At 55.9% G+C, this 529,715-nt stretch overlaps 58 protein-coding genes and 6 long non-coding RNA genes across 104 annotated transcripts in view; 32 read left to right on the top strand and 32 right to left on the bottom strand.

The window, feature by feature from the left end:
* Nucleotides 1–638: 638 nt before the first annotated feature.
* Nucleotides 639–938, top strand: LOC129197756 (putative small proline-rich protein 5). Its single transcript, XM_054806462.1, has one exon. It carries the CDS (start codon nucleotides 639–641, stop codon nucleotides 936–938), a length of 300 nt encoding a protein of 99 aa, XP_054662437.1.
* Nucleotides 939–3,832: 2,894 nt separating this feature from the next.
* On the top strand, nucleotides 3,833–4,111 carry LOC129197760 (putative small proline-rich protein 5). Its single transcript, XM_054806468.1, has one exon. The coding sequence runs from the start codon at nucleotides 3,833–3,835 to the stop codon at nucleotides 4,109–4,111; it is 279 nt and encodes a 92-aa protein (XP_054662443.1).
* Nucleotides 4,112–6,017: 1,906 nt separating this feature from the next.
* LOC129197501 (putative small proline-rich protein 5) lies at nucleotides 6,018–7,315 on the top strand. Its single transcript, XM_054805990.1, has 2 exons — nucleotides 6,018–6,055; nucleotides 7,051–7,315. The coding sequence occupies exons 1-2, from the start codon at nucleotides 6,018–6,020 to the stop codon at nucleotides 7,313–7,315; spliced, it is 303 nt and encodes a 100-aa protein (XP_054661965.1).
* Nucleotides 7,316–11,550: 4,235 nt separating this feature from the next.
* Nucleotides 11,551–13,232, top strand: LOC129197721 (keratin-associated protein 5-1-like). Its single transcript, XM_054806416.1, has 2 exons — nucleotides 11,551–11,634; nucleotides 12,174–13,232. Exon 2 carries the CDS (start codon nucleotides 12,213–12,215, stop codon nucleotides 13,230–13,232), a length of 1,020 nt encoding a protein of 339 aa, XP_054662391.1. The 5' UTR covers nucleotides 11,551–11,634; nucleotides 12,174–12,212.
* An 11,622-nt stretch (nucleotides 13,233–24,854) lies between these two features.
* Nucleotides 24,855–25,457, top strand: LOC129197502 (keratin-associated protein 16-1-like). Its single transcript, XM_054805991.1, has one exon. The coding sequence runs from the start codon at nucleotides 24,855–24,857 to the stop codon at nucleotides 25,455–25,457; it is 603 nt and encodes a 200-aa protein (XP_054661966.1).
* A 2,741-nt stretch (nucleotides 25,458–28,198) lies between these two features.
* LOC129197719 (keratin-associated protein 5-1-like) lies at nucleotides 28,199–28,840 on the top strand. Its single transcript, XM_054806413.1, has one exon. It carries the CDS (start codon nucleotides 28,199–28,201, stop codon nucleotides 28,838–28,840), a length of 642 nt encoding a protein of 213 aa, XP_054662388.1.
* A 3,752-nt stretch (nucleotides 28,841–32,592) lies between these two features.
* LOC129197758 (keratin-associated protein 5-10-like) lies at nucleotides 32,593–32,877 on the top strand. Its single transcript, XM_054806466.1, has one exon. It carries the CDS (start codon nucleotides 32,593–32,595, stop codon nucleotides 32,875–32,877), a length of 285 nt encoding a protein of 94 aa, XP_054662441.1.
* A 3,519-nt stretch (nucleotides 32,878–36,396) lies between these two features.
* Nucleotides 36,397–36,738, top strand: LOC129197750 (loricrin-like). The gene has a single exon (XM_054806452.1). It carries the CDS (start codon nucleotides 36,397–36,399, stop codon nucleotides 36,736–36,738), a length of 342 nt encoding a protein of 113 aa, XP_054662427.1.
* Nucleotides 36,739–40,138: 3,400 nt separating this feature from the next.
* LOC129197753 (loricrin-like) lies at nucleotides 40,139–40,453 on the top strand. The gene has a single exon (XM_054806458.1). The coding sequence runs from the start codon at nucleotides 40,139–40,141 to the stop codon at nucleotides 40,451–40,453; it is 315 nt and encodes a 104-aa protein (XP_054662433.1).
* Nucleotides 40,454–49,366: 8,913 nt separating this feature from the next.
* LOC129197748 (protein MRP-126-like) lies at nucleotides 49,367–51,239 on the bottom strand. Its single transcript, XM_054806450.1, has 3 exons — nucleotides 51,116–51,239; nucleotides 50,334–50,492; nucleotides 49,367–49,715 (listed from the first exon to the last, which is right to left on the bottom strand). The coding sequence occupies exons 1-3, from the start codon at nucleotides 51,122–51,124 to the stop codon at nucleotides 49,524–49,526; spliced, it is 360 nt and encodes a 119-aa protein (XP_054662425.1). The 5' UTR covers nucleotides 51,125–51,239; the 3' UTR covers nucleotides 49,367–49,523.
* Nucleotides 51,240–54,642: 3,403 nt separating this feature from the next.
* LOC129197746 (protein S100-A8-like) lies at nucleotides 54,643–56,459 on the bottom strand. Its single transcript, XM_054806447.1, has 3 exons — nucleotides 56,441–56,459; nucleotides 55,243–55,471; nucleotides 54,643–54,807 (listed from the first exon to the last, which is right to left on the bottom strand). The coding sequence occupies exons 2-3, from the start codon at nucleotides 55,441–55,443 to the stop codon at nucleotides 54,643–54,645; spliced, it is 366 nt and encodes a 121-aa protein (XP_054662422.1). The 5' UTR covers nucleotides 55,444–55,471; nucleotides 56,441–56,459.
* Nucleotides 56,460–58,806: 2,347 nt separating this feature from the next.
* On the bottom strand, nucleotides 58,807–59,750 carry LOC129197749 (protein S100-A7-like). The gene is made up of 3 exons (XM_054806451.1): nucleotides 59,680–59,750; nucleotides 59,363–59,519; nucleotides 58,807–59,145 (listed from the first exon to the last, which is right to left on the bottom strand). The coding sequence occupies exons 2-3, from the start codon at nucleotides 59,513–59,515 to the stop codon at nucleotides 58,942–58,944; spliced, it is 357 nt and encodes a 118-aa protein (XP_054662426.1). The 5' UTR covers nucleotides 59,516–59,519; nucleotides 59,680–59,750; the 3' UTR covers nucleotides 58,807–58,941.
* Nucleotides 59,751–63,112: 3,362 nt separating this feature from the next.
* On the bottom strand, nucleotides 63,113–64,273 carry LOC129197754 (protein S100-A4-like). Its single transcript, XM_054806459.1, has 3 exons — nucleotides 64,119–64,273; nucleotides 63,452–63,605; nucleotides 63,113–63,345 (listed from the first exon to the last, which is right to left on the bottom strand). Exons 2-3 carry the CDS (start codon nucleotides 63,587–63,589, stop codon nucleotides 63,181–63,183), a joined length of 303 nt encoding a protein of 100 aa, XP_054662434.1. The 5' UTR covers nucleotides 63,590–63,605; nucleotides 64,119–64,273; the 3' UTR covers nucleotides 63,113–63,180.
* A 1,769-nt stretch (nucleotides 64,274–66,042) lies between these two features.
* On the bottom strand, nucleotides 66,043–69,006 carry LOC129197724 (protein S100-A4-like). 3 transcript variants are annotated; one of them, XM_054806420.1, is made up of 4 exons: nucleotides 68,951–68,983; nucleotides 68,516–68,711; nucleotides 66,983–67,141; nucleotides 66,043–66,225 (listed from the first exon to the last, which is right to left on the bottom strand). In XM_054806420.1, the coding sequence occupies exons 2-4, from the start codon at nucleotides 68,588–68,590 to the stop codon at nucleotides 66,061–66,063; spliced, it is 399 nt and encodes a 132-aa protein (XP_054662395.1). In that variant the 5' UTR covers nucleotides 68,591–68,711; nucleotides 68,951–68,983; the 3' UTR covers nucleotides 66,043–66,060. The 3 variants fall into 3 exon arrangements, with proteins under 3 accessions (XP_054662395.1, XP_054662398.1, XP_054662396.1); XM_054806423.1 differs by lacking the exon at nucleotides 68,516–68,711 and having other exon boundaries at nucleotides 68,951–69,006; XM_054806421.1 differs by lacking the exons at nucleotides 68,516–68,711; nucleotides 68,951–68,983 and adding an exon at nucleotides 67,360–67,427.
* Nucleotides 69,007–70,322: 1,316 nt separating this feature from the next.
* On the bottom strand, nucleotides 70,323–74,291 carry S100A16 (S100 calcium binding protein A16). 3 transcript variants are annotated; one of them, XM_054806457.1, is made up of 3 exons: nucleotides 73,720–74,291; nucleotides 71,240–71,411; nucleotides 70,323–71,119 (listed from the first exon to the last, which is right to left on the bottom strand). In XM_054806457.1, the coding sequence occupies exons 2-3, from the start codon at nucleotides 71,393–71,395 to the stop codon at nucleotides 70,955–70,957; spliced, it is 321 nt and encodes a 106-aa protein (XP_054662432.1). In that variant the 5' UTR covers nucleotides 71,396–71,411; nucleotides 73,720–74,291; the 3' UTR covers nucleotides 70,323–70,954. The 3 variants fall into 3 exon arrangements, with proteins under 3 accessions (XP_054662432.1, XP_054662431.1, XP_054662430.1); XM_054806456.1 differs by lacking the exon at nucleotides 73,720–74,291 and adding an exon at nucleotides 72,038–72,160; XM_054806455.1 differs by lacking the exon at nucleotides 73,720–74,291 and adding an exon at nucleotides 72,020–72,135.
* Nucleotides 74,292–77,013: 2,722 nt separating this feature from the next.
* On the bottom strand, nucleotides 77,014–79,241 carry S100A14 (S100 calcium binding protein A14). The gene is made up of 3 exons (XM_054806460.1): nucleotides 79,136–79,241; nucleotides 77,601–77,747; nucleotides 77,014–77,494 (listed from the first exon to the last, which is right to left on the bottom strand). Exons 1-3 carry the CDS (start codon nucleotides 79,166–79,168, stop codon nucleotides 77,375–77,377), a joined length of 300 nt encoding a protein of 99 aa, XP_054662435.1. The 5' UTR covers nucleotides 79,169–79,241; the 3' UTR covers nucleotides 77,014–77,374.
* A 1,045-nt stretch (nucleotides 79,242–80,286) lies between these two features.
* S100A13 (S100 calcium binding protein A13) lies at nucleotides 80,287–81,715 on the bottom strand. Of its 3 annotated transcripts, none has more exons than XM_054806464.1 (3): nucleotides 81,233–81,715; nucleotides 80,689–80,947; nucleotides 80,287–80,480 (listed from the first exon to the last, which is right to left on the bottom strand). In XM_054806464.1, exons 2-3 carry the CDS (start codon nucleotides 80,839–80,841, stop codon nucleotides 80,343–80,345), a joined length of 291 nt encoding a protein of 96 aa, XP_054662439.1. In that variant the 5' UTR covers nucleotides 80,842–80,947; nucleotides 81,233–81,715; the 3' UTR covers nucleotides 80,287–80,342. The 3 variants fall into 3 exon arrangements, with proteins under 3 accessions (XP_054662439.1, XP_054662440.1, XP_054662438.1); XM_054806465.1 differs by having other exon boundaries at nucleotides 80,689–80,963; XM_054806463.1 differs by having other exon boundaries at nucleotides 80,689–80,870; nucleotides 81,233–81,530.
* Nucleotides 81,716–83,781: 2,066 nt separating this feature from the next.
* S100A1 (S100 calcium binding protein A1) lies at nucleotides 83,782–86,394 on the top strand. 2 transcript variants are annotated; one of them, XM_054806418.1, is made up of 4 exons: nucleotides 83,795–83,941; nucleotides 85,490–85,541; nucleotides 85,806–85,954; nucleotides 86,085–86,394. In XM_054806418.1, the coding sequence occupies exons 3-4, from the start codon at nucleotides 85,814–85,816 to the stop codon at nucleotides 86,226–86,228; spliced, it is 285 nt and encodes a 94-aa protein (XP_054662393.1). In that variant the 5' UTR covers nucleotides 83,795–83,941; nucleotides 85,490–85,541; nucleotides 85,806–85,813; the 3' UTR covers nucleotides 86,229–86,394. The 2 variants fall into 2 exon arrangements, with proteins under 2 accessions (XP_054662392.1, XP_054662393.1); XM_054806417.1 differs by lacking the exon at nucleotides 85,490–85,541 and having other exon boundaries at nucleotides 83,782–83,941; nucleotides 86,085–86,393.
* A 965-nt stretch (nucleotides 86,395–87,359) lies between these two features.
* On the top strand, nucleotides 87,360–96,429 carry CHTOP (chromatin target of PRMT1). 3 transcript variants are annotated; one of them, XM_054806409.1, is made up of 6 exons: nucleotides 87,369–87,547; nucleotides 88,827–88,908; nucleotides 90,401–90,554; nucleotides 93,704–93,887; nucleotides 94,004–94,141; nucleotides 95,218–96,429. In XM_054806409.1, exons 2-6 carry the CDS (start codon nucleotides 88,844–88,846, stop codon nucleotides 95,418–95,420), a joined length of 744 nt encoding a protein of 247 aa, XP_054662384.1. In that variant the 5' UTR covers nucleotides 87,369–87,547; nucleotides 88,827–88,843; the 3' UTR covers nucleotides 95,421–96,429. The 3 variants fall into 3 exon arrangements, 2 of the variants coding, with proteins under 2 accessions (XP_054662384.1, XP_054662383.1); XM_054806408.1 differs by having other exon boundaries at nucleotides 87,370–87,547; nucleotides 93,701–93,887; XR_008574371.1 differs by lacking the exons at nucleotides 94,004–94,141; nucleotides 95,218–96,429 and adding an exon at nucleotides 90,800–91,112 and having other exon boundaries at nucleotides 87,360–87,547; nucleotides 93,701–93,835.
* A 430-nt stretch (nucleotides 96,430–96,859) lies between these two features.
* LOC129197683 (mothers against decapentaplegic homolog 4-like) lies at nucleotides 96,860–104,568 on the top strand. Of its 5 annotated transcripts, none has more exons than XM_054806350.1 (12): nucleotides 96,860–97,122; nucleotides 99,632–99,880; nucleotides 101,051–101,225; nucleotides 101,343–101,363; nucleotides 101,478–101,681; nucleotides 101,792–101,923; nucleotides 102,003–102,131; nucleotides 102,226–102,279; nucleotides 102,370–102,553; nucleotides 103,696–103,864; nucleotides 103,993–104,131; nucleotides 104,240–104,567. In XM_054806350.1, exons 1-12 carry the CDS (start codon nucleotides 96,868–96,870, stop codon nucleotides 104,449–104,451), a joined length of 1,923 nt encoding a protein of 640 aa, XP_054662325.1. In that variant the 5' UTR covers nucleotides 96,860–96,867; the 3' UTR covers nucleotides 104,452–104,567. The 5 variants fall into 5 exon arrangements, with proteins under 5 accessions (XP_054662325.1, XP_054662326.1, XP_054662328.1 ...); XM_054806351.1 differs by having other exon boundaries at nucleotides 99,716–99,880; XM_054806353.1 differs by lacking the exon at nucleotides 96,860–97,122 and adding an exon at nucleotides 97,813–99,411 and having other exon boundaries at nucleotides 104,240–104,566.
* Nucleotides 104,569–104,622: 54 nt separating this feature from the next.
* SNAPIN (SNAP associated protein) lies at nucleotides 104,623–106,178 on the top strand. The gene is made up of 4 exons (XM_054806444.1): nucleotides 104,623–104,940; nucleotides 105,278–105,324; nucleotides 105,438–105,556; nucleotides 105,657–106,178. Exons 1-4 carry the CDS (start codon nucleotides 104,831–104,833, stop codon nucleotides 105,759–105,761), a joined length of 381 nt encoding a protein of 126 aa, XP_054662419.1. The 5' UTR covers nucleotides 104,623–104,830; the 3' UTR covers nucleotides 105,762–106,178.
* Nucleotides 106,179–106,279: 101 nt separating this feature from the next.
* On the bottom strand, nucleotides 106,280–111,074 carry ILF2 (interleukin enhancer binding factor 2). 5 transcript variants are annotated; one of them, XM_054806375.1, is made up of 15 exons: nucleotides 111,000–111,046; nucleotides 110,722–110,781; nucleotides 110,224–110,266; nucleotides 109,197–109,301; nucleotides 108,803–108,880; nucleotides 108,510–108,612; nucleotides 108,363–108,428; nucleotides 108,065–108,181; nucleotides 107,895–107,973; nucleotides 107,678–107,765; nucleotides 107,436–107,497; nucleotides 107,130–107,244; nucleotides 106,966–107,056; nucleotides 106,561–106,730; nucleotides 106,280–106,432 (listed from the first exon to the last, which is right to left on the bottom strand). In XM_054806375.1, exons 1-14 carry the CDS (start codon nucleotides 111,002–111,004, stop codon nucleotides 106,570–106,572), a joined length of 1,173 nt encoding a protein of 390 aa, XP_054662350.1. In that variant the 5' UTR covers nucleotides 111,005–111,046; the 3' UTR covers nucleotides 106,280–106,432; nucleotides 106,561–106,569. The 5 variants fall into 5 exon arrangements, with proteins under 5 accessions (XP_054662350.1, XP_054662351.1, XP_054662353.1 ...); XM_054806376.1 differs by having other exon boundaries at nucleotides 106,294–106,429; XM_054806378.1 differs by lacking the exon at nucleotides 106,280–106,432 and having other exon boundaries at nucleotides 106,439–106,730; nucleotides 110,224–110,265; nucleotides 110,739–110,781; nucleotides 111,000–111,074.
* Nucleotides 111,075–112,381: 1,307 nt separating this feature from the next.
* NPR1 (natriuretic peptide receptor 1) lies at nucleotides 112,382–123,162 on the top strand. The gene is made up of 21 exons (XM_054806318.1): nucleotides 112,382–113,094; nucleotides 114,378–114,577; nucleotides 114,892–115,005; nucleotides 115,426–115,561; nucleotides 115,673–115,764; nucleotides 115,851–115,986; nucleotides 116,078–116,162; nucleotides 116,281–116,401; nucleotides 116,495–116,569; nucleotides 117,012–117,089; nucleotides 117,204–117,308; nucleotides 117,498–117,569; nucleotides 117,672–117,831; nucleotides 117,931–118,086; nucleotides 118,553–118,721; nucleotides 118,804–118,950; nucleotides 119,433–119,625; nucleotides 119,715–119,889; nucleotides 121,331–121,429; nucleotides 122,107–122,198; nucleotides 122,785–123,162. Exons 1-21 carry the CDS (start codon nucleotides 112,407–112,409, stop codon nucleotides 122,845–122,847), a joined length of 3,156 nt encoding a protein of 1,051 aa, XP_054662293.1. The 5' UTR covers nucleotides 112,382–112,406; the 3' UTR covers nucleotides 122,848–123,162.
* Nucleotides 123,163–124,300: 1,138 nt separating this feature from the next.
* Nucleotides 124,301–165,772, top strand: INTS3 (integrator complex subunit 3). 2 transcript variants are annotated; one of them, XM_054806320.1, is made up of 30 exons: nucleotides 124,301–124,931; nucleotides 128,209–128,292; nucleotides 129,445–129,528; nucleotides 134,454–134,567; nucleotides 134,799–134,883; nucleotides 136,430–136,496; nucleotides 139,992–140,136; nucleotides 141,072–141,201; nucleotides 144,302–144,399; nucleotides 145,108–145,299; nucleotides 145,795–145,882; nucleotides 146,420–146,499; nucleotides 148,393–148,484; nucleotides 149,069–149,175; nucleotides 150,005–150,124; nucleotides 151,562–151,691; nucleotides 152,574–152,628; nucleotides 153,569–153,672; nucleotides 154,214–154,258; nucleotides 154,691–154,810; nucleotides 154,896–155,049; nucleotides 156,895–156,963; nucleotides 158,955–159,030; nucleotides 160,681–160,794; nucleotides 160,881–160,929; nucleotides 161,932–162,099; nucleotides 164,050–164,150; nucleotides 164,355–164,427; nucleotides 164,549–164,705; nucleotides 164,846–165,772. In XM_054806320.1, exons 1-30 carry the CDS (start codon nucleotides 124,839–124,841, stop codon nucleotides 164,921–164,923), a joined length of 3,072 nt encoding a protein of 1,023 aa, XP_054662295.1. In that variant the 5' UTR covers nucleotides 124,301–124,838; the 3' UTR covers nucleotides 164,924–165,772. The 2 variants fall into 2 exon arrangements, with proteins under 2 accessions (XP_054662295.1, XP_054662296.1); XM_054806321.1 differs by lacking the exon at nucleotides 124,301–124,931 and adding an exon at nucleotides 125,569–128,042.
* Nucleotides 165,773–166,514: 742 nt separating this feature from the next.
* SLC27A3 (solute carrier family 27 member 3) lies at nucleotides 166,515–170,134 on the top strand. Its single transcript, XM_054806355.1, has 10 exons — nucleotides 166,515–167,001; nucleotides 167,691–167,900; nucleotides 167,984–168,142; nucleotides 168,234–168,358; nucleotides 168,436–168,630; nucleotides 168,719–168,809; nucleotides 168,892–169,090; nucleotides 169,234–169,331; nucleotides 169,436–169,566; nucleotides 169,663–170,134. Exons 1-10 carry the CDS (start codon nucleotides 166,521–166,523, stop codon nucleotides 169,837–169,839), a joined length of 1,866 nt encoding a protein of 621 aa, XP_054662330.1. The 5' UTR covers nucleotides 166,515–166,520; the 3' UTR covers nucleotides 169,840–170,134.
* Nucleotides 170,135–174,268: 4,134 nt separating this feature from the next.
* On the bottom strand, nucleotides 174,269–214,352 carry GATAD2B (GATA zinc finger domain containing 2B). Of its 4 annotated transcripts, none has more exons than XM_054806358.1 (11): nucleotides 214,223–214,352; nucleotides 189,097–189,426; nucleotides 183,965–184,094; nucleotides 183,620–183,751; nucleotides 183,182–183,313; nucleotides 180,797–180,967; nucleotides 178,589–178,904; nucleotides 177,715–177,917; nucleotides 176,609–176,719; nucleotides 176,033–176,150; nucleotides 174,269–175,851 (listed from the first exon to the last, which is right to left on the bottom strand). In XM_054806358.1, the coding sequence occupies exons 2-11, from the start codon at nucleotides 189,423–189,425 to the stop codon at nucleotides 175,718–175,720; spliced, it is 1,776 nt and encodes a 591-aa protein (XP_054662333.1). In that variant the 5' UTR covers nucleotide 189,426; nucleotides 214,223–214,352; the 3' UTR covers nucleotides 174,269–175,717. The 4 variants fall into 4 exon arrangements, with proteins under 4 accessions (XP_054662333.1, XP_054662335.1, XP_054662332.1 ...); XM_054806360.1 differs by lacking the exon at nucleotides 214,223–214,352 and adding an exon at nucleotides 199,934–200,233; XM_054806357.1 differs by lacking the exon at nucleotides 214,223–214,352 and adding an exon at nucleotides 197,557–197,909.
* An 829-nt stretch (nucleotides 214,353–215,181) lies between these two features.
* On the bottom strand, nucleotides 215,182–223,985 carry DENND4B (DENN domain containing 4B). 4 transcript variants are annotated; one of them, XM_054806306.1, is made up of 27 exons: nucleotides 223,916–223,985; nucleotides 222,173–222,483; nucleotides 221,835–222,087; nucleotides 221,661–221,730; nucleotides 221,415–221,584; nucleotides 221,065–221,306; nucleotides 220,895–220,961; nucleotides 220,740–220,798; nucleotides 220,501–220,645; nucleotides 220,190–220,365; nucleotides 219,936–220,036; nucleotides 219,622–219,837; nucleotides 219,380–219,525; nucleotides 219,134–219,273; nucleotides 218,926–219,049; nucleotides 218,601–218,807; nucleotides 218,352–218,480; nucleotides 218,104–218,248; nucleotides 217,478–218,019; nucleotides 217,266–217,388; nucleotides 216,998–217,173; nucleotides 216,674–216,797; nucleotides 216,329–216,562; nucleotides 216,125–216,230; nucleotides 215,850–216,018; nucleotides 215,706–215,770; nucleotides 215,182–215,571 (listed from the first exon to the last, which is right to left on the bottom strand). In XM_054806306.1, the coding sequence occupies exons 2-27, from the start codon at nucleotides 222,469–222,471 to the stop codon at nucleotides 215,426–215,428; spliced, it is 4,374 nt and encodes a 1,457-aa protein (XP_054662281.1). In that variant the 5' UTR covers nucleotides 222,472–222,483; nucleotides 223,916–223,985; the 3' UTR covers nucleotides 215,182–215,425. The 4 variants fall into 4 exon arrangements, with proteins under 4 accessions (XP_054662281.1, XP_054662282.1, XP_054662283.1 ...); XM_054806307.1 differs by lacking the exon at nucleotides 223,916–223,985 and adding an exon at nucleotides 222,917–223,464; XM_054806308.1 differs by lacking the exon at nucleotides 223,916–223,985 and having other exon boundaries at nucleotides 217,478–217,821; nucleotides 222,173–222,794.
* A 673-nt stretch (nucleotides 223,986–224,658) lies between these two features.
* CRTC2 (CREB regulated transcription coactivator 2) lies at nucleotides 224,659–236,606 on the bottom strand. Of its 4 annotated transcripts, none has more exons than XM_054806334.1 (14): nucleotides 236,415–236,606; nucleotides 232,496–232,591; nucleotides 232,068–232,186; nucleotides 231,779–231,838; nucleotides 230,139–230,207; nucleotides 228,712–228,815; nucleotides 228,503–228,532; nucleotides 228,256–228,335; nucleotides 227,996–228,045; nucleotides 227,611–227,855; nucleotides 226,603–227,051; nucleotides 225,859–226,146; nucleotides 225,587–225,761; nucleotides 224,659–225,484 (listed from the first exon to the last, which is right to left on the bottom strand). In XM_054806334.1, the coding sequence occupies exons 1-14, from the start codon at nucleotides 236,556–236,558 to the stop codon at nucleotides 225,276–225,278; spliced, it is 2,118 nt and encodes a 705-aa protein (XP_054662309.1). In that variant the 5' UTR covers nucleotides 236,559–236,606; the 3' UTR covers nucleotides 224,659–225,275. The 4 variants fall into 4 exon arrangements, with proteins under 4 accessions (XP_054662309.1, XP_054662308.1, XP_054662307.1 ...); XM_054806333.1 differs by having other exon boundaries at nucleotides 232,496–232,597; XM_054806332.1 differs by having other exon boundaries at nucleotides 236,388–236,606.
* A 1,015-nt stretch (nucleotides 236,607–237,621) lies between these two features.
* On the bottom strand, nucleotides 237,622–240,737 carry SLC39A1 (solute carrier family 39 member 1). Its single transcript, XM_054806392.1, has 4 exons — nucleotides 240,603–240,737; nucleotides 239,965–240,237; nucleotides 239,241–239,371; nucleotides 237,622–238,587 (listed from the first exon to the last, which is right to left on the bottom strand). Exons 2-4 carry the CDS (start codon nucleotides 240,137–240,139, stop codon nucleotides 237,961–237,963), a joined length of 933 nt encoding a protein of 310 aa, XP_054662367.1. The 5' UTR covers nucleotides 240,140–240,237; nucleotides 240,603–240,737; the 3' UTR covers nucleotides 237,622–237,960.
* Nucleotides 240,738–241,050: 313 nt separating this feature from the next.
* CREB3L4 (cAMP responsive element binding protein 3 like 4) lies at nucleotides 241,051–243,509 on the top strand. The gene is made up of 9 exons (XM_054806380.1): nucleotides 241,051–241,541; nucleotides 241,667–241,877; nucleotides 242,028–242,140; nucleotides 242,231–242,308; nucleotides 242,402–242,508; nucleotides 242,598–242,666; nucleotides 242,743–242,818; nucleotides 242,906–243,002; nucleotides 243,089–243,509. Exons 1-9 carry the CDS (start codon nucleotides 241,383–241,385, stop codon nucleotides 243,334–243,336), a joined length of 1,158 nt encoding a protein of 385 aa, XP_054662355.1. The 5' UTR covers nucleotides 241,051–241,382; the 3' UTR covers nucleotides 243,337–243,509.
* A 132-nt stretch (nucleotides 243,510–243,641) lies between these two features.
* JTB (jumping translocation breakpoint) lies at nucleotides 243,642–244,919 on the bottom strand. The gene is made up of 5 exons (XM_054806419.1): nucleotides 244,758–244,919; nucleotides 244,621–244,661; nucleotides 244,388–244,473; nucleotides 244,165–244,244; nucleotides 243,642–244,032 (listed from the first exon to the last, which is right to left on the bottom strand). Exons 1-5 carry the CDS (start codon nucleotides 244,832–244,834, stop codon nucleotides 243,876–243,878), a joined length of 441 nt encoding a protein of 146 aa, XP_054662394.1. The 5' UTR covers nucleotides 244,835–244,919; the 3' UTR covers nucleotides 243,642–243,875.
* Nucleotides 244,920–245,362: 443 nt separating this feature from the next.
* Nucleotides 245,363–247,881, bottom strand: RAB13 (RAB13, member RAS oncogene family). The gene is made up of 8 exons (XM_054806411.1): nucleotides 247,634–247,881; nucleotides 246,568–246,628; nucleotides 246,413–246,473; nucleotides 246,176–246,253; nucleotides 246,003–246,092; nucleotides 245,843–245,908; nucleotides 245,656–245,706; nucleotides 245,363–245,563 (listed from the first exon to the last, which is right to left on the bottom strand). Exons 1-8 carry the CDS (start codon nucleotides 247,866–247,868, stop codon nucleotides 245,486–245,488), a joined length of 720 nt encoding a protein of 239 aa, XP_054662386.1. The 5' UTR covers nucleotides 247,869–247,881; the 3' UTR covers nucleotides 245,363–245,485.
* Nucleotides 247,882–248,013: 132 nt separating this feature from the next.
* RPS27 (ribosomal protein S27) lies at nucleotides 248,014–249,146 on the top strand. Its single transcript, XM_054806473.1, has 4 exons — nucleotides 248,014–248,136; nucleotides 248,373–248,481; nucleotides 248,571–248,681; nucleotides 248,937–249,146. Exons 1-4 carry the CDS (start codon nucleotides 248,131–248,133, stop codon nucleotides 248,963–248,965), a joined length of 255 nt encoding a protein of 84 aa, XP_054662448.1. The 5' UTR covers nucleotides 248,014–248,130; the 3' UTR covers nucleotides 248,966–249,146.
* A 1,186-nt stretch (nucleotides 249,147–250,332) lies between these two features.
* On the bottom strand, nucleotides 250,333–254,388 carry ECM1 (extracellular matrix protein 1). Its single transcript, XM_054806367.1, has 7 exons — nucleotides 254,235–254,388; nucleotides 253,181–253,252; nucleotides 252,475–252,779; nucleotides 251,999–252,370; nucleotides 251,020–251,240; nucleotides 250,684–250,771; nucleotides 250,333–250,571 (listed from the first exon to the last, which is right to left on the bottom strand). The coding sequence occupies exons 1-7, from the start codon at nucleotides 254,281–254,283 to the stop codon at nucleotides 250,395–250,397; spliced, it is 1,284 nt and encodes a 427-aa protein (XP_054662342.1). The 5' UTR covers nucleotides 254,284–254,388; the 3' UTR covers nucleotides 250,333–250,394.
* An 834-nt stretch (nucleotides 254,389–255,222) lies between these two features.
* On the bottom strand, nucleotides 255,223–261,736 carry TARS2 (threonyl-tRNA synthetase 2, mitochondrial). The gene is made up of 18 exons (XM_054806339.1): nucleotides 261,651–261,736; nucleotides 261,304–261,503; nucleotides 259,984–260,107; nucleotides 259,760–259,881; nucleotides 259,530–259,647; nucleotides 259,286–259,350; nucleotides 259,123–259,201; nucleotides 258,889–259,035; nucleotides 258,691–258,789; nucleotides 258,333–258,499; nucleotides 258,079–258,241; nucleotides 257,838–257,975; nucleotides 257,664–257,741; nucleotides 257,457–257,557; nucleotides 257,252–257,353; nucleotides 256,763–256,835; nucleotides 256,076–256,190; nucleotides 255,223–255,453 (listed from the first exon to the last, which is right to left on the bottom strand). The coding sequence occupies exons 1-18, from the start codon at nucleotides 261,708–261,710 to the stop codon at nucleotides 255,305–255,307; spliced, it is 2,100 nt and encodes a 699-aa protein (XP_054662314.1). The 5' UTR covers nucleotides 261,711–261,736; the 3' UTR covers nucleotides 255,223–255,304.
* A 665-nt stretch (nucleotides 261,737–262,401) lies between these two features.
* RPRD2 (regulation of nuclear pre-mRNA domain containing 2) lies at nucleotides 262,402–282,358 on the bottom strand. The gene is made up of 11 exons (XM_054806303.1): nucleotides 281,769–282,358; nucleotides 274,861–274,990; nucleotides 273,162–273,262; nucleotides 271,892–271,969; nucleotides 270,524–270,576; nucleotides 269,812–269,938; nucleotides 268,875–269,050; nucleotides 267,910–268,195; nucleotides 267,191–267,466; nucleotides 266,687–266,890; nucleotides 262,402–266,004 (listed from the first exon to the last, which is right to left on the bottom strand). Exons 1-11 carry the CDS (start codon nucleotides 281,986–281,988, stop codon nucleotides 263,267–263,269), a joined length of 4,389 nt encoding a protein of 1,462 aa, XP_054662278.1. The 5' UTR covers nucleotides 281,989–282,358; the 3' UTR covers nucleotides 262,402–263,266.
* Nucleotides 282,359–282,803: 445 nt separating this feature from the next.
* PRPF3 (pre-mRNA processing factor 3) lies at nucleotides 282,804–295,616 on the bottom strand. 2 transcript variants are annotated; one of them, XM_054806340.1, is made up of 17 exons: nucleotides 295,483–295,616; nucleotides 294,805–294,886; nucleotides 293,256–293,437; nucleotides 292,384–292,514; nucleotides 289,122–289,268; nucleotides 288,608–288,691; nucleotides 288,276–288,496; nucleotides 287,625–287,931; nucleotides 286,818–286,984; nucleotides 286,332–286,414; nucleotides 285,614–285,757; nucleotides 285,272–285,371; nucleotides 284,700–284,813; nucleotides 284,170–284,288; nucleotides 283,506–283,589; nucleotides 283,355–283,416; nucleotides 282,804–283,076 (listed from the first exon to the last, which is right to left on the bottom strand). In XM_054806340.1, the coding sequence occupies exons 3-17, from the start codon at nucleotides 293,398–293,400 to the stop codon at nucleotides 282,930–282,932; spliced, it is 2,055 nt and encodes a 684-aa protein (XP_054662315.1). In that variant the 5' UTR covers nucleotides 293,401–293,437; nucleotides 294,805–294,886; nucleotides 295,483–295,616; the 3' UTR covers nucleotides 282,804–282,929. The 2 variants fall into 2 exon arrangements, with proteins under 2 accessions (XP_054662315.1, XP_054662316.1); XM_054806341.1 differs by lacking the exons at nucleotides 293,256–293,437; nucleotides 294,805–294,886; nucleotides 295,483–295,616 and adding an exon at nucleotides 290,108–290,203 and having other exon boundaries at nucleotides 292,384–292,515.
* A 200-nt stretch (nucleotides 295,617–295,816) lies between these two features.
* On the bottom strand, nucleotides 295,817–297,049 carry MRPS21 (mitochondrial ribosomal protein S21). Of its 3 annotated transcripts, none has more exons than XM_054806472.1 (3): nucleotides 297,012–297,049; nucleotides 296,535–296,630; nucleotides 295,817–296,057 (listed from the first exon to the last, which is right to left on the bottom strand). In XM_054806472.1, exons 2-3 carry the CDS (start codon nucleotides 296,615–296,617, stop codon nucleotides 295,877–295,879), a joined length of 264 nt encoding a protein of 87 aa, XP_054662447.1. In that variant the 5' UTR covers nucleotides 296,618–296,630; nucleotides 297,012–297,049; the 3' UTR covers nucleotides 295,817–295,876. The 3 variants fall into 3 exon arrangements, with proteins under 3 accessions (XP_054662447.1, XP_054662445.1, XP_054662446.1); XM_054806470.1 differs by having other exon boundaries at nucleotides 296,964–297,022; XM_054806471.1 differs by having other exon boundaries at nucleotides 296,943–297,022.
* Nucleotides 297,050–297,384: 335 nt separating this feature from the next.
* CIART (circadian associated repressor of transcription) lies at nucleotides 297,385–299,648 on the bottom strand. Its single transcript, XM_054805992.1, has 5 exons — nucleotides 299,234–299,648; nucleotides 298,571–298,893; nucleotides 298,292–298,367; nucleotides 298,131–298,209; nucleotides 297,385–298,022 (listed from the first exon to the last, which is right to left on the bottom strand). Exons 1-5 carry the CDS (start codon nucleotides 299,646–299,648, stop codon nucleotides 297,737–297,739), a joined length of 1,179 nt encoding a protein of 392 aa, XP_054661967.1. The 3' UTR covers nucleotides 297,385–297,736.
* Nucleotides 299,649–300,472: 824 nt separating this feature from the next.
* On the top strand, nucleotides 300,473–303,812 carry CA14 (carbonic anhydrase 14). The gene is made up of 11 exons (XM_054806385.1): nucleotides 300,473–300,527; nucleotides 300,686–300,706; nucleotides 301,388–301,567; nucleotides 301,643–301,785; nucleotides 302,485–302,628; nucleotides 302,702–302,768; nucleotides 302,892–303,049; nucleotides 303,133–303,259; nucleotides 303,368–303,388; nucleotides 303,478–303,562; nucleotides 303,696–303,812. Exons 1-11 carry the CDS (start codon nucleotides 300,473–300,475, stop codon nucleotides 303,775–303,777), a joined length of 1,083 nt encoding a protein of 360 aa, XP_054662360.1. The 3' UTR covers nucleotides 303,778–303,812.
* Nucleotides 303,813–304,106: 294 nt separating this feature from the next.
* On the bottom strand, nucleotides 304,107–307,675 carry APH1A (aph-1 homolog A, gamma-secretase subunit). Its single transcript, XM_054806399.1, has 7 exons — nucleotides 307,548–307,675; nucleotides 306,377–306,547; nucleotides 306,086–306,159; nucleotides 305,712–305,834; nucleotides 305,442–305,569; nucleotides 304,928–305,051; nucleotides 304,107–304,770 (listed from the first exon to the last, which is right to left on the bottom strand). Exons 1-7 carry the CDS (start codon nucleotides 307,658–307,660, stop codon nucleotides 304,706–304,708), a joined length of 798 nt encoding a protein of 265 aa, XP_054662374.1. The 5' UTR covers nucleotides 307,661–307,675; the 3' UTR covers nucleotides 304,107–304,705.
* Nucleotides 307,676–307,951: 276 nt separating this feature from the next.
* LOC129197708 (uncharacterized) lies at nucleotides 307,952–309,859 on the bottom strand. Its single transcript, XM_054806396.1, has 6 exons — nucleotides 309,774–309,859; nucleotides 309,306–309,632; nucleotides 308,823–309,095; nucleotides 308,595–308,708; nucleotides 308,323–308,369; nucleotides 307,952–308,178 (listed from the first exon to the last, which is right to left on the bottom strand). The coding sequence occupies exons 1-6, from the start codon at nucleotides 309,823–309,825 to the stop codon at nucleotides 308,122–308,124; spliced, it is 870 nt and encodes a 289-aa protein (XP_054662371.1). The 5' UTR covers nucleotides 309,826–309,859; the 3' UTR covers nucleotides 307,952–308,121.
* Nucleotides 309,860–313,790: 3,931 nt separating this feature from the next.
* Nucleotides 313,791–315,646, top strand: LOC129197504 (uncharacterized). The gene is made up of 6 exons (XM_054805993.1): nucleotides 313,791–313,842; nucleotides 313,987–314,319; nucleotides 314,573–314,845; nucleotides 314,963–315,085; nucleotides 315,246–315,294; nucleotides 315,439–315,646. The coding sequence occupies exons 1-6, from the start codon at nucleotides 313,791–313,793 to the stop codon at nucleotides 315,461–315,463; spliced, it is 855 nt and encodes a 284-aa protein (XP_054661968.1). The 3' UTR covers nucleotides 315,464–315,646.
* Nucleotides 315,647–319,027: 3,381 nt separating this feature from the next.
* On the bottom strand, nucleotides 319,028–320,005 carry LOC129197767 (uncharacterized). Its single transcript, XR_008574379.1, has 3 exons — nucleotides 319,972–320,005; nucleotides 319,700–319,746; nucleotides 319,028–319,555 (listed from the first exon to the last, which is right to left on the bottom strand). It is a non-coding gene; the product is annotated as an uncharacterized LOC129197767 (long non-coding RNA).
* A 1,429-nt stretch (nucleotides 320,006–321,434) lies between these two features.
* Nucleotides 321,435–322,901, top strand: LOC129197505 (M1-specific T cell receptor beta chain-like). Its single transcript, XM_054805994.1, has 4 exons — nucleotides 321,435–321,787; nucleotides 321,923–322,252; nucleotides 322,329–322,637; nucleotides 322,885–322,901. Exons 1-4 carry the CDS (start codon nucleotides 321,676–321,678, stop codon nucleotides 322,899–322,901), a joined length of 768 nt encoding a protein of 255 aa, XP_054661969.1. The 5' UTR covers nucleotides 321,435–321,675.
* A 9,962-nt stretch (nucleotides 322,902–332,863) lies between these two features.
* LOC129197702 (uncharacterized) lies at nucleotides 332,864–334,992 on the top strand. The gene is made up of 5 exons (XM_054806389.1): nucleotides 332,864–333,182; nucleotides 333,318–333,647; nucleotides 333,724–334,032; nucleotides 334,609–334,810; nucleotides 334,986–334,992. Exons 1-5 carry the CDS (start codon nucleotides 333,071–333,073, stop codon nucleotides 334,990–334,992), a joined length of 960 nt encoding a protein of 319 aa, XP_054662364.1. The 5' UTR covers nucleotides 332,864–333,070.
* Nucleotides 334,993–337,640: 2,648 nt separating this feature from the next.
* Nucleotides 337,641–339,507, bottom strand: LOC129197506 (uncharacterized). The gene is made up of 5 exons (XM_054805995.1): nucleotides 339,424–339,507; nucleotides 338,866–339,279; nucleotides 338,404–338,676; nucleotides 337,842–337,888; nucleotides 337,641–337,697 (listed from the first exon to the last, which is right to left on the bottom strand). Exons 1-5 carry the CDS (start codon nucleotides 339,473–339,475, stop codon nucleotides 337,641–337,643), a joined length of 843 nt encoding a protein of 280 aa, XP_054661970.1. The 5' UTR covers nucleotides 339,476–339,507.
* A 2,316-nt stretch (nucleotides 339,508–341,823) lies between these two features.
* Nucleotides 341,824–343,288, bottom strand: LOC129197507 (M1-specific T cell receptor beta chain-like). Its single transcript, XM_054805997.1, has 4 exons — nucleotides 342,936–343,288; nucleotides 342,471–342,800; nucleotides 342,104–342,394; nucleotides 341,824–341,840 (listed from the first exon to the last, which is right to left on the bottom strand). Exons 1-4 carry the CDS (start codon nucleotides 343,045–343,047, stop codon nucleotides 341,824–341,826), a joined length of 750 nt encoding a protein of 249 aa, XP_054661972.1. The 5' UTR covers nucleotides 343,048–343,288.
* Nucleotides 343,289–344,688: 1,400 nt separating this feature from the next.
* LOC129197765 (uncharacterized) lies at nucleotides 344,689–345,472 on the top strand. The gene is made up of 3 exons (XR_008574377.1): nucleotides 344,689–344,765; nucleotides 344,974–345,020; nucleotides 345,165–345,472. It is a non-coding gene; the product is annotated as an uncharacterized LOC129197765 (long non-coding RNA).
* Nucleotides 345,473–351,165: 5,693 nt separating this feature from the next.
* LOC129197703 (uncharacterized) lies at nucleotides 351,166–353,152 on the top strand. The gene is made up of 4 exons (XM_054806390.1): nucleotides 351,166–351,484; nucleotides 351,620–351,949; nucleotides 352,026–352,334; nucleotides 352,911–353,152. The coding sequence occupies exons 1-4, from the start codon at nucleotides 351,373–351,375 to the stop codon at nucleotides 353,114–353,116; spliced, it is 957 nt and encodes a 318-aa protein (XP_054662365.1). The 5' UTR covers nucleotides 351,166–351,372; the 3' UTR covers nucleotides 353,117–353,152.
* A 1,757-nt stretch (nucleotides 353,153–354,909) lies between these two features.
* Nucleotides 354,910–356,811, top strand: LOC129197709 (uncharacterized). Its single transcript, XM_054806397.1, has 6 exons — nucleotides 354,910–354,993; nucleotides 355,138–355,470; nucleotides 355,741–356,013; nucleotides 356,128–356,250; nucleotides 356,411–356,459; nucleotides 356,604–356,811. The coding sequence occupies exons 1-6, from the start codon at nucleotides 354,942–354,944 to the stop codon at nucleotides 356,626–356,628; spliced, it is 855 nt and encodes a 284-aa protein (XP_054662372.1). The 5' UTR covers nucleotides 354,910–354,941; the 3' UTR covers nucleotides 356,629–356,811.
* A 3,798-nt stretch (nucleotides 356,812–360,609) lies between these two features.
* On the bottom strand, nucleotides 360,610–362,374 carry LOC129197508 (uncharacterized). The gene is made up of 7 exons (XM_054805998.1): nucleotides 362,316–362,374; nucleotides 361,832–362,164; nucleotides 361,306–361,578; nucleotides 361,109–361,190; nucleotides 360,946–361,046; nucleotides 360,811–360,857; nucleotides 360,610–360,666 (listed from the first exon to the last, which is right to left on the bottom strand). Exons 1-7 carry the CDS (start codon nucleotides 362,365–362,367, stop codon nucleotides 360,610–360,612), a joined length of 945 nt encoding a protein of 314 aa, XP_054661973.1. The 5' UTR covers nucleotides 362,368–362,374.
* A 1,804-nt stretch (nucleotides 362,375–364,178) lies between these two features.
* Nucleotides 364,179–366,173, bottom strand: LOC129197701 (uncharacterized). The gene is made up of 4 exons (XM_054806388.1): nucleotides 365,840–366,173; nucleotides 365,375–365,704; nucleotides 364,990–365,298; nucleotides 364,179–364,414 (listed from the first exon to the last, which is right to left on the bottom strand). Exons 1-4 carry the CDS (start codon nucleotides 365,949–365,951, stop codon nucleotides 364,209–364,211), a joined length of 957 nt encoding a protein of 318 aa, XP_054662363.1. The 5' UTR covers nucleotides 365,952–366,173; the 3' UTR covers nucleotides 364,179–364,208.
* A 1,283-nt stretch (nucleotides 366,174–367,456) lies between these two features.
* Nucleotides 367,457–368,323, top strand: LOC129197768 (uncharacterized). The gene is made up of 3 exons (XR_008574380.1): nucleotides 367,457–367,662; nucleotides 367,905–367,951; nucleotides 368,096–368,323. It is a non-coding gene; the product is annotated as an uncharacterized LOC129197768 (long non-coding RNA).
* Nucleotides 368,324–370,136: 1,813 nt separating this feature from the next.
* Nucleotides 370,137–385,138, bottom strand: LOC129197704 (uncharacterized). The gene is made up of 5 exons (XM_054806391.1): nucleotides 383,350–385,138; nucleotides 372,358–373,153; nucleotides 371,893–372,222; nucleotides 371,508–371,816; nucleotides 370,137–370,995 (listed from the first exon to the last, which is right to left on the bottom strand). The coding sequence occupies exons 2-5, from the start codon at nucleotides 372,467–372,469 to the stop codon at nucleotides 370,790–370,792; spliced, it is 957 nt and encodes a 318-aa protein (XP_054662366.1). The 5' UTR covers nucleotides 372,470–373,153; nucleotides 383,350–385,138; the 3' UTR covers nucleotides 370,137–370,789.
* LOC129197714 (uncharacterized) lies at nucleotides 373,180–374,816 on the top strand. 2 transcript variants are annotated; one of them, XM_054806404.1, is made up of 5 exons: nucleotides 373,180–373,435; nucleotides 373,688–373,960; nucleotides 374,076–374,189; nucleotides 374,368–374,444; nucleotides 374,589–374,816. In XM_054806404.1, exons 1-5 carry the CDS (start codon nucleotides 373,204–373,206, stop codon nucleotides 374,643–374,645), a joined length of 753 nt encoding a protein of 250 aa, XP_054662379.1. In that variant the 5' UTR covers nucleotides 373,180–373,203; the 3' UTR covers nucleotides 374,646–374,816. The 2 variants fall into 2 exon arrangements, with proteins under 2 accessions (XP_054662379.1, XP_054662380.1); XM_054806405.1 differs by having other exon boundaries at nucleotides 374,398–374,444.
* Nucleotides 378,444–380,285, bottom strand: LOC129197509 (uncharacterized). The gene is made up of 6 exons (XM_054805999.1): nucleotides 380,234–380,285; nucleotides 379,766–380,092; nucleotides 379,280–379,552; nucleotides 379,051–379,164; nucleotides 378,796–378,872; nucleotides 378,444–378,651 (listed from the first exon to the last, which is right to left on the bottom strand). The coding sequence occupies exons 1-6, from the start codon at nucleotides 380,283–380,285 to the stop codon at nucleotides 378,595–378,597; spliced, it is 900 nt and encodes a 299-aa protein (XP_054661974.1). The 3' UTR covers nucleotides 378,444–378,594.
* Nucleotides 385,139–396,394: 11,256 nt separating the features above from the next.
* ANP32E (acidic nuclear phosphoprotein 32 family member E) lies at nucleotides 396,395–409,246 on the top strand. Of its 4 annotated transcripts, none has more exons than XM_054806400.1 (7): nucleotides 396,395–396,712; nucleotides 398,613–398,762; nucleotides 399,206–399,328; nucleotides 400,488–400,653; nucleotides 402,186–402,343; nucleotides 404,326–404,380; nucleotides 406,357–409,246. In XM_054806400.1, exons 1-7 carry the CDS (start codon nucleotides 396,659–396,661, stop codon nucleotides 406,422–406,424), a joined length of 774 nt encoding a protein of 257 aa, XP_054662375.1. In that variant the 5' UTR covers nucleotides 396,395–396,658; the 3' UTR covers nucleotides 406,425–409,246. The 4 variants fall into 4 exon arrangements, with proteins under 4 accessions (XP_054662375.1, XP_054662377.1, XP_054662376.1 ...); XM_054806402.1 differs by having other exon boundaries at nucleotides 402,189–402,343; XM_054806401.1 differs by having other exon boundaries at nucleotides 396,408–396,712; nucleotides 406,360–409,246.
* A 1,158-nt stretch (nucleotides 409,247–410,404) lies between these two features.
* On the top strand, nucleotides 410,405–416,482 carry LOC129197766 (uncharacterized). Its single transcript, XR_008574378.1, has 3 exons — nucleotides 410,405–411,696; nucleotides 413,773–413,886; nucleotides 414,545–416,482. It is a non-coding gene; the product is annotated as an uncharacterized LOC129197766 (long non-coding RNA).
* A 516-nt stretch (nucleotides 416,483–416,998) lies between these two features.
* LOC129197769 (uncharacterized) lies at nucleotides 416,999–467,878 on the top strand. The gene is made up of 3 exons (XR_008574381.1): nucleotides 416,999–417,077; nucleotides 452,933–452,993; nucleotides 467,748–467,878. It is a non-coding gene; the product is annotated as an uncharacterized LOC129197769 (long non-coding RNA).
* PLEKHO1 (pleckstrin homology domain containing O1) lies at nucleotides 441,878–467,873 on the bottom strand. Of its 4 annotated transcripts, none has more exons than XR_008574369.1 (7): nucleotides 467,569–467,873; nucleotides 466,571–466,717; nucleotides 455,755–455,895; nucleotides 454,257–454,361; nucleotides 451,983–452,084; nucleotides 450,125–451,597; nucleotides 441,878–445,227 (listed from the first exon to the last, which is right to left on the bottom strand). XR_008574369.1 is itself a non-coding variant. In XM_054806366.1 (7 exons), exons 1-6 carry the CDS (start codon nucleotides 467,596–467,598, stop codon nucleotides 450,833–450,835), a joined length of 1,290 nt encoding a protein of 429 aa, XP_054662341.1. In that variant the 5' UTR covers nucleotides 467,599–467,873; the 3' UTR covers nucleotides 446,929–450,588; nucleotides 450,831–450,832. The 4 variants fall into 4 exon arrangements, 2 of the variants coding, with proteins under 2 accessions (XP_054662341.1, XP_054662339.1); XR_008574368.1 differs by lacking the exon at nucleotides 441,878–445,227 and adding an exon at nucleotides 446,929–448,415; XM_054806366.1 differs by lacking the exon at nucleotides 441,878–445,227 and having other exon boundaries at nucleotides 446,929–450,588; nucleotides 450,831–451,597.
* Nucleotides 467,879–471,346: 3,468 nt separating the features above from the next.
* VPS45 (vacuolar protein sorting 45 homolog) lies at nucleotides 471,347–503,990 on the bottom strand. 3 transcript variants are annotated; one of them, XM_054806336.1, is made up of 15 exons: nucleotides 503,784–503,990; nucleotides 503,537–503,671; nucleotides 503,364–503,424; nucleotides 502,256–502,335; nucleotides 501,715–501,783; nucleotides 501,281–501,418; nucleotides 500,757–500,867; nucleotides 499,750–499,884; nucleotides 499,297–499,410; nucleotides 498,439–498,606; nucleotides 494,774–494,932; nucleotides 493,908–494,015; nucleotides 493,470–493,591; nucleotides 486,315–486,446; nucleotides 471,347–472,000 (listed from the first exon to the last, which is right to left on the bottom strand). In XM_054806336.1, the coding sequence occupies exons 1-15, from the start codon at nucleotides 503,874–503,876 to the stop codon at nucleotides 471,982–471,984; spliced, it is 1,644 nt and encodes a 547-aa protein (XP_054662311.1). In that variant the 5' UTR covers nucleotides 503,877–503,990; the 3' UTR covers nucleotides 471,347–471,981. The 3 variants fall into 3 exon arrangements, with proteins under 3 accessions (XP_054662311.1, XP_054662310.1, XP_054662312.1); XM_054806335.1 differs by lacking the exon at nucleotides 471,347–472,000 and adding an exon at nucleotides 477,310–477,903; XM_054806337.1 differs by lacking the exon at nucleotides 471,347–472,000 and adding an exon at nucleotides 477,310–477,903 and having other exon boundaries at nucleotides 503,537–503,585; nucleotides 503,784–503,927.
* LOC129197764 (uncharacterized) lies at nucleotides 503,957–511,149 on the top strand. Of its 2 annotated transcripts, XR_008574376.1 has the most exons (5): nucleotides 504,066–504,205; nucleotides 504,811–504,859; nucleotides 505,738–505,782; nucleotides 506,419–506,470; nucleotides 510,022–511,149. It is a non-coding gene; the product is annotated as an uncharacterized LOC129197764 (long non-coding RNA). The 2 variants fall into 2 exon arrangements; XR_008574375.1 differs by lacking the exon at nucleotides 510,022–511,149 and having other exon boundaries at nucleotides 503,957–504,205; nucleotides 506,419–509,034.
* A 3,647-nt stretch (nucleotides 511,150–514,796) lies between these two features.
* OTUD7B (OTU deubiquitinase 7B) overlaps nucleotides 514,797–529,715 on the top strand; it is a 30,371-nt gene continuing 15,452 nt past the window's right edge. The window contains exons 1-2 of the mRNA XM_054806322.1: nucleotides 514,797–514,938; nucleotides 528,025–528,173. Of these exons, the coding sequence (XP_054662297.1) occupies nucleotides 528,101–528,173 (73 nt within the window). The 5' untranslated portion in view covers nucleotides 514,797–514,938; nucleotides 528,025–528,100. The remainder of the gene's footprint in view (nucleotides 514,939–528,024; nucleotides 528,174–529,715) is intronic.

The following is a 529,715-nucleotide window of genomic DNA, read 5'->3' on the forward strand; positions in this document are numbered from 1 at the left end:
TCCTTCATTCGCTTCTCTGCTCCTATACACCTTCACTCCTGTTGCTGAAGGGGTAAGTCCAATTTTTCTATTTCTCTTGAGTTTCTTTATGAAACCAGCTGTTTTCATACAAGCTTTGGTAGAGCTGGAGTATGATACTCACTCCTCACCTCTGGGCCTTGGTCATGGCAGAGACCAAGTTCATGTTACCCACAAGAGCAGTTTTATTAACGCAAACGACAAGTGGGATATAGGCTTAGCAGGCAGAGGCTCAAGCCGAACCAAAATAACAGGAAGACTGGAAAATACAGAGAGAGGACAGTCAGAGGACTTTATGGAAAAGAGGCTTTGAAGTTTTTGAGTAGAAGGCACTGGAGGGTCTGGGGCTGCATATGGGCAAAGCATCTTTTGAGTAATTTTCCTCGGAAAAGCAAACTGCATCTGTAAAAGGTGATGTTTTTACTGGGGGATATAAATCATCTCCCAGTACATAATTAGCATTGAAATAATTTTCTTATACCTGAAGAACTAGAAATTAGGAAGAAAATGGGGAACTCCAGAGCGAATTAGAGAATGCAGGTATGCTCATGTACACTGGGGCTGCCGTACCACCATGACCGTTTCTCTCTTCCTGACAGCTCTGCCGATACTCCGGAAAGATGTGCTCCCGCAGGTCCTGCCACAGCCATGAGACCTCCTGCCACGAATCCCACCCCTCCTGCCACGACTCAGGACCCTCCTGCCATTACACCATCCAGAGGCAGCCTGTGCAGAAGTACACCTACGTGACGCCCTGCTGCCCCCCCGTGCAGCCTTATTGCCCCCCTGTGCAACGCTATTGCCCCCCTGTGCAGCCCTATTGCCCCCCTGTGCAGCGCTATTGCCCCCCTGTGCCCCCCTGCTGCCCCCAGTACACCAAGAACATCTGCAAGCTGCCGCCGACGTGCCCCAAGTACTAGCAGCAGGATCTGACCTCGGCACCAGGACCCACCGGCTCACTCCTCCCTTGGATGCTCTCAATGCCTAAAGTTTAAATTGCTACTTCTCTTTTCCCATATTCGATTTGCGTGAATCCTCGAATACCTTATCTGCAATTAGAATTTTCTTCAATATATAACTCAGATTTGTTTTAATTTAGCATAAAGACCTGGCTTATGTTCTTTTCCAAAAGACTGGAAATGATTTCTGCTGGCAATGGCTTATACATGATGTATTAACCTCCAAAACATGCAGATGAGACAATAAAATTTCATTTCCAAAACTAGAAAATGTTCATGATTTCTTTATTCTTTGACCTCTTTACTTGAGAATTATCTTTACCTCTGATTTCTTAGTCACTGCTTCTCATTTTTTTTCTTCTCAAACATATCACAAAATGCTCACATCCTAAAGTTTCGAAATGAATGAAAGCCAGTCATCCCAGACGCATTTCTGCGGCAGACGAATGCATGTATGGACAGCGTATAGGGAGCTCATCTGTACCCTATTTAGCCTAGGACTGTCTCAGTTCCCTACTTCAGCAGCACCTCGCACCTCATTTGTCACTCTGACTCCGAACTACAAACATTTTGACGTGTCTAATAAATGCAAATAGGCGCCTAGATATCTTCTCTAACCCTCCTTCTTTCACTGAGCTCCAAATTACAGTTTCCAATCAAAATTGCACACACTTATAAAAATAAGTGCTAAATCTCTCTCTATTTCTTACAACCTAAGACTATCCTTATCTCCCCAGTCGCCACCCGTCTAGCTGAGACATCTATTCTGGAACAGGATCGCTCGCTTCCTTCTGCCAGTTTCTCTGCATCAGTTTCACAAGGAGCTCGACAACTAGCTTCAGCTTAAATTATTAACTTTGAGTATCTCGAAAAGGGCGAGATGAGTGCACCTTGCACGACGAAGAATTGACACAAGGGCCTTTCCCCAAAAATGCCACTTTATCAACCTAGATGAACCATTTCTACATTACTTGTAACTCACAGCGCTTTTCGGAAGACTGCAGGTGAGATGTTCCTAAACAAGGGCTAGCTCTAAAAGACATTTTTTAAAACTTTTTTTTTTTACTGAATCATGGCCTTGAAAAATAAATAAAAAGATCTCTAACCAGAACACAAACCCATGTTTTCCCAGGGTGTATTTTCAAATTCAGAATTAATTAACATCTCACAAAACTGTCGACAGAGAAGCAATTTTTTTTTCCCAAAAATTTGACATGAAAATAAACCTTGAAAGATATGAAGACCATCTCAGTAGGGATAGGTGTTCCCTTCTGAACTCAGTAAGCAACTTTTAGGACCCCCTTGTTCTAGTTGAGACTGATCTATGGGATGTTCCCGAGGAGTTCCTCCAGCGCTCGCCTGGATAAAAGTCACAGGAAAGGAACAATTACCCATTTCATTGTCCTAAAGTAAAGTCTTGGGCTGCTGTGAGAGAACCTGGGTAATAAATAGCGAAACACTGTAATGAGTAAAAATTAAAAAACTGCTTAAGTAAGACTGGAGCCCAAAGCAATTCGGGATCTGAAAACAGGATGCCAATAGGTGATAGCTTCTCAGCACAAATCCTTCCTGCTTAGGATGTGAAATCCCCTTCTTCTAGGAGGAATGTAAACAGGATAATATCATGACACAAGGGAAAAACAGCTGACGGCTGGTGGACTCACAAATGGAATGAAAAAGTTGGAATTGGATACGTCCTTCTAGCGTCATCTCCGGTGTTGAGGTGTTAGGTGCGTTTGAGCTAGTCAACAGGACTTCCCTCTAAGTAGAGTCCATGTGAGTTGTGGCTGTTAATTACAATCCCTTGTGTCATGAAAAAAACATATCAATCAAAATATGAGTGTGCCATGCAGACCAAGGGGCAGCATGCAGGGTAGGAGTCAACACTTTTGAATTGTACGTTGATGCAACACTGGTTGCCCAACGACAAATCGCTTAATAACTCTAGGGTTAGGTTCGGTTTTAATATGTAAATGTGCAACTGCCTTCGAAATTCCCTTATAAAGCAGATTAGGAAATTCATTGCCTATTAACATGCTAAGGAAAAAATCATAATTGTTTTTCCTGACTGTGTCAAATCGGAAATGCTAAAAACTAGACACAGAAGATAAATATGAATATGACTACTTAATTGTCAGCATTGTCAAGAGATGCATAATGTCTTGGACAGTCCTTTGGAAGATATAAAAGTTTGCCATCCCCTGTTCCTCCTTCATTCAGCATCAGCTCTCAGTGCTATTCTTCTTGCTTGCTCCAACAAAGGGTAAGTTGGATTATATTGATTTATCTTCTATTGAGCAGCGGGAGCTCACATAGGAATTCTAGCAGACTAGTGCTGTGTTTAGACCTTGCCTTTGTCTTAGAAATTTCTTATTTTTGGTGACTGGGTGCCTGAACATGTAAGCTACGCAAAGGGTTCTCGTGGTTTGCTCTCAGCAGATGGGATGAGAGAAAAATAAGAGTAATTGAAGGACCAGATCTGCAAAGACACAGACTTTGGGATCCAGCAAGGAATTAATTCCCAAAATAGCTGGTGATGGAGGGAGAGATATCTCAGACAAGTCAGCAGTTTTAGACATAAATTCTACCTTAAAAAGCCAACAGTAGCATCTTGGTAGGGAAATTCCCATCAGAGATGGACCATCGTTGAGTATCCCCCAAAAGAGAAGGCAGTATCACTTTCAGGGTCAAGTTATCCCACGTATTACAAAACAGAGGAAAACAAAATTTCCCAGACCACTACAGAAAAAGAGCCAAGGAAAATTCAGAAGGTTAACGTGGGGCAGCCGTGTCAGCTTGATGATCATTCTCTCTTCCCTCTCTTCTATGTACAGCTCTGCCGATACTCCGGAAAGATGTGCTCCCGCAGGTCCTGCCACAGCCATGAGACCTCCTGCCACGAATCCCGCTCCTCCTGCCACGACTCAGGACCCTCCTGCCATTACACCATCCAGAGGCAGCCTGTGCAGAAGTACACCTACGTGACGCCCTGCTGCCCCCCCGTGCAGCCTTATTGCCCCCCTGTGCAGTGTTATTGCCCCCCTGTGCAGCGTTATTGCCCCCCTGTGCCCCCCTGCTGCCCCCAGTACACCAAGAACATCTGCAAGCTGCCGCCAACGTGCCCCAAGTACTAGCAGCAGGATCCGACCTCGGCACCAGGACCCACCGGCTCGCTTCTCTTTGGATGCCATCGCCACGGGTTGTCTCATCCTCACTGAAATCCCTGGGTCTCTGTCATGTGCCTCACTGCTGGTCTGGATGAAATGTTCCCCTAATTATCATTTAACGTGTCATTCTTTCTAATTATTCAGGAAATGTCCTTTCTAATTATTCAGTGCATAATTACTGTTGGGAATCTTTCTATGCCATGCACTTCTGTTTCAGACTCATTCGGGTGTGGGAAACAATAAATCTTACAATTCATGAGACCTGCATTGTCTTTCAATTTCTTTATTCACTTTTTTCCTTTAGACTTTTTTTTTCCCCCTGTATTTTTCAGTCAAATTTCCTCATATTCTCAAAATGCCCCAATAGTTGGTGGCCAATAACAAGAATTCCCACATTCATTTAGGAAGAAAACAGACACATTAGTAGAGGAAAAAGTTCTCAACTACCAAAAATCTACATGGACCTAAAGGGCTGAGCAGAACAAAGCTTCCCCTGTTTACACCAGACCATGAGCTGGTCTACATAGATTCTTGTCCCATCATTTTGAAAACAATGAGATCAAAGACAATTGAATGCAAATGCTTTTGTTTTGGAGACGAGCATGGCTCATTAAATGAAAGAGGGAAAAGTAGTTCACAGTTCTTACTCAATACGTGCTACAATTTGCTCCAAGCTCAACTTCAGAACTTGATCATATAAAGATTTTCAAATATCTTAATACCTCTGAGTTTCTGAAAACAGAAGTCACAAACTTCTTTTTTCATATTCCAGTGTTGCTTTTCACTAGCATATACTTTGGAGCAGAGAAATGAGTTAACCAAGAGAAGGTCCAGCTCATGTAAGACTCTTGTGCAGTCGCACAACACGAATCCGAACACCACAATGTGTTATTATGGAGAACTCATAAACCAAAGACAGCTGAATGTAACTGAGCAAGTACCAACTCCCACATTGCTCTAAAAATGACATTTCATCACTGTAGGTTGGGCTTCCCTTACATACTCCCCTGAAAGAATTGAAAGCACTGGATGATAACTCTTTAGAGATGATGTTTTCCATAGCAGGATAAGAATTTGAAAGATTCAGAAACATTTTTTGAGTGGGTGTAACCTGAAGACACCCCTCTTTCGAAAGGCCGTTGAGGTGGAGGAAAGATTTTGGAGGAACATTGGTATGATGCTCCAGGTCAAAGCATGGAGGAAAGGAGAACTGTCACACAAGCACCGGCTTCACCAATGGGGCAGCTGCAGCCTCCCTTGGTTTTGGACCCACAGCTGAGTCACAAAACATCCCTGAGGAACTCGTGCAATCCTCCCTTGCTACACAAAACTCACCACAAGCAATTATATTGCCTCTAGCCTGAAGAAAAGCTGTGGGACACCCGTACTTTAGAGAGAGCTTCTCGTTAGCAGTTAGTGAATTACTCTAATGGGTAACATTTTCCAAAGTCGATGAGTTACGGACTTCATTTTCACATGCTTCAAAGACCGAGTCAAACAGGGTTATAAATCCAGCTTTAGTGCCCATAATTTCACCACTATTGAAAGAACCCAATGTTCACTCAAATTTCAGCTCAAATGCTCCCTTTCTCCGATTCCTTTGCTTTCCTTACACCTCTGCAGGTGAGGTCAGGTGAAAAAAGTGTAAGAAATCAGTGAAGGGAAAGAGAAACCAAGGAACAGGAAAACTTAATATACTCATACCTTGTACAGACCTCATCGCCAGACATTTTTCTCTGATCTTAAGTACGAAATAACCTTTGATACATGTGGAAAAATCTGATGGAGTAGGTCAAATCATCTGGCAAGTCAAGGAACATCTGAAGAGTCAGAAATATTTTATATTTTGCTGTGCCAGGGAACAAAAGACATCATGCCAGGCTTCCCAGCTTCGTGCCATACCCATGAGTTGCAACTGGTAATCCCATTTCCTCTTGGCGTTCAACAACACGTAAATTAAAATCCTGAGCTGTCACCTGCACAAAACGGTAGGCCTACCCCAGGAGTCAGCATTTCTGAGACTTAAAGACCTTTCTGTCACTGATGCAATCCAATTTCCCATTGGCAAGCTAATTAACACCTATGAGATTAGTGTCAGTCTCCAGGAAATGGGAGAGAAATGCCTTCCAAAATCCTTACGGGAAAAGCATTAGGAGTTACATACAGGACAAAATGTGTTGTGTCAAAGAGGAAACACCAAAAATAGGGTAGTGCAAACATCTGCGGGATTGAGTGCGGAAATAATTAAATTGTCATTGCAAAGAGGTGTCTCATATCCCAGATAACCTTTTGGAGCCATATAAAAGATTGCTCAGCCCAGTCCTCCTCAGTCGCTCGCCTTCGCTTCCAGACACTTCTCCCAGTAGCTGAAGAAGGTAAGACCAATTTTACTATTTCTGCTCATTCTGAGAGAGAAGAAGCCTCCACGAGAGGTTTTTATGGACCTCCTGGGAGCTGGGACTTAGCTAAATGCCTTCTACTTGCACCCCTGAGGTGCTCTGAGGCAGGCACGGTGGATGGCGGACAGAGAGACGGGGATCACCGGGGAAGGTGCCGCAAAGGCACATGAAGGGATCCTTGGGCGACACGAGCTCCGTGCTGTTTCACAAGGGAGATGGGGCTTAAGAGGGGCTCATGGGGCTTGTTGCGTCAGCTTGCAGGGACCTAGCTTCAGACAGCAATTGCCAGAGCAAGCCCTGCAGATTAGGCAGGATCGAGGGTGCATTAGGTCTGGATTAGGCAGGCAAAAAGAGAGAAACGGTTTGTTGGGAAACTCAAGAAAAATATTATTTAAAAAAAAAAAAAAAAAGAGGAAGGAATATAAGTGAATCTGGGGCTCGTCTCACCATGTTGATCTCTTGCTCCTGACAGCTCTGCCAATACTCCGGAAAGATGTGCTCCCGCAGGTCCTGCCACGAATCCCGCTCCTCCTGCCACGACTCAGGACCCTCCTGCCATTACACCATCCAGAGGCAGCCTGTGCAGAAGTACACCTATGTGACGCCCTGCTGCCCCCCTGTGCAAACTTATTGCCCCCCTGTGCAGCGCTATTGCCCCCCTGTGCCCCCCTGCTGCCCCCCTGTGCAGCGTTATTGCCCCCCTGTGCCCCCCTGCTGCCCCCAGTACACCAAGAACATCTGCAAGCTGCCGCCGACGTGCCCCAAGTACTAGCAGCAGGATCCGACCTCGGCACCAGGACCCACCGGCTCGCTCCTCGCCCAAAGCCTCGAGCTCGTCTCCTTGCTCATCGCTTGCCAGCCATGCCGCTTCTCTGCAAGCAAACGCTGTTAAAAAGGTCGGAGGGTAGCATGGTATTAGGATGAAGTCTCTCCATTTAATGAGCTTTGAGCTGTTTATCTTCTCTCTGCCAATGCAAAGCACGCTGTCGGCTGGGAATAGTTTCTTTCTTGCTTTGTTGCTTCATTCTCCAGCAAGACAATAAAAATTCTATTTTAAGCCTAACAGTTCTGGATGTTTTTAGTCACCGGTCCATCGTATCTGCTTGTCTGGCAGCATCTGTTTTTTTTCTCATGGTTTTAGAGTCATGGTGAAAATAGCTAAATTAGGAGGAACGCCAAGGAAACATGAAAGTCAAAGAAAATGCCCGCGGCATCCACCAGCCATGCCAGGAGCGCTGCACCGCACGCAGAGGGCTAGGAGAAACATGTCGGGTTAATTCCTGGTGAAACCAAATATTTGCACTGAGCTCAGCAGATGCAATGGGGGTTTCAAAGTTACAGCCGGGGGCCTGGCCTGCACGTTCATGTTTTTACTCCACACGCGATCTTTAAAAGCCGCTGCTATATTTGGAAACAAAACAAAGCAAATCCTGCTGGGTTTGGAACCTACCTTGGAACACCCTCAATTAAATGATTTCTACGGTGTAAAATGAGAGAAGGTTTCCCCAGCGTGATTCATCCATCCCAGGGCAGGGATGGGAAACGGGCTGCATGAGCTGGGCACTGCAAGGACCTAGTAAATGACCGGTTGGTATATAAGTAATTGGAATTAGTTATTTATGGGTTACAGAGAAAATTGTCATTATAGAGGAACAGCCTGCTAAAAGGAAAAGTTGCAAATGGGATGCAGAGGGCAATTAATTACTCACCTACATTCGAGTTGTTGCCATTGCTAAGAGCTGGCTCATTTTCCCGCGACCCTTGGCAGCTACATTAAAAACTCTTTTTCTTCACCTCTCTGCAGCTGGGTATTGAGTCAGTATGCACTCCTTCCTGTCCATAGGACTGGTTTTGTCTTCAAGTATGTATATTCACTTTACCTTGCTGCCCCAGGCCTCCAACTTTCTATTCTGTGACTAATCACAGCACGTTTTATTTCCTCTGCCTTTTCCAAGTCCCACAAAATGCACAAAGCCTGGTTATGCTTTCTGCTGTGCTCAGGCTTGAAGTTCCAATTAACTTGAGGATGAGAAATGGCAGCAATAATGGGGAAACAAGAACAAAACTTGATTCCATTCTATTCTATTCTATTCTATTCTATTCTATTCTATTCTATTCCATTCCATTCCATTCCATTCCATTCCATTCCATTCCATTTCATCCCGTCCCATCCCATCCCATCCCATCCCATTCTATTCTATTCTATTCTATTCTATTCTATTCTATTCTATTCCATTCCATTCCATTCCATTCCATCCCATCCCATCCCATTCTATTCTGTTCTATTCCATTCCATTCCATTCCATTCCATCCCATCCCATCCCTTCCTCTTCCATGCCATGCCATGCCATCCCATCCCATCCTATTCTATTCCATCCCATCCCATCCCATTCTATTCTATTCTATTCCATTCCATTCCATTCCATTGTATTCTATTCCATCCCATCCCATCCCATCCCATCCCATCCTATTCCATTCCATCCCATCTTATTCTATTCTATTCTATTCTATTCTATTCTATTCTATTCTATTCTATTCCTATTCTATTCCATTCCATCCCATCCCATCCCATCCCATTCTATTCTGTTCTGTTCTGTTCTATTCTATTCTATTCTTTTCCATTCCATTCCATTCCATTCCATTCCATTCCATTCCATGCTTTTGTCAGCCCTGGAGAGGTTTGATACCTGGAATTTTTTAATTTTTTTTTTTTAATCAGAGACCGTAGACATTTGGCAAGAGAAGTCCTCTATACCTAACAGTCTATATAGCTTACAGGAACATTTCTGCTCTGCTGAGTGTGTGTTAAATAACATAACAGCAGATTTCCACAACCAGGATAAACCGTGAGCAAACCCCTAAGGATTAATGAGGAGGAATTTGCCTTAGCTGTTTCACAGCGAGGATTGCTTCACTGCATCCGTAATTCTCAAATCCAAACAAACAGAGTGGTGCTCCTCTGGGCATCTTACAGAGCCTGCAAAGTTAATTCACTCAATGCAAAATTTGATTGGGATCTTTTTTTTTTTTGATCTAATTTGAATCTTTTCTTTTGTAAAATTCCTCTTGTAAAATCGATTATGGGTTTCCAGCTGCCTATGGACCTGTCTCACATGGCTTCAGACACCTCTGATGTTCACATCCAGCTCTAACAGCAGCAGTGGGTTTTTGACTCGGAGGGACACTGGATGGAGTAATGCACCAGATCCATACAAAGTCACGCAGAAAACTGCCTCATCTTGGCCAACATCTCTTACCTTACCTCACTGCTCAGGATCTGCCACGTTTCTAATGTCAGAGTCTCCTGTCATTTCCCTGCAGGCTCAGAAATCCCTCCTGGCCATCTCCCAGCTTACCATGAGCCTCCTTTATTGTTAGCTGAGTTGCAGGTACTGAGCTGGTGTAAATCTCCATCACTAATTAGATTATAATGTGTGGCAGTGACCTATTCTAACCCGGCCATTAGCATGAAGCCAAACTCAATAGGAAATGAAGCCTGTGTTTTAGGGGACAGGAACATTGACCTTGGAAAGAGTTTGCCTGGAGAAGCAGTGACTTCATGGTCCTTTGAATTATTTGAAGCAAGGCTGGGTAGCTTTCTAAAAGCTGGGGTGTAGCCAAATAAAAACAGTAGTTATCCAACAGAAACTGAGTGGAGATGGGTGCTTTATGTCACCAGAAGTCAAAAGGAAGGTTCATGATGACCTATCCTGTCCTCAGCATCTGTGATCTGGATCGCACCGTGTTTCTGTATGAACAGAAACAGCCTGAATCTTCTCTCCTTCACCTCAGCAGAAATCAGGGTATCTCCAGTGAAGCTCTACTCTGTAGGGGAGGGTGGTCAAGGGTCCTTCGGTGCTCTGCTCCCAGAGATGCACAGCCCTGCAGCAGCAGGAGCAGCCCTCCTCCCTGGGGTGACCTCAGAAATTAAATATTTAATCACGTCAGTCACAGACCCAGGTCCCGTGAATTCCCTCTGACCGGAGAGATAATTTTTTTAAAAAGACGTAGTTTAATTTGAAATCCTAAAGATGCTCAGGGCATCATGTGAGGCCTTCAGGCTTTCATGCAAAATAAATATTAACATCATTAATGAATAATTGCAACATGATCATTAACATCAACACTCATGACTGCCAATGGGTGACTGAGAACTGAGCATAGAGTTATTCCAAAAATAACATCCGTAGGTGGATCTTTCATTACTCAAGGTCATACTAGAACTTAAAAAAACGGAATAGGAATTTTGCAGATCAAGTTATGCTAAGCAGAAAGAGGATGTAAAACTTCCAGAAAAGTTTGGCATTTTGCTTTTATTTAAAAATGTCAAAAAGGAATTGGAAAAATATGGACTTCAATTTGACCCAAACTCTATTCCAAATTTCCATCGTGAATTTGCACAGTCCTTTGCACCTAAAATTTCTGATATTGGCAAGGCCAAGGGCATGTATTTTCCCATGCATGGATGGGATAAGGCAGCAAGGGATGAGATGTCAAGAACTTTCTGTTATATATTTGCCCTTTGCATGACCAGAGATTCCAAAGAAAGACATTGGACTTCACCATTTCTGCATTCAAAAACAAAACACAGGGCCATGGAATTACACTTGCTGGAATTTAATTTAAAAAAATCATATCCAGAAGTGACTGACGTCCAGAAGGCCTTTGCATGACTCTGGAATCCACTGCTCCTCAGTCTTAATTATGATTTTTATGTTAATTAAGCACTCGCTAGCTCTGAACAAGCCACCTAGCATCCCAATGTAACAGCGTTACCATATGCAAAATGAGCAGAAACATACCTTTTAAGCAGTTCACAAGCATCACACAAGAATTAACTTGACATTAAAAAATTGTAAAAAATTTACAGAACAAATTGATAATAACACAAAATTGAGGGGTTGGTCAAAACCAATGAGGCAAAGACTAAATAGATGAAGGCACATTCAACAAATAAGTATAGGCTTAGTACGTAAATCACGAATTACTGTGGGGTACCTCATTTCCGGCAGGACAATTTCGAGCTAAATAAAAGGTCTCCCCGTCCCTTTGCTCCTCACTCAACTGCACCGCTCAGTTAACACGGTAAGTGTTACCTATTAGCAGTGTGCCTTGACAGCAATGGTTCTCATTTGGTTTTGGTCAAGCGATGAATTGAAATATGTCTTTGTATCTGGTCTTTGTAGGGTGTTGGGCTGGATAACCTTTAAAGGTTTCTTCCAACCCAAACTATTCTACGTTTCTATGATTCCGTAATCTACAGCGCGCTCTGAAATCCAGATTTTCCTAGCCTGTTGGTCTATTGCTTATTGCAAAAAAGACAGTTGGTAGAGAGAGCACAGTGGAAAATAAGCTTCTTGGGATGGAAGTTCAGGGAGTGACCTTCATGGATGAGCACAGGAAAGTTAGTTTTCAGGATAGTTCAAAAAAGGCACAAATATTGCTGGGATAGTAACAGGTGGCTCAATTTCTGTAAGGATCTTTTTTCACAACTCAAGGCAAATAAATAGGAAGCGGTGTGTGATATGGCTATCACCCATGGGCCTAGACAGCAGCATTTGTAAGTCAAAATAGATGACATCTGTATGTTTGGAAAGATGGGTTGTATCTGAAAGTACGCTGTGTTTCAGGTCCTCGCTCCTTCGAGCTTTGACTACCCTACGAACAGCATGTGCTCTAGTGGATGTTGCTCTACCGGATGCTGCTCCGTCGTGAAGAGCAAAACAGTGTGCTGCAGCCAGCCGTGCCAGAAGACCGTCTGCTGCAGCCCATGCCAGCGGTCCTGCTGCTGCGACCCGTGCCAGAAGCCCTGCTGTGACCCGTGCCAGCAGTCCTGCTGCTGTGACCCGTGCCAGAAGCCCTGCTGTGACCCGTGCCAGCAGTCCTGCTGCGACCCGTGCCAGAAGCCCTGCTGTGACCCATGCCAACAGTCCGTCTGCTGTGACCCATGCCAGCAGTCCTGCTGCGACCCGTGCCAGAAGCCCTGCTGTGACCCATGCCAGCAGTCCTGCTGTGACCCATGCCAGAAGCCCTGCTGCGATCCATGCCAGCAGTCCTGCTGTGACCCATGCCAGAAGCCCTGCTGTGACCCATGCCAGAAGCCCTGCTGCGATCCATGCCAGCAGTCCTGCTGCGACCCGTGCCAGAAGCCCTGCTGCGATCCATGCCAGCAGTCCTGCTGTGACCCATGCCAGAAGCCCTGCTGCGATCCATGCCAGCAGTCCTGCTGTGACCCATGCCAGAAGCCCTGCTGTGATCCATGCCAGCAGTCCTGCTGTGACCCATGCCAGAAGCCCTGCTGCGACCCATGCCAGCAGTCCTGCTGCGATCCGTGCCAGAAGCCCTGCTGTGACCCGTGCCAGCAGTCCTGCTGCGACCCGTGCCAGAAGCCCTGCTGTGACCCATGCCAGCAGTCCTGCTGCGACCCATGCCAGAAGCCCTGCTGTGACCCATGCCAGCAGTCCTGCTGTACCAAGGTGTGCCAGAAGTCCTGCTGCTGCTGTGGCCAGCGCCCCTGCTGCTGCTGTGGCTGCCGTCCCTGCTGCTGCTCTGGATGTCTGTCTTGCTCCTATGTGGTGAAGAAGAAGCCCGTTCTGGTGTGTTGCAGCCCCATGCAATACTGCTCTCCCATGAGGAAGTATTGCATACCCATCCAGCAGTGCTGCACCTCAATCAAGAAGTGTTGCTGAGCTAACTCTGGGTAGCAAAAGCAGCTCTGCTGGCTCCCATCTCTGGCGTGCAACAAGAACAAGCACAAGGAGATGAAAACCTGCTCATTTGCTTCAGGTTCATATGATGATGGAGTAGACGCCTAGCGATTTTCTTCTTGTTTTCAAACTTAAACTGTCTTCTTCTTTCTGTCCTATAATCATTGAACATCTCCAATGCACTTGACTATATCACCCATTGTACAAGGCAAAGAGCTATTAGGTACTAGTGGAGCTGTTAATTCTCTTCTTGGTGTATGGGACTTGGGATACCTTTGCTGTTAATGTCATCATTCTTCATTTTCTCTCTTGACTCATAGACAATAAAACTTAGCATTCAGCAAAATGCAAAATTTTGTCTTTTGGTTGTTCTTACATCACTTTCCCCAGAATGTGTCCTCATTCTGGTGCTGTTTTCTATGCCTTCAGCCAGGCTCTTGCTGGCTACAGACGTGCTCCTGTGGCACAGCAGAACAAGAAAGCTGGAGAGGGACTTTTTACAAGGGCATGTGGTGGCAGGACAAGGGGGAGTGGGTTTCAGCTGAAGGAGGGTCGATTTAGATTAGATGTTAGAAAGAAATTCTTCCCTGTGAGGGTGCTGAGGCCCTGGCACAGGTTGCCCAGAGAGGTTGTGGAGGCCCCTGGCTCCCTGGCAGTGTTCAAGGCCAGGTTGGATGGGGCTTTGGGCAAGCTGGGCTAGTGGAGGGTGTCCCTGCCCATGGAACTGGATGATCTTTGAGGTCTCTTCCAACCCAAACCATTCTATGGTTCTATGACTCTATGATTTAGGAATTAGAGAGCTGCCGAGCCATGCTTCCCATTGGCATAAATTGGGTCATGTCTAAAGACAGAAAGCAGAGCAGGATCATCCCTTGTTGCACCTACTGATCATGTGTCTCAGTTAGCTCAATTTTTACTATAAAACTAAATGGCTAAGGTAAATAAAACTCAAAGGACACAGAGTGAATGAAGCATGCATAATTCCACCACCTGAGAACACACCACTCCATAAAATGTATTCATCCCTGATACTGGAACAGGTATTTAAATAGGTACTGAGAGGAATTCACTACTCACTGAATAGCAGGCACCATCTTCTTCCACCACCATCTTAAAAAATAAAATTTCAGAAAACACATTAAATCAGCAAATTATTTTTATGTGAGCAGAGATTTTCATATGCGACGTTCCTGGATTACAAGCAGTGGAATAAAATCCAGGTGTTGGCATACAACTTAAAAGGTCCATTCCTAAAATAGTACACACATGAGTCAACAACGCCTTTTCTACCTGGCTGGGACTTCCTTTACTATTAAAATTCAGGACTCAGCTCTGAATTGCACGTCTCACGAAAATGCCTTGAGCGTTGTCTTGATTGTTTCCCTCAACCAAATCTTCAGAGCATGCAAAAGTCTGCATTAGAATAATCTTCTCTACCATGTTAGACTCCTCTGAAAACATTACTCAGGTCTTTAGGAGTTTTTTATTAACAGATAAAGCAGGTATAATACTCTGGCAGAAGGATATCCTACACCATACCATAACATACTGTATCAGAAGTGCATTCTGATAAGGAAATCTTGTGAATATTATTTTCATCATATGCTGGAAAACCTGCCGTGACAGATTCCTCCCCGTTCACAAAGGTACTGCAGCTCTCAAATTCATGTAACCACCATGGAAGTTTACAAAGACATCATGGCACGATATGGCACAGCAAATAAAAGGGATATAGTGTAGAAGATGTTATTTCTGACTCAACTATACATTAAATGCCAGTATCTCCTCAATATCTGTATGAGACTCTGATTAGCAACAGCCTTGCAGAGTTCACATCCATTTCTAAGAAAGACATGGACCTGTCGGAGCAGGTTCAGAGGCTGCCACAAAAAAAATCAGAGGGCTGGAGCACCTCTCCTATGAATACAGGCTGAGAGAGTTGGGGTTGTTCAGCCTGGAGAATACTCCAGGGAGACCTTATTGCAGCCTTTCAATACTTAAAGGAGGCTTAGAAGAAAGATGGGGACAGACTTTAATAGGGCCTGTAGCAATAGGACAAGGGGGAATGGTTTTAAACTAAAAGAGGGAAGATTCAGGCTAGATAGAAGGAAGAAATTTTTGACGTTGAGGGTGGTGAGACACTGGCACAGGGTGACCAGAGAGGTTGTAGATGCTCCATCCCTTGAAACGTTCAAGGTCAGGATGGGGCTCTGAGCAACTTGGTCTAGTTGAAGATGTCCCTACTCACGGCAGCACCGTTGGACTAGATGGTCGCTGAAGGTCCCTTCAAAACCAAACACTTCTATGAATTTATGATTCTAACACAGGGATCATCTTGGCCAATATGGTGACAATAAAGCCTGATAAAAAGGTGATGAATGACTTATTCAGTGGACAACATGTTTGAGGGTTTACACAAAGAGGGCATTACTTCCTGTAGGCAAGTATCTGGCTATTTTCACGTGACCAAAACAATGCTCCCCTAGGGACAATTCCAGAAGAGACACCCAATGTCATAGGAGATCATGTTCGCATCTTGGGAAGAAACTACGTGTCCCAGTCACCAGGGATCACCTGCCACCACCCCAGCCTCACATTCAGAGTCTGATGAACATGAGGGCAACCTTTATTTGCCACTAATAGATACTGCCTCAGCATCTTGGGACTCTCATTTAATATTGGTGTCCCCTCTCATCAGATGAAAACTCCATCAACACCTTGTTCTTCTCACGTGGAGCTGTCCTGGCTCTGCACGTGGCCCCATCCCCAAACCAGTTTCATAATATCTGCCTTGACTCCATCTTATCCTTTCCCTCCTGACTGTTCAGTCAAGCTTTGCATGCACGGCAGCCTTGGCCTTAGCACTCTGCAGCCAAAACAACTATAAGCAATTGCTGGAAAAGTTCCTCTCGGGTGCCTGAACTCAGAGCACCTGTGAGATATTAGCTGGGCTCCCAAGGTACAGAGGAAAGGCATGGAGAAGTGCACTCAGGATTGGATTTTCAGTCTCGAATTTCATGCTTGCCTACAGTGACACCGAATCAAATTGTTAGTGTGAAGCACTCAAATGTGATCATCACAAATACCATTAAATACAAGCTGTCTCAGTCTCAAAGACCTTAGAAACCATCTCAGAAAATGGAGTGTACGGCAACAACACAGAAAAAAGCTAACATGTGTGCACTACTGCTTAATTTAGACTTAATCCTTCCCTTCCATGGATGAAAATGAAAAAAATTCTTAGTAGCTTAGCCTAAATAAAAGGCAGGGGGGGTGAGGGCCAAGCACCATGGCGGGAGACCCAAGAACAAGACTGAGAAAGGAGAAACTCTTCAGTCTAACTTTGACCTGAGAGGCAGGAAAAAAAAGGATTCATATTGACCAATACTTTCCACTGGTCCCCCAAAATCCCATCCAAGTGCAGAGAGGACACACGAGCGGTGACATTTTCAAGTTCCAGGTATGGTTCTCCCAATGCTTCAACACCCGCCTCCCCCCCGGGCACATTGTTACGTGTCTCTGTGTCTCAAGGTCATTCCTTGGGAAGTGGATAGGAATACCTTACAGCTACCTCCTTTCCCATTAATGCAAATTCATTAGAAAATTCGCACCTGTTGTTTATATGTACAACTAATTACGGTGCAGAATTGAGGTGGTGAGCAAACAGAAAAGAGGTAAAGATTAAATACCGGAAGACACGTCAGAGGCATACACAGTGAAGTCAGAATTGCCAAAGAGTGCCTCATTTCCAGGGGGATGGCTTTGAAGCGTATAAAAGGCTCCCCATCACAGTGGTCTTCATTCGCTCATCTTGACTTCTCCTCTCTTGTCCTCACTGGTCAACAGGGTAAGTCAGAGCTTACTACTTGCCTTTAGGTTTGCACTCCACCGTGTGCTTTTGCAGGAAGCCATCCAGGATTTCCTGTACTGTCTAGTTTGGGACCAATTTTGAGAGATTGGATTTGAGATCCACCTGGGTGGCTTCCTTCTAATGGAACCGGTGCTGGACAATATGCCAAATGCACCGGTGTGCTATGCAAAAATGTGGAGATTTTAGGGACAGGCTGATATGGGATTATGGACAGTAGGGACTTCCCCAGCCAGTTTGGGGTGGACTTTGGGATAAGCATGATTTAGGCTGCCTAAGCAACTGGGAGATTCAGGCAGAGAATAAGAGACTGTCTCTGTTCCTTCCAGCTTTGCCTACACTACTACCAACAACATGCCCAACGGAGGTTGCGGATGCTGCGGTGGAAATAACTACTCCGTGTGCTGCTACAGCACCAGGAAGTCCTGCTGCAAGACGCCGATGTGCTGCTCGCCCATGCAGTGCTGCTGCCCCACCACCTGCTGCATGCCCATGCAGACCTGCTGCTACTCCATGAACAACAACAGAGGCTGCTGCGGCGGTAGCAGCGGCTGCTGCGGCAACTAAAGCCTCCCAGCAAAGGGCAGGCAGGGCTGCGCTGCCTGCGGCTTCCCTCCTGGCTCATTCGGTGTTGAATACGGATATGGATATGGCCCTGAACGCTCTTCCTCCTTTGCTTAGAGACTGTAGCTCTTCTCTTCTTTGTCTGCCTTTCATCAACAAATGCTTGTAATGTGCTTTGAAGTTGCTACCCACTGATCAGTGTGATTTTCCCTTGTAAGCACTAGTGCCTGCTGTTAATTTTCCTCTTGGTATGTGAGATGTTTAATTCTTTTCTCCACTGTTTTTCTTCAATCTGTCTGAAAAACAATAAAATCTGTAGTTCATGACCCTGCAAAACTCCTGGTGGTTATCTGTTTCCTAGCTGGTGAATCCAGAGTGCATCACTGCACCTATCACCTTTTCTTTGTATTTTTTTCATGTTGGGATGCTCCTGTCTAAAAGGTGCGAGCTAGGAGGGGTTGCCTACACAAAGAAAATCAATGCATCCCTGATGCAGTTCTGAGCTTCTGCCTGGGTCTATTCAAACACAGACTGAGAGTCTGGCTTCTCTGTGAGCAATATTTCTCCTATCACTGTAAAACTACGAAGAAATAGAAAGAAAATAATACATGATCTTGTAAAGGATGTGAATTTCTTCTGAAACAATTTGACACAGGCACATACCGACTAGGAAAACTCCATGTATTTCAACCAGCTAGAGGTCTACTTCAAAGCCTACAGACAGTCCCTATAAATAGTTTAACATTTATGAGATGGAAGTCTTGCCTCTGCTAAAATGTCAGGGTTGAAGTGTTAGAACAAATGACGAGAAACCTCCACCGTCTTCAAGGAGTGACCCGGTCGGTAAGAGTTGTAACAAAACATAACAGGCAAGATCTGCACCGCAGTCCTCATTCTGTGTCTAATGCCCTTTTCCGACGCTGTTTCCACACCACTTCAGTCCCTTCTTTGCATTGAGATCCATAGCCCGCTCACCAAAGACCATTCGAGTACCTAGGTGACATGAATGGCTGGACATGACTATCATGGGTGGGAGATGCCCACCCAGATCATCACTTCTTCTTGCAGTTGCAAGATTTGCCAATGAGAACTTTCCCTCTGGAGACACAAGTGAAGTGTGCCCCTTTGCTTCTTCCCCATTAATTCCTTGTAAATTAATCAGTTCTCATGGGCAGGCAAGTGTATGCCTCCTCAGAGGGCAAAGGAAATGCCATGCATGTTCTTCTGCCCTGTCTGGAGAAATTGCAATCACATGCGTTGCTTCTCCAGCATTTCGCTCAAGGAATTGCTGTCCTTCCAGGAAAGCCTGGAAAGGAGTTGACTATATTTACTGCAGGGGCGAAGCTGCATTAAAATCACATTCTGCTCCCCCTTGCACCGTGCAGAAAGCAAACCAAGGCCCCTGCTAGCATCCTCAGGGCTGGTAGCAGCTCATCTAGGAGGTTCCCTCTTTGGAGCACCCCAGGGATCCCAGAGGATGTCAGGCAGCAGGCAGGGAACTCGCCAGGCAGGCTCCACCATCCTCTCATTAGGCAGCACTCTTCTCAGGATAATGTGGAGAGGTCTTCAAGAGCTGCAATTTTAGACCGTGGAAAAAATTCCTCCCAAATACCCTGTGTTCCTGCCAACATTCAGCCCCACAGCAAAGTGCACTGCAGGCAGTGGCTGCCATTAAACAAGCAATCATCCACCCTGGCTCAGTTGCCCAAGGCTCTGCCTTGCCTTGACCTTCCTCCCTTCCTCTCTCCCTCCCAGAAAATGGTTCCACCTCAGCAGCGTCTCTTCCTGCATCGCTTCTGAGTCCCTGCCTCCCATTTATCTCCATGACCCCAGTTAGGACTAGTTTTCTGTGCTTGTCATTTCTCTTCCACCTTCATCTTCCTCTCACCCTCTCAATCCATGCTGGGCTCCTTCATTCACCACTTCCAACACCCACAAAGAGTCCTGCACAACCTCCAACTCTCAACCCCAATCCCTCCTGCTGATGAGCTGGGCAGGGGTGGTCCTGCTCAGCGCCAGGGCTCCAGCACACAAGAAGATTTCAGCTGAAAGCAAGGGGAGGTTGCAGAAGGGACATGTTGACTTGAAATGCATCGTGCCCAGTCCCAGAGCCGTGGCTCCTTGCGCTGCTGCTTGCGCAGGCAGTGCTGCCCCTTCGCTCTTTAATTAAAATGCAAAATATCCTGAAGTGAATATTCAATTCAGAGTTTTTGAAAATGTTTCTAGGAAAGCAGTCCCAGCAAAGAGAGCAAGAACTGAAATGCTCTTGTGCTAGCGATGCCCGCATGCAAACCTAAAACCCTCAGGTTGGAGGATTTGCAAAAGTTTAGGCAAAGATAGCTTTGGCATCGCAAAGATGCTCTTAGCATGCATGAGGGCAAGATGATCTTGCATGGAGTCACGTGCAGGTGACTGAGACCCAGGAGCCAGGATGACTCCCAACACATCCCAAACGCATGGTCTTCTTGCTCCCTCCTCACGTGCATGTCCTGTGACCAGGAAAAAAAATACCTATTTTCACGAAATTTTCCAAATACTTGTTTCAAACACCAGTGCGATGAAACAGTCCATCACGTGCCCGAAAGACACAACCCAGGGGTTCAGTTTCGGCTCTTACACTGATTCAGCACCAGCCGCTGCTGAGTAAGTCCATTAGCATCTTTGGCCATCACTGTCTGCATTTGACAAATGGATACGAGGACGCATTTTTTGGCTCCCTCGTAAGGTGGCAGAGAGGAAAAATTCATTAGTATTCATAGAAGCCCTTTGATTATCTGCAGGCTAAACAATTATGAGGCAAAACAAAGGTAGTGATCACAAATAATAAGGCAAAGAGTAAATACCAGAAGACACGTAGAGCTAAAAAGTATGGGTTTGGGTTAGTAAACAGGGAAGTTCGAATGGTCAATGGCTGTCTCACTTCCAGGAGGAAGGTGTCTAGGACTATAAAAGGTCTCCTGGCCCAGCTCACTTCATTCGCTCATCTTCTCTTCCCTTCACATCTCCTCACTCTTCAACAGGGTAAGTGAGAACATCTAAATCTTCCTTCCTTCTCACAAAAGAAAAATTCTGTGGATATCTTATAACAGTATCCAAATATAACCGGGTATCTAGACTGGGACTTTGGCTGAAGTTGGGCTGTTATGAACCGTGTACTAGGAATTACGGGGACGAACTAGCAGGATGGAGAGGCTACAGGAGTATCAGCAGGGCTGTGCAGAGCAAGGGGACGAGAACATTTCAGGAGCGCACAGACCAAGGACTACATGCGCTGTGATTCTTGCTAAGACATTGGGATGCCCTGGTACGAGCAGGCGGGCATCTACATTGCAGGAAAAAGACAAAGAGAAGAGTTACAAGATTTGCTACAAACAAGACAGTACTCAATTTCACCCCCTTGAACCTCCAAATTTAGCATAAACATAGCTTTGAATTAATTCTGTATTTCCAAATATCCTTCTCCCAGTCACAGACAGACTCTTTCTCTGTTCCTTCCAGCTTTGCCTACACTACTACCAACACCATGCCCAACGGAGGTTGCGGATGCTGCGGTGGAAATAACTACTCCGTGTGCTGCTACAGCAGCCCGAAGTGCTGCAAGACGCCGATGTGCTGCTCGCCCATGCAGTGCTGCTGCCCCACCAGCTGCTGCATGCCCATGCAGACCTGCTGCTACACCATAAGCAACAACAGAGGCTGCTGCGGCGGTAGCAGCGGCTGCTGCGGCAACTAAAGCCTCCCCAGCAAAGGGCAGGCAGGGCTGCGCTGCCTGCGGCTTCCCTCCTGGCTCATTCGGTGTTGGATGCATATGGATATGGACATGGACGTGGATTCGGATACGGCCCTGAACACTCTTCCTCCTTTGCTTAGAGACTGTAGCTCTTCTCTTCTTTGTCTGCCTTTCATCAACAAATGCTTGTAATGTGCTTTGAAGTTGCTACCCACTGATCAGTGTGATTTTCCCTTGTAAGCACTAGTGCCTGCTGTTAATTTTCCTCTTGGTGTGTGGGATGTTTAATGCTGTTGATGTATCATACTCCCTTTTCTTGCTTTAATATCCAATTAGTCATGAAAGACAATAAAAGTTATAAGTTATGACACTGCAAACTTATGGTATACGTTTATTCCTTTATCTTTGTCTTTTAAACCATAGCTCTGGTCTGGGATGTTTTTTATCAATTGCTTAGTTTCTGAATATAATGAATTTTTTTCAACTATTTGTCATGCTGCTGATGACAGCACCCAGCAAGTGTGATAAACGTCTTGGGTCAGTCTTTCATCCGGGGAAAAATAGTGCTTGCTAGTGTCAGCATGTTATCCAGCTACAGGAGTATCCTCCTGGCCATGCAGTTTCGTGCTCTCTTTCCCCTGCTTCTGACATCGAAGACACACAGCCTGCAGTCGAAGCATCTGTATGGTCCTAAAGCCGGAGATAAAGGTCTTTTTTGTTAATGGAAATCTTTCCAGTGGATTTGTTGAACTTTGAAGCAGGCTTCTTAAAAGGCTTGGTATCTTGTCAATAAGATGACGTAGATCAGCAAGCATTGTCTGCATGGAGGGAAAGCATCATTGAAAGATGTAGAGATATAATTCTAGCCTGGAGGATTCAGAAATGCTATCTAACTTCATCTGGAATTCTATTAAAATGTGGCAAATTTTGAGATGAGATTCAGAAATTAAATATTTGCCCTTCGTGTTTTGTAAAATCCTCGGGAAGTGACTCCAGAACATCTCTTCTAACATGAAAAAATCAAAAAAAAAAGCATAATCTTGGGACTGCACTTATAAATCTAAAATTCTTGTTGGACCTTAACATATACCAAGGCCTTTTCCATCCTTACATGCAAGTCCCGTGGCTTCCTGCAAGGCAATTACATTTTTCCTGCAGTTAAAGAATAAATTATCTCAGCGGCAGCAAATTCGTCAGGTCCAAGCACGCGCCCTGGAGTCACACCCCTGAATTCTGCACATGCTTTTCCCAGTGATTCAAACCCAAATGCTGCCAGACAAACCTCTGAGCATCTCTTACAGAGGCTCTACCGTGGAGTGAGCGCGTGGAAATACCTTTTGCACTAACAGCCCCGGGGCTGCTGTCAGAGATACTTTGCTGGTACTTAAAAAAATGCCTTGGCCATCCACAGAAATGCAAAGTGGAGCAGCTACGTGGAAAATGAGTCAAAGCAGAAGTGTCGGAAAGGTGGATAGGGTGCTTGACAAAGCCTGAAATTGTTAGTTCATGAGGTCAGCACTCCTTTGTGGCTTCCACGTTCCAGACTTGCAGCACATAAAAGGGCGTTTGGTGTTGTACCCGAGGCGCTCCTCACTTGGAAGGGAAATAATTCATTTAAATAGGGGAATGTACATCCCCTCCACAGCCTGATGGAGTCCACCCCTGCGCCCTGGCATGCCGGTGTCCATAGGGATCCTGTATTCAGAGCTCGCGTCTTCCAGTCATCCGTACTACACACAGGGCAACAGCATCTGCTCTTCACCATGGTCCTGATGTCACCCTTGATTCCCTCACCATCTCTCCAACTGCCAGGGTTCCCTATGCTCTGGAAGGTGATGAGCATCATGTCCAGACATCACAGACCTTCTCTGACAAGCAAGGTCCAACCTGCAGCCCCATCCAAAAAGCCAGCTGGAAAACCTCTTGTGTTTTCTCACAGGAAATTTCAACTTTCTACTAACAGATCAAAACCCAAAGATTTTTCGGATGGAAGTTTACGAAAGAAAGAAAAAATCCCTATTGACTGATAACATTCTCAGTGTCAGAAGATGGGTTGGTTTGGCAGAAATCGCAGTTTTTAAAGAACTAACTGTACTCTCCACACGTTTTTAGATGTCTTCTGCAACTTCAGTGCTAGGGTAGTCCATGAAGAAAGGTCATCGTATCAGGAAAAAGTTAATTAAAACCTGATGTCTGTTTTTAATGAACAGAAGCATTAAAATATAAGTTTCAAATTATGTTCTTTCTGAATCTTGCTAATCCAGAATTCAGAATTTTTTATAAACAAAAGCCCACTTGGAGTCCGGCTTTACAAAATAAAATGACAGTTTCACAAAGTTAGCATAATAAAAAGAGGTTTTCCCATTTCTAATTAGATTCAAGTAGAAATGATAACTGAGTGTGGCCCCTGTTCCATCACAGGGCACTTCCAGCTGCAGACCACAGTACCGTGGCACAAAACGTGTGGAGCGGGGCATGGAAAACCAATAAAATCATTTAATCTCTGCTGAGCATCAGGCTGGATTTCCAGCTGTGGGCAAAACACCCAGAGAGCAGTTTGGGGGAAAAACCCAGCTCCTTGAAGCACACCACGATCACCACAATTCCTGGTTTAGGGTTGGTCGGGATGATGTTAAGGTGAAATAGAGTTGAAAAATCCATCAGTTCTTACTGAAAACAGAATTTCACCTGTTTTCCAATTTTTTATTTTTTTAAAAAATTGCTCTTTATTTTGGCAGGAAGCTTGCTCGTTTTCAGTGATAGATTTTTCTCTGTTTTCTTCAGCCCTGTGGAAAAAAAAAAAAAAAACCTTTGCCATTTGCATACCTCTACTCCAACACCCTGTTTCAAGGCACGAGCCGTTGGGTGCCTGGACATGGGACTGGACACCAAGACTCCCAGTCCTTTTTGTGGTTTTTCCCACTGCCACGAGAGACTCCTTTCGGGCACATCACTCAGCATCACGGCATTCCAGGTATCCTTATCCCAGGATCCCATCTGACTAACATTAGGTAACAGCGTATTTGAACACAACCAATGGGAGAACTAATTAGATAATGGCCACTGCATATGCAAAGAGCTAAGCTGACATTACATCAAGGGAGATGCTAATTGCAGCTGATTAATCCTATAGCAAGTGCCAGAAAAAATATACGTACAGAAGTGACACTCACTCCTCAGCTATTAATTCCCATGGCATGCCTCATGTCCAAGAGAGCTTGGCTGCATATAAAAGCTTTTAGCCCCAGCGCTGTCCTCAGAACTTGGACTCTCTGCTCAGTCTGTCCATCACCGGGTTGCAGGGTGAGTTGGATTCTCTCAGCTGTCTCGGATTCCTCATTTTTCTTCCATAGAAACAGCAAAAAAAAAAAAGAAGTCGGTGGGGTTTTTTTCTTTTTCCCAGACTGTCCATCCCCAAGCGCTTGGCCATCTCTGCCACAGGATGCACTTCTGTAAAGGCAACAGCGACCAGGACTTGTGCCACGATGGCTCGGTCTGTGGCGAGAAGGGCTGGACGTGGCACGGTTCCACGGGGTGCTGCCACGAAAGCCCCGTGGGTGCCATGGACCTACCACCTTGCCACGACCCCGGCAGCATCAGCCGCGACATTGAGGGGTCCTGCCAGAGCGAGCCGCAAGGCTGCCAGCCCTTGGAGCCGTGCCCACCCCTGAGCTGCTGCCCGCCACAGCAAAGCTGCAATTTCGGCAAGCCCCGGCGGCGGGTGGAGGTGAGCCATGTGCAGCCCGTCTGCCCCCCACGCGTGAAAATCCATCGCCGGCCGCTGCAGCAGTACCGCCCACCCCTTCACTGCGAGGAGCCAGATTGCTGCAAGCCCCGGAGGCGAGTGGAGCAGTGTCCCGTGGAGGATGCCTGTCCCCCCGTGATACTGCATCCCCGGCCACCGCAGCATCGCTGCCCCTGCATCCCGTGCTGCCGCCCACCCGTCCAGCACTGCTGCCCGGTCGCTGTGCCCCTGCCGTTGCATCCCAGCCAGCACCAGCAAAAGCAGGTCCTTGTCTTGCCACCCTGCCTGCAGAAGAAATGAGCACGGGGCCAGCGAGGCACTGAGACCCCTCCCCGACACGTGCCCACACTCTGCTCAGCATGGGGGATGCTTCGCTCCTTACCCAAACCACCGATGCTCCCACCGATGCCCCCACCTCTGCTTTCAGCGCGATGCAATGCCGCCGTGGCTGATGGCTCGTTGCTGCTCTTTGCACACTGGATTCAGGGTCTGCAGTCCCCTGCCTGACCCCAGCACTGACACTTTAAATTCCCAGGGTCCTCCCCTGCCGGGGAATAGGCTTTAACCATCCAAACCCCACTTTGCTCTTCCTCAAGGTAGAGCAGCCATTTCTCCCCTCTTCTGAGAAGTTCAGCAGCCTGGGGATGGAGAAACCAGGTGGAAAGAGCCTGAGCATGGACAGGGAAACTGTCTGCCTTGGATTCAGCTTCTCCCATGGGACCGTGATTTCAAGGTTGTTTGAAAACAGAGACAGGACTGTACTGGAAAAAAGTACACACTGTGACTGCAGGATCATCAAGGACTCCTGCAATTTTATTTTCTCCCTGTGTATTCACGAATAAAGTTGAAAAAAATTAGTTGACACTTGGTTCCTTCTTTTTTACCCCCAAAAATATCACTAACATTACAATGAGATGTTAAAAGTCATTAAAATCCTCACGAGCAAACTTCCAAACTTAAAAACAAAATTAGAGTTCACACATGAGGATTTCAGCTCTGGCTGCAGCGGTTTCACCAGACTGATCCCATCTGCCTGCTGTAAAACCCTCTCCACTGTGGTTACCCACCGATGGATGGACTTCAACACCGTCCATCAACAAGTGATCTAGGTACAGTTTGCTCTATAATGCTTGCCATCACCTTCGTTAGCTAGATAGTAACACTGCACCAGGAGGCCATCCATCATATCAATGTTAATCACGATAATAAGCGCGTGCCCCGGCACGTGAGGTGCGTCTGTGCATGCCGCGAATGCCTTTTCACTCGGTGCAGGCCAGGCTCTCACCCCGCAGCTCCCCACCGCCTGGTTCTTGCAGGCACACTGGTAACGTGCCGTTTCTCTCTCGCTTTGCCAGAAAAGCCTTTCACTAGGTGCATTAAAACATATATTGTTATTTCTTTGCCTAAGCATAGCCCCAGTGTGTCCTCACAGCTGCTAGCAATCACCAAGGCAAACCAGAAAGAAAAAAGAAATTCATTCTTGTTTGCTTAATGCAAAAAAAACCCACAACAATTTGGTTTTCTCACATCTAATTTTAACAAAACTAAAAATCACTTACATATGAATTTTAACTTCAGAAATCCCTGTTTTCTTCCCAGACTCTTCCCACTGAAGAAAGTTCCCAGGCACCGTCCCAGCGCGGTGCCCGAAGGTCTGACTCAAAGCCCACAGACCAAGGGCCAGCTTAGCCCTCACGCTGGCACTTCCAGGTCAGCTTTGGTCCATCTTTTCTTCTGAGCTGCTGTTCACCAGCCACCCCGGCCCTCCCATCCCAGTTAGTCCATCCCAGCCACAGGACCATCTCTCCAGCCTGCCCATGTCCCATCCTGCAGCAATTTCAGCTGCTCACTCCAATTTGGTGCCCCCTGTAGATGTCACCCCCATTATCCAGGGCATTAATGAAGATGTTAAACAGCACCAACACCCATATCAGCCAGTTTTTCACCCACCATGTAGTTTACCCATCCAGTTCATACCCCCCACCAATTTAACTACAAGGCTGCCGTAGGATACTGTGCCAAAAGCCTTGCAAAAGTTGAGGTAGCACCATCCATCGCACTCCATCATCCACAGAGCCATCACCGAAACCCATCAGCATGATCTGCTTTTGGTGACTCTGAGCTGGCTCTTCCCGATCACCTGTTTGTCCTTCAGGCACCTGGAAATGATCCTCACGGGTAGCAGAAGGGGAAGGCCAGGACATCAGCACTGTGCCCATCACGGCTCCTGACTCATAGGTCACCCGTCAGCCTCCACTCAGTGTCTCGGTCCTCTGGAGATGGTGAATAAGTACGTTATTACCCACCTCACATAGCCGATGTGTGGCTTAAACGATGTGAGTCCTTTATGTGCTCCACTTGGTAAGTACATTATAATTAAGAGATGCTTATCAGGAATCATGAGTCAAGCAGAACATGTCAAGCGCTGGGAACAGCATCCAAATGGAGGAGGTGTTTTGTCAATAAATAATTTAGTCCTCGTTCCTGCAGCGTGTTTCATTTACGAGGGGAAGACTTGGAAGCATATAAAAGGCTTCTGTCCCTTTGCCTCTCACAATCTGCTCCCCTGGTCAGCGTCTGCCTTCCCTTGTGAATTGGGTAAGACACATCCCGGAGCAGCGGGGTTCATTTCTAGATGGGTTTCTGGAGGTCACAGACCTGGCACGCTTGCACTGTCCTTCAGACCATGCTCTACACGCAAGGGCTAGAGGACGATGGGCTAAGCCAAGAAAGAAGCTATTGGGGAACTTGGGTATGGGATTTCCAGCAATGCCACTATATGCTGCAGTGCCTTGTGGTTGTTTCTGTTCTCGGAGGGGAAAAAACTCAAAGGTAAGGCCAGAAGGAGGTTTTGGATGTAATCTGGTCAGTATTGGGCAACTGCAAGAATTTTCTTTAGATCCATGCTTTCAGGATAAGCAAGGTTGACCTGTGCGTGTCTCGCTAAAGCAGCTTTGTGGGAAATTAAATGAAAACAGAGGAGATGGAAATGCAAGCCTATCCAACTGTGTGTTTTTCAGGTTTTTCCCTACAACTCAAACATGATATACTCTTCTGGAAGAGAATCATACTTCAACATGAACTCAACCTGGTATGATCCCTCGGGGTCCTGGCTGGACACCCGGCGCACGCCCTTCCGCTACGGCTACAACACCTGCTCCTCGGGGTGCGACGGCGAAGGCGTTGAAGGCATGAGAGGTCACAACTACCGTCATTACGGCTATCGGCAACCAGTCTGCTCTGAGAGATGCCACGGCTATGCTACTGCTGATTCGTGCCACAGAGGCGGGGGATCGAGCTGTGTCAGGAGACCCACATACAGCTACGGGTCATCGGGGGGATGCCACAGCTACGGGAGGTCGGTCTGCTCCGAGAGATGCCAAGGGTCCTCAGGTTCATGCCACGGAGGTGGTTCGAGCTGTGTCAGGAGACCCACGTACAGCTATGGGTCATCGGGGGGATGCCACAGCTACGGGAGGTCGGTCTGCTCCGAGACGTGCCACGGATCAGGGTACCAAGGAGGGAAGCCGTGCTACAGCAAACCAGCGCAGCGCGTCCCACAGTGCTGCCCGGTGCAGACCTGTCCCCCTCCGGTGCAGCAAGGTTGCGTGCCCGTGGCAAAGTGCATCCCAAGCCAGCAGCAAAAGCAGGTCTGCAAAGTGCCAGCCCAGAAGATAAAGTAGAGGACACAAGGAGTGGGGATGAATGGGGGAAACTTCTCACTCTTGCAGTATTGCCCTGATGGTCGGCATGCCCTGTGTTGCTCATGGATCTCCACTCTTCCTGTTATTTTGCTTGTAACGTGTTTTGAAGGCGTAACCCACTGTCTCTGGGAAATATTAAGTGCTATTCACCTCCTTATTTCACAGCAGACGTGGAGGCAATAAATAATTATGGTTCAGAACCCACTTGCATCAGTGTTTTCCACTTCATCCCTTTGAATTGCTTCTGTCCCTTCTTCTGGCCAAATCTGGGGGTTGCAGCATCCCCATTCACCCTCACATCAAGGTTCCTGGTTGATTCAACCTGGTGTCTCTTTATTTGTACTCTAGACAACTTCTTTGTTGAGAAGGAACTAACAGTTTTCATCACGGACTCTTCATGCAACCCAGCAATTAATACTAATATACTAATGTAAAAAAAAAAAACCCACACATTTCATCTGAGAGGTAAAAATGAGAGGCTCTGCTTGGCACATCATTTCATTCACTGACAAGGCAATGGGTACAGTTTGATTTGCATCAGAAGCCTCCAAAAAAAAAGCCCTGGGAAAAAATAGTCAGGAAGAGGATTCAAGAACGGGATTGGCACGGCTAGTGCAGAACAAGAGGAGATGCCAAAGCTGGCGGAAGAAAAATGCTCTGGACATTGGTCCATTAGACCTTCAGAGATCCCAAGGATGACAGATCTTGTCTCACCCCAAAGGAGGTGAGGCGAGACCCACGTGTCTTCAGCAGCTGGTGCTCAGTGATGCTCAGTGCTGCTCTGATGGCTGAGAGATGTTGGGAAAAACCAGGGAGGGGTGAGACTTCTCAGAGCTGAAGACTTTGACCCAAGGAGAAATGGGGATCATCTGGCCAGGAATACATGTCAAACAGAAAGCAGAAACAGGTTTGTAGACTTCAGGGGGGCACCTGGCTGGACCTGCTCTCTCTAAAGGAGAAAAAGGCCCCAAACTCCTTGTGAGATATGGCCTGGTAGGGTTAGAAGGGGAATCACCTGGGAGGATTGTTGCAACGAAGCATGGATCTGGAGTCAGTGACTCACTGCATCATGTCCCCAGTGGCTCCTCGCACCTCACCCAGCCCAGGCAAGAGCCTCCATCATCTCCATCTCCCGGTGTCCTGCCTGGCCCAGCCTGCAGGATGTGACACATCGCAGAATCAGCCACTTTGCAACATTAATGGCGGAGATTTCTCCTGCAGCACGATCTGGATAAGGGAAAGAAATAAAAACAGGCACAAGGTGCCCCTTCCTGGGACAGAACTTTTATAGGTGGAGGCACAGGGGCTGCCGACATGCTCTGCCCTGACACTGCAGCAAGCCTTCCTCGCCAACCTCTTCCTTGACCATGTGCAGAGGCTGATGCCAACGTGCATTGCAGAGGACACAGTCCCCGCCCCAAGCACAGCTCGGTGGTCTGGCCCAGCCCTGGGGCAGCCCAAATTCCCACCCCACGGGCTGTGCTGTTCTGTCCCGAACACAGGTCGAGGTCCCTGGTGCTCATGAGCATGCCATGCTCTCGTGGATGTCTCTATCGCCCGGAGAAATGATAAACATGTTTGTCACCATCCACGTGACATGGGGTGTAATTAGTGAATCGTGAATAATAGTTTCACAAGAATTTTTGTTCTTCTGACGTTTGTGAAATATCCCCGGACACGTTCTGGTTTCCTCATCTATCAATTCGTTCAAGTGATTCAGCTCCATTGGTTAGCAATGAATCTCCTTGACTCTGTATTTTATTTTAATTTGATCTGTGCTGTTATTAATATTACAGTGGCCTCTAGAGTCCTGGGTGAGATCAAGCCTGGTGTGCTCTGTAGGCAGAAAGACACTTTTCTGCCCAAAGCAGAGCGTTAAATCAACAGAGACGCAGATCCTGATGGCGTCCCCAAAGTACATACGAGGACCGAGGCATAGAGGGAGGAAGGAGCTCAAAAAGTCACAACACTTCCCCCCCTACTTTTTTCTCCAATTAAAGTGTAATAAAGGTAACCAATAGTAGATATTTGGAACAAGTATCACAGGGATGGGACATTGTTGGAGACCTTTTGTCCTTCCCAGCCTTCTGCTTGGATGCTCTCTGTCTCCTACAAGGCTTTAAATTCCTTCTGTTTGGGTTAAAAGTCTCTCTTTAAGCAAAGAAAGGACTGACTTGATATATTGCAACACTCCTTTTAGTGCTTCTTTGCTGTTTTACTCAGAAATAGGTTTCTTTTTGATGATACTCCCAGCCACATCCCACCTGCGTTTGCCCACTCCCGTCATTCCAACTGGACACATCCAGCAGGCATTTGCTTCAAAGTCTTTCATCGCCATCTCCCACCTCTAAACCCCAAACCCAAACCTCGGTCACAGCTTTAGACCCCAAAGGCAACTAAACTCCTTTTGTATCCCACCAGGGCCGAGCCCCATCGCCCCGGCGGAGGCGGACGGCCAACGCTGGCCCCCAGGGCTCAGTGGAGGATGTTCACACTCCTTGTTTTCAGGGCACCCCCCACATAGACCAGCCCCAGGCTCTGTGCTCACCTTCTGCCACCCCATCATGTGCTCATACCTGCATCCTTAATTCCCTTTGTTTCCTTCGCCCACTCACAACCTAGATTTTTTTTCCCAAGCTGCCCAAACGCACTCATTTTTCCTACACGCCATCATGGCCTTATTTGTTCTCTTTCAAGCCCCTTTTATTTTCTGGATCCCTTTGCAACCCAGTCCACCAGCCCACCCCAGCATCCCATCTTTCCATCCATTAACACTCTTACGTTGCAAACTTGGGCTCATGGCTGCTTTGCATTAGGCACAAGAAGCAGGTAAATGCTTCAAGCAAAGGCAGCAAGACCCTCCAGAAACCTCCCCATCCCTGCGCATGAACCACACCAGGCGCGGTGGGCAATTAACTTTTTTATGAAGTAACGAGAGGAATGGAAATCTCAAAGGCGGGATATTGATCTGCTCATAATACCATGAGTCAAAACAGCAGTGTAAAAACTCTCTAATTAGGAAAGCGCTCGGGGTGGTGAACAATCAAGTCCCTCCAGTGGGAGCTCACCTTGTTTCTGGAGGAAAAACACTGGGTGCCCTATAAAAGATCTCACACCCCATTTCTCCTCATTGTCTCGGCTTCACGTCTCCTCTCGAAATCCTGCTGAACGGGGTAAGTCTAGCTCAATCAAACTTCTGTACTTCTAATGATCGCCAGCTTTGTCCTGATCCTGAGGTCTAGACCACTTTTTCTTACACATCTCGTCTCCGTGACTGTGTCTGGTCACAGTTGCTCAGTCCTTCTGCCTAGGTTGTCTTCTCCTTCCATGCCTGTACATAAACAACAGAAAGCAACTAGGAAAATTTAAAACTTACTCGTTCAGATGGCTGAGGACAGGAATCTTCAGGTCTAGCTCTGGACTCTGGTCACTTCCTCTCACTAATCGCTAAGTGCTTTAACTTCTATCTTATGTATTTGCTCAACATAGAAGAGGAAGGAAAGACTTGCTCAAAGGAAGATAGCACAGAGTCCTCTGTAGACATCAGGGACCACTACAGGCAGATGTGAATTGCTAATTTTTCTCTCCAAGAACCTGGCTTATAACAAGAATTTATTCTTTATATATCATCCCATGTAACTAGACATCTATTCCTGCTAGCTGACAGACATCAATGTCTCTTGCATTTGCACCGGCTCTAAGATGACAGTCTTTCCAGCAGGTCTGCAAAGATGTGCTCCTGCCAGGACAAAGACCAGTGCCACCGGCAAGAACGATCCTCATGCCATAGCAGTGAAGGGTGCCACGGGAGCAGTGGTGGATCTGGATGCCATGGGAGCAGAGGATCTGGGTGCCACGGGAGCAGCGGTGGATCTGGATGCCATGGGAGCAGAGGATCTGGATGCCACGGGAGCAGCGGTGGATCTGGATGCCACGGGAGCAGTGGGGGATCCTGCCATGGAAAGCCACAGGATTGCCAGCAGCAAATTTATCAAGTATCTTCAAAGATGAAGTGATCGGGACATTATCTGCATGTTATACAATACACATCCATGTCCTTGATCTTGTGCTTTGCATGTCTTCTAGCAATCTTCCAAGAAAACCTCTCCTCTCTCTCCCCTGGCAAGTCCTGTACCTCTGATGAGCTTATCTGTGGGTGCTAAAATAAACTGTGTACGTTCACATTGGCGCGGTTTTCTCTGCATCAGTCTGTAACTATACCTGAGCCATTACAATTCGGAGTTCATGAGAGTTTTGTGTTCATGATTTTTCTTTCACCTGGTATTTCATATCACGATACAAGACACCTTGTGCTTGTTTAATGGCCCTGAAGTTGCCTTGCCCAGACACAAGCAATAGGAGCGGGCATTGACACACTCTCCCTTACGGACTCCAAAGGAAAAGAGAGACAATAAAGTTTTTTCAATGATGACATTTTAGGAGGCCATCTCAGGCCTCTGCAGTGCAGGCAGCTCTGCTCCATGCCACCCTCCCACAAAGCTGGAGACCCAAAACCCCCACCAAGACCCCGCAGGCTGCATTGCACAAGCCCTTGGGGCCAGCTCTGGGCACAACCGTGGGGCAGAAAAAGTCCTATAGGCAAAGACACCCGTGATGGGGCAGAAACCCCTTTTTTTTTGCCATCTGGCCTCAAGGTGACATCCTTGGGGCAGGTATCTCCACGTGTTTGCATCAATCCCCCCCCAGCAAGCCTTTCTAGAAACCCTCTGCCCAGCACTTCCAAGAGCCCTGGGTCGAGCCGGGGGCGTTGCAAGGTGCTAGCATTACACAATGAACTGACAAATTTCTTCTCAGCTTGTAATTAAAACGAATTGTGTAATTTATTGGTTTGGTATTGCCATTCATGAAATGGATCTTGCCCTGATAAGATTATTCTCGAGTGTGTCACGATGATCAGAAATATCTGGCATCGCTGAAAAGGGTGCAGACAGCAGCCCTGAGCCCTGCTTTCATTGTAGGAATCATTTGAAAAGGTTGGTGGTTGTGCGAGTCTGGCATTTCCCTTGAGCCCCCATTGCAAATCCTATTTTCAAGACACGTTAAGGTGGACATCCACAAAATCTGGAGGTGCCCAGGATTGCTGGCTGGGTGCTGCTGGTCTTTAACCAACTCAAGAAACTCAGAACGATTAAAACATGAGGAACTGAATACAGTGCAGTATTGAAAGCCAAAAATTATCTTGAGACTTTTTTGACGGAAAGTATTTACCGTATTTCTTCTGATGCCAGAACAAAACATAACTAAACAGAAGTGACCAAACCTGGGTACAGCTTGCCCTGACACTGTTCTAGTTCACAGTAGCAATTAAGCAATACAAAAGAAGCATTTAGGTTGCGTACCTGATTCATTAACCCTGCCCTGTCCGCTCGCCTTTCCAAAAATCCTCCAGTCACAGCAAATGGCGTGAGATGTTTTTTGGGTTATGGGAGCTGCTCGGGACTTGTGTTCAAAGCAGGAGCTCACAAGAGGCTGGAGAGGCACCTCGGTGCCTGGCACCTTGTTTAGTTTTCCAGCTGCTTACGAAGGATGCAGGGTGTCTCAAAAAGCATTTGCAAAGGTGGGATGGGGCTAAGCCTCCACCTCACTGCGGTCAGCATCTGGGAATGGGATAAAAACTTCATGAGCATGGAGAAAGAAGAATAAAAGGCAGGAGGGGTGGATCAAAAATACCAAATGCTCGAGCATCTCTGTGGGCAAGTGAAATATTTTTCAGCCAGTGTTTTCCAAGCACCGACAAAATCATAGCAGTTCCCTATTTCAGCTACCAATACTGATTTTAGTCTTTTATTTGCTGCCTGTTTAAATTACTGAAATGTTTTCTACAAGTAGCGTCAGAAAAGGACAAAACAAGATCTGCACTTCCTAGCCCATGCAGCAGAGCTACAGGAATGGTACAGGGAGTATCTCAAATTATTGCTTGCAATTAGCTCTCGCTGCAAACATGGTACCTGGCCTGGCCTGAAGGCTTGTGCAGGTCTGTGCATCCGTCCAAATAACACTCAATTACAAGCTAATTGGGGAGCAGGGAAAAGTGCTCCAAAAACAATGTTCCTACAAGTTTGGAGAAAGTCCCCGGGGTCTGCCATCTCCCCGCAAACGCAGCAGCCACCCCAGCTCACCGTGCGTCACCGAAGGCTGCACCCATGGGAGCCCTTCTCCTCCGCGTGGCAGCGCGGAAGATACTCACAACCTAGGAAAAAAACCACCGGTGCTGCCGCTCTGGCATTACTCACGGGCTGAAAGTTAACCGCATAATTATGTTCCTTGCTAATCCTGGATCACTACCTAGGCCAGGTCTTCCCCCTTCCAAAAATAAGAATCCCAACTGCTTTTGGTCCTTCTCGCAACAGCAGGAAACTTTTGACGGACAAAAAAGAGTTTTATAGGGGCTGTCTTTTCTCTCTCTTCACCACTCCACCGTATTTCAGCTGGGTTTAAGAGAAACGAACCAGTAGTGGTACGAGTCCAGTTGCTGCTAAGGAAGAGTCATCTACCATGCCAAAGGCATCATTGGTACTTATAGGCACATCTCTGGGTTTATGGGCATTTGCAGGACTAGAGCACCTCAAGACATTTTAAAAGGATGGTGTGGTGTAGGTATATGACATAATTCCCCCCACTAAACGCAAAGCGCTCCCCAGCTGTCATCAACACCAAAAACAAACTGGTGAAGCTGTGGAAACCGGGGCCACCCACACTACTCCCCCATTGGAGCTAAGCACAGGTAGAGCTGGCAATTAAATATTTCTGCGGCACAGGAAAGACGACCGATAACAAGAGGTGATACCTGGTGTGGATGAGGTGAGTCATGCAAGCAACCTGAAGAGTGGGGAGGCAAAAAAAAAAAAAAAAAAAAAAAAACACCAAACCAAACCATCAATGAATTAAATGAGCAGTCAGAACTCTGCAACAGGGAGGTGCTTGGTTACCACATGGGTGTGCAGAGAGGGTATAAAAGCTCTCCTGTCCCAGAAAGCCTCATTCCTTCCTTACCCCTTCGCTGCACGAGCATCTCAGGTAAGAGCGGTGATGCTGCAGGGCTTTGGGGCTCGGCACAGCACTCAAAAGTCTCTGGGAGGCGGGTGGGTTTGGAGCAGGCTGAGCCCCGCGCCTTGCACTGGGTTGGGGCTTGCTGTGCGGGTGCTTGTGAGCAGGGACGTGGGGTGAGGAGGGAACGCAGGGGATGGCAAAAGAGAGCAGAGAGATTTGGACTTGGAGGGAGGCTGGGGGTGTTGGTCTGCTCCCTCCGGGAGTGAGATGGCTCCGCTTGGGAAAGCCAGCCGTGCTCAGCCCGCCCGCCTCCTCTGGATGCTCCCAGCGTCTTTGGCTATGGCTTTGGTGGGACATTCCCTCGGGTGGTGTAAGAAGCTGGTGCAAGGTTTAAAGATGTTTGTGGGATCTGGCTAAGATCGGATGAATGTACATCCAGATTTCTCTTCCGTGGAAGAGCAGAAGCAGGAAAGGAAAGCCCCTGACAACTCCCCTCTCCCCACAGGTCACCCCGAAACACCACGATGTGCTCCCGCCAGGACAAGGACCAGTGCCACAGGCAGGAGCGCTACACCGGCCAGAGCAGCGGTGGCTGCCACAGCAGCGGTGGTGGTGGCTGTCACAGCTCCGGCGGCGGTGGCGGCTGTCACAGCTCCGGCGGCGGTGGTGGCTGTCACAGCTCCGGTGGTGGCGGTGGGGGCTGTCACAGCTCTGGTGGCAGCGGTGGTGGCTGTCACAGCTCCGGTGGTGGCGGCTGCCACAGCTCCGGCGGTGGTGGCTGCCATGGGAAGCCACAGGTCCAGTGCCAGCAGCAGCAGCAGCAGCAGCAGCAGGTCTACCAGCTGCCCTCGCAGAAGCAGAAGTGATGGGCTGTCCCGCACGCCCTGGCTCCAGCAGCAAAGGCCACGCATGGACCACCTCCCTCCAGCCTCCCCAAAGCTCTGCAAGCCCCGGGGCTGCCCGGCTGCAAACCCTCTCCTCTGCCCTCCAGGACCATCGCTGCCTGGGGAAGGGACATCACTTGTGGTTCCCTGCTGCCTCCGCCTGACGCACCAGGCTGGGCTTTGGCCCCATGAGGTGCCCATGAGACAATAAAGCATTAAGTTCCCAAGACCTCTCTTGTGTTGGCGTTTCCTTAAACTCCTTGTCTTTATTCTCCATGCACGCTATAGGGGTGCAGCTGGGTGTAGAGGAATATAGGGTCTATAGAGTTACCAGCAGGTCATATGTCTTAACCAGGGGAAGTCATCCCTGAGGAAGCACCCAGCCCTTCAGCGCATGTGCACAAGGAGACTATTTAGCATTGTATTTTAGGGAGAATGATATTGCTGCATAAAAAAGTGCAACTTGATTCAGCAAAGTCTTTACTTCTTGTGTTTTCTGACGCTTGTGCCCATGCCGATGGCAGATGAACTCAGTAGATATCTGCCTCCATGAGCTGGACTAAGGGATGCAAGGAGTCAAAGGAAGAGCTGGCAGAGAGATAAGCCAAATCCATCACCCTGCACAACCAGGACCTGGCAGAGGTGCTGCTGGAAAAGCAGGGAGGCAACCAGGGAAGGGGGTTTGCAGCTGGGAGCAGCCTGACCCAGATGTGTTCCAACCCCGCGCAAAGGCTGAGTGAGGGGAGCCAGGGAGTGCAGCCATGCCCTGCTGCCAACCCCACTCATCCCAAGAAAACCCTAGAAGTGATTACTAGTCACATGTTTTGAGGTTCTTTTCCTTTGCCTCTTAGGTTTTTGACTGTTTAAGGATTTTTTTCTTTCCTGTAACCACAATAAAAAAGGACAGAGGCTTCTCTGTTTCCGTTTTGATGTGGTTTCTGCTTTTAACTGAAAGCTGGACTAACACGTCTGAGACGCTGGGGACTGCAAGAAAAACATCAGTTATGAAACTTGGTACACGTTTGGTTACACTTGTGTGTCCTTTCTCATTGAATGAATGAGATCATCACCTGAAAAGCAAATTAGCATTAAACTTTCCTGTGCAGAACATCACCCCTGAACCCGGGCAAGACATGACTGCTACTAATATCCTCCAGAAAAGACAAAAACATGCTGCACAAGACTCACGTGCAGAAATTCATTTGTCCTTGGGACTTTAGTCACTGGTTATTTTGGGTGGTAGGAGGGATGCACATAGCACTAGCAAGAAGCCCCGTCGACATGGCGCTCAGCCCGCGCAGGAACCAGCCCCTTCAGTGCATGCACACGCTTGTTCTAACAGCCACACGGATTTTGCCTGCAGCACACGCGGCTCTAAATGGGTGTCTGCCCAGTTCCTCCGCTAATTACAATTGCAGCCACCGGTTTCTATACGAAATTTTATGACATCAGCGTCAGTCAGCACGGTACATGCCGACTGCATTTCATGCCGGATGAGCCACGGGTCTGCGAGGTCGGAGGAGAGCTTTGCAGTCCTCCCCATCGCTGACCCCTCGGGAAAGACAGACAGCCGTTGCCACCAGGTGGGACGCTCGTGATGGGCAGTTCAAGCACCCAAAATTTCGGATGTGAGCAGCGTGAGCCGTTCATGCCCTGGGGACACCTGTAGCCCCGTGAAAGGTTTCATCCCAATGTCACCACGTCCCCCTCTGCTCAAGCTGGGCCATGTGCAGGACACAGGGATCCCAGGGGCCAGCTCAACCCCCTACCAATGGGTGTTTGTCTAAAGCCAGGCAGGAGCCATCCAACAGCTTCCAGGAAAAGCAGGAAGGAGCTAATTTTCAGTGCCGCCAGCGGTGCTGAGCGTAAGGAAATAGCACTAGTTGACATGTGTCTTGGGAAAGACATTGGCCTTCAGCTCAAGCAGTCCAAGCCCCAGTGCTATCCCCTCCTCCCATGGAGAGCTGCCAAAGCATTTCCCTTTGGCAACGAGGTGGATCTCCATGTCTGTCTGCATGGCTCCCAACGTTATCTTCTACGTCTCCGATGTTTTCTTGCCTTTATCCCGTAAAGGAGCTGCGGCCTTTAGAGGTCAATGTACTTTGTAGGGTTGATGAAGCGCTGGGCAGCTTTTCAACCAGGACAGGGCTGTGCAGAAGGGCCATCTCCAGAGCTCCGACTTTGCTCCAGAAGACAGACCAATGAGGCAGGCAGCACCAGATGGGTCTTTTAATTCCTCAGTCTTCATTTGTCATTAAGAGGATGGAATTAGTTAGTCTTTGTCAATGAAGTGCTCAGGGACCTTGCTTAGATGGATGTGAACATAGCAGGGCTTGCAAGGCTTTCAGCGGTCCCCAAGACCATCTCCTGCCTGCTCAGGTGCCTTTTGGGGGGAATTCACACCCTTTAGGTCAAGAAGGGGAGCTAGAAAACCCCTTCTGAAGACCTGCGGCCCTTCTCTAGAGCAAGCCCAGGAGGACTTTGTCCTCTCCCCGCTGGCTGTCCCCATGGCCATGGCCGCTCTTTCGGACCAAGCATCTAAGGGAGAAGAAAAAGCAACTTTCCACTACTTTTTACCTAGATTATTTCTGGCCTTATCTGGTGCCGGGTCAATACCAGGGATTAGACTCTGAGAGCAGAGCCTAATGGGATGGGGCTATAATTATGCCTGGATGTAATTTAACAAAACAAACCCCAAACAGACGAGCCTTTGGAAACCCAGGCACCCACGAGTTTTCCTATTGAGGGCAGGTGAGGCTGACAATTAGATACTTATGTGGCACAGGAAACAGATAAAAAAGGAATGATAGCCATCACAAATGAGTCAGGCAAGCGATGTAAACAAAGGGCGGTTTGATGGGGATTGGGTATTAAATTAATAGATCGCCATGACAGAGAGCTGTCTCATTTCCGGGGAAAGGGATCTGAGATCTCTATAAAACTGCTTCTGTCCCGAGGAACTTCATTCCCTCCTCTTGCTTTCCACTCAAGCTCAGGTAAGTCTGGCAGCACGGATGGATTCTCCTTCTTTGGGGACACCTTTCCCGGCAAGGGACGTGGAACACGGGTTTAATGTGAACCGCGCTGCTGGAGTGCAGGGATGCTCACAGGGCGGTGGGATGCATGGAGGGGGGCAAGGACCGGTCTCAGGGCTGGGCCAGGGCCATGTTACTACACCCAGCTGATGAAATCCTCCATCGGTGGATGCTCCAGACCTGGGGGGGCGTCTCCTGGGATCTTGCACAGGAGTGCTGGGGGTGGGATTGCAAAGGGGCCAGGCACAATGGCCCCAGGATGGAGGTGCAGGGGCAATCAGGGTGGTGGGACATGCAGCAGCCCCTGACAGCTCCCCTCTCCCCACAGGTCACCCCGAAACACCACGATGTGCTCCCGCCAGGACAAGGACCAGTGCCACAGGCAGGAGCGCTACACCCGCCAGAGCAGCGGTGGCTGCCACAGCAGCAGTGGTGGCGGCTGTCACAGCTCCGGCGGCGGTGGCGGCTGTCACAGCTCTGGTGGTGGCGGTGGGGGCTGTCACAGCTCTGGTGGCAGCGGTGGTGGCTGTCACAGCTCCGGTGGTGGTGGCTGCCACAGCTCCGGCGGTGGCGGCTGCCATGGGAAGCCACAGGTCCAGTGCCAGCAGCAGCAGCAGCAGCAGCAGCAGGTCTACCAGCTGCCCTCGCAGAAGCAGAAGTGATGGGCTGTCCCGCACGCCCTGGCTCCAGCAGCAAAGGCCACGCATGGACCACCTCCCTCCAGCCTCCCCAAAGCTCTGCAAGCCCCGGGGCTGCCCGGCTGCAAACCCTCTCCTCTGCCCTCCAGGACCATCGCTGCCTGGGGAAGGGACATCACTTGTGGTTCCCTGCTGCCTCCGCCTGACGCACCAGGCTGGGCTTTGGCCCCATGAGGTGCCCATGAGACAATAAAGCATTAAGTTCCCAAGACCTCTCTTGTGTTGGCGTTTCCTTAAACTCCTTGTCTTTATTCTCCATGCACGCTATAGGGGTGCAGCTGGATTAATAAACATGCTCATGCCAGTTGTGCATAGTTGGTTTCTTTCTGAACCCTCGTGGTGCTCCAGTCAGTGTGGATCATCCTTGGGTGCTCACCAGCTCCCCTCTCCTCCATCAGCCGGGACCGACAGGTCCCAGGTGATGTGGAAAGCACAAAAACATCTCCCCATCCCACAGCGTGTCCTACCTGGGCCCTACACCCCAGGTGTGATGCCGGGTGTGGGTATCCCTGGTGCCCCAAGACTCCCAGGGCTTTGCATTCCTGCCCCATCCCCTTGGAGCTTCCCCATCACGACAGTTTTTACTACACAGCTTTGAGCAACCTCCTACGGAAGGAGGCTACCAGCGATCACCAGGTGACTCACAAAAATCAGGCAGGCATCATGTTGTACAGTATTTATTGCTTCTTTTATGGTATGACAACCATTTATGTAAAATGGAGAAAAATAAGCCCCCCCCAAAAAAAAAATCCTTTTGGATATTTACAATGGAGAAACATCACAGTTAAGACGGCTGATGTATTAACCCATTCAGACAGGTAACAGCTGAAGGACCAGATCCCGCACTCATTAGCTTGAGAGCAATAAACTACCGCAGAAAACATCCATCCATGTAGTAAAGTGATCATAAAGCGAATCCTTGTCAGAAATGACATGTCTTCCCCTGACTTTCCAAAAACTTGCAGATGGGGATATAAATATTACAGACCTGATAACTGTCTGCAACATTTTTTTCCAGTGAAACTCAGGGTTTCTACCATCCCCTCCTTGCTATTAAACCAGCCTTGTATCGGTTTATATATCGGGAGCAATGTTTTAACCAAGCAGGGCTGAGGAAAGCAGTCCTGTTTCCTCATCCTCTGGCCACTCACCGTTGGTAGTGTTTCTTTGTGCAGCTTTGTGCAGGTTAATTACGCAAATATATAGATAGAAGTTTTCCATAAAATTTAAAAAAAAAAAAATTAGGATTGGGCTTCCCTTTTTTTAATGGAAAAGAAAGCCAGCATGCTGTCCCAGCTGCATTTATTAGACTGAAACATCCTTGTAAGAGTTGAGGTGCAATTTTTGTCGTGTCCCCCCCCCAAACCCGTGGGAGTTTTGCTGTTGACTTCAAATGAGCTGGAGATGAACTCCCAACCACAGACCTTTAATTTTCTCCAAAGAATTGCCACTCTTTATTCATTATTACTGTACAGCCTGAGTCAACTAATTGCATGGCTCATTCCAGCCCTATTGACTAGTGATTTTTCACTTTCTACCCATTAAAAACAAAAGGAGCTCATGGAGGAAGGGGTTGATATGTCAGCCGTCGCTATGCCGTTGTGTTTATGAGAAGAAAACAGCAAGTCTGCACCCACCCACCCACCCACAGCCTTCAAGCTGCATTTGCAAAGCACCCCAAAGAGTCAACCATGGATCATCGAGACAAAACGAGAGACCCGGGGTTATTTTCCTCATGGAGGTAATACGTGGACTAGGGCACGGTCTTCACATCTCCTCTGCCACTGGTGCAAGGGCAGCCGTTGCCTGCACTGGAGGAGCAGAGAGAGCCCGAAAGGTGATCGTACCATGCCCACATGTTTCTGGCGCCTCTGTCCTTCGCCCACGGGGCAATTCAGGGATCCTACAGGAGACGGAAGAAAACCCATGGGGGAGTTTGCCTACAACCACCTCAAAGCCCTGCTGAGGCTGGCATCCCTCCCCGCCAGCCCCCGTTTCCCCACCGCCCAACCCTGCAATACCTCTGCTTTGCACTAAGCTTGCGCCCGATAAGCTTGTGCAATTTTATTGGAGTTATTAGCACTGATTAAATACTCTCTGGGTCCCCATGGAGCTGGAGCTCAGCTCCTGGCTCCATCCCATCCTCCCCGATGGGTAAAGCAGACCCAGGGAGCCATGCACCACCTCGGGGTGACACCGGTCCCAAGGAAGCATCTGTCCCCGCCTAATGAGGCAAGTCAAATGCTATCTGGGAGGTTCTCCTGCTCGCTGGTCTCCCTGAGTTCTTCCTCACCTCCTCATCTCTGTGCCCCAGGAGCAGCGGCAGCCGCCCTTCAGTAGACACAGTGTTTGGCAGAGCCCCTCTCCTTCTTGTTCATGGGCTCGGTGTCCGAATCCGGCAGGCTGGTGATGTATCGGTACTTGCTGGTGGGTGACCTCTGAGAGGACAAGAGTCCATCAGACCTTCCCAAAGGGACAATGTGGTGAAGAGAAGGCTGGGTCCCCTTATTGCAAGGGCAATGCAACGGGAAAGATAGTCGCAGCAGGCAGCAGAGGCTGCACAGAGTCCAACACTAAGGTTTCATAGCGTGGTATTATGCCTGGATTTGCTCAGGGGGGAAATGGAGGCACAGGGGGACCAGGCACCCCTTCCTCACCCTTGATCTCCCCATCCCTGGAGGAAAATGGGGACAGCAGGACTGGGAGGGGTGCACAGGAGCTTTGCTGCCTTGCAATACAAACCCAAGGAAATTGCCCATGATGCTCAGCCCCAGAAAAATCAAAGATTGGAGACATCCAATTCCAACCCTGAATGTGGAGTGGGTGTTGCAGGACCCCTCATCACCCCTGACCACCCCTAAATATCACCCTGGCACCTTTCCCATCCATCTTTGCACCCTCGATCCTGTACAGTTACCTTGACAGGAGCAAACTCCTGCTGGATCAGCTTCTTGAACTCACTTCTACTGAACGGCTCAGATTTCTTCCCCTTCCTGGCATTGCCCTGGTAACTGTCCATCATATCAGTGATGGCTTTAATGAGCTTCGACATGTCTGCAGTCCTGGAGAAGAGCAAATCTTGAGGACACAGTAAGGTGGCAGGGGCAGCTCTGCCCGCAGGATAACCACCCATATTCCCTTCCAATAACTCAAAACATTCAGTTCAGTTTCAGCCTTTCTAAATTTCTTTGCCAGAGGTAAAAAGAAACCTCCCTTTGCTGGATGCTAAAGGTGGGCTGCCCACCACCCCGGCTGCTCTCAGGACTTTCACCTTAATTCACTTCTTTTCTCCACTTTCCCACTCCCTGCTCAAATTAAAAGGACGAAGCTCCCTGTAGCTATCTCAGGCACTTGTCAGGTTGAATGAATCAGCTCTTACAGCTAAGAAGGAAAGTGCCGTGTCTACACACCCGCCACGCTCGGGGCTGGGAGGAGGGAGTCCGGGCAGCTAATTCTGTGCTTGTGTCTTTAGTCCCTGCTGCCCCGAGCCCTGCTGGGATGGACCTGTTGATAAAAATGACCCTGAAAACATAAAAGCTCATTTCAAGTACAAAAAGAAAAAGCGGAGACTCACCCTGCTCACCTGCATCAACCAGCCGACGGGCGCAGATCGGACTGGTGGGAGCAGCTCTGTGCAAGCTCCTTGCAGGCTGCTGGGGAGTGGGTGGAGGGTGAGGATTTCTTCTGGTCAGTCCTGTTCTCTGGCTGCCTCTCCGCATTGCTGCACTTCCCAGGGAGCCTCCCTCATTATCCTTCTCCGGGGAGGATGTTTACCAGCACACCTGGGAAAGATGTATGTAGGTCAGCGTGCAGCTCTGCTCTCCACGGGTGTTGCTCAGGGACCCGAGCGGGGAGCACGTGGTGTTGCACTGGAGACATCTCCTTGGATCAGAAAAAGCAGCTAACCAAAAGTTCTCTTCATAAATGAAAGTTTGCATTTAGCTCCCCCCAAAAGGTTGTTTTGTTTTGGTTTTTTTTCCTTTGCAAACAAGGTGATTTCTGAGCTCGTGGGGCTTAGAAAATGTGATAGACCAAAAAAAAAAAAAAACCTTCCTGCAGAAAAGGTGGGTTTAATCTTATTTTTGAGGCTGTCGCACATGTCTCAGGTGGGCTGCCACCGGGCCCAGGCTGCATTCACATTTGCCCAGCTTGGATAATGTCAGCAGAGCTGTGGTTTCTTCTGCGAGAAAAGAGAAAGAGCACCGAGCTGCTTTTCAAACAAGGCAGCCTGCTCCCAAGAGTGACGCCAGTGTGGGGACACCCAGCGACGCCAGTCCCAGGTGGCCGTGGCCAACGGGGTTATGAGCTCCCTCCAGTGGGAAAGTCACCTACCACACATCTTGATGGGACGGGGACAGCCACCACCCATCCCAGCAGCACGGCCTCGATGCATTTCAGCCTGGATGGAGCAAAACGAGCCATGCACGGAGCCAGGCTGCATTTCAACCCCAATGGAGCAAAACGAGCCGTGCACAGGGCCAGGCTCCATTTCAACCCCAATGGAGCACATCAAGCTGTGCACAGGGCCAGGCTCCATTTCAGCCCTGATGGAGCACATCAAGCTGTGCATGGGGCCAGGCTGCCCCTGGGCTCCTGGGGAAAGAACAAGGCACAGGGGCTGCGGGGATGCTGCAGCAAGGCAGCCAGGGCAGGACGCCTGGCTCTCGGCCGATTCTCTGTGTGGTCCCAGAGAAGTCAATGACCCCAGGTTTGCTCACCTGGAAAGGGGGTGTAACAAACCCTCCCTGCTATGAAGGGTGTGCCAGCTTTCATTAAGGGCTCAGGCATCATCCCAAGATTGCCAGATACGGTACGAAGCCAGATGAGATCATGCTCTGCATCAATCTTCCCAGGCGGCATTTGCAGGGCCGGGTTCGTAGCAGCGTGTTTGGGAGAGGAGGGGTTGCTGGAGCCAACCTGTGCCGCCCACGTACCGCTGCTGACACCGCCAGCGCGGCACAAGACATCTCTGCAATTAAGTGGGTTGTAAATGAGATGCAGACCGTGGTCTAGTGCTAAATTTTACCCTGGCACAGTGAGGTGAGAGGCAGCAAGTCACTGCAGGCCCTCTGCAGCAAGGGTTTCCCGGCACACGGATGCTTTCGGTGGAAGCCGGACTAGCCCAGGGGCTGCTCTGGCAGATTATGGTCCACTGGAGCTTTTGGCAGAGCCTGAGCCCTGCGGGGAATCACTTCAGGGCTATATCTGGGATGGCCAGGCAACTGAGCACAGACAGCAGCACAATTTACCCCGCAACCTTTTGGGGTACAGCCTTGCCAGGTTGCTTAGCGCAAACCCCACAGAGAGACCAACATCCCCACAATGTCTCTCCATGAGCTGGAGCACCTGCTGATCCCAGCCGTGCCTTTGATGGAGACACAGGCAAGGGAGTGTTTTCTCATGGGCTGGAGTCATGCCGATGGCCAAGTGCTCAGGGTTTATGGTTTATGTTGGCGGGTCCCTATCCCTGTATGAACGATCTTGGAAGAGCATCACTCTGCCATAGGCACAGTGCATGCCCAGGCGTGGGAAGGACCCCAGGACCGGGGATGCTGGGGGGTGGCCAGGCACGGCAGTGCAGGTGCCATCACACTGGGCAGGAAGGGCTAGCGGAGGAAGATGGGAGGGCAACGCATGGCAATGGCACCTACAACCGCCGTACTCCTCCCTCCACTGCTGCCACCCCGATTAGCACACGTCCGCCCAGGGAATGAAGGGAATTAGGAGCAAAATTGCTCTGAATCACTCTGAGCCAGTTCCTTCCGCTGGCTACTCCCTCCGAGCCCGCTGCCACCACGGTGCCATCCTGCGGCAGCACGTCCCCATCCACAGCCGCGTCAGGCTGGCTTCGCTGGGCTCTGGGCGCAGGTTGGTCCACAGCGGCAGGTCGTCTCCTGGCCACGGCGTGCCAGGACCGACCAGTTTTACCCCGCTGTGGCTCATCCCTATCAGCGTGTCTAGACTGATAACAAATGCGACGCGCGTGGTGCATCAAAGTCCCCGGTTGCCGCAGCGCTGGGCATTGCACAACCCTTCCTGTGTCAGCCACCAAGCTGCTGACCCCACGTGGAGGGGTCTGTGGGGGGTCAAGGGGGTCTGCAGCAGGTGGAGGAGGCCGACCATGGGTGGAGGGGGTGCGTGGTGGCCAGGGGGACCAGGCAGGATGGGGATGCTGGGTTGGGTCCCAGCTGGGAGGCACAGCTCAGCCCCAGCTGGATCATATCCCCTTGTTGCAGGTCGTTCATAAAACCCAGCCCTGGAGGCTTCAGCCCCTTTTCTCCAGCTTGGGAGCTTTGGGAGAGGGTCAGCAGTGTGAGGAGCTGGCAGGACCACCCCAAGGCTGTTTTGATGGGACAGTTAGGGGAGACAAAGTCCTTTGGCAGGGCCTAGGCTGGGACCCTTGGGAGGGTGTGAATGCGAGCTGATGGCATTGCACCTCACCAGGGCAAAGCTCAGGGAGAGGAATGTGGGGTACAACCCACAGGGAAAGGAGGAGGATTTAGCATTTATCTGCATGCACCATTTACCTGCTGCCTTGAGCTGTACCCTGGAGGATCCTGCTCCCCGTAGGACACAGGTAAGAAGAGCTGATGTGGTAGTGTTGGGAAAGAAAGGAGCTTTTACCAGCAGAACCGTGTGGTGGCTTGAGCAGGGGGAGCTATGAGAGAGGAGTTTGGGGTGTTTAAAAATCGGTGTGTGCCCTGATGCTGCCAGCTTAGCCCAAAAATTAAGCTTTTTTTTTTTTTTTTTCTGGCACACAAATGAAAATAATCCTATTTATTGCAAACAGCACTGGTGGTGTAGAAATAGGGGATGTGATGGGTAGGGGGTCACAGGGCTCTGGCTGTGATCGATGGGCCAGGGTGCAACCCTGGGGAGCAGGGCAGGACTGTGGGGTTCCCCGGGCTCCTCGGGGGCCAGTGGCCACCCCAGTAGCCTCGGTGGCACGTGCCACCAGGTGGCAGCAGGAGCCTGGTCCTCAGCTTGCAAAGGTCGAATCCTGCCTTATAACCTGGGGCTGAAGGCAGGTGGGGCTGGAGGCTGCGCACCGCCTGCTTCGGGCTGCTGGAGATCTGCTCCTGGGGCAGCAAGGCTGGAGGAACCCGGGTGCCAATCCCCATCCCCAAGCAGGCAGCAGAGCACCTTGCCCATCAGCCTGACCGAGCACCCCTCTGCAGCACGGGATACAGCACGGTTGGGGTGTATCCAACACCTCCTTCCTTGCATTGCTTTGGGGTGCCCTCTGTTTGGGACCTGCGAGCTCAGTTAGGGTGAAAGGTTGCGAATGGATTTGGGGATTGCTCTGCCATTAAGGGAGGACCCGGCGATCACCTCTGCTTGCTCATAGCCCTGCGACGGTGTCCTGGTCCTGTTATGGTCAGGGTATGCGGTGGCTCGTTCTTTGCCACCTCTGGTGCGATGGTCCAACAGCCCCAGCTGGTGACACAACAGGAGTCCCGCACCCCGGGTTTCAGGCGAGTGTGAAGTCCCGCTGTGTTGGCAAATATCCTGTTGCATCAGCACCACGAGCTTCGAGGCTGGTTCCCGTCAGGATCCTGGGGGAGGTTCCCAGGGAGGTTTGTGGGTGCCCCCAGCACCCAGATTTGTGTGCTTGGCCCCTGCATAGGGAGACCCCTCTGCTGCAGAGAGGAGAAGGGCTGACCACCCAAAGGCAAGGCGCTGAGCTCCTGAAAACCTGATCTGCTGCACATGGGACCCGAACCACCCTTATCCCAAAAGCTGGGCATCCCCTTATGGGCCAGCTCTGGGGACAGCTTGGTTCTTGAGGGTGATCCGCTGCCCTGGCAGAGTGGTGGCAATGAACCAGCTCCACTCTCACCCTGGTTGAGGAGCTCTTACCCACTCCAGAGACCCCAAAGTGCTGCAGGATTGGGTGCATGACCCGTGTTGGGTGCAGGATCTGGCTCCAGAAGGGACCTGCCACCCTGTGCAGACTCAGGCAGAGCTGAGTGGACTCCAGTCCCTGCGGCAGATTTTTACCTTGTAAGAAGGTGTTTGACACTTCAGATGTCAAAACGGACTCCAAAGGAAGCTGAAGCAACCTGGCCAGCAGTGGTGAAGCAAACTTGCGGTGGTCTTGTGTTAACCAGGAGGCTTGCTTCAGTGCTGCTGGTTTGGGGAAGCTCATGGCAGGTTCCTTCACAGAGCAGGGCGATTTCAGGGCTTTGACTCACCCTTAGGAAATCACAACTGTTCCCCCACCCACACACACACACACACACCCCCAAAAAAAAGAGATTTGCAAATCAGTAGCCAGGCTCTAAGCACGCACAGCGGGAGGCTGCTCAGCAGCATCTTAGGCTCACGCGCTCTGGGAAGCTGCTGTTAATAACAGGCACCTCCTCGGTGCAAACTCAGGATGCTCTGAGTGAGGAGTTGGGGTTCTCAGCTCTTGTCCACATGAAACCCAGCCGTCAGACCTCGCCGCTGGCTGTAGCACTAAAACTAAACGCAACACACCTCGCAGCTCCCTTCCAGCCCCATGCCAGGGCTCTGCAGTGCCCTGAAAAGGGTGCTCATCCATCCCCATCCTTCCTTCCAGCTCTTGCGTACCACCACAGCTCAGTCCTAGGAGACATGTAAAGTGTTTTCAGGCCAAAACAGGCTTTTTTTTCCTAGCTGGAAATGCAAAGACCTGTCAAATTATACTGCCTTCCCTGACCTATGGAGCACATCTTAATGTAATGAGTATGGGGAGCACCCGCTGCAATGAACCCTGCTCTCCCCACGCATCCACCTCGCCCCTGAGAACCTGCAGCCTGTCTCCAAGGTGGATTTGCCTGGTTTAAAGCCATGCTGGGAAAGGGCGAGGTGCAGGATCGTTGCCTTGAGGAAAACGCACGCAGACACACAGAAGAGCTTGGACAGCCTCAGGGCAAAACTTTATTTGGCAGCAAAACTATCAAACTCGAAGGAAGGAAAAGGAGGGAGGTGGGCAGAGAGGGGTGGAGGGGAGAAAGCCAAGGGCTGCAAAAACCGCGTGGGTGGCTTCGGATGGGGACCACAGCCCGCCTCAGTGATGGTGCTGATGTTTGTGCTGTTGCTGCTGCTGCTGTTGCTGGTCCTCGACGTCGTGGAGGTGCTCGTGGGTGGCAATGGTCACACGGGTGATCAGCAACATCACCTCGCAGAAGCTGATCTGCGCATCCTTGTTGATATCGAGGTCCTTCATGATTTCATCAATGGTGAGCTTGTTTTTCACGTGCTGCAAAGGAAGGGACAGGGTGAGAGCAAAGTCCCATTATTCACAGCTCAAGCTTCTCGCTGGGACCCTCACAGGTCCCCAGTAGCCTGGTGCTATGAGTGGTTCCATCCTTACGCCATCATCACCCGCTGCTTTGGGTACAGCAATGATTCACCCATGGCAGTAAAGCAATCGGAGAGCAGCAGGCTAGCATCACTGCCAGGGCACCACGCAATGAGGAGATGATGAAGGCAGCAGTGTTATTTCAGCCACAAACCTCTCCTTTAGCATGTTGTATTATAAACACTTTACCTTCTGCTTTACCAAAGTGAGTTACAAAAAAAAAAAAAGGGAATTTTGGCAGATATTTCTGAACTCCCAGGCAATATGATCCTGATTGTTGCAGATAAGGTGATGAGGGTAGATATCTGGCCGCAGGTTCACCCAGACCTGTGTGGGTTTCCTTCCTCTGTCTTTATGGAGCATGTTTGGAAAGTGGCAATCGGACAGGGACAGTCCGGGCAGGAGAGCAGAGCGTGAAGGGAATGAATCCAGATCCTGGAGGTGTTCAGGTGATGGGGTCCAGCCCTGCTCCCTCCCCATGAGTGCCACAAGAAACCCTGCTTTGACTCCACTCACCCTCAGGTAGTTCACAAGCTGCTTCTCAATCAGGAGCTTCAGCTCCCTCTTGGTCAGGGTGTCTCTGTCCCCCTCCCGTCTCGAGTACTGGTGGAAGACGTCAATGATGACATCCATGGCCTTCTCCAGCTCGGAGAGCGGTTCCTGGACCTGGGAGGTCTGGAAGAGAAACAATTACCCTGAATAATGTCAGGAGCCACAATAGATGGGGAAGTCTGATGTAAACCAGCGAGGCTCCGGTACAGCCACCTGCTTCACACCAGAGAAGGACGCAGCCTGGTTTTGTTCAGGCATTCTTTTTCTGGGCTAAAATTTCAGCTGTTTGTTTAGAGTTTTCTCTTATCTACAAGCCAAAGGAGACTGAAGGGGGTTGCAGCCTTTGCCTGCTTCTGCTCCTGGATGTGCAACTACAGAAAATAGCTGAGAGCTCGTTTCTCCCCCAAAATGTGCCTTCTGTAAGTCACGCACTGTTAGAGCAAAGCTCCCGAAATAGCTGGTGGCTGCAAAAACCTCTGCAGAGGTACAGGGTACGAGAACTGGTGTCCAGGAGCCCTTTTAGCGGTCAGGCTGTGCTGTGGGGAACCTCTTCCAGGAGGAGACATCTCTCCTTATAGGTTGTGCTCGGATGAGCCTGAGTGGAGATGGTTGTCCTCCACCAGCAACCGATGGCAGCTCACACGACGAGGAGAGGTTCTCCGAGGGTCCTGGCACCTCCGATGGCCTGACCAGCACCTGGAAAAGAACACGGAGACCTTAAATGCCCGTATCACCATTGGACTTGCCTTGCTCATCTTGACAAAGTAGAGAGATCCACCGGGGCTGAAGCGGGATTGCTCTCAAGAGCAGCATCTCTTATAGCCTGGCCATCCGCCTGCGCCACTCCACCGGTTGTGAAATGCCTGTTTCATCCAATTCCAGTCCATCTTCATGACACACTTGTGCATTGCTTAAGGCTCCTGGGTAGTTCCTTAAAAGGGGTCTCTGCGGCTTTTCCCGCAAGGTCGGTGTCACGTACTGTGGCTGGGTGGCAGGGAGGTGGCCAGGGCTTGGCCATGTCCCTGCAGCTGGGTCCTCTTCAACCCCCTTCACCTGGCTATTGGGACTGCAATTCACCATCAACCCTCAACAGAAGTCCATTCCCCTTGGCTTCTTCAATTTCACCAGGTTTACTCTGCTCTACAGGGATGTCTTTTCATGCCACGAGGCAAAGGGGACCCACAGCATCATGCCCGTACTTCTCCAATCAACCTGCACTGCCCGGCCCTGTAGCATCCCCATCCTTGCAGACCCGATGCCCGCAAGCACCACATGGTCCTGTGCACCCCAAAAGCATCCCGCTGTCCCACTGTTCTGCACAGCCCAGTACTGACAGCACGGTCAGGGTCACTTGTGTGACACAGGGATAGGGACAGAGCTGGTGCTGAGGGCAGTGCTCCAGCGTTGGGGGACCATCCCCTGCCTGCAGCAAGCAGCTCTTTATGAAAAACAAATAATATGAGGCGGGTTCCCAACCTGCCAGGGCTCCAGGAACTTCATTTCACCTCCTCAGGTCAGCCACAGCCTCTGCCAAGGGTGGTTTTTTCCCCGCCCAAGGTAAGCTCCGAGGACCAGGTGTGGCTGAAAGGTGTATTTTTACTGCTTAGGACTGTGTCTTCACTTTCTGGCTTTTTTTTTTTTTTTTTTTTTTGCTATTTCAGTGTTGCAGAGACCCAGCGTGGGCACTTTGGCTCAGAACGGCTAAGATCAGGAGTAAAACAAGATTTTCCAGTGCTGCTTCATTAAAATGCTCTGCCTGCTGATTCAGCTGACTTGTTCGGGGGTTTGTTTAACCTGCTAAACGTGATGCTAATCTCAGACAGAAAGCAGAGGCCAAAATGGGGCCATGGACAGGCTTGGGGGTGAGCTCCAGGAGCTCCGGATGAGCTGACACAGGGCAGCACGGTGCAGGGAGCTGTTCAGGGATGCAGCCCCGGTCGATATGCAGTGGTCACCCAGACCCCAGCCCTCACCGGTGAGGGTGCGCTGCATTTCACAACAGGAGTGCTTCGATGCATGAAACAGTTGGAGAAGGGCCGGGGCATTTCACAACAGGGTGTCAGGGACCCATCTGCTCAGTTGCAGAATTTTGTAGCAATTTCAGGAAACCATACTTTTGGTCATTTTATCAGCTGGAGGTGGAGAAGTGCAAGGATGGGTTATAGGGTGTGGAACGGGCCAGGGATTTCCAAAGAGGGATGGTGGCTAGACTCTTGGATGTGCCCACCAGGCAGCAGGGATGAGACCCCAGGTATTTCATTTTTAAATGCCAGCGCAGTCATTAAGGTGACCGGGGAGCCTGGGTATTGCTTAGGGTCCCAGGAACATGTTCTAGCACAACTTTTTGCCTGGCTCTGCAGGTGTCCTTGCAGAGGAATCCTCCCTGTCCAGCCATGCCCGTAAGCCATGCTGAAGTGGCTGCAGCAAGCTGCAATCCTGGCCCCAAGGCCACCAGGATTGAGCAAGCATCCACTTGCTGGAGCTGCAGAGGGGAAGGAGTAGGAAGCAGGCGTCAGGCGGTGCGCAAGCAGCCCAATAGCCGTGGCAAGCGAAAGATCTAGTTTGAGGTGACTCAGGTTGATTGTGTCCTGAGGATCCGAGCCCTGACAAGGGCACCCCATGCTTGACGAGGGTTGCAAAACTCTTTACGGGCCAGCAGCTGGCTGATGCGGGAAGAGGGCATGGCGGGGTTTGTTACTATGTGGTTTGACATGTTTCACAGCAGGTTTTAGCCCAGGATCAGGCTAGAACATATTTTCTGGTTGCTTGACATGGTTTTAACTTGGGGTGCTGGGGGATGCACTGAGCACCTTTGAGCACCATCAGACCAGTGATGCTCCAGCTGCATCCTGGGATGAGCAGCCACCATGGGAGCTGGGGCAGCCCAGAGGTTTTCCCATCCTGGAGCTGCAGGGGAAAGAATTTCCCAGTCCTTTAGCTCAAGCCAAAAAGCATTCACGTATGTCTCAGCCATATCAAACAGCTACAAACTCAGCCGCTTGGCACACACCACCTTGGTCCAGCCCAAAGGGATCTGAGAGCCAGTTCTGCTGCCCGCACAGGCACAGCACAACTGCTGCAGGGTGCTGGACCCCCTCCAAGCCCTCCTGGAGCTCTGGCAGGTTGCAGGGCTGGATCGGGCCATTGCACTTGTCCTTCCTGCGCTGCGACATGCAAAGTGTTGCTCTCGCTCGTGCTGGGGCAGCTGCCTGCTCAGTCCCATGGGATGGTGGTACCTGAGCGTTCGGTGAGGAAAAGAGCTGGATTACAGTGTATTCAGTACCTAGAAATGGGGTTTTTTGGTGCTGCAAGACATCTCCCAGCTGGCTCAGTCAGGGGCAGGATCCTTGTGCCCTGCTGGAGTCTGTCAAGGTTTCGATGAGAATATTTTACTGGTGGAAAAATCTGAGATGGAAACCTCCGGGCGCTTCATCTTGGCTGGGTAGCAAGTGATTCAGCAGGCGTTGGGAGGGAGCACTTCAGATGACTTGTCCATGTGGGAGAACTCTGAAATTTCAGTTTTCATTGGGATTTTTATGGAAAAAAAATTTAAATCTCAGAATTTCCCATGGACTAGAAGCTATATATATACAGATAGTAACTTCCATGTGTTTTTTTTTCTTTTTCCTAAGAGGACCCTGGCTTGTTCTTGTGGTAAAGGCTATGTTCTGTTGTGAACTGCTGTTGTCATGGGTATTAATGCATTTTTCCTGCTCACGGGTGATTCCACATCCAGAGGACGCACTTGGCATGACCGAGGAGGAAAAAGCTAGATGAGGATGGGCAAAAGAGGAGGTGCTTCCCCAAGTTAGGCTGGCTCTGCTCTTCCCATTCTATGCAGAAAACCTCCTCTGCCAGGAGAAAAACCTCTGATATGACTGCTATATTTTGCAGCTGATGGTTAAAGCCCTTGCAGAGCTCAGGCAGTGTCTTGCACTGGTTTTCTGGCCATTAACACCCTCCTAGCCCATCAGTTCTCCTCTCTTGACTTGGACCGGACACCAAGCAATAACAGCTCTTGTCCACCCATCACATCTTGATTCATAAGCCTCTTCCCTCATGGGTTTTTGGGGTGCCTCATTGAGGCAAGCCTTTATCCCATGGCTGCAGCTGGTGCCCACCCTCCCCATCCATGAGATAGGAAGGACTCGGTGAACTTCAAGTGATGCTTTATTGTTTCACAGGCATGAGTGATCAAGCAGACAGAAAGCAGCTAGAACCCAATTCCTATAAGCAACCCCCTCTGAGTTCTTCATGGGTTGTGCGTTGAGACTCAATCCTTGTCTGGTGTACAGCGGTCATCCCCGTGGCTGATGCGATGGGCATCATCAGTCAGCTTGGCCAAGACGATGGTGAACTCCTCAAAAGTCAACTCTCTGTCCTTGTTTATGTCTGTCTCTTTGAAGAGCTTCCTCAGGTAGTCATGCTGGTTCCTGTCCTGAAATTGAGGGACAGGACATGTGTTAGCATGCCCCCTCCCTGGGCTGCACACCCAGGCTGAGTGAAAACTGAGCCAGCTTTATTCTTGGATGCCCTGGAAAGTGTTTGGAAGCTGCAGGATCACTGTGACCCTCTCCAGCCTTGCCGTTAGCCCCCAGTTAATACCCCAGATGGACAAGCTCTTGTCCCAAGCCCCTTTGGCTGCTCCAGACCCCTGCAGTGGCAGGAGGGATGAGTGTGGATGGTCCCACAGCACATGGACAAGCTGGGTCTGATCACAGAAAACCACTCTGTGGACCACAGCCCTTGGTGGCGACTGCACCCCATTCCCCCAGGAGCATCTCTGGAAGCAACCACAGCCTCATTCCCCCTCCTACAACCCCCAAGGAGAGCATCCCTCCAGGGAGCGCAGCACAGCTCCTGTGGCACTCACGCAAGCTTGCAGGAAGGTCGGTGCCTGCTCAGTCAGCAGTGTCTTGAAGTCATTGAAGTTGAGGAGGTCGAGCTTTCCCTCCCGGATGCTGTAACGGTGGTAGACATCCACAATGGTTTTCAGGGCAATCTCCAGCGTGCAGTTTCCAGGCAACTGCGGAGTATTGGGAAGGGCGGTTGGGGTGTGGGTGGTTGCAGACATGGTTGAGTTCTTGAGGCACCTGCAGAAACTGCGTGGAGAAATCTCAAAGTCATGAGGTGCATCAAAAATCAGGCACCCCACGCCGTGCTCTTGGCCCCCACCCCAGGCACCCCAAGGAGGGTTGCGCTGCACCTCCCCAGCGTAGCAGCAGATCTGCACCAGGAGCCTTGTCTCGCCGGAGCTGAGCAAGCCAGCGGTGCCCAGCGTCCCCCGGGGGCAGCCAGCGGCTCCTCAGAGCTGAGTGGGCAATAAGTGGGTTTAGAAATGAGTGACCTGGGGGCATTTGTCAGGCAAGTTAGACAAACCCATCAGGACTAGTCCCATATCTGCACCGTGTCACTTGCAGCAAGGATGATTTTAAGGAAGGGACGACAGTTCAGCTATGGGCTCTGTTGCAGCCTCTGCCTGAACCTCCCCCTCGTCTTTGGGCTGCAAACCCTGTTCACTGCGTGCACTGAGCACAGAGACCCTGCTCTCCAACGGGTGCCACCGTGCAGAGATCTCCTTGTCAGCAGAAACAATTACACCTTCACTAAAGATGGTATGGAAATGCCATTAATTTATACTTCATAAAATCCTAGAATGGTTTGGGTTGGAAGGGGCCTCAAAGATCATCCAGTTCCATGGGCAGGGACACCCTCCACTTGCCCAGGTTGCCCAAAGCCCCATCCAACCTGGCCTTGAACACTGCCAGGGAGCCAGGGGCAGCCACAGCTTCTCTGGGCAACCTGTGCCAGGGCCTCAGCACCCTCACAGGGAAGGATTTCTGCCTCACATCCCATCTCCATCTCCCCTCCAGCTTAACGCCATTCCCCCTTGTCCTGTCGCTATATGCCCTTGTAAAAAAGCCTTGTCATCTCATAGTCAGAACCAGCCTCCTACCCTGGCCCAAGTAGAAAGCATCACCCTGGAATAAAACAGGCATGGCATGAAGCGATATTCAAAATCGCTTCTCCCTCGCCTTATTTCCCGCAAGACCCATTGCGGTGTTACTTACCCCTGTCTCCAAGGAGAGTTTGCAGAGAATGGGTCTGTTGCAGTGATCCAAAAACCTGGACAGCCCTTTTATAGATGTCTGAGGTCTTCTTTCATCAGAGATGGTGACACACCTGCTGCAAGCAACAGCTTGAATTAGCATTTCCCGTACCTGGAAATTGCAAGGTGGGAACTTCTGAACCCCTCCCCATCTCATACCTTTGCGCATAGTTCCTGGTTGCACCCACCGGGCTTTGGAAATGTTGTCCCTCCACCCCACCGTCGCCTCTGACAGGGCTGAGCTGTTCGTGTGTTGGACAAAAAAAAAAAAATGGCAAAAACACTGGATGTACCGCCACACCTCAACATGAGCGTAAAGGTCAAGTCCGTCTTGGCGGAACTTGCCAAAATTTTGCAAGCTTTGCAACGTGCTGAAAATTTTGTGCGCTTTCACACTGGTATAGAAGAAAGATGGGCTGTTTCAGAGAAACGTGGGTAACTTGGTCCCTTGGTTGTTTTTCATGTGATCTCTCTGTTTTCTACAATGCTAACTGGTTGAACGCTAGCAAAGATGAAGGCAGCATCCGCCTTTTAATAAATTGCTTTCCAGAGTATTTTCCATTACTCTCTATTTTCGCATCACTTGTACCAGACCTTTCTTCTTGCTCCAAGAACTTTGTAAAGGCAGCTGGGCATAAAACAAGAAGAAAATCCGAGGTCAGGGTCTTTGACCGAAGCATTAGCTAGCAAGTGTTTTGCAACAGTCACCTCCGTGTCACCCATCTTGCGTTAGCAGAACAGGTACTAGAAGAATGGGGAGACTATGAAAAGATTTAAAAATAAGACAATAGATTCCAGGAAGAGGGTAGGAACAGAAAAACAAAAGGGTAACCATTCCTGTTTGAGGATGCTTCTTGCGTGTCCCCAGGGTTATTATCAAGAACTGTTGCATGAGTTTTATTCTGGTATCCCTGACTCATTTTCTTGCTTTTTTTTTTGTCCCTCTACTCATTAGGGACTGTCGACAGTCTGAAATTGCATCCTCATTCCCCAGCTGGCCTTGCAAAGCATTGGCCGAGGCCGGGTTTTGCCCTGTGCATTTGCATAGTCCCCAAGCAGACAGACCTGTGGGTTCTGAATTCCCGTCTTTCCCAGCCGCGTTTCCCAAAACCTGCATGGGAGGCAGCTCAGGATGCCCGTTCCTGTAAGGGGAGCGATGTCCGAATGAGACCCAGGTACCCTGGCACGGAATAACGTCTGCCTTTGGGTGACAAGGGCTACTCCTCAGTGGCAAAATTGCAGAGCCGGAGAGTGATCACCTGTGTCATTGAGTGCAAATAACCACACAATGGCCCCATGCTTCCTTTCGCAGCTCGGTTTCACATGGGACAGGCGTCTGGTGTCAGCCGATGTCGGAGCCTCCTGAGTCTGAGGGTTTCCCACTCGGTGCACAGTCACCCACTCTTTTCCACTCTTTTCCACTCTTTTCCACTCTTTTCCACTCTTTTCCACTCTTTTCCACTCTTTTCCACTCTTTTCCACTCTTTTCCACTCTTTTCCACTCTTTTCCACTCTTTTCCACCCTTTTCCACCCTTTTCCACCCTTTTCCACCCTTTTCCACCCTTTTCCACCCTTTTCCACCCTTTTCCACCCTTTTCCACTCATGTATCTGCTCCCCAGGAGACCACGGTGGCTTGTAAATGTGGTGTGACCTGGTGGGCTGTTGCCCCACGCTAGCAAGAGCGTCCAACTTTATTGTGCAGAGTTAACACCAGCTCTCTGGAGACCCTCAGCTTTGCTCTTCACAACGTTGGAGCTTGCAAGATAAGCACCAGTTGCTTTGTAGGTTGCAAAGCGTTGTGTGCACCCCCAGAATGCTGCACCCCCAAGATGCTGCACCCCTAGCACCAAAGTTTGGTCTTGGCAGCCAACTAGGGAAGCAGCCTCCAGCTGTGCTTCACCCCTGGCATGTCCTCGAGCTGGTGCGAAGTGGGGCTGGGAGCACCAGTGCTGAGGACACTCTCGTGCAGCCACCGGCTGCTCCTACCCAAGAGCCTCCCCGGTGGGATGGGGTGCCACGCACCCCACCGTCTGCTGAAGCGAAGGGTGCTGGGAACCCGCTGAGCCTCGGGAAGGCAGCGGGGAGCGTGTCGGGGTCTGGCGTGCTACAGGATGGGGCAGCCCACACATCCTGTGCTGTTCAGCTGGGACCCAGCAGCACACCTGTCCCGGACCCCAGCTATGCCGCCCTCCCTTCTCCATTGCTTCTCCAGTTCAATCTGCATTTAACCCCCAACAGCCACAGGCTGCGTGCATATCGCTATTGCATCCTCCCTGGAGATAGCAGGACACATAATACAGATGCATTTGGTGCTTGAAGAAAGAAATTTTATTTCAGTGCCATAGGCAGAAGCAGATGACAAAGATTTGGTTACAGGTTTGTCTGTGCTTGCAGGCAAATGGAAGGGATGATGATGCTGGAAGAGCACAGTCCCATGGGCACAGTCACCCTGGGAACCATTTCACTTGGAAGGACCATGGTCATGGCCATGACCAGCATCTACGTGGTGGTCATGGGTCCTGTGACCCTGGTGGGACCTATTGTGGGCATCAATGGCTACGAGGTTCAGCGTGGTCAGGAACTCGGTGAACTTCAGGCGACCGTCATGGTTTCTGTCTGCTCTGGCAAAGAGCTTGCTGATGTAGTCATCGATGGACGTGTTAGGCTGCAGCAGGACAAACATGAAAAAGTCAGCCTGAAGCACAGCGGGGTTCAGGGTCAGCCCACAGCTACAGCGTGAGGCTTGCACGGTTTCAGGAAAACCCTAGAAAAACCCTCCCTCCCTTTTGGGAGGCTCTCGGCCACCCCCGTGCCCCAAAGAGGTCACCACTCCTGTGAGCTCTCGCCAGCGTTAGGAGAGCTGGGTCACGCTCGGCTCTTACCGGCACGGTGTTGTAGAGGAAGGGCTGGGCAGTTTCCTTCAGCAGCTTTGAGAACTCAGTCTTGCTCAGGTAGTCATCTATGGGGCGCTTCATGGCGTACTGGTGGTAGACGTTGACAGCGCACTCCAAGGCGAGCTCCAGGTTGGTTTTCATCTTGCTAGGAAGGAACAGACAGCAAAACATTAAACCCCATCGGAGGAGGAGGACTGCCCTCTCCTCCAGGAGCCCCAGCCAGGTCTGGCTGCCCAGCGTGGTCCGGCTCATCCAGGTGTCACTTCCAGCAGCACGAAGCCACCGTTTGTCAAGGACCTACTTACCTGTGAGCAGTGCTGGGTCGGACTTCTGCAGACGGTGGTGCACGGGAGGAGAGGAGCAGGCAGGAGCAGTGACTGCGGGGTGGAGGCAATGTCTCTTTTATATTCTCCCTGAGCTACGATTTGTGACACCCTCAAATTTCCTTGGGGGCGATAACCTGGGGAATTGTGCAAGGCTACACGCAGCACGCCCAGGAGGTGATTTCTGGTCTGGCTCCAAGAACTGGCTGCTCCCAGTGTTAATGAGGGAGGGGACGCACCAAACTAGTTAGGGCAAAACAAGGAAACACCAAAAGAGACATTTGCAAGGAGCCAGCATCGCGGGTCGGTGACGGTGCAGGGGCTTTCCCAGGAGCCAGAACATTTCTGCAGAGTTCGGGAGTCTTCACGGAGATGATGGAAGAGGAATTTTTCTGGATCGCATGAAAGGTGCTGGGTGAGGGTCTCCAGTGGGATGCTGCTGGTTTTTTCCAGTGAGGGATGTGGTTCATCGCTCCTGTATCTGCCCCGATGCTGTTGAATTTGGTTGGAGGTGTGATGTCTGCCCGCAGCACGATACTGCACAGGTGCTGGGGGATGGCCAATGCATCCCACCCCCCCAGTCACCTCTCCAAAATCATGAGCAGCATTCCTCCTGAATCATTTCTTTTAGCATCTAGCCAGGAAGCCAAGAAAGGCATTACAAATCCAGGCACGCCAGCATGCCAGGAACCTGCCAGCCAGTTGTAGGAGGCAGCGTTTCCCAGAAGCTGGAACTGCTGCCTGATGATAAGCGAGGGTATTGGCAATCACTGCCTCTTCCCGGTGTTGGGGGGATGCTGCCGCTTGCGGGAGACCCCATGGTGTTCCCAGTGCCTGGCACGGGCTGCTAAACCCTACGTGTCCTGGGGGAAAGACAGTCTCGGGGGGCTGGTGAGGAGCCTGTGCCTGAGGGTGCCCAAGCCCTTCACCCCAAGTCTGTGCTTGGTGGGACCGGCACAGCAAAATGCTTCTAGGAGACGGGAAGGACAGCAGTGGTGAAACATCTCCCCGTCAGCCTCCTAATCCAGGAACATGAGGAACTGGTGCCAGAAAAAGCCTAAATTGCAAAAGAGCGAAACAAAGGGACAGGTTGTATGATGGAGGGAGACGGGCGCGTCCTCCCCGGGAAGGGGACCGACGCAGGACATGGGTGCACCGTCAACGAGACATGATGGGACACGCATGGGGAGGTGTGAAGGGTTGTGCCTGTGCCACGTGGGGACGTGGGAGGAGACACACACGCACCGTGGTTCCTCATGCTGCCATTCGCTGCCCAACCAGCCACGTGCCGGCACATCGGGAGCTCCCGGCACATGGCCTCACCTTGGGGCCCGCTTGCCATGCCATGGCAGCCCACGCTCCGGTGCGAGAACCGCCGTGGGGTGTTGGTATCTGCTGCGTGGCCAAGTGCAGCCGTGGGGCTGGGAATGTTGGTGCCGCAGGAACGGAGCCAGTACGGCCCCGAGGGCATGGCGCAGGGCAGGGACCGGGATGTGGATGGATGCAGGCAGGCTGGGATGTCTGTGAACAGCATCGTACCAGCTTCAAATATTCACAGATCAGGCATAAAAAGGGCCAAGGGCTTGTAGGGGGGTCCCTTTCACCTGCCTCTGGGGTGCAAGTGCGGTGTAGTTGTGCTCGTGGGTGTTTCACTGAGCCTGGAGGGATGGATATATTTTTTTTATTATTTTTTTTCCTAATATTGATGCTCAGGTGAACACTGGCTCTCAGAAGCTGGGGTTCATGGAACAACTTCTACGTCCTCCATTTGGGAGAGCAAGGGGATAAGCTTCAACCCCAGCCTCGTGGCAAACCAGCTCCTGCAAATCCGAGGGTGCAGTGCCTGGGTGGGAGCCCCGGGCAGGATGGGCAGAGCATCACCAGCACCCATCAGGATCCATCTGCGGGGACATGCAGCCCCTCGCTGAGTCGCTCCCACTCCCCCTCAGCAAGAGAAAAAAAACAGTGCCGTCCATGAGGTTTTAATTTATTTAAGGTTCAAAAACGACCAGAAACACAACAACAAAACTTTACAATAGGAAATTACAAAAAAAACTTTACAAAAAGACCCCAAAATGCCCCCGGGGCCTCTCTCCCCATATCACAGCCAGGGAAAATCACTTTCTCGTCTTTGCTACGGTCCGGGTCTAAACCACACCATAGATCGGCTTCTTGGCTGCGCTGAGCTCCCCTCCATCCCCGTGCTGCCCCATGGGGATGGAGGGGAGCTCAGCGCAGCCAAGAAGCCGGTCCAGCCTTGGGATGGGGAGCACCCAGGGCATCCCTCCCTCTCCTACCCAGGGGATGCTCTGCAGCTTGCCCTGGTGCCAGCAGGGCAGAAGGGAGCAACGTCCCTCTAGACCCAGCTCAATTTAGCCCCCAGGATCCAGCCCTGAGCAGGCAGGGGGCTGCCCCACATCCCTGCCATCACGCTGCCCCGGGGGTGTTGGATCAGCTGTGGTCTGGTGGCCGCAGGGTGATTCATGGGGTGCAGCCCAAATGTGGGTACCAGTTGCCTCTGTACGCAGCCCGGGGGCATCCTGGGGGGAGGCAAAGCTGGGGCTGGATGAAGAGAATCCTTCGTGGCATCTCTGCTCGCCGGCGCCTCTGGGAATAGCCCTGAGCTGACTGATGAAGGGACATCCACATCTGGAAGGGGCATGCTGCACATCTGGAGCCCGGCACGCAAGCCTAGGTTGACCACAGCTGTTCAGCGGGGGGGGGGGAAAGGGGGGATCAGGCGGAGGAAATGGAGACTTACAGACGTGAGCAGGACAGGGTCCGGTGCAGGGAAGGGAAGGCTGTGGCTGCACGGCTTCTCACATTTATAACCATGGGCTGAGTGGCTCCGGGGGGGGGGGGTAGGGGGGGGAAGCCACTCCTCTGCACGCCATAACCCCACCCCGAGCAGGAATGCCACTGAAAGCGCGAGGGTTTGCTCGCAGTGGGGATGACGAGGGTCCCGGGTGACTTCCCAAGGCGGCAGGTCCTGCCCTGTAGAGCAGCAGATGCAAGGACAGATGCTGACCCTGTGTGAGCTTAGTAATTATAGCTAAAAAAAAAAAAAAAAAAAATTGTTCAACCATCGCTGTTATCACAGCGCCGGTTGGAGACATTAATCCCTGCAAAATCGCCTGCCTTGCCTTGCACGGCTGCGGAGAAGTTACCGGGGCTGCAGGGCAGGGTGCCGCCGGCCAGAGCCCGTCGCTGAGGGCAGAGCCCGTCGCTGACTCACGCTAACGTGGCCGGCGGGGATCAGTTCTGTGGGTGGTTTACGAGGGCTCACAGGAACACGGTGCCCATGCTGCAGCAGAGCAAACTCCAGCTCGGAAGCGCCCTTGCTCTTGCTCATTATCTGGTACCGGAAACGGGGTCCCTTGGGCAAAAAACCCCCATTGCAAAGCACACAGAGGACTTTATTTAAAACAACCTTTATTGAAAGAGCATCAGGAAGACAGTGGGAGGGTCACGGGGACCCCGTGCTCACTTCTTGTGCGGCATCTTGTCAGGGCAGTCCTGGAAGAAGTCGTTGCACATCATGGCCATGCAGGCCAGGAAGGTCACGTACTCTTGGAAATCCACCTCGCTGTCACTGTTGCTGTCCAGGTGGCACATGAGCTGCTGTATGCTGGCCTCGCTGGTTTGTCTCTGCACCGGGGCAAAAGGGGAGTTAAAATGAGGGTTTGCATCAAGGGCCACGTCCCTGCATCCCAGCATCGCCCATGGGATGTGGCACCCCCTGCCCCACACTTACACTGAAGCTGGGCAGCTCCTTCATGAGCATCTCCTTGAGCTCCTGCTTGCTGAGCTTGTACTTGTCCCCCTCCTTCCCTGAGTACTTGTGGAAGGTGGACACTATCACCGCCAGCGCCTGCTCCAGGGGACACGCCATGGGGATGTCAGTGAGCCTGGAGGCACCAACAGCACAACCGGGTGAGAGCAGAGTCCCCAGACAACCCCATGCCAGGGGGGTCGACGGTCTCCCCCAGCCCCCCCCAGACCGCACAGGCTGCTCCAGTGCCCCGCTCCTGGGCATGCACTGGGATGCATCACCGTTTCCTCCCTAATTTCACCCTCCTGCTAGCAGCTAGGCTGGGCGTTGCCGTCTGGGACCGGTGCTGAGCAACCTCCAAAAAAGTCAAAAAAGGGGACAATGGGGGTGGGGGGGGAGGCAGTAACCCCTCCTGCCCAAGCCAGGCACATGAGTTTTTCCAGCCATCAGAAGCAAAATGATCTCTGATCTCTGATCTCAGCTCGCTGCAGCAGCAGCGTCACACTCAGCCCCAGGGAAAAAAACCTGTGCAGGGGGGATCCCGCTGCGGGATGGGGCTGCGGCACCATCGGCAACATCTGGAGGGCATCTGGAAGGCCAGCGGGGTGAGAGGGAACCGGAGCATCGTAGGAAACAAAAAACAACTCACCGACAGCTCAAACGAAACAGCCAAGGACGGGACGGGTAGGGAGGGAGGCGAGCCGGCGTCAGGCCACGGCATTTATAGCCCCGCCTGGGACACCTCCCTCGCTACCCGGATGGGAAGGCACCAATGCTGCTCCAGCGCCTGCCTGGACATTGGCTGGCAAAGGAAGAGAGGAAACCCTGGGAACAGCCCTGACCCCCCCCAAACCATCCTGCTCCTGCACTGCCAAGGGGTCTGGTTCGGGTTAGAAAGAGCAAAATGTGCCCCCTGGGGCTGGACGGGGACCACCTGGTCGAGGAGCATCCCTGGGGACAAGGGATGGAGCCAGGGCAGCGGCGGGGACCTCATCCCACCGCAGGGATGAGATGTCAGGCACGATGGTTTTTGGCAGCATCCCCAGGGATGTCTGGAGCCGCACAAACCCGAGCAGGGTTTGTCCACGGCTTTGTTGTTGTGCTGAAGTTTTGGGTAAGGTTTTGTTTTGGGTTGGTTTTTGGGGGTTTTTTTTTTTCTGTTTTTAACTCGACTGCGAGAGATTTCTGTTTCCTAACTGCGAGGGCAGTGCGTCACAACGCCCCGTTGTGTAACGGAGCTCTATTTTAGTGGCTGCGTGTCCCGGGCACGTGTCCAGGACCTGTGCGGGAAAGCCAGGAGCCGGCAGTTTGCAACCCCCTGCCATGGGGTGAACCGACTGTTCGTTGTGGTGCAAGGGCTGACAAATACCCCGACCATCCCCAAGCCTGGCTGAGCCCCCCCCGGGACAAACCCACCCGGGTGCTGCGGGGACCAAAGTGAGAAAAACGGGGTATGAAGCCCCGCTGCCAGCTCCAGGTTGCTCCGATTCCCAGGAGGGATGTGAAACCTCACCAAACACCGCGCAGCATCTCCCCAGGTCGGGGGTTTCTTTCGAAGGATCATTTCGGCAAAAGAAACCCCCCAAGCCTGAACCTCATCACCCTGTTACCAAGTGCAAACTGGTGTAAATTACTGGGAGGGGGCAGAAGCTCCCAGAAGCTCTTTATAAAGATCCTGGGAAGGGGCAGGGGAAAGTCTGGAGCTGCTGGGGAGATGCTGGAAGGATTTGGGGGCTCAGGGGGGACTTGGGGGCTCAGAGATGGGGTCTGCTCTGCCATGCAATGGTGCAGAGGCTTTGCAAGGACTTTTTTTGAATCTGGGGTGGTTTATCCGGGTTTTTGAGGCTGCTGGGGAAGGCTGGAGAGCAGCTGCAGCACCTTCTGCAAACCAGCCCAGACCTGTCAGGAGTGGCTGAGTCTACGGGAGGGTGGAGGTGTGGGGGGGGTGAGCTCCGTGGGTCCCAGCCGGTATCGCAGGCTGATGTGCTCGGGAAGCTGCTGCTTGTCTGCAGCTCCGTGGTAAATCTGGGAGCGGGGGGGGGGGGCTCAGGTTGACCTTCTCCAATGCAGTCCCTCAGCGTGGGCTCGTCCACATCCCCGGGGGGCTAAGGGTGTCCCCCAGCTGCTCAGAAAGAGCTCTTTTCTGCAGGAACTGGGGACACGCTCTGGCTTTTGTGCTTTACACGGACCTTGCGTCTTGCTGTTCGGTTCCTCCAGACCAGCTCTCCCTCCCCAAACCCGATGCATTGCCCAGGGCAGCTTGTGCCAACCCACGAGCCGAGCTCAGGGAAGCTCGTTTTGAGCTAAACATGCACTAAACCTCTTCCCCGAGCCAGCAAGGACAGTTCGAGGGGAAAGTCCGAGTTGCTCAGAGGCGGCGCTGAGCTGTTTTGCTCAGACTTTTCCAAAAAAAAAAAAATATGCCTCTCAGGGCTGAGTCGTACCGTGGAAAATCCCACGGAGCTGGGGGAAGACGTGAGTCACCCAGCTGCCCACTAACCCTCGGCACACAGAACCCTGCTGATGCACGCCACGGCTTTGGAAAAGTTTTTATTGAAAGCCCTGCTGCGATGCTGGGAGGTGGGGGGGGATCACTTCTTGCGGGGCTGCTTGGTGGGACCATCCTTGAAGAACTCGTTGAAGCCCATGGTGATGCAGGCCAGGAAGCAGACGTACTCCTTAAAGTCCACCTCGCTGTCCTTGTCGTGGTCCAGGTCGTTCATGAGCCTCCTGAACTCTGCTTCATCCATTTGTTTCTGCAAGGCAGGGGTGGGGGGACAATGCGGTGGGGGTAAGTGGTTTTGGGGGCTCACGGATGAGCGAAATGTTTCCCCGTCCAACCCTGTTGCTTGCAAAGAAGGAAGTAAAAAGCCTGGGCTTCCCTCCCCCTGCCTCGAAGGAGGGTTTTCTCTTTGCTTTTGGAAGGAGGTGGCCTTTAGAAACACACCTGGCTTACCTGTGATCTGGGGCGTGCTGGCACGGCTACAGCAGCTGTGCCTCTCAGCCATGAAAAAGTTTGGTTTAAAAAAAAAAAAAAATTTCTTCTCCCTCCTCCCAATCTTAAACCACAAACCAGAAGGGGAAGTGGGAGTTAAAAAAGGATTAAAAAAAAAAAAAAAATGAAATCGGAGCACGATTTTCTTTGCCAATCAAAATATTTCTGTGGGTATAAGAAAGCCAAGTTTCCTTTCGGTCTGAGCATGCTCCAGCTCAGGTCCCCCTGCCCTTGTCCCTCCTTCTCCCCGGGTCTTGCCCTAAAGCACGAGGTCTCAGCGTCTCGCACGTGGGCTGCATCCACGGTGCGTGCTTTGGGGAAATTCAGAGACCTCCTCAGCTCACCATTGTTTGCACCACGCTTGACAGTTGGACTCGATGATCTTAGAGGTCTTTTCCAACCTTAAAGATTCTATGATTCTTCGTGGAAAGACCCGAGGATGGGGTCTTGCTCCCACCCCTACGACACCTCCCTCCAAGGATGCAAAGGGATGTGGCCCCCCCCCCATGGCCACTTACGCTCCCAAAGACGGGTAGCTCCTTGTTCAGCAGCTCCTTGAGCTCCTGCTTGCTGAGTTTGTACTTGTCCCCTTCCTTCCCCGAGTACTTGTGGAAGGTGGTGACCATCACAGCCAGCGCCTGCTCCAGGGGACACGTCATCGCCAACCTCCTGCGTGCCTGGAGGGCAGAGCACCGGGGATGGGGTCAGGGTGACGACGGGGGTCTGTCCTCCCCACCCTTCCCAAATCGGTCCGTGATGCTGCAGAGGGGCGGCTACGACCCCGGCACCTCTCAGGGAGATGTTTTGGGGTGCAGCGGCTGCCGGATGAATTGCAGCTGGAGAGCAAAGCTGCACAACGGGCAATGCACGAGGTGGGGGGGGAGCAGAGACTCACCGGGGTCGTCAAAGATCAGGTAGCAGCGAGGAACCGGGGTGCTGCAGCCCGAGTGCGATGGGCATTTATAGCTTGGCCGGGGTGGCACTGCCCAGCGCGCCCCACGCAGCCCCCTCGCCTCCAGGCTTTCCCAGCAGCTCCACGCAGGCGGTTTCGCCCACGCCTCATTTTTGCTTAACGAGCTGTGTGATCCCATTAGTGGGAGATGAGTGGGTTTGGGTGCTGCTGGGACGAGCTGCCAGCCGTACTGGGGAGTCTGGGGTCTGAGGTACAAGTCAAGGGATGGGCGCAGGGACTGGGAAAGGCTGGGGCATCCCTTGGGGGTCACCAGTGCACATCCCCCCTAAACCATCGCTGCAGTGTCCCCCACACCGCCAGCTTTCTGGGTGGCCCCGGTCTCCCCAAGACAGACAATCCCAAGCATTCCCATCCCCGTGACCCCAGTGCAAACGAGCAGGCTCCGCAGCGGGGCTGGGGAGGTGACAGCAGTTTTATTCGAGCCAAGGGCTGCGGCTCAATGCCGGCTGGTGGGGCCACAAGCCTTAGTGCAGAAGTCATTGCGGAGCACACCGAGGCAGCCCAGGAGGACCACGTACTCCTTGAAGTCCATCGTGTTGCCCTTGTCCTCCAGGTCCTTCAGCAGCACCCAGAAGCTGCATTCACCCAGTTGTTCCTGGCACAGAGCATCAGCAGGGTCAAGGACGGCGCTCGCCGGCCATGGCATAGGTAGGTAGGAACCACAATGGGTGGTTTTGGCAGATGGGGGAACCTCGTTCAGGGAGGAGTGAGCCCTTCCCTGACCCCCACATCTTCCCCAGTCGTGGGGGTGGTTGTGGGGCTCGGTCCCAGGTGTCCCCACGCTCACCCCCATGGAGCTGGGCAGCTCCTTGAGCTCGCCCTTGCTCAGCTGGTACTTGTCACCCTCCTTCCCAAGCGCCCGTGGAAGGTGGCAATGCTGGAGGCCAGTGCTTGTTCCAGGGTGGTGGCCATCCTGGCAGGAGGCTGCTCCCGAGGGAGCATCAGCATCGGGGAGGGCGCCTGGCTTTTCCCTGCAAACCCCCAGTTACGTTTGCATTGCCACCCATCCGCAAGCACCCATTTGGTTTGGAGGGAGCCAGGGTAAATCCTCGTCTGGCGAAACCCAAGGTGGCCTGACCTCGAGCATCTCGAGGTGATTGCAGAAGAAATGTGTCTTCCCTCTCCCAGAGATCTGGCAGCTGGAGAGCACCATGGGGGAACACGTATTCCAGGCATTTTCTGAAATCTTGCAAATCTTGGAGCATGTGGGAGCTCGAGGCTGGTGCACAGCCGGGGCTGGGTTAGCAGTGGGCACAAAGTGCCTGGAGCTGATCCTGCTGGGGACACGAGGACAGGAGCGTGGGTTTGAGCTTCCTAAATTGGAGCCAGCTGCAGAGCCCGGCAGCCCCAGCCCTGTCCCGCAGCCCCACGCCGTCCCTCTCCCCGCCTGCCATACGGTGCTGTGCAAACTGCCCCAGGGTTTTCCAGGAGGAGCACCCAGGGGTGCAGCTGCCAAGCGCACGGGCGCACAACCCACCCCCTGCCCACGCAGATGCCCGTGCAACGCTCTCACCGACACACCGGTCCCCTGCACGCTGCAGCAACCTCTTCCATGCCCCCCCCCCTCCGTGTTCCCCATACACCCGTGTTTGCTCCAAGCAGCTCCGGGGTGGGAAATAACGTGACCAGTGCGGTCACAGGGGCTGCAGCTGCTCAGAGCCCCAACCCGGATGCCCGGGTCCTGCGGGGAAGCATGCACAAGGCAGGGAACATCCTGAATTGTTTCCGTGCGCTGCAGCCGATCTGCATCTAGAAATGGGGGGGCTGGTTGCCCCTCACCCCAAGGGTCCCTTCTGATCCTGAGAGTCTACCCCAGATCCCACCGGATCGCTGGGATCCCACGTGAGCAGCCAGGCACAGCGCCCAGCCGAGCCCAACTCACCCCATAAACAGCGGCGTGAGTCACGAGCCCTGCCCTCGCCGGAGGGATTCCTCCTCCATGACTCAGCCGTAGCCCTGCCCGGCTGCGCCATCTCCCACGGGGGCACCCCCAGTTCGCCCGTGAACCCCGGTGCTGCAGGGCAGGGGAAGGTGGGCTGCATGGGCAGGGGGACAGGCAGGAGCCAGCGATGCTCCTGCATCGGGGAGGGGGACAGCAGGGTCAGCAAGGGGGGGGCTGGCCGGAAGGGGATGGGGGGATCCCGTCTCCAAGATGCTGACATCCCCCCTCGTCGTGGGAGTGGGGGTCGCGGGGGGCCACCGCCATGCTGTCAGGCCCAGGGCCAGGTCCCCTCCCAGTGGAAAATCCCCAGCAGGCGCCATGGCTGCCGGCTCGGGCTGTTGGCCAGCACCGTGGGCGTCACAGGGCGCCACGAGCCCGGCTGCAGCACGCTCCCCGCCAAACACTGCGGGCCCTGGGGTGTTCCGGCACACACACAGGGCCACGGAGCTTTTCCCCTTCCCCATCCCGGGTGGGGAGCGTGCAATGCACCGAGATGCAGCACGGGAATCGGGGTGTCCCCCCCCCGAGATGCCCCAGGGTTAGGGTGGCCATGCCCTTGTGATGCACAAATCGGGAGGGGGGGGGGGCTGCAGTCCCAGGCTGTTGGAGACCCCGCGTGGGGATGTAGAGGGGGTCCCGCCAGGACGTGTGGCAGCAGCATCCGCACCCGGTGCCCCAGGCAGCGGTGTGGGGTGCTGCGGGGCCGGTTGGGGTGCTGGGAGGCCACGGTGTCTGCTGACACCTCGTGGTGGTTCCATCAGCCCCAGGGAGCCCATCCCTGCGAGGCCGGAGGGCTGGGACGGGCGTTATCATCAGCCCAGGGCACGCCGTGACTGCGTGGGTGATGAGGGACCGGGCAGACACCCCCCATCCCGCAGCCCCCCTCGGTGCGTACGTGCTGCAGGGCAGCCTCCGGGAAGGCAGAGCCTCAGCGTCACCCGCTGCTCCTCCAAAATTTATTGCTGCAATAAATAACCACGGCGGTGTTGCCCGGACAGGACCGTGCCACTTCCCGAGCCTGAAGGACCGGAGCACCAGGCAGCGCAGGCAGGGCAGGACCCTTCACCAGCTTGGGCAGGGGGAAAGGCACCCTTTTCCCAAAAAGACACCACCCCCCCCCCCGATTTTGAGGGAGAGCTCCAAGGGGAGAGGGGGTCCTGATCGTGATAGGGTTTCTGCCAGCGGGGCCGTGCCCCAGAGGTCTGAGAACAGACAGAATTCATGTCCTAGATAAGGGGAAGCCTCCCCCTTTGCTTCTTGCCCAGCAGCCCAGCAAGGACAGGGCTCGCGGAAGAGGATGAGGGCAGGGATGGCATAGTGTGGGGCAATGAGGAGCTCCCCAAGGCTGCGATGGCCTCTCACCCCCCCCAGCTCCCACCCGCAGGGTCTTCCCGCCCCGATTGCACCCTGGCATGGCTCGATCGGCAAAGCCGTGGGAGACCGGGGTGCCCCGGGGCAAGCTGGGGCTCGGGGCAGGGCTCGGCAGCGGGAGAGGTGAGAAGCGGGGAGCCGCGGAGAAGCAGGGGCTTGAGCTCGGGGAGGTGCTGAGCCCCGGGAGGGTCCGGATGCAGCCGGCTACTTGGTGTGCTTGACGCTCTGCTCCTGCTGACGGATGATTTGGGCAATGGGGCTGGCGATGCCGCCTATCAAGGTCCAGTACTCCTCGAAGCTGATGCGGCCGTCTTTGTTCTCATCCAGGTCGCAGATGAGCTTGTCGGCCGCTCGCCGGTTCCCGGTGTCCTGGGGGAGAAAGCAGAGCCGCTCAGACCGGGGCAGCCGAGAAAAGCGGGGTGCAGGGTGAAGGGGACCCCACGCAAACGTAAGGAGTCGGTCCCCCGGCCCCACGCACCCCGGCCTCACCGTCAGCATGTGGTTGAGCTCACAGCTCAGCATCTTGCGGAAATCCTTCTTGCTGATGCGCCGCGGCTTCTTGCAGCAGCAGCAGCGGCTCGAGTACTTGTCAAAGTTGTTCACCAGCACCTGCACAGCCCATTCCAGCTCCGTGCATTCTGCCATCGCTGCCTGCGGTCACCTGTGGAGACGGAGGGGGGGGGGTCAAGGATGGGGACCCTCCATGTGCCCATGCTGGAGGATGGGGAGGGGGGTGAAAGGGCAGGTGCCATCACTCGGAGCACGCACAGGGGGGGTCTCCGCTGCCGCCGGCCCTGGGACCACCGCCAGACCCCGGGCAGGCCAAGAGCAGCCTCCGTGGAAAGGCAAAAACAACCCGGCACTGCCAATGTGCAGGGTGCTCATCTTCCCACATCGCTGTTCGCATAGAATCGCCCCAAAAATCCGCCATGCCACCTGCCCTGGCTCCGCCAGAGCACCCGCCCCACGCCAGCCGCCCCACCTGCCCCCCCCCCCCGGGGCGGCCACCCCCGCGCGTGGGACGGGATGGCAATTATGGCGCTGGGGCCGCGGGGCTCCTCAGCACCAGGGCCACGGCCGCCAGTTCCCAGGGCTCATTAGGGAGGAATGGGGCTGGGAGCCGTGCGGCGGTGGCGGCGGGACGAGGGCAGGAATTACCAGCCAGCCCTCCTCTTGCTTCATGGCTCTGGGAACACCCCGGCGGGGCAGGTTCGGACCTGCCCAAGCCCCCCCACGAGACCAGCCAAGGGCATCCCCCCCCCGCAGTACCCCGGCGTCCGATCCTGCCTGCTCGCTTGATATCTGGGGGTCCCCCTCCTCCGTCCGCGGTCCTGAGGCTGCCCCAAGCCAGGAAGCTCCTTCCTATGGATGGACCCAACAGGATGGTCCCTGTCACGGGGTCCGACATCCGCATCCCGGGCAGGATGCAGGCAGGCAGGGAGGGAAACTGCGTCACCTTGTCCAGCCTTGGCTCTTTCCTGCCCCGTCAGTGGCAGGGAGCAGGACGAGCTGGAGCGTGTTGCTCCCTCTCATTTCTCTGGAGCCATGCTGATTTACACCAGCCCGGGGTGCAACGCCAAGCGTCACAGCAGCGGTGGCCACACGGATCTTGGAGGAAGCCGACGGGATGGCACGCGTGGAGCCCAGAGGGGTGTCCCAGCACTGTCCCCCAGCGTGGGGGCATCATCCAGGAGGGTGTCTGCAGTCTGGCTGCTCCCCGGGAGCCCGCGGGACCTGCCCGCTGCCCCGGACTTGGCTCCCATCCCCTCTCTCTTTTTGCACTGATCGTCCCCAATCCAGCACCAGGCCAAGCACATCGGCACATCGGGGTGGTGACGAGAGACACGAGGCTCAGCCCCGGGCTCCCCGCGCTCTCCCGCCCGTCCCTGCGTGCCTCGGCGAGGCTGGGTGCCCTCCTGAGCAACCCTCGTCCCCGCGGGAGCCTTCGCTGTGTCACGGTGTCGCGGCCCAGGGCCACCCCGTGCCAGGACCAGCGACCGTCCCCGGCTTGCAGGGCGCTGGGCACCAGGGTGGCTTTCGAACAGTCCCAGCGCTGGCCAGGGGTCCCGCTGTGAGCTGTGGCGAGAGCCGCTCACCAGAGACCTCCGGCACCGGCTGTTCCTCATCCCGGGCCATTAATTGCCAGCAAAAGGTAATCAGCATCAACTGGACAAATGTACCCTCCACACACCCACCCTCTGCACCCGCTGGGGTCCCCACATGCAGACCCCACGCCGGTGTCGCCAGTCCCCCACCATCAGCACCCAGCCCATCCTCGGGGCATCATGGTTGCTGCTTCGCCGCTGACTCACGGCGCCAGCCCATCCACCACAGCGCAGCCTTTATGGCCCTGCCGTCACCCGCGCCGCGGCACACCACGTGTCCCCGGGGCCGGCCTGGGGCATGGGGATGTTGTCACCGCGGTGGGACGCGGGGATGCTGGCACGGCTGCGGCAGGGCTGGGCGCCGGGTAGGCGGGATGGGCAGGATGGGGCTCGCTGGCTGCTCCGCTCCTGCCGCCGTGGTCCCCCCTCTTCTTTCACCTCTCCTTCTCCTTCCTCGCGCACTCACCAGCACCGGTGCCCAGAGCCAGGACCCGCAGCCGGGCACAGCCCCGGCGCTCCCTGCCCACAGCCCTGGCATCGCTGCGGGCAAAGCCCCCTTTTCCAGGGGCTGGACCCCACTGGCAACCCCATGTGCCGGGCTCTCCGTAGGCAGCAGAGGTCAATGGGTGCTGCTGAGCCCCATGCCAGACCACCCACCCCCCAGCCCAGCACCCCCCCGCCCCGGTGCTCCCCCGGCATCTGGCGGGTCCCCTCCTCTGCAGCCCCACGCGCGCGGTGCTGCCGAAGGGCTCGGGGGATTTCCACCACCCAACCTGCAGTGGCACGTCCCAGGGCAGCTCCCGGAGGAACGTTCACCCCAAGGGTCCCGATACCGGCTTTCCTGTCCCCAGCTCGGAGCCTCACCTGGCTCCGTCCGCGGGTCCCGCTGTGTCCGTCTGTCGCCGATTTGGCAGCACGGGCAGTGGGAGCCGATGACGCCCGCTTTCCTCTCACCTTGCACCCATCCCGCCGGGCCCAGACGGGCTTTTAAAGAGGCTCCCGCCCCTCCCTGACGTTCCCAGGGCGTTCCAGGGCTGGGGCTTACCTGGGAAATGGCTCTCCTGCGATTGCAACATCTGGACGGGTCGGTGCGAGTGGGGACCCACGGCGGGGGCCGCTCTGCACATGGCCGTGGCCATGGGGTGATAGCAGGCAGGGATTTAGGGACCACCTCAAAAGACCCCACCATCTGGAAGGGGTGGTGGGCTCCCGGCAGCGGTGATTTACCGGGCACAGTGCAACTCCAGCCTGATCGCAGGATTTGCAAACCTGCCACCGTCCAGCCATGCACCGGCTAAAAACCCGGCTCCTCCATCCCGCGGCACATCCCCGCTGCCCACCCTGCTCCAAACCATCCCACCAGCAAGGCCGGCCAATCGGATCCGGCGTGGCACAGGACCTGCCCGGCAAGGTGGGGGGGGCACTGTTTATTTGAACCAAAACCACTCGTTCTCAAGGGCGAAAGGGTCTCTGGGACCCTGGAAGCACAAGCACCAGCTCCGAGCAGGGCCGTATCCAGCTCTCAGCCATCTCTAGATGCACCAGGACAGATAAGGCTCCTCTCAGCTGGTAGCTGTGCTTGTAAAGTCACATCCGTAATTAATTGTCCCAACAAATTGTACCCCTGCGTGTCTACCAGAGCAATGGCACGGCGATTTGATGCCAAGATTAGATACGGGCGTTATTGGGAGCTGCGTACGCGAAGTAGGAGGTGATGTGTTACAGGCAGCAGCCAGAGGATCTTTGGGAGTCCCGTCCCGGAAAAAAAACCGACATGTGTCATCCCAGCTCTCCACTGGTTTCTTCCTAATCTCGGTTGAGAGGAAGCAAACCCATTCTCGGCCGAGATGCTCCGGTGTCGTTGATGCAACATCCCAGGAGGGTGGGAATCCCTCCCGGACCCTGCAGGCAAACAGCTCACCTCTGAATCATGGGCTTTCATTATTCTCCTGTGCCTGGCAGATGTCACAACCACATCCAGGCCCTTATTTTTACAAGGCATCCAGGGCGTGTGCGTGCGCTCGGAGCAGCCACGTACCATCCGAACCCATCGCAAGATAGTTCCCAGCCATTCTGGTCGCCCCGATGATTTTGGTCTCTCCCCTGGTCCCCACCAGCTCCAGGTCTGGAGGGTCGGGAGCAGTTTGGCTTCTCATGGACAAGCTCTGCCCCATGGGACCCTTTGCAGAGGGCAGGGGGACGCTGAGCCCCAGCTTTGGGGGTCTTTGGTGACCGCCACGATGGGTACCCTGGAGCCACCGCTCCGCACGCCCCGGCACGGACAAATGCATTTCTCGGCATTTCCACCAGCGCGGTGCCATACCCTCACGGTCGGCGTTGACTCACGAAGGGTCTGAGCTGTTCCTACCACCTCCGAGGACTTTCCAGATACAACAGATACTTATCAAGGATGGCTCACGCCGCAGGAATCGCTGTCCTCCCGACAGCGCACCGTCATGCCGAGGGGACAGTCACCAAACCAGAAACAGGACCCAGGAGTTCCCCACTCCCACGGCACGTTCCCAGCCTGGTGTCGGGGAGAAGATCCCCTTTCCCGCCCCCCCCCTTCCATCACCCCAACCATTTGACACATTTCCTGTCTCTAATTAAACGCACACCACACCTTTCTGCTTAATTTCCATGTATTTATTTCCAAGGCAGGAACAATAAATAGTCATTCTCGTTGTGAAATCCACCCCAAGGTGAGAGGAGACAGAGGGTGGCCTGTGGCCGAGCCACGGTGTCGGTGCTGCCGCGCCGGCCCGGGAGGACCTGCCACCCCAGCCCAGCCTTGGGTTTCATCACATTTCTCTGGGGTTTGGTTTGGTTCATCTTTTCTTTTTTTTTTTTCTTCCTCCACAGCACAGAGCCTTGCAAGGTGACGCAGGAGCTGCCAAGGTGCCTGCACCCTCTCCATTTTTGGGGTCCCCATCGTGGTTCTGGGGCTGCCCATGGGCTCCTCCGGGACACGGAGCTCAGCAGGAATGGAAAGTTGGGATAACCCAGCTCAGCAGGTGCCCAGCACCCTCTCAAGTCCATTTCTTCACCTTCCGTGCGCTCGGTGCCTGAGCTAATTGCTCCGTCCCAGCACGCCACCGCTTTGTGGCATTTACTGTTTTCTAATTTGCTGTAATTACGCAGAAATCCCACAGTCTCCCCGCACGGGTGGGATCTTGCCGCTGGCATCGCAGCTCCCGGGTCTTTCCGAGCGCAGGATTTCGGGGTGTTCTCTGAGCTCCCTCCAGCCCAGTGTGCAGCCACGTGCCCAAAGCCCACGGAGCGCCCGGTTGTGGGGTCAGCTTGTGGGGTCCCTGCAACGGGGACCACTGGGCACGAGCCACCCCAGGAATTGGGCACGTGTATGACCCCTTGCACACCCTCGGCACCATGCACACCCCGAGCACTGCGCACACCCGCAATGCCCACGCACGCCCACAGCACCATGGCCATCGCACCCACCCACAGCACTCTGCAGCGTCCCGTGCATATGTGCAGCCCCGTGCACACCCACAGCACCATGCACACTTGCAGCATCCCGTGCACACCCGCAGCATCCCTTGCACCCTCACACCTTGCACTGGGACCAGTGGGACTGCGCAACCCAGCAGCAAGTGACGCTCAGAGCCACGATCGCTGCAGCCCCATCCCTCCCTGCTCCCCACTTTCCCTCTCCCACGAAGGACAAATGAGGTCACCCCATCCTGGCTGGGTTTGTGGGGTTTTTTTCCAGTATTTTCCTTTATTAATTTATACAAAAATGGTTGCAAGTGACGCAAGCCGATAACAACCCGCCACCGTCCCAGCCCCGAGCCCAACCGCCAGCCAGGGGCCAGCATCCCTGGAGAGGGGCAGGTGGGGGAGCCCTGGCATAGCACCCCAAAACCTGGGCAGGCACAGGGCACCCGCGGTCCCTGCGCCAGGGGAAGAGCAAAGAATACACCCAGGCCACGAACGGCAACGTCGGGGCTGGCCCGGAGCCCGGGATACCCCCGAAGGTGCTCGAAGCACGAGGCAGAGCGGTGGCAAAGGGGGTCCCATGGGGTGGCGGGGTGTGGGGCCGGGGGGGGGGACGAGCCCGCACATCCAAGGGCTTTTGGGGGAAAGGAGCCGAGTCTCTCTCGCTGCAATGCTCCGGGGCTGGGGGATCTGCAACCGGAGAGTTTTCGGGGCCGGAGGCGGGACAACCCTGGGGGTAAAGGCTCTGGAGCAAAGGACGGAGAAAGACGGCTCCGGAGCTGGGGCCAGGAACCCCCTTGCCACCTCCCTCCCACCGCGGCACGGGCCGGAGCTGGGGATGGGAAGGGAGGTTTCCTGACAGGAAGGAGAGACGAGAGAGGGCAGGGATGGAGCCGGGGAGGGGGATCCCTCCGCCCCGGCTGGGGACGTGGGGAGGAGAGACGAGCCCCGGCAGGAGCGATGCTGCATTTTCCCAGGCGCATCCCACCGGGACCAGCAGCCTCTCGTGCTTCTCGGTGCAGAGCCTGAGGCCTCGGGCGCCTTCCCGTTCCCCCACCACCCTCTACTTCCTCCGGCAGCCCTTGGCCGCGTCCCCCATCATGTCCCAGTACTCTCCGAACTCCAGCTTGGCCTCGTCAGGGTCTCCCATACATTCGATCTTCTCCTCCAGCGGTCCAACGCACTGCAGCGGGGGCAGAAAAAGCATCGGGGTGATGGGGCTGCGGGGTCCCGCAGGCAGCCCGTGCCCACCCCAGCTCCCCCTGCCCACCCCTGGGCTCTGCCCTCACCTTCCCCAGGTGGGGCAGCTTCTGCACCACCAGCTCCTGCATCTCGTTGGGCGTCAGGTACTCCTTCTGTCCCTTCACCGCGTAGCAGTGGAACTGGTTGATGACGGTCTCGATGGCCCGCTCCACGTCAGTGAGCTCCTGGCAGTCCTGCGCGGGGGGACAGAGGGGTGAGCACCAGTGGGACACATGCCTGGGTGGACGGGACATCCCCCGGACAGACAGGACAAGCCCCCAAGTAGATGGGACACCCCCCTGAGCAGATGTGCCAGTGCCCTCTGCAGATGTTCAACCCCTCTGCAATGATGCCATCAACCTCCTTATCAACATGCTACCCCTCCATACAGATGTGAGACCCCCTCTACAGATGTGAGACCTCACTGTACAGACATGAGACCCCCCGTACAGATGCAAGACCACTCCATACAGATGAGACCACTCCATACGGACGTGAAACCACTCCATACAGACGTGAGAACCCACCATACAGATGGGAGAACCCACCGTACAGATGTGAGAACCTGCCATACAGATGTTGCATCCCTCCATACAGACTCTGCCCGGCTGCAATACCCCCCTACAGCTGCCATACCCCTCCACTTCGATGTGACACCCCTCCCCACAGGCATGTCACCCCCTGTCTCTGCTTGCCCGGACTTCTCCCTGCCCGGGGCCAGCGAGGCTCAGCCACCCCGGCGTCTCTGGGTGCTACACCCACGGCGCACAGGGGCCGCCGCGGCCGTCCGGACTGGTTCTTCCTCTCCTTTGCACAAGCGGCGGATGGCGGCATGAGTCAGTGCCCGGGACGACTCGGGCGCCTGCCGGGATGGGGCTCGGTGACGGCGGGAGCCCCTCTCCCTCCCCATCGGGGCTGCGGACCCCTTCTCCAGCAAGGTGGGGGGCAGAGCCCAGCCCTACCCATGCGCCCAGCTCTCCAGCCACTCGTGCTAATTAGCCAAAGCTGCGTTTGACGGGAAACGATGGTGATTCACTTGGCATCTGCGGTTTCCCCTTGAAACACTATTAAACCACATCAGGCGATGCCCATTAGGAAGAACCCAACAATCTTCAGAACCTCAGCCTGGCACCCCGGCTCAGCCAGCCAGGGCCGAATCCTCCGCAGGTGCAAAGCGGGCGCGGGGTGGGCACCTCCCGTTTGAAAGCTGAGGAAAACAGGAGACTTTCTGCCGTTGGGCTTCCTTGGAGAGGTTGCAAGTAGCAAGCACAGCTCCCGAAGATGAGTCCACAGGAGCTGGAGAAAGCTGCCTGGTTCCCCGAGCTTTCAAGCGGCTCCAAGTCTGCAGCACCAACCAGGTCCCCGCGCCCAGCGCCGGAGCAGTGTCGCTGAACCCCAAATCAGCCTCCTGGCTCCTCCGCTGGAGCTTGGCTCCAGGATGGGGCTGGTCCAGCCGCGCTGCTTTGAGTCACCCCATGCCCAGGGCTGTGCTCCAAGGGATGGGGCCGTGCGGGGTCACCCCTGCACCCCGCACCCCACCGGGGGTCCCGGCCCTCCCGGTGCCGCAGCGTCGCTCATGGACCTTGCGCTTCTTGCGGCAGTTGCACTGGCCCATGCTGGTTCTCGCGGGGTCTGTCAGTCCTCGGTGGCAGCAGCGGTGGGTCTGTCCTCTCCGGTGGGGTCTTGGGGAGCTGGCGGGGGGAAGAAAGCCAGGCTCAGCTCTCAGCTTGGGGGTAGTTCCCCCTCCTTCGGTGCCGGGACTGAGAGCAGGGCGAGGAAGGAGCGCTGGGATGCGGTGAGCTGCCGGGACACGTCCCGGCGGCAGGAGCATCCCTGCCCCGGCGGCAAGTTGTGGCAGAGCCAAGCGTGGGAGTGGGGAGGGGTGCAGAGAGGTGGCGGGACCCCTGGGTGCGGACCCCCATCCCGCAGTGGCAGATGGGCCACTTACCTGCTCCACGGGCTCTCCTGGGTCTGCGCGGGCTGCGGCGCGACGGGGTTTTATACCGCGGGGAGGTGTGAGTGGGAGCTCCCTGCGCGCCGCCAGCTGCGGTGTGGTGCAAGGCGTCTCATTTCGGAGCCTGGCCCGGGGCCAGCGTGGGGCCGGGAAACGCCTCTTTCCTGGCCACACCGACAGCTCCCCATCCAACCCGGCACGGCACAACCGCGCGGCACCGCGTGGGAACAGCTGCCCAAGCACCGGGCCCTGGCCGGCTCCAGGAACGGGTCATCCCATGGCAGGGATTTCACCATTTCCCAGCAGCGACGGGATCTGGGAGCTGAATGCCGGAGATGGGAGCTCGGTTGAGGGTTCTGAGCCGGGGATGACATGCTGTGCCAGCGGATACGTCCCCCATCCTGTGCCACCCAGGACCCCAGAGAGGATGGGTGTCGATGCCCTGGAGGTGGCGGCTACCACGGCGTCGTTGCCGGAGATGCTCCCGAGCCCCACCCTGGTCCCGGCCACATCTCCGCCACCCATTGGGGTTGCGCTAAGCACCCCCACAGCCCTGGCAGGAAGGCATTTGTGGGGTGCAGGGTGGCACCTCGCAAGCCAGACCAGCGCCAGGGCAATTTGGGAACGGCCCCCATCCATCACAGGTTCCCTGCAGCAGCCACCCCGGGGCAGAGTGAGCCCCGACCCACCTGGGCTGGTCCCCGGGCAGATGCAGGCAGGGGAGGAGATGGGCTGCCCAAATCGGGAGCCCCCCACTAAGAACAGCAGCGATGCTTGGGCTCAGGAAAACCTTTTTTATTAGCTCCACATCAGCCGGGTTTCCCCACCAGCCCCGTCACTTCTTCTTCCCCGCTTTCTCCCTCCGCATGGCCTTCGCCAGCTCCCCGATCAGCCGCCAGTACTCGCCAAATTTCAGTTCCTCGTCGTTGTTCACATCCAGCTCGCTCATCTTCTCCTCCAGAGAGGGGACGTCCTGTGTGGGGCAGGGGGGGGACAGGGGAGGTTCGGCCGCATCCTGGTCCCCGGTGAGCAGGACGGGGATGCGGAGGAGCAGGGGCTGCCGCTCGCTCTTACTCACAAATCCCAGGGTACCGGGAGCAGCCCCCCCAGCTTGGAGTGGGGGGGGACAACCCATGGGGGTCCAGCTGCCCCCTCCCCACGCATGCTGCCCCTCACCTCACCTTCATCAGGTTGGGCAGCTGGAGCTGGACCAGCTCCTTGAACTCGCCAGCCGTCAGCGTGCCCTTCTTGCCCTCCTTCCCGGCGTAGGTGAAGAAGACGGTGACGATCTTCTCGATGGCCGTCTCCAGCTCGGTCAGCTCGCCCGTGGCCATGGCGTCGGGACACAGCAGCAGCCCCGGGGCTGCAGGGAGAGGAGCCGAGGGGGGGGTCGGAGGCGGAGGCGATGCCTGGGGTGCGTCGGGAGAAGGGGACCCTGACCTAGGGTGCAGCGAGTCTGCAAGGTCTCAGCTCAGCTCTGGGTGTTGCCCCTCTGCTCCCCAGGGACCGAGCGCTTCAGCCAGGCGCGGGGAGGGGAGCAGAGCGGTTTGGTGACACCGCTGCCATTCGGCACGGCGTGGCACAAACACCGTGCACGCAGCCGGGACGGTGGCGACATCAGGAAAGGGACGGGGGGGACGGCGGGGGTCCCCAGCGCCGCTCTTGTCCTGCGAGACGCGGTGGCCGGGATGGGGCCGATGCTGCGGGCAGCGATTCCTTACTTACCCCCCTCACCCGCAGGCAGAGAGCTGCAGGCAGGTCTCGACCCTCTGGGAGGTTTTATACCCCGCACCGCAGGAGGGGAGAGCGCAGCACTTTGTCCCCGCCGCCACGGTGTTGGGTTTCCTGTTGCAGCCGGACGGACGTACAGACAACCCCCGGGAGCAGAGACGTCCTCCTCTCCTCCCTCCCCGTGCGGGCAGCGCACCAAATTCAGCGTTCGGCCATGCTGGTGCGAACCTGCCCTGGTTTCAGCGGCACGGCACGGGCTCTGCCGCCGCGGGGATGCTCCGGTGGGGAGCAGGATGGGACCACGGGGCAGAGGGGAGGGATGCAGGAGGATGGAGCACGTTTGCTCCGGTACTCGCTGGGCTGGAGCATCACCCGGACCTTTTCAGGGGCGCGGGGCAGGTCTCGCCCCCAAACGCATCCCCGCAGGGACGGGGTCGCGCTGGGGATGGGGACATGGCCCCCAGCGCCCCGCTCACGTCCCGCCATGCCCCGACGCGGTGGCTCGTCCCAACGGCGTTGCGGATCCGGGGCCGGGCTCGACCCGCACCGAGTGAGAGTTGTGACTCAGCCACCTGCTGACATCATCCCTATTAATAGTGGGCTTTGTAAAAATTAATTAATCCAAATTAATTAGGGGGTTGGAACTGCCCGAGCGTTCCCCTTTAATCATCGTGTATTTATAACATGGCAGCCCTGGCAGGTTTCCACCCGGGAGACGGAGCAGCTCTGCGCCGCGGCACCACCGTTCCCACAGGGCCCCCGGAGCCGTGTCCCGCACCCCGGCCCCAAAAAACCCCGCGTGGTGCCAACGGCACAGGCCCAGGGAGAGGCGGTGGGGACACCGGAGGCGGTGGCGCGGGACGGGGCGGGGGGGTGATTTTGGGGACTGTCTCTGCCCGGAGCGCGGCAGGGCCGTCCCTGATGGCCAGCCACGCCATCCCTGCGCTGTGTCCCGGTGTCCCCACGGCAGCGTGACACCGAGCGCAACGGGGAGCGAGGCCGGGGTGAGAAGTCCCCCCCACCGGGACAGCACATGGGAGTGGGGTCCCAGCCTGGGGACCCCCCACCAGCAGTGTTTTGGGGACCCAGAGCAGGGAGGTCCCCGGCACAGTGCTACCGTCACCAGCCCTGCAGTTTCTGCTGAGCCCTGACGCACTCACTCCACCTCTCCACAAGGATGGGGTGGCTCCGGCCGGCACCGGGCACCTCGGTCCCCACCCCACACCCGTCACACCAGCTCACGGGGGAGGAATTGGCTTCCTGCAGCCCCATCCGGCCCGGCCCCCTCCCCGGGGTGACGGGGGGGACGGGGACGGGACTTCCGCCGAGCCCCACGTCAGGGGACCGAGATGGTCTCTTGGGAAACCGCCGGGATGAGTCAGGCTCGGCAGGGACGGGGACAGGTTTGGGGTGAATCACCGGCCCCGAGAGCCAGGCGGGCCCGTGACTCGCCGCCCGTGGAATTCGGGGTGCCGGGATGGGACAAGGAGGCAACAGGCGCTGCAGCGGCCCCACGACAGGATGCGGCCAAATCACTGGTGGCAGGAGAAACGGCACCTCCCGGCCGAGCCCGGGGTCCCCGCTCGGGGCCGTCCCCACAGGCAGGGAGCGGTGATCCGGCCTCGGGGACCCCGGCGCTACCGGGAGGTAGCAGAGCATCACTGGACCCTGTGTGCCGGGGTGAGAGCTCGTGGTTGGGGTGTGGGTGCACCCCAGGGGGGGGGTTGTGTCCTGGTGTCGTCCCCGACCTGTCTTGGCTCTACCAGGGACGGTCACTGCGGCCACCGCAAGTGCCAGCCCGGCAGCGGTCCTCGCCAGCCCACCGCACGTATCGGGGCCGGTTGGAGGGGAGCGCGGTTATCTGAGGATGCAGAACCGGGTGCCCGGTGCCACGGCGATGCCCCCAGCACGGCGGGTGCCCGGCAGCTTCCCCCCCCCCCTCCAAACCCCAGGGATGGAAAAGCCTCTTCCACGCTCCAGCAATGGGACAGAGAGACAAGATCGGCCCAGCCCCGGCACCAGCAACTGGAGCAACTGGTTTAGCTGGGTCAAAGTGGAGCACTGGGAGTCGCAGCGGCTGAAACCTGTTCCAAGATGTGTGTAAACCTCCTGGCATGTCCCTCGCTGCTCCCAGTTTGGTAAGAGCTCGTCCTGGGAATCTGCCAGCGCGGACACGCCGGGCGTGCTCTCCCAACGGCCGGCACCGCAGCGGCAGGGAGCGGGGCCACGGTACCCGGGGCCGACCCCTCCGGCACCCACGCCATGTCCCCACGGCATCGGGGTTCACCCTTGGGTACCCGGCTCCAGCCAGTCCCACCGCTCAGGAAACGCCTGGCCGAATCCTGCTCTCCGGGGAGGTTTGGGGTTTAATAAGAACGGGGCAGAGCCCCTCCGAGCGCAGCCGGAGCCTTTGGGGAGCTCAGCAGAGCCGGGCGGTTGGACGCACCGGCCGTGCCGGTAGCCAGGGCCGCCTGGCTCTGTGCCCACCGCGGGAACCGGGGTCGGGTTATTTTTAAGCTCAGGATCAGGCAGCGATGCCCGTTGCCATCACAGGCAGCTGCTGCCCGACTGGGCAGGCGACACGGCCCCGGGGGGCCAGGCGTCCCCGGAAGGGGCGGCCAGATCCTGCCCGCTGCCGAACCGCACCGGGGACAGCGGCACAGGGGCTCCGCTGTCGCCAGCCCCCCGCGCGGACACCGCCGAGTGAGTGCCACCGGGGTCCTCTCCCATCTCCCCCCGTCCCCGGGCTCCCCTCTCCGGGAGCTCACCAGCCCTGGGCCCCCCTCCCTGCCCCACACCAAAAATGGGAGCTGTGTCCTGCTGGGAAGCAGCTCAGTTCGGGACCCCCACTTCCATCTGGGACCCCCACCTCCAGCCAGGGACCCCCACTTCCACTCAGGATCCCCTTTGCAGCCACCTCAGCTGCCCCCAGTACAGGACAAGGGCTGGACCCCCCCAAGACCCTGCACGTCACCCCAAACCCTCCAGCCCCCCCCACCCACAATGCAGGGTGGTGGGGCGGGTGGCCGGGTGGCAGGGTGGGTTTTGGGGTCCCCAGTTTGGGGGGGGGGGGGGGTGCCACACGGCCGCGGCGCTTCCCAACCACGGGGACAGGAAGTGCAGGAGATGGAAACGGAGGGAGCAGGATATAATTAGCCCCAAATTAGGACTGGAATCCAGGATAAAGAGCCCGGCACCACCCGGCTCTTGCGAAAAGCCACCACGCCGTGCCGGCAGCTCCCGCCAGCCCCCCTGCGGGTGGGGGGGGCCCAAAAAGATGGGATGATCGCACCCACCTAAGTTTGGGGGCTCAGCACCGCTGCTGTTCCCCCAGGGATACCGGTGCCGGGGAGGCCGTGGCGGGTTCGGCTGTGCGGATGCGGGGCCGTAACGAGAGCCGCGGCGGGGCCGGGATTATCGGCATGGGCAATGCCAGCTCGGGAATCTGGTTTCTTGGCCGAGCCGTTGCTGGAGCAACCTCCGAGCTGGGATTGTGGGGCTTTTTTAATTTGACAAGAGGCCTTTCTTGTGTGCGAGGAGCGGGCGGCCCGGGCTGAGTCACCCGATAGCCCCCACCGGCTCCCCCCCGGCCCCGGCTGGCTCCCGTTGCGAGGCCGAGGACACCGGATACCCACGCCTTATCACCCTGAGGGAGGAGGGCCGGGGACAGATCCGGCACGGCACCGTGGCGCTGACAGATGGGGGATGCCGGCGGACGCCGAGCGGGTGACACCGTGGGGTCAGACCCCGGGTGCTGCGGTGCCACGGGGGCCACGGCTGCGAGCGGAGCCAGGGCCTGGCGCAGGATCTGACCCGGAGCCAGCCGGGGGGGGGTGGCCGCAGCGAGGGACCTCACAGCCCACCCCACACGTCCCCATGCCCCCTGGCATCCCAGCTGCCCCACGGGGCCATGGCAGGGCCAGCGTCACCCATGACGGTGACAAGGGACACCCAAGGTTTAACACAGGGGGGACACAAAGCCCCCCCAGAGTGACTCCCGGCACCGCTGCCCACCCCTCCCCTGCCCACCGCCACCCCATAAGCACCCGTGGGGCTGGAAACGCTCCTCTGCATCACCCCGGGGCCGGCATGGGGTGAGCGGGGCCGTGGGGCGCCACAGGTTTGGGCTCCCCTCGTCCCGGCCCCAACAAAGGCAGCGTGGCGTGGCCCGGCGGTGCCAGCCCGGCTGTCCAGCCCCGTTATCGGATCCTCCCGGAGGGGGCTTGGAGCTTATTTAACGTCTCCGGCCAGCCCAGCCCGGCACACTCGGAGCAGCAGGCGGGCGGCACGGCGGGGAGCTCAGGTGAGCGCAGGTCTCAGCGGGGACACGGGTGCCCTGCCAGGGGGCAGGCGGCCGGGACCCCCTCCCAGAGGAGCACCCATCCAACCCTGGGGAGCAGCGGGGTGACCCCCAGACGCCCCCCCGCTGCCAGGTCTCTGCCCAGCGCCAAGCGTTCGGGGTGGAGGCCACGACAAGCGACGCTCCCCAGTGGGAGGGAGTGGGGGGGGGGGAGGCTGCAATTTGGGGGGTTGCCCCTCCGTAACGCGGCGGGTGCCCCCCCCATAGCCGGAGCCATGGCATCGCAGCTGGAAGGGGCCATGGAGACGCTCATCAACGTCTTCCACCATTACTCGGGCAAAGAGGGGGACAAGTACAAGCTGAGCAAGAAGGAGCTGAAGGAGCTGCTGCAGAGCGAGCTGGGCTGCTTCCTGGAGGTAGGGACCAGCCATGTTGGGGTGCGGGGGCCGGGGGGGTGTCCCCCTTTCCCTCCTGTGCCCTGGGGCAGCAGCATCCCAGCAGGCTGCTGAGCCCCGGGGTCACCCTGTCACCCCCCGACACACGCAGACCCAGAAGGACACGGGTGCCGTGGAGAAGATCATGCAGGACCTGGATGAGAACGGCGACGGGGAGGTGGACTTCCAGGAATACGTGGTCCTGGTGGCCGCCCTCACCGTGGCCTGCAACACCTTCTTCTGGGAGAACGCCTGACCCAGGCCGGTCCCCACCCCGCAGCAGCTAGCCGTGGTGTCCCCAAAACGCAGAGCCCCCCGCCATCCCCCCCAGCTCACCCTCTGCTCCCCAGCACATCCAGGGAATCCCACTGGGATCCAGCTGCACAATAAAGGCACCGACCCAGCCAGAAGCGTATTGTCAGCTCCTTCATTTCCAGGGTCGGGAGTTCTGCCCTGTCCCCCCCTACCAGTGCTCCCGGGGATCCCAGGGAGCTTTCCCTCTCCTGAGCCACGGGGTCATGGGGAAAAGCCACCCTGGGTCACCCCAATTGCCTGGAGACATCCCCATCTCCACCCTGCTCTGGTTCTTCCATCGCACCCCGTGCCCCACCTTGCCCCGGAGCCCGACATCACCCCGGGGGACAGCACGGCTGGGACGGGTGACCCCGGCCCTGCACTGGGGGGGGGCTGGAGTGCAGGATACAGGGGCGCAAGGTGGGGGCACGAGGGGCCAGGGGGGTCGGCCGCAGGCCGGGACTCGTCGCTCGTCCCACCAAAGGCTCGGGCACCGCGCCCCGCGGGGCTGGAGGAACCGGTTCTTATCTCCTCGCCCAGAACCCCCAACGCTGAGGCCCGGCCCGGCGTAGGGCCGCCAGCGCCATCATCTGCCAAGGCTGGGGCCGGCCCCGGTTCTTCCCAACCAGCCCGCATGGCTCGGGGCCCTCGCTCCCCCGGTCGGACCCCACACGGGGGGCAGAAAGCGGGGATACACCGGGGACAGCCCAGGCCACAGGCCCAGCCAGGCCGCGGGGGGACCGGAAGCGCCGTGAGGCCTCCTAAGGTCTTTGACGCCTCCGCCAAAGCCAGGACCTGCTGGGCGGCTCCTGCGGGATCGACCCCCGCCGCTGGGCTCAGGCGCCCGCTCGCTCCGGATCGCGATCGCGGGGGGAACCGGGGACCGGCCCCGCTGGAACCCGGCCAGGCCTCAGCGGAGCCGCCGCCGACGCCGCCGACGCCTGCCTGAGGGAGCTCCACCGCCCACGGTCCGGCCCCGCCCACCTCGCCCCGGCGAACCAATGGCCGGCAGGAATGCTCCCTGCGTCAGGACTGCCCCGCCCAATAGCAGGGGAGGTGATGACTGACATGACTCTGCGCCTGCGCCGTATGTGTTGCTGCCGCCATTTTGGCCGGCTCGACGCGGGCGGTGGGAGGAGGGAGGTTGTCTGTGGTGGCTGCCGCCATTTTGTCGCGGGTGCTCGAGTGCGGCGGGAGCGGGCGGAGGGTGCCGGAGTCAGCCCCACACCCCGCGCTACCCGCCAGCCAGCCCCACCGGAGACCTGGCGACCGTCTGCTTCGGTAAGAGCGGTTGGCCCTGGCCGTAGGGCTGCGAGGGGGGCGCTGAGGAAGGAAGGGAGGGAGGATCCGTAAGGAGAGGCCGCGGGGTCCCCTCAGGCGGCGGGAGTCTGCCCGTTGCCGTTTGCGGGGGGGGGGGGGGGGTCGGGCTGTGGTGTTTGCCCCTGCCCAGGCTTTGTGCCCTCAGGGCTGGGCTTTGTCCCACCGTCTCGTAGGGCGGCTGTCGGACGAGGCTGGATGGACAGCCCAGACGAGGCCTCGCCTTCCTCCCTGTCCTCGGCTGGCGGTGCCGGGGCAGCCCCCGCGCTCTGTGGTGGGCTTGTGGGAGCGGGGCTTCCTCTGCGAACTGCGCTGCGGTTGTTGTTCAGGAAAAATGCTTCTTAAAAACCTTTTTAACTAAAAAAAAAAAAAAAAGATGCGGCTGCCTGTTGGCTTAATTTCTAGCTGCTGAACTGTAAAACACTGTAAAGAAAGCGTTTTGTTCAAGGTATTTTGAGGGTGGGTGCTTTTTGGTGGTCGTCTAAGCATTACATTTGATACTGATTATATATAAAAAAATAGAAATTGATTTGCATAGTTAGTGGGTTTGAGCTTAGCGTATTTCAGTAGTATTTATCACCGTCGAAGCACTCGGGCTTGAGCTGTGCCCTAAAGATGAGTAACAGCTGAGATTAAATCCCTTTGGTGCTTTTGTGAGGCGTGTGGCAGTTCTCATGTATTAGATATTAAAAAACCGAAGTGACTGTTCACTTACGCTTTATCTCTGTCTAGGCAGTTGCAATCAGAATGTACTATAGGAGGATGGAACTTTAATATTTTTACAGTATACGAGACTTTTGTAGAGTAATTTTGGAATTCTGTTGCCAAGTATATGGTATGCGTCTGTTTAAAACAAATTGGGGTTTCCATCTTGCTGATACTAAAAGCTTAGGAGCGGTGGCGGTGTCACTAGGTGCTGTACTAGACGAGACGTTTGGGTGCCATCTTGACTGCTGATGGACTGTATTTTTGCAGTATTATTCCTGCCAATGGTAAAATTCTCACTTCCTGAAAAGATGACTTCTCATTAAGGATGAGTTAGCATAACTTGCTGATTTATTAAACCTGCTACATCATGGCAGTGACCCAGAAAACTTATTAAAAATGCATTGAATACTCCATTATCTACCCTGTTCTTGATTCTTTCCACCAAAGGAGCCAGAATGCAGGTTTTTTGAATGTTTAGCCAAGTAAGCACAAGATCTCTGTGCTTTTTGTTAAACCTGGTTCTCGTGTTTTGCAGATTCTCTCGATCTGAAGATGGCTGCACAGTCAGCACCGAAGGTTGTGCTAAAGAGCACCACCAAGATGTCTCTGAACGAGCGGTGAGGAAGCCAACAGCAGCTTCAGCTCATAAGAAATTTTTTTACTTAATTATCACTGTCCGGTGTCCAAAAACCAACGTGGTTTCTGCCCTCTTTTAACCTGACTAAAACAAGCAGATGGCTATGCACCTCTGTCTTAAACTGCAACAAATGTGGTACGCAAGGTTAAAAGGGCAAGTGTTTTGGAGAAATTTATCCGTAGCAGTTAATATTAAACTATTCGACACATAAATATGGTGGGATGTGTTATAACAAAAGAGAGAAACCTCACACCCTCCCTTTTTCTTCCACATGTTTTTACATTTATATAGTTGATGCTGCAGCACGGTAGCATGTTACCTAAGCTGCAGCGGGCTTGCTGCTTTGTCCGAGGCAGACACACGTGCATGTGGTCTGGCCTGTAAGAGGCATGCAGCAGGCCATGAAACAAGCCCGAAGGCCCTTTAACAACGTTTTGGGCCTTGTAAGAGGCAAATGCTTTGCTTCATCTCCATCTCTCTCTCTTCTTGAGTTCTTTATTTCTTCTGTTGAGTATTATTCTGTTTTTTTTTTCCCCATGCTTTTTGCGGTTCTACGGTGACAACTAACAGCGATGCTGCAGTTACGTTTCACTTTCTTACTAATTGCTCTTGGCTTAATGAGGTTAGTAACATCGAACCAGGGAGAAAGGGAGTTGTTTGCACGCAGTTCCTGCTCTAGCAAGTTCTGCAGTGAGGTGTAGCCTGAACCGGTGCTCGGAGCTTACCCCAGGAAAGATGAGTGCCGAGGTGAGGGAAGGCTTGCTGCTGGCCTGTTTTGTTTTGATTGGTCCATATTCCTCGTCTGTGTTTTCTTTTGCAGTCTTGTGTGGTTCCCAGGACACAGTAGAAAGCTGATGGGTTGCCCCTAAGGAGGCTTACCATCTTGCTGTATGTTCTGCTCCTATGTAGTTCTTAGAGACAGAAGATTCTTTGTGTACCAAAGAAATTGCCAAGTGAACTGTTCTAATAAGTGAGCACATTTGGGTGGTGGCATTTCTTACGGCAGTGGTTCTGTGGTGCGCCAGAGGCACACCGGCCTTGTTCTCAGGGGGATGTCTTCTGTAAAGCTGCCTTCCGGCATTAAGTTTTTAAACAGTTTTGTCAGAGCTTTGAGGGTTAATTTGGCTTTTGCAGTCAGATTTCAGTTTGCTTTTCTGTTTCTGTGATGTCCTCCTCTCCCATCTGTCATGATCATCTCTGCTTATTGCTTGTTTTCATTCCTTCTGCCATTTCTAAAATCAGTAACCTAAAGCTTTATCACTTCTGAATTAATATACAACATCATTTCTGAGTTTCCAGTTCTTGCACACTTGTGGAAAACAAGGAATACGTAATCACATATGACGTGACCTAAGTACCACTCTTTACGTAAGGTTCATGGGATCTGGAGATCCAATCTTGAGAACCATGAAATGCCAATAAATGTATGTAATAAAGCTTTATTTAAACACCCATTTTATTCGACCTTGAAGCTTTACTAACATGCTGAAGAACAAACAGCCGATGCCAGTGAATATTCGGGCTACCATGCAGCAGCAGCAGCAGCTAGCCAGTGCCAGAAACAGAAGACTGGCCCAGCAGATGGAGAACAGACCTTCTGTCCAGGCTGCTTTGAAGCTCAAACAGGTGAGAGACAGCGGCGTGTTTTGGGGCAGCCCGTTGATGTCTGTCACCAGCAGATGGCTTTTCAGGATGTGGTGGATTTTGAAAAACGCTCCTGAAAGTTTAAAAACGAGAGACCTAGAAAGGACTTGCAGAAAATCTCACTTTTTACTTCAGATAAGTAATGCTTTGTAACTTACTGGTTAATGTTATTGAGTTGGGGTTTTTTTTTTGTGCTGGTTGTTCATATCTCCTCTCTATTTTTTCAGAGAAATGTTCTCATTCTGGGTTTCTGGATCTGCCGAGTGCTTCATCTCGCAATCTAGCTGCAGTTACAATTGCTGCAGGTTGTTTCCAGTACTTGCTATCCAGTTGAGGCTGGTTGCTCCCATCCCCAAGTCCACCCTCTCTTGGTGCACTCCCTCGATAGCAGCTGGCTGCGAGGAACAGATGAACAAACTGATTTTTTGATCGCTTGCGAATGCTAGAATGCAGGCCTGGATTCAAGGCATATTGTTGCGTTCTCCTTACCTAAAGAGTCTTTATCATTCCACATTTCAGTGAGGAGTGCTACAGATTACGGTGTGTTCCTCAAATTGCCTTTGGTAGAGCAAACGTGTTAGATTTTGCTTTCTCTGCTACAGTTGATGTGCTTCTCTGTAGCTCTGGACTTAGGGAAGGGGCTGGGGGCAAAATCTCACTACAACAGAAACCTCAATAACATATGGAAGAGCGCTGTTTGTCTAGGGTCCGCTCGCTGTCAGGCTGCAGGAGGTTTTGCAAGTTTTAAAGCTTATATTTAAATGGGAAGGCTGGTAAGATTAACTTGAAATGCATGTGTAGGGCACAAATTGAAACCTGTGGGGTAGCACTGCGCAGCTGTGTGGTGAGTTCAAATAGCGGCACTGCATGACTTTGACTTTAGAAGTAGTTAAATATAATTCTCTACATTATTTCGCACAAGAGAAGAAAGCCCTGGAAATTTCTTAGCTGAGCTGCTTCACCAAATAGCTGGAATAGTTAAACCTGCCCCACATGCTCACATTGAGGGCTCATTCTCTGATAAAAAGGAATGCAGCTGCTTTTTAAGATCTCTTGAGACTTCTGTTGTAAAAACAGACTGTGGTGCCAGTTAGCCTTGCAGAGCTTGTAAACAAAAGCTCTGGAAATGGTAGTCTAAATTATTTTCTGCTGAAAAAAGAAAGAGAAGTTTGAAAAGTTAAGAATTTCACAAGTGGTAAGTGAAACCAAATTGAAAGCATGAAGTTTCTGCGTGCTGAATTGAGGTGGTGCAGAGGAGCAGGGAAGAATTGGTCCTTAGCTCTTAAACCCCTTTGGTTTTTTGGGTTTTTTTGTTTTTTTACGTTGGGCATAGGTGTTCTTTCATGGTCTTCTGGAGTTAAATGCTGCAAGGGAGGGCCACAGTAAGGCGTAGGGAAATGTGGAAACATGGTTTATGCTGGTTGTTCTTTGAAGATTGCAGGTTGCTCTGGAAGTTGATGTGATGATTGGATTTTTACAAGTGCTATACTTGGTGTCACTGGGAGCTTTTCTGATCCTTCTGGATGGGCTCTGTCTGGAAGCACTGGGGAGCATTGATCCCAGTGATGGGTCACCTGTGCTTCAGAAAGGACTTCTCTAAACTCTTGCGGAGCACTGCTTGTGCACGTAAACTGCTGGGTTTTTTAATGTAAAAACATTTATACTGACTGTGGTTCTAGACATGCGTTTACTTAGTAGCTGGAGCAGACCAAGGTGCTGCTGCTCTGAGGTAGAGCAGAAGGGCGAGCACCCTTAGGCTGTGTCAGTGCAAAGTCCAGCAGCTTATCTTAAACTCTCATGGTAAGTGACATAAATGAATAATTGGATGTGGAACATACATGTGCTTTTTCATTCCTTTCTGCCAGGGAGGCAGGGCAAAAGAGAGAGGCTGACGTTTTCAGACTGCTGCAGCTGTTGGAAAAATGAATGACTATCTAAACTCTGAGGCAATAAAACTTAAAATCTTAGTACCGCTACAGAAGAGACTGATTTTAGATGAACCAATTCAGCTGTCCATGGGCTTGGGTCAGGCAGACCTGTAAAGCTGACAAGCAATAAATTTAAGCAACTCTTGGAACCTGTAGTAAAATACAGCCTTTATGGCTGCTTCCATCACCTTACCTTTTTAGGGTCGAGAGCTCTTGTTCTTGAGACAAGCGTGAGGGTTCCCTCTTGCTTCTTGCCGCCTTGTAGGACTCAGTGGTGCCTGCAGAAGCCACAGCCTCCTCTGTGGAGCCCAAACTGGTACCGGTGTGTATTAATGATACTGGGATGTAAATTGGCAGTTCAGCTGCTGCTTCACAAGCAGTTGAGCCGTTTCTGCAGCGGTTCTGGTACAGGGATTTGAGGGCAGGAGCTGTTAGAGCTGTCCCAAGGGATGCCAGCTCTGTCTGTAAAATAGAGTCTGGTAGCTGGACGTACACAACACGCAAAAAAACCCACCAAAAAACCCAACCAAACCACTTCAGAAGCCAGATACACAAATATCAGTATTTTGCTGTTCTAGTGAGGGTAGATTTCTTCAGTCTAGTTTCCTGTTAGGAATATAGATGGAAAAGTTGATGCTTTTCCTAGCTGTGGCCGTAGTCTGTGTGGAAGCTTAGCCGGGATGGGGCAGTGGGCCACTGGGGATGATATTTGTGGCACGTGGCTGCACTGATGTCCCCTGCCCTGCAGAGGTAGGTTAGCCTGTGCCACAGCAGGGGTAGTTGCTTTCCATCTCAGGGGCTTGCTTGGACCATCACCTTCCAGCGGAAAGGATTAGCGGGCTGCCTTGCAGATTAAGTGTCTGCTTTGATTTGGACAGAGCAGCACTGCTAAAAGTGGAGAGAAATATTTCCTTCCAAATCTGCAAACTTTCTTGTCTCTGTACAAACACTTGCTTCCAGGAAAGGTCTTTGTTCTCTGTTTGGCCTTCACAAATTATCCCTCCCAGAGCAGATTTGATTGTCTTCCTTTGAAGCTTGATTACATATTGCAGAGAGCTGGTGACCCTCTATTTTATTTAAAAAAACAAAAACAACCAAAACACACCACTTTTATTGATAGGCGATTGCTGTGCCGTTTGTGTTGCAAATCTGAGATTGCTGCATGACTTTTTTTTGTTTCTTAACAATCTTTTATTCCAGAAGAGCTTAAAACAACGCCTCGGTAAAAGTAACATTCAGGCACGATTAGGCCGGCCGGCGGGACCCCTTGCTCGCGGAGCCATGGGAGGAAGAGGACTGTCCATGGGGCAGAGAGGCTTGCCGCGAGGAGCCATGCGTGGTGGCCGGGGAGCAAGAGCTCTTCTGAGAGGAGGAGTCCCACTCAGAGGTCAGTACCCTGGCTGGATATTAGTAACCCCGTCTTCTTGACAGCATGACTCTGATTCTGTTGCTCAGTCTGAAAATGAAGTTTTTTCTGATTTGAATTCCTGTTCTGTGTTGAAGGTCAGAGCCTGCTTCGTGGAGGACGAGGTATATCCCCCAGGATGGGCCTGAGAAGAGGTGGCATTAGAGGTCGCGGTGGCCCCGGAAGAGGTGGTCTAGGCAGAGGTGCCATGGGCCGCGGAGGGCTTGGTGGCAGAGGTTAGTGTGCGCAGACTTGAGGAGCTTCAGGAGGTCCTTGACGCTGTCGGCATTGCTAGAGGGGTTCTGGGGACCGTCAGCGGACTTGTTGGCGGGTTATCACTTGGTTCTGTGACGCTTGGAACAGCAGTCGAGGCAGTTGAGGGATCTCCAGCGTACTGAGGAAGACTCCGCTGTCTCCTCACACTTAAGAAGGAAATGATAGCCTGTGTAAACCAAGACTCTCAAAAATAATTAGTGAAGGGGGTGTGTTGGGTTTGCAGGACAAGGTTTTGGTAGCTGCCCCTGTAGCCCCCACACACACACACTGCCAAAACCTTGCCGTGCAAACCCAACACAGGGAAAATTTAACAGTGTAGAAAGCCTAAACCCCCTGCAAAATAAATTTAAATTTAGAGCTTGAAACTGCACCAAGTCTTGGGTAAATGAACTCTTTTCAACAACAAAGCAGAGAAGCAGTAAAGCAGGAGTGCAAGAGGAAATACAGGAGACAGCTGTTGATGGTTGGGTGGTTAATATTTCAGACAGATGTTTGGTTAGAACATGGGCCAAATGCTCTCTCTTGTTACTTTGGGACTGGCCCCACGTTTGTAGGAGCTAGAGCTGACAGTTGTCGGGAAGCTGCCTATCTTTTGACAGCTTTGGCTCGTAGCTTTAGCTCCATTCCTTAGCCTGACAAACACACGCTGATCGATGGGGGCTCTTGGGGATCCTACTTCTGAAGGAGTCTGAAAACCTCTGAAGTACGTGTCTGTAGGAAAAATTTGCTCATGATGGTTCACGGCATTGCCGTTTTGCCAAAAGCTCCGGCCCGTCCCAGAGATGTGCAGGATTTTGGGGTATGCTCCATGGGAGAGAAGCAGCACGCAGCGCGTAGGTGGGGGTCGGAGTCTGAGCTAAGAGCGTAGCTCTTAGGCGTGGATCAAATGTCTGTCTGGGCTGAAACGGGAGCCTGGGGAGATAATCCGGAGCAGCTCTGCCCAGCACGCTGCGTCGTCCAGGCTCTGCCAGAGGAGCGGCAACCGCCGAGGCTCGGTCTGGTGGAGTGTGTAACCGTCATCTTGTCTCTCTGTAAGGTCGTGGCATGGCGGGCCGGGGACGAGGGGGCTTCGGAGGTCGTGGCAGAGGACGAGGAAGAGGAAGAGGATCGGCACGTCCTGCGTTGACCAAGGAGCAGCTGGACAACCAGTTGGATGCTTACATGTCTAAAACGAAAGGACACCTCGATGCCGAGCTGGATGCTTACATGGCTCAGACAGACCCGGAAACAAACGACTGAAGGTCGTTCCGAGAGACTGTCGCTGAAGTTAGTGTGTTATGTCGATGCCCATAAGCTAAAAACGGAAACCCTGATTCACGCTGGAAGGACCCGCAGGAATAGGGAGCGGCCCTGTTCTACCGAAAACCAGACTTTAGTGTGTTCCTTTAACATTTTGATACTATCTGTTGTATGAAACCTTTTTTTTTTTTGGATTGTTTTTTTTATATCTCTCTTTCTTCCCCCGAGTACTCCAAACATGAATGTGACAGATCTGCTGCAGTTAATCGGCTGACATCAGCACTGGTGCCTCACCGTGTGGCGCGTTAGATGAAGCTCTCATCGGTGCTGGGATCCCGCAGTTACGTGTCTCAAGCTCCACGGTTGTGTCTTGGGGTCGGCCTTGTCCCCAAGCGTGACCCAAGGGCCAAGTTTGCACCCGCAGTTCAATTTAACCCATCCGAAGCAAAAAAAAAAAAAAATACCCAAAAAAACCCCCATAAACCACAACTCCCAGCAGGGCAAACAGGCTATTTTTCTTGTTTCGCACCAAAACTTTCCTCTTCCGTCGGTAGCCAGTGTTCTGTTAATGCCTAGTGCAGAGCCCTTCCCAGGTTGAGAACTTCCTTGGTTTGTTGGTTTTGTTGTTTTTTAGATAACTTTGAATTTCTTTTTGCATTGTGTTTGAACAGATGGCACCAGTGGTATCTGTATCTGCGAGAAAACGAGTGTTTATTTAAAGGAGTTGGAAGCAGGAACATAAAATTTACAGCTGTGACAGCAAAGCGTGGTAGAACTGTCTCTTTTAACACACCAAAATTCCTGTTACCTTTCGGTGTAACCAAAACCGCCTCCTCAGGTCAGACCGACTGCCTGCACTTACCCCAAGGGTTTGGGAAGGGGTCTCTTCCTCCCCCTCCTCAAGTTTTAAGTTCAACCATTCTGTGACCCGTTCCAGTTTCAATGGAATCTTGTATTTCTGGTTTGTTGTAACAAAGGAGAAATAATTATAAAAACGATGTGGACTCTGGGTGGATTTTTTTTTTTTTTAAATTTTCCCTGGAAATGGGGTTTGTTTGGGTTGGGGTGGTTTGTTTTGGTTTGGGTTTTTTAATTTTTTTTTTTTTTGCTCTGGGATAATTTGACCTTGCAGGGGGGGGAGAAGGGAGTGGAGGGATGTCTGTGTCCACCCTTCCCGAGTGGGAGCAGCCTGTCTCCTGCCTGTGCGCAGTACAAAGGCCGGGGGCTGAGGCTGCAGAGCCTGCATCCCCCATTCCCGCAGCAGGAAGCCGCCGGCTCCTTTCTCCTTCCCAGGGCTGCCCCGCCGCGGGGTGCTGGGGGGGGGAACCGGGGACCCTCGGGGCGATCCGGGAACCCCCGGGCGGGAACCGGCGCCGGGCAGGGCGGGGGGGGGGGGGGGGCGGGCGGCGATGGATCCGTCTGGCCGCAGACAGCCGCCCCGCCCGCCATGGTAGCTGTGCCGCTATTGGTTGGTGACGCGACGACCGCTTGTCACGACGCCTGCTATTGGCTGCGACGCTCCAGCGCCTCACGCGTTCCGGCTTCTCCTTTTGTTTTTGTAGCAAACAAGTTGCAAAGCGGCGGCAGGGACGGGCAGGGCAGCGGGCAGCGAGCTGCGGGCAGGGCTGCGGGCAGGGCTGCGGGCAGGCGGAGGCGATGCAGCAGGAGCCGGGCCCCGAGTGAGGAGAGCCGGGCGGTGGAGGTGAGTAGCCAGCCCGGTCCCGGTGCATGTTCCCCGCCCCACACACACACTCCGTATCGACCCACGGGCGTCCCCACTCGTGTCCCCTCGTCGAAGCCCAGCGCCCAGCCCGTCGCCCCTCTCTGCCGACCCCACCTGCCTGCTGCAGCATCCTCCCGGGCCTTCGCTGTCAGCGCGGCCGCCCCCGTTAAACCGCAGGGGCCCCCCACCCGCTCAGGCAGCCCCCCTGCGCCTCTCCCCGCTTTCCTCCCACCAGTAGCTCCAAAGCTGCACCAAAACCAGGGAAACACCCGTTTTCAGCCCACGGGTGACCTCGGGACGGAGGTGGGCCGCTGCCCCGCAAAGTCCTGGGAGTTGTTGGGATGTGGCGGCGATGGCTCCTTGGCACTCGCTTTTCCAGGGCATCCTCCCCGCTTCCCTCCCTGTGCTCCTCGGCCTCCCTCCATCAGCCCAGCCTTCAAGCCCGGGGAGCTGGAACTGGGGGCAGAAGCCGTGTTGGCAGCGGGGAGGTGCGGGCAGGAATGACATCCCCACCCGGACACCAGTGGGTCCCTTTGTCCCTGCCCTTGGGATTATCTGGGAGCAAAGTTGGTGGCCACGGAGCCCGGGAGGTTAGGCCAGAGCCTGTGTCCGTGCGAGGGACCGGGGCTGGCTGCGGGGCTCGGGCTCAGCGAGGTGTTTGTATGGCAGGAGCGATGCGGGGTGGGGAGGAGGGGACACCTCGATCCCAGCCCCGCAGGAGAAGCCCTGACAGGTTTGTGAAAAGGCCCCGGCCGCGTCCCCTCGGCTCGGACAAAAGACTTGCACCGAAATGTCACTTCCCATCTGGAGCGAGGCGATGAGGCGCCTCGTTATTCCTCTGGTTCGCACCGATGCCGGGGCGGGGGGACCTTTCAGGTTCCACGCTGCCTGCGGTGCCGACAGGGACAGCCATCCACTCCGAGAGCCGGTGAGCTCTCCTGGCTGTCGCGTCGCCGTGGGGGGAGCTGGAGCCGGGGAGAAGCCGTCTCTGGCCCCAGCTCACCCCAGTTTCCCCCAAATCAGACGGGGCTGAGTTTCGGATGGGGCTGGAGACGGCCCTGGAGCAGCCAGCATTGGCCTTGGGGTCCAGCCACCGGAGCCGGGGGGAACCAGGACCAACACCAGGGCCCCTGGACGCCCCGTCCAGCACGATCCTGGACAGCCTTTGCTCTCAGAGAGTCCCCGCCGCCCTCTTTCACCTCCTTTGGCCTCAAAATTGAGCCCTGAGGCAGAGCACGCCAGGCAGGCAGTGCCCCTGGAGACGAGCGGGCTGGCAGGGAGCAGGCAGGAGTGCCGGCATCGGGGCAGCACCCGGCATCCCCGGGACGGATGCCCGAGGCTGCGTTAGCACCCATGGGGTGACCCCGTAGCCTGGCAGGGTGCTCAGGGTTGTGCCCCAGCCACGGGGGGTCCGCAGGGCTCCCCCCCCCCCCCCCCCACCAGCGTCCCCAGAAGTGTCCCCATGGCTGATGGCATCTGGCTGGTCTCAAGCTGCAGGAGCCCGGCCAGCGGCATCGCTCTGGCAAGACGGGGGCCGTGGCTCTGCGCCCGCACGGGAGGCGGTGGCGGCGGGGGGGGAAACGAGCAGGCAGGGCGCCGGCAGGACAGCCTGCCTCCCGTCCCGCGGATAAGCGGAGCAGGGGCTGACGGTTTGTTGTGTCTGCCGCCGGCCCAAGGTTTTTCTCAGGCCCTGGAGCGTCGCACCCGCCGTGATACAGAACCAGGACCCAACTGCAGCGGCACCGCAGCAGGCGCGGAGCCCCGGCACAGCCGCCGCCGGGGTGGGGATGCTCGCGGGGCCCCGGCACGCGTGCGTGTGTATGCGGCTCTTGGCGTCTACGCGGTCTGGCAGGGGAGACAGGAAAGGGAGAAGCGCGGCAGCGAGCGAGGGGTTAAGGAGCGGCGCCAAGCTGGGGCTCTGTTTAGTCTGGCCCCCGCGTCAGCGATGGGACGGGCGGCACGGAGCACGTGTCCATCACCCCGGCCCAGAGCAAGCACTTGAACGCTTACACGCACGCAGGCACCCTTGCACGCCGCACGCACGCGGGCGTGCTCCCTGACGGGTCGCTGGTGTGACACGGACGGTGTCCCCACAACCCGTGCACGCTGTCGAGCGTGACACCGTGGCCCAGCTCTGGCTGGAGCCAGGGACCGCGGGGAGCTGGGGACGCGCCGAGTGTCCCGGCATCGCCGTCACCCCTGCGCCTCTTCCCACGCTGGACAGGGACCATGGAACCCAGGCGTCCGGGCCGGCCCCCCCGGTTCAAGGTGACATACGGCTTTGTCCCACGTCCTCCTCGCCTGCCACGTGCTGTTTCGGGAGGCTGCCGCGTCCCTCTTGCCGGCACCAACAGCACCCCGTACGGTGCTGAACTCCCAGCTCGGCGGCCCCGTGCCACGGCAGCCGTGCAGGCGGCGAGGGCAGGGGGGACGGCAGGTCCCCTGCCGCGGGGTGACAGGCAGGGCCGTGCCGTGCCGTGCCTTGCAGGGGAGCAGCGCCATGTCCCTCGGCGCGCCCACGAGCAGCGACGCCTGCCTGAGCATCGTGCACAGCCTGATGTGCCACCGGCAGGGCGGGGAGAACGAGACCTTCGCCAAGCGAGCCATCGAGAGCCTCGTCAAGAAGCTCAAGGAGAAGAAGGACGAGCTCGACTCGCTCATCGCCGCCATCACCACCAACGGCGCCCACCCCAGCAAGTGCGTCACCATCCAGCGCACCTTGGACGGGCGGCTCCAGGTAACCCTGCCACGCCGGGACCTGGGGGTCTGGGTGCCTCGCGACAGCCTGACAGCCCCCCCGTGCACCCCATGGACCTCCCCGAGCTGGGGGGACCTGGGTGTTGGGGTGTCCCAAAACCCCTGACGCCCCACAGCCCTCCCTGAGCTGGGGGGGGGGGGGTGGCAAGTTTTGTGGTGCCCCATGACCCCTGAGACCCCACAGCCCTCGCAAGCTGGGGGGGGGCAAGTTTTGGGGTGTCCCAAGACCCCACAGCCCTCCCTGAGTTGGGGGGGGGGCAAGTTTTGGGGTGCCTCACGACCCCTGAGATGCCACAGCCCTCCCTGAGTTGGGGGGGGGCAAGTTTTGGGGTGCCTCACAACCCCTGAGACGCCACAGCCCTCCCTGAGTTGGGGGGGGCAAGTTTTGGGGTGCCCCATGACCCCTGGGACCCCACAGCCCTCACCAAGCTGGCGGGGGGGGACCCAGGCACCCCATGGCCCCCCATACAAGCCTTCCCCAAGCTTGGGGGACCTGGATGTTGGGATGCCCCAAGACCCCCCCAGCCCTCCCCAAACTGGGGGAACCCAAACATCCTGGTGCCCCAGAACCCCCCCAGCCCTCCCCAAGCTGGGGGGGTCCCAGGAGGACAGCAGGGAGACCCCCGCCACGTCAAGCCTGCGGCTCCGGGCTGGGAGCCACGCTGACTTCAGCGTCTGAGCTTGCACCCCCCCACCCCCCCCCAACAGCCACCCCAGAGATGGGGGGGACAGGGACAGGCAGAGGTGTGTCCCCCCCGGGCTGGGCAGATGCATCCAGGCAGCGTTGCCCCCTGCCCACAGTGTGTGTGTGTCCGTCCCCCCCCCTCGTCTCCTGCACTCGCATCCCGCGGCGACTCTGCCCCCCCTTCCCGGGATGAGTCACTGTCTGGCAGCCTGCGAGCCGGGGGGGGGGGAGCGGGGGGGGGTTGTTATGTCTGGAGCCGGGGAGGCTCAGGGGGACCCCCCCGTCTGCCGTGGGGTCCCGGCCTGGCGCCAGCCCCTGCACCCGGGGGTGGGAGGGGGGGGGGATGCGGGGAGGGGGGGGTCCGGCATCCCGGCTGGATGCAGTCAGCCCTGGGGGGGACACACACACACCCCATCCCTGCCTCCGGTGTCCCCCGTCCTGTGTGTGTGTCCCCCCCCCACGCAGGTGGCCGGCAGGAAGGGGTTCCCCCACGTCATCTACGCCCGGCTCTGGCGCTGGCCCGACCTGCACAAAAACGAGCTGAAACACGTCAAATTCTGCCAATTCGCCTTCGACCTCAAATACGACAGCGTCTGCGTCAACCCCTACCACTACGAGCGCGTGGTGGCCCCTGCCATCGGTGAGCCGGCCCCACCGGGACCCCCGGCACCCCTGGGGAGGGGGGGGGGGGCCACCCCGTTCCCGCCACCAGCACCCATAACCACACACCCCCCCACCCCAAATCTCTTCCCGGCAGGTCTGAGCATCCAGAGCACAGGTGAGACCCCGACACGGGGCCGGCGGGGAGCACCCCCAGAGCCAGCGTCCCCCCCACACGGCGGGTCCCCGTACCCCCCATGGTCTCCGGTGTGTGTCCCCCCCCCCTCCCCAGTGCCCCCCACGCGCCTGGTGAAGGAGGAGTTTGTCCATGACTGTGTGCAGATGGAGGTGCCGCCCGAGCGGGAGCAGGGGGTCAAGCGGGCGCCGCGTCTGCCCCCCGCCGAACCCTACCGCCAGCCGCTGCCCCCCCTGCAGCTCCCCGAGTCCCCCCGCATCCCCAGGAGCCTCTACCCCGCGCTGCCCATGTCCCCCCCAGGTAAGACCCCGTAACCCCCAGCCCCTGGGAAGGGTTTGGGGGGGTGTCAGCCTGAACCCACCCCCCCACATACCCCCTCCCCACACTGTGTGTGTCGTCCCCCCCCCCAGTGGCTCCAGGAGGGTCCCTGCTCTCGCTGCCCCACGGCGAGGGGCTGCTGCAGATCGCCTGCCCCACACCACCCCCGGCCGCCCCGGCGCAGCCCACCCCGCAGAACGGCTACCCCAAGCCGCCCTACCACAGTGAGTACCGGGGACACCCCCCGTCCTCGTCCCCCCGCCCGCGGGGACACCCCTGCACCCACCCTCTCTCCTGCACCAGGTTCACCGGCGAGCTGGACCGGTGCAGCCGTCTACGCACCGAGCCTGGGGGGGCCGCAGCCCACCCCCCCACCGCAGCCCGGCAGCCGGAGCCACCCGCAGCCCCCGCTCCACCACCCCAACCACTACTGTAAGTTCAGGGGGGGACCTGGGGGGCAGGGAGGGGTCGTCTGCAGGGTCCCAGTCCCTTCACAGCGCTGACCCCATCTCTGCCCCCTCCCCAGGGCCCCCACACCCCAGCTCCGGGCCGTACCAGCACCCGGTGTCCACCCACCCCGGTAAGTGCCCCCCACCCTGATTAGCACCCAGTAACAGTCGTGGGTGCCCTGACACCCCCCCCCCAAATCCACATGTCCCCCCCCACCCAGGGCCGGAGTTTTGGTGCTCCATCGCCTACTTTGAGATGGACGTGCAGGTGGGGGAGATCTTCAAGGTGCCGTCCAGCTGCCCCGTGGTCGTCGTGGACGGTTACGTGGACCCCTCGGGGGGGGACCGCTTCTGCCTGGGGCAGCTCTCCAACGTACACCGCACCGACGCCAGCGAACGGGCCCGGTGGGGCAGGGGGCGAGGGGGGGGCGGGGGGGGGGGGACGGGACGCGGGGTAATGGCGAGGCTGGGTGGGGGGGTGTGGGGCAGGATGGGGAAAAGGAGGGGGGGGAGTTGGGGGGTGCAGGCGTGAAGGAAGGATGAAGGGATGGAGGGGGTAAGTGGGGGGGAGAGGGGGGCAAAAGGGTGTAGGGGTGATGTATGGGGTGGGGGGGATATAGGGGGCAGCTGGGGGATGATGGGGCAGAAGGAGGATATGGGGGGAATGGGCAATGTATGGGGGATATAGGGGGGAAATGGGCAATGTATGGGGGGATAGGGCAATGTATGGGGGATATAGGGGGGAATGGGCAATGTATGGGGGGATAGGGCAATGTATGGGGGATATAGGGGGGAATGGGCAATGTATGGGGGGATAGGGCAATGTATGGGGGATATAGGGGGGAAATGGGCAATGTATGGGGGGATAGGGCAATGTATGGGGGATATAGGGGGGAATGGGCAATGTATGGGGGGGATATGGGGGGAACAGGCAATGTATGGGGGGATATAGGGGGGAAATGGGCAATGTATGGGGGATATAGGGGGAAATGGGCAATGTATGGGGGATATAGGGGGGAAATGGGCAATGTATGGGGGATATAGGGGGGAATGGGCAATGTATGGGGGGATATAGGGGGGAAATGGGCAATGTATGGGGGATATAGGGGGAAATGGGCAATGTATGGGGGATATAGGGGGGAAATGGGCAATGTATGGGGGGATATAGGGGGGAAATGGGCAATGTATGGGGGATATAGGGGGGAAAGGGCAATGTATGGGGGGATATAGGGGGGAATGGGCAATGTATGGGGGGATATAGGGGGGAAATGGAAAATGTATGGGGGATATAGGGGGGAAAGGGCAATGTATGGGGGGATATGGGGGGAACAGGCAACGTATGGGGGGATATAGGGGGGAATGGGCAATGTATGGGGGGATATAGGGGGGAATGGGCAATGTACGGGTGGGATTATGGGGGGGAAAATGAGCAATGTGCAGGGCGGGGGGGTATAGAGGGGGAAATGAGGGATGTACAGGGTGGGGGGGATATAGGGGGGTTTCGGGGGCAGCCGGGGGTGCCGGTGCTGAGGGTCTCTGCGGGACAGGCTGCATATCGGGAAGGGCGTGCAGCTGGAGTGCCGGGGCGAGGGCGACGTGTGGATGCGGTGCCTGAGCGACCACGCCGTCTTCGTGCAGAGCTACTACCTCGACCGGGAGGCGGGGAGAGCCCCCGGCGACGCCGTGCACAAGATCTACCCCGGCGCCTACATCAAGGTGGGGCATCCCCAGGGATAACGGGGGGACCCCACGTCCCAGGAGGGGATCCCCCCCACCCCATCATCCCCCCCACCCCCACCCCAGTGCTGCCCTGCTCAGGGGTCCCCCTACATTGTGCCCCCCAGGTATTTGACCTGCGCCAGTGCCACCGCCAGATGCAGCAGCAAGCGGCCACGGCCCAGGCTGCAGCCGCAGCTCAGGCTGCCGCCGTGGCCGGCAACATCCCGGGTCCCGGTTCGGTGGGAGGCATCGCGCCCGCTGTGGGTGAGTGGGCTGGGACAGCGTTGGGGGCGGAGGGGGGTGGGCACACATACACCAGGACCCCCGTGGCCATGGGGATCCCCCACCTACGGCCGCGTCCCTCCCGGACAGGGCTTTCGGCAGCGGCGGGGATCGGCGTGGACGACCTGCGGCGGTTGTGCATCCTGCGGCTGAGCTTCGTCAAGGGCTGGGGGCCCGACTACCCCCGGCAGAGCATCAAGCACACGCCGTGCTGGATCGAGGTGCACCTCCATCGCGCCCTGCAGCTGCTGGATGAGGTCCTGCACACCATGCCCGCTACCGAGCCGGGCCCCCTGCGCTAACGCCCGCCCCTCTTAATTTAATTTTTGTAAGAAAAAGCCAAAAAAAAAAAAACAAAACAAAAAAAAAAAAAATAGAAGGAAAAGTACCGAAAACATGTGGCAGGGGGGTTTAACCGTTATTTAATGACGAGTTTGGGGTTTGCTGCTTGGCTCTGCGCCTTCCGCGGATGCTGGGCGCTGTGGAGAGCGAGGGTTGTGCGTCCAGCTGTGCATCCAGCTGTGGGGGGGGGGGGTCCCCCCGGACTACATTTCCCAGCGACCCCCGCGGCGCGGGCCGGAAGTTACTTTTTCCCGCCCCCCCGCGGACTCCATTTCCCATCAGCTCCCCGCGCCGCTGCCGCCATTTCCCGGCGGCCCCCGCGGTGTTGGCGGCGCCAAGATGGCGGCGGGGAGCGGCGGCTCGACGGCGCGGGAGCTGTTCGCTGAGGGGTTGCTGCAGTTCCTGCGACCGGCGGTGCGGCAGCTCGATGGACACGTCCACGCCGTCAGGTCCGGGAACCGGGAGCGGGATCCGGGAGGAAGGAAGGAAGGAGGAGGGGAGGCCGGGGCGTCTGAGGGGAGCGGGGCTGAGGAGCAGGCACGGCGGCGGGAGCGGGGCTGAGGGGAAAGTAGCTGGGTTGGGGAGAGTTAGGGCTGCTGAGGGGGGGTGCGGGTAACCAGGGGTGTGGGGTGAGCGTTTGGACTGGGAGGGAGTGGAGGGGGGGGCAGCTGGGGCCGCCGTTCCTTGTGGAAGAGGAATAGGAGCGGGTTGGGGGCTGGGGGGGGGGAGGCTGTGGGGTCGGGGTCGAGGGTTTGTGTCCTGGTCACTGAGCCGTCCCCTCCGCAGGGAGAGCCAGGTGGAACTGCGGGAGCACATCGACAGCCTGGCCACAGGTGAGACACGGCAGGGGCACCTCCGCAGCGGGGTTTGCCCCACGTTCCCCGGGGTTCCATGGTGCCCCCTGGGCCCGCTCTCACCCCACCCCACCCCCCCGCTTTCTCCCCAGAGCTGTGCCGCATCAACGAGGACCAGAAAGTAGCGCTGGATCTCGATCCCTACGTGAAGAAGCTGCTGAACGCGCGACGCAGGGTGGTGCTGGTCAACAACATCCTGCAGAACGCCCAGGTCAGCGTGGGAACCCCAGGGGGTTGGGGACTGTAGTGTTTTGGGGGAATCCCACCCCCCTACACACACCCCTCCTGATGGCTGCCGCTCCCCTGCACAGGAACGGCTGCGAAGGCTGAACCACAGCGTGGCCAAGGAGACGGTGCGGAGGAAGGCCATGCTGGAGGCGGCCGGCAGCTACCCGCAGGGCTTGCCCGGCAAGTGAGGCCCCCGTGGCAGCACCGGGCCGGATCCCCGTCGCACCACAGCTGCGCCAACAGCCCTGTGAGCTGAGCAGGAGCAGCCCTGGATGGTGACGGGTGTGATCCCACGAGGACAGAGCGAGCCGCTGGCAAAGGGAGCAGGTATCCCTGTTTGTAGCAGCGCTCTCCTGAGCGTCCGCAGCACGGGAGGGGGCGAGAAGTCCTGCGTAGTGAGGCCGCAGCTCTTCGGCTGCAGCTGAAGGAACTGGGAGGACTCTGAATTGTATTTCTAGGTTTGTAGGTGCCGTAATAAAAGCAACCATGTGTTGTTCATGGGCTGGTGAGGCAGCAACATTGAGTCTGTAACATTGCCCTGTGTTGACGTGCCCTGGGGAAGGCAGCACCAGGCAGACGCTGCCAGCCGAGAGATGTTGGGATTCAGCATCCCCAGGTGGGTTCCTTCAAATTCTGGCCCCCTCTCCCCTTGTTAAACCTTTTTCTGGCCCCCTTCTATAACGTGCGTCTTCTACCTAAACAAAGGGGACACACTCAAAAAGGGGGGGAAAACGCTTTAATGTGCGACTTATAAAAACGACATACAAGGGAGAGGTCTCGCGCTCACCGAGGACGGGCTCAGTCCTCGGCTCGCTTCTTTGCGTCCTTCAGCCAGCAGCACCCGGTGGGGGGGTTCCTGCTGCAGGGGGAGGGACAGGCTGCCGCGGGGGGAGCGCTGCCCCAGGGCGCAGGCAGCCCGGTTCCCCCCCTCCCCGCTGCTGCCCAGAGCTGCCTCCCCCCCCAGGCAGCAGTACTGAGAGGCTTTACGTGGGCGACTCATTCCTGCGTCTCCATGCTTTCCTCTTCCTCGCCTGTAGCGGGTTCTTCCTGATTCTCTTCTTCCTCTTCTCCTTCTTTCTTCTCTGGAGGCTTCTCATAAGCTTTCTCAGAAGGTGTCACTATCACTCCATCCCACGTGGACATTTCAGAAGCCAGGTCTGCAAAAACAGGGGTTTGGGGTGACCCAGAGCAGCGGGGACAACCCCCGTCCCCAGGATGTGCAGGGGGAAGCACACCACCACCACCCTGGGGTTTGAATCGCTTCTCCTCAGAGCCCTTAGCTTTCTCCAGCAACACGGAAAACCAGCCCTGTTACCCCCAGAGACGTTGACAGCTCGTGTGGATGAAGACCCAGGCAGAGGAAGCCCCACGCCTCACACCAGCCCCACTTACAGCTGGCGTCGCCCTCTTGGCCGAGGATTTTCCTGTAGCCTCCGTGAGAGAGGATCCGGACGAGCGTCTGCGCGGTGTAGCACACCATGTCCTGCGGGGACGGGGAAGAGTCAGAGCCTGGGCAGGATCTGGTCCCCTCTCCCGCAGCAGATGAAGCAACTGACCTGCTGTTCAAGGGTCATAACCGTGTGGACTCTGAAGTTTCCGCTCTCGCAGGGATCGGTGATACCCACAGATCCAGGGAGGAAGAGCCCCGCGGCCAGAATCTGAAGGCAGCGCCTGCGGGATGAGACATTTTGGGTTAGAAAATAGACTGTTCCAGCCAGAAAGTCTGCGATTAGCACATCTACGTGAGGAGCCTGCTTCGTCTCCGGGTCCCTTCAAGGCTGAGATGCCACCGCTTTGATTTGGAACGTTCGAAACTGAGACGGTAACAGGAATTTATATGAGCGAAGCGAAAGGCAACAGACCTGTAGGCGATGTTGAGAGCCAGGGGCTGCCTGGTGGGGTTGTTCATCACGGCGTAGTGCCCCTGAAGAGGTGAAACAAAGAAAGGAGGAGTTAGGACGAGAGCAGCTTCCCACAAGAATCTTGATCCTGCTGCAGGAGCTACGAGGAGCCGCTTTATGCCAGAACCCAGGGACGTGCAAGCAGCTAGGAGTCAGCTATGGCACGCCCGGCACGCCGTCGGCGTTCCCCCTCCTGCACTCACCAGCAGGTCCAGAATCCAGGGTGTGAGGGGCTCGAAGCCAGGGAACCGAATCCTCAGGTCTTTCAGCAGCCGGATTAAAACCTTCACCCTGGAGAAGATGGCAGGAGGGTTCGTAACATGTCTGGCACCTTCCTGCCGCAGGAACGGCTCTCCTCCCTCTGCCCCCTGAGATTATTTTGATCTCAGCGCTGCGGTTCCTGTTTAAAGCCAAACTCACGTGGACTGCGAAGCATTCTCCTCGAACCAGCGAGCGTGTCTGATGGCAGCCAGGGCGCTTTGCAGCACTTTGATGTCCACTGAAAGAAGCGGCAGAAACGCCCGGTTTTTTTCAACCGAAAAAACACCCCCCAAGGTTCACGCGCGGGGCAGAGCAAGCCAAGCTCTTACAGTGTAGTTCAGGGTCCAGCTTCCGGAGATTGGGTGGCACCGTGGTGATAAGGATCTTCACCGTCGCATCGGCCGAGCTGATCTCAAAGCCGGTTTCGTTGGTCAGCATGGTCAGGACTGGGGAGGAAGAAGAAGAATTCCTCGCGGAGGAGCCGGAAGATCTTACCGGCACCCGGGAAAGACCACGGATCTCAGCAGCGGTGCCCTTCCCCTTCGGACAAACCCCAAAGCTCAAGGGGAAACTCTCGCATCAGCCTACATCCTCCTCAAGCCCGTACGACAGAGGAGAGCGTCCCACCTTCGCTGGGGTCCTGCGCCCTCAGGCTTTCCACGACTTTGTTTCCCAAGGCCGCCACAGCTTCCACTAGGGAGGAGAAGCGGAAGAGGCAGTCAGAGCGGAGCTGAGCGCTGCGGTTCGGTCAGCGCCCGCGCAGCCGATACTCACGGGTGGGTAAGATTTTCAGAATCACAACCAGATCGGCCACGTTGTGCCCTGTCGTCATGGTGCCCTTCTTGTAGGAACCCACCTGACGAACCTCCTCGATTTGCTGTTTGAAAGAGCAAAGCAAAAAACAAAAAAAATTAGTGAATTTAATGCACATGCGACGTTTCTGGGAGTCACCGTGAATCTTTAATCCACTTTGCCCAGGTTTTGTAGCAAGAACACCAGCATCCCTCATGCCGAATCATCTCCCCACATAGCTTTTTCTTCCCCAAGCTCATCACTTTTGGACTCACCACTTCGAACGTTCCCGGTGCTACAATTAAATTGTCGATCACGTTGTTTATTTTGGTCACCAGAGAAAGAATGGAAGCCTGAAAATTAATTGGAGAGAGGTGGCGTTACCAGTTATCCGGTATCCAGAAATAATCTCATCTTTCACAGCACAACGCAGACAGCCCTGATGCGAGATATATAATAAACAGATAAAAGAAACATATTTAAAAATCACTGTCCAAGAAACTCCACCTGTATTTCTACCACAGTGCTTATTTCAGGGAGAAGTAATCACTTTTTAGGCTAGTAATAATTACTCCTGGCTGTGCTCTCTGAAGGCTAGTCTGTTTTTGCGTTCTCTAACGCTGCGGTAACATCCAGCCAAAGAATTTAAGGCAATTTTCTGCACAAAACCTGTTCAGCAGCGGTCGGAGCAAGATCCTGGTTTCTCTTCAGCAAGGCTTCACTGAAGGCAGTCTCATCGGCAGCGGGTTTTACGCGGGGAAAAGCCATTTCGCACTGAAACGGGATCAGATATCAGACTGCAATGCCCAGAAAAAAAAACCAGACTTTGTTTCAACCCACTCATCAGCAAAATTTACTCCATTTTTTTATTCTCCAGCGCTCATTTCCTTTGTGATTCCCCATCGTGCTTTTTGACTTCTTGCTTTTATAATTTCACGTTATTCTAAGGGAGGGAGAGCAGCTGCCTGTCCTGCCCGTGCTCCGACAGGAACGGCAAGTCTTCCAAAACGGCAATTGCAACTACAGGGTGCGGGACAGGGCAGATCTAATTAAGAATGGGTCTGTCGAGAGGGTTTTTATTAATTATATCACAGTCCCTTAAGAATAACAGCCTTTGTCTGCAGGTAGCCGGAACCTTCCGGTTGCTATGAGGGGATTTATAGCCACAGGGCCTGGAAGGCAAAAGTAAGTGAACTTGTCACGTGTCAGTAAAAGGCAGATGCTCGGCAGGAGGAGGAAATTATTTCCTCCTATAAAAAGGTGCTGCTGTTGGTCCTTGCGAGGACCAACACGGGAAAAGAGCCCGGAGAACATCTGACAGCTATCGGAGTAACCCACGAGGTTTGCGTTACGGAGAGCTGACAGCAGGGAGGGTCTGGGTGCGTGAGGTGCCTTGAAAAGCAGAAAACCCCTCAATCTAGGCATTTATTTTGTTGTGATTATTACTCAACTGCATCCTAGTCATCCCGTCTGACACAAGTACTCCGAACAGAGACAGTAAGAAGATCTATTTCGGGTTAGTTACTGAACCAACAGCGTTTTCTGTGAGCTCCTTTACTCTGGCTACGCTAAACAAAGTCAAACCATCAAAGTCAGCACATGAGGGTTTTGTTTTTTTTTTTAAGATGCATCTTTAAACAAGGAAAAGTCCCGCAGCTGTTGCCTGCAAACAGCTCCGTAGGAGAGGGTTACTCACGACATAGAAATCAAAGGGGATGTGCGGCACAAAGGGCCGGAACCTAAAGGGGGAAAGAAAAAAAAAAAAAAAAACTTTATTCTCTGTAGGGATGTCTACCCGCTCGCCACCGTGTTCGTCGTCACCGAACGCCCCCTCCCCGTCACCGTTTCGTGGAGGATTGTTCCCGAGACGTGAGAAAGACCCTACAGAAACAGGAAAGGTTCTTCATAACCCCCCTCACGATAACTAACCCCCCCCCAGCCCCGGTGCGATCGGGCAGTGGCCGTTCACCGGGGGGCTTCCCCGCGCCCCCAGCGCTCCGAACCCGGCCCGCAGAGGCCGGCACCCCCCCGACCCCCTCCCCAGCTCTACGCCTCGCCGTTATCCTACGCTACACTGCCAGCTAAAGCCCCGGTGTCTGCGCCCCGGCAGCTCGCCCCCACGGGCGGCCGCAGCCCACCCCCTAGGCCTGGCACGCTAGAGAGCCACCCTCGCTAAAGCAGAAGCCAGACTCGCCCACTGCCAGGGCCTCCCCTGGAACCAAAGCGTCCGCCACGGCCTCTGCCTCGATCGCCCCTGCGGAAGAGAGAAGGGGAACGGCGTTAGCGGAGCGGGGCGGGCGGGGGGGGGTCCCCTCATCCCACCGCGGGCAGCCCGCGCAAGGCCCGGGCCCTGCCTGAGGGACCCCAGCACCTCCCCACGGGCTCCAGCCTCGCCCCGGAGATGCCCGGGCGTCCCGTCCCGCCCGCTGCCCACTCCGCGGGGCAGAGACCCCCGGCCCGGTCCCCGCGTACCTCATGGCTCCGCCGCTCCGAACAATGAACGCCGCTGTGGAGACCCCGCCGGGCTGCGCTACCGGAACTCGTAACAACCCGCTCGCCTATTGGTTCCCGCCCGCCGCGAGTCCGCCCACTGGCGGCACTTCTCCGCGAATCATTGGCTCAGTCAACCATCAATCCAAGGCGGAGGTGGGAGGGGTGACAGCGACCGGTCATGGCGCTGGCGACACGCGCGCGCGGCGGGCGGCCGCTGGAGGGGGCGCGACGTTCATGAATGGAGCGGCTGGGGAGCTCAGCGCGCATGCGTACACGCGGAATACGTACCTATAGCTCGGATAGGAGATCGCCTACCAGGCAGCAGAGTGGCGCAGCGGAAGCGTGCTGGGCCCATAACCCAGAGGTCGATGGATCGAAACCATCCTCTGCTAGCAACAATTTTTTAACCCACTCCCCCGCGTGTCCTCTCCTCATTAACACCTTAATTAATTACTTTAATTTTTGCCGCCGCTTCTGGCCTTCCATAATACTCCTTCCCGGCGAGACTGACCTGGTGCAGCCTTGTCCGGCACGGCGGGGTACGGTACGTTGGAAGCGTCCCCGGACGGCCGGTTTCACGCGTGTCCCTGCAACGCTGTGCGTGACCCGGGGCGGGAGCGCCACGCGTGTTCTCGAGGGCTGTGCACGTCCCCGGGAGCCAAGCGTGTCCCCAAAAGGCTGCGCATGTCCCGGGGCGGGAGCGCCGTGCGTGTCCCCAGATCCGCGCGTGTCTCTGGAACCACGCGTGTCACCCGGAGCCACGCGTGTCCTCCAGCGCTGTGCGTGTCCCCCGGAGCCGGGCAGCTCCCGGAGCGGCATCCGCCCAGGGTAACCTCCCCCTTCCCCCGGGGCTGCCGTGACCGGGACACGGGGCAGGGGCTCCCACGATGGCACGGAGAGGTACCCGAGCCCCCACGGAGCCCACCCGGGGCCGCCCGAAGCCCGGCAAGGCGGGGGGGGGGTGTTCCGTGGGGACGGGATGGGGTCCGGGGCAGCGGGGTGTTCCCTTCCCCGTGATGAGTTTGTCAGGTCTCAGCCCCCCACGGGCGACCGTGTCATGGGAAGCGGGGGGGGGGGGGGGGGGTGTTGTCGCAGCACCCGGGTGTCAGCGGTGTCGCGGAATGTCGGGGGTACCGCTGCCACCCACCACCGGCGCCATCCCACCGCCCCCGTTTCCCACGGGTGGGGATATCCACACCCACCACCGGGCGGCCCCATCCTCCATCCCGGTCCTCGGTGGATGCCGTGGGGGCGGGAGGGAAGGAGTTAAGTTCGGTGTGGATGATAACGGCCCTTTGTGTCACCGGGGGGGGGGGGGGGGGGGGGGGGAGGAAGGGCTCAGCCCCGCCGCGGGGGGGGGGGGGGAAAAGCCACTCTCCGTGGGCGATGCTGGCGGTGCTGGCCGTGCTCTGCGGCGCGGTGACGGTGGCGGCGGCGGTGACACCGGGGACGACCGCGCTGACTCTAGCGGTGGTGTTACCAGAACGCAACCTCACCTACCCGTGGGCTTGGCCACGAGTGGGACCGGCGGTTCGTTTAGCCGCCGCCGCCGTTAACGCCCGTCCCGATTTATTACCCGGGTTTACCCTACGATGGGTTTTCGGTAGCAGCGAGGATCGACACGGGGTTTGCTCCGAAATGGCCGCGCCGTTGGCCGCCGTCGACCTACGGCTCGCTCATCACCCCGCCGCGTTTTTGGGACCCGGTTGCGTCTATACGGCGGCGCCGGTTGCCCGCTTTACCAGCCACTGGCGGCTTCCACTAGTGACGGCGGGCGCCGAAGCCCACGGCTTCGATGATAAACGGGAGCAATTCGGTTTGACCACCCGCGCCGGTCCCAGTCACCGTAAACTGGGTGAACTGGGCGTGCAGCTCCATCGTCGTTTCAACTGGACCCGTCGGGCTTTACTGGTTTACTGGGACGAGAAGGTGGACGACCGGCCGTACTTCTTTGCCGCCGAGGGGCTGTACGTCCAGCTGCCCACCCTGCGCAACCTCACCGTCCTGGACGTCGTCTTCCGCGACGGCGGCAACTTCTCCTTCATCATCCAGGAGATCAAGCAGAAGGGACGCAGTGAGTGGCGGGGACACGCTCACGCGCGCACGCACGCCGGTGGCGGGGGGGGTTGAGCGTGCCGTGCACCGGCGTGGGGAGGGGGGCGCGGGGCTGCGGGGCGGGCTGGCGGGGGGGGGGGGGATGCCGGTGCGGTGCACGGGTGGGCGCGGGTGTGCGTGGCTCTACACAGCTCTGCACGGGTGGGCACGGGTGTGCGCAGCTCTACACGAGCGTACATGGGTGTGCACGGCTCCACGCGGGTGTGCCCGGCTGTGCACGGCTCTACACGGCTGTGCAAGGGTGCTCACGGCCGTACACGGGTGTGCACGGCTGTGCCCGGGCGAGCACGGGGGTGTGCGGTTCTACATGAGTGTGCAGGGCTGTGCGTGGCTCTACACGGCTGAGCATGGGTGTGCCTGGGTGTGCACGGCTCTGCCTGGGTGTGCACAGCTCTGTCCGGGTGTGCACAGCTCTGCCTGGGTGTGCGCGGGTGTTTACAGCTCTACTCAGCCGTGCCCGGGCGTGCACAGCTCTGCCTGGGTGTGCACGGCTCCGGGTGCGCACGGCTTTGCACGGCTGTACACGAGCACGCTGCATGACCGTACACGCGTGTGCCGCCCCGGCCCCACACCCTGACCTCCCCCCCACCCACCCCGGACCCCCACCCTGCGCCATGCCCCACCGGGAGCTTCCCCACCCATCCCGGTGGCCTGGGCTGGCTCCGTCCCCGTCCCCGTCCCAGTCCCCGCCAGTCGGAGCCGTCCTGGGTGGCACCAAGGGAGCGGGTGCTGGCACCGGGTGGGTGGCGTCCGGCCGTCCCCAGCCTCGCCATCTTGCTGCTTCGCCTCGACGGGTGCTGTTTTGGGGTCCCACGGTCCTGGTGGGTGGCACATTCCGGGCAGCACCCCGTGCCCAAGGGGACCGTGGCGGTGGGGTAGACGGCACCCACCGGGGTCACCACGCCGCTGGGAATCAATCTCTGCCGGCGATCTGGGCCGCAGGGAGGAGGAAACGGAGTTGGGAAAACAGGAAACCTCGGCCTGGCGCCCACGACGGAGGGCAGAGGCGGGCAGGGCACCGGGGGGGGGGCAGGCAGCGGGGTTCAGGACCCCCAGCTCCCCAGCATCCCGCTCGGCGGCACGACCCACCGCACGTCCCCTCCCGCGTTAACCGGTGACACCCCCCCACCCCGGGATGCTGGGCTGGGGGGGTCTCGGGGTCCCCCTGGGGATGCAGCGGAGGGGGGGGGGGTTGAGGGGGGAGAGGACTCGGGGTGCCATGAGCCGTCTCACCCCGCGCAGTCATCTACGTGTGCTGCGCCCCGGAGACGCTGCGGGAGCTGATGCTGCAGGCGGGACGCGAGGGGCTGACCCGCGGCGACTACGCCTTCTTCTACATCGACATCTTCGGGGCCAGCCTGCAGGGCACCCGCTTCCCCGAGCCCCAGCGGCCCTGGAAACGGGGCGACCGCCACGACGCCAGCGCCCGGCAAGCCTTCGAGGTGAGCCCCCGGCGCTCTGCACGGGCACCCGCGCGCACACGCGTGTGCGCGTGTGCACGGGCACCCACCCGCGCGTGCACACCCCGGCGCGGGGAGCGGGACCGCGGTGGGTGCCGGAGGTGGCGGAGCAGCCCCCCGTCTCCCTCCTCTGCTGGCAGCCACCGAAGAGGAAGGAAACGAGATTAATGGCTCCGGGTCCCGGCTCCGGCGTTGCCTGGAGCAGAGACTATTAATAGACGTGGCAGAGGGGGACCCCCCATCCCTGGGGGGGTTCGGCTGGCCCTGCTGCCAGCCCCTCTCCCCCCCCATCCCAGGCCGTCACCATCATCACCTACAAGGAGCCCGAGAACCCCGAGTACCGGCCCTTCCTGGCGCGGCTGAAGGAGGAGGCGCTCGCCCACTTCAACTTCTCCATGAAGGACGGCTTGGTGGGACACGGCGGGATGGAGCTGGGAAAGCTGGGGGGGACACGGGGCTAAGGGGGCATGGGGGGACCTGGGGACAAGGGGACATGAGATGGAGCTGAGGACATGGGGACATGGGGTGGAGCTGGGGACAAAAGGACAAGGGGGCATGGGACGGAGCTGGGGACATGGGATGGAGCTGGGGACAAGGGGATGTGGGATGGAGCTGGATCTGCTGGGGGACACGGGATGGAGCTGGATCTGCTGGGGGACATACGGTGGAGCTGGGGACAAAGGGACAAGGGACACGGGATGGAGCCGGGGACACAGGATGGAGCCAAGGCTGCTGGGGACAAGGAGCTGCGGGATGACCTGTGGCTGCTGGAACGAGGGGACAGGGACCCCCGGCTGCACCCCATCCCTGAGCCACCTCGGTGCCTCCAGATGAACTTCATCGCCGCCGCCTTCCACGACGGGGTGCTGCTCTACGCCCAGGCCGTCAATGAGACGCTGGAGCGGGGCGGCTCCATCACCAACGCCTCCGCCATCACCCGCCAGATGTGGAACCGCACCTTCTACGGTGAGCCCCGTCCCCGTCCCGGCTGGGTGCTGCCTGCCAGGCACCCACCTGCCCCACTCCCAGGGTGATATTTTGGGGTGTCCCCCCCATCCCCTCACCCTCCATCCCCAGGCGTCACCGGCTTCCTGAAGATCGACGAGAACGGGGACCGGGAGAGCGACTACTCCCTGTGGGACATGGACCCCGTGCGGGGGGACTTCCAGGTGAGCCCCGGCGCGGGGGCAGCCGGTCCCGTGGGGCGGTCGGGGGCCTCCTCCCACCCATTTCTTGCCCCCCCCCTCCCCCCAAGATCGTGGCCAACTACAACGGCACCACCAAGAAGATCCAGATGGTGCCGGGACGCGAGATCCAGTGGCCGGGGAACACGGTCCCCTCCGATGTCCCCCCCTGCGGCTTCGATAACAGCGACCCGCTGTGCCGCAAAGGTGAGCGGTGTCGGCAGGGTGGGGGGGACACACGTGAGACCCCCACCCCTGGCACCCGCCAGCCCCTCACCGTCATCCTCTCGCTCTGCAGCCAACCTGTCCACCCTGGAGGTCCTGTCCCTCGTGGTCAGCCTGATCCTCCTGGCCATCACCATCACCTCCTTCTTCATCTACAGGTGGGGGTGCCGGGGTAGGGGAGGGTCACCCCGAGATTGTGCTGCCATCCCCGGAGGTGGTGGGGCCGGGGGGGGACACACAGACATGCGGGGGTCTCATCCTGCCCTCCCGGCTCAGGAAGCTGCAGCTGGAGAAGGAGCTGGCGGCCCAGCTGTGGCGTATCCGGTGGGAGGACGTGCAGATGAGCAGCTTGGAGAAACACCTCCGGAGCGCCGGCAGCAAGCTCACCCTCTCCCTGGTGAGCACCCAGCCTGTCCCCAGCCCTGCCACGGGGACGGGGACCGGGGACCGGGGACCGGGGACCGGGCTCACTCCATGTCCCTTTCCCCAGAGGGGCTCCAACTACGGCTCGCTGATGACCGCGGAGGGGCAGTTCCAGGTCTATGCCAAGACGGCGTATTACAAGGTGTGGTATACCCACCACCCGATGGGCACCCACCACCCAATGGGCACCCACCACCCCGACGGGCACCCACCACCCCGATGGGCACCCACCACCCCAACGGGCACCCACCGCCTGATGGGCATCCATCACCCCGACGGGCACCCACCACCCCAATGGGCACCCACCACCCCAACGGGCACCCACCACCCGATGGGTATCCATCACCCCAACGGGCACCCACCACCCCAATGGGCACCCACCACCCCGATGGGCACCCACCGCCTGATGGGCACCCACCACCCCAATGGCACCCACCACCCAATGGGCATCCATCACCCCGATGGGCACCCACCACCCCAATGGGCACCCACCACCCCGATGGGCACCCACCACCTAATGGGCACCCACCACCCTGATGGTGACCCATCCCCTGATGGGCACCCACCACCCTGTGTCTCCCCAGGGTAACCTCGTGGCCGTGAAGCACCTCAACCGCAAGCGCATCGAGCTGACGCGCAAGGTCTTATTCGAGCTGAAGCACGTAGGTGGACCCCGGCTCGGCGCCACGCGGTGGGATGGGGGTGCCCTGCCCGCTGTCCCTTGGGTGGGGTGGGAAGTGCCGTGATCCTGGTCCCACACCTTGCTCCCCCCTTAGATGCGGGATGTCCAAAACGAGCATCTGACCCGCTTCATCGGCGCCTGCACCGACCCCCCAAACATCTGCATCCTGACCGAGTACTGCCCGCGCGGGAGCCTCCAGGTACCGCAGGGTCCCAGCTCCTCGTCCTGGTGGGACCCTCTCCCTCCAGCGCCCATCACCCAGCGTCAGGGCTGCCCAGAGCTGCTCTGCTGGTGCCCGGGGTGGGAGGGAGCTGACCGCAGTGATACCGTCCCCCATCCCGGGACCGTCCATGGTGGGAGGACAGCAATGTGACCCTCATGTCCCCAGGACATCTTGGAGAACGAGAGCATCACGCTGGACTGGATGTTCCGCTATTCCCTCACCCATGACATCGTCAAGGTAATGAGGTGGTTCCCACAGGGCACCCGGTTCCCATGGGGGGGGTCCCCCAATTCCCATGGCTGGGGGACATCCAGGTCCGACCGCTCTTCGCCCTGCCAGGGGATGCAGTTCCTGCACAACGGGGTGATCGTCTCCCATGGGAACCTCAAGTCCTCCAACTGCGTGGTGGACAGTCGCTTCGTGCTGAAGATCACCGACTACGGGCTGGAGAGCTTCCGCGTGGCCCCCGACAGCGAGGACTCCCACGCGCTCTTCGCCAGTGAGCACCCTGCTCGTCCTCCCCCACGCACCTCCCTCCCCAGAGCAACCCCTGCCCGGGGTCCCCGCCCAGCCTGAACCCCCTCCCTGGTGCCACCAGAGAAGCTGTGGACGGCACCCGAGCTGCTGCGGATGGAGTCGCCGCCGGCCCGCGGCACGCAGAAGGGCGACGTTTACAGCTTCGGCATCATCCTGCAAGAGATCGCCCTGCGCAACGGCGTCTTCTACGTGGAGGGGCTGGATCTGAGCCCTAAAGGTGAGGGGGGGAGCTGGGGTGATGGTGCCAGACATCTGTTGATGGGTGGTTGGACCAGCTGATGGGTGCTTGGCTCTGCTGATGGGTGCTTGGCTCTGCTGTGATGGGTTCTTGGACCTGCTGATGGGTGTTTGGCCCCACTGTTGGGTGGTTGGACCAGCTGATGGGTGCTTGGACCTGCTCTGATGGGTTCTTGGACCAGCTAATGGGTGGCTGGCCTCGCTAACGGGTGGTTGGACCAGCTGATGGGTGCTTGGACCTGCTCTGATGGGTTCTTGGACCAGCTAATGGGTGGCTGGCCTCGCTAACGGGTGGTTGGACCAGCTGATGGGTGCTTGGACCTGCTGATGAGTGCTTGGACCAGACGATGGGTTGTTGGCCTCACTGATGGGTGCTTGGACCTGCTGTGATGGGTGCTTGGAACTGATGGATGGTTGGACCAGCTGTTGGGTGCTTGGCCCCACAGAGATCATCGAGCGGGTGAAGAGTGGGGAGCGCCCCATCTTCCGCCCCTCAGCCAACGTGGGGTGCCACATGGAGGAGCTGGGCCAGCTGATGCAGCACTGCTGGGCCGAGGACGTCCTGGAGCGCCCCGACTTCAACCAGATCAAGATCCAACTCCGCAAGTTCAACAGGTACCTCCGCCTCCCCCAGCCCCGCAGGCGATGGGTGACCCCAAAAAGGGTCCCAGGGTGGGTGCTCACCCCCTGCCCGCAGGGAGAGCAGCAGCAACATCCTGGACAACCTGCTGTCGCGCATGGAGCAGTACGCCAACAACCTGGAGGAGCTGGTGGAGGAGCGAACCCAAGCCTACCTGGAGGAGAAGCGCAAGGCTGAGGCTCTCCTCTACCAGATCCTGCCCCAGTGAGCACCGGGGGGGGCCCCGGCCCTCTGTGCAGCCCCCCACTGCTGAGCACCCTTTGGGGCTGGGGGTGTTTGGAGGGACCCCAAGGACCCCCATGTTGCTTGGGGCTGGGGATGCTTGGAGGAACTGGGGACCCCCCCCCACCCCAGATTGCTGCATGGCTCAGGGACCCCAAGGAGCCCCCAACGTGGTTCAGGTCTGGGGGTGCTCGGAGGGCTGGAGACCCCAAAGACCCCCTGCCATGGTACCTCAAGGGGCCAGGGATGACCCCAGACCCCCAGCACGACTTGGGGGTGGGGGTCCCCAAAGGTACCAAGGACAACCCCGGTCCCCCAGCATGGCTCAGGGCTGGGGGGGGTCCTCAGAGGGCTGGACACCCCAAGGACACCCCCCCCCCCCCCAGCACAGCTGGAGGCTGGGGAGGAGTTTGGGGGCTGCGTGTACCCCTCCCTGATCCCCCCCCCCCTCCCCGCACCCCCAGCTCGGTGGCGGAGCAGCTGAAGCGGGGGGAGACGGTGCAGGCAGAAGCCTTCGACAGCGTCACCATCTACTTCAGCGACATCGTGGGCTTCACGGCGCTGTCGGCCGAGAGCACCCCCATGCAGGTGGTGACGCTGCTCAACGACCTCTACACCTGCTTCGACGCCATCATCGACAACTTCGACGTCTACAAGGTGAGGACGCGCGCGCGAACGCGTGACGCCGGACACCCGCGGCGTGTCCTCGGTTGGCGCGTGTGTGCGTGTGCGTGTGTCCCACCCAGGTGGAGACGATCGGGGACGCCTACATGGTGGTGTCGGGGCTGCCGGTGCGCAACGGGAAGCTGCACGCCCGGGAGGTCGCCCGCATGGCGCTGGCGCTGCTGGACGCCGTCCGCTCCTTCCGCATCCGCCACCGGCCGCAGCAGCAGCTCAAACTGCGCATCGGCATCCACACGGGTCAGTGGGGACGGGGACACGGCACCCACGGGGGTCAGTGGGGATGGGGACGGGGACACGGCACCCACACGGGTCAGTGGGGATGGGGATGGGGACACGGCACCCACGGGGGTCAGTGGGGATGGGGACACGGCATCCACACGGGTCAGTGGGGATGGGGATATGGCACCCACGGGGGTCAGTGGGGATGGGGATGGGGACATGGCACCCACACGGGTCAGTGGGGATGGGGATGGGGACACGGCACCCACGGGGGTCAGTGGGGATGGGGACACGGCATCCACACGGGTCAGTGGGGACGGGGACACGGCACCCACGGGGGTCAGTGGGGATGGGGATGGGGACACGGCATCCACACGGGTCAGTGGGGATGGGGACATGGCACCCACGGGGGTCAGTGGGGATGGGGATACAGCACCCACAGGGGTCAGTGGGGATGGGGACGTGGCACCCACGGGGGTCAGTGGGGATGGGGACAGGGACACGGCACCCACACGGGTCAGTGGGGATGGGGACGTGGCACCCATGGGGGTCAGTGGGGACAGGGATGGGGACGTGGCACCCACAGGGGTCAGTGGGGATGGGGACAGGGACACGGCACCCACACGGGTCAGTGGGGATGGGGACGTGGCACCCATGGGGGTCAGTGGGGACAGGGATGGGGACGGGGCACCCACAGGGGTCAGTGGGGATGGGGACAGGGACACGGCACCCACACGGGTCAGTGGGGATGGGGACGTGGCACCCATGGGGGTCAGTGGGGACAGGGACGGGGACACGGCATCCACACGGGTCAGTGGGGATGGGGACGTGGCACCCACGGGGGTCAGTGGGGATGGGGACGGGGACACGGCATCCACACGGGTCAGTGGGGATGGGGACGTGGCACCCACGGGGGTCAGTGGGGATGGGGACGGGGACACGGCATCCACACGGGTCAGTGGGGATGGGGACGTGGCACCCACGGGGGTCAGTGGGGATGGGGACGGGGACACGGCACCCACGGGGGTCAGTGGGGACGGGGATGTGGCACCCACACAAGTCAGTGGGGACGGGGATGGGGACATGGAACCCACATGGGTCAGTGGGGTGTGGGGACGTGGCACCCACGGGGGTCAGTGGGGACAGAGACACAGACACAGCACCCATGAGGGTCAGTGGGGTGTGGGGACGTGGCACCCACGGGGGTCAGTGGGGACAGAGACACAGACACAGCACCCATGAGGGTCAGTGGGGTGTGGGGACGTGGCACCCACACACACCGGCAGGGATGGGGGGCACAGGGCACCCGATGGGGTGGGGGGACACCCAGCCCTTCCACGGACCCCAGGGACAGGGCAGGGGCCAGCAGCACCCAGGGCCCAGCGGGGGTGGGAGCCCCAGCGAGGGGGGGCAGGCTGGGACTCGGGGGGGGCTGGGGGGGCTCACTGGGTGTCCCCAGGACCCGTCTGCGCCGGCGTCGTGGGGCTCAAAATGCCCCGGTACTGCCTCTTCGGGGACACGGTGAACACGGCCTCGCGCATGGAGTCCAACGGGGAAGGTGAGGGGCTGGGCACCCATGGGTGCTGACGGGGCTGTGTCTGGCCGGGCACCCATGGGTGCTGATGGGGCCGTGTCTAGGCCGGGCACCCATGGGTGCTGACTGGGCCGGGCACCCATGGGTGCTGAGGGGGCCATATCTGGGCTGGGCACCCATGGGTGCTGACGGGGCTGTGTCTGGCCGGGCACCCATGGGTGCTGATGGGGCCATGTCTAGGCCGGGCACCCATGGGTGCTGACTGGGCCGGGCACCCATGGGTGCTGAGGGGGCCATATCTGGGCCGGGCACCCATGGGTGCTGAGGGGGCCATATCTGGGCTGGGCACCCATGGGTGCTGACGGGGCTGTGTCTGGCCGGGCACCCATGGGTGCTGATGGGGCCGTGTCTAGGCCGGGCACCCATGGGTGCTGACGGGGCCATATCTGGGCTGGGCACCCATGGGTGCTGACGGGGCTGTGTCTGGCCGGGTACCCATGGGTGCTGACGGGGCTGTGTCTAGGCCGGGCACCCATGGGTGCTGATGGGGCCATATCTGGGCCAGGCACCCATGGGTGCTGATGGGGCCATATCTGGGCTGGGCACCCATGGGTGCTGACGGGGCTGTGTCTGGGCCAGGCACCCATGGGTGCTGACTGGGGCGAGCACCCATGGGTGCTGACGGGGCTGCCTCCCGCCAGCCCTGAAGATCCACATCTCGGCGGTGACCAAGGCCGTGCTGGAGGAGTTCGGCTGCTTCGAGCTGGAGCTGCGGGGGGACGTGGAGATGAAGGTGAACCCCGATGCCCCCACAGCCCCTGCCCCCCCGATGGCTGCCACAGTGGGGTCCCCCCAGCTGGGTCCCCCCTCTGCATCCTCATCCCACAGCCCCGCTGGGGCAATGGGCCCCCCCTGCACCCCAACCCCTGGGGCAATGGTCACCCCTGCACCCCAACTCATAGGGCAATGGGCCCCCCCTGCACCCCAACCCCTGGGGCACTGGGACCCCCCTGCACCCCAACTCCTAGGGCAATGGGCCCCCCCTGCACCCCAACCCCTGGGGCACTGGGACCCCCCTGCACCCCAACTCCTAGGGCAATGGGCCCCCCCTGCACCCCAACCCCTGGGGCACTGGGACCCCCCTGCACCCCAACTCATAGGGCAATGGGCCCCCCCTGCACCCCAACCCTTGAGTCAATGCACCCCCCCCGCACCCTGACCCCCAGGGCAATGAGCACCCCCCTGCACCCCAACTCCCAGGGCAATGGGCCCCCCCCTGCACCCCAACCCTTGAGGCAATGCTCCCCCCCCACACCCCAACCCCCAGGGCACTGGGGACCCCCCTGCACCCCTTGACCCCAGCCCCCCCTCTCTCGCAGGGCAAGGGGAAGGTGAGGACGTACTGGCTGCTGGGGGAACGGGGGGGCAGCACCCGGGGCTGACCCCCCCCCCCCGACCCCCCCACCCAACGACACCCGGGCCCCCGGGGCTGTTCCGGCACCGCCGCCAAGGCACCCCCAGACCGGGGACCTGCGGGGGGACCCCACCAGCGGCCGGGGGCTGCCTGTACCCCCCAACTGCACCACGCTCCCCACGATGGACCCCGACTGCTCTGGGGGAATGGGGGGGGACACACAGACACCCCCACACCCCCACACCCCCCCCCATCCAGTGGCCTCATCCTGCCGGGGGCACCGGCGGCGAAGCGGTGGGGGGGCCGGGGTGGGGGGACACGGGGGGGCCGGGGACACCCCCGGAGCCCAGGCGGGGGTGACGAGAGCTCGGAGTTTTGTAATAAAGCTGGTGTGTACGCACTCGCCGTGGGGGTCAGTGGGGTCCCCCTGCGCCCCCCCCCACCCCACTGCACCCCACATTGGGTGTCCGGTCCCACTGCGGCACTGGGTGGCCCCGGGGGTCCCACAGCGGCCCAGGCTCCCTGCGGGGGGGGGGGGCCGGGGGGGCTTTGCAAAAAAGGGGGGGGGGGGTGTCTTTTCGGGGGGGCTGCGAGGCCAGAGGAGCCGGGATGGGGTGGCTGTGCAGGGGGGGCTGGGGGGGCCCCGAGGTTCGCGGGTGGGGGCCGAGAGATCCCCGGGTGCGTGACCGTGCACATCCTGGGGGGGTCCTGGGGGGGGTCCCGGCCGTGCGCGCCCCAGGGGTTCCCGGGGGGGTCCCAGGGGGTCCGGGTGTTCTCAGGGGGGTCCCAGGGGGTCCTGGGGGTCCTGGCCGTGGGGTCCCACGGGTGTCCGGGGGTTCCCAGGGGGTCCTGGGGGTCCCGGCCGTGCCCGTCCCGGGGGGTTCCCAGGGGGTCCCGGGGGTCCCAGGGTTCCCAGGGGTCCCGGGGGGTTCCGGGGGTCCCGGCCGTGCCCGTCCCGGGGGGTTCCCAGGGGGTCCCAGGGAGGTCCCAGGGGGTCCCGGGGGTCCCAGGGTTCCGGGGGTCCCGGCCGTGCCGCCCCGGGGGGGCCCCGCGGTTCCCGGAATGCTCCGAGGGTCCAGACCCCGCCCCCGCCCCCTCATTGGCCGAGCAGCCCTCCGCGACCCCGCCTCCTCCAGGCCGGCTGCCCGCGCTGTCACTCCGAGCCGTGTCCCTATTGTCATTGGTCAGAAGACGGGAGGGGGCGGGCGCTTCCGGCCACCGGGCGCTTCCTCTTCCCGCCGGGCCCTGCCGTCCCTCTCCCAGTGACTTCCGGTCGGTGGCGCTGGGCGGGGGGTGCGGAGCCGCCGCTCCCCTCCCCCCGGCACCGAGACCCCCCCCCCGCCGCCCGGCGGAGCCCCCCCCGCCCCCCACCCACCCCCCCCGGCGGCAGCCGCAGCGCCCGCCCTGCCCTGCCTTGCCCCGCACCGCACCGGGGGACCTGTCACCCCTCCGGTCACCCCCCCGCGGCGGGGCCCCCCCGGGACCCCACCCGGGGGCCTCCACCCCTCCCCCCCCCCGGGCCTCCTCTGGCACGGCCGACGGGGACCCCCCCCCCCCTTCTCCGCCCCGGGACCCCCCGTCCCCACACCCCCCCCCCCCCCCCGGGATCCCTCTGCAGCCCCCCCTCGCCTCCCGTAGGGCCCCCCCGTAGCACGGGCCCCCGGCACGGGTCCAGGCCGCAGGCCCCAGGCCTGCCCTAGTCAAAGAGCAGCCCCTCCACCCCTGCTAAGGGGAGGCAGCACCCCGTATCCCACCCCCCCCCCCCCCCCCGGTCCGGGGTGAAACCCCTGAGGAGCAGACAGGGGGGACCCTGTGTCCCCACCCCCCCCCCCCCTACTGCTTCCCAGTGCGGGAGCGGGGGGTGCTCCGGAGGGGGGGTATTTCCCACCACCACCCCCCTCCTCACCCTCCCACGAGGAAGAGCTGGGTGGGGGGGGATTGCCAAGCAAAAAGGGGGGGCTCTTCTGAGGCCAAGCCCCGTGGATAGGGGCTGCCCTCCCCCCCCCCCCCGCCCCAGCCATGGAGATGCAGAAGGGGAAGGGGGGAACAGCAGGAGGAGGAGGGAAGTTGCTGGTCTCCACTCTTCTGGATGCCAAGGATGAGTTGGAGGAGGTAGGTGCCTGGGGCTCGGGGCAGGGGGGGGCTCTGGGGGGGGGGTGCAGTGTACAAAGCTTGCCTCACGCCTTGAGCCCTGCCAGGACTCATCTCTCCAGTGCCTGGCAAACTTTCTGACCCGTATTCGCCAGGCCCCGAATGACACAGCTCTGTCCTGCTTCCCGTTGAGCTTTTCTTCCCGCACCGGGAAAAAGAGAGTGGTTCTTTTACAGGTGGGGAAGGTTTGGGATCTCCGTGGGATAAGTGGGATCTGGTCCTGGTGTGGAGAAGAGCCGGTAACGCGGGGACCCGGGCGAGGCGGACGCATCGCTCAGGTCCTCTGTAACGCTGATTTACACCCGGCTCGCAGGGTGAAGTCGGCGAGCGGTCAGGGATCTTCCTAAAGCTGGTGTAGGGCCGGCTTCCCTGGTGCCACGGGGGCGGCGATGCTCTCGTGAACTGCTAGACTTGTGGGAGAGACCGGTTATTTATCGTGTGATGGAAACGAATGTATTTGGGGCTCGTGGAATGGTGCAGAGAGGGGAAAAACAAAATAAAAAAATCATACTGGCTTTCAGTTGCAGGAGAAAAACAGGGTGGTAACTGGAGTAACTAGGTCTCAAGGTCTGGAAACTGTCCTTTGCTATTTGGAGCGTATTTATGTTCCTTCAAAGCACTCGTCGGTTGCCGTGTGTGTTTTGGGTCCTGTCCAGGTCTGGACAGAACGTTCCCAGCTTCGGACCCGTGCAACTCTGCAAGCCCGGCATGGCCAGGAGCTTCGGTTGGGCTGGAAAATCGGCTCTAGGCTACCGAAGCACATCTTCTGGGGTCCGGGTCGCTCTCACCCGGATCTTTCCCTGACAGCATCGGGTCTGGGAAGGAGCCACCGCAAGTCGGCGAGTGCGGTGGAGCGCAGGTTTGGTGATGGTGATGTATCCGGGCAAACGCAGGTACCAGAAGATGACTTTCCAGAGACGAGCCTTGCTTAACCGGCAAGCCTTCCTCCCGTGCCTCTCTTAAACCACCGGAAAGCAGCACTTTTGACTAAAAGCCCAGTTAGTTGGGAGAAACTGGTTCGGGTATTAATTATACTCCTGAGCGCCGATGGATTTACTGTCACAAGTTTTGTGTTTCTTGCGTTACGGACTCCAACAAACAGGAAACGGAGCGTACGCAGGAAAAACCGTGCGTGATCATTGCGCGTCAAGTTTTCGCGGTAAACAGGCTGCCGTGTTTTGGGGGGGGGGAACCTCCTCCGGTCTTTCTCTCTAGCAGTGGTCAGAGCTGCTGGTAGCAGTAAGTTGAACACATCTGTTTTGGGGAGAAAGAGGCGATCGGAAGGACTGAAGTGCGTAAAAATATATCTCGTACCTGGCGTTAGCACGAAGAAATCGTCATCTCAATCCGTTGTGTGTTTTGGTAGAGGCGGCAGAGCGTTTTATGGGAACGTGAACCATTAAACTTGCTCAAACGTAGAAATATTGTTTTCAAATAACCTGCAGACCTGGCAGCAGCGAGTTGGTGCGTCTCCCGTTTATCCCAAGAAGGGAATTACCGGAGCCCGATCCTGCGAGTCCGTCAGCAGGTCTCAGATCAAAGACATTATGTGACGCTGAACTTCCTTGCAAAGCTCTTCTGGTGGTTCATTGGCTGCATTATCTGCCAACAAGTTGTCTTATTTCTCACTGGGATTTTTCTAACTCTGTTTTTCAGCCGCTGGATCTTGTCCTCCCTTTCAAATAATTCATCTGCTTTAGATTTGAGATTTTCATGGGTTTTGCCCCATTGCTCTTTCATAATGCCATCGCTCGGCCTGGAACAAAGCCGGTTTCACAAAGGCATTATCTCTGCATTACTGACCAGTACATCTTCTTTCATATTGCCTTGGAGTGGAGAACTGTTGACCCCTTTCTCAATAGCTTCTTCGCTGGGGCCCCTTTGATATGCAAAGGAGTTGCTAATCAGTTCTGTAATCGGTGTGATGTGTTTGCATTTTAATCAAGAAGTGACTGTGTAGAAATAACCTTCTTGTAACCTGCTTATTGCCCGTCTTAGACTGCGTTCGCTGCTTTTCCCTGCTGCAAACAGGTCACCGCTCCATTAACTGCGGGCTCTGAAGAAACTCCAGGAAAGCGAGATCTCATTTTGCCAGCTGCCGGTGACCATCGAGTCGCTGCCGTGGCCGGAACGATCCCGGCCGGCTCCGCACAGCTCTGGCGTGGAAGCGGTGGCACCGGCAAAGGCAGCAGAGCGCATCTCCCTCGAGCCGTTTATGGAGGAGTTTAATTTAGAACAGCGTCTCGCCGCGCAAGTCGTAGCGTGAGAGCGAGACCCCGGCGCTAGAGGAGCCCTGCGGTCGAGCCGCTGTTGTGCCGGCAGCCGGGAACTCTGCTCTCCGCCTGTTTGCGGGCTCTCGGTTCTCATCGCTGCCGCGAGAGCACGCGGCGAGCCCGTGGGTCCGTGTGGCCCTTCTGTCGCCGTCCCTGAGGTGGCACCACAAGGTGGGGAGAAGATGTGGCGTGTCTGGAGTCACACCGCTCTGCTCATGCCCTACGTGAAGAGAGCACAACTCTCTGATTTCTCTCGAGCTGAGTGGAAGCCTTTGCCATTCGCTTCTCCGGTATTTTTGTGCCCCGCGCTGTTGTAACTTGTCAGTCCTGACTTTGTGGCTCTTCCCGTCACTTCATCTCTCGGGGTGCTTGCGTGCAAACATCTGCTCCTGCTGTTTATTCTCAACCAGAAGTTGCTCAGATGTTAAGGGACAAGAACAGAAGGTTTTCCAGGCCGCTGCCCCGCGGCCCAGGGTTCCCTCACGGACGGGACCGACGGGTCTTGCATTGCGGAGCTGCTGGACAACAGGCTCCAGCTTTTCTGCGCCAGGATCTGGGCACAGCTCATCGTTTTGGGGTGCAGCTCCGCTCTCAGAGCAAGGATTGACAACCCTGCCTCAAATTCAGCCTTTGCACGGCTGCGTCTTGGCCTCGTATCAACGTGACATCGGTATTAGTATCGCTGAATAGTCACACATTTACTTTTTGGCTCTTTGAGCGGTGTCAGAAGAGCATTTAAAACCCCAGCCTGTGAATAAATGAACGTTGATCAAGCGATAGCTTCTCCAGCTGGCAGGAGGTTCGAAGCCTTGACGTGAGCCAAGAACGGCTGTTGCGTCGCTGGCTGTTTTTCTGTCCCTCCAGGTGTTTGGGTGGGGGTTAAAGCAGCCTCTGCTGTATCTTGTCTTGTGCTCGAGTGTACGTGTTCTTCCAAATTTGTGATGTTTGGCTTTTCTCTGTTTCAGAGACTAGAAAGATGCGTGGGCATCGTGACTTCGCTAACCAACGGGCTGTCAGAGAGGGAAGCTAACGATGCCCTCAACGCTCACGTAAGTGTCATCTCCTTCAGGGATGAGAAATCCTGCCCGGATGAAATAATTTGTGGTGTATTCTACCTGTGCAGATCTCTGAGAGAACGGGCGCACAAGTTATTAGCAAGACACAAAGAACAGGCAGATACGAAGAGGCTGGGGAACGGAGCCTGCTGTGCTCTCGCGGCTCTCAGACTGTCAAGGATTCCCAGAGCTGTTCTGATTAAAAGACAAAACGACATCGCGGCTTTAATCCCTGTCTAGTCACCTTTTTGGAAGCCGACCTGCAGTGCAATTTCTTGCTGAACTTTGGCTCTGAGTGCGTCTCTCTCCCAGCGTACGGGTGTTTCCGTGTGCGTGCACGCACGCAGGAGTCCGTCACCACGCGCGTGCTGCTGGCGTTTGCGTTTCTCGTGTATTTTTGTGCTCCTGCGCTGTTCCGATCAGCTTTTTCCTGGCTTCCGAACAGCCAGACTCCAGACCACTGAAAAGGGCAGGTTCAGCCTTTCTATTGAGGGACGGAGCATTTATTTCTAACTCTGCATAGCCTTAAAATACTTGCCAGCAAGCTGCAGATGTTACCGTATAAGGAAAACCGTCGCGTGACGTTAATGGGCTCTCAGACGTGTTGGTTGCATTTTTTTCCTCCCCAGAACACCTTGGGCTGTTAAGAGTCAGCGGTACAAAGTTGTCTTCCCTTAATGGGAAAAGGTCGGCGACCCAGGCTGGATGTCAGGGCTCTGAAGCTCATGAAATGCTTTCCCGCTTGGATGAACAGGTTGTAGGAAAGGCTGTAAGAGCAGCCTGGGCAGGTCCCCGGCCGTGGGACAGGGCTTGGGGATCTGCTGCTCTTTTTCTCTGGGGGTTTGTTGCCCCTCAGTAATGAGATATCCTGAAGTGCTGCAACTAAAATCACCTGAAAGCTCTCAGGACCCAAGAGATTTGCACCAGCATTAACGTGGCAACGGGATAAAAATGTTAGGGAGAGCCTGTATGTTTTCTGTGTTCCCTTGTCATCGCGTTTTGAATTCCGTGCGGGCTGCTGGGTGCTCCGTTGACCGCCCATTTGGTGGGCTCGTGAGGGTTTTCCTCCTCCTGTTGCTTTACTGACCTTCCTCTAACGTCCCGTCTCACCCGCTCACCGATGGCACTTGTGTTTTTCTCTCTCAGATATGTAAAGGAACCCCCCAGCATGAGGAAATCTGCCTGGGTCTTTTCACTCTGGTCTTAACCGAACCCACTCAAGCACAGAAGGTAAGGCAACGCCTGCGCCCGTCGTAGGTGCGAAAACTTTGTCCACGAGAGATTTTTTTGCTTTCCAGGCAGCCGGGGATTCGGAGCTGTGGAAGTTTTGGTTCTCGCGCAGGCGTCGGAAGGCGCCTGGCCGGAACGCTCGGCGCTGAGCAGTGTTTATTGTAGCAGGGCAATGACTTTGCTTGGACCGTTCCTGGTTTTGTTGTGTCCACGTGGCACAAGGGGCCACAGCAGCTGCTGCTCAGCGGAATGCAGATACTGCGACTGGGGAAGGGAGCTCGGCTGGGCTCTTTCACAGCCCTAGAATTAATTGTTTTTCACTGTGGGAGGCAAATACTGATTCTTCAAGAAACTGTAAGGCCCGTCCCTGTTTCTGCCTTGTTTTTGGAGGCCCAGAACGGATTTGCGTGCTGGAAGTCAGATGTAGATGTCTACAGAAATAATCACCTAGACTATAGAGGAGGAACATGTTCAATTCCTAGAGAAAATTGCTTTTTAGCAGTGCACCTCTATTAATTTCACAGCCCGGATTTAATTTTTAAGTAACTCTCTTTAACGATGCTGTAAACTGTGATTTTTTTTTTTTTATTTTGATTTTTTTTTTTAAATTGTAGTTACTCACCTACAGGAAGATGAATGTTTTGTATTCTAAAGACCTTGGATGTGGATTTGGCGCTGTTGCTACAAACTGGGGCGCTCGGGCAGGGAGTTGAAAATGATATTTTGTTATAGAAACCAGACCTGTTTGTAGCAGCTACAAGGAAAAAACAAAAGCACTGTTGGAAGGGCCGCGCGTGGCGAGCGATACCTGGGGGGGGGTCCGTGTTTGGATGCGTTTTGGTTAATAGGTGTTGAACAGAATTTGAAGTGGACTCTCGAAGTCGGCAGGGTCTGGCGCGAGCACGTCCGAGTGGCGTGCCGTTAGGGATGCTCTGTAAATCCCGGCGCTGTGCTGGACCGAAGGTGACTCATGCAATATTCTCTCTTGATTTAATCACTGCTGCGAGGGCAGAGCTTTCTCCACCAAAGCAATAGATCTGCATTAGCTCCCAGAACTCATAGCTGCTTTGGCATTGCTAGAGGAGACGGTCCTTGTCAAGGAAGGTACGGCTCCATTCCCCAGAAATCACCTCTTGAAAGCAAAGCACGCTTCTCCTGGGACTGCTTACGGTGCTGGCACGAGTCGCGTTTTGGTTAGGTGGTTGCGTTTTGCTCTGTCTCCTTGTTGACTTTCCCCAAAGCCTGACCGCGGAGTCCCCAGCCCTGCTGTCCTTAGGCTCTGGCCTGATTCTGCCTCGTGCGCTGAGCATGGGACTTGTAAACCTGGAGAAGCCGAATCCAGCTGAGGCTCGGAGCACACATCCTTGCAAGGGGCCGGGATAAACCTGCCCGGCACCTTTCCTCCGGGAAAAGGGAGCGACGGGGAGGGAGCGATCTGGCTCCCTTGTGACCGAGCTGCTGGCAGGCACCGACGCCGTCTCCGAGATGGCAGACTGGGGGTATGATTTGCTGCTCATGGCCACGTTAATTAGAGGTGGCTGGTCCTCCTGCTCTTGTCGGATCTGCTCTTTGGAGCAACGTTACTTTTCTTAGGGAGTAATTGGATCTGCTGGGCCCTGATGTCATCTGTTGCTGCCACCTGCCCTGCATCCAGACAGCAAGGACAGGAAGCCAGTCAGTGATTTTTCTACCAGGCTTTGGGGGGAAATTACTCCTTGCCTTTGCTCCCTGCCTACGAAGAGGGGTTAATGTTTGCCTGACATCACGCTAAGGCGTCTTGCGAGACTCTTGAGAGAGCTCTGAGATCGTCACGCAGAGGGCAGAGCTCTGCTCGTCCTCCAGCGAGAAGCTCGCAGCTCCAGGACGCCCAGCCCAGCCAGCCCCCATCGTCTGCCGTCGCCGTTCCCGCCTCTGGTCACAGGTGAGGATTCGCAACCTCAAGTGTCAGCATGGGAACATCGAGCCCAGCGAGGTTGGTGTGGAAGCGGTACAGCTCTGAGTCACGCATACCCCACGAGGCTTCACCGTCCTCCTGGGACCTGTTGTTTTGCCAAAAAGAAAAAGAAAAAAGGGATATCGTAGCTGGCCGTGTTTGCATTCATCTTGTATTTCTTCAGCGGATCCGGCTCGTCTCACACGGTGGCCTCGCTGTCCCCCAGCGAGGCGCGTGGAGAGGTGGAGGTATCAACCCTTCCTGGAGAAGCTGTTTAAAACACATCTCCCTTCTTGGGAGGGGGCTTGAGCTGCCCCGTGCGCTCGCTGATGGATTAAAGAAATGGTGGCACAGCCCTCCCCTCGCTCAGCGGAGGATCGGCTGAAGCACGCAGGTCTCCTTCTCCCCCTTTGCTGTCATGACACTCCAGCCAGGAGAGATTAGCTGTGCTAAACTTGTCCGGCTGTGAGGAGGGACGCTTGACCGCCTTCAAATATCAAAGTGACAGCAACTGATCCCTCAGATTTCCCTCCTCCGCCTGGCACCTCTCACTTTAATTAACGCTCTGCTCCGGGATCAGAGTGCACGGAGCCCTCCCCACGGATGAGCACGGCGCTTCCCTGACATCTCCTCCGGCGTCTGTCCGCCCTGTGCCTCTTCTGCCCTGGTGCCGAGCGGGGTGCTCCTCCACTCGACGGCTGTTTTATTTTTCTTCTCCCTTCATTTAAAGCGAACATTTATCATTTGTTCCTTCCTGTTAATTAAACGGCCTGTGCGAGTGGCGGCTCCAAGCTGCCAAGAGCGGAGAGGAGAAGATGGATTGTTCGCAGCCTTGGCAATAATCAAGAAATTCAGGTTTTTTCCCCACCCCCTCTAGCTGTTGGAACCCTAAAATTTTTCTCCAAGCGCCTTCCTTTGGATTATTGCTTCCATCCTTGTGCCGGAGGCTGTTAGTCCAGTCTGACCCGTCTAAGCAACTGGTCGGTGACACGCCGTACTGCTGTGACCCTGATAAAATGGGACTGGTTCTCCTCTGGCCGCTTGTACTTTGGGCCAAGGATCAGCGACATCGTAGGTGCGGTTGAAGTTCAGGTTTTCTGCGGTGTTTGCTTGTGGGATTTGAGGAAATATGTGGTGAGCAACGTGAAGAGCTGCCAAACTTCCCTAGGTGATAGGATTATGGTGTCCTTCCTACTGCGACTTAAATACTCAACCAGAAGTAAACCCCTTGGAGTGGCTCTTCTAGCTGTTTGTTCCAGCGCTTCTCCTGAGGGTGCTGCCAGAATCAGCCCAGCCCGTCAGGAAATAATCCACGCCGTCAGGGCCGTATCACAGGACCTCTCGGTGGCTTTAAATGCAGATGTGGACACCGCACCTCGCACACGTACGACAGAAAACCAAAACTTAGATGTTTCACCCAAAAAAAGCGTGAATTCTTTGAACGCAGAAGCTACAGAGCACCAAGTAACGCTTCGAAGATGAAAAATGTTCATCTCGCTGCCGCTCCTAAGGGTGCGGAAATGCACCTGCCTGTGAGAGGGAAGTGCCAGGGGCGATGGGGGGGTCGTAATCCTGTTGTCGAGGCAGGATCCAGGCAGGATTGGGACCTGACAACGCCAGCATTTGCCAAAACGAAGTAAAAAAACTTTGAGTCTGGGCAAATCACGGGGGAACTGGCGTCCTGTGTGCTCCCGGGCCGGCTGTGTCCGGAACCGGCTCTGTCCCCTGTGTTTTCCCATCGGGGTGATGGATGCCTTTCTTTTTTTTCGAAGCTGATGCAGCCAGGGGAGATGATGTGCGTTCCTGGCCAGGTAGTCGGCTGTGTGGAGACTTTGAGTCTGGCTCTGCTTTGTGGGTATTCATTTAGCGTTTCAAAAGCAATTAAAGGCCCCAAAGAGTCTACACCTCTTGGATTCTGGGGTTTTTTGGTTTGTTTGGGATTATTTATTTATTTATTTATTTAATTTTATACGGTGCTATGTGAAAAAGAGAGGGAGAAAGCCTGAGCACAGGGAGCCTAATCAAAGAGATCTTTTGAGGCCTCATTAACTCTCAAAAGGAGGATGCAGAGACCAGACCCCTGCTCTCTGGAATATCATGACATTTACTGGCACAAATTAACATTCATGCAGAACCACTTAGCAAATTACTTCCTAATCGCCCTCCACCCCCTGCTGTCCTGACCGTAGGGGAAGGGAGAGCCAGCACCTTTGCTCTCTGGCCAACATTTTGTCTGGCTGCTGATGGCAGATGGGAGCGGAGAAAGTCCTTCCTTTCCCTCCGATGGTTCCCTCGTCCCATAGCACAGCCCCACCAAATCCGCTGGTTTGGACCTCGGGTAGGTTGTCAGGATTTCTAACCCCAAACAAGCCAATGTGGTAGCGTGGTTTTGAGCCGGACGGTCTCCGAACTGAGTTCTGCCTGACCTTGGAAGTCTTGTGTGAGCAGGAGCGGGTGGCATGGGGATGATCCGCCTCCGTTCCTGCATCTCCGTGGAGCTCCGTGTTGAACCAGCATCCATCGTAGTGACCTCGAGTCCTGCAGACATCTTCAGTGCGGTTCCGGTTGTCGCTGGTGCCGGGCAGATTGGAGCAGCGGGTCCCTTAAGTGATCTGGTTGTGACTGTTTGTCAACCGATGCTTCCTGAAGGACCGTTGTCTGTTTTGTCTCTCTGGAGCTGCGGCACGGTGCGGGGAAGGCTGGGGTGCGGGGACAGGGACACCCGACAGTGACCGTTCTGGAGTGAGGCGCCTTTGGCTCCTGGGGCTAAATCCAGTGAATCCAATGTCGATTTATAACGTCCCAGAGGATTAATGGCTCTCCCTGCCTGGCCCTGGGATACTGCCACCCCATGGGAGTCTGCCTGCCATGATGTTCTTTCCCTGGGACTCATTTATTTGCTGTTATCCGGTCAGGTTTGATAAAACCATTGTATGTTTTCTGTTATGATCCTTCATCCGTAATCGTCTCCCGCTCTCCTCCTCTGCTGCAGTGCTACCGGGACTTGGCACTGGTGAGTCGAGATGGCATGAACATCGTTCTCAACAAGATCAACCATATTCTCATGGAGAAGTACTTGAAGCTGCAGGACACCTGTCGGACCCAGGTGAGGAGAAGGTTTTTCTCCCCAAAATCGCTCCTTTCACACCAACCAGGCAGAGGATGAGCAGAGGGTGTTTGAGTGTGGAGATCTTGGGGGGCAGTTGGCACCGGCGGAGCTCCTTTGCTCCGTGTTAAGGACTCGTTAAGGAAGGGAAACGAGGCAGCCGCGGTGTTGGGAAGAGGTGTCGTGGGGGAGGCTGTGGCAAAAGCTGCGCTGATCTCTCCCTCTGCCCAGCTGGTGTGGTTGCTGCGGGAGCTGGTGAAGAGCGGGGTGCTCGGCGCGGATGGCGTCTGCATGACCTTCATGAAGCAGATTGCAGGTGAGTCGTGCCGCGGGAGCAAGGTGTCCGCTACCTGCGTCTCCCCCCTGCTCGTGTCAGCAGGCCGGGCGCTGTCAGCGACGTACCGGGGTTGATTCGTGCCGTCAGAGCCTGTGCTGCCACGCAGCCAGGTCCGGACAGGCTTCCTGAGTGTCTCTGTACCCAGCACCAAGCCTGCCCCAACCCGTCTGGTGAGGAAATCTCTCCAGGGAGGATGGAGCAGAGGATAAACCTTCAGGAGTCTGTTGCTCCCAACAGCCTCTACGCAAGGGTGAATCACGGAGAGAGCCAAGAGGCTTCTGGCAAGTGCTGGAACAGCCAGGAAGTGTATTGGTTCCTGTTGCTGCCAGCTTTCACCCCGTAGCGCTGTGCAAGAGCACCAGGATCGTCCTTAGTCCTTGCTCTGACCTCCAGGACGGCAAGAGCCGTGCGTGTGGCTCCTCTGTAACTCATCAGGGATGCAGGAGGCTGTTTCACCCCATGTAAAGTCAGTGGCTCGTCCAGGGAGGTGGCACTGGCCGTACGGTAGTGTGTTCCCCCCCCAGCCCTCGGTGTAAGCGCCCCACGGCCATGCACGCGTACACACGCCTTTCCGGATTCACAGGAACGGTGCCTCTTCCGTGTTCTCTACTCGGCACTGGCCGCTGACGTCCACAAAGGAGGAATTAATGTCCCACCGTAAAACCTGACATTGTGGTTTTATTGTATGCGCCTGTGACACGGGGCTGGGCAGCCTGGGTTGGAAATTGCCGTGTCTGCCCTTCAGGGGAGGAAGAATGGAGAGGGAGGGGATGGAGTCCTGAGCGTGAGCCAAGCTGCCCTGGCCCTGTTGTCACAGTGTAAACACAGAACGTTTAAAAAATCACTGGTGAAGGCATCCCTTGTTTCCCCTCGGTTGCACCTCCCCGTTCAGGGCCCCTTCTGTTCTGGAAGGATGCCGCTGTCTCACTTCTCACCGCTTTTTACGATGTTTTAATTGTTATGATTCCATTGTTTTGGCTTGCCTGCTTTAGGCGTTTTCTGTGCCCCTGCGAGCAGGAGTCCCGCTCCGCTCCCAGCGATGTCAGCCGAAGGCTCCAGCTTCGTGCCGAAGGCCCGCGCCGAGGGCGTGAGACACCGCTTTGACACCTGGCCTTTATCGGAGGCTTTGGGCATTCTTTGCAGACGCCGTTTCCCCTTTGTAGGCTCAGCAGCTGCAAATGTTTTCTCTTTGCCAGCTACCGAATCTCATCCCTTTCTGGCTTCTCCTTTGCTTTCCAGAAGGATATGTTATCACAGTCGTCTTGCAGGAAAACCGTTGCAGCAAAGACCCCTTTGATCCCCTAACAGAAATGTGCTGTATCTAGGAACAGCCAAGCACGTGTGGCAGGCAGAGCGGGATCAGGCAGGAGCATGTGCTCCAGACAGGGAACAAACTCCTTAATGAGCTTTGTCTTACTGGGAATGCTGGGATTGAAGCGATCGGTGGTTCAACTGAGTCTGGCAACGGAACCGTTCCCGTTCATCCGACTGGCTTTTCTCTTCCCTCTTGCTCTTTCGTTTTCAGGTGGGGACGTGACGGCGAAGAATATCTGGCTGGCCGAGAACGTCCTGGAGATACTGACCGAGCAAAGGTACGAGCATTCGGGAGGCGCTGGCGAAGGCTGGCTCAGTCTGAAGAGAGCAGCGGCCGGGCACGAAGCGAGGGAGAGCGTTCCTCGCCTGCCTGCTAAGAGGGTGGTTGTCCCGCTCACCGCAAGAGAGGCAGATTTCGGGCCGGTGGTTTTTTGCGGTGACAGCCTGCGTGGGAGCGTGTTGATGGGGTTTCCTGTGCAGAAGACCTCTGCGTTCCCTTACTGTGTTACCAAGCATATTTTCAAGCCGTGGCATGAATTTTGAGCTCTCGGAGCCCTCTTGCTGCAGGTTGTGTGTGGGAGGGTGTCCTGAAATCCCTCCGTTAGCAAACCTCGGTTTGAAGAGGGGCTGCGCGTCACATCAAATAAGACATTCTGCCCGGGCTGATAACCTCTCCCGTGCGAGGACACGGCTCTTCCCGAATGTACGGCACCCATAGGCGATCAGCCCACCCTCTGGGCAGTGGGGTGACATCGCCACGCGTTGCTCCGGAGCAGCATCCCAGGAATATTTTCTTCCTGAGTTTCCCATGCTGTGGGGGAGGTGTTCCTTTTGAAGGAGTAGGACAGAGTTAATTGCCCAAAAAACTTCCTGTGTTTAAACAGCTCCTGCTTCATCAGGGCTGCAACTTTAATTTGTTGTGGACAGGCTATCTGGGAAGTATTGTCCTATGGGCTCAGCATTGTCCTTTGTTGGCACAGCAGCCGCTAATTGATGATAAGCAGAATTCCAAACTGCAGCCGTTGGCTGGGCAGAGTCATTATTTTTAAATAGCCTATAGCTTTTCACCGAGCGCTGTCTATAATAGCAGCGATTCTCCTAAAATCGCTTATTACAGCGGTGAACAATCAAGTTGTTAAAGCATTTATTTGGCCGCGGCTAACAGCCCTAGTGATTTTTATTCCGGGAATAGCTGTGCGAGTGTGCGCTGCTGCGAGTGCCATCTAGTGCCCCCACCATGCACGGGAAGGAGAGACCCTCTGAGATCTCCTGGGCTTGGCTGACCTTCCGTTCTTCGCAGTATTGCCTCGCCTGCCTTTGTGCTAAGCTCAACTTTTCTATTTTCAACCCTATTTAAGCCCCTACCAGCTCTTGATGGGGGGGTCTTCCCGTGTGCTGGTACTACTCGCCACCTTGGAGCATCTCGGAAGCGCTCCTCGTCTCGCCAGAGCACGTTGCAGCTCTTGTCTCGCAAACACATAACTGCGAACAGTTGGACTGTGGGAGAAGTAGCAGCTTCTCGGTGGTGATCCAGAGCCACGTCTGGCCGCGGATCTGCAGGAGAAAGCTCCGTGCTTTGAATAACAGCTGAGCTTTGTCGCTTGCGGAGTTTCAGAGGAGGAGATGTGAGAGGAAAAGGCTCGGCCCCTGTTGAAGGTATTGCTGGGGTGTCGGTGCTACGTACTGTAGCAGCACAGGAACTGTCTGAGCAGGAAGAGAGCTGAGGATTGGAAGCGAGCCCAAGGGAGAACCTGCAGCTCTTTGCTGGGATTTATGTGCTTTGATTAAGGGGAAAGGCAGAACTTTAATTAAAGCCACGCGTGTGAAGATCTGATGCCACATTCGGAGTGTTGAGTGCTTGGTTTAATTAAAAACAGTTACAGCAAAGCTGCTTCTCAAGCACTGCCCGCCTCGGAGAGGAGGCAGGTCTGCTACCTCTCAAAAGCCAGGTGTTAATTTAGCTTCTTGCTGCTAATGGCAGCACAAGTGCGATGCTTCCTCCGAGTGTTTTCATTTCCGCTGCCTGTCGGATCGATGAATCCTGCGGCTGGGGGTGGCTTTTTGCCCCCTCCCTTTGACAGCGTTTTTATTTTCTGCGCAGCCCTCAGTGGGAAAAGGGGGAGATGCTGACCTGCCAGCCCCCCGGGATCCCGGCCTTAATTACTCCCACATCCTCCCTAACGTAACCTCCGCTCAGCACCGTGTGCTGCCTGGCCAGCTCACCCAGCCGACTAATTAACCTGCTCTTAGCATCCAGCTAGATGTAGGGAGAAGAGCCTGGGAAAGCAAGCGCTTGTCACGTCTTCCCAGGCTCCCCTCCACGATGATTTAGGGCTGCCGACTCATTTGCCGCTGGGCTGGTGTCTCTTCGGGTGGCCGTGGCGTTACGGCCGCTGCACGCAGCGGTGGCACTTCCACGGGGCTTCTGATTTACAGCTCGCTGAGCCAGGGGATGCCGTGGGTGATCAATCACCGAGCTGCCCTGGCCCGTTCTTGGCATCCATTGCAAATAACCAAGCCGGTGAGATCCTTTTTATGGATCGAGAATATTTATTGTTGAGCTTAGATAAGGGAGGTTGAGAACGCGGCACACCCAGCAGACCGGGCGCTGCTGTACGGGCAGCACAGGCAGGAGACGGCGGCGGAGCAGCCGATGGAAACGCTTTGCTGGTGGGCTCAGCCTCTCCGAGGCAGCGGGGCTGAAGCGCCTGCCTTCATAAATAAGTGTCTGCCTTAATGAATCTGCTTCCAGAAGGCTGGTCCTGGGTATAAAGCACCGCTTGCCCCTGTCCTTCCCCGAGGTAGGACAGATTCCTGCCGTACCCACGACGGGGCTGCGATGTCTCTCCCACCGCAGACCCTCTCTACGCAGCTAGATCTACCCTCTCGCAAATCTTCCTAATATTTGAGCTTAAGCGCATCTGGTTTTCCCCAGATCTTGCCGTTTGGTGCTTCCAGCTCCCCTGCTCTTTTCCTTCTGCCCCACACATCGTTGCCCGGTCAAGCCAGGGCAGGGGCAGCTCTTCCTCCGCCCCAGTGCTGCGGGAGCTGCTTCCCAGCCCAGCGCGGGGCTCGAGAGCTGCCGTATCTCGTTAACAGCTGCCCCGTGTGACCCGCTGCTCAGAACGCCACCGATTTTGCTGGATTAATCCACTTGGCGCTGGCAGACTGGCGGCAGGGGAGCACGAAAACACCTCTCGCACGGGTGCGCGTGAGAACGTTCGGAGCCTGATCCTATAGGAAGGTCCCTCGTAGCTTGCCCTGGTGTGTTGTCTCTTCCTCGGTGCTGTTCTGGCTATGGAGATCATTAAAGAGGCTCCTGTGGCCGACGGTGCTGGCATCAAGGTCAAGTCTATTCGTGGGGCAGCTGCTCCCTCTGCTTGCTCCGGAGCGCTTTATTGCTTGCGGTTGCAAATACCTTAGATTGTTGTGGAGGTGAACATCTCTGTGGCCTTGGAAATCCAGCCAGCGCTTTGCATGAGCACGTCTCCCGCCCTGCCCGAGAGCTCAGGGTGCGAGCACCCAGAGAGGGGACTGCGATGGGGCTGTCCTGGGGGAGGAAGAGTTGGACCAAAGCGTAGCAAACACCCGGTACGGAGCAGGGTATGGTCCGTGAAGGAACGTTCTCCGGGCTGGCACAACAGGCTGGGGTCCCTGCTCTTGCCTTTTCCTTTGCGCTTCATTTTCCTCCGTCCTGAGCCTCCACGTTTGTATCGCTTCTGGCTGCGGTTCCCTCGCGGAGGTGACTGAAGGTGTTTCTTCTCTCTTTGCAGAGAGTGGGTACTGAAAAGCAGCCTCTTGATAGCCATGGCGGTGTACACCTACCTACGGCTCATCGTGGACCATCACGGCACGTCTCAGCTCCAGGCCCTTCGTCAAAAGGAGGTGGATTTCTGCATCTCCCTCCTCCGTGAACGGGTGAGCAGATCTGGGGACGCAGGGGATGGTTGGGAAAGGAGTCCTGCCTCTCTGGGGAGTCTGGCTCTACGTGCGGTGGTGTTGCCCGTGTTCCTCGCGCAGCTGGAAGCGTGAGACTTCTCAGAGTCTCCCCGCAGCTTGCGCTGCGCAGACGGTGGTGTGTGGTTCATTCTCGGCGCAGCCGCGAACGGCTTTTGAACCCGTTTACACCATCTATCCCACCAGACTCCAGGCTGCAGAAGGGGAGAGCAGCTGTTTTGATGGAGCTGCCTCATTTCTTTCTCTCTTATTCAGTCCACAAGGGTTGAAACTGTTCTCTTCCTGCTGCTCGTGGCTTACCATACCTGCAAGAACATCGGTTTCTCCCTTGGGGAGGCAGCCGGCGTCTTTGCAGGCTTACAGAGAACGCGACAGCCCGCTCCAGGCCACTCTTTGGTCCCTTTGGTGCAGGAGAAGCCACCAAAGCTAGGTGTAGGCAGAAATCCTTCGTTTGGCATCCCAGCCCCACGGGATGCGATGGCTCTGCGCTCCCTGCCCGCTGGTCTGAGTGCTGCCCACTCTCCCCTTCCTCCTTGCTGGGCGGGAAGGACCAAGTGTCAAGTCCTAACTTCAGAGACTGGCTGCAGTCCTGGAGAGAAAATGTCAGATTTATGGGCCGATTGTTTGCTTTACAAGAGAGAGAACATTTTAAAATAGCCGTTGACCTTCCCACCTGTCACCCTGCCTCTCAGAACCTGCTAGCTTCAAAAGAGGGGCAGGCTGCCAGGGGCAGGAGCGTAGATATTGTGCAAAGAGTGAATCATCTGGAGCCAGCGTAAGGTTGAAGGACTGACTGTTCCTCCCTTTCCCTCCTGCTTTCTCTCTTCCTCCTGCTCAGGAGCAGGTAAACAGTAAATGAGACTTTTTCGGGTTTTTTTTCCTTCTCCTTTCCCCAGTTCATGGACTGCTTCATGATCGGCCGGGACCTTGTGAGGCTGCTGCAAAACGTTGCGAGGATACCCGAGTTCGAGCAGCTCTGGAGGGACATCATCCACAACCCGCAGGTCCTCAGCGCGCAGTTCACAGGTAGGCAGGGCCAAAGGGGCGGCCAGCTCCATCCTGCCCTGCCCGCGCTCAGGGGATGGGCCTCTGCCGGGACCCCGCTAGCCACAGGCAACCTCCTCCTGCCTTCTCGCTCCCTTGCGGCAAGGCTGCCAGGGCTGTCGGCCCACTCCAGGGAGGATTGGAGCAAAAATCCTGCGCAGCAGCCGGTTTTTTCACTCTGCGCACCCCGTCTAGCTCAGGTCTCAGGACCGTGTTAGAGCCGAGAGGCTCTGTTACAGCCCTAAAGCAAACCACGCTGGGTGTGTGGGCTCCTTCCAGATGCTCTCTTAGAGGAGAGCATGCAGAGAGCTATAATTACGCCCTGTGATCCCACCTCCATCAGCGCCAAGGCCCACGTGGCTGATTCCAAGCCCCTCTCGTCACTAACTAGAAGAAGATGCCTCCAAAAGCAGCTTCCTGCTGGCTGCACGGAGCTTAGGAACAGGAGCAGGGCCTGGACCAGTCTCCGGTGCTCAGCTCCGGCGCTTTGCAGCTTTTGCCATTTTGTTTTTAAATGCTACAGAAGTTTTGTAGCTTTTCTGGGCTTTAAACCATCCTAAAAAACAGATGCTTCAGGCAGCTGTAATGACAGGTCGTGAGAATGTGGCTGTGCCGCGACAAGGGTCATTAATTGCGTTGCTTGTTCTGGACTTAACGCTTCCATAATTGTAGTTGCTTTTTTTTAATTAAGCTGAGATGAAGTTGGAGCCCAAAGATAGAAAGTGTCCGAGTCCTTCAGACTCTCCAGGAAAGAACCTGATGAAGCTCCATAGCTCTAAAGCGAGAAATCCAGAAGATGCAGCAACTGACGCTTTCTAAACGGGATTTTATTTCTCCTTGCACGCTTGGTGTGCCGAACACTCAGCTCTCTGCACAGTCTGGGTCAAAATAGACATGATGAAGAGAGCGTTATATTTATAATTTTTATTGGTATAAATTATTCACTTCTCTAGGGGCTGCCACATCATTATCTGTCTGCAGCAATTCTAGTGAGTCTTTGGAAATGGGGCTTTAAAGCGTTCTACCCGCCACCCCCAGTGCCTGCTCTGCTCTCAGGGGTCGCGTTAACGTCACTTTAAAGAGCTCAGATTATGCTCAGGGAAACTCGCGGCACATCATTTGATTAAATGCTCCTTAAGCCCTGTGATCTCTGGCTTCTCCTCCATCTCCAGAACCTGTCTCCCATCGTTGCTGCTCGCTGTTGAGATTTGCCAGCCGAAGGGCTGCAGGGACCGAGTTCCCCTCGCTGGGTTATCCGAATGAGCCTGCTGGGCTTGCGGAGGCCGAGGAATCTTAGCCCGACGCCTAAGGAAGGCTCACGTTTCACGTTTCCAGGGCTCAGCCCTGCCTCTTCCTGCAGCTGTACCTTCACTAGAAGCGTTTCTTAGCTCTGGCTGGATCTTCCCAGCTGAGCGCTGAGCTTTCACGTCCACGCTTGGAGCGTCCTGGGGCACCTAACAAACACCCCTCTAGCTTCACTTGCTTCCCACGCCCGTAGGGGCGGCTGGTCAGGGTTATTTCCTGATTTGCTGCCAGTCTTAGCCAAATAACCCATCAAAACGATACCTAAATTGGGGCTGGCATCAGTGCTCCGGACTCATTCTCTTCTGACAGCTAGCAAACTCCCTGTGGTGTTTGCCCTTTCTCCTTTCGTTCCCTTTTCCTTCTCTTTAAAACCACAACCAGTGGCCCCGTGGCGTTGCCCGACGGTTCGCAGAGGTGAGACGACACCTGGGTAAGCGCACGCACACGCGAGCGTGTTTCTCCTTGCCGCAAAGCGCTGGTGCGGGCAGAGTTCACGCGCGGCCCCAGGGGTTTGTCCTCCTCCCTGTCCCGCGGAAGACCCCGCAGTTGGCTCTGGGGGCCGGATGGGAGGACTCTGAGCAGAAGCTGATCTGTCCAGGAGTGTCCTTGTTTGTACTTGCTCCTGTGGAGCCTGGAAGGTCCCCTTCCCCAAAATAATTTCCCCCACAGGTGGTCATAAGACTATTTCTTTGCCTTCTTGCCTGCTGAGAGCCTGCAATAATTGCTCTGCAAGGTGGCTATTATCTCTAGCAGCTGCCAGTCCATGTGCTCTTGGGTTTGTATCGCTCTGTAACCTCCGATCCCAGGCAATCTTGCTGAGCTCCTCGCTCCCGCGACCAGAGCCAGAGCTCGGCCGCACCCGAGCGCAAGGGAAAACCGCAGCGGAGGGTGGCTCCGGGCACAGGACCCGTCCCTCCCTCCGAGCAGCTGGGAGCTTTTAACAAGCAAGGTGCTTTCATGGCTCTCTTCCCCCCCCCCGATGCGCAGCTCGCTCCACCCTTTCTCTGAGCTCCGCGGGAGCTGGCATCTGTTCTTTCTGCTTTGAAGCTTCCCTCCTCCAGCCGTCCCCCAGGTGTGACCATCCGGCCGCACGGCAGAAGGATGACTTCCAAACGGCAAGAGAGCGAAGCGCACCTTGTGCGTGCAACGTCCCTGGCGCCTGCCTGTCTGCGTCAGAGCTGGCTGCGCTGTAAATCCTTCAGGTCTCGTCAAGTAGCAGCGAAGCCTCTGCGCTCAGGTCATAAATTCCTCCTCTTCGCGGCTGTCTGGGAACGAGAACGGCTTTTGCAACCTCCCCTTCTCCTTCCCATCATCCGTTTTCTGTTACGTCTGATCTTTGTTGGTACATCTGGGTAATTCCAGGGGAGGAATTGGCCTTGGGCGCTGGCACAGCGCAGGACGGGTGCTCTCTATGCTGACCCTGCTTTTCTGGTGCCCTGGCCGAGTGGCTCCGTTGGTTACGGCTTGGGACTTAGCGTCTGGACTTTCTCATTTCTCCTCCAGATCTTATCCCTGCGCTGCTGTGCATCCTCTCTCCCTTTTTTTCAGGCTCTCCTCCCTGGCGTCCTCATTAGTGATCTCTGACAAATGCTTGCTCCAGACAGGAGATGTTTTAGGAGATCTTTTCCAGCCAAAATCTTGATCCCTTTCCGCTGCCCGTAGCCTTGGGGAAAGGGAGCTTAATGCTCCGAACTCAGCTCGCCTGCCTGGATCCCCTTCACACCGTGCCGTCCGTGGGACCGTGCGAGCGCAGACCGACCTCTCTGTCTCTCCCCAGGTGTCCTGCAGCTCCTCCAGTCGAGGACTTCTCGCAAATTCCTGGCGTGTCGCCTCACTCCCGACATGGAAACCAAGCTGCTCTTCATGACCTCGCGGGTAATTCCCTCGTGCTCATCCTGGGGGGGTCCTGTGCCCGCACGGGGGGAGGAGGACGCGCGTCCCTGCCTGGTCGGCGGTGCACCGGTCCTGTTCCCACGCTGTCACTGGGCACAGGGAGGGAGGGCAGAGCTTTACTGGTGCGAGTATTTCTCGCTTCTGGCATCTAACGGCAGGAGGAGGAGGAAAGGCTGATGTAGATGGGTCTGAGACATCGCTGGTATTCATTAAAAGGCACAAAACAGCTTTGCAGGGGAACATTGCTCCTGGCTGGCCGCTTTCCAAGGCGAGCGCTTTCTCTGAATGGCTGCGATGCGGTGGGTTATCGGAGCTCTGACAACAGCAGCACCGTATCCAAGAGAGGCCGGGAGCTGCGCAGCGACAGCACCGGGGTTAGCTGTTATCTGTGCTCGCGCACCAGGCAGAGCTCGCTTCCCCCCCTCGCTCTGCCTCCGAGGCCGCTCGCGGGGGCTGCGCCGCGCCACACGCGCGGGGCGTGTGATCCCATTCGCTCGGCTGGAGACGGGCCCTGCGTGAGAACGCTGCACAATGGCCTTTTTGCTTCCTCGGTCTCTCTGAAGACGCTGCCAGCATGGGGCTGGTGGGGGGGAGCAGGGCGTGAAGCAGAGTTTGCCAAAAGAGGCAGCTTAAAGAACAGCAGACCGTGGTTCTAGCAGCCTTTCCCAAAACCTGCATCTCTCCGTTCAGGTCCGGTTCGGTCAGCAGAAGCGGTACCAGGACTGGTTTCAGCGACAGTACCTGTCCACCCCCGACAGCCAGTCCCTGCGCTGCGACCTCATACGTTACATCTGTGGCGTGGTCCACCCCTCCAACGAGGTGCTCAGCTCCGACATCCTCCCGCGCTGGGCCATCATCGGGTGGCTGCTCACCACCTGCACGGTGAGTTGCGAGGGCCAGAGCCGAAAGCGAGTCACGTAATATCCTGGGATCCCTTGCCTTGCAGGGAAAGGGGTAACCTGCTGATGCTGATGTTTTGCTGCCGAGGAAACGGCTGTTGCTTTGCCCGTGAACGCGTAGCAGATAACGCCAAGGGTTGTGCGGGGCCCAGTCGTGTACGATTCAGGGTTGTAGTCAGGCTGCGCTTTGCAGAGCACGTGGTTTGTGTCTCCCAGGCTTTGGGGCTGCTCTGGCTGGAGCTGCTCTCAAAGCAAGCAGATTTGCTCAAGAATTTCCCACCTTCTCTGAAAACACAGCAGCAGCGGGTACCTGGCGAGGGGTTTCGCCAGCTCTGCCCTATCCTGTTCGTGGGAAGAACATCACCAACCCTCACCTCGCAGCAGCAGGGCCCGGCACGTCGGGCGTGCAGAGGGTACGAGGGCTCAGCGCTGTATTCATCAGACAATTTGTATTATTTCTTTTTTTTTTTTTCTCCAGTCCAACGTTGCTGCTTCAAATGCCAAACTGGCCCTATTCTATGACTGGCTCTTCTTCAACCCCGAGAAGGACAGCATCATGAATATCGGTACTCCACGGGGCGTCTTTCTTTGAATGGGCAGGGGGTGAAGAAGGGGTTAATGGCTTCCAGAGCTGGTAGAGTTAGGGGGATCGCGTGAGGAAAGCCCAAAAAATTATCTCCAAAGGGCATCAGTTCCCTCCCCTGCCCTGAACTCCTGAGATTTGCTGGCTTGCAGGAGAGCTGCTTTGATAGAGCCACTTTTAATTGCGATTTTTGTATCCGTGGTAGGGGCAAGCGTCGTCTTTGAGGTCGGGGGCTGACCCCAGAGCGTCCCTCCCCATGCAGGGCTGTCCCAGGGCTCAGGGCACCTGAGCAAGGACTGATACAGCCGGGAGCATCACCGGGTGCTCCTGCCTGCAGAGAAGTTGGTTCTGGCCATTGTTTGAAGCCTGAGCGTTATTTAGGAGCTGGATGAGGGCAAGGGCATGTACGAGCCAAAAGGAGGGGGTTCCCTCTGCGCTGGGTCTGAAGGAATTGGGGGGCAGAGGGGGTATGGGCATCTCTGGGGCTCTCAGCACAGGGCTCCCTGCTCTCTCCTTCCAGAGCCTGCCATTCTGGTGATGCATCACTCCATGAAGCCTCACCCTGCCATCACCGCCACGCTGCTGGATTTCATGTGCCGGGTGAGCCGCCCCTCGCTCTCCGGGGAATTTACGTGGCTTGCCAAACGAGTTGCGTGACGGGGGTTGAGCGATGAGGGATGTGAAAGCAACCGTTGGGGTCTGCGCAGTCCCTCTGCCACCAGTGGGACAGGACAGTGTACAGCGAAACGGCCGCGCTCTCCTCTGCTTACGCCAGCCCGCTATGCAGAAGTCACTCTCCAAAAAAAGCCGGTCACTGTGTCACCCTCGGGGGCTTGTTTTAGCCTCGGGGGCTTGTTTTAGCCTCGTACGCTTCTCCGTGGTGTGGAGGAGTGGTAGTGCATTGGACTGGAGTCCCTCCCTTAGGGATTGCAGCCGGGCCCTTCAGCCGTGCTCTCCTCTGAGCGCTCTCCGTCGCTGGTGCAGCGGCACGTTTGGTGTAGGTCAGTGCTTTTCCTCCTCCGCCAAGACAGAAGCCGGGAGCAGTCAAGTGGTGAGCTGCACAGCTCGCGGGATGCCCCTTGCTCTGTGCTGACCGGTCAGGAAGGGCAGGAACGGTCACGCAGGCTCAGGCAAGACAGAGATCTTTGCTCCCCAGAGAGTTTCAGGGCAAAGACCTGTTGCCTCACCATCCCACGGGAAGGGAATTTCATTAATCCCTAAAGCTGGTGATACTGGAGCAGCAAAATAGTGCCATCTCACTGCCCCAAAACAAACTAAAACTAACCAAACCAAAAAAGCCGTTCCCCCTTTTTTTTTTTTTTCCGCATTCCTCAGTGCATCATCTGGTCTGTTCTGCCCTGAGCCTCTTGATTGCGAAATAGCCTGCAGAGTAGCTCAGTATCCGCTGGCAGCTCTTTTAACCTCCCCTTACCTATTTGAAATTAAGGAGGGATTTTCCCCTTGCTGATCTGCCGAGAGCACAGTCAGGCACGCTGCTGCGGATGCTCGGCCAAATTATTCGTCTCTTAAAACCAGCCACCAGAGGCTTTGGTGAGTCCTCGAGGTGTCTTGATAAATCCAGTGCCGTTCTTGGAGGTCGGAGCGTTGGGCCCATGTGTCATTCATTAATGGGAATGCCACTGTGGGAACACACATAAGATTTCCCAACTCTGCAAATAAATCCTTCCAAAATTGGCTTCTGAATTGTTCCCTTTAGTATCTAATGAAACGTTTGGCCCAGTGTCATCTCCCGAGGGCAAACAGAATCTCACTGCAACGAGGGACAAGTGAGACCCATCATCTCCCTTTCAAAGGACAGCCGGGGAGCAGAGCTGGTTCTGGGGAAAACAGTGCCGAGGGTGGCCGGTTCCAGTAATTCGGTCCCAGGGAGGGCTGATGGTGTTTCTTGGAAGCGAGGTCTTTCCATGGCAGGAGCGCTGGGAGGGTTACGAATTGCATCGCTTTCCTTCCTCACGCCCAGCGTGCTCTGTGTGCTCCCGTCCCTGCGCTGCCCGAATCCCAGAGCAGCTGCTGGTTTCTGGCAGAGGAACTAGGTAGAAGGTTCCTGGGATGACCCAGATTTCAGGGAGGAGTCCTCTTACTCCTTCCAGAAGCAAAGGACTGTGTGTGTGGACAGAGCTGAATGTTGTTTAGGTTGCCCTTCTCATATTCCCCCCCTCCTGCTCCTGCAGCGGCCGCTGCTGCTTGGACTGTGGCCCTGGCGAGCCGCAGGGCTTCTCAGAGCTGGCGAGGCAGTGTCTGTGTGGTTTTTCTCATCCCTGGGAGATGCACCAGCTGGCGCTCTGGGGTAGAAAAGCCAAAGGCATGGGCTGATCCCCACCTTTCTATCCCCCGTCCCTGAGATGCTGCACTTGCAGAGCTCTCCTGCTGCCCTTCTCGGTCAAGGGCAGCTGGGATGTGGTGCTTGAATCGAGGGTGACCCAAGAAGCAGAAGGTTTCGTGGCACTAACGTGGTCGTTCTCCTGTTTTCAGATCATTCCCAACTTCTACCCTCCGCTGGAGGCTCACGTTCGGCAAGGCGTGTTCAACTCTCTCACCCACATTGTGGAGAAGCGAGTCCTTGCGTAAGGCAGCCCTGAATTTTACTACGTTTATACAACTGCTGTGCACCAGTTTTCCTGGGTCTCACCAGCCTAGTCAAAACGACTTCCAGGCTCTGTAGGAGCTGCGGGGGACATTTGTATTGTGTATGAACCATGGAAGAAGCCATAGTTGGGTCTTTATGGTGCTGAGGCTTGTCCTGAGAGCTGTTCCTTTGAAGCAAGGGAATGGGTGGGTTAAAAAAAGCTGTAGCCACTCCGCTTCGGGTGAATAGAAATGTCCCCAGCCCTTTCTGGTCCCCGAGCTGAACGGAGCAGCCTTGTTCATGGTGCTCCAGCCTGCAGAAAGCTCCTGCATCAGCCAAGTTCCCCTCCCAGGAGGGAAGACCTCTTCTCCCCCTTCCCACCTGCCTTCTGGTGACCCAGGTCCAAGTGAGGGAACCCCGGCTGAGCTGCAGGAAGGAAGGTGGGACCTCGTAGCTTGTGGTTCGTAATGCAAACCAAAGCCCTGGCGTAAGGGAGGAGATCCCCCTGCACGTCCACCGAGGTGAAGCCACGCAGCAGGGCACCGCATCCCGGCTCTTTCTCACCCCTTTCCCTTCCTACAGACATCTGGCCCCTCTCTTCGACAACCCCAAGCTGGACAAAGAGCTCCGTGCCATGTTGAGGGAGAAATTCCCGGAGTTCTGCAGTTCGCCCTCACCCCCCATCGAAGGTAGGGAGCTGGGGGAGGGTGGCGGAGGGCGGCTGCGGCAAGTGCTGCCTTCCCAGAGACGGGGCTTTTCCCCGCTCTCCTGCAGCAAGAGCAGCCGTCCGGAGGGTCGGACCGGGACGCCGGGGAGAGGAGGGCTCCGGGTGCTGGTATTTGTGGATGGTTGTGGTCTCCCTTCGCCTCAGCCCTGCAGTACGCTGAAGATGCACGCTTAATTGTTTCTCTCTCTGCTCCATAGGGGCTACTTAACCTTTCTTTTCTGTAGGCTAATTGATTAACTTAATTAGGTTAAACAAAGAGCAAGCATTTCTAACCTGTATTTAGCAGGAGAGTGCTGCTGCTTTGCCAGATCTGCTGTGTCTGTGAGCCTGTCTGGTTTTTTCTTCCTGCTGCTCCGGCTGCAGGGACCCACCTAACCACAAACCCTGCTGCCCCGAGCTCCTCGGTCTCGTGGAGCTGGCAAAGCTGTCGCTCTGCTCAGGGACTCGGGCTCTGCTGTTGGCCTGGGTGAGGGATGAAGCACGAAGGATGCTGGGCAGCTTGGGTGGAAAATACCCCGGTCCTGCCACACTTGGCACTGAGCGGGGACGATTAAATGGGGTCGCTGGGAGTGCCCTTCCCCAGCTTGAGTATTTCAGGGTCTGTCACTTGCCCGGACACTCTTTTTTTTTCTTTTTTTTTTTTCTTTTTTTCAAAGCACTTTTATCTCTTTGCCAGAGCCTTTTTATCGGTAGAGGTGACTCGTAGGCAGAGCCTGCCCTGCCCCTCGGCTGCACGAGGAGCCGCCGTAACTTCACTTTCTGCTCTGACCCCTTTGCATACATTCTTGCAGTCAAAATTGAGGAACCCGTTTCCATGGAGATGGACAATCATATGTCAGAAAAGGATGACAGTTGCTATGACAACGCCGAGGCCGCATTCAGTGATGACGAAGAAGACTTGAACAGCAAAGGTGAGGAGTGCACTCAGCCGAGTGCCAATGTTCTCACGTACTTCTGCGTCGCCGCAGCATGAATCGCTGCCGTTTGCCTCTGCGCCGCACGGTGTTTCCCCGCTGTTTTGCGGGCACCTTCCCTTCGTGATGGAGGATCCCGAGACAGCCATCTGTAAGCATAGTTCCCACCAAACCCCTTTCCCACGAGCAGCAGGAATTGCTGCGCTCGAGGCAGACCCCCTTCTTGAGATCCAGGTTTCCTTCTGCAAGGGAAGGATGTCGAGGCCGATGCTCTGCTGCTTCCCAGTCCCCGGCAGCCAGACTCAGTAGATGGGAAACAGATCTGTGCTCAAAGGGAGAGGCTGTTGGGCTTCCCCTCCTTGCCTGGTAATTCCCTAGAGCTTAAACCCTTTGAACGTAGCGTTTTCTCCACCCGTGTGTCCTCTCTAGATGTCTTGACTAGCCTCGAGCCCCGCCGCGTGGTTGGGAATCCCTGTGGCAGATGCTGTGCCCGGACGGTTTGTTTGGGAACAGGGTGTCTCTGTTCTCAGGCAGCTGCTAATGAGGCTCAGGCCTTTAATTGCTCAGCCACAAGGTTTTCATTACACTTGCTCCCTCTCAAAAGCTCTCGAAGCCGTGGGGCTGACAAGCCTGCACGAGGCCAGAATCCCCTCTGCTCGCTCTCTGGAGCTAGAGGCATCTCAAGCTGTTCCTGGCTTTGGTGGTAGGACTCTTGTGGGCTTCCTGCCGTGCCAGAGGGTTACCCCTGCCGTGAGGAGGGGCCGCAGGCCCCGGGATGGGGGAGAGGATGGGACTTTGTGCTGCAGTACTGGCTTCAGTAGTCCCGTTGGTGCCCTGGCAGCTGCTTGGGGCTCCTGAGAGGGGGACACGCTCAAAAACCACGTGCAGAGAGGATTTTTGCAAAGGGGATCAGCCACCTTGTCCCATCCCTTCGCGGCAGCTTCTTTGCGAGCGGTTCTGCTTTGGCCCTGGCGCTTCGGGAGTCTGCTGCAGTTCATTTTTGTGGCCTGGAATGAGCCTGGAGGATGAGGGTGTGGAAAAGCAGTTGGGCTATCTCAGTCCCAGAGTCCTGAGCACAAGCATTTGTGCCTTGGGTGGAGAGAGACTCGCGAGCTGGCTACGTTGGTTGAGTATGTTGAAGGACAGGCAAAGCGTCAGGTTTAGAAACCGGACTGAACAGGAACCACAATTCTGGACACCCCCTGCGTTTCGATCCCATCCCAGCTTCCTGTGACCTGGACACGTCTTTAAAGGGTGAAAGGAAGATCTGAGGCTGGACCGCATGCTGGGGACACGCTGCGTGTCCTAGAGGGGTGACCGGCCCCGCTCCAGCCCCACACAAATCCTGCTGTTAGGACAGAGATTGCCTCCGGTACTACTTAGACGTAGCTGCTTGGGAAAATAGACTTTTCCACTTTGCTTTCTTTGTTGCAGGGAAGAAGAGGGAGTTCAGGTTTCATCCGATCAAAGAAACCATTGTGGAGGAGCCTGTTGATATCACGCCATTCCTGGACCAGCTGGATGAGTCACTGAAGGATAAAGTCCTGCAGCTGCAGAAAGGAAGGTTGGTATCATTTGATCACGTTAACGTTTCGTCTTGATCTCTTCAGGGCAACGACACACGAGACCTTTTAGTCCCGTTGTGCGGTGCTGCTTGCTCCGGAGCCTTTCTCTCAGAGTTAACGTAATCTGGTGGCTTGTCTCCCTTTGACACGGGGAGGGTCCTCCTGCACAATTCCCGCAGGAAATGTCCAGGTGGTTTCGAAAAGTGCTGGGTTAAGAGCCTGGTAATTTGTCCTTGGGACCGGCTGAGACCAGGCCACAACGGCGATTTGCTGGGGGCTGCAGCATTTCTCTGAATCGGTGACAGGAAGGCAAAAGGCCCTGAGTTTCATCCTTCTCCGCTGTTGGATTTGACGAGAGGAGGCCGCCTAGGCCCTTGGGGCTGTTGCTGCCTGGGAGTTTCAGTACATCTCTGCATGGGACGCGTTCCCTGCCGACAGAGGCGTACCTACATTTGCCTGTTCTCTGGACTTCCCCACCTCCACTCTTGATTTTCAGTGACCTTGGAATTAATTCCATCTAAGGAAGGTTAAAAAAAGCTCTTGCTTTGCAGGCCTTGGCATAGTAGACTGATTTAAGGTAATTTATGGCTTTAAGTGCATTTAATCTTATGCTTTTAGTCATTTAATTTGTTTGTTTTGCTGCAGACAACCTCGAGCACTTTTTATAAGTAGGTGCTGCAGCAGTGCAGCGTGTTCTTCCAGGGCTGGATCTCTGCGTGCCTTCCTCTAAGCCTGGCACCAACACAAAAGCAGAGCCTCCCCCCCACTCTCAGGTCCTGGGGGGGCTCCCGAGCAGAGCCAGCTCAGCACAAAGTCCCCTTGTCCCTGCTTTTCGGTATCTTCCTATGTAACTTGGATTTCCTCTTGTTTTTGTGCTCCAGCGATACGGAAGCTCAGTGTGAGGTCATGCAGGAAATCGTGGATCAAGTCCTGGAGGTAACTGCGCAGACCCGGAGCAACGCTGCTGCCTAACTGTAAAACCAGAGCGGCCGGAGCGGCGTGGGCTGGGCAGCTCCCGGTCTGCACGGCTCTGCCCCGAGAGCTGCGTCTGAAGGAGGGACGCAGAAGCCTGAGGACGCTCGAATCCTAAATGGGTTCGAAATGGCGCTAGGCAGCTCTATCCGTGGTTGTTAAACGCAGCCCTGAGCTGCTGCTTGCTGGAAGGGTCTAGCAGGGGAAGATCGCTCCGTCCATGCTCTGTTTCCTTATATCCCATCCTAAATGTCCCAGTAGTTGCTCTCGGACGGGACGCTGGGTGAGGCACGCTCGCGTTTTCACACCGCGCGGCTGCCGTAGCGTCTTGCGGAGCTTCTGGGGGCTTCTGCACGTGCCGCGGGATGCTCCCTTGCTTTTGGCGCTGGGCTTTGTAGCTCAGGAGAGGCTGCAACAAACCCTGCCCAGCAGAAGAGCTGCGGATGTTTTCCAGGAGCTGAGCGTTCGTGGGAGGTTGCATCCCCTGCCTCTAATCGGCTCCCTTTAGAGTCAAGTGGCCTTTTAGCACACGAGAGCTGTTTCTCCGCTCTGTTGGAACACAGGAAAAGGGCTTGCCAGAGTGTAAATCCTCGTTGCCAAGAGCCTTCGGTCCCTGTTAGCCCTTTGCAGAGGGAGAGCCGAGCTCAGTGAATTACTAACCATTAGAGGATAAGTGGACCACAGTGATTGTGAAGTGCCTCAGAGCTGGATGTCAATTAAGGGCTCGTCTTGCTGATGAGCAGCTCCTGGTGCTGCAATACAGCGGCAAAATGGCTCCTGAGCAGCTTGGGGTCCGTTCCCCGCGGCAGCGACTCTGCTGTGTCCCTTCCAGCTGTACCTGTGCTGGGCAGGCAGGGTTTGAGCTTGTGCTTTCTCCTCTCATTCCTTCCTTTCTCTTTACTAGGAGGACTTTGACTCGGAGCAGTTATCAGTGCTCGCATCCTGCCTCCAGGAGCTATTTAAGGCTCATTTCCGTGGTGAGGTTTTGCCAGAAGAAATCACGGAGGAGTAAGGATCTATATTTTTTTTTTTTTTTTTTTTTTTGTGTCTCATCCTTTCACACTGGGACTTGGGCTTTTCCCAGTAAAACATTCACCATTTTCGGAAGGCTGTGCCGAAGCCAGCAGCTTCCCCTATGAAGCAATCCAGAGTTCACAAGCGGTCAGCATGGAGCTGGTCAACAGTTGTCATATCCAGGGCTCGAAAGAGACCATTTTCCTTGGTCCTGCCACAGGTCCTTGTGTCAGAGCTCAGTTTAGGTGATGCTCTGGTGGCTTCTGACAGTCTGACCCGGGCACGTAGAGTCCTAAATACTCCATCCATCCCGTCTGTACTTGCACAAACCAGCACCGCGCGCTCTTCCTCCGGGATTTTGTTGGAACAGGGCTCGGAGTCCAAGCTGCTGGATTCTGTTAGCAGGACCGTTCCCGTCTCCTCGTTAGCTAGGGCTAATCCTTGATGGTCCTGGGGCAAGGTCCGGGGCTGTTTCCCTGCCATTGCGCGGAGGGAGGGGGCACGTAGAGCTCTGACTGTTGCCTTTGTCCCACAGGTCTCTGGAGGAGTCGGTGGGGAAGCCTCTCTACCTAATATTTAGGTATGTTTATTCTGAAATGTTTGAATAATCTAGTTAGGGCTTGCTTGTTTACTTCCCGACCACCACCTGTGGGTCTAATTCTGCCGTGCCCCTGTTTGCCCCAGGGCCGATCCCAGAATCAGAAGAGTTTATTGCTTCATTCTGCCCACGTTGTGTTTTGTTTAGTAGAAAGACTTAAAATACAGGAAAGTCACAGCTCGTTTGGTCATTTGTGGAAGCCTGGCATCACTGAGTAACTGAATTTTGCTGGGTCCTCTGCAGCAGGGGTGGGAGAGGTGGTCCCCGCGTCCAGCGCCGAGAGCGGGCGGCCAGGACCGTCTGGTACTGGGAGCTGGGTTTCCCTGCGAGCTGCCAGTCCTCGTCCTTAGCGGAGAAGCTCGTGCGTTGGTGTCCCGCGTAACGTGCCTGTCTCCCTGTCCTGTGCTCCCCAAGGAACCTCTGCCAGATGCAGGAGGATAATAGCGGTTTCTCACTGCTGCTGGATCTCCTGTCAGAGCTCTATCAGAAGCAACCCAAGATCGGCTACCACCTCCTGTACTATTTAAAAGCCAGGTAGGCCAGTGGGGATTGAGGGGAAGCGGCCAAGTTTCGCCACGGGGACGACGGGCTCCTCTCACCCGGGCGCGTCTCCTTCTAGCAAAGCTGCGGCAGGGAAGATGAACCTGTACGAGTCCTTCGCCCAGGCCACGCAGCTGGGGGACCTGCACACGTGCCTGATGATGGATATGAAGGCCTGCCAGGAAGACGACGTACGGCTGCTCTGCTACCTCACCCCCTCCATTTACACGGAGGTAAGGCGTACCCCCGTTCGGATGTACGGGGCATCCCCTCGCCTTCCTGCCGGCAGGTTTGCTTCTGAGCTTCAGGCTCGTTACACAGCAGCAGAAAAGCCATAAAACCTAGAAAAAATTTTGTCAGGCTGAGCACAAACGGCCTCCATCCACCCCCCAGGCCAGCTTAAATGGCGGGGGGGGGGGGTCAGCGTGCTGCCATCGAGATCGATGTTCGGCTGTCATCCTCCCTGCGTACAGCCCCGTTAAAACCTGACGTGGGTTGCGAGCTACTAACCTTGCTGTCCCGGCTTCGTTTCATGCACATGCTTGGCTCCCAGCACAGCGTTGTCTGCGCTCCCTGGTTAAAGAGGTTTTGCACTCTGCTGCTTTTCTTCTGGTGAAGGCTCCAAGCAGACGTGTCAAAGTCGGGGGAAGCAGCGCTCGGAACGAGTTTTGCTGCCTGCCCCGAACCCTTGGGTTTAATGAAAGGTTTTATTGCTTTCAGCACTCGGTGCTGAGGTGGAGCCAGCTGGACTTAGCAGAGAGCACGTTTGGAACGAGGAGCCAGGCATCTGCACCAGATAGGTCACAGCTCGGTCCCAATTCGCGCAGCCTTGCCTGGGTCTTGGACAGAGCTGCTGTTGCTTTCCTGCTGCCGGGATGCTGTCGAGCTCTCTCACAGCCCTGCGCGGGCTTCAGTCTTTCATCTGAAATGGTTGCAGGGTGGAGGCTGCTTCCAACAAGCATCCAGCGATCGCTCAGCTTCAGGGAGCGGTGCTGGGGGTTGGAGAAGAGGGGAGGGGGTCACGGTTCTGCGTGTACTTTCTCATTCCCTGGGAGGAATGAGCTGCCTTCCCCCCCCCTCCTCCTCCTCCCTTCTTTCTGGCTGGTTCAGCAGGAACATCTGCCGGGCGTTGAGGTCGTCCAGCCCCATTCCTCAGGAGCTTCTGGGGGGAAAGGGGCACAGCAACAGCCTGGGGAGGGGAGAAAAACCTGCACGAGAGTAGGCACCGTGCCACGCAGCAGCACGGCGCGTGCTCCGGGGGCAAATCCTGGCGTAAAGCAGCAGCTGGATCGCCTCCCTGGTCCTTTGGGTTTAACAGCCTCCCTCCCCAAAGGGGGGGTCAGGCCGTTCCTGCCCCCGTGGGCGTAGTGACCAGCTCGAGTCAGGCAGAATGTCCCGAGAGCAGCCTGTCTGGACAGCCAGATCCAAGCGGTGCAGCCATAGCTTGCTGCCGCCAATTTTCCTGGCCTTTTGCCCCATGTGTTGATTTTTTTTTTTTTTTTTTTATATTTCCTTGCAGCGCTGCGTAACGCACGAGGCCCTGGAACGGCGAGCAAAGCCTAGCGAGGATAGGGGAAAAATGGGGAGTTTTAACCGCTCTGGTCTGGCTGACTTCTGCCACCCGCAGTCGAAGCAGCCTGACTCCTCGCGCAGCTTCGCTCGGTCCAGATGGTTGGTGTCGGCTGCACCTCACAGATGTGCTGGGCACTGGCTCGCAGCAGCCTGCCGGCGCGCTGCCTCGCAGCCCTTGGCCCTCTCGAGCAGCGAATGAACCTGCCTGCTCCGGGCTGTGCGCAGAAAACAGCCTGTCAGCCCTCCTGCGCTTTTTTGGCTCCTTTTCGCCGCTCAGCCGCTTTCCCCCCGTTGTGTTTAGGAAGTGGTGCTGGTTCTGGTCCAGCCCTCGGCGAGCCGTCGGGTCAGGCAGGGCGATGCTGCCCCTTGCAAGGAGAAACGTGTGCGTGTGTCCGAGCCTGAACCGAGGAGGAGTTTTGCCTCAGCTGTGTAGGGACAGGAGCTTTTCGCTGGCCTCTCCCTCGTGTCCTTTCCTGAGCCCTGCCTTGCTTTTTGTACTCTTCCAGTTCCCAGACGAGACCCTACGAAGCGGCGAGCTGCTGAACATGATTGTAGCCGTCATAGACTCATTCCAGGTAAGGAGGGGACCGCTGTCTGGGGTGGGAGGCAGCACGTTCCCGAAGCAGCAGCACTTTCCTCCGCTCCCAGGATGTGTTTAAACCTGAAATAGCCCATCCGCGGGGGATGCAGGGCAGCGCTCTGCTTGTTTAGTCCTTCTTTCCCCCCCCCCTTCTTGAATTGAGGCATTTGGCTTTGCAAAGAGGAGCCCCAAAACCTCCAGGTATCTCTTTCCCTTGAGGAACTGCGGTATCGGGAGGCTGTGAATCCAAGCTGCTGCTTTCAAGGGATCTCCCTGGCCCCGAGCTGCAGCCGGCATGCCGAGAAATTCGCCTGGGTTTGCTCCGATCCCTCCTGAGTTGCAGGCATCGGCAAAAAGCACCGCCGCGGCCAGTGCTGCTGCGGGCGATCGATGATGATAATGATTAATAAACCCCTTGGCGGGGAGGTGCTTGGTGCTGCTGGGAAGATGCAAAGCTCTAGGCAGTATCACAGCGGGCACGCGTGCAGGAAAGGTGCAGGCAGCACGTCCCCTGCTGCCCGCCGGCCGGCAAGGCTGAAATCGCGCCCGGCTCTTCCCGTCCTGGTGGGAGATCCGCTGCAGGCTAACGAGCGGAAGGCCAAGCCCTCGTTAGACCCTCCTGGAAGGAACCTTTCCCCATGGTCACGCTGAGTTGCCATGAGCAACCCAAAAATAGTCGCGGCAAAAGCTGGGGGCGGGGAGGTGGGCACCGGCAAGAATGCTGTACTGCGTGTTTCTGCTGTCTAGGCTCGTCTGGAGCGTGATCTGCTGATAACCCTTTAACTCGCCCTATTTATACACCATTCCTGGCCAGTCGTGCTTTTCCCAGCTGCTCAGGGGCCAGAACGCCTCGCCAGCAAGTTTTGTTTGGCAGGCTGGAGCCGAAGCTGGGTACAGGAAAGGTTTGAGTCATGATGCCCTGACCGCCCCCCCCCCCAAGCTCAGCCCTGCTCTTACTCCTCTGCTCCTGGGCTCTGCCCCACGCTGAAACGCAAAGGTTTTGTTTTTCCCAGCAGAGGCCCGTAGCGTTTCCTCTCCCCTCCCTTCTCCAATTCCTTCGTTCCTTCCTGTTATTCTTCATCTGTTTCCCCACGATGCTCTGGCTGCGCGGCCCCCCCTGTGCCCGGCTCACGTGGGGTCTGCGTGCCTCCGGCACCCTGCGCCCGAGCAGGCTGGACCCAGAGGCCGAGGAGCAGGGAGGAAGGTAGATGAGAGCCAAAGTGCGCTCTGGAGCTGAGCCTGTCAGCGCGGGAGCGGAGAACGGTGCTCCGCAGCTCCCGTCCCCGCTCCGCTGCAGCCCGGGTGGGCTCCCCGTGCGTCCCGTCCCCCCCGCCTCTGCTCCCACCTCTCCCAGGGACGAAGGGGGTGAGTCAGCGCAGGAAGCACCGCGCGTCTGGGTAGTGTCAGCTCCCGTCCTGCAGACCGGGGACGGTCCAGGCCCCCCGAGCAGAGAGGTCTGGGGTTGTCAGAGCTTTCCCAGCAGGCTGCCGAGCCCTCCCTGCTGCCAGCCCTCGCGTGGGCTTTGTACATCCGTCGGCAAACGCCTGGCTCCGAGCGCTCCTGGAGCACAAGGAGCGGGTCCCCGGCGCTCGCGCGGCAGCCGAGCTCTCCGAACAGGGCGACACCATCCCACTCACCCTGGCCCAGCCTGCGGGGATCTGCTGTCTGTCCTGCGTGACACTGGCTCCCCGGCCTGGGTGTTGATGTGTGAAACCATTAACCTCTCATTACTATTTTCCTTCTGCCGGTCCCTCGCAACAGCTGCCTCTCCCTGGAGCTGCTTAACCCAGCTCTGATTTATGAGCCACCTGCAGTCCACGGGGTTTCTGGGACTCCCCACTGGATCCCTGCTCTTGCGGAGATGGCTGATGTTGGCAGAGCAACAGCTCCCCTGCTTGCTTTCCAGACCTGCCCGGTGGTTCCTCACATCAGAGGGCTTCTGCAGAGCCCCAGCGTCCCTCTAACCCCGTTTTCTCTGCCGCCCAGTTGCAGGAGCTGGTGTGCCACGTGATGATGGGCAACCTCGTCATGTTTCGGAAAGACTCGGTGCTCAACATCCTGAGTGAGTAGCGCTCCTGCAGGCACGAGCGCATCTCGGGGAGGTTGAAGCAGGGCGGTTCCCGGGCATCCCGTTTTGCAGAGAGACCCCCAAATCCCTGGAAAGGGAGAAGGCTGCAGCCTTCGTCGCGGCTTCGCCCTTTGTGATCGGGAGGGCCGTGCTAGGTCAGCAATGCCGCACGTGGAAGAGCCCTGCAGAAGCTGGGCCACTCATGCAGCGTCCGAGAGAGGCTCTTGGGCTGGCCGCGTTATGCCGAGGTCTGGATTTCCTCGTGGTATTATTGCTGCTGCTTAAAGGATTGCTGCCCTAAACCGGATTGTTAGATTTAGCGGTGTGATCCAAGCTGTGCGCTCTAATGGGTTTTACCAGGCTGGCTGTACGATGGCTTGGGAGCCCTGGCTCCCCGCAGTGCCAGGCAAAGTGTAATCCAGGGCTCTGCGCATCCGCAGCGTGCCCGGGCAGAGGGGGGGGAAAAAATAAATAGAAAAACCGCAAAAGAGGAAAGTCCTGAAATCTCCCCCGGCTCTGCAGCCTCTCCGCGTGGTCCCAGCTGCTGCGTCTCCAGGGATGTGAACTTGCCCCGGTGCAAAGCCGCGGTTGGTGCTGAGCAGCCGGCTGTTCCCCGCCGTGCAGCAGCTGATACGGCCGCCTTTCTGGGGACGGCCGTAACCTCTTCTCCCAGCTCAGCGGGGCTGAGGGCAGCTGGGAGGTGATGGCCAAAGGTTGGAATCAGGATTTCCCTTCGTTTTCTGTTGACTGCGACAGTCCAAGAGCAAAAAGGTCCTCGCTGCTGTTTAGTCTGGCCCTTGGACCACCCTGAACTAACAGAGCAAGCCTCTCAGATGGACACCCAGCCCTCTGCCAGGACCACGGTCCCCTTAGCCGCTGCGTACGAAGGCCGGTGCCCATGATCTCTCCCTCGTGGCGTTCCTCACCTTTCCCCACCCCTGCCCAGGATCACCAGCGGGTGACCCGCTTCCCCCTTGTAGCTTTTTAATTGGACTCGGGCTCGCATCTGTGCAAGCCCCTGACAGTCGGACAGCGGAAAAGCCCTTTCCATCTCCAGCCAAGGCCGCGTTCTGCCCGCGTGTGCCCTGTGGCTCCTGCCCAGCGGTCAGAGCAGTTTTGGGCAAAGCCAATGCGGAGAGCTCGGCGCACGGGGACCATCGAGCGTTTCCGGACAGAAGCCCCGTCACCCTGATCCCATGGCCGCCTAGATCCAGCTTTGGTGTTACACAAGCTGCAAGCAGCAGTCTAAGCCCGTTAATTAATAAGAGCCTCGTTAATTCTCTTCCTCTGAGCCCCGAGCAGCTGCTTTAGTGACTTTGCAGCTCTGCCACCCGTGCCTCAGCTGGCAGAACCTGCCCCGGTGTCACCTGCCAGGTCCCGGAGCCCCCGCTCGACCTCAGCACACGCGGCGCTGCCCGTGCTGCTCACGCAGCTGCCCTGGCGCGGTGCGAAGCCCGACGCGCGCAGCAGCGGGGTTTCAGGCACCGTGCCCGTCCCCGGTGCCCTGCTCTGGGCTGGAGGGGTGGGTGTAACGCCGGGCAGGAGCAGTGCCGTCCCTGGGACAGCCTGCGGCGGCTCTGGCACTTGCCCGCCGTGCCTCCGGGCACCGTGCAGCTCCCCTCACCGTCCTGTGCTTCCTCCTAGTTCAAAGCCTGGACTGGGAGACCTTCGAGCAGTACTGCACCTGGCAGCTCTTCCTCGCGCACAGCATTCCTCTGGAGACCATCATCCCGATCCTGCAGCACCTCAAATACAAAGGTGAGCTGTCCCCTGCACGGGACGGGCACGGCGCCGGGCCGCGGCAACCGCGAGCTCCTGCGCTGAGGATGTCCTTTCCTTTGCAGAGCACCCTGAGGCGTTATGCTGCCTGCTGCTGCAGCTGAGGCGAGAGAAGTAAGTGCCGCGGGGCTGCGCCACGTTCCGCAGAGGGTCCTGTGCCCGCACGCTGCGGCTGGTGGCTCTCTTGAGCACCGTCAGCGTGGCGGGGACAAGGGGATGCCACCCGTTCCGGCTTGGGCCGCTTGAGAAGCGAGACGTGGGGAAAACCCCTCTGACTGGCGACTCCCCGGCTCGCTCTGGGTGCGAGTCCTGTCCTGGAGCCCCTGGGGACAGAGGAGGGTGAACACACGTGACGAGACCCCCGGCCATAGCACCCTTCCCAAAGGCAGCAGCTCCCTGCCGTGCCTCGGCTCCGGGAGCACCGAGTGCCGATGGGCTGTTTGTCTTCCACCTTGCACATCCCGGAGCCCGTTATTTAACGGAGAGCGGGCTGTCACCGGCCTCCCCCCGGGGCGCAGCGTTAGAGCTGCCTTGGCATCGATCGATGATGTCTCTGCCTGCTCGGGTGGATTGGCCACATCCCGCCGCTCTGAGTGAAGAGCACTTTATTTGTTTTCATTAATGCAGTGCACGAGGCCGGCTAATCTAATCCCAGCTCTAAATTGCGTTAGGGAAAAGCCCGCGATCGCAGGGGCGAGCTCGGGCAGCGCTTTTCCTACGGTGGGGAGGGAGCCGGGCGATCCGGGCTGGGCAGGGAGCTGGGTGGCAGCCGGTCCCCGGGAGGATCACTTGCCAGCGATTTTTGGGGAAGCAGAGGAGGCTGAACGCTGCCTGTCATCCCCTGAGCCTGGGAGCCAACGCTGCTGGGGCTGCCCAAGAGCGTGCAGGTCCCAGGCAGGGTTTGGGGAAGCTCGGTCCCGTTCCGGGGTGTGTGGGGGGGTCACATCCCTGTGCTGGGTCCCTCACGGCACGGCAGCTCCGCAGAATTGTCACGTCCGGGTCTGAAGTTTCCCATCAGGCTCACGTGGGCTGGCAGAGGCTGGGGGGGGGGGGACCCCAGCTGCCCCGGGGTACGAACCCCTCATCCTTCCTCGTGCCCTTCCCCGTTTGCCGCAGGCCCAGCGAGGAGATGGTGAAGATGGTGCTGAGCCGGCCCTGCCACCCCGACGACCAGTTCACCACGAGCATCCTGCGGCACTGGTGCATCAAACACGACGACCTCCTGGCCGAGCACATCAAGTCGCTGCTGATCAAGAACAACAGCCTACCACGAAAACGCCAAAGGTGAGGGGCCGGGGCAGGCGCAGCATCTCCCCCTGCTCCCCGCCCCGGGGCCGCCCCGCCACCGGGAACCGCGTGACGGACCCTGCCTCGTGCCCCGGCCGAGATGCCACGTGCCGTCGGCGCAGCGCCGGCGTGCCATGCCCGTCCTGCCGGTTACGCCGTCGTTTCCTCGAGGCCGGGGCGGTGCCGCTGCCCGCCCACGAGCTGATGCGCGCAGCCAGAGCCCCGAGCGAGCGTCTCCGCCGCAGAGCCGTGCGGGAGGCTGCTCTTTGATCTCGCCCGCGCTGACATCCAGCCATCAGGACCCTTTTTTATGCCGAGCCCGTTACCCGAGCGGTGTGGGGAAGCGCTTTCAGCTGTGCTGCGAGCAGTGCCAAGCCTCGGCGCTGCCGTGCCGGCCAGGCAGGCCCCTCTCCTCAGCCCCGCTGTGCCCGCCTGGATGTTTCCAGAGCATCTTTTGGTGCAAATAATCTTCCGGACGCGGTTCGCTTGATCTCTGCCGGGACGCTGCTGCCTCCGGGGTGGATGGGGTCAGGGTCTGTCGGTGCAGTGGGACTAAAGGACGCGGCTGGGCCGAGCTGTAGCCGGCGGAGGTTAAATCCCAGCTCCCCAGGGCAAGGTTCCCGATCCCCCCGCCGTCGGAGGGAAGGGGCAGAGGGCTTATTCCCGGCCACCCGGCGTGGGCAGAGCTCCGGGCACCGGAGGAGGCGGCTGGACCTCAGGGCCGCGGGCTGTGGGAGAGGAAAGGAGAGAGCACGGGGTGGTGGGGCTGGTCCTGCACCGCTGTGCCGGCTCCCGGCCACGGTGGCACCGGGGACGCCTCACCCCAACCCCAAGGAGTCCCTCGGCAGGAGCTCCCTGGCTGATTTCCCAGCCTTTTATCCGGCCTCGAAGACCAACATCGGGCTGTGAGGCAGCCTCTGCCCTCGGCGCAGCCGTCGCCTGCCCGGGGTGAGAGGCGCCCGGTGCCGCTGCCTGCTCCGTGCCAGCTCCCGGCAGCGCCGGGTACCACCAGCCCCACCGGCAGCCCCTCGGCGCCGCGGTTTGTGTTACGGGGAGCGGAAGGTGACGGGGTGCTGTGCGGCCCCTTCCCGCAGCTCTTTGCTGGAGTAGGAAGGACATCTAGTGTCCTGGGAAAGCAGAGCAGCACCGCGCTCCCACCGCAGCGAGGACCCCCCACCCAGCACCACCACGGCACGGGACTGGGTCACGGCCAACCGCTCAGACGGGGCCTTGCCGGGAGATTTGCCATCGCCGGCATCTCCCTGGCGCTCCCGGCACTGGGAGAGCTGCCGGTCCCACCGGCCTCTCGGCCGCTTCTGGGTGCCCCCCCCCCCAACTTTCTGAAGAGGCTGCCGGGGAATTCTGTGCCTTCATCTGTTCCTCTCCGTTAATTAACGGCTTTTCACGGCTGAACAACGCAGCTATTTTCACTGCGTTGCTGTTCCGGGATCCGAGCCCTATCCAGGTCTAATCCCCGCTAATTAACGGGCGGCCAGCTGAGGCCCCGGCTGTTGGCAGCACCCCGGGTGCTGGCACCGTGCACCGTCCTGCGGCCGAGGCTCAGCGCCGGGCGCTCGGTGCTCCCCAGAGCTGCTGGGGATGGAGACGGCCAACACCCTGGGCAGGATTTATCCCCTTAATCCCCAGGCTGGAGCAGCACACGCAGACCAGCCCCAGGGGACCCCGCACGTGCCGGAGCCGGAAAACTGATCCTGTGCTGCTCCCCATCCCCAGGGCCCCCCCGCCGCGCCTCGATGTTATCTGTGCCCCACATTTTCTTGGGGGTTTGGGGGTGCTGCTGCAGGGCCATGGTACTCTGTTCCCCCGCAGACGGGGGCTCCTGCAGCCTGTCTTCGGGGGTACGAGCTAGGGGGGGGTGTTCTGGGGGGGGGGGTGAGCGGGGGGGAGCCGAGCGTGCGCTAACGGACGCCGTTCCTCTGCCCTCAGCCTGCGCAGCTCCAGCAGCAAACTGGCCCAGCTCACCCTGGAGCAGATCCTGGAGCACCTGGACAACCTCCGCCTCAACCTGACCAACACCAAACAGAACTGTACGTACCGGCGCTGCAGCCATCGCCGCGAGGTGCCCCGCGGCGCTACATGGGAACTGGGATGCTTCTTGGGATACTGGGAGCCCCTCGCAAAGCCGCCTGCATCCAAAATCCCGGATGGATGGGGGGGGGGGGGTTCTTCCCTGCCTGGCCCGGTGGGGGGGGGTGTGTCTCTGATTCCCGTTTCTGCTGGTTCCTCGACAGTTTTCAGCCAAACCCCGATCCTGCAGGCGCTGCAGCACGTCCAGGCCAGCTGCGACGAAGCCCACAAGATGAAGTGAGTCGCTTCTTCCCTGCCCAGCGCCCGCTGACCTCGGGACCGTGCGGTGGGTGCCCCCAGAGTGCCTGACACCCCCCCCCCACCCCACCCCACACTCCCTCCCTCTGCTTCCTTCCAGGTTCAGCGACCTCTTCTCCCTGGCAGAGGAGTATGAAGATTCCTCTACCAAACCCCCCAAGAGCCGCCGAAAAGCCACCCTCTCCAGCCCCCGCAGCCGCAAGAACGCAGCCCAGCCGGCCAACAACGAGGAGGAGTCAGCTTCCAGCAGCGCCTCGGTAAGCGTCCCCGGTGTGTGTGTCCTGTCCCCCCCCCGGCACCCCGTGGCCACATCCGCACCTCGAGGAGGCGCAGGCAGGAGCTGGGTCCCCCCCCCGCCGGCGGCGGTGACCCCACGCTTCCCCCTCTCCCGGCACAGGAGGAAGAAGACACCAAACCCAAACCCGCCAAACGGAAAAGAAAAGGTTCCTCCGCCGTGGGCTCGGACAGTGACTGAGGGCTCTGCCCTCTCTCTCCCCCCCCCCCCCACCCCTCCCCGGCCGCTCTCGGGTCCCCGTGGTGCCCGGTTCCCCTGCCACGCTCGGACAAAAGCCATTGCCAGGACGGGAAGGAGAGCACGCGTCCCCTCCGGGAGCCCCCCGGGGCCCGGCCCACCCCGGCTCCCGCTGTGGGATTTGTGCCTCCGCACCCACCCTCCCTCCCCACTTTTAATTTTTTTTTGGTTTTGGTTGGTTTTTTACCTCCTCTTTCTTTTTTTACCAGCAGTCGGGGAGGGATGGGAGCGTGCACACCCCCCCCACACCCCCCGGACCTGGCTCCAGCCCCTGCCCACTCGAGGGGCAGCGTGGGCGCAGGGGTCCCCGAGGGGGAACACGGCACCACGGGGGGGGGGGGGGGGGGGGGAAGAGGAGAAATATCACACGTCCCCTATTTTCATATTAGAAATGTAAATAAACAGTGCGAACTGGCTTGCTGCTCCAGGATGCTTTGGGGAGGGGTGAACTCGTGTCCCTGCCCGTGGGGACGAGGGGACGCCGACACCCCCATCCCACCCACCCCCCCCCACGCCCCCGCAGCCTCCGCTCCCCTCCCAGGGTCGCGTCTTCCTGGGGAGCTGCTGTGGGGTGGAGGGGGGGGGGGGGGGGGGCGTGGGGGGGGGGAACAACACCGCGCCGGCACCCGCCGGGCAACGGCTTCGGTTCGGCGGACGCTGCCCGCGCCGGAGCCCCGTCGTCCGCGTGAGAAGGTGACGCCGCTCGCCCGTGTCACCCCCAGAGCTATTAGCGTTTTTAAAGTGTTTTTAAAAAAAACAACAATAAAAAATTCTCGAATGTTTTGTACAAAACGCCAACTCTTTGTGCCGCGTCTCATCGGGGGCCCTGGGGCCGATGTCCCCCCCCCCGCCTCGCCCGTGGCGCGTGGCTCCCGGGGGACCGCGGTGCTGCCAGCTCCCCCCCCGAAATGGAGGGGGGGGACAGGGCTGGGAGAGGGGGCTGGGGGGGTGGGATGGGGACAGGAACTGATGGGGGGGTGGGGATGACATTGGGGGGGTGTGGAGGGGAGGATGGGGAGAGGACGGGGGGTTTGGGGGGGGGGGGGACAGGGCTGGGAGTGGGGGAGAGGTTTGGGGGGGGATAGGGGTGGAATTGGGGGGCCGCAGCAGGGACAATGGGGACATGACATGAGGGCCCGGGGGGGGGGCGGGATGGGCACAGGACGGGATGGGGATGGACCGGGGAGGGGGGGGGCAGGGGGCTACGGGGGGGTGTGGGCGTGTCCCGGCCCGTGGGCGAGTCCCAGCCCGTGGGCGTGTCTCCCAAGGCCAGTGGACGTGTCCTCCGGCGGTGGGCGTGTATCCCAGCCCGTGGGCGTGCCCCCACCCCGTGAGCGTGTCCCGGCCCGTGGGCGTGTTCCCCGGCGATGGGCGTACCCCCACTCCGTGGGCGAGCCCCAAGCCCGTGGGCGTGTCCCCGGCCCGTGGGCGTGTCTCTCAAGGCGAGTGGACGTGTCCTCCGGCGATGGGCGTGTGTCCCACCCCGTGGGCGTGTGTCCCACCCCGTGGGCGTGTCGCGGCCCGTGGGCGTGTCCCGGCCATGGCGCTCTGGTTGCTGCTGGCCGCCCTGGCCGCCCTGGCGCTGGGGCAGCGGCTGCTGTGGCCGCACCTCTGGGCCGACCTGGGCTTCGCGGCGCGGGCGGCGCGGTGCCGGCGGCGGGCGGGGAGCGGGGGACCGGGCACTTTGGCCGCCCGGTTCCTACGGAGGGCGCGGGAGGCTCCGGGCCGACCCTTCCTGCGGGCTGCGGGGGGCGCGGAGCCCTACGGGCGGGCGGCGCGGCGGGTGGCGCGGGTGGCCAACGCGCTGCGGGGGCGGCCCCTGAACGGCGGGGACGGGGGGGAGTTGGGTCCCGGCGTGACCGTGGGGCTTTTGGTGGGCAACGAACCGCGTTTCGTCTGGGGGTGGTTGGGGCTGGCGGCGCTGGGGGCCCGACCCGCCTTCCTGGGCACGGCGCTGCGTCCCGCCGCGCTCCGGCACTGCCTGCGGTCCTGCGGGGCGCGGGGGCTGCTGGTGGCGGACGGTGAGCGGGGAGGGGGGGGGGGGCACCGGGGAACGGCGGGGGACGGGGACGGGGGAGCAAAGGCTCCGGGGAACCGGGGAGGTGCGGAGCCTGGGGGGAGCCGGGGGATGGGGGGGGGGCACCGGGGATGGGGGGGCACCGGGGCACCGGGGATGGGATGTTACCGCGGGCACCAGGCCCGGGGGTACCGGGGCTCAAGGGCCGGGCCGGTACCGGGGGCACCGGGCTTGTGGGGAGCGGGGACGGGCGGTACCGGGGATGGCAAAGGCTCCGGGGGGGGGGGGGGGATGGTCCCTGGGGATTGGGGTGTCGGTACCGGGGGCAGCAGGGTGGTGCCCAGCTCTGGGGTGCAGGGGTGGGTGCAGGGGGTCTCCAGTGCTGCCGGCCGGGCTCGGCGCTGGGACCGGGGGATCTGGACAGCTCGGGGGTCCAGGATGGCTGAGGGACACCCCCCCTTCCCCCCCCCGGGGTCCCTCCAGTCGTGCTGTGTCCCCCAAACTGGCCCCATCCACGTGTCCCGCACGGATCCTGCCTGGTCCTGAGGGCTGAGCCACTCACACCCCCGCCCCGGGCCAGGACTTGGGGTGGAAACAGGGCAGCCCTGGCTGGGGGGGGGTCCCCAAGGGCTGGGGGGGACCGTGGGCCGTGCCCAGGACCTGCCCCCACACCAGGCTGTTCCCCCCCTCCAGACCTGTTTGGGTCAGTGGAGCCCATCCTGCCCAGCCTGCAGGAGGACGGCATCGTGGTGTGGGTGCTGGGCTCGGGGCCGTACCCCCCTGGCGTCGTGGCCCTGCAGGAGCTGCTGGATGCGGCCTCCGAGGAGCTGGAGCCCGAGGACGTCTGGCAGCCCGAGGACATGAACGACACGTGCCTCTACATCTTCACCTCCGGCACCACGGGTGGGTTCCCCGGGGCCGGCGGGACCGGGCGCCCTGGGCGAGCAAGGGTGGGGGGAAGCCATGACGCCATCCTCCCTTTCCAGGTCTCCCCAAAGCCGCCCGCGTCTCCCACCTCAAGTCCATCATGTGCCTGGGCTTCTACGAGCTGGTGGGAGCCTCCAGCCGGGACGTGGTGTACCTGGCGCTGCCCCTCTACCACATGGCCGGGTCCCTCCTGGGCATCGTTGGCTGCATCGGCATCGGTGAGCGGGGCTGGGGACCCCGCGGAGAGCCCAGTGACATTTCGGGGGGGGGGGCTGATCCTCCCCCGCCCCCAATCCCGGCTTTCCGCAGGAGCCACTTGTGTGCTGAAGGAGAAGTTCTCAGCCAGCCAGTTTTGGGATGACTGTCGCGCTGAGGGCGTCACCGTCTTCCAGTACATCGGGGAGCTCTGCCGCTACCTGGTCAACCAGCCCTTGGTCAGGGCAGGGCTGGAATGGGACTGGGGTGGGGGGATCCAAATGGCACCCCCAAATCTGACCCTGCGGCCCCGCAGCGCCCCGGGGAGCGGGAGCACGGGCTGCGGCTGGCGGTGGGCAGCGGGCTGCGCCCCGACGTCTGGCGGAGCTTCCTGCAGCGTTTCGGGACCATCCGCATCGTGGAGACCTACGGGATGACCGAGGGCAACGTCACCCTCTTCAACTACACGGGGACGCCGGGGGCCGTGGGGCGCAGCAGCTTCATCTACAAGGTGGGGGGGTGGGGTGCTGTGCCCCCCCACCCCCACCCGGTGCCTGTCCCCGCCGGGGTGCTGACCCCCACCCGGCGCCTCTCCCCAGCTCTTCTCGCCCTTCGAGATCGTGCGCTACGACGTGACGGAGGGAGCCCCGGTGCGGGACGCGGCTGGACGCTGCATCCGTGTGGGGACGGGTGAGTAGCGCGGATTGGGGGGGGGGGGGGGTTGGGGTGTGTCGTGTCCCCCCTCCCCCGTCATGTGGCCTTGTCCCCGCAGGTGAGACGGGGCTGCTGATCGCCCCGGTGACCCCCCGGACCCCCTTCCTGGGCTACGCCGGCAGCCGGGAGCTGTCGGAGCAGAAGCTGCTGCGGGGGGTCTTCACCGAGGGTGACACCTACTTCAGCACCGGCGACCTGATGGAGCAGGATGCGGCCCAGTTCGTCCGCTTCCGTGACCGCACCGGGGACACTTACAGGTGCCAAAAGCCCCCCCCTGCCCCCCCCCCCCCCGCCATGATGGGCCCCCCCCCCCAGCCCCACAGCCCCCCATCCATTGCATAACCCGGGGGGGAGGGGGGGGCTCAGCCCCATCCTGCTCATCCCCACCACCCCCTCCCAGATGGAAAGGTGAGAACGTGGCCACCACAGAGGTGGCCGAAGCCTTGGTGGCCCACGAATCCCTACAAGAAGCCACCGTATACGGTGTCACCGTGCCAGGTACCGACCCCCGCCCCAGGCCCGCTGTGGTCTCATTGCCCACCGCTCCCCCCCCCCCCCAGCCCCGTGGTGCCCCCCCCCCAAATCTCTGCCCTCACCCCCAGGCCACGAGGGTCGTGCCGGGATGGCGGCGCTGGTGCTGCGTCCTGGCTGCCGGCTGGACGGGCCAGCGCTTTACCGGCACGTTGAGCAGCTCCTGCCGCCCTACGCGCGGCCCCGCTTCCTCCGGCTGCAGGTAACGGGGGGACTGGGGTGAGTGGGGGGGGGGTACAGGGGAGATGTGGGGGTGACCGGGGCGGGGGGTCCCCAACGCACCCCGCTGCCCTCCCAGGAGCGCCTGGCGATGACCGAGACCTTCAAGCAGCAGAAGGTGCGGCTGGCGCAGGAGGGCTTCGACCCGGCTCGCGTCCCCGACCCCCTCTTCCTGCTGGACGAGCCCACCCAGGCCTACGTGCCCCTCGGCCCCGCGCTCTGGCGGGACGTCCTGGACGGGCGCCGACGCATTTAGACCGAGCGCAGGTGCCCCCCGCCCCGAGCCCGTGGGTGTCCTGGCACTGGGTGCCCCAAAGTGCCCACCCCCCCACCCCCGGTGTCCGTCCCACCAGCACCAGGTGCCCCACGGGTTCCCCCCCCCCCACGTCCGTCCCTGGGTACCCCCACATCTGTCCTGTGGGTCCCCACATCTGTCCTGCCATCCCTGGACACCCCCCCCCCCCCATCTGTCTGGCGGGTCCCTGTGTCTGTCCCACTGTCCCCAGGTGCCCCCCCGGACCCCCATGGCCCTGCCCACCCCCCCCCCAACTGCCCACACTGGGGGTGCCACCGTCAGTGCCCCCCCCGCCCCCCAATCCCGGGGTCCTGCTCTTTATACAGACAGACATTTTCTTGGTTTTGCTTTTTTTTTTTTTTAATTTTTCCTTATTTTTGGCAAATAATAAACTTTTTTGTAGCAAGTCTCGTTGCTGTCACCCCCCCCCCCCCCATCCTGCTGCAAGAAATGGGGGGAGGGGTGTGTGGGGGGGTGTCACCTCGGGGGGGGGGGGTCACCCAAGTCTCAGGGAGGGGGACACCCCCCCCCCAGGGGTTACCCACAGTTTGCAAGTGAGCGCTATAACACCAGGCATTTTTTTTTTTTTTTAATTATTTATTCCCCCCCCCGAAGTTCACCCCTTTTTTCGGGCTCAGTGGCCGCATCCCCTGCACCGACGCGGCTTCGCTTGGGCGTTGAACCGGATTGCGAACCCCAAAAAAAAAAAAAAAAAACCAACAAAAAAAACCCCACCCCCCACCCCCAAAACCCCCTTAAATTTGTGCAAAAGGCCTGGTCTCCCAGCCCCCCCCCCCCATTCGTACAGAAGGTTTGAGTTTAGGGGTCACTTGTGCCCCCCCCCCCCCCAATTCTCAGGCTCAGGTCGGGGGGATGATGGGGGGGGGGGGCGGCAGGTTTGGGGGGGGGCAGGTTTGGGGGGGGCAGGTTTGGGGGGGGGGCAGGAGGCAGCAGTGGGGCCGATTTGGGGGGGGGGGCACTGCAGGGAGCAATTTTTGGGGGGCTGGGAGTCGAGGGGGGGGTGGCGGGGGGGGGCAGCTCAGCACCCAAAGCTCTGCTGGGCGGGGGGTGGGGGGGCACAGGGACACCCCATCCCCCCCCCACCACCACCCCAGGCACCCGGGGAGAATGGGGAGCTGGGGGGGGGGGACGACACCGACCCCCAAAACTGATGGGAGCCAGGAATTGGGGGGGGGGGGGGGGGCCACTCCCCCCATGCTGCTTTTGTGCCGGTTCCCTGCAAACCGGGGCTGAAATCCTGCAAATTCAGCCCAAAAAAATCCTGCAAATATGGGCTGAATGCCTGCAAACTTGGCCTGAAATCTCCCAAATTTGGCCTGAAATCCTCTCAATTTGGGCAAAATCCTGCAAATTAGGGCTGGAAGCCTGCAGATCAGGACCAAAATCCTGCCAATTTGGGGCAAAATCCTGCAGATTCGCCGATATCCTGCAAATTTGGGCCAAAATCCTGTAAATCGGGACTGAAACCCCCCCCAAATGTGACCTCGAATCCCCCAAATTTGGCCTCAAATCCTCTAATTTTGCCCTCATAGCCTAGAAATTTGGTCAAAACCCTGCAAATTTGGGCCAGAACCCTCCGAACTTGGGCCAAACCCTGCAAATTTGGCTTGAAACCCTCCAAATTTGAGCCAAAAAAAAAAAAAATCCCCAAATTGACCCTAAACTCCTCCAAACGGCGTCCGAGCCGTCGCCAATCTCCGCTGAACCCCCCCCCCAAAAAAAAAAAAAAAAAAAGCGGCCCCGAAACTCCCCCAAATCTTGCTTTTTAAAAAAAAAAATCACTAAACCCCAGTGAGCCGCGCTGCCCCCTCAGCCCAAGACCCCTGGGGGGTGGGGGGGGGTGGGGGGGGTGGTGTTGAGGATTTTTTTTTTTTTTTTGGGGGGGGGGTGGGGAGAGGAAGGAGGCGGCAGCCCGCAGGTTGTATAATGTATATTGTATATATGCCAATGCCATAATAAAAACAGTGCAAATACAGTTACAGTTTGTAATACTCATCCCCCCCCCCCGCCACCCCCACCCCCCCCCCCAGCCCCGCTCCCCCGCCCCGTGCTCAGCGCGTTTGGTTGGGTCCCCCCCCCCCCCCAACCCCAACCCCAACCACCCCCCCCCCCACCCATGGGACACCCCCCCCCCCCGCCTCCGGGGCTGCGGGTGCCGCGGGGGGGGGGGGGGGCCGAGTTTTTGAGTGAAAGGCACAGATTCGGGAGGTGGCCGCCGCCACCAGTGCATCGCCGGGGGGGGGGGACAAGGGGGGGGCACCGCTCCCCGTGTGTGTCCCCATTCCCCCCCCCCCCCTTCCCCATCCCGCACCCCCTCCCTCAGCCGAGCCGCCGGGAACCCCCCCTTTATTTTTTTATTTTTTTTTGGATTTTTTTTTTTTTTGTTGGGTTTTTTTCCCCCCCCCCGCACGCTTTATGTCTTACACACGAGGTCACACTACGAGGACGCGACGACTTCCACAACACCCATGGCTAGGCGGGTTCGCTTCCCGGTATTTTTCTACACAATGTACAATTATTATTATTATTATTCTTTCTTTTTTTTTTTTTAATATTTTTTTTATCCTTTTTTTTTCTTTTTTTTCTTTTTTTTAATGTGTCAAGAAATAGCTTATATACACGAACGAGTCCTTGTTATAACATTTCGGCAGCGATATCGTAAGCTAATGAAGGGACGGGGAGGGGGGGGTTAGAGGGAGGGATGGGTTATGCCTTTGGAGGAACCAAAAAAAATTAAAATTTAAAAAAAAAAAAAAACAAAAAAACCCCAAACCCCTCCCCCACCCCCCCCCCCCCAAAAAAAACCCCCAAAAAATAAATCCCGGTAAAAGCATTTTCACAAGCGGATCTACCCCTAGCTGGAAAAGAAACGCGAAGGAAAAGCGGGAAAGAAATCCTTAATTTTTTGTAGCCAGGAAAAAAAAAACAGGAAAGGAAAAGGAAAAAAAAAAAAAAGGAAAAAGAAAGGAAAAAAAAAAAAAAAGGGGGAAAAAAGGGAAAAAAAAAAAAAAAGGGAAAAAAAGGGGGGGAAAAAGGAAAAAAAAAAAAAAAAAAAAAAAGATTTTCTACCGTACATCGCATCCCTGGGGGCTGGGGGGGCTCAAGCCAAAAAAATTAATAATAATAATAATAATAATAATAAAACTGTTAAACCTGCGGCCGCAGCCGGAGCCTCGGGGGGGGGGACGGACCCCAGGGAGCGAGTCGGGGCTCGGTTTCCCCCACTTTTGGGGACAATATATTTTTTTTTTGGGGGGGGGGGGAGGAGGGAGGGAGGGAACTGCCCGCAGACCCTGGGGCCGAGGCGTAAAAAAAAGGGGGTGTCCCCATCGTGTCCCCCCGCTTCCATCCCCGGGGGGGGCGGATTTCACTTATAGCACCACGACGTCGGCGTCTTGTTCTCCATCCCCCCCCTCGGCGGGGTGAATATTGCACTTGGGTTTGGGGTTTGTTTTTTTTTTTGGGGGGGGGGGGTGGTGGTTCTGGGGGGGGGGGTTGTAGGGTGGGGTTTTTTTTTTTTTTTTTTTTTTCATTTTTGCTTCGTTTTCTTGAAAACTTTTTCGCATTTCATCTCGACCCACGCGCCCAGGTCTGCTCGTACCTCTGGGGGGGGGGGGAATGGCACTTGAGCGAGGGAGGGGAGAGGATAAGCTGATAAAAATATAACACACCCCCCCCCCCCCAAAAAAAAAAAAAGAAAAAAAGTCAGGTTTATCCATAAAGAAATGATTCGTCAAAGTGCTCCCGAGGAAGCAGGGTAGAAAAAGATCGGAGAAGGATCTCGGCATCCCGAGGGGGGGGGGGTTTGGGGGGGGGGGGGCATGGGGAAGGGGGGAGCCAGCTAAACAAGATTAAAACAAACAAAAAAAAACCCCACAAAAATATATATATATGTATATATATACGCCACTACGCTTCACTAGGTTCCAAAACCGCAAAATTATTAAAAAAAAAAATATTTTTTGCCTCTGGAAGGACCCGGGTGGGGGGTGGGGTTGGAAGGGGGGGGGCTGGGGCGCCCAGACCCCTTGGGGGTTAAGTGCTCATTGAATTAGGGGGGATGGTGGCAGGGCGGGGGTCCCCCCCACCCGTCGAGGGGTGGCGTTTGGGGAGAGAAGGCGCCTGGTCCCCAGCGATGGGGAGGAAATTGGGGGGGGGGGGGTTGTCCTGTGCCCCCCCCCCCCACCCGTCGAGCGGCTCCCCAGGGGCGAGCTGGCGCTTCAAGATTGCACGAGAAAAATTTCACGTCGGGGGGGGTGGGAGGGAAAGAAAAAAAAATTATAATAATTAAAAAAAAAAAAAGAGGGAAATTCATTAAAAAAAAAAAATTTAAAAACCAGAAAACTCTCAGGAAACAACACCCCCCCCCCCCCCCCCCCCCGCGAGCCACAAACCCCCGCGCGGACGCTCGGATTTGGGCAAATTTGGGCGCCGGGGTGCAATTTCCGCTGGCTGGGGTTGTTGTCTGCGCAGGAGGAGGAGGAGGAGGAGGAGGAGGAGGGAAGGGCCCGTTAGTGTGAAGGTTAAGTGCAAATCGAGCGTTTCTCAGACGACTTTGGGCGGCTTAGTTCTTGCTTTGGGTTCGTTAACCGCCGGCTGGAGCCCCCGGTGCCATCCCCGTCGTCCGCGAGATGCCGGTGGCGGCGGCGGGCGACGACGAAGACGATGACGGCGAACGGCTCCGGAACATGCAAGAGCGCGGAGAGGGGTGGGGGGGAAAAAAAGGGGAAAGGGGGGGGGGGGCGGTGGGGTTGGGGGGGGACTCACCGCGCCCGAAGCCACCGGTCGTTCGCAGTCTGCTCTAGAGCCCGCCGAGAAGCGCCGCCGGCACGCGCCCGCCACCGAACGCCATCGTCACCCCTCGGCGGCGGGGCGGGAGGGGAGGGGGTGTCCGTCCCCCCCCCGTCCCCCCCCAGCTCCCCACCCCGGTCGGCGCCGATAACCCGCGCGCCGGTGCTCCGGTTCCTCACCAAACCGGGCTCCCTTCCTCCGGGGGCGGCGGGTTGGAGGGGGGGGAAGAGAGAGAGAGAGAGAGAGAGAGAGAAAACGGGAGCTAAGGTGTCGGCGTCGCCCGATTTCTTCCGCCGAGCCGAGAGAATCGTAGGACCCTACCGGGGACGGCGGTGCAGGCTCCGGCCCGTCACGGCTCTTTGCCCCCCGTTTCCCCGCGAGTCAGCACAGGCTGCCCTTTAAAAAATAATAACGGTCACTTAATGTCGAGCGGACGCGCTTACAAAGTCTCTGGAAAGGAAAAAAAAAAAAATAAAAATAAAATTGTAACTATCCATTTAGCAAAAGAAGGGAGGGGGGAGAAAAAAAAAAAATAACCCAACAAAAAAAGGGGGGGGGGGAAGGAAAAAAACCAAACCCCACAACACAATTTAAAAAAAAAAAACCAAAAAACTATGCTTTGTCGTTACAAAAAATAGCGTAAATCAAGCTTTAACACATGTCGAGGGCCGATGTCAAGCGGACGTTGTTCTGACCTCGGGCAAAGGGAGTGACCTCTCACCGCTGGAGGGGACCAAAGAAGTCAAGGTTTGGAAAAAGGACAGGTCGCTGAAGGTTTGAAATGGGTTTTTTTTTTGTTGTTTTGTTGGGGGGTTTTTTTCTCATTGCTGGGTTTTTTCTGTTTCTTTCTTTTTTTTGTTTGTTTGTTTGTTTTGTCTTTTTTTCTTTTTTTTTTTTTTTTTTTTTTTCCCCGTGTACGGTAGGCACCAGTACAGGCACTGCATGCGACGGAAGCGGGGAGGAAGAAGGAGAAAAGGGGGGGTGGGGGCGGGCTGGGGGGGGGGGGGGACACGACGGTCAACAGGCGTTATTTCTGTCCGCTGATGGACTGCGATATAGAGCGGGGTGGGATCATATCCAAAAGGTATTCCCGCTGCCGGTCCGCCAAACTCGACGCTTTATGGCCTCCGATCCCAGCATTCAGGTAAGCGATGTTAACGCCTGGAGAGGGGAGAGAAAAGCAGGTGGGGGACCCCTCCAAAACACCCACCCCCCCCCCTCCCCGCGCTGGGGACGTCCCCGTTTTGTGACCGTGTGTGTGTGCGCGTGTGTCGTGTGTGTGTGTCCCCCCCCCCCCAAATTCCAGCCTTCCCGCTCTCCGGTGCGGGACGGAGGACGTTACCTGGCATGCCGAGGAGACCGCCCGCCACGGAGAGCTGGGGTGCCTGCGCAAAGTTGGAAAGCATGGAGCGGGCAGAGGTGGGGATACCACGCTGCAAAGTGCTCTGGGGCTGCGGAGCCTGAGGAAGAGGAGAACGAAGGCGGTGAGGAAGGCACCGGGATGGCCCCGTGGTCTGGAAGCAGCCGCTGAAGGAGCCGCAGCCAGAGGAGGAAGAATCGGTGGTGGGGTTTTGCCGGAAAAGGCGTTTCGCGAATCGCTTCGGGCGAGGTAGGGAAATCCGGGGCCGCGCGTTGCGGGCTCCCCCGCCGGACGACACGGGATCGCCAGGGGACGGAGCCGGAGGGAAAGGGCCCGGAGAGGAGACCGGCAGGAGCTACGGGGCGGGGGGGGGGGGGTTAAAAACAACCCTCCGGTCCCCGGGAGAAAGGGCGGGCAGACCCCCGAAGCTGCTCGAAGAGGAAAGGCGGCTCCTTGTCGGGGATCCGCGCCCACCCCGTTCCCGACCGGCAGCGCGCGTCCGGGTTATGAGCGAGCGGACGCACGCTCGGAGCTACGGAAGACCGAGCCGTCGCTCACCTGCCGGAGCGTGTGGTGCCGCATGATGTTCTCCTGTTTGCTGACGCTGGAGACGGCCGGAGCCGCGGTGGGGGACAAGGCCGCCTGCTGCTGTAGCCTCTGCTCGATCTCCTGAGCGGAAGAAGCAGAAGCATCCTCAGAGACGCGCCGCCATCCCAGCGGACCTCGCCTCCCCGACGAGACGCAACGGGTCCGAGGCGACCCCCCCCCCAGCTCCGGCGCCGCGAGCAGGGCGCGCCGGGGCTCACGTCGACGGCGGCTGCGGCGCGTGGCGTTCCCGGAGAGGGGAGGGGGAAGCAGGTCCCTCTCCCCACGCTCCGCAATCGCCGTTTGATTTGAAATCCCGGCTGTTTTCCCAAGGTGTTACAGGAAGCGCGGTCTCGCCGCAGCCAACGCAAACGGCTTTTCTATCTCCGCACCCGCTTGTTGCAAACAGCCCAAAAACTCTTCTTGCTCCGAAACAGAAACGTCCCATTTGTCAGCGGCCGGGTTCCACCTCATATTTAGGATTTTTTTTTTTTTTTTTTTTACAGTTTGCAAACGATGATTTCGGTTTATTTTACCCCAGGGCCTCTAAACAAGTTCTCCGACACTGATTTATCACGGGAATTCAGCAAATTCCCCCCCTTCCACAGCAAAACGAGCGAGCAGCAAGCGGTTAAGCGACTTCCCGCAAGTTCCAGGAAAGCCGGTGGTAAAACCGGGGAGGGAAGGCAGCTGTCCCCCCAGCCAGCCCTCGAGCTCCAAATCCAGGGGGCAAAAAAAAAAAAAACAAACAAAAAAACCCCCAAAAAACCAAAACCACACACAAAGGGAGAGGAGCAGCCGCTCCGGAGTACTCCGGACACTCAGCACCAGCGTTTCGCTGTTAGAAGCTCCGTGTGCTGGAGCTGGGGTATCCCCACGGAAGAAACCAAATTCCTCAAGCTCACGCACGGAGAACCCCGATCGACCTACCAAAAAAAACCCCTAAAAAAACAAAACAAAAAAAAAGCCACGCGGCTGAAAACCGAGAAGATTTTCAGGGAAGGGGAGCAGGGGATCCCGGAGGATCCCGGAGCAAACGTTCCCCACCGGCGCAGCTCGCGGAGGGACCGTGTACTCGCCTGCTCCTGCTGCAAAGCTTTCACGAAGGCGTTCTTCAGTCGGTTGGTGTGCTCTGCCTTCAGCGCCTTCTTCTGATTGGAAGTCATGCACTGCTCGCACAGGATCTTCCCGTTTTTCTCCTGCTTCCAGTGAGGGGTGAAGTCGGTGCGGCACTGGGCACAGACAAAGGGCTCCACACGCAGGAGGGACGCGCAGCTTTTCCCTTGGGAGTCACGGAAAACGGGAGTTAGGTGGGAAAACAGGACAGTTTCCCAGCGATTTCGCATCGCTTTTTCCACCCCCCCCCCGCGCCGGGCAAGACGGCGAATAAACGGATTTTCAGGACGACGGTGCGTTAAAAGTCCAACCCCGCTTTGGGCAAGAGCTCAGCATCCCGGGAGAAATCCTGCCCCGGGGACAGGACAACCCGGCGCTGCCGGGACCAACTCCTACGAGTAGAGCTCACAGCTCCAAGGATTTTGCATCTCAGCTCCCCACCGTTCAAATTCAGGGCAAGGGAAGGGTTCGGGGAGATCCCTCCCCAGGTGGGCACTGCCCGACGAGCCCCGGGGTACGGACACCGCTGCTCCGGGGCCCGGCACGTCAAGGCTGCCGGCCTCGCCAGACCGGCTCCGTGCCCGCGGGGGGACACGCAGGCAGCTCCGTAGTGCCGCGGGGAGGGTGGGGGTCCAGGCTCTGCCCTCCCCTCCGCTGCAGGCAGCCGCAGCAGAGGCCAGTGCCGGGTAAGACCAGAAACCGTTCTCTCGCAACCACCCAAGCTGCAGATTTTGGCGTTTTGCAATTAAAAAAAAAAAAAAAAAAAAAGAAAACCAAACCCAAAAAAAGGAAAGGGCGTGCGGGAGCGCTGTATCGCGGCGGCGGAGGAAAGCTCACCTTGGCTGTCGATGACGCTCTGCACCACCTCCTCCAGCCCCACCATGTAGATGAACTCGCTGTTGGCCGCGCTGGGCAAGAAATGCAGCAGGGGAGCGGGCGGTTTCGGGGGTGGGATCTCCAGCAGCGTCTTTTCCAGCTGCTTGCGCAGGGCAAGCTTGGCGGCTGCCTGGGAGTTGGCGGCGTCGTTCAGAGCACTGGGGCTGGGGAGCGGAGACGACACCCTGTTCACAGTGCCGGGCTGGATGTGAGAGGCAAGGTTCATATAGATGGCTGAAGACGACGTACGCTGGCAAGGAACAGAAGAACTTGATTGCTGGAGGGGAAAAAGGATGAATACAGAAAATTAATACAGTCCCAGACTACAGCTCAGCCCCTAAAGTAACCTGGATGAGCCAAATCGCCATCTCACAACCCGAACGTTCCCAAAAGGACCCGGGGAGACAGGAGCCGTGCCGCGACTCGGGAGCACGGAGCTCGTCTCGGTCCCTACGATAAAGCAGCGCCGGTGCCGAGGAGCCTCCGGTGCAGCGGAATCCGCGGGAGGAGTCTCGGCGTCTGGAGCAGCCCGGGGAAGGTCTCCGTTCCGCGGGCGAGGGAACGCGCGCGCGCGGCAGGGTCCGGCCTCGGGACCCGGCGTCGCCCTTCGCCGAGCGTAGGCAGCGCTGAGCCGCGGCCGTGATTCACGCGCCGGCACCGTCGCTCGCTGTCGAGTTCTGCTCCTCCGCCTCTCGCTTCGTTGATCTGGCAGGCGCCCAGGCAGCATCCCCGCTGCCAGATGGTGTCCGTCCCCTCCCACGCAGGTGCTCCGAACGGGGCCGATTCCCTCCTCTTCCATTTCCAGCAGCTTTCTTCCACGGCCTCCCTTCGGTTGGATGCGCAGTCCCTCCGGCACGTGACGGCAGCAAAGCGCAAAGACTTCTGCTGACCTGAGGACGCGGCTTTCGCGGTCTTTTGCGATAAGAAGCCATCAACCTGCAACCTATTTAAGCCCAGCCTTTCACCCGGGGTAGGAAACGCTTCCACGCGTGAAAAGGGGAAAATCCCAAACGGTCACAAACCCCCTCAGCGATTCAAACGGGGTTTCAGCTACCGAAGGTCGCGTCGATCGAGAATAACAGACGGAAGATCAATCACTTTGCCCCGGTTTTCTTTTTTTTTTTTAAGAGGGCTAATGCTGATTGAGACAAAAAAAGGCAGAGAACCAAGTTCATCCCAAAGCAGTCGGGCCGATGTCGGTCCAGGAAAATTAATGGCAGAGCCGATCAGGGATAACTCATGCAGATTTAAATAAACAGATGATGAATTAACACTAATGAACTTCCAACTCCTCTGGAAGAGTAGCTGGGGTGGGTTTTTTAATCAAACCTGTAATTAGGTTTGTTTGACAGTTGTTCGGATGCAAGGCTGTTGGGCAGTCACGTTTGTCATTTACCAAGCTGTACCGTTGCTATCGTTAGGACAGATTCAATGGCTTAAGAACCGGCGACGAACCCTCAAAGGAATTAACAGGGGTCGTTAACTTGGGCACGCGCACGCACAGAGCATCCCGGCCAAGCGGCGAATCTGGGACGAGGAACAGAGACGGGCCCGCAGCGTGGGAAGACGCGGCCCAGGAGCGGGAGGACGGTTTGATTGCTTTACGCAGCGCCAGTGCGAGAACTGGAAAGCGTTATTTTTTTTTTCCCCCGCCCCTCCATTTCCAGTTTTCACAGAAGTTATTTCCACCCTTCGAAAAGCAAAACAAACGGTTTGAAACGTCGTGCTCCTCGACTGCAGGGAGCTCGCCGTGCTCTTCGGGCGGACAGAAGCGGAAGGAAAGCACACGCGAGCAAGCGCTCGCTACCGACTGCGGGAAGGGGAACCGGTCCTGCTCCCAAACCAGTCACCCCGCTTCGCTGGGGTCTCCGTGTCGCCGCTACAGCAGGAGGCCAGTCCTGTCCGGGTGAACCAGCGCTTCGCCAGCTGGCAGCTCCAAATAGGAAGTTTTTAACTCATTTATCATTTCGTTCTTCCACGCAGGTCAACGATATCCATCTTCATCCACGCTTGGGATAGATTTGCAGGTGGAAATCTTCGCCCCGACGTCTTCACGCCGAGCACCTCCGCGGCGCTCGGCAGGCTCGTTAAGGCACCTCCAATTTTCCCTTCTTGCTAACCCCACCAGGTTTTTGTGCCCAAAACCCAGCGATAAATCAGGAAACCTACCGGTTGGTAGTTGATGGCTGGATTCATGCTTGGAGTTGTAGTGCGGATGAGGCCAGGTTTAGGAGGAACCCGCTGCCCTTGTAACTGGGCAGGGTTCGGAGCGATCACGCGCTGCGACATAAGCATATGGGGCAGAGTCGTGTTTGTGGCAGACCTAATGACACTGTGACCCTGTCGAGAAAGGAAACAAGAAATAAAGCATCAAAAAAATGCAACAGCAGAGCATTTCCACTTATCTGTAATTCAAGTTACCTTCTAACACGAGACGCCGCTCAAATAACTTCACTTTTCCTTTAATTGCCCTTTATTTTAAATAATCACGGCCGTTTTGCCTGGACGGAGGGTGTCTCAAGTTAATATACTGATATTTTCTGTAGAGAGGCTGGAATTGCACCCGAGTCAAGAAAAAAAACGAAGGGTCTTGTGGAGCAACAGCTTCCCAGGAGCCAGCCAGCTCACTGGGAAGAGGACGAACCTCCGAGATCCAGGCTGAGATGTTTCGGGAGGTAATTTTCAAGACACGCATTCGCGGCTTACGTCTGCGCTAAAAACAACCGCGGCGATTTGATCAATACGGAAAAATTCAAGGGAAAAAGAAGGGATTTAAATAAAAAAAGAAAAAAGAGGCTGTTTGCCAGCCGCGTAGAGCAATTAAAACCAGAATTCACATCGGTGCCTGAGTTCAAAGTGAAAGAGTTAGGAGAGTCCGGACCAGCAGGGAGATGGGTGTTTGCCGTCGGTGCAGGAATGCAGAGGCGTGTTACAAACCTCAATCCCGGGCAGTCGGAAACACGACGCCGGGATTGGAACGACCCGAGCGCAGGCTGAGCCAGGGCTTGACCTGCCCGGGCTTCTCCTAACGCCCAGCTCACAGCAAGGTCTTCGTGGCTCTGAGCACCGCCAGAACGGCTCCGAGGGGCGAAGCCAGGTCCAAGGGCTCCATTTTTTAATCAGAAATGATCTTAAAACATTAAAACACCTCCTGGCTGACAACCTTTTTCTCTCCCGCTCTCTCTTTTCTTCTGGGTTTTTTTTTTTTGTTGGTGGTTTTGTTTTTTTTTTTTACCAGACTTGTTCTAGATGAGGTTCTTCGCTGTCACACATAAGAAAAGCTTCACAAAGACTGCGCAAACAATGCGTTTCCTCTTCTCCCGAAGCCCGTTTCCTTTACCAGCCCGATCCCACTGCGAAGTCACAATAGACTTGACCCCGAATCGTTGCCATAGCAAAGAAAACAAATGCCACAAACAAAGAAGATGGTTAGCGGAGGGAGTAAATGATCGGCAAGGTTGAAATGAAAGTCTTTTGGCAAAAAAAAAAAAAAAAAAAAAAAAGAAAAAAGAGAAAGCTCCAGGCAGGCAGAGATGCTGGAGGATCACCTCCATCCTCATCCCATACACCGGCTTCCCAGCGTCCGGGTTCACAACCGCATCGCTGGGATATTGTATATTCCCATCTATTATCAAAGAAATACAACCGAGAGCCTCCTGCTGAAAGGACAAAGTCCATTTCCCGATGCTACAGAGCTCGGGGAAGGGGAACGCTGCGGGAAGAGCGTGCCCCAAGGTGACAGGGGACCCCAAGTTCTGCGGCGGAGCCGGACCAAGCCCCGGGAAAGAAATCCCCGTCGCCCGTCAGCGGCAACACCTCGCTCCCCAGGCAGACGCCGAGCGCCCTCCTTGCAGTGAGCTCATACCGTTGGCTTCTTGTTTACCCGTGCAACATTAAACAATTGTGTCATCCAGAATTAGCGTTCTTCCAGGGCACAAGCAGAAAGGTAGCCGTGTCAGACGGCACCCCGCTCTGCCTATAGCGCTTTCCCAAAGAAGGGAAAACATTTCAATTCCCCGTTTTGTTTGCATTTTTCTTCGCTCTCTTCCTCTGACCGTCCCGCACCGTTTCAAAAAGCAGCTCTGCCGACCGGCCGTTCCTTCGGGTACGTGCAAACGAGCGGTTTTCTCCCCACAGCCCCAAAACTCGCATTACCAACCAGCAGACCACTTTCTCCAGGGCCACCGTATCTCAATTCAGCTCCTTCCACCTCACACGACCCGAATCACGGGCTGGACTAACCTCCAGACCTCTCTGCTGAAAAATCTGCTAATTCTGAAGCAGCAGAGCACCCAGACCACCCCACGCGCGCACAAAGCGGCACGGAAATGGCTCAGTCTCTGCTGATCGGCTTCAGAAATGACCTCTCCTGCGGAGAAAACTTCCCGGACCAACCGTGGGACGCCAGACTGTTCTACTGGCGGCACCGAGAACTGCCGGCATTTATCTGCCTCTTGAAAAAAGCGTCTCAGTCAGGCAAACGTGCAGCGTTGCGTGCGCACCAAGCAAAATTAAGAGTCTTTTGCACAAAAAAGGAGTGTCAGGAAGGCTCACCTGTAATGTCCTTAAGTTCTGAGGCTCAACCCCCTGAGCTCCAGGCCTGGAGGGAAGCTTGGACAGTCCCTGCTGTCCCACGTGAGCAGGAGATGGCTGGACAATAGACGCCGCATTCTGGACAACCGGAGTCTAGATTGAGAGAAAACGAGAATCGGCATCAGTGCACGGTGCTTGGAAAGGAAATCCATCGGCAGACCCGACGCGGACCAAGCCTCATCGATGCTCCATCAAACGCCGATAGTTCAGAGCTGCATGGATTTATCTTCTCGGCTGGCCCTGATTTGCTACAGAGACACTTTGGGAAGGAACATCACACGGGAGGACAACCGTGAAGGTCCAAGAGCAGAGCGAGTCTTTGTGCGGCCTTCTGCGAGGCCAAACCCCTTCCCCTCATCCCCCCCAGCCCCAAACGACACTCGCTGCTCAGAGCTTCACCTTCTGTACCACGTTCTCCTTTTGCAGCTGACTTTGCCTCAGTTTCTTCAGCAACACGAGCCTGGCCTCCTCCAGCCGTAGCTCATCCCGAAGCTGCTTGATGAGCTGCTGTCGCTCCTCTATGCTTTTACCCTACAAAGAAGCAGAAAAATCAGTCAGAACTCAAACGGTTGAAACCAAGAGAACGTGAGGAAGCTTTAACACGAGCAAGAATTTGTACCGCGGATAACCAAAGATGCAAGAGCTGGATCGTTACGCCCAAAAGTTACCGCGTTGCTCAAAAAACCCCCTTAGATCCCAAATCCCTCCGGAGCGGCCACCCGGGAGAGCGGAGAAACCCCTTACCTTAAACATTTCAAGATTCGCTGCTTTAAGTCTTTCCTCCATACGAGAGCTGGAACGAGGACTGGATGCCTCATTATCGGAGAGGACAATTATATCTGGCGAAGGGGTTAATCGTCCCCTGTCCTGGTCACTGCGTAACAAAAGGGAAGGGGAAAAAAAAAAAAAAGAAACAACAAAAAGACTGAGCTACGACACCAAGAGATCGGCAGCAAATTGGGGAGGGGGACAAATCCCTCCCCCAGCTCCACCACGGATGCAAACCGGAGCTCGGCACCGAGGATCGGGAGCGGATCGCCGGCTTCGAGCCGAAAGCATCCTCCGCTCGCAGGAGGGGAAAAGATTCGTTCAGAAATGTTTTCTTCTCCGGGGTGAAAGGTGGGTTGGTTTAAGCGCAAGGTAAGCAAACCCGTGATGCAAACCCCTATCTGCGAGAGGAGCGGTCGGGTGTTAATAACGAGTCATACAGTAACTAAACAGGGAGACACGACCGTAGCCAGGTGCTGAGATGAGAGGGAGCAGGGGTAGCTACTCTGGCCTGGTACGGTTCATATTTAATCACAAAGGTCACCACGATGCTGGAGATGAAAACGGGCTGAGTCCCCCGGTTAAGAGAAATGTAAATACTCCAAGCCTATCTCAAACACAAATCTATTTTAAAAGGTCACTCCATAAAGGAAAATCGGAATAAATACCCTGCGTGGAGTCAAAAGAGTCAATTGAACCGTGACCTAGAAATCAGTAACCGAAAGGAGCAGCAGCGACAACAGCCCGTCACTGGGGGAAAAAAAATTATATTAAAAAAAAATTAAAAAATAAAATTGATGCTATAATCCAGCAGTATCCAAGCACCACGTTGTTACACACCATGGTTATAAAGGTGCCGGGTGCGCTGCCACCGTGGCAGACAGACTTATCGCTCTCGGACTCGCTGGAAGGTCTTTGGTGTGAGGCTGCGGGGAATGAGGAGATGCACGGATTGTTTTAGCCAAAACTTTTAGCTTTGAACACCCGGGAGGAAGCACGGAGTCGAATCCCAGCTCCCCGGCTTGGCTGCTCCGGGAGCGGTGGGTCCGGAGAGGATGCTCAGAGCAGGACGCTGACTCGCAGCGGGGAATATTTGCCCCGTAGGTCAAGGTTACGGCCGCTTTCGCGGGTATTTCAAAGCACAAGTGCTGCGTAGCTGCTCCCTTCGCCGGTGGTTTCACGTCCTCTGCTAACCCCATCCGTCACGGAGTTTGGAGGTCGCTCTTCAGCTGGAGAAATGCCCCCAGCAGCGTGGCTCCAAACCATCAGGAAAAAAAAAAAAAAAAAAAAAGAAATCAAAGCCGTGAAAGCTCTCGGCTGCGCCCAAAGGTGCCGGGACACGGCTCTGCGCGGTATTTGTGGGTGCGTTATTTCAGAGCCCTCGATAACCTCTTTGTGGGCCATCGCACGCTTAAGGCATCACAGGAACGTGGCGTCTGCTGATCAACAGCCATCCCGGTCCCGCGGACGCTGCGTGTGGGACCCAAACCAGGGGTTTTCCAGCTGCTGCTCCCTCTCCGCGGCGGAGGAGGAGGTTTCTCAGGTAGCAGGAGGGTTTTTCAGCTGGGGCTGAGCTTCTGCTCTGTCCCCAGCAGCGCGGTCAGCAGAGAAGGTCCGGAGCATCCTACGGAGATAAAGTCCAGGCAAACCAACCTGCATCCGAGGAGTTTTATATTTAGCAAGAGCTGCTTCTGGATGAGTCTTCAACAGCTCTTGAGCGGCCCATCGCCCTCCCACGGCATTTTATCCGGCTTCTGCTGCGAGTTACCCAAGGTGCCCATCTCCAAACGATCAGTTCGGACGTGTCTATACACGAAACCGCTCGGGAATAAACACGTCCTCGCACCGAAGCAGGTATCCCGGGTCAACTCACAGCCACCATTCCCCAAACGGAGTTTTGAAATGTCAACAAACGCCGCGACAGCCAAGTGTTCGGACAGGAGGCTCTCCGGTATGCGCAGGATTGCACGTTAAAAATAAAACAAGCTTTGGCAGAGGGTCCCTTTCCCCCATCAGCGTCAGGACAGCAAAACCAAGTCCTTTATTTTGCTGCAAGCCTCCGGATGAGCTTGCTTTGAGTAACAGCATCCCAAATTCTCGGACTAAAAGGACCGAAGGCAATCAAGCGTTGAGCACAACAGGTTTTCTCGCTCCTCTCGCATCCTCGGCCACATCTCAGGCGTACCCGGAGTAATAAAGCATCGCATTTTGGTTCAGGCTTTTCCTAAACGCGGGCTGTCGTTACGGCTGCTGGTGATTATTTTGCACGAGCATCCAGATACATCCAGGCTGTTTTATTTACATTCCGTCGAAGTGGGGCGGGGGGGGGGGGGGGAAGCAAAGCCGGAGTCAAAACCAGACAGGGGAAAACAGGGCCATCTGCAAAGAATTGCTGAAGATGTCAGGGTTGTTTTATTTACTTTTGTCGAGGGAAGAGCGTAATTACAACAAAACTACTGGAAGAAGAGCTACGCCGACGGCGCAGGAGGCAGGCAGAGGTGAGAAGACGTGGAGCACGTTCCCAAGCAAACTCCAGCTTAGTGACCCCTTCGGAAAATCAAACGCCCCCAGCCTTATTTCTCTCCCTAGAGGTATTTTTCGCGCTCAATTATTTCAAAACTCGTAGCAAAATTTTTCTACCTCTTTTTAGGGCTGGTATCTTTTCAATCACAGTTACTGCCTCAAGCCTCCGCATCCGATTCCGGTACCTAACCGGATTCCCCGTGTCTTGCGCAATATTCAAGCAACTCAGCTGAGCACGACGCCCTCCCCAGCGCCGGACGCTCGACCCCCACGATAACTTACCCGGAACCACGGTTATTCCTACAGAATGTAACGCCTCGAGAGCTGAAATCCATCTGCTGAGCATTATCCGTCTTGTCTCGCCCACAGGGTTTTTGGGGAGAATCGCGCTTTTCAGAGGCGCGACACCCCGATGATGCGCTCCGAGCAGGACACAAGCAAACCCCGGGCACCCACAAAAGGTGTCGCTTGTACCCGAACGCTCCCATGAGCACAGATAAAACCCCGCGGTGCACGATAACAACATCTCTGCCTCGCCACACGCGGTTCTTCAGATTTTACGGGGGGGGCCGAACCAGCGGCAGAGGTGATTTAAAGATTTAAGCCGCGTATATCGTCCTTAAAGAAAAATAATCCAGGTGGTTTTCTCCTTCCCACCTCCGGCACTCCAGGTCCGCTCACCACTTCTGATGCAAGCCAGGGTGCGACAGATAAGAAAGTACCCACGAAGGCATTAATCTCTGTAATATTTACTATACCGACAGCGCCCAGAAGGGGCTTGAAGCATTGAGCCTTCAAATCCCCCATCCGTCACCTGCTCACCAGCCCCCGTTGGGACAGGAGCCCCCCAGAAGCGCAGGCAGCACCCCCTCGTTATCCAAAAGCCGCCACCAACACAAAAAGACCCCGATACGGCGCATCGACGAAGCCGAACAATCCCGGTTTTGCTGAATCACAATCCCGGTTCCTCGATGAATGGGGAGAGTGAGAACAGAGAAGGCCAGAGACACGCACCCCGACACGAAGACGCTCACCCTGCCCTCGGACCCCCCCTGAAGCACCCAAACTTCCCGTACGTCCCCAGGCAAAGACGTACTCAACCAGTCGGGACACCGGCATCTACCTCCCGGCCCGTGAACGCAGGTCCTGCCGTTGCAGGCTGCGGCTCTGCACAGGAGTTACGAGCGTCTCCTTCAAACAGGCTTCACCTGCGAGTACCTGGTTCCCGAGCAAGGAGCAGTCGTTCATCTGCAGCACCAGGAAAACACAGACTCACCGCACGGTTTGGGTCGGAAGGGACCCTCAAAGACCACTTAGTCCGACCCTCTGCCACGGGCAGGGATGTCTTCAACTAGACCAGGTTGCTCAGAGCCCCGTTCAACTTGACCTTGAAGGTTTCCAGGGACGGAGCATCCACCACCTCTCTGGGCACCCTGTGCCAGAGCCTCACCACCCTCGGCGTCAAAAACTTCTTCCTTCTTTCTAACCCAAATCTCCCCTCTCTAAAACCATTCCCCCTCGTCCTATCGCTACAGGCCCTGCTACAAAGTCTGTCCACATCTGTCTTACAAATATCGTAAAGGCCGCGGCCTTCTCTCCCCCCGACAAACCCAACTCTCTCAGCCTGAGGTCTCCAGAGCAGAGGTGCTCCAGCCCTCGCATCATCTCCGTGGCCTCCTCTGGCCTGGCTCCAACAGCTCCATGTCCTTCTTGTGCTGGGGACCCCCGAGCTGGACGCAGCACTGCAGGGGGGTCTCAGCAGAGCGGAGCAGAGGGGCAGAATCCCCTCCCTCGAGCTGCTGGTCACGCTGCTGGACACGCAGGCCAGGAGACAGATGGCTTTCTGGGCTGCCGGCACACATTGCCGGCTCGTGTCCAGCTTTTCATCCACCACCAAAACATCACGGGAAGGTCTCAAGACTTTGCGCCTACTTAAAACAGGACTCCCCCGTTCTGCTCCTCAGCCTGTTGGCCAAACCCGTGCTGGCTCGGTACCCAAATCAAGCCAAAAATCAAAATCATTGATATTTGCTTCCTTCTCTCTCCCAAGAAAGACCAGAGGCGGGATGCACCGGTGCTGCGCAGCACATGGGACAGGCTCTCACCAGCTGCAGGGGTCGGCTGCGGAAATCGAGTTGCCAGAGTTCACCAGATCTGGCGTTCAGATAAACAAAGGAGTTCTGCTGCCACTTTCGTAGGTGTTAATAAAAAATCCTGGCTGGGGGGGAAGCCCCCCGCCTTCGCGCGCACCGGCAGGGTCTGCTCTGCCAGCCACCCGACGGTTGTAGCTTACGATACTGAACGTACGGATGGAGGAAACAAAAATCCATCTGGTTTTGGGGTGGGACAAGAAGGGCAGCAGAAGCAAACTCAACGGAAGAATAGTGCTGAATGGCTTCCAGAGAAACTCTCCTGGGAGAGCAGGCTCCGCTCCTCGGCGTTCAGCCAAAGGGACCTCGCAGACACCGGGAGGACTCCCCCAGGCCCGCAAAACGTCGATTGAATTTCTGAGTTGGGTTCTCCCGTCTGGCAGAGCCCAGGATTAACAACAGGCAAGCTACAGACTCTAGTCGTTTGGCACCTACCTTCTCCTCGCGCTCATATCCACCGGCTCATCGTTAATGTTTTCCTTCCCTGGCCTCCCTGCAGTCCTGCCATCCCCATGGGGCCTAAGGCTCCCATTCAGCTTTTCTTCGTAGACTTTCACACCATCCTGTTTCACCGGGAGCTCGTGGGGCACCTCAATGCCCGAGAGGTCTTTCCTCTTCAGCAGTGCCAGCATTTTCAGGCGCTCCATCGCCTCATGTCCTTCCATTTTCAATCTCTTTGCCAGGACATCGTCCCGATCATCTGCTTGGTCCAAGCTCCGTTTCAAGAGGTTCAGGCGCAGAGCATCTTCCGTCATTCTGTCCATCCTGTGGGACAGAGGTTGATATAAGGACACAATCAATATCACGGTAAACAGAAAACGGCTGCGACAGACCCGGTTCAACGCCGGCGGGGACCTCCGAGCCCAGCCTTCCCCCCCCCCGCCTTGGGGAGCACCGACCTCCCACGCGCCTCCATGCGGTGACCTGCTTTTAGTCCCCATCCTAAACCGGCCAGGCGGGGAGTTTCCCCAGCAGAAGGAACCGCACGCACCCGATGGGCGAGAGCACCCCGAAGCCCTTGAGAACGGGAGCACGATCCCTTGTTCGGCATTAAAACGCCGCCGTCTGTGACTCGACGTGATTTACTAGAAAGAGAAGCCGGCAAACACCCGAGTCGTCCAGGGACACGACGAGGGCATCTTGCATTACCGTGTCCAGCCTTAGTTTTTGTACAGCTTCACTTGCAGGCTTCGTGCCGTGGACTTTTGTTTTTTGAGGGGACCCGAGGCATGGTTTGAGCCCCCTGCTATCGGTACGAACACCACGGCACGCCAAGTTTGGTCGCAAGCTTCCAAAAATACAGAAAATCCCTCACCACGCGGGTTTTTTTTCCTGCTCTTTCTAAGCTCTCGGGCGAAATTGCGCTGTTAGTCGGCGAGGAATGCGAGGCACCTTCTCAAAGGATGAAGGCACACGCAGGACCATCCCCACCCACGCTCCCACTCCATCTTCTCCTGCCTCTCCTTCCAGGTGCAGAAATGCCCCGTGGCAAACAGATGCATTAAAAAGAGGAAGGAGCCGCAGAGCCCATCCCAACCCCATCTCTCTGCTCCCAGGCTGATAAGAAACTAGCTACAACAACAACACAAACCCAAGAAAAGCCAAGGAAGCTCCACCTGAAAACAAGGAAAGACCAGCTCGGTGAGGTCTTTACCTACCGACATGCAGACCGGGGTTGGGGACGATGACGAACAACCGGGGAATAAGTCAGAATTAAAACGCGGCCGTCTCAAGAACGCCGATTACTTTTTTGGCTCCGGGTGCCAGCAGCTCGCAGGGGCTCGTTAGTAAGGTCTGCGTGCTCCAAGCTGGAAGACGAGGCCGAAGCGGCCGAATCTTGGGCACCTCTGCTCCTCCGCGCTCGCTTCAGGTGGAACTTCCTAAACTTGGCTCTAAGTCACTCACGAGATAAAGCTTCGCCGAGCCAAACTCCTGCCAGGAAAACGTCATTCTGGCTCAGTTATAAATCCCCTATAATTACACATCTCCCGAAGCACAGCTGTCACACAAGTTTGACTACAGCATCGATACGGTTTCAAGGGTATGAACCGTGCTAGAAAAACCTTACCCTTAAAAAAAGGGGGGGGTGCAGTCGCGGCAGGCAGCAAGAAAACAAACGCAAACCTGCAACGCAATAGAAAAAAAGTCCGAGCAAGCTTCTGGCACAGTCCGATCTATCTCAGAGAGGCTGCCGTGTTCAGGGTGAGCACCTTAGACTTCTTTCTACTCGACAGTCTCGTCTTTCTGCAGGAAAACGCACGTCTACTGCAACCAAATATAGAAAGGCAAGCACAGGCAAGCCAAGGAAGACACATGAAATGCCGCTCTCCACCCCCATCCCTAAGAAGTGACCCCAGGTTAAATTGAAGCCGTGAGTGGCGGTGGGTTATTTAAGACACCACGGGATAGCGAGAAGCCTCACCGCACCCAGCGTTGCGGTCTGGATCCGGCTGCTGGGAAAGCGCCGAGCTCCAATTAACTCAGCCATGAAAGGGCCTCCACGGCTGCTTCCTCCGCTTCATACTCTGGGGAGATGAAAGAAAGCGAGGAGGAGGAGGAGGAGGAGGAGGAGGAGGAAGGAGAAGTCCAGGTACCTGGCAGACGAAGGCTGATGCGTGGGGAGGGAAGCACAGGCACTTTCCAACCAGCCGTCGCTTCGGTGTTTGCTGGAGGACACGTTAAAAAAGCATCCCTAGATAGTGGTACCCACCCCGCGGCGCGGTCAGGTCACCCTGCAGGTTCTTCCCTACTGGGAAACCGCTTCGTCCCTATGAAACGACCTCCGCGTTGAATATATCGCTTAAAAAATACCGCAGAATAACACACCCCGAGCATAGGAGAGCTGGTGCCACCCTGAGAGATAAGAAGTTTCACTGAATTATGTCTCGGTACTCAAAAACCTTGCGTTGCTTCACGCACGTGGATAGCGCCGAGACAAACGCAGCTGTAATATTGCTGGTAAGCAGAAAAATAAAACACTACGAGAGCGCAACAAAGGAGGTTCAGGCTTTCCTGAGCGCACAACGGCCGTCTTCTGGCCTTCAGAAGGGCAGGGAGACGTACCTGCGTGAGGAAAACCATCAGAAGGTGCTAAAAATTTACCAGTTTTAAAAAATCTGAAAGCTGACGTCTGCGCCTCAAGGGCGTCACATCCAGCAAACCTGGCACGGATGAAAAATAAAAGCGGCGTACCCAAAAGGAGAGTCGCTGGGCTCTGATGCGGTTTCAGATCGAGCCGTGCCCCTTCGGAGGTAGTTATTTAAGCAAGCTAAAGCGTCGCCACGAAACGTGAGCGGAGCTGCGCGTTTCCTTTAAAGACCCACGGCAGCCGCTGTCCCTTTGAACTGCTACGCGGGAAAAGAGAAGAAATTACCCGCTAGCAACCGCTGGTTTGGAGCTGGGCTGTCTCTGCGTACCCGTGTGCAGAAGGAAGCTGTAAAACCCCGTCTGCAGGCACGCGGGCGACGAGGAGTGTTATCGCGTGAAACAAAGCCAGCGACGGACGGAGGCACCGGCAGGATCCCTGCCAAGCGAATGGAGTCGGCAGCAGCCAGGGTCCACCACCACCGAGACCACAAAGGAGACGCAGCGGCGGTACGGAAAGGAGAAGAAACCTTTTGCTCAGCCGATCTGCAAGACAGAAGGTCTCCTTCCGCCTCCCCTTCCCCGCAGGAAGCCCAGAGACCTTACGGTCCCGTCACCAAAGCAGGTTTTTGGGTGTCCCTCACCTACGTGGACCCATCTTGCTCCATCGCCAGAGCGGTACCACGTCCCCGAGCATCACGGCGTCGCTGTGATTTATTTCTCCAGCTTTGCCGTCAGCCGCTAGCACAGAGCTGGAGCACGGAGCAGTTGGGAAACATCGTCTCGGGACCCAGAAGAGGAACGCACCAGGTAGGAAATCAAGTTTTTTACTGACAAACACGGAAGAAACAACACACCAGCCTCCAGGATTCGGCGGCAGCGCAATTTCGGCGGCAGCGCGATTTCGGCGGCATCATTGAGCACGTGCTGTAGGAGGGAAGGACTGAGCAGAGCACGACCCAAAGCCCTGCTCGCGGAGACACGAGTAGACGGTATCTGAAGGGTTTCAAAACGCCCTCCCCTTTAACGTTAAGTGGCTTCGTCACCAGAAACAAATCAAAAGCAAGTGTTATCAGAAACAGGTACCACAACTATTTAATCCTTTCAAGAGGAGGCTTTCCAGGCTGGGTAAGGAGCACACGCTTTCAGCCAGATTCAATAAAAATTAAATTAGGCTTCAGGTTCTTTATTGAATGGGGCCCTTCAGCGTTAACTCTCGGCTGCGAGGAGGGAGGCGGGGAGGGGAGAAACTGCAGCTTTACTGGGAGCCCTGGGAATTTCCAGAGCACCTCGACTGCCAGGGGAGAGCACTCGACTTCCTCCAAAATCAGCAGAAGAGAGCAGGAATTCTTTCAGCGAGTCTGAAGGGCAGACAGTCAGGAACTTCAGTACCGGCCCCGCTCCGTGTCACAGTAACCCAAACGAAGAGCAGCAATTAAACCTCTCGTTTGACTCGTGAACGAGGACTGGCCGTGAAGCATCTCCTCTTTATCAGCAATCTGGGATTGTAAATGAAGCAAGAGCAGCTTTTTTTCCTCCCCCTCCTCTGAATGTTAGCCATTTCTTGGAAGAAACTAGCCTCGTTAATCAGGCGGTAATAGGACCACGTTAAATGGATGCCGTCACCGGACGATACGGGTGTGCTGGAGTCACACCTGAAGGACGGGAGTTCAACGGGCACGCCGGCACATCTTCACCAACACGGCATGGCAAACCAGATCAGCCTGACGTGCCTCCCCTCCGGCAAAGCGTTCCCGGAGATCTGGCACATCCCAGGAAGCAGGCTCTCCCTCTCACTTCCCTAAGGAACTTTATTTAAAAAAAAAAAAAAAAAAAAATTTAAAAAAAAAAATTGAAATAAAATTCTCAAACGGTGGCAAAATCCCTCAGGGGAAAACAAGAGAGCTATAAAACATGTTTTGTTTCTCACTTGATACAAACTGTAATTATCTCCAGTTGCAGCTCTGTAGGTGAGCAAGCTTTCCTGACTACCTAAAAAAAGAAAAAAAGCTGGCGTCAGTTTAGAGCCAGGATTTAAGCGGCTCCCGGGCGGCCAGAAGAGGAGAGGGGACACCCTGCTCAGCCGCAGGGACGCGGGGCGATCCGAGAGAGGAAACGCAGTGAGACCGGACCGGCCGATGTTGGAGGAAAAACGCCTTCTAGGAATCCCAGCAAAACTTCTGCAGCCGAGCCGGCGAACCCGCAGCGCCTGGCCACGATGGGAGGGTCTACCGACGGCGATTCCCCGATACGAACGGACAAGTCGCAGTCGCTCGGCGCGCAGAGACGCTCTCCCCAAAGACTTCGGGACCCCAAATCCGACGCTCCGGCGGCTGCCGAACATCGCCGCCGCCCAGGCGAGCTCCAAACCTCCGTCTCCACCCCGGTTTCAAAGCACGAGAGCTCTCCTCTCCGCAGCCCCTCCAGTTCGAACCGCGCCGTTTCCAGCATCGCCGGTTGCCAGGCTCACCTTCGTTTTCGGTTCGCGACGTCCCCAACGCCCGCGGACGACGGCACGGGCACGTTGTTCTGCGCGGAAACGCGAGAGCATCGCGGCCCGGCGCCCGTCTGTGCCGATGCCGCCTTCGGCAAGGCAGTCATTAGGTTCAGCATCGCGCGCTCCTCTATACGTTCCTTTACCTTTAGGCAGTTTCACTTCTCCGGCGCTCGAAAGACAGGTTTGCCGTTCCCAGACAAACAAAGCAGCGGCCCCAATTTTCCATTTATATTTGATACAGCACCCACAAGGAAAAAAAAAAAACAAAAAACCAAAAAACAACCCAACATAACTATTTTAAAAGCTGGAACAAGTGAGTTGAGCCAAAAAAAATTACTATTATACCGGAGAAGCAAGTATATCTAGGGACTAGATATAGCCGGTTCTTTACGCACAGCCTGTTCAGATAAATATCCTTCCGAGATTTACCTGGCGAAGGTGGGACCAAGCAACTGAAATGTGGAATCATCATCAAAAGTTAATTTGAACACGAGTTTATTCAGGGAAGCCCCGGGAGGTTACAACCCCTTCCCCATCTTTCTTTTGGGGCTCCTCCGTAGCGTTAACCCGCACTTTTTGTCTCCTACGCGACCAACCGCAATCGTCCAGCCGCTATTTCCCGTCCTCAGACCCTCCACAACTAATTGATGGGTTGCAATTAACAGGCTGACGCGCAGCAAAGCTGAAAGGCGACGCAAGATAACGTGCTATCCTACCTGCCCGACCGAGAACCAGAAGGACCCAGAAGGAAAAATCTTACAAAAGAAACCAGCAGACACTCGGCAAGACTCCCCTGGAGCCGCGAGAGAGGCTGCAGGTACAGAAAACCCGACAGAAATCCTCCAATTTCTACCTCTGGGTGCGATCCAGACCGGGAGGTGCAACCTGCACTTCTCTTTTCTCACGGGAGTCCGAGCGAGGCACCCGAGGTCAAGGCCACGACATCCAGAAGTCACGTCGCCGCTGCCAGAGGTTTCCTCCAGCTCCCAGGCTGGAGCTTTCCGGCCGCCCGCATGCCGGGCAGCGTCAGCCACAGCAAGCGTGGATCAGCCGAGACGGGACACGCTCCAACGCTCCATCCCCGGCCGGGAAAGAGCAAAGTCTCCTCTTTTCCTCCGCTCCGGACTCTCTGCACAAGGGATCTCTGATCCACCACGAGGGATCTTTGATCCTCCTCCTCTCCAAACTAGCCAGGGCTAAAAGTTTTTGCGGCGTGCTCCAAAATCCTCCTGGCAACCCTGCTCCTGCCTTCCTGCGAAGCTGTTTATACTGGCCGCCGTCGCAAGCATCCGAGGCAAGGCGGACTCTACAACAGATCTCCTCATTTCTCAAAAGGAAAATCTTCCCCCGGCCACGTGGTACCAGTGACACAAGGTCTCCCCAGTCCCATCCCGCCCAGTAACAACCAGTTTCCTCACTCATCTCTGCTCCAGCAGCACAAGGAGCGACTACGGAGCGGAGCTGCTACGCAGAGGCAGCCGACGGCCCCGGGAGAGCCGGGACAACTACCTGGGGCTCCTGCCTCCGAGGGAGCGTGAAAGGAAAATAAAAGGACAAACCAGACCCGGCGCTTGCTCTGCTCCTCGCAAAGCCGCTCATCTTCCAGGGAGAAGGGCAAAGACACGCCGTGCCCCACGAGCCGCGCCGCCGGGTACCGCGGGACGCTCCGTGCGCGTGCAGATGGCACGTTTATTTCTGTTCTTGCTTCTTTGCTGTCCAGGTAAGGCATCACCTTTATAACCCTGCCCGTATCGGCTGCTTAACGCGACACAGTTCCGGGGCAACGCCAGCTGCCGTCAGCCAGCCCGGAGCTGCGGAGGAGGCAACGCCGGCCCGGCAGGTCCGTTTTGGAGGACGAAGAGCCAAAAGCAAATCTTTCAGGGCGCTCGCAGAGCTCCCCGGCTCACCGCAGCTCGCTAAAGCCTGCTGGGATGCTCAACGCTCGCAGTGAGGATGAGACCGGTGGCGAGGAAGTCGCTGGGGGTAGTTCATCTCCAGAGATTAACCGGATAGAAAGCCAGGCTGTTCGGGACGGCGTAGCACCGAGCCCGCTCCACGTTACGGCGCGATCACGCCACGGTCAGGCACTGCAGACGTCGAAAATTTCGCGGGAGCGATAGCGTGCACGTGCGCATCTCCTGCGCGCACCTTTACGGATGCACCTACAGGAGAGAAAATCCTCCCCGTGACAAGCCGGTGGCTAAACCAGAGCCCTAAAAGAAAGCCGGTCACGCTCAAACGAGGAAGGGGACGGTAGAGTCCTCCACGACGGTTATCGGCAGAGTCTGGGCGGGCAGCGGCGGCAAAGGACAAGCGCCAGGGAAATCCACCGAGAAGCCAGAACCGACTGCAGGCAGACGGGCATCTGCGGCAGCTCCAGACGACCAGAAGCACCCTGAACCCGTTGAGAAAGGCTCTTCTCTAGAAAGACGAGTTCTTTCCCAAGCGCAGCTTAAGTCCATCCACGTGCACGGACCATTACAGCCTAACGACGCTCCGGCGGACGGGGATGCTTTTTCCTCCCAGCGAAATATCTCCGCCACCGGCACGGATTGCGTGACACGGCGCAGGAGGACGGAGCATCTCCCGCATCCCACGCGGGCAAAAACCGGTTTCCAGTCGCCACCGTCGACTAGAAGGACGCCGTACTTCAGCCACCAACACACGACCAGTAACACCAGTCGCCGGTAAATCCCGACCGAGCGTTTTTTATTCTTCCAAGCAGACCCTAAGCATCCAGGGAAGCTAACGGTCGCCCTTCCACCTCCTGAATCCCAGCCTAAATCCACAGCTCGGCTTCAGCCTAGACTTCGCACCAGGTTTTACCCCACCGGGACAAGAGATGCAGAAGCGAGACGCGGGTACACGAAATAAAACCCGAGGGGAAGCGGACACCTTCACGCGCAAGGTGGAAACATCTGGGGCTGCGGTGGTCAAAAAAAAAAAAAAAAAAAAAAAAGCAAAAGGGTTGGATTACCAGGACAAATTCATTTATAACACGCAGGGTCGCACCAAAGAGACTTCCAGCATCCGGCATCCGAACCCCAACGTCCCCACGTTATCCGTAACGTTTTGCAGGGACCGAACGCCCGACTGGCGTGTCCGTCCCCGTGCGCCGCGGTCGGGTTAGAGCGAAGATGCTCCAAGCAGCTCCGCCACCATCTTGGTCCCTCCAAACAACAGGAACCGCGCCACAATTTGTATATTAAAAACTACTAGGTCGGCGGAATACGAGCTGTTCAAAGCCCTGTTCTGCCGGGCTCGGGGAGCAGGAACGGCGTTTACACGCGCTGAGGAGGCGAGGTCCAACTTACCTGGACGTGCTCCGCTCCCGCTGCCCAGAAGCCGCTTTTGCACCCCTGAATCGCGCGATTTCCCCCTCGCTCGCTTAAGAACACGCCGAGCCCGTAGGCAAACGGTGGGTTTCACGCGATTCGGCTCCTCGTCCGGAGCCCGTCGGCTCCACGGGATGAAATCGTGCGTCTAGGGGCTGCCGAGAGCCCGGCACATGCACCGCTCCGACGTCTTCGCTTCCATCTAGGCTGAATACAAACCAACATCTACGTCGTAAAACGCATTTCAACACAGCACACACAAAATGGCTGGCTCCCAAGACGAGCATTTCCATACAATACTATAAAAAGGATAATAACCTAAAAAGGTAATTATGACTTAACGGCTCGGCAGTCTGAAGAGAGATCTGCAAGAACGCTGATGCAAAAGAAGTGGGGGGGGGGGAAAAAAACCCCAACACCAACCACCCGGTATCGAATAAAAACGTGCTGCTCTTTTGAATCCCGACGCTACGGATTGTAAGTTGTCAAGAAATACTACGCTGGGCTCGGATTATTGTGCGAGCAGCAAAGAGAAATACTACGCTACAGCCCTGTGGAGGAATTTTTATGCAGGTAAGAAAGAAAATACGTAGGGCCTGTCGCGGAGATTTTATCGGGAGAACGTGCACGAGGCTTTAAAGAAACACACAGTCCTAAATACAGCCTTAACAAAGAGAAAATAGCTGAGAGAGTCTTTAAAAAAATTCACCGAGCGTAAAAGGAGAGTCATTCATAAATCGGGGGGTTAAGCAAGGCTTCTGCCTGCCATTCAGACGCACGAGAGGGGAATTAAAAAAAAAACAAAACAAAACAAAAAACCCACCAAAAAAAGACAAAGAAAATATTTTAGAAGACAAACCGTGAGGTTAGTTTTCGACAGGATCGGGGGAGCTGTCTCTCGCTTGCAGCAGACCGTAAATTCTTACAGTCGTTTCGGCGCAAACTCGTTAAACAGTTCTGCTGTTTCCCCTTCCCATCCCCAGCTCCGAGCGATGGGAGACACCGGGGGGGGGGGTTGGGGGTTTGTGCCCCCCCCCAGCTTCGTTATCGAGAAAGCAAATTAATAAACGAACTCCCGAAATATATCTCCACGATTCTAAATCGCCACGGTCGGTACGGACACATCGCAACTTCCAAAATCGACTCCGTCTCGTTGGATTAAACACAGTGGGGAGGTGGGGGGGATTGCACGGCTCGGGAAACACAACCCCGGCCCCCCCGCACCCCGAATCACCGCTGTCCGGCTCGGGGCGGCCCCGGGTTGAGTTTTGCACAGTACGAACCTAACGGCGGGCAGGAAAAGCCTTTTTTTTTTTCCTCCCCTCTCCTATCTTCCCCTCCTAAGTTTGCATTTTTAGTAAAGTTAATTTATTAGAGGAAGGTAATCGCAGCTGCTGCACCCAGCGCAACGGACCTTACACCTTACCCCAGAAAATCATTTTCAGGGAAGGGGGGGGGCGGGGGAGAAAGCTGCTTTTTGCCTCTTAACAGGGGGGGGGGAAATATATAAAAACACTCCTCCCACTTCACCAGGATCGCACGCTTTGGGGAAAGCCAGCTGGAAAACACTCCCCACCCTCGATGAACCGGTCAGTTCGGAAAAAAAATATCTATTATTATAATAATAGTAAAAAAAGGGGGGGGGGGGGGGAAGGGGAGCGTTCGCCTCCATCCTCCTCCACCTCTCCTCCCCATCCGTCAGGCTGAGCAAGCCGGGGATGACGCAGGCTTCCTTATATAATGCGCCGCGATTTCCTCGACTGCGGGCCCTGCCTTTGTGCGCGCCGCACGCTCCTGCGCGCTGGCGGCGAGCCACGCGCGCCCGTCAGCTGGCGGCCTCCGCGCACGGCGGGGCCCGGGTGGCGTGAAAAGGGGGAGGGGGGGGGGGTGGAGAAAAAAAAAAGAAAATAAAAATAATAAGAAAATAAAAGAAAGGGGGTGGTGGTGGTACATCAAACCATCGGGGCTGCAGACGGAAAAAATTAAAATAATAATTTCTATTTTTTTTTTCGGTATTCGAAATCAGCCTTTCCTTGCAGTAGAGCGGGGAGGGTCAGATTTAGTAATTCCAGGAGAATAGCGATGGTGGGAGGCTGGAGAGAGGTGGGTTTTTTTTTTGGGTTTTTTTTTGGAGAGGGGGGAGAAAGGGGAAGGGAACCGCTCCAACAGCAAATACAAGCAACAGTGCTAGTTTTCTCCTTAAAATATTCTGTAAAGACATTACATCTAGCTGCCAACCTCATGTTAAAAAAAAAAAAAAAAAAAAGAAAAAGCAGATCTGATAATCCATAAAGAGCCTTTTGTCTGTTAAAAAAAAAAAATAAAATAAAAAAAGGACAGTCTAAAGAATACTTACAGGTACAATATTCCTGCTGCCTCCTCTAGTTGTCAAGAAAATTAGGGAGAAAAGAAGGGGGGGACGGGAGAGCCGGGGAGGACGGAGCGGGAAGGGGGGAGAGGAGGGCGAGGAAGAGCCAAGCTTTTTTTACGAGGAGCCCTCTCGGCAGAGCATGGGCGGCCCCGCGTGCCATCCCCCTCCAGGGACCTGCAGAAACCCTGTCTCAAAACGGGCACTTCCCTGCCAATCATGCGCTGTACTGTTATATTAAACAAAAGAAAAGGGGGATGCTTACTTTTACCCATGATGCCTCACGGGGCAGGGAAAAAGAGAAAAAAAAAAGAAAAAAAAAAGAAGGAAAAAAAAAAAAAAACCAGTTGCAGCCGGTTTGTAACCTCAGGACACGGAATTATCTCTTAATTTTTTTTTTTTTAAATTTTTTTTTTTTTTTTTTTAAATAAGTGGGTTGTGGTATAAGAGTCAGTTGGCTGCCACCCCCTCCCTCCCCCGGCCGCCAGCAGCCCCTGGCCCCCCGCCAAACTTTGTCTTCATTCATGAGAGCTCCTTTCCTCCGATGGTATTTTAACTGTTTCGCTCCCAAAAAAAAAAAAAAAAATTAAAAATTTAAAAAAAAAATTTGACAATCGGGTCCCTCGACGCTCTGCGCGCCGAGCCGGCGCAACCGGGGCTTTCCTTCCGGCGTGGCGTCGTTCGAGTCCTGTCCGTCCCGTGTCCCCCCCCTCCAAAAAAACCCAACCCACCCCAAGGTAGGGGAAGGCGTCAAAGCGTCCTCTCCCTCGCCCGGCTCATGGCACGCCGGTGCCGGCGAAGATGCCGAGGGACGCCGGCGACGCCGACCGTGGCACGAGGGTGGACCGGCGGCACGGGTGACCATAGCCCCGCTCACCGGAGGACATCTCCGCGCCCTCGGGACCGGCCACGGGCACCTGGTTTCAAGTCCCAGATGGTTTCGAAGGTGCCAGCTGCGGATTTGGCATCGGAGAGGAAGGATCCGGCGGGATTTTGGTTGGCACCGCGGCACCTGAGACCGGACTCCAGCAGACAGCGGCTCTACCAAACCTCAAGTTGAGCTGTTTTACCCAAATTACCCAAAGACGATCGATTCCCGCGGCACCGGTCCCTACGGCGAAGAAAAGGAAGTCTAGAGGTGGAAGCGAGAGACTAGGGGTGAAATGCGGGAGGAAGGATGACGGCGACAAGTTTGAGGCCCTCGTTAAGGAATTTAACGTGGATTTTGAGTGTCCACCACACCAGGCAGCTCCTCCGTACGCAACGAGGACGGAAACGATTCACGTTCGTCTTAGTCCAGTTCCACTCGGCCCATCAGCTTTTTATAAACCCGGAATTATCGAATTTGGTTTATTTATTTATGCCGAAAGCAGAAATAAAACCGATATTTCCCCCGTCTTTGCAAGCCAGAAAGGAGAACCCGAGAGACGGAGAGCCCAACGTGAAAGCGAAGCTGGGCTACCGCCGCTTACCCTACCCTGACGTCTACTGCTACGTGTCTGGGAATAGGTTAAAAAGCTCGGAACGGAATTCTTTTGAATGACCGTATCCTTTTCACGAGGCACCTCCGCTACGTTTTACCATTTATTATTTATCTCTCCAATATATTTTACCATTTAAAGCTCCTACCCAAAGGGAAAGGCCTAGGGCTCACCCGCCTCCCCTCACCACATCCTTTATCAGGACCGGTCTGATCTAAACCCTCTCCGTTAACGAACCGGTTCAACTATTTTCCAATATTTTCCAGTGTTTTCCAATATTTCCGGCTTTGCCAAACACGGAAGGGGAACCGGCGTCTCAACGGTTCAGCTGAAAACGGTTGGTGCGACCGGGTGGCCAAAATAACCGATGAAACGGGAACCTTCCATTTTGGGTTGCAAATCACAAAATGGTTCTAATCAAAGGTTAACGAGAGCTCTAGCGTCAATTTGGAGAGACTCCCCGCGTGTAATTAGTATTAGTACTACACTTAATTTATCTGTGGAGCAAGCAGAAGTGACCGACTTACAAATTACATCTTTTTCAAGATAACGCACGCAGGTTTCACTGGTTTTACGCGCTGAAAGCATTATCAAATCATCTTCTAAAAATAAAGCTATTACACAGCGCACAAATAACCATGTAATCTATAATACCCAGTAACTATCGCGTATTTAGTCAACCTATGGGCTGCAGAGAAGCTGGTAATTAAGCAGAGTTTCAATGCCACTCCAAGCACTGGTACTACCCGCGTTTGCCTTTATTAGATAAAACGGAACAATTTCGTTTACAAAGGGGGGAAATAACTAATTAGGTTTTAATTACATGGTAGTTACCATAGATTTATAAACTAATGAGGTGGTGGTTTGGGCCCCAATAAGATTTATTTCCAGGCTGCGTCCACCGAAACCGTGCAGACACGGTGGCAGGTCACGGGAGAACGAAGAAGAGAAGAGCGGGATAAGAAATTGGTATTTTTTAAGAGAAAGTCCAAGCGCATTATGGCTGAGAAGTCCTCAGAAATCCTGAGCTTTTGGGGGTCTCGGGGCGGGGGGGAAGAAGGTATTACATGAGGAAACCTCTCTTCCATCAAACCCACAGGCTCCGACGTGCCGCGGTTGGTGGTCATCGCCGGTGGTACGGTCCCTCCACGCAGAGATGGGCGAGCGTGGCTTCTCCTCCCAGGGAGCTCTCGCTCGTCTTTTGACAGTATTTGTTCAATCTTAGGCAAAAAAAAAAAAAAATCTGCGCGGTGATAGCTGGGAAACGCTCCTCGAGTCCAGCCGTCTCGCCAACATCCAGGCACCGGTTTTCCTTTCCCTCCGCAGATTGCCGTTATCCTTAACGTAACGCTGCTTGGGTCGGGTGACAGACAAAACCGACCCCTCTCTTCATTGAAAACCCGGAATTGAGATGTTCGACTGCCTCTCAACATTCATGCCTAAGCGACGTGTCCTTGGCTGCGGGTTGTCGCAGCCGAAATTCAGTTCCCCGACACCGGGTCCACGTACGATGCTCGGTTCATCTGCCCAGGTTTGCTGCTTCTAATTTCTTCACTGTGTCATGGACAAACATCAACCGGTATCAAGGAGGAGACTCCACTACCTGAAATGGTTCCCTCAAGGGAAATCTCCACCCTACGCTTCTTCGTCTCATCTCCTCATCGACACCAGCCCACCGCGGCAAAAAGTTTCTCCAGCATTTTTCTCTGTCCCCAGTCGCTTCCATTCTCTGACTTTTTTAAGACCGTTTCACTTTTTTTTTTTTTCCATACTCCCCACGTTCCTCCAGACCTTTCATCCTCGTTTTAAGGCGCGCGGCGATTCGGCAGAGATGAAACCGTTTCCAACAAATTAGGGGTGGTTGAAGATGCCTCACATCTCTCCTCCTGCCCTGTCCTTTATCCCGCTGTTGCAAGGCTTCTGAAAGATCTTTATGGCCAGGACGGGGAAAGGTATTGGTAAAACATCACTGGACTGTTCATTTAATTGAATTTTAGGGTCCTTTCATAAGGACCCATCCTCTGGGTGCTTCTATTTCCAGTATGAAAAGGCCTTTGACGAAGTCTGCAAAAGTGCTAACAATAGCTGCTTTTATGCGGCTCTGTTTCCCGAACCCAATTCATTATCTGCAGGTGATCCATCGTCGAGAAATCTCTCCCCGTTCCCGTCGGCTCTGCCGGGTGATTAGCCCAGAAGTTCCCATCTTCTCTTCATTTACAGGGATTCTTAAATATAATACACAAAGGACGGGTGGGCAAGGGTCTCTAGGGCGGCAAGCCTTCAAGCTTTCCCAGGTAACTAATCAGGAAGGTAAGAAAAAGGCGGCCGACCAGAAAAGTAGGATGCAATCGCCTGGAGTTAATTTATTGGGACGAAATAGTTGGAAAGTTTGAATTATAAAAGTCACTTGTTAAAGGACTAACGTAGCGCGGTACCCAAGGAATGGCGGGGTGACGGTTAGCCCGTGATGTGACCACTGTGCACCGGCCCAGGAAACGATGACGGTGCCACAACCCCAAAATAAGCAATAAAATTGGGTAAAGTTCCCAACACTGGGGACAAGCGATGGATCCACGGCATTTAACGGCGCAGGAGAAGGGCGTAAGGGATGAAGAGCGGAGGGTGGGTTTGATGGTACAGGCTGGTAACGAGGTTGAGCCCAGAAGACTGAACTTCCCGGCGAGACACCACGAGGAACCGAAGCACTAAAAGACAGCTCAGGATACAGACTTGCATCCGTGCTGCTGGTATTTCAAATCAACACATCTAAGAACGACAAATCTCTCCTAATCATTTATCTGGGGAAAAATAAAAACAAAAAACACCCGGTCCCGTGGACGGTCACTGCTCTGCGTTGTGCCGGGGAGCACCGGAAAGTCTCCAACAGCAGGAGCAAAGCGAGGGACGGGAACAGGGTGGGATTCACCAGGACTCAACTCTTCCCTCGTTGCTTCTTCCCCATCCGCGCCGTCCTTTGGTTATAAACCTGTCAGCCGAGCTGCCTCTTCTCCTCCAAAACAGAGGGATCCTGGACCAAAATCCCCTTCTCTTCATGTTTTTTTGGACTTTCTTTCCTTCCTTCTCATCAGCTAATAGCAAGCAGATGATTGTCATCATCATCACACAGCTTCAGACTAACAAGTACTTTGAAAAAATATTTCCGTAAAACTGGAAGACAGTTACATGAGAGAAGGAATGATTATTTTTTTCTGGTCGCAAACGGCATAACCCCACTACGTGAGTCCAGGCCTGGGGTTAATCCCTCTGAAATGATCAATTCTCTCTAAAATACGACACAACCAAGGCTCAGATCTGTCCTCTGACCGATCTCCTTTGAATTTTTCCACTACAGCGCCGAGGTGAGCTCCCCTCGCTCACTTTTAATGGCAATTTTAACAGATTGGTCACGTTCCTTGACACCACCGACTAGCTGCAACGCAATATTTTCGTCGCGGTGCTATCCCACCGGAAAACGAACGGACGGCAGTCCTATTTCTATCCTCACCACAAAGCGTGGGAAGCTAACCATGTCCAGCAGCTGCCGGCTTCCCAATCCAGTTGTTTTCAACGCTGCAACGTAAAACTAGCGAGCGGCGCTTTGAGTCCACGTTATTTCGGAGCAGCAGACTGAAGGAGAGTAAAGGACAATTAGCAGAAAAATGCCAAGGTGAGAGCAAAACGACCAAAAAAGCCCATACGGGGAAGAGAAAACAAGGAGTCTGGGGGCTGCTGGGGGTCCAAGCGAACCCCATTGGCAAGCCATCGAGGAAACGGGCTCGCCGGCACACCGAAACACCCGAAACGGCCGTACGGTGCCCAGCAACTTATTAAGACATCCTTGGTGGCTTACAGCAAGCCTTCCCGACCTCTCGTTCTTTCGATTTATCCAAATCTCAACAAAACACGTTGACTAAATACGGCTGAGCTCGGAAGGGAGGTTATTTTAAAACGGGTTTGCTGAAGAAATTCAGGATCTGATCCTCCATTAAAGCTGTTCCTTTAAAAAACGAGTATATTAGCATCTTTCCCCTATTTCAGCGGACACGTGTGTTGATCCGGGGTTACTGAACACGCATCACGTTAAACCGGTGCCTTCGAATCAAGAGCGGACGCACCAAAGCGTCCCTTCTCCTTGGCGCGGCCACCGGTTTGTTGAAATTGTTGCAGGGACTAAAACAATGAGCTATTGGAATGCCAAATCGGACTCACGCTGCACTAGTAGGTATTTTAAATTGTCAGGTCTCCAAGATTAAATTAGAATCAGGGACTTTAATAAGAAGCAAGTTAAGGAGTGATTCACAGAAGGGGAAAACGCGTTAGGTTTGGACTTATTCAACAACAAGGGACGATTACCAAGCAACCATTTTGAAACTCTCTGGAAGTCTGCATCTCACTGATTGATTTCCTTTCACTCAAAATTTCCTTTTAAAAACAACAAAACCAAATAAATCTAAAAAGCATCATCTCTTGGCCTGCAGCAAAGGTGAGCCAGACGGCGCGCGTCGTTACTAGATGAGTTTGAGGAGCGGAAAAGCTTCGTTCCGGAGACGGGAGCAGCATCCCGCTTGGTGAAATCACTACGAACCACCACCTAAAGAGTGGTTTTAAACTGAGAGCAAACTGGGAGCAGCTACTCCCCGGTCCAAGCCCCGGTACGGATCTTCACTCAGCCGCCTAACCGAAACAACGATCCAACTTTAACAGAGGAAATCTGTAAAGTTGCCTACGGTTACGTAGCAAGTCACGCAGCATAAAGGACAAGTAGCGTTTCCATTCGATCTCTCAGTCCCTCGCTAAACCCAGGGAGGTGCCGGAGCGCGGACGGAGAGCCTACACCTGGAGATGTTAATAAAGATGCTGCAGAGTTTCATTAACTTTACGCAGTTTGTTTCAGGATACATACAGAGCTCTCAGTGACCAACTGGGAAAACAAACAAACAAACAAAAAATTTATATATAAAAGAACCATTTTTAAATGGCAAAGTGTTTAAATTTAAAACTCCAGATTACAAAAAAACCCTCCCTAAAACATTACGATTGGCAAAGCATACGGGGCCTTCGAGAGAATGTCCTGCCCCCTCCCTCCCTCAGCTCCTCTCAGCAGCGAGGAGTTTCAGCTCTTTTGTCTTTTCAGGGACTAAGTTAATTTTATTCTACTCAAACAGTGACTCTGCTGCAGACAAAAGGAAAAATGAAGACCCACTGCAGTGAAACAAGTTTTATAATTCATTAAAGTGAATTATCTTTCTTCTCCTACAAACTGCGTTAGGCAGTCGGGAAAAGAAAAAAGAAGGGGCGGTGGTGGGGGGAAGACAACTGTTAAAGCCAGAACTTGTCGGCAGGAGGATTTCAGGTTATCCTTCTCCCTCCACATCGCCTCTGCTCCTCGAAGGGACGATACCGGGACGACAGAGCGAGATCTCGCGCGTTCGCTTTGCGATGTCGATGAGAAAGCTGACTTACATCCCAAAGCACCTCGCCAGGGCAAACGGTTTGGGGGAAAAAGAGGCTGATTTAGTGTCCGACGAGAGGCGTTTCAGGACAACACATCCTCCTTCCTTGCCGGGAGCTTGAAGAAACACATTTCCATCTCTTTTCTTGCTGGTAGGGACGCGACCAAAATATTCAGGTTCTTCAGAAGAGGGGAAAGGCAACGTGTGCAGAAGGGTTTCCATTCCCTGCAAATATTTATCTTTATGCAGGTTTTGGTGATTAAAAATCCTGTTTCTAACCCCCGATACCGAACCAGAGGGTTAACTGGCATGAAAGATAAGTAGTTAAACGTTTTTGTCTTCATGTATCAGAGCATACAGCTGCTCTGCTCCCAGGTACGGACAGGGCACGACCCAAAGCCACCGGTCCAGGAGATGGAAAACGGGCAGCAAGCAGCAGCGTCCTCTTCCCCGAAATGACAGACGGGTTTTGGTTAGGTCTAATCCCAAAGAAACAGGATCCTTGCATTCGTTTTTCTGAGATTCAACAAAAATGAGACCTAAATCCGGGATACGCTGGAAAAATACACTTGTTGGCTTCTGGTCACCAGGAAGCTCAAGTCCAGCAGCACCGCTACCACCGACCCTACAGGATCCAAAACCGGGTGTTTTAAGGCATTTTTAACTCTTCCGTTGAAACAAAGGGCGCGCGGCCACAAGTTATTTTATTATTAGCACCCTCTGCCCCCCGCGCAGCCGTAACGAGCTGCTATTTTGACGCAGGCGCCCAAAAGACGCTGGCGCAAGGCTCCGGCAGCCGGCACGCTGGGAGAGCGCATGCACCAACCGCACCACCGAGACGGCACCTCGCGTTTGCATATTCAGCAGCGGCGAGGTTTGCCGTTAAAGGCCAGGCATGAAAAATTTAGGCAGGAAAAGAACCGCTACGAGAACGCCAACTGCTGCGACGAAAACGAGTAAGCGGGAGGAAAATGCACCGCTCGGGGCAGATCCTCGAGCACAACGGGACACTTTTCCTCCTTCCTCACCGCGGGACCGGAGGAGATACAGCTCATTTCAGCCCAAATCAAGAATTTCTCTGGCTTTTGCTTTCCGTCACCAACTTAATGGTCTTTTAATGCGCCTCTCGCAACTCTTTGGATCGTCCGGCAGGATGCTCCGCCAGCCTCGAGGAACCAGGCAGGGCTGCCTCTAATTACCGGCGGGACTCTGAAATCGGACAATTTCAGGGTTCAGCCCCAAAATACGCGCTCAAACCTGAGCGGTAGCACCCTCCATCCTGTGAAAGCCTGTTAAAGCCATCCCGGCACGTGTACGGCTTCACCGGAGTTGGTACCACCTACCTGGAAACACCGGCCGCCGCCGCCACGAAGCCAAAAAGCTTTGATTAGGGATGAAGCAAAATGGATGCGGCTTCGCAGGACCGACGTGCAACAGTCGCGTCGAGGCTCCGGGGATAAAAAAAAAAAAAGCCCCCAAGGCTCTTTATAGACTCCTCCGCGCCGGTCTTTGGTCTAATTTTAGAGAGGAGGCTTGGAAGCGCCTCTCCTCACACCCTCCAAATTCCAAGTGCTGGTCTTCAGAAGGATTTCAGGCATATTCCGGATACCGTTATCACAAATAACCGGATAATATTCCGCATCCGAGGGGCAGAGTTGCAAAAGGAATTGCGATCCGAAGTTTAGCGTTATCCCCCTTTCCTCAATACATCTTAAATAATCCTGTCTTTGCGAGGGCCGAGAGCAACTAGAAGCGATATGCCACGTTTATATGAAAATCGTGGAGAATAATGAAAAAAAAAACCGGAATAAATCCCAGCACTCTTCTCCGACCCACTTCCCATGGATGGGGACGAGTTTTCTGACGTCTGTGCACGCAACCAGGCGCTTGACAAACCCAAAAACATCCGACCTGGGATAATCACCCTCTCTGGTTTTGCATGGGACGAGACCGTAAGGTGACAGGAGGGAAGCGGTGCGTCACGACGAGGAAGCCCCTCTACCTTAGGGCAGCAACATCGGCAAACGGGCCAGAGCTCTGCTTGAAAACCCGGCGTCGTTTTGTTAGAAGTAGCACCTAGAGTTGTTAAAACAATCCGAGGGAGAACCTTGCTCTTTTATTTGTTATATAGAGCTCATCGCCCCTGTTACGTGGGTCACGCTGGAGAAAACCAGCAAAAACCAACCTGGAACTGCTTCAGTTTTCCTTGATTCCACGAAAAAAAAAAATCCTAATGGCATTCTTTAAGATTTTGGGCATTTGAAGGGGAGAGAGACCAATGAGTGAGGAATTCCTCCGAGGAAATAGACACGAGATGAAAAGTCGAGCCACGTCCATCGCCGGACCCAGGCACCACCACAACGCCGGGACGGCTTCCATCCTCTGCCAAATTAACGCGGGAAATAATTTCTCTCCAAATCAGGTTTGGCGCGTGAAGGTGGCGGTCTCCAGTTTAGCCGGAGGTCCGGGAAAGAGCAGGAAAGTTTGGGATGCTGTGCTCGGCGATGCTCAGGGAAGGGGGAAAGTCACCATCAGCCTCAACTGCTCCGTGGAGAGCTGGAAAGCACCAGGACAACCGCAGGTATGTAGCTCCATTTTAAGGTTAGCTAAACTTTATGTCCGTTCATTTCTAGCTTTAATTTAAAAAAAAAAAAAAAAAAAAAAAAAAGGCAGGAAAACATGAAGGCACATCCCAGGGGCCAGCGGAATCCCTCCGGCCACGAAGCTTTGTCTTTCACCCCAACCGCACCGTGAGAGCACGGGCAAGCTGGGAAAGCAAGACCCCAACCATCACCCGGGGCGGGTTGATTCGTCAAAGTCCCAATTTCAGAGTCACGTTCTTCAAGGGGAAAAAACAAAGAATTTAGAAAAAATAAAAATAAAAATCTCTTTTTCAAATGACCCAGATAAGCGTTTCGACTCCAGCTCTCAGAATAAGTACGCGCCACGGCAAAACGAGCCTCTCCCCAGGCAGACGGTCCACTGGGATGCGTGTGAGCACTGCTCCTCGCTTTTCCACGGAAAACTCCTGAAGAAAGCGCAGCTGAGGCGGAGAATATTTGCGATTTTTTTTCTTTTTAAATAGCCAAATTACCTGAAATACCGAAACCGATCAAGAGAAGCGACTTGAAGTCTATCCGTAAGAGCGAAGGAGAGAAACACAGGCTCATCGCAACATCTCACTTCCCAGGCCCCGTCGCTTGGTGCATCACCCCGCAATGCTGCAAACCAAGTTATGGAACAGCGATATATCATCCCACGTGTTTAAAAAAAAAAAAAAACCTGTAAAAAAAATAACCTACATGCAACACCCCCCCCTACCCCCCCAAAAAAAAAGTCATAGCAAATGAAACCCCAGCCATCTGTAACCAGGCTCCACCGCGAGATTAAGGAGCGGAAATCCATGAGTCTCAGGACAAAAACCAAAAACACGACTTTCCACAAAGGGATCGCTGGCGGCACCGAGGAGCTACGGAAGCAAATGGATCCCCAAACCGCGTCCACGCTCGATCTGCCCCCGCAGAAGCATAAAAGTTAAGTTTGTTCTCCATCTTCCAGCGGTCGATCCAACGCTATAAAACTGCAGCGGCATGTGGCACGGCCTGATAGGTTGAATTTCTGCGCGCGAGGTGGATAGTTTTACACGGGGATTAGATTTATAGCCAATCTCTCCCTCTTTTTTTTTTTTTTTCCCTTTAAAACAGAAACATTTTGCTGTCGTGCCTCAGCACAACTGCACGTTCGGTGCTCGCACACCAGCAGTTTTAAATACCACTCGAACCAAATACTTTAAAAAATAAAAGTTGCTCTCCGTGGGGGTTTTTTGGTGGGTTTGTTGGGTTTTTTTTCCACATTCCTTGTTCTTGTTATTGCCAAAACATTTTAAAAATCAGCGATTCTTACAACCAAGCGATGCAACAGGATTCCTTCCGAGCCGGGATGAGCGGGGACGCTCGTCAAAGGCTCCCGAAAAAGAGGTGAGTTATCCGGTACGCAGGGACTGCAAGATCAGGGTCCAGCGAGCGGTTTGTAACGGGGAGGGGAAGAACAAAGCGCAGAAAATTGTCAGTTAACAGGCAAATAAATCAAAATACAAAGCTCCAGTGATTGTTTTTCCTTGAACGCTGAAGGGAGTAGCGAGCGATGAAAGTAGCTCAGTGAATGAATCCGGGAAGCTCCTCTCATTTAAAGCCCCCTGCATCTTGCGAGTGGTTGATCGCGAGCCCCGCTCCGCTCCCTCGGAAGAAAACATTGGCAGAAAAGACACTTTCAAGAGCATCTTAAGTTTAATTAACTCCGCCGAGTAGATAGTTCTGCTCTCCCCCTCCCAGAAACGTCTGAAAGAAGGCAGCGATCCCCCACCCTGCGCCGAAGCAGCCGGGAGAACAGGAGGAACCGGGATGTTCCGAGCAGAGCCGGGTGCCACGACCGGCAGGAGCCCGTTAGCCGTCGGAAGAGGAAGCCGGGCCCCTCTCGGCACGGGCAAACCGCAGCGCTGCAAAGATGGATGCTCCCTGTCAGCTGCACGTCACATTCGGTTTCACGCAGCCTCGTGATCAGGAAAAGCGCCAAAGAGAAGGTTGCACCTCGCGCTGAAGATCTTAACGGCTCGGAAACCAGGTCGCCGACCCCAAAATGGGGCTTTTTGGTTGTCTCCCCACCGTCAGCAGCTCCAGGAGAACCAGGAATGCAACGAATTCCAGGCACGAGGCAGGGAGATCCCTACAGACGCTCGTCCGAGGGGACGTGAACCCCGTTACGGATAAGATGCAAACACAGCATTTCACCCCGAGGGTGCCGGGCCCCAGCGCCACCCCAGCTCAACGGCTGCACCGAGCTCCCCCAGCACCCGCACGAGCCGAAATCGTGTTTGGTTTGCCCCCGGTGACGGGAGCATCACGAGCCATTTCAAAATCTGATGCGCTGGAGAAGAACAGCGGCATTTCGAGGGGTGGGGGGCTCTGCCTGCACACCTAGACAGCTCAAACACGGCCAGCCCCTCGGCTCTCTGGTGAGAAGGCATGCCAGTAACCAACCACGCATAATCCTTAAAAACCACCGTCCTCTTGAACCGCTTGTTGTTGCAATCCTTCCCCAACCCCCACCGAAGAACACCGAGAAATAAGAGTCAAAACCTCCCACACCTTCTTCCAGAAGGACGCCGTTCCCCACGGGCTTGTACCCCCCCCCCCTTTCCTCCTCCAGCCTGTCAGCAGCCAAGGCAGGCTCAAAAGAAAAAAAAAAAAAAACATATATAAAAAAAAAAATATCCCTTTTCGGAGGGGGGTGATTTCAGCAAACAGAAGGCGAGGAAGGCAAGGCAGCTAAAGCGAATCAATACGATCACATCCATATGCTGTCGCTCTTCCTCCTTGCTTTCAGCTACCCTCCGCTTGCCCAAACCTCCTCCTCCTCCCTTCCTGGCAAAGCACCCCCCCACCATCAAAGAGACCCTTCTTTCTGGGCGCAGAGGGGAAGGGAAGGGCTATTTAAACGCCTGGAACGCTCTTATTTTGGGAAATTGAGCAAAGGGGAGAGAGGAACCGTGCCGCCCAGCTTCCCAAACGCCAAGTGAGGAAGGGCCTGCGCCTCCCCAGAAGCCCCCCCCCCGCCTCAATCCCCACAGCAAGAGGGGAAGGGGCGCAGGCAGGGCTGCCTGCGCTGCCCACATGGAAGGAGGAGGCAGTTGCTGGACTCTCTCGCTCCACGTTAAAACCGAGATATGAAAGTTTTCCTGGCTGCCCCCATCCCGGTTTTGACGTGGGGAAGCAGCATCGGGAAACGGGGACGGGTTGGGGTGGGGGGAGCGAAGAAAGGAGACAAAAATCCTGCAAAGCAGAAAACCTGGTTTCCAAATCGGCGACGGAGCGAGGCAGGGAGTCAATCACCCGTTCCCTAACGAGGGAACAGGGAAACGCCGCGATGGCAACGCGGAAGGAAACGGGAAACGCAGAAGGAAACGGGAATCACTCCCAAAACCCAGCAGAAAAGGAGGGAACAAAGGGGGTGTCCCCTCCGGTTGACGGTGGGGGGAGCAGCCAGCCCCGAGCCCCCCCATCACAGAGGGCCGCTCCATCGCAGCATCGCTCCCCACGAAGCGGCAGTACCCAGCCCCAACCCCGAGGATGAGGACGGAGGGGGGGACGGGACACGGACCCCGCTCCCCCAAATCCCTCCAGGTGCGCAGAGAGGCAGCTGCTCCCGCCCCGCTCCGTCGCCTCTGGGTAGAAGGAGGCGGCCGCCTCCTCCCCGCGCTCCCTTGCCCTGGGGACCCCCCCCACGCACCCCAGGCCCGGAGCCAGGCAGCGCCCGCACCCCGCTTTCCCACCGCCCCCGGCCCAGACGGCCCCGCCCCGACCCAGACGGTCCCCAGCCGGGCAGGGACCGGCCCCCCCAGCCCTGGAGGAAGAGCCAACACCCCGTTTTACCACGGGGTATCCCCGCCCCCAGCCCTCCTCACCCATTCCCAAGGGCTGGGCCAGCCCCTGCACCCCCAAACCCTGGGCTCTGCCCCCCCCAAAGCCCTTGGCACTCTATTCCCCCCAAGCCCCCCCACGCCAGCTCCGCACTGTCCTAGTGGCAGCCCCAGAAGCCCAGGGCTCTGTCCCCCCCCAACCCCTCTACTCTGCCCCCGCACACCCCTCAGCTCTGTCCCCCCTCAAACTCCCCAGCTCTGCGCCCCCTCAGCTCTGCCCCCCCAAACCCCCCCTCAGCTCTGTCCCCCCTCAAACTCCCCAGCTCTGCCCTCCTCAGCTCTAAACCCCCCACCCCTCTTGCTCTGCCCCCGCACACCCCCTCAGCTCTGTCCCCCCTCAAACTCCCCAGCTCTGCCCCCGCCTCAGCTCTGTCCCCCCAAACCCCCCTCAGCTCTGCCCCCGCCTCAGCTCTGCCCCCCCAAACCCCCCTCAGCTCTGGCCCCCTCAGCTCTGCCCCCCCAAACCCCCTCAGCTCTGGCCCCCTCAGCTCTGCCCCCCCAAACCCCCCTCAGCTCTGTGTCCCCTCAGCTCTGCCCCCCCAAACCCCCTCAGCTCTGCCCCCTCAGCTCTGCCCCCACAAAGCCACAACCCTCCCCACCCCCACCCCCGGCCCTCCCAAATCCCCCAGCTCTCCCCCCCCCCCCAACCCCCTGGGCTCTATCTCCTGCCAGCAGACCCCCCCAAACCCCACGGGGGCCGCCCCCCAAGCGCAGACACCCCCCTCCCTCCCCTCAGCCCCTGAGCTCGGGCCCCCCCCACCCTCAGGCCCTGCCCCCCCCCCAACACCCCCACCGGGCCCTGCCCCCCCCCCCCCCCGACACCCCCACCCCCCCAGGGCCCGGCTCCCCCCGCCCCCCCAGCCCTCACCTGGCTCGGGGGGCGCCGCCCTGGGGGCCGGGGCCGCCGGTGGGTGCCCTGGGGCCGAGCCGGGGCCGGGCCGGGCCGGGCGGGCGGAGCAGACGCGGCGCCGCAGCCACCAGCCGCCGCGGAGCGCAGCCGGCACCACCACAAACAATGCCGCTGATTGGGCAGCGGCCCTGCCGCTCTAGCCCCGCCTCCCGACCCCAGACGCGACGCCCATTGGTGCGGTGCGACGACGGACGCGGCGCCCCGTCAATCGAATCGGTCGGCCTCCTCGCCGGACCCGCCTCCCGCTTCTTACTGGCGGGCGAGCGCGAAGATTGACGCGGGACTCCGCCAATGGAAATCCCCAGAGCGTCCCCGCGGGGCGCCTTTAATGGGTCCCCGAGCCTGGACATCCGGGTACCGCTGGCCGCGCGCGATGTCGGCGGGCAAAAACCACCCCCGCGCCCGCCCGCCCGCTCGCGGGGGAATTTGGGCCCGAAGCGGCCGCCGTAGCCGCCCTGCCCCGGCCCACGTGGCTCCCGGTACGCGGGTGCACGTGGCCCGGCACGACGCCGCGGGGGAGGGGCGGTACCCCGGGACCGGGCAGGGCCGCGCGCTAACACCCCCCACCCCCACCCCCCACCCCCTCCCGGGATCGCCGGGCAGGGCCCCAGCGCCGAGGAGGCCTCGCTCCGGCCCCGAGGCCTCTGCCAGGCCCCAAGATGGCGGCCGTGGCCACAGGCCAGCGCTCCCGCCCCTCCCCTCCCCCCCGCCCCGGGGGGGTCCCGGTCCCCCTCGACGCCCCCCAGCCCCCCCCCCCCACCCCCCTAAGAAGGCGGCGGGGAAAGCAGCAGGGAAAATACCGCAGCGGCTTTTATTTACAGACCCCCGGGGCGGGGGGGGCTCCTATTGCACAGTGCGGGGGGGGGGGGGCGGCCCCTAAACCCCCCCCCAAACCTCCCCGGGGGGGAGGGGGCGATGGAGGGGGAGGGGCAGAGATTGGGGGGGGGGGGATGCGCAGACACCCCTCCCCCCCCAACTGTCCTGGCACCCAGCAGCGTAAGGAGGGGGCATTGGGTGGGGGCAATAAATAAATAAAAATATATTAATACTGACATATAAAACCCTTTGTGAGCTGGGGGGGGGGGGGGAAGAGGGGTTCCCCGGGGCTGGGGACCCCCCCTCTGTCCCCATGGCGGGGGGAGGGGGCTGCGGGGGTCGCCTCTAGCACTCGAGGGTGGCCCCGAAGCTCTTGCGGCAGTCGATGGCTTTGGAGCTGGGGGGCTGCACCCGCCGCCGCCGCAGCTCCTCCTTGCCCAGGCTCCCCGCCAGCTTGTTGTACGCCGACTTGTACTTCTTGTCAAAGGCGGCTGCGAGGGGAGGAAGAGGAGGGTGGGACGGGCCACGACACACACAGACAGCGGCTATCGGCGTTGTCTGGGGTGAGGGGGGAGCCCCCGATAGCCCCCCCTGAGCCCCCACCCCCCCCCCCCCAACGCCGTACCGATGTCCGTGTGGTCCCTGCCCAGCGCCGCCAGCATGAGGAAGAGGATTTCCCGGTAGATGCTCCTGGGGAGGAAGAGCGATGAGGGGAGGGATCCGGTGCTGATGAGGGGGTTCGAGGGCGGGGGGGGGGTCACAGCCCTACCTCTGCAGGTGTCGGGGGGCCCCCGGGGCCGCCAGCGTCTCGAGGAAGAGGGTGATGGCTTTGTGCACGTCGTTGAGCCCCACGTGGTTCAGCACGGCTTCCATGAAGGCCAGCGAGAAGGGGTGGTGGCCGTGGGGCCGCCAGGACCGCAGCCGGGTGGGGACGTTACCTGGGGAGGGAAGGGATGAGGTGTGGGGGGTACACGGAGGGGGGGGGGGGCTCAGCACCCCCCCACCACTGCCATGGGTCGTGTGTGTGTCCCCTCCCCGACTCACTGTGAAGCCGCCAGAGGACGTGAAGCGGGGGGCAGCTGTCGGGTTCGGGGGCCAGGACGTCCCAGAGCAGCCGAATGCGCACACAGGGGGAGTCGGGGGGTTGCGCCTGCGGGACAGAGCAGGTGGGCACCGGGCAGGCGACCCCCCCCCACACCCCCCGTCCCCGAATCCTCCTGCAGCCCCCCCACCCCCCCCAAACCTTACCTGCGGGGTGGGGGCGACGTGCTGGGAGCCCAGGAGCAGGCGGGGGAGGTTGCTGGGCAGCCCCAGGCGCTGGAAGTACCAGACCAGGTTCCAGTAGATGATGGGGTGACTGTCCACCAGCTCCGGCTGCGCCAGGAACTCGCCCCCTTCGTTCTCCACCAAACTTTCCAGCTCCTTCCGCAGCACCAACGGGCTCAGGTAGGCGAAAGCCACCCGTTCCGACCGTCGCGGCACCTGCGGGACGAGGGGGACGCGCCGCTGGGTCACCCGGTGTCGTGTGTGTGCGCGTGTGTGCGCGTCCCCCTCCAACCCTTGTCTCTCCCCTCTCCGTGCCCGGCACCGTACCGCCGCGTCCGGGTAGCCGTTGCAGAGCTCCGGTTCGGCCTCATCCAGCGCCAGGCAGCGTCGGCGGTCGCTGAGCACCGGTCCCTGCGCGGCGGGAGGAGGGAGGGAGTCGTCCTCGGCGGAGCTGCGCGGCAAAGAAGGGGGCGGGGGGGATTGTGGAAACGGGGAGGGGGGCGCCGGGGAGAACACGGGGACGTTTGGGACGGAAGGGTGGGGGAAAATGATGGACAGTAAAGAGGGGGGTTGGGGACACCGGGGGGGACAGGGGACATTACGGGTTCTCCCGGCGGGTGGGGGACACGGGGGGGGGGGGGGGGGTCCCACCTGGGGGGCAGCTGGAAGTCCTGGATCTCGATGCTGAGGAAGGGGACGAAGGAGCGGCCGCAGAAGGGGCAGGTGGTGTTGAGGTTGGAGTCGTCGGAGGTCCAGCCGGCCATCACCTCCTCGTCGTACACCAGCGCGCCGCAGCCCTGGCACCGCGAGCAGCTGGACAGCAGGACCTGGCCGCCGGCGGCACCGTCAGACCCCGCGGCGCTGGCGGAGGGAGGGGGGTGCGTGGGGGTGGGACGGGATCCCCCCCGCCTCAACTCACCTCCACGGCGGGAGGCTCCTGCCCGGCCGCCCCGTCGGCCGGCGGCTCGGAGGATTTGGGAACGCCGGCGCTGCCCACCGACGTGTCGGACAGGTCCAACTCGCTGCCCAGCGAGACGGAGCTCTGCGGGGGGGGGAACATGCGCTGTCAGCGAGGGCGGACGGACGGACGGACGGACGGATGGACGGAGCCCCCAGGGAGAAGCCGGGTACCTCGGAAGCGGTGGATTCGGGGCGCTCCCGTGGGCGCAGCAGGGTCTCGGCGGGGCTGCGGCGCGGCGGGGGCTCCCCATCCCGCTGCTCGGAGCCCCGGCGCGGGCAGGTGGCGGCGTCCCGGGGGCCGGCGGGAAGCTCGGTGCTGGCTGCCGGCCGGAGCGGGGGTCGCTTGCCAGGGGACAGCAGCTGCTGCAGCTTGGCGGCCAACCCCCGGCGCGGCGTGTTCCCCGCCGGCCCCTCGTCCGCCCGGTCGCTCTCGTCCGTGGCGAAGCTGACGTCCGACAGGCTCCCGTCGGCAGAGCCGGGGGGACCCCGCAGCCGGGGGGGCAGCGGGGCCGGGGCTGCGGGAAGAGCGGGGGAGCGGGTAGTCAGGGGCTCCCTTGGCCCCCCCCGGCCCCCCTCACCATGGGTGCTGCCGGGGAAGCTGAGGCTGCCGCTCTTCACCAGCCTGGGGGCCGGGGGGGTGTCCCGCAGGCTGCGCCCGGCCCAGGTGGTTTGCCGCTGCAGGCTGGGACGGGGCGCCGGGGGGGCTCGGCCGCCTGCGGGAGGGGACGAGGGGGCCGTCAGCGGGGTGACAGTGGCCCCCCCCCCCCCGCCCCGGCTTCCCCGCCATCCCCACCTACCTGGGGGTGCGGCGGCGGCGGCCCGGCGTTCCCGCTGTCGCAGGGGCTGCCGAAACTGGGCGGCCCCCAGCACCACGTTGCGGAGCTTGGCCCAACGCAGGCGCCCGCCCTGGGTGCCCGCCGGCCACTTGCTCTCCAGCACCGCCTGCGAGGAGGAGGAGGAGGAGGAGGAGGAAGGGGGAAACGACACGGTCGGGTGCCAGGGGGACCCCTTGGACCCCCCCCAGTGCGTGTGTTCCCCCCCCCACCTTGTTGTAGTAGCCGTAGGTGATGGTGTTGGGCACGATGCCGGCGCGCTTCATCTCCAGCAGCACCCGCACCGACAGCACCGGCTCCCCGTACTGCCCGCAGAGCTGCATCAGGATGCGGTAGCAGACCTGGGAGGCGGGGGGGGACACGGGGGGACACACACACACACAACCACGGGCAATCAGGGGCGGCCAGGGCCCCGGCGAACCTCCCCCCCCACACACACACCCCCCCAAAACGCCGCTTACCTCGTCTGGCAGCACCACTTTGTGAGCCTCCATCTTGCGCAGGACCTCGTAGGCGAGCTGGAGCGCCCGCAGCTTGGCAGGGGCGGCGCGGACGTGGGTGGGCAGGTAGAGGAACCAGAGCCCATAGCAGTGCCCCAGCAGGCACTTGGCCCACATGTCGGGCACCGAGGAGTACTTCTGGGCCACGCGCTGGGCCACCTTCATCTCCTGAGGACGTGGGGAGGAAGAGGAGGGAGCTGAGGGGGGCAGCCGACGTTCCGCGCCCCTCGCCGTCCCGTTCCCCGCTGAGGCCCGGCCGACTCGTTGCACCGTTGGCCCCGCTCACCTGCTTGGTCCTGCGTGGGGCCGGGCTACTGGGGGCACTGCTCCTGGCCTGGCACAGCTGGGCCACCAGCGGGTCCCGGGGGGGCTCCAGGAGCTCGGGGCGCAGGGTGGGGAACCCGTCATAGCTGGGGGGCGGGGGGCAGAGGGTGAGTTGGGGGGATTTGGGGGGCAGGGGGAGTTTTGGGGGGGGGGATCGGGGAGGGGCTCACCGGTATCGCGCGGGCAGCTCGGCACCATCGGGACCCGCCGGCTGCTCGGGGGGGGTGATGAAGACGGTGTGCTCGCCCCCCCGCGGGTCGTCCAGCTCCATCAGCGGGGCGTCCTCCGGCTTCTCCAGCTCCGCCTGCACCTGGGGAGGGGGCGCGCGGTGTCACCGCGGAGTGGGGGGGGGGGGGGGACAGGGACACAACACACACGGGGACGGAGGGACGCGGCGCGGAGCCGGCGGGACCCACCTTATCCACGCAGGTGTCGAAAAACTCGAGGCAGGGGTCTCGGTCGCTGGCGAAGGAGCAGTCCTCGATGAACTGGGTGAAGAGCTGGGTGCGCAGCAGCTGCCCGTAAAACCGGTGGTACGCCCGCTCCCGGGACTTGAGGAACCCTGAACGGGACGGAACGGAGGGTGTGTGTGTGTGTGGGGGGGGTTAAATCCAACCCACCCCCACCCCGTCACCCCCTTTTCCCTTTCCCCACTCACCCTGCAAGGCGAAGAGGCTGCCGGCGTCGCGGCCGGCCGGGGCGGGCGCCGGGGCGATGGGGCGCAGGAAGGAGCGGTAACCGCGCAGGACGCACGCCATGAAACGCAGGAAAGCCGCCCGCGCCTCCAGCTCCAGCTGCGCCCGCCGACCCCGCGCCGCCTCCGCGTCGCTCAGCAGCAGCTCCAGCGACGCCTCCTCCCCCGGCCCGCTGTACACTGCGAAAGCGAGAAGAGAGGAGGGGGGGGTGGGGGGGGGAAATTAGGGTGGGGGGAGCGCAGGCGGCTGCGAGGTTCCCCCGGAGCCCCCCACTCACTCTCATCCAGCTGCTGGGAGAGGTTGTGCAGCGAGGCCAGCAGCACCTTGCAGGGCCGGCGGGGCAGGGAACGGGGGGACAGCAGCTTGCGTTCCTCGCTCCTTCAAAAGAGGGGGGACAGCGGGATGAGGCGGGGGCGGCCGGTGGACCCCTGGAATCCCTCCAGGCAGCACCCGGCTGGTGCGAAGCCCCCCCCCCCCCTCCCCGGCACGAAAAAATTCCTCCCCGCGACCCAAAAATTGGGGGCCACTCACTGGAAGATGGTGTTGGTGTCGAGGTCGACGAAGATGACGTCCCTGGGGGGCTCGTAGAGGTCGAAGTAGCTGGAGTGGATGCCTACAATGAAGGGCACGGGGGCACACAGCACGTCAGCCAGCGCCAGCGGGCACAGCGGGATGTAGGGGCACTGCCAGCGCAGGGGGAAGATCATCTGGGGACAGGACAAGGGCGGTCAGCGCCGCGGGCCGGGGTTCCCCAGCGTCGCGGTGCGTTTTGACACCCCCACCCCCCCCCCAACCCCCCCCCGCCCCACCTCACCCCGCAGCGTCCCCTCTCCGGCACTCACCGCCACCAGGGCTTCGCCCACGCTGGTCAGGACGTCGGGGCGCAGGGAGTGGATGAGCAGCTTCTGCTCGGTCAGCACGGCCACCAGCAGCGCCACCGCGTTGTCGGGGCCCAGGTTCTGCAGCAGCGTCAGGAAGCTGGCGCCGCTGCAGGGGAGGGGGACGTCACTCGTGTCCCCACGTCCCCCTCCCTCCCGTCTGCGTGCGTCTGTCTGTCCCAGCGCCCCGCAGCCATCCCTACCTGAGCGGCAGCGGGGAGGACACGGGCCGGCACAGCAGCAGGTTGTCATACGGGGACATCTGAGGGGACACGGGGACGCGGTGGGCTGGGGGGAACCAGCACGGGGACGGCGATGGGGGGGGGACGCACGCGCGCGCACGTGCGTGACGGCTCACCTGGACCAGGATGCGCGGCCGCTGCGGGGACGGGAAGGGGACGTTGTGCATGAAGTGCGAGATGTGCCTGCAGGCAGAGGGGCTCGTCAGCGGGGGGAAACGAGGGGGACACCCCCTTGTCGTTCCCCCCCTCCTCCAAACCCCCCCCCCCTGCCCTGCCCGGCGCTCACGTCTCGAGGGGCAGCACGTGGGGCCCCGAGATGGAGTAGCGGTAGATAAACATGAGGAACTTGCGGAAGACGTCGAAGAAAGGCCAGTGGGAGAGGACGCAGATGCTCTTGCGGGTCTGCAGCGAGCGGCCGGCCACGGGCCGTCGGTCCACCACGCTCAGCAGCCCCAGGCGCAGGCTCTGCTTCTCCGACAGGCGCTCCCGGGGAAACGCCTCGTGGAACTGGATGGCCGCCCCGTACACCTGCGTGGGGAGCGCGGTCAGGGCAGGAAATCCACCCCCCCGCTCCTCCGGCCGCGCGGCGACACCGATGCTTCTTCCCGTTCTCCCCCCTCCGCCGCCCCGTCCTGCCTTGTCGCCCGAGGCGCCGGTCAGCACGAAGGTGGAGAAGACGGGCAGCGGGTACTTGGTGTCGGCCGGCCAGCTCTCGATGGTGGCCCCCATGGGCAGGCAGAAGACGGGCACCGATTCGGGCAGGGGAAAGGACTCGCTGTCCTGCTCCGGGTAACGTCCCAGCAGCCCTGGACGGACAGACGGACAGAAGGATGACCCTCACCTTAATCGTTTCCGCTTCTCGATCGTCGCGAGAGATCCTACCTGCTTCGTAGACCAGCGTGTTGGCCTTGGCCATGGCAATTTTGTAGCACAGGAACACGGCGGGGCCCCACTGCAAGGAGGGAGCGGAACGGGGAGGGGGGGGGGCGGTCAGCGTGGGCCGGATGGCAGTGGGGGCATCCCGGCAGCGGTGAGAGGGGTGACCCCGGCACCCACCATGCTGGTGTTGAGGTTCTTGTCCACCCGGCAGAAGGTGTGGGGGGTGCTCTCGCCCTTGCTGGGCATAACGAGGCAGATATCGGTGACCCCCAGCGTGTTGTGGCCGTGGGGCTCAGCCGCTCGCCGATACGTCAGGAAGGTGCGTTGGTGTCCCGGCCCCCCCGAATTGAGGTTGGCCGAGCGGCTGTAGGGCGTCGTGTCCAGGATCTTATAGCCCGGCTTCGGGCGGTCTTTGCCCTCGTAGTGCACCCTGGGTGGAGAGGAGGGGTGAGGGGGATCCCCAGCAGGGGTGGGGTCATCGTCCCCCCCAAAAAGCCCCGGTTCACGGGACTCACCCCAGCTCGATGAGGGGGGGCTTGTCCCGACCCCGCTTGTAGCATATGAACATCTGGGGGTTGTTGAGCAGCCCGGCGTTGAGGTCGACGGGGTGGCCTGAGGTGGTGGTCTCGATGCAGGTGAAGCCGTGGGGCACCTCCTCGCCCTGCGAGCGGATGATAACGGCCACGTCGGTGATGGGCTCGCTGGGACGCGCCAGGCGATGCTGCTGGTTCTCCTCCTCCAGCGGCCGCGAGGTGTCCGTCAGTCCAGCCACCACGAAGTAGTCCACCAGCTGCGGGGGCTTCTCGTCCGACATGGTTCACGGCATCTGGAGGGGTGGGGAACAGCGGGATAGGTGACACCCCAACCCTGCCGCACTGCCCACCCGCACCGGCCGTCCCCGGGGCCCCGCGGAGCAGGGAAAGCTCCTTCACCCCGGCAGGCTGGCAGCGTGGGGTGCCCCACGGCAGAGCTGACGGGGCGAAAGCGCCGGGGACGGGAAGGGAGGAGGCTTCCGGTCACGCCACGAAGCACAGGGCGGCGGGACAGGGACCCCCACGGCTCTGGAGGGAGAGAGCACCCCACCCTGAGCGCAGTGGTTACACGGGGACACCCCTCAGCCAACACCCCGATACAGGACCCCCACCCTGCGGCATGGCCCCCCCCACCCCGGTGGCTGCACCCCTGGCCCGCAGCCGTCCCCTCTCCCCCCCGCCCCCCCGCCACGCACACCCTCCCCGTCCCCAGCACCCCCAGCTTGCCCGGGTGCCGCAGGAGGGGTCCGCGGAAGCCACCAGAGTGCTGCGTGGGGCGGGCTGGAAAGGGGAAGGAAACGGGCGACGAGGCCACGAACACCCACGTCACGCCCCCGCGGCTGTCACCCCCTTCCGCGGAGCACCGGGGCTCCACGCCGCCTCTGCCAGCCGCACCGGGGGGTGTGGGGGGGGATGAACCGGTCCCAACCCCAAACGTGGAGACCTCAAGCAGGGACCTTAGCGGGATGGGGGGGGGGGGGTCGCACAGCAGTGACAGGGCCACGGCAGCGGCTGGAGCCTGTCCCCGTCCCCCAGTTGGGGTCCCCAGGACCCCCCAGCCCCGAGAGCGGCCACCGGGGCTATTTTTAGCCCAGCGCCACGTGAGGACGGCCAAGCCGCAGGCCCGGCTCCCGATTTAGCTTTCTGCCACGAGTGGGGAGGAACCGGCATGGGGGTCCCCACAGCTGCCCTGTGGCCCCCCCCCAATACCCCACAACCTCCGTGGGTCCTCCCAGCCGGGCCCCGCAGTGGGGCACCCCACTGAGAGCCCGCAGGACACGGCAGGGTCACGTATGACGGGTCCCCTGACCCACCCTCATGTTCCCACGGACACACACCCCCCCATACCCCCCCCTCCAGTGACCCCCACGCGTGGGGCAGCCCCACGGAGGTGTCCCGTGGGAGAGGCAGAGTTTTCCCCCCAGCTGCAGCCAGTGCAGGAACCGGCCCCACCGTGGGGGTTTGCTGAAGGGGAAGCGGCGACTGTCACAGAGCCCCCCCCACCCCCGAGCCGGGCCTATACATCCTGCACACGCCCGGCCCCACAGGCCCCACAGGCCCCACACCCGGCCCCGCAGGGCCTACAGCCGGCCCAGCAGGCCCCGCAACCGACCCCGCAGGCCCTACAACCAGCCAGCCCCGCTCCCGGCCCCGCTCGGTCCCGCTGTCCCGAGCAGCCCCCGGTGTCCGTGGGTGTCCCCGTCCATTCCCCCCCCCCCCCGGTACCTGCGGGCCGGGCCGGGCCGCGCCACTGGGCTGCACCGGGCCGCTACCGCGCGCCCCCCCCGGCCCCGCCGCCGCCGACAGCGCCCCCTGGCGACCGGGAGGACTCTCGGCACCCAAAGGGGGGGGCACACTCCCCCATCCCCACCCCCCACCCCCGTACCCGCGGGGTCCCCAGGACCCCCAGGGACCCTCAGCACTCCACAAGACTCCCAGACACCCCCCCCAGACCCCTCAAAACCCCCCAGGACCCCTCAGCACCCCCCAGGACTTCCCAGAACCCCCAGGGACCCTCAGCACCCCCCAGGACCCGCAGGGACCCCCCCACCACTCCACAGGACCCCCAGGGACCCCCCCAGGGACCCACTCCACAGGACCCCCAGACACCCACCGCAGAGTCCTCAGGACCCCCCAGGACCCCCAGTGACCCCCTCCCTCAGGACCCCTCAACCCCCAGGACACCCCCCCCTCCAAGGATCCCTTTTAGCACCCCAAGAACTTCAAGGACCTCCCCCTGCCCCCCCCCCCAGTAAGGGACCCCAGAACAAAGGGCCTGACAGGGTGGGGGGGGGCAGGAGCAGCTGAACCCCCCCCCAGTGCCCCCCAAACCCCTCAGCTTCACTCAGACGTGTGCATGCCCCCCCCCATGAAATCAGCCACACGCCGTCACAGGGAGCATTTAATTAACATATAATATATTTTAAAAAATAATAATAATAATAAATCACTCTGGCTCCCTCCCGTGCGAGGCGGGGGGGGGGAACCGCAGGTCCTGGGGGGGGGGGGTCCCAGGTCCCCCCGCCCGCGGACGGGGCCCCCGTGCTCCCCCGGCGGGTTGGGGGGGGGGGGGCAAAGTTACAAGTGCTTTCTACACGTCCCGCGGGGTCCCCGGCAGCTGGGTAAGGTGTGGGGGGGCTGGGGGGTACATACGGGGAGCAACTGGGGGGGGGGGACGGGGGACAGCAGGATTTCTCCTTAAACATGATTAGCCAGAAAAAAAATAAAATAAAAACAGAAGCGGCACCCCCCCGCGCACACACACCGCCCCCCCCCGCGGGTCTCTACCTACGGGGTTATGTACAGCCGCCCCCGGGGGGGGACAGGGGGGACGGGAGCCCCCTCTCTGCCGGGGTTTGGGGGTGCCGGAGAGCGCCTGGCTCCTGTGTCCCCCCCCTCCGGCATCCCCCAGCCCCGTTCTCCGGGGAGGGAACCAGCGGCAGCCTCACCGTTTTACCGGAAAAAAAGTGAAAAAGGGAAGTGTGGGAAGGGGGAGCATGGAGGAAATTGGGGTGGGGGGTCCAGAGGTTGGGGGGGGGGGGGGTGTCCGCGGGCGGGTGGGGGTGCTGGTGGAGCCCCTGGCCCCTCACTGGAGGCGGTCGGTGCGGAAGGAATCCTCCACGGCCGGGTCGGTGAGCAGGGCGTAGGGATCGCTCAGCATGTTCAGTCCGTCCAGGGTGAGTGGTTCGATTTTCAAATCCTCCTCCAGCCCCAACGTCGCCGCGTCCACCTCGAAACCGGGAACGCCGGCCAGCGCTGTCGCGATCTCCTTGGAGATGCCGGGGGGAGAATCCCCTGTCGGGGAGGGGGGAGGGTGGTGGTGATGAGAAACAGGGGGGGTCAGCGCCCGTCCCGCTCCCCGCGGCGGGGGGCTGCCGGCGCCCCCAACCCACCCACCGGTGAGGACGATGTTGGGGATGGGGCCGTGGCGGCTGCAGTTGCTCAGGTTTTGCCGGTTGAGGACGTGGGGGTCGTAGGTTCCCTCGCTCGGGGGGTAACTCAGGCTCCCCAGCTCCTCGGGGAAACCGCCGCTGTTGCCGGTGGGGCTTTCCCCCATCCCGAACTGCTCGAACTGCGGGGAAGAGGCAGGTTACGGGGACGAATATCCCCGCCGTCCCCCCCCCACCCCGGCGTGTCCCCCCCTCCGCTGCCGTCCCGGGAGCACTCACGCTGCCCAAGCCGAAGTCGCTCAGGGGCTGTCCCAGCTGCTGCTGCTGCTGCAGGGAGGCGTTAGGCTGGTACTGGGGGGCGTACGGACGTTGCGCGGCTCCGCTCGGCGGCACCGGCGGCCGTGCCGGAGGGGCGGGGGGCAGCGGCGGCTGCGGGGGGGACTGCTGCACGGGTTGGTGCAGGGTTTTCTGGCTCGGCTGCGACTGCAGGAGCAAACCGGGCTGGCTGTAGGAGTACGGCGGGAGCCGCTGGTCGGCCGGCAGCTTGCTGGTGTCCAGGGGCACCCCCTGCGGAGAGAGCGGAAAAGAAGGGGGGGGGGTGTGTGTCAGCCTGCACCCACCCCGGCGCCCACCGGGATCCGGCCCCTCTGCTCAGCCCCCGGTGCATCCCCCAGCACCGGCTGCGGGTTTGGGGAGACCACGGCGATCCGGGAGAACCCGAATTTCAACCCCGCGAAACCCTGCGCCCAGCGCCCGTCGCTGGCCGGGCTCCCCGCGTCGTTTCCCCCCCCTCGCCCCCCCCCGCCCGCCTTTCCCCAAGCCGCCTCGCCGTCCCCGAGCGCGCAGAGCTCCCTCCCGGCGCGGAGGGGTCCGCGGGTTCGGGACGGGAAGGGGGCGAGGGGCTGCCCTGACGTGTCGGCTGCGATGAGGATGGAAAACGAGACAAGAGAGAAGTCGAGGAAGGAGAAGACGGAGGCGGAGCGCGCGGCGCGGGGCCGGCGCGGGCGAATGGACCATGCATACCTGGGTGATGGAGGACAATGTGGGTGACATTGTTGGTGAGAACTGTTTGGGGTGCTGCCTTCTGGAGTCGCCACCCATTGGGAGGGTGAGGGGGCTGAGCGGGACCCGTCGGCGGGGCGAGGTGTTTATGGACGCCTGCACCATGGGGGCGTAGGAAGAGCCGCTCAAGCCGGAGGGCAGGCTGGGGTTGCTGGGGGAAGATTGCATGGGCTGGCTGCGGGGGGACGTGGGGAGGGAGGGATTGCTGAGCGAAGAGGAGAGGGAGGAAGGCAGGGACTGGTTGGAGAGCGAGGAAGGGATGGAGGAACTGCTTTGGGAGGATTGGAGCGAGGGGTTGCTGAGGGAGGATTGGAGAGAGGGGCTTCGCAGGGAGGCCTGGAGGTTGGGATTGCTAAGCGAGGACTGCAGGGACGGGTTACTCAGGGAGCTCTGCATAGGTGAGGTAAGTCCTGTGGGGACAAAAAAGAAGAGACACCACCGTTACCCACGGAATCGCCCCGCGCCCCAGGCTCTCCTCCCCGGGCCGGGCCAGGCTGGGGCTCCCCGTCTGCCTCGGGTGGGATGGAAGGTGACGGAGGCAACCAAAACGATGGAGACACAGACAGAAACACACACAGCCCGGGAACAGGACCGGCGGCGGCGCAGGAAGCTCCGGCTCGGCAAGCGGAGGGCGCCGGGGCAGGCTCCCCCGCCGGGGCCGCCGTCCCACACCCCCGTGGGACACCCTGACGCCGTCGGACGCCGCAGCTCTCCCCGCCCCGCTCCCAGGCCGCGGCGTCTCCGGCCCAGACCGGGATCGCCCGGAGAGGCCGATCTCTGCCGCAGCCGGCTCCGGGGTGCAGGCCGGGGGGGGTTCCCGTCTCCCCCCGGCCCCGCCGAGCACCGGCCGCAGGCAGCTCCCTGCCACGGGGAACCGCTCTCTCGGCTCCCCGCATCTCGGCAGCTGGTGCGGCCGCCCCGGGAACGGCAGCTCCGGCATTTCCCTGTCGGGACGGGGCCAGCCCTCACCTGGCGAGTCGTAGCCCGTCCCCAGTCCCATGCTGCCGCTGATGCCCAGGTGCGTCATGGTGTTGGCCAGGTTGCTGGTGCTGTTGCCCCCGCTCAGGCTGGGGTAAGCCGTCTCGTCCGGGTCGAGAGGGGTGGGCAACGGGGAGGGAAAATGCAGGTTGGTGAGGTCGGGAAGGGAGCCGCCCGTGTTGAGGGCCGAGGGGATGAGGGGGACGTTGGCAGGCTGATCCGGGGACGGAAATATGCTGGGGGAAAGAGAGAGACACGCTCAGGGTGGGAACGCCGCTGCCTCCTCCGGCATCCCCCTCCCCAGCAGCCCGGCACCCCCGCCCCGGTTCCAGCCCCGTGGGAGCTCGGGCTGCCCAGTCGCGTCCCCAGGACTTACTGGATCCCAGGGACTTCACAGGACCGCGGCCGGGCCGAGGAGGAGGAGAGCTGCGAAATCAAAGAGGAGTGAAGCGAGGCCGCCGGGATGCTGAACCTGCGCTCTCCCCCCCCCCGCCCCAACCCCAGGACCAGCCGCGGTTTGAGGGCAGGAAGGAGGCAGAGCCACCCCGGTGTCGTAACGCCCCGCGGGCAGGAAGCAGGCAGCCTGGGCAGGGGGACGCAGGGGTGACTTCCTCACTGTCCTTCCTCCGCACCCACCTTTTTGGCGTCCCAGGGCTTCAGCGAATGCTTGTTGTCATCGAAAGTCTCTTCGATGGGAGGCACTTGGAAAACAAACACTGGCGAGGGGGCGGGGGAGCAGAGGGTCAGCGCGGGGAGAGTCACACAACCCACCCGCATCCACCCACCGGTCGTGAGTGGGGCGTTACAGACCCGCTCGTCACAGAGGGGTCCCCGGGAATTGACTCCCCCCACATCCCCCCCGCTGCCCCGACTCTTTGCTCACCTTTACTGTCTGCGTCCCCGTCCAGAAAACCTGCGAGAGAGCGGGGGGACAGTTAGCGGCAGCACGCGGGGACACGGGGGACATTGCCCAGCGCCGCAGAGCGAAGGCAGAAAGGGGGGACCCCAGGGTCCTCGAGGAGTAAAAGGGGTCCCGAGGCAGCGGCGGGGTGCCGCTGGGGAAAGCGGGGTGTCAGGGGAGGGGACGCTCACCGCTCCGACGGCCGGGCGGCGGGGCGCCCTGCGAGGGGCCCAGGTAGGCGTCCTGGGGGTTGGGGTTCATCACGCTCGTGTGAAGAGCCGAGTCGGAATTTGTTCTAATTGGAAAAGGAAAAGCGATCGTCAGACGGGCCCAGCTCAGTCTTCGCCCCCCCCCACCCCGGCCCCGTTCCCCTTTAGGTGCGACAGCCCCCCGAGGCCAGCCCCGGGGCGGTGGGCAGGAGCGGGGCCAGGGCAGCCGGCAAAAAAGGGGAAGAGCTGGGGGAAGCTGGAAGGAGAGCGGGGGGGGTTTGCTGGAGGAACAACCGTCTCCTTCAAAGCCCTCCGTGCCCGACACTCGCCGTGCCCAGGGCGAGCCCTGGAGGCAGGTGCCAGGGGGCTCCGCGGGGACCCCGTCCCCTTCTGCCAGCCCTCCCCACGCGATGCTCTGGTGGGGTCCCTCGCCCTGCACTTCCAGACACGCTGGGGCTCGCTCCAGCCCCGTCTCCTCCGAGGGATGGCTCTGCCGCCACTGCGAAGGCCCCGGAGCCCTCGCCACGGGGACCGGGGCAGGGCGGGGGGAAGACGGGCTCCCCCAGGGACCCTTTGCGTCCCCCAGGGGTCTTGGAGGGGCTGGGGGCAGAGGACCCAGGGATGTTACACCCATTGTGTTCCCAATTAGTCGGTCTGAAGCGGATGAGCGCGGGGAGGGGCTGGGAAAAGGCTTTTCGAGCTAATGACGCGTCCTGGGACTGCACAAGGGGGACATTGTTCAGCTGCGGTGCAGCTGGGAGGCAGGAAGCCCCCCCCTTCGCCCGCCCCCCCCACCCCCCCCCCCGCGCCGCCCATGGGACGCAGCCCCCTCCCGCGTGGGGCCCAGCCGGGGAGCGATGGGCGCCCGTCCGCAGCACGGCCAGGGCCCCGCTGCCACCTCCGAGCCCCGGGAGGGGTGTTCATATCCCGTGGGGGCACCCGCTACTCTATCGCCTCGCCGAGTTCCCAAACGTGGCCCGATCCCCTGCGGCTGCGCCGGCTCCCGCTCCTCGGGCCATGGCAGGGTGAGACCAAGCAGCCGCGGCCGTAGGCAGAGCCAGGTCCTCGTCCCGAGAGCCAGCTCCGAGCCGGCGCAGCCCCATGGGACGCCCTGCCCCGCATCCACGAGCCCCGCGCTCCCTCAAGCAGCTCCTCGGGGAGCTCAGAGCGGCTGCGGGACCGTGCAGGCCATGAAGACACGAGGGCTGCACCAAGCCCAGGGTCCCCAGGGCCACCTCCACCCCGGGGGTCCCTCTGTTTAGCGGCCAGAGCAGCCTGCAGACCCCTTCCCTTCTCCTGGGGGACCGGAGGTGCTACAAGCCGTGCCCACCCTGGGGGTCCTGGGGAAGGGCTGGAGCCCAGCTCAGAGCCAGGGAAGAAAGAGAAAACGGAATTGAAAAACCATTCACCTGTTGAGAGCCGAGGGCAGCCTAAACAAGTGTCCTTTCTCCATGGGAAAGTTACTCCAGGGCATGGTCCTTTGGAAGGAGAAACAGCGGGGTTAATCGGGGCGGGGGGGGGGGGGAGAGCAAGGGAGGAGGGCGCAGGGGAGCGCTGCCCCACGGGAGGGAGGGTCACCAGTGGGAAGGCCAAGGGCAGCGGGAGGGGGGCTGCCTTGCACAGACAAGTTGGGGTATCTCCGGCAGCCCCAGGGGACATCCCTCGGCACGGGGTCGGGGCTGATCCACGACATCCTGACCCTATTCCCTGCCTCAGCCCTCTGCTCGCAGCCCAGACACCACGGGGATGGGCAGCCGGGCCTCGAGGACTCAAAAACACGGCCGGCCTGCGCAGAACGCAGCCAAGAGTGAAACCAGCCTGAGATTCCTGTGAGGAAGGGGCTGGTGAGACCTCTCCGTGTGGAAAAACCCCAAAGTCCCAAGAGTCGGGGCGAGCTTGGGGGGAGGAATTTGCAGCGAGATGCTCCCGGGGACGGCTCCTCGGAGCCCGAGGTCCTGCGCTTGCTGTGACAGGGAGGATTCGACGTAACCTCTTCTTTTGGGGAAAAAAAGCCAAGGTTTTGGCCCGGGAGGTCAGGCAGGACAGCAGAGAAGGCACCCGATGGCTGGGCTTGGATACGGCGGGACGGGGGGAGACGTGCCGGGGAACGAGGCCACGGCCCTCGCTTTCCGGACTGACCGGCATCAAGGCTAATCGCGGGGAGCGCAAGACACAACATGAACCTCCAGCAAAGCCCCGGCCTCACGCGACACAACCCAGGGCTGCTGACGGGCATCTGCTGCCGGCGGTGTCCCCGCCAGGCTGGGGAGAAGGGGCACGCACGGCCCCCTCAGGCTCCCGGTGCACCGAGACGGTAGCCGCGCCGTGCCGGGCACCGAGGAACGGATACGGCAGGAGAATCGGCAGCGAGAGTCCCTGGGAGAACGGTCCTTGGGCTGGGGAAGGAGAGTTGTGCTGAGCACAGCACTTCAGAAGAAGGGCAGCCTTGAAAATAAAGCCCAGGAGCCCTGAGCGACCTCTAAAAGGGCTGAGCCGTACCGAGCCGAGCCCGAGTGGCTTTGCCGCAGCTCACCGGGACCTCCGTGGGATGGAGCCGATGCTCGGGGCGCGTTCGGGCTTGGCCAGCCCCGTCCTCGTCTGCCCCCGGGGCCAAGGGCCGGAGCGGGCAGGGGCTCAGCCGCCCGGTGATTCACCTTGGGCAGGATCCTTCTTCCCACTGCCACGGTGGACAGATGCCGCCCCACGCGCCGGAGCCGGCTCTTTTGGGCATGATGAAATCATTTTTCCTTAAAAATCACTCCCCCCTCTGCGGGAGGGTGCAGGCAGCACCCAAAATCGAGAGGTGGGAGACCTCCCAGCCCCACTCCCAATATCTCAGCCCCGTTTTTCCCCCACAGACTGGTTAGAGAAGCCGTGTAAATCCTCCCGGGAGGGCTGCCCGTTGCGAGGGACTCTCCTACGCTGGGCTCCTGCCAGCCTGCCTGTTTCCAAACCTCTGGGTGCTCTTTAACACAGAGCAAGCCCCGGGTTCCAGCGACACGGGGAGGAAAATAAGTGCCGGGAACCAAGAAAAACGTGGGGTTTTTACCTCCTCCAGCTGGGCTCGGGCGGAGGCGACAGGTAGGTCGGTCCGTAGGGAGAGCTGTCGATGTGAGACACACGTTAAGGGCCAGACGGAGAGCGAGGGGCTGAGCAGCCAGCGCGTGGGCATCGAACGCAAGCCCGCAGACGGGCCAGGGCGGCGCGCGTTGCTGATGCTCGCTAATCCCAAATTCGAGGGGCACCGGGGGCACTGGGATCGGGGCAGAAGCCCCGGCGGAAGGAGAAAAGGCTTGCCTGCCCCCGCCGACGGGGCGGGAGGGAACGGGATAAAGGATATCTGTCGGACGTATCGGCGGAGGGGGGACATCATCCGGCGCGGATCCCGCTGCACTCGCTCTACCAGGCCGTGGTGCCGGGTGCTGCGTGTGGAGTCCAGCGGCGAGTGCAAAGGGCCCTGCGAGGAGGAGACACCGGGGTGAGCCCACCGCCCGGCTGCGAGGGAAGGGGGGTCTCAGGATCAGCCCCCCCTCAACCGGCAGCGCTGCCAGGGGTGCCTCGCCAGGCACGGGGATTAGATCGTCCCCATCCGTCCCCAACAGCAGTCCGCACCGCGGTTCTTCATCCTCCTCCCCGACGCCCACCCCGAGTCCTGAGGCAGCTCCTGATCCCCCTCCCCGAGGCACAGTGGCTGTGCCATGAGGCGCAGCTCCCCCCAAACCCCCCCTCTGGGCAGCCCCCGGCTGGCAGAGCAGGCTCTGCTCACCTGGAAGTCGGAGACGCCGCTGCCGATCTGGTTGACGTTGGGCAGGGAGCCGCTGTAGTAGGGTCCCCGGCTGTGTGCCAGCCTCAGCTTCTGCGCCTGCAGCTGGGACGGAGCGGGGGGAGGCAGGTCAGGGGGGGCCAGCAGGCACCCCAGGGTGCTGGGGCTCCTCCAAACTGCCCCGTTATACCCAAGACACCCCCGTTTCCATCCCGGCAGGTCATCCCCACGCTCTCCCTCCTGCGGCCGAGCCCCACGCTTGCCCCACACACAGTATCGAGCCCTCGGGATGTCCCACGGGGAGGAGACAGCCCCCCCCCCCCGAGCGAGGCATGCCTGACCCGGTCGGCCTCAGGAACCACACAGGAGCAGGCCAGGACGGCTCGAGGTGCCCAGGACCTCTCCGCTTCGAAGCCTCTGAGCGCGGACGAGGCCCCACAAGGGACTTTCCTCCCTCTGTGGGTGCTCTGGTGCAGGAAGGATGCTGAGCCCCCGCTGGGTTTAGCAGCCACGTCTCTCCCGCAGGCTGCGACACCCACGTCCCCAGAGCAGAGGCTGAACCCAGCCCTGCTGCCCCCCAAACAGCCCCAAACCCCCGTGCCCACCCGAGGGGGCTCTGTGCTCCCCAGGCACTGGCGGTCGGTGTGTCAGCCCATCCCCTTCCATCCAGAGGCGCTGGGTTTTCCAGCAGGCACCTTGTCCACACCACAGACAACCGGCAACGCCGGTTGGTGCCACAGCCCAAAAAAAAACCTGGGGGAGATCCCACCCTGGGGCCGGGGCTCCGGCGGGGCAGGCAGGAAGGGCTGCCTGCTTGGCTCGGCACGACCCGGCGCTGCTCAAGGCCGGGGGAAGGAGCCACAGCAAACCGCAGACGGGAGATAACCGGGTACGGGCACCCACCCCCTGCAGAGGAAAACCCCACAGCAGAGGGGAGCCGGGTCCCGGGGCGGCACCGGGCCGATCCCAAAAGCCCCCTCCTGCCCCAGCCCCGCAGCCGACCCGGGCAGGAGTTTGACCCGCCATCAGCAGCGCAGACTTCCTCATCCCGACAGCAGCAGGAAGGCGCTTTGCTGCCCGCATCCCGGGAAAGGGCACGGCCCCCACCATCATCCCCTCCGGCACAGGGGGATGTCCCATTCCGCCCCCCCCTCCAGCATCCCACCGAGGAAGGAGGGTTTCCCCCATCCCAACCCAAGCGCATCCAAATCCACCTCCCCTTTGACCCCAGGGGGGGTCTCTGAGCAGCCCCGTGCACCAGCCAGCACCAGCGTTCGTCGGTGCTGGACAACCCCCAGGGAAAAAAGAGATGAAACACAAAAAGCAGCTCGGAAACGGGCTGCAGCCGGGAAACGTGCGACAGCAAATTCCCAAGCTTAAGACCAGTGAAATCCAGATCCAGGAGGAAAAAAAAAAAAAAAAGAAAAAGAAAAACAACCAAAAAACTGGGAGATTTAGTCAACAGCTGGCTGCGCTGGCACTGCAGGATTAGTGCGAGGAGTTGCGCTGGGGCTTAAGGTCTTGGGATCCTGCTCTGTTCTCCGAGCCAGGGTCCCTGCGGGAGCCAGCAGAGCCAGGCGAGGCCGAAATCAGGCAGTGGCTCGCAAGCGGCCAGAAAAAACTCCAGGAAACACGAAGCAAATCTCGAGGGGCTGCCAGATCCCCGCGGCGGGAGCGGGGCACCCCAGAGCTGGGCAGCAGCCCCCCTGGCCACCTCTCCCCCATCAAGGAGCCACGAAACGGAGGCGCCCGTGTGGGGCACAAGCGACCGGCGCAACGGCCGCTGCCAGCTCCTTGCCTGCAGCCCTGCGGGCAACGATGGAGGGGTCCCGCGGGGCCGGGACCCCCCTTGGGACCAGCTTCTGTCCCAGGCCGTGCTGCTCTGCGCCTCTGCGGGGCTGCCGGTCCCACGTGCGGGGAATGAACTCCCGGAGGAAGCGTCCAGGGGCAGGGAGTAGCGGGGAGGACAGTCCTGCTGCCTCTCCCCCTCGGTTTTGCTGCACATTAACCAGCTGTTTACTGTGCAAACACGGTGCGGGAGGCTCCAGCCCACTCCCAAAGTCACCAGCGATGCGCAGGTCGCGGCTCCCGCCTGCTGTCCCGGCGAGAGAGGGGACAAAACCTCCGGAGAGATGTCCCCGCTCGGGAGCCCTGCCCGCCCGCCGGGGACGGGGCTGCTCTCGGCTCGGCGGGCAGAGCCGCGCGTCACTCCCTTGGGGACGGCGGGACCCCGTCACCTTCGGCTCCGTAGATGTCCGGTCACCGCTGCCTCGCCAGACTCAGGGTGCCAGCGGGGGTCTCTGACCCAAACACTCCTTTTTTTTTAAAGGTCTGATGGATTTTGCTCCCCTCTTCTCCCGGTCCCACCGCCCCAAAATGCAGGGTGACACACGAGCCTCCCCATCAGCGGTCCCTGTCACCTGGAAGAGCCTCTCCGTGTCTTTGACTCCGCACTCCTCTCCCCTCGCTCATCCATCCCGTTTCTCCACCGGGAAAGACGGCGCTGGCTGCCGGACTCTGCGGCTGCCGGCACAGAGCCCCATCGCCGGGGTTGGCACAACCCGGCTCTCCAGGAGCTGAAATCTGGCTAAACCCCGATCTTGGCAAACAGCCGCGCAATCCCCGCTGACTCCTCGGGGCCGGCGCAGAGCAAAACACAAACCGGAGCCGACCGTCTCCTCTTGACGGCTTCCCCCACCCGGGAAACCACGCTCCCGGAGATGCGCTGCAGCATTCCCGGCCTCCCCGCTCCGCCGGCAGCCCGCAGAGCAGCCCCCCTGCCACTGAGGTCCCTCTGAGAAGCCCTCAGCCCACAGCGGGGGGGGGACACACACACAACTCCCCTTCCCCAGAAGCTGCCGAGCGGGGTGGTTTTGCCGGCTCAGATCCGGCGTGCTCATCCACGCTCCCAACGCTGCTTTTTCTCAGGCTCCGGCCAAGCTAAATTTAAGCATCTCTAGGGATGAAGCATCCACTGCTTCCCGTGGCCGTGTCGGCAGGAAGGACCAACCCAACCCACCCGAGGGTCCCCGGTGCTCAGAGACAGACCCCCCGCCCCGAGTGCCAGAGCCGGCGGAGGCAACGTGGGGCTGCAACACGGTGGGAACCCGTCCCGAGAGCCGTGGGCACGGCGGATGCCCGGCAAGAGCACCGGCAAACCCTCAGGTGTCACAAGCCACGAGTCGGTTTTTCCACCCGGTCGCCGGGACGTACGCTCGGAAGCGGAGGAGGCGCACGGCGCGCGCCGGGACCCACGCACGGCGGCCACGGGCCGGAGCGAGCCACGTGCGAACCCGTGCCGAGAAACCCGTGGCCAAAAAAATTAACCAAAGTAAACCCACGGGAAGGAGAAGCAGGGTGCAGGTGGGCGCCGGGAGAAGGGGGGTTCCGGTGTGTGTGGGGGCCTTTCCCAGCCCCAAATGCAGACCCATCCCCAAGCCTGGGGTGATGCCCCATCCAGTTCCATCTCCTCTGCACCCCCAAACCCCCCCCCCGGCCCCTTTGGGCACCCGCCAAACCCCCTCCCCTCCCTCTGCGCCTCCAGACCCCCCCCCGCATACCCAGCACAGCCCCCGGACCCCCTGCTACCCACGAGAACCCCCCCTCCTTCTGCACCCCCGACCCCCCCGCACCCCGCAGCCCCCCACCCCTCACACAGCCCCCTCTAACCGCCCCCCCCCCCGGCCTTCACTCAGCCTCCGGCCCCCTCACAGCCCCCAGCCCCGCCTGGCCCCTCACGACCCCCCCGGCCCCTCACAGCCCCCAGCCACCCCCCCAGCCCCCGACTCCCCTCACAGCTCTCGGCCCCCCCCACACCCCCCCACACCCCCGGGCCCGTCGCGCATCCGGCGGGGAGGCGAGGAGGGGGGGGGGAGGCCGCGGCGGCGCTGCTCACCCGGGTGGAGCAGATCTCCATCATCACCTCCTCGAAAGCCGCCGTCTCCTCCGCCTGCCGCTGCTTCTGCAACGCGATCTTCTCGCTGAACTTCCGCGGGTTAGAAGCACCGGCACCGGCTGAGGAACCAGCACCGGGCCCGGGCCCGGCCCCCGCGCCCGCCGCCGCCATCTTCCCTGCTCGGGCCGCTCCGGCAGCCGCCGCCGCCGCCGCCGCCGCGCGGGGCAGGCTGGGACGGGGAGTCTGCGGGCCGGGCGCCGCCGCTAGGCCGGAGGGGGCGAGGGACTACAACTCCCAAGAGCCCCCGCGGGGCGCCCGCAAGGGCCGCCGGGAAATTGAGTCCTCGGGGTCCCCCACGGGGGGCGCCCCCGCAGTGCGGGGTGCGGAGGGCGGGGCCGACTACAAGTCCCGGCGTGCACCGCGCGGCCTCCGCCTTCCTCCGGGGTGGGGCGGGGCTGGGGCGGGGCGAGGCAGCGGGAGGGGTCGGGGGGGCCACCGGGATGGGGGGGGCACCGCGATTTGGGGGGTGTCACCGCAACGGGAGGCAGTGGGCACCGCAATGGGGGGGGGGGGCACCCCAGTGAGGGGTCACTGCGATGGGAGACAGTGGGCACCGTGATTTGGGGGGGGCACCGTGATTTGGGGGGGGGGGGGCACCCCAGTGAGGGGTCACCGCGATGGGAGACAGTGGGCACCGTGATTTGGTGGGGGGGGCACCGTGATTTGGGGGGGGGGGGGCACCCCAGTGAGGGGTCACTGTGATGGGAGGCAGTGGGCACCGTGATTTGGGGGGGACACCGTGATTTGGTGGGGGGGGCACCCCAGTGAGGGGTCACCGCGATGGGAGACAGTGGGCACCGTGATTTGGTGGGGGGGGCACCGTGATTTGGGGGGGGGGGGGCACCCCAGTGAGGGGTCACCGTGATGGGAGGCAGTGGGCACCGCAATGGGGGGGGTGTCACTACATTGGGGGAACCCGGGGGGGGGCAGCAGGGCGGGGGGAGTAACGCTGCACAGCACTAGAGCTGGGGAGGGGGGGTAGCAATCTCGGGAGGGGGGGCTCCAGCAGGGTCACCACCCCCCCCCCCATGACTGAGAACAGAGCAGAACCCCCACACCCTTCAAAACTGGGGAGGCCTGGACCCCCCAGCCCATGTAGACCCAGTGGGGGGGGCACTACGCCTCCCCAATATTACACCCCCCCCCAGCTCCCCCCCAGGCAGAGGCAGCGCCAGCAGGTCCAGTCCTTTATTTGCTTCATCCAACACCTCTCCCCATTGGGGGGGCGGGGGGGGGCCCGGGCTGCGTCCCCCGGGGCACCCACCCACGCTGTAAGGGCACTTGTGGGTGGGGGGACGACACACACTCACCTCCCCCCCCCCATTGTGGGGGTCCCGCAGGGGGACAGCACCGTTCCCCCTGTGCAAATGGGGAAACTGAGGCACAGGGCGTGCGGGGGGGGGGGGTGTCCCGACACTTTGGCACTTGCACAGAGGAAGGGGTGACGTGGGGAACCCCCTTCCCTGGGGTCCTGTTTGGGGGGGGGGATCCCCCACTCCGGGGAGGGGCCATCTCAGATCTTGATGAAGAGGATGGCGGTGACGAGGGCGAAGCCGGCGAGGAGCAGGATGACCTTGGGGATGCGATGCTGGGGGACCCCAAGTTCCTGCGGCAAAATCTCCAGGAAAGTGATGTAAAGGAACGTCCCGGCCGCTAAACCCTCCAGCACCCCCCGGCACAGGCGCTGCCGCGCTCCTGCGCCCGCCGCCACCGCCGTCCCCAACCCCACGCCCAACGGTGACATCATAGCGAAAAGGACCAAGCAGGCGACCACCGCCGGCGGCCTCAGACGACCCCGCAGCAGTTTCAGCGCCAGGCTGAAGGCCACGGCGCATTTATGCAGCAGCAACGCCAGGCAGACGCGCAGCACGGCCCCCTCCGCCTCCTGCAACCCCAGCGCCAGCCCCTCCAAAACGGCGTGCAGCGCCAGCGCCAGCACCAACAACCCGGAGCGGATGGCGCCGCGGACTCCGGGAACGGAGGGTTGAGGCGAAGGGGTTTGGATGGAACCGGCGGGAAGCAGAGCGCGCGTCTCCTCCGGGATGGACGACAGCTCCCGTTGCGCCAGCGCGACCTGCTCCAGCACCAGCACCAGGAAGAAGCCCATGGCCAGGATGAACTCCGGTAAGGGGAACTGCAGCTGTAAAAGGAGGGGGGGGAACAAAAAGGAGGGGGGGCTAAGGGCCTGCCTGCACCCGGCCCTGCCTGCGCCCGGCCCTGCCTGCGCCCGGCCCTGCCTGCGCCGCCAGCCCTGGGGAAGGAAGCCGGAGGCGGTGGCTGCCGGGAAGCCATGGGCAGAGGGAGGATCTTTCCATGAGTCACGGCGGGACACGAGGGCCTCCCGCCTGGCTCGGCCCCACCGTCCCCTCCCGGCTGCTCCGTCGCCACCAGCGCGGCCCTGCCAGCCCCCGCTGTCCCCGTCCCCACCGTCCCATCCGTACCACCCCCTCCCTCTTGTCCCAACTGTCCCCCACCCCACCATCCCATCCTCTCGCCCCGCTCCCTTCCCTCTCATCCCCGCTGTCCCATCACCACTGTCCCCTCCCCGCTGTCCCCCTCCCCACCATCCCAAACCCACCGTCCCCCCCCCCCGCTGTCCCTGTCCCCCTCCCCACCACCCAGCCCCCGCCATCCCTTCCCTGCTGTCCCAGCACGTTCCCCCCGCTGCTGACCCTGATCCCGGGGACAAGGACACCGGGAAACCCCCAGGGAAGAGCCGGGGTCCCCCCGGGCAGGGTCCCCAGCGGGGCCAGGCCTGCGGGGGGGGGGGGGGGGGGGGTCCCGGGCGCTTACCGTGATGCGCAGCCCCTCCAGCGCCGCGGTGATGCTGGCCAGGTAGTCGGGCAGGAGGTCGAGCAGGCAGGTGGCCAGGAAGACGCCGCCGGCGAAGCAGCTCACCAGGCTGAGCACCGGGCTGCGGGTGTCTGGAGCAGGGGGGTGAGACCCCCACCACAGCCCCGTACCCCAGGACCTGCCAGGCCCTTTGGGGTCAGCCCTGCCCCAGGTGACGGCTCTGTCCCCAGCCCGTCCCAGACCGCTGGGACCCCCTGGACACCCCCCGGCCCTCTGGACGCCCCCAGACTCCCCAGGGCTCCCCCAGAGTCCCCAGGACCCCTTGGAGACCCCCAGGACCCCTCAGATTCCCTGGAACCCCTCAGACCCCTGAGACCCCCAGACTCTTCTGGACTCCCCCTGATTCCCCAGGACCCCCCGGACCCCAGAGACACCACCCCCCTCCCGGGACCCCTGAGATTCCCCAGACCCCTGAGACCCCCAAAGTACCCAGGACACCCTGGGATCCCCCAGACCCTCCAGGACCCCCAGACCCCCCAAAGTCCCCAGGACACCCTGGGATCCCCCAGACCCCTCAGACCCTTCCCAAGCCCTCCGGGACACCCCCCCCCCCCCCAAACCCCTGGGACCTCCCTTCCCCTCCAACCCCTGACACCCCCAGACTCCCCGCGATCCCCCAGCCCCCCCTGGACCCCCAAACTCCCCCCCCCCCCCCGGGTCATACCGGCGGAGCTGGGGGGCTGGCGGAAGCAGCAGAGGGGGGCGAGCCCGCAGGCGAGGGGCAGCAGCAGCAGCAGCACCAAGGAGCCCAGCTTCGCCTCCAGCCCGGGCGGGGGGCGCGGGGCCGCCCCGGGGCTCCAGGCAAGCTCCGCCATCCCGGGCCCGGTTCTCGTTACCATCCCACCCGGGGTTTTAATACGAGAACTCAAAAACTACCGCGGGGGAAGTTCCCACCCGCCGACTCGATCGCGCTTCGCATCGTCGGAGCGAACGGGAGCTACGACGGAACGGGACGGGACCGTCAGAGCGGCCGGTGCCGCCTCCCGGCTCCGGTGACTCACAAACCCCTCCCGCCGGCACCGATCCCCCCCACCCCCCGTCCCCGTGCCCTCGGTGCCTGGAGCAGCGCGGCGGGTTGGGAGGGGGATCCCCGGTGGCCGCGGGGGGGTGGGGGGGTGACCCGGGGCAGCGCTCCGGTAACGGCACAGGGGGGTGGCGAACCGGAAAAGGGATGAAGGACGGGGCTTGGAGACCGGCACCGGGGATCCGGGATCAAGGAGCGGGACCGGGATGGAGTCCTGGCCCCTGATCCCTGTCCCGGGGTCCCGGGGTCCCCCGTTCCCCCCCCCCCCCCGCACTCACCGCTCGCTACATCGGACCCGCGCGTCCTCGGTGCTCCAGAGGGCGGAGCCGGCACGGCGCGTCGCGACCAATAGCGACGCGAAAAACCCCGACGGTATCGCTGAGTGACGAACACCTCAACCAATAGGAAACGAGAAAACCGGGCGCGGTACCGCTGTCCCGGGAGCGCGCGGCGGCGCGCGTAAACGTGTCCGGCTCCGCCGGGGCGGGTCGGTCCCGTGTCCCCCCCTCCCCCCCCCCGGGCCCCGTTACCGGGAGGGCACCGGCCCGGGCCTGGAGCCACCGCCGGCTGCAGGGAACCGTCCCCGGGTCGCGGAGTCCCGGTTCCCCCCCCCCCCCCACCACCGAGCCGCTCGCTGCTGCTCCCCGGTGCCTCCGGGACGCGGTACCGGGGCAATCTCATCCCCTAACCCGGTTTTCTCCGGTAGCCCGGCCGGGGCCCCCTGTGCACCCCCAGTCGAGGCGGGGAGGGGGATCCCGGGGCACCCCGGGGGTGGGGAGCCCGGCCCTTCTACCGGTGAAAGGCCCCGGGGGCGGGACTTGGCTGGGTTTGCTCAGGATACCGGAGATCCTGGTGCGCAGCCCCGGGGCCCGGACGGAGCCGGCTGCGCCACCGAGGAGCACCCGGAGGGGGGAAAGCCGGGGATCCCACCGCCCCCCCGCCGGGATCCGACCCGAGCAGCACCCACGACCCCCGGCCCGGGAGGGTCCCCAGGTCCCCGTCCCGTCCCCCCCCCCCCGGGGTGGCCGGTGGCCCCCTCTCACCCTTCAGCCCCGGTGATGGAGCCGGAGGTGCCGGAGCTCCTGGACGCTCTCCTGGAGCCGCAGGACGGGCTCTTCCCGGGCAGCGTCCTCCCCGATCCCCCCTTCTCCGGCTCGGCCCCATCTCCCGGTGGCTCGGAACCGGCCTTCGAGGGCTGGACGCTCCCCGAGGATGGCGTGAGTCGGTGTCGGGGGGGGCACGGGGTAGGGAGGAGCCCCCCCGAGGGGTGTCGGGGCCCGGGGGGGTCCCACGGGAACCCTCGGGGGTCCCCGTCTCCCCACCGGCGTCTCTGCGGCCGCAGGGGAGCAAAACCGAGGAGCTGCTGCGGCTGACGGTGAACCCCAACGACGCCTGCGGCCTGGGCGGCCGCCTCGCCTCCCCAGGTGGCCACAGCTCCCAAGACGCTAGCCCGGAGCCCCCCGGGCCCGACGAGGTGCCCCCCCCGGCCCTATACGAGGTGGTCTGCGACCTCAGCACCCCCCTGCACGGCAGCGTCGTCTCCATCCAGCTGGGTCAGTGGGGTTCAGCCTGGGGGGGGGGCAGGGGGGCCGCATCCTGCCAACGCAGGGCAGGGAGCAGAGCGGCTCCCCAGGTTAGGGCAGGGAGGAGCGGGCAGGAGCAGGCAGGGCAAGGCCATCTCCCCCCCCCCCCCCCCGCCGCAGACGACTGGCTGTGCCCCGCGCTGCTCCCCGGTTCCTGCATCATCAACGAGCTGCCTGCCGCCTCCCTGCCTGCTCCGCTGCCTGCCACCCTGCAGACGCCCAGCCCCACCACGGTGAGTCCCCACAGCCCCGTCCCCAACGCCGCGTCCCCACGCTGCCAGACCCCCCCCCCCCGCCCCCCAACACGTCCCATCTCTCGGCAGCTGCGCCTGACGGAGGAGGAGAAGCGGCTGCTGGCGCAGGAGGGGGTGACGCTGCCCGGCACCCTGCCCCTCACCCAGGTGGGTGGCGGAGAGAGGGGCGACACGTGGGGACATGCAAGGGGGTGGCGGGGGGCCGGGTTCACCCCTCTGCCCCCCCCCCCCCCCCCCCAGACTGAGGAGCGGATCCTGAAGAAGGTGAGGAGGAAGATCCGGAACAAGCAGTCGGCCCAGGACAGCCGGCGGAGGAAGAAGGAGTACCTGGACGGGCTGGAGAGCAGGTGGGCGCCGGCGGCACCACACCCCGGCACATCCCCGGCGCGTCCCCAGCCACGCGTCCCCTCACCCGTTCCCGTCTCTGCCCGGGCAGGGCGGCCGCGTGCTCAGCCCAGAACCAGGAGCTGCGTAAGAAAGTCCAGGAGCTGGAAAATCGCAACGGGTGAGCACGGCGCGCACGGCACGGGGACAGGGAGGGGGCACACGGTGCGGGCGCTCGCTGATCCCTCGTCCCGCAGGTCGCTGCTGCGGCAGCTGCAGGCGCTGATCAAGCAGACGTCCAACAAGGCCGCCCAGACCAGCACCTGCGTCCTGGTACGGCACACGCGCCGCGACGCACCGCGCGCGCCGGCGTCCCCCGGCACCGCGCGGGGACACACAGTTCCTGTCCCTCCCCGGCAGATCCTGCTCTTCTCCCTGGGACTCATCCTGTTCCCCAACTACAGCCCCTTCCGCTGGGGGCTGGGGCGCAGCCGGAACAGCGACAGGCCCACCGGAGGTAACGGGGAACCCGCGGGAGCCCCGAAGTTGGGGGGGACTGGCTGCAGCCCCCCCCCCTCCCCCCGACATTCCCTGTTCCCACAGTGATTTCCAGGAACATCCTGACCCAGGGGGAGCCGCTGGGACCGGCCGGAGAAGCCCCATTCCCTGCGCCGGGGTGGCTGCGGGTGGAAGAGCCGGGCCCTGCAGCTCCAGAGGACACCGGAGCTGAAGGGGGGCACGGGGAGGGGAGGCCCCCCCATAGCAGGGAGCCGGGCACCAACTCCTCAGGCTGGACCCCCCCTGGGGCTCCGGTGGGGGCAGCGAAACAGGGACACGGGGACGAGATGTGACAGGCAGTGGAGAGCGGCCCCTGTTTTGGGGTGCTGGAAGGTGCCCTGGGGTGGGGGCTGCAGCGGGGGGACACCCAGCTCAGCCCGGACAGGGGGTACTGGGTGCCCCCCGCAACACCCCCATATCAGCTCCGTGCTCTGGTGAATAAACGCGCGTCTGGTTTGCACCCTGAGGTGTGTCGGAGGGTTGGTGCTGAGCCCGCGGTGGAGCCGTGGAGGACGGGGAACCCCTCCAGGGCTCCGAGAGAGGAGCAGAGCCAGCGGCACAGCTCCGCGTCGTTCCCGGGGACAAACGTCAGCGTCGCTCCGGTGACAACGACCAGGATTTATTACACATTGCGCTCCCCAGGGCCCCCTGCGCTGGCAGGACACCCCTCAGCCGGCCCCACGGGACGCCCCAGTGGCATCCGAGGCAGCGGAATGCAGTTCCCGGCAGGATTCCGTGTTCACAGGGCCTTCCCCAGGCGCCAGTTCATCCTCCCACCCAGCTGGGAGAAGTGGGCGAGCAGAGTCCTCCTCTCCAGGGCAGCCAGGCTCTGCTAAATGGACTCGATCTGCTTGCGGACTTTCTCCAGGGCCTTTCTGTCCAGCACACGCTGGCGACACACCACCAGCACCGCAAAGACGGCGGCCACGCACATCATGGTGCCCACGAACCTCCAGAAAACGTGCGCCTCCATCACTGCGGAGCGACAGCTGAGCCCACAGGGAGAGTTAGGAACGGCGGAGGGAACAGCCTCAGCCCCAAATCCCACCCCGTCCCCCCCGCAACCCCCCAGGGGCTCGCGGTTGCCCCATCCGTCCCCCCTCAAAGGACCCGCCACCTACCTCTTGAACTCATCCTTCTTAGAGGTGGCACAGTTGATCTTCTCAATGAAGCCCGTGGGGCTGCACGCCAGTATCGTCTTCTGCAACCGAGAGTGGCCTGTCAGAGGCCGTACCGGGGCACAAACTGCACCCCCCCGACCCCGCCAGCCCCGGGAGGGGCACGGTATGACCCAGCCCACCGGGTGAGGGGGGTGAGCACCGCTCCAAAGCTGCCGGTACTCACCGTCTGAAAGCTGGAGCAGCGGGTGCATTCCTGAGCCACCACGAAGTCCTCCACCTGCCAGCACTGCGTGGCCACCACCGGGCTCGCTGCAAAGACAGCGCGGCCGCTGAGCGCGGGCCCAACCGGGAACTCACTGGGGCCCAACCGGGAACTCACTGGGGCCCCCCCCTTCCCCTCACCGAGCCCCCGGTCCCCCACTACCCGCGCCCCGCCGAGCTCGGCCCCGGACTCACCCGAGCGCTTCTCGTCGCTCGCCACCATCGCCACCGCCGGCCTGTGGAAAGAGCAGAGACGCTGTGAGGGCCGCGCTCCGGGCCCGGCCATACTTCGCCCATGGGCCACGCTTGCGCCCTCCCGACTGCCTGCTCACCGCAAACCGCAAACCAGGGCACCCAGGACGGCGTAGAGGACGCAGCAGCGCGGCCCAGCGGGGCCGCGGGGCCCCATCGGTGCGGCGGAACTACCGGGCCGGGCCCCGCGTCTCTGGCACCGCCGCCATCTTGAGACGCGGGGGCCGCTGGGAGGAGCGGGGGACGACGGGAAGGGCGGGGACAGCGAAGGGCGGTGCCCGGGCAGGGAGGCGGGGCTATCTAGGGGCGGAGTTTCGCGCGCGGGGCGGGGCTCTGAGAGGCGGGGTGAGGCTGGGGGGTGGCGGGCGTAATTTTAAACGAAGGGGCGTGGCCTAAACAGAAGGGCGTGGTTTAAAGCGAATGGGGCGTGGTTTTGAGCGAATGGGGCGTGGTTTTGAGAGAATGGGGCGTGGCTTTGCGCGAATGGGGCGTGGCTTTGAATGGGGCGTGGCTATGCCCGGCCCCCCTCGGTTCCCCCCCCCCGTCCCCGTCCCCGTCCCCACCCCCCCGCGTCCCCAACAGAGACACCGGAGACGGGGCAAGGCACAAGCTGGGCTTTATGGCACAAGGTGCGGACCGGGGGCGGGGGGTCAGCCCTTCCCTCCCCGCCCCCCCCCCAACCTCCAGCCGGGAGCCCCCCCCGGTTCCCCTCCACACCACCCCCCCCCCGGTTCGGCGCCTGCGCTGCCCCGGGGCAGGCGGGGGGAGCAGCGGCAGCGGAGGGGGGGCGGACACGACACCGGCAGCTCTACACCAGGGAGCATTTAGCCCCCGTCTTCCTCGGGGGGCCGGGCTCCAGGAGGGGCCTGCTGCTGCTGCTGGGGGCCTGGAAGAGGGAGGGGGTCAGAGGGAGGCCGGAGCGGGAGGGGGGGTCCCTCGCCCGGCCCCCCCCCCCCACACCCCCCTGGCCCCACTCACGGCTTTCCGGGAGGTTTTCTGCAGGATGTCCCGTGCCAGCGTGGTGAAGGCCTGGGGAGAGGGGACAGTCAGCGGGGGCAGCGCCTCAGGACCCCCCCCGGGGATGAGAACCACCCCCCTCCTGTGCTTCTCCCACCGTGGGGGGGGTGCGCCCCCCCCCCCCCTCGCATCTGGGTCCCCCTCTCACCTCCTCCACGTTCACGCTGGACTTGGCACTGGTCTCGAAGAAGCGGATCCCATGCTCCTTCGCCAGCTGCGGGACAAGGGGAACCCCCTGCTCTGACACGGATGCTGGGGAAAGGGGCCCCCCCCAGCCCCACAGTGACCCCCCCAGCCCCCCCCCGTACCTTCTCAGCCTCGTCCCGCTGCACTTTGCGCTTGCCCTCCATGTCGCATTTGTTGCCGATGAGGAGACGCTCGACCCCGGCTGAGGCGTTCTGCAGGCAGGAAAGGACGGGCAGGACCCCCCCCCCCCCAATGCCCCCCGTCCCCTGTCCCCCCCGCCCTGGCACACACCCACCTCCTTGATGCTTTTCATCCAGTTTTGGATATTCTCGAACGATTTCTCATCAGTGATGTCGTACACCAGGATGATGCCCTGCCAGGACGGCGCAGTCAGTGGGGCAGGGACCCTCCACCCCGATTTGGGGGGGTGTGGGGTGTGTGTCTTGTCCCCAGGAAGTCACAGTGTCATGTGTCCCCCCCCCCCCGAGCTGACCCAGCCCTTTTGGGGGCCGCCGGCACCCCCCCGCCGTACCACGGCTCCGCGGTAATAAGCTGTAGTGATGGTTTTGAAGCGTTCTTGTCCCGCCGTGTCCCTGCGTGGGAGGAAGAGGAGGGGGGTGAGGGCGGGAAGTGTGGGGGGGGAGGTGTCCTCAATTCCCTCCACACACACACCCCCCCCCTACTTACCAGACCTGCAGCTTGATCTTCTTCCCATCAATGTCCACCGTCCGGATTTTGAAGTCGATCCCTGGGATGGGAGGAAAGAGGCGGGGGCCGGTGATGCCGGGGCCATACCGGCACCGGGAGGGGATGCCGCAAACAGCTCCACTCCCAGTCCCAGTCTCCTTTTTCCCAGTAACAACCATCTGGCATCCGGGGAAAGGGAGGGGGGCGGGCAAAGTCCAGTTCTGGCACCAGCTGCGGCGGCTGGGAGGGGGTCACCAGCATCCCCCAGCCCGCCGGACGCGGCATTCCTGCAGGATGGCATCACCCCGCGCGGCGTTCCGCAGCGGGGAGGTGGGGGGAAGAGATGGACGGAGCCGCCGGACCCCCCATCAAGTCAAAGCCCCAAAGTCTGGCAGATGCTCCCCCCCCCCAAAAAAAAATCTCCCGTCCCTGCACCCCCTCCCTGCTTGGCCCATGTCAGGGGATGAGGAGGAGGAGGAGGAGGAAGGCCCGGAGCAGCTGGGGGCACAGCGGGGACCCCAGCCCAGCCGGCGTGTCCGCGTCGGAGTTTATGGCATGGGATGGGCCGAGGCGGCTGCTCCGGGCTCAGGAAATGGCTTTACCAGCGCAGTGGAAACTTGGAGGAGGAGGAGGAGGAGGAGGAAGAGGACGGGACGGCGGGTGCCGGGATCCCGGCTCGGTGGCGGCTGCGGGACAGGACCAGCGTCGAGCCGTGGCCGTCACCGCCATCACCGCGGCCGGCTTCTTTCGTGATGCGGCCCCTGGAAATGGCTCAAACCCCCCGTTTACCGGCCGGGACGAGGCGCGGGGCTGCCCAGCGGTACAGCCACATCCCCGGTGCCGTGTCCCCGTCCTGCCGGTACCGGGGAAGGAGAGGGGCGGCCAGCGATAGAGCGGACCCAGCCACCCCGACCCTCGCCCGGGGAGCCGGGAGGAGGAGAGGGGAGGGGAGACACCGCTCCCGGGGCCGGGGGGGTCCCGGTGAGTCCCCGGGGGAGGCGGGGGGGGGGGGATTTGTGTGTGTGTGTGTGTGGGGGGGGGTTTCCCCGGGGTGCCGCTCACGCACCGATGGTGGAGATGTAGGTGCTGGTGAAGTTGTCCTCGGCGAAGCGGATGATGAGGCAGGTCTTGCCCACGCCGCTGTCCCCGATCAGCAGCAGCTTGAAGAGGTGGTCGTAGGCCTTGGCCATGGCCCCCGCCCGCCGCCGCCACCGGGACCCGGCCCGGCCCGGCCACGGCCCCGGCCCGCCTCTCCCCCGGGGCGGGGACTCGCCCGGAGCCCTGCCCCACCGCCGTGACATCACCACTCTCCGTGACGTCACCGCAGGGGAATCGGCTCACGTCACGACTCCCCCCCCGCCTCCTCCCGCCATCGGCGCCCCTCCCAATATGGCGGCGCCACAGCCGACCTTCCCAACATGGCCTCCCTCCCCGCCCTTCCCAACATGGCGCCGCCCCGCGGCCGCGCCTCACTTCCGCCCGTGCGGGGAACCCCCGTAGCGGATATAGCGGCTCCCGCTTCCGGTTTGGCCCCTTTTCGGTCGCGGCTGCATCCACGCCAACATGCCTGTGAGTCCGGTACCGGCCCCGGGCCGCTCCCCGGGCCCCAGCGGAGCCCCACGCCTCCGCACGGGAGGGAAGGAGGGTTGGAGAGTAGGGGGAAAAGGGGAAACAGGCACCGACGGGGTCGGTTATCGGCCCGACGGGGCCGCGGGGTGGGCCGTGACCGCCGCCATCTCCACAGCGGGGCCCCCCAAGATGGCGGCGGGCAGGGACCGGGCGCTAACCGGGACTGTCTCCCGCAGCTGGCGAAGGATTTGCTGCACCCTTCCCCCGAGGAGGAGAAGAGGAAACACAAGAAGAAGCGGCTGGTGCAGAGCCCGAATTCCTACTTCATGGATGTGAAGTGCCCGGGTAGGGCAACGGACCGGGGGGGGGGGGGGGCGGGAACGGTAACGGGTCCCGGTGTCCGCCTCCCCTCAGACCTTTCCCTTTCCCGGCAGGTTGCTACAAGATCACTACGGTGTTTAGCCACGCTCAGACCGTTGTTTTGTGCGTGGGCTGCTCGACCGTGCTGTGCCAGCCCACGGGGGGCAAGGCGAGGCTGACAGAAGGTGGGTAACACCCCCGGGGGGGGGGGCGGGGGGCGGTTTACGGGGTCCCCTGCAGCGAGATTTGAACCCGAGGTGGCTCTTTGGGGCTGGAAAATTACAAAAAGCACCACGTTATGGGCGCTTTCCCCTTAAAATAAGGCAAAACCTGGTGAATTTGGGTTGGTGGGAGGAGGAGATGGCCTCACGGAAGGGATTTAAAGAGGCCGAAGTGTTTCTGACGGCGTATATTTAATTTTTTTTTCTCCCCTTTCTCAGGCTGCTCCTTCAGACGAAAGCAACATTAAGCGAAGGCGGCGGGGGATGGATGGGGCTACTCGCGCAGACGGCAGCGCAGAGCTGGAGAGCAGGGGCTGCGCGTCCCGGCCCGACCCCAGTGCGTGAGCCCCGATCACAAACGTGACTTTCGTACTGTCCCCGTAGCCCCACCCATCTTGCTGTCAATAAATTTTGGATAAAAACACAAAATTAATGCGCTTTCAACGCTCCAGATTCTTCCCTCAGAGAAGTTCGTTTGTCCGAAACATGCGGATGGGCCTAATTGCTCTTAAAAGCTCCCAAAGGGAAAAAGTGAGCGTTTTTGCTGTCCGTAAATGTTAATTATTAAAGTGTAAACCTTTTTTTTTCGCTGAGGAATGTAACAGCGAGAAGGGACAGACGGACGGACAGCAGTAGATGGCTGGAGCGTATGGGGGCAGAGGGATGCGGGGACGGACGGGTGGGGTGGAAGAGGAGGGATGTGTGGGAGACCCCCCCCAAAAAAACACCCCCCAGGGCCCCCCCAAACACCCCCCCAGGGCCCCCGAGCTGCTGGAGGGGAAACTGAGGCACGGTGGGGGGGTGACATACGTAACGGGGTGGCAGAGCGTAAAACGGGGCAAAATGGGTACAGAAAGGGGGATGTGAAAAAAGGGGGGAAAAGGAAGGGCAAGGGGGGGGAAGAGGGTGCAAGAGGGGGAGGTAAAAATGGGGGTGCAAGAAGAGGGGTGCAGCTGGGAGACCAGGGTGGCCTGCCCAGCCCCCTCCCACACCTCGGTTTCCTCATTGCTGATCTTGGGGACACAGGGACACCCTGGGGGGGGCATGGGGACACCCGGGGGGGTATTGTGGGGACACGAGGGGTCATGGGGACACCCCAGGGCGATGGGGGGTGACATGAGGACACTGTGGGGACACCCCAGGGGACACGTGGGGTCGCCCTGGTGTCATGGCACTGTGGGGGACACGGGTGACAGTGACGCTGTGGGGGGGGCACAGGGACACCCCAGGGGACACAAGGCCGTGCTTATCCACTCGTGTCCCCTCCCGACACCCACGTCCCCTTCCCCCCCTGCGCTGGGGGGGGGTGGGGGGCAGCACTGGGTGGGGGCTGCCCCGGCCATCGGGTCCCTGCGGTGACCAGGGCGCACCCCAATATACAAACAGCGCGTCACACCCGGGCCCCGGCACACCCCGACACCGCAAACACCCCAACACCCCGACACACCCCGGGGCCTGCGGGGGTGGAGTGGGGCCCCGTGGGGACACCGAGAATGGGGGGGGGGGGCACCCCGCGCTGTGGGGACACTGAGGCACGAGGTGGGGGACACCCCTCGCTATGGGGAAACTGAGGCACGGCCCCCCCACACACACACTGGGGACACTGAGGCGCTCGGAGGTGACAACACAGGAGCTTTATTGTCCCCCTCGCCCGGGGGGGGGTGGGATTTTGGGGGGTTACTCGTCGTGGTGGTCGGGGGGCGGGGGGGCCACGGCGGCCCCCAGGGTGACCTGTGCCAGGTACTCGGCGTCGAAGCAGCGGCGTCGCTCAGGGTCCCGCCGGGAGCAGCAGCCCTGGGGGTCCCGCCAGGCGTCCCGTGGGGTGGCACAGAGGGTGGCGATGCCTTGGGACAGCTGTGGACAACCGGGGGGGAAATGGGGGGGGTCAGGGTGGTTTTGGGGGGGGTCCCTCAGAGCCGCTGGCCCCCCCCCCCCCCCCCCCCAGGACCCCCCTGTCCGCACTCACCTGCTCGTGGGCGCAGGCGCTTCGCTCCTCGGGGGGCAGCGGGCAGCACGCGGCTGTCACGGCCCCCAGCAGCTCCGGCACCGGGCGCCTGTGGGGGACAGACACGGGGGGGGGGGATGTCACCTCCTGCGGGGGGGGGGGAGCTGGGGTCCCCAGATATCTGGGTCCCCTCCCTTATGGGGGGTCCTGGATGTCTGGGTCCCCTGTGAGATAGCGGCGGGGGGGGGCGGGGGGGAATGGAGGGTCCCAGATTCTGGGTCCCTGCCGCCCCCCCCCCCCGCCGCGGTCCTTCGGGGGGTGTTGGGGTGTCGGGGGGGGGGTGGGGTGTGCACCCACCTCTTGGTGAGCAGGAGGGTGGGAGCGCAGAGGGAGCGGAGCAGCGCGGGGCCGGGCCGGGCCAGGCTGATGTTGTGCAGCTCCCGGTCGTAGCCGGGGTGGGGGGCGGCCGAGGCGAAGCAGCGGCCCCGGGCACGGCCCCCCCCGTGCTGGCAGCACCGGTGCTGCCGGGTCTTCACCGCAGATTCCTCCCGGCAGAACCGCTCCAGCCCCTTCTGCCACTGCGGGGGGGGGGGGTCAGCCGGGGGGAATGGATGCCTTGGGGGGGGGGGGGTCCCCCGTATTCCCCCAACCTGTGGGTCCCTCCCGATGTCTGGGCCCCCCCCTCCCGGGCACCTGAGTCCCCTCCCCAGATGTCTGGGTCACCCCCTGGACACCTGGGGGGTCCTGTTCCTCCTCCCCCCCCCCCCCCCAGACACCTTGGGGCCCCCCCAGATGGCTGGGGTGTCCTGTCCCTGTCCCTGTGTCCCCCCCCCAGCACCTGGGTCCCTCCCAGCCCCCAGGTCGCTCCCCGGTCTCCTGGGTCATTCCCGGGACACCCATGTCCCCTCCCCGGATGTCTGGGTGTTCCCCCCCCCAAAATGTTTGAGTGTCCCCTCCCCGGATGTCTGGGTGTCCCCCCCAGATGTTTGGGTGTCCCCTCCCCGGATATCTGGGTCCCTCCCATCCCCTAGGTCGCTCCCTGGTCACCTGGGTCATTCCCGGGACACCCACGTCCCCTCCCCGGATGTCTGGGTCCCCTCCCTGCTTTCTCCACCCCTGGATCCCTTCCTGCATCCCTGGGGGCCCCCCCCGGGTGCCACCTGGGTCCCTCTTTGTCACCTGGGTCCCTCCCAAAAAAACCATGGGATGGGTCCCCTCCCCAATTCCTGGGTGCCACCGGCGTCCCCTCCCGTAGACACCCGGACACCTGGGGTCCCTCCTTACCCCCCCCACCCCGTGCGTGTCCGTGTCCCCCCGTCCCCCCCCCGTCACTCACGGCGGCGTGGGCGCAGGCGAGGCTCCCGTTGCGGCAGCAGCGGCCGTAGTCGCGTTCCAGACGCAGCCGCAGGCGGACGCGGGGACCGGAGGGGCCGGTGGGGCCGGGACGGCCGGGACGCAGCTCCCTCAACCCGCAGATGTTCCCCATGTTGGTGACGGTGGGCTCACCGGGGGGAAAGGGCGGCTCGGTGACCGGTTCCCAAGCGGTGACAACGGCGGCGGCGGCCTCGGCGGTGGCAGCGGCGGCCACGGCGTCGGGCCCTTGGGCGAAGCAACGGCGACGTGCCGCGCCGCGTTGCCGGCAGCAGTGGAACTGCCGCGTCTTCACCCCGAATTCGTCGGTGCAGAATCCATCCAGCACGTCCGTCCACTGCGGGACAGCGGGGTCAGACCCCCCCCCCACGCACCCCCCCAGTGTGTGTCCCCGTCCCCCCGTGTCCATGTCGTTGTTGTCCCCCCCCCCCCGGCACTCACGGCTCGGCGGGCGCAGGGCAGCGGCGCGTTGCGGCGGCAGCAGGCGTTGAGGCGGGGTTGGAGGGCGTCGAGCGCGGCCGCCTGCCGCCGGAGGTGGGCGAAGGCGGTGGGGGGCAGCGAGGGGGTCGGAAGGGTCCTGGGGGGCTGGCGGCAGTGACGGGTGACGGCGGCGGCCACGGGCCAGGCGGGGGGGAAACCGTCCAGGGCGCTGGCCCAGATGTGGGGGGAGCGCGGGGCCGGGGTGGCGCCGGCCGCTGCCGCCAGGATGTCGGGGGGCAGCGGGGGGTCCTGCTCCTCCTGCAGCACTGCAAGGTTGGGGGGGGGGGGGTGGGGACACGGTGGGGGTGTCCCCACTGCCCTGTCCCCAGCCGACACTTGTCCCTATGTGCCCCCCCATCCTCTTTTTTCCCTGTCCCTGCAGTGTGTCCCCCCCCCATCCCCAACCCTCGCTGTCCCCATGTTCCCTATGTCCCCTCCACCCCGTGTCCCCCCCAACCCGTGTCCCCCCATCCATGTCCCCCCCCCCAAGGTGCTCACCCATGTCCCCCCCAACCCGTGCCCCCCATCCGTGTCCCCGTGCCCCCCCCATTCCCAACACTCCCTGTCCCCATGTCCCCCCGCCCTGTCCCCAACCCTGGCTCTTTCCATGCCCCCCCCCGCCCTTGGGTGCCCCCCCCCCCCCCCACCCCTGGGTGCCCCCCCATACGCTGCTCGATGTGGGGGTGCCGCAGGACCAGGCTCTCCTGTGCAATGTGCTGGTGTCGCTCCGGTGCCACCACTGTCATTTTGGGGGGGGGGGAGGAATACAGAAAGGTCAGCGGGGGGTACCCCCACCTGGGGAGGGGGGACCCAAGTGGGGACACCCTGATCCCACAGATTTGGAGCCCCCCCAATGGGGAGAGGGACCCAGGTGTTCGGGGAGGGGACCCAGATGTGCGGGCAGGGGACCTAGGTGTCCGGGGGGGGGACACCCAGATGGCGGGGGAGGCACCCCAGGTATCCCAGTTGGGCCCCAGGTGTCTGGGGAGGTGACCCCAACACCCGGGAAGGGGCCCCAGATGTTTGGGAAGGGGACCCCAACACCTGGGAGAGCCGCCAGATGTGCAGGGAGGGCACCCAGGTGTCCGGGGGGGCACCCAGGTGTCTGGGTGGGGGACCCAGGTGTGCAGGGAGGGCACCCAGATGTTTGGGAGGGCACCCAGGTGTCCAGGGGGAGCACCCAGGTGTCCGGGGGGCACCCAGATGTGCAGGGAGGGGACCTAGGTGTTCGGGGGGGGCACCCAGATGTCTGGGGGGGCACCCAGGTGTTTGGGAGGGCACCCAGGTGTCCGGGGAGGCACCCAGATGTCCAGGGGGGCACCCAGGTGTCCGGGGGGAGCACCCAGGTGTCCGGGGGGGGCACCCAGATGTGCAGGGGGGCACCCAGGTGTCCGGGGGGAGCACCCAGGTGTCCGGGGGGGCACCCAGATGTGCAGGGAGGGGACCTAGGTGTTCGGGGGGGGGCACCCAGATGTCTGGGGGGGCACCCAGGTGTTTGGGAGGGCACCCAGATGTCCGGGGGGGGGGGGGGCACCCAGGTGTCCGGGGAGGCACCCAGATGTCCGGGGGGAGCACCCAGGTGTCTGGGGGGGCACCCAGGTGTTTGGGAGGGCACCCAGGTGTCCGGGGGGGGGGGGGGGGACCCAGGTGTGGGACCGAGCCGCGCAGGGGTGGGGGGGTGTGGGGGGGCCCCTGGTGCCGGTGGGGGCCGCGGGACTCACCGGCGGCGCCGAGGAGGAGGAGGAGGAGGAGGAGGCCGAGGGCGGCCATGGCGTCGGGCGCTGTGGGGCCACCGGCGGCTCCGGGGCCTTATGAAGGGCCGGGGCGGGCGCGGGGCCGCATCCTGCGGGGCTGAGTCACGGCCTGACGTCGGAGCTGGGACGGGGAAAAAACCGGGGAGAGGAGGAAGGAGGGGGGGGGGTGTGGGGGGGGGGTGTGGGGGAAAACTTGGGGTGCTGGGCTGCGCCCCCCAAACAGGGCCGTGACCGTGACCTTGACCCCAACCGCCCCGGCCTGGGGACGCCGCGGTGGTCCTGGCCCCTCTGTGTGTGTGGCTCCCCCCCCCCCCCCCCCCGCACCCCCGGAGGCCCCAGCCCCCCCCCCCCCCCCCGGTAGCCCTGGCCCCCCCCGTCCCGGCAGGGGAAGCTGCCAGATTTTTGCGGTTTTTGCCCCGTTTTGGGGACTGCCCCACCCGCTGAGTCACCCCCGGCGCTGCATGGGGGGGGCACCCAGGGATGACCCCCCCCCCCTTGGGGACAGGGGGGGTCCTCAGCTCCTGTGTTCCCCCCCCCCACCCAGGGGGTCACGGCCTCGGTCACCTCCCTTCACCCCACGACACGCGGGGGGGGGGGCCCCCCCCCATTCCCCCCAGCACGGCCGCATCCTGCCCGGCGCTGAGCCCAAACTTTTGGGCAGGTGCCGGGTTGGGGTGGAGGGGGGGGGGGGGGAACCAGCCCCAGCCCCCCCCCGCGATTGCCCAACGCCCTGTGACGCGGGTTTGCGCAACCCCCCCCCCCCCCCAAACCCACGGAGGGGGGGGGGGGACCCAGGCGTCCGGGTGGGGAAATCCCGGGTGGGAGGGACCCGGGTGTCCGGGGGGGGGGGGGGGGACACGACACCCCCCAAGTATCCGGGTGGGGACCCCAGGTGTCCTGCTCCCCCCCCCCCCCCCGCCCCGACATGGGACACTTGGGAGATGCACCGAGCTGCCCCAGTCTCAGCACTTTAATGGGTGTCAGGGGGACACGGACACGAGTGGGGGGGGGGGGACACGGACACGGGTGGGGGGGTGTCAGAAGCATTCCTCGGCGTCGGGGACGCGGGCGTCGCGCAGCTCGCGCAGCCGCTGCAGCACCCGGTGCAGGTCGCGCTCCCCCAGCTGCCGGTTGTCCCGCGTGCGGACGCTGACGGTGCGGCGGGCGCGTTCCCGGCGGCCCACGACTGCGGGGGGGGGGGGAGCGTGGGTGGGGGGGGGCCCCCCCCGCCCCTGTGTGCCCCCCCCACCCCAACCCTGTGTCCCCCTTACCGTGTGTATGCACCCCCACCCCGCAGCACCCACCTGTGTTGGGCACCCACAGCCATGGGGGGGGCACCCACAGCCCCACCCGGGGGGGGGCCCAAGGGGGGAGGGGGGTGTCTTGGGGGGGGGGTCCAGAGCAGTCCCGGGGGTCAAAAAGGATGGGGGGGCCCAAGGGGCGGTGTCAGAGGGGTCCTGGGGGGGTCCCAAGGGGAGTCGGGGGGGTCTTGGGGGGGGTCCCAAGGTGGGGTCTCACAGAATCCCAGGGGGGGTCCCAGGGGGGTTCCGGGGGGTCCCAGAAGGAGCCTGGGGGGTTCCAAGGGGGGGTCCCAAGAGGGGTCCCAGGGGGGGTCCCCGAAGGAGCCCGGTGGGTCCCAGGGGGGGTCCCAGGGGGGTCCCAGTGCTCCCCCCCAGCAGCCCCCAGGTTCCGGTGGGGGGGTGATGGGTGCTGCTGACTCAGCACAGCCGGTCCCAGGTGCCGGGGGGGTCCCGGGGGTCTGTGTGCTGGGGGGGTGGGGGGGGTCCCCGTGTGTGCCCCCCCCTTACCCAGCTGGAAGTTGTAGTGGGCGAGCTGTGCCCGGCGAATCTTCCTGGCCAGGGTGGCCCCCGTGTCCCCGTCCAGGTCGGCCACCACGCCGCCCCCCCGCAGCACCGCCTGCACCTGCCCACGGCGTCGGGGGGGGGGACACGACTGAGGATGGGGGGGACGGGGGGGGGGACGGGAGGGGACATGGGGGGGGCACGGAGGGGGGGGACACGACTGAGGATGGGGGGGACATGAGAGGGACGGGGGGGGACATGGGGGGGGCACAGGGGGGATACGGGGGGCACAGAGGGATGGGGGGACTGAGGATGGGGGGGACATGGGGGGGGACATGGGGGGCATGGAGGGATGGGGGGGACTGAGGATGGGGGGCACATGGGGGGGGACATGGGGGGGCACAGGGAGGCGCGGGGGGGACACGGGGGGCACGGGGGGATGGGGGGATATGGGGGTGGGGGGCACAGAGGGATGGGGGGACTGAGGATGGGGGGGACATGAGAGGGACATGGGGGGGACACGGGGGGGCGCGGGGGGGGTGGGGGGACATGAGAGGGGACTTGGGGGGGCACAGGGAGGGGATGGGGGGACACAGGGGTGGGGGGCACGGAGGGATGGGGGGGACTGAGGATGGGGGGACATGAGAGGGGACATGGGGTGGCACATGGGGGGGCACGGGGGGGCACACTCACCTCCCGGGCGTAGTCCTCGACTTCGGGCGCCTGCGGGATGACGATGGCCTGCAGCGGGGACAGCCAGAACGGCCTGGGGGGTGACATGGGGGGGTGACATCATGGGGGGGGGGGGGTAACAGGGAGGTGTGACATTGAGGGGGGTGGAGGGTGACCCAGGGATGGGGGTACCCCTGGGATTGGGGGACTGTCCTGGGGATTGGGAGGGGGGGTCCCCAAGGATTGGGGGGGGGTGGTGGGGAGGGGGGTGTCCCCAAGACTGGAGGGGGGGTGTGCCCTGAGATGGGGGTGACACTGGGGATGAGGGGCCCGGGGGAATGGGGGGGGGTCCCAAGAATTTGGGGGGGGGGGTGATGTCCCTTTTACAGCCCCAAAGTGAGATTTTTTTTTTTTTTTTGGGGGGGTGGGGGTCCAAAGGATCCCGGTTTGTCCCTCTCGGGTCACTTTTGGGGGTACACCCCCCCACACCCCCCTCCTCCTCCTCCTCACCATCGGCCGCCGCAGCTCTCGGTCAGCACGGCCACCATACGTTCCACGGAGCCCAGCACCGCTCGGTGGATCAGCACCGGCCGCACCGACCCCCCCGCCGCACTGAAGAATGGGGGGGGGGGGGGGAAAACCAGCGTCAAGTGTGTGTGGGGGGGTTTTCTCTCCCCCCCCCCCCCCCCCAATTTTGCTGTGCCCCCCCCAATACCTGGCGTACTCCAACCCAAATCTCTCCGGCATCTGAAAATCCAGCTGGATGGTGCCGCATTGATGCTGCCGTCCCAGCGCATCCCGGATCCGGATATCGATCTACGGGGAATAAATTTGGGGGGGGGGGGGTTCCCCGAAGGGTCCCGGTTTGCCCTTTGGGCAAACCGGGACCCTTCGGGGAACCCCCCCCCCTAAAATTTCTTACTTTAGGGCCGTAAAAGGCGCCGTCGCCCGGACTCAGCTCCCAGGGCTCCCCGAAAACTCGGAGACTCCGCTCCAGATGCTGCAAGGATAAAATGGGGGGGGTCAAAATAAGGGGGGGGACGACGGGGTGGGAAAATCCGTCCGTCGTCCTTCCCCCCCCCCACCCCATCTCAACCTGCTCAGCGCGGTCCCAAGTCTCGGGGTCCCCTAAAAATCCCGGGGGGCGAGTGGCAAGCGCCAAGCGAAACGAGAAGCCGAGCACGGCGTAAACGGTCCGGATAAAATCCAGGCAGGAGTCGATCTCGTCCTCCAGCTGGGAAACGGGTCGTGAGCAAAAAAGGGAGAGGGTGGGGTGGCGGGGTGACATCGGATTTTTTTTTGGGGGGGGGGGGGGACACACACACAAACAGAGTCACCTGCTCCATGGCGCAGAAGATGTGAGCGTCGTCCTGCTGGAATCGCCGCACTCGGGTCAACCCCGTTAAAGTACCGGGGGGTTCGTTACGGTGCAACACCCCAAAATCCGCCAAGCGTAACGGTAATTCCCGCCACGACCGCGGCCGGTGAGCGAACATCAGGCTGCGGACGGACGGACGGACGGACGGGTCAGCCGCGTTTTCCCCCGCCCCCTCGCCGCCGCGTCTCCCCTTCCCCGCGTCCGTCCGCTCACCAGTGCGCCGGGCAGTTCATGGGTTTGAGGGAGAAGGTCTCGGTGCCGACGGCGAAGGAGAACATGTGGGTGCTGTAGTGGTCCCAGTGCCCCGAGAGCTCCCAGAGCCGCGGGCTGAACACGTTGGGGGTCACCACCTCGGAGAAACCCCTCGCCCGGTACTCGCTCTGCGGGGACATCAACCGCCCCCCCCCCCCCAGCCCCGGCGCGGTTACGGGTGCCGCGGGGACGGGGCACGGCGGGGTCTGAGGGGAAGGGGGGGGGGGGGCAGAGGTAGAAACCGATTCGTCCCCCCGCGGAGGTGACGGTGACGCCCCCCCCGAGGGCGGAGGTGGGGGGGTGAGGGGGGGGGCCGTACCCTGATGAAGTCGACGAGGGTGTTGTAGATGTGGGCGCCGCGCGGCAGGAAGAAGCAGCTGCCGGGGCTGAGCTTGTGGAAAAAGAAAAGTTCCTGCTCCTGCGGTGAAAGTGGGGGGGGGGAGGCGTTACTGGGGAGGGGGGGGTCACCGGTAGCCCCCCAATAACACCCCCCCCCCCACCCCGGCGTGGGGCGTACCCGACCGATGCGGCGATGATCCCGCAGGGCGGCCTCATCCTGCGCCCGCTGCCAGTCGGCCAAATCCTGGGCACTGGGGAAGGCGACGGCGGCGACGCGCTGCAGCGACCGGCGACCCCCGGCCCCTTGCCAAAACGCTGCCGAGCTCTGCCGGGGGGTGGGGGTGGGGTGGGGGACACAAATCAGCGGGGTCCGGATGCCTGGGGGTCACCCCCCCCCCCCCCAATAACCCACCGTCAGGACGCGGAGGGCCGCGATCAGCCCCGTGTGCCGGAGGAGGGGGCCGCGGCAGAGCTGGAGCAGGGGGCCGCACCTGCGGGGACGCACGGATGTGAGGACGGATTTGGGGACCCCCCCCCCCCCGGCGCGCCTCCCCCACCCCCCTCCCCGCGCTCACCTATAGACGGTGGCCGTAGGGGACGTCACCTCCTCCTCCATCTGCTGCAGCTGGAAGCTGTTGTGCTGGGGGGGGGGACACACAGAGGGGGGGGGTGACACCGAGCGGGGGTGACACCGCTCCCCGTTAGCATCCCCCGGTCCAGAACCCCAACCACGAGGGTCCCCGTGTCCCCAAGCTGGGGTCCCTCGCCTTCCCCCCCAAGGAGGGGACGCGCCGTGGCGGTGGTGGGGGGGTGTCTCACCCCGAAGAGCTCGGCCAGCTGCTGCCGGGTGGCCTCCAGGCGCTCGAAGCGATGCCCGGCGCGGGCGAAAGCCACGCAAGCGTCCTCCAGCGCCGGCAGCTCGTCGCGCTGCACCGTCCTGCGGGCGTGGGGGGACGGGCTGGGGACGCCAGACCCCACCGAGGGGGGTCCCCGTGTGTCGTGTGTGTGTGTGTGTGTCCCCCCTCCGCCCCTCACCGCGTCCTCCTTACCTGTCGCCCATGTGGACGTCGCAGAAGAAGCCGTCCTCCGTGGCCCGCGCGCTGCACAGCGTCGCCCCGTAAAACCGCTCCGCCACCGCGCCCAGGACGCAGGCGCCGGATCGCCAGAAAGCCTGGGGAGGGGGTGACACGGAGCAGGGGGGGGGGTGTGACACGGAGGGGGACACGCGGGGACGCACACGCTGTAGTGGAGGAGGGGGGGGGACACCGCTCACCGCCCGTCCCTCCGGCGTGGAGAAGTCGAGGAGCTCCAGGTCGGCGTCGCTCTCCAGGGGCCGGTCGAGGTCCTGGAGGGTCCCGTTCACCCGGGCCACCAGCGCCGCCTCCGCCAGGCCCCCGCTGCGGGGACACCAGGGGACACCGTGGGGAACGCGCGGGGGCAGAGGGGACACGGTGGGGACAATGGGGACCTCGTGGGGACACGGCGGGGACAATAGGGACACGGTGGGGACCCTGGGGACCTCATGGGGACATGGTGGACACCCTGGGGACGTGGTGGGGACCTCATGGGGACATGATGGAGACCTTGTGGGGACACTGTGGGGACCATAGGGCCACTCTGGGGATGCTGGAGACCCTGTGGGGACAATAGGGACACTGTGGGGACCTCCTGGGGACAATGGGGACACGGTGGGGACTTCATGGGGGCAATGGGGACACGGTGGGGACTCTGGGGAACCCATGGAGACCACAGGGCCACTGTGGGGATGCTGGGGACACTGTGGGGACAACGTGGGGACCCTGGGGACCTCACGGGGGCAATGGGGACATGGTGGGTCAAGAGGGACATGGTGGGAACAATAGGGACCACGTGGGGACCTCATGGGGACAGTGGGGACCTCGTGGGGACCCTGGGGACATGGTGGAGACCTTGTGGGGACAGTGGGGACCTCGTGGGGACACCGTGGGGACCCTGGGGACACCATGGGGACCATAGGGCCACTGTGGGGATGCTGGGGACCCCGTGGGGACAGTGGGGACCTCGTGGGGGCAATAGGGACACCATGGGGACCCCGTGGGGACACAGTGGGGACATTGTGGGGACCCTGGGGACATGGTGGGGAACCTCGTGGGGACAGCGTGGGGGCAATAGGGACATGATGGGGACCCCGTGGGGACATAGCGGGGACCTTGCGGGGACTCAGGGGACACTGTGGGGACCATAGGGCCACTCTGGGGATGCTGGGGACCCCGTGGGGACCCTGGGGACATCATGGGGACCCAGTGGGGACCCTGGGGACATCGTGAGGACACGGTGGGGACACAGTGGGGACAGTGGGGACATCATGGGGACCCCGTGGGGACCTCGTGGGGACACAGTGGGGACATCGTGGGGACATCATGGGGACCCCGTGGGGACGCTGGGGACCCGGTGGGGACAGTGGGGACCCCGTGGGGACCCTCGGGACACGGTGGGGACCCCGTGGAGGCAATAGGGACACCATGGGGACCCTGGGGACATCGTGAGGACCCGGTGGGGACCCGGTGGGGACCCGGTGGGGACCCGGTGGCCCCCGTGCTGTGCCCGGCCGTACCCCAGCTGCGCGGCCACCTGGAAGGGGGTGGTCTGTAGGGCCCGGCCGGCCAGGCGGCCCCCCCCGGGCAGGGCGATGCGGATGGGGGTCCCCGGGGGGAGGCGGCCGGGTCCATCGCGCTGCTCCTGCGCCGCCCGCAGCTGCTGGAAGAGCCGGAGCCGCTCGGAGAGGGACGGGGGCGGGAGAGCCGGGCCGGAGACCTGGGGACCGGGGGCGGGCAGAGGTCACCGGGGGGGTACGGGGAAAGGGAGGGGGAGGAGGGGGGGAGGGGCTGGAGGCCGCGGTCCCGGGAGGGGGGGGGAGGGATTGGGGGTGGGGGGGTGGGGGATGGGCGGGTCCGAGCGCACCCGGTGTCGGCGCGAGGCTCCCGCGAAGAGCAGCCGCCCCCCGGCGCGGGCGCACGGCATGGCGCGAGGCTCCGCCCCTTCCGCCGGACGCCAAAGGCCCTCACGGGGGCGGAGCCAAGAGGTGAGAATGCCCGGGCAGGGGCGGGGCCAAACGCCGGACCCTCCCACCCGGGGGCGGGGCTAGGGTGAAACCCCGCCCAGGGCCGGGCTATATAAGGGCAGGGCCCTCCCAGGGGCGGGGCCGAACACCTGAGTCCCTCCCCCTCCCTCATCCTCCCCCCCCCCGGGAGCCCGCGTTGGACTCGCCCGCCCGTGGGGAAGCCCCAGGGTAGGACGGAACCACGGACAACGGCGGGGGGGGGAGGACACACACGGCCACGGGATCCCCTCACGACGGGTCCCCGGAGGAGAACGGGGGTTCAGCCACCGACACCCCCCCCCCCCCCCCGCCCCCCCGTGGGATCCCCTCGGGACTGAGGTGACCGTGACCCACCCGAGAGCGAACGCGACAAAGAAAGGATCCGCCACCGTCTCGTTTTTTGTAATTTTTATGTAGATATTTAACCCTACACCTTTATCAAACATATATGATGGAGTCTAGCAACTAAAAAAAAAAAAAAACCAAAACAAAAAAAAAAAAAAATCAAGTAAAATTCCAACTTCATATAAAAGCCGCTGGCGGGGCGGCCCTGGGCAGGGGGGTGCTGCGCCCCGAGCCCCGTCTGCGCATTTTGAACGATCCGAGAGATGGAATTAAAAAGTGATTATTATATACACACACTTAGAAAGTCAACAGTGTTCCCGGGGCGAGGGGGGGGGGGAACAAAACAAAACAAAAAAAAACCACAAAAAAAAAAAAATCCAACCCCAAAATAACCCAAAATCCAACCAACAGACGACAGGTTTTTCCCGAGGGGGGGGGGCAGGCTGGGGACCCCTCCTCGCTCCCAGGGCGCGGGAGCCAAACAGTCCGGAGATCATCGTAGGGTGAGGCTTTTGTTATGGTTTGGTGTTTTTTTTTATTATTATTATTTTATTTTTTTGCCTTTTTTTTTTTTTTTTTTTTTTTTTTGTTGTTTTTTGCCAGAGGAGGAGCGGCGACCGTCGCTGCAGAGGAAGGCACGGGGGGGTGTGGGTGTGGGGGTCTCGGCCACCGCTTAGACCCTTCGCTCCTCCCTGCGGCAGCGATTTGGTAATCGGCTAAAAAACATCATCCCAACAGCACGCGTCATCTTTCCTTTCCGTTTTTTTAGGGGTTTTTTTTCTTTTTTTTTTTTTTTAAACTACTAGTGGAAGGTTTTATTTCAACAGCAATGCTTGTTCTTTTTGTTAAAAATTTTTTTTTTTTTTTTTTTTTTTCCTCTAGTCTCGCACCAACTGGGTGGGTTTAGGAAATAAACAACCGGGGGCAGGGGGGAATAAAATCCAAAAATAAAAAAAAAAAAGAAAAACAAAAACCAAAAACCACCAACCCAGAACATTTAATTTAGGAGAAAGTTATGGGGCTCTGGAGGGAAAGAAAAAAAAAAAATTAATATGGAAAAACCAAGTGAAAGCGCTACTCCGCTGCTCTCTACAGCGTCCGGATGCCTTCGCTCGGGAGCTGGGCGTCTGCTTCAGTACCTGGGGGGGAAGAAGGGGCGTTTTGGGGCGAAAAAGGGGGACCCCCCTCTCCCGAACGGCGGCCGGGGTCTTTTCAGGCTATGGAAGGGGTCTCTGCTGACGAAGGGCTCTCGCGGCCTGAAGTCAGCGCGGGGGGTTCTGACCAGCACCCCGCCACGGTTCCCACCGTCCCTGTGAGAGGGGGGTCCCAGACCGCGGGGTGTCCCCCCCCCCAGCTGCTCCCTGGAGAGGGGGGCGAGAGCCACGGCCTCACGGGTACGGGACAGGGGCGTCGCGGCGTGGTCCCGCTGTTGGGGCTGCGCCACCGGTTCCCGGGTTGCGGCGTGCACGGCGAAATGCTCTTTTATCGTCCCTTGGTGGATCGTACCGTGCTCCTTGGGGAAGGCGCCGGCGCCGTGCTCCACCGTCATGGGGGGAGGCGCGGGGAAGGGGACGCCGCCGTGTTCCCCGGCCGGCGGCGGTTGGGCAGGGAAGGGGACGCCGGCGTGATCCCCGGGAACGGGGGGCGGCGGGGGCGTGGGGAAGGGGACCCCGGCGTGCTCCACGGAGGGAGGAGCGGGGACGCCGTGGGGGAGCGAGAGAGGAGCGGAGGTTTCCTTCGAGAAGGGGTTGGTGTGATCCACCGACGGCATGCGGGGAGGGACCGAGTGATCCCTCGGGAACAGGCTGCCGTGGTCCTTGGGGGGGGCGGCGGGGGGCCCGGCGGGCGGACCCACGGGGTCACGCTGGAAGGGAGTCCCGTGCTCGATGGGAGGCGGCGCGAGGGGCGGCGGCGGCGGCATGTGGTGCTCGAAAGCGGGGCTGAAGTTATTCGTTCGGAAGTTGTTGACGCTTTCCTGGAAAGGCGGCACGTGTTCCTTGTACGGCGCCGGGAAACCGCCCATGCCGGGCAGCTCCGACGTACCCGAGGGCCCGTTATCGAAGGCGCTCCCGCCGCTGCTCATCTCGAACCACCCCGCCGCTCGGCTCGCCTCTCGCCCGTGTCCTCTGTTCCCCTTCCCCAGAACCCGGATGGATTCCACGGTCTGGATGGGTTCTCCCGACATCCCCCTGCTCGAGGCGTTGTGGTAACCCAGCGTTTCGATAGGGGCCCCTTTCTCCTCGGTGCTGTCCGGCAAGTCCAAGCAGGACGAGGAGACCCTTGTCTCTATGCGGTAGTGCTCCTCCTGCGGCTGCGGCTCTCCCTTGGAAGCTCCGGTCGGGCCGTGACCGGACAAACTCACCCCCTCGCCGGAGCTACTTTTGGAAATTTGGCCAAAATGTTTCTCCTCGGAGGGTTTACGGGAAGCGTTTTTGAGCATGTTCTTGAATTCGATGGTCGACGTGGCGGAAATGGAAGAACCCAAGGATTTCTCCACGTTCGCCGCGGGCGCTCTGCCCGCGGGGCTGGAGAGGGCGTTTTGAGAAGAGAAAAGCGAACGGTGGGGAATCGAGTGGGGCGAGTCCGGGTATTGCTTCTGCGAGAGGCCAGAGTGCACCACCGATTTCGATAAGTTGTTGTGATTGGAGTCCGGCGCGAAAAAAACGTCGTTCTTGCTGGGCGAAGGGGAGCCGTCTGAGGTGGAATCGTTTCCCCTGAGGCCGTAGCTCCCGTAAATCCCCGGAGACGACGCCAACGGGTCGCAGCTCTCGCTCTGATCAAGAATAGACCTCATCGACTGAGGAAAGGACGACTTCACGCCAAATTCTTGCGATCTTTGACCGTAGCTGGACAGGACCGGCTGGTACTCCGCAGCTTCAGAGAGTTTACTCGATTTCAAGATAGACTTGGCGGGTTTCTTCTCCAGGTTTAGCATGGCCGACGGAGGCGGCCCGGAGTAATCGAAGTCACGGTAATCTTCGTCTTCCTGAAAAGAGGTGTCTGGGTAAAATTTCTCCTGGGAGGAGTCCATTAAAGAGGAGGGTATCTCCATGCTGTCCGCAGACTGCTTGTAGAGGCCGGCCGGAGACTCTCTGCCGAGGCCGAAGGGCCGGTAGCTGTGCACGGAATTGGGAAGTTCTTGGGGATATCCGTCGTCCCGGCTCTGCAGAGGTGACCTCGTGCTGCTGGGAGTAGAAGAACCGGGGCTCATGATTTTTGACAGCAGGGAGATCGTGTCGACGTTGCTCGACGTCGGTTTGTCCATCATCTCGTCCTGGGTGGGCGTCCCGCTTCGCTCGTCGCGCACCGGTGTTCCGTCCACATTGTCCATGGAAGTGCTGGTAGGACCACGCTGGAAGTCAGACGCGTGACTTTCCGTTGCGATGCTGGACCCTAAACTGCTGAGAATTGGAATATTCAAGTTCAGACCGCTGAAGCCGGGATTTCCCTTCAAGAAATTGTGTATCTTCATCTCCAGGCTCGGAGAAGGGGGCTCCGATTCCAGCTTCGCTTTTGAAATTTCGGAGGATTGACCCAGTGAGGTTTCTGTTGGCAAAAGGGAAGAAGGACTGGTAGGGTGGGAACCGGAAAATCCCAGGGAATTGGTTGGTGGTTTAAAACTGGAGCTTGACAGCCCTGGGGTATGTCCAACGGGAGCCTTGTTAACTGAAGTTGAGGAAACCTCAGCTGTAGATGAGTTTGGAGAATAACCAAAAGTTTTGGATATAAAGGACTGAGTACTGGAAGGAATATTCCTCCCTTTCACACAAGGAACGGTCGTGTTGGCTGGCGACGCTGAAGTGCTCTGTGACGCAGTTTCGCTTGACTGAACGGTGTTTCCAGCAACACTCTGAAGTAAGGATGACAAACCTGGGGGAAAAAAAAAAAACCAACAAAACCCGCTGCATTCAGATATTCAGACAAGAGGCAAATCGTTATTTGTATCGCAGATGATGTTCCTTAGAATTACTTCATGTTTCAGCCAGGAAAATGACTGGATTTTGCTGCGTTAATACCGACGTCAGCACCCACCGAGGTGCAAACTTTTGCCAGAGGCTCGGATTGGTCTATAAATATGAATTACAACATACATCTGAGTAAGTCGGGTACTAACTCACCCTGGCTTTGTAGCCAGGCGTAAAAAAATACCGCGCTACTGACCAGGGTTACACGCACGAGGAGGTGCGGGAGCAGCACCTGTGGGAAGTTTTCTGCTCTAAAAAAAGAAAAGAAAACCGTTCTCGGAAGCGCAGGGAAAGCACAAAAACCTCTCTCGGTCTCCTGTCCCCGTTCACCGCCTTTCCACAAAGCGTTCTGGGTAAGCACGCTTCGGTCACGGCAAAAATACAAAGATGTGCAGGAAAGTAATAACTCACTGGTCCGTAACAGGTATGTTACCTGAGAATAAGTTATCTGCATTTGCCAAAGACGTAACGCATTCCAACCAAGTTTTTCTCCTTTTGTTTTCCCTTTAGGATAAGCGCAGCAGCACGTTTCAGCGCGGCCGCTGCCAGCAAATACCCAGTTATTCCCTCAAGACCCACTCCGGTACCTTGCAATGCTGGTGCAGTCTGAGTCTGGGTTTTGGAGAGAGCAGACAAAATACTTTCAGGAGTTATTTCCACTTTGGAGAGAATATTTGCTAAGGGATTGGAAGGAGCAGATGGCGTCCCCATGACGGGAGTCTTCAGGCCACTGGTAAGAGCTGTTGGGCTCGTCGGGGTTCCTGGAGAAGGTCTCGAGGCGGGACTGACACCTAGGACGGAAGCACACACCACTCACGTACGTTCGATTCGTTAACGCAAGCTTTTTTTAAGCTTTTCTAAGCTTTTTTTGGCTCAAGTTTTCCACAGATACAACTGCAGCAGAGCTCCACCGAGCGCAAGCAAGATGCTCACGAAGCCGGCAGTCGTGTGCGAGAGAGACCGAGCCAGATCTTTTTAGTAGTAACTCTTTCGTGTTTATTTTGAGACAATTAAAGCTTTAAAAAGATTACAAAACTCCGTTGTTAGCTCCATTAACCGAACAGCTGGGCTAGCGTCGCTTCAGCACTCACCTGTATTTTTCATTACGGAAGTTAAACTGCTAAGAATGGAGCTGATCTTTGCCAGGTCCACGTTGGCCAGGTTGGGCAACGCAAGCGCTGGCGACGGAGCGACGGACGCTGTGCTCACCGCCTTCGGAGCCGGAGGAGTCGGAGGAGTCTGGGCGGGCGTCGTCACCGTCACCGAAGTCGTGCCTGCTGCAGCAGTAGACGGCACCGCTTTGGGGACGCTTTCGGTCTTCGCGGGTGTCGAAGTCGGAGCAGCCTGCTTCTCTTTCCTCTCTTCCACTGCACCGGGGAGAGGGAGAACAAGACCAGAACCGTCACTCGGAGCAACCTCATCTACTCGAAGACGTCCCCGCTCATCGCAGGGGGTTGGACTCTAAAGGTCCCTTCCAACTCAGACCCATCTGTGATTTTGCGAGTCTCTGTCCCCGAAGGATTACTTGGGGTACGGGATTTTCAACGGGATCCTCATCATTAGGCATGTTAGGTCTGATTCCCACCGGCTACGTAAAAAAACCCGTATTCGATGAGCGGTTTGGGAGAGGGGAACAACTGCAGCTGGATTGGGACTTCCCTGCTTGCGTCAGGAGACTGGGGCAGGAGATCGAAACCCAACAGCACCAATTTGCAGCCCAACACGGGCTTCGCGCAAACGAGGCTTGGGTGGGCTGTTTTGTCTCGATGTAATTTTTACACGCTTACTCTGCTGTTCCCCCCGAACATACCGATAATTTTAGATGTATCATCCTCCACGTCAGAGAGCTCCATGTCTTCCACATCCCGATTATCTGTCACAGGCTCCGGAGATATCGTCTTGCGGCTTCCAACCACTGGAGACCGGGAATTATCCTCTTCCCCCATCCCCTGAAAAGGGGACTCGGAACCCGTTGGAGACGGGGCGTCCATACTTGGAGAAGGGACAGGAGACTCCTCCGGATCAGGAAGCGTTGCTTTCAACTGGTCTAGCTTTTTCTTTAGATTGCTCACTCGATTAGCAAATGTTTTATAAGCCTAAGAAAGAAAGGACATTGGACTGATTATCTTTTACAGGAAGAGAGCGTACCTCAATCACTTCCCTAACGAAGAAGCACACGGCCTTAGAAAACCGTTTCCAATTACCTGTACCCTGCAGTGAGAACTCTGCCGTAACAACTCAGCTTTTCGGTGTGACTTGCAGAGCGAGGACCACGAAAAAAGGGGAAGGTAAAACCTTTTTCCAGCAACTTAAACCAATTTTCATTAAAAACTCCATGCTTTTTAACAAATATGCTGCCAGTTTGGGGTTGGGCTTTTTTTGGTGTGTGCGGGGTGGGCTGGTTGTTTTTACAATGCTTTACTGAATTCTTTCTTTGTTCATCTAGTTCACGTATTGATCACAACTTGCGTACTCTCCAGAATTTAGGATTTGTTAGACTAACTGTAATTTTGCCCCCCCGTTTAAAAATGCAGAGGGGCTACAAAATTCCAACAAGACACAAGAATTGAGCTTCCGACCCTTGGATTTTTGTAGCACCTCCTTTTCTCACCCGACACCTTGACTCTGCTCTCTTTTGAAACCGTCTGTACAACAACCGCGCCAAATTTCTTCGTTCGTGAATAGCGATGACGCATCTTCTAGCTCCTGAGACGCTTAGCAAACACAGGCAGACGTTAGTCCGCCCGAGGAGGAATCGAGGAAAAGCGTACTTACATTTGCTACCACCTTGACTTCTTTATACTGTGCTTCATAAAATATCCCGGCGTTCTCCAGGGCTTCAGTGAGAGAAGGACCATTTTTCACTTGCTTGTCTAAGCCATTTACAAACTCTTCCAGCTTCGAACTTGCTTCTTCAAACTCTTTGGAGAACTTCTTTCCTCCCGTTTTGTCTGCAAGGAGATTTAACACCATGTAAATAAGCTGCAACCTGCCAAAGGGGAAATCAGCTCTCAGAAGCGCGTCCTCAACAGCAGCAACCGGGAAGTTCAGCCAACCAACGCCGCATCGTGCCGTACTTTTTTTTGGAAGAGTCAAAAAAATCTTGAATTTTTCCTTCGTTACCATACTCCAAGGGTTCCTGACATCACCGGGGTTCACAACATCTACGAGTTACCGTGACTGTGACCGCTTGCAAAGACTGCGGTCACGGATTGTCCAGCACAGCTAGAGCTATCTGCAGTTTTACAATTAAATTTCCTGTTAATATGGCTCAACATAACTCTGTTCGTTTACCACTAATAAGCGCTGCTTGCTACCAGACCCGCAGCTGGCATTCTCAACCGTAGCCACCGATGGATGTCTTAATTAACTTCAATCCCAAATTATTTAAGGGGTTCTGAACACGTTAAGAACACTGCATGTTTTAACAATATACGAGGGCGAGTCTGAATAGTACAAAATACATCTTCGTCGCTTCTGCTTTGTTTGAGCTCCGTATCTGCGGGTTTCTAAGAACAGGTTCAACTTAACAACGGTTTTAGGCTCCTGCTTGGTGGTTCTTAACGGCACTTTGAAATTTTGACATTTTACAGACACAGTCTGATTTCTGGGCTAAGGCTGAGCAGAACCGAGGAGCTCCTACAACTCTCAGGATACATATCTGCGCCTCCTTCAATTACGTCGGGTTTTGTACGTTATAGGCTGCCTTTACCTTTTAAGCATTTAAGTGTTTCAGTGCTGCACACATCCACTCTCATAGTGGAAAGCTGCTTCTCTTTCAGTTCTATCTGGTCTTCCGAGCGCTTATATAATAACAATTCATCAATGAGAGACTGCGGCTGAAAAAAAAAACCAAACAAGAAAAGCATCCTCATCACATTCCGTGGAAGAGAAGCCCTGCCGCACAGCGCTAACAGCACAGACCTGCTTCGGCGACAAACAACGCTCTGGTTCAAGAGTGTTTCCAAATGAGAGCTAAGGCAGAAACGAACCGCGGGAATCTCTGGATTTTTTTTTTTTTTTAATCTCAAGTCAAACCGATCAGCGGACTCGGGCTCAGGCAGGGGCTGTAATTCTCCAAGTCTGTGATGGTTTTGAGTAGGGACAGGTCTTTTTCCTTGTCTTTTTTTTTTTACCCTACTAGTGCCCATGCACTCCATTAACACACCTAATTTAATTAAATTTTTTGCCACCAACTCCTCAGCCACCCTAAACTCCTCCTTCACTAGGACGACCTGACCGTACCAACAGCCAGCCCCTCAGAACTGAAACATTTAGCAGGCGTTAGATGCCAAGGAACAAAAAGACACTGAACGCTCGAGCTTCTCAACAAGCTTACACTGCTGGTGGATGTAAACTACGCAAAAGCTACAGCCCAAGGACGGAGGTTAAGTGCAACAGAGTATTCCCACTTGCAGACTTACTCTGAATTCAGCAACAATCTTGGACTTCAAAGCAGCTTTCGGGTTTGTGGATGCTGTCGGAACAAAGAAAAAGTATCAAGAAACTCAGGAACTACACCCCGACTAAAAGTAAGTTCTAATAAAAAAATATTTTAACATCATTCAATGAAAAATTCGTAGGCTGTTGTTACTCATTACATTTTCCCCTCCACACAAACGTCCCTCAATGCTCCGGGCTTGCCATTAGCTAAACGGGACACGGTCACGTGCAGCTAGATTCTGACAGGTCAACAAATTATGCTATTGCTTTTTATATAATTTTATTTTTAACGAGCTCTAAAAATTTACCAGGCATACCTTTTCCAGCTGGGAAGAGAAGTTCCCTGCAAGGGTTGATCTAACAGCCTTACCCGATGAGTTTGTACCTCTCTACAAGGAAGGTAATGTTATTTCCTAAGTGCCAGACTTAGAGCTGACACACACAGCCCAGAGTTTCCCTCGGACGGGGTCTCCCTTTGGTACTTCCTAGGCCTAACCGTGCTCTCAACCTTAAAAACTCTTACACCTCTATTCTGACGTCTTATTATAGCGGGGGGAACGAATCCTACTATCGAGAGACGCAAAAATCCATTGGTTTCTGAACAAAACGGGAGAAATATCTGGGAAGAAGCAAAACGCTAAAACCTTCAGACACACCCAACACAACACGTTTTGGGTTGGGAAAGCAGCTTGTGATGTTAAGCCAAGTAATAAAGTTTCCAAACTCTCTTGTTAACCTTCTGATCTCGGCACTTGGACAGGCGGGTGCACGCCACATCTCACACCTAACGTTCCACCGTCTCACTTTACGGATTGTTCAAGGCTTTAGCGTACAATGAAATTAGTAAAATTGGTATATTATAAATGCATTTCCCGCTAGACTGCGCTCCCGGTACTGTTAGACGCCAAAGTTCTTTATCTGCACTGCCAGCTTCCAGTTTTCTTTTATCCTAGCACCTAGTTTGGTGCTGAAGACGCGATCCTGAGCACAAAGGTAGCGTCCACCTCCTGCTGCCAAAGTACACAGTTCTGTCTGTCTTCTCTCCACCTCTGAATAGTCTAACGCCAGTTTCCAAGAGGTTCCACCAGCTCTGTCCTCTACCATTCATAACCTCTGCTCTCATAAAGATTTATTATTATCAGTTTTTTCCTTTCATGCCTTTAAAAAGTGGTTTTCTAGCAAAAACTAGTACTTTATGTATTAGTCTGTAAGGAGCTTTACAAGCCTGGAAGACGTAGGCTGGCTCGTGTTTTAGTCCAGTTACTTTGCCCAGTTTGGGCTAGCCTTTCTTCTGTTCCTCAAGAAGGCAATTTCTATATTAATTCAGAGAGTTCACATTGTTTCCTTACTTTGCGATTTCTTCCACGGCTTATTCGGTTGTTTGTTCAGAGTTTCTTTCAGCTGCTTCTGAGTTTTGAAAGTGGTACCTGGAAAACATTTAATTTTTTTTTTTTTTTTTTTCCCCAGTCTGGCATTATGGGATTCCTTTAAGAATCTGGTTTTGGTACCATACGGTTGGCATGGTAAAAAAACCCCCAAAAATCCAGTGAACAGAAATTTGTTTTAAAACACCTAGACCAACTTCCGTAGGTGAGCTGCTGGATGCCCAAGAGAACCTAAGTTTACTCAGGAATACAGCAACCTCTGGGATGGTCTTCCAATTTTAAATCAAGTTTCTGTTTGCCCTTACACTAAGACAGTTCAAAAATGACAGTAATGAGTAAAAAGGGAAAACAGAATGCATCTAAAAATAAAACTACACCGCTCGGCTCTATGAAATCAGCATTCAACAGGCAAGTAAGACAAGTTGGGAAGATAGCCACAGTGCCTGATTTTTACAAGTTACAAAAAATTAGAGATTTCGGAACGTGTGCATGAACTTCACTTCTCAACGCCCAACTAAAGCCTTTTCACGTGTCAAAGCCTGAACCCGAGACACCGTGTTTCTCCTGCCATGACGGCGACCAGCTCTCAAACCCACACCTGAGGATTTCCTGAAGCACCTTTAGCTCTTAGTGACGTAACCAAGTAAAGCAGAAACGTGGACTAATTTCCTTCAAGTATTTGAGTATCGGCTAAGTTCTGATTTTAACCGACTACACGTGTTTCCAGTTCACATTAGCCATTTCAGCTTTTAAGCTGAGTTCTTTCCTAAGTACTCCAGGACACTTCACCCTCCAAAAAGCTTTGCTTCCAGCCTCTTTCCTACACCACAAATATTAGTAGTAAAAACAACTTATTGCTCAAACTGATTAGAAAGGGAGGAAGCCGCCTCTGTTCCTCGTCCCACCGTGGCAGCTGAGAGTCAGCTCACGCTCAGAGAAAGAGCCGGGGACACAGGGCGCCGTGTCCAGGGCTTGTAGGAGCACTTTCATTCCACGTTCTATTTATTCTCAGCTGGAATAATTCCAGCTTACGTGAAAGGATTCAGAGAAAGGTACAAAATAAAACGTGAAGCAGATTAATTCAGCGCTGCTACTTTAAAGTCTGTGCAAACGCAGAAAGAACAGATACACGCAATAAACTCATTTTACTCAGCGATTCCAGACGTTTTCTTTAGCCTCACCAAGCTCACGCTTTAGTTTGCAAGGTAAGAAATGCAAAGGGTGAGTAACTTACTCAGAGCTTCTTTTAGTGCCAAAATGGTTTCCTCAGGGTACACATTTCTGTCCTCCCAGATTTTGAAGATTCTTTCGATAGATTTGGAAACGGATGGATCCCTGGAAAAAAGAAGAGCATATTGGGTTTTCTCCCCCCCCCAACACACTGTAATTTCTTTGCATAATAATGTAAATAATCATTTAAATCAAAACTTTATAAGAGCCTTCTCTCTCTCTGACAACTTTACTTCTACTGCAAGGGGTCCCAGTGAGACCAAGGCAGCCAGTCCACATGCTTGGAGTTAAGCATACGCACACTTCCATATCCTAACGGATCAGGGCCCTTTTTTTGGGTAAAATTAGAAGGTTTCAGAGCAGTAGGAACACCAACAGGATTTCTCTGAAGCTTTTCTTCATGGGGAAAAAATTTTTTTTGTTACTCTTCCATTTCTATATGGATGCTCTGGGGAAAAAAGTGATTATTCCGGGGGCGGGAAATAAAATACTACTCTCTTCACAGAGAAGAGTAACTACTTCAGAGAGAAGTGAGTGTATAGCAGGTGATCTGTGGTGTTAAACTTCATCAAGGAGACGAGCTCTCCCACTCATCTCTGATCACACAAGCCTTGGGAGTCAAGCAACATAAGAATCTCCAAAGAAAGGAAGGAGTCAAATAGCGTATCTCATCCAGGTGCTTCTGTTTCAAGGAAAAAACCTGATATATAAAACATCTGCAAGGAAGCGTGCTCTCCTTCGATTCCTGAGGCAACACAAGGGCACAGACCCTCTTGGGATAAGAGAGGAAATGAAAAACGTATGACCAGAGCAGTTGTCACCTTGCTGAACACCCAAACGAAGAGCACTTTCTGTAAAAAGACCCAAATTAAAGGTTCACGCTCCCTGAATTTAGCACTCCGAGGGCAGCACACAAGCCTGAACCCTGCCAACAACCAGAAGCAACTGCCCCAGAGGACTCGAGCTCGGAATAATAAACTCTAATTGGAAAGCGAAGCTGCCGCCACCGCTCCCTGTAGGACCCGGGTGGCTGCCGGCACCGTCGCAGGGCTCCAAATTCGGAGCAAAAGGTGCTTCACCAAACCGGTTGCTTCACCTAAGCAGCAATCCGACTCGAGTTGGAGCCCTGCTGCATTCACGTTCCAGCTCAGTGCCCCGAGAAAGAGCGATGCGTATTTCTGGCCACTTTTACTGCTTTTTAAACAGATCGGAAGAAGGTTGGTCATCGAGATTCTGTCGTGGAGCGACACTGCCGTCCCTGGCCATGCAAAGCTTTGCAGAGGGACAGACAGAATGACATCACAGGGCCAGCGAGGTGTACGTGGGTCTCCTCAAAGCTGAGCCCTCCCCTGAGTCTGTCGCTGTCACCGTCACACCCCCCCCCCCCAAGCAGCCACACAAGCCATCGCTGCCTGCACACGAGCAGGCAGGGGAGGGCAGAGCTGCAGGGCACGCACGTATTGGTGCAAGATTTGCCCCTCGCACCACTTCACGTGGTAATTTTACTCAAATGAGACCCCCACGCAAATTAAAAGCCAGCTCTACGCCCGTTCTAGCACACTCCTTGTGGAGAAGCTCAAACCCACACAGTTACTCGAACAAAATCCTTGAAATTTTGCTCATGTTTCTAGAGCATTTGAGACATCAGAAGAAAAACTTCACATTTTTTGAGACATTCCACCTTCCAACACATCGTTACTTACTTCACTAACGAAGCAGCTTCAGGAAGCACTTCTGCAAACGTATCACGAAAGACAATCGCATTTTTTCTCTTGCAGTTCTGTATAACATCATTGGCCAAGTAAAAAAGGTTCAGTCGATGAGGAAAGGCAGCTAAAGACAAAAAGAAAATTCATATTCATCGTCAAGTGGAAGAAGTCACGTCAGCCCCATTTTGATAACTACGTAAGTGCCTGCTTTTGGGGGGCGGTTTCAGCATTTCTGTCAATGGCACGTCCAATGGTCAAAACTGGGGACTAGAGAGTAAATCTTCAATTGACAAATCATTTCCAGATCTCCCCAAAAACTATATGTTCGGTAACATCAAGCCTCGACCCTGACTTGGGTTTAGAAAGGACACAAAAAGCCGTTGACCCTGCGCTGTTTCTACGATACCAACTGCAAAAGGAACCGTACAGCCAGAAAGATCAGCATCGCCTGCGGTAAGAGGTTGAACACAAACTGGCACGAGCTTCTGCAGGGGAAAAAAAACCCAACCGCTCCAGAGCACGGGTCTGGTCTGATCTCCGAAGCTCCAGCGTCACCCCTTCTGGCCACTGCCTCAGCGCACTCTCCCGTTCAATAATTTAGGGGCCACTTACTCATATTTTCTAAGAATCATCATGTATAAATCTCCTTCTTTTTTTTTTAAGCTGTAATGGCTTAAAAAGTCTCTAAGATTGGCGGCTTTATCGGGGAGATTTCACCAGGCACATACCTATGTCCAGAGGACACTTACCACAGACAGGGAGAGACTTTTTCCACATGCCTTTAAAGGCCTCCTATTAATAAACCAATGTTTATTAATATGTTTAATAAGCGCTGCCGGTTCCTCGGATGCAGCTGCCTGGACGGCCTTTACCGATGTACGATTTAATGCCAGCCAGGCACCAGCTTTTGTGTGGCACACAAAGGACCCCGGATCCCCGTCCCTTCTGCTCCGGAGATCGATTTCTCCAAAACTGCTTCCCCTGTCCCCGCTGAGCCGGCATTGACCTTCGCACCCAGACCTCCCACCCACAGTCGTACTCCAAACAACGCACCTCTGATCTTCCTTATATTCAGCTCCAAATTTAATTATTTCATCAAACCTCTTCTTCAGTCGGCCAGTAACAGTGCTTGTAGTGCAGTAAGCTCATCCACATGCTAATTAGCTTCTTCACTTAATTTAATGACACAACACGAGGATTTAAATATAGGAACGGTGACAATAGACAGTTTTGTTTCACGTGCCCGTGAGCTCTAACAGGCTCCCACCTTCTCCGCGTTACAACCCCTCCGGCTGCGCCCCAGTTGCATCAGTCATCAGAATTTTTATCTACAAATCCCTTAATTCTCGATTCCGCTTCATTTTCCAGTCGTCCTGACCTTGGCAGAGCCTGTTCCCATGGCACGGCTGCACCTCGCAGTTATCCTGGTCCCTGGCTTTCCCGTCGGGAAGCTCTTAGCATCATCCCTGGTGCAGAGCCCTTGGTGGGAGCTTACTCTCACTGACACCACTCCTGCGTTCACAACCTGTTGCAGAAAAACCCCAAAGCACTCCCTGCAGCAACTCAATCTCCGGCAGCTCCATGATCTCCTCCTGCTCAAAGTCAACCAGAAACAATCACAGACTGGTTTGGGTGGGCAGGGACCCCACAGCCCACCCAGTGCCACCCCTGCCGTGGGCAGGGACACCCTCCACCAGCCCAGCTTGCCCAAAGCCCCATCCAACCTGGCCTTGAACACTGCCAGGGAGCCAGGGGCAGCCACAGCTTCTCGGGGCAACCTGTGCCAGGGCCTCAGCACCCCCACAGGGAAGAATTTCTGCCTTCTCTCTCATCTACATCTACCCTCTTTTAATTTAAAGCCATTCCCCTTGGCCTGTCACTCCCTGCCCTTGGCACCAGCCCCTCTCCAGCTTTCCTGTAGCCCCTTTAGGGACTGGAAAGGGCTCTAAGGTCTCCTCGCAGCCTTCTTTTCTCCAGGCTGAACAAGCCCAGCTCTCTCAGCCTGAGGTCTCCACAGCAGAGGTGCTCCAGCCCTCGCATCATCTCCGTGGCCTCCTCTGGCCTGGCTCCAACAGCTCCATGTCCTTCTTGTGCTGGGGACCCCCAAGCTGGACGCAGCACTGCAGGGGGGTCTCACCAGTGCAGAGTAGAGGGGCAGAATCCCCTCCCTCAACCTGCTGCTCACGCTGCTTTTGACCTGTGCGGGTCCCTCAGGACAGCATCCCTTCCCTCCAGCATGCCAACGGCATCACGCAGCTCGGCGTCGTTGGCAACTTGACGAGAGCGCGCTTGATCCCACTGTTCATGTCGCCAGGATTTTCACAAAACTCATTCACACCTTAGACCGTGCCTAAGGAAAAGCCACTACATGAGTATTTTCCAGCTCACACGCTTTTATTAGAAACTAATTGTTAAATTTTATCACCCATCTCTTTTCCAACGTTCCTCTCTGATGCAGAGCAGAGAGGGTCAGCGGCCACCGACAGACTTCTGGCAAGGAGCCCATCAAAGTAGGAGCGTAGCCACAGAAATAGGGAGTTAGATCATTTTTAGTATACTGAATGCAAGTATTTAAAAGCCTTATTACAAAGTGTATGGGAAGCTGGGCCTGAAACGCTGGTGCTTTCTGTGACTCCTCTCCATACACAACTCTTGCCTGTGCTCTCACACACCTTTCCTGCAGAAGGGCTCAATCTCGGACGAGGAATCGGCACCGAGGAAGCAGACCCAGGTCCAGCACTGAGCAGCAAGCTTGCTTTAAAAGCTCACGTCAGCAACATTTTGACCGTATGAGCTCTACGCTGACCTACCGATATTAAGGGATAATTTAGCAAGTTGTTTGTTCGAAACAAAGATCTTTCACAGAAGGCAGCCTCTTCAGGAAAGCAAAGCTGAGGATACATGCAAAGGCTTTTTGGTTTGATGGTCAAATCCTCAACAGGTTGATGCTGTGAAGCGAAGAGCCTCCGAGAGCCCCTACAAGTGGCAACGATTCTTCTTCCTCGTTGCTGGTGCCCGAGTGTCACTACAGACCGGTGGGTGAGCAAGAAGAGTCGTCCAGCCCTAAACCCGGGGCAGGAACAGCATGATAGGTCGAGGGGACAGCCAGCTCCCCACGGCCAAAGGTGCAAGACCCGAGCCAGCCACTGCTGCCCTCGCCAGCACCGCAGCCGGATTCTCACCTCTAACTTTGCTCCTCACGTACTTCCCAGCTATTTTTTTGCTGAAGGTGCTTTTCATCATTGCCACCGGGCTATTCCAACACCTCTTCGGCAGCTGTCAAGGAGCCTCAACTCCCATGTCCCAGAACATGCTTTTATAGCGACAAACCCAAGGATTCGTTACCAGAAACTGTTATTTACAACCTTCACCCTAAACAATTTGGAGCCAGGTTTCCCCAAAAAGCCAGCTTCAGTATTCTGTCAGATCATCATCCCATCCAAATGGGTTTTCTGTGATTTAATGAAATCCCAGCACTCCATTGCTAATTCACCCATATCCCGGTGATGTCATTCAACAGCAGAAATAGCGTTGATTTCCTATCTTCTGACACAACGCAATACAAAACAGATCTTGAAGGTATATAAACCTTTGATTTAAACAATTCAATGTACAGACAGCCTTCAAACGCAGCAGAAAAACCCAAAGTTAACTTCAAGACAAATGCCATAAGGAGCACAGCTTGCACCATCACCTCCGCCACCGTTTCCACAAGGCTGAACACGGACCTCAGCCAAAGCAGAATTAATTTAGCTCCTCGATTTAGCACTAATATTTATAAAACAAGGTTCATCCAAATCGCACAGTAGGAAAAATGCAGGCTGGACCAATACTTTGGCTACGGACAAGCTGCACAAAGAAAACCAAGCACCTTTGTGTCCAAAACGCACTTTGTACAAGGGGTTTCAACCACATTATGCAACTGGAGGTATCTCATGGGTGAACGGCTTCTGATCTACCCTTAGACTGTCTCAGCTTAAACCGGAGACAAAATATAGACAAGAAACAGGAAATTTTATAACTGAGCCCACCCCAGTTTTTTGCTCAGCTCCAGGACAGCCACTGGCTCCACCGACAAACGTCTCCGGGCAGCCGGCATGCAACGTGTCCAATTTAACTCGCATTTAAGAACCGCTTGCGTGGACGCAGTGACAGGACGACCCTCCTGCAAGAAAGCTCTGGATTCACAACGGACCCTTCCCAGAGGTACGGTTATCGCAGCATTACCTCGCAGAAGCATTTGTCACGAAGCCGTGACCAGCTCACGCTCAGGTCAAGTCGCGACCCGGGAAGGGAGATGCCCACGCCAAGAGCAATATATTTAAATACCAGCACTCTTTTTTTTTTTTTTCCCCCCTTCTCCTGAAAGGACCAAAACCTTTGTCCAAATAGTCACATACCTCTCTGGTTTCACATCAGTTGAAACAAATATCTAAGAGCGAAGCACAGTAAAATCTGTCAAGATACGGTAAAATGCAAACTCAAGGAAATATCCACAGCAAAACGCAGCCGTTTCCTATCAAGAGTGTGCACGGGGAGAGGGACCAACCACCCCCCCGGGGCAGGAGCACCCATGAGACCTCCAACGCTTGGGCAAAATCCCTTCACAGCCCGAGGCAGGAGCACCAACACTGCCCCCCCCTCCAGCCCAACGCCTCCTTACTTTGATTTATAGAGGATAAAGAATAAAAAGGCCAATTTTCCCACACACACGCTTGACATTTTCTACAAGAAACTGCCCTCAGCCCAACGTCAGCATTGCTGGAGAGACAGCAGGCAGGAACTGCCCTGCTCGGGGGTCTCACGCTTCACAGAGATGTGCGTCTAAGGGGTACGAAGGCACTTCTACCCGATTAAACGCAGGTGTCTTCGTCTTCACCAGGACAGAGCACCGAGATACAGCCCCCGATCCCACCACCTCCATCCTTTGCATGGATCTCCCTGGAAAAAGCAGCTTTTAAGCATTCTTACAAGTTTTAGAGTTACAATATTTAAAAGCTAGGAAAGGAACTCAAAAGCAAGCTGTACTCGTCGTTGTTATTATCACTGAACTCTTCTGGTTGGGACCATGACTTTTGGCTGCGTGAGAACGTGAAGAGGCTGCGGGGTCCTCGGGGCAGAGAATGAAGTGTACCATGAAGGGAAAAGCAGGAAAAAAAAAAAATCCCATATAAGTGGGAAGTAACCAAATAATCAGGGCTCAGGGCACAGCAGCATCACAGCCGCTGTCAAGGGTTGTTTTAGCTGGTACCTCGGATAAGATGGTTAAGGAGGAACTTAGACAAACACGAGGGTTGTTGAGGAGAGATTCTCGCAAGGGCTGCGCAAGGAAAGCCTTGAAAGCGCTCGTAACAAAATAAAACAAGAAGTCCAGGCTCGTACCAAGGGCTCAGAAGCAGGAGTCCAGCAGTGGACATGAGCCTGCAAGTGGGAACAATTAATTTACTTTTGATGAGCTTGGGAAGGAGTAACGGAGGAGTGCAAGGGAAAAGGAAGGGGCAGTGCCAAAGCAGCGTCTCTGGAAGCGCAGCTGCCTTGGCCAGGAGCTGAAAGACAAATGTCAGCCATGGAGAAGCGGCAGGAGTCCAGGGAAGAGTCTCTACTCCACAAGCCAGCGGGACAGGAGCTGTAGGATGATAAACATGGCTCTGTGCTCCTGGGCAAAGCAAGGATCTGCCCTAAGGTATAAGCAGGAACCGAGGACCTGCATCGTGTTGAGCCTGACCTACAGCGAGACGTTCACCGAGGTTCTAGAGAGGAGCCAAGACGGCAGCTGTGACAAGAGACGCCAAGTCCAGAGGAGCCTGCACGTCCCGAGGAGAAACAGGAGCTGGGGCACGCTCAGAGCGAGAGGAAGAAGAGGACCGAGGACAGTCCCGCAGAACCCCACTGGTGACAAGGGCTGTCAGAGGGAAGAGGATTTCCAGGAGAGGTGGGCAACAACAGCAAGGCAGGATGGGCCAGGGCCAGTTTCTCCTCACCACCAGGTTGGTACGGACCAGAGAACAGCCCTTGGGCTCTTACCTTACTCTCTTTAATTGCGTGATGTACAGACAAGAAAAAACATAAATCGAAATTCAAGGGAAGAGGACCCTCCACGTTTTGCAGAAGGGCCTCACCAGAGAAAACAAACTATCCCAAACTTTACAAAAGGTTTAGCACAAACCAGAGCAACGCTTTGGGATGGGAACGTTATCTTTGTCTTACTGCAAAGCTTACTTTAACTCCTGCCACAACAGGCAAAACCTTCACACAGCAGAGAGACAAGCAGAGATAACGCCACCTTGTTTAGACTCATGAAAACATTAACTTTCCCACTCTCGGGTCACTGCCGCGTCGCCTGCGGGCGCTCACCGAATCCGAGCGTTGGCACCCAATACTTATTTGTGCCTACAACAGGCTGCTTTGCCCATGGAAGAGGACAGGGACACCCCAACAATGCAGAAGGCATCCTTCCCCTCGGCTCTCAAAATAACGTTTTAGAAGATCCCGGGCAAACGCACGCAGAATTTATGAGGCTGGTGGTGCCACCGTTCAGGTGCAGTCACGCAAATTTGTGTTTTTTTTAAAGCGTGCCAAGGTGATGCTGAGCAGAAACCCCACCGACAGATTTCCGAGCGATCGCAGAACCTCAGATTTCAGTTCTCTGCCTGATGTCACGTCCAAAACCTCCGGCACGGCCGCCTAAGCTGCACCCCATCTCCATCCCCCCTCCCTGCGGACCCCCCACCGCAGCCAGCGGCGGCCGACAGCCTCCTGCCCCACGCACCCTCCTCACCCCGACAGGCACCGGGTGAAGCGGGACGAGACTACGGGGAGGTGGACAAGCACCTGCCCGAGCACAAGGGACGCTCCCCCCGGTGTCGTCTCCCCCCCCGCCCCCACCGGCGCCCCGCACTCACAGCGGCGCAACCACTTCATCCAGTGGTAGACGATGGTGCTGTGATGCCGCTTGTTCTCCAGGCACCATGAGGAGAGACCCTGGATGGACTCCATCGTGTTGGTCACCGCCTGCAGCTTCCTGTCGAGCGAGGCCTCCAGCGCGCCGGCCGAGGAGGAGGAGGCGGCGGCCGAGGAGGAGGAGGAGGAGGCCCGGCCGCCGCCTCCACCGCCCGCCGCCATCTTCCCGCCCTGCTCGCCCAGCCGGGCCGCACGGACGGCGGCGACGCGGGACTCCCCGCTCCGTTCTCGGCCCGGCGGAACGCGGGCGGCGGCGCCTCAGGAGACGGCGGGGCCCGCCGCGGTGGGGCGGGGAATGCGGCAACCCGTTGAGCTGGGCCGAGGAGAGGCGACGTACGGCGACGCCGCCCCGAGGGCGATCGCTCGGTCGCGGCCCGTCGGGTCCGTCTCGCTACCCCGGGACGGCGGCTGGGAGCGGCGGCGGCGGAGCCGCGGTCACCGACCGGCCCCCCCCGCACGCAGCGCCCGCCCCCCCGCCGCCATTTTGTGCCGGGCTCCCTCACACGGGCCGCCGCGGCGCCCCCCCGCCCCTCTGCGCCTGCGCCGCCGACTGATCACGCCTGCGCCTTCCCGCCCGGCTCCACTGCGCCTGCGCTATGCGCCCCGCCCCTTTGCGCGCGCGCGAGCCCCCCCTCAGCTCGGCGCGCCTGCGCTGTAGCCCTCCCCCCTCCGCCCCCGCCGTACAAGATGGCGGTCGCCCCCGGTTGTGAGGGGGAGGAGTTGGGCCTAGTCACAACATCGGGGCTGAAAAAAAACTTCGGGTTTAAAGAAAACAAAACGGTTTATGGTGTAAATAAATGGTGGGGGGAAGGCAGCGCGCTGTAAACCCCCAAAGGCAGCCTGCACCTCCCTGGTTCCCTCAAAGACACCCTTGACAGCAAGACACACACCCCCACCCCCCTTCTTCTCACAGACAGCTGAAGCCTCCACAGCCATCCCTCGCCCCCCATTTATCCCGAAAATAAGCGTAACAGTAATTTGTTTTAAAAAATATGTCTTTAATCGGTGTGCTGAGGAGAGCAAAGGGAGGAAGGGGGCTGTCCGAGATCCGGCAGGGAGGTGGGTTGTGGTGTGAGGAGGGGGGTGTTGGCGGCCCCCTCACCTCAGTCTGTGGACTCCAGCACGGACTCGCTGAGGGCCAGGTCCCAGTAGTGCTCCGCGCCGTGCTTCTTAAAGTGCTCCCGTGCCATGTTCTCTGTGGGGCACTGCTTAAATTTCATTTCGCCAAAGCTGCGGTCCTTTGCTGTGCCCTGGGGAGGAGAAAAGGGATGTTATTCCAACCCATCTCTGAGGAAAAGTGACAGGAAACACAGCTCCGAGTGACGCAGAGAACCCAGGAATAAACCCGTGCGCGAGCACTGTGCAGGGGAGATGCTCTGAGTTCTGCTACAGCTCAAGAAACACTACAGAAAAAGTCAGAGCAGCAGTTTTGCATCCAAAGCCTTGAAACAGCGTTTTTGCCTCAGCTGCTGTCAGATGGAGCTCACTTCCCTCCAGCCCCCCGTATTGATCTACGCCCACGACTCACCTCCCAAACCAGAGAGCATTTGTTTGTTTTCTTAACGGACTCCTCATCGGATTCATCATCATCTGGAAAAAAAAACAACGACCAATAAAACTAATTTTATCCCAAAGGAAGAGCCATTTCACCACCCCTCCACACACAGCTTGTCACTTACCCTCTCCCTTTGTGTTCGATGTTTGCTCGTCCCATTTTATTCGATGAAGCATAAGACGTTTGAATTTCTTCTGTGCTTTCGGGCCTGGGGAAGAACAGAGACTCAACGTTCCCAAAAAGCTCTTTAACCTTGGAGTTTTTAGGAGATTCTAAAAAGCAGCAGAAGCCAAAAAACGCCCACAAACATTTCCCAGCGTGCCCAGCTGACCAGGCATGGCAAGTAAGGCACGGCCAGGCTGATCCAGCACTGAACACCCTCGGGGCGGCCAAGCCTTTCCCTGCATCCTTTGGCAAAGCACTCGGCTCTCAGCCACCTCAAGATTTCCATCCAAACAGACTCTTCAACACCTCGTAAAATTATTTAGAATGGTGCAAACCATGAGGAACCCACACTGGATCGAGAGCTAAGGCTCTCCTCGCATCTGCTCAGAGCATCAAGGATTCAAATCAAGTGCTCTTCCCTTCAACATCGAACGCGCTGGGTTTTCTAACTGGATTACAGCGCGCTCTGCAGTCAGCGCTAACCCCATTAGAGCCGTAATTAAAGGAGTTTCAAACGGCCTCCTTACTTCCTTGTCCTTCCGTAACCCTCAGTCAACAATTTTCATGGTAATTTTTGCTAGAGGCAAGCTTTTTAACCAAAAACCTGCCTCGGAAGTCCTCACCTCCTTCTACCACGACAACATTGACATCTTTGTGTAAAACCACCACGCCTGTTAAGTACAGCTGGCCAGCGTTTGCCTCGATTTTGAATTTTTTTGCTGGATTGCTCAAGTTTCTGACCCTAAGGATAAGGGAAAAAAAAAATTAAAAAACAAACATAAATGTTTGCAGAAAAGCAGAACTATTATCACCAGCCGTAAGAGCTCCCTACTCTGCCTCAAATAGGCCCATTTCCTCCTCCAGCTCCTCAGGGGCTTTACCCGCACCTCGAAATGACACGCGTTTGTTATCGGACTGCTCAGAGAGGCTGTGTCCGTCCTTTCCCATTCTCATTTCATTTAAATCTTAAAAGTTTCCTGATTGCTGAACCAGGTTAGCTCTGACAGCTGGGAAACACTGACACGCTCCAAACCCGACGTGTGTTTTTAGCGCTCAGCTGTGACAGGAAGACTTAACGGACACATCGTTTGGGACCGTGTGATTGCTATGGGCCGGGATTCTTTAACGCTTGACGGAAACCTGACGCACTCACCTGTACACAGCTATGTGAACTCCCTGCGAAACGTCTTCTTTCAGCTTTTTAACCTTCTTCGCTTTTCGCTGTTCTGCTGTGAGCTTTCTCGCAGCATTTGCTTCTTCATGAGCTCTGGATGCAAAGAGATAAGCAACAATAAGCAATACGCGGCTTACGGTACATGCATTCCGGCATCGAAACGGATCCTTCTCTTCCTAAACACAGAATATATTCCACAGATCCCAAAGCAGCTACAACTCCTGCCCAGATTTCCATCTGCACCTGCCTGAATTAAAAGCACGTGAGCTTTTTTAATCACAATTTAGTACCAACTGCGACAGCGATCACCAGTGTAGGAAGAAACTCATTTAATACAGGGCACAAGGCCGCTCTCCAGTGACAAGAACTGATCACCGAGACCCAGTTCCTCCTCGGGGAGGTCATTCAAGGCAGCTACAAGAGCAACACGCAGAGAAATCACACTCCTTCTGCTTTGCGGCATCAGTTCAAGGGTTTCATTCTCTACAAATGAAGCACCAGCACTAAATCCATCTGAAAACGACCAAAAAAAGGTACAACGTGCCACCTACTTCTGTCTCTTTGCCATCTGCGCTCTAACGTGAGCTTCGACTTTTGTTGGGTCCTGAACAGCTTCTGTCCCCAGTACTCGCATCAAGTTTGAAATTCTTACTGCAAGGGAAACGAAGAGGAGCTGTGAGCGGCGCCTGTCAGACACCGGTTTGCCGTAACAGTAAAGCACAGCAACACCAGGCACGCTCGCAGGCTTGTAGTAAGTATCGGATCACTCCAACACACGCCGACACACAGATCCGTGTGATCTCACGCTGCGTGCAGCATTCCCAACCGTGTTCGCGCTCGGTTTGCCAGCTAAGGGCTCTGCTGGCAGCCTGCCCGCCGTAGCCATCGTTTACCTTTGGGTTCTGGCGGCGGCATCAGGCCCAGCCTGACTTTCTCTTGCAGCTCCTTCTGGGCTTCTCTCCGAGTCTGTCGCCGTAATTTCTTCTGCTCTTTCTTAGTTAAATAAACACCTAGGGTCACTGGTGTGTCACTGTCCACTGGGAAGAGAAACGACGTGAGATAAGCATAAATCTGATTTTGAAGAAGCAAGAGAAAATGCTGCCTGCTACCGTCAGCGGGGGACAGACCCCACCATGCTCCGTTATAGCCACACTTTCATCGACAAACCCGAGCGCTGCAGGCTGTTTGCGCCAAACACAGAACCAGGAAAACGGGTTTTGGCTATTTTTTGATTTTACTGAAAAGTAAAATGCTCTCTGGTTCTTATTTTATTTCTTTTCCTCAGGGCAAGAATGTCAGAACTGTCCTGCTGGAGATGAGTAGCTCATGTCTGCACTGCTACCCCAGCGAGCACAGAGCAGGACATTGATAAGTAAGCGAGCTACTGGTAACTACTACAGGTTTTATATCGTTTCCAGAGACTCCCTCCCAATTGCAGCTATCTTTGCGGAGCTTGCAGACTTATCTTCCGCACAATTTCTTCTCCTCGCAGGTACAAGAGATACTGGGCTGCAGGGCTGCACGCTGGTTCGTCCCAAAAACCACCAGCCGCTCAAAATATTTTATTTGTGTCTAGTTTAACAGCAAAGTTGACCAAAACTGGGGCAGTACCTGGCGGGTTGAGTTGTGCTGGGTGCTCCACGAGGTTTGTGATCCCGAAGTACTCATCTCTCTTTGAAGACGTTCCACCTTTTCTAGAAAGGAGAGAGTTGGGCATCATTGCAAACCTCCCAGCCTGAATCTCACAAGCCATAAAAAAACCCCCCAAAAAACCCCGCACAAATCTCTACCCAAAGCACAGATCAGAGCTTGATGCGCTGAAGGAGACACGCAGTGACAAGAGTATTAACATGTAGGTTAACGGAACGCTGCCTCCAACAAGGGAGAAGGGCAGCTGCCTACCACCGGCCCCAAGAGAGACTTTGGGAGCAAACCACCTGGATCTGAGAGATGAGGGACGTGGAATTCAATACCTTGAGCAGATACGTCTGGCCTGACCTACCCACGTGCTCCACAGACCACCACATCACCCCCGAGCACCTCCCCGCGTTTCCTCCTGTGACAGAACGATCAAAACTCGGCGAGCAAGCTACTTACAAATCGAGGCCGTTAGGGATGATGTAGGAGTCCCACCACTCTATCTCCGGGATCTCCCCTTCTTTCAGCTCCTTCTTTGGGGTAATAAGAGCCAACTTGGTGGAAGTGTGTATCCCCGTCTTCCTGGCAGCCTGAGAGATCTCTGCCTGCAGTTTTTCTAGTTGAGCCTGAGAACAAGGAGAAGAAAACGGCACATAAAGGTCATTCCAAAATAACACAACCTTCAGGAAAAGCACAATACGTATCCACCTGCTGATTTTTCTTTTTTTTTTTTTTTTTTTTTTAAACAATCTGAAGCAGACCACAGAAGAAACCACACAGCACATGATGGTGGAGTGCTTTTGCGGAAGCACCCAGCCCTGCCAAAAATCTGGTCTTATTACCGAGCCTTCTAGGAGCATGGAGCAATCCCAACGGAATGTCAACCTAGGCATCGTATCCCTGGACTTTTCTGTCTAACGAAGCCCTTCTCCCCAAGAACTTGGGCATTTTATCAAGACTCCTTTAAATCTCCACCTCTAGGGTGATCCCTTCTGCAGAAAGAACCTTTGGCCAGAAAATGATCTATTCTCTTTGGAAATTTTCAGTCTTCATCAAGTGAAGATAGCTGTAAGAAAACGCTTTCCGCACACATAAATTTTAATTTGGCCTTTCCAACATGAAAAGTTTCAGGTGACTTTACTGAAAAGCTTCTTAGTCAAAGCCAACATGGCATCCCTTCACATTCTGGGAGAGGAGAACCAACTCCTATCCCGAACCGAACCCTCGCTTCCGTGCTCTCAGTTAGCATGGCAAGACCTCAAATACCTTCGTTCGCAACCTCTGCGCAATTTTCTCAAATTTGCCTTTTTCGTGGAACTTAAAGGTGCGTTTCTGACGCTGGGCTGGGGTTATGGAGACCCGGGGGTCAAAGTAAGTGTTCGATTCCATATCTTCCGAGGGCTTTTCTTTAAGCTGTTGTTTGAACTGCTCTCTCTTCACAGCTCTGATGTTTGCTTTTAGGGTTGGCATGCGGTGAGTCAACTCAATCTCTTTACCGGTCGCATCAACAGTTCGGCCTTGCTCATCCAAGATCAGCGGCGTAGGCTTTGTCTGATCCTTCAGCTCCACTTTCCTGGTGGTAAGACAAGATATGTTGCTTTAAAATGCGAGTAAGGCATTAATTCAAAGGAAATGTCAGTCTTATTTCCATGGTAAAGAGCCAAACCACCCCATGACTAGTGAAAGACGTCCTCGTAAAGTTAAATCTCATCTGTGCCGCCAGAACGGACTCAAACCTCACGTGTAGAAGTTGGGAGAGCCTTACCCAAGGAAGGAGTAAGCTCCGTTTCACCTCTTTAATATAAAATTTGTTCCTTCAGCAGCCGTTAAGGCCACTGCTAGGGAACCAACACCGCTGGAGAAACCTTCAGGATTCATTCGCCCGTCAGGATTACACGGCAAACGACAGGTACTCACGGTGGCGCGATCCCCATTGCGTGCAGGTTGGCCAACCCCACCATGTTGGCGTTGCCGATGAGCCCCGGTTTCAAAGCCAGCTGAGCCTGGATTCGGGCCTGCAGCTCCGCAGCTTTCCTGGCTTTCTCAATGGCGTCATTCATGAACGTCGCCGCCTGGGAAGGCTGGATCGTATTGCCGATGGGAAGACGTTCCGATTGGGAGGAAGAAGAAATTTTTGGCTGTTGACAGAGGAGGAAGGTTTGTTACACGTCTGTTCCAGCACACCTAGGTCAATGTGTCAGAGCTGAAATGGGGATCACGGGATTTGCCCATTGCTTCTGGTAGGGTACCTGTGGTGTTGGAGGACTGATAAAACTCAGCTGCTTTTTCCTCTCTTCAATCTGCCGGGTGGCTGCCTCCATCATCTGTTTGATCTACGGACAGAAAATTGGACAGTGAGTTTTTCTTCCCTCTATTGGAAGGAGAGAAGGGGTCCTCAGCACCCGCTTACAGCTGCAAACGCACGCGAGCCAGCTTAGCGAGAACAGAATTACATCAAACCGCTCCAGTCGACAACCTCCAGCTGCAGAGAACGAATCTAACGGTCTCTACCGAGACCATTCCCATTTACTCCCGCTGACGCGAAGAGAACATCCAAACCTTCCTCGCTCGAAGGCTTCGCGTTATCGTCTTGCGAAGGGAACACAGGCAACAACTGCAGCAACCAAAGGACGGTCAAAAGCACTTTGCCTTTTGTTTGCTCAGCTTGTGATACGAATCAAGATGAAGTAAACGCTAAACTGTGTCGGGATTCAAGATCCCTTCTGGGGCAGAGCTCGTGTAACGCAGCTTTGTTAGACTGACCTGCAGCTTGGTCAGCATCCCAGGGCTCTCCGACGGCGGGCCTGGAATGACCTCAGGCTCATCCTCAACCTCCTCGAATCGTGGTATGCGCCGCTTCTTGACACCAGAAGATTCCTTGGATACCTCAGAGTCATCACCAAACACATCCTAACGTAAAAGGAGAGAAGGAGAGAACTGTGGTTAAAAACAAAGAATTCTCACAGCGGCTGTTTTAAGACCAAAAACCACCGTGCGGATCAGATTCGGCACCGTACGGTCAGCACCGCACCGTGGTTCAGAGTTTCCAGGGCGGCACTTGCAGGCTGATCTATAATCCCACGTGAAGCCTGTGCCCTGGTCCCCCACCAGAGAAGCATCAGTGATGATCCATCCAAGAGCTTGAAGGACAGGAGACATCACAGGGATGTCCCTGGGTAAAAGCCACCACCGTTCTCTCAGGCGGTCAAAGGCGTTTTGGCACTGAGGAGATTTAAAGTCTCGCTCAGCTACCCAGAGAGATGGAAAAAGCCTGCCCACAAGCTGACCTGACCAGGCAAAAATAGTTTCCACGTCTTCTGCCAACTTCAGAGGGTTTAGTGAAGGAATCTGCGCTGTCCTACCACGTCCTCCCCAAAAATGAGGATGCAGCCCCAGACCAGGTCGGGACACCTGTGACATTCCCTCACGCTCCGACCCAGCCGACTCCAGCTCGGATCTGAAGACCCCACGCTCAAACCGAACCGCTCTGGAGAAGCGCGGCTTGGAGAGCAGGCGGAACAACCACCACGCTGATGGACTCGCATACAGCGTGAGGGTCTCAAAAGAAAAGGCAAGGTGAGCTTTACACGGAGCTCTGCTCAAGCATGCCTCAGCTCGGGAGACTGCGGCCACGGATTTCACCTACTCGGTGCCTGCTTTGCGTACGGTAAACTGGATTTGTCCATGTGACTGTGTTACTGTAGTGTGAGTGTGTGTCAAGGTGTTATTTGAAAAGAAAATATACACACCGGTTGTAAGCGTTAGTTGCAATCCCTTCTTCACTATAACGGTTCATATTCTACAAGGACACTTCCTCATCCAGACACAGGTACTTCTTGGAAAACCTACAAGTTCAAGAGAAAGGACTTGCCCATAGTATAAAGTGTGTAAACCATTACGTTTTAGTTCCTGAAACTTCCCAAGCAACGACCTACCCCACAAGAATTAACCAAGGAGGGAGAAGGCAGGCCGGGCAGCGTGCTGAAGACAGCTAACAGGACTGGTAAGCGGCATTCTGAATTAATCCGCTGCTCGTCGTGACAAGATCTAAGTGTGCAAGTACAAATTCAACTCTAAACCTGCCCTGGGGTGGGGTGGAAAGTCAGTCTGGAAGTCTGACCGTGATCTGACAACTTCACTAGAACATCTCGTGTTACAGCAGGGTCAGGACAGATCTAGATCTTGATGGAGGACCTCCAAGGAAAGTACTTCCGGAGAGAGGGGATGACAATTTGGCAGGCTGTCCCCACGCCAGGAGCCAAGAGAAGAGGATAGGTTTGCTCTGCTGCTTCCCAGCCCTGCTTTTGGGTTAGCTGGGAAGCCAAAAAGACCGTTAACCACCCGTGGTGATGCGAGACACCCCAGCGGACGCTTCACTGGAGAAGAATCACCGACTCCACACCCAGCCCCATCCCTGCTCTGCGCTACCAGCACGAGATCTCCTCTGCCACAGGCTGCTGCTCCCTCCCCGCATCCCGCAGCTCACTGGCTGCAGCCACAAGGAAGACGAGAGCACAAGACAGCCCGAAAACGGGCACAATCCGAATTCAGCTTGCGAAGAAAGGATCCACGCGCGTTAGCTGTGCCACGGGGCTGCGACGGTCACCGGGCCAGCCCGCAGCCTGCAATCCTGCCACCAGGAAGCACCAAGCAGCGGTGGGATTGATGACGTCCCTATCTCTCCGCCATCTCCCCAAGAGATCAAAAGCAAAAGGGTTGAGGGGAGCAGCCAGGATGCACCAGCCTAACCGAAACCTCGCTTTCTAACGCCCCCTGTGGCAGCTCGGCACAGTGTGCGGCTGTACCAGCCCAATGCCCAAATTAAAGTGGAACCGCAGCCCGGAAATACTCAAAAGACGCTTATCAGCGCCAAGAAAACTGCAGAAGATCGAGGTCCTTGTAAGCTACCGCTGCTCTCAGGGCTCTCACCCAAATCCAGACCTCTCCAGATCAGTAAATTGGGTTGCACTGCTGCTCCTCGCGCCATACCAGCTCTTTTAACGCACCATTTGTTAACTGGTGAACGTATACGGGCCTGGGGGAGACTCTTTCTGGCACCGGTAAAAGCCTCAGCCAGACAGCGAGAGAAAAATCAAGTTTCTAACAGAAAACAGGGAGTGGAGGCACCTGCCTCCCAACACACCTGAAGAGATCCAAATCCTGAACAGGATTATTCCAGCTCACAGAGGTTAAGTGCTGACTAAAACAGAGAAACACCAATTGCCATAAAATAGGAACCTCAGAAAAAGCGAAAGGAAACTTACTTTGCGAGCGGGAAGCGGCACGGAGAGTAGCCCCTTTTAAACTTGGTACGCGAGTGATGGAAAAAATGCAATTCCAGAAGACGGAGAGTAAAGTCTTCAAGAGAAGAAAGGAGGTGAAAACAGGTTTGGATGCATGAGACTTCCACCATCCCGGACAAGCGTTAGGTGGGAGAAACACCAGAGAGCTGTTAAAACCCAGCTGTAATTAACCTTGTGCTACGACAGGGCTTATCAAAAATCACCCTCTGTTGATTCCGGATGGAAAAAAGAGAACGAAAACCCACTGGATCACTCACCAGGCAGCCCCACTCACTCGCTGACGGGGAGAGCCGGCTGGCAGAGCAAAACGCGGCGCGTCTGGGCAAGGAAGAGCAACGGGAAGTCGCTGGGAGCACCTACCCCAGGTTCCCGGTGAAAACAGAGCGCTGCCAATGCAACAGTAAAGAGCACGAAAGAAAACGGAGAGATGGAGCCCTGTGAAGTTACTCCGCTGCACGAGCCTAGCAGAGATGGTTACAGAAATCAAAAGCCCAAGTTTCCGCCTGGGATAGCACGGCTCTAACTCATCCGAAGGTAAAGAGAACCGAAAGGTAAAGGCTCACACACTTCATCATGGAGAAGGGTCTTTTCTCTTGAACTTTAAGCGTTACGAGATGTACCTCTCTGGAAGAGGAAAGTGTGGCAGAGTAACCAGTGCTGCCTCCACGGCCACCAAACCACAGGAAAAAAAAAAAAAAAAGCAATCAATAATCAATAATCACCTTCAGCTCTCGCTTCCGGTTCCGATCACTGTTGGATTTTGAATGCCTGGAGCTTCGGCCTTCCTCCACCGCTTCAAAAAGCTTATCCACAAATCGCAGGGTGGAATCATCAAGAAAGGGCTTGAGGTGGTCTGGAAAAAGAGGAAGAATTGTGTAAATGGCAGAATTCGCTGTTTGGGATGAGCGGGAGGACGGAGAATCTGCAGAGACTTCTGTAAAAGGAGCTGTAAAACACGTAATCATAGGTGGCTTTGAGCCTGCTAACGCAACGAGGCCTGGGATCCGCAGATCCTCTTGTCAGGAGCTTTAAACTCTGAAGGATTAAGGGAGTCCAGGCCTCGACTAGAAAAAATTAGGGCTCTAATGGTTAAAAAAAAAAAAAAAAAAAAAAAAGCCAGAGTTTAAATTATCATTTTCAGTTCCTTTAGAAAAAGAAGCCTTAAATTCACTTTTACTTCCTCGGGTTTTGTAATATATTCCAAGGCTTTTGATCATGTCTCACCTGTCTGCATGGATTTGCACGTACTCGCCTCTGCCTCATCCAGGCTGAGTCAGAATCACCCCCCGCGTACGCTCGAGAGCTTCCAGATTTGGGGTTTTTTGTTTGTTTTATAAAACTAACTCAACACAAACCAGATCTCACACCCGTGAGGACGGCGTTCACCCTCCAGACACTGCCAGCCACCACCGGCAACGAAACCACGGCCTGTCGTTCCCGCCTAGCGTTAGGTCGGTCTTCCAGGAACAGAGGGAGCGAGTTAAATCTGATTTGAGGCTATTTCAAGGCTATTTGGGGCTATTTTCTCCGTCAAGGGGGTCTGACCACCCCTACGAACAGCCGCAGGGTCAGGGCTGGAGCACGCGGGACGTACCGGCCGCTTTCTTTTTGTCCATGCCCTTCCCGACGCAGTTCAGCGCTGCGGTGACCACGGTGGGCTCTGAGAACCCCAGGACTCGCTTCACCGTTTTCTCGATCCATGGTTTCAGCTCATCCAATTCCCTTTTGGAGAGCGACATCTTTGCCAGGAGCCAAACGGAATTATTTCACTTTTACCTGTAAAAAAGACAGACAAGAAAACCGCAGACTAGTAAAATAAAATATCAGATTGTTGTTGCTTCAGCGCTGTGCTTTTCTCCTTTTCATGAGAAAGCTTAGAAGTGGCGAAAGCTTTCAGAGATGACTTTTGCTCCCTTATTTTTAAAAAAATAAATCTAAAATTAGATGAGCCACACGCAGAGGAGAGGTCTCAGCAGGACACAGAACGAGCGCCGTACCCGTCCTTCCGGATCGGGCTCCACTTTCGCGCAGGGATCCACCACAAATGAGGTGGAAACGTCTGGTCTCGGGACGTCACTTCACGCCTCGGCTTCTCTCTGAACTTCCCTGGGTCCTTTTCGGGGCCGCTAGGCCAGTTATTAACGCGCCTCAAGACTCACGAGTCCGCGCTTAATATTTTAAGAAGAGCAACTGCAAGCCTGCCTCGCACGATGCGAGCTAAACGACGTTTCAAGCAGAGAGAGAAACCCCTCACACACACCCGCTCGCTCTTAATTAGTCTCTTTTCCCCCGTGAGGTTCGCAAACGACTCTCAACACGCTCCGCTTCACCGACGCTTAAAAATTCTGCACGTGCCCAGCCGCCTCTGCTGCTTAAAGCGGCAGCCGCTGGTGGCGAAGCCAAAATTACCGATTTTTCAAGGTACAAATTTCTCGCCATTAATCGTTAACGATTCTCACCCTGTCAGTCACAGTCTGCAGATGCAATAACGTTTAATTACGCGCCCGGGCCCTAATCTGATTTGGAAACCAAGTCTCCTTTATCTGGAAACAGGAGAAAATCTTCTTAAGGAAATATGTTTGACCTCGGCATTTCTTCCCCACACTGCAGAGCCTCGGCCTTAACGTGAGTCTATTTTAACAGAAATCCGAGCAAATAGGGTTATCGTTGCTGAAAGCGAGAATTAAGAGCCTGGGCGTTAGTTCTAATGAAGTTTTTCTCAATTTTGGGTCTGTGCACAGCATCCGAGAAATAAATCTACAGGTTTAAACCACGCTCCTCCCTCTCTGCAGTCAAAAACTTGAAAAATCTTTGCGGCCTTTTACTTTTTACAACAGGTTTCTCAGAGATATTCAAACATAGCATCAAATACAGGTCAAAAAGAACATTATTACAGAATTTCACCTGTAAATCCTAACTCCGCAGTACATAACGCTTCGGGACAAAGTGGAAATAATTAATTACTACACTGATGCATCAACGGCTACGCACGCGCGTAATATTATATACAAAACTTCTATAATTAGCGCTGCTTTTAAACTCTAGATTAATCTTCGGTGTCTGTAATCGAATAAGGACCGACGGAGGCGGAACCCGGTGGGGAAATAGCGCCCACGAGAGATTTTAAATATATAGGCACTAACCGTTTTCACCACGTTACAGCCCGGAACGGTGAGAACGTGAAGCCGATGTTCCTGCGGCGCTGTCGGCCAGACAAACCGCTTCCTTTTGGGGAGAAAAAATAAAGAATTGAGCTTCGCGGTGCAGAACCCGCCCGCGGCCACAATTCCCGCTGGGGCTCCGGCACCGAGGAGAGCCCGGGGGTGGGGTGGGGGGGGTCGCACGCCAAGGACGCGGCTTCGTACGCCCGGTTGCCGCCGAACCGTTCGAACTCGGCGCTGGAGATTCCCCCGGCGACTCCCCCGAGCAGGTAACCGCGGAAGCCGGTCGCTTCCCTCACGGCCCCCGCTTCCCACCGCTACCGGAGGCGGCGGCTTCGTCCGGCCCGGCGGAACCCGCGCTGCTGCTGCCGCCGGCCGCGCCCCCCCTCCCTCCCTCCCTCCCTCCCTCCCTCCCCCCAACGCCTTCCGGCCCCGGCGGAGATGCGCGGTGGGGCCCGGGCCCAGACCCGGCACCGAAACGGGACACCTCCCCCTCCCCCCGGTGCGGCCTCCCCGGGAGAGGCGGCTCCAGCGCGGAGCCCTTCGCTGGGGGCCGGCGCCTCAGGCGCGGCCTCCCCGGTTCCACGCTCCCCTCAGCCGCGTCCTCTCCCTTCCCGGACTCCCCCCCGCCCGAGCCGGGGCAGCCCCCGTATCCCTCACCGGTGCGGGCGGGGCGGGGCTCGGCCCCGGTAGGCCCCGGCCCGGTCAGCGGCGGCCCTGACGGCGACGGCACGTCGGGACGGAAGCGGAAACGACCGCGCGGCGCTTGCGCGCCCGCTCGCGCGGGGGGTGCTGGGAAGGAGAAGGGCGGGGCGTAGCGAGCAAAGGCGGGGCCCGCTCTTAGCCCCGCCCACATCACGTGGTTAAAAGACCACACCCCCTTTTTTTTTTAATTCCCCGCGTAAAGTCAGCGCGGGAACCAGCGTCACGTGCAGGCGGGCACCCCCTCCTTACCCACCGTAATTAATTAATTAACACTAAATTAAAAAAGCCATTCAGCGGAGGGGTTTTTATTGACACTGGAGGAGGTGGTGCGGTTTCTCCCCCCCCCTCTCTAGCAGCCCAGCCAGGGGTCATGGCGGCTGCCCCGCGCCAGGAAAGCGATCTTCCGCCCCATCTCGGCGTTGTAGACCCGCCGGCACGCCTCGTAGGCCAGGCGCTGTCGCCGTCGACACGGCTTCTCGTAGTACCGTCGCTGTCGCACCGCCTCCACCAGGCCGTCGTGCGAGAGGATCCTGCCGGGGAGGGGCGGGGGAGTTGAAGGAGAGACGCGGTGAGACGTTTCGCGCGTCCCCCTCGCGCAAATGAGGCGAAACCCGGGGGGGGGATTTGGTTAAAATGGGGCCTCTGTGAGGAGCTGGCGCCGGCCCTGGCAACGCCGCTGCCTGCATCCCCGCCAGGTTTTGTACCGATTTGTTGGGGTTTTTTTAAGTCATTTTAATTTCATTAACCCCACACCCGAGGAGGCACGGCGACAACCCCCGCGGGGCCGTGCCCTCCCCCCTGTGCCGCTTCAGAGGCCTCACGCAGAGAAAACGGCCCCAAATCCGCCCGTTCTGAACCCAATTCGCGGGACGGAGCGGGATGAGGAGCCCACACGGATTTGGGGGTCAGACCCCCAACCAAGAACTAATTACACCCGGGTTAATTAGTGCGATCGTTACCGCCTCAAGCGCTGAAGCGTAACGGGACCCCCCCGGTCCCCCCCTCACCTGTTGAGAGCGCTGTAGGCCGCGTCCACGTTGCCGTTCTGGACCATGACGGTGCGGCCCACAAACCGGAGGTGGTTCGCCATGGCGGCAGCCGCTCTGCAGCGGGACGGGGCGGGTGGGACGGGGCGGCCCCGGGTCCCGCAGCACCGGAGGGGGGAGGAGGGGGCCCGGCTCTTCCCAACCCCCCCCGAAACACGGCAGCACCGGACCCCCTCCCCGCCCCACGGAGGAACCGGCCCTCTCCCCCCCCCCTCACGGGCCTTCTCCCCCGTCACCGCCGGACCCGGTAAGACCCCCCCCCGCCCGCACGGAATGACCCGGTAAGGGCCCAGCCCAGCCCGGTGTGTGTATCCCGAAGGGACCCGGTAGTGCCCGTCCCCGGAGGCCCCTGCGGAGCCGCACCCCCACCTCTCTCCCCCTCCCCGGTACCGCGATCGCAGCGGGACCCCCCGGAGGAACCGCGGCCGCTCCGCTCACCGCCCCGGAACCGGAAGTGGCGCGCGGTACCGCGGGGAGGCGGAGCTTAGGGTTGGTATAGGGGGCGTGGCTTAGGGTAGAGGTCACAGCTCGGAGGCGGAGTCAGGACGGGGCAGGGGGCGTGGCCTGACCCGCGAGACGCGGGGGCAAGGGGCGGGGCTGGGATGTGGGGCACGGGGGGAAGGGTCAGGGCTCGGGCTGCGGGTCACAGGGTCAGGGGTCAGGGCTGGGGGGGGGGGGGCAGAGCACCGGACCCCCCCCCCCGGGACAGAGGACACCGGGACACCGGCACCGGGTGGCCCCGGCCGCTCCCGCGGCTTTTATTGCTTCCAGCAGGGCCAAGCCCCACTTGGGGAGGGGGGGGGGCACCCCCACCCCCCCCCCCCCCCCCAAAAACGCCACACGGAGGGGGAGGCACCAGCCCAGCGGGGGGGCCAGCCCCCCGCCCCGCATCCCATCCCGCGTCCCGTCCCGTTTCCCCCCCCTCCCCGGTGCACCAAGGCACGACCCCCCCCTTCCCGGGGAGGGGGCTCCGCTCTGGTGAAGGCACGTGCCCCCCCCCGAGGTTTTGGGGATCCCTGGGGGGGGGGTCTCAGGGCTCCCCCCCCCCCGGACGGCCCCGCCCGCAGGTCTCACTGTCCACAATATTTTAAAAACCCCAAACATCAAAAAAAGGCAAAACCCAGGAGAGAGGCACCCCCCCCCCCGGCTCTGGAAAGGGGGGGTCACTCATCCGGCGCCGGGGGGGACGCGGGGGTCCCGGTCTGGGCAGGGCGCTGGCACTTGGGGCGTCCCCCCCGATGTGACGTCCCCGACGTCCCCGCGGCGGTGGCGGTGTCCCCGGGCAGGCGGCGGCAGCGGGGAGCCCCGGGGGGGCCAGCGGGGGGGCGGCGGCGGTGGGGGAGGAGGGCGGACGCGGGGGCTGGATCCTGCGCGGCTTTGGGGGCGACGTGGGGGAACCAGACCCTCAGCATCCCCTCGACCTGCAGCAGCGTCCCCAGGTACCGAGCGCTGGGGGGGGGGGGGACACAGGGACAGAGAGCACCCGTCACCCTGCAGCTGGGTGGGGGGGTGTCCCTTTGCCCCCCCCGCCCCGGGGAATTTTGGGGGGACACTCACCCCATTTCAGGTTTCTGCAGGACCCCGATGATCCGCTGGATCCGGTCCATGGCCACGCTCTGCTGGAAGCTGCTCAGCCCTGGGGAACCCCAAAAATCTGTGGATGGGGAGGGGGGGGGGGAAGGGGGGGTACGGGGTGGGAGGGGTGAGGGGGCACCCACCTCTGTCGTATCGCCCCCGCTTCAGCCCCTCCAGCAGCTCCGCCAGCGGCCGGATGAAGCCCCGCAGCTCCCGGCACTGCGAGGAAGAGGAGGAGGATGGTGGCCGGGCCGCATCCAGACCAGGGAGGGGGTGTCGTGTGTGCCCCCCGCCCCCCCCAACCTGTTTCTGGTGGGGAAACCGAGGCAGAGCCAGGCCCAAGCACGGTTTGGGAGGCCAAGCGCTGCCCCACCCCCTGTAAATTTAGGGGTGCTGCTCCGGTTTGCTGCCAAAAAACTCACTTTTTGGGCAAAGATGCGATCGCCGTCGCTGGGTGGGGTGTCCCCCCCTTCCCCCTTCCGGGGCCGCTTCCCCCCGCGGGGTGACGGGGACGATTCGGGGGGTGCTCGGTCGGGTCCCCCCGTTCGCTTGCGGCTCCGCTCGGGTTTTGGGGGGTCCTGGGGGTGGCCGCCCCCCTCAGCCTCGCTGTCGGAGGGACCCCCCGGGCTGGAGGCGGGGGAGCCGCAGGAGCAGGAGCGGGCGGGGGGTTCCATGGCGGGGGGGGCCCCCCCGGGGGAGCCTCTCCCCGAGTTCAGCCCCTGCGGTGCCGCCGGGCCGAGGCTGCCTGGGGGGGGGGGGGGGGGGAGGAAAAAAAAGAGGGAAAAAGCGGGGAAATTGGATAAAAATGGGAAATAGAGAAACTGCTGTGGTCCCCCCCCCCCGGTGGCACCTCCCGGTACAGGGTGGGGGGTGCAGGAACCCACCCGGCCCCGGGACCCCCCCGCCGTGGGTTCCCCAGTACCGGTACCCCTCACCCGAGCACCGGGGACCCCCCCCCGCCCCCGGGACCGGCCCCCCCCCCCACCGCGGCCCCGGCCCCCCCATACCCAGAACCGCCCCCCCCCCAGTCTGGTCCCGCGCCCCCTGCCCAGCACCGGGCCCACCCCCCCACCCCCGGGTCCCACCTGCTCCCGGCTGCAGCTGCGGCGGTGCCCGCGTCCCCGTCCCGGTGCCGGTGCCCCGGTGCCGGTGTCCTGCTGCCGGTGTCCCCGTGCCGGTGTCCTGGTACCAGTGCCCCGGTGCTGGTGCCGGTGTCCCCGTCCCCGTCCCGGTGTCCCCGTTCCCGCTCTGGCGCCGGCGCCGGTTCCGCCCCGGCTGCGGCGGCCCCACGCGGACACGTGCGCGGCCGCACGTGCCTCCCGCTGGGCCCCGCCCCCGCCGCGCACCCATTGGTCGCCTCGCCCCGGCAGCGGGCGGAGCCTCAGCGTCCCGCCCCGCCCCTTCGTCCCCGTTGGCCCGCGCCGCCGTCGGCACTGCCCAATGCGGTGGCCGCCCCGCGCTGATTGGCCGGGAGGGTGGGGCCGCGGCCACGCCCCCCATGTGGCGACACGGGGGGGGGTGCGGCGCGGGGCAGCGCCCCCTGGCGGGCGGCGGGGGGGGCCGGGGGCCGCGCCGGGTCACGGGGCTCCGCGCTGGGGGGTCCCGGGCCACGCCCCCGCCGCGCGACGGGGGCACGAGGAGCTCCCCACCCCCCCCCGCCGTCCGCCTCAGGCCGGCCCCGCCCCGCCGCGCCACGAGCCGCCAATGGACGGCGGCCTCAGCCTCGCGTCACGGCCGGCGCGGCCAATGGGGAGGAGCGGCCTCGCCTCGGCGCTGTTACATAATGCGGGAGGGCAGGCGCGTGGGCCCCCACGTGGGGGCGGGGCGCGCGGGGGCGGGGCACACGCCCGTGTGACGTCAGCGTGCGCACGCGAGCGCTCGCGGGGCGGGGTGTCCTGGGCGCGCGCGTCTCCGCGGGCCCCGCCCACACCCCCCTGCCGGCTGCCGCGGGGCTGAGGGGCGGGGCCTGGGAAAGGGGCGTGGCCTGGGAAAGGGGCGTGGCTGGGGAGGGGGCGTGGCTGGGGAGGGGGCGTGGCTGGGAAAGGGGCGGGGTGAAGGGAGCACGCGCTGGGGCTCCCTCGTAGCCCCCAGCACCCCCCAGCACCCACGGACCCCCCACAGCACCCACAGCCCCACAGCGCCCCGAAGCCTCACAGGTCCCGCAGCACCCACAGGCTCCCCCAGCCCCCCAAGCCCCTCCCCAGCCCCCCCCAGCCCCCCGCCCCGGGGATGGCCCCTCCATCCCTCCCCGTGCCCCCGGGGGGGCCTGTCCTGGGTGGGTATTTAAAGCCGGGCCGGCGGCCCCCGGCCCCTCGCCCCCTGCCATGCTGCGTGCCCTGCTGCTGCTGCTGGGGGGCCTGGCCCCTGCCCTGCCCGCTGGTGAGTGCCCCCCCCCCCCCAGGCCTTCAGGCATTCACCCCAATTCCCACGTGGGGGTACAGCCGCCAGCACCCCCGGGGAAGGGCTCGGGGAGCCCACCCGAGCCCTGGCCCCCCATGACCCCCCCCAGTCCCCGATGCCTCTGTTTCCCCCCACAGGTCCCCACTGGGCGTACGAGGGTGAGTGGGGCCCCAGCCCGCCCAGGGACCCCCCCGCTCGCCCCCACACCCCGAATCCATCACCCCACGCACCCCAGAGCCAAGGGGCATCACCTGGGTCCCCCCAGAAGGGAGGGGGTTGGATGGGTGACAGCCCCCCATGGCCCCCCCTGACCCCTGGGTCCCCCAGAAGGGAGGGGGTTGGATGGGTGACAGCCCCCCATGGCCCCCCCTGACCCCTGGGTCCCCCCAGAAGGGAGGGGGTTGGATGGGTGACAGCCCCCCATGGCCCCCCCTGACCCCTGGGTCCCCCAGAAGGGAGGGGGTTGGATGGGTGACAGCCCCCCACGTCCCCCCCCGACTTCCCGGTCCCCCTCGCGCTCCAACGCTCCCATTGTGCTCCTTTACGTAAGGCTCCGGCCCCGCTCCGGCTGCCAAATCCAATTAAGATCCTGCCCCGGCCAAATCCCAACTAAACCCCATCCCGCCAGGCCCACGGGGACCCCACGGGTGCCCCCCACCCCCCCCCGGGGTCGCCTTTGTCCCCGCTCTCCCGGCCGGAAAAAATGTCCCCAGATTAACGAGTATGTTGGGAATGTCACCCGCGTCCTCGTTTGGGGGGAAAACGAGGGCGTTTTGGGTCACGGGGCCGCGCTGGGTAAAGCGGCATCCCCACGGGTGGGTGGGTGTCCCCCCCCCCAGGTCCCCACGGTCAGCAGCACTGGCCCGAGGGGCACCCGGCGTGCGGGGGCCGAGCCCAGTCGCCCATCGACATCCAGACGCGGTGGGTGCAGCCGGACCCCTCGCTGCCGCCCATCCGCCCCGTGGGGTACCGCCGCCCCGGCACCCCGGCCTTCACCCTCGCCAACAACGGCCACACCGGTGAGCGGGTGCTAACGGGGGGGTGTCCGGGGGGGTTCCCCGCGTGCGGCAGCCCCGCTCAGCGTCCCCTCGCAGCGGTGCTGGCGCTGCCGCCATCCCTCCGGCTGCAGGGGCTGCCCCGCAGCTTCGCCGCAGCTCAGCTCCACTTCCACTGGGGCCGGCCCGGCCGCGCCGGCGGTGCTGAGCATCTTCTCGACGGCCACCGCGCTCCCGCCGAGGTAACGGGGCGGCCCGGAGATCCCAAAGGGGTTTGGGGGGGGGGGGGGATGTCCCCCAAAGGGACTCGGGTCTGGGAAAAGGGATGGGTGCGGGGAAATGGTGTGGGAATTGAGGTGGGAAACGGCACGGGAAATGGGGCTGGGTGTAGGAATGGGGTGCGGGGAATGGGAAAGGGGTCCTGGTGCGGGAAACGGGCAGGGAAATGGGTCTGGGGGTGGGAAATGGGGGTGGGAAGCAGGCAGGAGGCAGGAAATGGGAAAGGGGTTTAGGCACGGGAAACAGGCGGGGAAATGGGGGTGGGAGATGGGAAAGGGGTCCTGGTGCAGGAAACAGGTACGAGCACAGGAAGCAGGCAGGGAAATAGGGGTGGGAAACAGGTCTGGGGGTGGAAAGGGTGCGGGAAAGGGTCTGAGGGCAGGAACCGGCACAGGAACGGGTACAGGAAGGGATCTGGGGGCAGGCACGGGAAAGGGCAGGGGAAAGGGGTCTGGGTGCGGGAAATGGGTGCAGGAAGGGGAACCAGGGGTGGGAAATGGGAGCCGGAACAGGTCTGGGTGCGGGAACGGGCAGCAGGACCAGGGAACGGGCGCAGGCAGCGGGTCCAAACACCCCGAAAGGTGCCGGGATGGGTGCAGGCAGCGGCATGGGATGGGGTCTGGGAACTGGGCACGGGAAAGGGGACGAGTGGGGGACACCAGCCCGGGGGTCACGGGCTGGGGGGGGGGGGTTCCCTGCTCTGCCCCCAGATGCACGTGGTGCACTACGACGCGGAGCGTTACGCCAACGCCAGCGAGGCGCAGCACCACGCCGGCGGGCTGGCCGTGCTCGGTGTCCTCCTGGAGGTACGTAAACCCCAACCCACCCCTCACCCACCCCCCAGCCCCCACCATCTCGCTCTCCCATCGTCCCCCCCAGGTGGGTGCTGACCCCCACCCCGCCTACAACAACATCCTGAACCATCTCGGGAGCATCCGCTACGCAGGTGAGCCAACGGCGCGCGAGCCAGGGGGTAGCGCGGGGAGACAGCAGGGAAAATGTGCGGCGGCACCGGGGGGGGGACACCCCAAAATTCCCCCTCTGCACCCTCCAACTGTTCCCCCCCCAGGGCAGACGACGGCCATCCCCTCCTTCAGCGTGCAGGACCTGCTGCCCCCGCGCCTGGACCTCTACTATCGCTACAACGGGTCCCTCACCACCCCCCCGTGCTTCCAGGGTGTCCTCTGGACCCTCTTCCAGCAGCCCGTCCGCATCAGCCTGGCCCAGGTAGGACCCATTTTGGGGTGGAAACCCCCTTTTTTTGGGAGGAGGGGGGGAAGCACTGCTTCCCCCCCCCATCCTTGTTTCAGCTGGAGCAGCTCCAGGGAGCTCTTTATGCCACGGAGGCGGCCGAGCCCGAGCCCCAGCGCCTGGTGGATAATTTTCGGGTCCCGCAGGAGCTCAATCAGCGGCCGGTGCTGTCGTCCTTCCCCAGGGGTGAGAGCCGGCCCCGGGGGGGTGGGAAGGGCCCCCCCCCCAAATGGCTCCAGCAGCCCCAGTTGGGTGCCAGGCTGTGGTGCTGAGCCCCGGGCTCTTCTCTTGCAGGGCCCAAGGGGTATTCGACAGGTACAGCCTGGGCAGGGGGGGCTGCATGGGGGGTGAATCCCACCCCCCCCCCCCCAAATCCGCCCTGAGCCCTCTGCGCCATCACGCAGGTGAAGTCGTCGCCATCGTCTTCGGCGCCATCTTCGGCTGCCTCGGCCTCTTCCTCGTCGTCCACTTTGTGGCCAAGAGGATGCGGTGAGAGCCCCCCCCGTGCCCCAAGGAGGGACCCCTCCCCAAACCAGGGGGCCTGGACCCCCAAATCAGAGGGTCCTGACCCCCCCAGGGGTGGGTCACTCTCACCTCAGCCCTTTTCCCCCCCGCGAGGCAGAGCGAGGAGGGTGCAGGAGCAGGACGTCGTGTTCAAAGCCTCCTCCCGCCGTGCCCCCGACGACGACGGCCCCCGCCCTTGAACCCTGCCCCGGGCTGTGGGGGGCCCCCCCCCCCCGCCCCCGGCACCCCCCCAGCCCTCTGCCCGTGCCAGATGAGCCGGCTGGGGCTCAGCGCCACGGCGGTGGCAGCTCCCACTCCGGCCCCATGGGAAATAAAGCCCCTTCCCCACCCCACGGCGCTGGCGGCTCTTTGCTGGGGAGGGAACGGGGCCGTTTGCTGAGAAACCGGGACACCCGGGGGCTCCCCCCACAGCTCGGACAGAGGCTGGGAGCAAAAGCGGGAGGGGGGGCGACCTCTCTCCCCCCACCACAGAAGCCCCCTCGGTGCCATGGTACCCGTCGCTCTATTAAAAGGGTTTTACTCTCAATCAAAAAAATAATTTACCCCACCCCCCCCAGTTGTACAGCAGGGTAACGGGTGTCCCCGGACACCCAGCAGGAACAGAAAGGGGGGCAGAGGGGCAGAGCACCCCCCCGTCCCGGCTCCCCCCGCCCCGAGAGCATCACCCCGCTTCCGCAGAGCGGGGAACAGCAGCGGCCTGGAGCCGCACCGAGGGCAGAGCCCTCCCCCGGGTCAGGGCGGGGGGGGAAATGTGAGGGAAGGGGGGTCCTGCCCTGAGCCCCGCACGCCCGGCCGCACCTCGGGGCACCCAGCCCCCCTCCCGCCTTCACCCTGCAAGGAAAAAAAAGTCTAACAAAGTCACTAACGAAGCTAACGGGGCGCCTACAAGCATCGGTCAGACCCCCAAAAAAATCCCCTGTGGAGCGGGATGGGGTACGGAGCAACCTCTGCGTCACGGAGAAGGGCCAGGGCTCGGCCGGGCGGCAGCACCGGAGGAACGAACCGCAGAGGCGAAGGCAGCGTCGTGACCTTCCAGCTGCCAAGAAGACGGCACTTGGGTACGGCGGCGGCGCGGGCGGCGCGGGCAGGCAGGGCTGCGGCTGCCGCTCAGTCCTCAAAAGGCACCTGCAGCGCTGAGTACATCATCACTCTGCTGTCGTCCTCCTGCTTACCTGGGGGGCGGAACGGAGGGAGAGGGTGAGCGTGGCGGGGAGGGGGGGAGCAGGGGTGTTTTGGGGGTGAGGGCTTGTTTGGGGGTTCGCAAGAGAAGCCCCCACATCGCAGCACCCCCCTGTCGCATACCCCTCCCTGCCCGGTCCCCCAACTTACAGGAGAGGCACTTGAGGATGTTGTGGAAGGAGCCCCCGGCGGTGAAGAAGGCCCAGAGCCCCGTGCAGAGGGTGATGATGAAGATGGGGACCAGGCTGGCCTCGTACCAGGGGTTCAGAAACGTCTGGGAGACGGACAGAGCCGTGTTAGGAATGTCACTGCCCGCCAGTTGCCCCCACAGCCCCCCCAAACAGCCGCAGGGGGAAAAGGGGAGCCTCCAAGCGGAGCAGAGCTCCGTTAAGCCTGGCTTAAACTCCTGCCGAGAGATTTCCCCACCAGGAGCTTAGCAGCTAATCCTCCGGCGGGCCCCTGGTCCTTCGTTAACCCTCCTTCCCCTGAGCGCACCCCAACAGGCTGCCCAAGGGGGACGTGACTCAGACGCAGGGATTTAGGGAATGTCCCTGCGATCCCCCTCCCCGTGCCCAGACGGGCGTCCCGATGACAGTCACGGGCCGCTTTCCTTTGGGAACAGCTTTTGGTGCCGGTCCGGTTGGCTCCAGCTCACCAAACTCACCAGCCCCGAGGTGAGGAGGTGACTGGCAACCACCAGCCCCAGGCGCCAGTAGCGGCGTCTTTCGCAGGCGTCGAAGAAGATCACTCCCCAGAAAGTGTGGAGCAAGACGAGGGCCATGGTGAGGAACGCTGGGGGAAGAAGCGACACAGACCCTCCCTCAGATCTCATCACCCCCTTCTTCCTCCTCACCATGGTGAAGGGTCACGCACGGGAGCCCGATTCCGGCACCCCGGGCACGAGCCCACGTTCCACACCAGCCCCCAGTCTCACCAGACGTGATGAAGTAGTACGGCGAGTCCCCCTGGATCCCGACGATGCCGGGACCGATGGAGTCTGCCAGGATGTTTATGACGGAAAACACGCCGCTGATGATGCCGAAGGACAGGCCCGAGACTGCGGAGGGAGAAAGGAATCAGCCAAGAGCGATCGTGGCCGTGCCGCCTCCGCCACGAGTCCCAGACTCGGTGTGTGGACCCAGGAAAAGGCAGGAGAGCGGGAAAGAGAACCGGGAAGGCTGCGTTAGCCCGGCAGGCTCACCGACACTGCCGCCGGTCTCCGGTAACCGAGTGTCTCGCTGCCAGGCAGCCCCGGAGGAACGCGGGGAGGTCAGCGACAGCCCAAACCCTGCCTGGGTTCGTGCTCACCGTAAGCCATCTGCCTGAGGGAGATGGGGGACCGGCCGTCCTCGCTGATCGTCGCCAGGCCTTCATCGGCTTTCCTGCTCGAGCGGGAGAGAAAGCGTGAGCGGCTAGTTCGGAACAGGGATCCCGTCACACAGGAGAGGGGAAGGGATGGTTCTAAACGAGCCTACGGTGAGGAGGAACAGCAGGATTTAACGAGGAAGATACTCTGCGGGGTTCCCCAGACAAAAAGCAGAGGTTGGGCACGGACCACAGCTATGGGAACAAGTCACCCGGCCCCACAGAGGCTCTTACTTCAGCAGCTTGAAGTAGGCGAATCTGAAAGCTTCCTGCAGCAGGACAGAGACGGCAGCTCCAAAGATGAGGAGGCCGTACTGCAGCTTGGCGTCTTCCCGGTCGCTGAGACGGACCGAAACGAACCAGATCAGAGATGCCAGGAGCAGCGACACCAGCCAGAAAAACGCCCTGGGGAGAGAGGAACACCCAGCTCATGCTGCAGAGCTCAGAATCATGCAGCAAACATGTGCCAAGTTGTTTGCGTGGGCTCCGGGTCAGACGTTCAGCAGGGGAAGTTTTCGGCGGCAGCGTGGGCAGCCTGGTCATCGTCATGTGAGGAGGACACGCGAAGAAAGTGCGTGGCTGAAAACAAACACATTCAGGAGCCGAAATCGCCCTTCCTCTTCTCAGAGCCACGACGACCTGCTCAGAAGAAAGCTGCTGCCCTGCGAAGCGGGAAAGGATGCTCAGTGCTTCGTCCCTCGAAGATTAACAGGGGCCTGCCCTTGGGAAGCCAAGCGTGGTGGGAAGCAGCCGGCTCGGAGCCGCTCCTCTGGCTCTTTTTAAAACAGCAAGTCCCCCACGCCAACACCTGGGGCAGGAGTCCGTGACCTTGGGGACCAACCGGGCACAGGAGGAATGAGCTGAACACGTAACGGACGGCGTGTCGCTGCTCCCAGCTGCGGCTCTTGCAGCACAAGGAATGCTTTTGGCTTTGTTTCCTGCCCGGCCAGCGTGAACCTCACACTTGCTCTCGCCTGCGAGACGCACGAGGAATTGCGCTGCCAGGTCTGCCCCCGGCGCAGCACCCGGCACGGCAGCGGCTGCACGGTTAGAGCCCGGAATGGCTCCCGAGGTGCTGGGGGGGGGGGTCACTGAGCTCAGGCAGAGACAAGGCCCTGCCCCAGTCCCCCACCTGCCCCAGGACTGCTCCAAAGCCCCCCCCCACTGCCGCATACATCCCAGAGCACCCCAACGGCCCCCCTCGGCACTTCCCAGTGCTCCCTGACACCAACAGGCCCCAGAGCAGCCCTCTGAGCCCCCCTCAATGCTCTCGGAAACCCCAGCTGCCCCAGAGCGGCCGCCTCAGCCCCACAGGCCCTCAAGGCCCCTCAAAACCCCTCACAGGCTGCCCAAAGCCCTCCCAAAACCTCCCCCAGCCCAAAATAACCGGCGCCCCCGGGCTCACCCCGCCACCAGGACGATGACCCGCAGAGGTTCCGCCACGACCGTAAAAAGAACGAGAGCGAACGCCGGCCCGAAGGCGATACCGGCGCAGCCGAAACAAACGGCGGCCCCCATGGCGGCAGGGGACGGGGCGGGGCGGGGCCGCGCGGGGCACGCCGGGAGTTGTAGTCCTCGGGGGGTGAGGGGCGGGGACAGCGCCCCCTGCTGGCGGGAGGGCTGAGAGTGGGGGGGGTAGGACCAGCCCCGGGGATGCTCCCGCAGCGGGGGGGGGGGGAGCCTCTCTGCACCCCAAAAAACTCTCCAATAGAGAGGGGGGCGCGGGATGGGCAGCCCCCCCGGACACCCCCGGCTCCTGGGGACAGGCCCTGGGGGGGGACACGCTGGGCACAACCGCGCCATCGAGCCAGGCTGCTGCCGCCGAAGCCCAAACCTCTTTATTTCGTCCTTGGCCGCAAAGCGGGTGCAGCCGCCCCAGCGCCGCGGGATGGGGGGGGTTCAACAGCGCCATGCCGGGGGGGTTCGGGCACGGAGGGACGAGCTCTGGGGTCGGGGCTGTCACCGCGTCCGGCTGCGGGTCAGGGCGTGCGCCTGGCTGGGGCAGCGAACCTCAGCTGGGCGTACTGCAGCTCTTCCTGCGGGGGACGATGGCGTCAGAGCCACCCGCGCAGCCCCAATTTCCCCGCCGGGCAGCAGCGGGGCTGCGCCCGTCCCCTGCAGAGGGACACTGCCTCCCTGCCAGCCCAGCCCGGGGGCACGCGGGGGCCGCACGGCCTCACCTCATCCTCCCGTGGCGCAGGCGGCTCTGTGGTCCCAGGCTGGTGGCCTGCAGGGGACAGAGCCGGGAGACGTGTCCGGAGTGTGGAGATGGAGGGGACGGAGGGGGACAGAGGGGATGGAGCAGGATGAGGGATGGAGGGGGATCAGGGATGGAGGGGAATCAGGGATGGAGAGGGATCAGGGATGGAGGGGTGACAGTGTGATGGACAGGAGAGTGGGGAACAGCGGGGGACATGGTGGGACACCCCCACACCCCTGCCATGCTCCTTACCCATCGGCGTGGTGCGGCGGAGGCAGCGGATGCTGAGGCAGATGATGAGCAGGAGCAGCAGCACCATGGCCCCAGCCACAACCACAACCCAGGTGTTGAGGGTCTTGCAGGTGTCTGAAGGAGAGGGGCTGGCTCGTCCCACCGTCCCCCCAACATGAGCCAGGCCATCCCCGCTGCCTCAGTTTCCCCACGGGTGACCCAGCTTGGGGGGATGTTCCCCGTACTCACCCGCAGCCCTGAACAGCTCCACGCTCCTCTGGATGGGGGGCCCCGAGGCATTGAATCGCACTTGGCAGAGGCCCCCAGTTCCCGTGTCCGTGCCCATGGGGATGACGAGCGGCCTCGTGCCGCCCCCCAGCCCCAGCACCCTCCCGGGCGCCCCCGGCCAGGAGACGAGGACAGAGCCAGTGGTGTCACCCACGGCACAGACGGGGCCGGGGGGGCCCTGGGGAGCCCCACGGGGCGCCAGCACCATCACCCAGCTCCTGCCCATCCAGCTGTCTGCAAGAAGGAGAGGGGGTGCAGGGGCCGCGGTGGGGGGGATTGAAGGGACCCAGGGGATGGAGGGGAGCCAGGGGTGGAGGGGTACAGAGCAGGGGGTGGCTGGGATGGAGGATGCTGCAGGAGGACATAGGGTGCGGGTGACAGCAGGGGATGAGGGACATGGGGGTGACATGGGGGTCCCACTCCCTGCCAATGTCGCCATCCTACCTCCCACCAGCAGCGTGGTGCCGCTGCCCAAATGCAGGTTCGAGCCCCTCTGGTATGCACACAGGTAGAGCCCGGTGTCGTTGGGCTGGGCAGGGTTGATGCTCAGGGTGACACTTTCCTGTGTGAACTCACAGAACAATCCACTCTTCGACACTCTCTCACAATCCCGCACCAGGTTGAGCTTCTCCCCATCATCGCTCCGGTACCAGAACACGTTGGCTTTACTCTCCATGGCCTCGCTGGCCTCGCAGACGATCTCCGCCTTCTTCCCCGTCTCCACAGTCAGGACGGGCTGGGGCTGGTGCAGCCTCAGCAGCGCTGCCGGGGCTGCGGGAACCAACCGTGGGCTCATTTCCCCCTGCGGCCTCCAGCCCGGCCCCGCCGTAACCCCCGCCGCCGCCGCCCCCCCAGCAGCCACTTGCTCCAAAAAGCCCAGAAATCTCCCCAAAGCAGGGCCTGGCCACCCACCCAGGCAGAGCCACAGCAGCCCCGTGGGGGCCAGCAAGCCCCTGGCCGCCATCGCTGGCCGCTGCTGGCATGGGGGGGCCAGCTGCTTTTCGGGCAATTCTCTGCAGCATTTGATGGCAAGTCTTCCTCCGTCATGGCGAGCAGCTGCACCCACCCACCTGGCCACCCACCGCCCCCACAAAACGCCCTTCAAAGGGCCAAAAAAGTGCAAAGCCGTTCCCAGCCCCCAGCCCTGCCGCTGCCTTTCCTGCTGCGGTTCGGCACACCGAGCCCTCGGCCAAAGCGGCGCCCAAAAACAGCACAAAGCCCCATTGCTGGAGGTGGGGGAAGGGGTTTGGTGTCAAGAAACCCTGCAGAAGCGATCAAATACAGCAGCGAGGCTGACCGCAGCCATCTCCAGCGCGAGCAAAGCCTCCAGCTGCTGCAGAACGGCAGAAGGTAGAGATCAGCTATTGCACGACATAGAGCTCCTGCTGGCGTTGGGCTCCTCGGGGGATGAAACCCCCCCTTGCAACACGGAGCTCCCGGAGAGAAAAGCTCCGCGGCAGAAGGGTTTTGGCCAGCATGTGCTACGGGCTCCTGGGGACCCTCCTGCTCCTCCTGCCAGGTACGTGCTTGCTCCAGAAATACCCCGACCCGGCTCACATTTGCTCTTGGCGGGTTTTCTGCCCCAAAATTTTTTTAGTAGATTGGAAAGCCTGAATTGCAGCCAGCCCACCTCAAAGCTGCTCCCCCCGTGCAGGAGGTGTCTCGGCAGAGGGGACGTGGGTCCAGCAAAGCCCGGGGCAGCTCTGGGTGCTCCCTGGACAGACGGCGGAGCTGAGCTGTCGCATCTCGGACTACAGCACCCACGTCAGCTGGTACAAGGAGAAGCTGGATGGCAGTTTGTTCTGGATTTACCAGAGCTCAAACTACTCCCGTCCAAAGGGAAAATACTCAGGGAGGATGAAAACAGAGCAGGAGTTTTCCCTCACCATCAGCTCTGCACAGAGGGAGGACTCCGGGGTTTATTACTGCAGCTCCTCCTCCTTGTACCCCGCGTTTGGGAATGGGACCAGGCTCGTTGTCACCGGTGAGTGTCACCCGGGGGCTGGGGACATCCCTGGGGAGGTTTGTGCCACCCCCCGGCACCCAGTTTCCCTTTTCAGATGCCTCCGAGCCCCGGCTCTCCATCCTGGTGCCCGTCGACGCAGAGGAGCGCGGGCAGCCCCCGGCCAGCTTCCCCCTGCTCTGCCACCTCCACGACATCCCTGCGGGCTGGGACACCGTGCGCTGGCAGCCCGGCGGGGATGTGACGCCGCTGATGGCGGCGGCCGTGGATGAGCACGGTGTCCTCGGCGCCTGGAGCATCGCCTGGGTCCCGGCCGAGCGCTGGGACGGGGCTGCGACGTGCACGGCCCTGAAAGGCAGCACGAGCAGCACCGTCAGCGTCACCATCGGCAAAGCACCGGGGGAGGGTAATTAGTGCGTTCCCCCCCACCCCTGCCGGTCCCCCCTTCCATCCACCCCCTGCACCCCAATTCTTCCAGCCTCTCCTCCTTTAGCAAATCCCTACAGCCCAATTCTTCCTCAGGAAGGGGTGGGTTTGGAAATCCCTCACCCCTCTCCCGTCTCCTCGCTGGGATTCCCCTGCCCTGAAAGGCTTTAAACCTGCCCCTTCCCCCTTGCTGGGCCCTGACCGACACCCCCGCCCCTTTTTCAGGGGATTCTGGGCCCTGAGCCCCAATTTATGGGGGATCCTGGACCCTGACACACACCCCCCCACTTTTGGGGCATTCTCAGGCCTGACCCCCCCTTTATAGCAGATTCTCCACCCTTTCATCCCCATTTCAGGGGATTCTCAGCCCTGACCCACTCTCTCCGGGGCATTCTCAGCCCTTTTATCCCCGTTTCAGGGGGTGCTCGGCTCTCCAGAGTGACCAAACCCACCCTCCCCCCTCTATTAACTCTCCTTTCCCCCCCTCCGCAGAAGGATGCCCTTCCTGGCCGCTGGCGCTGGGGCTGTCCTGCGTCTCCCTCCTTTTCCTGCTCCAGCTGACCATCCTGCTCTGCCGTCGGCGTCTGGCCAGAGGTGACCCCCCCACGGCACCCCCCTCGCAGCCCCTTCGCCCCGACTCTCTCCTCGCCACCCCCAGCCACCCACGCTCCCACCCGGGAGACCCACCCGGGAGGTAAAACCGCTTCCTCAACCCCTGCCCTGAAATAAAGCCGTTTCTTTCCAGCCGCGTAACGCTGCTCTGCTTAGAACCCAACACCTTCACATTCAGAATTCCCTCCGGGGTTTCACTGCGGGGAAAAGAAACCCCTACGAGCTGAGAAAGTTCACTGTGGGCTGGTGGCGGTGGTGCAAACGCTGCTGCATCCCCGCGCTCCTGCCTGGAGCATCCCCCAAAGCGCTGCTGCCTGCTCGGCTCGTCCAAAAGCCGAGGGTAAATCTCGGCGCGGTGTCGGCTCGCACTCGCGTCCGGCTGCCGGCAGCACCCAAGGGTTGGGTGTCCCCCCCACACCCTCCTTGGGGGAGCACTGCAGCTCCCCAGCCGGAATTCCAGCCCTTTGCGCGGCAGGAGCAGCTCAGAAGCGGCCCGGCACCTTCAAAAAGCATCACGATTGGGCGCGAGGCTGGGTTTGACACCAAATATTTCATTGTCTGACTCAGAGGGAGCAACTTTTTCACCTCCAAAGCGATTGTGACGGCTGCTCGTAGACGGTGTCACCCCCAAAGCGCCCGGAAAGCTTGTTTCAGTGGTTTAGCAGCTCATGAGCACACAAGCGCTCCGGAAAAAATGCAAAACCCCTGGGGAGCTGCCAAGTGGCGGCAGCGAGGTGGGATGGCACGAGCCAGCGCGCTGTCACCGCCATCTAGTGCCACCACGGCACGGCCCCACCGCCCGCACCCTCCCATTTGGGTGCCCGGAGCAGCTCCGGCACCTCCAGCATCCCAGTTTTTCCCTTCAGGGCAGTGGGGCTGGGGAATGTGGGTGGGAACGTGGGAGGGAATTTGGGGAGGGAGCCCCGTGCCCTGCTCTCACTCCCAACAGTCAGTGGGAATTCCAGCTCCGTGTTGCAAGGGGGGGTTTCATCCCCCGAGGAGCCCAACGCCAGCAGGAGCTCTATGTCGTGCAATAGCTGATCTCTACCTTCTGCCGTTCTGCAGCAGCTGGAGGCTTTGCTCGCGCTGGAGATGGCTGCGGTCAGCCTCGCTGCTGTATTTGATCGCTTCTGCAGGGTTTCTTGACACCAAACCCCTTCCCCCACCTCCAGCAATGGGGCTTTGTGCTGTTTTTGGGCGCCGCTTTGGCCGAGGGCTCGGTGTGCCGAACCGCAGCAGGAAAGGCAGCGGCAGGGCTGGGGGCTGGGAACGGCTTTGCACTTTTTTGGCCCTTTGAAGGGCGTTTTGTGGGGGCGGTGGGTGGCCAGGTGGGTGGGTGCAGCTGCTCGCCATGATGGAGGAAGACTTGCCATCAAATCCTGCAGAGAATTGCCCAAAAAGCAGCGGTGGTGATGGGATTTGGGTTATTTGCCTAAAGCCACGTGCTTGGGAGCGAGCCAGGGTCAGCAGGGTGGACCCAGCCCCAGTTCACTCCTGGCCAGCATCCCCAAAATGCTGAAACCCCCCCAATTTCCCCCCCTCCACGCCTGGTCCCAGGCAATGCCCGGCTTGGGACGTGCAGCATCTGCCCCGGGTTTTGCCTCCATGAACAATTTTCTGTCCGTCTGGGAGGTTTTGGAGGGGGGTTCAGCATCCCTCCAGCCCAGAGCATCGCCCGGGCGGGTTTATTCCCCCAGGATGCTCCAAAGAACCCCGAGTTGTTCTCGGAGGCTTCAAAATGGGGGGGGCTGAGGTGCCAGGGATGCTCTGGGATGTGGCGCGTGGCCGAGCGGCCGCCGTGTCCCTGGTAATGAAGCCAGCAGGGTGGGGGGGTGTCGCTGGCCCTGCGGTTTCGGCAGAGGCGGCAGCTCTGCAGAAGGGCTCAGCTCGGGGAGGAGCTGGCCCTGCCATCCCAGCAGCGGCCAGCGATGGCGGCCAGGGGCTTGCTGGCCCCCACGGGGCTGCTGTGGCTCTGCCTGGGTGGGTGGCCAGGCCCTGCTTTGGGGAGATTTCTGGGCTTTTTGGAGCAAGTGGCTGCTGGGGGGGTGGCGGCGGCGGCGGAGGTTACGGCGGGGCCGGGCTGGAGGCCGCAGGGGGAAATGAGCCCACGGTTGGTTCCCGCAGCCCCGGCAGCGCTGCTGAGGCTGCACCAGCCCCAGCCCGTCCTGACTGTGGAGAATGGGGATGCGGTGGAGATCGTCTGCGAGGCCAGCGAGGCCATGGAGCATGAAGCCAATGTGTTCTGGTACCGGCGTGGTGGCGGGGACAGGCCCAAACTGCTCCTGGATTGCGAGAGCAGGAATAAGAGCAGATTCTCCTGCGAGTTCAAGAGGCAAAGTGCCAGTGCCACACTTCACATCGACCATGCCCGCCCCAACGACACCGGGCTCTACCTGTGTGCCTACAAAAAATTCTCGTACCTGCATTTCGGCAACGGCACCACGCTGCTGGTGGGAGGTAGGATGGCGACATTGGCAGGGAGTGGGACCCCCATGTCACCCCCATGTCCCTCATCCCCTGCTGTCACCCGCACCCTATGTCCTCCTGCAGCATCCTCCATCCCAGCCACCCCCTGCTCTGTACCCCTCCACCCCTGGCTCTCCTCCATCCCCTGGCTCCCCTCCATCCCTGGCTCCCCTCTGCCCCTCCATCCCACCTCCCTGGCCCCCGCCCCCCTCAGCCCCCCCTGCACCCCCTCTCCTTCTTGCAGACAGCTGGATGGGCAGGAGCTGGGTGATGGTGCTGGCGCCCCGTGGGGCTCCCCAGGGCCCCCCTGGCCCGGTCTGTGCCGTGGGTGACACCGCCGGCCCTGTCCTCATCTCCTGGCTGGGGGGGCCCGGGAGGGTGCTGGGGCTGGGGGGCAGCACGGGGCCGCTCATCAGCCCCATGGGCACGGACACGGGAACCGGGGGGCTCTGCCAAGTGCGATTCAACGCCTCGGGGCCCCCCATCCAGAGGAGCGTGGAGCTGTTCAGGGCTGCGGGTGAGTACGGGGAACATCCCCCCAAGCTGGGTCACCTGTGGGGAAACTGAGGCAGCGGGGATGGCCTGGCCCAGCCTGGGGGAGATGGTGGGAGAAGCCAGCCCCTCTCTCTTTCAGACACCTGCAAGACCCTCAACACCTGGGTCCTGGTTAGGGCCACCTTGGTGCTGCTGCTGCTGTTGCTGCTCAGCATTTGCCTCTGCCTCAGCATCTACTGCTTCCACCGCACCACACCGATGGGTAAGGAGTGTGGCACAGGTGTGGAGGTCTCCCACTGTGTCCCCCGCTGACCCCACTGTCCTGTGCATCCTGTTGTCACCCCACCATCCTTGATCCCCCTCCATCCATCATCCTGCTCCATCCCCTCTGTCCCCCTCCGTCCCCTCCATCTCCACACTAGGGACACGTCTCCCGGCTCTGTCCCCTGCAGGCCAGCACAGCGGGATGAGGTGAGGCTGTGCGGCCCCCGCGTGCCCCCAGGCTGGGCTGGCAGGGAGGCAGTGTCCCTCTGCAGGGGACGGGCGCAGCCCCGCTGCTGCCCGGCGGGGAAATTGGGGCTGCGCGGGTGGCTCTGACGCCATCGTCCCCCGCAGGAAGAGCTGCAGTACGCCCAGCTGAGGTTCGCTGCCCCAGCCAGGCGCACGCCCTGACCCGCAGCCGGACGCGGTGACAGCCCCGACCCCAGAGCTCGTCCCTCCGTGCCCGAACCCCCCCGGCATGGCGCTGTTGAACCCCCCCCATCCCGCGGCGCTGGGGCGGCTGCACCCGCTTTGCGGCCAAGGACGAAATAAAGAGGTTTGGGCTTCGGCGGCAGCAGCCTGGCTCGATGGCGCGGTGTGCCCAGCGTGTCATAGAATCATGGAATCATAGAATGGTTTGGGTGGGCAGGGACCTCACAGCCCACCCAGTCCCACCCCTGCCATGGGCAGGGACCCCCTCCACCAGCCCAGCTTGCCCAAAGCCCCATCCAACCACACTTCCAGCCACACTTCTCCCTTCCAAAAGCCACAGCCCTGGCTCTCACACTCGGCGCCTCCATCCGCCATGCCCTGGGGCAGCAGCTCCCTCTTCCTCCGTGCACCGTCCCTCTGCACAGCTCCCGGGGCCTCCCCGCAGAGCCCAAACACGACGGATTTAGAACCCCCCCGGCCCACCACCACTTTCAGTCTGCGACGGTCGGCCTTTGCCATCACCGGCCATGGGATGCTGCGGGAGGGGATGCTGGGGGGCCCGTCCCAGAACCACAGCTCCCGCCCGCTTCTTTTTAGGCTTTCCCTTCCTCAGTTCGACCCACATCAGCTGCACGAACCCCCGGGCGCCTTCGAGGGCTCTGAGCAATGGCGGGTGCTGCCCTCCCCTTCCCCTCCCCTTCCCTGCCAAAAGACCCCTCTGCCTGCAGCACCCACCCGCACGGGGGTTATTGCAGAGCCCCAGGTCGACAGCACCCCACACTGCTGGGGGTGGGAAGGGACCTCTGGAGATCATCTCGTCCATCCCCCCTGCCAGAGCAGGATCACCCAGAGCAGGTCGCACAGGATCACGTCCAGGCGCGTTTGGGATCTCCTCAGAGAAGGGGACTCCACAACCTCTCTGGGCAGCCTGTCCCAGTGCTCGGTCACCCCCAGAGGGAAGAAGCTTCTCCTCGTGTTCAGATGGAACTTCCCGTGTTCCACTTTGTGCCCGTTGCCCCTTGCCCTGTCGCTGGGCACCACTGAGAAGAGTCTGGCCCCTTCCTCTAGACACCCGCCCTTTAGATAATTAGCAGCATTGATCAGATCCCCTCTCAGTCTTCTCTTCTCCAGACTAACCAGCCCCGGCTCTCGCAGCCTTTCCTCATACCAGACATGCTCCAGGTCCCTCATCATCCTCGCAGCCCTCCGCTGGACTCTCCCCAGTACTTCCCTGTCCGTCTGGAACTGGGGAGCCCAGCACTGGATGCAAAACTCCAGATGTGGCCTCACCAGGCCAGAGCAGAGGGGCAGGAGAACCTCCCTCGACCTGCTGGCCACGCTCTTCTCAGTGCACCCCAGGACACCATTGGCCTTCTTGGCTACGCGGGCACACTGCTGGTCATGGAGAGCTTGTTGTCCACCAGGACTCCCAGGTCCTTCTCCGCAGCGCTGCTTCCCGGCAGGTCAACCCCTAACCTCTTGCATGGGGTTATTCCTCCCTGGGTGCAGGACCCTACACTTGCCTGTGTTGAATTTCATTGGGTTCCTCTCCACCCAGCTCTCCAGCCTGTCCAGGTCTCGCTGAATGGCAGCGCAGCCTTCTGCTGTCTCGGCCACTCCTCCCAGTTTGGTATGGTCAGCAAACTTGCTGAGGGTGCGCTCTGTCCCCTGTCCGGGTCCCTGATGAAGATGAACAAGACCGGACCCGGCACTGACCCCTGGGGCACACCACTCGCTACAGGCCTCCAACAAAACTCTGCGCCGCTGATCACAACCCTCTGGGCTCTGCCATTCGGCCACTTCTCTACCCACCCCACTGTCCCCTCATCCAACCCACGCTTTCTAACCTTGCTAACGAGGAGGTTATCAGAGAGACAGTGTCAAAAGCCTTGCTGAAGTCAAGGTAGACAACATCCATTGCTCTCCCCTCATCCACAGAGCGGTCATGCCATCAAAGAAGGCTACCAGATTGGTTCAGGCAGGATATCCTGTTCGTGAATCTATTTTGACCATTCCCGATGATCTTCTCCTCCTCCGCATACTTATTGAGGACCCCCAGCATGAGCTGTTCCGTCACCTTTCTGGGGATGGAAATCAGGCTGACTGGCTTGTCATTGCCCGGGTCCTCTTTCTTGCCCTTTTGGAAGACCAGAGGGACATTGGCTTTTCTCCAGTCCTCAGGCACCTCTCCTGTTCTCCAGCACCTTTCAATGATGATGGAGAGCGGCCTAGCAAAAACATCTGCCAGCTCCCTCAGCATTTCTCGGGGCAGCCCATCAGGGCCCATGGATCTGTGGATGTCCAGATCGCCTAGATGTTCTCTGACCCGATCCTCCTCGAACCAGGGAAGGTCGTCCTTTCGCCAGACTCCCTCTCCTACCTCCAGGGTCTGGGATTCCTGAGGGCCGGCCTTAGCAGCAAAGGCTGAAGCAAAGGCGGCATTCCGTAAATCCGCCTCCTCTGTATCCTCCATCACCAGCGCACCCACCCCATTCAGCAGCGGGCCCACCTTTTCCCCAGTCTTCCTTCTGCTGCTGATGTAGTTGAAAAAGCCCTTCTTGGTGTCCATGCCATCCCCTGCCAGTTTTCATTCCAAGTCGGCCTCAGCCTGCCTTCTTGCATCCCTACATTCTCTGACTACATCCCTATAGTCCTCCGCAGTGCCCTTTTCCACATTCGGGAAACTTCCTTCGTCCCTTGGAGTTTCTCCAGCAGCTCCTTGCCCATCCATGCAGGTCTCCTTCCTCCAAAGCTTGATTTCCTCTTCTTCGGGATGCACCGGGCCTGAGCTTGGGGGAAGCGGTGCTGGAATATCGGCCAGCTCTCCCGGGCCCCCTTACCTTCTAGAGCCCCAACCCAGTTTTCCAAAAGGGAAAAAAAGGCTTTTCGAACTTGGACAATGATCAAAGCCGCACGACAGCCCCTTCTCGCCTGATTTTGCCGCCGGGGCAGGAAAAGGCACCGAAGAGCAACCGCCGGATGAGCACGACGAGCGACTCCTCTCCCTGCGCCGAGGATGCTCCCAGTTCTCCCGGCTGCTCGGTGAAGCCCGGATACCGGCGGAGCGGCGGGGCTGCAGGCGCCAGCGTGTCTGTGGGTGCTGGGTGGGATGAATGAGGCCGTTTGGGTGGGCTGCTGGAAGCAATTCTGTACTTGAAGGGAGAAGTGTGGCTGGAAGCGGCCTGTGGCCTTCTCTGCCCCCAGCACTCAGCCTGCTCTGTCCCGCTCCTGGGGACAGGCCCTGGGGGGGGACACGGCTCTTGTGAGACCCCCTGCAGTGCTGCGTCCAGCTCGGGGGTCCCCAGCACAAGAAGGACATGGAGCTGTTGGAGGCCACGAAGCTGATGGGAGGGCTGGAGCACCTCTGCTCTGGAGACAGGCCGAGAGAGTTGGGCTTGTTCAGCCTGGAGAAGAGAAGGCTGCGGGGAGGCCTAATTGCGGCCTTCCAGTCCCTGAAGGGGCTACAGGAAAGATGGTGGGGGGCTGTTTGTCAGGGAGTGCAGTGACAGGACAAGGGGGAATGGGTTTCAGCTGAAGGAGGGTCGATTTAGATGAGATGTGAGGCAGAAATTCTTCCCTGTGAGGGTGCTGAGGCCCTGGCACAGGTTGCCCAGAGAGGTTGTGGCTGCCCCTGGCTCCCTGGCAGTGTTCAAGGCCAGGTTGGATGGGGCTTTGGGCAAGCTGGGCTGGTGGAGGGGGTCCCTGCCCATGGCAGGGGTGGGACTGGGTGGGCTGTGAGGTCCCTGCCCACCCAAACCATTCTATGATTCCATGATTCTATGACACGCTGGGCACAACCGCGCCATCGAGCCAGGCTGCTGCCGCCGAAGCCCAAACCTCTTTATTTCGTCCTTGGCCGCAAAGCGGGTGCAGCCGCCCCAGCGCCGCGGGATGGGGGGGGTTCAACAGCGCCATGCCGGGGGGGTTCGGGCACGGAGGGACGAGCTCTGGGGTCGGGGCTGTCACCGCGTCCGGCTGCGGGTCAGGGCGTGCGCCTGGCTGGGGCAGCGAACCTCAGCTGGGCGTACTGCAGCTCTTCCTGCGGGGGACGATGGCGTCAGAGCCACCCGCGCAGCCCCAATTTCCCCGCCGGGCAGCAGCGGGGCTGCGCCCGTCCCCTGCAGAGGGACACTGCCTCCCTGCCAGCCCAGCCCGGGGGCACGCGGGGGCCGCACGGCCTCACCTCATCCTCCCGTGGCGCAGGCGGCTCTGTGGTCCCAGGCTGGTGGCCTGCAGGGGACAGAGCCGGGAGACGTGTCCCTAGCGTGGAGATGGAGGGGACGGAGGGGGACAGAGGGGATGGAGCAGGATGAGGGACGGAGGGGGATCAGGGATGGAGAGGGATCAGGGATGGAGGGGAATCGGGGATGGAGGGGTGACAGTGTGATGGACAGGAGAGCGGGGGACAGTGGGGGACATGGTGGGACACCCCCACACCCCTGCCATGCTCCTTACCCATCGGCGTGGTGCGGCGGAGGTAGCGGATGGCAAGGCAGATGTTGAGCAGCAGCAGCACCACCATGATCCCGGCGAGGACCGAGGTGTTGAGCGTTGTGAAGCTGCCTGAAGGAGAGGGGCTGGCTCGTCCCACCGTCCCCCCAGGCTGGGCCAGGCCATCCCCGCTGCCTCAGTTTCCCCACGGGTGACCCAGCTTGGGGGGATGTTCCCCGTACTCACCCGCAGCCCTGAACAGCTCCACGCTCCTCTGGATGGGGGGCCCCGAGGCGTTGAATCGCATTTGGCAGAGCCCCCCGGTTCCCGTGTCCGTGCCCATGGGGATGACGAGCAGCCTCGTGCTGCCCCCCAGCCCCAGCACCCTCCCGGGCCCCCCCGGCCAGGAGACGAGGACAGGGCCGGCGGTGTCACCCACGGCACAGACCGGGCCAGGGGGGCCCTGGGGAGCCCCACGGGGCGCCAGCACCATCACCCAGCTCCTGCCCATCCAGCTGTCTGCAAGAAGGAGAGGGGGTGCAGGGGCCGGGGTGGGGGGGATTGAAGGGACCCAGGGGATGGAGGGGAGCCAGGGATGGAGGGGATTGAAGGGATGGAGGGGACCCAGGGGTGGAGGGGTACAGAGCAGGGGGTGGCTGGGATGGAGGATGCTGCAGGAGGACATAGGGTGCGGGTGACAGCAGGGGATGAGGGACATGGGGGTGACATGGGGGTCCCACTCCCTGCCAATGTCGCCATCCTACCTCCCACCAGCAGCGTGGTGCCGTTGCCGAAATGCAGGTTCCAGGCCCTGTAGTAGGCACACAGGTAGAGCCCGGTGTCGCTGGGCTGGGCAGGGTTGATGCTCAGGGTGACACTTTGCCTCTTGAACTCGCAGAAGAATCGCTGCTTTCCCCCTTTCTGGCAGTTCAGGAGCAGTTTGGGACGGTCCCCTCTGTCACGCCGGTACCACAACACGTTGGCTTTACTCTCCATGGCCTCGCTGGCCTCGCAGACGATCTCCACCTTCTTCCCCGTCTCCACAGTCAGGACGGGCTGGGGCTGGTGCAGCCTCAGCAGCGCTGCCAGGGCTGCGGGAACCAACCGTGGGCTCATTTCCCCCTGCGGCCTCCAGCCCGGCCCCGCCGTAACCCCCGCCGCCGCCGCCCCCCCAGCAGCCACTTGCTCCAAAAAGCCCAGAAATCTCCCCAAAGCAGGGCCTGGCCACCCACCCAGGCAGAGCCACAGCAGCCCCGTGGGGGCCAGCAAGCCCCTGGCCACCATCGCTGGCCGCTGCTGGCATGGGGGGGCCAGCTGCTTTTCGGGCAATTCTCTGCAGCATTTGATGGCAAGTCTTCCTCCGTCATGGCGAGCAGCTGCACCCACCCCCCTTGTCACCCTCACGCCCCCACAAAACGCCCTTCAAAGGGCCAAAAAAGTGCAAAGCCGTTCCCAGCCCCCAGCCCTGCCGCTGCCTTTCCTGCTGCGGTTCGGCACACCGAGCCCTCGGCCAAAGCGGCGCCCAAAAACAGCACAAAGCCCCATTGCTGGAGGTGGGGGAAGGGGTTTGGTGTCAAGAAACCCTGCAGAAGCGATCAAATACAGCAGCGAGGCTGACCGCAGCCATCTCCAGCGCGAGCAAAGCCTCCAGCTGCTGCAGAACGGCAGAAGGTAGAGATCAGCTATTGCACGACATAGAGCTCCTGCTGGCGTTGGGCTCCTCGGGGGATGAAACCCCCCCTTGCAACACGGAGCTCCCGGAGAGAAAAGCTCCGCGGCAGAAGGGTTTTGGCCAGCATGTGCTACGGGCTCCTGGGGACCCTCCTGCTCCTCCTGCCAGGTACGTGCTTGCTCCAGAAATACCCCGACCCGGCTCACATTTGCTCTTGGTGGGTTTTCTGCCCCCAAATCTTTTTAGTAGATTGGAAAGCCTGAATTGCAGCCAGCCCACCTCAAAGCTGCTCCCCCCGTGCAGGAGGTGTCTCGGCAGAGGGGACGTGGGTCCAGCAAAGCCCGGGGCAGCTCCGGGTGCTCCCTGGACAGACGGCGGAGCTGAGCTGTCGCATCTCGGACTACAGCACCCGTGTGAGCTGGTACAAGGAGAAGCCGGACGGCAGTTTGTTCTGGATTTACCAGAGCTCAAACTACTCCCGTCCGAAGGGAAAATACTCAGGGAGGATGAAAAGAGAGCAGGATTTTTCCCTCACCATCAGCTCTGCACAGAGGGAGGACTCCGGGGTTTATTACTGCAGCTCCTCCTCCTTGTACCCCGCGTTTGGGAATGGGACCAGGCTCGTTGTCACCGGTGAGTGTCACCCGGGGGCTGGGGACATCCCTGGGGAGGTTTGTGCCACCCCCCGGCACCCAGTTTCCCTTTTCAGATGCCTCCGAGCCCCGGCTCTCCATCCTGGTGCCCGTCGACGCAGAGGAGCGCGGGCAGCCCCCGGCCAGCTTCCCCCTGCTCTGCCACCTCCACGACATCCCTGCGGGCTGGGACACCGTGCGCTGGCAGCCCGGCGGGGACGTGACGCCGCTGATGGCGGCGGCCGTGGATGAGCACGGTGTCCTCGGCGCCTGGAGCATCGCCTGGGTCCCGGCCGAGCGCTGGGACGGGACTGCGACGTGCACGGCCCTGAAAGGCAGCACGAGCAGCACCGTCAGCGTCATCATCGGCAAAGCACCGGGGGAGGGTAATTAGTGCGTTCCTCCCCACCCCTGCCGGTCCCCCCTTCCATCCACCCCCTGCACCCCAATTCTTCCAGCCTCTCCTCCTTTAGCAAATCCCTACAGCCCAATTCTTCCTCAGGAAGGGGTGGGTTTGGAAATCCCTCACCCCTCTCCCGTCTCCTCGCTGGGATTCCCCTGCCCTGAAAGGCTTTAAACCTGCCCCTTCCCCCTTGCTGGGCCCTGACCGACACCCCCCCGCCCCTTTTTCAGGGGATTCTGGGCCCTGACCCCTAATTTATGGGGGATGCTGCACCCTGAGACACCCATTGCAGGGGATTCTGGGCCCTGAGCCCCAATTTATGGGGGATCCTGGACCCTGACACCCCCCCCCCCCCTTTTGGGGCATTCTCAGGCCTGACCCCCCCTTTATAGCAGATTCTCCACCCTTTCATCCCCATTTCAGGGGATTCTCAGCCCTGACCCACTCTCTCCGGGGCATTCTCAGCCCTTTTATCCCCGTTTCAGGGGGTGCTCGGCTCTCCAGAGTGACCAAACCCACCCTCCCCCCTCTATTAACTCTCCTTTCCCCCCCTCCGCAGAAGGATGCCCTTCCTGGCCGCTGGCGCTGGGGCTGTCCTGCGTCTCCCTCCTTTTCCTGCTCCAGCTGACCATCCTGCTCTGCCGTCGGCGTCTGGCCAGAGGTGACCCCCCCACGGCACCCCCCGCGCAGCCCCTTCGCCCCGACTCTCTCCTCGCCACCCCCAGCCACCCACGCTCCCACCCGGGAGACCCACCCGGGAGGTAAAACCGCTTCCTCAACCCCTGCCCTGAAATAAAGCCGTTTCTTTCCAGCCGCGTAACGCTGCTCTGCTTAGAACCCAACACCTTCACATTCAGAATTCCCTCCGGGGTTTCACTGCGGGGAAAAGAAACCCCTACGAGCTGAGAAAGTTCACTGTGGGCTGGTGGCGGTGGTGCAAACGCTGCTGCATCCCCGCGCTCCTGCCTGGAGCATCCCCCAAAGCGCTGCTGCCTGCTCGGCTCGTCCAAAAGCCGAGGGTAAATCTCGGCGCGGTGTCGGCTCGCACTCGCGTCCGGCTGCCGGCAGCACCCAAGGGTTGGGTGTCCCCCCCACACCCTCCTTGGGGGAGCACTGCAGCTCCCCAGCCGGAATTCCAGCCCTTTGCGCGGCAGGAGCAGCTCAGAAGCGGCCCGGCACCTTCAAAAAGCATCACGATTGGGCGCGAGGCTGGGTTTGACACCAAATATTTCATTGTCTGACTCAGAGGGAGCAACTTTTTCACCTCCAAAGCGATTGTGACGGCTGCTCGTAGACGGTGTCACCCCCAAAGCGCCCGGAAAGCTTGTTTCAGTGGTTTAGCAGCTCATGAGCACACCAGCGCTCCGGAAAAAATGCAAAACCCCTGGGGAGCTGCCAAGTGGCGGCAGCGAGGTGGGATGGCACGAGCCAGCGCGCTGTCACCGCCATCTAGTGCCACCACGGCACGGCCCCACCGCCCGCACCCTCCCATTTGGGTGCCCGGAGCAGCTCCGGCACCTCCAGCATCCCAGTTTTTCCCTTCAGGGCAGTGGGGCTGGGGAATGTGGGTGGGAACGTGGGAGGGAATTTGGGGAGGGAGCCCCGTGCCCTGCTCTCACTCCCAACAGTCAGTGGGAATTCCAGCTCCGTGTTGCAAGGGGGGGTTTCATCCCCCGAGGAGCCCAACGCCAGCAGGAGCTCTATGTCGTGCAATAGCTGATCTCTACCTTCTGCCGTTCTGCAGCAGCTGGAGGCTTTGCTCGCGCTGGAGATGGCTGCGGTCAGCCTCGCTGCTGTATTTGATCGCTTCTGCAGGGTTTCTTGACACCAAACCCCTTCCCCCACCTCCAGCAATGGGGCTTTGTGCTGTTTTTGGGCGCCGCTTTGGCCGAGGGCTCGGTGTGCCGAACCGCAGCAGGAAAGGCAGCGGCAGGGCTGGGGGCTGGGAACGGCTTTGCACTTTTTTGGCCCTTTGAAGGGCGTTTTGTGGGGGCGGTGGGTGGCCAGGTGGGTGGGTGCAGCTGCTCGCCATGATGGAGGAAGACTTTCCATCAAATCCTGCAGAGAATTGCCCAAAAAGCAGCGGTGGTGATGGGATTTGGGTTATTTGCCTAAAGCCACGTGCCTGGAAGCGAGCCAGGGTCAGCAGGGTGGACCCAGCCCCAGTTCACTCCTGGCCAGCATCCCCAAAATGCTGAAACTCCCCCAATTTCCCCCCCTCCACGCCTGGTCCCAGGCAATGCCCGGCTTGGGACGTGCAGCATCTGCCCCGGGTTTTGCCTCCATGAACAATTTTCTGTCCGTCTGGGAGGTTTTGGAGGGGGGTTCAGCATCCCTCCAGCCCAGAGCATCGCCCGGGCGGGTTTATTCCCCCAGGATGCTCCAAAGAACCCCGAGTTGTTCTCGGAGGCTTCAAAATGGGGGGGGCTGAGGTGCCAGGGATGCTCTGGGACGTGGCGCGTGGCCGAGCGGCCGCCGTGTCCCTGGTAATGAAGCCAGCAGGGTGGGGGGGTGTCGCTGGCCCTGCGGTTTCGGCAGAGGCGGCAGCTCTGCAGAAGGGCTCAGCTCGGGGAGGAGCTGGCCCCGCCATCCCAGCAGCGGCCAGCGATGGCGGCCAGGGGCTTGCTGGCCCCCACGGGGCTGCTGTGGCTCTGCCTGGGTGGGTGGCCAGGCCCTGCTTTGGGGAGATTTCTGGGCTTTTTGGAGCAAGTGGCTGCTGGGGGGGCGGCGGCGGCGGCGGCGGCGGGGGTTACGGCGGGGCCGGGCTGGAGGCCGCAGGGGGAAATGAGCCCACGGTTGGTTCCCGCAGCCCCGGCAGCGCTGCTGAGGCTGCACCAGCCCCAGCCTGTCCTGACTGTGGAGAACGGGGATGCGGTGGAGATCGTCTGTGAGGCCAGCGAGGCCATGGAGAGTAAAGCCAACGTGTTGTGGTACCAGCGTGATGGCAGGGACGGGCCCAAACTGCTCCTGGATTGCGAGAGCAGGAATAAGAGCAGATTCTCCTGCGAGTTCAAGAGGCACAGTGCCAGTGCCACACTTCACATCGACCATGCCCGCCCCAACGACACCGGGCTCTACCTGTGTGCCTACAAAAAATTCTCGTACCTGCATTTCGGCAACGGCACCACGCTGCTGGTGGGAGGTAGGATGGCGACATTGGCAGGGAGTGGGACCCCCATGTCACCCCCATGTCCCTCATCCCCTGCTGTCACCCGCACCCTATGTCCTCCTGCAGCATCCTCCATCCCATCCACCCCCTGCTCTGTACCCCTCCATCCCTGGCTCCCCTCCATCCCCTGGGTCCCTTCAATCCCCCCCACCCCGGCCTCCCCTGCACCTCCTCTCCTTCTTGCAGACAGCTGGATGGGCAGGAGCTGGGTGATGGTGCTGGCGCCCCGTGGGGCTCCCCAGGGCCCCCCCGGCCCCGTCTGTGCCGTGGGTGACACCGCCGGCCCTGTCCTCGTCTCCTGGCCGGGGGGGCCCGGGAGGGTGCTGGGGCTGAGGAGCAGCACGGGGCCGCTCATCAGCCCCATGGGCACGGACACGGGAACCGGGGGGCTCTGCCAAGTGCGATTCAACGCCTCGGGGCCCCCCATCCAGAGGAGCGTGGAGCTGTTCAGGGCTGCGGGTGAGTACGGGGAACATCCCCCCAAGCTGGGTCACCCGTGGGGAAACTGAGGCAGCGGGGATGGCCTGTCCCAGGCTGTGGAGACGGTGGGACGAGCCAGCCCCTCTCTCTTTCAGACACCTGCAAGACCCTCAACACCTGGGTTGCGGTTGTGGCTGGGGCCATGGTGCTGCTGCTCCTGCTCATCATCTGCCTCAGCATCCGCTGCCTCCGCCGCACCACGCCGATGGGTAAGGAGCATGGCAGGGGTGTGGGGGTGTCCCACCATGTCCCCCACTGTCCCCCACTCTCCTGTCCATCACACTGTCAGCCCTTCATCCCTTATCCCCCTCCATCCCCGATCCCCCTCCATCCCTCATCCTGCTCCATCCCCTCTGTCCCCCTCCGTCCCCTCCATCTCCACGCTAGGGACACGTCTCCCGGCTCTGTCCCCTGCAGGCCACCAGCCTGGGACCACAGAGCCGCCTGCGCCACGGGAGGATGAGGTGAGGCCGTGCGGCCCCCGCGTGCCCCCGGGCTGGGCTGGCAGGGAGGCAGTGTCCCTCTGCAGGGGACAGGCGCAGCCCCGCTGCTGCCCGGCGGGGAAATTGGGGCTGCGCGGGTGGCTCTGACGCCATCGTCCCCCGCAGGAAGAGCTGCAGTACGCCCAGCTGAGGTTCGCTGCCCCAGCCAGGCGCACGCCCTGACCCGCAGCCGGACGCGGTGACAGCCCCGACCCCAGAGCTCGTCCCTCCGTGCCCGAACCCCCCCGGCATGGCGCTGTTGAACCCCCCCCATCCCGCGGCGCTGGGGCGGCTGCACCCGCTTTGCGGCCAAGGACGAAATAAAGAGGTTTGGGCTTCAGCGGCAGCAGCCTGGCTCGATGGCGCGGTGTGCCCAGCGTGTCCCCCCCAGGGCCTGTCCCCAGGAGCGGGACAGAGCGGGCTGAGTGCTGGGGCCAGACAAGGCCACAGGCTGCTTCCAGCCACACTTCTCCCTTCCAAAAGCCACAGCCCTGGCTCTCACACTCGGCGCCTCCATCCGCCATGCCCTGGGGCAGCAGCTCCCTCTTCCTCCGTGCACCGTCCCTCTGCACAGCTCCCGGGGGCTCCCCACAGAGCCCAAACACGACGGATTTAGAACCCCCCTGGCCCACCACCACTTTCAGTCTGCGACGGTCGGCCTTTGCCATCACCGGCCATGGGATGCTGCGGGAGGGGATGCTGGGGGGCCCGTCCCAGAACCACAGCTCCCGCCCGCTTCTTTTTAGGCTTTCCCTTCCTCAGTTCGACCCACGTCAGCTGCACGAACCCCCGGGCGCCTTCGAGGGCTCTGAGCAATGGCGGGTGCTGCCCTCCCCTTCCCCTCCCCTTCCCTGCCAAAAGACCCCTCTGCCTGCAGCACCCACCCGCACGGGGGTTATTGCAGAGCCCCAGGTCGACAGCACCCCACACTGCTGGGGGTGGGAAGGGACCTCTGGAGATCATCTCGTCCATCCCCCCTGCCAGAGCAGGATCACCCAGAGCAGGTCGCACAGGATCACGTCCAGGCGCGTTTGGGATCTCCTCAGAGAAGGGGACTCCACAACCTCTCTGGGCAGCCTGTCCCAGCGCTCGGTCACCCCCAGAGGGAAGAAGCTTCTCCTCGTGTTCAGATGGAACTTCCCGTGTTCCACTTTGTGCCCGTTGCCCCTTGCCCTGTCGCTGGGCACCACTGAGAAGAGTCTGGCCCCTTCCTCTAGACACCCGCCCTTTAGATAATTAGCAGCATTGATCAGATCCCCTCTCAGTCTTCTCTTCTCCAGACTAACCAGCCCCGGCTCTCGCAGCCTTTCCTCATACCAGACATGCTCCAGGTCCCTCATCATCCTCGCAGCCCTCCGCTGGACTCTCCCCAGTACTTCCCTGTCCGTCTGGAACTGGGGAGCCCAGCACTGGATGCAAAACTCCAGATGTGGCCTCACCAGGCCAGAGCAGAGGGGCAGGAGAACCTCCCTCGACCTGCTGGCCACGCTCTTCTCAGTGCACCCCAGGACACCATTGGCCTTCTTGGCTACGCGGGCACACTGCTGGTCATGGAGAGCTTGTTGTCCACCAGGACTCCCAGGTCCTTCTCTGCAGCGCTGCTTCCCGGCAGGTCAACCCCTAACCTCTTGCATGGGGTTATTCCTCCCTGGGTGCAGGACCCTACACTTGCCTGTGTTGAATTTCATTGGGTTCCTCTCCACCCAGCTCTCCAGCCTGTCCAGGTCTCGCTGAATGGCAGCGCAGCCTTCTGCTGTCTCGGCCACTCCTCCCAGTTTGGTATGGTCAGCAAACTTGCTGAGGGTGCGCTCTGTCCCCTGTCCGGGTCCCTGATGAAGATGAACAAGACCGGACCCGGCACTGACCCCTGGGGCACACCACTCGCTACAGGCCTCCAACAAAACTCTGCGCCGCTGATCACAACCCTCTGGGCTCTGCCATTCGGCCACTTCTCTACCCACCCCACTGTCCCCTCATCCAACCCACGCTTTCTAACCTTGCTAACGAGGAGGTTATCAGAGAGACAGTGTCAAAAGCCTTGCTGAAGTCAAGGTAGACAACATCCATTGCTCTCCCCTCATCCACAGAGCGGTCATGCCATCAAAGAAGGCTACCAGATTGGTTCAGGCAGGATATCCTGTTCGTGAATCTATTTTGACCATTCCCGATGATCTTCTCCTCCTCCGCATACTTATTGAGGACCCCCAGCATGAGCTGTTCCGTCACCTTTCTGGGGATGGAAATCAGGCTGACTGGCTTGTCATTGCCCAGGTCCTCTTTCTTGCCCTTTTGGAAGACCAGAGGGACATTGGCTTTTCTCCAGTCCTCAGGCACCTCTCCTGTTCTCCAGCACCTTTCAATGATGATGGAGAGCGGCCTAGCAAAAACATCTGCCAGCTCCCTCAGCATTTCTCGGGGCAGCCCATCAGGGCCCATGGATCTGTGGATGTCCAGATCGCCTAGATGTTCTCTGACCCGATCCTCCTCGAACCAGGGAAGGTCGTCCTTTCGCCAGACTCCCTCTCCTACCTCCAGGGTCTGGGATTCCTGAGGGCCGGCCTTCGCAGCAAAGGCTGAAGCAAAGGCGGCATTCCGTAAATCCGCCTCCTCTGTATCCTCCATCACCAGCGCACCCACCCCATTCAGCAGCGGGCCCACCTTTTCCCCAGTCTTCCTTCTGCTGCTGATGTAGTTGAAAAAGCCCTTCTTGGTGTCCATGCCATCCCCTGCCAGTTTTCATTCCAAGTCGGCCTCAGCCTGCCTTCTTGCATCCCTACATTCTCTGACTACATCCCTATAGTCCTCCGCAGTGCCCTTTTCCACATTCGGGAAACTTCCTTCGTCCCTTGGAGTTTCTCCAGCAGCTCCTTGCCCATCCATGCAGGTCTCCTTCCTCCAAAGCTTGATTTCCTCTTCTTCGGGATGCACCGGGCCTGAGCTCGGGGGAAGCGGTGCTGGAATATCGGCCAGCTCTCCCGGGCCCCCTTACCTTCTAGAGCCCCAACCCAGTTTTCCAAAAGGGAAAAAAAGGCTTTTCGAACTTGGACAATGATCAAAGCCGCACGACAGCCCCTTCTCGCCTGATTTTGCCGCCGGGGCAGGAAAAGGCACCGAAGAGCAACCGCCGGATGAGCACGACGAGCGACTCCTCTCCCTGCGCCGAGGATGCTCCCAGTTCTCCCGGCTGCTCGGTGAAGCCCGGATACCGGCGGAGCGGCGGGGCTGCAGGCGCCAGCGTGTCTGTGGGTGCTGGGTGGGATGAATGAGGCCGTTTGGGTGGGCTGCTGGAAGCAATTCTGTACTTGAAGGGAGAAGTGTGGCTGGAAGCGGCCTGTGGCCTTCTCTGCCCCCAGCACTCAGCCCGCTCTGTCCCGCTCCTGGGGACAGGCCCTGGGGGGGACACGGCTCTTGTGAGACCCCCCTGCAGTGCTGCGTCCAGCTCGGGGGTCCCCAGCACAAGAAGGACATGGAGCTGTTGGAGGCCACGAAGCTGATGGGAGGGCTGGAGCACCTCTGCTCTGGAGACAGGCCGAGAGAGTTGGGCTTGTTCAGCCTGGAGAAGAGAAGGCTGCGGGGAGGCCTAATTGCGGCCTTCCACTCCCTGAAGGGGCTACAGGAAAGATGGTGGGGGGCTGTTTGTCAGGGAGTGCAGTGACAGGACAAGGGGGAATGGGTTTCAGCTGAAGGAGGGTCGATTTAGATGAGATGTGAGGCAGAAATTCTTCCCTGTGAGGGTGCTGAGGCCCTGGCACAGGTTGCCCAGAGAGGTTGTGGCTGCCCCTGGCTCCCTGGCAGTGTTCAAGGCCAGGTTGGATGGGGCTTTGGGCAAGCTGGGCTGGTGGAGGGTGTCCCTGCCCATGGCAGGGGTGGGACTGGGTGGGCTGTGAGGTCCCTGCCCACCCAAACCATTCTATGATTCCATGATTCTATGACACGCTGGGCACAACCGCGCCATCGAGCCAGGCTGCTGCCGCCGAAGCCCAAACCTCTTTATTTTGTCCTTGGCCGCAAAGCGGGTGCAGCCGCCCCAGCGCCGCGGGATGGGGGGGGTTCAACAGCGCCATGCCGGGGGGGTTCGGGCACGGAGGGACGAGCTCTGGGGTCGGGGCTGTCACCGCGTCCGGCTGCGGGTCAGGGCGTGCGCCTGGCTGGGGCAGCGAACCTCAGCTGGGCGTACTGCAGCTCTTCCTGCGGGGGACGATGGCGTCAGAGCCAGCCGCGCAGCCCCAATTTCCCCGCCGGGCAGCAGCGGGGCTGCGCCCGTCCCCTGCAGAGGGACACTGCCTCCCTGCCAGCCCAGCCCGGGGGCACGCGGGGGCCGCATGGCCTCACCTCATCCTCCCGTGGCGCAGGTGGCTCTGTGGTCCCAGGCTGGTGGCCTGCAGGGGACAGAGCCGGGAGACGTGTCCCTAGTGTGGAGATGGAGGGGACGGAGGGGGACAGAGGGGATGGAGCAGGATGAGGGATGGAGGGGGATCAGCGATGGAGGGGGATCAGGGATGAAGGGCTGACAGCGAGATGGACAGGAGAGTGGGGGACAGCGGGGGACATGGTGGGACACCCCCACACCCCTGCCATGCTCCTTACCCATCGGCGTGCTGCGGCGGAGGTAGCAAATGCTGAGGCAGATGCCGAGCAGGAGCAGCAGCACCCAGGCCCCAGCCACAACCAGGATCCCAGTTATGGTGGTGTTGCACCTGCCTGAGGGAAAGGGACTGGATTGTCCCACCATGCCCCCACCGTCCCCCCAGCCTGGGCCAGGCCATCCCTGCTGCCTCAGTTTCCCCACGGGTGACCCAGCTTGGGGGGATGTTCCCCGTACTCACCCGCAGCCCTGAACAGCTCCACGCTCCTCTGGATGGGGGGCCCCGAGGCATTGAATCGCACTTGGCAGAGCCCCCCGGTTCCCATGTCCGTGCCCATGGGGATGACGAGCAGCCTCGTGCCGCCCCCCAGCCCCAGCACCCTCCTGGGCCCCCCCGGCCAGGAGACGAGGACAGGGCCGGCGGTGTCACCCACGGCACAGACGGGGCCGGGGGGGCCCTGGGGAGCCCCACGGGGCGCCAGCACCATCACCCAGCTCCTGCCCATCCAGCTGTCTGCAAGAAGGAGAGGGGGTGCAGGGGAGGCCGGGGTGGGGGGGATTGAAGGGACCCAGGGGATGGAGGGGAGCCAGGGATGGAGGGGTACAGAGCAGGGGGTGGATGGGATGGAGGATGCTGCAGGAGGACATAGGGTGCGGGTGACAGCAGGGGATGAGGGACATGGGGGTGACATGGGGGTCCCACTCCCTGCCAATGTCGCCATCCTACCTCCCACCAGCAGCGTGGTGCCGTTGCCGAAATGCAGGTTCCAGGCCCTGTAGTAGGCACACAGGTAGAGCCCGGTGTCGCTGGGCTGGGCAGGGTTGATGCTCAGGGTGACACTTTGCCTCTTGAACTCGCAGAAGAATCGCTGCTTTCCCCCTTTCTGGCAGTTCAGGAGCAGTTTGGGACGGTCCCCTCTGTCACGCCGGTACCACAACATGTTGGCTTTACTCTCCATGGCCTCGCTGGCCTCGCAGACGATCTCCACCGCATCCCCGTTCTCCACAGTCAGGACGGGCTGGGGCTGGTGCAGCCTCAGCAGCGCTGCCGGGGCTGCGGGAACCAACCGTGGGCTCATTTCCCCCTGCGGCCTCCAGCCCGGCCCCACCGTAACCCCCGCCGCCGCCGCCGCCACCGCCCCCCCAGCAGCCACTTGCTCCAAAAAGCCCAGAAATCTCCCCAAAGCAGGGCCTGGCCACCCACCCAGGCAGAGCCACAGCAGCCCCGTGGGGGCCAGCAAGCCCCTGGCCGCCATCGCTGGCCGCTGCTGGCATGGGGGGGCCAGCTGCTTTTCGGGCAATTCTCTGCAGCATTTGATGGCAAGTCTTCCTCCGTCATGGCGAGCAGCTGCACCCACCCCCCTTGTCACCCTCACGCCCCCACAAAACGCCCTTCAAAGGGCCAAAGAAGTGCAAAGCCGTTCCCAGCCCCCAGCCCTGCCGCTGCCTTTCCTGCTGCGGTTTGGCACACCGAGCCCTCGGCCAAAGCGGCGCCCAAAAACAGCACAAAGCCCCATTGCTGGAGGTGGGGGAAGGGGTTTGGTGTCAAGAAACCCTGCAGAAGCGATCAAATACAGCAGCGAGGCTGACCGCAGCCATCTCCAGCGCGAGCAAAGCCTCCAGCTGCTGCAGAACGGCAGAAGGTAGAGATCAGCTATTGCACGACATAGAGCTCCTGCTGGCGTTGGGCTCCTCGGGGGATGAAACCCCCCCTTGCAACACGGAGCTCCCGGAGAGAAAAGCTCCGCGGCAGAAGGGTTTTGGCCAGCATGTGCTACGGGCTCCTGGGGACCCTCCTGCTCCTCCTGCCAGGTACGTGCTTGCTCCAGAAATACCCCGACCCGGCTCACATTTGCTCTTGGCGGGTTTTCTGCCCCAAAATCTTTTTAGTAGATTGGAAAGCCTGAATTGCAGCCAGCCCACCTCAAAGCTGCTCCCCCCGTGCAGGAGGTGTCTCGGCAGAGGGGACGTGGGTCCAGCAAAGCCCGGGGCAGCTCTGGGTGCTCCCTGGACAGACGGCGGAGCTGAGCTGTCGCATCTCGGACTACAGCACCCACGTCAGCTGGTACAAGGAGAAGCTGGATGGCAGTTTGTTCTGGATTTACCAGAGCTTCACTTACTTCACTGTGAACGGAAAATACTCAGGGAGGAAGAAAACATGGCAGGAGTTTTCCCTCACCATCAGCTCTGCACAGAGGGAGGACTCCGGGGTTTATTACTGCAGCTCCTCCTCCTTGCACCCCGCGTTTGGGAATGGGACCAGGCTCGTTGTCACCAGTGAGTGTCACCCAGGGGCTAGGGACATCCCTGGGGAGGTTTGTGCCACCCCCCGGCACCCAGTTTCCCTTTTCAGATGCCACCGAGCCCCGGCTCTCCATCCTGGTGCCCGTCGACGCAGAGGAGCGCGGGCAGCCCCCGGCCAGCTTCCCCCTGCTCTGCCACCTCCACGACATCCCTGCGGGCTGGGACACCGTGCGCTGGCAGCCCGGCGGGGACGTGACGCCACTGATGGCGGCGGCCGTGGATGAGCACGGTGTCCTCGGCGCCTGGAGCATCGCCTGGGTCCCGGCCGAGCGCTGGGACGGGACTGCGACGTGCACGGCCCTGAAAGGCAGCACGAGCAGCACCGTCAGCGTCATCATCGGCAAAGCACCGGGGGAGGGTAATTAGTGCGTTCCCCCCCACCCCTGCCGGTCCCCCCTTCCATCCACCCCCTGCACCCCAATTCTTCCAGCCTCTCCTCCTTTAGCAAATCCCTACAGCCCAATTCTTCCTCAGGAAGGGGTGGGTTTGGAAATCCCTCACCCCTCTCCCGTCTCCTCGCTGGGATTCCCCTGCCCTGAAAGGCTTTAAACCTGCCCCTTCCCCCTTGCTGGGCCCTGACCGACACCCCCGCCCCTTTTTCAGGGGATTCTGGGCCCTGAGCCCCAATTTATGGGGGATGCTGCACCCTGAGACCCCCATTGCAGGGGATTCTGGGCCCTGAGCCCCACTTTATGGGGGATCCTGGACCCTGACACACACCCCCCCCCCTTTCTGGGGCACTCTCAGGCCTGACCCCCCCTTTATAGCAGATTCTCCACCCTTTCATCCCCATTTCAGGGGATTCTCAGCCCTGACCCACTCTCTCCGGGGCATTCTCAGCCCTTTTATCCCCGTTTCAGGGGGTGCTCGGCTCTCCAGAGTGACCAAACCCACCCTCCCCCCTCTATTAACTCTCCTTTCCCCCCCTCCGCAGAAGGATGCCCTTCCTGGCCGCTGGCGCTGGGGCTGTCCTGCGTCTCCCTCCTTTTCCTGCTCCAGCTGACCATCCTGCTCTGCCGTCGGCGTCTGGCCAGAGGTGACCCCCCCACGGCACCCCCCTCGCAGCCCCTTCGCCCCGACTCTCTCCTCGCCACCCCCAGCCACCCACGCTCCCACCCGGGAGACCCACCCGGGAGGTAAAACCGCTTCCTCAACCCCTGCCCTGAAATAAAGCCGTTTCTTTCCAGCCGCGTAACGCTGCTCTGCTTTTTTTCGAGTCGGAGGGACCAACTTTTGCCACCGCGAGCACCAGTCCCCAGCATCACCCGCAAAGAGCCAGGAGGGTTTTTTCACCGTAATCTTTTCCGACAGGATTTGAGCACCAGCCCTGGGAAGATTCCCGTCAGATATTTTCCAGCCTTTTGGGGAGGGTTTTTAGCAGAATTTTTTGAATTCATTGTTTTGGGTTTGCGTGGCAAGCTTTTGGTAGCGGCGGGGCTACAGGGGTGGCTTCTGCAAGAAGCTGCCAGAAGCTTCCCCCATGTCCCATCGAGCCGATGCCGGCCGGCTCCAAGACGGACCCGCCGCTGGCCAAGGCTGAGCTCATCAGCGACGCAGCCCGTGGAGGATGATGATGGGGAGCAGAGATTCCCCCGCAGCCCATGAAGACCCCACGCTGGAGCAGTTGGTGAAGAACCGCAGCCCGTGGGAAGGACTCACGCTGGAGAAGTGCGTGGAGGAGTGTCTGCCGTGGGAGGGACCCCACGCTGGAGCAGCGAGGAGTGTGAGGAGTCCTGCCCTGAGGAGGAAGGAGCGGCAGAGACACCGTGTGATGAACTGACCACAACCCCTATTCCCCGTCCCCCTGTGCTGCTGAGGGGGAGGAGGGAGAGAATTGGGGATGAAGTCTGGGGAGAAGGGAGGGGTGGGGGGAGCCGTTCTAAGGTTCGGCTTTGTTTCTCATTGCTCCACTCTCTGTTCTGGGTAATAAATTAGATGAATTCCTTCTCAGGTGAGTCTGTGTTGCCTGTGAGGGTAATTGCTGACCCATGTCTCCCCATCTTGATCTCCACCCACCAGCCTCTCCTTGTATTTTCTCCCCCCTGCCCAGCTGAGGAAGGGGGTGACAGAGCGGCTTTGGGGGGCACCCGGCCTCCAGCCTGGGTCAGCCCCCCCCAGTCATTGATCACCTCCAAAGCGATTGTGACGGCTGCTCGTAGACGGTGTCACCCCCAAAGCGCCCGGAAAGCTTGTTTCAGTGGTTTAGCAGCTCATGAGCACACCAGCGCTCCGGAAAAAATGCAAAACCCCTGGGGAGCTGCCAAGTGGCGGCAGCGAGGTGGGATGGCACGAGCCAGCGCGCTGTCACCGCCATCTAGTGCCACCACGGCACGGCCCCACCGCCCGCACCCTCCCATTTGGGTGCCCGGAGCAGCTCCGGCACCTCCAGCATCCCAGTTTTTCCCTTCAGGGCAGTGGGGCTGGCAAGGAAATAACCTTGGCTTTCTGTCCTGATGGGTTTCTCTGCTGCGCTTGGAGGAGCAGGAGGAGCAGGAGGAGGAGGAGGAGGAAGGCTGTAAGCACCTGGGGGGAGGGAGGGGATGTTGGCTAGCAATGAGGGGTGGCGGAAAAATAAGGAATGTCCTGATTGCGGGGTGAGCGACTGAGGTCTGGGATTGAGGTCAGGTTGTGCCTTGTGGTGCCCTGTACAGCAGCCATCCGAAATTGCTGTGAATCGGGGAAAAAAGGCTTTTCGAAGTTGGAGAATGACCAAAGCCGTACGACAGCCCCTTCTCACCTGATTTTGCTCCAGGGGCAGGAAAATGCACCGAAGAGCAACCGCCGGATGAGCACGATGAGCAACTCCTCTCCTTGCTCCGAGGATGCTCCCCGTTCTCCCGGCTGCTCGGTGAAGCCCGGATAACTCCAGGCTGGGTGGGGAATGGATGGAGAGCAGCCCTGCGGCGAAGGACTTGGGGGTATTGATTGACGAGAAGCTCAACATGACCCAGCAAGGTGCGCTGGCAGCCCAGAAAGCCATCTGTCTCCTGGGCTGCGTGTCCAGCAGCGTGACCAGCAGCTCGAGGGAGGGGATTCTGCCCCTCTGCTCTGCTCTGGTGAGACCCCCCTGCAGTGCTGCGTCCAGCTCGGGGGTCCCCAGCACAAGAACGACATGGAGCTGTTGGAGGCCACGAAGCTGATGGGAGGGCTGGAGCACCTCTGCTCTGGAGACAGGCCGAGAGAGTTGGGCTTGTTCAGCCTGGAGAAGAGAAGGCTGCGGGGAGGCCTAATTGCGGCCTTCCACTCCCTGAAGGGGCTACAGGAAAGATGGTGGGGGGCTGTTTGTCAGGGAGTGCAGTGACAGGACAGGGGGGAATGGGTTTCAGCTGAAGGAGGGTCGATTTAGATGAGATGTGAGGCAGAAATTCTTCCCTGTGAGGGTGCTGAGGCCCTGGCACAGGGTGCCCAGAGAAGCTGTGGCTGCCCCTGGCTCCCTGGCAGTGTTCAAGGCCAGGTTGGATGGGGCTTTGGGCAAGCTGGGCTGGTGGAGGGGGTCCCTGCCCATGGCAGGGGTGGGACTGGGTGGGCTGTGAGGTCCCTGCCCACCCAGACCAATCCATGGTTCTATGATACCGCTGGGAGCGGCGGGGCTGCAGGCGCCAGCGTGTCTGTGGGTGCTGGGTGGGATGAATGAGGCCGTTTGGGTGGGCTGCTGGAAGCAATTCTGTACTTGAAGGGAGAAGTGTGGCTGGAAGCGGCCTGTGGCCTTCTCTGCCCCCAGCACTCAGCCTGCTCTGTCCCGCTCCTGGGGACAGGCCCTGGGGGGGACACACTGGGCACACCGCGCCATCGAGCCAGGCTGCTGCCGCCGAAGCCCAAACCTCTTTATTTCGTCCTTGGCCGCAAAGCGGGTGCAGCCGCCCCAGCGCCGCGGGATGGGGGGGGTTCAACAGCGCCATGCCGGGGGGGTTCGGGCACGGAGGGACGAGCTCTGGGGTCGGGGCTGTCACCGCGTCCGGCTGCGGGTCAGGGCGTGCGCCTGGCTGGGGCAGCGAACCTCAGCTGGGCGTACTGCAGCTCTTCCTGCGGGGGACGATGGCGTCAGAGCCAGCCGCGCAGCCCCAATTTCCCCGCCGGGCAGCAGCGGGGCTGCGCCCGTCCCCTGCAGAGGGACACTGCCTCCCTGCCAGCCCAGCCCGGGGGCACGCGGGGGCCGCACGGCCTCACCTCATCCTCCCGTGGCACAGGCGGCTCTGTGGTCCCAGGCTGGTGGCCTGCAGGGGACAGAGCCGGGAGACGTGTCCGGAGTGTGGAGATGGAGGGGACGGAGGGGGACAGAGGGGATGGAGCAGGATGATGGATGGAGGGGTATCAGGGATGGAGGGGAATCGGGGATGGAGGGCTATCAGGGATGGAGGGGAATCAGGGATGGAGAGGGATCAGGGATGGAGGGGGATCGGGGATGGAGGGGTGACAGTGTGATGGACAGGAGAGTGGGGGACAGTGGGGGACATGATGGGACACCCCCACACCCCTGCCATGCTCCTTACCCATCGGCGTGCTGCGGCGGAGGTAGCAAATGCTGAGGCAGATGATGAGCAGGAGAAGCACTGCCCCAGCCCCAGTCGCAACCATAGCCCAGGTGTTGAGGGTCTTGCAGCTGCCTAAAGGAGAGGGGCTGCCTTGTCCCACCGTCCCCCACTGTCTCCCCCAGCCTGGGCCAGGCCATCCCCGCTGCCTCAGTTTCCCCACGGGTGACCCAGCTTGGGGGGATGTTCCCCGTACTCACCCGCAGCCCTGAACAGCTCCACGCTCCTCTGGATGGGGGGCCCCGAGGCGTTGAATCGCACTTGGCAGAGCCCCCTGGTTCCCGTGTCCGTGCCCATGGGGCTGATGAGCGGCCCCGTGCTGCCCCTCAGCCCCAGCACCCTCCCGGGCCCCCCCGGCCAGGAGACGAGGACAGGGCCGGCGGTGTCACCCACGGCACAGACCGGGCCAGGGGGGCCCTGGGGAGCCCCACGGGGCGCCAGCACCATGACCCAGCTCCTGCCCATCCAGCTGTCTGCAAGAAGGAGAGGGGGTGCAGGGGGGGCTGAGGGGGGCAGGGGCCAGGGAGGTGGGATGGAGGGGCAGAGGGGAGCCAGGGATGGAGGGGAGCCAGGGGATGGAGGAGAGCCAGGGGTGGAGGGGAGGCAGGGGTGGAGGGGTACAGAGCAGGGGGTGGCTGGGATGAAGGATGCTGCAGGAGGACATAGGGTGCGGGTGACAGCAGGGGATGAGGGACATGGGGGTGACATGGGGGTCCCACTCCCTGCCAATGTCGCCATCCTACCTCCCACCAGCAGCGTGGTGCCGTTGCCGAAATGTAAGTCCAAGCCTGTGTGGTAGGCACACAGGTAGAGCCCGGTGTCGTTGGGGCGGGCATGGTCAATGTGAAGTGTGGCACTGGCACTGTGCCTCTTGAACTCGCAGGAGAATCTGCTCTTATTCCTGCTCTCGCAATCCAGGAGCAGTTTGGGCCCATCCCTGCCATCACGCTGGTACCAGAACACATTGGCTTCATGCTCCATGGCCTCGCTGGCCTCGCAGACGATCTCCACCGCATCCCCGTTCTCCACAGTCAGGACGGGCTGGGGCTGGTGCAGCCTCAGCAGCGCTGCCGGGGCTGCGGGAACCAACCGTGGGCTCATTTCCCCCTGCGGCCTCCAGCCCGGCCCCGCCGTAACCCCCGCCGCCGCCGCCGCCCCCCCAGCAGCCACTTGCTCCAAAAAGCCCAGAAATCTCCCCAAAGCAGGGCCTGGCCACCCACCCAGGCAGAGCCACAGCAGCCCCGTGGGGGCCAGCAAGCCCCTGGCCGCCATCGCTGGCCGCTGCTGGGATGGCGGGGCCAGCTCCTCCCCGAGCTGAGCCCTTCTGCAGAGCTGCCGCCTCTGCCGAAACCGCAGGGCCAGCGACACCCCCCCACCCTGCTGGCTTCATTACCAGGGACACGGCGGCCGCTCGGCCACGCGCCACGTCCCAGAGCATCCCTGGCACCTCACCCCCCCCATTTTGAAGCCTCCGAGAACAACTCGGGGTTCTTTGGAGCATCCTGGGGGAATAAACCCGCCCGGGCGATGCTCTGGGCTGGAGGGATGCTGAACCCCCCTCCAAAACCTCCCAGACGGACAGAAAATTGTTCATGGAGGCAAAACCCGGGGCAGATGCTGCAGGTCCCAAGCCGGGCATTGCCTGGGACCAGGCGTGGAGGGGGGGAAATTGGGGGGGTTTCAGCATTTTGGGGATGCTGGCCAGGAGTGAACTGGGGCTGGGTCCACCCTGCTGACCCTGGCTTGCTCCCAAGCACGTGGCTTTAGGCAAATAACCCAAATCCCATCGCCACCGCTGCTTTTTGGGCAATTCTCTGCAGGATTTGATGGCAAGTCTTACTCCATCATGGCGAGCAGCTGCACCCACCCACCTGGCCACCCACCGCCCCCACAAAACGCCCTTCAAAGGGCCAAAAAAGTGCAAAGCCGTTCCCAGCCCCCAGCCCTGCCGCTGCCTTTCCTGCTGCGGTTCGGCACACCGAGCCCTCGGCCAAAGCGGCGCCCAAAAACAGCACAAAGCCCCATTGCTGGAGGTGGGGGAAGGGGTTTGGTGTCAAGAAACCCTGCAGAAGCGATCAAATACAGCAGCGAGGCTGACCGCAGCCATCTCCAGCGCGAGCAAAGCCTCCAGCTGCTGCAGAACGGCAGAAGGTAGAGATCAGCTATTGCACGACATAGAGCTCCTGCTGGCGTTGGGCTCCTCGGGGGATGAAACCCCCCCTTGCAACACGGAGCTGGAATTCCCACTGACTGTTGGGAGTGAGAGCAGGGCACGGGGCTCCCTCCCCAAATTCCCTCCCACGTTCCCACCCACATTCCCCAGCCCCACTGCCCGGAAGGGAAAAACTGGGATGCTGGAGGTGCCGGAGCTGCTCCGGGCACCCAAATGGGAGGGTGCGGGCGGTGGGGCCGTGCCGTGGTGGCACTAGATGGCGGTGACAGCGCGCTGGCTCGTGCCATCCCACCTCGCTGCCGCCACTTGGCAGCTCCCCAGGGGTTTTGCATTTTTTCCGGAGCGCTGGTGTGCTCATGAGCTGCTAAACCACTGAAACAAGCTTTCCGGGCGCTTTGGGGGTGACACCGTCTACGAGCAGCCGTCACAATCGCTTTGGAGGTGAAAAAGTTGCTCCCTCTGAGTCAGACAATGAAATATTTGGTGTCAAACCCAGCCTCGCGCCCAATCGTGATGCTTTTTGAAGGTGCCGGGCCGCTTCTGAGCTGCTCCTGCCGCGCAAAGGGCTGGAATTCCGGCTGGGGAGCTGCAGTGCTCCCCCAAGGAGGGTGTGGGGGGGACACCCAACCCTTGGGTGCTGCCGGCAGCCGGACGTGAGTGCGAGCCGACACCGCGCCGAGATTTACCCTCGGCTTTTGGACGAGCCGAGCAGGCAGCAGCGCTTTGGGGGATGCTCCAGGCAGGAGCGCGGGGATGCAGCAGCGTTTGCACCACCGCCACCAGCCCACAGTGAACTTTCTCAGCTCGTAGGGGTTTCTTTTCCCCGCAGTGAAACCCCGGAGGGAATTCTGAATGTGAAGGTGTTGGGTTCTAAGCAGAGCAGCGTTACGCGGCTGGAAAGAAACGGCTTTATTTCAGGGCAGGGGTTGAGGAAGCGGTTTTACCTCCCGGGTGGGAGCGTGGGTGGCTGGGGGTGGCGAGGAGAGAGTCGGGGCGAAGGGGCTGCGAGGGGGGTGCCGTGGGGGGGTCACCTCTGGCCAGACGCCGACGGCAGAGCAGGATGGTCAGCTGGAGCAGGAAAAGGAGGGAGACGCAGGACAGCCCCAGCGCCAGCGGCCAGGAAGGGCATCCTTCTGCGGAGGGGGGGAAAGGAGAGTTAATAGAGGGGGGCGGGTGGGTTTGGTCACTCTGGAGAGCCGAGCACCCCCTGAAACGGGGATAAAAGGGCTGAGAATGCCCCGGAGAGAGTGGGTCAGGGCTGAGAATCCCCTGAAATGGGGATGAAAGGGTGGAGAATCTGCTATAAAGGGGGGGTCAGGCCTGAGAGTGCCCCAGAAAGGGGGGGGGGTGTGTGTCAGGGTCCAGGATCCCCCATAAAGTGGGGCTCAGGGCCCAGAATCCCCTGCAATGGGGGTCTCAGGGTGCAGCATCCCCCATAAATTGGGGGTCAGGGCCCAGAATCCCCTGAAAAAGGGGCGGGGGTGTCGGTCAGGGCCCAGCAAGGGGGAAGGGGCAGGTTTAAAGCCTTTCAGGGCAGGGGAATCCCAGCGAGGAGACGGGAGAGGGGTGAGGGATTTCCAAACCCACCCCTTCCTGAGGAAGAATTGGGCTGTAGGGATTTGCTAAAGGAGGAGAGGCTGGAAGAATTGGGGTGCAGGGGGTGGATGGAAGGGGGGACCGGCAGGGGTGGGGGGGAACGCACTAATTACCCTCCCCCGGTGCTTTACCGATGATGACGCTGACGGTGCTGCTCGTGCTGCCTTTCAGGGCCGTGCACGTCGCAGTCCCGTCCCAGCGCTCGGCCGGGACCCAGGCGATGCTCCAGGCGCCGAGGACACCGTGCTCATCCACGGCCGCCGCCATCAGCGGCGTCACGTCCCCGCCGGGCTGCCAGCGCACGGTGTCCCAGCCCGCAGGGATGTCGTGGAGGTGGCAGAGCAGGGGGAAGCTGGCCGGGGGCTGCCCGCGCTCCTCTGCGTCGACGGGCACCAGGATGGAGAGCCGGGGCTCGGAGGCATCTGAAAAGGGAAACTGGGTGCCGGGGGGTGGCACAAACCTCCCCAGGGATGTCCCCAGCCCCCGGGTGACACTCACCGGTGACAACGAGCCTGGTCCCATTCCCAAACGCGGGGTACAAGGAGGAGGAGCTGCAGTAATAAACCCCGGAGTCCTCCCTCTGTGCAGAGCTGATGGTGAGGGAAAAATCCTGCTCTCTTTTCATCCTCCCTGAGTATTTTCCCTTCGGACGGGAGTAGTTTGAGCTCTGGTAAATCCAGAACAAACTGCCGTCCGGCTTCTCCTTGTACCAGCTGACGTGGGTGCTGTAGTCCGAGATGCGACAGCTCAGCTCCGCCGTCTGTCCAGGGAGCACCCAGAGCTGCCCCGGGCTTTGCTGGACCCACGTCCCCTCTGCCGAGACACCTCCTGCACGGGGGGAGCAGCTTTGAGGTGGGCTGGCTGCAATTCAGGCTTTCCAATCTACTAAAAAGATTTTGGGGCAGAAAACCCGCCAAGAGCAAATGTGAGCCGGGTCGGGGTATTTCTGGAGCAAGCACGTACCTGGCAGGAGGAGCAGGAGGGTCCCCAGGAGCCCGTAGCACATGCTGGCCAAAACCCTTCTGCCGCGGAGCTTTTCTCTCCGGGAGCTCCGTGTTGCAAGGGGGGGTTTCATCCCCCGAGGAGCCCAACGCCAGCAGGAGCTCTATGTCGTGCAATAGCTGATCTCTACCTTCTGCCGTTCTGCAGCAGCTGGAGGCTTTGCTCGCGCTGGAGATGGCTGCGGTCAGCCTCGCTGCTGTATTTGATCGCTTCTGCAGGGTTTCTTGACACCAAACCCCTTCCCCCACCTCCAGCAATGGGGCTTTGTGCTGTTTTTGGGCGCCGCTTTGGCCGAGGGCTCGGTGTGCCGAACCGCAGCAGGAAAGGCAGCGGCAGGGCTGGGGGCTGGGAACGGCTTTGCACTTTTTTGGCCCTTTGAAGGGCGTTTTGTGGGGGCGTGAGGGTGACAAGGGGGGTGGGTGCAGCTGCTCGCCGTGACGGAGGAAGACTTGCCATCAAATGCTGCAGAGAATTGCCCGAAAAGCAGCTGGCCCCCCCATGCCAGCAGCGGCCAGCGATGGCGGCCAGGGGCTTGCTGGCCCCCACGGGGCTGCTGTGGCTCTGCCTGGGTGGGTGGCCAGGCCCTGCTTTGGGGAGATTTCTGGGCTTTTTGGAGCAAGTGGCTGCTGGGGGGGCGGCAGCGGCGGGGGTTACGGCGGGGCCGGGCTGGAGGCCGCAGGGGGAAATGAGCCCACGGTTGGTTCCCGCAGCCCCGGCAGCGCTGCTGAGGCTGCACCAGCCCCAGCCCGTCCTGACTGTGGAGAACGGGGATGCGGTGGAGATCGTCTGTGAGGCCAGCGAGGCCATGGAGAGTAAAGCCAACGTGTTCTGGTAGCGGCGTGATGGCAGGGACGGGCCCAAACTGCTCCTGGATTGCGAGAGCAGGAATAAGAGCAGATTCTCCTGCGAGTTCAAGAGGCAAAGTGTCACCCTGCACATTGACCATGCCCAGCCCAGCGACATCGGGCTCTACCTGTGTGCCTACCAAATGGTGTCATACCTGCATTTCGGCAACGGCACCACGCTGCTGGTGGGAGGTAGGATGGCGACACTGGCAGGGAGTGGGACCCCCATGTCACCCCCATGTCCCTCATCCCCTGCTGTCACCCGCACCCTATGTCCTCCTGCAGCATCCTCCATCCCAGCCACCCCCTGCTCTGTACCCCTCCACCCCTGGCTCCCCTCCATCCCTGCCTCCCCTCCATCCCTGGCTCCCCTCTGCCCCTCCATCCCACCTCCCTGGCCCCTGCCCCCCTCAGCCCCCCCTGCACCCCCTCTCCTTCTTGCAGACAGCTGGATGGGCAGGAGCTGGGTGATGGTGCTGGCGCCCCGTGGGGCTCCCCAGGGCCCCCCCGGCCCGGTCTGTGCCGTGGGTGACACCGCCGGCCCTGTCCTCGTCTCCTGGCCGGGGGGGCCCGGGAGGGTGCTGGGGCTGGGGGGCGGCACGGGGCCGCTCATCAGCCCCATGGGCACGGACACGGGAACCTGGGGGCTCTGCAAAGTGCGATTCAACGCCTCGGGGCCCCCCATCCAGAGGAGCGTGGAGCTGTTCAGGGCTGCGGGTGAGTACGGGGAACATCCCCCCAAGCTGGGTCACCCGTGGGGAAACTGAGGCAGCGGGGATGGCCTGGCCCAGCCTGGGGGAGACGGTGGGAGAAGCCAGCCCCTCTCCTTCAGACACCTGCAAGATCCTCAACACCCGGGTTGTGTTTGCGGCTGGGGCCATGGTGCTGCTGCTCCTGCTCATCATCTGCCTCAGCATCCGCTGCCTCCGCCGCACCACGCCGATGGGTAAGGAGCATGGCAAGGGTGTGGGGGTGTCCCACCATGTCCTCCTCTGTTCCCCACTCTCCTGTCCATCTCGCTGTCACCCCTCCATCCCTGATCCCTCTCCATCCCTGATCCCCCTCCATCCATCATCCTGCTCCATCCCCTCTGTCCCCCTCCGTCCCCTCCATCTCCACACTAGGGACACGTCTCCCAGCTCTGTCCCCTGCAGGCCACCAGCCTGGGACCACAGAGCCGCCTGCGCCACGGGAGGATGAGGTGAGGCCGTGCGGCCCCCGCGTGCCCCCGGGCTGGGCTGGCAGGGAGGCAGTGTCCCTCTGCAGGGGACGGGCACAGCCCCACTGCTGCCCGGCGGGGAAATTGGGGCTGCGCGGGTGGCTCTGACGCCATCGTCCCCCGCAGGAAGAGCTGCAGTACGCCCAGCTGAGGTTCGCTGCCCCAGCCAGGCGCACGCCCTGACCCGCAGCCGGACGCGGTGACAGCCCCGACCCCAGAGCTCGTCCCTCCGTGCCCGAACCCCCCCGGCATGGCGCTGTTGAACCCCCCCCATCCCGCGGCGCTGGGGCGGCTGCACCCGCTTTGCGGCCAAGGACGAAATAAAGAGGTTTGGGCTTCGGCGGCAGCAGCCTGGCTCGATGGCGCGGTTGTGCCCAGCGTGTCATAGAATCATGGAATCATAGAATGGTTTGGGTGGGCAGGGACCTCACAGCCCACCCAGTCCCACCCCTGCCATGGGCAGGGACCCCCTCCACCAGCCCAGCTTGCCCAAAGCCCCATCCAACCTGGCCTTGAACACTGCCAGGGAGCCAGGGGCAGCCACAACCTCTCTGGGCAACCTGTGCCAGGGCCTCAGCACCCTCACAGGGAAGGATTTCTGCCTCACATCTCATCTAAATCGACCCTCCTTCAGCTGAAACCCATTCCCCCCTGTCCTGTCACTGCACTCCCTGACAAACAGCCCCCCACCATCTTTCCTGTAGCCCCTTCAGGGAGTGGAAGGCCGCAATTAGGCCTCCCCGCAGCCTTCTCTTCTCCAGGCTGAACAAGCCCAACTCTCTCGGCCTGTCTCCAGAGCAGAGGTGCTCCAGCCCTCCCATCAGCTTCGTGGCCTCCAACAGCTCCATGTCCTTCTTGTGCTGGGGACCCCCGAGCTGGACGCAGCACTGCAGGGGGGTCTCACAAGAGCCGTGTCCCCCCCCAGGGCCTGTCCCCAGGAGCGGGACAGAGCGGGCTGAGTGCTGGGGGCAGAGAAGGCCACAGGCCGCTTCCAGCCACACTTCTCCCTTCAAGTACAGAATTGCTTCCAGCAGCCCACCCAAACGGCCTCATTCATCCCACCCAGCACCCACAGACACGCTGGCACCTGCAGCCCCGCCGCTCCCGCCGGTATCCGGGCTTCACCGAGCAGCCGGGAGAACTGGGAGCATCCTCGGCGCAGGGAGAGGAGTCGCTCGTCGTGCTCATCCGGCGGTTGCTCTTCGGTGCCTTTTCCTGCCCCGGCGGCAAAATCAGGCGAGAAGGGGCTGTCGTGCGGCTTTGATCATTGTCCAAGTTCGAAAAGCCTTTTTTTCCCTTTTGGAAAACTGGGTTGGGGCTCTAGAAGGTAAGGGGGCCCGGGAGAGCTGGCCGATATTCCAGCACCGCTTCCCCCGAGCTCAGGCCCGGTGCATCCCGAAGAAGAGGAAATCAAGCTTTGGAGGAAGGAGACCTGCATGGATGGGCAAGGAGCTGCTGGAGAAACTCCAAGGGACGAAGGAAGTTTCCCGAATGTGGAAAAGGGCACTGCGGAGGACTATAGGGATGTAGTCAGAGAATGTAGGGATGCAAGAAGGCAGGCTGAGGCCGACTTGGAATGAAAACTGGCAGGGGATGGCATGGACACCAAGAAGGGCTTTTTCAACTACATCAGCAGCAGAAGGAAGACTGGGGAAAAGGTGGGCCCGCTGCTGAATGGGGTGGGTGCGCTGGTGATGGAGGATACAGAGGAGGCGGATTTACGGAATGCCGCCTTTGCTTCAGCCTTTGCTGCTAAGGCCGGCCCTCAGGAATCCCAGACCCTGGAGGTAGGAGAGGGAGTCTGGCGAAAGGACGACCTTCCCTGGTTCGAGGAGGATCGGGTCAGAGAACATCTAGGCGATCTGGACATCCACAGATCCATGGGCCCTGATGGGCTGCCCCGAGAAATGCTGAGGGAGCTGGCAGATGTTTTTGCTAGGCCGCTCTCCATCATCATTGAAAGGTGCTGGAGAACAGGAGAGGTGCCTGAGGACTGGAGAAAAGCCAATGTCCCTCTGGTCTTCCAAAAGGGCAAGAAAGAGGACCTGGGCAATGACAAGCCAGTCAGCCTGATTTCCATCCCCAGAAAGGTGACGGAACAGCTCATGCTGGGGGTCCTCAATAAGTATGCGGAGGAGGAGAAGATCATCGGGAATGGTCAAAATAGATTCACGAACAGGATATCCTGCCTGAACCAATCTGGTAGCCTTCTTTGATGGCATGACCGCTCTGTGGATGAGGGGAGAGCAATGGATGTTGTCTACCTTGACTTCAGCAAGGCTTTTGACACTGTCTCTCTGATAACCTCCTCGTTAGCAAGGTTAGAAAGCGTGGGTTGGATGAGGGGACAGTGGGGTGGGTAGAGAAGTGGCCGAATGGCAGAGCCCAGAGGGTTGTGATCAGCGGCGCAGAGTTTTGTTGGAGGCCTGTAGCGAGTGGTGTGCCCCAGGGGTCAGTGCCGGGTCCGGTCTTGTTCATCTTCATCAGGGACCCGGACAGGGGACAGAGCGCACCCTCAGCAAGTTTGCTGACCATACCAAACTGGGAGGAGTGGCCGAGACAGCAGAAGGCTGCGCTGCCATTCAGCGAGACCTGGACAGGCTGGAGAGCTGGGTGGAGAGGAACCCAATGAAATTCAACACGGGCAAGTGTAGGGTCCTGCACCCAGGGAGGAATAACCCCATGCAAGAGGTTAGGGGTTGACCTGCCGGGAAGCAGCGCTGCGGAGAAGGACCTGGGAGTCCTGGTGGACAACAAGCTCTCCATGACCAGCAGTGTGCCCTCGTAGCCAAGAAGGCCAACGGTGTCCTGGGGTGCACTGAGAAGAGCGTGGCCAGCAGGTCGAGGGAGGTTCTCCTGCCCCTCTGCTCTGGCCTGGTGAGGCCACATCTGGAGTTTTGCGTCCAGTGCTGGGCTCCCCAGTTCCAGACGGACAGGGAAGTACTGGGGAGAGTCCAGCGGAGGGCTGCGAGGATGATGAGGGACCTGGAGCATGTCTGGTATGAGGGAAGGCTGCGAGAGCCGGGGCTGGTTAGTCTGGAGAAGAGAAGACTGAGAGGGGATCTGATCAATGCTGCTAATTATCTAAAGGGCGGGTGTCTAGAGGAAGGGGCCAGACTCTTCTCAGTGGTGCCCAGTGACAGGGCAAGGGGCAACGGGCACAAAGTGGAACACGGGAAGTTCCATCTGAACACGAGGAGAAGCTTCTTCCCTCTGGGGGTGACCGAGCACTGGGACAGGCTGCCCAGAGAGGTTGTGGAGTCCCCTTCTCTGAGGAGATCCCAAACGCGCCTGGACGTGATCCTGTGCGACCTGCTCTGGGTGATCCTGCTCTGGCAGGGGGGATGGACGAGATGATCTCCAGAGGTCCCTTCCCACCCCCAGCAGTGTGGGGTGCTGTCGACCTGGGGCTCTGCAATAACCCCCGTGCGGGTGGGTGCTGCAGGCAGAGGGGTCTTTTGGCAGGGAAGGGGAGGGGAAGGGGAGGGCAGCACCCGCCATTGCTCAGAGCCCTCGAAGGCGCCCGGGGGTTCGTGCAGCTGATGTGGGTCGAACTAAGGAAGGGAAAGCCTAAAAAGAAGCGGGCGGGAGCTGTGGTTCTGGGACGGGCCCCCCAGCATCCCCTCCCGCAGCATCCCATGGCCGGTGATGGCAAAGGCCGACCGTCGCAGCCTGAAAGTGGTGGTGGGCCAGGGGGGTTCTAAATCCGTCGTGTTTGGGCTCTGTGGGGAGCCCCCGGGAGCTGTGCAGAGGGACGGTGCACGGAGGAAGAGGGAGCTGCTGCCCCAGGGCATGGCGGATGGAGGCGCCGAGTGTGAGAGCCAGGGCTGTGGCTTTTGGAAGGGAGAAGTGTGGCTGGAAGCAGCCTGTGGCCTTGTCTGGCCCCAGCACTCAGCCCGCTCTGTCCCGCTCCTGGGGACAGGCCCTGGGGGGGACACGCTGGGCACACCGCGCCATCGAGCCAGGCTGCTGCCGCCGAAGCCCAAACCTCTTTATTTCGTCCTTGGCCGCAAAGCGGGTGCAGCCGCCCCAGCGCCGCGGGATGGGGGGGGTTCAACAGCGCCATGCCGGGGGGGTTCGGGCACGGAGGGACGAGCTCTGGGGTCGGGGCTGTCACCGCGTCCGGCTGCGGGTCAGGGCGTGCGCCTGGCTGGGGCAGCGAACCTCAGCTGGGCGTACTGCAGCTCTTCCTGCGGGGGACGATGGCGTCAGAGCCACCCGCGCAGCCCCAATTTCCCCGCCGGGCAGCAGCGGGGCTGCGCCCGTCCCCTGCAGAGGGACACTGCCTCCCTGCCAGCCCAGCCTGGGGGCACGCGGGGGCCGCACGGCCTCACCTCATCCTCCCGTGGCGCAGGCGGCTCTGTGGTCCCAGGCTGGTGGCCTGCAGGGGACAGAGCCGGGAGACGTGTCCCTAGTGTGGAGATGGAGGGGACGGAGGGGGACAGAGGGGATGGAGCAGGATGATGGATGGAGGGGGATCAGGGATGGAGAGGGATCAGGGATGGAGGGCTCTCAGGGATGGAGGGGGATCGGGGATGGAGGGGTGACAGTGTGATGGACAGCAGAGTGGGGGACAGTGGGGGACATGGTTGGACACCCCCACACCCCTGCCATGCTCCTTACCCATCGGCGTGGTGCGGCAGAGGTAGCAGATGGCAAGGCAGATGTTGAGCAGCAGCAGCACCACCATGATCCCGGCGAGGACCGAGGTGTTGAGCGTCGTGAAGCTGCCTGAAGGAGAGGGGCTGGCTTCTCCCACCGTCCCCACAGCCTGGGCCAGGCCATCCCTGCTGCCTCAGTTTCCCCACAGGTGACCCAGCTTGGGGGGATGTTCCCCGTACTCACCCGCAGCCCTGAACAGCTCCACGCTCCTCTGGATGGGGGGCCCCGAGGCGTTGAATCGCATTTGGCAGAGCCCCCCGGTTCCCGCGGCCGTGCCCATGGGGATGACGAGCAGCCTCGTGCTGCCCCTCAGCCCCAGCACCCTCCCGGGCCCCCCCGGCCAGGAGACGAGGATAGGGCTGGTGGTGTCACCCACGGCACAGACGGGGCCGGGGGGGCCCTGGGGAGCCCCACGGGGCGCCAGCACCATCACCCAGCTCCTGCCCATCCAGCTGTCTGCAAGAAGGAGAGGGGGTGCAGGGGGGGCTGAGGGGGGCAGGGGCCAGGAAGACAGGATGGAGGGGCAGAGGGGAGCCAGGGATGGAGGGGAGCCAGGGGTGGAGGGGAGGCAGGGGTGGAGGGGTACAGAGCAGGGGGTGGATGGGATGGAGGATGCTGCAGGAGGACATAGGGTGCGGGTGACAGCAGGGGATGAGGGACATGGGGGTGACATGGGGGTCCCACTCCCTGCCAATGTCGCCATCCTACCTCCCACCAGCAGCGTGGTGCCGTTGCCGAAATGCAGGTTCCAGGCCCTGTAGTAGGCACACAGGTAGAGCCCGGTGTCGCTGGGCTGGGCAGGGTTGATGCTCAGGGTGACACTTTGCCTCTTGAACTCACAGAAGAATCGCTGCTTTCCCCCTTTCTGGCAGTTCAGGAGCAGTTTGGGACGGTCCCCGCTGTCACGCCGGTACCACAACACGTTGGCTTTACTCTCCATGGCCTCGCTGGCCTCACAGACGATCTTCGCCTCCTTCCTGGTCTCCACAGTCAGGACAGGCTGGGGCTGGTGCAGCCTCAGCAGCGCTGCCGGGGCTGCGGGAACCAACCGTGGGCTCATTTCCCCCTGCGGCCTCCAGCCCGGCCCCGCCGTAACCCCCGCCGCCGCCGCCCCCCCAGCAGCCACTTGCTCCAAAAAGCCCAGAAATCTCCCCAAAGCAGGGCCTGGCCACCCACCCAGGCAGAGCCACAGCAGCCCCGTGGGGGCCAGCAAGCCCCTGGCCGCCATCGCTGGCCGCTGCTGGGATGGGGGGGCCAGCTGCTTTTCGGGCAATTCTCTGCAGCATTTGATGGCAAGTCTTCCTCCGTCATGGCGAGCAGCTGCACCCACCCCCCTTGTCACCCTCACGCCCCCACAAAACGCCCTTCAAAGGGCCAAAGAAGTGCAAAGCCGTTCCCAGCCCCCAGCCCTGCCGCTGCCTTTCCTGATGCGGTTCGGCACACCGAGCCCTCGGCCAAAGCGGCGCCCAAAAACAGCACAAAGCCCCATTGCTGGAGGTGGGGGAAGGGGTTTGGTGTCAAGAAACCCTGCAGAAGCGATCAAATACAGCAGCGAGGCTGACCGCAGCCATCTCCAGCGCGAGCAAAGCCTCCAGCTGCTGCAGAACGGCAGAAGGTAGAGATCAGCTATTGCACGACATAGAGCTCCTGCTGGCGTTGGGCTCCTCGGGGGATGAAACCCCCCCTTGCAACACGGAGCTCCCGGAGAGAAAAGCTCCGCGGCAGAAGGGTTTTGGCCAGCATGTGCTACGGGCTCCTGGGGACCCTCCTGCTCCTCCTGCCAGGTACGTGCTTGCTCCAGAAATACCCCGACCCGGCTCACATTTGCTCTTGGCGGGTTTTCTGCCCCAAAATCTTTTTAGTAGATTGGAAAGCCTGAATTGCAGCCAGCCCACCTCAAAGCTGCTCCCCCCGTGCAGGAGGTGTCTCGGCAGAGGGGACGTGGGTCCAGCAAAGCCCGGGGCAGCTCTGGGTGCTCCCTGGACAGACGGCGGAGCTGAGCTGTCGCATCTCGGACTACAGCACCCGTGTGAGCTGGTACAAGGAGAAGCTGGATGGCAGTTTGTTCTGGATTTACCAGAGCTTCACTTACTTCACTGTGAACGGAAAATACTCAGGGAGGAAGAAAACATGGCAGGAGTTTTCCCTCACCATCAGCTCTGCACAGAGGGAGGACTCCGGGGTTTATTACTGCAGCTCCTCCTCCTTGCACCCCGCGTTTGGGAATGGGACCAGGCTCGTTGTCACCAGTGAGTGTCACCCAGGGGCTAGGGACATCCCTGGGGAGGTTTGTGCCACCCCCCGGCACCCAGTTTCCCTTTTCAGATGCCACCGAGCCCCGGCTCTCCATCCTGGTGCCCGTCGACGCAGAGGAGCGTGGGCAGCCCCCGGCCAGCTTCCCCCTGCTCTGCCACCTCCACGACATCCCTGCGGGCTGGGACACCGTGCGCTGGCAGCCCGGCGGGGACGTGACGCCACTGATGGCGGCGGCCGTGGATGAGCACGGTGTCCTCGGCGCCTGGAGCATCGCCTGGGTCCCGGCCGAGCGCTGGGACGGGGCTGCGACGTGCACGGCCCTGAAAGGCAGCACGAGCAGCACCGTCAGCGTCACCATCGGCAAAGCACCGGGGGAGGGTAATTAGTGCGTTCCCCCCCACCCCTGCCGGTCCCCCCTTCCATCCACCCCCTGCACCCCAATTCTTCCAGCCTCTCCTCCTTTAGCAAATCCCTACAGCCCAATTCTTCCTCAGGAAGGGGTGGGTTTGGAAATCCCTCACCCCTCTCCCGTCTCCTCGCTGGGATTCCCCTGCCCTGAAAGGCTTTAAACCTGCCCCTTCCCCCTTGCTGGGCCCTGACCGACACCCCCGCCCCTTTTTCAGGGGATTCTGGGCCCTGACCCCCAATTTATGGGGGATGCTGCACCCTGAGACCCCCATTGCAGGGGATTCTGGGCCCTGAGCCCCACTTTATGGGGGATCCTGGACCCTGACACACACCCCCCCCCCTTTCTGGGGCACTCTCAGGCCTGACCCCCCCTTTATAGCAGATTCTCCACCCTTTCATCCCCATTTCAGGGGATTCTCAGCCCTGACCCACTCTCTCCGGGGCATTCTCAGCCCTTTTATCCCCGTTTCAGGGGGTGCTCGGCTCTCCAGAGTGACCAAACCCACCCTCCCCCCTCTATTAACTCTCCTTTCCCCCCCTCCGCAGAAGGATGCCCTTCCTGGCCGCTGGCGCTGGGGCTGTCCTGCGTCTCCCTCCTTTTCCTGCTCCAGCTGACCATCCTGCTCTGCCGTCGGCGTCTGGCCAGAGGTGACCCCCCCACGGCACCCCCCTCGCAGCCCCTTCGCCCCGACTCTCTCCTCGCCACCCCCAGCCACCCACGCTCCCACCCGGGAGACCCACCCGGGAGGTAAAACCGCTTCCTCAACCCCTGCCCTGAAATAAAGCCGTTTCTTTCCAGCCGCGTAACGCTGCTCTGCTTAGAACCCAACACCTTCACATTCAGAATTCCCTCCGGGGTTTCACTGCGGGGAAAAGAAACCCCTACGAGCTGAGAAAGTTCACTGTGGGCTGGTGGCGGTGGTGCAAACGCTGCTGCATCCCCGCGCTCCTGCCTGGAGCATCCCCCAAAGCGCTGCTGCCTGCTCGGCTCGTCCAAAAGCCGAGGGTAAATCTCGGCGCGGTGTCGGCTCGCACTCACGTCCGGCTGCCGGCAGCACCCAAGGGTTGGGTGTCCCCCCCACACCCTCCTTGGGGGAGCACTGCAGCTCCCCAGCCGGAATTCCAGCCCTTTGCGCGGCAGGAGCAGCTCAGAAGCGGCCCGGCACCTTCAAAAAGCATCACGATTGGGCGCGAGGCTGGGTTTGACACCAAATATTTCATTGTCTGACTCAGAGGGAGCAACTTTTTCACCTCCAAAGCGATTGTGACGGCTGCTCGTAGACGGTGTCACCCCCAAAGCGCCCGGAAAGCTTGTTTCAGTGGTTTAGCAGCTCATGAGCACACCAGCGCTCCGGAAAAAATGCAAAACCCCTGGGGAGCTGCCAAGTGGCGGCAGCGAGGTGGGATGGCACGAGCCAGCGCGCTGTCACCGCCATCTAGTGCCACCACGGCACGGCCCCACCGCCCGCACCCTCCCATTTGGGTGCCCGGAGCAGCTCCGGCACCTCCAGCATCCCAGTTTTTCCCTTCAGGGCAGTGGGGCTGGGGAATGTGGGTGGGAACGTGGGAGGGAATTTGGGGAGGGAGCCCCGTGCCCTGCTCTCACTCCCAACAGTCAGTGGGAATTCCAGCTCCGTGTTGCAAGGGGGGGTTTCATCCCCCGAGGAGCCCAACGCCAGCAGGAGCTCTATGTCGTGCAATAGCTGATCTCTACCTTCTGCCGTTCTGCAGCAGCTGGAGGCTTTGCTCGCGCTGGAGATGGCTGCGGTCAGCCTCGCTGCTGTATTTGATCGCTTCTGCAGGGTTTCTTGACACCAAACCCCTTCCCCCACCTCCAGCAATGGGGCTTTGTGCTGTTTTTGGGCGCCGCTTTGGCCGAGGGCTCGGTGTGCCGAACCGCAGCAGGAAAGGCAGCGGCAGGGCTGGGGGCTGGGAACGGCTTTGCGGTTTTTCTTTCCTTTGAAAAGTGTTTTGGGGGGGTGGTGGGTGCAGCTGCTCGCCATGACGGAGGAAGACTTGCCATCAAATGCTGCAGAGAATTGCCCAAAAAGCAGCGGTGGTGATGGGATTTGGGTTATTTGCCTAAAGCCACGTGCCTGGGAGCGAGCCAGGGTCAGCAGGGTGGACCCAGCCCCAGTTCACTCCTGGCCAGCATCCCCAAAATGCTGAAACCCCCCCAATTTCCCCCCCTCCACGCCTGGTCCCAGGCAATGCCCGGCTTGGGACGTGCAGCATCTGCCCCGGGTTTTGCCTCCATGAACAATTTTCTGTCCGTCTGGGAGGTTTTGGAGGGGGGTTCAGCATCCCTCCAGCCCAGAGCATCGCCCGGGCGGGTTTATTCCCCCAGGATGCTCCAAAGAACCCCGAGTTGTTCTCGGAGGCTTCAAAATGGGGGGGGTGAGGTGCCAGGGATGCTCTGGGACGTGGCGCGTGGCCGAGCGGCCGCCGTGTCCCTGGTAATGAAGCCAGCAGGGTGGGGGGGTGTCGCTGGCCCTGCGGTTTCGGCAGAGGCGGCAGCTCTGCAGAAGGGCTCAGCTCGGGGAGGAGCTGGCCCCGCCATCCCAGCAGCGGCCAGCGATGGCGGCCAGGGGCTTGCTGGCCCCCACGGGGCTGCTGTGGCTCTGCCTGGGTGGGTGGCCAGGCCCTGCTTTGGGGAGATTTCTGGGCTTTTTGGAGCAAGTGGCTGCGGGGGGGGCGGCGGCGGCGGCGGGGGTTACGGCGGGGCCGGGCTGGAGGCCGCAGGGGGAAATGAGCCCACGGTTGGTTCCCGCAGCCCCGGCAGCGCTGCTGAGGCTGCACCAGCCCCAGCCCGTCCTGACTGTGGAGAACGGGGATGCGGTGGAGATCGTCTGCGAGGCCAGCGAGGCCATGGAGCATGAAGCCAATGTGTTCTGGTACCAGCGTGATGGCAGGGATGGGCCCAAACTGCTCCTGGATTGCGAGAGCAGGAATAAGAGCAGATTCTCCTGCGAGTTCAAGAGGCACAGTGCCAGTGCCACACTTCACATTGACCATGCCCGCCCCAACGACACCGGGCTCTACCTGTGTGCCTACCACACAGGCTTGGACTTACATTTCGGCAACGGCACCACGCTGCTGGTGGGAGGTAGGATGGCGACATTGGCAGGGAGTGGGACCCCCATGTCACCCCCATGTCCCTCATCCCCTGCTGTCACCCGCACCCTATGTCCTCCTGCAGCATCCTCCATCCCAGCCACCCCCTGCTCTGTACCCCTCCACCCCTGCCTCCCCTCCACCCCTGGCTCTCCTCCATCCCCTGGCTCCCCTCCATCCCTGGCTCCCCTCTGCCCCTCCATCCCACCTCCCTGGCCCCCGCCCCCCTCAGCCCCCCCTGCACCCCCTCTCCTTCTTGCAGACAGCTGGATGGGCAGGAGCTGGGTGATGGTGCTGGCGCCCCGTGGGGCTCCCCAGGGCCCCCCTGGCCCGGTCTGTGCCGTGGGTGACACCGCCGGCCCTGTCCTCGTCTCCTGGCCGGGGGGGCCCGGGAGGGTGCTGGGGCTGGGGGGCAGCACGGGGCCGCTCATCAGCCCCATGGGCACGGACACGGGAACCGGGGGGCTCTGCCAAGTGCGATTCAACGCCTCGGGGCCCCCCATCCAGAGGAGCGTGGAGCTGTTCAGGGCTGCGGGTGAGTACGGGGAACATCCCCCCAAGCTGGGTCACCTGTGGGGAAACTGAGGCAGCGGGGATGGCCTGTCCCAGGCTGTGGGGACGGTGGGACAAGGCAGCCCCTCTCCTTTAGGCAGCTGCAAAACCCTCACCACCTGGGTCCTGGTTAGGGCCATCTTGGTGCTGCTGCTGCTGTTGCTGCTCAGCATTTGCCTCTGCCTCAGCATCTACTGCTTCCACCGCACCACACCGATGGGTAAGGAGTGTGGCACAGGTGTGGAGGTCTCCCACTGTGTCCCCCGCTGACCCCACTGTCCTGTGCATCCTGTTGTCACCCCACCATCCTTGATCCCCCTCCATCCATCATCCTGCTCCATCCCCTCTGTCCCCCTCCGTCCCCTCCATCTCCACACTAGGGACACGTCTCCCGGCTCTGTCCCCTGCAGGCCAGCACAGCGGGATGAGGTGAGGCTGTGCGGCCCCCGCGTGCCCCCAGACTGGGCTGGCAGGGAGGCAGTGTCCCTCTGCAGGGGACGGGCGCAGCCCCGCTGCTGCCCGGCGGGGAAATTGGGGCTGCGCGGGTGGCTCTGACGCCATCGTCCCCCGCAGGAAGAGCTGCAGTACGCCCAGCTGAGGTTCGCTGCCCCAGCCAGGCGCACGCCCTGACCCGCAGCCGGACGCGGTGACAGCCCCGACCCCAGAGCTCGTCCCTCCGTGCCCGAACCCCCCCGGCATGGCGCTGTTGAACCCCCCCCATCCCGCGGCGCTGGGGCGGCTGCACCCGCTTTGCGGCCAAGGACGAAATAAAGAGGTTTGGGCTTCGGCGGCAGCAGCCTGGCTCGATGGCGTGGTGTGCCCAGCGTGTCCCCCCCAGGGCCTGTCCCCAGGAGCGGGACAGAGCGGGCTGAGTGCTGGGGCCAGACAAGGCCACAGGCTGCTTCCAGCCACACTTCTCCTTTCCAAAAGCCACAGCCCTGGCTCTCACACTCGGCGCCTCCATCCGCCATGCCCTGGGGCAGCAGCTCCCTCTTCCTCCGTGCACCGTCCCTCTGCACAGCTCCCGGGGGCTCCCCACAGAGCCCAAACACGACGGATTTAGAACCCCCCTGGCCCACCACCACTTTCAGGCTGCGACGGTCGGCCTTTGCCATCACCGGCCATGGGATGCTGCGGGAGGGGATGCTGGGGGGCCCGTCCCAGAACCACAGCTCCCGCCCGCTTCTTTTTAGGCTTTCCCTTCCTTAGTTCGACCCACATCAGCTGCACGAACCCCCGGGCGCCTTCGAGGGCTCTGAGCAATGGCGGGTGCTGCCCTCCCCTTCCCCTCCCCTTCCCTGCCAAAAGACCCCTCTGCCTGCAGCACCCACCCGCACGGGGGTTATTGCAGAGCCCCAGGTCGACAGCACCCCACACTGCTGGGGGTGGGAAGGGACCTCTGGAGATCATCTCGTCCATCCCCCCTGCCAGAGCAGGATCACCCAGAGCAGGTCGCACAGGATCACGTCCAGGCGCGTTTGGGATCTCCTCAGAGAAGGGGACTCCACAACCTCTCTGGGCAGCCTGTCCCAGCGCTCGGTCACCCCCAGAGGGAAGAAGCTTCTCCTCGTGTTCAGATGGAACTTCCCGTGTTCCACTTTGTGCCCGTTGCCCCTTTTCCTGTCGCTGGGCACCACTGAGAAGAGTCTGGCCCCTTCCTCTAGACACCCGCCCTTTAGATAATTAGCAGCATTGATCAGATCCCCTCTCAGTCTTCTCTTCTCCAGACTAACCAGCCCCGGCTCTCGCAGCCTTTCCTCATACCAGACATGCTCCAGGTCCCTCATCATCCTCGCAGCCCTCCGCTGGACTCTCCCCAGTACTTCCCTGTCCGTCTGGAACTGGGGAGCCCAGCACTGGATGCAAAACTCCAGATGTGGCCTCACCAGGCCAGAGCAGAGGGGCAGGAGAACCTCCCTCGACCTGCTGGCCACGCTCTTCTCAGTGCACCCCAGGACACCGTTGGCCTTCTTGGCTACGCGGGCACACTGCTGGTCATGGAGAGCTTGTTGTCCACCAGGACTCCCAGGTCCTTCTCCGCAGCGCTGCTTCCCGGCAGGTCAACCCCTAACCTCTTGCATGGGGTTATTCCTCCCTGGGTGCAGGACCCTACACTTGCCCGTGTTGAATTTCATTGGGTTCCTCTCCACCCAGCTCTCCAGCCTGTCCAGGTCTCGCTGAATGGCAGCGCAGCCTTCTGCTGTCTCGGCCACTCCTCCCAGTTTGGTATGGTCAGCAAACTTGCTGAGGGTGCGCTCTGTCCCCTGTCCGGGTCCCTGATGAAGATGAACAAGACCGGACCCGGCACTGACCCCTGGGGCACACCACTCGCTACAGGCCTCCAACAAAACTCTGCGCCGCTGATCACAACCCTCTGGGCTCTGCCATTCGGCCACTTCTCTACCCACCCCACTGTCCCCTCATCCAACCCACGCTTTCTAACCTTGCTAACGAGGAGGTTATCAGAGAGACAGTGTCAAAAGCCTTGCTGAAGTCAAGGTAGACAACATCCATTGCTCTCCCCTCATCCACAGAGCGGTCATGCCATCAAAGAAGGCTACCAGATTGGTTCAGGCAGGATATCCTGTTCGTGAATCTATTTTGACCATTCCCGATGATCTTCTCCTCCTCCGCATACTTATTGAGGACCCCCAGCATGAGCTGTTCCGTCACCTTTCTGGGGATGGAAATCAGGCTGACTGGCTTGTCATTGCCCAGGTCCTCTTTCTTGCCCTTTTGGAAGACCAGAGGGACATTGGCTTTTCTCCAGTCCTCAGGCACCTCTCCTGTTCTCCAGCACCTTTCAATGATGATGGAGAGCGGCCTAGCAAAAACATCTGCCAGCTCCCTCAGCATTTCTCGGGGCAGCCCATCAGGGCCCATGGATCTGTGGATGTCCAGATCGCCTAGATGTTCTCTGACCCGATCCTCCTCGAACCAGGGAAGGTCGTCCTTTCGCCAGACTCCCTCTCCTACCTCCAGGGTCTGGGATTCCTGAGGGCCGGCCTTAGCAGCAAAGGCTGAAGCAAAGGCGGCATTCCGTAAATCCGCCTCCTCTGTATCCTCCATCACCAGCGCACCCACCCCATTCAGCAGCGGGCCCACCTTTTCCCCAGTCTTCCTTCTGCTGCTGATGTAGTTGAAAAAGCCCTTCTTGGTGTCCATGCCATCCCCTGCCAGTTTTCATTCCAAGTCGGCCTCAGCCTGCCTTCTTGCATCCCTACATTCTCTGACTACATCCCTATAGTCCTCCGCAGTGCCCTTTTCCACATTCGGGAAACTTCCTTCGTCCCTTGGAGTTTCTCCAGCAGCTCCTTGCCCATCCATGCAGGTCTCCTTCCTCCAAAGCTTGATTTCCTCTTCTTCGGGATGCACCGGGCCTGAGCTCGGGGGAAGCGGTGCTGGAATATCGGCCAGCTCTCCCGGGCCCCCTTACCTTCTAGAGCCCCAACCCAGTTTTCCAAAAGGGAAAAAAAGGCTTTTCGAACTTGGACAATGATCAAAGCCGCACGACAGCCCCTTCTCGCCTGATTTTGCCGCCGGGGCAGGAAAAGGCACCGAAGAGCAACCGCCGGATGAGCACGACGAGCGACTCCTCTCCCTGCGCCGAGGATGCTCCCAGTTCTCCCGGCTGCTCGGTGAAGCCCGGATACCGGCGGAGCGGCGGGGCTGCAGGCGCCAGCGTGTCTGTGGGTGCTGGGTGGGATGAATGAGGCCGTTTGGGTGGGCTGCTGGAAGCAATTCTGTACTTGAAGGGAGAAGTGTGGCTGGAAGCGGCCTGTGGCCTTCTCTGCCCCCAGCACTCAGCCCGCTCTGTCCCGCTCCTGGGGACAGGCCCTGGGGGGGGACACGGCTCTTGTGAGACCCCCCTGCAGTGCTGCGTCCAGCTCGGGGGTCCCCAGCACAAGAAGGACATGGAGCTGTTGGAGGCCACGAAGCTGATGGGAGGGCTGGAGCACCTCTGCTCTGGAGACAGGCCGAGAGAGTTGGGCTTGTTCAGCCTGGAGAAGAGAAGGCTGCGGGGAGGCCTAATTGCGGCCTTCCACTCCCTGAAGGGGCTACAGGAAAGATGGTGGGGGGCTGTTTGTCAGGGAGTGCAGTGACAGGACAGGGGGGAATGGGTTTCAGCTGAAGGAGGGTCGATTTAGATGGGATGTGAGGCAGAAATTCTTCCCTGTGAGGGTGCTGAGGCCCTGGCACAGGTTGCCCAGAGAGGTTGTGGCTGCCCCTGGCTCCCTGGCAGTGTTCAAGGCCAGGTTGGATGGGGCTTTGGGCAAGCTGGGCTGGTGGAGGGGGTCCCTGCCCATGGCAGGGGTGGGACTGGGTGGGCTGTGAGGTCCCTGCCCACCCAAACCATTCTATGATTCCATGATTCTATGACACGCTGGGCACAACCGCGCCATCGAGCCAGGCTGCTGCCGCCGAAGCCCAAACCTCTTTATTTCGTCCTTGGCCGCAAAGCGGGTGCAGCCGCCCCAGCGCCGCGGGATGGGGGGGGTTCAACAGCGCCATGCCGGGGGGGGTCGGGCACGGAGGGACGAGCTCTGGGGTCGGGGCTGTCACCGCGTCCGGCTGCGGGTCAGGGCGTGCGCCTGGCTGGGGCAGCGAACCTCAGCTGGGCGTACTGCAGCTCTTCCTGCGGGGGACGATGGCGTCAGAGCCACCCGCGCAGCCCCAATTTCCCCGCCTGGCAGCAGCGGGGCTGCGCCCGTCCCCTGCAGAGGGACACTGCCTCCCTGCCAGCCCAGCCCGGGGGCACGCGGGGGCCGCACGGCCTCACCTCATCCTCCCGTGGCGCAGGCGGCTCTGTGGTCCCAGGCTGGTGGCCTGCAGGGGACAGAGCCGGGAGACGTGTCCCTAGCGTGGAGATGGAGGGGACGGAGGGGGACAGAGGGGATGGAGCAGGATGAGGGACGGAGGGGGATCAGGGATGGAGAGGGATCAGGGATGGAGGGGGATCGGGGATGGAGGGGTGACAGTGTGATGGACAGGAGAGCGGGGGACAGTGGGGGACATGGTGGGACACCCCCACACCCCTGCCATGCTCCTTACCCATCGGCGTGCTGCGGCGGAGGTAGCGGATGGCAAGGCAGATGTTGAGCAGCAGCAGCACCACCATGATCCCGGCGAGGACCGAGGTGTTGAGCGTCGTGAAGCTGCCTGAAGGAGAGGGGCTGGCTCGTCCCACCGTCTCCCCCAGCCTGGGCCAGGCCATCCCCGCTGCCTCAGTTTCCCCACGGGTGACCCAGCTTGGGGGGATGTTCCCCGTACTCACCCGCAGCCCTGAACAGCTCCACGCTCCTCTGGATGGGGGGCCCCGAGGCGTTGAATCGCATTTGGCAGAGCTCCCCGGTTCCCGTTTCCGTGCCCATGGGGATGACGAGCAGCCTCGTGCCGCCCCCCAGCCCCAGCACCCTCCCGGGCCCCCCCGGCCAGGAGACGAGGACAGGGCCGGCGGTGTCACCCACGGCACAGACGGGGCCGGGGGGGCCCTGGGGAGCCCCACGGGGCGCCAGCACCATCACCCAGCTCCTGCCCATCCAGCTGTCTGCAAGAAGGAGAGGGGGTGCAGGGGGGGCTGAGGGGGGCAGGGGCCAGGGAGGCGGGATGGAGGGGCAGAGGGGAGCCAGGGATGGAGGGGAGCCAGGGGATGGAGGGGAGGCAGGGGTGGAGGGGTACAGAGCAGGGGGTGGCTGGGATGGAGGATGCTGCAGGAGGACATAGGGTGCGGGTGACAGCAGGGGATGAGGGACATGGGGGTGACATGGGGGTCCCACTCCCTGCCAATGTCGCCATCCTACCTCCCACCAGCAGCGTGGTGCCGTTGCCGAAATGCAGGTACGAGAATTTTTTGTAGGCACACAGGTAGAGCCCGGTGTCGTTGGGGCGGGCATGGTCAATGTGAAGTGTGGCACTGGCACTGTGCCTCTTGAACTCGCAGGAGAATCTGCTCTTATTCCTGCTCTCGCAATCCAGGAGCAGTTTGGGCCCATCCCTGCCATCACGCTGGTACCAGAACACATTGGCTTCATGCTCCATGGCCTCGCTGGCCTCGCAGACGATCTCCACCGCATCCCCGTTCTCCACAGTCAGGACGGGCTGGGGCTGGTGCAGCCTCAGCAGCGCTGCCGGGGCTGCGGGAACCAACCGTGGGCTCATTTCCCCCTGCGGCCTCCAGCCCGGCCCCGCCGTAACCCCCGCCGCCGCCGCCGCCGCCGCCCCCCCCAGCAGCCACTTGCTCCAAAAAGCCCAGAAATCTCCCCAAAGCAGGGCCTGGCCACCCACCCAGGCAGAGCCACAGCAGCCCCGTGGGGGCCAGCAAGCCCCTGGCCGCCATCGCTGGCCGCTGCTGGGATGGCGGGGCCAGCTCCTCCCCGAGCTGAGCCCTTCTGCAGAGCTGCCGCCTCTGCCGAAACCGCAGGGCCAGCGACACCCCCCCACCCTGCTGGCTTCATTACCAGGGACACGGCGGCCGCTCGGCCACGCGCCACGTCCCAGAGCATCCCTGGCACCTCACCCCCCCCATTTTGAAGCCTCCGAGAACAACTCGGGGTTCTTTGGAGCATCCTGGGGGAATAAACCCGCCCGGGCGATGCTCTGGGCTGGAGGGATGCTGAACCCCCCTCCAAAACCTCCCAGACGGACAGAAAATTGTTCATGGAGGCAAAACCCGGGGCAGATGCTGCACGTCCCAAGCCGGGCATTGCCTGGGACCAGGCGTGGAGGGGGGGAAATTGGGGGGGTTTCAGCATTTTGGGGATGCTGGCCAGGAGTGAACTGGGGCTGGGTCCACCCTGCTGACCCTGGCTTGCTCCCAAGCACGTGGCTTTAGGCAAATAACCCAAATCCCATCACCACCGCTGCTTTTTGGGCAATTCTCTGCAGGATTTGATGGAAAGTCTTCCTCCATCATGGCGAGCAGCTGCACCCACCCACCTGGCCACCCACCGCCCCCACAAAACGCCCTTCAAAGGGCCAAAAAAGTGCAAAGCCGTTCCCAGCCCCCAGCCCTGCCGCTGCCTTTCCTGCTGCGGTTCGGCACACCGAGCCCTCGGCCAAAGCGGCGCCCAAAAACAGCACAAAGCCCCATTGCTGGAGGTGGGGGAAGGGGTTTGGTGTCAAGAAACCCTGCAGAAGCGATCAAATACAGCAGCGAGGCTGACCGCAGCCATCTCCAGCGCGAGCAAAGCCTCCAGCTGCTGCAGAACGGCAGAAGGTAGAGATCAGCTATTGCACGACATAGAGCTCCTGCTGGCGTTGGGCTCCTCGGGGGATGAAACCCCCCCTTGCAACACGGAGCTGGAATTCCCACTGACTGTTGGGAGTGAGAGCAGGGCACGGGGCTCCCTCCCCAAATTCCCTCCCACGTTCCCACCCACATTCCCCAGCCCCACTGCCCTGAAGGGAAAAACTGGGATGCTGGAGGTGCCGGAGCTGCTCCGGGCACCCAAATGGGAGGGTGCGGGCGGTGGGGCCGTGCCGTGGTGGCACTAGATGGCGGTGACAGCGCGCTGGCTCGTGCCATCCCACCTCGCTGCCGCCACTTGGCAGCTCCCCAGGGGTTTTGCATTTTTTCCGGAGCGCTTGTGTGCTCATGAGCTGCTAAACCACTGAAACAAGCTTTCCGGGCGCTTTGGGGGTGACACCGTCTACGAGCAGCCGTCACAATCGCTTTGGAGGTGAAAAAGTTGCTCCCTCTGAGTCAGACAATGAAATATTTGGTGTCAAACCCAGCCTCGCGCCCAATCGTGATGCTTTTTGAAGGTGCCGGGCCGCTTCTGAGCTGCTCCTGCCACGCAAAGGGCTGGAATTCCGGCTGGGGAGCTGCAGTGCTCCCCCAAGGAGGGTGTGGGGGGGACACCCAACCCTTGGGTGCTGCCGGCAGCCGGACGTGAGTGCGAGCCGACACCGCGCCGAGATTTACCCTCGGCTTTTGGACGAGCCGAGCAGGCAGCAGCGCTTTGGGGGATGCTCCAGGCAGGAGCGCGGGGATGCAGCAGCGTTTGCACCACCGCCACCAGCCCACAGTGAACTTTCTCAGCTCGTAGGGGTTTCTTTTCCCCGCAGTGAAACCCCGGAGGGAATTCTGAATGTGAAGGTGTTGGGTTCTAAGCAGAGCAGCGTTACGCGGATGGAAAGAAACGGCTTTATTTCAGGGCAGGGGTTGAGGAAGCGGTTTTACCTCCCGGGTGGGTCTCCCGGGTGGGAGCGTGGGTGGCTGGGGGTGGCGAGGAGAGAGTCGGGGCGAAGGGGCTGCGAGGGGGGTGCCGTGGGGGGGTCACCTCTGGCCAGACGCCGACGGCAGAGCAGGATGGTCAGCTGGAGCAGGAAAAGGAGGGAGACGCAGGACAGCCCCAGCGCCAGCGGCCAGGAAGGGCATCCTTCTGCGGAGGGGGGGAAAGGAGAGTTAATAGAGGGGGGAGGGTGGGTTTGGTCACTCTGGAGAGCCGAGCACCCCCTGAAACGGGGATAAAAGGGCTGAGAATGCCCCGGAGAGAGTGGGTCAGGGCTGAGAATCCCCTGAAATGGGGATGAAAGGGTGGAGAATCTGCTATAAAGGGGGGGTCAGGCCTGAGAATGCCCCAAAAGGGGGGGGGGGGTGTCAGGGTCCAGGATCCCCCATAAAGTGGGGCTCAGGGCCCAGAATCCCCTGCAATGGGGGTCTCAGGGTGCAGCATCCCCCATAAATTAGGGGTCAGGGCCCAGAATCCCCTGAAAAAGGGGCGGGGGGGTGTCGGTCAGGGCCCAGCAAGGGGGAAGGGGCAGGTTTAAAGCCTTTCAGGGCAGGGGAATCCCAGCGAGGAGACGGGAGAGGGGTGAGGGATTTCCAAACCCACCCCTTCCTGAGGAAGAATTGGGCTGTAGGGATTTGCTAAAGGAGGAGAGGCTGGAAGAATTGGGGTGCAGGGGGTGGATGGAAGGGGGGACCGGCAGGGGTGGGGGGGAACGCACTAATTACCCTCCCCCGGTGCTTTGCCGATGGTGACGCTGACGGTGCTGCTCGTGCTGCCTTTCAGGGCCGTGCACGTCGCAGCCCCGTCCCAGCGCTCGGCCGGGACCCAGGCGATGCTCCAGGCGCCGAGGACACCGTGCTCATCCACGGCCGCCGCCATCAGCGGCGTCACGTCCCCGCCGGGCTGCCAGCGCACGGTGTCCCAGCCCGCAGGGATGTCGTGGAGGTGGCAGAGCAGGGGGAAGCTGGCCGGGGGCTGCCCGCGCTCCTCTGCGTCGACGGGCACCAGGATGGAGAGCCGGGGCTCGGAGGCATCTGAAAAGGGAAACTGGGTGCCGGGGGGTGGCACAAACCTCCCCAGGGATGTCCCCAGCCCCCGGGTGACACTCACCGGTGACAACGAGCCTGGTCCCATTCCCAAACGCGGGGTACAAGGAGGAGGAGCTGCAGTAATAAACCCCGGAGTCCTCCCTCTGTGCAGAGCTGATGGTGAGGGAAAACTCCTGCCATGTTTTCATCCTCCCTGAGTATTTTCCCTTCGGACGGGAGTAGTTTGAGCTCTGGTAAATCCAGAACAAACTGCCGTCCGGCTTCTCCTTGTACCAGCTGACGTGGGTGCTGTAGTCCGAGATGCGACAGCTCAGCTCCGCCGTCTGTCCAGGGAGCACCCAGAGCTGCCCCGGGCTTTGCTGGACCCACGTCCCCTCTGCCGAGACACCTCCTGCACGGGGGGAGCAGCTTTGAGGTGGGCTGGCTGCAATTCAGGCTTTCCAATCTACTAAAAAGATTTTGGGGCAGAAAACCCGCCAAGAGCAAATGTGAGCCGGGTCGGGGTATTTCTGGAGCAAGCACGTACCTGGCAGGAGGAGCAGGAGGGTCCCCAGGAGCCCGTAGCACATGCTGGCCAAAACCCTTCTGCCGCGGAGCTTTTCTCTCCGGGAGCTCCGTGTTGCAAGGGGGGGTTTCATCCCCCGAGGAGCCCAACGCCAGCAGGAGCTCTATGTCGTGCAATAGCTGATCTCTACCTTCTGCCGTTCTGCAGCAGCTGGAGGCTTTGCTCGCGCTGGAGATGGCTGCGGTCAGCCTCGCTGCTGTATTTGATCGCTTCTGCAGGGTTTCTTGACACCAAACCCCTTCCCCCACCTCCAGCAATGGGGCTTTGTGCTGTTTTTGGGCGCCGCTTTGGCCGAGGGCTCGGTGTGCCGAACCGCAGCAGGAAAGGCAGCGGCAGGGCTGGGGGCTGGGAACGGCTTTGCACTTCTTTGGCCCTTTGAAGGGCGTTTTGTGGGGGCGTGAGGGTGACAAGGGGGGTGGGTGCAGCTGCTCGCCATGACGGAGGAAGACTTGCCATCAAATGCTGCAGAGAATTGCCCGAAAAGCAGCTGGCCCCCCCATGCCAGCAGCGGCCAGCGATGGCGGCCAGGGGCTTGCTGGCCCCCACGGGGCTGCTGTGGCTCTGCCTGGGTGGGTGGCCAGGCCCTGCTTTGGGGAGATTTCTGGGCTTTTTGGAGCAAGTGGCTGCTGGGGGGGCGGCGGCGGCGGGGGTTACGGCGGGGCCGGGCTGGAGGCCGCAGGGGGAAATGAGCCCACGGTTGGTTCCCGCAGCCCCGGCAGCGCTGCTGAGGCTGCACCAGCCCCAGCCCGTCCTGACTGTGGAGACGGGGAAGAAGGTGGAGATCGTCTGCGAGGCCAGCGAGGCCATGGAGAGTAAAGCCAACGTGTTGTGGTACCGGCGTGACAGCGGGGACCGTCCCAAACTGCTCCTGAACTGCCAGAAAGGGGGAAAGCAGCGATTCTTCTGTGAGTTCAAGAGGCAAAGTGTCACCCTGAGCATCAACCCTGCCCAACCCAGCGACACCGGGCTCTACCTGTGTGCCTACTACAGGGCCTGGAACCTGCATTTCGGCAACGGCACCACGCTGCTGGTGGGAGGTAGGATGGCGACATTGGCAGGGAGTGGGACCCCCATGTCACCCCCATGTCCCTCATCCCCTGCTGTCACCCGCACCCTATGTCCTCCTGCAGCATCCTCCATCCCATCCACCCCCTGCTCTGTACCCCTCCACCCCTGGCTCCCCTCCACCCCTGGCTCCCCTCCATCCCTGGCTCCCCTCTGCCCCTCCATCCCACCTCCCTGGCCCCTGCCCCCCTCAGCCCCCCCTGCACCCCCTCTCCTTCTTGCAGACAGCTGGATGGGCAGGAGCTGGGTGATGGTGCTGGCGCCCCGTGGGGCTCCCCAGGGCCCCCCCGGCCCGGTCTGTGCCGTGGGTGACACCACCAGCCCTGTCCTCGTCTCCTGGCCGGGGGGGCCCGGGAGGGTGCTGGGGCTGAGGGGTAGCACGAGGCTGCTCGTCATCCCCATGGGCACGGCCGCGGGAACCGGGGGGCTCTGCCAAATGCGATTCAACGCCTCGGGGCCCCCCATCCAGAGGAGCGTGGAGCTCTTCAGGGCTGCGGGTGAGTACGGGGAACATCCCCCCAAGCTGGGTCACCCGTGGGGAAACTGAGGCAGCAGGGATGGCCTGGCCCAGGCTGGGGGGACGGTGGGACGAGCCAGCCCCTCTCCTTCAGGCAGCTTCACGACGCTCAACACCTCGGTCCTCGCCGGGATCATGGTGGTGCTGCTGCTGCTCAACATCTGCCTTGCCATCTGCTACCTCTGCCGCACCACGCCGATGGGTAAGGAGCATGGCAGGGGTGTGGGGGTGTCCCACCATGTCCCCCACTGTCCCCCACTCTGCTGTCCATCACACTGTCACCCCTCCATCCCCGATCCCCCTCCATCCCTGAGAGCCCTCCATCCCTGATCCCTCTCCATCCCTGATCCCCCTCCATCCATCATCCTGCTCCATCCCCTCTGTCCCCCTCCGTCCCCTCCATCTCCACACTAGGGACACGTCTCCTCGCTCTGTCCCCTGCAGGCCACCAGCCTGGGACCACAGAGCCGCCTGCGCCACGGGAGGATGAGGTGAGGCCGTGCGGCCCCCGCGTGCCCCCGGGCTGGGCTGGCAGGGAGGCAGTGTCCCTCTGCAGGGGACGGGCGCAGCCCCGCTGCTGCCCGGCGGGGAAATTGGGGCTGCGCGGGTGGCTCTGACGCCATCGTCCCCCGCAGGAAGAGCTGCAGTACGCCCAGCTGAGGTTCGCTGCCCCAGCCAGGCGCACGCCCTGACCCGCAGCCGGACGCGGTGACAGCCCCGACCCCAGAGCTCGTCCCTCCGTGCCCGAACCCCCCCGGCATGGCGCTGTTGAACCCCCCCCATCCCGCGGCGCTGGGGCGGCTGCACCCGCTTTGCGGCCAAGGACGAAATAAAGAGGTTTGGGCTTCGGCGGCAGCAGCCTGGCTCGATGGCGCGGTTGTGCCCAGCGTGTCATAGAATCATGGAATCATAGAATGGTTTGGGTGGGCAGGGACCTCACAGCCCACCCAGTGCCACCCCTGGCATGGGCAGGGACACCCTCCACTTGCCCAGGTTGCCCAAAGCCCCATCCAACCTGGCCTTGAACACTGCCAGGGAGCCAGGGGCAGCCACAGCTTCTCTGGGCACCCTGTGCCAGGGCCTCAGCACCCTCACAGGGAAGGATTTCTGCCTCACATCTCATCTAAATCGACCCTCCTTCAGCTGAAACCCATTCCCCCCTGTCCTGTCACTGCACTCCCTGACAAACAGCCCCCCACCATCTTTCCTGTAGCCCCTTCAGGGACTGGAAGGCCGCAATTAGGCCTCCCCGCAGCCTTCTCTTCTCCAGGCTGAACAAGCCCAACTCTCTCGGCCTGTCTCCAGAGCAGAGGTGCTCCAGCCCTCCCATCAGCTTCGTGGCCTCCAACAGCTCCATGTCGTTCTTGTGCTGGGGACCCCCGAGCTGGACGCAGCACTGCAGGGGGGTCTCACCAGGGCAGAGCAGAGGGGCAGAATCCCCTCCCTCGAGCTGCTGGTCACGCTGCTGGACACGCAGGCCAGGAGACAGATGGCTTTCTGGGCTGCCAGCGCACCTTGCTGGGTCATGTTGAGCTTCTCGTCAATCAATACCCCCAAGTCCTTCGCCGCAGGGCTGCTCTCCATCCATTCCCCACCCAGCCTGGAGTTATCCGGGCTTCACCGAGCAGCCGGGAGAACGGGGAGCATCCTCGGAGCAAGGAGAGGAGTTGCTCATCGTGCTCATCCGGCGGTTGCTCTTCGGTGCATTTTCCTGCCCCTGGAGCAAAATCAGGTGAGAAGGGGCTGTCGTACGGCTTTGGTCATTCTCCAACTTCGAAAAGCCTTTTTTCCCCGATTCACAGCAATTTCGGATGGCTGCTGTACAGGGCACCACAAGGCACAACCTGACCTCAATCCCAGACCTCAGTCGCTCACCCCGCAATCAGGACATTCCTTATTTTTCCGCCACCCCTCATTGCTAGCCAACATCCCCTCCCTCCCCCCAGGTGCTTACAGCCTTCCTCCTCCTCCTCCTCCTCCTCCTCCTGCTCCTCCAAGCGCAGCAGAGAAACCCATCAGGACAGAAAGCCAAGGTTATTTCCTTGCCAGCCCCACTGCCCTGAAGGGAAAAACTGGGATGCTGGAGGTGCCGGAGCTGCTCCGGGCACCCAAATGGGAGGGTGCGGGCGGTGGGGCCGTGCCGTGGTGGCACTAGATGGCGGTGACAGCGCGCTGGCTCGTGCCATCCCACCTCGCTGCCGCCACTTGGCAGCTCCCCAGGGGTTTTGCATTTTTTCCGGAGCGCTTGTGTGCTCATGAGCTGCTAAACCACTGAAACAAGCTTTCCGGGCGCTTTGGGGGTGACACCGTCTACGAGCAGCCGTCACAATCGCTTTGGAGGTGATCAGTGACTGGGGGGGGCTGACCCAGGCTGGAGGCCGGGTGCCCCCCAAAGCCGCTCTGTCACCCCCTTCCTCAGCTGGGCAGGGGGGAGAAAATACAAGGAGAGGCTGGTGGGTGGAGATCAAGATGGGGAGACATGGGTCAGCAATTACCCTCACAGGCAACACAGACTCACCTGAGAAGGAATTCATCTAATTTATTACCCAGAACAGAGAGTGGAGCAATGAGAAACAAAGCCGAACCTTAGAACGGCTCCCCCCACCCCTCCCTTCTCCCCAGACTTCATCCCCAATTCTCTCCCTCCTCCCCCTCAGCAGCACAGGGGGACGGGGAATAGGGGTTGTGGTCAGTTCATCACACGGTGTCTCTGCCGCTCCTTCCTCCTCAGGGCAGGACTCCTCACACTCCTCGCTGCTCCAGCGTGGGGTCCCTCCCACGGCAGACACTCCTCCACGCACTTCTCCAGCGTGAGTCCTTCCCACGGGCTGCGGTTCTTCACCAACTGCTCCAGCGTGGGGTCTTCATGGGCTGCGGGGGAATCTCTGCTCCCCATCATCATCCTCCACGGGCTGCGTCGCTGATGAGCTCAGCCTTGGCCAGCGGCGGGTCCGTCTTGGAGCCGGCCGGCATCGGCTCGATGGGACATGGGGGAAGCTTCTGGCAGCTTCTTGCAGAAGCCACCCCTGTAGCCCCGCCGCTACCAAAAGCTTGCCACGCAAACCCAAAACAATGAATTCAAAAAATTCTGCTAAAAACCCTCCCCAAAAGGCTGGAAAATATCTGACGGGAATCTTCCCAGGGCTGGTGCTCAAATCCTGTCGGAAAAGATTACGGTGAAAAAACCCTCCTGGCTCTTTGCGGGTGATGCTGGGGACTGGTGCTCGCGGTGGCAAAAGTTGGTCCCTCCGACTCGAAAAAAAGCAGAGCAGCGTTACGCGGCTGGAAAGAAACGGCTTTATTTCAGGGCAGGGGTTGAGGAAGCGGTTTTACCTCCCGGGTGGGTCTCCCGGGTGGGAGCGTGGGTGGCTGGGGGTGGCGAGGAGAGAGTCGGGGCGAAGGGGCTGCGAGGGGGGGGCCGTGGGGGGGTCACCTCTGGCCAGACGCCGACGGCAGAGCAGGATGGTCAGCTGGAGCAGGAAAAGGAGGGAGACGCAGGACAGCCCCAGCGCCAGCGGCCAGGAAGGGCATCCTTCTGCGGAGGGGGGGAAAGGAGAGTTAATAGAGGGGGGAGGGTGGGTTTGGTCACTCTGGAGAGCCGAGCACCCCCTGAAACGGGGATAAAAGGGCTGAGAATGCCCCGGAGAGAGTGGGTCAGGGCTGAGAATCCCCTGAAATGGGGATGAAAGGGTGGAGAATCTGCTATAAAGGGGGGGTCAGGCCTGAGAATGCCCCAAAAGGGGGGGGGGGGGTGTCAGGGTCCAGGATCCCCCATAAATTGGGGCTCAGGGCCCAGAATCCCCTGAAAAAGGGGCGGGGGTGTCGGTCAGGGCCCAGCAAGGGGGAAGGGGCAGGTTTAAAGCCTTTCAGGGCAGGGGAATCCCAGCGAGGAGACGGGAGAGGGGTGAGGGATTTCCAAACCCACCCCTTCCTGAGGAAGAATTGGGCTGTAGGGATTTGCTAAAGGAGGAGAGGCTGGAAGAATTGGGGTGCAGGGGGTGGATGGAAGGGGGGACCGGCAGGGGTGGGGAGGAACGCACTAATTACCCTCCCCCGGTGCTTTGCCGATGATGACGCTGACGGTGCTGCTCGTGCTGCCTTTCAGGGCCGTGCACGTCGCAGCCCCGTCCCAGCGCTCGGCCGGGACCCAGGCGATGCTCCAGGCGCCGAGGACACCGTGCTCATCCACGGCCGCCGCCATCAGCGGCGTCACGTCCCCGCCGGGCTGCCAGCGCACGGTGTCCCAGCCCGCAGGGATGTCGTGGAGGTGGCAGAGCAGGGGGAAGCTGGCCGGGGGCTGCCCGCGCTCCTCTGCGTCGACGGGCACCAGGATGGAGAGCCGGGGCTCGGAGGCATCTGAAAAGGGAAACTGGGTGCCGGGGGGTGGCACAAACCTCCCCAGGGATGTCCCCAGCCCCCGGGTGACACTCACCGGTGACAACGAGCCTGGTCCCATTCCCAAACGCGGGGTACAAGGAGGAGGAGCTGCAGTAATAAACCCCGGAGTCCTCCCTCTGTGCAGAGCTGATGGTGAGGGAAAACTCCTGCCATGTTTTCATCCTCCCTGAGTATTTTCCCTTCGGACGGGAGTAGTTTGAGCTCTGGTAAATCCAGAACAAACTGCCGTCCGGCTTCTCCTTGTACCAGCTGACGTGGGTGCTGTAGTCCGAGATGCGACAGCTCAGCTCCGCCGTCTGTCCAGGGAGCACCCAGAGCTGCCCCGGGCTTTGCTGGACCCACGTCCCCTCTGCCGAGACACCTCCTGCACGGGGGGAGCAGCTTTGAGGTGGGCTGGCTGCAATTCAGGCTTTCCAATCTACTAAAAAGATTTGGGGGCAGAAAACCCGCCAAGAGCAAATGTGAGCCGGGTCGGGGTATTTCTGGAGCAAGCACGTACCTGGCAGGAGGAGCAGGAGGGTCCCCAGGAGCCCGTAGCACATGCTGGCCAAAACCCTTCTGCCGCGGAGCTTTTCTCTCCGGGAGCTCCGTGTTGCAAGGGGGGGTTTCATCCCCCGAGGAGCCCAACGCCAGCAGGAGCTCTATGTCGTGCAATAGCTGATCTCTACCTTCTGCCGTTCTGCAGCAGCTGGAGGCTTTGCTCGCGCTGGAGATGGCTGCGGTCAGCCTCGCTGCTGTATTTGATCGCTTCTGCAGGGTTTCTTGACACCAAACCCCTTCCCCCACCTCCAGCAATGGGGCTTTGTGCTGTTTTTGGGCGCCGCTTTGGCCGAGGGCTCGGTGTGCCGAACCGCAGCAGGAAAGGCAGCGGCAGGGCTGGGGGCTGGGAACGGCTTTGCACTTTTTTGGCCCTTTGAAGGGCGTTTTGTGGGGGCGGTGGGTGGCCAGGTGGGTGGGTGCAGCTGCTCGCCATGACGGAGGAAGACTTGCCATCAAATGCTGCAGAGAATTGCCCGAAAAGCAGCTGGCCCCCCCATGCCAGCAGCGGCCAGCGATGGTGGCCAGGGGCTTGCTGGCCCCCACGGGGCTGCTGTGGCTCTGCCTGGGTGGGTGGCCAGGCCCTGCTTTGGGGAGATTTCTGGGCTTTTTGGAGCAAGTGGCTGCTGGGGGGGCGGCGGCGGCGGCGGAGGTTACGGCGGGGCCGGGCTGGAGGCCGCAGGGGGAAATGAGCCCACGGTTGGTTCCCGCAGCCCCGGCAGCGCTGCTGAGGCTGCACCAGCCCCAGCCCGTCCTGACTGTGGAGACGGGGAAGAAGGTGGAGATCGTCTGTGAGGCCAGCGAGGCCATGGAGCATGAAGCCGACGTGTTGTGGTACCGGCGTGATGGCAGGGACGGGCCCAAACTGCTCCTGGATTGCGAGAGCAGGAATAAGAGCAGATTCTCCTGCGAGTTCAAGAGGCAAAGTGTCACCCTGCACATTGACCATGCCCAGCCCAGCGACATCGGGCTCTACCTGTGTGCCTACCAAATGGTGTCGTACCTGCATTTCGGCAACGGCACCATGCTGCTGGTGGGAGGTAGGATGGCGACATTGGCAGGGAGTGGGACCCCCATGTCACCCCCATGTCCCTCATCCCCTGCTGTCACCCGCACCCTATGTCCTCCTGCAGCATCCTCCATCCCAGCCACCCCCTGCTCTGTACCCCTCCACCCCTGCCTCCCCTCCATCCCTGCCTCCCCTCCACCCCTGGCTCCCCTCTGCCCCTCCATCCCACCTCCCTGGCCCCTGCCCCCCTCAGCCCCCCCTGCACCCCCTCTCCTTCTTGCAGACAGCTGGATGGGCAGGAGCTGGGTGATGGTGCTGGCGCCCCGTGGGGCTCCCCAGGGCCCCCCCGGCCCGGTCTGTGCCGTGGGTGACACCGCCGGCCCTGTCCTCGTCTCCTGGCCGGGGGGGCCCGGGAGGGTGCTGGGGCTGGGGGGCAGCACGGGGCCGCTCATCAGCCCCATGGGCACGGACACGGGAACCGGGGGGCTCTGCCAAGTGCGATTCAACGCCTCGGGGCCCCCCATCCAGAGGAGCGTGGAGCTGTTCAGGGCTGCGGGTGAGTATGGGGAACATCCCCCCAAGCTGGGTCACCTGTGGGGAAACTGAGGCAGCGGGGATGGCCTGGCCCAGCCTGGGGGAGACGGTGGGAGAAGCCAGCCCCTCTCCTTCAGACACCTGCAAGATCCTCAACACCCGGGTTGTGTTTGCGGCTGGGGCCATGGTGCTGCTGCTCCTGCTCATCATCTGCCTCAGCATCCGCTGCCTCCGCCGCACCACGCCGATGGGTAAGGAGCATGGCAAGGGTGTGGGGGTGTCCCACCATGTCCTCCTCTGTTCCCCACTCTCCTGTCCATCTCGCTGTCACCCCTCCATCCCTGATCCCTCTCCATCCCTGATCCCCCTCCGTCCCTCATCCTGCTCCATCCCCTCTGTCCCCCTCCGTCCCCTCCATCTCCACACTAGGGACACGTCTCCCGGCTCTGTCCCCTGCAGGCCACCAGCCTGGGACCACAGAGCCGCCTGCGCCACGGGAGGATGAGGTGAGGCCGTGCGGCCCCCGCGTGCCCCCGGGCTGGGCTGGCAGGGAGGCAGTGTCCCTCTGCAGGGGACGGGCGCAGCCCCGCTGCTGCCCGGCGGGGAAATTGGGGCTGCGCGGGTGGCTCTGACGCCATCGTCCCCCGCAGGAAGAGCTGCAGTACGCCCAGCTGAGGTTCGCTGCCCCAGCCAGGCGCACGCCCTGACCCGCAGCCGGACGCGGTGACAGCCCCGACCCCAGAGCTCGTCCCTCCGTGCCCGAACCCCCCCGGCATGGCGCTGTTGAACCCCCCCCATCCCGCGGCGCTGGGGCGGCTGCACCCGCTTTGCGGCCAAGGACGAAATAAAGAGGTTTGGGCTTCGGCGGCAGCAGCCTGGCTCGATGGCGCGGTTGTGCCCAGCGTGTCATGGAATCATGGAATCATAGAATGGTTTGGGTGGGCAGGGACCTCACAGCCCACCCAGTCCCACCCCTGCCATGGGCAGGGACACCCTCCACCAGCCCAGCTTGCCCAAAGCCCCATCCAACCTGGCCTTGAACACTGCCAGGGAGCCAGGGGCAGCCACAACCTCTCTGGGCAACCTGTGCCAGGGCCTCAGCACCCTCACAGGGAAGGATTTCTGCCTCACATCTCATCTAAATCGACCCTCCTTCAGCTGAAACCCATTCCCCCCTGTCCTGTCACTGCACTCCCTGACAAACAGCCCCCCACCATCTTTCCTGTAGCCCCTTCAGGGACCGGAAGGCCGCAATTAGGCCTCCCCGCAGCCTTCTCTTCTCCAGGCTGAACAAGCCCAACTCTCTCGGCCTGTCTCCAGAGCAGAGGTGCTCCAGCCCTCCCATCAGCTTCGTGGCCTCCAACAGCTCCATGTCCTTCTTGTGCTGGGGACCCCCGAGCTGGACGCAGCACTGCAGGGGGGTCTCACAAGAGCCGTGTCCCCCCCAGGGCCTGTCCCCAGGAGCGGGACAGAGCAGGCTGAGTGCTGGGGGCAGAGAAGGCCACAGGCCGCTTCCAGCCACACTTCTCCCTTCAAGTACAGAATTGCTTCCAGCAGCCCACCCAAACGGCCTCATTCATCCCACCCAGCACCCACAGACACGCTGGCACCTGCAGCCCCGCCGCTCCCGCCGGTATCCGGGCTTCACTGAGCAGCCGGGAGAACTGGGAGCATCCTCGGCGCAGGGAGAGGAGTCGCTCGTCGTGCTCATCCGGCGGTTGCTCTTCGGTGCCTTTTCCTGCCCCGGCGGCAAAATCAGGCGAGAAGGGGCTGTCGTGCGGCTTTGATCATTGTCCAAGTTCGAAAAGCCTTTTTTTCCCTTTTGGAAAACTGGGTTGGGGCTCTAGAAGGTAAGGGGGCCCGGGAGAGCTGGCCGATATTCCAGCACCGCTTCCCCCAAGCTCAGGCCCGGTGCATCCCGAAGAAGAGGAAATCAAGCTTTGGAGGAAGGAGACCTGCATGGATGGGCAAGGAGCTGCTGGAGAAACTCCAAGGGACGAAGGAAGTTTCCCGAATGTGGAAAAGGGCACTGCGGAGGACTATAGGGATGTAGTCAGAGAATGTAGGGATGCAAGAAGGCAGGCTGAGGCCGACTTGGAATGAAAACTGGCAGGGGATGGCATGGACACCAAGAAGGGCTTTTTCAACTACATCAGCAGCAGAAGGAAGACTGGGGAAAAGGTGGGCCCGCTGCTGAATGGGGTGGGTGCGCTGGTGATGGAGGATACAGAGGAGGCGGATTTACGGAATGCCGCCTTTGCTTCAGCCTTTGCTGCTAAGGCCGGCCCTCAGGAATCCCAGACCCTGGAGGTAGGAGAGGGAGTCTGGCGAAAGGACGACCTTCCCTGGTTCGAGGAGGATCGGGTCAGAGAACATCTAGGCGATCTGGACATCCACAGATCCATGGGCCCTGATGGGCTGCCCCGAGAAATGCTGAGGGAGCTGGCAGATGTTTTTGCTAGGCCGCTCTCCATCATCATTGAAAGGTGCTGGAGAACAGGAGAGGTGCCTGAGGACTGGAGAAAAGCCAATGTCCCTCTGGTCTTCCAAAAGGGCAAGAAAGAGGACCTGGGCAATGACAAGCCAGTCAGCCTGATTTCCATCCCCAGAAAGGTGACGGAACAGCTCATGCTGGGGGTCCTCAATAAGTATGCGGAGGAGGAGAAGATCATCGGGAATGGTCAAAATAGATTCACGAACAGGATATCCTGCCTGAACCAATCTGGTAGCCTTCTTTGATGGCATGACCGCTCTGTGGATGAGGGGAGAGCAATGGATGTTGTCTACCTTGACTTCAGCAAGGCTTTTGACACTGTCTCTCTGATAACCTCCTCGTTAGCAAGGTTAGAAAGCGTGGGTTGGATGAGGGGACAGTGGGGTGGGTAGAGAAGTGGCCGAATGGCAGAGCCCAGAGGGTTGTGATCAGCGGCGCAGAGTTTTGTTGGAGGCCTGTAGCGAGTGGTGTGCCCCAGGGGTCAGTGCCGGGTCCGGTCTTGTTCATCTTCATCAGGGACCCGGACAGGGGACAGAGCGCACCCTCAGCAAGTTTGCTGACCATACCAAACTGGGAGGAGTGGCCGAGACAGCAGAAGGCTGCGCTGCCATTCAGCGAGACCTGGACAGGCTGGAGAGCTGGGTGGAGAGGAACCCAATGAAATTCAACACGGGCAAGTGTAGGGTCCTGCACCCAGGGAGGAATAACCCCATGCAAGAGGTTAGGGGTTGACCTGCCGGGAAGCAGCGCTGCAGAGAAGGACCTGGGAGTCCTGGTGGACAACAAGCTCTCCATGACCAGCAGTGTGCCCGCGTAGCCAAGAAGGCCAATGGTGTCCTGGGGTGCACTGAGAAGAGCGTGGCCAGCAGGTCGAGGGAGGTTCTCCTGCCCCTCTGCTCTGGCCTGGTGAGGCCACATCTGGAGTTTTGCATCCAGTGCTGGGCTCCCCAGTTCCAGACGGACAGGGAAGTACTGGGGAGAGTCCAGCGGAGGGCTGCGAGGATGATGAGGGACCTGGAGCATGTCTGGTATGAGGAAAGGCTGCGAGAGCCGGGGCTGGTTAGTCTGGAGAAGAGAAGACTGAGAGGGGATCTGATCAATGCTGCTAATTATCTAAAGGGCGGGTGTCTAGAGGAAGGGGCCAGACTCTTCTCAGTGGTGCCCAGCGACAGGGCAAGGGGCAACGGGCACAAAGTGGAACACGGGAAGTTCCATCTGAACACGAGGAGAAGCTTCTTCCCTCTGGGGGTGACCGAGCACTGGGACAGGCTGCCCAGAGAGGTTGTGGAGTCCCCTTCTCTGAGGAGATCCCAAACGCGCCTGGACGTGATCCTGTGCGACCTGCTCTGGGTGATCCTGCTCTGGCAGGGGGGATGGACGAGATGATCTCCAGAGGTCCCTTCCCACCCCCAGCAGTGTGGGGTGCTGTCGACCTGGGGCTCTGCAATAACCCCCGTGCGGGTGGGTGCTGCAGGCAGAGGGGTCTTTTGGCAGGGAAGGGGAGGGGAAGGGGAGGGCAGCACCCGCCATTGCTCAGAGCCCTCGAAGGCGCCCGGGGGTTCGTGCAGCTGATGTGGGTCGAACTGAGGAAGGGAAAGCCTAAAAAGAAGCGGGCGGGAGCTGTGGTTCTGGGACGGGCCCCCCAGCATCCCCTCCCGCAGCATCCCATGGCCGGTGATGGCAAAGGCCGACCGTCGCAGACTGAAAGTGGTGGTGGGCCGGGGGGGTTCTAAATCCGTCGTGTTTGGGCTCTGCGGGGAGGCCCCGGGAGCTGTGCAGAGGGACGGTGCACGGAGGAAGAGGGAGCTGCTGCCCCAGGGCATGGCGGATGGAGGCGCCGAGTGTGAGAGCCAGGGCTGTGGCTTTTGGAAGGGAGAAGTGTGGCTGGAAGCGGCCTGTGGCCTTCTCTGCCCCCAGCACTCAGCCCGCTCTGTCCCGCTCCTGGGGACAGGCCCTGGGGGGGACACGCTGGGCACACCGCGCCATCGAGCCAGGCTGCTGCCGCCGAAGCCCAAACCTCTTTATTTCGTCCTTGGCCGCAAAGCGGGTGCAGCCGCCCCAGCGCCGCGGGATGGGGGGGGTTCAACAGCGCCATGCCGGGGGGGTTCGGGCACGGAGGGACGAGCTCTGGGGTCGGGGCTGTCACCGCGTCCGGCTGCGGGTCAGGGCGTGCGCCTGGCTGGGGCAGCGAACCTCAGCTGGGCGTACTGCAGCTCTTCCTGCGGGGGACGATGGCGTCAGAGCCACCCGCGCAGCCCCAATTTCCCCGCCGGGCAGCAGCGGGGCTGCGCCCGTCCCCTGCAGAGGGACACTGCCTCCCTGCCAGCCCAGCCCGGGGGCACGCGGGGGCCGCACGGCCTCACCTCATCCTCCCATGGCGCAGGCGGCTCTGTGGTCCCAGGCTGGTGGCCTGCAGGGGACAGAGCCGGGAGACGTGTCCCTAGTGTGGAGATGGAGGGGACGGAGGGGGACAGAGGGGATGGAGCAGGATGAGGGATGGAGGGGGATCAGGGATGGAGAGGGATCAGGGATGGAGGGGTGACAGCGAGATGGACAGGAGAGTGGGGAACAGAGGAGGACATGGTGGGACACCCCCACACCCCTGCCATGCTCCTTACCCATCGGCGTGGTGCGGCGGAGGCAGCGGATGCTGAGGCAGATGATGAGCAGGAGCAGCAGCACCATGGCCCCAGCCACAACCACAACCCAGGTGTTGAGGGTCTTGCAGGTGTCTGAAGGAGAGGGGCTGGCTTCTCCCACCGTCTCCCCCAGCCTGGGACAGGCCATCCCCGCTGCCTCAGTTTCCCCACGGGTGACCCAGCTTGGGGGGATGTTCCCCGTACTCACCCGCAGCCCTGAACAGCTCCACGCTCCTCTGGATGGGGGGCCCCGAGGCGTTGAATCGCACTTGGCAGAGCCCCCAGGTTCCCGTGTCCGTGCCCATGGGGCTGATGAGCGGCCCCGTGCCGCCCCCCAGCCCCAGCACCCTCCCGGGCCCCCCCGGCCAGGAGACGAGGACAGGGCCGGCGGTGTCACCCACGGCACAGACCGGGCCAGGGGGGCCCTGGGGAGCCCCACGGGGCGCCAGCACCGTCACCCAGCTCCTGCCCATCCAGCTGTCTGCAAGAAGGAGAGGGGGTGCAGGGGAGGCCGGGGTGGGGGGGATTGAAGGGACCCAGGGGATGGAGGGGAGCCAGGGATGGAGGGGTACAGAGCAGGGGGTGGATGGGATGGAGGATGCTGCAGGAGGACATAGGGTGCGGGTGACAGCAGGGGATGAGGGACATGGGGGTGACATGGGGGTCCCACTCCCTGCCAATGTCGCCATCCTACCTCCCACCAGCAGCGTGGTGCCGTTGCCGAAATGCAGGTACGACACCATTTGGTAGGCACACAGGTAGAGCCCGATGTCGCTGGACTGGGCATGGTCAATGTGCAGGGTGACACTTTGCCTCTTGAATTCACAGAAGAATCGCTGCTTTCCCCCTTTCTGGCAGTTCAGGAGCAGTTTGGGACGGTCCCCGCTGTCACGCCGGTACCACAACACGTTGGCTTTACTCTCCATGGCCTCGCTGGCCTCACAGACGATCTCCACCGCATCCCCGTTCTCCACAGTCAGGACGGGCTGGGGCTGGTGCAGCCTCAGCAGCGCTGCCGGGGCTGCGGGAACCAACCGTGGGCTCATTTCCCCCTGCGGCCTCCAGCCCGGCCCCGCCGTAACCCCCGCCGCCGCCGCCCCCCCAACAGCCACTTGCTCCAAAAAGCCCAGAAATCTCCCCAAAGCAGGGCCTGGCCACCCACCCAGGCAGAGCCACAGCAGCCCCGTGGGGGCCAGCAAGCCCCTGGCCGCCATCGCTGGCCGCTGCTGGGATGGCGGGGCCAGCTCCTCCCCGAGCTGAGCCCTTCTGCAGAGCTGCCGCCTCTGCCGAAACCGCAGGGCCAGCGACACCCCCCCACCCTGCTGGCTTCATTACCAGGGACACGGCGGCCGCTCGGCCACGCGCCACGTCCCAGAGCATCCCTGGCACCTCAGCCCCCCCCATTTTGAAGCCTCCGAGAACAACTCGGGGTTCTTTGGAGCATCCTGGGGGAATAAACCCGCCCGGGCGATGCTCTGGGCTGGAGGGATGCTGAACCCCCCTCCAAAACCTCCCAGACGGACAGAAAATTGTTCATGGAGGCAAAACCCGGGGCAGATGCTGCACGTCCCAAGCCGGGCATTGCCTGGGACCAGGCGTGGAGGGGGGGAAATTGGGGGGGTTTCAGCATTTTGGGGATGCTGGCCAGGAGTGAACTGGGGCTGGGTCCACCCTGCTGACCCTGGCTCGCTCCCAGGCACGTGGCTTTAGGCAAATAACCCAAATCCCATCGCCACCGCTGCTTTTTGGGCAGTTCTCTGCAGGATTTGATGGCAAGTCTTCCTCCGTCATGGCGAGCAGCTGCACCCACCACCCCCCCAAAACACTTTTCAAAGGAAAGAAAAACCGCAAAGCTGTTCCCAGCCCCCAGCCCTGCCGCTGCCTTTCCTGCTGCGGTTCGGCACACCGAGCCCTCGGCCAAAGCGGCGCCCAAAAACAGCACAAAGCCCCATTGCTGGAGGTGGGGGAAGGGGTTTGGTGTCAAGAAACCCTGCAGAAGCGATCAAATACAGCAGCGAGGCTGACCGCAGCCATCTCCAGCGCGAGCAAAGCCTCCAGCTGCTGCAGAACGGCAGAAGGTAGAGATCAGCTATTGCACGACATAGAGCTCCTGCTGGCGTTGGGCTCCTCGGGGGATGAAACCCCCCCTTGCAACACGGAGCTCCCGGAGAGAAAAGCTCCGCGGCAGAAGGGTTTTGGCCAGCATGTGCTACGGGCTCCTGGGGACCCTCCTGCTCCTCCTGCCAGGTACGTGCTTGCTCCAGAAATACCCCGACCCGGCTCACATTTGCTCTTGGCGGGTTTTCTGCCCCAAAATATTTTTAATACATCGGAAAGCCTGAATCACAGCCAAGAAGCATCACTGCCGCAAAGAACCCGGGAAGGGTAGTCCGTTCCCCTCCACCCTTCAGAAAATCCCTACAGCCCAATTCTTCCTCAGGAAGGGGTGGGTTTGGAAATCCCTCACCCCTGTCCCGTCTCCTCGCTGGGATTCCCCTGCCCTGAAAGGCTTTAAACCTGCCCCTTCCCCCTTGCTGGGCCCTGACCGACACCCCCGCCCCTTTTTCAGGGGATTCTGGGCCCTGACCCCTAATTTATGGGGGATGCTGCACCCTGAGACCCCCATTGCAGGGGATCCTGGACCCTGACACACCCCCCCCCCTTTTGGGGCATTCTCAGGCCTGACCCCCCCCTTTATAGCAGATTCTCCACCCTTTCATCCCCATTTCAGGGGATTCTCAGCCCTGACCCACTCTCTCCGGGGCATTCTCAGCCCTTTTATCCCCGTTTCAGGGGGTGCTCGGCTCTCCAGAGTGACCAAACCCACCCTCCCCCCTCTATTAACTCTCCTTTCCCCCCCTCCGCAGAAGGATGCCCTTCCTGGCCGCTGGCGCTGGGGCTGTCCTGCGTCTCCCTCCTTTTCCTGCTCCAGCTGACCATCCTGCTCTGCCGTCGGCGTCTGGCCAGAGGTGACCCCCCCACGGCACCCCCCTCGCAGCCCCTTCGCCCCGACTCTCTCCTCGCCACCCCCAGCCACCCACGCTCCCACCCGGGAGACCCACCCGGGAGCAGCTCAGAAGCGGCCCGGCACCTTCAAAAAGCATCACGATTGGGCGCGAGGCTGGGTTTGACACCAAATATTTCATTGTCTGACTCAGAGGGAGCAACTTTTTCACCTCCAAAGCGATTGTGACGGCTGCTCGTAGACGGTGTCACCCCCAAAGCGCCCGGAAAGCTTGTTTCAGTGGTTTAGCAGCTCATGAGCACACAAGCGCTCCGGAAAAAATGCAAAACCCCTGGGGAGCTGCCAAGTGGCGGCAGCGAGGTGGGATGGCACGAGCCAGCGCGCTGTCACCGCCATCTAGTGCCACCACGGCACGGCCCCACCGCCCGCACCCTCCCATTTGGGTGCCCGGAGCAGCTCCGGCACCTCCAGCATCCCAGTTTTTCCCTTCAGGGCAGTGGGGCTGGCAAGGAAATAACCTTGGCTTTCTGTCCTGATGGGTTTCTCTGCTGCGCTTGGAGGAGCAGGAGGAGCAGGAGGAGGAGGAGGAGGAAGGCTGTAAGCACCTGGGGGGAGGGAGGGGATGTTGGCTAGCAATGAGGGGTGGCGGAAAAATAAGGAATGTCCTGATTGCGGGGTGAGCGACTGAGGTCTGGGATTGAGGTCAGGTTGTGCCTTGTGGTGCCCTGTACAGCAGCCATCCGAAATTGCTGTGAATCGGGGAAAAAAGGCTTTTCGAAGTTGGAGAATGACCAAAGCCGTACGACAGCCCCTTCTCACCTGATTTTGCTCCAGGGGCAGGAAAATGCACCGAAGAGCAACCGCCGGATGAGCACGATGAGCAACTCCTCTCCTTGCTCCGAGGATGCTCCCCGTTCTCCCGGCTGCTCGGTGAAGCCCGGATACCGCCGGGAGCACCGGGGCTGCAGCCGCCCACGTGTCTGTGGGTGCTGGGTGCGATTAATAACCCCTCTTTCGGTCAGTTAATTTAATTAATTCTTAATTTTCATTATGAACTACTGTTTAAAACTGCTTTTTTTTTTTTTTTTAATTTCAAAGTATTCACATTATTATTTCCTGGTCTCTCTTGCAGAGCCGCACACCCTGGTTGGCAACAGCCAGCCCAAGCAGCCGCTGGTTTCAAAAGGGCAGGGAAGCGCAGGAAAGCTTTATTTAGAATCCAACAACCCCATCAGACAGTAAGAACAGCCTGTTCGGGAGAAAAGCCCCTCCGTTCCCCAAAGGACTCCCATAGGAAGGGCAATTCATCCCACCTACCTCTTGGTTGACGCCCAGCACCTCAGGGAGCAGTGAAACCCAGCCAGTGCCAGGGAGGAACAGAGTTTTTGGGTTTCCTTCATCCATCTTCTCGTCTCCTGCAGCAAAAACACCAAACAATGTCCCCTCCAGCCACTTCCGCAGGAATCCTGCTAATGTCATCTGCTCGGGCACCAGTCTTTGTGAAGGGAAGAGTCTTATTTACCAGCTGCATTTTCATTTCCCTTCAAGTTTTGCTTCCGCCTATTAAAGCTGGGAAATGACACAACGCATCCGAGAGCCGGGAACGGCGATGATCTCATTCACACCTTCATCCTCGGAGTCAAACCCACGGTCACGGTGCAAGCCCCCGACCGCAGCCTGCCGGGTTTCATCGCGCCGGGATGCTCAGAGCATCCCCGGGATGCAGCACCCCCAGCATCGAGAGGAGCAGGAGCCGGTTTTGCCATCCCTTCCTGGAAAAGCCTTTTAGGTTTTGGCTCGCATGCTGTATTTTTCCACGTGAGAGGCATCGCTCCCACGCCACTCGTCCTTTTACAGTTTGATTTCAGCACGTAAACTTTAGTAATTAAAAAAAAGAGAAGATATAAAAGCACAGAGATTGCACAAAATAGGAAATAGGTTTTGGGAAAGGAGCCCGAGGTTGGGGATGGAAAAGACGTCGAGTTTGGCTGCTTTTTGGACGATGTTTTTGCTCTGTGTTGCGAGACGTGGGAAGTAAGTAAGAACAAAGGTAAAAGGGAAAAAATTGAACAAAAATAGAATGTTTTCTTTTGCCGGCTAGAAATATAATTCAAAGTCTGCACCCGCATTTCCCCAGCGGTCCCCAGCACCCGAGGACCGCCCCTCACGCCACGACGATGCGGGATGCTACTGAGGGATGCTCAAGTCGCACACCAATGTGTTCACAGTCACGCAAGAACAGCAGAATTTGGTGCAAAGGGTTTGTTTGTCCCCTTGTATCACCCCATCGGGCATTTCATCCAGCTCCCTTAGCGGCAGCTCCACCCTGCAGGTACTACATTTGTTTTTTCCCCAAGTTGTTTCAAGTTTTATGCCATCACATCCAACCACGAGGAGCTGTTCTCAGCCTCAAGCCAGCAAATCCCTCTGAATTCGGACTCGATGTTTGCACGCCAAGAAGTTTGTCTGTCCAGCCCCATCCGTTCATCTCGTAAAAGCCACCACCATCCTCATGAATCTTCCCTGCCCCTTCCCTCCCCATCACTTTATAAACAGAAGATTTTAACTCTTTCGCCCCTCCACATCTCCCCACGCTACCCCAAGTGCCTCCCAGCCGAGCCGCCATCTCCATCCCCAGTGGATTTCATCCCAACAAGGTCAGCTTTCTGCTTGGGTTGAGATTGTGAGTTTTGATGTTATTTTTGTGGGTCGAGGGGAGGGTTTGGAGATATTTGCTTCCTGCTTGCTCAGTCACTCCGCATTCCTCTGTGCTGAACCCTTTGCCAAGTATCTCCCTACGGGTGGGAAAAGTCCCTTCAGCAAAGCACGTACAGCCCCGGGAGGCTGCAAACTGTTGTGGGGATGTGCTTGGAAAGTTCTTCGGTTGGGTCCTCTCTTAGTTCAAAAAAAATCTGCCTTTGGAAATCCTTGGCTTAAAATTGATGGCAATCCTTGGCTTAAAATCAATGGCAATCCTTGGCTTAAAATCGATAGGAATCTTTGGCTTAAAATCCATAGTAATCCTTGGTTTAAAATTGATAGCAATGCTTGGCTTAAAATCGATGGCACAAGGATGAGAAAAACATTGACTGCCGCTGCTTCCCTGGCTGGTTGCTCCACGGATGCCCGCGCCTGTCCTACCGCAGCCGGTGCTTTTCCACCCCCCATCTCAACCCACGCCCCCCCCCCCCCTTTTAGTCTCAGCTCAGCCCAGCTGTTTGCCATTAAACTCCTGAATCCCGCTGAAAAATTCACTTCCGTTTTCTCATCCGCGAGAGGAAACTTCCGAGCCCACATCCCACGGGGGCAGGCACCCACCGAGGTGGGGGGGATCGGACGCAGCCCCCGGGTTTGGGGCAGAGGCATCGTCCTCCAGGCATTTTGCTGGAGAAAATAGAAATATAAAGCTGGGAAAAGATTTTTACAGTGGGGAGAACGTGCCTTGAGGGATGGTGGATAAATACAAGGGTGGAACATGGTCTGCATCTCCTCCTGAGGTTGTCCCATGTTGAACCACCCTCCTGGCTGGGAAGGGTTCTCTTTCCAGGTGAATCTTCCTAGTTACCAATTTCTTGTCGTCATATCTGAAAAAATCTCTCTTACTTTCTAAGACTTAACTTGCTCTTTCTCAATCTGCTGGCATCCATCTCCTGCACCACATCCAAGAGCCTCCAAAACGCACCGTCACCCATCACGCTCGAGACACCTGTTGAGAGAGGAAACCCATTTGGGTGAACATGTGGGTTTTTTTCCCCCAAAACTTGATTTTTATCGCTGCATAAGCAATAAAATCACAGCAATTTCAGCATCCCCAGCAGCAAACCCACAGTGGTGAGGAAACCACGCGCTGCTCAGGAATAGATTTTACATCAGCTTGGCGTCCCATCCCACTTGGTGAGTGAGGGTGACGTTAACTGTTTAATTCTCTGTGTGACAGTCAGGAGTAATGACAGTTACTTGAGAGGTTCAAACAAATCACAAATTTACTCAAAACTCAGCGGAACTGCAAAAGATAGAGGCTTGGCAAAACTTGTGATGGTATTACCCTGATGTGCCGAACGTGAAGCTACAGACAAAGAGAGTGGCAGAGAGGGAGAGAGAGAAAGAAAGGGAAGAAAAGAAAAAGATATCACCACCCTTGGATCCAGCGACATTCTCTGCTCGTAGTTGTAGTCCTCGGGTGGCGGGCGCACACCGAAAACTCATGTTTCCCTTTTTTATAACCCAAAGTGCCCGTCCCATAGGCAGGGGTCTGTCATCGCTGAGCAGGCGCAGTATGTGCTCGGGAATGTTCTAGAAATGAGTCAGTGGGTTGTGGGGGTCTTGGGGGTCTCTGTCCCCCGCCTCGGGGTTGACCGAGTGATGATCTTTCTCGTGTTCTTGGTTGACATTCCCTCGTTATCAGTTTATCCCTGCTTGTGTCAAGACAGGTGTTTGCGCCATTCACTTGTTATCAGAGCCTTACACTTGGTCACACTTAACTTACCTCCTGTTCCTTCTATTCCCCTTCACATCCCAGTTAACACCAGTTTCCACCAGCATCACGTCATCTCCTTGGAGAAGGCCTTCTGCACCCGTATCAGCTTTTCCCCACAAAGCAGAAGAGTCAGCTTTTGTTTTCCTCCCCATTTCTCTTCCAAGAAATGTTTACCAATCCTATTTTTTATTTTTAGAGAGGAGAGGAAAATAAGCAGCTGATATCGATGTGTACCAAGGTACCACACCCTGCGGACGCAGTAACGGGAGTCAACGGTAAACACCAAATATGGATCCTAAAACATCCCAACCTGGGGTATTTCTATCTACCATAAAATAAAATAAACCTGCGACCGTTTGCGTTTCTTTTTACTGATGGAGAAACTGAGGCATGGGAAGGTGAAATGAAGCCAAGAAAAAAATCCCCCAAGATTTTAAGGGAAGTCGGGAACAATCTGGCTCCCAGTCGTTGGTTCTGCCTCTTAATCGCCGCCTTCTCCACAAGAAGGATTTGCTATTAATAACTCCTGTTATATTCCATTATAACATAATCAAAACCATCCTCCCTTTATTTGCGAGCTCATCCAGCGGCGCTAACCCTCTCTGGGGAAAAGCTTCCCAAGATTTGCAACTCAGCCATCGGAAAAGTCTTTACAAAGGGAAAATCTTGCATCGTTGGAGCGGCGTCACAGGCATCGCACGTCTCCCGGCCCGTACAGGACAACCTCTAGCCCAGACTGACATCGCACCACTTGGCAAATTGCAGAAAAAACTTGTCTTTTCTCCGAGCGTGGAGGTTGTTCAGTCCAGCCCTCGCAAGAGTCATTTCCTGCCTCCGCTGGGACGTCTCAAGAAATTCAGCAGCGCCGAGCCGCACCGGCAGACGACACCAATACATAGGATGACAAACTTTTTAATTGCGGCATTCTTCATTCTTCATTTTTTACAAGGTAAATACGTTTCTTTGTTTTTTTCAGCTTGCAATTTAATTTAATTGCGCTGCTAAGCGCTGGGCTCAAATTATTTCTACGCTGCTGGGATGGTGTACAGCAATCGGGGTGGGGTTGCGGAGGCTGGAAGGTCTTGGGGTGTTTGCTTGGGGATGGGGGTCAGTAGCAAAACAAAAAAAAAAGACAAGAGAAAACGTGATGCAATTACTAGAAGTTACAGTAAAGTGCGTGCTTGGAGAAGATATAGTCTGTGCTTGCAGAAAACTGCATGTGCTTGGAGAATAGAGTCTGATAATTAATGTTTTCCATATTGCATTCAAAATAATTTGCAATATACAGCTGGGAGCTATTAAGACAGACAGATACAGGCAAGGGGCAAAAAAAAAAAACCAAAACCAAAGAGGATTTCCTGAAATATTGGGTGGGCGCTTTGGAGACGTGGGGAGACCGAAGTTGGGGGCAATTGAGGGAGGAGAACCATGATGCTGGCAGCGCCTGGGAGGGACAAGCAGCAGCTTGAGGCAGGAACCTGAAGCTAATTAGGGACGAACACACGTGTAACGAAGTAAATGTTTCTGCGAACGTGAGCTGGCGGGCAGCACCGGCCGAAGAGCAGGTAACTGGAAACTGGCGGCTGCCTGCGGCTCTGCCGTGCCCGCCGGCTGCAAAGAGCCTTCCTCCTTCTCTACTGCGAAGCCAAACGCGAAACATCACGCGAGGGGTTAAAAGCGGCCGAGGAGGGGGGGAATTTCCAGACGGAAGGTCTTTGTGGCAATATAACTCCTCTGTTATTCTTAGCATGGCTCCAGTGTAAATACAACAGCCAACTTGGAATAACTTTCTCAGAAAACTTTGTGGATGGGAGAACGTGCCCCAAGAGCCGGACTTCACAATGCTGGAGCCAAAAAGGGCAGAGTATTTTCAAAGGGCGAGCGTGGGAAGGTGTGGGGATGGATGGGCTACGCAACTCCCCATTTCGGTCTGATTTTCCCCAAAAGCTCAGGATGGGGATAGGATGGGTCGAAGAGTTTTACACAGCAAAGCTGAGCGATGGATGAGGCTGTGCTGTACCACAACCCGCAGACCCCAGACTCCTACCCCGGCGCAGAAATCTTTAGGCTGGATTGCTGTTTTTAGATAATTTCCTAATGCTGAGAGTTTTTGGATCCAGGTTTCTCGCTCAGTCCACTGCCGGCGCTGAGAAACTCGGGGCTACGTTAGGAAATGGTGGAAAGTTTCAGAGAGGGGTACCCGGAACTCCAGCTGGCCCTGGGCATGACCAATGGCATCATTAAAGTTATTAACAGTATAAATTATTATTAATAATATTATCTTTAGATATGAGTGTTAAAATATATTATTGTATGACTATCTTATTATTGTACGAGTATGCAAGTACTATAATATTCCCAATTAGCCTGCTTTATAAAATCTCCCAAAAAAAGAAAACATATTTAACCTTGTATTTGGAAAAAGGAAATGAGCGACTTGATATGACTTTGACAAGGCCGTACGATTCAGAAATCTATTTATAGTGACCCAACCCTAAGGAAATGCAAGGCTCCTTTCGGAGCGTTCAGGAATTTCACAGCAAAAAGCACACCAGGAATAAAGCAGCCGGGTCGGTAGCTGAGGACAGGCTCCAAAATGCATGAAGCAAAGCTTTGAGATTCACCCCAAAATAAAGTTGAGGTACAAAGTGCAGGAATGCAGCTGGAGGGCTGCAACCCCATTACTGCATCTCCTTCTCCCGGCACATCTGAACCCAAAATAAAGGAAAAAACCCACCTGGGATGAGCTCTGGTCCCACATGCAACATGATACCTTTTGTTGTGAAGTCTCTGATTTAATTATGGGCCAGATTACAAATCCATTACTCCCACCAGGGAATAGGTTTTGCACAAAGCGCCAATAAATCAGTGAAACTATTCATGTGAAACCGTATCCAGCCAGCTCAATGTCTCTGCTTACAGTGCCGGTTGACGAACCCTTCATTTTTTTGTTTGTTTTTAGGGAATGCTGAGATCAGAGGACAAGACGATATAATGGAGTTTTTATATGACTACGCATCCCATTTCAGTGAGAAATTCTTGTTTTTTTTTTTTTAAATCATTTTATGCAAGCTGCATGAGCAAACTGGAATAATCAGGGTTGGAAAGGATGCTTGGGAGGTCTCCATCCAACCTCCGCCAGGCAGGGAGATCAGGCTTTGCCCATAAAGACCGATGCAAAGGCACTGAGAAGCCACCAAATCGAGTCCTCTGCAATTACAAACAACCCCCAAGGGACACTGAGCCCATCCCACCACCCTGCGCTGCCACCAGTAAACCCCAGTGCCCTTTTTTCTCTTGAATTTAAGCTAAAAGCTCAAGGTTGCCGCACATGGCAGAAGGAAAGGAAGGGTCTGCCGTGGCCTGAGCTCCCCGTGGCATTGGAGCTTTGGAGAAATGCCCATAGGAAAACAGATCTGAGGTCCGGGGAGATGTCAATAGATGAATTAAGAGGGTTTGCTGAATCACGGCTGCATGGGAATTCAAGCGGCTGGTTATTTATCCGAGTTATTCGGATTAATTTGAATTACACTGACTGTTCAAAGGGGAAAAGATGTGCAATAATAATGTCACGATATAAGGGTGGGACTTGCCTAACACTGGATGATAAGCACAGAGCACAGGTGTCACTGACCCCCTTTAGTGTCAACAGAGAGAAAATAGTACCCAGTATCTCCACTGACTTTAAAAGGAGCCTCTGGAGACCCCCTCAGATAAAAACATTTATGTTTGAACCACAGCGGGAACCTCCGACAGAAATGGGAATAACCTGTAGGAAACATGCCCTGACCCCGAAGGGGTCTGACCACTATAAATTAAGCCATGCTTTGGTGTAAAACATAACCCGGGATTAAAACTAGAGTTAAAAGACACTTTTCTGGAGCTGTTCTGTCCCCAGTGGTTCTCGTTACCATCTGAAATCACCCCTTGTCGAGCCAAAAATGTTATTAAGATGGACTAAGGGTCCAACCTATGCAACAGATGCTCAGTGTTATTATTATAATGGCTTCAGTGGGTAAGATGCTTGCCTGGCTGTACTGAATATTAACGCAGACTCATCAGGACAACGCTTTTGTTCCAGGTGATTACTTATATGCGAATGGAAATTATTCTGAGAACGTCACGTTAATACCTACCATGTATTCATACGAGGTGAGTTGGACTTTCTCTTCATATTTGCAAAAAAGGGGGCTTTGCTTGCTGAAACCACTGAGGCAAGAAGAAATAAATGGATTTAAAACGTTGATTTTTAAATGAGTTTGGGCAAAGAGCGTCCATGCAATAACTGGGATTAGTTTGCCACAGACGTATTTTGCCAGTTTGCACAGAAGCAGCTCAGAGCAGGGGAAATTCCCAGTTTTCCCAATTAAATAATCAAACCCGTCCCAATGAGGGATCCCTCTGACATCGTAGGTTATTCCTTTTCCTAAACATCCATCCAAGCACTGTCAGGGCTTTGGGGAAGGGATTTCCAAGAAGATGCCACCACCCGATTTCGGTGCTACCTCCCTTCACTCAGTGATGGATAAGGATGCTCCAGGGCAACGACGGGATCTCTCCCCCAAGGAGAAAGCACCCGCGATAGTCAGGAAGGCAGAGGAGCTCGTCAGGGCATAAACTCTGCCACAGGCTTTTGGCATATTAAACCAAGTGATTTTTTTGGGACTGATTTATTTTCCTTGACTTGCCAGGAGATTCAGGAGTCAGTGGGATCGCCCCTCCGGTGTCACCTCCCTCTCGTCCTCCTCAGCCTCCTGGGTTTCCTGCTATGACTCCCTGTGCTGCTCCTCAGAAGGTACCAAAGCCTGGTAGGATTTCAGTACTCACTTAAAGCAGGTTTTAAGCCAGCAAAATTCTATTCTTTCTAAAGCAGCAGTAGCAAACAGCACTTCACAGCAACTTTTCAAAAGAATTCAAAAATAATTAAACCTTTTGGGCATCTAGCTGCAACGTTAGGGACAACTAAAGAAGCTTTAATTGCTACTAAAAACCTGAAAGAGGAATTTTAGGGTATTTTTCTAAAGCACCCAAGAGACTTCCTTATATACAACCTTCAGTAGGAGCTTCAATAGTGCAAACCCTGGCCCAAACTGGGTCTCAGCCTCAGCCACCTCCGCTGCTCAACCACTGAAATCCCCCTTTTTTATTTTTGAAGCTCATCGACATCCCAGGTGCACACGAAATCCCCGTCCCGCCACAAACGTGGCTTGGAACACAATAGAAGGACGTGGCAACGACTTCCTCATCTTTTCCCCTCGTTTCAGATACAACGGCTTTGATGAAGAAAAGAACATCGTCACTGCGTTCAAAGTTACATCCTCTAAACGAAGCAGTCACCTCTGGTTTTAGTACAGTTGTGACTTTATGTACAAAGTTTTCAATAGATGGATGATGCAGTCCCGAGCCATAAAAGTTGTGCAAACACTGAAGAGCTTTGTAATGACTAGGTTCTTTCCTATTTCCTATTATTCAGTTGTAAATATGAACTCCTGCCAAAAAAAAAAATTTACTAACAATTGGTGTTCAGTCTCTAGTGTGAAGCCACCAACACCCTCCAGGAAAGCAAGAGAAACTGCAGCCCCATCCACCCCCAAGCTAACCCGCTCCTCCTGCCCCCAGTTCCCAATTTCTGCAGGAAAACCTCAGCACCTCGGGGTCCAGATGCAAATTTTGCCATGTCCCATCTTCCCAGGCCACCATGTTAAACGAGGTTGTTTTGGGACAAACCCTCCACACCGGCAACCATCAACGATGAGGTTTCATTTGCAATGGCTTGGTAAAATAATCAGTAAACAGCAGCAGAACAGGAGTAACAAATGCAAGAAACTTGCACAGTACTCGTCCCGTCAAAAGGATCTTTTCAAGCATCTAAATCCATAAGCTGTTACCTAGAAAAAGCAGGCAGAAGTTTTCCACTTAGTTTTCTCCAGAATTGCTTTTGATACTATTTATGTTCTAGAAACACCAGCGATACCTGTGGTGCAGTAAGTTGGACCAAAAAAAAAGTCCCTCCAACCAATAGGGCCCACACCAGCTCCCCATGCAGAACAAACCATGCCAGAAATGGGTTTTTTTGGTCAGGAAATCTCAGTTTTGGCCCAGCTGGGGAAAAAAATGCAATCCCATACTCTGTGTCTACACTGCTCTTTTTTTTTTTTTTTTTTTTTTGAAGAGTTAAGGGGAAGGAGGGGCAGCAAACCTGACCCAGGAGCTCCCGCATGGTCTTGGAGCCCCCGCAAGTCAACAGAGGTTGAGTCAACCCAAAGAAAGAGCCAATGGTGGTCATGTCCGCACGGCCCCCAGGTTTGCAGAGCTTCCCGCTCCCTCCAGCTCGCCCTCAAAACCCCAGGCAGAAATTCCCCACCTGCCAGAACTGGTACAACCCAAACCCATCCATCCCCACAGAGCGGCGATGCCATAGACGGTGCCATCACTGGCCAGTCCCACCGTCTCACAGCTCTCAACCTTGAAAAGTAGAATTATTTTATTTTCTAGGGAAGCCAAGAAGCTCTCAAACAGGACCAGGAGCTGCTGAAGGGAACCAGACCCGAATGTGCTGCCAGCCAGTGCCACCTCCTGGCTCCTCGCTGCTATAAAAGTTGATAAAAGAGAGCTCGGGAAAATCATTTCTGAACACAGCGCTGAGATTTTCAACCCTGCAATGAAGAAAAAAATAAATGAAGGGATAACAAAATACATGCATGAAGCTTATAATATGCTAAGTTTATTAATTAAAAAAATATTACTAAATAATTAGTGGCATTGCTATTCAATGGTGGCGGTCCTGACACCGAGGGACAGAAAACCACAAGCCCTTTCCAAAAGCACGAAACAAACCCACCCAGAGAAGTTAAATATGTGAAGACATATAAAATAAACCCAGTCTATTGTAAAAACCCAGCTTAGTATTATAACTCATTTTAAGCCCAAAAGGGCCAAAAACTATATTCAGGTTGTAGCAGTGTTTAGGATAAGGAATGTCCTGACCTAATTACAACTAATGATGTATAGCTGGAACGACCTCACCACTTTCCCAAAGCTGGTATTATTCACCAAAATCTCTTTCGGTTTATAAATGCTCTTTTTTCTTGTACGGGTCCGTGCTGCCAGGCTCCACTCCAGCCGGACCATCCTCAGCCACCCCTGAGGCAAAATTTCCGGGGGAAAATCCCAGATTTTCCATTACGGCACCTGCAGTATTGCAAATGATATTAAAAGTGAGCAAAACCCACTTGTATCAGTGAAAATTTGTATTCTTTTTCTTTGGAAGGATACATTTGTTTTTCCTATTAGAAATACAAAATCTCACCCAAGGTCCTTTCTGATGGTAAACCCGGCAGCTTTTCCTCAGTCTGAAGCCAGGGGTGAAGCCATCCTTGTTCGGACACTTTCACAAGTTGTTTTCCCAGATTTACACCTTTTTTTGTCGCTCATGCAATGCCCGGCCTGACCCTCGGCTCTGCAAACGGCTGCCCAGCTCTCCCCTCCACGGGATAAGCTGCTTTAACACAAAGAGGATTTCCCTCTGGTTTCGAAAAACCTTTCCTAGTTATCTTCAGGCAAGAAGCAAGCAGAAGGTCTCTCAAGGTCTCTCGTGGTTTTTTAGCAGCACCTTATCAAACTCTTCGAGGACCAAATCGCGTTGCATCCGCTCTCAGCGCGACTCCCAGGATCCGGGTGCGACATCCTGGGGGAGCTGCAGGTCACGGGAGCTTTGCAAGCACCCAGGAAAGTCCTGCAAAGCATCGATATAACTCTGCTGTCCCGCGGTGGAGGGTAACAGCATTTTTTGGATGCATTTAACATGGTTCAGCCTCAGAAGGGGCATCCAGCCCCTGCAACCTCGTGGATGCAAAATAAAAAGGGGGGTGGGGCTGGGGTGGCTTTAGGGCTTCTCACTCCAGGGGTTGGGGATCTCACTTTTTGCAACAGGAGCAACCACGGGGGGATCAAAACGCCCTGGTTTCACCCCCAAACCCGCCAGTGATGCACACGGCTATGCAAGAGCAGCTCGAAGTCGCCCTCCGTGGGGCCAGCGAGGAGGTAAGCGACTCTGGGGTTTGTAACCCCCTTTTTTAGAGGCCTGTTAAGATGAATTTGTGCAGATTTACACAATTACTGATGAGGGCTGGGACTGGACTCCTGCATTTATTATTCCTAAGTTATTGCCTTTACTCAGTGTCCCAGTACGTCCATCAATACCGACCTTACATCAGATTTTAAAGCCCTGACGCTGAGAATGAGAATCATTTCCATCAGCATCACATGGAACAACTGGCTCTAAAACAAAAAAACTCCCCATAATTCTCCTTTTATTCCTTGACTCTCCCATTTGCCTTCCTTTGGCATGCTTCTCAGACACTTTTTCCCTACAAAGAGTGCACAAGCATGACTTTCTACTTGAGACCCCCTAAAATAAAATACCTTCCAGACCAAATACGGCACCAAATTGGCAAGATTCAATCTTTTCGACCCCATTTTTAACCCCTTCTCAAATAAGCAGAGAAGCAAGCTGGCTAAACTCTCACTATTTGATGCTGAAACAGGAAATATTTTCTCCACTCAGTTTACACAAAGCAGAATAGACCAGAGATTCCCATGCAGGTTTTTTTTTTTTGCTTTTCGCTTTTTTTTTTGTTCTGCTACTAAGTTGCCAAAAAGTCTCGGGCTATTTGTGTCTCAAAGTTAAAAGAATCAACATATAAATATTTGGAATAGCCTGTCTAGGAGGGACTGACACTTCCAGCCTGGCAAAGCACTCCCGCCTGCGCTTAGCATTAAGGATGTTCGTGGTTTATGGGCACGATTCGGCAGCCGCAGCGTGGCTGGAGATCAGCATCTTCCAGGAACAGAGCTTTAAATATAGAAATATTACTTAATTTTCAATAGCAAAAACGTTTTCCAGGCTTCCAGATGTATATAAGCCATATATATCCACCCAGAGGTGCCTCAAAATTAAAGAATTATGCTATTACAGAGCTGTTTGCTCACACATCTGCCTTCTATACAACCTATATGTTTGCAAAGCTGCCTTCGTGCACATTAATACAAAATAATGCAAATTAAGACCAACGACGGCAGCTGCTTCTCAGTCACGGGGGCCGTGGGAAGCCTGGACCAAGGTTCGGCCAGACCCAGCCGGTTTCACCCGTGCAACAAGACAAAAAAAAACCAACTCGGTGCAAACTCCCGCCGTGCAACTGGCCGTGTAACACCAACTGTGCAACTTTGTTTGCAGTCCTCCGTGCAACCAGGCATGCAAAACCTTGCACGCAGCCCCTCGGGCAAGGGGCCACGTGCAAAGCCCCACCTGCGCCGTCCCCGTGCAATCAGCCATGCAAACCCCCGCTTGCAAAACGATGCCTGGAGCCTCAGTCCCGTGCAAACAGTCGTGCAAACCCCCGAGAGCAGCTCACCCCAGTGCAATGGGGAACGTAACCCCCCCACCTGCAGCGCCCCCGACGCCATACGACAGAGCATGCAACCCCCCTCGAGCAGCTTCCGCAACCGGACACGCAACCTCCCACCCGCAATGCTCGCCCCACGCAAGCAGGCGTGCAAAACGCCACGTGCAAAACGCCGCTTGCACCATCACCCACCCGCCCCTCCTGCAACGAGGCGTGCAAATCCCCACGCGTGCAAACCCCCACGCGTGACCTCCCCGCCACCACCACGTGCAAAGGGCGGGGGCGCGCGCGCGTCCGTGCGCGCCGCTCCCGCCAACCCCCCCGCGCGCGCACGCACGCACACACCCCCGCCCATTCCTTCCCCCCCGCCTTTAAAGGACCGCGCCGCCGGACGGGCAGTTCGATCAGCCAATCGCGCCGAGCCCCCCGCGGCGTCGCGGGGCCAATGAGAGGGGCGGAGGCGCGGAGGAAGCTCCGCCCCGGGGCGGGGGCGTGGCGGCGGGAGGGGGCGCCATGCGCCATGTCATGGAGGCTCAGTGTGCGAGCGGCCATTGACGGAGTCGGAGCTGCGTGCGGAGCGGGGCGGCGGCGGCGGCTGCCCGCGGCGTTCCCCTCCCCACTCCCGGTTCCCTCCCGGCGGCGGCGGCCGCAGCAGCAGCAGCGACCCCGCGGCTGGTCCTCTCCGCCGCGCCCGGCCACCCTCCCTCGCTACTGCGGAGCCGCGGGAGGGGGGGGGCGATGGAGATGAAGAAGCGCATCAACCTGGAGTTGAGGAACCGGGCCCCCGAGAAGGTGAGGGGCGGCGGGGCGGCGGGCAGCGCTCCCGCCTCTGCACGGGCGACCGCCGCCGCCTCAGGCCGCACGGGCCCGGCCCGGCGGCGCCGCCGAATCTGGGTCAGCCGTGGCGCAGGAGCCCCGCGGGGCGCGGGCGGCGCTTCCGGGCGCCGGCCCCGGGGCGGTGGGCGGCGGGGACTCGCGCCCCCTCCCTCCTTTCCTTCCTCCCTCCCCTCCTCGCCGCCAACTTCTCCCCGCGCCGTCGCCCCTCGCCCCCCGAAGTTGGCTGGGAAGGGGGAGGGGGTGCGGGCGGGCCCCCAACTTGCTCCCGCCGTTAATCCCCTCCCGGTTCGCCGCCTCCAACTTGCGAGCGCGACCGTAGTAAACAGGTCACGGTCGCGCCGAGCTCAACCTCAGCCCTTCCCTCCCTCATCTTTTTTTTTTTTTTTCCCCCTCTAAATTTTATTTAATTAATTTTGTTTTCCAACCTCCGCCCCCCTTCCCCACGTCGCGCTGCGTGGCGCGGCCGGCTCGGTCCCGCTTCGTCCAGCCGCCGCCCCGTCGGGTGCACGATGGGGAGAACCGGGGTGGGGGGGTTCCCCCCCAAACCCACCCACTTAACGAGAGCACGTGTGGGTGTCGTCCCGTGTCCCGTCCCTCCCACCCCCCGCGCACCTCCAACTTCTCGTTTCTTCAGAAAGATGAAAGAAAAAAAAAAAAAACTGAAAATTTGGGAGCTCACGTGCGCTGCGAGGCAAATGCCACCACTCCCCTCCCCGTGCCAGAGGCTGGGGGACATGGCGCGTGGGATGGCCCCCGTCCCCCGTGGGCACATCACGGACCGTGCTGCCACACTCGTGGCTCTAGCAGAGGGTTTTGCATCGAGGTCGGTTAAAAAAACCCAGCGCCTCTTGCTCGCCCCAGGAGTAAAGTCCAGATAATGTCGATACTGCCGTGTGGCTGACCCGACTCGCAGGGGATTTGGGGAAAAAAGTGCCCAAAACCATTCATTTCACCAAACAACTTGTGTTTCAGGAAGTTGTATCAGTGGCAGGTACCTGAAAAGGCCTCCGTGTGCTTTCAGCATGCATCTTGGGTGAAGCCGTGAAGGTTCCCTCTCTCCCCCCGGCACTTTTCTTGAAAACTTTATGCTTGTTTGGAGTAACTTTCTTTTTTCTAATGGAAAAATAAAATAATAGTGAGACTTGGAAGCTGGCAAACCGTACCACTTGGAGGTTTCTGCAGCAGTCTTAAAATGTTATTATTTAAAAGTGTACAGGGAAAAGGAAGAGTTGCCTTGTTAATGGTCTTTCTAATGAGTGGGATGTTCCGCTGTAGATAAAATAATTTAGAATTAATTGGCTGCTCCTTGTTACTGCTTCTCAAAGTATGCCACCTGTATTGATTATTTAGTTGTTTTAGTGGCTTTGGCAGGAGGAAATTATTTAATTTGACTTAATTAACCTGCAGGACTCACTGCTAAAATAATCTGGAGCCAGAAGGTTTAGGGTTCAGAAAGAAATTGAAGAGTTTGATAGGTTTGAATACGCAATTAAAGTTTAGAAACAAGTTAGCAGTTCACTCTTATACCAGGGCAGCTCTTACCCCAGGCGGTGATGGCACTATAGGAAGTTTTAATAAAAGTGTCCATCAGTAAAGTTTGGGGGTAGATAGCAGTTTTTGGAGAATCTGAAGCATCCTCAGAGGAAGGGAAACTGTTACATACTTCTTTTTTTAAATTGGCGCGTGTCAGTGATTTCAGACCACAAGTCTCGTCTAAATTGAAACCAAACACCAAACCAACAGATATTTAACAGTCTCCAAGTTGTGGTTTAGATGAAGTGTACAGGTTTTGGGGGTTTTTTTTTTGGTTTTGATGCTCATTAAACTGATGAGTGACTTGCCATCCTATTCAAAGGTGACCGAGTTGGTGCTCGATAACTGCCGATCCAGCAACGGTGAAATCGAAGGTCTCAATGATTCATTTAAAGAACTTGAGTTTCTTAGCATGGCCAATGTAGAGCTGACATCACTGGCCAAACTTCCCACGTTGAGTAAGCTCCGAAAGGTACGTAACTTGCACCGGCTGGCGAGTTTTGGGCATCTCCGGTTAATTGTGGCCAAATGAGGCTTGGTCAACGACTCTTGGGACAGTTGAATGCTTGTTTGTTAAAAATGTGAAGGTTGGCCGTACCTTGGGTTGGGTTGGACATCGCCGGCAGAATAAAGGTTTGCAGTGAGTTCTGGTATTTTGTATTCTCCTAACTTAAAATTTAGGTACCCAAAGCCATGAGATTTTAAGGACTGCTTTGTAATTCTCAAAATAGAAGAACTTTTGTGACAGCCAACTGTCACGCAACTGGTGCTTGTTCACTGGTGGGATTCTTCAAAGGTGTTTGGTTTTGTGATTAAATTGTTAAATTAAAGGGAGAATGATGAAAAATGATGCAGTCTGAATCGAATGGTAAGAAGCCAACCGTTTAATGACTTAATTTTTTTTCTGTGTAATAGTTGGAGTTGAGCGACAACATCATTTCAGGAGGCTTGGAGGTCCTTGCAGAAAGATGTCCAAATCTCACATATCTAAATCTAAGTGGCAACAAAATCAAAGATCTTGGCACTGTGGAAGCTCTCGTAAGTACGAAGCGAGAGGGGCTAATGGAACATTTCAATCTAATAAGTACTAATCAAGAATAAATGAATTTTTTTTGCAATGGAGTGGCACCAACTTGACTTTGAGCAGGTTTTTCAAGCACAGTATGGAAACAGCAAATGGGAGGCTTAAACTCATAAGAAAACATGCAGCCTGGTATGTTGTAGCTACTTCTGTTCCTTTTCAGCTGAAAGGCATGCAAAATGAAATTACTTTTCACCTGTCATATATATATTTTTTCTTGCCAGCTGAGGTGGAATGGATGCTGCGGTGTTTGAGGTTTGTCAGTATTCCAGTTGGTCCTGACTTGATTAACTCGATGTCATGGTTATTAGAGATGGTACTTGTAAATGTGCCGCTGTAAAATTCCTTCTGTGTTAGTGGTGGGATGTGTAGAATAAGAGATTTTTGAGCTTCTGTTTTGCCTTTGAAAGAAAAGCAGCCAAGTTATGTCTTGCTAATCCTCTTGTGTTCATTTATTAAGGTATAGTTTGTCTAATAAGCAACTGCCTTAAGCTTTTGTTAAACTGTGTAGCGATGAGGATGTGTGTACGAGAGGGTTGGGTAGGAGCAAACCTGGAAAGCACCAGCTGTTGGTCACATAGATGGAGGAAGAAGCTGCCTGATCTCTTCACCCACTTCTCTGATGATTTATTGATTTGTTTTAGGACTTTGATATAGACTGCGCATTTTTAAAACTGCTCATAAAGATTCATCTACTTTAATGGTGCTTTTTAACCCAGCAGTTAGTAGGCTAAGTCAAGCAATTTCAATGCTCTGTAGAAGAAACACTTTTATTTAGGTCTTAGACGCTTGCCAAGCCGTGCAGGTGGCTCGTTCTGTATGTGTGTAGTCCGAAAGGTGAGAAAAATCACCATTGGTTGTCTAGTCTTTATTGTTCGGAAAGCAAAATTCAGTGGTGTAGTTATAAATCCCACCAAGCGCCTCTTGCTTGTTCCTCACGAGAGGCCTGTAATTAAATTAGTCAAACTGAAAATACTAAGAAGGGATGGGGACAAAGTAAATTCTGTAGCTGGCTGTATGGTTAACTGTGCTTGGGCTGTGACTGCGCTGTAATTTGAAGTACCACATCAAGGAATGGGAGGGGAAAAAAACCAAACCCTTTTCATTTCTTTTTAGCAAAATCTCAAAAACTTGAAGAGCCTTGACCTGTTCAACTGTGAGATTACAAACCTTGAGGATTACAGAGACAGCATTTTTGAACTGCTTCAGCAAATCACATACCTAGATGGATTTGATCAGGAAGATAATGAGGCACCGGACTCAGAAGATGATGATGATGAGGGTAACTTCCTGAAATAAACTGTGGCTAGTAGTAGTACACTGTAATAAAGATGCAGATGTAGCGTGGGTTATAGTGACTTCTTGATGCACATTCTGTGCTCTTATTTTTGAAGCGCAGACTTGTAGAACTCAGTATTAACACACTGTGATACAGAAGGAAAACTCCTGTCAGAGGATTCAAGTGTTCTTCCAGAAGCCTTCGGAGTTAAGGAAATTTGAGTAAAGATATTGTTAGAAGGATGTAGATATTCTCTAAATAAGTTGTTGCCAGTAGTAAAGCACTTTGGTACTACTGAATGATACAAAGCAAGGGGACAAGCACGTTATTTTGGATGAAAAATTATAATTCTACCATTTTTTGTAACGGCTTGACTCCCATGCTCAAGAATAATACAATTTTTTGTTAAAAAATGTGTATAGTTCCTTTTGATCGGACCTCAGTTGTAGGCATTAATGAGGCAATTCCTACATCTTTTCCCATTGTTACCTGATTGAAAACAAAACCTGTAGGTTTAGGTTTGTCAGCGTGGCTACAAATTCTGCGATGATGTGATTGCAGGAGCAGCATGCCTGCTTTTCTTTAAATGTACTTAACAGATGACTGGCACAGTCAAAGCTGTTTAAAAAAAAAATAATTAAAAAAAAATCCAAAGTGTATTTGAGCACTGTTAGCAAATATGATGGGCTGCTGTTGTGATGCAGCGTCTTGTGTGTGTCTGCCTCCTAAATATCCGCACAAATGGCGAGATTTGGGCTGTATCTGTTCAACAGAGGTTTCTCGGGGTTTTTTTGGTGCATAAAATCGTTAGTTAGGAGCTGCTGTACACTGGCTCATGGCTCTTGGGCTGCTGCTGACTGCTCAGGCACAGCAAAGTTTGGAAGTCTGTGTTTAAAAGAACTCAGTGAAAGCCAAATAGTTGTTACTTGGAATGTGACAATAAACTCAATATTTGAAAATAGATGAATAGGTTATTAACTTGAAAATGAATTTAAGTGTTAATTCACCTTCTCATTTCTTGTTACTTGCTTAACTGCAACTGTGAAAGTGATTATATGCTGCAGACGTAGAAATGAAATGAGAGATCATCTTTTTGGAACTGTAGGTGTTTCATAGTTACTAGTAAGTGATTAAATAACAGATATGTGTAATATGTTAAGCTAGGTTTGCCTTTAAATATTTTAGGGTTTGATTCTCTAGAGAAGTCTCTCTTCCCCTTCCATTGACTAAATTTTCAGCTCCCTTGCAGGAGTTTGCATACATAGCTGCTTCAGGCGTTGAGAATTTTGCCTGAAGCTTGAGATGTAAAAGCATTGGTAGCCTTTCTTGGGGGGGGGGGGGGGGAGAAGATTAATTTCATTAAAATCACTTATTTCCCACGTGGTGCCTGTATTTAAAAAAAAAAAAAAAAAAATCAACCCAAACCCTTCTGGAAAAAAAAGTTACAACTAGCTTGACCTGGTGTATACAAACTTGCGTAAAGAGGAGTTAATGCAACTTGTAGTGTATATGTGTAAGTGTATCCTTCATTTCAGAAGGAGATGAAGATGACGATGATGAAGATGAGGATGAAGCTGGTCCTCCAGGAGAATATGAAGAGGAAGATGATGAAGATGATGGAGGTTCAGATTTGGGGGAAGGTGAAGAGGAGGAGGAAGTTGGGCTTTCATACCTGATGAAAGAAGAAATTCAGGTAAAGTTTGTAAATTCTATTAAATCCAAGAAATGAAGAGAAACGGCCTACACACCTCAGTGTTCCTTGAAACACATAGACACAGAGTATAGAAATGCAGGGTAGATGCCGCAAGATGTTTTGGAGGGAACGCTGCTGTCACCAAAATACAAAGCCTTGAATCGAATGTGAGCAGTGGCTGTCGGCTGTGAGGATGGTCATGGCTGACTTGACTCTTATCCCACCCCAGGATGTTGCAGGGCAGTAGAACTGCTCTGTTCTCTGTAAGCTAAAGCGCCATTCTCCCCAACGTTTTGAAACTGTGCGCTACTACCAATTAAATTGTCAGAATAGAAATCCATATTAAGTAGAATAAATTAATTTCTTTTGGAAAACCAAAGAAAATACCTTGGTCTTGTGAAAGAAGAGAACAAAGTAGCAACAAGTTACTGGTACTTCAAGTAAGATGAAACAAAGGAAAAGTCTATGTTAGTGCTGTAATAAATGCTGGGTTTTTTACCATGCATTCACTTGAAAATATTCTTATGGTGATGTTAAAGGATCTTTCATGTAGCAGTGTACTAAAGAGCAAGTGGAGGAGTATAAAGATAAGAAAATAGACATGTTTTACAAGGTCATGAATAGATTCTTGTAGATATAAACTGGTCATCCCTAAATGATTATTGGATAGAATAAAACCCAGGAGTCCTGATTTAGTACTGTCCTTCAACAGCTACCGGGGGTTTTGGAGGGAGAATGTACCTGATGTGGATTTTGTGTGCATGCCCGTGCAAACAGCTCGCACGTTTCAGATGAGAGTTTACTTCCTATCAGCTGCATTTTGTGTGGATGTGCGGAAAATCTTCTTCATTTTGTTCTTATAACTAGCTCTCGGATTTGCTTACAAATGTAACTTCGTTCCTGCCTTAATACTCTGAAGAGGTAATGGCTGTAACACAACTCATGAAGCTAAAAGTAAATAACTAAATCAGTTTTGAAGGCAAGACCTTAGAGGTAGTTCTTTGGAAAATGAACAACACGTGACTAGGAAGAATATCAGGAATTAATTGTGTGTGGTCATTAGTATTTGCATGTTAGGTGACTAGGAATTACTCCAGAGCCCTGAAAATGTTAGGGGAGCGCAGAACCGTGGCCCTTGGGTGTGGCAAAACCAGATCCTGAGTTTGTATTTTGCGTTCGTTTAGGTAAGAAACGGGCAATGTTTTGAGAGTTCTAGTTTGCTAGCTTTTTCCCTGTATTTTGGAAGATTAATGTGGAAAATTAAATCATGCGCCATTCTAATTGTAATGAATTAATCCAGAGTGTTTTTCAATTCCCATGTTCGAAGGGCAAACGTCAGGCAGGCTCTCTGATGTTTTCACATTGTTACTTGTTACATTACCCTTTGTATAAAATTTGGTATAGCAGATGGGTATAAATAAGAGTTCAGTTTGTCTTCAAGGCTTGACATGGTGCCAGTAGGGCAGCGATCTCGTACCAGTTTAATTTTCTGGGGCTGCTGATTGTTAATTAGTTTACATTTTTCAGCTATCAGCTTTGAAAAAAAACCTGCAACAACTTAATTCATTTGACATAGAAACAAGAATTTTGTGAAGATATTAGCCCTTCTGCTTTCTCCTCTTCCTTGTCCTTTAATGACAGTGGGTTCAAAGGAAAACTAAGCTGTTTGTCATCTCTATTTGACGGCGTGGCCTCTTCAGTTAATTTTGCAATAACTTGCTCTTGAGCTGGCATAAGATAGTGATAAGTGGGGAAAAAAAACCAAAGAAATGAGAATACGAGGCCAGATAATACACTGATTAAGCGTGCTGTAGTCGGCTTGACTGCCTGTCCTCGTACAGATGGCCGGTAACAGAAAGTAAATGTGGAATGTGACCTCTGAACAGAGTAAGTGGGATTTTCTGAATTTCTGCTCGGGATCAGCACGTTAGCAAAACTTAAACAAACAGCAATTTTAAACGTATTTCACGGTTTTTGTGAAGGATGAAGACGATGATGATGACTATGTTGAAGAAGGAGGTGATGAGGAGGAAGAAGGTAAGTACTCAAGTTATTAAAGTTGTGACTAAACCGATTGATTCCTTATGATTCTCCAGCTTTGCGAGTTTGGGATGTGCACCGTGGTGGCATAAATCACTGCTTGGCTGGTCTGTCTCTGAAGGTATGTGAAATATTTTAGGATTGGTTTAAGCAAGAACTCAAGCAGGTAGGAGAGTAGTGAAGTAGCTGAGCATGATTTGATATTTTTGTCTGCTCACTTGCAAAATAAAACCAAGGAGGAAATGACAGTTTTCAAAGTCTCTCGTTGAAGCAGCTTTCAAAAACAAAAGACGCTGCATCTCCTACACCGTTAGAAATTTTAATTTTCCAACATGGAGAAGGGACTCTTCTGTCTACCTTGCAAGTGTTATTTACATACATTTAAAAGACTTTGTTTCATGCACCAGAGGCTCCGCTGGCAAAGCCCTGGAAGCAGCAGCTTTATCGTTTCCCTTTATCGAGCTGGAAGTGGCCTCTCCAGGAAACCTTTCTACTTGAGAGGCAACTCCTAGGAGGCAAACTCCTATTTTTTTCTTTTCTTTCTAGTCTTTTTATCAATGATGGTAACTTCTTCATTTCATAAATGACTGGTTTGATGTCTGCCACGTGCATAACAGCCAAAAGCTTGCAAAAAAACCTAAACCAGTGCGTGTGGTTCATCCTGCTTTAAGGAGGTACAGTGTATTGAGTGTGTGTGGAAAAGCAGCATTCTTGCAGGCTGATACTATTCCTTTGGTATTTTGCAGAACATAAAGTTCTGTTTTCAAGAAGTGGGTTATTTCAGTATTTTTTTTTATAAAATAACTTTTATCTTTTGATAGTCTAAAAAGGACCTGCAAGAAGTTAAATGGGACAAACATACCACCTCATTCTTTTTTCATACCTTATTTGAGGTTTCCAGGCCTTCAGGGTAGGGACCAGCCTTATGTTGGAGGCTCCTGCTCTGTTCTGGACCCCTGGAACAGAAGTTGCTCTGTAGGCAGAAGGCTTGTTCTCAATTCACGTGCGCAGATATCAGCATCCTCCGATTGATGGGTGGATGGATGGGTGGCTTAGTTGTATGCATCTGTGTTCCACGTGGTAAGATTAAGACACCGGCTAGGAGGCCCCTCTTACTACTAGTCAATGGCCGCTATAATCCATTTTTAAAAATAATCAAGTTGCATCTTAAAATTAGCTGGCTCTTCCTCTGGACTTTTCTGGCTATGAGGCTCTCCCAGAACTTTACTTTTTTTAATCCCCATCTTATCTGTGTGCTTGGTTTAATAGAGCAGTTTTTGGAGATGTATCTTGAAAAAACTGAAATTTTGAAGTAGTAATGCTAATTCTTCACTTTTTGCAAATGCATCCTTCGAGTCTATTAAGACAACAAAGCAGGCGGTCAGGATGGCTAATTAGCCAGGAAATGACTGCTGGAAAATAAATCTATTAGATTTGGCAAAATTGCATTTCATGATTTCACCACAAGAGCGCACAGTCCACTGACTGAATTAAGCATATTTCAAAGAATCAGCTCAAAGATGTTTATGCAAGAGGTTGATATCAGTTTGTCATGGGAGAGAGAACGGCAATGTGTTTCACTTGGTATCTGCAAAACTGCTGGGGTTTGGGCGGGGTGTAATGCAACTTCTAAAGTTAGGGAGGTATAAAAATGTCATTTCCAATTGAGTTCTCAAATATTTGTTAACAGGAGCACTTTTTAATAAATCCATGTTGTCTTGGTAATTCCTGTATGGAACATCACAGGCTTAGCTTGAACTCAGCTTAATATGGCCTGCATGAATTATTCAGAGTAACGTAAACTGATCTTTTTTTTTTGAGAGCCATAAGCAACACGGAGATGTTATAGCAGTGAAAGCGTTAGTGACAAGCAAACAGTAATCTATTTCAATTACCTTTTCTACAAGTCTAACATTACATTTCTGATGTCTGAGCAGAACGTACTGAGATGTATGCGTACCTCTTTTCCTTAGCAGAGGGCATTCGAGGGGAGAAGAGGAAACGAGACCCTGAAGATGAAGGCGAGGAAGAAGATGATTAATTTGTTATAGACACAAGTAGGACCAGACTCTTAAGTTACAGAATACGCAATAGTGATTATGCAGATCTGTATGTCTCCATGTACCATAGATGTCCCTACAGAAGATATGTTAACTTTTTATAGGAGAAGTGTGGTTTTACTATTCTCGCCCTTTTTATCATTCCAAATAAGATACAATAGCCTGTTAGTGAACCTACACGTAGAAAACAATTTTCAGCCCTCTAATCACTGAAGCCATTGTCAAATTTATTCCCCCTAGACTTTTCTTTGGAGCTTTTTAATTTTATACAAGCTTGCTGTGTTGGTCATCATTAGCCCAGAGTTCAAACACCCATTTCCCATGGGTTTAATGTTGTGAATTTCCTTCAAGATTTTAAAGGTTTTTATACTTAAAAAGCTGAACTCAAAAATGCTATATGGCAAATTCCGGTCTCTTTGAAATGAGATGTTGACTAGAGTCTGAGTTTACCAGGGCTTCTATTTGAAATCAACGACTAGATGACACCTTTATTTCAGCTTTTTAAAAGGTGACTCCTGTAATATTTTTTTAAGTCTTCTATCCCATTTTGTGTGTTACAGTGTAAAGCCTAAGTGGGTTTCAGAAGATGATTTTTTTTTTCCCTGCTTGTTCAGATGTTCAGTGTTTGCTGGAGTATTCACTAGATACTTCCAAGGACGTATCTTGGCAAACTGAAAAGATTGTAATCCTTAAATTTTCTCCAAATTACGTAATCATTGCAGGTATTAACAAAAGCAAATAATCCATAGTTTTAAACCATTTTGCTAGAAGTCTTTGTTTAACTTTCACTCACTTTACTCTTGCATTGTCATTTTGGGAATTCTGCAACAATCATGGTGTTTGGCTATAAAATATATGCATTTCTAATGCAGAAGTTAACGGGTAACTCCTTCAAGCACATTTTTTTTTTTTCTTCAAACAACCCCCCCCACACTTTTATAGAATCATTGAAGGGGAAAAGATGAACATAAGTTAGTGTTTCTTCGCAGGTCACCTTTTAAACTTTTTAAATCTGGTTGTAGGCAAAACATTCAAGTTCATGTATACTACTAGTTAATAGTTTAGGGTTTTTTATATTGAATGGCTGCAGAAACTTGTTCCGTTGCATACAGTTGGTGGCAAGTACAGGAGACATGCGGACAAACTTTTTTCTAGCAGCCCGTTTGTGACCAGCAGGTCTTAATAATTCTGCCCCGTTGGATTCATGTTTTCTATTTGAGCCACTGCGAAACAAGTTCAAACATACAGCATTCCTTTTTCAGTCATGATTTGGATTTAAAAACCAGTAGTCTTGATATAAAACTAATTTACATTGTTTCACGTAGGTACTGAACCAAATATCACACACAGCTTTATTCAAGAGAGTTATTTTTATATCTGTCTTGGCTGACAATAGCTGCCATTAAACTGGGGGAGACACCATGGGTGGGGGAAAAGGGAGATTTCCTGGACCTAAGTCAGTCAGTCACCCATCGATTGGTTACCTGTGAATATTTAATAGGTATTTCACACACTAGCAGACTTTAAATGTGACTTCCAACTCTTAAATCAAGGTTAGATACTGCAGGGTTGAAGTTCTGCAAAGCCCAATTTCTTGTGTGTGTGGGTTGTTTTTTTTTCCCCCCAAATAGAGCCTTAAATCATAGTTTCTCATGTAGCTGTAAAGCATAGCCAGCCATTAAAGGCATCGGAATGAAACAAGTCAGGCAGATGGCAATATACTTGGAAATGAACTGACTAAATGGGTTTTGCGTTTTTTTTTAATGAATTATCTGTAAAGACACTAGAAAAGTAGTGGTAAAACTACATTTGCAACCACAATCTGAGTTCCTGTGTTTGTGTATGAATACTGAATGACTAGAAACCTTAGGTAAGTGCACATCCTATTGTGTTGTGGAGGCTCTGTGTTCAAGGCAGTTGCTTTGTGCTCAGCTTTGAGATAGAAAAGTGTGTTTTTCCCATCATTTTGCTTATTTTTTTTTTAGTCTCAGCGAATGATTGAAACCTATTATTTATAAGTATGTACTTTAAAGTACCTCATTGTCAGGATTTTCCTTAACTGTCTTTTACTGATGCATAGAAAATTAGTTTTAAATGAAAAAAAATCTATTTTGATGGATTACAATTCTTTTGGTCTTGTTTCAGTAAGAGTCCAATTTTGACATTGGATGAGCTAACTGGACAAAACCGAATTAACTCAGAAGGGGTTAGCAGACCTTCCCCAAGATAGGCAGACTTAACACTTCCTAAAAACAACTTGCAGGATCGTGCATCAGCTGCTACATCTTTAAATCTGAGCCTCACACAAAACTTAAACTTCAGAACTAACTTTGTCTTTTTCCTCAGTGTTACCATCTAAGTCTAGTTTCATATTTGTCAGCTTGGCATGCAATTAAACAGCATAGCATTTTTTTAAAAAAATAAGTAATACAGAGCCTCCAGATAACTTTTGAAACTTTTTTGCTTGGTGGGTGGTCTTTTCATGCAAATATGTAAGGGTGGGTTTTATATTTTGTAGAGGTTTTGTCCTATTTTAATGCTCTTTGTATGGCAGTATGTATATAGTGTGTTTTGGTTCCTTATCAAACTCTTTCCTTAAACTTTGGAGTAACTGATTTTGTGCAACTGTGTTTTGAATAAAGCCATGACAGTGTTAAATTAAAGAAAACAACCCTGCAGCACTCTTCTGATAATTTTTAGTTGTAACAACACATGTTTCCTCCCCATGTGTGCTGTAAATTTTAAATTAAAAAAAAGTTTTCAGACCGAATTATTTCAAATAAATTGAGACTATTGTATTGGATTACTTCTTTTAGTATGTACAGCTGTGGAGAATGCGGTATTTCTTAAGGAATGGAGTAAGAGGTAATTGTTTTTTCCCTGTTACCTTTTCGTTATTGGGAAACCTGCAGAATTGTGCATCTTTCTGGGGCTAGAACTTGGATTTTATGATATTCTAGGTCTTGGTAACGTTGTCATGGGTGAGGAAGGATGCTACAGAAAACCCAAAATGATGTCTGGATTTCGAGATGAGTTTTTAATGTAGAAACAGTGTTGGAGTATTGCATACTGTATAAATCCCATTTGGGTGTAGCTGAGTGATGCAAGTCTGGCAGAGTCTTGAGGAAAAAAAAAAGGCAGAATTTTCATTTTTCTATCAGTGCTGACTTGGTGTACCCAGCAGCCCAAGCTGCAAGTCTAATGCTGTCCTTTTTGAAACAGCTGTGAATTACTCCTCATTCAAGAACAAAGTTTAAAAAAAAAAAAGCAGCTTCTCCTATACAGGTACACCTAGCCTTGTTTTTTATTTTGGGATTAGTCCAGCATTCTTGGCAAAAATCCCTTGGATGCACTTGAGAAAGCTAGTAACTAAACAGGCTTTTCTACTAGATGAGTGATTAGCCAAGAAATGAGTGGCGGTTTTCTGGGATTTTTATTAATTTTTTTTAAGTGTGAGGAGGGATTGCCTTTCCCTCTGAAGCCCCATCTTGGCCACTCACTCCGTATTTGCCCACTGGAGTGAGACCAGATGGGGAACCTGAGCTTTAGAATTGGTTTTAACAGATGTTTAGTCTACCTTTTGGGGATACTGGTGGGTTTATGTGAAATGAAACCAAGCTGTTCCAATCTGGTACGTGCGTGGCAAAGGAGAGGAAACTCAGTGCTGTGTAGGCATGTCTTCAAAATCAGGAAAAACTTGAGGCGTGGGCTGATGGCTCTTGAGCTCATTCTGTTGGGAGGCGAAGCAGCTTGTTGTGACCTGCCATAAACCACCTTTCTCCTCAGCAGTCCCTCTCTGGTTTAAAACATGCCTCTGCTGCTGCAGAAGTCATCTGTCCTGCTCCTGGAGGTGAGATGCTCTACATGTCTGGCAGATGTGCTCGTTCCCCACCCCACAGCCAGGCCGGGATGGAGGGAAGCCATGCCACTCTCCAAAGTCTATAAGCACACCATGCTGCTGTCCTCCATTTTGTCGCAGTGAGGGGAAACCCTACTGGCGGGCGGCCGTGTGGCTTCCTTCCTCATCCTCCTCTCGGGAGTTTTGGTCTTTTGTTGCCCCTTCTTTTTCTTTCCCGCCCCTTATCTCCCCCTTCCAGTTGTGCTGCTTCCCCTCCCCTTCCTTCCTCAGGGGCAGGGACGCCTCATGAGGTGAGCGAGTGCCGGGCTAGCGGCGCGCGACACATTTCCGCCCCCCCCCCCCCCCCAAGAGCGGGAAACCGTTAGCCACGGGGTTCCTCGACCCCCGGTAGCAGGGGCCGAGCCGCGATCCCGCCGCTGATTGGCTGAGATTTGCCGCAGTTCCGCCCCTCCGTCGGGACCCGCCTTCCCGCGCGCGGCGGGGGCAGCTTCTCCCCCCGCCTTAACGGTCGTTCCCCAACGGCTCCTCCCGCCTCACGTTCGGCCCTTCAGGGCGGGAGGGGGGGCACGGAGAGAGGTGAGGGGAGGAAAACTTCCCTCCAAGTGCCTCATTTCCGTCCTAAAACAGCTTCTGCCTTCTTCCCCCCCCCCCAAGAGAGGTTTTCCCTGTCAATTTGGGTGAGTTTTATGCCAGTGGTGGGTGGTGAAAAACCACAATGTGGTTCCAAGTCCAAACAGAGAAAATACAAGTATAAACCCTAATCCCAGAGGTTTTTTTCAACATCATGCATGAGAAAGCATAAGTTTAGCATTTTGGTACAAATACTCAGCATGTAAATATGAAGAAGTTCTTCCTTAGTTAAAACATGGTAGCCAGAGAACTCTTTAAAGTGTGTTTTCAGGCAGCTTGTCCTGCAATGTAGTTCAGGTGTTTGATTCCCCCAATTTGGCCTGCTCTCCCAAGGAAACATGGCACATGCAGGGTTACCAGCCAAATTTCCCCTTTTCTCACCTTCCCCACAGTAGCTCTCCCATAATTTCAGGTAAATCTGACAGAGTCCCAGTCCCAAAAGGATTTGGGTACCTTTTTTTGAAAGCAGGTGCCTGAGTCAAGGGGAGCAATCGTATGGGTGCTCCCGCAGCGGGAAGGGGTAATTAACTCTCTGTTAGACAGCAGGGCATGTCTTTGAATGCAGGATTCTGGAAATCTGGTTCTGTGAGTCGTGTTTCTCAGGAAATTCCTGTGCTGTTGCCTCTGCAGGTCCTGTCAGGTGCTGGGGAAGACATTGCTCCTGCTTTACACGTGTCTAGTAGCAGATGTCACAACCTTCCTGGTTTAGACCTGCCCAGGACAGACATCCTTTTCTCTTAGCACCTATTTTAACCCTAGTGCAGGTAAGACTTAACAAAAGGGGTTTCTTTCATCTGTATTGTAACCGAGAACTATCCCTTGCCGTTTCCCACACCTTCCAAGATGATGAGTTAGCCTTTATTTTCCCTTTACTCCCCCAAATGAAATTAGTTTTTAAAAAAGTCATACTGTTGAGGATGTAAACCCATGAGGGTCTTTCAATGTCTAGCTTTCAGGGAGTATGCTTCCAAGTTTCTTCTGTATTTTTATGTGATAAAGGGGAAGCTGACATTCTCATGTAATCACATGAATTCAGGAATTTGGACTTGGAGAAAAGTGTAAAATACTATGAGCTTTATGAGGAAGTAATGAGAGTTATCAAAATGAAAACTGCCACATTCAATGGTAAACAGAGTACTGTCTGTTGATTTTGGCAGCAAGAGTTGCTGTATACTAAAAAAAAAACGCACACCAGTTTCACTGATCATAAACATTACAAATGTCTGAACCAAAGAATGAGATCAGTTTAGAAGTTATGAGATTAACATAATTCTTATTGTTTTTACTTCTCTACTGATTTCTGAGTCTCTTGGTTGTGCCTGAGTAAGATTAGATCGTATTGTAAGTACACACTCATCCTCTCTATTTGTTGTTCATCGACCAGCAGGACTGACACAAATGGAGAGTCAAGGCAAGCAGCTGCCCTCGGGTAGCAAAACGTATAGGATGGGAACAGAAAAAGTCAGTGACAGCAGCTGCTTTGAGCAGGATGGCAGAAAATTTGTTTCTGCAGAGCACAGCCCGGGGCAGTGAAATTTCTGGTGTTACTCCTGTTGGGAGATTTTTCACATGAGTTACAGCTTTATCTTCTGGGGAACACTCATCTGCTTTTTAAACTTTAAAATTTGTGTTTCTGCTTTGAGTGTGTGTCATTTAAAACAAAACAGCAAACAAGCATCCCCTAAAATAATGGAGGAAACCCTTTCCTTATGCTTCTAATTTAACTGCCAAAACTGAGAGAGAATCCAAAAATAAATGTACGGCCACAACAACAAACCAAAAGAAAACCACAGTCTACATAAAGGCTGGGAGCTCTTGGCACTGAGGGAAAGGATTCTGTTCTAGGAAAAAAATTACCTCAGACTTCATATTTGGTTTTGCGTTGGAAAAAAAGGAGGTATTTTTCTTATATTAATATGTTAAAATGGTATGTTTGATGTGCATTTCCTTGTGCGGTAAAGTTAATTCAAACACAATAGTCATATGGATGACTGAGTAGCAGCAAATGAGAGTTCCTCAACTCCTCCTAGCTGAAGCGTTAATAATTTCTGTCCGTTAAAACTGAGCTGTACAAATAGCCCTTATGCAGGTCCTTGGATAGGTTCTTCAAGAACTGCTACAGGTACACGGGGTGATTTTAGCCTGGTCTGCTCGGCAGAGTGTAATTAGCCAGTTCTAGTTCTGCCTCACTGGGCCGTCCCTGCATGCCCTTTTCATGCCTAGAAACCGCAGTGCCGTGTCACAGCTGTCCCCAAGAGACTCACAGAAGGGGAGGAGACGCAGATGCACGTAACGGACATTGTACATCTGAGATCTTGTGAGATAAGGGAAAATGAAAGAAAAAAAAGAAACGGTCTCTGTCTAGACATGAATGATACCTCTGTGTAGTCGGTGGAGTGTGAGCAGCTCCGCCAGACAGCAGTGCTTCACATAGCTGTTTCCGTCAGCTATGAAGGGAGTCTGGAGAGCCTACCCTCCACAAACTAAAGCTATCCTCACTAAGTAGTCCTCCGAAGTGGCTGCTTCATATATTAAGATATTTTTATTGTTGATTTTTCACCATGGTATTTAAGAGTAAAATTCTATTTTGCTATTCTTTCTATGTTTGCTTGATATCGTGGTTTTAATTAGCTAACGCATGATAAGGAACACAGACTACAGGGTAACATAAAATATTCATATGCTTTTTACGCAAATGGTTTTATCAAATAATTGCCAAAAAGGAATTCATCTCAAAATATTATTTGAGGAGTTTGGGTTTGGTTTGGTTTTGTATTTTTTTTACATTTTAAGTTATAGCCTCATGACAGTGTTGTTTTGATAGTAACTTATTTTGGCAGAGGAATTGTGGGCACCATGGAACCTCCAGAACAATAAAGAAGTTAGCGTGATGATGTCTGAGATCCTTAGCTCAAACCAGCACTGCAATATGTAGGAGACTATTACCTCTGAAGGTAAGATCATGCGCAATTAGATGCAATTACCAAACACAAAACAAAGGGTAGTCGTTCTGGAGTGTGGAACAAGCCCAAGGGATGAAATTCTGAGACTCTCTCAGTACTATCTCAGTATCAGTTGACAAATTTAATTACATTTGTATATTTGTTTAAAGCTGTGTGGTAACTTTATTATGATAAACTTTTGTGTGATGGTACGTTTCCTCCGATACGCTCATGAGCAAAGCTTTAGAGCAAATCCTGAAGGAAAGAATAGTCAGAGAGGTGGGGGATACAAAGAAAATGGGAAATTTTGTCACATCCTTCTCCCTTGGGAAAATATCTTTCATGGGAATACTGGGGACATGCAGAAATAATGTTTAATTAGGAACCTAAGATTGGAAGGCAGCTCCTGGCTAAAATCATATTGATATGAAAATGTCTTTTTAATACATTTTAGAATCGCAGTTTTTTCTTGCAGCTTCATCACAGTGATGATTCGTAATTGTTCTTCTACTTAAAAGTACGCTGTGGTATTTCTTCTCTGCTGCTGTTTGTTCCTAACGAGCCCCCATATTACCACAAAAACTATTATTAGTGCTGAAATGAATTACTTTGATAGTTTGTGTTTCTGAAAGCTAACAAGAATATTTTCTTCAATCTATTCTTTCATCAGTATCACTGTTTGAGGATCTACACAAAAGGAATTTTCAAGTCTGATCCTACTACAAGTAATTCATGCCCTATTTTGTGCAAGAAGTTATAAAAACAACGTGATATTTAAAAATACCACAAAACCAGCTAAACTTTTTGCTTTTAAAAAGAAAAAAATCGTCTGTTTAATAAAAATGCATGTATACGCACGCACTCATAGGTAGCATACTCATTACATATCAGCTCATAGGTAGCATACTTCTTAGCTTCAACTCTTTACGAAGTATCTATGAAGATAAGAACATGAGGACTGAGACAGTTAAAAAGTACCCTGGATGTATTTTAAAATTTAAATCTTTTATTACACATAAGTTACAATAATCTAAAAACATTAAGTTGAAAGAAATTCTCATTCTTCAAACTTGAAGGTATCTTTGTAAAGTTTAGCTTTTTTCCCCACATCTCCATTTCAGCCTGTAGCAGAGAAGAAAAGGAAACTTACTGTTTAATTTCCAGGAAACTAAATCATTAGTTTGTTTATTAAGAATCAGTATTCAGCCAGCTAATGTCGTTCATCCACGTGACATCAAGTTACACACTGTTAAAGTCAAATATTTGAACTTTCTTACTGTTTAATGTACTTTAAGTATTACTGAAATACAGTTTTGTTTACTGACTTCTACAGTTAATTTTCACATGTGTGTATATATATATTTTCACCCTTCTCAACATTCATCCTTATGGGCTTATTAACAATACATTTTACAGTAGTTGAAGTTACTTGCGTAAACTGAACAAAAACCCATTTTAAAAAGTTGTAAGACCACGTTATTACAAGGGTCCTGGGTCTTATGGCTCAGTTTTATTTTTTTAACAGACAGGCTTCTGATCTCCTTTACAGCTCTGTAACTTTTATCTGGCTTTCTGACTCAGGTGTTGTCACTGGAAAATAAACACACACCAGTAGTGAGAACAAAAGGGTGACATTTCCTGTATAGGTCTAAAATAGTTGCCACACAGACCTGTGTCAGAAGCTGAATTTGTGGTGATCTGTTAGCCAGCGTGTGGTGTAGGTGGACACATACTGCCCATGTTCGCTGTTGTAAGAGTCTCTAGGCAGCGTATTCACATGGTTAGTAAAAGTGGGCTATATAAAGGAACAATATTTAGTATAAAGGAGCGGTGGTTAGTATTGGCCAGAACACAGAGGTACCTCAATGCCAAAATTCAAAGAGAAAAAAAGAAACATTACTAATATTAACATGAGTAAAGTAATTAAAGCTTAGTTAAGTCAGGATATACCATCACATGCACACATAATAATTCTTCAAATCAAGAATGAATTGTTCCTCAGTGGACTGACCAATTAAAAAAATTATAGATGACGTGCTACCAATTCCATCAAATTTCCTTGATTGGAATTTGATTTTCATTGGACACCTTATCGACATTTTGCTCATAAAGCCAAGCGTCACATACCTAAAGGAGACCTTGTATCCAAGAAGCAGCTAGTTAGTGGTTCTTCTTTTATGCAAAGCCCACCAACTAACTCAAGAGGAGTCCTGCAAACAAGGAAATGCTCTGCAGCATGGTATCTGAATAAGAAGAACTTCTGATATCTACAATTTAAAGTTCTTTATCTGTGTAGCGTGTAGGTTAGTAAATATTTTAAAGCGTGTTTTCTAGATGAGGCATATCAAGTGGACTTGCCTAAATGAGTGATGAGACCACACAAGAAATAATTGTCAGGAAGGAGCTGGTAATCAGGAAGTCGTTAAACTACACTGCATTATCAACTAACTTGCTATTGTTAAAGGCCCAATCGTGATTTTTTCACTTGAGGAGGTATCTTATGAAAAGATAAATTGGAATTTTCCTCGCCCCAAAATCATTTGCTTTATCACAGTACACACTATTAAACAAGAATCAAACATGAAGAAGATGTATCCATTCCTCTAAATAAAAGTTCAAATGATATGAAATCTACTTCGATATCAGTGCTCTTGTTTCAAGATAGTGATTTACATTTTAGTACTTTTAATTATTTTTAATTGCATATTGCAAAGTCATTTTCTTCCATTACGAGAAAGCATTTTGCATAATGTTTACTACCTTTCTTGTTCCATTTAAAAGTTGGCAATAGCTTAGGAGAGTCCTGGTTAATTATTGTCAGGATAGTGAATAAGTGTAGTTCCTTTCAAATATACGTATTATACACACAGAGATATACAGATTCTTTTAAAAAATATGTGTGTGTATACAATAAAAGGTTTTTGTAAGTGCTTGCAAGCAAACAGGTACCTGTCTTTCTCTAAATCATCAGAGAATAAACTAATTTTCCTCTGATGGATTCTGTAAACTCTGCACACGATTCAAGGGCTCAAAGGTGAGGTCAGTCATAGAAGAGCCACAACCAGAGCCAGTTTCAAATGATTAAGAAAACAACTTCAAAGAAACTGAAGACAGAGATGTGGTGAAAGCAACAACAAATTGTTTGGGGAGATGTGGACCTGAGCCACAGAAAACGCTCTGCAAACCAGATGGGGCCACAGGAGGTAAAAGGTCACTTGGTTGGCACCAAACGGTAGGAAAGGCCCAGATCCGACAGCAATTTTGTAAGAGGCTGTTGGGGAAGAGGCGAAGCTTTGAGGGGCCTGTTCCTTCCTGCACCGACCAGTCTGGCCTCTGTCCCCCTCTGCGATGTATCGAGGTCTGTTGTGCTGAAGCAGAGTGTATGAAAGGGGTCTGTTTTGTGGGCCGGCCCACCCAGGATGTTCCAGGTCTTTAATTCTCTTCCATATGTAATCAAGCTATGACTTTTTAATGCTAATTATTGGGTGTAATCACACCTCCTGTGTACATCCATCTAATCCTCCTGCTGAAGTTAATACAGCTCTGAAAGCTTAGATTGTACCTCTTGAAATACTTAAAGCTTTTGGTGTTAAAGATAAATGCATGTGTTTGGGGCTTGCTTTCTTTGAAGCACAGACTTCTTGGGATAAAAATGTTTTCTCTTATGATCTAATGAGGGGTATTTCCATCTCAATTGATGTATATCGCCAGGGGTAGTAAGGTTGCTTGTTAGTGAAATCTCTTACATTAACATGTTACACAAATTTCCCTGAGAGCGCCTCTCTTTTTTTTACGGAGACATCTAGAGTTGCTCCTCATTCAAATCACAGGTCTGAACAGACTAGTTGTACCTTTGTAAGAATGAAGAGGGATGGAAGGAGGAGTATTGTATCTCTGCTCTGAATTTCTGAATAGCTGTAGGCTTAAATTTCTGCATAATTTCTACATTAAGATTAAGCATTTTCACTACAAAGAAGATTCCAGGAACATCATACTACTGAAAAGCAAAAATACTTCCCAGAACAAAGTGAGGAATCATGAAGATAGCAATGTGAAACGCCCACTGAGACAACCGTTTAAATTTGGAAATTCTTGCTGGGTGTCTTTTACTGCAAGTCTTTTGAAGTGCTTTAGTTGCAACTTTTGCAAGTTCCCCAAATAGAGTCTCTTTGTCCTTTCTCTAGTACACCTGAATTTCTAATTGTATAGAAAATGTACTTTCACTAGGAATCAAACATCAGTTCTATATGCAAGGTTAGTGCAAATATTGTTTGCTGTGTAGAAGGGAAAGATGTATTTTAGAAAGAGGGAAAGGTAGATGACGGGGAATTGAGAGCAAGACAAGTTCTCTTTACCTGCTGCAAAGAAGAAACTGCACCGACCTCTTTGTGAGGGCCGGGTGCTGAGAGGGAGTGGAACTGGGAAGTCCCTGTGACATAGGTGTGTGCTTAAATGTATAGTTAATACTAGTCTAATAGAAATGGACTTAGTACTCTGTTCTGAAGTACTAAGAACCTGCTTATGTCGTTGAGTGAATCTGCCCCTAAATGTTAGAAATTACTCAGCAGTGGGTAGGATTTAGATCAATGTGCTCGTAGTTATTTATCTTTAATCTGTGTAGTAAGTGTTGGTCGCACACTTAAAGTTGAGGCAATGGAATTACTCATGGGCAAATGACAATTCAGAACAGCTATGCATAATTAAGAAAGTGAAAGCAAATACATTTATGAAAACTCAATTTGCTTTTACAAGCAATTATATTCATCTGGATTTGTTATTTAAAAGATACTGGGTTTAGAACATATGCAAAACCTGCCATCTCTTAGATGTTTCCAACGTGGCGTAATTAAAAAAGAAGGAACTCAAAAGAACACACAAGGTACAGAATTTTTACACTCAGCTACAGAATTTTTGCTTCATTTCCCCAACTTTTTGTGATGATTATTAGCATCTCCACAAATACCAGTGGCAATTCAGCAAGTGTAATGGCAGCAGTGCCCAGAACCAGTCGTCTTCTGGCTGGAGTAAATAAATGAAAAGCTTGCATGGAGGTGCAAAGACAAAGACCAGGTCCTGTTGTCTTGCATGCTCCGAGCAGCAATAAAACTGACCAAATTAGAATCACTCGAAACACCATTAAGAGCTGTACATTGTAAATTCCCAAATCAGATGCAGTTCTGCCCTGTACTGATGGCTCCTAAGTTCAGGAGTCACTGTCACTTAGGAGTACATTGCATCACGCTCTTGCGGAAATAACAGCTGTCAAAGAATACCTAGTGGTGCTGTGCTCTGGAAGGACAGAACTGAAACTTTGGGTTATGTCCTGCGACACTTGAAACTATATCAGGAAACATCTCTTATTCTGTGAAAATGCACGGGAAGGCACGATGGAAGAATCTCCTTTCTCTTGTTGCGGAGTGACCTCATCTGGCAGGTGCCTGGAATGGTGGTAGGCCCTGGGACCCTTCCACGCCTGGAAGCGGTCAGTACGCAGCCTGCTGACAGTGATCCTCCTGTCGTCCTGAAACCGTGAAAATGTCCTGATGGTTATTCTTGAAGCAGGTATTACTGATTCTGCTTGTAGGCTTGGTGGGCTTCCAGGCACCATAGACAGGATCTGGCCCCTGGTTTAGGAAGAATGAGCACTAGAGGGCATCATCTACACAACAGTCTGACCAGGAACTAGCTTTGTGCTTGGTAAGGGAGAGAATCACAGACTTGTTATCTTTGAGCTATCTTCTGACTGTAAAGGGGTCAAAATAACTCTTTAAAATGGCATATTTTGGAAGGTTCTGGACTCATTAGCTGCATTCATTTCATTTCATTAAACTTGATGTTGTAAGGGTGAAAATGCAGCAAAATAAGTAGCATGTGCTTCTATCTGTAACGATGCTTGAAGAACTCGTGGTGATCTTAAAAAATTGTTTGGTTTCACATAGTAAAATATACAGAGTTTCCACAATGCTTCTTCTATAACCCGTCTTTAACAACATTCAGGAGTTATAAATAACAGGTAATTATCTTCCCCTTCATTAGGAAACTGTGATAGAAGGCTGCATTCTAAAAATATTTATTGCTTCCCAACTCACTTCAGGAGCATTTGTTTGGGATGAGAAGTTACAAGATGACTTCTTAGCATGTAATCATTTTTGGAGTGCGCAAGCTAGGTGTGATAGATTCTGAAAACTTAGCTGGTTAGAGTTGACTTTCAGCAGGATTCTGACAGCTGAGCTCACCAAACTTGGGGGGTTTTATTTTTAAAGAATATCATGTGTCTTGATCTATAGTGTCAGACGCAATAAAAGTGCATAATAGGAAGTGCAGAACGGAACAGCTGTAAGGATGATTTTACTTTTTTTTAAGCTGGCAGACAAATGGCACTTGGTCCAGTGTCCTCCGTTCTTGCCAGCTGAGAGGTTAGCCACCAGAAAGCACTACTTTAGGGAACAAGTGGGGCAGTGTGCGGTGCCTGAAAGACCTTATTCATCTAACAGCCTGGAGGAGCTTGTACTACATTGTCTGGTATGCATTAGCTTTGTGAAATTAGTACTCCAAATTTCTTACCAAAAAAAAAAAAAAAAAAGTAAGTTTGTCTACTCTTCTACATTCATTCTTCTAAATGAACTGTCCAAAATATTTAGTTGCTGGTCTGTCATGTTTAGGACTTGCACACCACTGAGGCCACTGGCACAGTATTGTGGGGAGGGTGTTCTTGATAGTCTAGTAAAAATATAATGCTACATCAGAATTTGCCTCTTAGGTAATGAAAATTCAGCCTACCTAAAGGGGAGAAGGAAGAATCTACTGTAAACAATGATGCTCTTTCTGTTCTCTGATAAAACATTTAAGGTGAACATATTATATATCATTTAACCTCTGCACTTCATAGCCTAAGAATAAAAAACCCCACACCTACAAAATACTGTAATTATTGCACTGCTTTATAATTTAACTTGCCCTTGAAAGGGCAAAAGCTCTTCTTGGCATTATGCAGGTCATTACTCATGTGCTAGTGGTTTGAGGATGCTTTATTTGTAGCACAGTTCTTCTGAATTAAAGGGGACCCCCTAAAATTCCTAGGTACACTTGATGATAAAAATCCCCTCTTGGATTAGTACAAGGCTGACCCTGTGGGCTTGTCCTGCCTGTGAATGCTTAGGTAACCTGCCTGCTGGGCATGCACTCTGCTCACTGAAAGGATAGTAAATGCAGAAAAATCTAATTCTTTTTCCGCAGATACCTTCTGAGTTCTTAGTAAATCTTCTACAAACAGAATTTTCCTTTACTAGCCTGAAAGGTTCGTAGTGGTACTTTTCTTTCCAAGGCCTTCCCTTGTTTTCAATTCCTTTGCCCCCAGCCCCACTTTGTATCTTACATACATACATAGAAAATGGATCTGGTCTTGTGGGAATTGGCCTAATACCTGAGATTGTTGGGTTTGGGGGTTTGTTTTCATTTCAGTTTTCCAAGCCAAAATATTCTGGGCTTATCACAGTTTGTTTAGTTTGTTTATCATGATCTTATCATTATCTTACCATCATCCATGAAGGACAATTGTCCTTACCGTATTTTCTGGCCAACACTCTTCTTATCCTATTACATTTACTAAATATAGAGGATGATTTCCTAAATATACAAGTAACAATAGTAATGAATTACATCCTTTGGGCCAGAGTAACCTCTGTAGGTTGGATCTGGTCCTACAGCTAACTGCTTTATGTTTCTCTAATTACATAAAGCAGCTCTACTCTCAACAGATTCAGTCGCTGGTGTATTTCTACCTGCCAGGGAGCCTCCCCAGGAGATATATAGCCTCTTTCCTATCATCAGCTTTCTAAGCTTTCTGGTGCACGGGCTAATTATTGGGAAAATGGAGCTGTGGCTGGAGTAACATTGTACCATAGTAATTGTAGCAATTCCTAATCTGCCATTGCTCTAAATGAGTCAGGAGCCAGTCCCCACGGCACAACACAGCTGCAGCTCAAAATCTGGGCCATAATGCGCATGCTAAAATAAGATAATCAAATCTTATGCTTAGGGACTGCTGGTTTCTGGGAGGTATTTCTCCTCTCCCACGTCTGTGAGCAGCATTACAAAATGCATGTAGTGAGCTGTGGGTTACTTTGGAGCATTGAGCAGGATGCTAGACTAGATGCTGAACAATAATTGAGTGCAATAATGAGAATTTTTATCGAAAGGGACAGCACCTACTTATCTTGAACACAACTAAAGTGATAAGGTTAATTATTGGCCTCTGTTGAGAAGTGCCACATGCTGAGTTATCAATCTGTCTTCCTAGGTAGCTGGGGTTTTGAGCATCAACACTATTTTCTGTCACACCTGGGAGTTTCTTGGCAGCTTCTTATTCTCCTCCCAAGCTGGACTTACGATGCTTATTTCATAAACTCTAATGAAATCCCAGTTTGGGGTTGTATGGCTGCAGGCCATAGCTAGTTTGTTCTCTTTTCTCTTGCATTGTCATTGAATTTACTTGCTTTCTCACGCAGTCCTGACCCTAGGACGGTGGCATTTGTACAAGTGCAAGAATAACAAAGTGTTTGTGCAACAAAGGAGCATGCAAACAGAATCCCAACAACTGGGTCAAAAAGGGTTCGGTTCAGTGGATGTGATGAACTTGTAGAATCCTGTACAACTGCTCCATTTCTCAAACCGTCTGCCACCCCTCTCCTCCTCCTCTCATAGCTTTCACATTTACTGGGGATGCAAAAACATGGGCGTGTGAACCACCAAAATGGTTGCAGTTGTAGTCAACAGTTGCAAAACTTTTGTTAGTGTAAAGTTGAGGTTCACAAATACACCAATTCCTTCAAGTTCAAGGCTGTATTTAGCACAAATTCAACAGTGCCAACAGTTCTCTCAGCAGTCTGTGACCATAAACAAACACATTTTTGTTCGCTCTATCTTTAAAAGCAGCAAACATAGTCTGGAGATATTCAGTCACTTGGTGTGGTCTGTGCATCCCCAGCCCTGCGTCCGTTGTGAACAGGAAGAAACATTTTTCAGGAGGTGTCCTTGAATCTGGCTCTTCCCTTTCTCCTTTGTCCACTAGCGTCCAGATTTAATTAATTTTCCAGGCATGTCGCAAAGTCCATCTGTTTTCTGTGGGCTTTTGGGAAAGTGGCATATCACAATGAGTGTTGCCAGCTTTCACAATTGTGTTATGAATATTGTACTAATACATCTCAAAATCGCAGCACCTAGAGTCATGTGAGTGTAGGATGATTTTCGCTATCATTTAAGAAACACATCCATCAAACCCCTTTAAGCTTTAAAGGAAAGCATGATTCTAGGGCATTCTTAAATGCACAAGAGGCAAAAAGCATTCTGACAAAATCATAAAGACTTCTTTTTAAGCCCCGTATTTTCATTGGAAACTGATTTAGGGATTTTAACTTTTAAGGCTGGCTATACTGCTGGAAATTTGGAATCCTAAAGTCTTAGTATGTTTGGGTTTACTTTCTACGGAATAGTTTTGATAATTAAAGTGGCTGCTGCTCACTTTGGTCAAACCTCAGGAAGCAGCTGTGTTTTGACCCCACACAAGACACAAAGTATGTTCACACCTGTGAACAGGCGACTTTCAAACTTACATTAAAAGTAGACGTTTTAAAGAAAGCGTGCTTAATGGAAAGTAGAAAAATCACCTGTTCACAGTACTGGGATTGTTCTTTTTGTGTATTTCCATTGTCATTATTAGGATATTCACAAAATCAAGGTTCCCTTTACCAACAGGAGAGGCTGACTAGGCCCTGGCTGGACCTAGGAATTGCTCTATACAGAGTGAAAAATAGAGAGAGGAAAACAGAAGTAGATGAGGAAAACTCTGCTGACTCTCTAGGCATGATTTTTTGGTAGTGTGTGGGTTATTTCATTTTGGGAATAACACGTAAATGGTTCAGTGCAGACCTACAAGTATACTGCAGGCATTTTAAAAGGACAGTAGCACCCCTGCATCCCCAAAGTATTTCAGCATATCTGATAGGGGAGCTATCAGTGGGGAATGGAAATGCTGGAGTGTGGTTCAAATATTTACTGACTGCTAAGTTGAGCCAAGCAGGGAAATCATAGGTTAAAAACAATGAGTGGAAGAGACAAGTGCAACAGAAGCATTGCCACACACGTTCATGTACACTCTTTGGTGTCTCGTGTGAATAAGCTTTCCATTTCAGTTAATATAGTTAGGCATTTTCATAATAAGATTCCAGGCCTGAAGTCACGCTGCAACCATTTCCTTTGGCCCTTGATGTTTTTACACAATGGATTGACTGCATGCATTCCTGGTTTTGTGTGAAAGGACAATGAATAATGGACCACCTTGGGATGTTAGCACGGTGCTGCAATATCATCACTGTCTTCTGCAATCTCTCTGATGAGTATATGAGCTCTAAATAACATCATGGACCACCCTTTTTCATACCAGCTTTTGGAACTGAGGAATGTATGTACTGGACATGACATTCAGTTCTGCACATGCTGTTAAAAAATGATGAGTAAGAGGATGTCAGAAGTTGCAAAGTTTCTCTGTATTATTTTATAATTTTCTAATATTTTTAGTGTCCTTTTCTTCTCCAGAGGCAAATGTTATTCTGGACCATTTTGTTTGTAAGAACAATACATATAATTTATCATTTTAATGGTTTCCAAATATTTGCAATCAAACTTCCTGCATGTCCTGCAAGTAGAGAGGGCTGGCTTGGCCCGTGCTAAGATTAACGCTGACCAGACCAGAATTAGGGTAGAAGCCATCAGAGTGAGGTGTTTGGGGCCAGCTGGACGCATTTGGCCCTGGCCCCAAGTTAATGCGACCTCCACTGTACTGTACTGTGTGGACTTACCTTATGCAGGTCTCATTTGCAATACTTCAGTTTTTTATGGTGTAAACACATTAAAAATATTTAAATACTTTGTTAAAAAGAAAATTTGAAAAAGGAGAAGAAAAAGCTGAGTGATACAAAAATGCCTATCAATATTTAAAATCAGTACTGTTAAATATAGTCACTTAGACCATAGAATCTGTATAGCTATCATATATTTTAACTTAAAAGCCTGTCTTGGTTGCTGCAGACAGGACAAACGTAATAAAAACCAGCTGGAAATATGATACCATCATAAGAGGGCAGAGCAAGACAACTTTTCATTCACCTTTCAATAAACTTCACGCAGGAAGGGCAAGTGAAGTCAGGTTGGTGGCAAAGTTTTCCACATGAAAATCCATGCATGTAACTCCCCCAGAACGCAAAGGGCAAGCTTCAGACTGAGCAAGTTTTTAGCCTGAAATAACTGAAAATACCATTCTCTAACAAGCACTTGGACCGTAGCAATGAAAGTTGATACCAAAACCTGCCAATTGGACACAAAGATTGAATGAATGAAGAATTAATTGAATGAAAAATGAAAAGGATTTTTATTTTTTAAAAATGAGTCAAAAAAACAAGTCAAAATTAAAGAAATGGAAATGCTTTGCTTCAGCATTTCCGGCAGCATCCCATAAAGGACCAAATAAAGAGAAGGCAAGCTTGCCAGAAGACAAGACAGGAACTGTAACAAAAAGGGGAGGAAACAAAACAACATACCTACAATGCAACACCCCAGAACTTATTCAAACTATGCACAAAGGGATGTAATGACAAGGGGTACACTTGAGGCGTAAAATGCTCTATAGAAGTTATGGCTCATTAGGAATATTAAGAGCACGTAGGTAGGAAACTGAAAAGCAATTTTGTTAAGTATAGGAAGAAATCGAAGATAGAAAACGCAAGAGATCAGTGGTGTGAATCTGACAGAACACAGTGTCTTTACACCTGTTCTTACAGTAGGCACCACGGAAAGTTTCATGATCACAAGCACAGTGAAGCCTTGGTCTGACGTCTCATTCAAAACATTTCACCATGATAATCTCTTTTTTCTCTTGCCAAAGTAAAGGGCTTTCTTCCCTACCTGTAACATGCTGTCCTCAGACCTATTCTTCCCTAGTAGAGTTGTTGAGCGCTATTTAGCTAATGATCATCTTTTATTTCTGTGCTGGATATTGGATTCTGACTAAATTCTTGTTTCCACAATGCTCGTTTACAAATGGCTAAAATCAGTCTTGTTTCTGTCAGTGACTCTTATTTCAAAGAGCAGAAGCTGAGGCCTTTTGAGATGAGATCCCATGGCAATAAAATGCTGCTGACGGAAACCGCTGTACTGGTTTAATGTCGCTAACACTGTGCTATAGGTAAGGCACACTTGTCTATCAAGAAAGAAAACTCCAGATTGTTTAGAGGCATGGCTTCTGCTTTGCTATCTGCTGTGGAATGCGAGCAATGGCAAATGTCAAATTTTAAATCCGGTACCTTGCTTTTCACCATGCTAGGACAAATAATTTGTCACTAAAGTCTAGTTCCCAATTGAATGAGACCAGTCAGCCCAGTTTAGCTCCTGATAGAGGAATAAAATACAGAGCCAATTTTGACACTCGCTGTGATCAGTTAATACCCTGAAGCATGAAATTTGATTACCCTTCTTTTAAAAGGCGTAACAGCAGATGTTATTAGTGGTCATAAAATTATTCAACCTTTAAAAATACCACACTGTGGTATCTCCCAGATCAGAAAGAAGAGAAACACATACTAAGATTTCACATTAAACGATTGCTTTTTATTATTCAGTCCTCTCAGGTGAAGTGATGTACATATACTGTAATTGCAATGCAAGAATTATACTGCTGCTTGCATTTCTGAAGAGCATTAAAATTAAAACTCTCAAGAGGTAGGAAAGAAAGGTTAGTATATTCGAAAGAAGATGGAGTTGAGCTGAAAGCTCTTATTCATGTCCTCACAGCTGGACAGTGATAAAACCAAGAAAACAAGTCAAAACTCCTGATTCACATAAAGAAAGCACGACAAAGCAAAGTAATTTAAAGATAACACAACTTTAACGTTGGTGAATCCAGACATTAAAAAATCATGAATAAGGCCAATAAAAGCATAATACTGATGCTCAGAAACATGAACTGTTAAATTTCCTTCTTACTTTTTGAGTAAGCACCATGACCTTGTTTGAAAATGTTTACTCTGTAGTTCTAGAACCTGGGATTTTTTTCCTAAATAACATGATTCCAGCCGTTGCAGATTTTCCACTAAAAATTGCAAGACTTCAGATATTACTAACAACATATCAATGGTGTATATGAGAAGGAATCCAGCTTTCCTGATTCATTCTGATCCCTAACGCTGCCTCCCAAGAAACCGTATCTTTTCTTTCCTTTGACTTGATTTTTAGAAACCTGGAAGGAAAACTCCAGAAGGAGTAGCCCTTCCATTTCCTTCTGGTATCATTTTCCTACATCTCCAGCAATATAAATAATCTTGTAAGTGATATAAAACATTTCCAAAAAACATACGTTGAAAGCATGAAGCACTCGAGATCCTCTGCCCAAACAAACTCCTTCCTTCCCTCACTCTCCACATTTTGGTGAGCACTCAGGCAGCCTCGTCATTTGGATAATTAGAGGGTGCCAGATGGCTGTAAATATGTTCACAATCCTTCTTATCCAGTTCCCTTCTCTCTGGCACCACCCTCATTGCTCTACCCTGTAGCAAGCACCTGGTCTGTTCCAGTTTGAAGAATCTCCCATCTACTCTCTTGATTCTACATTGGCACCTCTAGGTTTTATTTTCCCTTTAAATGAAACGGGAAGTTCTTTGGGACTCTTTTCTACCAGGTAATACTTCTTCACAATCACTTTCACCATCAGTTAATTAATAATGTGCCCCCTCCTGTCCCATAGCCATTTCTGTATATAAGCATCAACTTCCTTTATGCAGGAATGACTGTCATGGAGCATATGAAGATACAGATCACCTGCAGTGAGTCACAAGGGCGTAGCAGCTTCTTCCTATTTTGAGAACGGAGATCTCATGCTTGCCCTTTGAATCGGGTAAATGGCACACAGAATGAGGTGATTCATCCCAAGTCATGCACTGAGGAACTGGCAGAGTCAGCATTTGAAACACGGTTCCAGCTTAAACGCACGGGTTTAAGTGCAGAAGTTCCCTGCCTTTGCTCCTCATGGTCACTGAATTGCACTTGTGTATTGGAAGTTCGTTGGAAGCTATTTCACACACCCCATTGAACAGAAACTTTAGTAGACAGGTATTTATTAAAGTTCAGCTGAAATGACAAGAATTTCGGTATGATGAGAGTTTCATATGACCAAATATCTTCTTTTTTGCCTCTGATTTTGTGAAGATTGTTCTTAAAAACAAACAATTATATTTTGATTTGAGGTAGGCAGTTTTTCTTCGTAATGGAAACATTTCTAAACCGCTAAGCAGTGAGAAAAGGATGGAAAACTGTATAGAATGCACTGTAAAAGGGGAAGTTGTTTTTAAGGCATCTTAAAATACAGGCAGTGACGTTTCTAAAACTAAAGAATAAACAAGGTCACAAGTTGTCTGAGAGTCGGAGGAAAGCTACAACAGCAAAAATTTTGGGTCACTAGAAGGGTGACTGGATTGTCAGAGGAAAACCGCCGAGTGATGATACGTACATTTTTTTTTTTAGATTTTTAAATGCGTCTACTTAAGCTATCACCCCCATTTTGTATAACGAGGCATTCTCAACTCTGTTCCATGCAGCAGATGGTCCCATTTGCTGAAGTGTGGGAGCCTCTGGCCCTTGCTCTCCAATCTGTTTGGTTCCACCTCTAGTGTGCTAGAGTTCAATTGGTTGTTTTGAAGAGTTCAGGTCTAATCCTTTCAGTAGGAGCTTGTGACCACATTTATGAATGGGCACCCAGGGTGCTCTTTCTGCCCTGGCTTTGCTAATGATTCCAAGTAAGACATTCCCCAACTCTACAACTCAGTTTCCCCCATAATAAAAAGCAATCTTTTCTACTTTTTTACTCAGAAAAAAGTCAATGCTTAATAGTCACATAATTCATATGAAAATCCTAGATAAATACATCTTATGCTGAAATCGTACTGGGAATTATGCTGGTTTGTCTACATTTTCCCATTCTTTGCCATTTTTTTCAGGAGCAGTGCACTCTAGTAGTAGTAGTAGTGGTAGTAGTAGTTCTCAGGTGCCAGCTACCTGGATCTGCTGTGATGGATTCTTTGGTTCTGTGAATCAGATTCTAGTTGGCAAACATTGCAGAATTACCCGTGCACACCAGAAGAGAATACTTTCTTTGGTTAAAAAGATGGATTATAAGAAAACCAGACTTCCAGATGAAAAGTGCAAAGGGTCAGATACAGTGTAATGGAGGCCAACAAAACAAGAGGGACAGGTCAGTAGATGAAGAAATAAGAAAGCAGGGATCATGGGAAAGATACCCCAGTAATAACTGAGAGCAAATCAGGAGCTGTTTGTAATTAATCCAGGTGTCTACAAAAGTCAGTCAAGATGCAGACAGAAGCATTGTGTCATGGAGCAAGCTGCTGAGTCTGGTTCAGCGAGAGTCCTCCTCCAGTTCCAACTGATTATGTCTTTCTTTTCTGTTCCTGTCCTGGGAAGCAAAGGGTTGGTGTTCCTGGTTTGGCCAGGGAAATATGACAAATCAACTAGTTGATCCAGTTCCCTGAATCCCAGTCAGTTTGCTAAAGACAGACAGCATCTCTCTGTCCTTCACCAGTGTATGATGTGCTGTGTGGTATTGAAAAGCTGCCTGGTTTCATTCCAGAAGTGGCTGCAATCCCTGCAGTGATCAATAAGCAGAGTTTATACCTGATGACAGATCTCTGTTCAAGACTAAATTCCTAGAGAAATTAACTTTACTATTACATAATAGATGAGGAGGCTGCTGCTACACACCATTATTTTCCCGACAGCATACAGTCAGATTTGTCTGTGATTTTGCCTCTTGTTGACTAGCTGGCAGGTTAACTCTTCACTGAAAGTAGGGAGGAAGCAGATGGCAGAAGGCAAATTTGCTTAGCTTACTCGAACAAGGAGAAGGATAAACTGATTTTCCTAATGATATATTTGACATACAGAGGCCAAATGTTATTTTTATGAACAGGCTTCTTGTTTATAGAACTTTACCGTTTTGCTTTCCTGCCAACAGACATTAAAATAATAAAAAAAAAAGACCCTGTGACCTATCAGAAAGGATCAGAAAGCAAGCAGCCAAGAGTGGGCATTCAACCCATGCTTCTCCAAGAACCTGCATGATTTTGAATGCCATCTCATGATTTCTGGGAAGCATGACTCCCAGATTGGACTGCAAAAAAGGTAGAGAGTGCTGAGATTATATATAGCAGCAAGTGGGTTGGAAGGAAGAACACTTGGCTCACAGGAAGTGGGAGGCTGTACTGAAGAAATCAAGTGACTTGCTTATGTTGCAGCATAAACAGTAATGAAACCAGGCTTGCCTCCCAGTCACTGGCTCTAACCTTTAGGCAACGCTGCTTCTCCATCTCGTACATTCAGGCTCTCTCAACATTCAGCGTTGTCAGTATTTTCCTCCCTGCTGAGACTTTTTTTGGTATTACAACAATAGGCACTAACGAAGTGCTGGGGAGAGCTCGACAGAACTGAAGGAAAGCCCCTGCCGCTGGCCTGCTAGGGTTAGATTTGGTGTGTTCTGTTGGATTCCTTGCTCTCTGCAAAGATCCGTCCCTTGGGGAGCAAGCTAACTCGCACACTAAGACGTGCAGGAGCCCACGTTCCAGAGGGCAGAGGCCAGCCTGAAGCACACAGTCTGCCCAGGAGGCAGGGGCAGCTGCGGGGCTACTCTTAGCACGGAGTAATGTCTGTTCATGAGTATCCTGTTTTAAAGAGGGAAGCCAACAATCCACACTAAAAGTTATGAGGCTAGGGGACTAGATGACACGAAAATTAAGCATGTGCTTAAGGATTGGCAGCTTAATGAGGAAAGAAAGATACTCTTGGTTAAAAAACTGTTAGCCACAGGATTTCAGCTGATGTTGAAAAGCTTTTGAATTATGTCACTGTATCTCAGCACCCCACAAGCTGCCTCATGAGGAATCTCAGGGGAAGTCACCGTCCTATGGCTTGTACTCACAGCACCCATCGTCACCGTCATGCTGATTTTCTTCCTGCCAGTCAAGACGCCTTGCTGGTTCTCTTAGGCTTGTGAGGTTGGCAGGCGCAGAGCATGAGGTGAGCAGATTTTGGAAGAAAAATGCTAAAGATACTACTCTTTAGGCTCTGCAGGGATGGAAGGAATCATTCTGCCATCTAATAGCCAAAGGCTGCTTGCATCCTTCAAAATAATAATTCCCTCCTAGGGCATTTGCATTTTTCCTCTTTAGATAGTTACACTATGTGTTTGCCATGACTAAGTCCATCTGTTGAGAGTTAGTCCTTTAAATAATTATGTCTACATCTCTGCTGGATAGTTCCAATTAATGCCAGCCCTTTGCATACTGTTCAATATCAGACTGTAAGCCACTAATTCTTATGGCTCTGAATAATACCCTCTGTCTGCCTATCATGCATGTATGAACTCTTTATTCTAGCCAGAGCGCTATGAAATGTCTCCCTTCTGTCAGCCTGAAGGGAAGGGCTTTGGAAGAAGCGATAATCATTTACATGCATAACTCCCCAGCCACTAGTGTCATGAAGGGCTGATCTCCAGCACTTTGAACTCTGGCTTGTCTGACCTCTCCCAAACGTTCAGAAACGTTATAAAGATTTTCTTTTTTTAAAAACTGTCTTGCTGCTGAGCAGGGAAGAGTTGTTTCAAAACAGAGCAAAAGTGTTGCTTAAAAAATTAAAAATTAATGCAATGAAAGGCTCACTATAGTTTTCAGTCCCCCTGGGACATTTTACAAAGTCAAACAAAATAGATATGTCTGAAAATACAGCGGATTATTTCCCATTCTTGTGCCATGCTGATACAAACATTTCCAAAAAGTACAACTCGCAGCTGCAATTCTCAACCTTTTCTATACCAGATGTCATGTTAAACAGCAGAAGTGTCAAAACACCACCTCTGACCTCACACGAAGGGAAGGAATACTAGTGCTAGTGGGGAGGGATGCTCTGAGACTTATTAGTAACTCCCTTGAACAGCTCTGCTAGTTAACGGGCTGTGCCTTGAAAACGAACGTGTCGTGCATTGACTGCTGCTTAATCAATCCCACCGCATCCCTTTTATAGGTGGATGAGGGATTATTATCTTCATACAGACAGTGGAAACTGGGACACGGAGATCAAGTTTCTTGGGCAAAGTTACTGAGGAATTAATAACTCAGAAGCTGACGGCTCTGAGCTGTGTTTCTGGAGCTTGGTTTCACCCTGGTGGACCGGAAGCATTTTTGGAATGCCGACTGCTTTGTGCTGAATATTCACTGCACAATTCACACCATGCGTTCTAGTTCCTGAAAACAAACACTTGATGGCAGGAGCCGGGCTTCCAGGCTTGTCAATACAACTCTTCTTACAGTTTCCACTAGCCCTTTCAGTGTCTGCTATTCCTCAATCACTTGGGGATATATATGTAAAAGTGTACATATAAAATATATGTATACATATATGTGTGTGTATATATCTGCTTTTTCCATCAGTTTGCTTTCCTTAATATCATCTTTTATCCCAGCTGCCATTTCCTGGCAGTCAGAGGAGAACCGCTTCGACTTGTGCTCCAAAACAAATTTGGAAAGGAGGTGCAGAAAGCGCTCAGGAATCTCCCAGATCCCCTCCAGGGAATAAAAGCAGAGGGGGAAACTGAGAAAGGGAGGAAACAGGTGACAAGGCCACCACCAGTGGCACAGCCAACCCGAGCAGGCAGTTTGACCAGGGATGTGGCCTGGGGACATTCAATATGGGCAAACAGATGACCGTCCCAACCAGTAACACAGCACCGTGTGATGTACTGCTACAGGACCGATTTCCCAAAGATGAAGGAAACTGTGAGTCAAAACTGACAGCAAAAGATTTCACATGGAAAGACACAAAATAACGTGGATGAGTCTGTAAGAAGACTGCATTAAGTTGCCAAAGAGCCATAATTCCTCCTTCAAGAGAGTCCATCTGGCACAGACTCAATGCAAAGGCAGCAATTAGAACAAAAAAGCAATATGTAACAAATAGAAATGGGGAGATGGAGAGATTGAGAGCAATTAAGATGAGTTAGTTTTATGAAGTACATGAAATACAGAAGAAAAAAGTTAAGACAGAAATTCCTGGATGCAATTTTTAAGGAGAAAATAAGGTATATTTAAAAATGTATTTAGAGAAAAGAAATCCTAGTAATAGTCCAGGACTTTTAATAGATGGAGAGACTAACACTGTTGATAATTATGCAGAAAAAGCCAGAAATTTTAAATAAATATTTCTCACTGGAGTTTGGAAAGAATCAAGGATGATGTGACAGAATCATACAAAGATGAGGCACTATTTTCCAGTTCATTAGTAACAGATAACAGTAAGTAGGAAAAATTGTTCAAAACATCCAGTCTACAAAGCTTACACCAAGTCTCCTCAAAGAGCTAATTGAGGAGACCTTTGGCCAGCTAATATTAACTGTTAAATATGTGGATCTGTGGAAATTTTTTGAATAAAAAATTACCTGTTCTGCCCTAGTATTCAAAAAAGATCAAGTGGAATAACCCTTTCTTTGCCATTAATTTTAGTGACATTACCTAAGTCACCCTCACTTCATACCCCAGAAGTGATACAGTAGAATCTTAAATTCTCATTATCATTCAAAAGCCTTTTCTAAGCACTTGACTATTTTTTAGAGGCTGCATTTAAAATGTTCAGTGGTTCTCTTAGCTTTTGTATCATTCCTTTCCCAGACACTCAGTAATAGCTCTTTACAATAGTTGTTCCGTATGGACACATATTATCACTTAACTGCTGTCTGTCTGGGTTGTGAGCTGCTGTATTAAGTTCTGTCTCTGCTCTCTTTTGCATGCCAGTCATTGTATAAAAATAAATAGCACTGAGCAGCATTTTTCCTAGATGGAGAAATGAACCTACCTGTGTTTGCACATAAAAATGTTAGTAAAAATGTGGGTCCTAACCCAATCACTGCCACTTTCAATCACCTGTCATGGAATGAAGCACCCAAGCTCACTACTGAAAACTGAGCCCAGTAATGGCAAAATAATCAGGAGATTAATTAGTTCTGCTTGGAGTATGATACTGTTTCCTTCTCAGTAGCCCTAATTCAGGAAAGGACTTAAGCCCATGATGAATTAAGCATCTGTTTAAGTACTGTGTTGAGCAGGGAAGCTTCCCTGAATCAGTATCTGTAAGTATGATATCTTTTTCTTGAGGTGAAAGATTAGGGATACAAATGCCTGTTTAGAACAAAAGCCCTCTATATATTGATTAACTGGGATTATTATTAAAAATCAGTTATAATTCATTCATTACAGAATCAGAATTAGCAATAGGCCATAATAAATCATTCAATCCATCTGTCTGGCCTAAGGCAGGATCAGATCTATCAATAATATGTTGTATCATAGTCCCAGGTCTTGATTTGGGGTCAAGTAGAATCTTGGAAGTCAGAAAGGAGCCTTAAAGGGAAAGTACCTTTGAAACAGTGGATTTCTGAGGACTCGGGATACTAATGGAGAGGTTGATGTCATTGAGAGTTTCTGGTAGGATATAGGAAAGAGTTCCCAGAGCACAAATGCTAAACGTTACTTTTTCAGCTTTTTCTTGCTACTTTATTTTGAACTCCAGTCTCAAGTATTGATATTTGAAGGCCTTTTTGTCTTTCTTTCTCAGATGTTAATCTCACAGACGAGAAGTATCTCTGATGCTGATTGTTTGTAGGTATAATCCTGAAACTCTTGAATCCACAGCTGCTGGATTTCTGCCTTCCATTGGTCCATACAGTCCCAAGAGGGAAGTGTTAAACAAGCCCTTCCCGGGCAGTTTGTGGTAATGGTTCACAGTTGTGGTCCCAGCACTGCTCACGTTGGTTCCAAAGAAGGGCTCTAGCCTGCTTGGCTGGAATTATCCTGTCATCCATCTTCTGGGCTTGAGAGGGTGCAGAAATCACCAGCCAAAGAGCAGAGACCCACACTGCAAGGCACCGCCCAACATATCACAAAAAAGAATTCCTTCCTAAAGAGATACAATATTCCCACATGCATATTCCAGGGATACATTTACATATGATCACTGCACACATGTACATTTGACATATAATAATAACAACAGTGAGGTTTTCCCTTTTTTTCTTTTCTTTTCTTTTTCTTTTTTTTTTAGGGAAGTGGGTCTATTCCTGCTGAGCTTTAATTTGAAAAACTGGTTGGAACTTGTTAAGTCAATAATTATTCTTGTGAATGTAGGTCAAACTATTTTCTATTTTTTTTCCTCTCCCTCTTGGGACTTGGAAGAGGATTTCAATACTCCAGTACTCCAAGGATAGAAGCACCATGCTTTCCATTAGTAAGAGACAAGTCTCAATAATAAAGCAGAAAAACTTGAGGTATTCAAGATAAATATACTCCTATCTGCTTAAACAGGTTTTCCTATAGAGCAACTTCCCTCGAAGCAGGAAATTTGCAGAAATAAAACTGTCTTCTCAATACACTACAGTTTTCAAAACAGTCTAAGATTTTCACAAAATTTACTGAAAAATGGAGTGTTATGATAAGTGAGTTCAGTGTAAGTGCATTCCGTTCTGTTGAGAGCTTTTCTCCATGGCAGATAGCTCTCATTTGCATGCACTTAACAGGCAGTAAACCCCTGGCACTTCTCTGAGCAGGTAATTTACAGCATCTCAACATTCCTAACCTAGTTGTCAACACCCCCTCTATGATCAATGGAAAAATGGGCATCTCCAGAAGAATGTTTTATTGCACAAGTTCAGAAGTCCACATCAAACTAATTGGGAGTAGAACTGGTAAGGCACACGGTCCTGCAAGCAAGCGTCGTAGCTCCAGGCCACCCTCTGCTCCAGCCTAAGTAACTGGGTTACAAATGTCCAGAAAAGAATTCACCCAGCTCCCATAACGTAATGGAGTGCATTCGAATCCCATTGATTTTATTCCAAGTGTATGCTGAACAAATTAGTTCAACCATATTTTACCATCACAGTTGGGATATGAAGGCCTATAGCTTTCCACCTTCTGCAGACCTCCAGAAATAGATCTCGCCTTATCTTTTTAAGGCATTTGCCTTATTAGAGAAAAAAAAAGCCACAACTTCTGCAGTTTCCTTCATCAGTAACTCCAAGGAATACTTCTGCGCAGTAGGAACTATCAGCTGTGTCAGAAAACTGTATTTATCCACCCACCTCACCAGACTGAGAACCCTCTGGCATGAGTCACAATTGTTTATGCTCCGTTCTGGGGTTTGGGGGCTTTTCTTTTCTTTCTCCCTTAATGCAGTGGAAGGCTCCAAGACTGGAAACTGCTGGAGAAATACAACTTTCTCCATCAAAGCTTTATTACTGTGAACTGCTTTCGTAAGATATAATTCCAGGATGTGGACCACTGCTATTTAAACACCGCAGGCCTATTTCTTCTTTATACCAAAGTCCTTTACCTCACTCCAGCAGTGTAAAAGTTGCCTCCGACCGTGTGTAAATTCTATTTATAGCCACCAAAAGCCTCTTAATAGTCGTCTTCTGCTTTAAAGAAGCCTTGCAGTAATTCAGACATTTTTGCAGCTGCTCTCTCTATCTGGCCTGTTATGCTTGCTTTGAGTTATTGATTCTGAAGGGCGTTAGCAACCTATGAAAATAAGACATGGGACAGACTATTAATTCCACCGAGGGTACAAGTCTGTTACAGCACTGGCTAAGCAGCACTGGCTTCAGCCGGAATTGATCTATGTGGAGATCGTGTGATCATCGGTGTCAAACAAGGTGTCACCAGAATGGTGGCCAGACATTCTCAGCATCCATAGAGCAAGCGAGATCGTCACATTCCTAATTTTCCCTCCCAATTAAAATTCTTGGGGCAAGGCTTGTAGGAGCCCCATCAGCCTGGGGCTGTGACAACCAGAGCATCTCCTGCTCCTGGTGCTGGAAGTCAGTTGACAACGTGTGCAACCAGATTTCCTCATGGTTCATTTACCCTCAGCTAAATGACCATTAAAGACCAGAGATCTGAGACTGCGAGGGTCGCTGTCTCCTTGACGCTCTGAGACCAAAGGGCCATCAACATTTCTCGCTATAATGTCATGATTTCTTACCTCAGGGGACCAGATTTCTTCTGTCCCTCCAGTCTTGCTAAGTGGAAAGAGAAAGTGCTGGAAGAGGATCCTGATAGAAAAAACACCATAAGACTTTCAGATATGCTGGTTTTGTTTTCTTTGTTTTCCTCAAGAAAAATTAGGACAGTGTGAAAATGATTTATGAGCCACAGCTCTGAGGCTGTCTCCCATCTCCAAAAAAGACCCACCATGATGCAATGCGAGGGACAGAGGCTGCACGGGACTCCCAGCCCAAGAGGGGAATGCAAAGCAAATGAACTACAACTCCCTTGAGGCACTGCAGCAGAATTGAAAAACTGAAATATTTTGGGTTTGCCTCATTTGACAAAAGGCAAACTTTTTTTTCTGTGTAAAAATAAACTGAAAAGACACATTTTATCATTGTTTTCATCAAAAGTGCCTGTGGAAAGTCTTCAGTACTCCACCCCCTGGCTTTGTTGACGGCTGAACAAGTCACGAGATGAAGATAGTTTCCATTCACTGCTGATCTAAGTACCGCAAGGCTGAAAATCCAACTTCCTACCTTGCTGTTCTCCCCTGTTCTGCCAGGGTCTCTGCTTTGACATGCATGTTTACAAGCTAGAAGGGCATCACCTGATGCTGTACAGCACTCCTTTCTCCAGACCTGCTGTGGGACCAGAGTAGATGGTTGCTGCTAAAACTGAATTGTTTCGCACCTTTAAATGCAACAGACTTTGGAGAGTAGGCCAAGGCTGGTAGAGGAGGCAGGCTGATTCTCTGTGTGACGAGGGGGCTGGTTAATGAAATATCTTTAAGGATTCATAGAGAAGAGCCACTGGTTTTGTGTTACTGGGGAGAAGGGGGTTTGCTTGTCTTTGAGCTGTGGAAATAATAACCAAAAAAAGCCGCTTTGGCTCAGCTGCTCGGCTGGGTGGGTGCACGGGTGCCTGCACGCACCCGGGGTTCCTCACGCTGCTTCTCCTTATTTGGCTGGGAGCTGGAGCGTGCTGGGGACTGGCTGCGGAGACGGAGAAGGAGAAGCAGGCAGAGAGGGTGAAGGGAAGCGAGCTCGCTGCCTGCGGAGTGGCAGCTGACAAGCAAAGCAAAACGACACTCACATGCTCATCAGCATTTGTCAAGCAAATTGCAGCTATTTTTATAGGAGACACTTTTGCCTACATCTTAGCTAAGAATCCAGGGCCCGATCTGATCTCCCTGAAGTGTAATGAGAAACACCCCTTCTCAACCCCCCTTCTCCCCATCTTGCATGTGTTTTCAAGGCCCAGTTGTGCAGGGTTGTGCATAAGCAAGATTTCTTGGCCATTAGCAGGCTTCAAATTTGTTCTTTTCTGTGCTGCTCTGCCAGGGTGCTCTTTATTCTTATAATGATACATTTTTTTGTCTCCAGAGCCGACATAATTGCCAGCCAGCCCTTTCTGGGAATGGCAGACTTGTTGCTCCTCCGTTGGCAAAGCATGCCCTCTTTGTGCAGTGTTATTCCCGCATGGATAGACCCACAAAAACGGTGTGCGATGCACAAAGCGACGTCTGTGCTGTCTTTGGCTTTGAAGCTCCATTAGGGTTCATTGCAACATGCCAGTGTCTTTGGAAATGCCATCAAAGGCAGGGGACCATCCAAGGGGCTGACAGGGAGGGAGCAGAGAAACAGAGATGGAAAAAAACTAGCAAGGGGTAAGGAGAGGTGATCAGATGCAAGAATGAGGGCAGGAAGGGGAGCGGAGGCTGATACTGGAACGGTGAGATTATCTGGGAAGTAAAGACCAGAAGAAATGTCCACAAACAGATACTTTGGGGACCTAAGCGATTTATAGGGCAAGAAGAGGGAAAGCAGAGGTTTGAGGGATGGGATTCATGAAAAAAAACCCACAGGAGCAATCAGAAATGAAGATTAGAAACTGGAGAAAAGGATTGCAACAATATTCCACTTTGCCAACAACCTTCATTTTTGGTGTTTTTCTTAAATCATCAGGTTCCTGGAGTCACACAACTAAATGATATTCCCGAAAAGCTAGAGACATCAGCAGGCAAAAAGAATTCCGTATTGGCTCTTTAAAGCTCTTCCTTTAAGCCTGTCTTCTCATCTCAGAGGGTTTGTAATTTCTGTTGCTTCACTAGTCCAGCAGAGACAGTTGTCAGTTATTTTTCAAGTTACTGCTTCTGCTTTTCTAAGATCTGCACAAGACTCAAAACAGAGCCTTGGAAAATGAGAGAGCTATTTCTTCAGGTCTTTCCAGATTATCTTAATGTAAGAAGCACAGAAAAATCCATCCAGCCTGTTTTTCAGACTTATGAAATATCTTGGAACAATGTTTGAATTTCTGAGGGCTTATCCAAACGAGTCCTGAACACAGTGCTTGTTAAGGTTTTCCTATCGCAAAGCATCAGGCAGCTTTTTTGTGCAGCTGGCAACTGAACGGCAATGGACCCGTTGCAGACGCCTTTGTTCTGTGGTTAGTTTTGGCCCACGGATGATGTGTGTTGCAGAAGGGCCTGGCACTTTGTGTCCTGGACCGTGGTTCCTGCTGCCACCCCAGATTCCAAACTTGCTGCTGATGTCTCCCAGCTCAAGCTGAACAGGTATAGCAGGTACCGGAGGTGCTGGAGTGGGGAGAGGCCATGGTGCGACACTGAGAGTAGCGAACAGATCTACGTACGCACGCATGCATGTATCTGTCTGGCTAGTTATCAAATATTTTTGCAATATCTGGACTTCTCTGGGGAGAAAAATTCCCTGTGGAGACCTCCTTCTTCATCAGACTCTGCATCATCACAACAGACAGCTCAGACTGAGATTAAAAAAAAATATGGGAACAAGTTTATACAGCCGGTTATTTATCGTGACAGGGCCTTGTTGCCTAAGCAGAACACGTGGGTTTATAAATCAGGATTTTTCCTTTAGGGTAGGTCGGTGTGATTTGTAAATCTCTAATAGGATCTGTAAATCTGCAACAGGGTTAATAAAACTAGGCTCAGATTTATAAATTGAGAAGAGGGTTTGCAAATCCATCAGTGGGGGTGGAAATCCTATAGGCCAACTCCTACAGCTGTTGAATTTTTTATTCTCTGTAAGAGGGTGATTTTTTTGAAATCTGTAAGACTTGGCGTATGCAGGTGAGGTTACTGAAATATGAACCAAAACCCAGGACATTTCTTAGGCTTTAAGAGCAAGCCTAGAAATCGTGGAAACCATGGAAGAGTTTAATGCATTTTCGTGTATTTTAAATCTATTTTTCCAACCTGTTCTTCCTATCTCCGCTTGGATCACTGTTATTGTAAAAACAGCCTGTATGCTTTCTTTCTGCAAACTACCAGTTGCTGTTGAAGAGGTCACAGAGAACAAACCTTGTCCTTAGTTACCAACAGAGTGATTTTACTGACCCCAGTAAAGAGAAGTATCCTGCCACAGAAAGTTCAAATTCAAGCCCAGGTTATTTAATCTGCTACAGGAATTGATAAGTGAAAATATCTGGCAAATACAGGCAGAGCTGTCAGCTCAGAGCTGTACGGTGTGCGAGTTTGTGGTGCCTCCTGCCTCCTGTCCTGCCCCTTCCTGCGTTGCCTTTATTCTCATACTGCTGGGTGCGGTATGTTATTGCGTATTTTAAGGAAACAGGTAGGAGGGAGCTGTAATTCTAAGAGCTGTAAGATGTCCAGGGGTTGAGCTTGCGGTGTAGAAGATGAAGCCAGTGGTGATGTAGGATCCGATGACTCTCTGGCTGCGTACATGAAATAAAAAGGCTGCAGGGAGTTAATGCTGCTGACCGGACCTTGCCACGGCAGAGAACTCTGGTTCTGTGGCTGGCCTTCCCTCAACTACAGCAAGCCCTAAATTAACCCAAGTTAAGACCTCTTCCCTTCTTACTCCTCATTAGAGGAGGCTTTGACAGTGACCAGGATGTGACAGGACCTCACTCCCTTCTTCCAGCCTAAACCAGCTTTCAGTTAACAGCAAAGGTTTGGGGAGGAAATATTCAGAGTCCTGGCTGAGCTGCTTGCTGCTGTCTGCCCTCTAGAAACCTCCCTTGTTATCTACTTCTCTTCTCCCAGTCCCCAAAACACGGTGTTTCTTAAAAACTTCAGAATCTTACTGAATCCTGTCTGAAAGGCCAGGCAGGGCAGCTTGGGCGTACCAGGTACCGCAGCATTACAAGCTGTTGTTCGTGACCTTTCGGCTGTTCTGCTGGTTTTCAGTATGCAACAGAGCTTGCACTGGCTTTTTTAAGGGCTTCAACTCATAGCAGCACTGCAATAAGCTTTCTGAAACACGAGGAGAGTCACTGGGGACACCAGCATCTTGTTGGCGCTACCTGGGTTGCAAGAGGTCACGTGTGATTCTCAAGTGGTTCGGTGCTTTAAAATTGAAACTAAATGCCTTTCCCAGCTTAATAATTAAAATAATAAGGGGGTGATTTGCCTGAGTTTGCTGGCAATGCTGTTGCAGCGTTACCAGGGAATGGTGATCGCTGCCCTTACCTCGTGTAAACAGTGACACACACTGGTTTGTACTGCTGCCATCCACCTCCCTGGGGCAGGAGCATCACCCTTCCATGGCAAAAGACTGGTTTTCTTCTGGAGCAATCCACTTCATCAGCATGAAAAAGTGCTTGGTATCAGTCCTGGAAACATCACTTGATTCTAGTTATGCAAAACCCATTAGGAAAGACTGTTTTTATTTTTATTTAAATTTTCCTTTAATTAAAAAAAATCTTTTCATCACAGCCTTAAAATCAATCAAAATAAACAGAGCTGCAGCAGACTGGAACAATGTCCCAAAGTCTGTACATATGGAAGGTTTAATTTACATAAAAATCAGTGCAGATTTTTTTACAAAAGCAACAACCCATTCAATTCCCCCCCTCCCAAATCCCCTTTCAAAGAAGAGGAAAGGAGAACCTGAAATACAAGTCAGAGAGGAAAAGAATTGATACATCAAGCAACAATAAAATCAGTTTCATGGTTGCAAATACTCTTTTGAGCAGTTACAGCAAAAAATAGCACCTTCAAAGCCCCTTTGTACAATAAATGAGGAAACCAAGGCTTTCCAAGGAGTTTGAGTGAGTTAGAGACATGACATGATGTTCTGCTTATGGACAAGAATTATCTCCTCCAACTTTTAACTCTTTGGGCTTGCATACAGTCAACGGAAAGAAATCAGTACCTGTAGAAGGTGATGTATTCATCCTAAGATAAGCACCTAAAATAGTTTAGATCTGCTGGAGATCCCATTTCTGGGGAAGGAAGCTCAATGACTAAAGGTAGGCAAAATGAATCCCTGACTTTCAATGGCATTTGTATTCCTAAACCATGTAGGCATTCTCAGAGAAGGGAGGGACCTTCCATTCCCTTCTGGCTTTTTTGAAAACTCTCGTTTTGCTGTGAGCCATGACTCATTAGGGGATAAACCCACTTGGCTCATTAGACATGAGTTTTCATAAAGTTCAGGGTCAGATTTCCATTCACTGTCTTGGTGTGCAAATGACTTGATTCCTTCGATTACTCGATATAGAAAAGTAAAAGAAGATAATGTTCCTTTCTTACATAGCAAAGCAGACATAAAGGTTTATCCTGGGGAATTCTGATTAAATGGACTTTAAACCATTCTCTAATATCTACACTTCCTTGTGCTTTGAAGATCAAGCCACTCCTGGAGCTGGTCTTTGCTGGGTGATGAATCAAAGCTCAGTGTAGAGGCTCTTTGGATTTCCAAGTAAAACGGGAGACACAACCCTGGGGTCAGTGAGCTCCTTGCGCAGCAGGGATTTCCAAGGTGGGCAGAGCTGCTACAGCCTAGCAAGCTTCTCAGCATGGATTGCAAGTGTTGTAGCATCCTTCAGGTGTACGACTGCCTGACCCCAGCATCAGTCCTTGCCAGTGGTCCCCTTGCACATATTCCTACAAGTTTTATGGTTGATATAAGTTAACGCAGCTCTGTGGAAGTTGGTGCAACTCAGGGTCATTTGTGGCTGTTAATTATCTGGCCTAGCAGAGCAGCTTCTGGAGCTTTTGGTGTTTTGATGAGTTAGCAGGTCAACATGTCCTAAACAAACCTTCCAGCAAATAACTAAAACTCTTGAGTCCCTGAGATCCTTTGCTTTTGCCAGAAGGGCCAGGAATTGGCCTGGATTATCGGATGGGCTGGCTGTGACACAAAGCCCTGACACTTCAGCATCACACCAACCCTGTTGCAGCATGGAGAGCAAATCCGCAGGCTCTGCTAGGGGAGCCAGATTCAGTCAAATGCTTAAGCACATGCTCAGATCTGTCGTATCAGTGAAGGAGGTGAGAGCCTGGGAGCTTCTCAGCCCGCAGCTGTTTTTTCTGCTCCTCCTGCCCTCCACTCGGTTTCTTTAACAGAAAAGAGATGTAATGATGGCAGGAACAGCATTCCTCCCTTCCCTCTCCCATCCTTCCTTCAACTAGTACATGCACTCCTTGAACAAGCTCAGCGCAGTCTCCTAGAGCACGCTTATCTGCGGTGTTGCCTGCTTGTTTTTTAAAGACTCATATAATTGTCTCTAAACCGTCTCTTTTCCCACCCCATCTCCCCCAGCTTTGCTTCATTTACATCACAGTCACTGTTCGGTTCTTCCCGGGGCCTTTTGTTCACTATGGGTTCTTGCAGCTCAGATACAAATAGCTCCCAGTCCTCTGGAAACCATTTGTTATTTACTCTGAGGGGAGGACAGGGGGCCCTAAGCTTCTTCAGCTTTGCTGAATGAAATTCAGCACCAGTTTGGTGGGTAGGGAGGAGCCGGTGGGTTGGATGGTCGATGTCTTCACCTCTCAGGGCCCAGATGTGGAGGTGAAATTCCCAGAAATATGTAACCTTTGAGTTTCTAGGAGTATGTGGCTGAAACAATCTGACAGGGCCCTGAGGGAGAGCAGGAGAAAGGCTGGTGCCTTGTTTATTTACTGCCTGCCCGGTATTGGCACGCTGGTGCGTGAGCAGGCAGCGGGGAGCTTGTGATGCAAATCCCTGTGAGCAGAGCTCTGCTGAGGGTCTCTCACCAGGCACTGGGGTCCCCTGTCCTCCAGTGCCACTTATAAATTGGGAGGAAGTTTTCTTTAAGGGGGCTTTCTGACTTTTTAGGGAGGGTCAGGGGAGCTGTGAACTGTTTTCCTGCAATGGAATCAAGGAAAGTTGTTTCCTATTGAAAAAGCAGGCAGGCAGGTACAAGCTTTTAAATTTTAAATTAAAAAATATTCCACAGCTGGATCAAGGGCAGGTTCCTTAGCACATTACAGCTGTGCAGAAAGAAGGATTTGGGGAGGGGAATTTGTCGAGTCTTAACTAATGCTCAAAGTTTTAACACCCAAGAAACAGGTACGTGGCAGGGGTGCTTCAGGAAAGAGCTTACACCCTGCCGTGTGCTGTGCTCTGTGCCGAGTGAAGCCAAAATGAAGTTGTCACCCAACTAAAGAATCCCCCGCTCTCCTCTAGACCCCGAACGCTTGAACACCGGACACAATGACAGCATTGATGCAAGGGATACGCTTTTGTCATCTAGGTGCACTCTGAACTGACAGGTAGGGAAGGGCCCGTGGCTCTGTCCCAACAGCGTGTCCAGTGTTCCAGTTGTTTCAGCTAGCCCCGTGTAGCTCTAAACTAGCCTGGGAGCCGCTGAACCCAGCGGTGTGTCGGGCTGCAGAACAGTGGGGGCGACCACTCTGCCTTCAGGACCTGGCAATATCTCTGCACAGCGTAACCTTGCTCTTTCTGCCTGTCTGATGCCAGACAGATAGCTCAGGGTAAGGTTGTGTGTGTAGGGGTCGTAGGGGGTGTTTGACGGAACCTGACCTTGACGAGCATCTTGCAGCTACACGAAGTGAGAGCCCCTGGTTGATCACACAGCTCCTGCTCTCTCATCACCCTTCTGAGCAGAGAATGAGACCGGAGGAGCTTTGGAAACCAGGCGCTGCTGAAATGCAAATGCAAACTGCGACAGAAATGATGGAGAGTGTGAAGGAGAGGAGCAAAGAGGCAGTCGTCTTCCTTTTCACTGGGAGGTGGCTCAGGGGACCAGTTCTACGAAAATCGGGGGTTCCTCCCAGACCCAGATGTACTGCTCAGCTGGTGGGCTTCGCAGGGGAAGACCGAGGAGGAGGAAGGGAGTAGTTTTGAGAGCGCTGAAGCGCTCAGTGCTCCGAGTGGATTTGCCATTTCATTGTTAATGTTTTTCATTGTAAACGTTTGCATAATACTGTAGATGACAGCTGGAAGGGAAGAAAGTCAGAAATCAAAATGAAAGGCTTTTGGAAATGTCCCTGAAGGAGAAGTTGGGAATGATTTTCTGGAATAAAAGCAGTCTGGAAACTTCCTTGGTGAGAGGGAGTTTCAATTCTCTACACAGCTCAACACCTTAATCCCTGACTTCTGTTTTAGGCAGACAGCACAGCCCCCGCCTCCCCCAGGCACACACAGAAGTCAAACCACAGTCAGCACTTCTATGATACCAATTCCTATTTTACATTTATAGCTGTTCTTGCACCAACTACTTCAGGCATTCAGCTCGCTCTGATTTATGTGTTAGCTCTTCAACATACAGAGAATCGAGGCTTTTCATTCTCGTCTTTTCAATGATACCAAACATGGGGGCTGCAAACAGACTCGGTCGGAAAGCCCTGACCCCCCCTCCCTATCACAGATGCTTGTTCCCTTGCGAGCCAGCCTGACAGCTCCTGTGGCTGCCGCAGCGCTGCGCTCAGCACGGCCGGGGCCATCTGCCTGCCCTTCGTGGGGTCGCGTCAAGCTCAGTCCTTGGAGGACAGGCTTTCTTCAGCTCTGAGATTCCCTCCGGGCTCAGGCATGCGGTGCGTGAAGCAAAAAGGGATCTTGCTCTTCAAATTCTTGAGCTGCTTTTAGAAAAAAATGATTTGCTCGTGTTTGACACTGCTTGTTCCCCTTGCAAATTTTTTTCCTTGCTGTGCTGTGAAGCATCCCGGGTGCACGCTAGCATGGGGTGTGCCCACTGAGCCGCCGTGCATACCAATTTATTCTTGGCATAGCCGCCCGCCGGGTGCCGCGGTACAGCCAGGTGAAGGGTGCCCCTGGGCGCAGGCAGACACGGCCATCCGTGGCGACGGTTCCTCTGCGGAGAGGCCGGGGCAGGTGCAGCAAGAGGAAAGGAGACGGGAGGGAAAGGTTTAAGCACCAGCTAGGCGTGAAAGCAAAATACAAAGCCTCTCAGCTTCCAGGTGGACTCTGCCCTTCATCCTGCTGCGTGGAGACTGGGTATAAAGAACCTCTTCATCTTCAACTTTGTTTTATTCACATGTAAACATCTGATCTTCCTGAAAAATTGCTGCCCAATGTCCAGACCAATTCTGAGGGGCTTTTTGACAACAACAGCAACGCTCCCAGAGAGTTCGGAAGCTGAGGTTACCACTACAGCACTTGAGCTTAATGTCTTGGAGATGACTGGGAGGTCGTCTCAGGTGGCAAAGCGTAATCTTCCTGTTGGCCTGCTGGATCGAAGCTCAAATTTTCTGTGCCGCGGTGGAATTGCTGCCTTGGGACCATCTGAATTACGTCTAGGGCAGCCGCAAGCCGGGCCTTAGAGAACAGCAGACCCTTCTTCTTGGTTGTTGTGAAGCACTTCAGTGTTCAGGCATGTTTTCAGTGTGAGTGGCTTCCATGATAAAAAACTCAAGCAAGCTCCTGAACCCCATGACTCTCCAAAAAATCTGCTGGAATCCTTTTCAAAGTCTCCAGTGGCAATTCAAGGACAATTCCCTTCGTTCCATGACTTAGGGGCATTATAGTAGACGGACTGCAAATCCATTCACAAGGAAGATTCCTTTTTATCGAAGCATCCTATATTCTTTCCCATCCCCTGGTGCAAGGACCCCCCCGGGGCAGTAGCAAGCTGGGCTGGAAGGAGGTTCCCCCCCGCAGCCCACCCTCCCTGGCGTGAATGGCTTCCTCGGCGTAGGCGTGCTGAGAAGAGACTAGAGAGAATCACTGCAATTGCGGCTGAATCATTTTTATTATTGCAGTTTGGAGGGGTGGGGTTGTTTTTTGAAAAAAGCAAAATTTCTACTCAGTCCTTTCAAATGTGGTTCAGTAAAAGAAAATAAGGGTGAGAATCGCTGTGTTCAGTGCCTTCCTTAGCCATTTAGATGGCTAAATAGAGAATAAACTGTCACTAACTGTGATCTGTCAACGAACCGGACCCGCTGGGTGGGAGGAAACGGACTCAACCCACTTCTCCCTGCCCTCGGGAAGGTTCCCCTCCGGCAGCCCCAGCCCAGCTTCCCCGTCGGCTCACCACGCAGGAAGCCGTGCTCAAGAAGGGAAGAAACAGCAGCAATAACGTGACTGGCATGTTTTCCATACACATGCCATTCTTGCACGTAATTGGCTTTTTGTCTCTAATCCCAGCAGCGGGATTGACAGAGGGGAGAACTTTGCAAAATTTAAAATAAATTTAAAAAAAAAGAATAAAAAGAGGGCAGAATTATAGCCCATGCGGGAGAAGGGGGGAGAGAGATTTCCATCCTTTCAATTTGTGCAATGGCTAGAGTCAGAGGCTTGTAAGGTGGGAATGAGTTTATAGATATTTTTGTGAAGGATTTAATAATACGCAGAACCCTCTGCTCTGGCTCTGGTGTGTGCCTGGGTCTCGTGGCCATGACCCAGTAATTTACAGTGCTCGGCAGCACGGAGGCTGAGCCCGGGGTTGACGTTTTCACAGCTTGGTAATCAGACCCGGTTGGAGCCTGGCATTTCTGTCTTGTGAAGGATTCTACAATTTGAGTTTAATTGTGTTTTGAATGAAAACAATGTAAAAATTGCCTGTGGAAAAACGCATCGGGCTTCTTGAGGGGGGGGGCAGTTGGTAAAACAAAATGTTTTATTTTGTCTTGGAGAGATTTTTAAGGAAAAATTATTCACATTTTGTATCATATAAAAATATTCCCAAGTGAAAAATATAGGTTTTCTACTCTGAAAACTCATGGGGTTTTTTATTCCTTAGTTGTTCCCCTTCCCTGGGCCCCATCAGCAATGATGCTTTCTAAAGGGGAACATATTCTGAAAGAAAATTTCCAATCAATTTTAGAAACAGTAAATCTTTGTAAGAGTGGAGGAGAAGAGTCTGGGGTAAGACACGAACAGTGGGAGAGCTGGACATCTTCTAGGGCAAGATCACAGCCCTGGGAGCAGAAAAGCCACCACTCTCACTGTCGCGCCATGGCTCAGTACCCAGGCAGCGCTCCGCTGTCCGAAGGGAAATGCTGCACCCAGAACCACATCGAACTTGGCCCTTTGGGTTTGCAGACCAGAACTAGGAAATTGCCTCCTGGGTTTTGGCAGGATGAGAACTGCAGTTCTTCCAAGGTTGGAAGTAGGTTTTTCTCCCTAACTTCCTAAATCAGCTCCATCATTTCCTCCAAATCTTGTTCTAGTTAACAAAATAAAAAGGTTTGCGTGGGTCAGTCTGAAGAGCAGAAATGGTCCTGTATTTCTGCCCAGCTCCAACAAGTGTGTAATGCATCTCTTTTCTCTGGACAGCAGAGACCTAAAGATGGCAACGCTGTGTCCAGACATCAGATGTGATTCAGTTCCACAATCCTCCAGAGGCAGCAGTGAAATAAAGATGCCCTTGGTTACCTAACAAAACCGAGTCACCTCTTGTGGGTGATGGCTCAATGTCTCACCCCTGCCTCTAGCACTGTCTTGACCCTGTTAATCAGCCAATTTTCGTATTACTTAGTTGCTTAAGAAAGACTCGAGAGCGTTTAATGGCCCCTATACAGCCAGGATCAGGTGTATTTTCACACTTACATTTTGACATCAGTCCAGCAGGCCACTCACAACACACATCCATCCCAATCGAGTGCAATTCAGGCCTCCAGGTTTTTAGACTAGCTTTCTTATTATGAAAACAAGGCTAATTTGAATGCTGGATGTCACATCTGGAAAATATTTGCATATTTTTCTTGTTCTCTCAATCAAAGAGCTGAGTGGGAAGGGTTTTATCAGGGTGGCTGACATGCATTCTTTTTTAATCTCTTTTAGGGATTATGTTTTTTCCTCTGATGCATCCAAACAGATCCTTCAAGCGATAGAAAAGCTAAGAAAAAAACCTGAAAAGAACAAAAATGCCGGAAGGGTGACATGGGTACCCCAGGACAGCCGTAGCATGCAGCTCTGTGACAAGAACTTAGGTGAATGAGTGTCCTTTAAGAGTGGGCAAAGAGCTGTGCTAGAGTCTGGAGCGAGTAAAAGATCGTTGCAAGGGATCTTCGGTAATAATTCTACCAGTAATTCTAACAGGAAAGTGGGAGAAGGACTAATTAAAAACAGAAATGCTTTTTTTGCAGCGCTGGCAACTATACATCAGCAACGTGAGCCTGAATAGTAAAGCTGACCAGACACAAGTGCCAGTAAGCAACCTCCTTTCCAAGGGAGGTCAAGCATTAAAAGAAAATAGACAACACCAACTGCACTCAACCAGTAACTCTGTTGGTTTTAATATTTTCATGGATTATTTGCAATGTAGGTAGGGGAATTAGGTTTCCTTTTTAAAAAAAAAGTAACAGTTGGATGTTACCACATTGGTGTACTTTAAGCCCTGTGAGACATTTTAACATCCTCCTTTCTTGTCTTTCTGCTTAAAGGCGTGAAAACTGAGCCACCTATTTAGCAAAGTGCTTGGCATCACCAAGATGAGGGTATTTGAGCTCTCTTACAGGCTCAGCTTTCATTTCAGTAGGCCTGATTCTGATCTTAGGGGAGCAACAAGGACTATCTGTTGCAGTCCGACGGGCAGAAACGGAGCCCGTGCATGCATGAGAGAACAGAATCAAACCTACCAAAACTACTTTTGGGTCTTGGTTTCCGGCTGCCGCCTGTACGCAACCCTGATTTTTCCATTTCCCCTCAGCTCAAAGAAAAGGAAAAAAAAGAAAAAAAAAAGAGAAAATGAAAAAGCCAGAAAACAACCCCCCCCAAACAACCCATATGGGCTGTCTGTTAGATTCAAGGCTTTGATCCTCTATTTGCACAGAAAGGAAGACATATAGCTGCTAACTCCCATTGCACAGCGCCAAGGGGGTTCTGTAAAGCATCAACGGACAGACAGGATTAGTTTGAACACAGATTGCATACCTGTTGCCCTCCTTCCGGAGGGCTGTATATGTACCACAAGAATAACGGCTGCCGACCCCAGGAGTTCACAAAAGGGACCTGTGCCAGGACAGAACCCCGCTAGCTGCAGTCCAGCGAGCGCCTCTCACAACTCGCGTAAAACTTGAGGTCAGCCTGAACTTCCAAGCATCTTCAAGACAGTTCCTGGATAATGGGGACTTCCAAGCATTTGCTGGGACGGACACCTTTTTTTTTTTTTTTTTGTCATTTATTTCCAAGAGGACAGTGAGGGAACAAGACGAGACTCTTGGTCAAGGAGCTGTAATGCAGGATACAGCTCAGACGTTAGAGCAGCAAAGCCAGGGCTTGTACAGCACAAGAGCATCTGTCCCCGTTGTTATGCACGTGCTGCTCCAGGCATGCAGGGGCATTTTCTAGGAAGTGGTGCTTTCTTCCATCCTCCAAGCACGACAGAAGTTGGGGGCCTGCGGTGCAAAGGGTGCTCTTGAAAAAAGGAGGTATAAACTGTAACTGAATTTATTGGAACACAGGGTTGTTTCATAAGGGGATGTGATGGAGGAAAGGAAGGGTTCAAGCTCTGAGAAGCAAATTTGGGTGAGAACAGGCACCTTTTCACTCTTTTGAACACTGTAAATAATAATAATTAAAAAAAAAAAGACCAAATGGCCGCCCTCCCCTGGCCCTCCCTCCCAATCCCAAGGCTTGCCTTCACATCATGCTCTTCCTGTACTGAGACTGTGAGCTCTGTTTGGGTTTTGAGTCCGACTGCTGCAGTTCAAACTGTTTGTACAGGTCCCTCAACTCTTTGATCTCCTGCAACACCCTCTTGGCTTGGCTCCAGGTGGAGGAAGCCTCCCCCAGCAACCTCTCCGATTCCTGCAGGATCCTTTCAGAGTCCGACTTGGAAGATGATGAGGAAGAAGAGGTGGTGGTGGTGGTGCTGGTGTTGGAATCCTTGGTCTTTCTCTTGCCTTCGCCGTAGCCCTTCACCTCTGTCAGCAGTTCCTGAGTTTTTTCCAGTTTCAGTGCAACCAGTTCTTGTATCCGGGACAGCTGCTCTGGTTCTGCTGAGGCAAACTGAGCCTCCAGCCCCCTCCTCAGCACCGCCCGGTGCGTGGAAGAGTCCCGTCGAGACAGAATTTCTTCCATGGAGGCACATTTATTCTTTTCTGAGTGCGAGAGCTTTTTGGGGACCTGTGGTGTGTACATGGTCCCTTTGTCAAAGGAGTCATTGCGCTGCCCAGATCTGTCCCATGAGGTCACCTCCCGTCTCGGGAGGCTCCCCGTCCGGCCCGTCTCTGATGACTTGACGTTCTCCGAATCCGACCGGCGCCGTCCAGCAGTAAGATGTGCCACTGACTTATCCAGATCCACCCGGAAGCTCTTTTCGCAGGTGCTGTGATCCTCTGGAGAGGCGTCTTCCTCCTGGATCAGGTCGAGTGTCAGCATGCCATCAGAGGTTGAGGTAGATGCCTGAAGAAGCAGACAAAGAAGAGCTGTGTCATCACAGGAACAGGCATGGCTGCACGCTACTTCTCAGTGTCTGTTCTAACCCACGGCTGAGTTCCCCAGCTGTATGGCTACTCTCCATCAGGAACCCGAAGGAGCATTTCATTTTCAGCATCAGGAAAGCGGGTGTCAGTGATGGCAAGCTACCATTTTGCAAAAGGGGTTTGCACAATGCAATGATCTACGAGAACGGAGGACTAGATCTGACAACCCACTACAGCTCGGGGTCTTACGACAATTTTCAGTTCAGGCCAGAGCCCAAACACCAGGTCTTCTTGCATTTGCTTATAAATTAAATAGTTACCAGGGACTTTCACCTAAGCGGGTCTCTGGAATTTGTTATACGTACCACAGCCATCAGATGTCCCCGCGTTGGAGGGCGTCGGGAGTGCTGTATTTTTGCTCTGTCACGTGTTGGGTGGGCGAGGTAGCTGTCCTCTTCCACAGTAACCTAAAGTGGTGACAAAGGCTAGTGAACGTCTGGGAGCACTGGAAATGTGAGCCATTCCTACTTTCTGTAGCTGTAATCAGCCAGACGCACCATGGCACATCATTTATTCCTGCAGGATTCCCTTTCTCTTGCTGAGGGTGAACTTTTCCCACGTACCTCTGGGCCAGGATCCTTCGCTAACGGCTGTCAGGCAGGACAAAACTTGGGTTGCAAACAGTGAATCCTGAACTCAGATACAGAGTTTGCAGTTCTGTAGTGCACATATTTGCTGGCCAGGAGGAGAGCTGTGCTTGCCACCAGAACCAAACCTGAGTTGGAATGAGGAAGGCAATGCATCCCTGACGTGCTGGGCTCCTCTGGCTGCCGAGCTGTGCCGGGGTTGCGTGTGGGAGCACAGCCTGACCACCTCGTGTTACGGGAAGGCTGCAGTCTGTAACACCCTCCCTAGCGAGCGTGCCCAGGCACAGACAGACTGATAGCTTCGTAACACCTGCCTGCGCATTGTCAACGACATACTGGTCCCAAGGCCCATCCCTGGTCCAAGGATGGGATGTAGGTGGGACTCGCTGATCTGTGTGCTTACAAGGATGCACAGAAGGAGATTTGCAGGTAGGGCCAGCAGGGAGTGGGGTGTGGGAATCCAGCCTTCAAAGAGTCTTAGAGTGTTACCCTAGCCTGTGCCTTGACGGGATCAGATCTACTTAAGCCATTCCTGACAATTATCTGCGAATCTGTTTGTAAAGATTTCAGTGAGACTCTCCTTGAAGCAATCTATACCATTGTTTGCTATGCTGCTTTCTGCTCCGCAGCTTCTCCTACGGTCTGACCTTCGTTTTCCTTCACTACAGGGTTTTGCATTGCCATCCATGAGAACAAACAGCATCACAGCAGTGGGCCGCCTGTATTGCGGTAAGTTGAATGTGGATGAGATAGATCTGAGACAGATCTAAACTGAAGAACAGTTGTCATGAAACGTTAATGGGAGACAGCGTTGAAATGCTCTTTCAAACTGCAGCCCTGGTAGCGAGGGGCACAGCCTTCTCAAGGTAGTTATCATTCACACTGGAAGAAACTCTGTGGGAATGCTCATACTGATCTAAACCTGGCCTCTGTCAGCTCAGCTGTGGCTGTAAGCGTACACTTTGTCTCCAGGAGGAGCCTGAACTGATGTTGCTTTGTTCTTTTCTTTCTAGTAGAAGCTGCTTTGCATAATTGTGGTAGTTACTTTGGGAGTTTCATGCAGGAGTAATGCTGCCACTTTGGAAGCAGTAGGAGCTACACTAGTCACGCTTTGTGTGGATGTGTTCTCACCCTGGCTGTACTGTTCCAAGGTCCTCCTATTGCTGTCCCACAGTGCGCCGATGCCTCATCTCTCTAGTTGTCCCCTCTTTTTTCACTAAGTGGAGAACCTGACTTTTGACAGAAATATATATGCCGCACAGTGCTGAGAAGGCAGGATTAAACATTCCTGGTTTGACCCTTGAACAGTAGGAAAGGATCTGCAGAGTTTAAATGCCCCGTAAGTCCCCGTCCTTCAGCCAAAGGAGCGGGAATGGGCCTGTCCCTTGGAGATGGCGATTGAGAGAGGAGCGGTCAGCAGGAGGAAGATGGACTGAGGGGGGTTGACAGATGGTGCCATGCTATTAGGGTGCTCTGAAGATAGCGTGGGACTATATTGGCTTTCAGTTAATTCCTTAATTCAGTTCCACTAGTTAAAGCTCCTTTGCAAACAAGAGCGCGCTGCATGCTTACCCAGCAGCAGCGAGGAAAAACTCTCCGCAGCCTTGGGAAAGCATTCCAAACAATCCCACCATCCCTGTGCGAGGCAAGGCTGGGCTCCAAACTGAAGGCATCTCCCTGGGGCTGGGTGGGCCAGGGAGGGGACAGGGCCTTGGCAGCTGCCCCTTGCCATTGCTTTGCAATCAGTGCTGCATATTAATCCCGAGGCTGGGAGGGTCAGATTATCCCAAACCTTCGGAAAAGCCCACTCCATAGGTGTTGGTGGTTGTGTTTGAGTGCGGTCCTTAAAACCCCAATGGCTTTGCACTCATTTTAAATAGGAGATGGAGAGGGTAGGAGGGGGCTGCTGCTGTGTCCAGCAGTCCAAAATCTTCACCCAAGATTAAAGTTGAGACAGCGGAGCCTGAGTCCGGCCCTCAGAGTCCTGCTCACCTCATCTAAGATGCGGTTTTTAGCACGTGTGATTGCAGAGTTGAGGGCATTAATCCAGGACTCCTTCTCTTCTGGACTCACAGCCAGGAAGATCAGATTTGGTGCCTACAAAAGAGGGAATTCAGGTCAGTGCCAGTGACTAAACTCATACAGAGATGCTTTCACACTGTCCCTGCCCCCAGAAAAGCTACACGGCCTTTACAGCTGGCTTGCCTTAGCGGGAAAATGCAAAGCAGACCTGATCCTCCGGCCCTGCAAAACGGCACTGGTCTGCCACACACTGCACCTGGCCTCTCTGCTTCTTGGCAGCCCTTTGCAAAGTAGACCATGATTCCTCACAGTACCCAGCTTTTCAACCCAAAAGCTGTGTACCATATTTACTTCCCTCGTGGCTGCAGTTCCTCCTCTTCCCCCTCTTTGCCTTCCCACACGCCATCCTAGATTTTGCCCTCATCAAACGATGATGCAGCCTTTCTGTGCATCTGCTGCTCACATGCGATTTATCTGTTGCCACCTCAGACTTTGACAGAGTCTAGTAGACAAGCAGCTACAGTAGGTACCCACAGAAGGAGCCGGATTTTCCATGCTTTGATATGTCAGATGCACACTGAGGGCACAGCAGTTCTGAAAATATGGCCTGTATAGGAGATCCAGGATCCTTCAGGGTTTTTTAAAGCTAGATACTCAGTAAAAATGAGTTTTAGCCTCCACGGCGTTTTGTTCAATTCTCTCCGTTGCTTGGGGCGCTTGGGGACAGCGCAGCCGCTTTTCATTTTCCCCTTTTTTTCCCTTTTCGCATTTCGTGGCATTACACAATCCTTATCAAAGTGTGGGGTGGGCAAGCTTGGTCTGCTGAAACGAGTCAGAATGAATAGTGTAAATCCAGCTCACGTGTGTGGCTGTGGGTGGGTGCATCTGTGCCAGAGACAGCTCGCAGTTAGCGACTGGCTTTCTTTTGGCAGTGGCAACTGAGACCTCATAGAAAGTCCTGCTTCTAGGTAGCAGTGCCCCCATTTCGGCAGTTTTTAACTTTTATCCAGGCAGAAAGTACTTCCAGGACAAATTCCCTTGCAGCTCTTTTGATGCTGCCCAAATCAGCTAAACCACAGCTGCCAGGAGTGGCGGCAGTAAAACGGCTTTGTCCTTGCTCCTGGCAAATGTTCTGATACCTTCCGCTCCCAAAGTCTGAATGCTCTCAGGTGAACGGATCCAGAGCTAAGTGCTTGGTCGTATTTACTTAGTACGCCAGAGGCTCAAGTCCTCTCCCAGCAGAAACCCTGCTTCTCTCTCCATCTCCCACTGTTGCTATCGGTTCTGACGATATTTTTTAAATCACAAGACACAATCTGGACTCCTACACAACTCAGGCTATCGAGTTTCACTCCCTGATTTCTGTATCAAACCCTCAGGCTTGAAGCAGGTAACGGAGAGGCAGCCCGGCCTGCCCCAAGAGCTAATGGCTTTCTCGGGCTGACCGCATGCTTGAAACGAAACGTACCGTGTTTCCAGGCTGTCTGGAGTGGGCGAGGGTAAATTTGCTGTGGTTCTTTTTGCTTCTGCTTTTGGACTTCCTGAGCTCTTCGCATTTCTCATAATCACTCAGGTCAAACATTTCCTGTATATTTTTTTCATCTTTTACCTGCAAAAACAAAAATAAAATTACAGCCTTGCAGATGTCAGATGGAGAGGCAGTAAGAGGGCTCTGATCCAAACCAGCGGGGTGCCCGGCTGGAGCCGCTGTCTGCACAGGAGCTTTGAATGTACAGAACGGGTGCTGGAGCCTCTGCTGTGGTGTGTGGTTGCTGAAACCTTGTGCAAGAGTCTTCGACCTTAAGGCACAAATGCAGTAATAGCACTGTTAGCTGGGGAGTGCTACACTTGGCTTGGGGAGGAAAAGCAGAGATTTTCAACATGATAGTTTTGACTTGAGTCTCTTCTGGAAGGAGGGAGACATATTTAGAAGGATAACTTGAAAATCACGGTCTCCTAGGTTGATTCAAGCTTTGCTATGGATTTCTTCAGGATTTAATTGCCTCCCCTCTCCCAAAGTTACTGGGGCTAGGCTGAACTGAGATGCAGGTGTGACCAGACGCAGTGTGTATGCTTGTGGACCCTCTTCTTCCAGCAGCAAGAAGAAGACCCTGTCTGCTAGGAGAAGGTTTGTGCGGAGGCAGGAGATGCTGAGAGGAGGTGGACTTTCATCTGCTGATGAAAAGGGGCAATCATATTAGCGCTTGTTGCTTTTCCGGAGACAGCATAACAAAAGTTTGAGGGATAAAGATTAGCACTTCCTATTTTTAACCTGGTGGTATTACCGAAGCCTGTGCTGACAGCTGATTTGGGGGGTGGATGAAGCACATCCAGTCCCAGATTACTGACATGCTGCATGTGCTGCTCTCCCCCGCTGCCGAGCCTCGTCCCTTGTGAGGGGCTACGGGCAGAATTCATCCAGGCACTGCCCAGGTTTTGTTCCAGCAGCTCCTTGCCAGGCTTTATCTGCTGGGTGGCTGGCCAGGCCCCCAGGGACCTTCGGCAGCCCAGGGATTCATGGAAGGTTCCCAGAAGGAAGAGAGTGCTAGGGCTTGGCTTTCACTGACGGAATCACTTCTTGGCTGTCCTTTAGAGACCCATGGAGTGCCGTCACTCGGGGGACACTTGGAGCAAAGAAGAGAACACACAGCCTGTCTTCTGCCTGGTCCCCTTTGGTTTTGTACAGCCTTCCTTTTCATGGCTGGTTTTAATGCACTGTCCTCACATCCCACTCCTACAGCGGGGCAGCTCTACTCTTTCCATGGTAAACATGAGGAATGTAGGTAACTGGGATGGGAGAGAACTTGGTTTTGCATGTTCGCTAAGGACAGAACCGTGGCAGGCTCAAATCCCTGTCAATCTGCTTAACCCGACTCCAGCCGGGGTCATTACAGGCTGGGATCTGCAGCGGAGGTGGAGTAACTCAGGTGCCGGAAAGGCAGACGGTGATCAGGTCTTAGCTCTTGGATTTCTTGAAAGGACTCCACCCCCTTCAGTATGTTTCCTCCCTAGTTTTGGGAAGCACTAAAGGAATTCCCCATGATTTTTTCATTAGAATTTAAACAAAGAGGCTGACTAAAATGCTGTAACCACCTTTCCAACCAGACACACAGATAAACTGACCATCTGGCCTTGCACGATGACTGCAGTTCCCGTTCCTCCCTTTTCCCTTCTATGCCCCAAGCTCGTCTTCGAGAACTAGGAGGCAGACACTGTACACAGCTATTCTTGAAGCCCCAGAAGCTATTGCTTATTTCTGCTCATAACAACAGCCACCGCCTATGGGCTATTATGAACAGATATGGAACTGTCTCTCGCAGATAATGTCTATCTATGCATCCTCCCCGTGCATTTCTAATCAGCTTTTATCTCTTCCCAGCACCATCCTACAATCCACCTCTTTCCAAGAATCTCAGCTGAATCCAGCCCTATTCATTTGTAGCAGGAAAAGCCGATCCCCTCTGAGCCCCCAGCTGTGAGACGGCGGCTGAGGCAGGAGCCCTTACTCCAGATGTTTGCTCATGTAGGTCACTGGGACTTCCCCAGCCCTTCCCTCCTTTCTCAGACATGCAGAGCCTGCGCTGTGAACTCATAGGAGCCAGGACTGAAATATCTTGCCTCTACGACTATCTATAGGAGGCTGCAGAAAGGATGGGTGGAATTGGTTCAGATAAAGACCCTTGGGGTGTAGCTAGTCATTTAGAAGACTTGGAGTGACAAGCCCTTCAGCCAGAGCTGCAGGCAGGGAGGAAAGGCAGGTTCGTGCTCACTTTGAATTGATTCCCTCTTGTACATAGCCTTGGTAGTATAATGAGGCCATAAAGTGAATGGGGCTGTAATTTAATCATTTGAACGTGGCTTTGTTCTGCCTTGGTGATGGGAAGAGGTCTTGGCATCAGCCTGAAACGGGCTCGATTGCAGCGACGCGGTGGCAGTGATTTCACGGGGCATGAGGACAGCAGTCCTGTCTCACAAAGGGCATTGCCAGCCGACATCCCCCCTCTCCCGCACTGAGACATGCAGGCAGAGGAGTGAGCAGCAGAGCAAAATAACAGAGCATTCAGTGTGTACACAGTGAAACTAGAGAGAAGGAAGGTGAAAAGCAAACTTCAAAAGTACTAGCCGGCTCTTTTGTCCTTTATGGGGGGCTACCAAGGCCAAAAAGAGGGAGGTGGTGGGCATGAATTACAGAAGAGAGCTCAGAGCAGGAGGGGATGAGTGCTCAGAGGCTGAGCATAGTCATGCAGCCCATCCTCTGTTAAAAAAAAAAAAACAACAAACAAACAAAAACCCCCAAAAAACCCCAAAACCAACAGAAAAAAGCAACCCCTAAAGACCCACAAAGCTGCTGGAACTACATGGTCAGAGAAACCTAAATCCTGGTCACCTACATTGCTAAGAGATGGGTGACAAACCTGCAGGGTGTCTACCCTCCTCCACATTTTCAGTGAGATTGCAGCCATGCAAAGAAAACCCTTCAGGTTTCACCAGCAGAGAATTTGGCTCGATGTGTTCCCAGCACCATACAGGTCTTTGGATAACATTCTGGAAACCTTTGGGAGGAAGTAGCCTCAGGTGTCAGTTCTTAGCAGGAGGGAATGAAGCACGATTTCTCTGTCACCCGGTGTGGTTTGTAAATAGAACGGCATGGTCAGCGTAGCAGCATCGATCCTCATTTATTTCAGGGTGACCTACCACAGCTCGTCATGCACCCAGGGTGCTCCGTGTCCGAGGAGTTCATCCTAGTGACAGAGATTTACTATGACCACTGCATTTGCTTGTTTGTTTTCTCCTTCTTTGCTGAACATAGATTGAACACAGATTTTTTAAAAGTGAGGGGTGATTTTTAGCCTCAGATGCCAAACTTGAAACTCTTTGAGAAAAGATCTGAGTTCTGGGAAAGGCTGAACATCTCCTCTAATGCAGAGCCTTCAGTCTGGTTTCCCATCGCCAGAGTTTCTTGCTCTCTAACTTGCAGGGAAGATGGCTTAAACAAATTCTCCAGGGCCTGACAATTTCTCTTTCCTACAGCATCTTTTAGGGAGTCTAGAAAAAGCTTCCCTGTCTGGGGCAGCATATCCAGGCTCGCACACCTGCCCGAGAAGCAGCGGGGGCTCTGCAGATGTGGGTATTTTTTGGATCCTGCTGCTTTCACCAGCCTTTCTCAAGATCTCCCACGCTGTAGTTTGAGGCTGGGAGGAATCAGGGACCGCTCAGCTTAATGTGCTAGGAAGGGAGAGGCCTGGATGGTTGATTTTGGCAAAATCGTTCCTAGCTGGGAGGTGGCCAGCAGGTCTTTCCTTCCTCACAGCTGCTGAGTGCCTGGCGTGCAGCAAGCTGACGGATCTCAGAGCCTCATGGGCAGGTAGGTCCTGCGCTCCTTGCCCTGCAGGGAAGCTCTGGATTGAAAGGATTAAGGTAAATAAATCCCAGCAATTGCTGCCATGGCCGTCTGCTGGCTTTGATCTCCATATTGCAGCCACCCTACGCAGACAAAACAATTTCTTATCCTGGGGTTCAACGTGGCTCCTCCTTATGCTCCCAGAAATACTTCCACACTCCAAGTAGGCCAGGCGAGGGAAGGGAAACTGAGGCACAGAAAAGGAACCCGAGGGGTCCCCCGTCACCTAAGACAAAGCAGGGTATGTTAGACCCTGGAGGCATTAGAGCAGACGGTCCCTGCACCCCCAGTGGCAGCTGGCACTGCTTGGGGTGTAGCTCCACTACAGCCACGCCGCCACCGGCAGCGAGATGTGCTGAGGCTGACATTGCTGGCGCGTTGCTAAAGTTCAAGGAGGGGAGCTGCATTCCTCACACGCCTCGCCCCCGCAGCTGCTGCCCCAGCAGGGTCAGACCGAAGTGACGCCAGCCACGACGGCACTCCCTGCGCCTGTGGGACGCGGCGTGGGTCAGAACATCAGCCGTGGTACCCAAAGTACCTTCTCCCAAAGCCTTGTAGGGCTTATTTCTAGCCTTGCAGCTAGTCATGCTTCTGTTTTCTCCTCTGCCAATGCGACTTTGCAGCGTTCTGGCAACGGGAGGATCCCTGATGTGGGTTAAATTAGCTGCCCCTTGGATGGCTTGCTGACAGAGAGCTGAAATTTCCTCCCTCATCAAGTTGTCACCTGCAACAACTTGAGATCTCCTTGGTACAGATCAGGGCTGTGTTCTGGGGCCAAACCAGGAGTGAAGCAGAAGGGCAGTCATTCAGTCACCCGACAAAGTTCTGCGGCTTTCCTCAGATTTTTTTGGTGGAGATTTGCCTGAGCAGTTCCCTGTTGAGATGTGACATGGACATGCGCAAAGCAAATGGGGAAGGTACAGAAAATCACAAGACACCAAGCGTAACGTATCCACAAGACATTCAAGGGGCCATAATGTGGCTCAGGGTGTAACAAGAAACCTCCAGATTGTCAGTAAAGCTGAATATCCAAACATAGGCAGTCTCGGGGACAGCATCAGCAGCAGGTTCCCCTCTCAAGCTGAGAGGAAAGTTTCACTTCCTCAAGCTGAGCACTTCTACCATCTAGCAAGGGACAGAAGTTTCTGCAAAGCTTAGCTAAAATCAGGCTGTTTGTTGAGATAGGAACCCACGCGTGTGTGCAACACTGGCCCTGGCAGTGCTGGCAAGCAGCGCCGGTGAGGGGACTGGCAGGTGACGGGGGAGACCCAAGTTTAATGTCCTGTCCCGTCCCTGGTTCCTTGTTCTTCTCGGTTCCCTGGCTGCATGGGGGAGGTAACTCTGCGGCTCTGGTCTGCAAGGGAACTAGCAGAAGAAATACAGGGAACGTTGGGAGAGTTTCGGGCGTTACAGTAACAGAGACCTGCACAATGCTGTGGACAGGGGGTAAAACGGACACTGCGGATGGGTCACTTTTCCCTTCTCTAGTTAAAGCGCACGTGTGGAGAGAAGGCAGGGGTATAGATAGCGTGTTTGTGTGCTCACCGGCAGGAGCCCGGTTTCAGCCAGAGCCCCTGAACCTCGGTAGCACAGAAATGGCAGTGCTCCAAGAGACTGCCTCCCGTCTGCACACCTGCATCCTCTCTGGGAGCTTGCACCATGAACTTGGTAGCTGAAGGGCATGCCCATGACCTTCCAGGGCTTTTCACTGCCAGATTGCTCCCCTGAGCTAACGAGGGGACGGCGGCAGATAGTTGCTATCTGCTCCAGTCCCTTGCCCCAAAGAGTCATCAGCCAAGGCTACCAGAAACACAGGTCTCTCAGAATCGACCGGTCCCTGTGCTGGAAACAGCTCTTCCGCATCCCAGTGCTGCACTCTAATCCCAAGGTCGTGCCGCCTCATCCCACAAGCTACCTCCGTCACTGGAAAAGGGAGTCAGGCTGTATGTGTTCTTTGACCCTCTCTCCGGTTGTGCAGGACGGTGCCATTGAGACAGAAAAGACACTTTGCTGAAATTTGTGTAGAGCAGAGCTTGGCTGAGCAGGAGAAGGAAGGTGGAAGGGAAAAGGACGGTTTAAAAGAGCAAGAGCAGGAGAGGTATGGAAGGGGTAGCAGGTTCCAGCTGTGCAGTCACAGACTATTCTTGCGTAGCCAAAAGCCGAGGGGTTACACACCAGACTGACGCTTAGCGCTGCACCTGTCCATAAACCCGTATGTAATCACACAGCTCTGTTTAACACCTTGTGCACGTTGAACGCAATGGACACCAACACACTTTCCTCACCTACCAACCGCAGACATGACGCAGAGTCAGAAAACACGGCCAGCCCGTGCACAACAGCGTTCACCAAGGCCAAACGCACACCGGGAAGTGTTGGCACGGTACCGAGCGTGTGAACAGCACGTGCACAGAAACACGAGTACTCTGCAGGCTCCGTCGTGCGCAAGAACCACGTACGCGATCTCTAGACACTACTTCGAAAGCGTACACACACGCGCACACCACTTCCAGGCAGAGTTGTGCAGTGTTTGATGGTGCTGTAACAAATGAGGAGCGAGAACAGACTACTTTTCAAGTGCTCTTGTGCTAATTGAGTCGGTGCTTTTGGTAGCAAACAAGAAAAGGCTTAAGGAAGCCCCGAGAAGCGTTTCCTCATTAACATCTCGTCATCACTGAGTCCGTTCATGCTGTCTGGACAGCCCTGGGCTTCCTGACAGGAAGTGGTAGGAGCCCAGCTGTGTCTGTGTTAGTCTGACTGCTATTCCCAAGTGCAAAGCAATAACAAAGCTGTGCTAGAAACGAGAGAACAATTACCAGAAATTTGCAGGGAGGGGGAAGGAACTGGTGTGGAGGAGAGCAAGGGGAAAGAATGCAAAAATGATACTAAGAAGGTGTTCTGTTAACAGAGCTCAGCTCACTTCAGCACATCTTGTCTTGGCGTGTTTCTGCCCTGAATGCTTATTTTGGCCGATGACCAAATGCTACATAATGAAGGGGGGGTTTTTTTGCATAAGTTCACAGAGTTCGGCTTGCAGCCGGGGCACAGATCGCTGTGCAGGCTCAGAGCCCCTGCCTGAACAAGGTCCGTAAGCCTCAGCTACCATTTTGGTGCACGGTTGGAAGAGCAAAAGGTTCTGGCGTTAGAGCAGGTTTTGCAGAGCAGAACTCAAAAGCCCCATTTGCATTTTCCAGGTATATCAGCTGGTCTGACAGAATACTTTTCCTCTCCTTACAGACCTGGCTTCTGCCAGGAAGAAAGCCCAGGCTTCCATCTCCTAACAAAAATAAATAAATCAGGGCTGGTCCCTCACCTGCAAGGCCAGGTCCTAGGTAGGCAACTGAAAAAGCACATAGATTCCCAGCAAGAATCAATATGGATATTGATGGGATTTTTGGTAGTCTGACTGCCTGTGGGAGTTAGCTTTTTGGAAACTTATTTGTTCAGCCCTTCCAGATATCAGACCAGTGCTCAGCTCCAAGCGGTTTCACTGCTCTGCGTTGTCTTCGTGCAACATCACTGCCTGCCCTGAGCCGACGTCTTTCCCAAGGGATCCCACCGTGCGTGATATACAATTCCCCTTTCCTAGGCACCTTGTGCCTTGGGGAGATGGCTATTATTAGCCCTGCTTTCCAGATGGAGAAATTCAGGCAAAAGTAAATAAATGTCTGGTTTGAATTCATTTAGTGAGCGCGTGGCAGAACTGAGGATAGGATTTAACCCCTGCGGTGCTCTGAGCGGACCAGGGGCAGCCGGGAGTCCTGCTTTACCCGCTAAACCGCTGGCCTTCTGTTCTAGAGTGGCAGCTGAGCTTAAGAGGAGCTGACAAGAAACACCAAGGTTAATACGAGAGTTAACTTGGAAGCTCCATCCACCAAATCCACATTGCTCCGATGGCTTTGATGGAGCAACAATAATTTATAGCAGAGGAGGGCTTTGATCTTTTGCGGAAACAGACAATTGAGTCTCATCTCCCATCACGGCAGAAATCGGGCTGAGATTCAACCTGTCTAGTGGCCGTTTCCACTAGAGTTTTCTATTCACGTCTCCACTGTTTAATTCTCTCTCTGGCTGCATCCAGTGCCTGCCCCATCATCCACACCGGCAGCGGCAGGGATTTACGAGTGGAGAGCAGTGAAGAGCCTCTCGCACAACTCATCAGCACAACCCAGCAGTGGCTCCATTTTCTCCACTGGGCATAATCTGATGTGTGAAAAAAACCAAAAACCAAAAGAAACTTCCATCCTGTTCTGCTTGACAAATCCCAATTTATTAAGCTATTTGCGGGAGCTGCAGGCACCTGCTGCCAGGAAAATGAGTGTGCGAAGGGATCCTCGTGCTCCGGGAGCAGAGCTCTGAAACACGTGCTACGAGCTGGGGGCAGGAGGGAGAGCTGGCTACGGGCTTCCCAGGGCAGATCTCAGATCTTGGTATGTGAAGGCCCGGCTTTGCTAAGGAATAAAGATTAAAAGACCCGTCTGTCTTTGAACAGAGTGTCTTGGAAACACACGAGCGACAGGCGGGCACACCCAACACGTGCCCTCTGTCCATACACGCACACGCACGCGTGCTCACGCAGACAGACAGCTGAAGCCACCTCGTATATCGAGATTCCCGGAGATGCCGGACGCGGTGACACAGGCGTACTCTTCATTCCCGCAGGCACACAGAGTCACTTCAGTGCACATGCACGCGGCCAGATGTTACCTCTGTAACCACATTTCTAGTCAGCCACAGATTCTTCCATATAAAGACATAGGCAGTCACTGCTGCACGTTATTTATGGTCTTTCACACACGTATTCGTACACGTAGAGCCACAGTGCTGCTTCAGAAGCACATGCACCAGGGGGTTTTTTTCTCCGTAAAAGAATACACGCATGCTCCCTGAAACAACCACTGCTGGTTCAGAACTAGCCTTTTTTTCCGCGGGACCAAGTTTCTCCCTCTACCCATCCATATGATTCCTTCCCCACCGAATGGTGATGAAAGGGACCCTGAAAAGTTCCCGTGTCTGTCTCGAAGTCCCCCCAAAACCACATACACAACTCCCTGCTAACCCAGCTGGGAATTACAGCAGTTTTCAGTCTGATACTGCGCCTTCACGCCTCTTGAAGGACCACACAGCATCCTGCTAACGCTGTTAAGCATCTGCCCAGTCTGCAGTGAGTTTACCATTACAGAGCCGCTGAGTCCAGCCTATTCCCAATCCCTTCCCGGCAGTTCCAACTGTGTCGGCACAGCCGGTGCAGTCTGATCTGAGCAGGCAGCTCCCCTATCATTTGGACTTGCTTCACAGTTACTTCACTTCCAGGTCCTGGCTCAAAAAATACAAGCTCCAGTTCAAACTGGGCTTAAGCATGTCTTTCTGCTCAAGCACGTGCTTCAGTGCTGCCTTGAATCGGGACCCCAGTACAGAAGAACCATTGACCCAGCCCGGTAGAACAGGAGGCAGCAGGTAAAATCCTTCCAGCCATGGAATCTGTCTCTCTAGCAGTTTCTAAACTCTGATCTGTGGCCCCAGAGGTGCTTGTAAGAGTCATGCAAGACGAGCGGGCCTGCTCTTGAGAAACACACGCTGTACGGTCTGCATGAGTACTGGGAAATTTGAATCAAAGGAGAGGCGTACCACTCGCTGTGTACCTCTCGTGTCCATCTGACTTTCCCCATCCATAAATGTATCTATAGATTCATCATAGGTTTAGTGTCTTGTTACCACTAGTGTGGTCTATGGTCTCTAATCTTCCTCTTATTATGTCTCTGTACCTGAACTCTGGTTCTGGAGCAGCCAAGAGACAGGTGGGAGTGAGCTGTGAAATGCCAACACATAGCTCAGCACGACCTGAGCTTTCAGTCTGCTTTTAGGCTATTTCTGTGTTCTAATAACCCCTGACCCATCTGCACTTTGCCATGCCCCGTGATTCAATTAGCCTCTAAATCGAATTATGCTTGGCGCTCTGGACCCTATTATCTCTCCAGATCCTGAACTGATAAAGCTGGGCCAGGTAGCCACGCATCTGAACCACAATGCCTGTCGGAGAATAAGCTCCGCCCAGATCCGTGTTTTTACCCCAAATGCCCTGTCCTAACACCAGCCTGCCTCCAAACACCCGCCGTCCCTTGTCTTGGGGGCACAGCTCTCAGTAGTGCTAGCGATGAGTTTTTACAGGAGTGCTGTTGCCTGGGGATTTCTTCTTGATGAATTTATCAAGACAAAAACTAAAGGGGGGGGAGGCTGTGCAAGGACAGCCGGATCCCAGCCTGCATCGCTCAGCCTGATAGTCACATCCAATTAAATCTAATGTAAACACTACATTAAACCCCAAACCCCAGCCCATGTTGAGTGGAGACGAGGGGGAGGAGAGGGGACACGTTTTTTTCAACGAGGTGTTGAATCCGTGGTTAAATTTCCCCGTTCTCTTGCGGTGTGTGGTTCAGGGGGGGAAAAAAAAAAAAAATACAAGAGATAAGGGAGACCACAGTTATTTCCAAACAGAGCAGTGCAGCAGCTGGGAACAAGACCACTGTCGAACTTAATGACAGAGGACAGGCACAGAAGGAAGCTGGCATTGCCGTTTCACCGCGGCGGAAAGAAGGATGAGGGATTTAACTCTCGCTAAGTGAAGCCTTTCATGTGTCCAGCGCTGGGAAAAATGTCTCCCAGCCAGAGCCGTCTGGGAGAGTCGCTGTTGGAGCTGACACATCAACCCAGGCCAGGTTTTGCCGGTGCCGACTCGGGGAGAAGAGAAGCCCCCCGAGAAACCTCCTCAAGCCAGGCTGGCGATGGAGGGGCGATGGGGAAAGGCTGGGGCTGCTCGGCGTTCGCTTTTCATATGCAAAGGGGAGGAAAGGGGGATGGGAAAGGAAAATGAAACCGATCCTACCTCCTTCTCTGAGATGTAAAGCTGATCTCCCTTCAAAACCACATAACGGTTTTTCCAGATTTCTCTAAAAATGCCTTTCCCGCAAAATTTCCGCACCCAGCCGACCTTCTCTGGCTGCACAGATTGCTGGTTTCCATCCTGTTGCCCCTAACACAAAGAAAGAGGGAAGAAAATGGGGGAAAATGGTATTATTCTTGGTTTTACACTCCTCTTCTCCCCCCCCTCCCTCTTTGCCCAACTTTCGCCTCCCCCTCCCTCCGGCCCCTCTCGCCACTGAAGCCGGGACCGAGGTACTTTGCTTGATTCACTCTACATAGATTTTTCTGCTGCAGACATGAAGCAAAAACAATAATACTGAGGGGACAATGCAAAAATTGCAGGCAGGGTTTCACTCTGTGCATTATATAAGGAAGGCTGTTATTGGCCTCATACAACGTGCATTTGCCCGTGGAAAGAGAAACAGGAGGGTGTTGGGGAGAATTTAAACTAGCTGATTTTTTACTGCAGTGAAAAAATCACATTTTTTGAGCCTTTTATGAACAATTAAGCCTAGAGGTGAAATCTATGTATGGGTTTATGTGTAAGATTTCTTCACAGACAGCAGTAAGATCTCTGGGCACAGCAGACACGCACATACGGCTCAGAGCAGACACAGAGCGACAGATACATGGTGTCTCCGTATTTTGTCGTTTCCTTGCGATCAAAAATGAAAACTGCCTGCGCTAAACGGCGAATAGTATCTCCTGGGGAATTCAAGAGGAAGGAGAGGTGCCGGGCAGTAGGAGAGAAGGCGAGACGGGTGCTGGGTTTGGTTTTGTTTTGATCCAGTTGGGGTTTTGGGGTTGTTTTTGGTTTGGGGTTTTTTTTGCAAGGTAAGGGTAGCGGGGGAGCAGAGGCAAAGCTAACAACTGGAAATGAAAAGACAAGCCCCCCTCCCCAAAACATCCGGGAGCCTCCCCCACCCCACCGTACCCCAAAGAAGAACCAATTCCACTCACCCTTTTTGCAGAATTATTTTTTTTCATCATTCCTTGACGTGCTTGCGCTGGAGGGAGATTGGGGAGGGGAGGGGGGGATCAGCGAGGGGGGCTCCCGGCGGCCTCCTCTTGGGAAGAGCGTGGCTGGGAAATACACAGGGTACCTCCTCTTACTCCCTCTCCGTCTTCCCCCTTTGCAGATTACAGAAGCTCTCTAGTTACATGAAGACCAGCCCGCCTCTGTAATACATCCTCAGCCATACAGACACAGCATCCCCCCCCGCCAACCCGCACCACCACCACCATCACTGAGCTCTCATGGGCTTGCACTGGGCTGGCCTGGGCTCCCGAGCTCCATCTATAGCCGTGCGCGTATGACGTCTGGAGTTCACAATAAAGGGCGAATCGCAGCCCACGAGGGTGGGTTGGTTTTTTTTGGTTTTTTTTTTTTTTTCTTCTTCTTCTTTGTTTCTGACTCGCCGTTGATGCGAGTGGCTGGATGTGTGTGTGTGGCTGGGTGTGAGTGTGCACATTGGCAGATGTCTCCCCCCCCACCTCCGTGTCCGAGCCACATTCCCGGCTGTGTCACAGGTCACCGCAAAACTTCCCGGGAGATGGAAAAGCAACCAGGTGGCACTGGGAGGGTTTTCTGCCAAGGAAGTGGCTGAGTGTTTAGAAATAGAAACAGCAGCACTCTGCAGAGAGGAGCGGGGAGATTCCCTGGGGAGGGGGCTGGGGAGAAGGGTGGAGGGGCTGGTCGCAGGGACTTACGCTGCCGAAAGAAAGCGACGTTCAGGGTGCAGCTTCCCCAAAGTGAGGAGATGCTTGGCTTCTGAAAAAAATAGCATTTTCTGCTTATTTGGTCTCCCTCCTGCAAGTCCAGAACTATCTGAGTGTGGGACTGAGGTCACAGACTGGGTTTGTAAGAGAGATGTGTAAGAAAGGCGACAAAAACAGAGCAAGGAAGAAGTAGTTCTGTTCAGAACTAGATCTATAAGGAGAAGGAAAAAGATCAATCACTGGTCAATTGATCAGTTGTTTGCTTTTCAGTGAAAACCTTCCATCCATCCGATCCTTAGTCTGGCGCGCACCCACACCACGCTTGCAGGCTGTATTTTAACCCGAGTACTTTGGAATTAACGATGCACTTGTGCTGCTAACATCTTTTAGAACGTTATAAGCTGGAGCAAAAGGATGGTTGAGCGCTTGGATTAGAGTATTTTCAGAGTTTTTATGAGTGAGGGGCTAGCGGGTTTGTATCTTTTCTTTTTCAAGTGCTGGTGTTTCTGTAGTGCTCTCCGGTTTGTCGGGAGCTGTGGGAGGCACTGAATACCTGGGACAGTGCCACAAGTTACCGTCTAAAGCAAATCCACCCTCTAAGATGCTCAGAGCAAGGATTGCCTTTTCCTTCTGTGCCTGTGCAGCCCCGTACTCCGTGGGGCTCAGAACTGGGAGTTGCTGTCTTTGTGCCTCAGTTTCCCTGGTTGTACCATGAAATAATAATTTTTGGACATTTTTCATGTGGAGCTAAGAAGTGGCTCAATGCTTTAGTATTGCTTCCCTTATTCTTGGCAGTAAATTCGTGCATGAGCCAGCAGTGTGCCCGCGTAGCCAAGAAGGCCAATGGTGTCCTGGGGTGCACTGAGAAGAGCGTGGCCAGCAGGTCGAGGGAGGTTCTCCTGCCCCTCTGCTCTGGCCTGGTGAGGCCACATCTGGAGTTTTGCGTCCAGTGCTGGGCTCCCCAGTTCCAGACGGACAGGGAAGTACTGGGGAGAGTCCAGCGGAGGGCTGCGAGGATGATGAGGGACCTGGAGCATGTCTGGTATGAGGAAAGGCTGCGAGAGCCGGGGCTGGTTAGTCTGGAGAAGAGAAGACTGAGAGGGGATCTGATCAATGCTGCTAATTATCTAAAGGGCGGGTGTCTAGAGGAAGGGGCCAGACTCTTCTCAGTGGTGCCCAGTGACAGGGCAAGGGGCAACGGGCACAAAGTGGAACACGGGAAGTTCCATCTGAACACGAGGAGAAGCTTCTTCCCTCTGGGGGTGACCGAGCACTGGGACAGGCTGCCCAGAGAGGTTGTGGAGTCCCCTTCTCTGGAGAGATTCCAAACGCGCCTGGACGTGATCCTGTGCGACCTGCTCTGGGTGATCCTGCTCTGGCAGGGGGGATGGACGAGATGATCTCCAGAGGTCCCTTCCCACCCCCAGCAGTGTGGGGTTGTGTGAAATTCAGCGGTGTGGGGTGCTGCTCTGTTCTGCTGAGAGGCGCTGGGTTAGGCGGGTACGGCACAGCTTCTTCTTCCTGCGGAGCGGGGAAGATCCACGCTGTGTCCACACCTACCCTGGACAGCTGGGTTACGAAGCTGGAGAAGCGAGGGAGGCGTCACAGCGGAGGGACGGAGAGGAGTCACGTTGACCGTCTAAATCCCCTGGTGCGGTTTGCAGGTCTCTTACTGCACAACGGAGCGCGCCAATTTATTTAATAACATTTTGCCTCCCAACCGGACTTGTTATTCTTCACGTCCTGTTTTCAGCGGCCAGGTCCGACGGAGCACCCCAAAGGTGGCCGCAGGCCAATGCCAGATGGCACGGTGCTGGTAGCCGCGGGAGAGCTTTGTCGTGCCCTTTGAATCAAGACTCATGCTCGTTCTCCTCCCGAACGGCCTCCTTGCAGGGCTGTCAGGACAGCCCGGCGCTCACACTTAGGCGCTGTTTTCACCAGTTTAACTCAGGTCTCTGATACTCGGAGTACAATTTGCCTCGGGATTGTGTTTGGGGTTTTATCAAGGGATTTACATGCCAAAAGATTTACCGTTAGGTGCCTCGAGGGAGTTTTAAAAGTGGATGGAGACAATGCCGTGCTCCCACTGAAATCCCATTTAAGAGTCGATATCACGCCTTCGCCATACACCTCCCGTGTGCCAAGGCACTGGGGGAAGACTCCCCGCCGTCGCATACAAGTTTTTAAACTAAAGCGGCTGCCTGCCATCGTTGTGACACGGTGGGTACCCACTGTACGGTCTGATGATGTCATACTTGTTTTCACCCTTCGCATCGCTCGCCATGCGAATGAACATCCCTGGCCGTTGTGCCTGGGTGCCGGGGGAGTCACCGTGTTGCTGCACCAGGTAAAGCACCGGCGCACACGTCCCCGGGAGGAGGAATTTAGCTCAAATTGAAATCCTCGGGCGGTTTTGGAAAACACAAGGGGCGTAGCTGGTTGAACGAGCCTGTAGTATGAGAGTGACTCACGTTTGTAAAGGATGCGACCAGCGATTCAGATCTGGAAACATCCAACAATATATCTGGAAGGAAGGGAGATAGGAGGGAGTCCAGCTCCGATTTCCGTCCTTGCAACAGGCAGTCACACTCCCAGCGATGGAATGACCCCCCGGACGTGGCTCACACTGGATTTACAGGGCTGAGGAAGGTGCTGGGAGGGTTGTGGCCTCCCTGAGCCACGTTTGCACCGGTGTGGCACGTGAAATTGTCTGTACCCTGTCCCCGTCCCTGGTTGTCCTGTGATTTGCGTTCATGGTTACCACAGTAAATGTGGCCTTGTGCCCACAGACGCAGTGAAATCAGTGGATCTCGCATACCGGAATAGCTAATGGAAGAATTTAGTCTTTTATTAGCTGCTAATTAACTCAGTGCATCGTTTAACAACCTTTGTGTAGACTGTATTCTGGGATGATTTGTTTTCCCAGTTTGTATTTTTTTATTGTGGTTGCAGGATATATCCAAAGTAGCTAATAAATAACACCGCAGGAACAAGCAACTTACAGCCCAGAGCTGGGAGCAACCACCTGGCCGCGAGCAGGAAAGACGGAACCAGAAATATTTAAATTATAACATTACAAAACAACAGCGATCGCTTCTTTAGTACCTTCGAGTCCGTGGAAGGCTGTGATTTTCCTGCTGTGAGCATCGTCAAGCGACTTCGGTCCCGGCGCTTGGTGCTGTACATCGGGAGATGTCCCAACAGCCCCTGCCGTGCTCCAGGACTCCTCCGTGCTACACAAAGTCACCCAAAATTTACCGTAAGCAGGGGAGGAGGTGGAAAAGTGGGAGCCCCGGGTCGGTGCACCCTCCTTTGCAGGGGGAACGTGAGCCTGGGGCTGAGCTCCCGTGCCACATTTCACTATCTTTTTCTCCAAGGGAGCAGGGAACAACGGACTCGCAGGGAATTGCCAATATCGCGGCTTTGAATTTTGTTACAGGGAGCATAAAAATATCATTGTTTTTTTAAACGAGGGGGGGAGGGTATAGGAGGGAGGGAAAGGACCTTGAAAATGTGGGCAAAATGAAAAGAGAACCTCTCTCTAAAGTGATGTTTATGTCCTCCTGCTTGCTGTCCTCAAACATCCAATTTGCTCTGTTCAGCCCTGATGTTGCAGTTTTGCTCCCCTGTGATGTGTCGATTCATAATAAACAGTTACCAAAATATCTTCTTGCTGCAAAAGCAGAACAACAAACGCTCTCAGTTTATTTATGTATTTAACACCCCCTCCTCCCCCCGCGTGATTTTGCCTCTGGATATCAAGTGGGAAACTGCTGCTTAGAAGATGAATTGAGTTTAATTAGGACATGGGTTTTTTCTTGTCTCTGAAGATAATTACAGCACTATTGTCTGGGAAAAGGGGTCTGCTTGATGGGAGAATCTACCCCTCTGGGGGTTTCCCCTCTAAGGGAAAACTCAGCTCTCCTCTCCTTGCAAGACTCTGGCAGGGTCCGGTGGCTCAGGTTGGCAGCAAGATCCGAGAGTCGCCTGCTGCGGAGTGACTCGCTCAAGGCTCTGCCCCATTCCCAACAACTTAAAATTGGGAAATAGAGGAGAGAGAGTGGCTCCTGTCCAGAGGACACTCAACAGGGATGTAATTCTGAGCGGGTCAGGCTGCATCCGCATCCTGATGAAGTACCTTAAATCTCACAGGGGCTTCCAGCATGGCAGAACCAGAATCGGAGCCAGAGACGGAGACAAAACCTATCCCTGGCCGATGACCTGCAGGAGGAGATCTCAGACCTCATCTGGACGTCAGGTTGGCTTAGGCTAGACGTGAGCTAGGCTGTAGGCAAACAAATTTGGGCCACTGGGAACTTGGGGTCAAGAGCAAGTCTGAGCTTAGACAACAGTAATAAGAGTTGGCGGAAGGGCCGGGAGTAAAGATCTCCGGAGATGCAGTCCAGAGCTCTGGCCGCTCCTGGCGTAGTACTTCCCATGTGAAGCAAACTCCCCTGAGATGAGGCACCTTTACACCAGCCGAACTTCAGAGCACATTCAAGACTGTGCTGGTACCAGTCTAACCAGTATAAACCTCCTGCTAAACCACTGCACCTCCTGCGTGCCCACCTGATGGCCATTCTCAGTGACTCTCCTTTCACTGAGGCTTTAAAGCAGTTGCAAATTCAGCATCTCCTGCTGAGCTGATGTAAAGTAGCCTCCAAGTACCAGAGAAACAGGCCTTTATTTCCCCTGCAGTTTATTTCAGTTATAGACAGGTTTGGAAGTTTGTTTTGTTTTTCCTTAAATGAAATGCCTCATCTATGTGTTCCTACTGCAATGTGTTTTCCCTTTTCTGCCATGAGTTCCCTCCCAGAGGTCCAGTTTTATTTAACATCTCTAATTTAATGATGTGGAAGGGGGAGGAAACCAGCCTGCTAATGAAAAATTGCAGAGAGCAGCTCGAGACTGAAAAGACAACACAGGAGAGGGAGGCCAGGAACCAGAGTGGGATATAAGGTGGGTCTTGGCCTGGGAAATGGCAGATTAATGATCCCCGGGGCAGGTAGGGGCTGTGGGGAGTGGTAAGATGGTAAATACGCGTCTGGTGAGGTTGGAGTTCACCCGGAGCTTCGCAGCTCATGCGGGGCTAGCTCATCCTGCAGCGCGGGGGCAAACGAGGTGGCAGCATTCACTGGAGCTGAGAGGAGAAAAACCGACACAACAACATCTGCCTGGCTCTGTCAGCTGGCACACAGCCTGAGAAACATGCTTCTCGACAGGGGTTTTATGCCCTGATTTACCCCTCTGGGATTGCTCCAGCATTGCTGCCTCTGTGCAGAGTTTCAGCAGAGCGAAGAAGCCCCCGGGCCACACCGATGCTGACTTGGGACACGATCCAGGTTCTCTCCTTGATGCTGCGTCCTCACCGTCGCTCCGCCGGGACACCGGTCCACAGCACAGGGATCCACGTCCCTGCAGATCCTCACCACATCCCTCAGGCACGGCTTGCCCCATCTGGCTGGAGGAATCTGCTCCTTGCCTGATGATGGCTGCGTGCTTTTTCCAACACGGAGAAGAGCTGTCAGGAAGGGAGATTGCTAGCCACTGGCCCCCCGGCCACTACAGGGCTTTACTCTCTCCCACATTGCTCCACATCAAGACTTATTTGCGATGCTAAGATAATTCGCAAGGATTTAAGAGCTCATTTCATTTGATCTGGCTTGTTAATTCCCAAGTCAATCGCTGATTAAAAGCCACGTGTCAGAGAATCTGGAAACTCGCTTGCAGATTTCTCAGTAGGACCCTTCGCAGAACCGTGGGGATTGCAGGGTCCTGGCACCGACACGGTTACGCCGAGGTTGCAGGCTGCCGTCAGCCACGTAGGAGAGAGCAGGCAAGGAAGCAGGGGCAGTTGGGGGGGTCTCAGGTCCTGCAGTGCTCACAAGCACCCCCCTGTCCCTCCCAAGGCTTCCCCCAGGGACAAATTTACTGGGTAGAGCTAAGGGGACTTTTGCCCCTCACTTAGTATCAGTATCGCTTGTGATAGCCAGGAAAGGAAAAAAGAAAGGAAAAGCTGGAAACGCAAAGGATCTTTTTTTATTTCACATCTCTCAAAACCTTTTGATATTTTCTAAATGAAAAGTTTCTCCAGAGTTTCGATACTGAAAAAAACAACCACCCCGCCCCCCAACAATTCAGCAAAACACAGTTGCAAAGCATTTCAACGCTACCACGCTTGCATTTTTTCTCTGAAAAAGCAGCTTTGGTGCAAAAACTCCACTTAGCTCCAGCCTCATCCAGTTTCAGCATCCTGCGGAGGAATCGCCTCCCCTCGTAAACTCTGATCATCATCGCATCCCCCGCGTAACAGCAACTTGCACTTTGTATTCCAGCACTTGGGTACGGCAGACAGCAAGGGCCATTATTCCATCTGTATTCTACTGTTATTATTGAAGCTGTGGCCGAAAGAAGAAATTACAAGGCTCTTCCCATTTTGCAAGGAGCCCAGCAATTGCCCAATAAATCTCCATCCGCAGAAGTATTAGTCACCCGTGCCAAGGAAAGAAGCAAGGGTTTGAATGACTGAAACTCTCCCATTTTGCTTCTGTGAGCGCAGGAACAATACAAGCCGAGCCACAAAAAGCCGTGGCTCAGCAGAGTGATAAAGGAACCAGCCTCGCAAAGAGTCTTCCCACCTCCTAGCAAGGGTCCTGCTGTTTCCTTTTCAGCTCAGTGATTTTTTTCCATGAGAAAATGCCCTGGGAAACTGCTTCTTCAGTGTGGAGGGACTTTTGTTCATGATGCCCTGCACCAGATTTATCATACGCCTTTCCTTCCAGACGGGAAAACAGAATCTTCCTAAGACGTCAGAGGAAGGCCCCTGGGAGCCGCTTCTCTTCCCCCCCCCCCCCATCCAGTAAGTTACATGACCTCCAGAAAAAAAATTAACACCCCCCACATATACTGTGGGCTAAAATTATCTTGAGTGTGATCTGTGCATCCACTGGCAGGGCAGAAAGCTGTGAAAGAAAAGACACGGCAAAATCCAGTGGCTGAAAATCGAAGCTGGTCCAATTTTAGCTACAGTGTGGACTTAAAAAAGAAATCCAGGGAGGATAGGCAGTCTGGGGATATGTGTTTTTAAACAAAGGCTGGGTACAGCGTTAACGTGCATTTTAGCTCAAGCAGAGTTATAAATGAGGTGGAGAAACTACTGAGTAAAGTTCTCTGGCTTACGTGGCCCAGGGTGTGTTTAGAGCTTTGAATGAACCAAAAGCTCCAATTCCCTGTTCGTTACTAAAGCGCACTCATTTTCTACCAGAGCAAAACCCTTACAGGTGCCTGGAAACGGGATTGCTGCAGGCTCAGCAGAGGCGAGCTGCTGTTACAGCCAGGACCCGAGGCAGCACAGAAAATACCCGGGGTGCTGAGCCTGGGGTGCGCAGGGTGCCAGTCTCCTCTATGACACCAGCCCAGGAATCGTTCTTGACAACCCTGAAAGCCCAATTTGGCCTCATTTCTGAGGAAGGATTCACTTTCCCTGCAGGAAAGCAGCGGGATTCCAAGCAGGAGGAGGAGGAGGCTGAGGCGAGATACAAGGTTTGAATGCGACTGGAAAAAACCACCCCAAAAGCCAGCATCGTGCCCCTTTCTCTCCAATTTGTTACCTGCTCTGGTTTAAAAAGCTCTGGTTCTTTACCACAACGCTGATTAAAAGGGAACCAGCCAACCTTACACGATATCAGCTCTGGCTGAGCCTTTGCGGCACTGTGATCCTGCAAGCCTTCACGACGTGAAGTGCATGGGAAGCAAGGGAAATAACGACTGTGCAGGGGCAGGGACGGTTCCTGAGGACTTTGTGTCAGGCTTGGTCCAAAACCTTCAGCGTTTGCATTCGCCAGTCAGCAAAAATGCGTATTAAGGAGGTTGCAAAAGGCAACGGGCTGGAGATGGGTTTCACTTCAAAAAGGTTGATGTAACATCGTAGGAGTCTCTTAATCCACCATTTAATCCAGTACCAGGAGCACAACCTTTTACGATACACTTAGGAACCTGAGCTGCCTGAGAAGGTTGGAGCCCGCCGGTTAAATAAACCAAAGGTACCTCTGTCTCCTGCCTCTGCAACAGCGTCAGCCCCACCTTGGAACTCCTCCGCCCTGCAGCGCTGCAGGGAGGGAGAGGAGCAAAACGTGTCAGCTTCCTCGATGTGAGGATGAAGGCGATGGACTGGAAACTGTGCCCGTACCCATCCCTTCTGAAACAATGCCTGAAATCCCGAGTCAGAAAGGAAACGCTCCCTAATGCTGTGGCGTGGGAACTCTGCCCCGTTATTTTCAGACGAGAGCCCCGGAGTAGCTCCCCAGCGCACATACCGTCCATCCTTCAGCACTGCAGGGACATTTTTGGATGGACGGGCGCCCAGGCTCAGAGTGACCTTGCTTCAGGGAATTAAGCCAGAGAAATGAGTGTGAATTCAAGTACTTTCCATCCACAGCTGCTCTGCAGAGCTCTCGGGGAGCTGGAGGTTCAGTCTTATTTAATTATGGGAAAGCAAGAGATAAGGGAAAGACTTGCTCATCAGTAGCGGACATTCACAGAAGCCAGGCATCCAGTCTGCTGATGTCTGTTTTGACTCTTAACCTGTGCTGCTTTTCACACTTCCTCTACCTAAAACAAAAGGAAACTGGGAAAAAAAAAAAAAAGTCCTTTTGAAGGTGCGTAGAGCGAGCACTTTCTGAGCTAGCTCCCACGCCTAGGAGGATGCCAACCACCCTCCCCTGCTCCCAGGTCTGCTCCACAATTCCAATTCGCTGGTTTCTTTACGAATCCAACACGTTTTATTACTGCCAGAATGATTTTTATTGGTACAAAGAAATCACGATGCTTTTCCAGTTCATAACTGGGAGAAAAAACGAGGGGCATGGAGTTGTGTTTGTTGCTTAAGGTAAACAGAAGTTAATAAAGGAGATTAAGAATGTAATTATACCTCAGTGGCATGACGAAAGGGATATTAGGAATCATTTAATAGACAAGAGGTTCAGTCAAAATGGGTTATTTAATAGGACTCCAAATATACAGACAACTGAGCAGAGCAGAGGGCTTCTAGTGCCCATCAGCTTCACCTTCCAGAAACGCACGCAAAAGTCTGGGCCGGGATCGTTAGACACTCATTAGGGGACTCATGCCACGTGTTCTGACAAATCAGCTAAGAGCACAGCTTTCCCGCAGCCCGGCAGAGCTGCAGAGACCCGGTGCTTCTGTAGCGACCCTTTTCCCAGGCTCTCCTGCAGGTTACAGTTCCCGTTACGCAGCCACATCCCGTTCGGAGCCGTGGTTGCGAGAAGGGGCACGTCCTGCTTCATCGGGGCAGACGCCAACGCCAGCAATCGCTGCCCAGATGCTTCTCGTGCCCGTTACGGTTCCTGGGATTACGGATGGGGAAAACTACGGCAGCAGCACGGTGCAGGAACGCCCAGTTCTGCTCCAAAGCCGTACGGTCAGTTCGTGGAAGCTCCGGATGGGCGAGACGGGGGTTTCTCCGAGATTCACCGTCTGCTGCTTGACCTTGGTGTAACCTGGGAGCTCTCAGTGCTTCGGCCGCGGAACCCCGAAGTTGTAACTTCCTCGAGAAAGCTGCCAAGCAAAGTGAAGGTTAGCAGAGACAAGGGCCAACTTTTCACTCATGCAGATAGAAAGTAACCACACAGCTTGGCCTCGAGCCTTTGAACAAACCCAACAAGCACTCTACAACCTCAGAGCTACAAACCCATCTGTTTTCTCCCTTGGTGTCACCGGGGACAGTCACTCCTTCGTACATGGTACGGTGGCAAAGAGAAGAGGACCTGCCCACAACAGGATGTAATCCAAGGAAAAAAAAACCCACCCAGAGGAGGGATCCTGGTCCCGATGTGATGATGGTCCTTCCCCTCGTCAAGCTGAGGTCAAACCCGGCAGCTCCCCCCAAGGAGGACGTGTCAGGGACTGATGGGGACGTGTCAGGGACCGAAGGGGCACGTGACAGAGACACTCAGATGAGGACTCATCTCCTCCAACGTAAAAGCAGCATCTCGAGAGCTGACATCGGGGCTAACCATTCCGCCCTGCAGTCGGTGGACAGATCACCCTCAGACTGACCCACTCCTCCAGCTGCTTGTAAGGGAAATGTCCTCAGACGAGGACAGCCACAGTTTAGGAGACGCTAATCCAAGAGGAAATAAGCCTTGGAGAACGCTCCCGTTTTCCAGCGACAGATCCTCGCACCAGCCAGGATGAATTCAATGAGGGAGAACAAAGTGCAAAGCTACGGGACTGCAATCACCTGCCCTGGGGATCAAAATCTGGAGCACTGAAACCTGGGGCACCCAACATTGGATCACCAAGTGAACATCTTCATCCATTCATCCTTAAATGTTCCATCCTGTCTGGGAGGTCTCTCACTTCTCCCCGTGCCATGAACATTAAGGCTTTCAAAACACGAGCAGCCGTTCCTCGTAGGCTCGGCTCGGCATCTGGACGGCGCTGGCAGCCCCACGTGCCTTTCGGTAACAAAGCCAGGAAGGCCGGCGCTCCGGCTTGTTTTTCTGCTCACTCTCAGTCTTCCTGTGCGGATGATAAGGCAGGAAAAGGCAGGGTGGAAACCTCCTGCTGAGGCATCCTTGACATTTCACAGCCAGGGCTTTCCGGCAAAGACCCTCCCTCCTATTTCCAGCCTGTTTAGATCACGCTTAAATCTAAATAATGAGGCACATGGAAACCTCCGGGCACCGACCGCTCATTCAGCTGGATCTCAAGAAAGTTTTAGCCCAGTAAAATGCTTAAGCTCACACTCAGTTTCATCCCAGTCTCTCCTCTGGATGACTTTCCAAGGAAACTTAAGGGAATTTGGGGGCTAGACTCCAAGTAACTTGTTAATTTGAGACTTAGGAAGAAGTTTGCTCTATAAAGTCAAGTGAATGGCTCAACCGCACGCCAGAGCAATGGTTCCACGCAAAACCCAAAAGGCAACGTGTTCAGAGACACGTTTGAATAGGTGAGCTGCTTCTCAAGAAAAGAACTGTCAGGTGGAGATCAGCTGCCGGCTGATGGTGTTGGCCAACTGCAGAGGGAAAAAAAGGTCGAAGCAGGCAGCGAGCAGGCAGCAGTTAACGCAAATGTCTGGGAGGCAGGAGGGCTGGGCTCTGCTCTGGTTCAGATCTGGAGATCCTGAAATCGGAATTCCCAAGACCATTCAGCCCTAGCCCAAATCTGTTTCCACTTAAGCCCCGTTCCTTCTTTAGAAGCGGAGTTAGGCTAAGCACTTGATAGTTTGGAAAGTCCCGTTCTGGAATGCTTGTGGAGCGTCTTAAAGGCCTTGTATGGACACAGCTGAAGTCGCGATCACTGCAGAAGCGACTCGTTTGTCAGCAAAGAATTTCTGCTGCGTGCAGGACCAGGGTCGCGTGGTGCTGGGTTAGGTGGAAAGAAAGATGATTTCTACCTTGATGAGTCTGCGAAATGAATTTCACCCATTCTGTCACCAGGCAGTCTTCAAAGGCTGATTTTATCCCTGAAATATGCCACGGCGTTTCAGTTTCCAGGCTTAGACCTGTTGTGAGCACAGATTCATTTCTGATCTGGGTGGAAAAGCAAGCTGAGGAAGAGGGACACGTACGGAGTGGTGTTCGCTGGAGCTGCACCGAGGGCAGCTGCATCATGCCGGCACCCCAGCAGCCCCGGCCCTGCTTAAAGTGGAGCTTGATCCAGCAAAGCACGCCAGAGCAAGGAAGGCTAAACCTTGTTTAAACAGGTCTAAAAGTGGGTTAAGATTTGAGATTAATTCAATCCTTTCAAGAGGGAAAAATACCCCACCTTTGAAAGAATAATGCTTTAAAGCTCTTTGCGTTGTTTTTGTTTGATGATAGGCTTTTATACGCTTCTGTTCGGCACTCCTGCCTGCGAAACCCAAGCAGGAGCACAGCCTACAGAGCTGAGCGCTAGACTAGGCCCAAAGCTTGGAGCTAGTCCCAGTTTCACCAGCCAGCTCCTGCCCTTCCCTACTGCTCCCCACCTCCGTCCTTCAGGTACGCGGCCTTGTCGGGAGCATCCACCGACCCGACCGCCTTCTCCTGCGCAGCCGCTGTAGTACAAACACCAGAGCAAGGCACCTGCGAGTGAACCTTCACGTCGCATCCCTGTACGTCTGAAGCCAAAGGAGCCGTGACGACCGCCCACAAAACGAAGCTCTGGCCCACCGGCGTTACTTCATCGTGGTTTGGGAGGCAGCTGAATGCTGTGCAAAACCACAGCAACGCTCCCACGTTAAGATCTAATGAGGATATGTTACCAGGAAGATGGTTACTCTGGCAATGCGATCCAGTGCTACCAGTTTCTAGGTTGACTCATTCCTTCAATATGCTGATCAAGTTATCTGAACATTAATGCTTTAAAAAAAAAAAAAAAGAAGATAAAGAAATAAAAATCAGGGTATACCACGAATCCTACAAAAATGTGATTCCCCTAAGCCAGGTCTAAAATAGGTCTGCCTGCCCAGGTTGTGAATCATGAGGGTTTTTTTTTAAAAAAAAAAAAAAAAAATCACGACAAAATAAAATCTCATGCAAATGCCTGCACCAACGTCCAGATCTCAACACCGCAGCGTTTAGAAATACGCGTTCTGGGAGGGCAGCAGCCTGATTTCTAAGCGGTGTACAGGAACATCACTTGCACTATGGTCATTCAGCTCCGTGATTACAGCTAGAGAGCTGTCCCTCCTCCAGTTTTATTTTTAGGCATTAGAGTCAGGCAGACTGAGTTCTTAACAGAGAATGACTTGCTTTTTATTTTTAAAGGGGACTCCTGTTTACTTGCTATCCGGAGAGAAAGTCTGCGCGTGTGGAGAGGGAGATGCAGCAAGTGTGTCCGTACTTCAGGGAGGTCGGAGAAGCGGGTAGCACAGCCACCTCCGAGCATCTCCTGCGCAGAAGGTCTCCGCATCTGGCCTGCGGCTGATCTAAGAGCCAGACTCTCACCTGCAGCCGAGGGTGAGCTGGAACACAGCGAAACTGTTAATTCCCAAGACCCTGAGGATCCTGTGAGAAACAGGGCGAGGATCTAGCACAGCGGTCACAGCTACTCCAGCTCTGGCTGGGAATGCCTTCGACCGGAGCACGACTATTAAACCACAAAGAGAACTTGAACTGATCTCTCCGCTCTAATCCAAACCTTTCCTCCGCAGCAAGCCGGAACCGCGGCTGGTCCAAACGCTCCTCCCAGCGGCACCGGTATCCAGTGACCAGGCTCTGCCGGCTAAGCGTGCCGCAGCCGCGTTTGGCACAACCAGGCTCTGGCTGTAACTGGGTAAGTGGGTCAGGCTGGATATCCCCTCAGATTAGTCACAGCAGGTTTGTGCTTAACCTGTGCTCTGGATGAGTCAGCCCCACATGCCAGATGTTCCTCCTGGTCTCGGTCTTCCATTTTTAGCTGCTTATTGATCATTTTTTAACCCTTTCTCCCCCAAGCCCAGAAAAATTTCTTTGAAATCCATTTGCTCGCTGGACTGGTGGTAAAACTCTTGGCCAACAGCAAGGCATCAGCTCCCTCACATTGAATTTTCTTTAGGAAGCAGGGAAAACCAGAGCCACTTCTTTCCAGCTTTCAGCCCAGAGAAGGGGAGCAGTTAGGAGGCACTGCCAGCCGCGTTAGGCTCTCTGACTTCTTTCATTTAAAGTCCAGTAATTACGTTCTTGGCTTTTCTCTCCCTGCCCTAATGCCACAGCGAAGCTGCTGATTTTAAAAGCTCTTTGCATTTGGCATTTTGGTGTGAGGCCATGCCCCTCCGCAAACGTTAACTTCAGGAGTGGAGAGCAATTGAAAACCCACGGATTTAACTCCAGCACAGTTTTGCCCAAATTTATCTAGCTCCTGCAGGTAATTACAGAGGTTGCCATGGTCAGTGTTACTGAATGACACCAAGTCAAGAAAGACCTCTCACTTTCACCATAAATATAATTTAAACACATATTATTATGATTAATAATCCCCAGCCATCCAGCCTTTCCACTACAGCTCATTATATTGCAAGAAAAAAATAACAGATAGGAGTTTATCTTCGTTTATCAAGTGGTTTGACCCGTGGCACGGTGCAGACTGAGTCTGTAGAAAAAAAAATGCATGAAGTGGGCAGATGTGGCATTTCAATTCTCTGCAGGAAAACACATCCAGGAAAGCTTTTTTACCTTTTTGACAATCAAGTCATAATAGAAGTATTTTTAGTAGGGCTGCCAAAATTTTAAAAGTAACAGAGGCAGCCAAGCCGGTTTGATTAGAAAAACACTGAAAATTCCTTGACAACAGCAGATTTTTTTTTTTTTCCCACCCTGCCGGAGTTTCTCGGAGGATCTCAAAGCCTTACCAAATGCGTATCTGTATACCCTCCTAGACTTAACAGCGCGAGGCTTGCCTGTTAATGGGAACAGAGGAAAAAAAACGCAAAAGAATTTAGTAAACTGAGATGAGACAGATTTAAGGCCTCATCTGCAGCAAAACTGAGCGTGCACAATCAAAGAGATTTTCCGATCCTTGGATTTCTGCATTTCTCCGGCTTTTATCGCTTGACTTTTCAGCGCCCCTGCTGCTTTAATGCCTTTTTTTTTTTTCCCCTTACAACTCTTGGTTGCAGCCAGGAAGAGAAAACCCAAGCCACATTCCCAGCCTGACTGACCTGCCTGTGGGTAACGTCAGGAAAGAAGCCAAGGAATAGGTGAATAGATTTATCTGTTAGAGGAGGGAAGACAAGAAACACCATTTTTCTCATACCTTGTAAAACCGTCGGGATTTTTTCAAACAGGGGAATAAACAACAGTGCAGCCTATTAACTTCTGTAGCCTGATTTATTTATAAGGAATCCCTTACATGCCTCATTTCAGGATATGAGCGTTGTTATTAGATGCCTGCCCCTATTTTCCATCTATAATGGATATAAACCCATAAAAATCAAGAGGGAGAGATTCTTCTTGACGTGACTGCGTAGCATAAGGAAACTTGAAACAGGTACCTACTGCGCCCACTTGGAGACCCTCTTTGCAAACCCAGAACACTGTATTTTTCATCCCTATGCTATTTTGCACCCCCACACTTTAAAACACCTACTGTAAGTAGATGTTCACTGGACAATGCAGATGGTCTCTTAAACAGATAAGCTTCCCACAAATATACAGCTTTTAACAACATAACCAGCTCCAAAGGCTTGTTTGTCTCCTGCTTTGTGAAAAAAGCAGAATGGATATCCCTTAAGCCATCCCCCAACCCTATAAACACAGATGTTGATCACAATTTAAGTTGGGCTGGTAAGAACAATGAAAGCATGGGATTAGTGTGCTTACATGTGCCGCTCAGCGCATTAATGTAAAAATCTCCTTGTTTATTGTGACATATCAACCCTAATCCAGCAGAAATAAGCAACAGTTCATTAAAGGCAGGCCAGTGGATTACCGGAGGAGTTAGGACACAATAAAAATATAGGTTTCCTCATGTTAGATGCCTCAGTGAATTTGCTAAAATACCTGTGACTTAAAAGTTTTAATTTTTTATTATTATTAAGGCATCCTCTCATCTTATTCAAGCCACTAGGGAAAAGCAAATCATTTGGGGCAGGGTTATTTTTAGAACGGGACCCTTGGCAATCCTCATCCCGGAGTTTCCAGACAGGACCTTGTGGTAGTCAGCCCTTAAAAAAGCAACAGCCTTTTTCTTTTTCTTCCCCCCCCCCCGCCACTTCATTCTTTGAAATGCAAATTTTGATACAGTATCCTCATTTTTCAGTAAATAATTCAGAGACTGCGCCAAAACGTAGTCACGGTAGAAGCCCTAACTAGCTAACGTTACTCATTACAGCACAAATCTAAGTGGAGCCTGACGCTGTAGCTGCAAATCTCGAACTTGAGAGAGCAGAAGTGAGAGACAGTCCCCGCTCAGAGACCTTCTGGTGCGTACAGACAAAGGAGAAAGTTGCCCAACATCACCTGAGAGGTCAGCAGCAGAGCTGGGACAGCAACCTAAAGCTCAAACCATCGCCACACTGCTGCTTTTCCTTCCACTCAAAACGCTGCTGGTGAGTTTTCGCTGTCCCCCCCTCCCCAAGTGACAGTTTTTGCTCAATCTGCTACACCGACACCCACTTTTGGGGCAGGTCTCAACCTCCAATATGGCATGAAAAACTGTTCCATCCCAGAGATCTCCATATCGCTTACTCTGGTTTTTGTGCTTAGCGTGGCACGATGACAGTACCATCCAGGTTGGCAGCACAGATGCTGGTTAAAGTTTGATGCAGGCGTGTTGGTAGATGTCAAAATCAGCCTCAAAATGCACTGGTAGACAAAGAGCTTACAGCGGATGCCAGGCTGAATACGACCTAGGGGTTTTATGTCCTTGCAAGATGACAATTTATTTAACTTCTTTCTTTTTATCAGCTACTACGTCCGCTGGTCTCCTTTTCTTACTATTTCTAGGCTCAGCTAAACCAGGATTTAGTTCAAAGGCTACTCTGTAGAGCAGAAGGTTGAACAAGCTGGGTAATTTGGGCAGGAATTGGTCGATATGTGGGCTAATACAGACTTGCCTTTGTAACCCAGTTCATAAGAGCAATTTACTTCTGGGCTAGCATCAGTTCAGGAGCTTCCCAATCAGCTGACGTGGAAGCTAAAGGGCCAAATTTCAGAGCGGGCGCTGTGAATTCAGAAGGTTTGGGGATTTTTTTCTGAGCAAGTGATGATAGGAACCACTGGATTTCCTCACGAGAGAATTGTTACTGCTTTTGTGCAGGCAGCTTTGGAGCCTGAAGATCCCTTACGGGCATGAAAAGGAAGGGCAAAAGTGCAAGGGTTTTATAAATATCACGCTGGACTCTGATGCAGCAGCAGCGCACATATATGGTCTGAAAACCAAGGAGGTTTTTAGCCTGCTTGCTACGCTGGAGTCCACCTGTCAGTAACTGAGATCGACCAAGTGCCTGACAGCTGTATTTCTGACACAGTCGCCTGCGGTGTTGGCAACACCGTGTGTTTCCTGAACTCCAGGAGACTGCTGAGGCACCCGAAGCTGTTAGCTCTGAAAATCTCATCCCAAATGCCAAGAAGCATTAACTTTTCCTTCCCGTTGCAGGACTGGACTTTGCATTTCTACATGGTAACGCTGAAGCTCTCCTTGCACCCCAGCTCAGAGCGGGGCGCTCCCTCTAAGCTCAGAGCAGCTGCTGGACAACGCCAGGGACTCTCCCAGGACTTAGATTTCACCGCGCTTCCTGCTGCAACACATGGAGAGACGCAGGTCACCTGTCACATTCCTGCCGTTACCCTCTTTCCGATAACCGAATGGCTCCGGGGACAGAACGGACTCGGCAGTTAACGGTTGAACTTGATGATCTTAAAGGTCTTTTCCAACCAAAACGATTCTACGATTCTCTACCACCCCAGAGACGGTGAGCTAGGAAATCAATGACGCTCGGCGTGGTCAGCACTCCCTGGCGTTGCTCAGTTCCTGGAGGGATTAAGCTTTTACAAATGTCTGGCCTCCCAGGAAAGCAAACAGCTAAGGAAAGCTCCGCTCTCCAGGGAGAAATGCAAAAGACACAGCCAATACTCTGCAGGCTTGTGGGCGGCAGAGAGCCTGCTAGCAGCGTAATCATAGAACTCGGTTCTAATCATAGGAACAGTAACTTCACTGCTATCAAATGCAGTTGCTCCAGATTTCAACGGGAGCAATGAGACCACAGTCAGTTTTGAATTCCTGTGTGCTGCACTGGCTTCTCGTTCATATTAGGGTGTGTGGTGAATTATAAGCAGGAAAAGCTATTCACATCTACTTCCCTGCCCTTGAATTCACTAAAAAGCACATTAAACCTTCAGCTTGCTAATAAGTCCCTCAGCCATCATGAGCAGAGCTGGGCTCGGCCCATTTACACACATTTCTGTGTTTTACTGCGCGATGAAGATCCCTCAGGCGTCGCAAATTCACGCTCACGTCAGCAGTTTTGCGTACGCAGAATCCACAGGAAAGAAGACGGTTCTTACCTCTTTGTGTTGTGAATCGTGGTCCCACCTAGGACGATCCGGACCCCCGGGTTGGTGCGGTTAAGGTTATAGACAGTCAGAGCCTCTTCGTAAGTCGCCCCTCCAATGATGAACACGATGATATCTTGGGGCCTGCAATCAAGAGGCAAATGTTGAGATGGGATCAGAGAAACCACAGGGATAAATCCTGTGTCTCTCACGGGCGCTGAGGCAATGATCCCGATGATTTCTCATTTCTGTGATGCGCTGGGCTCAAGACTGACAACAATGTGTAGCTCATTAAATCGTTTTTAAAACATTGTCTCTCCTAAACATTTACACAACATGCTAACGGTCCTTAAAAGCCTCCTCAGCAACACCCACGCGCCGCATCCCTGTGGAGCTCCACCATGACACATACGCCGATGTTTAACGCGCGATCGAGACGCTGCTGCGGCTGTTAAATTAAGATCAATTCAGGAGTCAAACGAGGACAACAGCGGGGCTGCAGACCTCTCGGGTTTGGTTTGAAGGGCACGGAGCAGCCACAGTTTTGCTGGAACTACTGGGATTTGTGCATCACTTTACCTCTGAGGTTACATTCCCCAGCCAGCCTAGAAATAAATACGGGATTTTACAGAGAAGGAGCGTGAGAGGAAAGCGGGGGGGAAGGAGGGAAGTGCCTTCATCTGACAAAATACAAAACCAGCCACGTGCCCCGCACGTTCTGCTTTCAAAGGAAGGCTGCGCCTTCCTTCCGCCACCCTCCCCAATCACTTAAGTTTTGCACTCTCAGGGACAGCAGAACGCGCTCGCAACCCATAAATCAGCTCCGCTTCCATCTACAAGCCGAGAGAATGATTTCTGCAGAATCTACAGGGAAAAGGTGTGGATCACATCCTGTCAGTGACCCGCTCGACTCAGAGCAGCTGAGCCTTGATGCAATTAACTTTCTGTTGCAGCCTCAAAACTCATCTCCACTTTCCAAGCAGGTACTTCTGGTAGAATAGAGCTGCTTGCTGCAGCGGTGGGAGCAGCAGGTGTTCATCTGCTCGCTCTGTGCAAGCTCTGGATCAGTGACAAAGCAAATGGAGCATGAGACAGGGATGACCTAAACTCCTGTGTCTCTGGTTACTCCCTGCTGAGAAGCCAACCTGCAAAGCCCTCGACACCTGCCGGAGGAGTTCATCGGAAGGACGAACATCTCAGCATCGCTGAACGGACAGTACTACCAAGAGGAAAACTGTTTCTGCTGCCAGAATGCGACACTGGCTCAGAACAAGCCACACAACTGCCTCCCTGCCCCTGGAGAGGATGGAGAAAGGGAAGAAGAATTACTGGAAAGGATTAGCACCTTCCCAAAGTGATCTTTGCTACCAATCGCCTTCCAAATCATAAGTCTTTTCAGAAAGTTTGGGTTAGGTTCTGCATAAGACGATTTGGACAGACAAAAGGAGATTTCAGAGGTGCTGTAGAACTCTCCCTTTGTGGGGTGGAGAGGGAATTCTACAGCCACAATGCCTGGAACGCGGGAACGCCATCATTTCAGGCACACCCTCTGTGTGCAACACACAGCATTGCTTATTCAACAACAGACAAAGCTGTTGCATTCAGTACAGTTCTTCTGCAGGTACTACACCATCCGTCATCCTCGGGGACTATAATAATTCTAGTAATGGCCAAGACTTCCCGCTGCAGTTTATAGTTTCCTTGGAAAGAGGAAGGCTTAAAGCGGAATCCTCCATAGAGAAATCTGCAATAGTGGAACACGCTGTATTAACAGAGCGACAAGTTTTACCCCACAGCGATTTACTCCTTCCAGCCAGGGGCAGCGGTGCAGGTAGCGCTGCCCTCGGGATTTCAGCAACGCAGTCTGTGCTCTCTTCACTTCCCTCCCAGAGCCCCAGGATTCGGTGCACCCATCTCTCTCCCCTGCACGGGAACAGCCTGTGAAATCTTCCACGCCGCAGCCTTAAGATAAGCGGGTTTATATAAAGCAACGGCTCGTTCAGGCTGCGCGGGTTCAAACATCTCACCGAGCCAGCCCCAGAGGACAGGGGAGTGCTGTACCGCATCTTCTTAGCTACAATCTGCCGTATGGCTTTGGAAACTAGATGCAAATGTGCCTGAGTTTTTGGGGAGGGAAATCAGAGGGAAGGGGAAAGGGAAGGCACAGTGATGAAGTCAGTTGTCAGAAAAAGTATCCCTAAAATCTCTACAAGCCCACTTGTATCAGGACGTTCACTTCTTCGGGAGAATGCCTTTTAGGTTGGGAAAGCTGCACCTCCCCAAAGTCCAGCAGGTCAGTCTCCTGGTACCATCTTTTATGCATTTTTGGTTGAAACTATCAAAGACCTAAGAAATTTAGATGCCAAAGTCGTGCGGCTAACTCTGGAATATCTTAATGCGTACCAGCCTTTGAATTTGCCATCGCCTTTCACTGTCACCGTGAGACCAGCCCTGCAAATTCACATCGCTGATGCCCTTAACGGTCCCTGAAGTCAGGCCTACGCAATGCTTGGTCGCAGTTTTCTCCTAGGAGTGAGTTAAGAGTTGCGTGAATTAGTCTAACGAGATGCTGTGTCCCCACAAATGAGGGTGAGACATGTCAGGCTAGTGCCTTCATCAACTCAAAGCATGATCGACAATTACATCCACCGGAAGGGAAACTGCGTGTTTCTTACTCAAGGTGAGGATTACGTACGCTATCAAATTGGGAAGGCAAATGAAGCTGACCTCAGAAAGGGTACAAACCCTCTGAATGGGAGTTTAGAGGTTTTTCATATATTGTATTTTGCTTGCTGCTGCGTTTAGAAGACCCTCTCATGGCACACAATTCCCCTGTGCTGTGTGCTGTACAAAACAAGAATAAGCAAACGGTTCCTTTGCCCTTTAAGTCATTTCTGTGCTTTTTACGAAGCAGCCGGCACTATCCAACTTGGGAGACAAAACAGCCCAGCGATCCCATCACAGACCGCAAGAACAGTTCTAAATCAGTAAGTCTGGGTTACATCTCGTGCACAGCTTCATCACCGCAGTTTTTGTTGGGGTGGAGAATCTTTGTACGAAGAGAGGAATAGATCGACTGATATCCGGAAAAAAAAAACATACTAAAAGGATGTCAAACAGATAAAGAAATCCAGAAAGAAGGATAATCCAAACAGACCCAGCATGGGAGAGATGATACTATGCTGGGCTGCAAACTAAACTGTAACGCCGCTGAGACGCTGGGTCGCAGGTAAGGAAACATCCTGGTCGCCTCTATTTCCCGTGCAGTTCTGATTGCTAGGTATCAGGAGCACGGCACAGAACATGCTTATTTTGGCTTTTATATTGCTCCTGCCTTTCTTACAGGATTAAGCCTGGCCTGGGGGAGCGGGGGCAGAACGAGGGGGGAGCCTCTCTCCCACCTCTGTGCCTTGCTCAAAGCAGCCGGCATTTACCCCGCGGACTTCTCCCAGACCAGAAGCGAGCTAAGTCACGTAGAGGCAGACTGCCGCAGAAAGAACAAAGGGATCTTGGTGTTCCCACGAAGCGCCCAGGGAATTACAGCTTATGTTAAGGGCAAATAATAAGCAATTTTGGTATAGGAAGAGACCCCAAGACTGTTATAGGATTAGTGGGAAGCAATCTACAGCAACACTCGCTCCAGCTGTTGCGCTCCTGAGACCCAATTTGTGGAGGTGGCTGTGTGTCTCCTCCAGTTAACTACCAATTTAACAGCTAAATGCTCAAACACTTCAGATGAGAGGAAAAAAACAACTTCCTTGAACAAACAAGGACACAGTCAGAGTTTTGCCTTAAAAAAAAAAAAATACACAAAACACAAACCATCCTAAACACAAGAGAATATATATGATTTAGGAATAGCGGTCCTTTAGCTTTAGGGAATTCTTACTCTCTTCCACAGGAAAAATCAGTAGGAGAAAGATCACGTCCTGTCACAGAATACTCTGAACCAGGACATATCGGCGAGTTCTCATGTTCTCTGTTTAAGTCTGAACTTTGATGGGCTTTCAGACAAGGTAACTTTCCAAGATTTTTCAATATGCAGGAAATAATTGCGGTAATTTGAGAGAGACACAGAAGGAGCCGAGCCCCATCTGGCTCCCCAGGGAGCAGCATGCCTTTTCCTACCACTGTTTCACAGGCTGCTGCCTGGTTCGTGCAAAACGTCGAGGAGCCCTGTTTGGCTTTTAAGGAATGGAGCAGTGACCGAGCTGTTTTCTGCTCCGATTCCAAACTTCATTTTGTAAGCAGCGGACTCTAGCCATCTCAGGTAAGCACCATTGGGCTCAGTTGGTCAGGACAAATGCCCTAAGAGAAAATAATACGCATAAACACAGCAAAAGCTCCATCCCAAGGGGAGGCTTCGGCAGAGCCCGGCGAGCAGAGCACGCCGATGGCGTCACAACCCTTAGGAGGCATTTTGTACGGCATGTCGCAGACTCCTGTGACACAGGGAGGCTTCAGGGACTTTTCTAGCTAGTCCTTCCCAGCAGCCAAGGTGGAAGGGACTGCAGGCTGACAGCGTACGAGAAAAGGACGGTATTTAACGCAGCAGGAAACAGAGGAGAAGCAAAAGAAAGCAGAATTGCTTATTGCTCTCTCCTAGGAACCCTGCTCAGTGCTTTGCAAAGATTCCCTTTCCTTCACCGCTACTGATTTCCACAGCTGAATTTGGACCAGGAGCTTTTCCTCCCTTGCAACAGCATAATGTTTAATACAGAAAGAAATAGTTAAAAAGAATCCTTTCAAATTCTTTGCTGTTCAAGCAACTGCGTCCCTTTGATCAAAAAATACAAAGCCTTTTGCCCTGACCTTCTGCTGAACTCCTGCCAATCACTGTAACACCATCCTCTGAAAGCAGAGAGCAAGAAGACAGGGTAGCCCAGTTTGCCTCGGGCTGTGATTTATCATACTAAGTTTTGTGAAATCATTAAGCTTAAATTCCTCCCTCAGCTGGTTTGGCACTAAGGTGAAACCATCAAATGGGCCTTTTTCTTCCAAACCTGGTAACTGAAGATGAGCCCCCGTTTTCATGAGATTCAACAGAGATAACACGGTGCTGTGGCTGCTGTTTTCGTGGCAAGGAAAGAGCAGGCACAACAGTATTTAGGTGCCTGGTTTTTGTCAGTTATAAACCCTCATTCCTCCAGCTCCTATGCCTTAAATTCAATGAGATCTACCATTCCCATCAGGGAACAGCCCCAATAACCACGTGCTTTTGATCATTTTGCAGACATCCGACCCAGCAGCAGCACTGTTGGACCCGACCGCTGTCCCGAGGACAATCCCAGACCAAAGGAAGACCATGAGAAACTTAAGGGAAAGAACATTTGGGAAGCTCCACCTTTGTATTTTGAGATTTACTTCAACAAAACTACAGGATTCACATCTTTTAGCTATGACACAAGGCGCTGCAGAGAGGGGAGGGAGGCACAAACTCCTTTTCCCTTCCCCCAACTTCTGTTTTCCTTCAGTTCGAGGTAGGAATTAAACCCTTCTCACGCTCCCCCAAATAAACCTTTGCATGTTCTTTATAGCAGGATTCTCAGGGGCAGGTTCCTGTACCTTTTTCCAGAAAGGTTTAAAGAGGATTCTAAGTGAAACACAGCTCAGGAAAATATAAGTGGAAACTGAAAGAGAGAAGATAAAGGTCAGAAGACCGTTGGTTTCTAGTTAGCTCAGAACAAACCCAGGTCAGGGACGCCTGGATGCATTTCTGCACTTCAGATCTACCACAAACTGCATCTGTCAACCTCTTTTTTTTGGGCTGAAATCCATCTAGGTTTCAAGGACAGAGAGGATAGAGTTTCTGTTGCTAGGGGCCTTGATAATTCACACCTATCCACCCTATCCAAAATTCACCATTTTATTTTAAAGGGGAAATCTGGAGTAAGGCAGATATTCTTCTGGTCTACCAGGGACATCCACAAACAAATTGTTTCTTGTATGACTATAAATTCTTTCTTATTCATAAATAAAATGATTAACGGCCCCTGCTGTCAGCCTGGCATGGAATTTGGATGCCTCCCTGCTACAAAATACATTTTTTCACTTTCCTCAGATGGATGGAAATGCCCCGAGGCAGGGCTAAGGAGGAAAAGCAGCGTGCATCTCAAAGAGATCCAGACATGAATGCTCGCTCTTTGACACGCATCTGCTCCTCCCACCCGCTTGAACCTCGGTCCCCAAATCTGCTTCTCTCCTGCTCCGGATGAGTCCGTGGTTTCCATTTAACCCAAACAGCCCCAACAGCCGCCTCGTCTGTTGAGAATGACTACCTTGAATTTATTTTCTCCTTCACTAAAAAATATGGCGGTTGCTGATAAAAAGCCAATAATACGCAGTGTGTGAAGGGAATGACGATTGTTCTACTGCTGCAAGTAGAATGTTTTCCACAGAACCCCGGGGGCATTTAACAGCCGTTGGAGAAGATTCAGAGAACTGCTGTGATGACCTCATCACGCATCACCCAAAGGAAGAAAAGCAACAGCCGGCTCCTCTCCTCAAAGCAGACTACCACTAGAAGGAATAAGAAATACCCGACCAGTGCGCTGCAGAAGCTTAATTTACAGCAAGGAGTGATTTGTACAGAAAGCTGTTAGAGAAGAACTTGTCATCTTCTCTTCAGTGCCCTCACTCCGACACCCGTATTTACCTTTAACGACTTCTTTGACAACAGATTAGCTTAGCTCCAGCAAAGTCAGCTAGAACCAGCCAGAGTTCTTTTCAATTACAGTTATTAGCCATATTCAGCAAGATCCCATTCTCATCAGGAATAGTAACTGGCTCAGAAGGGAGAGCTTGCAGTTGGACTATTTTTGGTATTCTACAAATAAACGCCAGATGGCACGGAGTGAAGTTAGGGGGCACGTTGAAATCCATCACGTGAACATCCTGGCAGCTTGGTGCAATGGCTTTATCCTTTACCTGAGCTCTTACAATGCGAATGTTGCATCTTGGCCAGCAAGAAAAGACAACCAATTTCAACCAATTTCAGTTTTAATAGCCCTCTCCAGCGCCCCGCACAAGAAAGACCTACACAATCAAGATACTTCTCTGCCCAGCCCAAGTTTTCTTCATCTACAGGCAAACAACATAGCAAGTAGCAGCACCGGGAGGAGCAGATATCTCAGTTCCAAGCTCTGCCCCAAAAAAGGCCCCACATACCTGTCACGGAGTGTGTTGGGACCCAGGTAGGGGTACTGGCTGTCCTTGAGTTTTCCTTTGATGAGCTGATCTAGTGTTTCTTGAAGGAGAGGCTGGTGCTGTGTGTACACATTCTCAACACCCTGCAGTGCAGGAGAAGTTCTTGTTATGAATTAGTACAGCAAGGCAGCACGCTAAGAGAGAAGATCAGCAAAGCCGCATAAAAGGAGCGGCAGCATCTGATGGGTACATCACGTGTTAGTGAAGTCCAGATTTAGAGAGGCTTTTCAGCGACTAACTCCCATTGTCTTCAATGAGAATTACGCCCTAAAAGCCCAGTACGCTTACTATTAAATCTCTGGAATCCACGACACGTGGCATCGCACTGCCTGCGAGTCCTGCTCCCTGACTGTAATTTTGAGTGAAACTATCATTATTTCATCTGTGGCAGATCCATACCTTCAGTCCTTTGAGGAACTGTTTGGTGATGGCTACAGCATCCTTGGGACTGAACAGGTCGCTGCCCCGGACCCGTTTTCCTCCGTACTCCACAATGGCAGACACTAGCTGTACAGAGAGAGGCAAAACCAGAATCCTCTTAACCTGGGAAACCAGCTTCCAGGCAATTTTTGGTCTAGTTAGGCTCAATGGAGGTACTGGAATGATGACCAAGGAGTCAGGGAGATCGAGCCCAAGCAGGTAACGCAGCACAGAGAGAGGCAACGGGGAAGAGAAGAAGTATTCCCCAAATCCACCAAGCAAGTCAGTCTGCTGTGACACTGCATAAGGAGAGAGGCTTTCATTTCCACAGTCTGCTGCAGCGATAGCAGATCTTCCATACAACGTGACATCATTCTGCTTCTCCACCTCCTCTCCAGCTGCTCACTACATTTGCCAGCGCTGCCACCCTCTCCCTCCCAGCCAAGCTCCTTTTACGGTCTCCAAAAGTCCTTTGCTGCAACTATCGCCTATTCAGCAGGAGCTGGGGGAAAAGGGGTGGGGAGGAAGAGGGGAAGGAGAAAGGAACCATGTTCCTGGCCCCATTTACATGCCCCACGCCCGTCCTGGCATGCCTACCATCTCTGCTTTATTCAGCCCTTCATAATATCACTGATTTTGGAAACGGAAATTAAGTGATTAGTGATTTTCCTGCAGGCCCCAGCCAAGCGCAGGGTTCTTTTCGCAAGGTGTGGTGCAAATTCAAGAAAAACAGCGTTGCACTAAACTAAAGCATGCAAGCTTTACACCAATTGACAATGATTTTCCACCTCTGTGCCATCCTGTCCCACTCGTTCATCCAGCTGAAGGAGAAATGCTGCAATTACCTTTCGGTATTTCTCCGACACACCCCTGTTCTTGAGATCCGTCATCAGCCCCGGCAAACTATTGCTGCTGTGTCGCTCGTAGTGCAGGGCGTAAAGCATCACCAGCCGGGCAGCATCAAACTCCGTCACCTTGGGGTTCTGCAGGAGGCGACGCACGTTCTGCAGCAACATAGAGAGCAGTAGTAGTGGAGAGGCCTTCAAAGGACATTAAATCAGACTAATATCAAGCCCACTGCCTAGCAACGAAATCGCATGCAGGAGGAATGCAAGAGAATTAAATTGTGTTGTAAGCAACAGAGCCCAGCTTCTTACGTGCTCTGCGGTTAGACCGATTAGAGTACAATGGAGCGCAAGTTGCTTTTGGGTCTTTCCATGAAGCTGGGAATTAATAACCCAGTTCTGTTGTCCGTTCCTAACTCTCTGTAACATGCTGCGGGGGGAGCTGAGGTTACCGCGTGCCTCCCCATTAACATCTGCACTTCCCTTGCCGACTTGAGCAGAGCCAAAACCGGCCCACAGGTTCCATCGTAATATTGACTGTCGAGAAAAAAGAGCTTGGACAACCACACAAATTTTGTTTTCTTTTGGAAGGTGTGGCACAGAAGCACGGAAATCTCAGATAACCTTTGGATGTGAGAAGTGGAGAGGCAAATAGCAAGCACTGGGAAGCAAAGGAGGGAAGGAATTACAGTGTGAAAACAGAAAGAAAGATTACAGCACTGGAGGTAAATACAGAAATCTACTGTTATTACTTCTAATATGCAGATAGTTACTTTTTCTGCCGAAGAGAACGTGATACCCTTGTAAATGTAAAGGGTGCGTGCCCCGAAGAGCCCGCCTGTTGAAGTACAGACCCTTCCAGACAAGTTTCAGAACCCCTGGTGCATGCCACTTACCCTCCAAGGACCACAGGCAGGCTAGAATTGCTTGTCTAAGTTGACAATTGGCCATATAAGCGCTACTCCTTCTCTACAAAAAGCATTTATTTCCTCTCTGCAATCTCTCAGTCATTGTGTCAAGTCACAGAGCTGAGATAACGGAGTTAACAGAACAAACACCAGAGCCAAGTTGGTAGCTTAGGTGAGCCATGGGAGTAATAAGCTTCTTAAATCTGAGCTTTGAGGTGGATCTCAAAGACCAGGCATCAACTACCAGATGTGTTTGCAGACATCTGGGTAGGGCCGGACAGATGCTTTAGGACACAGCAAAGTCTGAAATTCTCCCCGTGCTGAACATTAAAGCAAAACGATCAGCCTGTGTTAGCTCAAATGCAGGGGAGCGGAGGAGCTGCCGGTTTTACGGTTGCAGAAATGGCAGCACCAAGAGAGGGAGAGAACCAGCGAGGATTTTTCCACTCTGTAAGCGCACACGGCCCTCAAACACTCCAAAAATCCCGGCACATCTTTGCAAGATTCTCCCACCCTCCCAGTCCAGGTAGGCAACACAGAACCATTCAGTGAACAGCTGCGAAACAACGTTGTGAAACTGTTATTTGCCACACTGATTCAGCTCCATTTGCTGTAATTCATTTGACTGATGCTGACTAGTTACAAAAACACAGGATAAAATCCTGGCTTTGAGGAGGATCAATGGGAGTTTTACCTTGGTGAGGTCAGGAATTCACCTGTGAGAGTAGGGACAAGGCCCATGAGATGTTTGCTTGCAAGATTTTTGATCCTGCGCTGGCAGCACAGCGACGATGCCTATATAAGCGGGAAGCGCGTAAAACAGAAAAGCCATTGTCCATCCAAGGAGATGGGATTCAAAACCTCCCATTCATCTCTCAAGGCTCATGTACTATGTCAGGATTAATAAGAGACCAGGGGAAGAACAACCAAAATGTACTGTACTCAGGGGCCCTGGGCCACCACAGAAATTAACAATTGCTGAAGTTACATCAGTGGAGAACAATTCTGCCTTTATTTCGTGCGCTGGCTTATTCTTCATTGTTTCTGTGGCCTTGGCCCGTCACTGCCATTAGGAGACTGCAACAGGGAACAGCCCGGGGCTGTGCAGCTAAAGAGATACCGATCTCTCATGTAGAAAGATACCAGTTCCGTAGTTTTGCATTTATTTCCCAGCTGCTACATGTTTTCCAGTCGGTCTCAGTTGTTAGAAATACAATAAAGCCCTTCAGGCACGTGGCTGTAAGCAAAGTGCAGGCAGCTTTTCTGCTTTAAAACTGCAGAAATACCAAGTTAGGGTAAACTAAGACCTGAATTAGCACCAAGGTGAACTCCCTTGAGCGTGGCACTGGGTGGGAGCTGACCTACCTGCCCCTCTGCCACATGCTCTTAACCATAGAGCTGGTAACGCAACTGCATCATCACCGGAAGTTCGCATCATCCCTTTCTTCAACCAATCTCAGGCAACTTAATAAAAAGTAGATGGACATTTTCCAAAAGAGTCTCCAATGCCAAGCACTGCAGTTTCAACACTAACACTCTGTGTTAACATCAGAAATAACAGATGACAGCACGGACACGATGGGCTGACGGATTAAAACTCAAATATTTGACTTTTAAACTGCACAAGCTTGATCTAGAAACAGTGATATAGCAAGAGAACCTCAGAGGCTGTTTTCAGCAAATGCATTTTATGGCTACATTCCCACTTCGATACTTAAGTCATCTAAATTCTACCAAATATAAGCTATCGAATCGTATCTATATGCTCGCCGATCTATAGAGCTGTGATGACTTCAGCAGGCCTATACTGATTCCCATCAGCTCAGGATCTGCTAAAAGATGACAGTACTTGAAAAGTCTAATATTATCCCCTAGCCTCCCACTTGGAGCACAGAACAGCAGAGGAGAAGAAAACACGTATTTCAGATCGTTTAAAGATGCATATATTTTCTAGTCACACTGCTTCTCGGTATTGTGTAAAGGAGTCAACTATAGGGTGTAACTTCTACCTTAGCTATAAAAAATTAAGGAATCGGTTTTTAATACTGAGTTGCTGGTTGAACTCTGCTGTAATACAGTCACACTCGACAATACTGCTATTTTCTCTGACTAGTCAGCAGCCACAATTCATCACTATTGACATACTGTCAGATACTAGGTCAGGTCATGGAATCCAACAAGCCAGCAAGGGGTCAAAACTTCAGTCTATACTCAGCTATAAGAGAAGTCTCTGTTAGGCTTTTTCAGTCCTCTTTGCCAAAGAAATCTTTTATCTAAGAGGCTTTCCACTGTTTTTTATTTCAAAAAGAGAAGAAAAAAAAAAAAAAAAAGGTAAAAGCCAGCACCTCAAGGAAAAGTCTGGTTCAGACAATTTCATGGGTTCCATTTCTTCTCCTCCTCAACAAATAAAATAAGCTTCTGCACGGGGGTCCAAGTGGGGTTTTTTTGACTGGTGCCTGCAGCAGCAGCCTGCCAGAAGCCACTGACTGCATATAACGAAGGAACATTGTATTGTGAAATGGAAAGACAGAATTTGCAAAGATGCTTCTCAAGCCAGTTATTAACTACGATTCAGCCCCATCTGAACTGAATGGGGAGAGGAAAAGCAATTCTAACATCTAATGTCCCAGCCCTGCAGGGTATCTGCATGCAGAACTCCCACTGACTTTCAGAATCAAACTTCCATCCTCAGGGGAGTTAACGGGATCAAAACATCCCGTTTCAAAGGATCACGGTTAGCTTTTGAGCCCGAGGTACCTGGAGAGCACTGGAATGGTCATTCTGGCAGGCCAGCTCCTGCTCCACTTCGGACACCTCCAGCAGGTTCCGCTCCCCAACCAGTCGGGAGAGCTCTCCCACCACCGTCACGTGCTTCGACACCGTGCCCGACATCTTCTTGAACTGTGGGTAATTCTCCACAAATGCCTGCAACGGGGAAACCAAAACAAATGGTTCTTCAGGAGAAAAGCCGGAGAGTGCGGATGTGTGCAACCCAGCGATAAGTTGCATAAATCAACTTGCATCAATATAAACAAGACCAGTGCGGGTGAATGGATGATCGGGCACCTCAAGGAGCCCGTAGGATTTCTCCCAATTACAAGGAGATTTCCGCAAGGGATATACTTTTTATTTACTCTTAAAAGAAAAGGATACAGAACGTATCTCCAAAGACACTGCCAGGATTCTCTACATCTTGAGCCGTGCCTGAATTAATAGCCTGTGCTCCGACCTGTTGCCAAGTGACCCGGCTCGGATTTAAAGTCCCCACAGCCATATCGCGGTAAGCCAAGTACTTAAACCAGAGCTTACCGATTCAATTGCAGGGCTTCGGGATTTGAGCAAGCTCTAAGCAGCAGCTTAGAGAACAGTCAGAACAAGCAAGCTTGCAGACCGCGCTGCAGCGGCGCAGAATGGCCTACCAAGCCTCTAGCCTTCAGTGGAGAGCCACCGTAACGAACACGCTGCAAAAAGGAGGTTCCCGCTCCACAAAATTAGCACGGCACAGAGATCTGAACTGTTGGTACTGGTTGTATGGACTGTCAGCATACAGTCAGCGGTGAGCTGCAACGGATGGGCTTTAAAAAGTCCAGTCAGGCACGTATAGATTGTCTGTACCTTCATATCTGCTATGGATTCCAGCTTCTGCTGCTCCTTAGGTTTCCTCCTCTGGAAATCCTCCATAAGGTTCTTGATGTTGCTGCCAATCTCTGCAAAGTTCAGGTACATGTTCTGCGGGGAACAAGACAGGGATGTGAGAGAAAACCGTTCTAACACAAGTCTCGATGCCACTGGAACGAGGCAGCACTCTGTGCCCGAAACACCGACGTGCCATTGCACGTTGTCTCCCCAAAACCCAAGCTTGAGCAAGCAGCTCCGCAATCAGTCCAGGTTTTATTTAAAATGTTATTTCAGGTCAGATCCTACTTGCATTACGCATTGATTTTTCACCATTTGCATAAGTACATCACCACTACGGTGCTCAAAGTCATTGGAAAGTTCCTCAAAACCAAGAATGGAACCTGATCCCCAAATTCAGCCGCTCACAAAGATCCCCACTGAGATACCTACGTTGGCGTAGAACTCGTCGTTCTCGGCAGACAGGACCACCTCTCGGAGATCCTTGCTTATCCCCGGTACCCGAGAGAGGTCGATGCGGTTGTTGTTAATCCCCAGCAATTCGTGAACCATAGCCTGGTACGTCCACTGACAAGGCCGGCGAAAGAGAAAGGCAAATGATGGCCTTAGTAAGATAAAGCTTACTTACAGATTAGGCTGAACTCAAACAAAGCCAGTTTACACGCCTCTAGTAACACACAGCAGATCCAAAGCGTGTGTCCCTCAAACTTTTCCCAGAAGGTTACAATAAGAAATAAATATTATTTCTGTTATAATCAGATGGGCATCCCATGGTGAGAGGCACTGGTGCAAGCACAAAGGAAAACCTCCCCGTTCCAGGGCACTTACTGTAGGTACGTTCAAAAGACACGACTCTCTAAATGACAAGCAACGGGGATTAATGTTCCTGTTCAAACAGTTCCGCTTGCCACCGTCATCTCCCCCTCCTCTGCCTGGGACGGGATGTGTATTTTTGGCTGCAGAGGTTCCAGAGTTACAATTTCCTACATGCTCCCTACACAGCAGGAGTGTTTCTGCACATCAGCAAGTTACTATATTTATCCCGGGAAGACTAATATTAATCTAGAGACAAAACCAAAAGCCGATCATGCCCGACACTCCATTTACATTCATTTGAATCTCTCTTCTGGATAGAAAATCTCTGCCCAGCAGATAATAATTTTGGTGCCTAGTGCTGAGTGCAGTCCTTAACTCTACAAACCACGTGTGAGCTGGGTTTCCGACTGTCAGATCACTCCAATAATACAACTATCACCACCAGCTCCTGCACCGCCAGCGTTACCGAAGCACCAGCTGCAGCTCCAGTCATTGCCTGATCGCCAGACTGAGCTGCGTCTAAGCGTACCCCGCAGAAATGAAAGGAGACAAAAAGATTCTGCCAGAATCTGCAGCACAGCGAAGAAAAAAAAAAAAATATATAACACAGTGAGATGATTCACCTGGTTCAGAAGTGGGGTGATGGCATCGTCAGATCGGTCCAGAATGAGAAGTAAAGGAGGAACCTCAGTGCGCCGAAAGTCAAACAGCTCATACTCTTTAGTGATAACTTGCTGTCAAGAGAAGGGGAGAAAAAAAACCAAAACACTTAAACCCAGAAAATGTTCCCTCTTAGTTTGGATACAGGTGAGCAAAAAGTGAAGAGCTGGTGAAAAGTAAGTTGTGCTACTATCTTAGTCTGCACTGCTAATGAAGAAATAGCGCCTGCTCTCAAAAGGCTCCGGGTAACCTACCGCGATTTATGACACCCAGGAAATACGGTTCTCCGCCTGCTCTTCAGTCGGGAGCAGGCAGAGACGAGGGATGTGACCTACCCGAAGCCATGCAACACAGTAAATGACACAATTTACAAGAATCTGACTGAAAAAGGGCATTTCTCTCAAATGCACCAATATGTAAAAAAAATTAAACACAGTTTAAGTACATTGCCAAACTTATTTCACATCGCTGTAGGTTCTCACCATACCTTCACGCACTCAGCAAGCCTCTTTGCTGACTCAGAAGAGAGCTGGTACCGAATCATGGGGCATTTCTTCAGAGACAAAAGCAGAGCAGTCAACCCTTGAGTTGTCCTGGACAGCTGAGCCGGATCCCAGCTCCGACCCTAGAAGGAAAAGCTGCATCTAGTATGGATGCACCGTCCCCAAACTCCTTCTCACATAAAGTCTTGTAGTAAACTACAGTTTGGCGGAAGGAGCAGGTACACCAGAGGCCACAATACGGATTCCCCAGCGTTCCTCTCCTTGCAAGGATCAGCTCCCCCCTTAGGGACCCTCAACTGCAGCCCGCCTGCCGGGCAACGCACCACTGCACCCAGCTTGTTGTGGCTACTGGTCTCTCCATTAACCATAAAACAAGGCCCTGGAGGAGCGTTAGCTTTTTTTTTTTTTTTTTCCATACCTGGCAGCAGCCCAAGAGGTTGAGAGAAAAAACGTGCGGATTCACTGCAATGTAATCACCATAGAACTCCTGCCAACAAGTGAAAGCAAATAGTTACGTGTCTTGCCAACCTTTATTCAGCCTGCATCAGCCACATTAGCACTAAAATCCTAAGCAATGCACAGACTTATTGACTCTGATCGTTTCTCCTCCTCTCCGATTCCTACGCTCCTGCCGACAACTCCACTGCCAATTTGTCGTGTGTATTTTTCGAGTACGTAGCTCTCTGTCAACACCACAACATGTAGCTGCCTTGTGAAACACAGATCACAGCAGAACCAGCAACGGCTCTGAAAGCCGAGGGCAGGGAGAAACAGGGCACACAGGAGTTGTTCTTTCTTTTACTTTTTAATCCCGTGTGTACCTTCACCTTTTCTTCCATCCAAGACTGTTGCACAGTGCTGCTGCGTGCTGTTCAAGAACTACAGATTTGTTAGCTTGCATGTTTGCTTTGCTGGTACTTCTGGATTAGGAGATCTATCTAAAAATATTCAAAATTCACCTGAACTTCAGCCACAACTTCTTGTTCATCAGCCTCAGCCAACGACTTGACATCACTCTTACTGATCACGTTACTGAAATCTGAAAGAAAACAACAGCGAAAGAAGTTGGGCTCTGCGAGCGACACAGAACAGCATGACCAGATTTTCCCCCGGAGCAAGAGCAGATGACATCAGAGATCCCTTGACCCGACACCTGCAACTATTATGCAAACATTAGAATCCAGAAGCTACCTCACGAGGATACTCTGAGCTAATTCCCTGCCCAACTTTCTGCGGCAGCGCCGGAAAGGCAGTACCAGCTCCCTCCTGTCCTCTCCCTGGCCTAACATCAGCCCAATTAAGCAAGACCAATTAAGCCCACTTGGCGTCAGTAGATGTATATGCATAAAAAACCAAGTAATATTAAATGGCTGAACACAGCGATGGCCACATCTCTTTGAGCTCCTCTTCCCGCAGAGCGGCAATGACATCTAGAGGCCTCTTCAGCTCATTTCCCAGAACCTCACCAAGGGATCCTGTGCTGGAGGACGAGATTTCAACAGAAAATCAGCTGTAGTCGTTCTGCTTAATTTCCCAAACTACAGAATATTCTGTGGCACGAGCTGGGCACAGGAGAAACACCTGCCTGATATGCCAGGCATGAGAAGATGCCACGCAGCAGGTTTGATCCAAGATTTTTCAGATGCGAAGTCTAAATCCTGTCTCTGAATGATACACCTTTGAGATTTGGGCCAGTCCCTCATCCAGTGCATCTCAGTTTTCCTTACAATAAAGGCACTTCGCCCCCAGCATTAGCATTCTTTCATGTTTATGAAGCAACACGAAGTTTTAAAATCCCAGAATTTTTCAGGGATAAGCCATACGGGAGGAATGCAGATTTATGGTGTTGCTTTGTAAAGATCTCTTATAAGTCACTTCGGTTTAATTCTTTTATCTTACAGGTAACAAAATCTGGTGACCTAAATAGCAGAAAAACTAGAATTCACACACTCTCAGCGTTTCAGTAAAGGCCTGTCACAGCGTCTCACGTCTGTGTTTTCTATCGAACATCGGATGGGGCTCTGACCGACAAGCCTGGACTTACTGGACAGGACGGGACGCACTTACAGATGAAATAAATGCTGTACTTCGGCCTCCGCAGCTCCTGAATGAGGAACTCCACATTCTCCTGGATGAAAACAGCACCGGGGAGAGCAGATTTAATAACAAAACCGTCGGATAAGAAGGGGCCGGAGTCACCCGAGCCCCGTCACGGTCCCACAGCCGCAGGGTGACTCTACCTTGGTGGGCCGGAGGAAGCAGATGGCCTTCAGGTGCTTCATGGCCTCCCTGTTGGCAGAATCGAGGCGTTCGAAGAGATAAACCTCCTTCTGCAGGATCTCGGACTGCGTGTACACCATGCTCACGATACCGGTCTGCGGGCGGGAGGCGGCAGCGCCCATCACCCCCGGGCCTCGGGCCTCATCGCTCCGGACCACCCGGCCCCGCCGTGGCCCCCCACCACCCCGGCCCGGCCCCATCGCTCACCGTCTCCCGGTCCATGAGAAGCACCTTCATGCCCGGCCCGCTGTCCTCGATCATCTTAGACACGTACTGCTTCACTGCCAGCACCGCGTTCATCTCGGCTCCGCTCCGCTCCGCTCGACCCGGTTCCGTTCCGCCGCCGCCGCCCGCCTGGGAGTTGTAGTCCACCGGCGGCGGGGACGAATGGGCGGGGCACGGCGCCGGACTACAACTCCCAGCCTGCCCCGCGGCGCGCCCCGCCTGAGGAACCCGGCCCGTTTCCCGCCCACCGCCCGTAGCCCGGTCCCTCGCCCTCCCTGAGGGGCCTGAGGGGGCCCCGAGCTGAGGAAGGGGGTGGGAACGTCCCGGGAGTTTGGGACTAAACCCGCCTCTCCCCCCCACACGATCGGGGCGCTTTCCTGCCTGGTCAGTACTGGGAGAAGAAGGTGGGTCCCTCCCCTCAGCGCCTTTGCTGTCAGTCTGGTTTTCCAAGGTTAAAAAAAAAAAAAAAGGCATTAAAATATTGATAATGTGCTTAATCGAGTAAGCAGGGCAATTATTTCTCACCAGTATAACCCACCAAGTGAGCTGGGACCCAGTTCTGGGAAGGTCCAGGCCTGGGTGCAGCTGGGCGTCCCGTGGCCAAACCCCGGCCTGCGTAACCCTGCCCAATCCCAGATTTATTCACCCAGACAAGTTTTAAAGCCCATGCCCTACGCCAGCCAGCCAGCTCGGCTTCCAAAAGCAAATAAAATTTGTAATAATTGATGTTTTCAAAAGACCCGCAGCGGTAGCCGGGTTTTGGGGGGCAGACGGGGGGGGGAGGACGCTCCCCTTCCACATCTCTCATTTTCGGGGTGGGCGTTGCAGCGGTTGACCTTCATGGGGTAACTCGCGTGACCGGAGCTGCTATCTATTTTGCTAACCTTTAAAAGAGCGGGTCTCTGTGCTATTTATTCTGCTGCTATTATTATTCCTGAGTGTGACAATTTTGGAAAAGGGCTATTATGTTCATAAAAATGTAATCATCTAACGTGTATGTTTTATACAGAAAACGGTGAGCAGGTGCTGATGAAAAATGAAAGCTATTTGCAAATCTTGTAAGTACCTTTTCATAAAAGCTGACACAAAGGAACTCTTCCATGCTTATAGTTCATCTTTTGTTCTGCTTGATTTACATTTAATATACATCAAAATACATTACGGAAATAGGGACACAGCTCAAAATTTTGGTATTTTATAGGAAAAATAAAGATCAGAGAAAGTGCCTTGTCCATGAAATCTTTCCCTTTTTAGACAGCAGCCAGTCTAAGTAATATTTATGAGAGCATTCGTGGAGACACTCGCAATACATTAGCGATACGTAAATTGGAGTTTGTGCATGGAGATGAGACGCGGAGTTTGTCCGTACCATAGTGTAACGGAGTTGTTCAGGAGTGTCATACTTTCCCTGGCTACACTAAGCTGAATATAACTCATAAATTCTCCTCTTACAAGCTGCAGTCTTTTACCTTTCTAGTGCATAAGTGGGATGCAATTTAGAAATTCATTCCTGTTCCTTCCGCTATTCCTTGGCCTGGATGGAGGAAAAATACAGCTGTGTCTCCAAAATAATACAGGAGGCAACAGTCTTCAAATCCTTCCCTTCATTCTGTAGTTTAAAGAAAAAAAAGCATCCTGATCCCTGAAACAATTAGATATTTTTGTGTTCTCGCTTTCCTCTGGAAAGCCATACATTTTGCAATAGCAGAAATACAGTCGGTGCAAGCAGAATGTTTAATAACTTTATGAGACTATATTGGTTTGGCATCGATTTCGTACCGTAGTTCAGAACAGCACACAATGCAAAGACTAAAAGGCAAAGTTAAAGGTATTTTAAAATCCAAGACGCTTAAAGAAAGCTGATGTTAAGGATATACGACGTCGATCCTGACCTTAACATTCAAAACACAATGTTTTTTTCCTCTCTCACGTCCAGGAAATTGATGCTTTGAGGACAGAAAATAGGAAGCTAAAAAATGGGGTACGTTTTACAGTTTTATTTAAATGTGCGGGCACTTTGTTGTATGACGTCTTTTTGCGGTTGCTCAGGGAATAATCACGCACATCAGTGTAGCACCTCTGGTTTCTCTAGTACACAGAGACTGTGCCGTTGGCATTTCTGTATTTGTGCTGATTGCTATTTTCATTCACCGTATATGACATTTTGCAGAGTCAGGCACATAAATCATTCGTAGCCAAACATGCTGAAACGAAAGAAAAGTCTATTAAGATATCTGTGGAATAATTTGTACCCATCTGGTTGGTAAATCACAGTGAGTTTTACTGTGAGTTTGGTAAACGGAGCTTCAGTTTTTAGTTTGGGTAGCAGAAATAATGTATCGTTCCTTTTTCTTGCTAGATTGGGCATTAAGGAAAGAAGAGTATGGAAAGTAAAGATGAGAATTATCTTCCATTGGGTTACAATGATATACAGCTGAGCTAAACTAATGTGGCTTTGTGGTTTAGAAGGGCAGAGCGAATTTCACCCTCGATTAATAAATCTTTCCAATTTCTGGTGGCTAAAGTTCTGTGACAAATTGATGTCTTTATCAGCTTTGTGCTTGAGAATCATTCTGACAAGTAACACATCTATTTGCATTTTGCTTTGTTTTCAAAGTGAGAGACTTTCTGGCGAGATACCCGATGACTTCAGCGTCACCGATTTCTGGGTAAAAAACAATTCTGAAAGCGTTTTAAGGAGACTAAATGTCCTCTAAAACATAGTTTTGTTAAATGCTGCTGTGACATGAAAAATAGTCAGAGGAAGGGAAGGAATCCCCAGAGACATTAATTGTAAACGTGATTGGAGTTTGTGCCGTTTGTTTGTAGGGCAGAAATGGTTAAAAAATACCCTATATCCCAAAACGCAGCGAAGAAAACCAGTTATTAACTGGCGCCGTATCTCCTCCCTCTGCATTACAGAAACACTTGCTAGGGACGCGTGTGAGAAGCGCGAGCCTTCTGTGTAAACTCCAAAGGTGACTTCTTAAGCCTTGTAAAAAATTATCTCGCTTTTTACCATTGCTTATAAAATGAGCTGTAGCTCTTGTTTAGTACGAAGACTTGAAGCACCTTGGTGGCCCTGGTATGTTGAAAGACCAGCTGAAAATAGTCATAGCAAAAATATTTGGCATTCCGAGTTATAACCAGGATGCAAAGCATGCGGTCTGCAGGTAACTCTGAATGTTAACATGATCGTGCTTCTATTTTGAAATATGCAGATAAGAGAACACCAAGGAAACAGACCAAACATAGGAGGTGAACAGTGGGAAATGTTTGCTTTGCCAGTGCTTCTCGGAACAACAGCATGAGATAATGTATTGCATCATCACTTTCGAAACTTCATTTTTTTAGCTGAATGGCTTAGAGAAATTCTGAAAAGAAAACCCAAAATTTTCAGAGATGCTGAGGCGATTCATTTGTCTGCTAGTTAGCAGAAATTTTGGGTGCATTCCCAGGTGTTTTCACAAAACTTTTTTTGCTTTTTTTAATTCAGAGTACGTAGGTTTGAGTTCATTTGTTTTGTTTCAGGAAAAAATTTTGCAAAACATTGACACACGCACACCCCCCCCATACCAGTATCATTTCATTATCAGTTTTAATTAAAACACTGGAACTGAAGAAGCTTGTAGCAGCTTAGATTAAAGAACCAATTAAACATAAATAAGCCCCGACGTGCAACTTCTGGGGAAAACCACAAAAGATGGGTGGCATTTTAAAACCGATTTTAGTGGTGGTTGAATTCCTGCAGGACTCAGACAGAGGGCGCCTGCGGAGCAGAGGAAAGGGAACTCTGCGCATCCGTCCTCTTCAGGGCTAAACGCTTTCACGGCGCTAGGAAAACACCGACCGCGCAGAATTAAACAGACTTTATTGGTCATCGCTGTTAGATTTGGAAGGATGTTGCTGCGATGCAGCGATGCCCCAAAATATGTCGAGTTGGCAAGTACCAGGAGTACTGTACGCCTTTCTCTTTTCTCCATGGTGAATATTAGCGCACAGGAACTTCTTTATCTCGGACAACCCGCTGTTTGTCATCCGTTTCAATCATAAAGAACTGAAACAGATTATGTTCCTATTTAGGAAAGTTAAAGATGGCATTAGAGCTTTTTTTAATGTCTTTATCACCCATTCATACGCTTTTGCATCTTTTGAGAGCTCTTTTCCCCCTCTTTTCGCACAGATTGATCTCTTCCATCACTAGTCCCTATGCTCCTTACGCCCAAACTCACACAGGTATTTAAATTTGTGCTTGGTAAATCAGCAGTGCCAGGTTCAAAGTACAAGAATGTTATTTAGTTTTCCTGAAAATTAGGTAATGCTCCTCTTCAGGAACACCGGCTCCGCTTGAGCAACATTCAAGCACCGAGAACAGCCTTTGGTCCTGCTAATCGCGGTTGGGATTAGATGCTATTCCTAGAGGGATGGAGCTAAAAAGGGGCCGCAAGAAATGCAGCCAGCACGCCCTTGCTGTCAGATCACTATTTATAGAAGAATGGATAAATGAATAAATCCTGCCTTTCACTTCCAATTAAGTAACTCCCCTTTTCCTCATCGAGTAACCTACACGTTTGTTGTCCTTTAAGTGCTTAGGTTACCAGTTGAGATCGCATTTTTAAATTAAACATTCAAAATACTTTGGGTCTTCTTCCTCCAGTGTGGTTAGAGGCCAGGAAGCTTTGCATACGTACAGATCTTTGTACAAAAACAAAAAAAAGATTTGTGTGGTTTAGATGGTTCAGGATTTCTCTGATTTTACTTCTCCCATTCAAACTGACTGACACCTTACTTAAGGGGTTAGTGGGGTTACTCGCAGCAAAAGGTTCTGCTTTATATGCATAAGAATTGCAAACTAAAAAAAAAAGAAGAAAAATAAATTGGTATTTAATTCCATCCTATTGTTTTCTGGCCTTGTTTAGATTTTAAATGATTTAGTGTCTGGAAAGTACTTACAGTTTAATTATTTTTCCATGCTTTTGTAATGATGTCAGTGATGCTTTTTTTTCAACTAAATAAGCCCAGAGTGTTGTCGTCTTCTTAAATACATCTTTGTAATTGTCCTTAAAGGAATACAAATGCCTTTTTGTGCCTTTGCTGTTTTATGTAGCAATAGATTTGACTAAATGAATTACAAATCAAAAGTACAATGCAAGGATTAGTTTGTTATTTTAACATTAACATTCTACTATCAAAAAGGATTCCAAATTAATGCAATTACGGGGGGGAGGGAGGAGGCAGGGAATTTTCTTTCATTACAGGACTGTCACAACTCAGACAGGTGAAGAAAGCTGGAGGTAACATATAATAGAATAAATGCATACTAAAAGGACTAGCAAAGCAGTAGGTTTATTAAAAAAAACCCAACTTGCTATGTAGACTGTAAATTATGTTCACATTAAACATGTAAAATAGATAGAAAAATATCCTGAGTTCTATTTTTTGTTGTTGAAACTTATTATTACATCAAAAACTGCAAGACAGCATCTCCTTCAGAATTTTGAATGTCCCTGTGGAGACTGAGCTTTAGTCAAATTTAGGTAGCAGTAGGCACATCTGAAAATAAGATATTTATTGACACATATTTATTGCTACTTATTTTTAATCTGGTTTCGTTTTCCCCGTCCCCACCTAAGCTTTGCCAACGTACCCCACTGTTGGCCTCCAAATCAGCCCTAAAACTCCGCCAACTGATTTTATTCGTATCAAAGGGTGCCGCGCCCTGGGAACTGTGAACAAAAGGGGAACCACAATAAAATCCCAATCAAATCTGCAGTTTCCAGAAGTCGAAGGCTCTCGTATCAGGGCACAGTCCCCAACTCTGACTTGCTCTCCCAGCAAGCCCATCATACAGGATGGCCCTCAAGGTTTCTTAGTTCAGACTCCTCCATTCCCGTAATTCAGCGGAGCTCGTTGCTGGATGATGTGACGTTTGACATTGTTTCTAATCAAAATCTTCCTTAAGAATTCATTCAAATATATATTTGTATCAAGAAAAATCTATTTAATCTCGCTAATAATTACTGCAGTCTAATTACTATTGGAACAGCATGGTAACGGCTTCAGGGGCAGATTTTGGTACCTAAGTTTAGTCAATAGGATTGTCGCAGGATTACAGCGCCGTCTATTTTAAGAGATCAAATTTTATCTCGATTATTTGTCCCGTGTATCAAACCAGTAAGGTTACTGGATCAGACTGTGCTTCCTTTATTTCTTCGCACAGGCATGGTTTCAGCCGTGACTTTGGTTGTGACTCTGGCGCACAACTGCTCAGCTCGATCTGTCTGATGGAACCCAAGCCCACACGTGAAATCCCAGAGATTCAGGTTGAAACCATAGGCTGGAAACCATCTTGATGCAAACAACACCGTGGAATAACTCCCTGGTTTATGCGTTCCTAGTACCAGCTGCAAACCAGAGACGCCGAGTTAGAAAAATTTACTCGTGCCCCTTCGAGACAGATGTCTCGGCCGTTCTGACATCAGCTTCTGTTTCCATCTAATGTCATTTGTGCCTGACGAACCCGTTTGCCAACGTACGGTATTCCAGTTATAAAGCTTTCTGCCTGCTGGCGGGAGAGAGCCGAACTGCAGACAGCCAGAAGAGGAGGCGATCCTTCTGCACATCCTGTTACTGGTTCATTACAAAGCTGCAGTGGAAGCCGACGGCGTTACCGCAGAACGGACCGCCATCCAGCCCTCGAATCGTATTGTGGCATCCAGGGGCCAAATCCAGTGGCATGAATGAGCCCGGCTCTGGAAACGGGCCAAGAACTAAGCAATTTGCACCTATTAATTAACATTTTCGGTTCAGCCACAAAAGCATCTTCCTATCGTGTCAGTAAAAGGGTAATAGCGTTAGTTACAGGAGAGAGGAAAACCAGATCACTGCCAGCAGAACGGAAGCTGAAATCCATGCAAACTTTGAAAAACAGAGTAGTCGCTTAGAAAGAATTATGCCTGTGCGTCTCGTGATGTTTTTCTTCCTCTGCTTTTCATTAATACGTAGTAATTTTCTTTACCTCCCTTCTGTGTGCAAGAAAGTTGACAGCGTCCTGGTCCTGGCTCTGCATCTGGATTCTGGTGACTCGGGAAAATCCCGACCCTTTCCCCCGTGCTTCAGTTCTTACACTAAAATGATGCTCATGTCCGAAGTGTCTTTCTGCCACAGCATTCAGGTCTCCTGAGGAAAAGCGCTACGGAAAAAAAAGAGGCTCTTGGCAAGTAAAATAAGGTTTGGATGAGTTTCCATCTTTGAAGAGTTTCAAGTCTGTGAAGCCAAAAATTAAGTTTGTTTTCCCATTAGCTTTGCTTGTCAGCTGCCATTTAACCCTCTGCTTTTTTAACGGAGTAATAAAAGTCATCGCACCGCGAGTAGGCATGTCTTTTTTCCTACTCAATTATCTCTCATTAGTAAATACAAGTAACTCCATTTAACTGCCTTGGGAACAATTCCTGCATCTATTGAGCCGGCCTCCAGTAAGTCTTGTGGTTTCCTGTTGGCCTCGGAAAACGAGCACACTTCATTATGTGGAATGGTTTCCTTCACCTCATTATTTTTTCATAATCTTATTGTGCTTCCCCTTTTAACAGTGACAAGAGGAAAAAAGAAATAGCAAATAAACAAGGAAAGGTCCTTTTGGATCCAGAACCTCATCCGCTTTCTTTTGGAAACTGCATATAGATGTCAGTTATGTTGAGTTAATTGGCCATTCCAGAAGGTTTTTTGGAAAAGTCGAGTGAGTTTTAAGGCAAGAAAAGCTCTTTCATCACCCTGCTAGCCGAGGCCTTCAAATATCTTCTTCGCAAATCAGTCCAGTTGGTCTCGACCAAACCGGTCGAGCCCAAGTTAAGCTGAAAAGACTTTGTGTCTGCGATCTCTGTCCTTCCTTGGCATTTCCCTTCACCGGTGAAACAATTTTCTATACAAAACTCGGACAGCAGCGGCCCTGGGCTCCCAAGGGCCTCACCTGCTTCTTCGGTGTCTTGGCGATGCTCGCCATCTGCTCCTCCGTCTTTATCCTCCTCTCCTCCAATCCCTGATCCTCTTTACGGCACTTTTATTTATCCTAACGTCCCCTAGCAAATCCAGGCGAGTCATCGCACTCGGTCGAGATGGCGCTTTAATCTTCCTTCGTATCCGTGATGTCAAGCGCTGTAACGGTGCTGGTGTGTCGTGCTGTAAGGACATTTAAACAGTCTGGATATCTGCCCCGGGCTCCGTTGGGCGTTCATTCTGCTGCCAACCAGCTCCCGAAGCTTCAGAAGAAAGGAAAAAGACGGGACAGTAATATCCAATATAGTGCGATAAGTCTGACTTGGGGTTTCATGGTTTTATGAGGTTTTAATTTGGTTTACAATTTTATTTTTTTTTTTAATTTCCAAAGGATTAAAAGCCACACGGTCCAACCCAGCTGTCACAAAATCAAGCTTAACAGTTCACGGGTGAGCCAAACGTATCCAAACAGACCCACGAGCGTCTCAGATTTCCTTCTCCTTTGGGATTTTCCAAAGAAAAGGTGATAACTCCGGGGCGTGCAGAGCCAGACATGGACGCTCTGCCTGCCTCTCGCCAGCCCTGCCTTTCCCGTGTCTCGTCCCCCCTCTTGCACCATTTCTGACAAGGATCCAGCTAAACTAACCGTGTGATGCTCCGCTCGCATCACAAAAACTGAGTGAAAAAAGGGGTTTTCAGCCGACTTGGTTGATGCTTTCCCTCTTTATTTCCCTCCCGGAGCTGGCACTCTCTTCTTCAGCATAATTTTTTTCTATTTCCCTTATTTATTTGAGAGCAATTTGAGGTATGCGGGGAGTTTAGCCTGCTGCTCTTTTCCTGTTCGAGTCCAATGAAGAGGCTGAGACCGAGGGCCTGCTCCTCTGCCGTAGCCGTCTCCTTGCCGAGGATGAGGACTGGTGCCGAAGGCGTTTTTAAGACACAGCCCCAGGTCAGTGCCCCAAATGACCTTAAATCAGCCCCAAAATGGTTGGAGAAGCGTTTGTAGCTCAGCTGGTCGCCCCTCGGCTGCGTCACAATTCCCGGATGTCTCACAGGCTCCCGGGACAAGGCTGTTTCACCGCAGGCTCCAAATCGCCGTGATGGGATCACAAAATTGCCAAATTCTGGATGAAATCGGGGTTGACGTCCCAGCCAGGGAGCAAGAAGAACACCCTTGCCCATCTGTATGAGATGATAGGAAGATACAAAGGGAGAAATGAGGAAGGGATGCCGAGGACATAAAAAAAATTGCGTTGAACTCATAAAACGACTAATGCCGATGAGAACCAGGCCCAGGAGAGAGCCGAGGAGCTGCGGAGTGGCCGTGGGTCGGACTGGGAGCAGCTGCGTCACGGGGGACGGCTGTCACCATCGTCACCATCGCCGTGTTACCAACGAAGGATGCGGACGCCTCGTACAAATTCATTGACAAAACCATTTCTCCCAGTTGTGGGAATGGTTTAAACTAGAACCGGCAGAAAAGAGGCAAGATTTAACTTTAACACTGCGCCCGCCTCGCTGACCCCTTCCAATTGCTCCAGGCAGCTGGAAAGAGACGGCTTATGCCAGCAGCACGGGAGGATGACACGAAACCTGCCCAACGCGGGCAGCGGGAACCGCTCACCATCCCATCGCTATCAATTGCTTGGAAATCGGGGCCACCCTGAAAGATTTCTGAACAAACACTGCAGTGGGGAAGGGATAAAAAAAGCAAAAAAAAAAAAAAAAAAGACTCTGGGGAGGCCGGGACTCCGCGGCACAGACGGTTCTTTCTTTACTGGACTTTTCTCTGCCCCTGACACGATAAACAATCCTTTTGTGTGAGATATAAACAACGCTAGGTTGCTGACGGAGAACAAAAGCCGCGATTCAGCGCTGGGATCAGCTGAACGCCGCGCATGATGGGCCCCGCGCCGCTCCGACCACCCTGGGGGTTTGCCACCAACCGCCACCGACCCGAGCAGCCCCCGGCTGCTGCCGCTGCCGCCCCGGCACGGGGCCCTTTCCCCACCGTTCTCGAGGGAAACGTGTTTGTGCAGCGAAAGGGCTGAGAGATGGACCAGAGCAACAAACACACCTGACCAGCGGCGGTTGCCCGCGGGAGCTGTGCCGGGACTTCCCGGCATGTCCTGACACCCCGCAGCATCACGAGTGTCCCCCACACTGTCTGCCGAAACCTCCGGTTTGGTTTTGCGAGGCCGCGTCCTCCCAGCTCTGAGAAACAACCCGAGCGGCAGCGCCGGGGCACATTTTCAGCGTGCCACCTCACCCACGGCGGGGGGAATGCCAAGCACTTGGCCGGGTGGACGCGGCTGTCCCAGCAGGTCCCGGTGCCGGCCGGCCCACTCAGCATTGTCCCCCTGTGCCGTGGGGCGGAGGGAGAGGCGGCTTTTCCTTGCCCGGCTGGCACCTTCCCCTCGGCCTGCGGGATTCTGGGGGGCACAGCCCCATGCAGGGGGTTACTGGCCCCATGGAGGAGGTTACTGGCCCCATGGAGGAGGTTACTGGCCCCGTGCTGGGGGTTACTGGCCCCATGGAAGGGGGTACTTGCCCCATGCTGGGGTTTACTGGCCCCATGCTGGGGTTTATTGGCCCCACGGAGGGGGGTACTTGCCCTATGCTGGGGTTACTGGCCCCATGGAATGGGGTACTTGCCCCGTGCTGGGGTTACTGGCCCCACACAGGCCCCACAAAGGGCTACAAGCCCCACACAGGGGTTCAGGCCCCACACTGGGGGTACAGACCCCATGGCGGGGTCTAGGCCCATGCAAGGGTCCGTGCCCCACAGATGGGTTCTGGCCCCACACAAGGGTCCAGGCCCCACGGACAGGTTCAGGCCCCACGGACAGGTGCAAACCCCCCCCAACCCCAGGGGGCGCTCTTCCCCTTCCTGCCCCCGCGCAGGCGCCGTGGCGCCGCCGAAGGAAGGGGCGGGACCGTTTCTACGCCGCCATTGGTTCAGCCCGGCCCGGCGGGGCGGGGCAACCGCGTGCGCCCGCCAAAGCGTTCCGGGCGGGAACGGGGGCGGCGCGGCGTTCCGGACGGTGGCGGCGGCGGCCCGCGCTCCCCTCCCGCCTCCCCGCCCCTCCGGGACCGCGGCCTCGGCGGCCGGGTCCGGTCCGGAGCGCCATGGAGCCGCGCACAGGTAAGGCCCGCCCGGTGTCGCCCTGGGGTCGGGTTCGGGAAAGTTTGTGGCGGGGCCGGGCCTGGGGCGGTGGCGGCGGCCTCGGGTCCAGCGGGGGTCACGGTGCTGCCTCAGGGAGCGGCGGGGTTCCCGGGCGGCCGCAGGGCCCGGGGCTGGGCCTGGGTATCGCCCGGCTCCGGTTGGGCCCCAGGAGCTCCCGGTTCGGCGGCCGGGGCACGGCGGGTTCCCGCTGCAGCCGCCTCAGGCCGGCGGGGCCGGGCGAGCTCCCACCCGCGGCCGTGGCCGCCCCGTTCCCGTTCCCGTCCGGTGAAGAGCCCTCGGGCCGCGGCCCCTCCGCTCCGGCCCCCGCTGCCCCCAGTCCCGGAGAGTCCCTTCTGCCGAGGCGGCCACCGGAGCGGGGGTTCCGCTGGCACCGCGGGGCCGGTCTCCAGAATTTAGGCTGGACTAAATCCCCGGGGAGGGGAGGATAAGCCCGGCTTTGCAACCGGAGTGACGGGTCGTTCCGTCCGGTGCCTGAACCGGGTGTGAACTAAACCGGGTCTAAGGGTGGGCGAGGATGGGGCTTATTAAATCCTCTCCCTCGCGGTGTTTTTGGACCAAATAATTGTAATCCGGTTACTTTTTCCTCCGGCGGGAACCAAATAGGATTTGCCGTTCACACCCTGGAAATCCGTACGGCTTTTAAAATCCCGTGTTCTGGGTTCGAACCGGAGCGAACGCTGCTGCCAGCCTCCGTCCTCCTGCCGAGGGGTTTGCCTTGGTGAAAAGCCGCTCGCTCGCTCTCTTTCTTTCTTTCTTTCTTTCTTTTTTTATTTTTTTTTTTAACGTGCCCGTTTAACAGCACCGGGCGTTAGCGCGCCGATCTGTGCGTAACTGTCGGGGCTGAGGCCGTACTTGGGTCGCTCGGCCGTGCCGCGGCGAGACACGAGCTTAAAAAACAACTCTTAAAGAGTTTAACCGTCTTAATCTCGGGAGGAAAGGGAGTTTCTTGTCCGGCTAATTACAGGTTGCCTCGTTCACCGAGCCGTGGACTCCGTATGCTTTCCTTGTGGGCGAGGAGGCTGGCGGTGACTCACCGGCTCGAGCATCTCTGACAATCCCATGCTTAAGGGAAACGTCTTTGCACCGACGCTGTGTCGTGGGAGTCGCTTGCGCAAGGAGCCGTAACGGGACGGATCCTCCCAGGAGGCGGCGATGGCTCCCTGTTACCCCGGGGGAGAGCATGGCTCGTCCCTGTCGCGACGCCTCTCCGCTTACCTGTCTGTAAAATGGGCTAACACCGGCGCTATGCCGTAGACGGGTTGATTTTAACTTTGAATTGCGAGGCTAAGAAAGATGTTATTGTCGGCAAAGCTGGAAAACTCAAACTCGGTGGCTGGAATTCTCCACGTCGGATCGCTGACAACGTCTGATTTCTTTTTTCCTGACTCTGCTGCGTGTTTCCAGTTCGTACGCCGCAGTCGAAGTCTCTGCGCGCTGTGATGTAGAGAGCGGGCAGACTCCTTGTGTCGCAGGAGGAGAGCAGGCTGCTCTGTCGGACTTTAAAGCATCTCGGCAATCTTTTCTTTGGCACCTCTTTTCTTCAGAGGGTTTAAAATAATAATAAAAAAGCCTCACGGTGTTCATTTTAAAGACTTGGATTAATAGCTTCAGTAGAACAAAAGCTGCTGTTTAAAGTAGGTGGAAAAGGAAAATAAACAGTTGGCGCAATGACATCGCAGATTTAACCTGCAGGGACTGGAGGCGCCGAGCTCCTTTCTGCTGATGGCCAGTCATTACCCTGGCGTAGCGAGGAAAAACAGCCTTTTCCCAGGAAATACGAGGGATATTCTGGGTGGAAAACATATTTGCGAAGCCGCTGTGCAGCGGCTTGTCTGTGCCGTGTCTTTTTTTTTGGGGGGGAGGAACACTCTCTCGCCCCGTATCCCAACAAGCGCTTTAGTTCCACCTGTAAACTCACCTCTTCAAATGACGGAAAAATAGATTTACCTGGCAGGAAGAGGGCTGGATCAAAATATTATGGGGAGAAAACGATGGTAAAATGTGCTGTGGCCTGATTTGCGGGGATGCTGATTTACGAGCATCCCCCCGGGAGGCCGGCGAGGACAGCAAGCGCTGGGCTCTTGCAAAACCAGGCTTTGCGCTGGAAATAGTCGCGGCCCAATTTAAGCAGGTGAATTCATCTCAAACTGAATTTCCTTGCGTGTAGCCGCTGAGAAAACCCTGTTTATTTTAGATACGTGCCTCGTAGTTGGCTAAAAAGGGAAAAGAGCCGAAGATGGGTCGTTATATAATTACTATAATTCTTGGGAGTATAACACTGCTCTTGAGAACGTCGTTAGAGCGGGTGCCGCTGCCCTCGTCGAACGATTCAACGGCTCTATCGAGCCGCGGCGTAAGGAAGGACGGTTTTATGAAACTCTGCTTTGTGCAATCATTTCTTCATCTTCTGTTCCTGCCGCCGTTGGATGAAAATTAGACCTTGCACGCTCAATAATCATCCTTACTAATTATTGCGCCGTAGCGATGATGCTTTCTTTTAACGTGTTAGTGATCCGCGTCAGGGTTTGAGCCGTTGTTTTGCCTTTGGGAACTTTTTTTGAAATGGAAAGTTGAGGTTTGTAATTTATCCTGAAAAGCATGAACCCCCTCGAAAGAGGAATTGATAAGTAAGAGCGAGGAAGTGACAAAAAGAGCGACGACGGCGTGGGTAGGGTCTCGGATCTAACGAAGCTGCTGTGTTTGCGTTGGAGACTTTGCTGGCTCTTGTACGGCTTGGAGGCTTCGTTCCTGTGCCGCTGCTGACGTGTTCTTCAACTCGAGTTTTAGAATAATCTGGGTGTTGAAATTAGTACGGTTGTTTGCAGAGCGAAGGGAAGCAGGTGGTTGGAGCTCTGGAAAATAGGGCAACGTTTTTTGTTTAAAAGCACGTGAAAACGGTCACGTTTTTATAAACTTTCACTGTGGTTCTTGCTTAACTGCTGCTTTTCTCATGTTTCGACTCTTCAGCGACAGAGTATTTTTAAGAACGCCTTTTCCCTGCTGAAAAACCTCCGTTTGCGGGGACGGTGCGCTGTCCTGAAGCAGCCCGGATCGTGCCAAAAAATCTGCAGGAGGCTTCCGAGGCGAGGGTTTCACGAGGCGGTAAATCTCGTTAAGAGCTGCTTGTACCAAGCACGAGACGCTGAAGCTTTGCGACCTCGGTGCTACATCCACCCTGACCGCGGGCTGCCCGTCGCATCTATCTACAAATATTCCCTTTTTTTTTCTTTTTTTTCCCCCTGGTTTCCCTTTGGCATTCGCGGCGCCGTTTCTTTGGGCTGAAAGCGTTGGCGAGCTCGCAGGTTTGCTCACGCCTTCCTTTTGCACCAGAAATAACTTATTTTGTTGGGTTTTGGTAATGAAGGTTTGCTGATGATCTGCCAGTTTGATTTTTTTTTTCGATGAAGCGAGAGCTACGCGGTCCGTACCCTGTCTCATACAGCACCTAGTCGGAGCTTAACGGCTATAATCAAGGTTTTAGGTCAGGTTTAGCACGGCATCGCTAATCCCGGCTCTGTGTTTTGGCTGTTCTCGCGTGCGTTAGGTAACCTGCCGGCATCGGGTCAGGGATGCGGGTTGGGATGGATACAGCGCCCCGAGATTGTGGGAAGGAGGAAAAAGTGAGGAAACTCCCTCGAGGACCTTCAGATCTTGCCGGTTTGGAGCCGAGCCCCGTGAGTAGCTTATTTTGCTCGTAGTTATTCTGATAAGGCTCCTTAAATAAAGAGCAGGGCTTGGGCAGCTCAGCTCCCGGCACTGAAGCAAAAAGCTTCGAGCTGGGTCCGGTAAAAGTAGATTTCTCATGGATTTTGGCATCTCCATGCCTTGATTCTCGTCCGAAGGTACCCGAGGGCTTCAGAGGATTCAGCTTGGAGGTCGTCTTGTCCAGGCTGGGACGTGGTAGAGGTCAAGGTCGTGTGTTGGCTTTGTGTTTCTGGGACCCCGGTGTTCCCGCCCTTGTCAGAAAGAAAATAAATCACGTGGCGAATCTGGGGAAGAGACATCAGAGTTTTACGCTCCTAAAATATTTCTGGAAATATCTTTTTAAATGTAGTGAAAGCTGCCTATGATACGGGAGTTCCGGATCGTGTTTAGTGCTTAGTTTTGGCAGTAGCCCTTAAAAATATATTAATTATTTTGGTTTTTTTCTTTTTCTGAAGTACATGTTCTCAACGTGATTGAAATCTTAACAGAATAAGAAAATTAAAGCCCCTGAAAATTACGATCCTGGAACTAATAATCCATCTTTCCTGTTCTGCGGCTTGTATTTGTTTCCGGTGAAATGCTTATTTCGTTAAGTGCGCTTGATGATTCTGATTTCTTTTTTCTTTTTCGCCATCATACCCTGGAAGACACAAGTGATGAAGCCGAGGTACCTTGAATTGGTTTACCTTCCTTCCTTTTTATTTCTTCCCTCGGTCTCTTTTAATTTGCCCAATCGAGTTAGGGCAGGGAACGCGGGTTCTGCAGATTCTGCAAACTGCAGCGGAGGACCGAGATGCTCTGCGCCTCTCCGGCTTTGCCTCTGGTGAGCTCGTACCAAAACCGGGCAAATTTAATTTTTCTCTTGTATTATCCCACGGAGAAGATGTTGGAAGCGCGGGAGCTGCAGGTCGCTTTGCTTCGGTGTATTTTTTCTGACTTTAATCTTGTTTTAGATGGGCGTTCGATATTAAGTGTTTTAATCTTGCTCCGTTTCTGTTAGGAAGGTTTTACAGGCTCACGTAGAGACTAACTAAACCCGGCTTTTCTCAGCGCGTGTCGCCTGAAAGGATGAAGCTTCACGTTAGCGATAGGTGGAGGCATCCTTACGGTGCTTCGGGATGCACGGCCTTTCACTCTCTGTTTTTTATGGGTGTGGTGACCGAGCAAGAAATACTGTTTGTGTAAGGATCGAGCTTGTTATAGTTCAGAGCTAGGCGTGACTCACGGCTCGCTGTAATCTCGCCATTGCATTGCTCCATCGGAAACATCGCCGTGCTCGGGCCCCGGTGCGAGCTGCGGAGGGGAAGAGTGCGTTGATATATTGCTAAAAATCCCCGGGCAGAAGTAACAGAGAAACCTATAGGTAAACTGATAAAATCCTGTATGTCATCCGTGGGTGGACAGCTAGCAAAATTTGGAGTGTCGTGGGGGTAAGTCTGTGTTACTGGTGTTTTCTCGTGGATTAAAACCACCCATGGCATGAATTTATTACGTGGATTCATTGGCTTCCGCCTCTTAAGCATCCGCCAGCATGGTCTAGTCCGGTCCTACCTGGTCCACCCTTTCTTCATCGTGCTCCTCGTTAGCAAATGTACACCGGCTCACGGGCTGCCTGCCACCCCCGAGCTGTGACATCGGCGTGCCCAAATCTTTAAAAAAAAAAAAAAAAATTTTTTTTTGGTGTTTTTTGGGTTTTTTTTTTTTTTTAGTAACTAAGCTGAGAAACGCACCTACCCAGCCCAAACTCTATTTAAAAATCAGAATATATGCGGTGCAAAGGGAGTATTTAAATGCGCTTGAAGATGAAAGTCCTCTTCGGTTGCTGGTGTCTCTTGTGATGTTGACTTAAAAGCTATTCGAGTATAAAAACAGAGTTTGCACATGAGCTTTTGACGCAAAAGGAAACGTTTTCCTTGGGCTGAAACTGTAAAGTTTCCTAATATAGTTTTGGTTGCTGTGTCCTGCTGCCTCGAGCGAGCAGGAAACGGATGCCCCAGGGCTGAAGGAGGACACCTGCTTCGGTTTTAGTCTGAGATTAAGACCCGCTTAAGGCACCTCTGAGAGCCCGGTCCTGCACCGCTGATCTGGGCTTGACTTTAGGTCTTGATGTGAGCTGGGACTTGGGGGTTTGTGAGCATGCCGCTGGCCAAGCAGCTCTTTTTTGAGACTCACTAAAAAAAAAAAAAAAGGCAAATCAATACCGAGTTTCTTTTTTTTTTTTTTCTGCTTTTGCACCAGACCTGAAGATTTCATGCAATGTGGCCGGCTTTGATAAGATTTGCTTTCAAAAACCAGGGTAGTCTTATTGTAAAAGCAAGCAGAACGATGACGGCTCCTAAATATTTGGAACCCAGAAGGTTCTTATCGGGGATGTTGAGCTTAGGGTTGTAAATTTGCATTTTCTGGGATTTCCTCTCGGATTTGCACACGACTGATAAAGCAGCTGGTGCGATGCCAAGCAGAAACGTGGGAAGAGTTTTTTGGAAGCAGAGCTCGGTACGTCACCGTAAGGTGACCGGGAGGTTTAGTCCAGGTATGAAACCTCGTATTGTTTGTTAAAAAAGGTTTTCTCACGTCGAGTCATCTCCTTCGTTAGCGGATGCCGATGGCTTGCTCCTTCCACAGCTCGTAGAGGACCACGCTCCGCAAGTACAACAGCGTGTTCAGACACGACAGCAAAACGGGGTGAAGTATTTCCAGCAGCAATGAACTCAGTCATCCTTTCTGGACAGGACAATAGAGAAAAAAAAAAAAAAAACCCAACCAAACCCAAAAACCCACCCAAAGCCGGTGAATCAACGTGAAACCATTTACTGGCAGTTCTGCAAAACACCTCCGGGTCCGGCGGGGCACCGTTCCTCTTCTCGTCTTGTGTTGATTGAAGCCAACGCTTCGTGGCTTTAGAAACGTCCCAAGGTGGAGAGTAATTTGCTAATAACAGATTTATTTAAGCCCGGTGCATTCAGAAAGGTGTTACGCCTTGACTTCCCTCGTTTGCTCTTTAAAAATTAAAATCGAGGGGAGAAGAGCAGTTAAAACTGAATTAATATGCTTCCGAACGCAGCCTTCGGAGGTGCGATCGACTAATTCTGTCGGATTTAAACCCAGGCTTATTTAGGAGCTCGTCCGCACGGAGGAGCGGGACGGGACGTCCTTGCTGCTCGCCGGGGTGGAAGTTCCGCCGTGCCCCACTACCAGAGGTTGTTATTCCCACAGATCTCCCCGGAGAGCACTTGGTCTGAGCCCTCCCTTCGGGCAACAGCGGGTTTTTAAATTACGTTAATTAGCAGCCCGAGTTGCTCTCGCCGCCGGGGACCGTGACCGATGCCGGGGGGGACGTCGGGATCTCGCGCCGAGTGGTTCTCGCCTCGTAAACCCCTGCGTTATCGTGGAGAAGTGACTGCGGGCAGCAGTAAATCCACGCCTTTCCGCCCGACCTGATGGGGTTATAAATCGCTTTTATAAGCTGCGATAGCAGAAGCGGAGGAGGTTAGTCCTGGAGGAGGTTTGGTCCCGTAGCTGGTGATCGGTCGCACAAGAATCCCCGGTCCCGCACGTAACGAGGTTTTTATTTATTAGATTTGAGCGCCGTGCTGTTTTGCAGATGAACGTTTAAAATACTGGCCCGGATCTTTGTCTCTGACTACGAGGCGAATGCGCTCGCTGGTTTTGGGGGTTTTTCCCGGGATTATTTATGAATCCTCCAGTGATGCCCTGGCTGGGACGTGGAAACTCTTCCCAAACCCGTGGTTTTTGCTGCCTAGCGCTCCTCTGTCTCCATCCTCCGAAACAAGCCTGCGAATCCTTCCAGTGTCTCATAAGGGCGAGGTTTAATTAAGTTTTTTATAGCGTTTTACAAGCATTAGCTAACTAAATATTGTGACATCTCGATGGGGTAGGTGGGTTTTTTTGAGGGTTTGGGGTTTTTTTTGCTCATCCTAATGAAGCCGTTTCTATCTTGGAGAATTGCTTTGGGAAGGAGACACTTTTGCAACGAGATTCCCGATAATTTCCCCATCGTTGAGGGCAAGCCGTGCCCGACGTTACGCCAAGCTGCTCTTAAAATACGTGGATTCCCAGAGGTTTGGGAGCGCTGACGTTATCCCGTGGCTGCGTGACGCGGCTGATGGAGACGCAAGACATTTCTGGAGATACGAGCGTCCTGAGAAACGAGCGGTTTTTGGGATAGCCGAGATTGCAGCCGTGCCGCTGGTGGCCCGCTGATAGCGATGTCCGGAGCCCGTATTTAAACCGTGTGTATTCCTAAAGGAAAAGGAGAATGGAAAATAGGGTGAACGTAGGTTCCGCGTGAACGGCGCTGAGCTGTTACCTGATTTCTTGTCTTTATGGCACTTGGCGAGAGATCGGGGACGTATGACAGGGACGGGGGACTTGGGACGAGGGAGGAGAAAGGTCAAACCTCTGAAACTCCGGCTTTATCTGGACGGTGATACGGCAGTTTCTGAGGAAACGCGTAATACCGAGAGCTGAAGGATGCCAGTGTTTGCCTCGGACGTAGGGGTTTGGGGTTTTTTTTTAATCAGGAGGCACCAGAAGCGAGCGGCAAAGACTCCGGCTCCGGTCCCTCGCGTTTCGCCCGCATAGTTCGGCGCTTGCGTCACGGCAGGAGAGGCGTCGGGCTCGGAGGATTCCTGACGGTCGAGGACGTTGTGGTTTCGAACCCGAGGAGTCATGCACGGTTCAAAGACAATATTGACACCGCTGTCAGCGGGCTGGGGCTCGCTCCGTACGGGCTCGGTGGAAATCTCCGTCTGAGCCGCCAGTGCTGCCGCCAACGCCGGGAGAAGGTTTGTTTTCTGTCAAGCTTTTCCTCTTTGGACTCTTCTGCCTTCTTTGGCTGGTTCTGCCCGTATTTTAAATTTAGTTTCCTCGCGCCGCCTTTCGCTTTGGCTTTGAGTTGGGGTTTGGGTTTGGTTCCCCCCCCCCCCCCGCCGCCGGGGTTTGCCGGTTTTTTCACCAAAGCGCACCGAAACGTCTGGGAAGCCGCAAAATCCATCAGCGATAGAGCGGCTAATAAACTCCTACGGTTACAAAACGTTTGACCGAAATTAGTTGGGATGAAAGTCTTCTGTGGATTTAACGCTCTACGGTTTCTAGCGGAGGGCAGCTTCTCGTAGCAAGCTGCGAGGAGATGAATAATCCTCGTCGTGTCGTCAAAGCGTTCAACCTCCCACCAGCTCTGAGGTTTAACGAGGAGATCTGAGCAGCCCGGAGAGAAAAGGTAAAGGATATAAGGAGATAACGAAGCGATGGAACAACCCCGAAGGGGAGTGAGCTGGAAGGACGTAACTCAGCTGCTATGCAAAGAAAATTAGGATTATAACGAAGAACCCGGAGCCCGAAAACGCACGTTCTGCAGTGACCAAACCAGCACTTCAAGCAAACGCTTTATTTCCATGAAAGTGATTTTTTTTAATTTTTTTTTTTTTTAATTTTTTCTCCCCCCATGTTTTAAGGTAGAGCTGAACAGGAAGGAGAGGGAATATATGCGCTCCATCCCTCCGTTGTCTTTCTCCTGGGTTTTTTTTTTTTTTTCGCAAGGAGAAGGCTGAAACGGGTTAACTCGTGCCCGTCGGAAATCCGGAGCTGCGGCTGGGTGTATATTTTGCAGCGTTCCCCCCCAAAATATGCCGGGTGCCGCGTAAACACCCACAACCGCGCTGCCGCTCGACGCCGTCCGTGCCAAATAGTTTTAGTGATGGGACGTAAAAAACAATGCGCAATTGTAGGGCTTCCCAGCAGTGCCATTTATTTAAATAGAAATATCTTTCTTCCCCCCCCCAGATTTCGCTGTGAAGGAGGCACTTTTCTTCCCCAGTCATTTATTCTGGTCCTCTATGCAAATTTTTGGGAAAACCTCGTTTGCGTGAAGCCAAACCAAGCTGTAAATCCTCCGTGGGCAGAGCTGCCTTCACATCCCTGGAGGCGCGATAGCAATATCGCATTTTGCGAATAAAGGTGTTTCGATAATTATTTGCCATTTTTTCCTTTAGATATAATATCGAATATATAATATATAGTGGCAGGATACCACAGGTATATAGGAGGATTACCACCAAGCGTTCCTGCCTGCTGTTTTAAACCGTTCGGAAGCTCCGAAGAGCGTATTTTAATTGGGATTCAATAACGAAGCCTCACCGATCCCGTGAGAGCCAGCCGTCATCTCTCCATAAGCTCCTTGTGCTCCACGCTGTTGGTTTCCCCCCCCCAAATCAAAATTTTTCTTGTTTGAAGAGCTTGGAGATACATTTTCTCAACTTTTTTTTTTTTTTTGTCCCTAAAAATGCAATTAAGGAAAATACACTGATTTTTTTTCAAACCCTTAGATTAGCGGCTACCGCTCGGTGGGGGGAATTAAATGAGAAAAGCTTCGAGGGACGTGCAAGATTTGGAAATATCTCAGAGGAGATTGGGGAGTGTTTGCTAGGGGGAAAATTAAAGGGATTTAGGGATAACGGCATCTTCCGCAGCGCGTTTTGTTGGTGTTTCTGGGTGCTTCCCTCCCGTAGCCAAGCGGTGCGCGGGGAATCGTTCTAATTAAAGTCTTCGCAAATTAAAGCAATTTGATTTTACATTTCTGGCTTTTCGGTGGTGGAAAGAGGGAAATTTGGCTGTCGCGGGAGGCAGGACTCTGAAAATTCGGCTGTGCAGAGCATTAAGGTTGATGGTTGGTTGTTTGGGATTTTTGGGTTGGTTTTTTTTTTTTTTCCCCCCAGAATAGCTTAAAATGTAAATATTTAGAAAGTAGCGTTTCCTTGTTAAGTACCGGTTATGAAGTATTTCTGGGGTAGCTTAAAGAAATGGACCGTATGATAACGGAAAATCCCCGTAATGTGGGATCCGACGGATTTATTCAGTAGTTCAGATTTGTAGCAAAGCTGTAGGATAAAAATCTGATGGACCGCTTTGCTAAAGATGCAAATTCACCCCCAAAACCCCCTGTAAAATGTGAAAGGCGGGGCGTTTTGCCCTTTTTTTTTTAATCTCATTCGGTTTTTTGGGTGAAGACCACGCGACGGCGATGCTGGCCACCGTGCGGCTTTTGGCCGGATTGTCCGGGAAGATGAAATCGCGGTTCTTCGCCATTTAATTTGCTTCATTCCTGCTGGTGCTTCCTGCAAATAACCGTGGGGTATCGCAGAGATTGGGTTTTTAGTCCTAAAATACATTTTTTTTCTTTAGCGCAGTTCTCTTTGCGAGGTGACGGGAAAGCTCGTTTGTGGATTATTATATCCGGCGTTGGAAGCGGTCGTGATCGCGTCGGACCTGCCTGCGTATAGACGTGCGCTTATGGGGGGGACGGGATGTGCTTGACACCTCTAGGTGATTTTATATATAGATATATATATATATATATTTGGGGGTGGAAATCTCTTTGGGCTTGGATTTCCTACCTGTTAGGGAGGGAAAAGGAGAGAGCGTTTCCCTTGCACGGGAAAGAAAAGAATAAATACCGACTAAAGCCGGAGGGTGTTTCGTCGTCTGAACCCCTGCGATAAATCTCTACCAGTTCATCGCCGCGTCGTCGAACCCGGAGTTTTCCATCTGTGTTTTGCCTGACGTTTTTAAACGCGCGGGAGTTTGCTCGGTAACTGTAAATGCCATCGGTTAGCGGGCGTGGGCTGCGCTGCTGCTCTTTTCCTCCCAAAAAGCCGCGCTTTGCTGCGTACGCTTCTTTTCCTTTTTCTTTTTGCAATCCCAAACCCAACCAGAAGGAAATTCTCTCTTACCGCCGTGCCTTCTCGTTCAGAAACTCTTCGCTATTCCTATAGCTCTTGTATCCTCTAACCACCGGCAAACGTCTGGCTTCTAATCAGGGATGTTCCCCGCGTCGTTGATGGGGCAAGAGCAAAAAAAAAAAAAAAAAAATCCCCTGCCAAATTTTACTCTCTGAATACGCTTGATTTTAGGATTGCCGTCAGCCGACAATAGCCCCGAGATTGCTCCGGCGATAAAAGAATATTAAGTAGGTTTTTTTCTGCGTGCGTGAAGTTAATAAGTGTACGATTAGCGAGCGTGGAAGATAATAAGAATGGTATTTAAGCAACAAAGCCAGGAAATTCCAGATTAAAGCGTGGATGTTTAACTTGTTGCTCTTGGGGTTTGGGAGTTGCGTGCCGTTAGGGAGTTTTGCCCATCTTTAGGAATAATCCTGAAAAGAGGCTTTTTTGGGTTGGTTTTTTTGGTTTTTTTAAGGCACCAGGAAAACAAACAAGTTTGTCCCTATTCCGTGTAATACTGAAATTTCCTCTCCTACTCTCAACACCTCCCTCAACCAGCCTTACAAATTTTTTGCCCCCCCACCTTCTTCACGCGCCAGGTTTTCAGCTCGGGATGAGCTTTTTCCTTTTTCCAGCACTTTCTCCTCCTTGACAGTAAAATTTTTATCATAAGCCTTTAACTGGGGGGGGAAAAAAAAAAATCCTCTGGAGCTTTTTTTATTTATTCATTTATTTATTTTGCCCGGTCCTGACTCCCGTGGACGTGGATGTGCGCTGCTCTCCGGTCCTGCCCCGAGGAATGCAGAAAATCAGGATTTGAATGCGCAGCAAGAGCACGCACCTTTCCGAATCGTAAAACCTGTGAAAATTTAAGATTTACGTGATATACCTTTGGACGGGCTGGTTTTGCTCCTTTCTGGGAAGGAGATCCAGACCGGTGCATTTATTTTCCTCTGCAAGAAGAGGAATTATTGGGTTGGGGTTTGTTTTGTTTGTTTGTTTGTTTGTTTGTTTTTTTGCATGAAAAGGGCTTTTTGTGTTGTTTTGCATAGGCAACATCTATTAATTACAGCGGTTTGGTCTTAATTTCTTTCCCTCGCGCGCAGGCAGGGTGCTCGGCGGGGGGACTGCCCGCCCCGGGGAGGGCAGGGATGCTGAGCTCTTTGCAAAGATAGAAGAGAAACTTTCTGCTTTCTCGCTGCTACTGAATAAACTCATTTATTCTCCTAGCTGCTTGCCCATGATTTTGGGAAAGAAAAGCTCCACCGCCTTCGAAACGAGAATTGGGGTTTGGGGTGGTTTTTTTTCCCCCCCGAATTTGCTGAGCCCTGGGTCTGCCTGTCATTAGCAGAGTCCTCGTGCGATCCCGTTCGCGCGCTCGGGGAGAAAAACTCCTTTTTTTCTTTTTTTTTTTTTTCCCCCCTCCCAATTATCAATTAGTTAAATTCAATTAATTTAAGGGGAGGTGGGGTTATTCCCCCCGCCCTCAACACCCGCCATCGGATAGTTCCCGGCCTTCTCGGAGGCTGCCTGGCCACAAGCTAATTATTTTATACTTTGTAATGCGAGCCGCTCGCGTTGTTGCTCTCGTTCCTAGATTGATGCCGAGGTGCTGATCCGCGCGCCGCCGACCCCAGCCGCCGGGAAGAATCCATGAGCGCACGACCTCGGCTATGGACATCGTCCTGTCGGATTTTGTTCGCTCAACGGGGGCAGAGCCGGGACTGGCCAGAGATCTGCTCGAAGGTAAATAAAATTGGGGGGAAAAATAAAAATAAAAATAAAAAAAAAAAAAGAAAGGATGAGACCGGTGGCGTCTGATGGGGGGCTGGTGGGGGAAAAAAGGGGTTGCGAGAGGGGTAGGGAGATGCTTGGCCAGACCCCCGGGGCTGGTGGTTGGCGAGCGCGACGCTGGAAATATCAAAATCGTGCCCTTGGCGACGGCGGCTGGTGAAATTCTGCCTTGGTTTCTTGTTACGCATCCGTCGGGTGATGAATTTGAAACGTTCGGAAGGAGAACGGGTCAGCCAGGAGCGCGGTTTCCCTTCGTTCGTCCTCCCCGTTCGCCGCGAGCAGCAAAACTTCAGGATTTTTTAATTTTATTTTTTTCTTTATAGCAGCAATGCCTTCAAAAGGGATTGAAGGAATCGCCTTCCACCTGTGTTTTGAAAGCAATACGGGGGTAATTATATAGGCAAAACCATGCTTTTACTGGTATATCTTGTTCTGCTTGTGAAGGCGGTTTGATGATACCGATATAAATTGCTGTTTTGTCGGTGCCGGTGGCCTCTCCTGGCAGAGCATCCCCGCGGAGCCCCGTTTACGCCCGACGCGGGAGGCTCCTACTGAACAGGATCGGGTGGTTTAAGGTGACGGAGATGCTTAGGATGCTCGGGAGCTGAATACCGGCATCATCTGCCTTCAGTCGCTTCGCTTCGAAACGGGCAAGCCAGCCCTCAAGAGCCTCGGCACGCCGAGCCGGCACCTTCCCAGCGCTCTACCTATTTTTAATTTGTCTATATTCGCCCTAAAACACGGCGTTCCGTCGGCTTTCTCAAAAACTCCGTAAGATGGAGAAGTCGCTCGTTAGCGATCGCCTTTAGTTGAAGGCCGCAGGTAATTTTTTTTTTTTTTTTTTTTTTTTCCCCTCCACCCTGTGCTTATAGCGATGGGGTAGAGGAGAGTTTTGGGGCTGTAAGCTCGCTCACTCGCATCGCCTTTGGCTTACCGTTGACAAAAGGACGGTGAGTAAATAAATACCGGCGCGTGCTGTGATGCTGGAGGACAGGAGGATCGCAGGAGAAGCGGGGCTGTTTGTACATAATTAACCAATCTGTAATTATCATGCAAGACCGTACTTGCTGTGTTTTTTCCTATCGTCCCTTTTTTTTTTTTTTTTTTTTTTTTTTTTAATAATACCGGTCGTTTTTGTTGCCGCTTGAACCCAGGACTAGTTGATGCTCCTCCAGCGTCTGCACCGGCTGCTGTAACCGTAATGAATTCAAAGCCCCAAAATTCTTGCTATAATCCATGTCTTTAGGCAATTTTCTCCACCTACTTGGCTGCAGTTCTCCTCCTCGGCTCGGGGCTCGCAGCGTTGATTCGTAGCTTTTTTTTTTTCTTGCTTTTTTTTTTTTTTCTTTTTTTCCCTCTTCGAAACTCCCGTTCGCTTTTGCTGGGTTCGGGGCTTCGGCCTTTAATTTTTTTTATTTTTTTTTTTTCACAGCCGAGCGTCATCTCGACGGAAGTCTGGCAAGTTGTGGGTTTTGTGGTGTGTTTATGTTCTGG

The sequence above is a fragment of the Grus americana genome, chromosome 29 (assembly GCF_028858705.1).
Source record: "Grus americana isolate bGruAme1 chromosome 29, bGruAme1.mat, whole genome shotgun sequence".
Taxonomy (NCBI): Eukaryota; Metazoa; Chordata; class Aves; order Gruiformes; family Gruidae; genus Grus; species Grus americana.

Bases quoted from the DNA above. Each gene is read 5' to 3' on its own strand.
- LOC129197749 (XM_054806451.1), bottom strand. From the start codon at position 59,515: ATGAAAACCAACCTGGAGCTCGCCTTGGAGTGCGCTGTCAACGTCTAC. The intron at 59,146-59,362 runs GTAAGAGCCGAG...GTCCTGCTGCAG, and splicing joins TCCTCTACAACACCGTGCCG to CCTAACACGTCCATCGATGA.
- LOC129197704 (XM_054806391.1), bottom strand. From the start codon at position 372,469: ATGAAACCCCCCCTTGCAACACGGAGCTCCCGGAGAGAAAAGCTCCGC. The intron at 372,223-372,357 runs GTACGTGCTTGC...CCCCCCGTGCAG, and splicing joins CCTCCTGCTCCTCCTGCCAG to GAGGTGTCTCGGCAGAGGGG. The intron at 371,817-371,892 runs GTGAGTGTCACC...TTCCCTTTTCAG, and splicing joins GACCAGGCTCGTTGTCACCG to ATGCCTCCGAGCCCCGGCTC.
- LOC129197754 (XM_054806459.1), bottom strand. From the start codon at position 63,589: ATGGCGTGTCCCCTGGAGCAGGCGCTGGCGGTGATAGTGTCCACCTTC. The intron at 63,346-63,451 runs GTAAGTGTGGGG...GCCCCGGTGCAG, and splicing joins AGGAGCTGCCCAGCTTCAGT to AGACAAACCAGCGAGGCCAG.
- PRPF3 (XM_054806340.1), bottom strand. From the start codon at position 293,400: ATGTCGCTCTCCAAAAGGGAATTGGATGAGCTGAAACCATGGATCGAG. The intron at 292,515-293,255 runs GTACGTCCCGCG...CTCTTTTTCCAG, and splicing joins GGACAAAAAGAAAGCGGCCG to ACCACCTCAAGCCCTTTCTT. The intron at 286,985-287,624 runs GTATTTGAGGTC...CCTTGTTCTCAG, and splicing joins CGCAGAGGTTGCGAACGAAG to GCTCAACTAGAAAAACTGCA.
- GATAD2B (XM_054806358.1), bottom strand. From the start codon at position 189,425: ATGGACAGAATGACGGAAGATGCTCTGCGCCTGAACCTCTTGAAACGG. The intron at 183,314-183,619 runs GTGAAGCTCTGA...CTCTCAATCTAG, and splicing joins AGGAGAACGTGGTACAGAAG to ACTCCGGTTGTCCAGAATGC. The intron at 176,720-177,714 runs GCGAGTACACGG...TCTTCCGCTCAG, and splicing joins AAGCTTTGCAGCAGGAGCAG to GAGATCGAGCAGAGGCTACA.
- PLEKHO1 (XM_054806366.1), bottom strand. From the start codon at position 467,598: ATGATGAAAAAAAATAATTCTGCAAAAAGG. The intron at 466,718-467,568 runs GTGAGTGGAATT...TCTTTGTGTTAG, and splicing joins AAAATAATTCTGCAAAAAGG to GGGCAACAGGATGGAAACCA. The intron at 452,085-454,256 runs GTGAGCAGGACT...TCACCACTTTAG, and splicing joins AAAACCGCATCTTAGATGAG to GTTACTGTGGAAGAGGACAG.
- S100A14 (XM_054806460.1), bottom strand. From the start codon at position 79,168: ATGGGCCAGTGCAACTGCCGCAAGAAGCGCAAG. The intron at 77,748-79,135 runs GTCCATGAGCGA...CCCCCCGCGCAG, and splicing joins ACTGCCGCAAGAAGCGCAAG to GACTGCCAGGAGCTCACTGA. The intron at 77,495-77,600 runs GTGAGGGCAGAG...CCCCCGCTGCAG, and splicing joins AGCTGCCCCACCTGGGGAAG to TGCGTTGGACCGCTGGAGGA.
- S100A13 (XM_054806464.1), bottom strand. From the start codon at position 80,841: ATGGCCACGGGCGAGCTGACCGAGCTGGAGACGGCCATCGAGAAGATC. The intron at 80,481-80,688 runs GTGAGGTGAGGG...TGCCCCACACAG, and splicing joins AGCTGCCCAACCTGATGAAG to GACGTCCCCTCTCTGGAGGA.
- LOC129197746 (XM_054806447.1), bottom strand. From the start codon at position 55,443: ATGTCTGCAACCACCCACACCCCAACCGCCCTTCCCAATACTCCGCAG. The intron at 54,808-55,242 runs GTGAGTGCCACA...CCTCAATTTCAG, and splicing joins CGACCTTCCTGCAAGCTTGC to GACAGGAACCAGCATGACTA.
- LOC129197506 (XM_054805995.1), bottom strand. From the start codon at position 339,475: ATGGCGGCCAGGGGCTTGCTGGCCCCCACGGGGCTGCTGTGGCTCTGC. The intron at 338,677-338,865 runs GTCCTCCTGCAG...TCCTTCTTGCAG, and splicing joins TGCTGTCACCCGCACCCTAT to ACAGCTGGATGGGCAGGAGC. The intron at 337,889-338,403 runs GTGAGTACGGGG...TGTCCCCTGCAG, and splicing joins GGAGCTGTTCAGGGCTGCGG to GCCACCAGCCTGGGACCACA.
- LOC129197701 (XM_054806388.1), bottom strand. From the start codon at position 365,951: ATGAAACCCCCCCTTGCAACACGGAGCTCCCGGAGAGAAAAGCTCCGC. The intron at 365,705-365,839 runs GTACGTGCTTGC...CCCCCCGTGCAG, and splicing joins CCTCCTGCTCCTCCTGCCAG to GAGGTGTCTCGGCAGAGGGG. The intron at 365,299-365,374 runs GTGAGTGTCACC...TTCCCTTTTCAG, and splicing joins GACCAGGCTCGTTGTCACCG to ATGCCTCCGAGCCCCGGCTC.
- NPR1 (XM_054806318.1), top strand. From the start codon at position 112,407: ATGCTGGCGGTGCTGGCCGTGCTCTGCGGCGCGGTGACGGTGGCGGCG. The intron at 113,095-114,377 runs GTGAGTGGCGGG...CACCCCGCGCAG, and splicing joins GATCAAGCAGAAGGGACGCA to TCATCTACGTGTGCTGCGCC. The intron at 119,890-121,330 runs GTCAGTGGGGAC...GGGTGTCCCCAG, and splicing joins GCGCATCGGCATCCACACGG to GACCCGTCTGCGCCGGCGTC.
- ANP32E (XM_054806400.1), top strand. From the start codon at position 396,659: ATGGAGATGAAGAAGCGCATCAACCTGGAGTTGAGGAACCGGGCCCCC. The intron at 400,654-402,185 runs GTAACTTCCTGA...CCTTCATTTCAG, and splicing joins AGAAGATGATGATGATGAGG to AAGGAGATGAAGATGACGAT. The intron at 404,381-406,356 runs GTAAGTACTCAA...TCTTTTCCTTAG, and splicing joins AGGTGATGAGGAGGAAGAAG to CAGAGGGCATTCGAGGGGAG.
- LOC129197504 (XM_054805993.1), top strand. From the start codon at position 313,791: ATGGCGGCCAGGGGCTTGCTGGCCCCCACGGGGCTGCTGTGGCTCTGC. The intron at 313,843-313,986 runs GTGGGTGGCCAG...TGGTTCCCGCAG, and splicing joins GCTGCTGTGGCTCTGCCTGG to CCCCGGCAGCGCTGCTGAGG. The intron at 315,295-315,438 runs GTGAGGCTGTGC...CGTCCCCCGCAG, and splicing joins GGCCAGCACAGCGGGATGAG to GAAGAGCTGCAGTACGCCCA.
- RPS27 (XM_054806473.1), top strand. The intron at 248,482-248,570 runs GTAGGGCAACGG...CTTTCCCGGCAG, and splicing joins CATGGATGTGAAGTGCCCGG to GTTGCTACAAGATCACTACG. The intron at 248,682-248,936 runs GTGGGTAACACC...CCCCTTTCTCAG, and splicing joins CAAGGCGAGGCTGACAGAAG to GCTGCTCCTTCAGACGAAAG.
- RPRD2 (XM_054806303.1), bottom strand. From the start codon at position 281,988: ATGGCGGCGGGCGGTGGAGGCGGCGGCCGGGCCTCCTCCTCCTCCTCC. The intron at 273,263-274,860 runs GTAAGTAACGAT...TCTTTTTTCCAG, and splicing joins GAAGCTGCTTCGTTAGTGAA to GGATCCATCCGTTTCCAAAT. The intron at 269,051-269,811 runs GTAAAGGCAGCC...ATCTCCTTGCAG, and splicing joins AACACTTAAATGCTTAAAAG to ACAAAACGGGAGGAAAGAAG.
- LOC129197748 (XM_054806450.1), bottom strand. The intron at 49,716-50,333 runs GTGAGTGGAGTC...CTTCCTTTGCAG, and splicing joins AGCTTGTGAACTACCTGAGG to CACGTGAAAAACAAGCTCAC.
- LOC129197724 (XM_054806420.1), bottom strand. From the start codon at position 68,590: ATGGTGCTCTCCAGCTGCCAGATCTCTGGGAGAGGGAAGACACATTTC. The intron at 67,142-68,515 runs GTCAGGCCACCT...TCTGCCCTCCAG, and splicing joins ATCACCTCGAGATGCTCGAG to GCACGCAGGAGGTTGGCGAT. The intron at 66,226-66,982 runs GTAAGTGGCCAT...CCTGCCTTGCAG, and splicing joins AGCTACCCGTCTTTGGGAGC to AAACAAATGGATGAAGCAGA.
- LOC129197501 (XM_054805990.1), top strand. From the start codon at position 6,018: ATGCCAGGCTTCCCAGCTTCGTGCCATACCCATGAGTT. The intron at 6,056-7,050 runs GCAACTGGTAAT...GTGCTCCCGCAG, and splicing joins TCGTGCCATACCCATGAGTT to GTCCTGCCACGAATCCCGCT.
- RAB13 (XM_054806411.1), bottom strand. From the start codon at position 247,868: ATGTCACGGCGGTGGGGCAGGGCTCCGGGCGAGTCCCCGCCCCGGGGG. The intron at 246,629-247,633 runs GTGCGTGAGCGG...CTCCCATCCCAG, and splicing joins CACCTACATCTCCACCATCG to GGATCGACTTCAAAATCCGG. The intron at 246,254-246,412 runs GTACGGCGGGGG...CCGTCCTGGCAG, and splicing joins CTTATTACCGCGGAGCCGTG to GGCATCATCCTGGTGTACGA.
- CA14 (XM_054806385.1), top strand. From the start codon at position 300,473: ATGCTGCGTGCCCTGCTGCTGCTGCTGGGGGGCCTGGCCCCTGCCCTG. The intron at 301,786-302,484 runs GTAACGGGGCGG...GGGGGACACCAG, and splicing joins GCCACCGCGCTCCCGCCGAG to CCCGGGGGTCACGGGCTGGG. The intron at 302,769-302,891 runs GTGAGCCAACGG...TTCCCCCCCCAG, and splicing joins CGGGAGCATCCGCTACGCAG to GGCAGACGACGGCCATCCCC.
- LOC129197502 (XM_054805991.1), top strand. From the start codon at position 24,855: ATGCACTTCTGTAAAGGCAACAGCGACCAGGACTTGTGCCACGATGGC.
- LOC129197756 (XM_054806462.1), top strand. From the start codon at position 639: ATGTGCTCCCGCAGGTCCTGCCACAGCCATGAGACCTCCTGCCACGAA.
- APH1A (XM_054806399.1), bottom strand. From the start codon at position 307,660: ATGGGGGCCGCCGTTTGTTTCGGCTGCGCCGGTATCGCCTTCGGGCCG. The intron at 306,548-307,547 runs GTGAGCCCGGGG...CTCTCTCCCCAG, and splicing joins GTCATCGTCCTGGTGGCGGG to GGCGTTTTTCTGGCTGGTGT. The intron at 305,052-305,441 runs GTGAGTTTGGTG...TCCGTCTCCCAG, and splicing joins ACCTCCTCACCTCGGGGCTG to ACGTTTCTGAACCCCTGGTA.
- CREB3L4 (XM_054806380.1), top strand. From the start codon at position 241,383: ATGGAGCCGGAGGTGCCGGAGCTCCTGGACGCTCTCCTGGAGCCGCAG. The intron at 241,878-242,027 runs GTCAGTGGGGTT...CCCCCGCCGCAG, and splicing joins CGTCGTCTCCATCCAGCTGG to ACGACTGGCTGTGCCCCGCG. The intron at 242,667-242,742 runs GTGAGCACGGCG...CTCGTCCCGCAG, and splicing joins GAGCTGGAAAATCGCAACGG to GTCGCTGCTGCGGCAGCTGC.
- LOC129197702 (XM_054806389.1), top strand. From the start codon at position 333,071: ATGAAACCCCCCCTTGCAACACGGAGCTCCCGGAGAGAAAAGCTCCGC. The intron at 333,648-333,723 runs GTGAGTGTCACC...TTCCCTTTTCAG, and splicing joins GACCAGGCTCGTTGTCACCA to ATGCCACCGAGCCCCGGCTC. The intron at 334,033-334,608 runs GTAATTAGTGCG...CCCCCTCCGCAG, and splicing joins CGGCAAAGCACCGGGGGAGG to AAGGATGCCCTTCCTGGCCG.
- CIART (XM_054805992.1), bottom strand. From the start codon at position 299,648: ATGGGGGGCGTGGCCGCGGCCCCACCCTCCCGGCCAATCAGCGCGGGG. The intron at 298,894-299,233 runs GTGGGACCCGGG...CCCCCCCCCCAG, and splicing joins GCAGCTGCAGCCGGGAGCAG to GCAGCCTCGGCCCGGCGGCA. The intron at 298,023-298,130 runs GTGAGTGTCCCC...CCCCCCCCCCAG, and splicing joins CTGCAGAAACCTGAAATGGG to CGCTCGGTACCTGGGGACGC.
- LOC129197750 (XM_054806452.1), top strand. From the start codon at position 36,397: ATGTGCTCCCGCCAGGACAAGGACCAGTGCCACAGGCAGGAGCGCTAC.
- LOC129197507 (XM_054805997.1), bottom strand. From the start codon at position 343,047: ATGAAACCCCCCCTTGCAACACGGAGCTCCCGGAGAGAAAAGCTCCGC. The intron at 342,801-342,935 runs GTACGTGCTTGC...CCCCCCGTGCAG, and splicing joins CCTCCTGCTCCTCCTGCCAG to GAGGTGTCTCGGCAGAGGGG. The intron at 342,395-342,470 runs GTGAGTGTCACC...TTCCCTTTTCAG, and splicing joins GACCAGGCTCGTTGTCACCG to ATGCCTCCGAGCCCCGGCTC.
- S100A1 (XM_054806417.1), top strand. From the start codon at position 85,814: ATGGCATCGCAGCTGGAAGGGGCCATGGAGACGCTCATCAACGTCTTC. The intron at 85,955-86,084 runs GTAGGGACCAGC...CGACACACGCAG, and splicing joins AGCTGGGCTGCTTCCTGGAG to ACCCAGAAGGACACGGGTGC.
- LOC129197505 (XM_054805994.1), top strand. From the start codon at position 321,676: ATGAAACCCCCCCTTGCAACACGGAGCTCCCGGAGAGAAAAGCTCCGC. The intron at 321,788-321,922 runs GTACGTGCTTGC...CCCCCCGTGCAG, and splicing joins CCTCCTGCTCCTCCTGCCAG to GAGGTGTCTCGGCAGAGGGG. The intron at 322,253-322,328 runs GTGAGTGTCACC...TTCCCTTTTCAG, and splicing joins GACCAGGCTCGTTGTCACCG to ATGCCTCCGAGCCCCGGCTC.
- SNAPIN (XM_054806444.1), top strand. From the start codon at position 104,831: ATGGCGGCGGGGAGCGGCGGCTCGACGGCGCGGGAGCTGTTCGCTGAG. The intron at 105,325-105,437 runs GTGAGACACGGC...CTTTCTCCCCAG, and splicing joins CATCGACAGCCTGGCCACAG to AGCTGTGCCGCATCAACGAG. The intron at 105,557-105,656 runs GTCAGCGTGGGA...TCCCCTGCACAG, and splicing joins ACATCCTGCAGAACGCCCAG to GAACGGCTGCGAAGGCTGAA.
- LOC129197758 (XM_054806466.1), top strand. From the start codon at position 32,593: ATGTGCTCCTGCCAGGACAAAGACCAGTGCCACCGGCAAGAACGATCC.
- LOC129197719 (XM_054806413.1), top strand. From the start codon at position 28,199: ATGATATACTCTTCTGGAAGAGAATCATACTTCAACATGAACTCAACC.
- S100A16 (XM_054806457.1), bottom strand. From the start codon at position 71,395: ATGGCAGAATGCACGGAGCTGGAATGGGCTGTGCAGGTGCTGGTGAAC. The intron at 71,120-71,239 runs GTGAGGCCGGGG...TTTCTCCCCCAG, and splicing joins AGCTCAACCACATGCTGACG to GACACCGGGAACCGGCGAGC.
- MRPS21 (XM_054806472.1), bottom strand. From the start codon at position 296,617: ATGGCGAACCACCTCCGGTTTGTGGGCCGCACCGTCATGGTCCAGAAC. The intron at 296,058-296,534 runs GTGAGGGGGGGA...CCTCCCCGGCAG, and splicing joins GCCTACAGCGCTCTCAACAG to GATCCTCTCGCACGACGGCC.
- JTB (XM_054806419.1), bottom strand. From the start codon at position 244,834: ATGGGGCCCCGCGGCCCCGCTGGGCCGCGCTGCTGCGTCCTCTACGCC. The intron at 244,662-244,757 runs GTGAGCAGGCAG...CTCTTTCCACAG, and splicing joins GCCCTGGTTTGCGGTTTGCG to GCCGGCGGTGGCGATGGTGG. The intron at 244,033-244,164 runs GTAGGTGGCGGG...CTGTGGGCTCAG, and splicing joins AAGAAGGATGAGTTCAAGAG to CTGTCGCTCCGCAGTGATGG.
- CHTOP (XM_054806408.1), top strand. From the start codon at position 88,844: ATGGCTGCACAGTCAGCACCGAAGGTTGTGCTAAAGAGCACCACCAAG. The intron at 90,555-93,700 runs GTGAGAGACAGC...CTTTTATTCCAG, and splicing joins CTGCTTTGAAGCTCAAACAG to AAGAGCTTAAAACAACGCCT. The intron at 94,142-95,217 runs GTTAGTGTGCGC...TCTCTCTGTAAG, and splicing joins CGGAGGGCTTGGTGGCAGAG to GTCGTGGCATGGCGGGCCGG.
- LOC129197760 (XM_054806468.1), top strand. From the start codon at position 3,833: ATGTGCTCCCGCAGGTCCTGCCACAGCCATGAGACCTCCTGCCACGAA.
- LOC129197714 (XM_054806404.1), top strand. From the start codon at position 373,204: ATGGAGCATGAAGCCGACGTGTTGTGGTACCGGCGTGATGGCAGGGAC. The intron at 373,436-373,687 runs GTAGGATGGCGA...TCCTTCTTGCAG, and splicing joins CACCATGCTGCTGGTGGGAG to ACAGCTGGATGGGCAGGAGC. The intron at 373,961-374,075 runs GTGAGTATGGGG...CCTCTCCTTCAG, and splicing joins GGAGCTGTTCAGGGCTGCGG to ACACCTGCAAGATCCTCAAC.
- INTS3 (XM_054806320.1), top strand. From the start codon at position 124,839: ATGGAGATGCAGAAGGGGAAGGGGGGAACAGCAGGAGGAGGAGGGAAG. The intron at 124,932-128,208 runs GTAGGTGCCTGG...TCTCTGTTTCAG, and splicing joins CCAAGGATGAGTTGGAGGAG to AGACTAGAAAGATGCGTGGG. The intron at 160,930-161,931 runs GTAAGTGCCGCG...CGTTTGCCGCAG, and splicing joins CTGCAGCTGAGGCGAGAGAA to GCCCAGCGAGGAGATGGTGA.
- TARS2 (XM_054806339.1), bottom strand. From the start codon at position 261,710: ATGCCGTGCGCCCGCGCCGGGGGGCGGCTGCTCTTCGCGGGAGCCTCG. The intron at 259,882-259,983 runs GTGAGCGGTGTC...CCCCCTCCCCAG, and splicing joins CCACGCCGGAGGGACGGGCG to GCTTTCTGGCGATCCGGCGC. The intron at 257,354-257,456 runs GTATTGGGGGGG...CCCATTCTTCAG, and splicing joins TTTGGGTTGGAGTACGCCAG to TGCGGCGGGGGGGTCGGTGC.
- SLC39A1 (XM_054806392.1), bottom strand. From the start codon at position 240,139: ATGGTAACGAGAACCGGGCCCGGGATGGCGGAGCTTGCCTGGAGCCCC. The intron at 239,372-239,964 runs GTATGACCCGGG...CCCCTGCTCCAG, and splicing joins CCAGCCCCCCAGCTCCGCCG to ACACCCGCAGCCCGGTGCTC. The intron at 238,588-239,240 runs GTAAGCGCCCGG...CTCCTTTTACAG, and splicing joins TGGAGGGGCTGCGCATCACG to CTGCAGTTCCCCTTACCGGA.
- VPS45 (XM_054806335.1), bottom strand. From the start codon at position 503,876: ATGAACGCGGTGCTGGCAGTGAAGCAGTACGTGTCTAAGATGATCGAG. The intron at 500,868-501,280 runs GTATGGTGAGAA...TTCTCTTGACAG, and splicing joins GGCTTGCTGAGTGCGTGAAG to CAAGTTATCACTAAAGAGTA. The intron at 499,885-500,756 runs GTGAATCATCTC...CGGCCTTGTCAG, and splicing joins TCACCCCACTTCTGAACCAG to TGGACGTACCAGGCTATGGT.
- LOC129197753 (XM_054806458.1), top strand. From the start codon at position 40,139: ATGTGCTCCCGCCAGGACAAGGACCAGTGCCACAGGCAGGAGCGCTAC.
- CRTC2 (XM_054806331.1), bottom strand. From the start codon at position 236,558: ATGGCGGCGGCGGGCGCGGGGGCCGGGCCCGGGCCCGGTGCTGGTTCC. The intron at 232,598-236,387 runs GTGAGCAGCGCC...GCTCCGTCCCAG, and splicing joins TGGAGATCTGCTCCACCCGG to CTGCAGGCGCAGAAGCTGAG. The intron at 225,485-225,586 runs GTGGGTGGGTTG...CCTCCCCGACAG, and splicing joins CCCCAACATCGTCCTCACCG to GGGATTCTCCCCCCGGCATC.
- ECM1 (XM_054806367.1), bottom strand. From the start codon at position 254,283: ATGGCCGCCCTCGGCCTCCTCCTCCTCCTCCTCCTCCTCGGCGCCGCC. The intron at 252,780-253,180 runs GTATGGGGGGGC...CCAACCTTGCAG, and splicing joins GCACCCCCACATCGAGCAGC to TGCTGCAGGAGGAGCAGGAC. The intron at 251,241-251,998 runs GTGAGTGACGGG...CCCCCCCCGCAG, and splicing joins TCGCCTGCGCCCACGCCGCC to TGGCAGAAGGGGCTGGAGCG.
- LOC129197508 (XM_054805998.1), bottom strand. From the start codon at position 362,367: ATGGCGGCCAGGGGCTTGCTGGCCCCCACGGGGCTGCTGTGGCTCTGC. The intron at 361,579-361,831 runs GTAGGATGGCGA...TCCTTCTTGCAG, and splicing joins CACCACGCTGCTGGTGGGAG to ACAGCTGGATGGGCAGGAGC. The intron at 361,047-361,108 runs CTACCTCCGCCG...GGGTGTCCCACC, and splicing joins AACATCTGCCTTGCCATCCG to ATGTCCCCCACTGTCCCCCG.
- LOC129197683 (XM_054806350.1), top strand. From the start codon at position 96,868: ATGGTAGCTGTGCCGCTATTGGTTGGTGACGCGACGACCGCTTGTCAC. The intron at 102,554-103,695 runs GTGGGGCAGGGG...TCTGCGGGACAG, and splicing joins GACGCCAGCGAACGGGCCCG to GCTGCATATCGGGAAGGGCG. The intron at 103,865-103,992 runs GTGGGGCATCCC...TGTGCCCCCCAG, and splicing joins ACCCCGGCGCCTACATCAAG to GTATTTGACCTGCGCCAGTG.
- DENND4B (XM_054806306.1), bottom strand. From the start codon at position 222,471: ATGTCGGACGAGAAGCCCCCGCAGCTGGTGGACTACTTCGTGGTGGCT. The intron at 218,481-218,600 runs GTAAGCGGCGTT...CCCGCCTCCCAG, and splicing joins AAGTGGTGCTGCCAGACGAG to GTCTGCTACCGCATCCTGAT. The intron at 217,174-217,265 runs GTGAGTTGAGGC...GCCGGCGGCCAG, and splicing joins AGGAGCCTCCCGCCGTGGAG to GTCCTGCTGTCCAGCTGCTC.
- LOC129197708 (XM_054806396.1), bottom strand. From the start codon at position 309,825: ATGGCGGCCAGGGGCTTGCTGGCCCCCACGGGGCTGCTGTGGCTCTGC. The intron at 308,370-308,594 runs GTAAGGAGCATG...TGTCCCCTGCAG, and splicing joins CCGCCGCACCACGCCGATGG to GCCACCAGCCTGGGACCACA. The intron at 308,179-308,322 runs GTGAGGCCGTGC...CGTCCCCCGCAG, and splicing joins CTGCGCCACGGGAGGATGAG to GAAGAGCTGCAGTACGCCCA.
- ILF2 (XM_054806375.1), bottom strand. The intron at 107,974-108,064 runs GTAAGAGCTTGG...CGCTTCTTTCAG, and splicing joins GCTGGACCCTGAACTACACT to TGGACATCAAAGTGCTGCAA. The intron at 107,245-107,435 runs GTCTGTTGCCTT...CTCATCCCGCAG, and splicing joins GCTCTCAACATCGCCTACAG to GCGCTGCCTTCAGATTCTGG.
- LOC129197509 (XM_054805999.1), bottom strand. From the start codon at position 380,285: ATGGCGGCCAGGGGCTTGCTGGCCCCCACGGGGCTGCTGTGGCTCTGC. The intron at 379,553-379,765 runs GTAGGATGGCGA...TCCTTCTTGCAG, and splicing joins CACCACGCTGCTGGTGGGAG to ACAGCTGGATGGGCAGGAGC. The intron at 379,165-379,279 runs GTGAGTACGGGG...CCTCTCCTTCAG, and splicing joins GGAGCTGTTCAGGGCTGCGG to ACACCTGCAAGACCCTCAAC.
- SLC27A3 (XM_054806355.1), top strand. From the start codon at position 166,521: ATGGCGCTCTGGTTGCTGCTGGCCGCCCTGGCCGCCCTGGCGCTGGGG. The intron at 167,002-167,690 runs GTGAGCGGGGAG...CCCCCCCTCCAG, and splicing joins GGGGCTGCTGGTGGCGGACG to ACCTGTTTGGGTCAGTGGAG. The intron at 168,143-168,233 runs GTGAGCGGGGCT...GGCTTTCCGCAG, and splicing joins CGTTGGCTGCATCGGCATCG to GAGCCACTTGTGTGCTGAAG.
- LOC129197709 (XM_054806397.1), top strand. From the start codon at position 354,942: ATGGCGGCCAGGGGCTTGCTGGCCCCCACGGGGCTGCTGTGGCTCTGC. The intron at 354,994-355,137 runs GTGGGTGGCCAG...TGGTTCCCGCAG, and splicing joins GCTGCTGTGGCTCTGCCTGG to CCCCGGCAGCGCTGCTGAGG. The intron at 356,460-356,603 runs GTGAGGCTGTGC...CGTCCCCCGCAG, and splicing joins GGCCAGCACAGCGGGATGAG to GAAGAGCTGCAGTACGCCCA.
- LOC129197703 (XM_054806390.1), top strand. From the start codon at position 351,373: ATGAAACCCCCCCTTGCAACACGGAGCTCCCGGAGAGAAAAGCTCCGC. The intron at 351,485-351,619 runs GTACGTGCTTGC...CCCCCCGTGCAG, and splicing joins CCTCCTGCTCCTCCTGCCAG to GAGGTGTCTCGGCAGAGGGG. The intron at 351,950-352,025 runs GTGAGTGTCACC...TTCCCTTTTCAG, and splicing joins GACCAGGCTCGTTGTCACCA to ATGCCACCGAGCCCCGGCTC.
- LOC129197721 (XM_054806416.1), top strand. From the start codon at position 12,213: ATGTGCTCTAGTGGATGTTGCTCTACCGGATGCTGCTCCGTCGTGAAG.